Source organism: Dermacentor variabilis, chromosome 5 (genome assembly GCF_050947875.1).
Source record: "Dermacentor variabilis isolate Ectoservices chromosome 5, ASM5094787v1, whole genome shotgun sequence".
Lineage (NCBI taxonomy): Eukaryota > Metazoa > Arthropoda > Arachnida > Ixodida > Ixodidae > Dermacentor > Dermacentor variabilis.
This window is the reverse complement of record NC_134572.1, coordinates 38,999,847-39,576,562: the sequence shown is the minus strand read 5'-3', so window position 1 is coordinate 39,576,562 and position 576,716 is coordinate 38,999,847. Positions and strand designations below refer to the sequence as shown.

The 576,716-nt window shown below is 44.3% G+C and overlaps 4 protein-coding genes and 1 long non-coding RNA gene across 7 annotated transcripts; 3 read left to right on the top strand and 2 right to left on the bottom strand.

Moving 5' to 3' along the window:
• The first annotated feature begins 93,915 nt into the window (after positions 1-93,915).
• On the top strand, positions 93,916-267,471 carry LOC142582444 (atrial natriuretic peptide receptor 1-like). The gene is made up of 22 exons (XM_075692167.1): positions 93,916-94,704; positions 161,561-161,675; positions 166,836-167,028; positions 170,034-170,169; positions 173,570-173,661; positions 176,361-176,499; positions 178,328-178,409; positions 212,861-212,990; positions 215,388-215,459; positions 215,545-215,622; positions 217,021-217,125; positions 217,518-217,589; positions 221,539-221,704; positions 238,933-239,091; positions 244,217-244,385; positions 249,099-249,248; positions 250,741-250,864; positions 252,145-252,213; positions 253,879-254,053; positions 257,423-257,521; positions 259,569-259,660; positions 264,667-267,471. Exons 1-22 carry the CDS (start codon positions 93,945-93,947, stop codon positions 264,787-264,789), a joined length of 3,300 nt encoding a protein of 1,099 aa, XP_075548282.1. The 5' UTR covers positions 93,916-93,944; the 3' UTR covers positions 264,790-267,471.
• Positions 267,472-272,352: 4,881 nt separating this feature from the next.
• Positions 272,353-552,351, bottom strand: LOC142582439 (atrial natriuretic peptide receptor 1-like). Of its 2 annotated transcripts, XR_012828436.1 has the most exons (22): positions 551,461-552,351; positions 408,576-408,687; positions 368,259-368,454; positions 361,166-361,301; positions 360,317-360,408; positions 354,950-355,085; positions 343,750-343,834; positions 343,064-343,187; positions 342,169-342,240; positions 341,261-341,338; positions 319,694-319,798; positions 311,079-311,316; positions 308,371-308,526; positions 301,620-301,788; positions 298,730-298,879; positions 295,646-295,769; positions 290,488-290,556; positions 289,549-289,723; positions 287,673-287,771; positions 282,496-282,587; positions 275,803-276,353; positions 272,353-272,480 (listed from the first exon to the last, which is right to left on the bottom strand). XR_012828436.1 is itself a non-coding variant. In XM_075692164.1 (21 exons), exons 1-21 carry the CDS (start codon positions 552,239-552,241, stop codon positions 276,234-276,236), a joined length of 3,309 nt encoding a protein of 1,102 aa, XP_075548279.1. In that variant the 5' UTR covers positions 552,242-552,351; the 3' UTR covers positions 272,353-276,233. The 2 variants fall into 2 exon arrangements, 1 of the variants encoding a protein (XP_075548279.1); XM_075692164.1 differs by having other exon boundaries at positions 272,353-276,353.
• LOC142582443 (uncharacterized) lies at positions 379,590-380,867 on the top strand. Of its 2 annotated transcripts, none has more exons than XR_012828437.1 (3): positions 379,590-379,625; positions 379,771-379,858; positions 380,699-380,867. It is a non-coding gene; the product is annotated as an uncharacterized LOC142582443 (long non-coding RNA). The 2 variants fall into 2 exon arrangements; XR_012828438.1 differs by having other exon boundaries at positions 379,771-379,863.
• On the top strand, positions 445,254-448,212 carry LOC142582442 (uncharacterized). The gene is made up of 5 exons (XM_075692166.1): positions 445,254-445,552; positions 445,620-445,713; positions 445,797-446,032; positions 446,170-446,403; positions 447,772-448,212. The coding sequence occupies exons 2-5, from the start codon at positions 445,670-445,672 to the stop codon at positions 448,101-448,103; spliced, it is 846 nt and encodes a 281-aa protein (XP_075548281.1). The 5' UTR covers positions 445,254-445,552; positions 445,620-445,669; the 3' UTR covers positions 448,104-448,212.
• Positions 453,801-457,811, bottom strand: LOC142582440 (uncharacterized). The gene is made up of 3 exons (XM_075692165.1): positions 457,245-457,811; positions 455,962-456,169; positions 453,801-454,205 (listed from the first exon to the last, which is right to left on the bottom strand). Exons 1-3 carry the CDS (start codon positions 457,773-457,775, stop codon positions 453,814-453,816), a joined length of 1,131 nt encoding a protein of 376 aa, XP_075548280.1. The 5' UTR covers positions 457,776-457,811; the 3' UTR covers positions 453,801-453,813.
• Positions 552,352-576,716: the final 24,365 nt, after the last annotated feature.

Here is a 576,716-nt window from a genome sequence, read left to right as displayed (position 1 = left end):
TTAATGAAGAAGAATATGACGACTAAGCACTATATGTGATAGTTTTCTTAACCGCGGACTGCTTAAATACTAAGAGTGCTGCTGTTCTGACACTAAACAACTAAGATTCAGTACTATCTGACGTACCACTATAATACGGTATAAAAAACACGAACAATAAAAAGAAGAAGCAGAAAGAAGCACACTCGTACTGTATTTGTGTGTGTTCGTTGATGGCCTTGGTCAACGTGTTCTGCCTAAAGAAAGGTCTTGCGTGGAGCATCACTGAATGAATGAATGAATGAATGAATGAATTAATTAATTAATGAATGAATTAAGGAATCTATATTGAAGCGTAGAATGCCGATTGAGCTTTTCTGTCTCCTTTGTTCTTGTTATTAGGAGCAAGCACTGGAGAACGTAGAATGTGGTACAGCTGACGAAAATACATTTGAAGGGTTGGAAACAGCAAGAACAGACTCGATAGGAATCAACTGGAGTTAGTTTTGCGCGAGAAAAATATTGTGGCCTGGGGCTCCGGTGAAATCTTTAGGCTGGTGTCTCAAGGATAGCTGGTGCCTCGTCATAGTAGCAGTGACGCCAGCACATACGACAGAACCGAGGAAAGCGGCACGCGCAGCGAAAAAAAAAACAATATTTAGTAGCTGAAAGCACGCTGTCAATATGTGACTAAAAACTACCCACGGCGCGTTTAGGTAAGCTTACATAATCATAAATCACAGCTAAATTATTTTTTTTTTAGAAGAAACCAACAGGGATTGCGTGCAAACAATGCGCAATGATGTCGACACAAGAGCTGTTGAGGTAAAGCAAAGCACAGAACTTTGTCATTCGTTGCCACGAAAAACGTTTAAATTAGCTGTTTAAGGCTATTAGCGCAGCTCAGGACGAGCAAAAAAGGAAAGAGGTAGGGGTAATCAAAGGGAGCGGAAAACAGGGTGAGCGCTAACTTCCAACTGAGGTTTGCTCACCCTGTTTTCCGCTTCCTTTGATTACCCCTACCTCTTTCCTTTTTTGCTCGTCCTGAGCTGCGCTAATAGCCTTAAACAGTTCTGACATACCAACTCGCCCAAACTGCCACGCTTTTGGCTTAAATTAGCTTAACCCTTTTTGCTTTGGCTCTATATTACAGATGCATGCACGGCGATCTTTGCAGACATAGATGTAAAGCTTTGTGTGATAGTGGCACATACTCACACAGCAGAATTGGCCATAAATAATGCAACCTGAAATAAATGATTAGAATACATATATTACAAAAAGGTTACCTACTAGCAGTGAAGAGGTGGGTCAGGATAAAAATGCCAGAACTTAGAGAATATTGTGAATAAAAATGAAGCAATAATACAGAACACAAATACACCTAATTGAATTTGGCGAGAAAATACGCATAGTCTAGTCAGTACTTAGCAATTATAAACGAAAGTTCTGGATGGCTAGGCCAACCACCCTGTCGCTGTGCTAGACATCCGAGGCACCCTATAATAGCAAATCCGGAGCAGTTAAATCTTATTCGAGAAGGCGCAGTGGTATTGCTAAGATTCTTTCCCGCAAAAGAAAAATACGATTGTTCTAGAAGAAATGAAGAAATCGTCAATGATCTCATCTTATACACAAGAAAAGCAAACTATAGTCAGTAGAGATCGTGAATGTATACACGATAAAGATGGCTTAATCGATCTTCAACTTCCCTTGTAGAAGTGTTCAGGCAACCATAGCATTGGACGAACCCCATCAAGTATTTGTGACGAAGCCGTGTTAGATTACAAAATTAATGTCCAACCAAGCCCAGGATAGGGCGACGTCTCTAGGCTAAGCCGCATACTCTTTAGCGTCAAATAGGATGCACTAGTGAAACGTACATGTGCAACGAATATTTTCGGGATTCATTTCTTCATTTGGTGGAGCTTCTTGCCATTGCTACTACACAGCCCACCTAGGTACATGTATATTTCATGTGAAAGGAAGATATTTGCAAAGTGATCCACATGGTGGAATCTACATGGATCGATATGATAGAGTGTAGCTGCGGCCAAGGCCCGAGTGGGCTGCACGCTTTTCCAAGAGGCGTAGTAGGCTTACAAAAAAAAAATCTAGGGTATTAGATGCCAGTACCAGGACCTCATTATAAGGCACGCTGCTTAGTGGGGAACTCCGGTTTAACTTCGACCACCTGCAGTTCTTTAATGTGCATTTAAGGCAATTACACGTGTTTTTTTCATTTCGCCCTCTTCGAAAATACGGCCGCTGCGGCCGGCACCGAACTTACGACACGGCATGCTTACGATACTCCCAAATTAAATACGCGGTTCATAACGCAAACAGTTGGTGATTAGCATTGCGCAATATCGAGATAATCTTTAAGAGCAAGAAGAGAGAATAACGGACGAATTCATTTAATTAAGCTGCAACAGACTGCGACGTACGCGAAGAGCAGGATTTATGCGGCCAGCCCGCAGGCCGCGGTTACGAAGCTGCGACTTTCATAACTATTCTCGTCTGGCCCTGCGTCTGCGTATTTGTTACAACTTCTGCGGTTATGCAATACACGACGCTCCGCGATTGCCGCGCCCGAGAAACAGCTTGCAGCACCCGCAGAGCCACTGTCGATGGCGTCTCACGGTGAGCTGCGTCTAATAAGCTGCCTCCACAGACGACGGCCGGCACCTATATATGTCGTGAACGCGATGCTGACGCTCTCGGTTATATCGCGTGCGGATGATTTACGGAGATCGATGCGCTTATGAGCGCACACTATATCGCTCGGGTCTTATTGCTGGGAAGCGGCTTGCCTTATTCAATATCAGAAGAGGAGCCGCAAATCGAAAGGAAAGTCCCGTCTATATATGTACTCCACTCGTCGTCTTTCTCTTTTCGGCCCGTTCCTCAGATATATTTGCATACAATACTGAGAAGTACTTTAGCCGTATGAGCCTTGATATTTATAAAATGAACTAAGGCACATAGGTGATCCACATCAATGCTGCAAGATACCCCACTCGACGCGTAACTTCCCTACGACCTCAGCATTAAAACGGTATTGACCAATGCGTCTCGTGTTGTCAGGAATCCCCCCAAAATATTTAAAATTTCATCGCAGTAGTAGCTTAAGCCGAACTGAGAAACAGCAAACAATGATCTTTCCTAATCTCACTATAACATGCGACAGTTTGCTCCCAGTTGATAAGAAAATTCTGGAAACTACGTGACAGGAGACTTTAAGGGAAAGTTCCATGGGATCGTACCACTGACTGTGTATTTCCATGTCTTCAGGTACGTTGTTCAGTAATTGTTCGGGCGGTTTCGACTGCGTGGATAGTAGCGTGGCGCGCGCTAGTCGATGGGCCCGTTTATTTCCTGGTACCGTGTACCTCAGGACCCAGTGTAACTGAAAATCGTAACCTTGGTCACGCAAACGACGCATGTGGAGGCGGAGTTGTTGAACCACAGCAGGGGCTGTACGAGTGTCCTTACAAGCTCTAAAGGCATTTTGAGAGTCCGTAAACACTCCGTAGGGGTGCTTAGCACATCTTGGAAATTTGTTGGCAGTGGGTGTTCAGCATGCTTGGCAAAATCTAGGATGACATAGAGTCCTGCCGTAGAGCTGTGAACGACATGTTCTTCTTTCTCCTTTTATTCCCTTTACCCCTTTCCCCAGCACAGGGTAGCCAGCCGGTACTTACACTGGCTAACATCCCTGTCTTTCCTCTCCTTTGTCTCCTCCTCCTCCTCCTCTTGTGAGGTGGAATTTAGTGCCCCGTTCGGTTGCTTCCATATTCGCCCACGCCGTAGTGAAGATTGGCTCCTCCTATGGTTCTCCTATAGAAGCATCCACATAGAATATATGGCACCTGCCAGAGTAGTCGTTTCCCTCACGTAGTTGGTGCGTATATTTCTTATGGCGTTTGGCGTGGGCCTGCTTTCTTGCCAATTGATCATGTCCCATGTTCTTCGGGAGTGGCTTGAGATCCGCAATTAGTACGTGCTCCCAAGGGGGACATATCGGTGGAAGCGCCGGAAGGTTAGAGATGTCATGCCCAATTTTAACCAATGTGGCCCTTCCTGCGTTTGTGGACTTGAGGCGTGTCACATGAGTATGCTCGTGCGATGAAATAAAATCAGCGATGTCACCCAAAGCACAGCAACATTACTCTCCTTGCCTCGTTGTTAAGGCGTTCCAGAGTATGTAGCTGTGTTCGAGTGATGGCTAGCGAGACTTTTAACAGCGATGTTGTTTAAGTTGGTGGTTGGGCCGGCGAACGTGCGCAGGAAAACCTCGCCGAGCGATGACGTCATCGCGCGAGCCAGCATCACTTCAGCGTCGCTTTGCCTCGCCGCGCCGTACGGAGGCCGCGCATGCGCACATGCGGATCTAAGCCGTGACGTCACCATGGGGGTATGAAAGCAGCTCCGCTCCGCCACCACGCCGACCGAACAGCCGGGTCTCCGACGAAGATAGAGATGGGGTGACAGAAGAAGAGCGTCACTCCCGAAGAGGAAGCGGGGAGCGAAAGCCGCGCGCCGCTACACGAGAACGGAGGCGACAAGTTCGATGCAATCCCGAATATCGCGCCGGTAAAGCGGTAGCGAAACCTCAGTGAGTTGCAAAAGATCCGGAGTTACGAGCTTGCGTTGTCGAGCAAAAGCGTGCGTGCAACCAGATACAGGTCGAGGTTTACTGGGGTGAAGACGTGCTGGACGAAGATTTGCCCTGTGTAGTTGTGCCATCGGACGACGACGACGAAAGAAATGACTGGTGCAGAAAGTAAAACTGCACTTTGTACATACTGTTATGACCGAGTGTTCATTGCTCTTTGGGGGCTAACGACAACACCACGCAAGAAACTTGGCCGAGTCTCCAAGCATAACCACGCATAAACTCAGCCGAACTAGGAATAACTGAGGTGGGGCCGCCAGCTTCGCTGTTTGCCCAGTCTTCGCATCACTATTTTTCTTATAGTGCAAAACTTCCCCAATTTTGTTTTGCAGTTCTGCGTTCGCAATTTGATATAGTTCGATGTTTTTGACTGTGCACAAATGTCTGTTATATAGGCTCAGTATAGAATGAAACAAAACAAACACACTGTGGTACGCGGCTGCTAATGCGTTTTTCTAGATTACTTTGATTTTTATATTCTTTAGTTTCATTTATTGCCTATCGCGGAGAGCCTCAAGTGCACGCTCGCGATAGCGAACGTCGTTTGGGCACCGCGAAGCATTGATGAAACGTGCGGAGTGATAACTCTTCGTGACCGAACTTCTTACGTTGCTTCAACAGCATCGCACCTGTTTAAAACGGAGAATGGCGTTCGTGCCGGGATGATGTGTGCGTATACGATACTGTGGCAGATACATTTGTCTGAGTGGAACGGGCTTAAATCTACAGAGGCCAACGGTTCTCTATCGGTCTCATCTCGTACTCTATTGATGCGCAATGCCTGCAACGTCGCTGGCTGCGGTCCTGATCTTGCCAGCGTTCCTAGAGGTGTGTTGCTGCTGAGGCACTGTTAGTGCTACAAACTAGCAGTCCCTTGAGGTGCTACGTTACGTCGACGTGTCGCTCTCATGTATTGTTAGTATTCGAGTAGCTCCGAAAGCAACGGTAAACATTGCTATCACTTTCAATGCTTTTGGTCTTCGGGCGAATCCAGCCAATTGCTTTTTTTCTTTACGCCAGTGATAGATGTAGTCAGAGCACCTGCTTCTTTGCCTCTCACTCTTTTCTGGAGTCCAGCGAATTTAACGCGGCTTGGAGAGAGTGTCCCAGTCGGTGTCGACCACGGATTTTACGATCTTAAATATATTCCTTTCGGGAAGCGAAATGACGCTGTTTAGTATATTCCTTGTCGGGCTTAGCAGTCACAAATCTGGTGCATTCATCTATTGCCACCAAAAATGTCTCGGGTCTTTCGCACCCATTTCCCTTTCTTTTTGAGTTCAGCGAAGTCAAGGTGAACTACTTCGAATGGTGTGTCCGAGTACGTTGGTAAGATCATAAGGTTTCCACGGGGTGTGAATTTCGCCTGGCATATTTGGCACTCATGGGAACTCGGTGTACTTAGCAACATCGGTTTTGTGTTTTTCAAGTAAATAGTTGTGTCAGTTTTCGGTAGGTTATCCAGTAACCATCTTGCCATCCAGGCTCACAAATATTATCTATAGACGCAGTATGGTTGGGACATATGTCTCAGGTACATTCACCCGGCAATTCTTTACTTCTAAGCCTTCTGTTCTTTCCCACAGGGTGACCAAGTTTACGCTTTCGACACTCGCTGCGTGGGTATACGTGAAGCCTTGACAGCGCAACAACATCCTGATGATTTACCCTAGGGCGGTGCAGCACTTCGAATGTGAATTGCTGGATCTCGCTGACCCATCAGGCCACCCTTCCTTTAGGCTATGCTATTTGAAAAAGGTATGTCAAGGCTTGATTGTCCGTGTAGAGCTTAAAAGTGTGCTTTTCCACGTAGCTCTTGAAATATCTTAGAACCTTGACTACAGCGAGTGCCTCTTTTTCCGTAGTTGCGTAGTTCACCTGTGCTTTTGAAGGCGTGTTGGGTAGTAGCCGATCACTTGTTGCCTTTCGCTGTGCTTCCGCATGTCTAGTTGGGAAAGAACAGCGCCAGTTCCATAATGTGAAGCGTCAGTATACAATTCGAAAGCCAAATTAACGTCAGACGATGTGAGTATGGGGTCTGATGAAATGGTCCTAAGAAGTTCAGCATAGCAACGTTCGCATTCATCGGACCATATGAAAGAAACGTCTTTCTGCGTTAAAGCTGTCAGGCAAGGTGTCTTTGTAGCGTAGTCTTTAGGGAACGTTCGAAAGTGTCCTGCGAATCCTAAGAATACTCGGAGAGAGTGCAAGTCGTACGATTTGACGAATTGCGAGATGCGTTGCACGCTCTTCTCCTTGGTGTTCTTTCTTCCAAAAGCCTGCCGAGGAAAACAACCTTCTGGCAAAAGAACTCACTTTGCTTGATATTAATTTTCAGTTTTGCATGTCCGAGTGCTTCAAGGACTTCCGATAAGTGGACCACGTGGTCATTCCTTGTTGTCGAGTACACGATTATATCATCAACGTAGACGCTGCAGAACTTTCCGATACACTCTTTTAGAACCAAGTTCATCATTTTTGGAACAAGCCTCCTGAATTTTTCCACCCGAATGGTATTCTGTTGTACTCGTATATATCAAAAGTTGTAACCGATGCTGTGGACTTCATGTCTTGTTTTAATGGGACCTGCACGTATCCGTTACATAGGTCTGTTCTTGTGAAATGTACACATCAACCTATCTCATCAATAATTTCGTCTATGCATGGCATTGGAAAAAGGCAGAGTTCCATTTGCTTGTTAATTAATTGGTAGTCCGTGCATATGCGGAGTGATGTGTCCTTGGGTACGATGGTTACTGCTTAAGAAAATGGTGAAGTTGATGGTCTAATAATACCAGAATCCAGCATTCCTTGAAGCTCTTGTTTAAGCCAGAACCTTTTCTCTTCACTTGGGCTATGCGGCTCTTTCCTCACAGCGGATACATATCGCAACTCAAATGAAACTTCTATAGTCGTTGTAGGTGGTGGCTATGTGCCCACAAATATTAATGCTGGAAAGTTAAACGCTACCTCTTCAGAACATGACACAATTTTTCTTGTCTTCTTCATGGTTGTTCCGTTTTTTCCATGTTCATCTGTATTGATTACGTCATTCGACGATGTGTTAATCTTTAAATGTTTTATGTCTCGTCTTGATAAGAGAAGATCAAACTCAACCTCATGCAATACCAAACATTTTGTCGTGATCTCGTGGTCTCAAAACTGGACGTTTGCGTCTCTTCATCGTTTCAGCATAGGGACGAAAACAATCTTAACCTTAACAAGAAATCCACTTTGCCTTTGTTTCATTGCTTCATCGTCATTACAATTTGACTTTGTAACTGGTTGACCACATACAGTCAACCTTCTTGTGAAATTGCGGTATCACAGTGATACATACACATTGGGTTACTTTGCCCATTACTTATAACCAATTCGTCTGTCCCCTGCCCTGTTGTCGGTCATGTGCTTTCGACAGCAGGTGGTGGGTCTGACATAGTGACACATCCTAGTAAGTAGAGAAGGTCATCTACGGTGGAAGGGGAGCTTGTTTGTACCTGTTGCCGACATTCACTTCTCCTTCCGAGCGTGACAAGTGGCGCCACTGATGACTCAGGAAGCATGGGTTCCGCTATTTCCAACAGACAGCCCTTTGCAAAAACTCTAATTCAAAAGACCCTCATCTTTTTGGTTATAAGCGATCGCCTTGTCCCACGAGTCAAGTGGGTTTACTCCATATGCATACAGAAAACTCCCCCTCCATGCTTTCCACGACTGCTTCGTGTGCACTGATATGAGAAGGTCGAACTATTTTTTAGCATTTCTTCCAAGGTACCTCCGCAGGTGAAACACGCGATCAGTATCAAGGCAACAGTTATTGTGTTCGCAAGCGTATTCATAGTAGTCGAGCCATGCAGTAGCCCTCGACGAAACACTGATGAATGTCTTATGTGGCACTGGTAATTCAACTCTTCTGTAATTTACAAGAGCCTTGATAGGAGCTTTCAGCTGCTGAGTTTGTTCCATTTGTATTGCGGCAAGCTTGGTGAATGCATCTGAGAGATTAACGGGAGGCGAAGGCGCGCTTACGGTTGCGTTGCAGTTAGCTGGAAGACCATGCCCTGTCCAAAGGGCAAGTTCACTCAGTTCCACGTTTTTTGGAGCACGTTTAGCGATGACATCTTCCACTGTAGTATTGACCCTAGTGACGATGACGTCGAGCAGAGACGGGGTGGTCATCTCGTCTTGTGTACAAGCGAAGTCCTGCCCATCCGGCTTCTATAGCTTGTGATGACTGGCTGGCCTCCACGCTGTGTCACGTAGAACATCACTGACATGTCCAAGTCCGTAGCCGACTACGCCAAAATGTAGAAGTCCCCGAAAGCTGCAGCCTTAGAGGATTTATTACGGTAAATTATTCGCCATATTCGATGTCTCTCTTCCATCTTACTCTTCTCCCCTTCCTTGAACGCTTTGTTATCCGTCTTCACCTTCATCTGCTCCCGTTCCCGACCACGGAATCTTATACTAATTTGAGCATTTGCTGAAGCCAAACCGTTGACTACCTCGCAGAGGCACTCAGACATTCCTAAATTTCATTCTTTCATAATATCCTGAAATCTTCCCTAGAATCAACGGACTGAGGACGCTTATAGACAGCCCGTGGCTTTACTAAGGATAGATAGGGCGCGTACACGCTCTCATTTTGCCTTTCCTTTTCCCTCTCTCTTCAATACTTCAACCTGTTTCCCTCGTGCAGGGTAGCCAGCCAACTGTCGTTTGAATAACCTACTTGTACTCCTTTATTTCCTTTATCTTTCTTTTATCTTTGATTTTATATAGTACGCATACAAAGCCTTTAAATGTCAATGTTTGCTTATTTTTTCCAAGACTACAAAAACTTCAGCAATAAATGGGCCGTAAGGATTCCTTGACATCGGCATGCTCGCCCCGAATTGTCTTACTTACCCCATCACCATCTCGAGTTACTTCACCAACGTTGCAAGCAACCAAAGTGCATCGTACTGAAAAACACCGCCTTTGTTTGCTGTAAGCTGAAGCCACGAATCGATGGAATCACCGACGCAGAAACCTGAGCCGCTGTGATGTGGCCGAACTATAAATTAAGTTTGATCTTGATGGAAGACTTCTCCGTTATTTAACCTGTGTTATGCCTGAACGACGCGAGCTAAAGATTATCTTCTGTACAGCCCTATAAAAACTTGAAATGTTGTCACAATCACTCAAAACTCTTAAATGCTGCTGCGCGTTATAAAACACAACCGCAATTTATTTTACTTGATCTATCAAGTTTTTATATTTTGTCTCAGCGAAATGGCGCCTATGTGTATCGTTTCTCTTGCGTTTTAGTATTATACGACAGATCGCTTTAACCGCAAAAATAATTATTTGCGTAGGTTGCTGCTTATGCTTCTCATTTTTTTTTTGCTGGCGCTTAGTCGCAATAAGAACAAGACATCTGATAACGTCACCAATAGGGCATTATTGATTTTTATTAATGTCGCTGGTGAACACAACTATAATAACTCAATTGTAGTGACATACAGCCACAAATTGTAGAGCTAGTGTAGGTTCATTTTTTTAGTAGCAAGTTTTGACTTTATAGTGTTAGCGAAGTGGCCGCAATGTGGTTTATTTGCTTTCTTTGAAGCCTAGCGAATTTCTATATACATTTCCGGTGATACTGTTCTATATACAAGAAGTTTTTTCCTAACGCAACTAAACCCCGGTAGAAATGATGCCAGGAATTCACAACATCAAGAGCGCAATTTTGAAACTGTCAGTAAAGGACTACAAATATTCTCGCTGCTTCATGAGTACTCATTTTATCACAAAAGCACTAATAACCTTAGCACCAATTGATGAACTATGGGATGTCACATTTTAACAAATAATTCATAAGGGAAAGGCAAGTAAGTTAACTAGGCTGAGCCTGGCTGACTACATTGCCCGTGGAACTGGGAAAAGGGTACTGAGAGATGAAAAGTTCACAGCTCGCACGCACATACGCACACTGAAGCGTTCATGGTTCAGCTTCCAGAAGCAGCGACACAGGCTAGTGCATCTCAAGAAACGCCCCGGAACGCACAGAGGGCAATGAGTGGCGGCGCAGTAAAGCAGTCAACGTTATTCCTGACCCCCTGTTATTTCTTAACGTTCTCAGATGCCACGGAACACGATTTGCATTCACTTTATCTGCCTGGAACTCCCGGTGCTTCTAGAGCAATTGGCTGAATGGCCATTTGCCCTAAGGCGGACCAGCACCTTCAATTCCTCGCCGTGTTAGTATCCTGGATTCAAGGTCATTCGTGGCGGCAAAAGTACTTGGGACAGTGGCCAAATGCCTTACAGGCCTAGAAAGTGGCAAGTACTTTCCGCACTCCACAAGCCTCAATCAGCGATGGTGGTTTCGATGTCCACATTCAACTGAAGTGACATCTTCACTGCTAATTTTCTCTCTTTTTTTCTTTCTGTGTTTCTTTCTTTTCCCTCGCTAACCTTCGTTCCTTTGTGCAGATAGGGTAATAAACCGGACGTGCACCTGGTGGACTTCCCTGCCTTCTATTTTTTTCCGCTCTCTGACTCAACCACGAATGGAATGTCGCTGCCATACACGAAAATGGATCCTGGATTGGCACTTCCGCGCAGCTTGCGCGAAGGAGGCAATAAGATTCTAGAAAGTGGATCCGCATAGGGCTCGATCGCGATCGTAAGTGCCCCCTTAGACACTAATTTTGGGCTCCCAAACGCTCAAATTGGTTATGAAATATGTAAAAATGCTGGGGCGGCCGCACTTCGACGGTGGTGAAATGCAAAAGTGGTTATACCCTTAGATTTAGGGGCACATTTTAAGAACCCAGGTGGCTAAAGTTAATCTCGACTCCACCACTACGGCGTGCCTCTTTATCAGATTGTGGTTGTGGCACGTAAAAGCCCAGAATTTAATTTGAAAATGTAACAAACGTTTCTTCATCACTGAAGAACAGCTCCAACTGCATAGCTTCAAACAGTCGATGACGTTTCGGAGCACAAGCAACTCTAGAGTCTGGAGAGATAGGAGCTCCCACCGTCTTAGCGCTTCTGACCAGAAAAGCCTTGAGCTGCTCCGTTCAGGAAGGGAGGACAATAAAAGCTGAGGCAGTGCGTTTGGTTCAATAAATAGCACGTTCTTCTTTTTCATAGGCCAATACCAGGACGCAGTCGCAGTGCCAGGAGTGCGCTTTGTGTAAATATCGGTCGGTGAAAGGGAAGACTCAGCAGGAAATACAAAATGGCGGCCGTTTGCTTTACCCACTTGCGCTGATGTTCGCCTCGATGTTTGCTCTGTTCGGAGGAAGCCAACAGCGCTGATCCTGCGAACGCAGCTCTCATGCAGGCAAGCTAATTCATCTTTGTGCTGGAGTGAATCCGCACTTTTCTTTTGCACTGACCCCATCTTTGCGGAAGACGCTTTGTTTTGATATTGGTTCGTTTTGATATCTGTTTTACCCGTTCTGGCGAAGGCGTTCGAGAGTGCCCTGAATATAAGATCACAAAACTTTTTCAATAAATATAACGTAATCAGTGACATGCAATATGGTTTCAAAAAAAAATCTTGCGAAGGAGCTCTTCTTGATATCAAACATAAAATAATAACAAATATTGGAAATAGAATGTATGGATTAGGTTTATTTGTAGACCTCAGGAAAGCCTTTGATTCAGTATGCCACAATTCATTAATTAGCAAATTGGAATGGTATGGTGTACGAGGTATGGTACTGGAAGTTTTACGAAATTACTTGGTATCCGTATATCAGCATAAATAATGAAGTTTCATCGTACGCAGAAATCATAAGGGGTGTTCCACAAGGATCAATACTTGGACCTCGTTTGTTTATAATTGATAAGAATGACCTGCGTCACATCCCCGAGTCTCCCCAATTAGTTATGTATGCAGATTATACTAACATACTCTTTAAAGCTGCTACTATTGCAGAGCTCGAACTGAAAGTTGACAATTAAAATTACCTGATGTAACTTTCTTGCTGGTTACAACAGAATAAGTTACACATGAATTCATCTAAAATAAAATATAGGATCTTTGTTCCTACTAATAAACCACGTAACTCCAATATAGCTATTCTTTTTGAAGATATGACGGTACAACAGGTAAAATGTCAGAAATTGCTCGGAATGTGGTTCCAGGAAGATTTGACCTGGAACATGCACGTCGACCAAATTGCTATGGAACTAAGTAGAACTGTCGGTTGCTTATACAGACTGAGCACGCTAGTTCCTTCGTGGTTGTAACATTACTTGTACTACGAACATTTTTATTCTGCATTAACCTATTGCATACTAATTTGGGGCAATACTTCGCAAAAAATTATAATAAATTGATAGCACTGCAAAAAAAGAGTCTTACGTGCATCGAGGGATACCGTGGCCTTGTACAAAACTTTAGAACCAAGCGATCTTTTTTAGAACATGCTATGTTAAAGGCAAACCAGGTATACTACTACAAGTTGATGCATTACATTAAACAAAAGAGATCACTGTATATCCTGAATGTACCTCCTAGTATGCATTACAGCTTACGGCAACATGATATGAGAACACCTAAAATAAAAACCAATTACGGAAAACCGCTCGTTAGTTACCAGGCGCCTACACTGGTAAATCGCCTACGCGATTTTCATAATGTAATTATGGAAGGTTCAAATAAACCATAATAAACCTTTCTCATTGCGAACAATACTGACTTTGTCTGATTAGAACCGTAGTATGAATTGTCAGTCCATTCTTTCATTTGTTTTCGGGCTGTAGATACTGTTGCGTTTCGCCTGCGACACGTGGTTTTGCCGGCGCGACTGCGGCGGGGCGGCAGACATTTTGGCCCGATCGTCGTCGCCGCAACGCTCATCGCCAGGTGTTTCCAGGCGCGACTGCGGCGATGCGACCGCAAAGGATCACCCTCTCCTTCCAGTCATTGTGCCTGAACCAGGCGATGCGACAGCAGGGGCACCCTCTCCTTCCAGTCATTGTGCCCGAACCAGGCGATGCGAAAGCAGGGATCATCCTCTCATTACAGTCATTGTGCCCGACCGGCAGCGCTACGACAGGGTGCTACGACATTGTGCTCGACATGGTGCTACGGCAGCGCTACGACAGTGTGCGTCACCATTAGCCCATTGTACATTCACGTGCTCGTCTTTTGAGGGGTTCCTTCTTGCCCTCAACTGCGAGAGTATAAAAACAGCTGCCCCCGGACGCCAAAAGGAGGGCTCCGATTTCTTCTGTTGAGTGAAGTGCTCTCCCGTCTCTCTACTTCGGTCAAACCTGACCGCCAACTCTTTGCGATGTTAAAATAAACAAGTTGTTTTGTTGTTACCAGTCGACTCATGCTTTGCCGGGACCTTCGGATGCTTCCAGTTGTACCCCAGGCCGCCAGGCCAACGCTACCCTTGGGGCTTGCGACCCAGGTACAACCACGGGCGTCAGCGCCGAGTTCCCAACAGATCGTACCAGCGGTGCGATCCAAACAACTGGTGGCAGCGGTGGGATCCAAACATCTGGTTGGCAGCGGTGAGATCGCCTCCGACTTCAAACAACTGTCTGCCAGCGGTGAGATCGCGACAACGGAGGCCAGCAGCGAAGAGATGCAGTTGACTGTATGCTGAGCAGCTCATCGACGATCCGGGAGCAGTGCAACGAGCCCTGTGTGATGACTGGTTGCCTGCAGCGGAACGACTGCGCTGGACTCTTGGCTGCGAGGTTTGGTGAGTGCGGGACTTTCTTCTTCTGAGCTTTGCCAGGCTTTTTGTTAGTGTCAGAAACAGAGCTGGTAATTGTGGTTGTCGTTGCTGCCGGGTTAGTTTGCGGCAAGACAATAGTAAGCAGTAGAGAAAGCAGCATTCAGAGCAGCCATGGATTTGAAGTCGTTGCGCAAACCGAAATTGTTGGAGCTTGCAAGAGAGTTGGGTCTGGATGTCTCAGACAAACTAAGAAAACCTGAACTGCTAAAGGCTATTCTTGAGTTAGAGGCTGAGGATGACGAGCTGTCGGAATGCCTTGAGACTATTGAGGAGAGGTCAAAAAGACAGGAGCGCGAACTTAAAGAGCAAAAAGAGAAACAGGAGCGCGAACTTAAAGAGCAAAAAGAGAGACAGGAGCGCGAACTTAAAGAACAGAAAGAAAAAGAAGAGCGTGAACGTAAAGAACAGAAAGAGCGAGAGCAACAAGAGAAAAAAGAAGAGCGCGAACACGCTTTGGAAATGAAGCGTCTCGAGGTAGAGATGGAACGCGCTCGTAATGGAAGTCAGGCACACGGTGCAGGAGAACGAGTATTGTTCAAAATGACTGACCTGATGCGGCCGTTTAAGCTTGGAGAGGACATTGGTTTGTTCCTGGTTAACTTTGAGCGAACGTGCGAGAAGCAGGGGTTCTCTCGGGAAACGTGGCCACAGCGCTTGCTCACTTTGTTACCCGGCGAGGCGGCCGACGTAGTCGCTCGCTTGGATAGAGAGGAAGCAGAGGATTTCGACAAAGTAAAATCGAGTCTGCTAAAAAAGTACCGGCTGTCTGCGGAGGCGTTTCGTCGGAAGTTTCGGGAAAATGAGAAAGGCAGAAGTGAGTCATATACAGAGTTTGCGTATAGGCTTATGTCGAACATGCAGGAGTGGCTCAAAGAAGAGAAAGCGTTTGGTGACCACGATAAAGTTCTGCAGTGTTTCGGGCTAGAACAGTTTTATAGTCGGTTACCGGAGAACGTGCGATACTGGGTCTTGGATAGGCCAGACGTTTGTACGGTGGCTAAAGCCGCTGAGCTAGCCGAGGAGTTTGTGACGCGTCGGGCTCGCGGAGCTAAGGACGGTCAAAAGGGTGAATTTGGCTCGAAGTTTGAGAGGCCGAAGTTCACACCCATGAGAGCAAAGGGGAACACGCGTAGTGCGGATGCGAGTGGAAGCAGTGCGACCGAACCTAAGGAGACGGCAGCAGCCGAAGCCGAACGCAGAAAGCGGTTCGAGATGAGGCAAGCGCGCGTTTGTTATACGTGCCAGAAGCCGGGTCACTTTTCGGCGCAGTGTCCGGAAACAACACCAAAAGTTGTGTTTTTTTCAATAGGCAGCACTGACGAGAACATGAAGCTTCTCGAGCCTTACATGCGAGACCTCCTCGTGAACGGGAAAGAGTGCCGAGTGCTTCGCGATTCCGCAGCTACGATGGATTTAGTTCACCCGTCTTACGTAGAACCCCATATGTTCACGGGCGAGTGCGCATGGATCAAGCAAGCCGTGGACGCTCATAGCGTGTGTCTGCCGGTAGCAAAAGTGCTTATTGAAGGACCTTTCGGAGCGCTTGATACGGAGGCGGCAGTGTCATCTATGCTGCCCCCCAGTACCCGTACCTATTTTCAAACAGGTCCGATCACCTCCTGCGCGAGAAGGGGCTTTTGTTTGGTGAAGCTAGTGTTCAGGCCTTAACCAGATCGAAGGTTCGGGAGCTCGCTGCAAAGGCGGTAGTTGCGGGGCCGACGTTATCAAACAACGAAAAAGGGTCAGAGGCGCAGCAAGCTGATATTCCGAGCACGCCCGAACTGAATAAACTTGAGTCTGTAACGTTAAAGGCGCCAGATACTGGAGAGGAAACGCCCGACGCGGGAAAGTTAGAAGAGCTATCTACTGATTTGCTCATCGCGCCTACGTCAGACGGACTTGATAGATTGCTAAAAGTCAGCCGGTCGGCTTTGATAGCCGAGCAAAAAAAGGATGGCAGCCTGGAAAACGTGCGCTGCAATGTCAAAGAAGGTATCGCCAGGAAAACTGCGCGTTTTGTGGAAAGAGGTGGAGTCCTGTACCGGAAGTATCTAGACCGCAGAGGAGTGGAGTTCGATCAGCTGATCGTGCCTCAATGCTATCGTCAGGATCTGTTGCGCTTGTCACACGGGGGTTCGTGGTCCGGACACCTAGGAGTTAAGAAAACTAAGGACCGTCTCTTGCAAGAGTACTATTGGCCAGGGTGTTTTCGGGACGCAGACCATTTCGTGAGGACATGTGACACTTGTCAGCGGGTGGGCAAACCAGGGGACAAATCGAGGGCGCCGTTGAAATTGGTACCTATCATTACGGAGCCTTTAGACGGCTCGTTATTGATACTGTGGGACCTCTGCCGGTAACAGCCACGGGGTACAGACACATTTTGACTGTGTTCTGCCCAGCGACAAAGTTCCCTGAAGCAGTGCCGCTTAAAGAACTCAGCTCAGTTGAGATAGTTAATGCACTACTGTCCATATTTGCGCGAGTTGGTTTCCCTGCGGAAATCCAATCAGATCAGGGCACAGTGTTTACTAGCGCTTTGACGACAACTTTTCTCGAAAGGTGTGGGGTAAAGCTGTTACACAGCTCAGTGTACCACCCACAGTCGAATTCCGTTGAGAAGCTCCACTCCGTCATGAAGCGCGTGTTGAGAGCGTTGTGTTTTGAACATCGAACTGACTGGGAGCTGTGTCTGCCTGGGGTGATGTTTGCTTTAAGGACCGCGCCGCATGCGGCTACGGGGTTTTCGCCAGCTGAACTGGTGTACGGTCGCTCGCTTCGATCTCCGCTTCGCATGCTTCGAGAATCGTGGGAAGGTAGGGGCGACGACCCAGTCGTGGTGGAGTACGTGCTTAAGCTCCTCGAACGCTTAAGAAGGGCACAGGAGTTGTCAGGTGAAGCAATGGCAAAGGCCCAGCAGAGGGCCAAGGTTTATTATGATCGGACAGCCAGGGCCCGTCGTTTTGAGGTTGGCGATGAGGTCATGATATTGCGCACATCGCTAAACAACAAACTAGACGTGCAGTGGGAGGGCCCAGCACGAATTGTTCAGAAACTGTCGGACGTTAACTACGTGGTAAGTCTGCCAGGAAAGCGGAAAGCACAGCAAGTTTACCACTGTAATCTGCTCAAACCTTATAGACAAAGGGAAGCAGTGGTGTGCATGATGGTAAACGTTCCTGAAGAGCTTCCGGTCGAGCTTCCGGGACTAGGCTCAGTGACGAACAGGGAAGACACCGGTCAAGTCATTAGTGACCTTATCAGTAAAGCACCGCTGTCGCCCGAGCAGAAAACCAAACTACACCAGCTATTACAAGAGTTTCAAGGTCTGTTCTCTGAGAGGCCTGGTAGGACTTCTGTACTTACTCATGATATAGAACTTAGCTCCACAGAGCCAGTACGATCCAAGGCGTATCGGGTGTCACCCCGCCAGAGCGATATTATGGAGGCTGAGGTAAAGAAAATGCTACAGCTCGGTGTTATTGAGGCAGGTGAGAGTGATTATACCTCCCCTTTGATTTTAGTTGAGGTACCGGGCAAGGAACCTCGTCCTTGCGTCGACTACCGCAGGCTTAATTCCATCACTAAGGATCAAATTTATCCGATCCCTAACATCGAGGAGCGCCTTGAGAAAGTTAGTAGCGCTCAGTTTATTTCCACCCTAGATCTTGTCAGGGGTTATTGGCAGGTTCCACTTACAGAAGAGGCTAGTAGGTATGCGGCGTTCATTTCACCAATGGGAACATTCCGTCCTAAAGTGTTGAGTTTTGGTTTGAAGAACGCGCCATACTGTTTTTCAAGTCTCATGGATAAAGTGTTGCGGGGACAGCAAGAATTCGCTTTACCGTATCTAGACGACGTAGCGATATTCTCCGCATCCTGGTCTGAGCATATGGCACACTTGCGGGCAGTGCTAACCCGCCTGCGCGAAGCGGGCTTGACAGTCAAGGCTCCTAAGTGCCAGTTAGCACAGGCCGAGGTTGTCTACCTCGGTCACGTGATTGGTCAGGGTCGTCGCCGCCCCTCTGAAATAAAAGTGGCCGCTGTGCGAGACTTTCCGCAACCGCGCACCAAGACCGATATTCGGTCGTTCTTGGGTGTCGCCGGCTACTATCAGAGGTACATCCCTAGGTACTCTGATATCGCGGCTCCCCTGATGGATGCTCTAAGAAAAACAGAGCCTCAAACAGTCGTCTGGGACGAGACAAAGGAAAGAGCTTTTAGCGCCCTAAAGAGTGCCCTAACAAACCAGCCTGTGCTACGATCGCCAGACTATACAAAAGGGTTCATTGTTCAGTGCGATGCTAGTGAGCGAGGCATGGGCGTTGTACTGTGCCAACGGGAAAAGGGAGAAGCAGAACACCCCGTCCTGTATGCTAGTCGTAAGCTGTCCAGTCGTGAGCAGGCGTATAGCGCCACCGAGAAAGAGTGTGCGTGTCTCGTGTGGGCCGTTCAGAAATTGTCATGCTATCTAGCCGGCTCGAGGTTTATCATTGAGACGGATCACTGCCCTCTCCAATGGCTGCAGACCATCTCTCCCAAAAATGGCCGCCTCCTGCGCTGGAGCCTCGCTTTACAACAATATTCCTTTGAGGTGCGTTACAAAAAGGGGAGTCTCAACGGTAACGCCGATGGCTTAAGTCGAAGCCCCTAACGTAGGAATCAGCCTCAAAATTGTTTGTTACTGATGTTTTTCTTCCTGAGGCAGGATTTTTTTTAACATATTGCTTTTGTTTAGTGTTTCAAAGTGATGATATGCTTTCTAGTGCAATTTTTCAATTTGTGGACGCGTTCTGAGTGATGCTAGACTACTGTAAGGAACTAGGCAGGGGTATAAAAAGGGGAAAGAGCCTGGCAGGGCTTAGTGAGGGTTGTGCCGTGCTTGCTGACTGAGCGGTTGAGTTTCAGCGTAGTTCTAACGCTTGCCGGGAACGAGAACAAAAATGTGAACTCTCCCGAAGTCACTTTGCAGTGTCCCGTGCGAACCTGAACGAGAGAACGAGGCCTTCTCTGTGCGCTGCGCTCAAGAAACGTCGAGGGACGCCCGACTTCGGTTATGAGCATCATCGAGCGACATCCCTCCGGACAGCGGATGCAGTCCCCTGTCCATCGGGATCTCCTTCCCCCGGCGGGGCGGTCTGTTGCGTTTCGCCTGCGACACGTGGTTTTGCCGGCGCGACTGCGGCGGGGCGGCAGACATTTTGGCCCGATCGTCGTCGCCGCAACGCTCATCGCCAGGTGTTTCCAGGCGCGACTGCGGCGATGCGACTGCAAAGGATCACCCTCTCCTTCCAGTCATTGTGCCTGAACCAGGCGATGCGACAGCAGGGGCACCCTCTCCTTCCAGTCATTGTGCCCGAACCAGGCGATGCGAAAGCAGGGATCATCCTCTCATTACAGTCATTGTGCCCGACCGGCAGCGCTACGACAGGGTGCTACGACATTGTGCTCGACATGGTGCTACGGCAGCGCTACGACAGTGTGCGTCACCATTAGCCCATTGTACATTCACGTGCTCGTCTTTTGAGGGGTTCCTTCTTGCCCTCAACTGCGAGAGTATAAAAACAGCTGCCCCCGGACGCCAAAAGGAGGGCTCCGATTTCTTCTGTTGAGTGAAGTGCTCTCCCGTCTCTCTACTTCGGTCAAACCTGACCGCCAACTCTTTGCGATGTTAAAATAAACAAGTTGTTTTGTTGTTACCAGTCGACTCATGCTTTGCCGGGACCTTCGGATGCTTCCAGTTGTACCCCAGGCCGCCAGGCCAACGCTACCCTTGGGGCTTGCGACCCAGGTACAACCACGGGCGTCAGCGCCGAGTTCCCAACAGATCATACCAGCGGTGCGATCCAAACAATACAGTTTGAAACAAGATACCTGAAAATGTACCTTAACTGTATTTCTTGAAGTGATGTATGTTTTTTTTTCGTGTTCTTTTTTTTTACGAAAATATTATTTTTGATACCAACACTCTATTTGATTTCAGTATATCTATAAGATTTGTATGCGGCGTAGGGCCTGCGTGCCGAATGGTTGTAGGAGCAGAAGTCTTTATCAGGCCACACGGCCTTTAGCTTCTGCTTCCTTTCCGTTGAAAACACGAGAAATAAATCCAAATCCAAACTGCACCGTTTGGTGGCATTTGCATTTTGTTTGCGTTTGAAAATCCTGCGCACGTGACAAAAGTCGAAACCAAGGCGCCATGATCGAACATGCAGTGGAGGGCACAGCATCAGAGAAGGAGACCGAATATGGCTTAGTTCATCAATTTTTAAAAAAAAACGCAGTAGACACATAAAGAGCAAGAAGGTGCGTGCTAGAAGTTTGGATTTTCAACAAAAAACTAGCGGGTGTAAGTGAAAGGTATCCAGTGCAGGGTTATAGTTAGCTGATGCTGGTATTAACGCCTTTGCTTCAAGAATAAAAATCATGAAATACAAGCAGAACTCATTGATATAAAAAAGGAGCAGCTTATAGTGGGTCCAGTGAATCCACACCCAGAACTTATTCGTATAACTGATGAGCAAAGCCCTCGAGGAAGTAGCACTAGTCGGACATTTTTCGTACGGCATGACTGACAGTGAATCGAAAAGTAATGTGTCATTGCAAGGACAACGAACTCGATTCACTGGGTTTTCAGATGGTTACTCCGAGAGCAAAAAGCAAACCATAAGTTATCTTTAAAGAAGCCCATCTCAGGTTTTCTGACATGTTGATGTTGGGAGACTTGGACACACCAGGAACTAACCATTTTGTCTAATTTTACTAAAGAAAAGTCAACCATCCGAACAATCACATTGCAATAACACCATGAGTACGCTACATGGTAAATGTAAAATCGGCGTAAATTGAAGCGCGAACAGGCGAGATGAATCGCGACACGTCTTTAATAGCCCATTTGAGACGGCTCTGTTCACTGGCATTGACATTCATTGACAACTTTTAATCATGGCCAGTGGACTTGTCGGTGTGCGAGTCAAGCCACTGGCACCAACAATGCCGAACGTGGCACAAATGGAAGCAGTGGTCTAATCGATTTTGAATTGTTCACGTTTCACCTACAGTTTGTGATGCGTGGCGTATACCGTAAGTGTTTTGCCCATTCTAAGCACCGCGTTTGGGAAGTGCATTACATGCAGTGTATGCAGCTTGTTTACACACACACACACATATATATTACGTGAATTACGTGCAAATTGCACTCACTACCAATGATACTTCGGCGGTGGCTGTTCTCACGTCCAGATTCTTGGGAATGTGGATGTGGGAACAATCCATGGAGTGTTGGCCAGCGCGACTGGCCGCTCGAGGCACTTCGAGCGTATTCACGGGCTTCTTCCACACTCGGTAAAACATTTTTATGTAGCATATATTGAGCAACAGAAAGCTGCATCGGGAGTTTTTCATGTTGCTCTACAATTTTCGCAGACACTTTCGATCTAATTACATTGTTTGAGAAGTTGATTAAATAATGAAGACTAGTTATCTAATTAAACAGAATGAAAAAATAATTTGGGTATCTCCGAGCGACGGCAAACAACATTGCCTTGGTTCTGTCCAGCTACTGTTTGGATCGCACCGCTGGTACGATCTGTTGGGAACTCGGCGCTGACGCCCGTGGTTGTACCTGGGTCGCAAGCCCCAAGGGTAGCGTTGGCCTGGCGGCCTGGGGTACAACTGGAAGCATCCGAAGGTCCCGGCAAAGCATGAGTCGACTGGTAACAACGAAACAACTTGTTTATTTTAACATCGCAAAGAGTTGGCGGTCAGGTTTGACCGAAGTAGAGAGACGGGAGAGCACTTTACTCAACAGAAGAAATCGGAGCCCCCCCTTTTGGCGTCCGGGGGCAGCTGTTTTTATACTCTCGCAGTTGAGGGCAAGAAGGAACCCCTCAAAAGACGAGCACGTGAATGTACAATGGGCTAATGGTGACGCACACTGTCGTAGCGATGCCGTAGCACCATGTCGAGCACGATCTCGTAGCACCCTGTCATAGCGCTGCCGTAGCACCATGCCGAGCACGATCTCGTAGCACCCTGTTGTAGCGCTGCCGGTCGGGCACAATGACTGTAATGAGGGGATGATCCCTGCTTTCGCATCGCCTGGTTCTGGCACAATGACTGTAATGAGGGGATGATCCCTGCTTTCGCATCGCCTGGTTCTGGCACAATGACTGGAATGCGAGGGTGATCCGTTGCGGTCGCATCGCCGCAGTCGCGCCTGGAAACACCTGCCGATGAGCGTTGCGGTGACGACGATCGGGCCAAAATGTCTGCCGCCCCTCCGCAGTCGCGCCGGCAAAACCACGTGTCGCAGGCGAAACGCAACAGACCGCCCCGCCGGGGGAAGGAGATCCCGATGGACAGGGGACTGCATCCGCTGTCCGGAGGGATGTCGCTCGATGATGCTCATAACCGAAGTCGGGCGTCCCTCGACGTTTCTTGAGCGCAGCGCACAGAGAAGGCCTCGTTCTCTCGTTCAGGTTCGCACGGGACACTGCAAAGTGACTTCGGGAGAGTTCACATTTTTGTTCTCGTTCCCGGCAAGCGTTAGAACTACGCTGAAACTCAACCGCTCAGTCAGCAAGCACGGCACAACCCTCACTAAGCCCTGCCAGGCTCTTTCCCCTTTTTATACCACTGCCTAGTTCCTTACAGTAGTCTAGCATCACTCAGAACGCGTCCACAAATTGAAAAATTGCACTAGAAAGCAGATCATCACTTTGAAACACTAAACAAAAGCAATATGCTAAAAAAATTCTGCCTCAGGAAGAAAAACATCAGTAACAAACAATTTTGAGGCTGATTCCTACGTTAGGGGCTTCGACTTAAGCCATCGGCGTTGCCGTTGAGACTCCCCTTTTTGTAACGCACCTCAAAGGAATATTGTTGTAAAGCGAGGCTCCAGCGCAGGAGGCGGCCATTTTTGGGAGAGATGGTCTGCAGCCATTGGAGAGGGCAGTGATCCGTCTCAATGATAAACCTCGAGCCGGCTAGATAGCAGGACAATTTCTGAACGGCCCACACGAGACATGCACACTCTTTCTCGGTGGCGCTATACGCCTGCTCACGACTGGTCAGCTTACGACTAGCATACAGGACGGGGTGTTCTACTTCTCCATTTTCCCGTTGGCACAGTACAACGCCCATGCCTCGCTCACTAGCATCGCACTGAACAATGAACCCTTTTGTATAGTCTGGCGATCGTAGCACAGGCTGGCTTGGTAGGGCACTCTTTAGGGCGCTAAAAGCTCTTTCCTTTGTCTCGTCCCAGACGACTGTTTGAGGCTCTGTTTTTCTTAGAGCATCCGTCAGGGGAGCCGCGATATCAGAGTACCTAGGGATGTACCTCTGATAGTAGCCGGCGACACCCAAGAACGACCGAATATCGGTCTTGGTGCGCGGTTGCGGAAAGTCTCGCACAGCGGCCACTTTTATTTCAGAGGGGCGGCGACGACCCTGACCAATCACGTGACCGAGGTAGACAACCTCGGCCTGTGCTAACTGGCACTTAGGAGCCTTGACTGTCAAGCCCGCTTCGCGCAGGCGGGTTAGCACTGCCCGCAAGTGTGCCATATGCTCAGACCAGGATGCGGAGAATATCGCTACGTCGTCTAGATACGGTAAAGCGAATTCTTGCTGTCCCCGCAACACTTTATCCATGAGACTTGAAAAACAGTATGGCGCGCTCTTCAAACCAAAACTCAACACTTTAGGACGGAATGTTCCCATTGGTGAAATGAACGCCGCATACCTACTAGCCTCTTCTGTAAGTGGAACCTGCCAATAACCCCTGACAAGATCTAGGGTGGAAATAAACTGAGCGCTACTAACTTTCTCAAGGCGCTCCTCGATGTTAGGGATCGGATAAATTTGATCCTTAGTGATGGAATTAAGCCTGCGGTAGTCGACGCAAGGACGAGGTTCCTTGCCCGGTACCTCAACTAAAATCAAAGGGGAGGTATAATCACTCTCACCTGCCTCAATAACACCGAGCTGTAGCATTTTCTTTACCTCAGCCTCCATAATATCGCTCTGGCGGGGTGACACCCGATACGCCTTGGATCGTACTGGCTCTGGGGAGGTAAGTTCTATATCATGAGTAAGTACAGAAGTCCTACCAGGCCTCTCAGAGAACAGACCTTGAAACTCTTGTAATAGCTGGTGTAGTTCGGTTTTCTGCTCGGGCGACAGCGGTGCTTTACTGATAAGGTCACTAATGACTTGACCGGTGTCTTCCCTGTTCGTCACTGAGCCTAGTCCTGGTAGCTCGACCGGAAGCTCTTCAGGAACGTTTACCATCATGCACACCACTGCTTCCCTTTGTCTATAAGGTTTGAGCAGATTACAGTGGTAAACTTGCTGTGCTTTCCGCTTTCCTGGCAGACTTACCACGTAGTTAACGTCCGACAGTTTCTGAACAATTCGTGCTGGGCCCTCCCACTGCACGTCTAGTTTGTTGTTTAGCGATGTGCGCAATATCATGACCTCATCGCCCACCTCAAAACGACGGGCCCTGGCTGTCCGATCATAATAAACCTTGGCCCTCTGCTGGGCCTTTGTCATTGCTTCACCTGACAACTCCTGTGCCCTTCTTAAGCGTTCGAGGAGCTTAAGTACGTACTCCACCACGACTGGGTCGTCGCCCCTACCTTCCCACGATTCTCGAAGCATGCGAAGCGGAGACCGAAGCGAGCGACCGTACACCAGTTCAGCTGGCGAAAACCCCGTAGCTGCATGCGGCGCGGTCCTTAAAGCAAACATCACCCCAGGCAGACACAGCTCCCAGTCAGTTTGATGTTCAAAACACAAGGCTCTCAACACGCGCTTCATGACGGAGTGGAGCTTCTCAACGGAATTCGACTGTGGGTGGTACACTGAGCTGTGTAACAGCTTTACCCCACACCTTTCGAGAAAAGTTGTCGTCAAAGCGCTAGTAAACACTGTGCCCTGATCTGATTGAATTTCTGCAGGAAAACCAACTCGCGCAAATATGGACAGTAGTGCATTAACTATCTCAACTGAGCTGAGTTCTTTAAGCGGCACTGCTTCAGGGAACTTTGTCGCTGGGCAGATCACAGTCAAAATGTGTCTGTACCCCGTGGCTGTTACCGGCAGAGGTCCCACAGTATCAATAACGAGCCGTCTAAAAGGCTCCGTAATGATAGGTACCAATTTCAACGGCGCCCTCGATTTGTCCCCTGGTTTGCCCACCCGCTGACAAGTGTCACATGTCCTCACGAAATGGTCTGCGTCCCGAAAACACCCTGGCCAATAGTGCTCTTGCAAGAGACGGGCCTTACTTTTCTGAACTCCTAGGTGTCCGGACCACGAACCCCCGTGTGACAAGCGCAACAGATCCTGACGATAGCATTGAGGCATGACCAGCTGATCGAACTCCACTCCTCTGCGGTCTAGATACTTCCGGTACAGGACTCCACCCCTTTCCACAAAACGCGCAGTTTTCCTGGCGATACCTTCTTTGACATTGCAGCGCACGTTTTCCAGGCTGCCATCCTTTTTTTGCTCGGCTATCAAAGCCGACCGGCTGACTTTTAGCAACCTATCAAGTCCGTCTGACGTAGGCGCGATGAGCAAATCAGTAGATAGCTCTTCTAACTTTCCCGTGTCGGGCATTTCCTCTCCAGTATCTGGCGCCTTTAACGTTACAGACTCAAGTTTATTCAGTTCGGGCGTGCTCAGAATATCAGCTTGCTGCGCCTCTGACCCTTTTTCGTTGTTTGATAACGTCGGCCCCGCAACTACCGCCTTTGCAGCGAGCTCCCGAACCTTCGATCTGGTTAAGGCCTGAACACTAGCTTCACCAAACAAAAGCCCCTTCTCGCGCAGGAGGTGATCGGACCTGTTTGAAAATAGGTACGGGTACTGGGGTGGCAGCATAGATGACACTGCCGCCTCTGTCTCAAGCGCTCCGAAAGGTCCTTCAATAAGCACCTTTGCTACTGGCAGACACACGCTATGAGCTTCCACGGCTTGCTTGATCCACGCGCACTCGCCCGTGAACATATGGGGTTCTACGTAAGATGGGTGAACTACATCCATCGTAGCTGCGGAATCGCGAAGCACTCGGCACTCTTTCCCGTTCACGAGGAGGTCTCGCATGTAAGGCTCGAGAAGCTTCATGTTCTCGTCAGTGCTGCCTATTGAAAAAAACACAACTTTTGGTGTCGTTTCCGGACACTGCGCCGAAAAGTGACCCGGCTTCTGGCACGTATAACACAAGCGCGCTCGCCTCATCTCGAACCGCTTTCTGCGTTTGGCTGCCGCCGTCTCTTTACGTTTGGTCGGACTGCTTTCACTCGCATCCTCACTACGCGTGTCCCCCTTTAATCTCATGGGCGTGAACCTCGGCCTCTCAAACTTCGAGCCAAATTCACCCTTTTGACCGTCCTTAGCTCCGCGAGCCCGACGCGTCACAACCTCCTCGGCTAGCTCAGCGGCTTTAGCCACCGTACAAACGTCTGGCCTATCCAAGACCCAGTATCGCACGTTCTCCGGTAACCGACTATAAAACTGTTCTAGCCCGAAACACTGCAGAACTTTATCGTGGTCACCAAACGCTTTCTCTTCTTTGAGCCACTCCTGCATGTTCGACATAAGCCTATACGCAAAGTCTGTGTATGACTCACTTCTGCCTTTCTCATTTTCCCGAAACTTCCGACGGAACGCCTCCGCAGACAGCCAGTACTTTTTTAGCAGACTCGATTTTACTTTGTCGAAATCCTCTGCTTCCTCTCTATCCAAGCGAGCGACTACGTCGGCCGCCTCGCCGGGTAACAAAGTGAGCAAGCGCTGTGGCCACGTTTCCCGAGAGAACCCCTGCTTCTCGCACGTTCGCTCAAAGTTAACCAGGAACAAACCAATGTCCTCTCCAAGCTTAAACGGCCGCATCAGGTCAGTCATTTTGAACAATACGCGTTCTCCTGCACCGTGTGCCTGACTTCCATTACGAGCGCGTTCCATCTCTACCTCAAGACGCTTCATTTCCAAAGCGTGTTGACGGTCACGCTCTTGTTGCTCTCGCTCTTTCTGTTCTTTACGTTCACGCTCTTCTTTTTCTTTCTGTTCTTTACGTTCACGCTCTTCTTTTTCTTTCTGTTCTTTAAGTTCGCGCTCTTCTTTTTCTTTTTGCTCTTTAAGTTCGCGCTCCTGTCTTTTTGCAGTCTCCCTCTCTTCAATGGTCTCAAGGCATTCCGACAGCTCGTCATCCTCAGCCTCTAACTCAAGAATAGCCTTTATCAGTTCTGGTTTTCTGAGTTTGTCCGAGACATCCAGACCCAACTCTCTTGCAAGCTCCAACAATTTCGGTTTGCGCAACGACTTCAAATCCATGGCTGCTCTGAATGCTGCTTTCTCTACTGCTTACTATTGTCTTGCCGCAAACTAACCCGGCAGCAACGACAACCACAATTACCAGCTCTGTTTCTGACACTAACAAAAAGCCTGGCAAAGCTCAGAAGAAGAAAGTCCCGCACTCACCAAACCTCGCAGGCAGGAATTCCGCGCAGTCGTTCCGCTGCAGGCAACCAGTCGTCACACAGGGCTCGTTGCACTGCTCCCGGATCGTCGTTGAGCTGCTCAGCATACAGTCAACTGCATCTCTTTGCTGCTGGCCTCCGTTGTCGCGATCTCACCGCTGGCAGACAGTTGTTTGAAGTCGGAGGCGATCTCACCGCTGCCAACCAGATGTTTGGATCGCACCGCTGGTACGATCTGTTGGGAACTCGGCGCTGACGCCCGTGGTTGTACCTGGGTCGCAAGCCCCAAGGGTAGCGTTGGCCTGGCGGCCTGGGGTACAACTGGAAGCATCCGAAGGTCCCGGCAAAGCATGAGTCGACTGGTAACAACGAAACAACTTGTTTATTTTAACATCGCAAAGAGTTGGCGGTCAGGTTTGACCGAAGTAGAGAGACGGGAGAGCACTTTACTCAACAGAAGAAATCGGAGCCCCCCCTTTTGGCGTCCGGGGGCAGCTGTTTTTATACTCTCGCAGTTGAGGGCAAGAAGGAACCCCTCAAAAGACGAGCACGTGAATGTACAATGGGCTAATGGTGACGCACACTGTCGTAGCGATGCCGTAGCACCATGTCGAGCACGATCTCGTAGCACCCTGTCATAGCGCTGCCGTAGCACCATGTCGAGCACGATCTCGTAGCACCCTGTTGTAGCGCTGCCGGTCGGGCACAATGACTGTAATGAGGGGATGATCCCTGCTTTCGCATCGCCTGGTTCTGGCACAATGACTGTAATGAGGGGATGATCCCTGCTTTCGCATCGCCTGGTTCTGGCACAATGACTGGAATGCGAGGGTGATCCGTTGCGGTCGCATCGCCGCAGTCGCGCCTGGAAACACCTGCCGATGAGCGTTGCGGTGACGACGATCGGGCCAAAATGTCTGCCGCCCCTCCGCAGTCGCGCCGGCAAAACCACGTGTCGCAGGCGAAACGCAACACTACGTGGCAGTCGCATATATTTAAGCTCTCGCTAAAGTTGGCTGGGACACCCTGTATATAGATGCCGGCGCCTAAGGTCACGTACTAGGTCACGTACTAGGAGGGTGTTGCACATCCTCCACCATGGCTATGAGTGGCGCTGACCAACACTCCCCGGATTGTTCCCCCATCCACATTCCCAAGAAAGTGGACGTGGGAACAGCCGCCGCCGAAGCATCATTAGCTGGGACGCCCTGTATATATAGTCGAAAGCCATAGATGCAGAGAAATCCTTTCATGCAGTCCGTCTAATAAAATTCAGGGGGAAATTGATCGAGAGGTAGCCTTTGATACCTCTGTATGCTGTGATGAACTGTTTATTCTTATGCATGCTCATCCCCTACTTTAAAAAGAAGACGCTCGATCTGAGTTATTGCCGGTATGCCACTGAAAGACTCGATCTGCCAGAAGCTAGCATCCTTCTCCTCCTCCTCTTCCTCTATACTGTGTTTTGGTCTGCTTACTTTTCATTCTGAAATACTGAATATAATGTGTAGTTTACGAAAGGAGGCTCTTAGATAAACTACATTAGCTCGGAGTGAAGCCCTATGGAAACATTATAATATGAAGCGAAAATTCCGCTTACAGTTAACCAATAAGTGACAAAATAAACATCATTGAAGCGCTTTATATTGTATATAAGGCAATGCGTACACAACTGCGACCCATTTTATATTTGTTTATTTAGTTTATTCTCCGTGTTTAAAGCTTCATGCTCCCACTGAGCTTAGTGAAGGCACGTATATTGAACGGTGGCGTGCTACTGCAGGACTTTGAAGAAGTTCGTCAGCACACTTTGCAATTCAAATCCTATCAGTATCAGAGTTACAGCGCACGTCACACAGAAAAGAAAAATTGTAACGCCAAAGTTATCAAATACGAAAGGAAAGAGTGCTTCCCTGCAGCGTTTCAGCATCTCACGGAGAGTGTATTAAAGAGAGTGACACTCAGTCGATGGACCATTATATTATGGAACGTCACTTAAGCGCATCAAGTTTTCGTCTTCAAAGTGGAGATTATGGCGCCTCAACATATAATAAGAGCGAACGGGACAGAAAGCCTGGGGTTAAACGGCCATGAGAGCGAATGACGGTGAAAGGGATTTTTTTTTTCATTCAAGAAGTGAGCAGCCTTGCTCCACGGAGAGAAGCTCGATGCAACACGGTCGGTTGCAATCTGCGAGCGAGGCACGTCGTCCGGTGTGACACGTGGTGCTCGACTGACCCCCACGAAAGGCCGGCAGAGCATGTCTGCGTGGCCGGATCGTGGTATAGGTTCGTGCCTGGCGGACAATCTCGTCGCACGGCCGGAGGACGTGCGCTCGTCGCCGAAGTGGTCGTCGGACGAAATGTTATGAAACCGCTGACGCCGGGGCTTCTCTGCTGAATTCAATTTTTCAGATCTTAGAAATGCTCGAACCCATTTAGAGTACTTTGATCACGTCAAGATATTCTCTAAAAGGACGCGTCATAACTTTTTCGCCCGCCAATGGGACACCGAGCGAAACGTTCTTCTTATAAAACCAGTGAAGGGGTTTAAAGCAAAGGTGTATATATAGCTGACCTGTCATGGTTCAGTGTTCCGGTTACCTTCCCTAGTTTAAATTGTACCCGAATGAAGAAAAATATTCTGAAGTTTTTATTTATTATATGGTATTTAGGAGATGTTGTCGCCTATACTTTGCGCCGGCTACTCCATTTCGCATAGATATTTAAAAGAAATAAATAAATCATAATAAAAATAATGAAATCATAACACCGATTCCAATAACATAAGTACACGGATGTTACATTATAATTGAAAGGCAACTCCAAATCTTAAACACACAAAGTCCATGCACGTAAGTACACTAACGCGACGCTAAAATTGAAAGTCAACCAAGGTACACAGGATCACAAAGTCCAGTCACATATGTGCACTAAAGCAAACACAAAGTACGGTCACTTAGCTAGACTAAAATCAGGGCACATAAGAAATCATGGATTAAACGCATATGAAGACACAAAAAAAACAGGAATTGGATTCGCCAAAGTCAACTAAAAGAAAAACACAGGATGCGTTCATCACATTTAAACACTCTACTAAACACTTCGCGAGAATACTGCTCTCTCCTAGAAATGTTTGAAGGGCCCATAGCCCTCGTTTTTGCAATGAGCATGCTGGCCAGTGATTTAATACCTTCCTGAGGCCGAAGGGCCTGCGATCTAATGCCACTAAATCAAGTGCTAAACGTTGTCTGTGTGTGTCGTGTCGCGGACATTCTATCATAAGAAGCTATACATCCTTATCCGCATGGCCGCAAGGGCATTTCGCGCTATATTATAAGCTCCTGAAATTTTATGTAAAAAGTGTTTTGGGTACGCGGTACCGAGCCACAGACGGTGAATCACCGTTTCAAAGGCTCTGGTTTTACTTACTGTGGGCGGCATTTCTATATGAAGGGATGGGTCAATGTGAAATGAATCTGAAGATTTCGAGTTCTAGTTAAACCATGTCGCTTTGCAACCACGCGCTGAGATACGTCTTAGTATGTGCTGCAATTTTTCTTCCGTCAGAGGGAGACCGTATGTGGCGTTATTAACATGCGCCTTTCCCGTTGCCTTGTCTGCTACATTCCCAAGGAAACTGCAGTGGCCAGGTATGTATTGGAACATTACTGTGCGATTTCCTCCACCTGCTTCTGTGAGTTCCTTTAGTGTCAGGTAAACTAATGCCATGTTTCGCGAATTGCTTATGTCACTATGAAGTGAAGACAAAGCTGCCTGCGAGTCACAAAGCATGACCCAGTGCTCCCCTTTTTCCATTGAATTTATGCAGCGTAACAAAGACAATATTCCAAAAAGTTCTGCTGTGGTTGATTCTGTCGTGTTTTTCTTTCGCATGACTTTCAGTCCCTAATGACTAACAATCCCAAAAAATTCTGGCGTACCATTTCCCCGGCTTCCTCTTCGACTAACTTAGCACTACAGTGTGAAACCGGTAATTCGATTCAAGAAGAATAATGCGCCAATGCTTTAACCAAGTACTTTACATCTGTATTTACGAAGGATTACTGCTCAAATATTCCTAGTATTGCTGACGTTAATTATAGGCATATGAACCGCATGGAGCTAACCGTAGAAGGGATTGCTGCCGTGATAACGAAACTTAAGGTATCCACAAGCTCCGGTATTGATGAAATCAACACTAAAATCCTCAAACTAACAATAATCCCATGCAGTTTAATCCTGTACCATACCTTCACTCAATAATTATCTACTGGTACACTTCCACACCCTTGGATTTGCTAGGTGATACCAATCTTCAAATCTGGAAACAAAAGTAATGTAAATGACTATCACCTCATATCCCTGACTAGCATGCCTTGCAAAATGCTTGAACACATAATTGCATCTAACATTGCAGAAATTCCAGAAAATAATCATTCCCTTTATGACCAACAACACAGTTTTAGAAAAGCGTTGTCATGTGAAACCAAGCTACTAGAATTCACCCGTGACCTATTTTCTAATATGGAAGGTAACACACAGACAGACTGCATTTATGTCGATTTTTCTAAAGCTTTCGATCGTGTAGCATGGTGCCGTTTAATTATTAAACTGTCGTCTTGATTCTTCATCTATATCATGGTTCCGTAACTTTTTATCCTCGCGCAAGCACTTCACTTGTGTTAATAACACTTCATCTAGGTTATCCGAAGTTACTTATGGTGTTCCTCAAGGCAGCGTCCTGGGTCCGTTATTATTTCTTATCTAGATTAATGACCATACATCTAATATAACATCTAGCATCTGTTTGTTCGCTGACGATTGCGTAATATACCGTAAAATTATGACTCACAAAGATTACCTGGTACTACAATAGGATCTTGACAAAATCCCTTTTTGGTGCTCGCAGTGGCAAATGACACTTAACACTGACAAATGAAACCTAATGACTTCCAGTCGAAAGAAATCAAACTCGACTTCCACGTACTCTCTTAACAATAATTCTATACTGGTAACGCCCAACTACAGGCACCTTGGTATTAACTTCACTTCTAATCTTTCTTGATCAATACACATTGAAAACGTTAATGCCACGGCATCACACACACTAGGATACTCGAAACGTAATCTTCATGCGGCACCTTCCATAAGACGGAAACTAGCACATCAGACATTAGTTCGTCCACAACTCGAATATGCATCATCCATCTGGTCACCTCACCAAGTCTATCTAATCAAATTACTGGAATCTGTGCAAAACCGCGCTGCACGTTTCATCGCTCATCATGTTAGTCAAGCTAGAGCTGAGACTCCAGCGTGACTAACATAAAGGCTTCATTATTACTATCATCCTTGGAATTACGTAGGAAGATAGCCACTCTCTCTTTATTGTATGAAATAGTCAACAGCGCGCACGCAAACACCTTACCACTATCAAAACCACAATGCATAACTTGCAGGCTTCATAATCAACATAGCCTTACTCCTCTTTTCAGCCGTACTCAAGCCTTTACCTCATCTACGCTTCCACGTGCAACTGGTGAATGGAATGCCCTCCCTGATGATGTCGCCTGTATTGATGATCATATGACATTTAGAAATAAAATGCTAACCATCTGTCACAGTTTTTGCTAACCACATGATCACTTGAAATCATGGTTATAGCTTTCATAGGGAAAACATGTAGGCCCACTCAATTTTGTATAAAACCTACTAAGCATTCTATTATTACAATGTTACGCCATATCTACTACATTTTACCACTCTATCATACCTGGTTAGCGGAGAGACGATAACTATGAGTCGGATTCCTGATTAATAAGAATATAGCTGGTAACATACAGGAATTCTATAGCATTAACGAGAGGGTGGCAGGTCTTGTTGTGAACCTTAATAAGAGGTACAAACTGAAGGTCGTACACGTGTACGCCCCTACATCCAGTCATGATGACCAGGCAGTTGAAAGCTTCTATGAAGACGTGGAATCGGCGATGGGTAAGTCAAAACAAAATACACTGTTCTGATCGGCGACTTCAAGGCCAAGTTAGGCAAGAAGCAGGTTGGAGACAAGGCAATGGGGGAATATGGCATAGGCACTAGGAATAGTAGCGAAGAGTTATTAGTACACTTTGCAGAACAGAATAATATGCGGATAATGAATATCTTCTTCCGCATGCGGGATAGCCGAAAGTGGACGTGGAGGAGCCCGGATGACGAGACTAGAAATGAAATAGACTTTATGCTCTGCGCTAACTCTGCTATTATACAAGATTTGGACGTGCTCGGCAAGGTGCGCTGCAGTGACCATAGGATGGCAAGAACTCGAATTACCCTACACTTTAGGAGGGAACGGAAGAAACTGGTACATGAGAAGCCGATCAATGAGTTAGCAGTAAGAGGGAAAATAGAGGAATTCCTGATCAAGCTACAGAACAGGTATTCAGGCTTTAAGTTGGGAGGAGGACCTTAGTGTTGAAACAACGCGCGGCAATCTTATGGGCATGATTAAGGAGTGCGCAAAAGAAGTCGGTGGTAACTCCGTTAGACAATATACCAGTAAGCTATCGCCGGAGACGAAAGATATGATCAAGAAACGCCAATGTATGAAAGCGTCTAACCCTATAACTAGAATAGAACTGGCAGAACTTTCGAAGTTAATCAACAAGCGTAAGACAGCTGACATAAGGAACTATAATATGGATAGAATTGAACATGCTCTCAGGAACGGAGGAAGCCTAAAAGCAGTGAATAAGAAACTAGGAATTGTCAAGAATCAGATGTATGCGTTAAGAGATAAAGTAGGTAATATCATTACTAATATGGATGAGATAGTTCAAGTGGCTGAGGAGTTCTGTAGAGATTTATACAGTACCAGTGGCACCCACGACGATAATGGAAGAAAGAATAGTCTATAGGAATTTAAAATACCACAAGTAACGCCGGAAGAAGTAAAGAAAGCGTTGGCAGCTATGAAAAGAGGGAAGGCAGCTGGGCAGGATCTCGTAACAGCAGATTTGTTGAAGGATGCTGGGCAGATTGTCCTAGAAAACTGGCCACCCTGTACACGCAATACCTCATGACCTCGAGCGTACCCGAATCTTCGAAGAATGTTAACATAATCCTAATCCATAAGAAAGGGGACACCAAAGACTTGAAAAATTATAGACCGATCAGGTTACTGTCCGTTGCCTACAAAGTATTTACTAAGGTAATCGCAAATAGAACCAGGAACACCTTAGACTTCTGTCAACCAAAGGACCAGGCAGGATTCCGTAAAGGCTACACAACAATAGACCATATTCACACTATAAATCAGGTGATAGAGAAACGTGCGGAATATAACCAACCCCTATATATAGCTTTCATTGATTACGAGAAAGCGTTTGATTCAGTCGAAACCTCAGCAGTCATGGAAGCATTACGGAATCAGAATGTAGACGAGGCGTATGCAAAAATACTGAAAGATATCTATAGCGGCTCCACAGCCACCGTAGTCCTCCATAAAGAAAGCAACAAAATCCCAATAACGAAAGGCGTCAGGCAGGGAGATACGAGATACGAGATACAGGAGGTATTTAGAGACCTGGATTGGGAAGAATTGGGGATGAGAGTTATTGGAGAACACCTTAGTAACTTGCGATTCGCTTATGGTATTGCCTTGCTTAGTAACTCAGGGGACCAATTGCAAGACATGCTCACTGACCTGGAGAGGGAAATCAGAAGGGTGGGCCTAAAAAAATTAATCTGCAGAAAACTAAATTATTGTTTAACAGTCTGGGAAGAGAACAGCAGTTTACGACAGGTAGCGAGGCAATGGAAGTGGTAAGGGAATACATCTACTTAGGGCAGTTAGTGACCTCGGATCCGGATCATGAGATTGAAATAATCAGAAGAATAAGAATGGGCTGGGGTGCGTTTGGCAGGCATTCTCAGATCATGAACAGCAGGTTGCCATTATCCCTCAAGAGAAAAGTGTATAACAGCTGTGTCTTACCAGTACTCACGTACTGGGCAGAAACCTGGAGGCTTACGAAAAGGGTTCTACTTAAATTGAGGACGACGCAACGAGCTATGGAAAGAAGAATGATGGATGTGACATTAAGGGATAAGAAAAGAGCAGCTTGGGTTAAGGAAGAAACACGAGTTAATGACAGCTTCGTTGCAAACAAGAAAAAGAAATGGGCATGGGCAGGACATGTAATGAGGAGGCTGAAACACTTTTCGAAAAAAATGAGTTCTCTGCGGCATTCTACAGTTTTGAGTCCCCTGAACACGAATATCTGGTTCAAAAAGGGCGGAAACAAACGCAAGCGGCTGTTTTTCCAGGAAAACGCGCACCAGCGCCTCAGGGCATCGCGCGAACGCCGCTGTTGCCCGTGATTGGTCTGGGCCGCTGTGACGTCGTTGGCGGTAGTCGCCGGTCGGCGCAGCCGAATGTCTCCGTTTCAGAGCGTAGCACCATTCCTTTCTCTCTGGTAGCACGCGGTTCTGGTGTTCTGGCTTCATAGCTGAGTTGCAAGATGGAATGTTCTCGCTGTCTCCGACAGCTTGTATTGTCCCCGTACATGTTTGAACCTACAGCCGATACGGAAAACGATGGCGGCAACAGAGTCAACGACGATATTGAGTGTGCCAACAGCGAGAGCGATGTGTGCACCTTCTCGCGCGCTGGAAATCTTAGCTGGTACGTATGTCTTTTTTTTTTCATGTAGCTGCACGTTGCAATGACGGGAGAAAAAATGCGCTAAAGTGTCACTGGGAACATGCTGCTGGAAGAATGCCGAAGCACTAACTTCTCATTAGATTTACACGGGTGCAATTCCGCGATGTCAAGCACCTTGCCGCTGCTTGTCTAAAGTCCCGTGGTTTTTTCAGCGTTGATACACGATCGCGAACATAAGTGCCGCGTTTCAAAGCGCGCACATGCAGTGCTGTGAGGTACAGTCATGGAAGTTGCTTATCATACACATCCAGAGATGACCAGAGGTATTACATGTGCAATATTCATACTATGGTTCGACGACTTTGCGAGTGTGGCTCGATCAAGGATCGGTATGCGTGCTCCATGCTAGTGTTGACATAAATATATTAGGCAGTTTTAGCACCGCCGTGTGGTAAACACGATAACTGAACCGTACGTCGAATGTCACTAGGCAAGCCTACACTCCATTTGATACCTCAGGTGCATCGCTGTGGAAGCTACGCTCGAAGTCCGGTCACCAAAATATATTACTGCGCGCGTTTCCGTCTATGCTTCGCAGCGTGCCAGCGGCGTTTTCTCGCGCGAGCATGCGCGTGAAGCTGCCGCGACGGGCAGCAATTAAAAAATACCGAAAAGAAAATTTTTTTAAAAGAACGTGTTAGCAGCCGTATAAGTACACGGATGGTTTCTATAGGTAAATTCTTTTTTTTTTCATTCCGAACTGAGCTTATATATGGAAAGCTTTCTGAAAAATCGGGTCAAGAAACACGGAACTTTTTCTAAGTGCGAACGCAGCCACTGCAAGAAGTATCTCAAGCCTCCACAGCGTTGCACCTGATGTATGAAACGGAGTATAGCAACGCTAGCAACAACGCGTTTTCGCATTTGTCGTAAGGCTATCCGGCTACGCTAAAACTGTGTTACCAGACGTTAATGGCTGCAAATGTTCGTATTTCTCCAGTGCATCAATGTGGGCCTAATCACGCTTTCATTAAACTAGGGGCACCTGCATGTGCTGCGTATTGATGGAAGATGAAGAGAACTGCTTGTGCTGCCAGGAGGTGCAAGAGATTAGGAAAAAACAGAAGCGCACGCAGTGCGTAACAAGTTCAAGACAATTCAAGACTGTGTGCCTCAGCAGGGCAGTACTGGAGGTGGCACTTGCCCAGAAAGGAGTCGAACCGGCTGGACAAGGCAAGAAGGCAAGAAGCAGCACAGAAGGAAAGAACAGTTTACGAAAATCGCAAAACAAACGTGAGCGGCGGCGGCGGCGGCAGATCTCTCGTAGCGTCGTTCAGTAAAGCGCAGGACGGAAAGAGGCATGCCAGCACATGTCAGCACGCCGGTCCGCAGCTCGGTTGGCTCGGTCTCCGCCCATGACGTCACTCTCGGCGGTTCTCTCCTCTGCCAACGTCCTCACCCGGCGCTCCGGGTCCATGGGGGCGTGTCCGCGCGGGTGATTTAGAAAGCGATTTCCGCCCGTTATATCAACAAAACGAAAAAAAAAAATTTCGGAACCGTAAATTATTAGGTCTGTTCTTCCCAATCCCAGCAATTCATAGAAATTGAAAACCGTTTCAGCTTCCCTTTAAGGGTTACGGACTGGATTCTAAGGAAAGGGAAGCGTAGCAGGGGGCGGCAGAAAGTTAGGTGGGCGGATGAGATTAAGAAGTTTGCAGGGACGACATGGGCACAATTTATAAATGACCGGGGTAGTTGGAGAAGTATGGGAGAGGCCTTTGCCCTGAAGTGGGCGTAACCAGGCTGATGATGATGATGATGATGATTACCTGGTTCCTGAGTTGCTTTTGCTTGTTTTAGTGTTCTTGTTAAAAAGTCTTGTGTAATCCTCACATAATACTCTGACATGGAGCCTGTGAGGTATCTGTAAATAAATAAATAAAAATAAATAAAATTTAGTCTTGTTTATTGATCTTTGAAGATGCCATTGCAGCTTGCAGGACACGTTGATGCGGTCATTAAAAAGGCAAGACGGTTTACGGAGAAACGCATCGTACGTATTCCTCGAAATTAATTAGTGTTGTGTTGGCGTTTCAAAGTGGAAAAGCAGTGCATACTTGAAATTGGCACTTCATAGTGCACAAAGGAGAATAACCATTCTGTTTTGTTTTTCGCACACATTGAGCCAGACGTGAATAAAAAGTTTCTTGTATGCCGGCATCTTGTGTAAGTTTATTTTTTGCTCTTCCCAGACACAACTCCCATGCCACTCTTGTCTGTTCGCATGACCGTTCATGCCATTGTCGTTTCCCGCTGAAACGACGCCAAATCCTTAGTCTGTAGCAGGAACGCTCCAATTAAACTCCAATAAAAGATGAAGCTTTGATGTTGACTAACAGAGCGCAAAGTCTTTTATGCAGTTAGGGCATGAGTAAAAGATGCCAGTTTGATAGTGTGACGTCATGCGGAACACAAAGAAAACAAATTTTGAACCCTCGCCTTAAATATATGGTCTTGAGCAGGGCTTTAAGAGAGCGTTCAAACATAAGAAATAACAGGTTCAGACGAAGATAGAAACTTGCAAGTGAAAACAAGCAATTGAAGGCTTAAACTGCCGGTCCCTCAAATACTTTTTAACTTTTTATTGGGAGAATGAAAGGGAGGCCGGTAGTTGGGGCGTAGGCGGGCTGTTATTTATCTATTTCTTCGTTGCATTTTCGTATATGTGTCTGAGATCTTGACCACAAATTCAGTCTTAGCCGCCCTTCTTAATTTGCGTCAATAAGCGTGCGATAGGCGCCCTATACCTGGGCGTTTGAGGGCTCTCTATAGCGGCGCACAATGTTTTCATATTCAAGTGTCCTTTCAGTATGTAAGCAGCCACGTGGAGTAAAAAATTCTGGTGTTTTGAAGTGCAGCCACGTATTACATCAGTAATAATTCCCCTTGATCCTCCAAGTAACCGGAAAGGTACTTGTGTTACGAAAGGTATTAGCTGTGTAAGGACAAAACAACAAACACGCAGAAGATGGTTACTTTTCTTCAGAATGCACAAAATCCACAGAAAATAAGATTCAGCAAAAAAATATATATAAGGAAAGAAAACGCTTAAGGTTTGTCTTTAGAATGGCAGGCAATAGAATTCAAAGATTCCTGACTGCTTCTCACGCCTTCCAGCAACTGGAGTGTATGTAACCGTAATGATTACCGGGAAACGATGGCCACGAACGCTATGCACGAACGCAGGCTTTCTGGCCGAAACTCGGTCTCTCGCGTGGGCCTCGGTGCAACGGAGGCGAGCGCCTGCTGGAGGTGGTGCAAGGTACCGGGTACGCCGCTCCGTGACTTCCAAGATACCCACGCGACGGCGTCTACAACTGGCGGTTGCCGCGGCTGGTTTGTGAATGGCGAAAATGCTAGAAAAGGGGTTTGTTTGAGTTTTCGCGTAAAATAATTATGTTTTCTCGCATAGTCAAATTCCAACCCGATAGCTATGATGTTTGTAGGTTGTGTCTAAATCATAGTTGGCGATTTCTCTACGTATTTTAGCTTGAGAAATTCAATTAGTTCAGTAAATCCCTTGCGTCAAGTGGAGGGCCTCGGTATAAGTGGTTCGAAAATGTTTTTCGCCGAAACGACGTCCGACGCCGATACCGGATTTTCTGCGACGCGAGCTCCTTAACACTATCGCGTTATAAGAACTCGAGCAGAACCCATCTGTTGTGGTTATTTATCGTCGTTCATACTATTGGTATGAAAGTAGTGGTGCACATATAATCTGGTCGCGGTAGATGAATTATTGAGAGGGTTTGGTAAAATTGATTTATTCTTAAGCAGCTATTGGAAATTCGTGTACTATATAGAATACTGAGAGGTGTAAAGTTAATAGAAAGACCTGAAAGAGCCACCATTAAATACGCCATGCTTCAGCTCTGCACTGAAATCGGGTTATTCTCTCGCGCTTTACTCTCCATGGACACGTTGCGTCATGTAGCGTCGTGAGCAGGTGCGTGCTAACGCAGCATCGGGCGCATGCGCTCGAGGACCCAGGTTTAATACCCTTACCAAAGTTTTCGAAGCCTGTCCCTTTGTTAGAAAAACAGCTGGAGTAAAGAAGCTAAACGCGATAAAATCGCAAAATAGGGGAAGTAGGTCACATATAATAATCACCTTATTCGGAAACTTTTTCAGCGGTAAGTGCGTAACAACTAAGAGAACACTGGAAGCGAAATTCACCCTAAATCACTTATGGCTTCATGCGGAACGTGTATGGACAGTGCTCTTCGCATATGTATGATCATCGGATGTGAATGTGTGTGATCGGAGGTGTACAGTCAGCAGCAAAAAGTTTGCAGGATCTACAGTGCCCGGCGGCGCGACGCAGAACTTCATTGCTGCGCCGTCCGCCCTCGCTAAGGTTTGAAAAAAAAATTGAATGTAAGAACAAATTCTCACTTGAATAAAGAACAAGTGGACCCTGAGTTTATGATCTGCCGCACAGGCAGCCCCTGCAGATATGCCGTCTTGAGCCCCGAAACTATAACTACAAGAAATGTCTCAATACATGATCCCTGCGTAATTTAGAGACGCAATATCTTACGCCTGGCAGTTAGGACGTCACAACTCTTCCACAGAAGGCTTATCAAGAAAGTTTGGAACATCGGAAAATGCACGTGCAGATGAAGATAGAAATGTGCAAGAGAAAACAATTAATTGAAAGCTTGAATTGCTGGCTCCTCAAAGATTTATTAACTTGTTAATAATTAGGACTTTCTTTAAAAAGCAAGTCTGGTGTACTCTCGCTTGTCAATCTCAGAAATGAGGCATGACAGACGCCACAGTGGAGCGGCTCCGTACTGCTTTTGGCCACCTGGGATTCCTTAACATGCATCGAAATGTAAAAATTTCGTCCCCACCGAAATGCAATTGCCGTGGCCACTTATCGTGGCCGCCTATCATGCCCGCGACTTCATGCTGAGCTGCCGAACTTCGCTGCCACTGAGCTGCAGCGGCGGGTTGAGCGCCCAGATTTGTCATAGCGTAAGATAAGAAGCCTATTGTGTTCCTCTGGCAAAGCGACCATGCAGAATTAACGCCTTCTCAGTACAGTTTATTAGAGAGGCTCCTTCCTCTCGTCTCAGACTTGCTCTTCGATTAAGACGAAAATTCGGAATGACTGCCACGTACCGATCCTGGAGACTCGGGCGCCTCGATGCGTTGCGCGCGGGGGCGCACGCATCAAGGCATCCTGCTGGAGGCCTGCGGCACACATCGCCCGTGGACATAAGCGAAAACAAGAGGACGGAATAAAAAGCGACAGTGACGTTTTCCTTCGCGAACGGGGGTGACGCGCAAGCGTATGGTGATATAGCGCACACGAATCTATCGGTCCTTGGTGCGCCTAGACTGTCCGCATCGCAGACAGTATTCAAGACCGGGCTCGCGCCGCCGCGTCATACACAGCTGCCACCGCAGTAGAATGTGCCCTTATGAACATTCGCTTACTAACTACATTAACAAGCATGGTGTCAGCTCGCATAGGCAAACATGACCGCCTTACACTCGATGACCGCGTACGCTGGCTGTCAAAGCGCTGGTGGGAGGAATCGCGGCAGCAGCAGCAGGCGAACTGACCTTCGCCCTGTTTATCGCTTCAACGTCAACTGAGCGGCGAGAACCTAGCGCACGCAAAGCTATGAACCAACGGGCCACCTAGACTGCGCCCCCAGAGCAGTTCGCGTTCTAGATAAAGCCCGCGCGACTGCGCTCGGGCGAAGTACAACACCCCTTCCCTCCCCTCTCCTCCCCGTTGCCACGCGCGCGACGGCAGAGGGACCGCTTTCCCCCATCCTCTTCATCCTGTGCGCACCCGAGATCAAGCCGCCATCGTCGGCTCACCGTCGCACGCTTTCACTCGAACACACATCGTACACGGTGCGCCGGGACGATGTTATCACGATACGAACCCCGTACGTCCGTGTTGCAAACGAAACCTGTAGCAGCTGCCAAAGGCGGTCAAGCCAGCGCGCCTTCGCCTACCTTCCTCCTCCGCGACGCTTCGCCTCGTTTCTCCTTTCCCGTATCGCTCAACGTCACCTAGACTTTCCTCTAGGTTGCGTTGCTTTGCCCCGCGCTCAGCGCGCTCCTTCTTACATTCGCTAGCTCGGAGCCTGCGCCGATTACCTGTAAGACGGCAGATGTGTGCTTTAAATCACTAGTGAAGTTTTCCAGCAGCAAGAAGGCACAGTATTTTTGAGTAACTAGGCGAGACGACACTGTTTGTGACTGCTCGCCGTTTTGCACAGAAGCGCAAAACATCCATCACGGACTGGAGAAGCCAAGCAAAAGTACCACTTGAAAAAATGTTCAATTAAGTTCAGCTAAATAAACGCTCTTTGTCATATTTTCCCCGTTTTGAGTCTACTTTATTTAGCGTATTGAAATAAGGTATTTGGATCACACCTGGTGATGTTGCCAATTATTCTTCTGATAAGGCGAACTTCTCGTAATACGAACAAATTTTCATGGTTCCTTCAAGTTCGTCCTAAAGGGAGGCTATTTATATGCAAACTTGTATATTCGTTAGATAGAAAACGCCGCTCTAAAATATTTTTTTTTAATATTTGCGAGAGAATACATAAGGAAATGTAGTCGGTCACACTACCCGAACGTTACTTTGCAGTGACGCTGTTGTCATTGGACTTCTGGCATGTAAGCTTGGAAGATCTTTAATCCAATTAGGAAGCACATTACTTCACATCTTAACGTCCTTACTGTGAGCGAATAAAAGTATTTAAGCCTCTTAATAAGCCTCTTACGGGCGCGTGCCTCCCTTTTAGCCGTCCAGTATTTTAAAAGGGTATTATTCACCGGACACCACAGGTTGCATGCGCTTAAGTAATGGTAGACTTTAAGAATAAAATCATTGCTCCTTATAGTCAAACATATACTTAGCATTAACGAGAAAGTAAAACTAAGACGTTTAATATGGCGACAAAAATGGTCAAAATTTTTGTAATGGATTAGAACACGTCATAGCGAGTCTAATTTGAAGTTTCTTGCCATTATAATGCAAAGCGTCGTAAATACTCTACTTCTCTATATCGAAAGCAAGGATGGAGAAATATCTGAGGTCACGAGAGGTTAAAAAAAATCTGCATTAATCACGCAAGTGAACAGCGAAGACTGGCTTCTTAAAAAGGCACGAAAGCTTCCATTTTGATAATCCCCAAGACTTTCGCACAAATCTTAGTGCTAGTCGCACGTTTTCTTAATTTTCTTTTTCGTTAAAGTGATTGATTGCGCTTCTTAAGTAGGCTGCCCGAAGCGTCATTCTCATGCAGAATATTTTAAGGGCATCACAGGAACAGAGAACGCCCACGCTCATACTAAACAAAAATATCGTTTGCGTCCATTATAATCCCGAAAAATTGTCATTAAGCAGAAACAATGGCTTATACTTGCGCGTGGGCCGAACTATAATGTCTCGCATGTAGCGTGTCAGCGCAACTTGCAAAAGGGTCGTTAGAGAGCGCTCAGCACTGTTCTCGAGTGAGCCAAAATAAAAATGAGTGTGCACGGATAGGACGTCTTTTTTTCGGCGAGATCGCGCAGTTCGAGTTAGCAACAATGAGTGTGCAAATTAGTTCGTAACACGCAAGGAAACGTGAGTATAACCACAGTGCCGGGCGCTGCTTCTCGTGTACCCACGTATTGTTCTTCTTGCGCCATTGCTCTTGTTAGCTGCTAATGTCCAATACAGTAACATGGCAACAGATGTCGCGGGAAACTCGTAAACAAACATTTGTACCGGAGAAAAGATGGCTGGCTTCCTCTTGCGAAATCTGCAACGGTATACGGCAGCCGTTGCCTACACGCGTGCCTGTGAATATGGCGATGCAGGTGTATTTTCCCTTTCAAATAAAGTCGTGCATAGTTAAACCGTGTAGACCCGCCTATCATTTTTTTTCCTCGATCTCGTAGCAGAAAATAGCCTCTAGAAATTTCAAACCCGTCCAGAGGGAACGGCATCCAATTTATCATTTCTTCTGTTCCGGTCTGGTGTACATTGGTTGCTGTCGAGAGAATGAAAAATAGAACAAAACTGCAACTCCATATATATATATATATATATATATATATATATATATATATATATATATATATATATATATATATATATATATATATATATATATATATATATACTACAGCAGAAAGAAACAAAAACAGAAATAAGGTATAAATATTACCAGGCATAAATAAGTAAAGTAACCATAGTAAGGACATAATGATAAGTAAATGTAAGGCTGCCGCAATGGAGAGTTCACTGAGCAATTTAGTAATTAGGTGTATTTGTTTCGTTGTGTTCGAAAAGGATGTAGAGGAGCAACTTATTTCCCACTTGACCTTTCTATTATGCAGAGCAAGATAGCTTTCAGTACCAGCAACTTCATTAGATCAAACAATTTTGCTGTCGTTTAGAAGCGATGATAAAGATTAGCTTGAGGCCTGGGTGAACCAGTTAACTGAAGCACTTCGCTATATATATTCATATTGTTGTGCCTCACAGCTGGGCGAAGGACCGAAACTCTAAAGTCATCGCCAAACTGTTTTTTTTTAACTCGCGTGAGTTGCCATGCCGTATAATGTGGAAATGAAATTATACGAAACCATGCAGGCCCATTTCATGCAGACACTGCAACAATAACTTATGAAATGTATTGGGAGAGGTGAACTTGGAGAAAACATTTCAGTTAAAAATAAAGAAAAAGACACCTTCAGTAAATTTTGCCTCCCAATCTACGTGTCACCTACTAATACACTAAATGTTTGGGGGCGCCGTTAGCCATGAAATACATCTTGCGCTGCAAGGGCACTAACATAATTTCATCGTGAGCCAGAAGTTCTAAGTTAGTGACACAAAAATCGATCGTCGATTACTTTCAAGAGCGAAAAGACTGTAAAGTAAAAGTATTACTCGAAATCTATGAACGCGAACAAAGCAACCAAATTTTGAGTGAGAGCCACGATACCACTGCCTACAGCTGATGCAAGCATTCCATATATCTCTAAGAGGGAATGAATGCCTAAGCGACACATCAATTTCTCTAATGGATAGTGAGAAGTATTTTTCGCGTGGCTTGCTATAATCTGGGTTTGTGACAATGCGATGACATGGTTTCGCGCTTGTGCAATTAAGCGCATATATTGACGAGCTACGAGAAATAACGCTAGTTGAAAGTTAGCGCCGGTCCGTGTCTCTTACTACGTCCTTGGGTTGAATCTTGTGCATTACATTTATTTTCTCAGAAATATTAACCTACTACGAGGGCTTTATTACTTGAGCAGATATAGAGATGCTCAGGCTGCCACCTAGCGAGGTTATAACAGACAGATAGCTGCATTTTCACCGAAGCGAAGGCGCATTAGAAAGGCTAGGACATATTTGTCTTATTTTAACTGACACTGCGGCAAAAAAAAATTCTTGAAAAGTATTTTGGAAGGAATGCTAACCTTGTTTTGCGTTCGAAGTTGATAACGCTTTTGTAAGAGGCGGGAAAACATACCATGGATGATGAATATATGTGCTGCGCGAAACATATGAACGGCCTCAACGGCCAGGATTGCAAAATTTCAAGGACACAATAAATTCAAGGAGCGAGAAATGAACCCTGTATGGACCTTTAGTTTAGAATGCCATCTAAGTTTTCGCCGCACTTCGATATTATACGGGAAATATGTTATATAAACCACAGTGGACATAGGCGGAGAGTTTTCATATTTTCGGAGGGGGGGGGCAGTATATATATATATATATATATATATATATATATTTCGGTTACTGAGTGAATTATACAGTGTTGCCCAACTATCATGCACCAAGACTTGAAGAAAGAGCAGTTGCGTTACTCAAAGAAAACCTAGTGCATATTGTTTCCAATACAACGAAGTAGCCGCCAGGAATTATTTGGTTATTCATACTTAATTCAGTATTTGCAATTACCTAAGCCCAGAAGTGCTGTCCTCCTTTTCAAAGTGTCAATGAGGAATTTGTAGGTACACTAAAATAGCATCTAAATGCGGCGTTTTCAGCGACGAACTAATTGCGTACAATGTTTTCTGACTGGCAAACAAACCTCACGAAGTGTGAAAAATACCACGTGATTGCGCGCCCACCCGCATCATCAAGCAGCGCCCTGAAATAAGCTGATTGAAAGCAACTGCATTGCCTGTCGCAAATCCGATGAGACAGCTCATCACCTTGATAATGGTGCGGAAGGAGCAGCAGGTTTTGCAGCAGCAGGTTTCGCGGCTTCGAAGCGATTACTTCCTCTCATTTCGACGTCACACATATTATTCGTCTCTCAAGGCCGACTTATCACATTGATAACAAAAGCCCCTTCATAACGCGGCCGAGCCGCCACTCTGACCACGCACGAAATGCGAAAAGCAATGTAATAGGCATAGAATGTTTCAACTTCTCGGCTTCATTCGCTCCGCATCGAAAGAGTGCGCGCGAAGCTATATTTCCCGCCGGATCTTGCTTCGGACAAAAGCCAAATAATACGTGGAAAAATTCGCACCAAAACCGGCTTATACGTGGAACAATTTAACAATTTGTATGTTCGTTCGTTTGGAACCCTTCGCAAAGATCGTATACTAAAATTCTACCCAAAGGGAACATCGAATAGCACAGAATAGTATTCGATCGAACATCGAAACCATCGAACATTTGCCCAAGCCTAGTTTAGAGATATCTGTGAGTCGAAGTTGTCTCTTCAGATTTTATATAGGCAGCTCGTTTTTTACGCCGAACAGAGGCGCGCTTCCTTGTATACTACACTGTCAGCCAACCACATAAATATCAGATATAAGCCCGTTCGCTTGCACTTTCAACTGCACTCTTAGACAAAGGTACACCCTTTGGGGTGTATACCTGCCACACAACGATAATCGTCATCTGCCTTGCTTGCGTTTCCTTTCTTGAAAACTCCGCGCCCGCTACTTTCCTGTCGGGAATGCTATGTCATGCTGATAACGCGCATGCCGCTCGTTACTGGGAAGCACCGGGTTCGCAGCGTTAAACAAAGGAAATGCGGACAAGACAGATGGCGTTTATTGTTGTGTGGCAAGATAGAACCCAAAGGGTGTAATTTTGTTTTAGAGTGTGGTGCACATATAACCTCCGCACAGATATCTCCAAAGATGGCCGCCGAGATACTGACCAACCCAGCAGCCAGCAGCCACACCAAACCCGCTACGAGTAGCCAAAGAAAGGGTCGATTTAAAAGCAATTCCTGGCGCACGAATGCGGCGCCGGCTACTCCTTCTTTTATAATGCGTTAGTGTCTTACACTGATGCTGGCATGTATGCCTATGCTTAACTGTGTTGCTACTGTAGTCTATGCGTAAAATATACATAAAATACACGGTAAAACAAACATTTATTCCTAAAGGCGAAGGGCGAAGCGGCGAGCGAGCGGCGTTGAGCTCTAGCAGCGAACAAGAACGCGATCTCATGCTTGTGGCTCGAGAGATGAGCTTCCCGAGATTCTCGGCAGTAGCTGTGGTGTCCATGACGCGTGATGAAGATAGATGGCGATGATGACGCTATACATATATATTATAGATACGTATATAGATAGCATGCATTCTACTTCATAATAGTCCGAACAACAGAACATACAAAAAAAAAGTTGTGAACATATGAACCAAACGGTAGCACTATTTACGAGGAAGATTTATCTTGCGGGCTTCTATCTGAATATTTACGAAAGGAGTAATTGTTTTTATCGGCAACCAGCGCACCAAATTTGATGAGGTTTGTTGCATTTCAAAGAAAAAGTTACAATCTAGTACCTGATGGTAGCGAACTCAGTGATGAAAAACTGATATCACGATTCCGTACATTACATCTAATAGTATATCTAAAGCTGACAAAATTGATGTAATATACATGGCTTACAGATAGACTGCTCATATGTGACTAGGAATTTTGCGAGGTGCTTGGAAACAACGTAACAAATCCACGCCAGATAAAACTTAATACATCAAATTTGTCTGCCTTGGATATTCTAACGGGTGCAGTTCACAGAACTGCTTTATCTGCTTTTGATGCAGAACTACACATTTGTAAGCTTCGTGCTTCTATTTTTTTCGAACTGACGATTTTCTGAAAATAAAAGATATCGAATAGAAGTACACCTAAATCGAAATTCCTCGTTCAACAGCAATTAGAATTTAACTTTCTCTCTCAAGTGCAACAAATATTAAAATCTGCCAGGTGGCTTTCTCATAAGCATGTTTCATTGTTTTGCATGTATTTGAATAGGTGGCATCGGAGGTGGGCCCAAGCGAAAACTTTCTTTTAATATACAAGTGCAGTATTACAGTAGGAATGAAACAGTCACACAGACAAGACTTTCTTAGAAAAGTATGGCACGATTTATGCACTCCTGCTAATAGTGCCAGGTATGCCGTTGTTTTTAACTTGTTTTCAAAGCTATTAGAAAGCAGTTTATTAGTGTGGTTTGCTGGGCCAATTGGTACATGATGAGAGTAAAGGGGGGGGGGGGGGGGTTCGTTGTTTCTTGTTCTCGTGGCTGTACTTGCTGGCGCCCCCTTTACTGTTACTAGAAGGCACTTTTACATGGCCTTCGTTGTCCAGGGTTCCAGTAATTTCCTTAAAATGAATGTTCTCTGATCTGGTTTGATTAGCGAAGATTTCAGTCGGTATACCGCATCCAAAGATGAGGGCATGGCAAAATGAGGTGATAACTGTCTTCGTCTTCATGGCCGCAATCATACTGTCGGCTTCAAGCGCAACGAATTCTGTGCAAAAAAGTGTTTGCTGTAGGCTGCGCCAAGCCGTAATCGATGAATAGGTGTTTATATGTTTCTCTTTACCCCTCTCTGGTTCGAACTCCTAAAAATGAAGTAACGACATTATATGACGTGCATTTTAACGACAGAAGACAAGAAAGCTAAAGACAAAGTTCCCTCTTGGTGTGTTAGCAGTGAATCGAAGCATTTTCTCCTGACACACCAAAAGCACAATGAGTTGTGTGCTACACGTGGTTTTTCAAACTTCTTAGTTCTCAATTAAATCGTTGAGAAATACGGCTACAGATTACTTAAGACCGTTCCTGTGCCACCCAAGGCAGGTTATATGATTTAGGCGGTAGGCTTCATAGCTAGACTCACGATGTCTAGCGTTGGCATGATGTGACGCATATACTTTTGTGAAATATCCAGGAGAGCCGTATATACATGTGGTCGTGAAGTCAATAAGTCAGGAAGCTGAGACGTTATTAGCAAATGTGACTGTCACATTTCTGAAATTGTTTTGTGGTTTATTTATCACGAATTGACATATTCCCTGCAAAACATTGCGATTCTTACAAGAATCATTGGATATGAAAGGGTGAATGTACTGTTAAATCCGATAGGCGGATCGGCGCAACAGGAATAACGCCTGGAATTTTGGTCGGATCACGTCCTTCATTTCACATAAATTGACGGATGTGGCTTTCTCAGTACAACGCTGATCGCGTGTTTACTCTGGGAGAGAAAACAAGTAATCTCTCCTATGTGCTGGACGTAAAACCGCACCAGCTGCAGTGTTGCCAGGAATATTGCCAGGATCCGGTACCCACAGAAAAATTACTGCGTGCTGCGCTTGGTTTGCCCCTGTCAGCTATAAGAACGTTGATTCTTTTCATATTTGTGCTGGTAAAAGAGGCGAGCACCACCTGGGAGTCGCTGAGCACAACGCATTTTTTGAGTCTCTCGCATGAAACCGAATGAGTGATGAAACGTATTTATCAAACGCAATAATGAAACGACATTTTCATAAAGAAGGAGAGAAAGAAGCACGGAATGAAATGATAGATGTTCATTTGGCTTGTGAGCCAACTCTTTAAATACATTAATAAAGTTATATTTGTTTTTTCACATGCTGAACGGTATTAACGTGAAATGGGAAATTTTTTTCAGAACGGTAAAAGCAAGCGAGAAGCGTCAAATTGTTCTTATAGGCCCAAAAACTATCACGCCAGTCACCACGAAAGAAAGGAAATTGTCGCAACTCCCTAGGTTGTGTATATGTCAGGGAGCTCGAGTAAATTTTGACAAAATAAATAAATCTATTGACAGCTTCACTATTTGGACATCAAATTTATGTATTCTAAGGTCATGAAAAAGCGCTCCTTACTTGTTTTTCCTGTCAACTGAATACTGTCTTTCGATGGTGTCCGTATATAAATTAATTCGGCACATACGGCTTTGAAACAGACCTTAAGAGGTCTTGCCTTCATATATTATCTTGCCTGTGGTTGAAATGAGCAAGGTAATCCAATGCAAGTATTCGCTCCTATAGGAGCGTATGTGTACGCTTGATGAAACATTGCTTGAAGTTCGCTACTGTGGAAACTGAACATAGAAAAACTGGCTTCATAATGTTCTTCAGCTGATGTTATGTAGACCTCTCTCTAAAATTATGACATTTATTTCCTGCCCCAGAATTGGTATTAAGCAAATTTCATAATTTGCGATTCAGTTGCATATGTACAAAGTGGAATGGCGGGAATGAAATGAGGTAACAAGAGCAGAATGTGAGCGCACAAGTGGTCATCGATTCAGTGCGGCATAAGTAGTGTCCATTCAGTGTCAAAAAGAAACACTATATGTCTTCCCCTAGTACCAGGCACAAATTTTGCGCTGTCCACTTTGACAAATAGCATTAATGGTAAGCAGGTAATGTGTGCCTAACTTTCCCGAGCCAGCGGAAGCAGCAAAACACAATGGGCTGTTTGTTCTTTTCTGTACCGAATAGCTGCCTTGAGTATAGGTGATGTTTGTGTTATTTTTGCATTCCGATACTCAGGTTGACTCAATTAGAGTTGTATCGTCAACCGCGTGAAATGACCGAGAGACCGTAAAGAAGCGTGGAATCGTATTACTCCGGCGGTACGAAATCTGTTCTCTCGTAGCCTGCGGGATCGACCGGTTGCGGTAAAGTTAAATACTTCGCCGGATTCGACAGAAAGACCAAGAACCGGCAGTTACGGGCTTGGAAACAGATAGCGACTATTTCCTCTATTGTTTCCTTTCATGGGTTTCTATGGCGTAGGCTTTCTTTCGAATGGTCTAGCCATGGAAATCTATCGTTATGGCCGGAAGACCACAGCGGCTATATCGAAAATCTATGCCTTGGTTTCGTATGCTAGCCACGTCTAACGAGGTTCTTCAGTGAGCTCAGACTTGCGGACAGCAGAATAGAAAGCAAGGTTGTGTTGTATAGTGTAGAAGGGATGGCGCAAGAGCATAGAAGAAAACGTAATAGCAGAGGCTTGAAGCTCGTGTACGATAAAAGAGGTGGTGAAAAATAAAAAAGACAGTTGGAGCGAAGGAACAAATGGCAGGCCAATGCAGGAGCGTGAATTGTGGGGTGTTGGAGCAGTGAAGCAGCTGCTGAAACCATTACGTTTGGCTTTGCAACTAGGACCAAATTGCCCAATTGCCCCAGCCGGCGGCCGTTCCCTTTGGGAAAACTGGTCTCGTCTACGTCGTAACTAGAGGAAACATAAAAGCGAGCGTTTGCTCCTACTTCCTCAGTATCGCCTTTACTTCTGTGGGTACGTATAATGACAACGGCCTCCGACGATTAAACATGAGCTGTCCGTTCTCGCTGATAACTTGTGGCCTGGTGCAAAAAGAAGTTGACGTCGCTTTTCAGGGAATGAAACAAACGGCTGACTGTGACGCTTTTCATATTTTGTCAATACTTCAGGAGCGAATATCAGCTTTTGAGGAGGTTCGAAGGTTCGAAGTAGTACAAGAAGCTAGCATAGAAAGCTCCAGAATAATTATAACTAACCGGGAGCTTGACAGTTAGGTGTGATAGAATCACATTGCCGCAGCATTTACGAAGCGCGAAATCACTAAAAAGCTGCCGTGACAAAAAAACAAAATCAAATTAAGAACACTAGGAAGTCCGGTGCGCATTCTCGAAATGGTTGTTACAGTAGGGTGACGATAAATTTCACCGAGGTGTACTCCCAGACAGCTGTGCCTATGGCGGTTTTTCGTAGCTACAACTATCCTGTTGTGGCATTGATCTAAACTTTAGCTCGGTTGACATGCGTATCGCTATCAAGCATGCAAGCGTTTTAGAGCAGAAATGTTGCTCGTGTAGACATATATTTCCGGTAAGTGACTTGATAGCGGATGAGCACGCACAGGAGCCCTCTCTACGATGTACATATTTAACATATTTAAGGAACAGGCAAGCAATACCTGTGACATGTATTCCCTGTACATTTATGTCTGTATCCGCACCTCCCCCCCCCCATCGACCTAAACGAAGGAAACAAACACATCGGTTTTCTTCATATGTGCGTCTGTCTCTCTCTTTCTCCGTACACACACACCCCACCCACCCATATATATATATATATATATATATATATATATATATATATATATATATATATATATATATATTTGTAGCAGTGTGTGTTCAACTGGGCTCGTTGGTGTATGGGAAATGGAACAGCGCAAAATACGGGACGTATAGTAACGACGACGGACACAGCACTGAGTGTGTTGTCCACATTATCTCCCTTCTTTTTGGCTGTTCGATTGATTCCCTTCATCAGCAAATCTCGTTGGAAGGGGTAGGTTTATTCAGCCAGCGTACAAGGAAACTCACGAAAACGCCGTTCGGGTTCTGTGGGTAGTGAGCCGTGACTATTCTAGAGCCGGAGCATGTACTAGCACATTCAGTCGTCTGAAAGAGAAGATATGGTCGAGAGGATGCGACTAACTTGTCTATGCCTACAAAAACTAGTACCGGTGCAAATGCGAATGTGCAGAAAGGTTATCTATATTTGCTTTATTTGTTAGTACGATGAGCAAACTACTTTGTCGTGTTTGGCAGCTGTATTATCATCTACCCATCTTCTTTTCTTGAGGCTTACACACATGTTAATCAGTGCGCGTCTAGAAAGGGACGCTTTATTAAAGTGACTCAACTTCAAATTTTGGCCAAAGTTTGCCCAAAATTTTGCCTTCATATGTAAACGACGGACAAAGACCGAAGCCCGAATGCCTTGTGCGCGCATTTGTGGCGGTCAATATAGAAACTGAATAAAGGTCTCCCCGTCATTTCTTTCGCATCAGGGGTGACATGGTGCTACCGGATCTTCGGTGGCTGCTTTTGTGCTCCTGGGCTTCAGATTGTTTACTTCGGCGCGGCGTAAGCCTGGGGCGTGTGCCTTGAAAAATTCCCAAAGCCAGGTCGAACAGGTTGATGCGACATCAATGGCGCCGAAAGCAGATTAACGTATGTCACCTATAGCATGAAGAAACGTATGCAGTTAAAAAAAAGTGGTGGCATGTTGCTACCTTAGAAGTGCTCGGGGCACTGTCATGACGGCAAAAAACTGGGCGGCACAAAGCCACTTCTTCAGAAAACCAAGAACCAAAAATTCAGTTTTCACCATTGATAAGAAACTTGTAATGTTACTAGCTTTGCGCAAGAGTGCTTTGTATAAGTTCAAGGAAATTGTGTGAAAGAAGCCTAAGTATTCAAGCATCATTTCATTTTTCGCCACATAAAGCAGCATTTAAAGAAGGAAAATGTATACATGAAGGCTGAACAAAACCAACGCGAAACTGGGTCATCGTTTCACTCGAACGCGTCATTTTTGAAGAACTTGCGCCACAGCTACTTGAAACAGTAGTAAGATGTATCAGGCTTATGTGTATTAAATAAATTACCAAATAAATAAATAAATAAATATAAATATAAACGAATAAATAAATTATTTATTTAAATGATACATTTTTAAATATTGCTGTCAAATACAACTAAGCCGAATGCAAAAATAAGCTAAATAGTACAAGAGTAAATTATAATAATACTTCTGCCTTTAAAGTGAATCGCTCAGTCAACAAATGCGTTTAAATATATAATTTTTAGGTTTTACGAGGGAAACCAACAATACAATTATGAGACACGCCGTATTCGGGGACTCAATATCAATTTTGAACACTCGAGGTTCTTTAACATGCACCCAATGCAAGGAACAAAGGCGTTTTTGGATTTCGCCCCCGTTTAAGTAGAGCTGCCATGGCCGGGACTTGATCCCGCGACCTCGTGCTCAGCAGCGCAACGACCTCCACCAAACAACCACGACGGGTACGGAATAATAGTGAATCATCTATACTAAATTACTTTCTAATTCTATGAAGACGTAAAGCCAAGTGACAATGAAGCCAACGAAAACATCGGGGAAATTAACTGTGGTTTAAATTGGAATGTAGAAAATAATGAAGAAAGAAGAAATGAAAGTGAACGAAAAGATAATCTGTCCCCGGTAGAAGCCGAACCCACAACCTCCGCATGGTAGCATGCAAGGGTTTATTAACCATGTGCCTTCTCTCCTCAGACCATGTATTACGGAACGCCATCAGACAAAAAAGGATGTTCCACATCCGCCCACCTTGGCTCTGAGTGGCGCTGGCTAACACTCCTAGGACTAGATCTAGTAAACATGAACTCCCAGGTTAGTAAACTAATTAGAGTCGCCGCCGTAGCACAATTTGTAGTGCAACGCACGCGTAATGCGGAGGTTATGGGTTCGGCGCCCAGTGGTGGCAAGTAAACTTTTCGTCCACTTTCATTTCCCTTTATTCATTATTTTCTGCATTCCAAATTAAACCACAGTTAATCTCCCCGGCGCTTTCCATGGCTGCACTATCTGTTGGCTTTATGTTGCCGTGATTAACAAAATCGAGCCCCCTCAGTTCCCCTTCTTCGCTCGTTTGCTAATTCCATGGTGGATGTGTCATTAATTTAGACGCAGTTAGAAGCTTTGATTATGTTTTTTTATATATATATGCTTCCTACAATTACGGGGGCCAATGTTTGAAGATATTCACCAGCGCAAGCAGAAGCTGCAAAATACCGCAAATTCAGCAGAAAAGGGCAAGAGAAGAAAAGCGATGAGTATAAATGCACGCGAAATCCAGAAGAAAAAAAAAACAAGCGTGTTACCAAGTTTGGTATGTCATGGCGCTGTGACAAACAGCCCACTTTAATGGTCCTCCACCAAACGGCGGGAATTTTCTGTCGCCTTAAGGCCAACGTACACTTCCCGATTCAAAGCTCAGCCCCCTTGCTGGCCCTCTAAACAGCACTGTATTCCGAAATTCCACAATCACGGCAGGGAAAAATTGTCTTTTAACTCTTCAACATTCGTGCCCTGTGGTGCTTCTGAGCGCGAATGATTTACGATGCCCACTCTGTTTACGAGCGTTCGCAAAGTCGCTCGACGCCGACGTATTCGTTTGCGTGTGTGTGCGTAAACAGAATAAGGCGCACCCGTTTTATGTTTGAGGATGTGCTTCAACGCACGAATCCATTATTCGGTCCGGTGTGCTGAAAACGTCCGATCGCGTGGCCACAGAATTAGTCCGTAATGTTTCTGTTGGCTACTGCGCATTATACAAAGGGAAACAGTAAATACGACCAACCTGCAGCGGCAGAAGAGGAGCAGTCGTTATCAAAACAGTTTTATTGCGTCAATTGTATAAAAGAATTATGACTTCCATATTTGTCCATCCACTATCTAACCAGGGCAATGCATTTGTGAAATGACTTTCTCTGCACAAGATATTTTGCGTGGCATGTCCTGGACATGCGTCAATCTTGATGCATCTATAATCGAAACCACATATATTTGTGTAGCTTGGTATCGTGCGCAATAAATAAGTAGAGAACAATTCTCGTGGAACAGTTATTACGTGAACAATAACAATCAGCTCAAGCGTATATGAACAGCACGCATTCTGCAGAGTCGGATTCATCATATCGCCTGCGATGTTTCCACTCTGTGGATGGTCGCCGTAAGCACCGCGTATATTATAGTTAGGGTACGTCGTGTTTAGGTAAAAGCCCAAAATTCCCGATTTTTTCATCGCAAACAAAATTTATTAAAATCTGTTTAAACCTGATTTTCCCACGAAGTCTGCCCTCTTTGTACGGGATAACAATAAATGGAGTCGTTTCAAAACGAATGAATGCTGCCAACCTTGTGAGCAAGTTGTCAAGGCATATCATATAATTAATTTAATGCAAAGAATTTGGCTAGTTGGAATTCAGACAAGGACACGATCCAGCCGTTGGAAAAACTAAGAGAGGTGCAGATATAAAATAATTATTTATCTACATATTAAAATATTACACCGCTCACGAGTTATGGCGAAATCCAAACACCAAATCAGGCGGACGCACAATGTGCAACGTCGATGCAGCGATGTCATGATGACGAAGGCGATGTACGATGCTTAAGGACAACATACATTAGCGCAGTCAATAAATCTACATTCCCTGTGCGGTAGTGGCGCGTGCCATTTCCGGAGGATCGACCAAGCATGGACACACACCCTGCGGCACAGACCTAGTGCTCCAAGAATGGGGTAGCGCAAATATAAGAAATTACATAACAATTCAATTAATAGTTATGTTTCACCTTAGAGATACAGAACTATTCACGGAATAGCGCATGCAATAGCAAAGATACCTATAAGCCGACATTATATGTGCAGGTTTTACATTGTGACACACTGATTACGCAGGACAGAGGTGCCCTTACTGGCATTACTGTGTCGGTGAACATGCACGATTATATGCAGATGCATTACATTATACGTGCCCGACAGGCGAGAAACCCACTACCGACCGGTGACTCAGGCTAAGAACCGCTGATGGTAGACAAAAAATAATTGCTTAAAAAAATGTGGACACGTACACGTGCATGTATGCACACGTCTCACCTTGTGCGCTTAGTCTATTGCTTTTTTTCGCAGTTTTGTCATATTTCAACACGTGCTCCTTATCTCACAACGAGTTCGTCCTCCTCCTGCTCCTTGCAATGTCCTTCAGGGCCTCAAACATCTGAGGGAGTGTGGATAACATTAAGTCTCGCGTGGCGCCGGTAACCGAATTAAGCAGTGAACACTTGTAAGACCCTCTGCCCTTGGGTGATTGAAGGTAATTAAGTTTGTCGCGGTAAATGGATGCAAACGTCTCTGATAAAATATTGCAGACCACGCTTTCTTTTTTTGCTTATAATACTGTCACCGATATTTGGCGGGATCATGTACAGCGTTTAAAACTGAATTTTCGGAGCGAACTGCTGTTAATGGCGAGTTGGGACAAGTGATAATCCACTTGAATATGCCAACAAACGTTTAACATACGTTCGCCAAAATAACGTTTACTGCATGTTGCATAAATTGCGAGAGTGTTTAACGTTAACACATTTGGCAAAGCAAAAAAAAAAAAAAAAAGAATCGCAGGTCAGCTGGTTTTGTCCGAACGTAAAAGAGAGAAAAAGAGTTTTTAAAAAGAAGACTCATTGCAAAATTGGTTACTTCAAAATAGCAAGAAAGCAAACAATGTTGTCAAGTTGTAGCGCAGACGCCATGGCTTGGTAGCTATTACATGTGCTTGTATAGTACACTTTTCGAGCAACTTCGGAGAACGGTCGACTTCTTTCAAAGCATGGATGCGATTAGGGCGAACGCCAGACACACTGGGTTGAGCCTCCAGATCAATCTTGGAGTGAGTTACTTCCGCCTTCACCAGCGTTAATGATGCGTGCGCTTCGACCGACGTTCGTCCTTTTCCCCCTCAGTAGGCTAGAGCAGCTAGCCTAAAAGCTACCGGTACTAAATGTTTGCGCTAGCTAGTGCAGCTAGTACAAACCAACAATGCCCTGGGACAAAAGGAACACGAAAGTAAACAACTGGTATATTTTAGTGTGTAGATACGCTTTGTGAACACTCTATTCACTTATACAGCCGCCAAAAGGTAATATAACTACCGGAGGAAACTTCACTATTTAACTTGGTACCAGAACGAACGCGCTATAACAACCTTGTTACGATGCCACTAAGTTCAGGGTTCTTTTGCTTCTTTCTGCGCAGAAACCGAGCACAGAATTGGCTAAATCGAATTTTTGTGTTTATGTGAGCACAATAATAGTAATTGCCTAGTCGCCAGCAAATATTTCATTAAATAAATAAATAAATAAAAGAAAACTGGGACCTTGAGCGCGACATACAGGTGGAGTTCTCTACTTTCATGACGCTTTTGCGTCTTATTACTCAAACAACGCGAAGTTCGCGGAAGTACTGCCCTATTTGGAATTCCGGAAGTGCACTCTGTCAATGAAGTGGAACATTACATCTCTCTATAATACTAATAAATAATGAAGGAAACATCAGAAATTCACCAGTTAGTAGCAATTGCTACAAACGAAACCCATACGGATTCCTGGAAAGAAAAGCTTCGCAGTTGAAGAAAAATTCGTCCTGGTCCAGGACTCGAACCCTGGACCACCACCTCTCCGAGGCAGCCACTCTACCATCTGAGCTAACCAGGTGGCTAGCAGATGGCAGGGCGAAGTCGAATTTGTCAACAACTCGAAGCAAATGCAAGAGTTTGACGTAACAGTTCTGCGGAAAACCGCAAGGTGGAGAATTACTTCTCTGCTTGCTTGCCAGCAGTGTTGTTCGGCCGCCTTTTGGCTCCTGCCTTCTCGTCGACGTCGTCTGCCAGTATGCGGTGATCGTGAACAGCTGTTAGCGTCAGTCTTTGCTCTCTGTTTTTCTATCTCTTTACTTTCTTCTCGTATTCGACCGCCTCCTCTCCCTTTCCTCATTTGCAGTGTAAAAAAGTCTGTTCTACTTGTTTTCGTGCTTCTTTCCGCGCCTTTCGTCCCGTTCGCACTGTTTCAAGTATCAGGGTTTGCCAACTTGGCCACCTGTCCACTTTGTTAAGCTTCCTGCCTTCTTCATTTCTTTTGCATGTAACTAGAGTATGGAACTAAAGTATCAAACTAGAGTGATGTTGACCTCTTATATTTATGCTGCTTCTTCCAAAGTCACGGCCAAGAAAGAGCACCTCGTAATAGCAGCTCTGCGTGGACGCATCTCCGCTGATTGCAAAGCGATTCTGTTCTGATTCTGTTCTGCGAATGTTCTGATTATACGAAGTAAAGCGTGAAGAGGAAAATGGGCATAGCTAAGAAAAGTAAATAATAGAAAAACGAAACTAAAATTAGGCGAAGTCTTCAGAGAAGATTACTTGCCGTATTACTTCCCTCGCATTTTCCTATTCTGCGGTGTTCAAACCTAAAGGAAACGAGCCTCAGTGAGCAAGCAGCTAAGGAAGCAATCGAAATTATACGAGAGTTTCAGGGTCAGATATTTCCTCTAGAAGGCTTCCTACGTAACTTCGTACAACGAAGTCATTAAGTCACAGAAAACGCAGATTGAAGAATAAAAAGAAGCACAGTCAACAAGGTAAAAAAAAGAGAGACACGCACACTTACGTGAAAGCTTCGGGAGGAGATTACGACAAACCTTGCGATTGAGCTTGAAAGATACTTTCTCTGAACTTCGGAAGCTTTAGAATGGGCTTTCCCTCACACTATTGGTGGAGAAAACGGCAAGAAACGGCCGGGACCGCGCCATAAGTTTCCAGAACCCAGCTGCCGACAACAGAGTCATCAGAAGGCACAACCAATAGCCGCGCCCAGAGAGTGCCGTTTGCGAGCAAAGAAGGTAATCTTCCTTAGATTCCTCCATTGTCACGAGGCAATTGCAACGCAATCCCCCTAACGACCACCGCTGTTAGAGTATTGTGATATATACGCAGTCATTCGGGCCCTAATGGCGCTAAATTTCTTATAGAGGATAAGGCTGCCAAAAAAGAATAAAAACAAAAGTGTTCTAGATGGCGAGCTGTTAGAGTGTCCTGAGTGGCCGGATTTTATCGAACTTTCTAGCGGCTTTTTCCTTTCGTGTGTGATTTTATGGAGAAGTTTATTACTTGTATTACCCGAAGGCGCGCTTTAAGAGCCCCCTGGAAAGCTTTAGTATGCCATGCTAGCTATACACTATATACGAGCGCTGTGTTCTTTTTTATTATTTTATTATGTCAAAGGAAATCAAAGGAAATCTTGTACTTCTGAGGCACTAGGTTCTGAGCTAGTGCCTCAGGAAATTGAAAAGCACGCTCCCCTAGGCCTTATTTCCATACAGCATAATTGCGTCGCTCGTTGAAGCGTAAATTGCCGGAACAAAACTTCCGTAAGCGAAATATGAAACGGCGGAAAGTGAACACAACATTGCGATAATAAAGAAACAGCCTCGTTATAAAAAGGACCCGCCGTCGTGGCGTGGTGGCAACGGCGTGGCGCTACTGAGTCCGTGGGCGCGGGATCGAATCCCCACCGCGCCGGCCGCATTTCGATGGGAGTGAAATGTAAAAACGCCCGTATGCCGTACATTGGGTAAACGTTAAGAAAACCCAGGTGGTAAAAATTAATCCGGAGTCCCATACTACGGCGTGCCTAATTATCAAATTGTGGCTTGACATGTATTACCGCGGAATCTAAGTTAATTTACTTATATAAAGGACGTTCGGGCATGGCGTCTTCGTAGATTTTGGCTATTCACTAGTTGTTCCCGTTAGGACAATCATTTATTGCAGCTTTTCACACAGAGTGAAATCGCTATATTGCACATGGTCTAATGTCTTCATATCGGTGCCGTCTGAATAAGCGTTTGTCTCATTTTTGCCACCGTAGAACTAAAATAAATCATTAAAGAAAAGACGAGTCATCTCATACGTCATCTTAACTGGTCTAAAATTCAGCTTAAGCTCCCCCCCCCCCCCCAGCTTACGCCTCACCACTAAAAAACATTTGCTAGACCGTAACTTCCTATATTTTTCTATTTGGCCAATAGTTCCGCAATACATGGGAACCAGCGCTCCACCGCAGTGGCGCTACATTCCCAGTCATGGTATCCTTGTTGTTGCCAGAGCATGGACGGCTTTAGCTGGCCGCTGCTGCATCTGCGTGCCAGTAAGTGTCCGCTCCCTGCCTTCAACATGGTGCGTAACATTTCTGGTGAAAGACAGCTTACGTGACCCTAACAGTTCCTGCATGAGACCAACTACTGGGAAAGTGGCCCCCTATCAATGGTCCCGGTTTTGGCCTCGCTGGGCTGACACAGAAAAATATAGGAGGGTATGCCTAATGCACTCGCTACGAATTTGACTACAGATAGAACGAATACAGTATGTTTTTACTTTGAAAACAAATTTGTTGGGTGTCTTCGAGGCGAAAAGCTGCGACATACGGCTTGAAAGTGCGTAAAGGCCCTGACATGGCAGCAGTATATCTTCCATCGGATTGTAGCATAAAAACGTCCATCCATTAACATACACAAATACGGAAAAGAATCATAAATGACATACAATATACGTAATGAAGAAAGCTAATCTCTTAGCATACGTAGTGTGGCACCTAAAGCCGCCACGAGCTATCGAGAACCAGGCAATCAGAATAATCATGTCGAGTCCACATACCGCCAATCAATGCTAAACAGTTGCTACAAGCAAACAACGTTCTGGATGTTTCCACCCTTGTTTCTTTTCAACTTCAAACTAATAATTGACAAAATTTCATCGTCGCTAATTCCTATATCACCTCTAACGAAGACTGACTCATCACGTTTCGCGCTGCATAATAACTTCTTTCTGCCTCAAGTACCGACTAATTACGGCCCAGAGGCCGTTGAAATTGCAGCCATAGCATCATGGAATACATTACCATATGTCATGAACCTCCAGAAAGCCCATATATTTTGCCATGAGTTGAAACATTTTTTTATCTGATATGTATGTTACACAGTGTACTGTTGAACCCAATTTTCGTTTAAGCCTGCCGTTCTTATATGCCTCAACATGTTGCTTAGGTTCTTTTTTTAATTTCTTTATTTCTTCTTTCTTTTTGTTTTCTTCTTCCTCCTATGTTATGTTAGTCTTCGCTAGTTTTACTGTATTACTTACTACCGATACATTGTCGCCTATTAATATCTTCATTAACTTATATCGGTATCTCACTATTTATCATTTTTGTAATAGTACTGATTCAGGCATTGTTCTTGCCATTGTAACTTGTGTGTCCTGCAGTATACCTCTATCTGTAAAGCATTTCGTGAAATAATAAAGGTTGATTGATTGACTGCTTAACAACGTAGTTGTAAAAAGAAAGACGAAAGACACCTTGCCGTCAAAACACCTAAGATGCATTAAGATCACAGCCTACAATGCATATGCAGTCAAGAATTAACACTGCATTTAACATGCCTAAGATACAGCTTATCACGTTCAATACAATAAGAAAAAAAAACATTGAATGCAATGGATTGACATGCAGCAAACAATGCGGAATAAAAAATTAGGTGTTTTTCCCCTTTTAATATCTTCTGATTCTTGTTTACGAAAATACGTTCCAATTTTTCGGGGGGCTTAAGGTATCTATAAAGACATTTAGTTTTTCAAATTCTTTTCAAGAGGGAGGCAAGGTGAACCTTAGTGACTGCTGTAGGTGATTTCTGAGCCTGTATGTTACTAACCACCTGTAGTAGCCGCGAGTTCCTATATCACTTCTTTCGCGTTCTAACCTTGATACAAGTTCTAAAAAACGCTCTGAAATTTTCAGGGCCGAAGGAAAGGAAATATGATAGATGGAATTTGTAAAGATTTATTACTCCTATTATGTTGTACTTGGCGAACTGTTCGGCAATAACATGAAAATAGCAAGCGTCCGCTCCCTGGCGAAGTGTTCGTTTCTGAAGTCGTAGAAGTGAGTGACGATTTCTTCGCATGGTAGTATTCTTCCACCCATAAACATACGATAGCGCATAATGATTCAAATGCGATTCAAATAAGCCATATTATATCTGCAATTTTTCTTCACCGTGAAAAAGTAACGGCAACATAGCAAAGCACCCGCAGCCGATGACAGTGATTTCTCAACGATCCCAATGTTGGACCACCAGTTCCATCTTCTCATAGTGCAGCGTCCAATACTTTGTTTGCTTAGACTTTCAATGGGCGCATCGTCTAATTATCACTCTTGATTAAAGTGAGACCGTTTGCCTCTCGTCTTGAATAATATTCATTTTGACCTGGCGCTATTAGCCTTGAGCGCATGGTTACGAGACCAAACGAATAAATTACAAAGAAAACGTGAGTTTTTGCACAATATCACTAATATCTTGGCTAGAGACGAACAGGCTGGTACAGTCAGCGTATAGTACAAGAGATGCATCATTTTCCATTTCAACAGTTTCGTTGACATATATAAATATTCAAGGGCACTTACGTATCCCTACGTGGGTGAGCGCAAAAGCATTGCGACGTCGTTCCGATGATGCCTCGGCCTCGTTCGCGTACTTACGTGGATGCCCAAAGGAGCCGGGTGCAGCTACTGATTTAGAAGTCGAAGTCTAAGGTTCGTCCATAGGAGCGCAAGACAGAAATCGCCGAAATCACCGAACCGACTAGCAGCACAGGGACGAGAGGCGGTGCCTGTCGCACAAGCCGACAAGCGCGGTCGCATAATTTGCTATCTATAGATCGACCACACAGTTGCTGCTGCCCTGCAAGTTCGGCTTATGCAACCATAAGTTTTACCGGCAGGCGCTTCCGGCGAACGCTATGCGCGAAGGCGAGCTTTCTGGATCTTACTTTTTATTTCCCCCTCTCGGCCGGTGCCGCCACTGCCGCGGATGGATGGACGGATAGATGCTATGAGCGTCCCCTTTGGAAACGGGTGTTCGGTTGCGCCACCAAGCTCTTGCTCTTATACTGCCTAATGTCCTACATGGGTTAAACAACTAAAAAAGGGAAAAAAAACACTATGAACCACCCCACCCAAATTTTCTGATCCCCTATTTCGAACTGTGCTTTTGTACGTCTCCATCTTTTTTTCGTTTCCCTACTTGTCTTCCACCAGTACTCCAATCGCCTCTTACAAATGCCTATTGCAAACATGTTTACTTTTCCACTGCTCTCGCTGAACCCAAGTGCTTCAAGGAGGCCAGTCGCGCCTAAATCAACCGCTGGGTAGACGTCTTCACATTCCAATAAAACATGCTCCATAGTCTCCCTAGCTTTACCGCCTCACCCCGTGGATGCACGGGGTGAGGGCCATCTGGTGTTGCTTCGAGGAACCCAGCGGCCTACGCACCGTGCGCCTCCCGTTGTTTGGCTATGACCACGCCAGTTTTTGCAGCATTTCCGGCTACTCCACCGGATTTTCAGCTTCATGAGCCATATAATGCTTGCGCATTAATAAATAAAAGCTGGCACAAAACACTGCCCTGCGGCACTCCCGATTTAATTTTTTTATGGCAACAGCAGTACTTTTTAACAGCGGCGCACTGCGTCCTCCCAGAGTGGATCGAAATAAGGCGTTTGCCACACCACTGATACCGTATCCGTTCAATTTACTTAGTATGTATGTATGTATGTATGTATGTATGTATGTATGTATGTATGTATGTATGTATGTATGTATGTATGTATGTATGTATGTATGTATGTATGTATGTATGTATGTATGTATGTATGTATGTATGTATGTATGTATGTATGTATGTATGTATTGAACAGGCTTGCATTGATAATAGCTATAAATATTCTGAACTGAATCTATCGTAATTTGTCAATAATATCGCTCCTAGAGAAAAAAAATTAAGAAGCTGTAAGTTTTTATCGGTCTAAGGTTCTCTCCACTGCCACAGTGATTCTTGACCTTTCGTCTGCAGTGTCTAGCTATGGCTCCAACGGAATATAAGCATGGAAATGCTGCAACACCACTTTGAGAAGTGCGCCCAAAACGAAAGGAAAGACGCATATAAGTTTTTGTTCTTCATTAAATTTTATGCTTATACAGCATTTCGAATGAATTGCGGGAAGACATTTAATAATTGGGGCGGAGAAGGAGAGAAGGGTGCACAGTTCAACAAGAAGAGAGGAAAAAAATGCGAAAACATCTATTGCTAAATGAGATTTAGGATTACGAAGCATACCTTGCAATTACTGAAGCTCATTAATAAGGGGAAAATCAGACATCCACCCTTTCGTAGCAAATGCTGCAAAGGAAACCCATACGGTTTCCTCGAAAGGAAAGCCTCGCAGTTGAAGAAAAATTACTCCTGGTCCGACAACCGAACCCGGGACCACCGCCTTTCCGGGACAGCCGCTCTACCATCTGAGCTAACCAGCCGGCTAGCAGATGGCAGCGCGAAGTCGAATTTGTCAGCAACTCGAAGCGAAGGCAAGAGTTTGAAGTAATAGTTTTGCGGAAACCCGCAAGGTGGAGGGAAGTAATTAATAAAGCCGAACGGGTGGATGTCTGATTTTTCCTTTATTAATTAACGTCCTAACCTTTTTTTCCGTTAGTCTTGTTAGCGCTAGTAACCATGTCACAGCAAATGCAGAAGTCATCGCAGGCGCGGGAGCTTGCCCACTATAGTAACCGCTTATTCCTATCTTGAAATGCTGTTTTCTGTCGCGGAACACTCAATTTGGTTTTTTTGGTTAGGTTCTCAACGCAACAATTGTTTTCAGGGTGTGTTCTAAATGAGCTTCACCTAAGTATCTCCGAAAGCTGAAAGGGAAGAGAATAAGAGAGATATAAGCAATAATGGAAAATTTTGCATTCTCCCTTAGGTAGCTCCAAGCTTCAAAGAAAACCCATATTGGAAAGATGCCTAACGTATTTCCGTAGAACTGATTTGCCATATTGAGTGTCTCTGTGCTTAGAGTTGTGGAATAATCAGGCCTCGCTCTGCGATCTGCTAGCCCCCTAATTAGCTCAGTCGGTAGAGCGACCGCTCCGGAAAGGTGTTATAGCCACAATGTTCGGTCCCTGGACTGGAACAAAATTTTCTTCCACTGCGAAGTTTTCTAGGAAAAGCGTACGGTGGTTTCCTGTGTAGCTTCGTACTACAGTCGGGTGAATGACAATGTTTCGGTCTCGTGAAACATCTTCAACTCTGCGGATTACAGAGAAACTGCTTTTTCATACCCTTGAAACAGCATACTCGTATATGGAAGGTAATTGCAAAGAAAAACAAACGTTCGCCCCCCCCCCCCCGCCAAAAAAAAAAGAAAAAGAAAGAAAGGGGAATATATAGAAACCACAAGACAAGACAGAGATAAATAGGAGGACGGTAGGTTAACGAGGACTCAGCCCGCTTCACTACCCTACGCTGGTGGAGGAGAAAGGAGATATAGGGATAAATATAAGGAGGTAGTACAGAGTGCAGGCAGTCCTTAAGTGCAGGCAAACTATAAGGTTTAGCAATGCTTTGCAGGTAGTTGTTCCGCGCGGTTCGCAATACATTTGAATAGTTTGAATAAGCGACTCATACATGGCTCGAAGCGTCAAGTATTCGCAAGTTTAGTTTGGGCTTGATCCTTCATAGATAGCGTCTCTTTCAATCTGTCACGTATCTCACGTGTCAAAAACGTTCCTGTCGAACGCTTGATTGGGATATGAAACAATGTGAGTGAAGGGCGATGTAATGCTGGCCCACGCAATCAGAAGTCATATAGGTCTACTCTTAGGAACCGCTCTTGGGCTACGAGCTGTGTTTTGGCACGAATTGTGCTGTTTAGAAATAACTTGTGCACACAAATGCCGTTAATTAATTGTGACTGGATTTGGTAAGCAATAGGGTTAAGCACGCAATGTAATATACCTATGAGTAGTCTGCAACTGTTTCTTCAATATTCTGGTGTATTTAAACGTTACTAATTTTCATCTTTGTGATTTCGATCGCGTCAAACTATTGTGATTTGTATCGTATCCTTGTTATTGTCACAACGTTGCATTCAGTCTTTTTTTTTGCCTCAGCATTTGCACATATTTGCGTTTTGATGATTACATTTTCTTGTTGTGTTGCTAAGGCTCTTGTCTGAGTGTGCGCGAGTGCTTACTGGAGAACGCGCCACTAACGAGTTGTCATTTGTACTTCTCCAAGTATATTTATTTTTCATGAACCGCTTAGGAACATTTTTGTGTAAATATGTTGTATGCGTATGTGGTCTTTGGGTCCGTTGTCAGTTTATTTTTATTTTTATTCTTTGTTCGAAGCTTATATATCATTTGGTGGAGATCGGTTGACTGCTTGATCAGTTCATCAGCATGTCAGTTAATATCAGCGCACTGCACGAAGTGAAGGTCTGTAGTGGAAGAATTTAGTTTGTTTTTGTGTGATAGGTATTGACATTGTTCAGTACAAACAATTCTGCGGATAGAAATGAAATTAATTATTCAAGTACACCGATGCATTCTAATGTCTCACGCATATTCGATCCTGGCATCTTATTTTTGCTTGAACTCTTAAGTGCGTCAATAAAGGCAGCGGCATTGCAGTGAGGTCTGCACGTCGACAGCTAAACCACGCCCAGTGAGAGATGAACGAGGGTTCACAGAAAGGAGGCTGCCGGCGCGGGAATTCATTTCCCAGGTGTCCTCTAACGCGATCAGTCAACGTCAGTGCCGGCCTCTTCATGAATGCGTCATGAGGCGTATCGGCCACTGAGGCGTGGCGAAAGTGAGGGCGACTAGACTCTGCTTCCGCACTTCGTATATATGAGGGCCGCACAGACAGATCGTTGGGACACATTCAATCTCAATAAGTGCTCAGCATTGTAAGTTGCAGAAGATACAATGCTTACACGAAATACCAAGGAGTGTTGCACGGTAGCACTCTTAAGTTTGTAGCCATGTTAATCCTTCGAACAAAGGCGGAACGCAATAGACTAGAACACTACACCTCTACGACCTCATGTTGCGGATATCGATCACGTTGGTTTGAATGTTAGTGCGGTGTAGTGCACGAAGCAAGCAATCAGGCAATTGCAGAAGCATTCGTGTACTATGTTTTGTGTGTAGGCTGGAGAAACTCAGGTGGCCAAAATTAATCCACACCCTTCCACTACGGCGTCGCTCATAACCCACTGTGCTGTTTGAAGACGTTAAACTACACAATGCTATTTGATTGAGAGAAATACTGCCATGGACTAAAGTTGTTAGTTTACCGGGGCCAGGAGAAGAGCATTTCACGTGATGCTCTACAATCGAATACAAATTCGTTACCTCATTGACGCAAGGTAAGTTCAGTAATGCCGTCTACGTGGCGCCAGCACACGAATCATTTAAAAATATGCATACGATCTTTAAATGATGTGGCCGCCTTTAATTGGCAGTAGCTACTCATTCTCAAAGAGACATATATCTAAGCAAATGCTCAGCTACGGAATAATTAAATAAACACACAATTAACCTAACGTCAACTCATATGAATAAGTCGCACCTAATCCTATGTTTAAGTCACATATATAGGTTAGGCACACGCATACCTAAGTCACGTAATTTCACTATAGACGCCTTACAAAAAGTCTCACTTAACATATCTTGTAAGGCAAACTCCGCTCACATAACTACACTAAAGTCAGCGCACAGAACAAAATACGGAATAAGGTTGCAGCGTGGCAGTGAAGTCACGTAGATAACGGCACAAAGTCAGGTCTAACATAACACATACGGTGAGCTTGCCATAGAAGAAAAGCAAATACTTGCTGAGGATATCGCTCGTTAAAAAACTTATCTGGAGGGTCATTAGCGATCGCCTTTTTAATTAATATATGGCCATAAACCTAGGCCCTTGTTGAGGTTGAAGGTTCAGTACTAATAACTCACGTACTACACGTTGGCTTTGTTCTTGAGTGGTGACATTCTGCGGCATATAGCTAACTAGGAGTGACGCGTAGCCGAAACAAAGTGAAGTAGACATGCTCGTTGGTCGCTATAGAAAAGTATAGTACAACCTACCAATGAGGAATTGCTACCTACGTCATGGCACTGAATCATTGTGATGAGTGCGTGGGGTCAATTTTGGACAGTAGTACTTTGGCTCGGGAAGTACTTTGTTGCATTACTGTTGTGGCGATCACACATTGGGGATGAAAGACTGGTATAACGACTATAGGAGGGTCGGTTGTGATATATCGCGTAACACGCTGATTGCTAATGACAAATCTTCGTTCCTATGCCAGAACACTAATTTCCTTCACAGTGGACACCGGAGCCTTTATGTGGGAGTGTGTAGGCTTTCGTATCATAGATATTCTGGTTGACAATGCTTCTATATGTAGTGCGGTGTAGGTATTTTCTGCGCAGTGTCCCGAGACCGACGGAACTACAGTGTCTTTCATTTTTACTGATGTCCAAACCATCGAACAAGAACACGAAAGCAGAAGGTGTTGGTGAAGATATAATGCCATGAATTATTTTAGGAACAGATGGAAAGCACGCAACACGATAAAGATTTCGTGTAGGTTATTAACATTAAGAAACTGCTAAAACGCCTTCAAATATACATGTGTCAAGAAAAACTACATGACAGAAAACGTTGCGTAGCAAGGGAATTCAGACGCTCAATGTATTTATGTCGAACCTGCGGCGGCGGTACGAAGTGTGTGTGTACGAAAGAGAGAGAGGAGGTAGGAGATAGGGAGATTCCCTTCACTCAATCACGGCAAACAGTACTAAGCCAAGTGATTAACGCAGAAAGTAGGGGCTAGTTGGTGTTGATGGAGTTGCTAGCGCGAAAAAGGCAAACGAAAAAAGAAAGAGTGGGAAAGGATACAGCACTAGCGCTCTGTCCTGTCCCACCATATTTTCCGTTTGTCTTGTTCGCGCTAGTAACTATGTTCCAGTAGTGAGCCCCCTCCATCTTAAACAAGTTTAAGAAATAAAAAAAAAATTGGCTGCCCTTCCACTAATGTAAAGAAGAGTGCAAGCGGAGTTCGGTATCCGCGGCTCTTCGTTGTCGTTGCGCCTCGGCTTCGCGCTCCCTAACGGCGAGGTCGGCGCGTCGACGACGAGCCCTTTCTCCAGCGACTTCCCGGCGGCGTTCATCAAACGCCGCCTGGTCTTCCGCCGAACGCACGACGCGCGTTCTGCTCCCGCTGTCGTCCGTCAACGCAGCGTGCTCTTCGGCAGAACGAACCAAACACGTCCTCCTCATCTGACTGCCAGGCCTGAACTGGCGGGAAACGGTGGGCGTGAGGTGAGCGAACACGTGATCGCACCCTTTCCGTCCTCCGGAGGGAGGGGACGCCTGTGATTGGCTCGCGCCTAGCGCTGTGACTACTCATTGATGCATATAAAACCCCACCTTAAAAGTCACATACGATGAAGCCACAGTGGCTGAATCGGTTAGCGTGGTGGTCTCGCCACCCGGGGGTCGGTGGCTCGAATCTGCAGCTCGAAAAAGAGTTTTTGTCTTCGTACGGCTTGAGTTTTCTTCATCCAGCAACACCAACACCGACACCAGTGAGACAATACAAGCTTCGCTTGAATAGTTATATCTCATCAAGCATACGGGCCAGCGAGCCCAGCGGGCGAAGGCAGACGTCACTGCAGATGTGCGGTATGCTGAGGCGGCCAGCGCCCTTACGAAGCGGGTCCTCGCTGGTATCCTCTCCCCAGCGGAGCGCGCGCAGTGGACCAGCGCTTTTGCGAAACAAACACGGCGACCATCCGCACGAACAGCGGCATGTCGTCGGCGTCATCCTCAAATGTCACGACGGCTCGACTGAAGGCGAAAAACCTTGGAGGTGTTTCACCACTGAAGAAGACCTGTGTATCCTATCCTGCGATAGGCCTCAGCGGCGAAGCCGTTAGGCGACATTTTGTAGTGAATGGCCGCGATCGAGAACCTGAAGCGAGCGTGCTGATCCTTTCACAATAACTCGAACCTTGTTCGACAGGTTGCGTAGCGAAGCCCTCTGCTCGACCGAGCGAAGGATCGCTGAGCTTAAACTCCTCCTTTAGAGCGGCGCTCTGCTGTCGGGTCCGCTCGCCCGCTGGGCCACAAACTCGCTCAGGTAAAGCTCTCTAATATCGTGTGATCTTGAGAATAGCACCCCCGTAATATACAGCAAAACATTGTGACACCTCTATAGTGCCACCGAAGGAATTTCTTGAAACTCCTCCACAACACTACAACACTACTCTGCTACAAGTCACCCCTAGAATCTGATGAAACATGCAGTTGCATACAGCATCATACTTGCTGTGCTTGCAGCACCACCCATGCACAAGGGCGACATGCAGGTGACGCCCTGCTGCAAGCTCTTCGAGATACAGCCCTCAAGGTAAATATACCTGGTAGCGAAGCTTCCTTAGAAGCCCATACGTTCAGAACATGGCCATTCATCGGCAGTTCATGAAGCTTAGCGCCATCTGTGTAAGGAGGGAACACTTCCGGCGGAAGAAAAATAATGTGACGCCATATCCATTAAAAACATAAGTGACGTCATTTTGTTCTCGAAGGCGCGCGAAATTTGTCTTGGTGGCCGGTCATTACAGCTGTATATTCAAATGCCCGCCATTCGACTTGATGGACGTTTCCAGCATTCAGCGCGGAAAGCGAGGCAGGAAAAGGTCAGTCGTACAGGTGTAGAACTCTCATCTCTGCACAGAACATACTTTCTTCGGAAGCCGACGAAAGCTTCAGGTGTAGAGTGCTGGTCCTATCGTCTAACGCCAAGCCCAGCGCCCAGATCAGTCGCACGAAAACAACTAAACAATTATCTGGCGGTCGTAAGTCCCTGCTTTTGATTGAACAGGTTAAGAAACGATGAAGCTACTCGCGTCATCGAATTCCCACAAAAGTCGACAAGAAAAACAACACAACGTATGATTGTGGCGTATTGTAGCAGGTGAACTTTACGAGCGCACCTTTGTGCACACTACATTGCATTGCGAGTGAAAGCACCATCAACGCCTCCCCCTGGCCTTGCGATGGGTACTAAAAAAGGTATTCATTGATAATAATAAAACAAAATAAAGTCGTCTCTTCTTTACTCGTCGCGGATATAAAGAACTGATTAGGAATATTACTTTCGTTTAATGAATCTAGCTGTGTCTCACTTTAATTAAAAACCCTTTATTTTCTTTCCTAATATTTGTTCCCTCCAAACATAGTCGCGCTTCAATTACACTTCTCATAATCACCCTTGCTCATGTCGGTGACAATGTGTCCTGAACTGGTTTTCGCCCCGAGCTTCGCGACCTATTTGTATCGACCTAGCATGCTTTCCCGACCTTTTCTTTCCCCCGTTTCACGTTTTTTTTTCTCGTTTCTTTTACGCATATTCTTCACGAACCCTCTACCTCGCAGACACCATGTGCAGTGCAATGCGAATGTCAGTGCAGGGAAGGCAGTACACGCTGTAGCGTACGTGCTCCAACGTCGCAGGCACCGCTTCATGATGAGATCTTTGCACGGTCACTCACTGTTGTATGGTGCGTGACGTGCTACAGTATTGTCTGTTTCCTTATGCAAAGGAATCGTGGCGTGGCACTGGTTAGGATGCTCAGCATGGAAACTCATGAGCGTCGATCCAATACTAGATAAAACATCCGTTTTTAAGTCCCCTCGTATCATGCATCAACGAAAGCGTCACAAAAAAATGAACGAAAACAATCGATCCATGCATTTCGTAGCCCGCGACTGCTGTCTGCAGTAAAGCATACATTGGAAAGGCCCAATGCTTGACTTCTACACTTCTTGATTCGTCCATTTTTCATACCTGCTGCATAACAGAAGTTCTCTCCAAGTATTTACGGTATTGTTTTTGAGTTCCGCGTTGCTTATGCAAATGAGCTTAACAGATCATTAAGTAATCTGGCTTCTTCGAAAAAGATCGAACTAGACGTTCCCAAAAACAGCGGCCGCATTACGACGTCACTTTCCTGACCTACACCTAAGACGGCGAAGAGCCATCTGCAAACGCTGATACAAACGACTTCTGCACCACTCAGTTTAGCTATACTGAGTGAGCGTATTTTAGAAGGGCGACATTGACACGACCACTAAAGATAATGCACTAGACTCTTACAGTAAACATTGCCGTCTTCTCGAGGACTTTATCGCGATGTCCTTGGACCATGGCCGTCCGCATCGCTGGCGCAGAAAGCAACGAGAGCATTGCTGCGATACCTGAAGCTGATGAGTCTCCGCAACCATTTATAGGTTTTCTGTGCCTATTTACGTGGGCATATTCAGCTAGGGCTCTTTCGCTACCTTTGTTCCTCCTCTTTTCGTTCGTATATCTCCTTCCTTAAGTGCAAGGTAGAAAACCGGATGGGCGGCAGGCGAACCTCATCGTCCGCTACACGGTTTATGGGCTATGGGCTGTTTAATACATGATTATACACCACTAATAGCACAGTCGTCGTCACGCACAAAGTGCCAAGCGTAAAATATGCGCGATATCTAAGTGGTTAGCCCATCCGGCTCTAGAGAAAGAGAGAAATAACATGGCAAATGCAGCAAGAATAATCGAAAGAGAAGCGTCTGATGCCTTACCCTACATTGAGGCAACAATAAGGAGTGGTATACGGAATGAATAACGAGAACGAAATCAAACGCATGAGAAAAAATAGAGGAGGTGGGCTATTGAAGTCTGTCCAAGAGGGCCATTCAAACTGCCATTCAAATCCTATTAAAAGGGATCTTTAGCCACGCCCCTATGGTTTTTCGTCCTGGCCCTTCCATGCATTCTATTTATTTATTTATTTATTTATTTGTTTATTTATTTATTTGTTTGTTGAACCTAGAAACTTCGATAAAGCTTGAACCAATTTCTGGTGTTACTGCACCGTGCTGAGGAGCACGAGTTTAATCTTCAGAAGCACTGATTGAAAACCTTTGTTTTTCATTGCCTTGCGGTGACAGTAGAGAAGGAGGATGCGCTGGGGGGGGGGGGGGGGGAAGCAGGAGGCCTTATGATGACGTGGGCAACGGCGGCGGGGCATGTCGACTATGGAGCAGCGAGCGGACGGACAGACGCAAGAATGGACAGTTTCCAGTTTTTAAATGCTGCCGTCGTAAAACGAGCAAATTCCTGTAGGGCATATATCGCAAAGTGGAGACTACTGTATCGCCTGTATTTCACACACTTCATTCTAATTGCGGCAGAGCTCTTTCTTGGAAACCACTTGTTTACGAAATAAAAAATAAAGTTTAAATTTCGGCTTCGTTTATGCCATTTTCTCCACGCCCTCTTAAATATGATAGATTGGATTTGACATAAACCACTTATTATACCGCTGAAAATTGATGTCGCAGTTTCGTCAGCACCGGCGTAAAAATATTATCCAAGGAAGAAAAAAAAATCAAGTAGAAACTTCTTTGGGAGTTTCCAAGTATGCGTAAGCATTGTGTCGCTTGCTCATCTCCACGGAGCCGGTGTCATTACCAATGTTATGAAACTTGATTCGACCTGCATAAACTCTTTCAACCCTCATTGGTTGTTATCAACATTATCGAACATTATCCCACCCTTATCAACTCTTATCGGTCTTTACCGACATGGATGTCTAGCGAAGCTGCTGCAAAAACACCATTACAATTTTAAGGGGGGGGGGGGGGGGTTATGCAATGCGTTATTTACGTGATAGCGTTATGGGTCCCGTGTCAAAGGAAATCCGGCGTTGGCGCCCGGCATTCAGCGACGACCGTCTTGTGAGCGACAAAGCATTCCAAACCACGCATACCCAACCATGCAGGCCCTCCGCGTAGCGCAGAAGTATTACTGCACTAATTGAAATTCTCAAAGTAAAACGCGTCAGAAAAATCCTAAAGTAATACTTACACACAACCTACAGACACGATAGCGTCATACTGTAGTCTGAAAATACGACAAAAGATAATTCTGTTGCGCGGAAACTGAAGCACTAAAACCTTTTCCAGCGTTTCTATCATTCATAGAGCTGCGCTCCCGCTTAATTACAACACCATCCAGATGGCGCTCGCCTGCGTGCATCTGTGGCCCACGCAAGAGGCCGTGTTTCTATGAGAAAGCTCACCTTCGTGCACAGCGTTCGCCGCCAGCGTTTCCCGGTAAACATAATGGTTACATAAGCTGCAGTTGGCGGCAAGCTTGAGAAGCAGTCGGGGATCTTTTAATGCTATCGCGTTCCTCTCTTAAAGGCGAAGCTTAAGCGTCCTCCAACGTCTGAAGGTTCGGATGCTTGTTTTCAGCTTGTTCTTTATAGAAACGTATGCTGTTCTGTGTGCTGCATAGTTGATTTTAATGAATGTATGCATCACTTGCTTCACTTTGCTGAGGGCTCGGATCCTCCGCCTTACGTGGGTATGAGCCATTGAATTTTTTGCTTGCTTACAGGGGGATGAGCCATTGCTTACGGGGGTATATGAGCCATTGCATTCGTGTAACGTGACGGACGGACAAATTTTTAGTTCGGTAGGCATAGAAATACTTACGAATTGAAAAGAAATCTAAGCTCCAATAAACAAGTTATTACTGCTGAGCTGTCTTAGGCTAGTTTCCAACCATTCGTGATGTGCGTGGGCAAAAACTATGATCGTGTGGGCCGCGTTTATGGGGGTATGAGCCAATGCTTCAGGGGGTATGAATGTAAGGCGAACGACGTACAGATTCAGCGGTCTGGACATCATACCGTGCGGCGGTCTGCGACAACTGCCTCGCATTCGTGCCAACGAGGCCTTTAGGCGTGCACGCAGTCACAGCAAGGTGTTCAGCCCAGAGGTGAAGTGGCATCATCTCTTCTACTTCCCGTTGCGGCAGGTTGTGCGTCAGAAGGACGCCGCGTTCTCGGTAATCCTCACGAAAATCGAGAACAGGAGGGCCCTCTAACCGCAAGAGATGCGCGTCATCGAGGAGGGTTCATTCGTCAACGCAGATCGAGCCTTGCTCGTTGCGCCGGTACTGTGCGACTCTTATACTACAATAAGGACGCGGATGCGTTTGGCACCGATGTTGCCCTACAGCGTATGGGAGACGTACACGAGGCTAGAACAGTCGAACACATTCATCGTCGGATGCAGGTCCGACGATGACTGTGTTCGCGCACAGACTAAGGTGGCCGGTATGACGTATATTGAAATGGACAATTTATTCCATATGATACTGATCGCTCGGGGCAAGCCCTACATGGTCCCGTTCAACATGGACATGAAGGACGGACTCTGAAACGGTGCCGTCGGTGTACTTCAAGAGATCCAGTATAGGGAAGTAGACGCGTGCGATGCAGTGCGCATTTGGGTTAAATTTGACTGGCCATCTGGCCCAGATGAAAGTCAAGCCTCTCGCACATGCTGCTTGGAGACGGAGATCAAGCTAATGGCCAATTGGGTGCCCATCGAGTTGCGTACCTTCACCTTCACCCTGGATAAAGACATGTACTGAGTTGACGACGAAGGCAATTTCCGATGGTTCAAGCAAGTGCGGTGACACCATAAACTGGGGACGGAATAGTTGTCGCCATCGTATATACTTTGATACCGGAACGTCAAAGAGGGACCTTGAAGAATTTATGAACGACACATTGGGCTGGATCCTCCCGGTGGACCCAAATGCCATCGTCGCTGTGGCTGACTTGTTCCCGACGGAGTGTGTCCCTTAGCTTTTCTCTTGGGAAAGTTCGGCCTTCAAGGTTACACCAAGACCAATGTCTCCACGACGCGCAATCGGGCTTGCATAGACCTAACGTTCGCTAAGATCTCCAGTGTCGTCAAGGAGCTCAGGGCCGTCTATCATAGTAACCATAAAGCAGTAATTACTGTGGTCACGGGATAAACGTTAATACAAAAATAAGCATACAATAATTAATTTTCTTTAATTATGGGGTTTTACGTGCCAAAACCACTTTCTGATTATGAGGCACACCGTAGTGGGGGACTCCGGAAATTTCGACCACCTGGGGTTCTTTAACGTGCACCTAAATCTAAGTACACTGGTGTTTTCGCATTTCGCCCCCATCGAAATGCTGCCGCTGTGGCCGGGATTCGATCCCGCGACCTCGTGCTCAGCAGCCTAACACCATAGACACGGAGGAACCACGGCGGGTAAGCATACAAAAGTACATACGTGTGAGAAATTACTTTGTTGTTTTACTTTATTTATTGTTATATACAGCTTCGCTAGTCATCCACTTCCACAGAGTGGAATGGCTCTGAATTTTTTTTCTATCATTCACAGAGCTGGGCCTCTCAACGACATGTATTCGCGTTCTACATGAAAGCCTTACCTAGTGCTTCATGAACGGTTTCGAGTCGCTATATACTTGCAACACATTAGTGCAATCCGAGACTGCTTCTCTTGGCCTATCAGTGTGCTGCGGTTACCATCCATCTTCCTTCAGAATTCGCGAGCTTGGCAGCGCTGAACACCAATAAAAATCACTTCAGATAGGTTATCGACTCCCCTCTCAAAGTATTGCGCTGGAAAGCAACAACAGTTGCTGCCGATCGATTCGATGAACCGCGAGCTGGGCGAACGAAACCACGGGCAAATCACCGCCATTGAAACGAGCAAAATTGCAGCAATAACGAAGGAAGCTGCCGCGATGGCGATTCGAAGCAACATCACAGAGATGCCTCAGTGACAGCGAAAGTGACCGCCTGCAGTGAAAACAACCTTCAAGTGCTGGCAGCATCGAAGAAAAAAAAAAAAAAAAACGTAGCGCAGTCTTACGCCCGGCACTCAGCTGACTGAGGAGCGAGGTGGCTCTCGGTGCTTTCTGCCCCGATGGATGTCGTGTATTGTACAGAAAGTCCGCTTACGGGTGATCGAAACAAAGGCAGACGCACCATCTTGAAAGCACTCGTAAAGGTTTTCGGCTCGCTACAGTTGTAAATAAAATGTAGGCCTTCGACCACGGTTTACGCACTGATCCCGATTGCGTGGTTTGTTCTCTCTCTCTTTTGTTCTATACATATTCTTTTGGGAGTCGATGCTTCAAAGCTTTCTAGCCACATTTTGTGCGCCAACGCGCTGCTATTATGTCACGCCGGCTCACGTCGGTGTGGTTGCAGTAGGAGAGCAGCATCGAAACTTGCCAAGCAGCTTTTCAATAGATTCTTTCTCCCCATGAAACGAAAATAATAAAAAATTGATATTCCCGTTATACAGTAAAGATTTGATTTTAAAGCACGCCGGCAAAACGTAAGAAAAGGAAAGAGAAAGCGCTGCACATCTTAAAGCACTGTGATGATGTGCTTAATCCCGTGAATGTTTTTGGCACAGCCCACAAGAACAGAAAGTCAGGCGAGCTTGTGCGACTTCACGGCCGGCTAAAGAGATTGCAAAGCAGACTAAAACAAGCGACAGGAGCCGTATATTGTTTGTGTTATCATAAACACTTCGAAAACTATTAAGAAAAATCTACTGACTAACTAGTCGCCACCATTTTCTTCTTCTAGCGCTGAGCTTATACAGTGCAGTAACTTGGACAAGTGGTCACTTCCGAATCTCTGCTATTTTTCTTAATATTCAAGCAGAGACAATAATATAGATAAATAAATAAACACGCGTAATCACGAACACACGGATTTCACAACCTCTTTCGTACCTTGAAACATTATTATTGCCCATTTCTTTATGTAATGACAGAATTCTTGTGGGAAGACAAAGACGGGAACTCAGATCTTTTTATTGGAAGGGACACTGGTAATTTGCTGTCAGCTCAAATCTTCACGCACGTGAAGTCATAACTGGAAGAACGTTAACCTTTCTTCGCTTCATAAGAAGACAGCCCGAAATTGAAGCATAAATTGCGGAAGTGGCAAGCACTACTATCGACAACACTCCTGAAATACGATGTTATACAGGTGCGACTGTGTTCCGCTGGTGCACGTCTGTACACATCTGCCACATTCCGGAGAACTTTGCTTCACCTCTTGCAGATCAGCAAATGTAACAAACATGTTGAACGCAGGCAGACAGACCTTCGTTATACCACGCGAAAAGCACAAGAGCACTTCTAGAAAGTCCGTGCCTTCTGTAACGGCGCGCATGTCCTTCCGCTGCACATTCCGCCCCTGGCAGGAAACCCCAACTTCCCTGATACGCACACAGACGGAGTTCTCGATCGGCCTGTTGCTGCTGTAAGGGAAAGAAAAAAGAAAGGAATTTAAAAGGCGCCACGTTTTGCTAGAGTCACCGCAACCACTGTTGCATTTTTGCTAGCTAGCTCACCGAGTCCAACTCACAAAAGAAAAACGAAGGCGAAGTGCCGCAGGCCACGCTCAAGCCAACTAAGCAAAGGACGAATGTGCTGCCGCCTTACAGGCGACTCCCGTTCCTTTCCTCGCATGTCTTGGCTTCCTCTTGCTGTTGCCGTGGCCCCGCGGTGGTGGTTTCGTTAGAAGTGTGTTCTTACGCACGTCAAATAGAAGCAAGAATGGTGGCAGTCGGACATATCCTGGGGCCACTTTGGGGGCCCTGTCGAAGATGCTCGAGAGTAAAGTACACAGACCTCCGCAAAAAGTGTTAGCGTTAACTCACTTGGAAATAAAAGGGGAACACGGAACTATACTTCGATCCTTTAACACAAGGGCAAAGGAGACGCCCAGTAAGATACATGTCTCTGTGACCTGGTCGACAGATTTATTTTTTTCCTTGAACTTCACAAGACAGCCACCCCGTTTACTTCCGGAACTGGCTTTTGCGACGATATATTTGTTTCTCATTTTGACTTCCCGCCAAGACATTGGACACAAATGCTTAGCAGTAACCAGCAGGTTGGCGTCCTATAAAAAGGAGGTAGTAGTAGTTCGACACGAAACGCCTCTGCAGGTATTAGAACTTCGGTGCGTCGGAGATATGACAAAAGTTTGTAGTGCGGCACTCGGGCTACGAAGCTGAGAATAACGTCTAGCCTAGGACTAAGCAACAACAATGCTAACGAAACGAAAACTCATGAGCGAATGTTTGACCGACCTTTCAGATCGCACTCGCTCAAGTCCACTTAGAAGACTCAATTTACTGTAACCATTGAGGAACGGTATCTGTATTGAAACCTTCACCTTCACTGAACACTTTCTTTCCTGGATGCTTGAATATAAAAACTAAAAAAAAACCGTGGTGAATGATATGAGTGCTATGAACTGGTTATGGTTATTCCACACAGGCGACATACACAGCAAATAAAGCAAGATAACCTTGTGAGAAAGTATAAGCCAACTAGGAGGACTTTAAGCTTTGATGCCTTGAATATATATGTAAAATAGTCGGATCGTTCAAACTTCAGAAATGCAGAAATGCCGCTTAGCAGTTTTTAGAAATTAACAATAAAACAACGAAATGCCAAGGCTTGTAACTTGCCATGGCACGTAATACACGGCTTCCGATGCTGCGTAATGTAGGTGTCAGAGCGCAATCTTCCACGTGTTTGACAAGACCTGAACGCCATAGGCTAGCAATACTGTCTCTTCGTGCAAGTATGCTCCATTTAGGACAGTCACTCACTATCGCAGATTGACTAAAGACGCAGAACAAATACTCAAGCACACTTTGTTTGTAAACGTCACAGACCTTTGAAAAACGTGAAATAGTTAAATGCCGTGCGAACCCTGTTAGGCAATTATGCACATCGTTCCAGCAAACACCTTATTCTGGGTGCTATAGCTATGAATAATGCCAGGTCCACGCATTTGCTATGCGACAAGCCGAGCTGAACGTATTGGTTTCAAATATTTACACACACAATTCTTGCGGTCTTCCGAAAAGCAGGCCTTCAACTGAACTCCACGAAGTGTCAATTCGGGCACCATCAGATTACCGTGTTGACACACACACACAAACACACACACACACACACACACACACACACACACACACACACACACACACACACACACACACACACACACACACACACACACACACACACACACACACACACACACACACACACACACACACACACACACACACACACACACACAGACACACACACACACACACACACACACACACACACACACACACACACACACACACACACACATACGCGCGCGTAGTGTAGTGAGGAGGAGATTCACTCAGGCTAAGGTGCTCGCTCGGCGGGGCCGGAGATGATGACGAGGCAGAAGAAAACGAGGCGTTCTGGCAGACGGCCGGCCGTCTGTTTCTCTACGTTACAATGTTATATATATATATATATATATATATATATATATAGTGTTTTCTTTTTTCGAAGTTCTCATCTGCGCGAAGAGAAAAATGCGACGCACACAGGCACAATTTATTTAGGAGCACGAGATAACGCTTCAGTTCCGTATTTTTGGCTCTGCTGGATGTGTCAAATCAAAACAGAACAACCGATTTGAGATCAATCTGTTTTTAGATGTCAGATGCGGCCCTTTCTTGGCGTTAGCTGGACATGTAGGTCCAGTTATCTGGCTGAACGTCGTGCTTCGTCACAAGCGTCGGACTTCACGACGATTTTGGGGGCTCCCGGAGTAAACAGAGCAATGCCGATGCCATACGCGTCAATAATGCCAAGAAATTTTAAGCTATTCACAGACCTTGACGTGGCAAAGCTTGAAATCCTGCGCTAAATCTCAAGCCATTTCCTTTTTCTAGTAGCAAAGCAGAAAAATCAAGGAAGAAAAAGCATACGCAGGACGACGTAGATACTTTGGACAAGGCACGTTCTTCTTAAAGTGTGTAATATTTTTATGACTTGCAGTGCTTCTGCTGGCGCCTCCTGAGGACAGACGGGTTCGTTTCTGTGTGAACTGAAATGCAGCTGGAGTGGATAGAGCTCTACTGTGGCTCCCTTTGTTTCAAAAAAGCGACATTCCCTTTTCCCTATTCATTTTCTCCAACCCACTACAACCTGTAGTGCCTATGAATGACTTGTGGTGCCGAAAACATTCCGAATCGTTCCAATGTGGGCCAGTCACTTCGCGAAAGAAGGAACACGATGAGCGTGCGGAAAAGCATGGTCAATGTGCAGAAGTGACGACAACCTTCGTTTAAAAGTCCGTCAGTTTTATTCGCACAACGCTTCATGTGCGTTCTAAGCCCGAGCGTCTCCTACCCAGAGAAAATCCCAAGAAAGCCGAGCGCTAGTAATATAAGCAATGTTGTCGCTTCAGCAAACCATGCTTCGGGCTTCCGCGACTCAACGCCGCGTAATGCTAGGAATACCTCTCAGCGAGCATGCCTGGTACGTGTAGTGTGGCAAAGCAACACGAAAGGCACCAGTCAAGGACTCGGATAACAGCAGGCGGCGGTGGTATATTAAAGAATTCTGCCTTCGGAAGATATAGGTAAGTTACTTGAGAATCGATGGTATTACCGTCCACAACATATGAATGTCTGGAAAATGCGGCCATCGACACCAGCACGCTGCGGATCCGCTGAGCCACCGTTATGACAACGCCTCCAAGAGAATGACGAAGCGACCCGCGTGAATATGCCGCCTACAATGTAGCACATTTTTGAGCATTGTGGTGGTGACGTTGGTAGGACACGAAATCTACAGCGGCATTCAGACAGCTTACGGTGGTAGGGAGCGCGCAGAATTCAAAACACCGAGAATTATTGATCCGGTGGAGTCCGGGCTTCCGTATTGTGGCGCCATCGTGTGCTCGGTTTTCTAAGAGAACACAATCTGGAGCTACGCCATCTACGGGGGCAATGAAAAACTATGGGAGCGCGCTTCCTCATGTTGCCTAGGGTAGGGGGGACAGGGCGGCCCATGAGGCTGCAGGCGAAAAGATGAGAGAGGGCCGCCATCGTAGCCGTGAAGTGAGCCCTCCCGCCATCCGTCGTTGTACCAGATCACCTGATTGCCCGGCTGAAGCACAAGAGAAAGGCTCTACTGCGGGAGTCTATACCTAGTATCCTTCCTCTCACTCCCACTCGCCTTCCCAGAGCAGCCCCGGATCTCGTCGACTAAGCGAGAGCTAAGGCAATCATTGCACCGGATGTTCTCAGCAAGTGGAGAGGAACACTGGTCAAATGTCCCAAGTGCCCTGCGATCAACGTCGATCTCAAACATCTTATCTGGTCCTGTGCTGCCACAGCCAGCCTCAGGGACAAGCGCACCCGACCACTAAGGGTGGCATCGTAGGAAGACTGGGTCGCAGCGCAAGCAGATGCCACCAAGAGAATTAACGCTTTGCTGTCCCTTGGTAAGAAAGCAGGCATCCTTCCTTTCACCTGATCCCTTAACGCCATCTTAGGCCAAGCGCCATCGTTTCTAATAAAAGTTTCAATCAATCGTGTTGCCCCCTCTCTCTTCATGGACGGTGGCTTGGGAGGAAGAAGGCACGCGCGGAAGCGCCTGCAGCATAGAGTTTCATAGAATAATTACTAGAGGGAATTCTGGCGCTATTGTCTACGGGAGCTGCAATGGGAGCGGTTGTACTAGCGTGGGAATACGTGGGAAGTACATGGATTTGCCTAAGCTTCGTTTTTCTGGCTTTCAACGGCCTCACGACTTTGTGAGCTCGTCATTTTCCACACTGTACTGTGTAATAAATAATTATATAAAGATGATGAAAACTGTCCGTCCTGTCAGACGGCAGGATTCGAACACAGGAAACAAAGGACGTTTAGCACAGAGGCCTGACATTGAGAACATTAATCCACGGATGCATCCACCGACGAGTGATGTGAAACGCCCTTATGAATTTAACGCGGGCATGCCAGTGCCTTGAGATTCTCGACGCGTTTCGTTTCGATTTGTCTACCTCGACAAGTTCAATCGTTGCAATTAGTAGCGATTGTGCGTGTTCGCAGCGTCTTCTGCACTTCGAAGAGTATTGAAACTTACGACAATGAAGGCATAAAAAGCATATTAAACAAAGCCACAAGAACGTCTGAATCCACAAGCAGGAAGATCAGACAAATCCATATGCTTCCCATCAGTCCTATGGTAGGTCAATGACTTCAGCGCCAGAGTTCCTTCTAGTGTATTGTAGAAAACACTGTTTGTCTGCAGTGCTTTTGAGCGGGGGTTAGCGTGAAATTGGCACAGCCCAGAGAGCAATATGGCGACGCCCAAGGCGCTTTCGCTGAATATGTCTATACTCTGTCAATGTACAAATATATTCATGAAAAATGCTTTGCCGGGAAATTCAAAACGTTATCAAGGAGTAGATTAAGTCGCTCACACAAATACCTAGGTAGTGAGCTTTCGGCACAAGCATGGGGACACCGTTAACTCCACGTGTGCCAACATTTTCATGGACAGCTTGAAGAAAACCTGATAAAATCACATTCTTTAAAATGTTACACCTAGCTGCGTTACATTGACGACATATCGATAACTTGGGAACCCGGCACAAACGCAATAACCGACCTAATTAGCCATTTCAACCACTTTTACCCGAGCATTAAGTTTACTGCCACCAACTCTCCTAGTAAAATCAACTTCCTGGACACGACGGTTTATATAGAAAATGCCAAACTGACAACGACACTTTACCGGGAGCCTACGGACAGCCAGCACTATTTAGACTACACCAGTCATCACCCGCGACACCGCAAGTGAGTAATTTTCGTAGGCAAGCGAAACCAACACGAAGAATCTGTAGCGAAGACATCGATTATATACACCACACAAATGACCCTAAAGCAACGCTAGCAGAAAATACCAAAAAGTTCCTCTCAGCAGGGCTCATGACGTCGCGCCAAGATTGTAGAGGGAACCGGAATTAGCTAAGAAACAGTCTGCACGAGACTCTGAGAGACCACCAGCCTTTACAACAAAATATTCTGATGCCCTCCCATACATAAACAACATCCTACGAAAATACCATCGAGAATTATCAAGCAACGAGCGTTCCCCCTCCCCCGTCGTTGTACAGGCCCTTTCGAGGAAAAGAGGGACCTACAATAGCATGTCAACCTGCTGACACACGGCGCTATCTCGCATTCCTCCACCGAAGTTCAGTAGCGCATCGTCTTTCTTTTCAATTCTACACCCTCGCCGCTTACACACCCTCCATCGTTACCTCACCCACCCGCCTTACCCTCTCCCATTTACAAGAACCTCACCTATCCATACTAGGCCGAGGAGAGCACATGTCGCCTTGAAAAAGACAAGTCCACTCGTCGAAACGTTGGCCCCTGTTTTCACCTTGTTCTTTTACTCATCGTCCTGAATTTCCATATCCCGCATTCCCCGTGTTTTCCCTGGGTCACCTAAATTAAATCACAGTTAAAGTTACAACAGATTCATTAGACCGCTCTAGGTATGCTAGAGCGGTCCCCTAGAGCGGTCTTCATCGTTATCACCAGGATGGGTGACTGAGCGTAGCGTATATGGATATAGCGGGGAAAAAAAGTGAAACAATTCAAAATGCGGGTCTTGATGTGGATCTCCTCGTTCGGTTTTTATCGGTACTTGGCTTGCAGAGCACTCATTTCAAAATGCAAAGAGCAACAATTAAGCGAACGCAGATATTTTGTTTCAGTTGGGTCTTCCCGTGCCTTCTGAACATGCCACGCGATATCAAATGTGTAGTTTTCAGTTAGGAGAAAAGTAAACTATCTTTACACTTCATGATTTTTTTCCCATGGCTGTGCCTCTTCTTAAACGTTATGGGCCCCTAAAGCACTGACTTTAAATGGATGACCTCTTCTAATTCTACTCTACTATTCTTTTTTTCTTTTTGTTTCCAAAATATTTTGGTCTACTTAGGTCGATTGAGAGAAGATGTCTCCATCTACCACATGATAGGAATGAGAAGACGCTTGTGATACTTATTAGTTTAGAATTGTGTATAACGTCAATTGCCCACAATGTCCTAGATTTAGAAGTTTTTGCCTTTAGATTGGTATTTGTTAGGAACCTTTCGAGAAAAAATATGCTGTGCTACCCGCTGCATTAGCATTATTTTTTTATCACCAGCAGATGGCCACTGCTTGTGACTATATCATTTACTGTCTTTTAAGTATATCTTCTAAGTACGCGAAAACTGGGGAATCATTTTTATCATCTATAATTGCACCGAGTTTGATCATGTTTGTCGCATTTAGAAAGAACTGTAAAATTTAGTAACTGTAGCAATTAATGTTATTGTTTAGACTGCCTTTTTTTTTACAAAAATTCTTCAAAATTGACAAAGTTTCAAAAGATCAAGCACCAAGCTTATAGCTCTGTAAGTCAGTAATAAAAATGATATGATTAAGCTGTGCCAATAGTGCAACGCTAAAACTAATTGACGTATTATACACCGATTCTACATGTGCGTTTACTTATCAGTAGGACTTCCACAGAACTTCTGCAAGCATTGTAAAAATTTAATTGAAACTATAAACTTGTATGTCAAATTTGTCTGCTTGACATGTTCTCTTAGGTGCCGTTTCTCGAGTTGCGACGTTTGTTTTTAGTGCAGCTTTACGGATTTGTAAACTTCGTGCTTCTATGTTTTGTAACTAAACAACCTTCGAAAATTGTCGTAAAAAAATTACGTCTTATATACTCTGAAATGCAGCAAACTTTATTATTATTGACCCGGCAGTTATTCCGTAAAGCATTTCTGCGTTTTACATGTATTAGAATAGAGAAAGTGGAATTAGCCCCAAGGTAAATTTCTCTCATAAGCAATTAACAACTTTACGTTCATGAAAGTTGCATGCTTTTCGAGCAGTGGTTGCTCTTTCTAGAACATTTTATCACGCATGGGTGGCTAGCTGCAGCTAGGCCACGTACCCAACCCATAATTGCACTTATTTCGCTCAATTACATGTAAATATGAACGTATGCATGTTCCTATACATGACAATTAGCACTACTTCAGCTAACTTTTGCCATACCTTGAAATAAATAAATTAAAGAAGAAGCGTGTGCTCGATCGACAAATTTAACCGACACAACACTGTTCACTCTTTTATTGGGCAACTAAAACTATTTACCTGAAAAGCATAATTTACTGATTAGCCGAGGTTAATTAGCTATCCTTAAAATCATCAACATAAATGCGAAAGCTTCAGTAAAGAGTGTGGCCAGCATATAGTAACAAACATCTAAAGCATTTTTTTCCATGAAGATATTACTTTTACGGGTCTAGATTAATTTTTCCGAGGTGCGGATACAACGCGAAACAAAAACTTTACGTAGAATCTCTTCCGAGAATTATCCGAATGATGTGTAAGCATGTCGTAGTAATGATGTGCTGGTGAGTGGTCATGCGCTGGTGTGTTTGGTATAATTGCGAGAACGACGGTGAAAGCATCATGAAACGGAGAAGCACGGTTTCAACACCGAGCTGTTAAGTGAGACCTGCACGAGACGACGTAGAAGAGACGAGTAGAAGGAATGTTCACTCGTGCTATAGAGAGCCCGCAGTGTATGTGGACGTGGGGTGAAATGACGAGGGAGATGTAGGAAACGAAGGAAATGTATGCAGCTTGACCGGGAAGGTCGGTATCGGGCGGGGTCGGCACGGCGTCCTTCCGTTTGTTGTTGTTGCGTTTGTGGTGTTCGGCAGCGTGTTGCTGTAGTTCCCCGCTCAGCGCAGCGTCGTTCATTTGTTTCTGGCGCAATCTGTGTTCGTGCTGATACTCTGCATTTCTGCGTTTCCTTTCTTCTTCACTAAGTGGCTGCGGTCGTCGTAGCGCCGTTACGGTAAATGCGACAGCTCTGTGGCCACACGGACTGCTGCGGAAGGCGGTGCAATGGGAATTGATGAGGCAAGCAAACTACTGAAGGTGGCGGCGCAGGTGCACTGACGACGTTTCGAACCGAAGGCACGACTTCTCTACAGTTCTGGTGCGTGCCTGATTGCACATGTTACGTGGTCACAGAGGCGCGTTCACGCCACTGCTCGTGTGATCGTCGTCTTCTTTCACAGCTGCCTGGCTTGATCTTGAAAGCGATCGTCTTGCGCGAAGCAGGGACGGACGGATACTTTTCTTGTTGGGTTACCATTGAAATGCTTCCGCACTTAAAAGGACTACGGGAGTAGGCGCTCCTGTAACATGTTTCTAACGAATTTTCGCTGCTGCACCTAGTACAGGGTATATAAACAGATCGCAAGCGACGGTGAATGGTGTAATGTAAAACTGTCTTGACCAAGAATTTTTTTTCATGAGCTAAACCGCAACGAAAAATAACACTACCCACCCCGAATATTTCACATTCGCGTTGATTTATACAAATCGACCGGTGATGCAGCATCCCAGCGCTCGTTGCCGACGTCGTTCTAAAAAGTCCTGGTGTTAACAGCGCAAAACGTCGACGAGACAGGAGACGGGAGGGCGACACCACAAGCGTTGACTTTGTCGCCCTCTCGTCTCGTGTCTCGTCTACGTTTTGCGCTGCTAACACCAGGATGGAAAACCAACAAGCCCAAGCTGCTATTCTGGTTCTAAAAAGGTTGTCCTGTAGAGCATGCTCCTCCTTTTGCAACCCGTTACATTTAGAAAGGCACCTTTACAAATGTCTAGTGGCAGCGTTACTGTTATTAATTTTATTGCGATAGATATAATACGGTCTCTCAAGACGCGTTCGCGCTATTTGACGGCTGTCTCTGTATAGACGGCGCGCGTGCGCTACGGGCGTGCAACATTAGGTCTGCAGAGCTACGAGAGGCGTAGTGCGTGTCACTGAAAAAAGAAATTCACTGAAGGGGTAGCACGCACCATACCGGTACGCGCTGCCCAGCCCTGCGAGCAGCAGCAGCCTGCGGTGCCCTCTTCTCACGAAATACGAAGCGCAGCAGCAGGTGGTCCCTAACGCCTGCTCTGCCAACGCCTCCTAGATAGCACAATGGCTGTGCACTTCGACCCATGACGTCATGCTACCTTCGTCCATGGCCAGACGATCTAATCGGGATGCTCCCGAGTATGCCACGGTAATGTCGACCTTACCGCTTTCTTCACACCGCGCTTGACATTGCAAATTTCTGTCCAAATAGCATGACGTCATAAAGCAGAGTGCACATGCCTGCTGTCTAGGAGGCGTTGGCTGTGCTCCATTGAGGGGCGCTCGTGCCGAAAGCGAGGGTGATGTGGCGCCGCGGCGATGCCCTCTCCCCTCACGCAACACCTCGCGCGCCAGTTTGACAGCACACTCTTGAAAAAGTTCGCACACTTTTGGGTTTATTTCTTCCCGCAACGATAATCGTCATCTGCCCTGCTTGCGTTTTCTATTTTGAAAACTCGGTGCTCGCTACTTTCCTCTCTAGAATGCTGTGTTACGCTGATAACGCGCAAGTAGTTTGCGACTTAGAAGTACCGGGCTCGCAGCGTTAAAGAAAGGAAATGCTGGCAAGGCAGATGACGAATGTTGTTGTGGGACAAGATAGGCCGAAAGGTGCACATTTCTTTAAGAGTCTAGGTGTTCCCTATCGCCCGCTTGCTCCGTCGAGGCATGCTCGTGACATGGCGTCGCAGCCAATGGCAATTCGAATTTAGGTGCCGTTTTGCCGCTACAGATGACAGATGCCGGCATTTTAGCTCAATGGGCCATCTGACGCTTTCGCAAAAAAAAAAAAAAAAGGACGCAGTTCCGCTCGAAACACCAAGCATCGATCGCGATAGCAAATTACCAGCCAGTCATGCGAAGTAAGGACAGTATTTTTATCGGCCGCATCAACTTGTAAACATTGACTTGCTAATTAAATTAACGAGCAAGGTGTCAGCGCGCGCATCAAATAGGAACACATCATACTTGATGACCGCGGACACTCACTGGCATGAGGAAACGCGGCGGCAGCGGCCAGTGAGGTGACCTTCATGCTCTTTATCTCTTCAACGCAGACTGAGCGCCGAGAACACACAGCACGTACAAAGCTGTGAACCGCCGACGCACCTAGACTCTGCCTCCAATGCAGGTTGCTCCCAAGATATATCCGCGCGACCGCTCGCAGCCGCCACCTGCGCACTTGCAGCCGGAGTAGAACAACGCCTCCTCCCTCGCCTGCCCTTGGTGCATCGCAAAGTTGGGTGCTTCACAACGTTAGGTGCCTCGCGCGCGACGGCACACGGCAAGTTTTCCTTCCCACTTTTTGCCCTTCGCATGGGCAAGATTGAGCCACGACCGTAGGCTCCCCTCGCACACTTTCACTCGCACATACATGTATACAGGGTGCGCGGCGACGGTGTTATCGCCCTCGGGCATTATATGCAACATCACGGCAACGGCGACGGTAGAAATGCGCCTGAAGTGTACGTATAATCGCTATCGCAATAAAAATGACAAAGCTTAGGGGATGCATCATCACGCTTCGCTCAATCAGCTATGCGACAGAGCCAGGACAGCATCACTCCTGTTAAGAACGGCCTCCTCAGGTGCAAGTTTTGCCAGTCATTTGCGACAGCGGCGGCAACCTTTGCTTGGAACGCCACCGTTACGCTTTAGCCTCGTCGCCATTGTGACTAAACGCAGTCGGCGGACCAACTATTGTTACTGAGCCCGCCACCGCCCACCTGGTCGGCCGCGAGCGGGGGAGTGCCCGCAGGAACGTCTACTGATGCTTCTTCCCACACGCCGTTCGAGGCGCAAGGCAATGGGCTACCGGCCGCGCTGCGGGGGTCAGCTCCGAGTTCTACGAAGTCCGTGTGACGTCGGTTCCGGACTGTGAACCTGTGTGTGTGTGTGTGTGTGTGTGTGTGTGTGTGTGTGTGTGTGTGTGTGTGTGTAAGCCGTCCCGCGGAGAGGCGGCTTGTTTACGATCACTGGACGAACGTTTCCGTCACCTTGGAATCGAGGGGGGACCGAGTGTTTATAAACCGCTATTGTGCGGATGCTCGAGGTACTTTCTCTAGCAATCATGTTAGACTGATGCACTTTTCTCTCGCAGTCATGTTAGGCTGATGTACTTTCTCTCGCAGTCATGCTAGACTGATGTAGATACTGTAAATAAACCCATATTCCTCGTTCTCGATGAGAAGCAGTCCTTCCCTTCAACAACGTGCTCAGCATGGATAAGTTGGACGACGGCGTGGGCCAGCTACCTTCTAATTCATGCCCGACTCCAATCTTGAGAACGAGTTACGACCGGTGGAATTGAGCCCCCAATCCTGACACTCCTTCCGCTGCTGACTTGAACGTTATGGGTACAAGCACTAGCGCCGCATTGTGTTGCGCCTAGTGGCGGGAGTGGAACGAGCAATGCACTTCAAGCTACAAACGCTGACGGATTTTGCGTCTGTTTCAACTGCTGCACCACTGAACTGAGGCACCGGCAACGCCGGTGCCGGGTCTTGTCATCACGCCATCGTTGTGAAACGCCTAATATATGCCAGGGTGCTGTTTCGCCTGCGCAGAAGAGTTGCCTTGCACGCTGCGTCGCCCCAGGATGGCGTCTCCGCGTATTTTTACAACACTCTCTGAGCAGTTTTGATGCGAACCTAAGCAGTGCGATTACTTTCAATGGTTAGTCGTTCGAACAAAACTACCCGGTGATTTTCCATACGATTTTTATCTGCCCACTTTCGTTTACTAAAAGTTGTAGCCTCTAGGACATGCGCTTTGAAGTGGTGATACAATTATTTAAAGAAAGAGTATCGTGTCTTGCTGTGCAATAGATTGACGTTCTTTTTTTATTGCTCATTAAAATAACGAAAAAAGAATTATCGACCAACCGTGGTTACTTAGTGGCTTTGGTGTTGCGCTGCGCTGCACAAGGTCACGTACTCGAATACTGCATTTCGATGGGGGCGAAATGCAGTAACGTCCGTATACTGTGCGTTATGTGCATGTTAAAGAACCACCGGTGATTAATATTATTAAACTCTACTGCATCGGTGGCATTGTGCTAGAGTATCTGCCTCTACAACGGAGTCTAATCCCGGTGCCACCGGAAACCCACCGGTTTCTTCTAATGGGTAGAGAGGTCCCCTGTCCTGGTGCTTGACTTCTGGGATTCACATCTTGAAAGAGGGCACAATAGATATATTATGTGAGAGGCATGGTCACTAGGCGTATCTTGTCCAACCACAGACGGCCTTGTTGAAGAGCATTCGCCATGGCTGTGGGAGGCAAGTGCTGCCGCCGGGTACCTACCGGTGGAATAGGTACAGGCGTGCTCCCAGATGGTGCTCCGCCATTATGATCCCTCAGCGCTTGGAAAGGAGTGTTTGTATCCAACCCGAAGGCCTCCACCTCAGTAGGTGCATTAGGGACGCCACAAAGAAAATTGTCGCCATGGGAGAGGCCCAAATGCCACTTTTGGACCGCTCCCATAAAGACAAAAGATTTGAGAAAAAATCTTTGAGATGCCAAGGCATACAGAATGGTGCTACAAGGGGAAGCTTGCTATCAAGCAAGACGTACGAGGGACTGGGACAAAAAAGCAAAGCACCTCGTATAATCTGGCGAACTTTTCTACGGAGACACTGCTAAGTTGTCCCGACTGTATGTAGTATAGGGAGTACGAGGTGGGCTCCCTACGTTGAAAGTATTCTTGCGGTCTCTTTTCGGAAAATATTTATTGTATTTAGCAAATATCTATGTGCTTATCGTAAAACATCCTATTGTCGACCTGTAACAATAAGGTTGTGCATGACACTACAGAATTGTAGCGGTGACACATATGCCGGATCAATTTTTCGTCTTGTTTTTGTGCGCACATCGTCTTGTGCAATTCAGAGCAGTTCACTGAAGAGTTCCTGTAGTGAATTGAGTGTCTCATAAGCTTATAGTGTCTCATTACCTCATTACCTTAGTGTCTCATTACCTCATACAACGCAGAGATAACGGAATTTCATGTGGCAAGCTGATGCTTACAAATAAAAATTAAAGGCGAATAAAATATGCCACATTTTCGGAACCCCCCGGGCGCTGGCACTGGGCGCTGCCTTGGCGCCTCGTAATGTGAATTAACTTCCGTTGCTAGGTCACTACGCGAGTATTGTGCGGCACTTCAGTTTCATTCAGGAATTTTGCTGGCACGAACGTTGATATCACAGCTGTCAGGAAGAAAGAGAGAGAGAGGAATGGCAGGGAGGTTAGCCAGAGCAGAGTTTCCGGTTTGCTACAATGCAGTGGGGTTGGGGGGGGGGGGTATAAATGTTGGAAAGCGGCCATAGAGAGAGAGAGAGAACATCATGAACAGGCAACAGAAACCGAATATGAATTACAGGCAGGAAAAGGCTGATGGTATGGAGGGGAGCGTAGTTGTGGCATTCGCTACTCGTCAGCTGCGCCTAGTGAAGCTTCCCTGTCGCTTTAGTTATTAACAGTGCCTCTTGAATTGTGCAACGGCAGATGAGCCTTGGGTGATGAGAGTGGTTCCCAAGGCAACATCCGGTGGCGCCCAACGCCCACGCCCTCTCTGTTCGAAAGTGCTTTGTCCAGCTCTCGCTTGCAGCTGCCACCACGAGATGGCGCCACAAGGCTTTGCGAGTGCCTTTTCTGAAGATCACACGCCGCTTGCTTCTTTCCTCTCCCTCGCTCTAGAATATGTCGCAACCACCAGAGGAATATGGTAGGGAAGAGAGGTCGCGACAAACACTGTGCGAGAAAAAAAAAAGAAAGTGCGAAGATTGCTCGGGAACTCTCTCTCCGCGGGCCGCTGTAGTTCGCCGCGTGCGCACAATCGCTCGCCGAGCGCGCGTCCCGAGTTGGGAAGCAGTCGACGGCTCGGGACAGCACGCGGTCGACGGATGACATGACAGCGCTCCGAAGAAGCTCGTCTCACAGATACGCTTCACTTGCGATGGCGTTACTGGTGGGAGCCGCCTTCGCAACGGCCGTGTCCCACGACACATCGTCCTCGAGCACCCGCGAGGTGGTGATCGGCAGGGCCGAGCGCATTCGCGCCGAAAGCCTGGGTCGCGCGTCGCCCCGCCTCCCGCAATTTCTGGTACTGGCACCGGACGACGACGACCAGCCGTACGCCCTGAAGAAGGTCCTGCCGGCTGTGCTCGTGGCCGTCGCCAAGACCAAGCTCGACGTCGTGGTGCACTACTACGATACAAAGTGCTCGTCGACCAACGGCCCACTGTCTGTGTTTGACTACTACATCTCGGGACAGGTGGACGTTTTCTTCGGGCCCTCGTGCCCGTACGTGCTGGCCCCAGTGATAAGATACGCCTCCGAGTGGGGGCTGCCTTTGCTGACGGCCGCCGGCCAGAACGAACACTTCGACACCAAGTCCATTTACTACCGGCTGCTCACTCGCATGAACGGCTCCTTCTCCAGCCTCGGCCAGGTGTTCGTCGAGGTAATGCGCCAGTTCGACTGGACCGTGGTTGCGCTACTGTTCCACCAGTACCGCGACAATTCCAAGGGCCACACCGACTGCTACTTCTCCCTCTCGTCGGTGTTCACCGCGCTAGGAAAAAACGCAACGCACCACTCGTTCGACGAGCACGAGGACTTCGGCGATATCCGCTCGATGCTCGAAAAGATCTCCCAGAAGGCGCGGAGTAAGTGGGCACTGTTTTTCTGTTCTCTGGCACGAAGGAAGCAACAAAGCTTCCTCCCGTAAAACTGTGAAACAGCGGGAGAGAAGTAGGGCAGATATGTTTGAAATGGCCAACGCGCTGACACCTATGCATAACACCTCGCTATTTCTGAGTGCACCTTCTTACTGTGTGCAAATAGATTATGTTAAAATGTAGTAATATTTTTCGGCATTATTTACACTGTTTTGCGAAGGTAAGTTAAATAAAAGGACACTGCATCTGTTGGAATTGTAAATGAACAGTCATGCGTACAAGGCGGCAAATGAAGGACACGCTTAACAGAAACTTCTTCTTCTGCCCTATTACCGTCCGTCCTGCAGAACTAGTTCATAGAACCGGAACATAACTGATGCTTCATTTTGAATTGATTGCAAAATGAGAATAGCGTGAACGCTAAGCTCAGAACCTATCAGGTTCAACAGTGAACTTTCACGTGATGTTTCCTGGGAGAACGCCTTTACGCAGCCGTCGAAGCGGAAATAGGAGAAGCTCGTGTTGTTCGTAAAACACGGGACATGCGGTGTCCCGTTCTAAATTAGTTGGTAGTATATCGTCTATCGGGGAAAAAACAACTATAAAATTGCTTTGCCAACATTTACTTTCTCATAAAGCTGGGTGGTAATAAATTTGGATGTGTTTCGCAAGCTTTTGGTTGTTGTGACGATATTTTTGTGTCACATGAGCCATTCAAGCTGCGCAAAACAGCGTCGGAGAAGCTATTTAATTGAAATTCGCACTTAGTGGACGTAACTGATATGTTTATGCGCAGAATGCCTGAGTATATTGCATAGTACTCAGCTAGCTGGAGTTGTTAAAGTTTCGCTATGGGAGCGATATTGAAGGCGCATTTGTTGATAGGGAAGTTCTTTAAATTACGTAAAATTGAACTGCTCATAACAAGGCTATCAAACGTTTCGTTGGCTTCCTGGTCCACTAGGACGAAATTAACATAAGGCAGGAACACCTACGAAAAAAACAGTGTCAGAGCCCAAATGTCGCTTGACACGTTAAACACAATCGTTCTAATTTTTTAAGTGTACGGTAACGGTGTTAAAGTAATTAAGTCACTTGCTCATCTTTAAATCATTGCCGAGGTTAAAATCAACAAGCTTAACACCTTTTATTCACACAATACTGAATTATTTATTTTGATATTATGTAGAAACTGGCAGATGCAGCTTGATATAAAAAAGTGTAAGCTTTTCTGCATTTCATGTGGCAGCAATTCTACAAACACTCGCCACTATTGCATAGATGGGACCCTTATGGACAAACTAGAAACATATAAGTATCTCGGAGTTCACTTTGTCTCTGATCTTTCTTGGGAAGCGCACATAAATGACATAGTAAACAACGCTAATCGCACCCTCGGACATAAAACAAAACTTCTCCAAGACGCCGTCATCGCTAAAATTATTGCTTTATAAAACACCCGTACATCCAAAGTTATAGTATGCAAGCTATATATGGGGGGGGGATCTACATCATGATTACTCATGAATAGTCTTGCATCAGTTAACAATCGTAGTGCCCTTACAAAAATGACTTTAGACTGTCTATAGAAAGTCTATAGACTTTTCATAGACGACCTTTCCTTTCTATAGATTTGGACTTTTGTTGATATAAAGTCTATAGACTGTCTATAGACGAAAGTCGATAGGGTTTCTATTTCTTTTTGTCTATTCGCAGTCTATAGACGGTCTATAGAAAAAAGTCGATAAGGTGTTTGTTTCCTTTTTATCTGCTTCCCCTCTATAGAATACCTACAGACGAAAGTGGATACAGTCTCTATCTATTTTTGTCCATACTTTGTCTATAGACGTTCTATAGACGAAAGTCGATAGGGTTTCTATCTCTTTTTGTCTACTCGCAGTCTATAGACGGTCTATAGAAAAAAGTCGATAAGGTGTTTGTTTGCTTTTTGTCTGCTTCCCCTCTATAGAATACCTACAGACGAAAGTGGATACAGTCTCTATCTATTTTTGTCCATACTTTGTCTATAGACTTTCTATAGACGAAAGTCTATAGGGTTTCTATTTATTTTTGTCTAGTCGCAGTCTATAGACGGTCTATAGAAAAAAGTCGATAAGGTGTTTGTTTCCTTTTTATCTGCTTCCCCTCTATAGAATACCTACAGACGAAAGTGGATACAGTCTCTATCTATTTTTGTCCATACTTTGTCTATAGCCTTTCTATAGACGAAAGTCGATAAGGTTTCTATTTCTTTTTGTCTACTCGCTGTCTATAGACAGTCTATAGAAAAAGTCGATAAGGTGTTTGTTTCTTTTTGTCTATTTCCCCTCTATGGACTACTTTTAGACGAACGTCGATACAGTGTCTATTCATTTTTGTCCATATACTTTGTATATAGACTTTCTGTAGACGAAAGTCGATAAGATTTCTATTTCTTTTTGTCTACTCGCAGTCTATAGACGGTCTATAGAAAAAATTCGATAAGGAGTTTGTTTCTTCTTTGTCTACTTCCCCTCTATATGGACTACCTGTAGACGAAAGCCGATACAGTTTCTATTTATTTTTGTCCATACTTTGTCTGTTGACTCTCTATATTATGGACAATAGTCGACAAGGTTTCTATTTTTTTCTCTACTCCTGGTGTATTGAATGTCTATAGAAGAAAGTCGATAATATGTAATTCCGAGTTCCCATACCCCCCGCCCTCTGCGAACGCGATGATATGGCACTGGTTCATGCACGACGGCACCGCAACCCCGGCGCGGCGGGCAAACCGTGCAGACTGCTAGTCTGCGTTCGGTGCAGCTGCACCGAACGAGGATCGCGGCGAAGCAGGCACCGTCCGAGTCACCAAGGTCTTCCAGGCACCCGAAGGCCCTAAACCTGGCTGCTTCCCGGACGTACACTTTGCGAAGACCAGGTGGTGAAGGTCAGATGGTGAAGATGTGGCAAAGGGGGTGAATAAGTGGCGAAAGCCCGCAGACCAGGTGGTGAATTCACCACCCCTGAGTTGTCGTGGTCTTGCATGTCTATAGATTAACAATAGACAAACATCGTTAATCTGGGCCCAACCCGTGTACGGTGTAACCAAGCGCAGGTACCGGCGGATAATACATAGCTGCATTTGATATAAGCCACTAAAGTTGTATACTGCTGAGATTGCTGTAGAGCCTATTTGTAGACTTTAGTATACACATAGTGTATACCTCCGCATTTGTTGACCACATATGATCTACGTAGTCGCTCTCGGCAATCCCAAGACAGTCTTCACAGTTGTCGCATCACTTTTGCGGCAGTAGAATAACCGAAGCAAAACGCCGATCCAATTGTTAAAATATATGTTATGAACGCCAGCTTCAGATATAAGTGGATTCGAAACAGGCATCAAGCTAACAGCAAAGACACTCGTAATGTTTGTAGCTGACAACGCGGACTTTGTGAATGTGCCATGAACCGATGTCGCGCATGTGGTGTTCGCGTTGTGTGTCGTCCGATTCTCGGATACTTTTCACATTGTCTTCATATCTCGGCTGCGTCACTAACATCGGGCGACTTTTGTTGCCTAATATCCTGCACTATAAACTCATCAAAGTTTCTCATTCACTTAAAATAGGTGCCAAATTCTCTGAGCCCACCCAGTATTTCGCCGGCGGTATGCCTGCGCAGCCACGCATATGAGTACCTCAATGCTGTACTGATTGCTTTGACCTATCATCGGAACAGAAAATTAGCACTAACATACGTGCGGGCATCACATTTGGCGGTACGCTGGAAGATATGCTACAAATACGCTGTATTACTCATCGACGCTGCCAATAATGCGTCTAAAACATCTGAAGGGCCCCGTAACGGCTTTTACAAACAGCGCATTCATGTTAGCGTTCCAGTCTCATACGATAGCCCACAGCGTTTGTCATACAACCTGCCAGCGCATATCCTTCGTCCACGAAAAAAATGCATAACGGAAAAGAAAAGCCACCCGTTCCGGCGTGCATGGCGCGCAGAGAGAGAGAAAGAGACAAAGAAAAAAATGAAGGAGGAAAAGGCGCTCACACTCCTCCGAGCGCGCACGCCCTGCCGCGCGGAGCTCCTGCGCATGCTCGGAGCTCTTGCGCATGCGCGGCGGTGCGCCGTCTCAACAAGTGCGCCAGGCACGTAAACGGTTTTGCCGGTGTGCGGTGTCTCCCTGAACGTTGGTGTCTGTGTATGCGTGTCTTCTTTGTGGCATCACACGTCAACTACACTGAATGGTAAGCTTTATCAAAGACGTTTTGCGTCAATACCTCATGATTATGTGAGCGCATTTCGTAGCGCGAACCGGCTGCATGTAGCGCAGGCGACTCGGGTATAGTGTCGGTTTGTCGTTGACATGGTTTGATAACGCGCTCTTGTTCTCGCTTCTACTATACGGAATGTTTTACGGCGAGCGATCGCTCGTGCTTGTTGATTTTATCATTATAGCTTAGGTGCGTAAAAAAGGAAGTACACCATGTTTTAACTTGATACTGAGCTACCACTAAGCGGATTGTGTGTGTTGAGCAGCCAGTGTGGTAGATCTCATTTAGTGGCGCTTGATCCGGCCGCGATGAATGCTGCACCGTATGTGTAGTGAAATTCTCGTGACACGCTTTACATATATATCTCGAAATTGTGTTAGCATCAAGAATTTTCAAACAGACAGGCATAGTTGAATAACTGCTAGCGAACTCGGATGAAAGGCCGTGTTTGCGGGGCATGCATCAGCAGTGTGTACGCTGCCGTTTTCGCATAGTTTAATAGTAGCAGTATTTTTAAGGTTCCTGGCAACCAATCTAAATAATTTTGGGAAGTTACAGCAAGCAAAACACGAGACTTGAAGAAATATCTAGTAGAAATCTCTAGATTCACCCAATCTATTTATATGCAACCACAAACGCTTTTGGAGCATGAAACCTGCGATAAGCTCAGTCACTTGCAGCTTCGCAACTTAGCCGAAAAAATTAGAGAACAATAAATTAGTCGCTCCGGGAACACCTTTACACGTTTCAAACTGAAGGCATTGCATTTGACGGTAGTTGGAAGATTTGTTTTTTGTCTCTTTTTTTAAACAATTTAGCAGCAGAAGTTATCTTTCGAGCTATATGAAAAGCGTTAAGCGGCTTCCGATGCTTCGGCGTTCTGCAGTTTACGTGCTCTTAATCACAAGGCAGCTGCTGGCGCAGATTCGCATTGTGCTAATCGTGCATGGTATGAAGCCATTGTCGTGCGTAATAAGTGTTCCGGTTTTCATTACTGTTGCATGTAGTGCCGCCGTCTTGGACAGACTGCATACAATATGCGCTGTACAAAAGAAAAAAGAGCCAGATTATCAATTTGGTGGTCTTTTCTAAGTAGATAACGCACAGATTATTCAAATAATTCAGTGGGCATTGCATTTGTTCTACCCTTATCAACACACCTAAAAGATCGTAACATGTTTTAGTTGATAAGTAACCTGATCAGTACGCCACCATTCATGTGCATTCTACTGAAAGTGTGGCAAATGTATTCATCTCGAAGTATTAGAAAAGAGACATTGCAGACTGTTCTAAGCGGAAATAAATTGCAAATCTTAACGTGATTGTTCAAAACTGCAGTCAGTATGCTGAGCATGTTCGTTCGGCACGGGCATATTGCATTAACACCTGAAAAATGTGCACAGTCCAGCCGGGTATCTTTGTTTCAACAAGTATTATTATAGGAATCGTTTGGGATTCTCGCCTTTTATTTTTATAAGTACACTGTGTGTCACATGAACCTGTCTTAAAACGAAACGTACCGTTGCTGGCACCGGCGACCATTACGGTTGTCTAACTGCTTATCATACTGTAGTATAACGAAACATCATAATGGTACTGATTAATATTGCCATGTAGTCTTTAGTCAGAGGTAAAGAAAGTTAACTAGAGGCATAAGTGATGAGAGCAAATTATATTGAAAACTACTATTGAACCGTAAAAATAACTAATTGTATAACTCATTGTATAGTTTTTCGTCACATTGTTGCATTGGCTTTACGTGTGTCTCTGTGTCTTCCGTGCTGTACTCGTGTGGCCATCAATTACGAACTTGCCGAAGCCCTTGTCAGCTTTATTAATCAAGGGATTCAAGTCAGCTGAATCTAATACTGCATGTCAAGTGACTGACGTGTTATTCGTTTTCTCTAAATATTATGGACTGGCAGTACTTGGCAAGCATTAAACCACAATATTTTTTTATTACACTTAAGCTGCAGGCGTCATAGATTGCCAGAAAATTTTCATGAAAACAGCCAGGGAAGGCTTGGAAAAAGATCGGGAAATTTTAAAATGGCCACATAGGTATGCTGTATTGTTATATGTCATACAAAGTTTCCAGAGAATCTCTGAGTTAAATATATTTTTAAAACGTTTCACCTGATAAAAATTGAAGGAAATTGGTTCCATTTATTGAAAAATAAAAGAAAGTCAAGCTTACTGACAAGGCATTTCTTACTCAATATGTGTGTTTTTTTTTTGCGTTAACTAAACGTCCTGAACCTCGATAGCCTAGAAAAAATTTTCATCTTTCAAAGCACCTTAAATAATTTACTGTAATAGAATTCATTCGAACTATACTATCAGTTCTGTTTCCTAGGAGGTGCATATCTGTCGTGCCATGACACAAAGTGCTCGTGTGGTATTTCGGGTGCTCATGTGGTATACCTAACTTGGAAACCTGTTGTAGCACGCCCAAGAGGCCTCATTACCTGTAACAAATTAAGTGACCATATCGATACAATCAGCCCATCTGCCTTCCGTTGAAGTTATGGCCAATCACCCATTCATTTAAAAGTATGAGAAAGACATTTAAATGTGTATTAAGCAAAATAAGTTACAATCTTAGGCATGATACTGTGAATATTCCATTCACGTCTTCTGAAAATATCCCTCTGCACGGGCATACTTAACTACCAGCCAAAAAAATGTACAGACAGCCCAACTGGGTAACGTTTCAGCAATAAATATAGAGACCATTTGGGATAAGTACAATAATGCATCATATATGAACTTGTCATAAAAGGGAACATACTGTTGCTGGCACGAGCAGCAGTTGTGACTGTTTAATTGTTCACCATACCATGCAATAAAACATTGTATAAAGGTGCTGATTTGTATTGACAAGCAGCCATTATTTCATAGTTAAACCGCATTAAGTATTAACTTAGATGGTTTGAGCAAATATATTAAGCTGCTTAATGAACACACAAAGAATATACACTTGTTATTTTTGCCTCATATTGCTGCATCTACTTATTTGCAGCATACACCTGCAGCACCTTTGGGACTAATGACACAAAGGTCAAGGCCAGCCTGGCGACCATGCTTGCCAAGGAGTAGTGTAAATATTAACGCGATAGCGTTAAGGAGCTCGTGTCGCAGAAAAGCCGGTGTCGTCGGCGTCGGTGTCGGCGTCCGCGGCGTTGGCCGTGAGCGATAAATCACGGCAGGCACTTCATAAATAAAAAGCAACTTCCAAGATGGGCTGGGTGGGAATCGAACCAGGGTCTTCGGAGTGTGAGACGGAGACGTTACCACTGAGCCACGAGTTCGATGCTTCAAAGCGGTACAAAAGCGCCTCTAGTGAACGCGGTGTTGCCTTAGAAACGAGCTGTTTCTAAGGCTCAGGCGTGCGTCGCTTGCTCAGGCGCACATTTCGTTGTCGCGCCGAACGCTGCGTTGCTCGACGCTCACCGCGTCCGATGCGGGGCGCGTAGTCGCTGCGCCGTAGCCAATTGTCTTACACCCCTTGGCGGGTCGACGGGAACGCTGTCGCGTTCCACTCTTGAAGACGAAGCTTAAGCGTCCTCCAATTTTTAATCTGTTTCCATAATAGCATACGACATGAATTTAAGGAATTCATTTATTATATCGAGCAATAAAAACGGTGAATGCATTGCTGGTGCATTTGTTTTATTTTTCGCACTGCATGATTCAGCACTATATAAATTCTTTCTGTTTATGCAACATATATGAAAGTACAGCTGGTTCAGAAGCATTATTAATCTACTAACGGTAATGCATAAGTGCAGATGAAAACGAACAGGTGCACATGCATAAATACATTCAAAACTTTTTGCTACCGCATGTAAACAAAAATGTAAACTAACTTGTAGATAGCCGCTATGGAGTTATGGCCTTATACACGCTTTGTAAACTTGTCTATAAGATGTGTGTGTATATAGAGTGCCTATAGATTAAAAAAAATTCATATTTGTTAACAAATGTCTGCAGATTGTCATAGAAAAAAAGTGTATCGGACTATAAAGTTCTGTTTTTGTAGACTGAAGTCTATAAAATGTCTATAGACTATCTATATACATTTGTATATAGACATTCCATAGACTTCAGTCTACAAAAGTAGAACTGTATATATAGTTCTACTTTTGTAGACTGAAGTGTATAAAATGTCTACGGACAAATCTCATCTGTAGACATTCTATAGACTTCAGTCTACAAAAGTAGAACTGTAAGCCTATACACTTGTCCATAGACAGTCTATAGACAGCCTATAGACTCAGACTTCTTATAGACTAGTCTATAAAAAGTGTATGGCCATAAGTCTCTAGACTCTATAGGCAGTGTATAGACAGTCTATAGACTCAGACTTTTTATAGACTAGTCTATAAAAAGTGTATGACCATAAGTCTATAGACCGTCTATAGACAGTCTATAGACTCAGACTTCTTATAAACTAGTCTATAAAAAGTGTATGGCCATAAGTCTATAGACAGTCTATAGACAATCTATAGACTCAGACTTTTTATAGACTAGTCTATAAAAAGTATGGCCATAAGTCTATAGACTGTCTATAGACTGTGCATAGACAGTCTATAGACTCAGACTTTTTATAGACTAGTCTAAAGAAATGTCTATAGACAGTCTATAGACTCAGACTTTTTATAGACTAGTCTAAAGAAATGTCTATAGACAGTCTATAGACTTCATAGACAAATGTCTATAGACTGTCTATGGACTTTCTATAAAAATTTTTGTAAGGGTGCTCGCTTTGTTTTGGCAAATTATCATCGCACATCTAGCGTATCAGGTATGTAAGAAAGCCTAAACCTTCTATTGCTCTCACTTTGTACAAAAGCGTCACGTCTATCTTCTTCTTTAAGATATATCACCTGAACCATGTATCGAAATACGAACTTCTTTCAGAACCATTTTGCACTTCGTCTTGCGGTGATCATTTATATAAAGTTTGCGTTCACTTGTGCAAGTCTAAACAGTTTAAGTATTGATTTGTTCAGTGGTCAAGACGAAATTGCAAAACGTTGCCCACCTCGATCTTTTCAATCTACCAGCTTTATGCATTTAAATTAGCGTTTGACGATCACATGCGGTAATATATTGCTTACATTTCGCCCTATACTTAGAGCTTGACTTGTGTGTATATCTTGAAGTGTTTTTTTCTTTTGTTTTACTCATGCATTATTGCCGTTTCCCTTGCTATATTATATCTACATCTTGGCGAACGTCCTTCCGTAACGTCCTTCTGGCCTTTAAGGTATTTCAATAAATAAGCAAATAAAGGAACAGGAAACGCTTCGTAGAATTTGACCCGGTGAGCCACTCCCAAGTCGCAATATTATTTGCCATATATGCGGAAAGCCTGACCAAGTGGGATCGGTAGAATACGAACATCGCTCCATTGAATAACGCATACACAAGCGCACGTGCCTGCCATGCGGAAATCATATCATCGCTTCCTACCATTTTCTTCTGATGCTCCATTCCTACCTTTTTCATCAAAGATGAAAGTACTCCGAAGTAACGTCGCTTTTGAACGAGGTCTTCAGAGATGTTTGCCGATGCATACCACGCACAACTCTGCTCAATGACGCATTGGCACTTTCAGGTCTCGAAAACTTCGTTTTCATCAGTTTTAAGATATTTGTGTGTTGTCTGTCCTCTCTACTTTTCCTGTAGTTTTCGTGTGTGTCAAGGTACGCCCACGCACACGAACCCGAGTCTTCAGTTATTTGACTTCACATCACGCGAGTCCTGAAAAGCCGTTTGCGATGCGCGGTACACCGCAGTGGAGTCCGTTATCAGTCAGAGCATGTGGAATCTCCAAGCAAACCCCCCTCCCCCCCCCCTATTCCCTCCCTTTCTTTTTTTAAGTGAGAATATGTTTCTTCACGTCTTTTTTTAAAGTTCTTTTGGAGTTCCAAAGGGAATGTAGCCGCGTGTTTTTTCATTAAGTAGATCGTTTGCTTGGGTAGCTCGTCATGTTTTACTTGGACAGGACAACCTGACGTCGAGAAGGTACGTCCTTGTTCAACGTGAAATGCATGTAGCGCGATGGCCGTTCAAGTATCAAACTGCTTCTATGCTACCATGCAGAATTTTTTGCGGAGTTGTCTTACACCCGGAAGGAAGAAGCATGTGTTTCACTAATGCTCCAACCCAGTTTTTCTTTTTACGTTGAGGTGAGTCATCCAATGATGTACCTATTTATTGGCACATTGTGCAATCACCAGAAACACGCGAAATAAATGAGCGTACTTACTTGTAGTGTCATGATTTGTTAATTTTCGTAATTAACAAAGCTCTTTCAGTTTATAGGAAGTCTAGCCAGCAGTGCGGTGATGGGGCCTGATTCGGCTTAGCTGAATATAATACCTTTGTTGAGTGCACAACACACGCTAAGAAAATCCGACACCGTGCTGGTTAATTTAGTTAAAACACGATGACGGGGTTGTTGGTTTGAATGAATGATAGAATGTAGAAACGCGACTGAACAAGGACATAGAAAGAGGCAGACACACAAAGACAGCGCTGTCTCCGTGTGGCTGTTTTTTTATTAAAGGGGCGGCCTAAATAAAAAAAATTAACAACCAACAGCCACTAGATTTTACTTCTTTATTTAAATGCAATAAACCTTGTGAAATTTGGTGCACAGTTGCTGAAAACAGGAATGATTTCCCCTGTCCCATGTATCTAGATAGGAGCCTAAGAGCTAAAGCTTCCTCTTAATGAATTTGTGAACTCAACTTCGTATTTTAAAGTAAAACGCATTATAACTCACACAACTTACCTTCTATCAACTGCTATATAATAAATGTCGCGTGCTGGTTACATTCTGGTAGAAATTTCAAACTTTTATTTAGGAACTGTTTTCTTCGAGAAAATTAAGTTGTATGTGTGCTTTTAGATATGGTAGCAGTGGATTCTCCTCACAGGTAGTCAAGTCTATGCAAGACTCTATTCACTCGACGAAAGAAGATATTACGTTAAACATAAGCACTACAATGCAATTAAAAACGTGTTATTGCTGAACTGGCACATCGCGCTGTCGTGTCAACCCTGTAATGTTGGTACCAGAAATAACCAATGCGAACAAAAACTTACCAGGTCAAGCATATTATTTGTAATTTTGGATTTCCTGTCGTTTGGTGCCTGTATATATATTGATGCACATACAATTATTTATGTAGATTTCAAGGTTCGGTTCTCCACAGGTGAAGATTTCCTGACTTCCCGTCGCTTTTCATGCAAAGAGTAAGCCTAGCTCTGCGAGTCATGTGTTAATGAAAGCATTTCTGCGGAGCGTATTTCATTGCAATTTTTCGTAGGGGAGATGCCATGTGTGATGCCATATACTACGGTCTTTGTCACTTCCTGTGTTGATTGTGCTGATGAAAATAGAGGTGTATGCGAATACATATTTTCACCAGCTCACTATAGAAGCATCGTACTCATACGAATACATTTTATTTAGGGGCATATGTAAAGCTACTTTACATTTGCATCTAAATTTGGAGAGAGCGCTGCCATGTGGTAATGCTCGCTAGACATTGTACGATGTACATACTAAATTACACTCGTTGCAACCTAGGTAGAAACTGATCACATAATTCTGCTGGACTTTTTTCGTGTGAGGCGCATGAGCATGTGGCTCATACCCACTATGGGGAATTTTACTTCGTATCCTAGACAGTATTCATTACGTCCTGGTATGTGCAACATAGCGCAGACCCCAAGGGGGTTTACGTCGCATTACTGACTAGAGATCGCGTGCTCATAAAGAGATGACTCTCAAATACGTAAGCATGCTCAGGCTAAACTTCATTCAGAGCCAATGAAGTAAGCGTAGCTCGCACCCGAGTTTTCCGCTTTGACATAAGTACGCTTTATTTCTTTTTTTTTAATTGGACCTGTACACGGGAGCTGTCTCTCAGAACTGTTTCGCAGACTTTCAGAGCACTTTGCGCCGCCGTCATCCTCGCCATGCGTCTTTTATCCCGTAAACTCGAAAGACAGAAGCCGCAGAAGTTTATCCCTTACGGAGAATCGGCCAGCCGGTGGCTATATTGCACTTGCACGGTCTGGCGCTTCCTGTTTTTTTTCCGCTCGGTCTTCCTTTGAAGCCTGCGAATCTCCCACAGTCCACCTACGAAGCGCGCTCCGCGAAGGCACTGCCAAACGAAACAAAGCCAGCCGTACGGAAGAAAGAAAAAGTAAAGTCCGAAAGTAAACGGACCACCCAGAAACAAAACAAGTGACGCGCCTCGGCATCGACGACCCTTTCAGGGCTTTACGCTGGAGTACTTTAACAATGGAGCCATTAACGCGAAGCCAAGAGAAAGCAGGTCACTCGGGTGACGATGGGGCTTCCCGAAGAGTGCGTGAAGAGGGAAAAGGGTAAAACAAACGCAACGAAACCGGGGAACGGCTCTTACCAGAGCTTAACTCAGGCAAAGTTCGGGAAGGGAGTTCGCAGAAATTTGTGTCGCGTGTATCAGTTCTGTTCCGACAGTCTAGGTTTGTTGAGCACATGTAACTAGATGGTTATCGCGAAAAAAGAAAGGAAGAAGTAAACAAAACAATACGTGACAGGTCTAACTTCTTTACAACGCGCCGTTTTCACAAAGCCTGATAAGCGGGCAAAAAACAGCGGGAGGCGTTGGCACTACGCACCGCGTGCGCTCTGGGACAAACGCTCGCTGTCTTCAACGTCTCGTCTCCGCAGTGCTGCATCGAACTGGGCAAGAATGGGCCGCCCGTGAGGACTGTCTTTCGAGCGGTTTTTTCTCACGAGCGGCCACGATGGCAACAAACCGGCACGCGCTTTTGTTTCGCGCCTGCGTATCGACCCAGTCTTGACGGCAGAGAGGGCAAGCGGGAGGGAAAGCGGGTTGGCTTCGCAGTATCCCGTGTGGCTCGTGTTTCCTCCCCAATGTGTCTTATTTCCCACAGCGAGCGTGAAGAGGCCAGCGCACGAGACTGGAAAGAGCGTCTAGATCCTTTTAAGCGAGGCTGCCGTTAGGACGTCAAAGTCACTTCCGAGCATCGAGTCGAGCTCTCTCTCTCCGCGTCCCCAGACTCGGCGCCGCCACCGCAACTGGTTGTCGCTCTCGAGCCTCGTGCGGGCGGTCGCCGGGGTGGCCCGAGCACCACGTCACTCAAGTGCGGACAATTTCAGCGAAGAAAGTGGCAGCTTTAAGCCGGCGGCTGCGGCTGCGGGTCCCCGCTGTGGTTGGCCTTATCTCTTTGTGCAACGTCACCTTCGCCTTGAAAAGTAAAAGAAAAATGAGAAGCGGCAGTTATTTTTTGAGACAATGCCTTACTTCACGAGTCAATTCCACTTTTCCGTATCGGGACTTGTAACCTTTTTTTGGGGCCGATCGCGAAAGTTGTGCAGTATAAAAATCTGGGCCGATATGTATGGAACTGCGTGCGTGGTTATTATGCTCCTGAGTCCTTCAGTAGCCGTGAAGCTCCGAATTGTGTGTGTGTGTGTGTGTGTGTGTGTGTGTGTGTGTGTGTGTGTGTGTGTGTTTGTGTGTGTGTGTGTGTGTGTGTGTGTGCGTGCGTGCGCGCGCGCGCGTGTGTGTGTGTGTGTGTGTGTGTGTGTGTGTGTGTGTGTGTGTGAGAGAGAGAAGAAAGGGAACCAAGGGTGCCCGATTTTTAATAATCAGATCATAAGAAGCCACCAAACAAGGGCACCAGGAAGAACATAGGGGAAATTACTTGTACTTACTATTTGAATGGAAGAAATGATCAATTAATTGAAATGAAAGTGGTTGTGAAAAGAACTGGCCGCAGGTGACATACGAACGCACGTCTTCGCATTACGCGTACGATGCTCTTACTAATTGAGCTACCTCGACGCCGTTTTCCCATTTATATTCTGGGGTATTTATATTTTACTACCAGAATTAACTCTGGGAGTGTTGGTTTTTTACAATGTGATTATAGGGACTATATAGAATAAAAAATGCGAGCGGCGGGATTGAAACAGATGGTCTCAAGTAGATAAGCTCAATACTACAGATTACGCCACGGACGCTTCTCCCTCACTACGGCGCACCTCTCATAATGTGATCGGAGTTTTTGCATGTCAAACCCAATAAATTATTTAAAAAATAATACGTTATCACACGTTGAACTGGGCGCCGATACCGGAAGTAGTGCACTAAACAATTTGAAGCAGTCTGATATTTCTGCTCCCTTCACGCAAAGGATGACGCTATAGTGTCGTGCGCAATGACCTCGCCCACTTCCCACTCCCAAAATTATCAGGAACACATTGTATTTGATTGACTTCAACTGAAGTTTAAATCGCCTTCCAGCTTTCTTTTCGTTTCTTTTTAGGAGCGTTTCCTGATGGCGCATATTGTAAGACACAGCGTCTTTTTTTCGTCTGGGCCATGCACCGAAACCTTCACCGTTTCTTGGATTTTTCGACCTGTTATGGAAAACTGCTTACGTAACGATGACGTTATGTAAGCTGCTCAGACGACGTACAAGTAACTGTGAAGTGTTGCTTCGGAACTTTGCTCGATGCCAACTATGTTGCATAGTTTTTTGTGTTATAGCGTATGTAAAAGTTGATTGCGCAATCTCGAAATCGTATTGCTGGCTTACGTTACCCATTCGCTAGCGCAACGTCGCAGTCTATTTTAATGGCACATAGATAACTAGAGTATATATTTACACTTGTTTCCCGAAAGAAATCACAATTATTAAACTTAAGCAGGCGCGATCGAACACGTATGCTCGACAAGTGGTCGTTACCGTATGCAAGAGACACTGATTTAGTGGCAGTAATATTATCATTCTTCGTATATAATGTGGCTTGTTATAATGTGTATATATTAGGTTAAAGTGTGAACTGTATATTAGCAGAAAATAAAATTGGGATTGTTGGTACAGACTCATGCAGCATGATGTGTTGAAGCGTGTAGACGTAACACAAGAGGAAGGAAACGCACAGAAGTGATTCGTCTCTCTCTTTCTTTCGTTTAGTGTTACTCCGATCAAACTACAGTGCATCATCATTATCATGAGCCTATTTTTATGTTCGCTGCAGGACGAAGGCCTCTCCTAGCGATATAAGATTACCGCTGTCTTGAGCTAGCAGACTCCAAGTTGTAGCTGCATATGTTCTTACAACGAATTTTGTTACTTATTGTCAATTGGAATATTGGCTACCCATGGTCGATCCCTACTTCACACCTCCGCTTTTTTGTCTCTGAACGTTACGCGTAACATCTTTGTTTCCATTGCTCCTTGCGCGTTCCTCAACTTCTGAACTTTCTTTGTTTGCCTCCAAGTTTCCCACCCATTATGTTAATAGAGGTGGAATGCAGTGATTGTACGTAGTGCATCGTTCTCGATCAACTGTATATTTCTATCGGCACAATATCATTTTTTCATCGTCTTACACATGCGTACGTCTCTCACCTTTATTTGCATGAAAGCCCAGCAGACAGATTTCACACATTGCTTACGTGTCACCCACTCAGCTATGTACGACACGACGTTAGGCGTTATGTGAACCTGTGTGATGCTCTCGTACACATATATAAATTCAACGTCAACATGATATGTTATGCACCGTACATGTGTCTATATGAAATGGTGTTTGGAGCAATAAAAGTGCTTCTTCTGTTTAATGAGTTCTTATATTGTACCACATATTTATCATTTAATCAATAATTGAAGAAATGTATTTGGTCGCAATGTGATCGGGACGTATAATTAGCTTCAAATGACTGTAATAATAATTATAAATTGATTGTAAATTAACAACAAACTTCGCAGGTTGGGAAAGTAAGCAGCGCGTGCATTTATTCGTGTGCTGCTCGTGGAAGCACACGAGGAACACACGATGCGCTTGGCGCAAGAACAAGTATTGATAGCAATACTATAGCCACCCATCAATACCTCTTTGGACGTTTAGTGCATTTACTAATGCTTCTTTCCATCGAAATACAGGCGGACAAGACGCCGGCGCCAGAGACTTCCTCGCACTCATTACACCGTCTGTCCGTGCTTGCAGTACTGCAACTTGGGCGTCGGCTCAACAACTAGACCGCGCTTTTCTGCACTGCACGAACGAACTGAACCCCAATATCGGCAGTGTACGAAGCTTCCTTTTACTTAGTTTTATGTTGAACAGGTGATGACGTGCGTTGAATTCGCACTGGCTTCTCGTGGATTGCGGCTTATGCTCGCATTAGGACGAACAGGTGCTGTACTTGGAGCAACATTCGTGACCGCACGAATGCTTTTTTGGCGCAACTACAACGACAGAATTTAATGTCAATGTACATACATTCATTTCAGAGCGAACAGCTTTCTTTGGCTAGGCTTGACAAGGCGGGGCGCCGGGTGAATATACCGCCGGAGGGAGCAACACGAGGCGCTCACTGATTGGTTCATTCCAGCGCATTCATCCTGGTTGACGTCATTCTGTGAGGATCGCGTAAAAGTGAGAGGGTGGCTAGAGGGAGACGACATTAGCAGCTTGAGCTATTGTCGCCGCCGTCAGGAAAGCTTCTCCAGCAATAGTACACAAGCTTACTCAACAAGGATTGCGGTTTGGGTGAGGTGGTATCTCTTTTCTTTTTGGTTTTAGTTATCGCAACTTGGGATAAGTAAAAGAAACAAGACATGCAAAGTTTTCAATTTCAAATTCGTAAAATTACACGGACACGACAGCTGGAAGCGGGAGAAGGGATATCACGTACTTTCTTTCAAGCTCGCGCTGAGGACACACACTTTCAGGGATAGATACGCATTTTATCAAAGATGATTTCGCAATCGAGGCATTGTTTTTAGAATACAGCTAATTTTTCAGTGATATTGGTGCTGCCGATTCCGCCAACTTCAAGAACTTGTCTCTATGAACTTGCTTGAAGCAACCTGATAGGGGGGTGGGGAGGGGGAGGGGGGACACACACATTGACTGAAGCACTCTGATCGCTACTTTCTCCGCGTGTTTGCACGGTCTAAACCAATATCTAAACCAATATGCTCATATGCTGTTGTCGATGATGGCGTAGAACAAGACTGCAATTTGCTGATCGCGAAGTGACCGCAGACACTCGCGTGATTTATGTAAATGTGTTGAAGCGTTGCGTGATGTCGGCTTCTTGCTTTTCCTACGAGCGGGAATGCTCTGCCGCTGGCGGAATATTTTTACTGCCAGTTTCTCGACAAAAGCTTATTTGTCGGAACTGAACGCAGAAGTCGTTTCCCCTAATAGCGACTTCGCAAAGCATGTGAGTCATCTAGATCATTATGGTCATCATCATCCTCATCATCAGGCTATTTTTATGTCCACTGTAGTAAAAAGGGCTCTCCCAGCGACCTTCAATTACCCGTCTTGCACTAGCTGATTCCAAGTTACGCCTGCAAATTTCCCACCATACCTAATTTTCTGCCGTCTTCGAGCGCGCTTCCTTTCCCTGGCTTTCATTCTGTAAGTCTAATGGTCCACCGGTTATCTACCCTACGCAATGTATAGTCTGTCCAGCTTAAACTTTTTCTCTTAATGTAATAATAATATTTGGGGTTTTACGTGCCAAAACCACTTTCTGATTATGAGGCACGCCGTAGTGGAAGACTCCGGAAATTTTGACCACCTGTGGTTCTTTAACGTGCACCTAAATCTAAGCACACGGGTGTTTTCGCATTTCGCCCCCATCGAAATGCGGCCGCCGTGGCCGGGATTCGATCCCGCGACCTCGTGCTCAGCAGCCCAACACCATAGCCACTGAGCAACCACGGCGGGTGTTCTCTTAATGTCAATTACAATATCCGCTATCCCTGTTTGCTGTCCGATCTGTTCCGCTCTTTTTCTGTCTCTTAACATTACGCCTAAAATTTCTCGTGCCCTCGCTATTTGCATGTCCCTTAACTTGTTCTCGAGCTATTTTGTTCACCTCCACGTTTTTGCCCCGTGTGTTAGCACCGGTGGAATGCAATGATTGCACAATTTTATTTCCACCGAAGATGCTAAGCTCCCTGTCAAATTTTTTTTTTGTGCCTGCCGTAGTCACGACAACCCGTTTTTAGTCCTCTGTAAGTTTTCTTCTCGTGATCAGGGTCCCCTGTGAGTAAATTACCTAGCTAAGCGTACTCCTGCATAAATTCTAGAGGCTGAGTGGCTATCATAAATTCTTGTTCCTTTGCCAGGCTACTGAGCAATACCATTGTCTTCTGCGTAGTAATGTTCAACCCCACTCTTACAATTTCTCCGTTAAGCTTCTCAATCATTTGTTGCAATTCATCCCCAGTGTAGCTGAACAGGCCAGTCTCATTTACAAACCGAAGGTTGTTAAGATATTCGCTGCTGATCCTCACTCTTAAGCATTCCCAGTCTAATAGCTTGAATCCTACTAAACATGCAGTGAATACAATTAGAGAGATTGTGTCTCTTTGCCTGACGCCTTTCTTGATTGGTAGCTTTATACTTTTCTTGTGGAGTAGCGAAGCCCCCCCCCCCCCCCCCCCAGCTCTGGAATCTTTCTAGATATTTCCCAAGATATTCACGTATGCTTCCTGTACTCCTTGATTACCAATGCCTCCGTGATTACTGGTATCTCTGCTGAATCAAATACATTTTCATAATCTATGAAAGCTATATAGAGAGGTTGATTCTACTCCGCAGGTTTTTCAACTACCTGATTGATGACGTGGACGCGATCCATTGGCGAATGTGCTTTCCTGACACCAGCTTGTTCTTTTGGTTTATTGTAGCAAAGTGCTGCCCTGATTCTATGGGAAGTTATTTTGGTGGACATTTTATACAATACTGAAAGCAAGCTAATTGGCCTATATTTACTCAATTCTTTAACGTCTCCCTTTTTATTTATCAGTATAATGTTGGCACTCTTCCAACTGCCTGGTACCCGTTAAGTCGTTAGGCCTTGTGTGTAAGTGGCCGCAAGCATTTCAAGCATAATATCTCATCCGTCTTTGCTTAAATAGACTGTTATTCAGTGTTCTCCTGCCGCTTTAACCCGGAACCTGTCTTACAGGGCTATTTTAACTTCATCGCTAGTTATGCCGCTAATTCATGACACATGAAGCAGATTCACAGCGTAGGAACAAAACAAGGATGACAAGACCGTAAACGAAGGCGAGGGCTTGTCTTTGTTTACCTTCTTGTCCTTGTTTCCCCGTGCGGTTAAATTGTATAATAGCGAATGAGCACGAAAAAGCTGGCACTCAGGAGTATGTTATTATTTATTTATTTTGTACAAACTGCAACCCCATCGGGCTATTGCAGGAGCGGGTATGAAAAGCAGAGCAATGACAAATAGTAAAGGCAATAGGAACAATACAGACGAAATGAAAAGAATGACTATCTATTCAATAGTCTCTAAAGATAAGTTCAAACACAGAGAACGAGTATTACCAGGTAAAGAATTCCAATATCGAATTACACGAAAAAAAAAAACTCTATTTAGAAGTGTCTATTCAGGCAAAATAAGGTGCGATATTTGGGTAATGGTGACAGCTAGTATTGGATGGTTTAGCAGGGGTTATGTAATTATCTATGAAATCCGGCAAGAGGAGTTAATAATGCAATGCAGAAACTTTAGCGATTCCGAGCGTCGGCGATCTGAGAGCGGTTGCAAGCCTAGAGATGGAAGCGCTATGGAAAGTGAAAAATCCCTATCAAACCTGCGGCATATGAAGCGAATCACTTTCTTTTGAGTGGCCTCGATTTTATTTATGTCGCACTTGTGCGGATTCCAGACAGGAGAAGCATATTTTAGCAGAGGCCGGATTAGAGATTTATACATCAGTAGTTTAGTACCCCTTGGGGCCGTGGTCAATGTGTGGCACAGATAGCCAACTTTTTCAGTACCTTTTAGATTATTAAATCTATGTGTTTGGACCAAGACATACTGGGTGTGACAACAAGACCAAGGTACTTATATTCGCTAACGCTCTGAATGGGCCTATTGCTAACTTTGTATGAAAAACGGAGGGCGGGGCTTTATTAGCGAAAGTCATAACAATGTGTTTGCGGATGTTAAATGTCATTTGCTATGTAGTGCACCAAGAGCTAAAATTACAAAGTGATCCTTGAAGCTGTAGATGGTCAAAAAGCAGGAAATCTTATGATATAGTACGCAGTCGTCAGCATACAAACCTACATTTGACATTATATGACGAGGCAAATCATTTATAAAGATCAAGAACAGCAACGGACACAACACGGAGCCTTGTGGCACTCCCGAGGTTACCTCTGCTACCCTAGAATTATATTGGTTAAAGTACACAAATTGAGATTGATGGGAAAGAAAACTAGAAATCCAGCTTAGAAGGCGTGGATTATTAAGGATGGCGCCAAGCTTATACATCAATTTCGTATAGATCACGTTGTCGAATGTCTTTGAAAAGTAAATCAAGGTTGCGTCAGTTTGGTTGCCCGCGTCGAAGTTAATGCAAATCTCATGCGTAAATTCACTTAGCTGTGTTAGTGTGTTGGATCCACGTCTGAAGCCGTGCTGGAGATTATTTAGTAATTTATCTGACTCAAGGACTTAATGTGTTTGGAAATAATGTGCTCTAATATTTTACACGAATGAGAGGCTAAAGAAAGTGGTGTATAATTAAATATAATACGTTTATCACCGTTCTTGAATAAAGGAACAACATAAGCCACTTTTCAGGATGAGGGTATTGTAGAGGATGTCAGGAACTTGCAAAATATGAGAGTAAGGTAGCGACAGGTCCATAATGAGTACTGACCAAAAACAAGTTCGGAATGCGGTCAGGCCCAGCAGACTTTTAATATTAAATTCCAAATTAAATTCAACACACCTTCTGTGTTAACATGTCATTGATGCACATGTCGCTACGAGCAATTTTGCATGGTTGTTGTCACCAGTAAAAACGGATTGGAAATACTAATTAAATGCGTTTGATATATGGAATGGATCACTGGTAGAATCATTGTTAATCACCATACAAGTAGCTATCGTAACGCGTGGTAAAATATATGACCAGGGTTTATTCGGATTAGTTTTTAGTAGGTCCTGCAGCTGCACACGGAAGAAATTCTTAGTCGAGTTAATTTTTAGTCTAAGTTCCTTTTTGGCTTTAACGAAACTTAGCATGGCTGTCTGATTGTTTGAATGCCTCTTACACCTTAGCCTATTAGCCTGGCTTGTTAGGTGTAATATATCTCATATCAGCCAGAGAATATTCATATTTTCCTTCTTTGAAAAAAAACTCACTTTGAAAACGAAGAAAAATCACTTTCAATTAAGAAGTTATTACAAGTAATCTGCAAACTCAGGGTTGAATGCTTCGGGTGCACGAAAACCAGTGCAACTGAACATTGCGATATAAAATATTGGGCGAAGATTGAGGCAGACCGGCGGGCACATATCCGAGGCCAGACGCTTGACTATGGAAAAGGTGCGCTCTCGTTAAGGGCCCCCTGGCCGCTTGCGCCATGACGGTGGTCTGTTTGCGCCAACCAAACACAATGCTTGATTACGTCGAGCAACTATTAGAGCATTACGCAGCGATTAATTAACCGCCACTGGGGGGAGGCACCGTTCTCGTTCGGAGGCAATCACCCTTCGCGTCAAACAGGGACTCACTTGCCAGTAGATACTACCGCTATTGCTTTTAGCTTCAAGTTTCTGTCTAGCTTCTCGCAACTCCATGCGAGAGAAAGCCTTCCATAAGAACACGTGCTTTGGAGAGAGAGTAATGGCGAAAGCCGGCTACCTAGGCACTGAGTCAATGAAGATCGCAAAGTAGGCACATAACACTGGAGCAGAATATATGAACGCTGTTGCGCCATCGTACACTAATGACATTGAATGCACTGCTGACGTCCCTTTCATCAGAGAGTGAGTGCACGTTAATGCGGACGTTGAAGAATGCCCACAATATCTGACATGATCCCAGTCGGAGGGTCAGTGTAATGCAGGTTACATACTCATGTTTAAAAGAGGGAATCGTGAACCCTACGGCTCACTTCTTAAATTTATTGATGAATCGAAGTAGACTCATAAATGAAACAGGAACGCTGGAAAAGTGGGAGCGCATACGCTAACGCGAAATAGAGAAGAAAAAAAGGAACGTCACCATTGCATTCTACCCCAAAGTCGCTCCTGAGAGTCCCACCCCTAGTTACTACGCTTACACTGGCCACTATTCTATTCTTCTTTTTCGTTTTCTTTGCCGTAACTTTTCGCGGCTGCTTTATGCTACCTTCTAATTCACCTTCCTCTCTTGGTTTAACGTTTAACATCTCTCTCTATTGGTGCTTTCATAATATTACAACCATGATATTTCACGCTGTCTCGCAGATTAGCAGATTATCATATTCACTTTTGGCTCCGCTTGTGAAATCTAGGCGCCCTACCAGCATCTAGAAACTATGCCAGCCTGCCTCTGTTTTTTCACACACATTACGAGCTGCACCACAGAACTGAAGCGACAGAAAGAATGACGAGAAAAGAAGACCGGGAGGTGCAAAGAAAGGAGGGGACTCGCTGGGAGATGTTTGAGAGCGCGAGAAATGCGCAATCGTTTCCGGAGCGCTCGTATAGCTCCCCGAAGTCACACGCGACCGCGGCCCCAAAGGCACAGGCCACTCGGGAGAAGACAGAGCCACTTGGAACGTGCCTGGATACGAGAAGAGGGGAGCGACGAATCCACAGCGGGGGCTGCGGCCTGGGACGATGCCGTGCGGCCCGCCGAGATGCGTGCGTGCGAGACACGGTGGCCGATCGATTCACGCACAAGCTCGGCGCCTTCCTCTTCGTCGTGGCATTTTCCCACAAATCAATGTCTACGCGTGCCGTGTGTTTCCTCGATAATGTCCTTCTGTCTCTGTATATCCTTCCCTCATTCCCTCCTCCACCGGGATACGCACCAGATTGCACCCGTCACACTTCTCCTTGACGTCCCTGATGGCATTACTATTTCATGAGTTTGATGTTTTCCTTTCTGTATCGGCGTTATACTCGCCTCTACTTGCTCTAGGACTGCAGTCGTAGTACCTGGAACTGCAGTCGCAAGCCCGCTGTAGGCCCTCTAATCCGCTTTCCTGTCGCCGTTGCGAAATGCGAATGTAAGGGTGAGGACGATTGAGAAATATAAAGCAATGGGGTGCCCCGGCTTATATCTTGGTTACACAAGACTGTGTCTGTGCGGTCGGCTGAAATACTAACCTAAATAACCGAAAAAAAAAACACCGAGAACAATTGCTGGATGCTGAACTGTTACAGCATCTGAAGGATGTTTCCTGCGAAAGACCCTTCTCTCAATTTCCCTTTCTCATCCTGTCTTGGAGTTCATGATTGCCAGGGAACCTTTCTATTGGCCGATTTGTCAAGTAGTCATAATGATGAACTGTCAGCTAAAACTGGTAACAAGAGACAGGAAGAAGGGACGAGGCATACCTTTGGGGATCAACTACGTTGTACTCACATCAGAACGTGTCTATTTATTGGACGGGCGGCGGCCATGTGTGTGGGAGGGGTAAATAAGCAGCCAAGGGAGAGGTATTAATCCGTCAAACACGATTAGACAAGATGACTAGCCTTATGAATTTTGCAGGATTTATTTACAGCCAACGCCTTCTACTCCACATCACGTTATATCATATGAATTGAATATAATTCACGGTGACAAAGCTACTTGGACAGTCCACATGCTTCACAATTCCCTTGTCGGAACGTTGGCTCCAGGCATTCCTTCTTCGATCGACCAATGCTCATCATTTCAAGCCTAGAAATCGATACACGTATCAACACAGTTCTTCACCTCGGACGAAGTGACTCCCTTAGTGTTTCTCTCTCTTGGTTTTTTCCCTCAACCCTCTTTATCCGGCGTACAGGGCAGCAAACCAGACCTGCGTCTGGTTGACATCCCTGCCTTTTGTCTTGTTTTCTCTCTCTCTCTCTCTCTCTCTCTCTTTAGCACCAGTATCTATAAAAATGACAAGCTTTAGTTTGGGTTCTGGCTCTAACGCAACGCTATGGATCAACACAAATTGCCTTAAATTATATATCGCTCGTCATGAAGGCACGCCTTGCTATCGAAGCGTTTGCCCAGAAATGAGGTCTTTGTTTCCTTTGTTTTCTCCTATTTCACGTACAAGTCTCAATTTTCTAAATATCCTTCGATGCACTGTGATAAGCATGGCTTCAGAAAAGTACGCATTTGGGCTGGTTGGTTCATGATTACGAGCAGCAAAACAGCGCTAAACAACAGGACGAGGTGAGGGACACAGATAACAGCGATGGTGCCTGTGCCCCTCACCTCGTCCTGTTCAGCGCTGTTTTACTGCTCGTAAGCATGTCTCCATCGTCATTCTTGCAGGCTCTCGAATCTCTCGCAACGCAAGTGAAACGTAACTGTCTTAAAACTCTCTGCTTTAAATTTTTACCCTGCCATGTTGAAAGTGCTGCATTCGTATTTCTTGGCGCTGTTGGATGCAGGCAGCGGGTCGAAGTTCCGACTCCTACGCAGCCGTCTTTACGACCACTTCTCTGCTAGAAGTGCAGAGGTTCTAGAAACTCCACTATCTGATTCGTCTTCGCCATTTGGTTATTGGAGCAACGTACAATCAGCGCGTTCTCGGATATTATTGATCGCGTTTTCATTTATGCACGACAAGAGGAAGGATAGATTTCCTTTCCTTTCATAAAGAAGGAAAAAAATGTCGCTGCAATTTGCTACAGTGGCCATCGAAAACGTCCATACTCATTTCGTGATTGCGCCCGGTGCCAAAATGCATATAATGCGATGCAACGCTGTACAAGCTGCTAAGTCATTCGAAGTGTGCACAGAGTTCTGGACTACTGGCACTATGGAACGGAGGAGTCGATACATTTTGGAGTTATTTCTTGCTGCCTTGGCTAATACAACGAATTTTATTCAGTAAAAGCTCTTGGAAAAATTACCTGATAAGAAAAATTCACTTCTTTACTACGACGTTTAAACCAAGATCAAGAAGTTTGTGCATAGAAGGACTGAATGTGACGAGGTTATGACAAATTGTGATTTCCGATCTGATCCACTCATTAAAAAATGGGTTTCAGCGAACATTTGTTAATCCTCTCTGGAACATCTGTGGAAATTTCACGTCTTAGAAGGTTCTTTCTGTATGCCATCTTGCAACAAGGTACATGGCGGCATGGAGCGGCAAGGAAAGGACTCGATCATCACGCATTATTTTGCTTGGTAATAGATTCTTAACGGGGTATTTTGGCGTTAGGTTCGGAGCGGTACGAGGCCAATGTACTTGAATATAGAGCCATGAAAGTGGGAGTATTTTTTACCCCGGTCAATTATTGTGAGGGGTGAAGAAAATTGCCGCCGCCAGATTACTGCGTTTGTCACATATTTCTTTTTCACAGCTCTCGAACACTGTTCCTTTTCCTTTATACTTAGGAAAAATGAATCATATAAACTTAACGTAAGGACCTACTGTAAGGGCTTGTTGTGCACCCCGGTTATCAACGTGTTATAAGCAAAACAGAGCATGGCGAAGTTTTCAGCCAACATCGAGGGCACACAATAAGTCATGACATGTCCCAGAAACTCATTTAAATATTCTGGAATGCACGGATGAAACAGTATTTCACGCATGTTACTGTTAGTGAGACGTTATTCTTATATGTCTTAACACTAAAGAGCAGAGAAGGCAGCCCAAAGGTCTACCCAAAAACAGACAAGTGAAGAAAATTCGTGCTGGAATCTATTTTCTCGTCCCTGTTGTGGCTGAATTATGTAATTTTGTCCATTGGTAAGTGGGTGACGCAGACGTGTCGATATACCTTGCATCACTGCTAGACAAATTACTCTAAAACTCTCTAGAAACGGCAGACAAAGCTGCAAGGTTGCCTTTGATTCACGACAAGTTCAGTGCAGAGAAAATTTCCGTTGCATGCTATGAAAGTTTCGTCTTTTAATATTTGTGACCTTAATTTAATATTTCAATATTTATGTCAATATTTAAAAATAAATTAACGCAGTTCTCTCCCTATGAATTTAAAATCTTGTCCCTATACCACCTCTTTAGGTATCTGTTCAAAGTGCAGCTGGACCCCAGATATTTTCGGCGTATGAAGTTGTGATAGTGCCTACATAATTGTAAGACGAAATTGAAAAAAATATATATGTCCTTTTGCGTGGAAAATGTGTGCGGTCATTTGCTGAACATCTCATAGGTGGTTTCTGCGACTTCACAATTTAGCCGGTTCTGAGATAAGTCAGAAATCTACTCCTAAGCCAGCGAAAGTCCGATTCTGACAATTCGTAGTTGCCCAACAAAAGCATTTACCGCGCAAAAATTTTTTACTGAGAAAATGAAGATCTGCACATTAGGCTTTAAAAAAAAAACAAAACGAAAAAAAAGAAGAAAACAACAACAACAAAATACGGCGGAACATTCAACAATCTTCAGCAGCTCCAACAATTCAGCTGCACATGTTGCAATAGTAATGGCTGCAATATTGCCTATTTTCAAGTTCCCACTTAGTGGCAAGCTTTGCGGTCGAAGTCAAGGCCCTTACAGCGAGAAAGCGTGTGGACACAAAGGCGGTTTGTCGTACTAGACGCTCAGTTATATTTTTCATGGCAAGACTTCTTATTTAGTGTAGTACAGCCACAAGTTCCGTAAGAAGGCTACAGATTTTGTACCTATAGACTTCAACTTCATTTACGAACCCACAAAATACCATGAACATAATTCTGGGTGTTCTGAAGTCATCTAAATGTATAATTTAAATGATTTTGCTCAGTCGGGGAGGTTCAGGCATTAAGTACTTCGCCGTAATTAAGCTCCGGTGCGTCTTATGCATTCTTTATAACGCATTGTTTGTAGTAGTAGTTGTTGTGTTGTTGTCGCACACATTCATTCAATTTGAACATGCCCCTGAGCTCCTAGACGTCCTGGCGCATTGAACTAAAAGAAATCATTTACGGGCTTTTATTTGAACTTCGACCATAATATATTTGTTCTCTTCTCATCAAAAGCCTCTGTTAGAACAGAAAGAGGATGGGTGTACAGGAATGTATAGAGGTTGACCAGCGGCGATTTTGGTTTGCTGCTTTGAACGAGGTGAAGGTAATGCGATAGGAAGGCCTAAGGCGACAAAAATGCACAACAAGCGTAAGCGAAGTAAACCACGTACGCAATCCAGCAGTAGCAGGCAGCGTTTTGAAACTTTATTATGTAGGCCTGTAGACATCAAAAACTTGAGCAGCGTAAACATAGGTTTCCCCGCGGAGTTATGTCGAGAGCACTGGCCTGGTTGAATTAATTGGCTAGAAATGTTAGAAACGACGGGGGAGGGGGGGAAGGGGAGTACAATGCAGCTGACCTTCACTAGAATTCGCTACAGCACTGGCACATTCTGCTGAGAACTGGTATACTTATTTATGTTAGGAGCTTCGTTTCCTGATTTTATGGCTTCTAAGTTATTAAGCACGGGGGACAACGACGCATTTACAATAAACTCTCAACTTCAGCATACTTGGCGAGCAGACCACATGGTAACGAAATTGCCCATCCCGCGTGAAAAGTGTGAAGTATTGACATATCAGCCATGTTTCTGTAGAGGCTCCTTTTCCATTCCCGTGATTCTTGTCAAACCGCTGTCACCAACCAATTCTTATCCATCTTTAAATGGAAGTTATTGCCGCCTCTGCGGTCAAATCCGCGCACTTTTCTGGTGCCTGTTTTATCGTTAGAGCTATTTTACCACCACAGACGTTCATATTCTATAGGCTGCGAGAAATATATATTTTTTTTACTCCAACAAAGGGCCATAAACAAAACAGCAGATGGTCTTCCAGCAGAGTGCACTGACACTGGCTTTCGTACCAGTGGTGCATGAGGTACTTTCACAATGATTTGACAGGCAGTTGTTTATGCAGCACAGAGTAAAATTTGGACCATGTGAATAGGGTTTCGAGCTCACGTATCATGCGCGTGTCAGGACATTCTGTTCTTGCTTTTTCTTTTCGAGGAGCAACCGCTCGCATTACCAGTGCGTCTACCAGTGCCTCAATAACACCTCGGTGCATTGTGACGTAGTCTTGTTTCATGGTTAATGCTCTTGCGTGCTTCCGAAGAAGTTACGGGCGAAACCAAACCCAAAGGCTGATAAAAATAAAATAAAATAGCGCATAAGTTTCGCAACGCCATGCGCTGTCGCCAAGAAAGCCAATGTACTCCGCATTTTTCTTCTTAGTTTGTTATCCGCAGTGTCCAGTTTAGTTATATGACGTCGTGCTACCTTCTCTTGCAGGATTTTTAATATATATTAAGAACACCAGTTAGTGTCAAATGTCTTAAGAGTGCGTTGACGGTGACTTTTACATTTTACATTAGTTTTACATTTTGAAAGCATCTTATTCTATTTAGGAAACCCCTTAAAATACAAACACTTTGCCATTCGTACTTACTATAAGAAAGCAAGATGCGCTGGTGCATGCATTCAGCATGAATTCAGAGACACTACCATGGTATTCGGCGCAGCTCATAATAGCAGTCATTCTAACATTGCTCACCCACTCCCCAACTTACTCACTCGCTAACTCACTCACAGCATTGACCCGCATTGAACAGTATTCTTGCGTACCCGGACACCATCTGTCTCCTCTTTTTACCCCCCCCCCCCCTCTCCCTCTTGAGTAATGTACCGGCATTCCTATTTCTACTTTCTTATTTTCGTGCCCCCTTTTAAAATCTTTTGGTTGTTCTCTATTGTTGGGAATAAGAGATCAGTCCTTGTGAACGAAAGCGTATCCATTTGTGTACTGACCACATGGCATCCCAACAGTGCCTCTTCTCTTGGGGTTCATCCCGGCGGCTAATGCTTCCGGCCAATTCCCGTTTCAGCGTGGTTTTTGGTGTCGCTCTTGAGGTGGAGGAACACGATACTCGCACAGCCGGACAAACAGCATCTTCCACGTCGTCTCAGTATTTGTGTGCAGCGACACCATATATACCTAAATACACGACGAGAAACTTCCTAGTCCGCAGCTGAAGACATCGTGTAACCGTAGCATAACAGCATTACTTTCGCATTTTATTAAGCGAGAATGCATGTAATAAAGATGCAGACACATGAATATCTTTATTGAGAAGCTTTGACACAAACAATTTAAGCAGCAAAAAGGAAGACAAGAAAAGTAACAGCAAAAATAAAAAAGCCGCTCCAATTTTAAAATGGCATGTTCACCCAGAAATCATGTTAAAATCGACACAGCTTTTACCCACTTACCACTCCAAATACGCATCCATGTATTTTCCACGGTGCTGCACCGTACAACTGTCAGAAAGTTCAGAGCTACAGAATATGGCGGCGCCGTTACGATATCCACTCCTCTGATCCCTGGTGTACTATCGCACTCAGCACGAGCTACAACGCGAAAACACTTTGTCACGCGCTTTCGCGCTGTAGCTCACACTGAGTGCGATGGTACGCTGCGGATGACAGATGATACAGGCGTATCTCGACCCCGGGCCCACGCGTCCACGAGGCTATTTGAAGGATCTTTCTCTCATGTTTCTTTGTAGAGCAAGTTGGTGCAGTTATTTAGAAGTCGCTGCGAAACGATAATTAGACTACGCGGAGTCCTTTTGTGTTCCGAAACTAATTACGCGGTTGGTAGCATCATCTTCGAGTTAGAGATTCCCGCGTAGCGTTCAATCTGAAACCATTCCCCTTGGACATAAAGGTCATCTCTGGTTAAAGACTATTCTGCTGGTTATACTCACAACAGAACCACTCTAAATTATTGCATTTTGTAAGAAAAGTATTTGGTGCAACTCAACGCTTGCCTGCAGAAAGTTACAATAACAAATACACAATATAAATGAAGAGAAAAAAATGTTTTTCTTTTCAGATATGTTAAGAAAAGAAGTGTTGGTACCACGAGATTCTTCCCTTATGATGACAACATGTAATGCTGCAGCTGTGCAAGCAAACATCAATTTTTTTTTCGTTAAACACCTTGCGCAAGCAAAAAGATGAAGCTTAATCTAAGATACTTTCATATATTGTATGATAGGCTGCAATTGTTTTGCAAGCATCCTCTGCATGCTGCTTGTCTGACGCAGCATGCAGAGGATGCAGAGGAAGGCAGCAGGAAAACAGAAAGCTTGCGCCACCACATTTTGTCATTGGTCTTGGAAACACGTGAGCCTTCCTTTCCAGAACATCATGCGACCCCATATTTCACTCTGTTGGGGCGCTGACAGAGAAGAGATCAATAGCTAAGCATCCAGCCTCACGGACGACGGGTGCTCTTGTTCGAAAACACGCAAAGTGACGGCATCTTTCAAAGCATCCATTTTTTTTCCGTCTGGTCTGCTATAACGCGGAAACACGTCCATACTCGTATATCGACTGGATCCCGTATTCATACCAGCGGAACAACGTGCTAGTGTACTGTGTTCTACTTTAGTCTTTAGATTTGTCCTGTTGCTCTTCCTTTCCTCTTTCCTCCCTTCCTTCCTATCTTCCATTTCTGTGTTGCTGTCACCTCCCTTCAGAAGAGTAGGCAGGCGTTGTGCCCCTTCCGGTGGCAGTTGCCAGCCTGCTCCTCGCCTTCCCTTTCCTGTTAACTGTATATATGTGTATATGTGTTCAAAACAAATAATAATAATAATACCAGCGCGCTCCGGCAGCGCCATCATTCTGTGGTCCTTCCAATCTTTAAAATGAGAACACGCGAACAACTACGTCTCTCAAGTCTGGTAGACTCCTTAAGCCATTGTTGATAATAATAGTTTTGTTGTCGGCAAGAATGCGCAAACGCTGTACTTCTACGCAGAAATATATCATGCAGGCGGTGAACCTCATTTTAGAGCAAACGTGTCAGCACTAGTCTTCACAAAAGCAAAATATAAGAGGTATCATGTAGACCACTCTTATCACACCCGCCGTGGTTGCTCAGTGGCTACGGTGTTAAGCTGCTGAGCACAAGGTCGCGGGATCGAATCCCGGTCACGGCGGCCGCACTTAGATGGGGGCGAAATGGGAACACATCAGTGTACTTAGATTTAAGTGCACGGTAAATAACCCCAGGTAGTCGAAATTTCCGGAGTCCTCCACTTCGGCGTGCCTCATAATCAGGAAGTGGCTTTGGCACGTAAAACCCCACAATTTATTTTTTTCAACTCTCCTGACAGTTTTCTCAGCAAGACATTGTTGAACAATCGTGTAAGTTTTGTAATCACTACTTTCCTTAAATAAAAAAAGACAAAGCCCTATATGAATGAAATATGAACGTTTGCTTTAAAGAAAGCCTTGTTAGCAGCGTATGAGAGAAATAATTAACGCTCACAAAACGTAGTGGTTTATGTACTTCTCGCTATATGAACCCCTGCGCGATCTAAATATGCCGGTGTTTTCTAAATAATGTACCTTCATAGACGTTTGCAAGTTGTCCACATTTTAAACATTATTTTGAACCAGGGAAAGGGTGAATCCGAGAATATTCAGCACAATGTTTTGGCGGGCTAGTTGGTGCGGATCCATAAATACTTCGTTTAGCGCAAAACAACAGAACAGAATATTCCCTCAGCCATAAAATTATTGAGCCGTTGCTATATTTAGTATAGGTCGGACTGGAGTTAACAGGCGGCAAATTTAGAAAGTACATCCTGTAGTCATGTCTCGCGCATTGCTAGGCCCACTTTTATTGAAACCTCTAGCTACAGCCCACATATCTACCGTTCTCTCGGCGATGGGTCTGCCTAGGGCAGTCCTCCGCTTTCACGATACATAGCGCTTTTTACTCGGCTATTATATTAATTGTATTGGCGCAATAACGCGCGCGTGCTTATAGTCGCCTGAGGAACTAAATGAAGAGACATATTTCACGCTTATAGCCTACAAGCTGTGTTTCTGAATTTATGCTTTGCAATTTAGTACACGCTTCAGGCGCTGTTCCTCCGTTTGCCTATACAGATTTTGCTTTGTGAACGGTGCTTCATGCATGACTTTGATATGAGACCGCACACGAAACGGATATATTAAAGCGTGATAAGAAGAAATTATCGAAAAGAAAGTAGTATTATTAAAGCCACATTGAATACCGAGTGTAGCTTATTATTCTATTGAATTCAAACAAATATCAGCAAGCTTTCATCTATACGCATGTTTGAAATCTTTCTTTTTCTGCGTGGGCAGTCCATCGGCATCCACGGTAATGTGTCCAGCCACCAAGGGCCCTGACACACATACGAGGGCTAGAGGGTCCTTTGCACAAAGAAGACTGGCTTCGCCGTTCGTGCGAAGCAAGCAAGCCGCAGACCCCCCAGATTGCATGGGCGCGGCACGAGGGTCAGCTGCTAAAAATGGCACTCCGCAGTATGGTGCCCGGTTTATGGTGCCCTGTGCTCGGTAGAAACAGGCAGGTGCTTCTCGGCGTTGAAGAGCACGTTCATTTCAAGAGCTGGGGGAGCCTGAATTGAAGTATGGCCCAGGAGAGTTTCGGAGCATCAAAAGCCTGCCACGGTTAGCCGATGAAAGGAGAAAAGAAGGTCGAAAGGAAGAGCTACATATACGCGACAGAACAAATCGTTAATAACAGAAGACAGCCTAATGAAATCTTTGCATACTAAAAAATAGAAAAAAAAAACCTGTCGAATGGTTTTGTCGTTAACACGATCGAGCTTAACCTTAGTCATCATGAGTTTGAGTCACTAACGTTTTGTTAAACACTGCCCTAGCAAAACAGCACGAGAACCGTCGATGAACTAGTGGAACAAAAAAAAACAAGAAAGCACAACTTGTGATGAAACTTGCGGACGTGCTGGGTACAACATTAAAGCGTATGCTTCTCGCTCCCAGTTTTTGTTTTCTTTGTTTCGTTTCACAAGACTGGCTGCTAGGCCTCGTAGCAGGAGCGTGGAGTGAAATGCAAGAATGGCCTCTTTACACAAAAGCATGCTATAGACTCTACAGAAGCAGTCGCTTGCAGCGCGACTGTAATGTTTAACATGCATCCCCTGAAAGATGGCAAATATAGTTTGAACGCAAAAGAAGTTGGTGCGTTAAGACGACGAGACCTGTAACCTTTACATATCTTCCATTGGATTTGCTCGGAAGGCCTGATATGTTAAATGACATGTTAGCTCCTCTTTTTATAGCAAAGCGTACAGTGAACTAAAAAGAGAGTGAACGAAAGGGAAACTTGCGTGCTCAGTGGCTGAATGCCACAGCCAGTGCGTGGCCACGGCGGATCAGCATGAAGTCAGGCGTACGGCTGTACATACATACATCCACACGCTGTATAGAAGTTACAGAGCGCGAACGCTGCAAGCGTCCCACCACAGACTCTCTCTGCGGTCTTTGGGCTTTGAGGTTGTGTATTTATGAAAACAGGGCGTCAAGTGAAGCAGACAGCGAAGACGTAGTAATAAAATAAGCTTTTCAACTTCACTCGCTTTCGCATCCGTTTTCGTAGGTTGTATACGTGAAGCTGTTTCTCGCGAGTGAATAGATTTTGGAACAAAACGCACTTGTTCTTCTTGGTAGTGCTTTCCCAGACGCTGTTTCTAGCTTCAACGTATGATATTGCAAATTGTTCCGCTCTGCGAATTATGCAAAGCTGTACATACCTTTTCACTAGAACTCACGCGTGGCGTCATTTCACTTGGATTTTTGCCGACTCCTTCGACTTAGCAAGCTGGTGCACCGCAGAAGCTTTTTATTCTTGAATCAGGAGCAGGTTTGTTCTGCAAGAATTTTGCAAGAGCTCGTGAATGTCACGTTTAGTCAGTGTGATAAATATGGTAATCGCGGACCGTGCGGGCTCCTATTTTGAAGCATGCGCAGCCCATTTTACTGCATTTTTAATAAGTAGGCCGGGCGTTCGGAAACATTACATATTTATCGATATAGAAGGCGCGGAGTTGATTTTATTTGACGCCACATCTCGTCGAAGCTAACTTTGCTTCACTTTGCTTATTATTATTTCTTTTGCACAGGGATACTAACTTAAATAGCAGGGCCATATTTTGAAACCACACGATTTTGTTTCGCATTTGTTTGAATGTCTACCATCGGAAGCTTGATTTTTTTTTATTGAAGCGGGCCCAAAACAAAGCGGGACAGGAACCTGCATACTTACCCACCACAAGGTGCCCAGAATGAGCCGAAGAAAGTTTCGCACTCAGACGAACTGAAGCAGAATGTTCGCAGAGTGGCCGATTACAGGCCGAACTGTTTTTATTGTTTCTTAACGAGGTCAAAAGGCACCTGCTGCCACTGAGCCTACATGTGCCGTTGCACTGATTTACACCACCGATGCAACAAGACAGATGTTGTATTTCTTTGAACAACTCAATGTATTAGATGGGGCCGACAAATGACTCGAGCAGCTGATTGGTCGACAGCTATCGGCACATAGCAAAAACACATTTTCCACACAACCTCTGCAGCTCATGCGTGCTCTCGTGCTATTGCTACAAAGGGCAATATTGAGTTCTGGCACTGGCGAAATGGGTTAAGCCTGGGTAGTATCCCTTGGATACTCACGAGCTATGAAGTGTCTTCGTTACCAACATAATACTCAAACTACAACCACGCTTATACTTGAGCTTATATGGTACAACATTGCCTCCGTCGCTTACTCAAGTATACCAGGCAGCTAAGGTCAAATCTGCTATTCACCAATGAGCGAATTTGCAGCATTTCTTGTCAGCTTACGGCTTTAAGCCCCGCTCTAATGACACAGAGAACTTCGTTGACCCACAAAACTCGTAATGCACTTCGACTAACGCAATAGCGTCCCCACCACGCGCACATATACAAGTTCTCGCTGCGCCAACATTCTAAGCGACTTAAAATGGTGGCGAAACCGTTGTGGAGCAGCTTTACGCCAACGCGCGGACGAAACACCATAGGTTATACTTATATTGTTCGCCAAACGCTCGCCGACGCACCTTTCGACATATATATTGTTTTTATTACTTTCGGAGTTGCGCGGGAATGGCCGGCTTAGTATCCTGTCGCCGCTATTCGCTCCTTAGTCGACCGAAGGCTTAGTAACGGCGCCAATAACGAACGGAAGCCCATGCTGGGTCCGCAGCCACCGTTTAGAAGGCGGCCATTCGTTTCGCAGTGCATCCGGAGCACTTGAGCGCTTTTTCTCACCCTAGTTCTCAAGTTCCTCTCGAGCTAAGGAACGGTGCCGCCTGTCGACCCCCGGGGAAATTCGGTCAGAGCGAATCGACGGCATTGACAACAGCAGCAGCATCAGCAGCCCTGAGAAGCAGCAGCGCCAAGCCGCCTTCCTCCGGGCGTGTCCGCCTGCCTGACTGCCTTCCGGATAGCGTAATCCATGCAGTAAGCACGCTCGCGAATCGTAATCGACAACCCACAGCGCGCTGCCCCTATTCCTTCTTCGCCGTTCACACTACACTGCTGCGGCGGAAGTGGACAATTTCACGCCTGAACGCGCCGTATATTCGTTTTCGTTCGCTGTTTATTCTTCAATACAGCTACGAATATTATTCATCCATAAACACACATAAACACCACACTTGCACACACAGAAAAAGAAGCAGGTTAGCAATTGTCCTCTGAAACGAACTCTGTGCGAATGAAGGAGAGACGAAAGGGAAAAGAAGACGAAGGAGAAAAACGGAAAAGGGAAAAGGAAGGCGCATCACGTTTACTTAGAAGTCCTGGCTTCACTTCTTCTTTTTCGCTTCTACCTGCAGCTCGACTCTCCTCGCTCAACGCACCGTCTGTCCCGCACACGGCTGCTTTTGTTGCCGACTGCTTCGCTTCTTGCATCTTCTTCTGGCACATACCCGCTCTGGGACATTGGCCAAAATTTTCCAAATGCGCACGGGCACATGCTCAGTTGCACATACCCAAAGGCCTAAGTTGTGTATTCGGGCACATACCCAAGGCACACACCGATTTGCCCAAGCTTTTGTATAACTGGGAAGACGGCAGCAACCTGCACCCGCAAAATTAGCGAACGAGGCCAAGAAGGTTTCCCTTAATATCCGGTTATGATATAATCAACTTTGGTTGCCGAAACTTGTCGAAAAGAACGCCTCGTTGTACCGCGCAGTAATGTGTATTTCCGAAATGTGCATTTGAATACAACGCCATAAATAACAGACACGTAAATGTTGAGCAGCGGCGACATTTATATAGTGCATGTATTGCGGATAGACTGCCATTCTTCAAATACACAAAGTGTGTTCCTCGGGAAACACGATCTCCGAAAGATTGCAGCGCGTCCAAGTTGAGTTAGTGTGTTTTATTGCCGATGACAGGCTCTGCGTCACGTTTTATTCAATAAGTGCATTATTGTACGATTTAGTGCAATTAAACTTCACCAGCCCTTCGTTATTAGCACTTCATACGACGCAAACTGAAGCCGCTATAAAAATTATTCAGGTTTCGTTTTTTTTTTGCCTGTTTGCCTGACTAGATGATGCCCGCCGTGGTTGCTCAGTGGCTATGGTGTTGGGCTGCTGAGAACGAGGTCGTGGGATTGAATTCCGGCCACGGCGGCCGCGTTTCAATGGGGGCGAAAGGCGAAAACACCGGTGTGCGTAGATTTAGGTGCACGTTAAAGAACCCCGGTTGTCGAAATTTGCGGAGTCTTCCACTACGGCGTGCCTCATAATCAAAAAGTCGTTTTGGCAAGTTATACCCCATAATTTATTTTATATTAACTAGATAGTCGCCTGTTCGACTACGGTCCGCCACGGGCTACGGTCGCGTCTTCTTCTGAACCGTACGCAGAAATTTCTGTGCCCTACATACAAAAAGGGCGCGTTACAGTACAAAACCATCGACCAAGTCATATCTCAACGCTTCGTGCAATCTCCTTCCTGAACAAGTGTATGCGAGGCCCTGAACGGATCGGCCAAATTCATTACTTATAGCTTTCAAAGTTTTCATCCTCTATAGATATAGTTTGGAGCGTAAGAGCCCACCGGTTATGATATATTGCGTGTGGTTAAAGGCGGCATCATTATTTATTTCTTTGCTTATAAAAAAGAAATAAGCTGAAAATATTCTCGGCGCGAACTAAGTAAGACGTGTTCCACTTTAGGAACGTTAATCATCCATTTTTACTCGGCAATCATTTTTTAAACCATGGTCAGGTCGCCATTCATCATACTTTAATATGCTCACTGTCATCACTGGCAGCTATATTGCTGTCGCCAGCATACAAAAATAATGCACATACTAAAAGATCTAATATTTGTGAATAATAAAAAAATCTTACGTACGAGGAGGAGTCTACGCCGTACTGCTACCCTGAAAGCCGGCGGCATCAATGATGTATGGCTAACTGCGACTTGCTGGCGGCCATCGTTATTTTTCTCGAGATTATGGTAACCTTATTAAGTGCGCCCACGAATGTGGACATACGCAGGCCATCGCCGCAGCTTCGGAAGCAGCAATGCAGGTCGACCGAGGAAACTAATCGCTTAAATTTTAGGTATGACATCAGTCTGCACGACAATAAAGCGTTGAATATACCTTCCGTCCTCCTTTGCAGTGCAAGGAAGCGCAACTTTTTGTGAAGAAAGCGTGCGCATGTCCATAACCAGCATATGCAGTAGTATGTCCAACGCGCGATGTATTGTTCTAGTACCACTTCGCTACTTTCATTGGAAGCGCGAATGTGTGGCCGAACTCGTACAACGTTGCAAAGTTAGGCGTTCCAATTGCGCAACATCCCAGGGAAAAAAACGAAAGAAAAAAATACATTACGAGCTCTTGGACAACTAGAAGACAAAACAACACAAGTGCGCATATGAAACGTCTAAATGCTCTGTGTATCATTGCACGGAATTTAGTTGTTTTCCGTGTGCTCTTCACATCAAACCAAATATTTCTTTAGGGCTACAACACTTCTGCGCCTGTTTGCGTTCTTCTTATGATCTGAAATAAAAGAGAAGGAGTCCCCCACTGGTGGCAATATTCATGCCAGCTTGCTTGACAAAAGTTAATTGCTTACAGTTTGATGCCACAAGTGAACACTATCACCGTATTTATTCGTACAATGTCATTCTGCATTGCGAATCAATGTAGCGCTTTCGGAACGCTATCATCGCTTCTCGCACTATTGCTGGCGCGAGACGGGCTCACAGTGTTAGATTCTTGTAACGTGGCGGTAGCTGTAGCCACAGGTAGGTTGACCTCCTTATCACCTTATCTACATTATCAAAGCGCATGCGAAGTTTATTACATTTTCTTGAAATATTTCAATGAATGCTGGAAATCTGAAATATACAGGGGCTTTCAGCCTGAAAATTGTTAGAATGGAGGGAGTACATGACTAGTATTCTGGCAGATATAACTTACTCTTTTTTATGCTTACGTAACAAAAACTGTATTACGTTGTGACTGGCTACGACTGGTTTACACTGACGAACACCGACCGGGTGACAATAGGCAACACAGTGCACTGCGAGGTATGTTTTAATACATGACACTGACACTGTGTGAGACTATGTGGCGTCTTGACAATCTGTGTGACAGTGCCCATACAGCTAGTCCTATCCGCTAGTCCTATCCCGTTCATTCTTTTTCTTTATTTCGTTTCTCCCACCTTGTGCACCTTCCTCTTTTCTTCTTCCCAGCGCTTTCATCTCTTTCTCCCACTTTTTATGCTTGCGGCAAAGAAAAATGCCTACCATTAAGCAATATTCAGTCTTCCAAAGGTAAAAAGATGAGTTTGGAGACATTTATCTCACATTTAATGTGAGGCAAGTGCTTGAACACAGAAGGGGTGTTTTCTCACAAAAGTGTTTTCTGTTTACTATTCTTCCGATTATCCCTGATTGCTCTCGTCGATATGGTTTTGTTCCTTGTTGTTCGAGCTTAAATTCAATTTAGTGGAGAGTAGCTCACCGGAATGACACTTTCTTTTCCAATGGTCTGTCTTCCTTTTGCCGTATCTGTGCGTTCAAACGCCTACATACAGCGAAGTTAAGGTGAGGTTGTAGTTAAAGGACAAGTTAAAGTTAGGGCTAAACAAATGTACAGTAAGCTCATTGCCCACGATTAGTTAAAATCATTTGACTTACATACTTTCCGTTTCTCGAAAGTGCGTTTTGTTGCTAGAAAACTGGCGTTTGGTAGCTTCCCAGTGAAATAGAAAGGGTGCGTTGCCCGTGTCGCCGGTTGTGGGAAGCAGTAAGATAGACAAGCTCTAAGCATAAACTTTCAATATCGTCTGGAATTTTTGCTACGGTTCTTTCATCGCCAGTAATGTTGTTGAGCTATAGCTTCACGCTGTTGACAGAAAATGCCAGTGAGCTAAAACAATCATATATATATCATGAGAAGCCAACAAACATTGACACCAAGGACAACATAGGGGAAATTACTTGTACTTACTAAATGAACTAAAGAAATTATAAATTATAGGAAATAAAAGTGGATGAAAAAACAACTTTCCGCAGGTGGAGAACGATCCCACAACCTTCGCATTTCGCGAGCGATGCTCTACCATTTGGGCTACCACGGCACCGTTTCCCCATCCACTTTCTTGGGTATTTATGTTTGCTACTCGAACCCTAGGAGTGTTAGCCAGCGCCACCACTCACAGACCTTGACGGCGGATGTGGAACATCCTTTCTGCCGCAGGCGTCACGAGTGCGTGATTTATTTTGGGTGAAGGCAACTGTTCAATAAACCCACGCATGCTACAGGAAGGCATCAATGTTGCCGGATTGCCGCAGCAATGTTGCCATATCATTGTTGTCGGGCCCCTCGGTTAACCCCATGTCTTCTTGTTATATATATATATATATATATATATATATAAACGCTAATATCCGCTCACAAAACGCTAAACGCTCAAAAAATGCTAATTTCCGGCCCATGTTCTTCGAAATTGAGCTGCGTCTGAGACCAGGTGGGAGAAAAGAGTACTGTGTGTTTGTATTTACACGCACTTTATCTTTTGCTGCCTTCGAGTTCGAGATCCTAATATCAACCACTCCTTTAATTTCCTTCGCCGCGAAGTTGATATCCAGGATGTTTAAAAAAATTAAGTTCGTGAATAAACTGGTACGTAGACTTGGGCAGTAACGACGATATATATTTATTTATTGATCCATGCATCTCATGATAACAGCACTGTGGCATTATTGCATTCAAAGTATATTTGGTGCATCATAACTTGCGTAATAAGAGGACATTTTTCTCGAAGATGTTCGCTGAGCCGTGTACAAGAAACAGGTGAGCACCATACTTCCAGGGGCGTAGCCAAGGCGGTGGCTTGGGCGGGGGGGGGGGGGCGCTGATGGGCCTTCAGCCCCCCACCCTTTCCCGGAAATTTTTCGTGCTGCGATGCACCGCTGACCAAAACAACCCCTTGCGCCGGAAATCATTCTGGATTTTGTCTAGAATGTACTTATGACGCTCTAAACGACATTTCGGCGCGAAGATTGTAAAGTCGGGCTAGATTTCGTGGCAACTCCCATGCACCTGGAGTCACATAACGCAAGGAGTTCCATCCGTGTACAAAGTTTCAAGGGTTTGTCGCGGCATCTCGCGGAGTCCACGGAATCTACGGAACGGATGGATTTCAATTCCGAAACTGCATGGGTATAAAGTTCTGATTACCTTTTAATGCGAAAGGTGCATTGACATTTCCAAAGTCGTGCTTTAGATTTTCAATTCCGGATATCCTTGGGTTCAGTGTTCATATAAACATTTGATGCCAAAGGTGCATCGACTTTTCTAAATTCATACATCGGACCATACAAAGAGAGAAGCCAAATCAACAGACTATCCGACAAGTTGACAAATCGTTGTGACGGTTCATGTGTGCCGTCATGTCACAGAAAAGGTTATCAACATTTTTTTTCACCTTTGCCAAAGCATCCATGTCAAGACGCTAAAGCCAGCAAATTTGACTACGTTATTAATTTTTTCTACTTCGACTTTTATTCGCGAGGGCACATTGAGCCTCTTCAATTTTCTTGCTCTCGCTACCCGCCGGCAGCCCGAGCCAGCCAGAGGTCATGCGTTTTTCACTTGTTGCCTTGAGAACCGCGCGGAACACTTCGGTGCGCATTCGTTTTTTCTCTGGCCGAGTGAATTTGGCCTCACAGAGGCTTTGGACGCTTTCTGGCTAGCAGACGAAAAAAAGAAGCAATGGTGGCTCGTCGCCATCACTGTGGGGACTCGACGGATTGCAACGCGTTCGCTTGAGGGCATCACATTCATTTCGATGTTATCGCAACGTCTCCGGAAATTCTTTTGTCTCGCCTGTGTAGGTTAACAAGCAGTATGCATATGGTTCTCTGTGGACAAGCGTCTCACGTTTTCTTCGATATTCCTTCCGTAGCCACATTAGGTTCCCAAAGTAGGCATTCGATTGTGGCCAACATGCTTTCCTTTGCGTGTTTTTTTTTTCATTTCGGTGCCCCCGCCCCACAAAAGAAAAAAAAAGACATTGTTGCGGCGCAACGTATTATCGCATGGCGAAAGTTCGATTTTACTGTTGTTCTTTTGCGGAAATTAATGGGCCACGGGACTCTACAGTTGCCGGATACTGTTGATATATTGTTGCGTTAGTAATTGTACGGACACTTAAGGCGCATTCCTGTTGTCACCGTCGCCGTCATGTTGCGTATAAAGTTCAAGGGCGCCGCATGCTGTCTGTGCGAGTCAAAGCGTATCGGGGGGAGGGGGTGAGCCGGCGATGGTGGGTCAGTCGTGTGTGCGCAACGGAGAAAAGCGGGGAGGAAGCGCGCCGCCTTCCGTCGCGCGCGATGCATAGGGCGAGCCTTAGGGTTCTGTGATCTGTGAATCTGTGGTTGCGCAACATGTATACATTGTACAGTGTATTTCAGATAACTTTAGCCAGAGTTTAAAGACATGCCGACGCACTCTAAGACGACAGACGAAATTCATGTTGCTCACTTTCGTATGCAGTGTGTAACACCATTTCTTGTATTTTGTTTAAGTAGATAATTAGTCAAGATTGCTTAACCAACTTCTGAAGCAACGAAGCTAGGACAAAAATCCAATTGAAAGCTTGCAGAGTGGTTGCAAAACGGTTGAATAAACAGTTTCTGTCTTCCCTTCTATTAAGTATTAGTGTTCTTCAGCTTAAGGCGGATACCCGCAAAATATAAAAAAAACAGACAACGTGACATGCCCGCTTGCGCGTCATGATTGCACTGCTCCCAAGCGTCCCGCGCGCAAACAGACATAGGTGCGCTGTCGATTAAAAAGCGACAGGGCAGCGACGCAAGCGTTGGCTGTTCGATTTAAGCTAGCAACAGTTATCGCTTGCGCTGCGTAAAGCGACGGACGAACGTGGTGTTGGTGGTGCTAGGTGGTTGTTCCAGACGGCGATAAAGAGACTATCATGCATCGCTGCTTAAGCGCGAGAAATTTTGTGATGCCTTGTTCCAACGAGGTAAAATGAGACATGGGCCTTTCCCTAGGAACTGCAGGCGGACAGAGACGGCAGGCTGCAAAAATATTTCGAAGCTGGCATCCAGCGGCCGAGCCCGATGACAATATTCAACACCTACGAGTCGCTGAAGCAAACCAGGAGCTCCACAGGAAAGAGGCAGAGAGCTTCAGTCATAAATAATGAGGTTCGCTCCAACGTTTTCTCTTTCATGGCGGCTGAGCAACACCATAGCACGCGCACTGTGAACTCACAGCTCGGTGGGTCCAACTCAACTACCTAGAGGATATTGAAAACAGCTGGGCTGTAGCCCTATTATCTGCAGTTGCATCAATGCCTGGAGTCCAGGGATCTCCAAAAGAGACTCGACTTTGCGAATTAAATTTTGGTTGAGGAGGAGCAGGGTTTCGACTTTCTCACCGACGTCCTCTGGACTGACGGAGCGTACGTTTACCGAAATTGTCAAAACATTTCCTCAAAGGGCCGTTGCAGATTTGTGCTGCAACATGCCACTAGACCAACTTGACGAAATGTGGTATCAGCACGATGGGGCCCCAGCCCATAGCTGCAGTCAAGCACGAGCATGGCTTGATGTTACCTTCCCAGGGCAATGGATAGAGAGAAACGGGCCTGTCCTGTGGCCTGCAAGGTCACCCGACCTCAACCCTCTTGACTTTTTCTTGTGAGGCTATATTAAGAATCACGTATACATGACGGCAACGATGATTCCAGAAGCCTTGCAGGAAAAGATAAGTCTGCCACAGCATTTCACCGACGGTGCTCGAGGCAGTGACAGCAAGCTTTCTCAGAAGATCCCAGTGTTGCATCGCTGTAGAAGGTGACCTCTTCGAGCACGTGCTGGTAGAGCTCATAAAAAATAAGCGTAAATTCAGTGAAATACGCTGTCTGGCCATTTAAGATACTCTTATTCTACCATTTCCAGCCTTCTGAAAACAGTTCTTTTTTTATTTAGGGATGTTCAATTTCCTTACAGCTATCGCGAAATGACGGACTTGTTGCTTCCGGAAGCACAAGCGATAACCGCTGCGTTTGCTTATCGCTATAACGAACTGTCGCGAGGGGAACACATCGCTGGAGTAAATGGTACAGTCAGCGCCTACGTCTCTGTCCCGTCGCCTTTTAAGCGGCAGCGTGCCTATGGCTATTTGTGCGCGGAACGTTTGGGAGCATTGCAATCACGACGTGCAAGGGGACATGTCGCGTGGTGTTTTGTATTTCGCAGGCCATAATCAGTAAGCTGAACAATACTAAGGCTTCATAGATAAACAGACAGAAACTGCTCATTCGGACGTTTTACAAACTGCTCTGCAACTTGCTAATTGGAATTTTTTCGTAGCTTCGTTACTTCAAAAGTTGGTTAATTAATCTTGACGAAAAATCTAATTAAGCAAAATACAAGAAATAGCGTGACACACTGAGTACAAAAGTGAGCAACATGCATTAGTAGCGTCGTCTTAGAGTGCACCGGCATAGTTTTACACTCTTTATAATGTTAGCTGAAACACCCTGCAAACAGTGACTTATGCTTAGATACGCATATTTATAGACTTATACCTATATAAAACTATATTGTTGCAAGATGTTGTGGATACATGCAGTGAGCTTTGTTTCCAGTGACACTTTTTTTCTCTTTATCAAATTTTACCTTCGCCTTTGTGTATTCAATTGTATCTTCACACTTCTAGTGTATATATTTCAGAACTCCTGCTTTTTTATGTGATCTCTGTTGCGACTATAATTTCGGTGCACTTACAATACACGACCGGTCACAGCTACTCCTGCGCAATACATTGGAACGAAGGAGATCGTCATTGAGATTTTTCTGGCCGTTGCATAGGTACAAAAATGTGAACAAGGTTCTGTAAACAAAGTTACATTAAAACATTTATCCTCAACTTGTTCATTTCACGGCCTTTACATCTATGATATCAGGGGCAGGCACTGCTTTGCTGGTTTCGAACGTATACAGTTATAAAGATCGTGTGAAATTTTTTTTACTTATTAAATAGGCAAAAATATGGAAGCATTGATATCAGCTACTTCTGCCACAGTTTTTGGGACATAAGAATATATTCTTTCATGAAAAAACTACATATATTACTTGTATTGACAGTGTGTAGTGTCCAATACTTCCTTTGGAGCATCTTTGGCAATAGCAATGCAGTCACTATTCATGTATTTGATCGCTGGACAAATTATGTAAGCATGAGGCCGAGCTCCAACTTGAGACCCCCCTGCATGAAATTTCTGGTTACGCCACTGCACACTTCCAAGTCTAACAAAGTCAAGTTTATCAATTGAAACTATAAATTAGTCCAGGAATAGAGTACAGTGAGAAGTGTCGAAGCAATAGCTGTCAGGGGCGTCAGCTAGCAGAAGGTAGGCAAGGCTTAGTGCAAACTTCAGCCTGTAATAGCGGTTTCCGAGATAGATTTTCACTACTACAGCAGAAAAAAATATGGGAATATATAGATGTCCTAACAAAATAAGCTCAAGCTACAAAAGTAAGATATGAATTTGTTATCTCATTCTAGGCGGCGGTGAGTGATTAAAAAAATATAGTCCTACTTCGCATTTATATATATTCATATCATAACTTATACATATTGACAACTCAAAATTCTGTAACCATCTCAATCTTAGTCGTATGAGGACGTTTGTTTTTGTATACTATATTTGTTTTATGTTGTAGGGCGTGCCACGATGTGCTTTGCTAACCTTCTTTTAACTTATTTGATTGTCGTTTAACGTCGTTCAAGAATGAAGTGTGCTGCTTGCCTACAACAAAGCTAGTTCTCATAAGCATTGTTGTATATCTAGAGTAGTCGCCTATGAGGCCGTGCTTTACAGCCATTACTTTGCATACGACAAAGGGTGGTGAGAGTGAAGCGTCAGACATGAAAAGACCCTTGCAAACAATACTCGATTTTAAATGAATACCCGCGCAGTGTATCTCGAAGCTAGCTCCTAGCTTCGAAGTAGCTCCTTACTACTTCGAAGCGAACTAAAGCAGCTACTCCGAAGCGACGCAGCTCCTTTAGTTTAATCAGTAGCTGCCGGTCCTTTGATTGCTTTTTATCAAAACATTCCCGAGTTCCAAAAAAAAAATTCTCGTAATGGTCTCTTACTTTTTCCCTTCTTGGACCCCAGAAAACCTCATTACTGAAATGCGCGCAGTAATTAACGCTCCGGAAATCCCTCGTAGTTGAAGAAGGTTATTGTGCTTTAGAATAAGCAACACTAACTCAATCGGTGTGGCACGTAAAATGCACACAGTCTGAAGGCGTGCGGCGCAGTCGTTACGAGAGTACAACCTAAGCAGGAAGCGTGAAAAGCAGCAACGTGTTCAGCACTTTTGTTCGGTAGTCAGGATCTTTGCGACTGAATTCGGCGCTCTCATTAAGACTTCAGCTCTGCAACACTCTTTGCTTCTTTTGTTCTTGTTCTTTGTATTCTGTCGCCTACATATACGCAGAATTCGCTCAGCGTAGCATATGGCCGCCATTCATATCTGTTGATTATCGATCATAAGACACAAGTAACGCTGTATAAGTGTTACTGTGTAGTGTTTTCTTTTTCGTCCGTGATGCTGCTTGCACCACTTGATCACCGAGCAAGCACAGCACATAGGTGTATGTTCGTGTATGAGTGAGAAGGATAAAAGGCTCGTTGCAAAGGCGCCTTGTTCCTGTATCCTCAAACGACCCTCGATTCGAAGCGCTTCCTCCACTTTAACGAGTAGTGCAGAGCGCTGTCTCTCGACAGAAGAAGACGCGCTACTGCTTCTCATTCATTTCTGTGGAGCGTCCATGAAGCACAGTGACCACTTTCGTCGAGGGGCGGTGCCACCATCTACTTTCTTGAGTCGAGCTCAAGTGCTGAGAGAAGGAGCCTTGTCGAATACGGGGCCGTCATCATCGCGAGTGGCCTTCTGTATTATTAGCACCGCTCGCGATGAAACACCCTATTTATAGACACGGAGTGAGGAGTCATTGCAGAAAAGAGAAGAATGACGGATAATTTTTGTTGGTCTGCACTGTTGCAGGGCTTACTTTTAAGTTGTACAGTGACTCAGCTTAATCGCTGCGTCTTACTCGCAAACCACTATCGCGGTGCAGTTGCCACGTGACAGGCGCCGCAGCAGTGAGGATGGAGCTGGGACGAGTTTGCTCGCTCGTGTAGACGCGACAACAACGAAAACTTCAGCGTATACGAGGACAAATCAGAAAGCTTTTTCCCCGTATTTTTTATTAGCCAAAATAAGCTACAGACAGGTAATTACAAATATACGTACTATTACAAATATACGTACTATGCACCTTACACTATTTTTACGCATAGTACCCACACCGGTTCAAACATCTCTTCCGTCGCAGCGCCAAACTTGAGATGCCCCTGCGTATAATTCGCCCGGCTGACTGTGTAACTACCGCCGTCGGACTGTTGTCTTAGCTTCATGGTTGCTTGTGAATCGCTGTCCTGCCGGGAACTTCTTCAGCTGACCGAAAACGTGGAAATGACTAGGGGCGAGGCCCAGACTGTATGGTAGGTAGTCCAAGCTATCCCAATGAAATGACCAGAGATCCTCGTCGGTTTTTATTGCTACACTTCGTTGCTCTTACACCATGGACCTGTGAAGCAAAACGGCCATCTTCAACGACTGACAGCAGCGCCGTGACGCGGAGCTACCGGCAGATAAGGCCGCACCGGTCCAAGAAACCTCCACCGCTGGGAATGGATGTGTTGACTTCCAATTTACAGCCATAATTTGGCTAAAAAAATAGGTGCGAAAACTTTGTGATTCACCCTCGTAGATGCAACGCAGAGCAAGCGGCCAACTGCGGTAAAGAAACCACAAGACTTAAGCCTATACAAATCCACTGTATACTATGCACTGCTAATAGCTTGCTCGGATCTGATCCATTTTTCTGGCGCTTGTTCTCCAGATAAGTCAGTTTTGAAGTAAGACTGCTCGGACGCAAGGACCCCATTATCGATCCCTGCTGGACTTTATTAGACCCGCAACTCTTTTTTTCATTCATTTAACCATTCTTTCTTGGACCGCATCCCATACCCCTGTATGCCCTGAGGCATTAAACCTCGCATTAAAAAAAAAACAAATACGACGTTATATATTCTTAAGTTGCGAACCATAGCCAACGGCTAAATCTGTTGTAGTCGGCAGTACAGCAACAGCCAGGCTAAAGTGCGCAAAAAAAAGTGATAGCTTTCAGCATGTATATTTAAGCAACATCCTGGCCGATCTTAAGAGCTGCAAACAGTGAAAGATTTTAAAACACCAAGTTCTTAGACTGTTTCATAAGGCGAATTCTTTAGGAGTGTGCGAAAATTTGAAAATTCGAATACAAATCGAATAGTTTCTGCTATTTGTTTCGTGTTCGATTCGAGTATTATTTATTTGAAGCTGTCGAATATTTGTTTCCGAGGGATACATAAGGGGATAGACACAGATAGACACACATTTGTGATAAAGCTGTGAGGTGGAGTCTCGAGTGCGACAGAACGATGGGTGTGGGGACTGTTCAGAAGGATTCGGTTGCAGGACAACTGCAGCTGTTGCACCGAGGCGCATACAGACAGCTCTTGAGCGAGCTCACGGAACAGACGGCTGTTTAATTTTGCTTTTTTTGATTTGCACGCATAAAACAGTCACACAGAAGCGAAAAAAGATCTAGCTGGCCCTTATGTATGTAACTTGCAGTCATTCGGTAAGAATCGCTCGCTTTTAGGTAGTCTATACAAGAATTTGTTCTCAAGTATTTGGCTAATCTCATAGTGCTTGCATTTGTTTAAAACAATGTGCGGTACTGTAGTACTACGCTTCTATCTTCCAGTGGACACAACCATACTGCATGCATCTGCTAATACGCTGTTCCCTTATTTCATTATTCTCATTGCAGTGGTGCCTCCGATAATTGAGGGAAGCTTTTTTATCATTTACGGGTTTCTGAGGGATGCGGACGTTTTATTGTGAATGGTGTTATATGCGTGTGTCAACGTACATAAACCTAATAATGATTTCTTTTTGCTTTCTTTTTTTTACGACACGGACTAGGCGTAAACTTTGCATTTGGTGTTGCTTCAGAAATGAGAAAGCATTAGATATTCAATTCGAAATTTTGCGGAAGTTTTTTCTTCGAATATTCGTGTGGAATTAGAAAAAAAAAAGCTTTCCGAACACCCCTAGTATTCATAGCTTTGTTTCAATCGGATGCTGAAGATATTGTTAGAGCAGGCGTATTCCTGCATATATTCTAGTTGTGGAGACGTTAACATATGACGCATGTTTTCCAGCCAGCTACTCTGGTAGCACGCAAGAACAAATGTGCAAGCGCTTTGCGAGTACCGTATGCGATGCAGCTAACATTTGTGATAAAGCTGATAGACTGATAGACTTGAATGATCGAGCATGACAAGCTACCGGGCACGTTGCTTAAGTAACCGAGATCAAGGGGGACAAGTAGTGTTGGAAACCGCAAAGGGTGAATTGAGGTTCATCATTCCTTTCCAATCTCTGCATAACCTGGGAAACACAATAGTTACGCTAGGTCATTTTATAGAGTATCGTACAGGACTGCAATGTTTTTGTGAGGGAGTTGGCGCCTGGCTATGCTAGTCACAGCTGATTTCAAGAGGGAAGCGCTAGAGCTACATTTCAAACATTCCTGCCTATGCTCAAGATGTGGCGAGGATCGGGCTGACGTATATAAAGCACTGCAAGCTCTTTAAAAGAGCAAAATTTTACCAAAGAAACGAAGCTTACCTATTACCGGTACCCAGCTTTCTCAGTAAAGATGGAAGCCCGTGGTGTAACTGCACGTTTCAATCAATGTAATTCAATGTTAGAAACTTTTTATGAATTCAAAAAACTGCTGTATGACTGGAAGTAATTCGCATTTCACATATGGATGTACACTACACGTAGAGCTCGTCTTCAGTACCTTTGTTACGATATCGGAAATCTAAACCGGTGCTACTCGATTTTCAACTGGAACAAATGTACCGGTAGCTGTGGTGACCGCACCAGTTCAATGAGAACTTGACGATCAGCCCAATAAGAACAGGCACAAAGCATCTGTGAGAATCACGCACATTCGAAAATTCGCCGTGAGGCGTAGCGAGGAGCGCTCTCCATTCGCCAGGTGACGAAACGTGCCCCTAAGAACAACCGGCGTTCAACTTGTCCGACACGGAACGCGCGGAGGCGCAGAGTGAACCAATGTCAGGCGACGCTCAAAAAAGGACCACCTAACAGAGGCTCGTTAGAGTTGCTTCTCGGTCAGAGTAGCGCAGGCTTCTCGGCCGTTTCCATAGTCTCCTAATGATGGCGGTGGCCGGAAAAACCTTGGTTGAAGTGAAACTCTTAACGAGCAAACTGGTGGCACTGAGAAAAGGCCCGGCTCAAGGCCAAGCGAGGATGAGAAAGTATTCACTTGCATCGACAATGAGAATATCGAGCGTAGAGGTAGGAAAAGAGCAGAAGCATGTATAATTTGCAATTAAGGTTCCTCGAGCATTCTCGATCGCGTTAGGCCACGCCCGCATTCCTTTGATTACATGTACATGGACACGGAAACTCATGATGATATCTTCGAAAGCAGTGATTTTGGCGAGTGGAGATTAGTAAGCTCGGGCTTCTAATCTATTCAGGCTGTATCTTCTGTCTTTCTCATCGAGTGCACAAATGCTTTTGACATAATTGTTTTTTGCACGTCAGAGACAAAGTATAGCTGGCACGATCTTCGTTAGAACAAAACGACAAAACAACTAAAGTTCCATGGGACTGCCCGTAATGAAGAAGAGTAGAAAGAATATTGAGGAATGCATCACCGAGTATGTTTCCTGTTTTGCACTATTACAGAAGTTTTTTTTTTTAATTTGATGTGAGAAATCGAGATACGGTGGGTAATGCCTGGTCTTGTCAGCCTAGCCCTTAATGCGCGTCATACCAGTGTCATCAGGAAATCCAAATCTAATTTTGCGCCTCAGAAGAAGGTTGTGGAAAGGTTTACGTTTCTCAGTACCAAAAATCTACAAACTAGACAACGCTACGTGGAGCCAAAAGTGCAGCGAGAGAGAGAGAGAGATAGACAGTGGAAAGGGTAAAGGCAGGGAGGTTAACCAGATGGAAAGATCCGGTTTGCTACCCTACGCTGGGGAGGAAGGCGAGGAGGAGGTAAAGTGATAGGTGCCATAACTGTGTATGAAAAAAATTATATATGTATATATTAAAACAAGTTTTTGGGCTAGCTGGTGCATTGTACATAACAAAAACCAGCCAAAAAAAGACGCACGTAGGGAACATACAAGAAGACAGGAAAGAGGCTGAACTACCAACTGCTTATTCGACAGAATGGGGCTCTAATTTATAAAAGGCACACTGTCACATCAACGTGTAACTCTGGTTTACTACAATTATCTAAAATCGGTAATGCTAACATTTTCATCACTGGGCTTAAGCAAAAATAGATGCGAGATCCCTTGGAAGACAGAAGGTGCATGCTGCCTTTGAAATTTATTGGTGTTTTCCTGACTGTCGTGTGCCATAAGTCGATTGTGCGATGGTCATGTGACAGAGTTCCCTTTATAAATCAGAGCCCCGTTCTGTCGAACAGTTGTTTGTAGTCCAGCCTCTTTCCTGTATCCTTACATGTATCCTGTGTGCGTCTTCGTTGGCTAGATATATATATATATATATATATATATATATATATATATATATATAAGAATAGCCACGAGAAGCATTGCCATTGCATATACAGTCATTATAGGCATATCTGTGATGTCACTTCTCTTTTCCCGAAGATGCCAATAAAATTATCTGTACAGATGCCATACAGGATGGTACATATTGTAATTTCCTGAGAAAAAAAAGATAGAACGCTAAAGAAATCGAATCGTTACGGCTGCCTCGGGACAGACGTAACAGTACCAACATATCTCTGGTGTAAGGCTTCGTCCTGCAGTTTCGAAAAAAAAAAGGAAACGAGAAAAAGAGAAAGAAGGACGTTGTGTGGAGGGACTGGTTGATGATGGGGATGATGATGAATATAAATGTTTATGAAAGTAACCAGGTAACCAGACTACTGCGTGTTTATGCAATATTACTGCGTGTAAATACAACAAAAAAACCTGAGGACATCTAAGCCTTTCTTACGAGTCGTGCATGCGAACGCACTAATGTTTAACTGAATGCCATGCACTGAGCAGCCCTTCGAGTTTCGCGCTACTAAAATGTACCGTAGCCGTACGCGCTGCCCGACCCAGCAAGCAGCAGCAGCCTGTGATGCCAAAGCCGCATGCAACCGACGTCCTGCGCGACGAAAGACCAAGAAAAGAGGCCACCAATGCTGCTGCTGTTTCCTCACTGACAGTCCTGCCTGTGACGCCTACGGTTTCGAGGAGAGCATTGGTCACCTATGTGGCACTGCCCTCAATTTGAAGCACAGATACAAGCTATGTCCAACGGATTCAGAAAACCAGGTGATCGTCTTCTGAGAGAACGGACAATAACATCGTCTCCTCCTATCATTGGCTCAGAAAGCAAGGAAGGCACTTTTGTGCTTTCTGAGAACGTCTGGATTGTGCGAGCACCTTTGACTCTGTAGTGCTGTCCGTGCACTTTTCTTCACCTCCTCCACCTCCTCTTTCTCGCTTGTTTTTATTCCCTTCTCCCTTCGCCCAGCCTAGGGTAGCCAACCGGACTCCTCGCTGGTTAACATCCCTGCCTTCCTTTTATCTCCCTCTCTACACATAACGTGCTGTCATATTCGTCACCTGCAGTTTAATCCACAATATCTAAAACTCAGTAAACGCGCATTTTTGCTTAATACCAATATGCGGTAGCAGCCGCAGGTGTCGCGGGAGCAGTCTGTTATACCATGCTCACTAGCATAATAAAATAGCATCTGGGTCGTAGTAGTGAAATTACCTAGAATAAGTATTGGGCCGTTATAAATTATAGTAAAACATTCCATGGTCATTTGGCGCGATAACGTGTTAGCAGGGCCGTAATCAGAAAGCTGAGAGCTGATCTACATCATTTAAAATGACGAACAAACACACACACACACAAAAACAGCAACGAAAGAGCGCATATAAACACAGAGGGGGGAAGAGGGGGACAGAGAGAATGAAAACATAGAATCGTTCGACAATCAGTGGAACTGTTTTGCATGCAAAAAAAGAAGGAAAACAACCTGTTAACCTGAAGCATGGTGTTTCTCATTTGCATTATAAGTGCGTATTCCAAGTCAACACTTCCAGGTGCTTTCTGAAGGACCTGTTGGAAAGGGACCGTGCGCAACCCCGATTTACCTCGTATATACGTGTCATAAAAAATGAGGTGAAGGCTGTGACGCCTTTTAATTACTTACGGGTGAACATATCTTTGTATCAGACGATTCCGCGAGACGACGCTGCGAGCGTCTGCAAATAATTTAGTTTTTCTACCACATATGTTACTGCTTCTGTTCTCGAAGTGATGTAATTTGGATCTCAATGTTTGGGTTCACAGCGTGAACTGCTATTCTAATTGTTTCCTTACACTGAATACAGCAAGGACAGGAAACAAAGAGGTTTGAATAAATTACACAAATCGGCGTGAAGTTCGCATGGTTCAGTAAATATATAGCGGCCCCCGATAACAAAAAGAGAGCGGCATTTTAGACAAAGCTTTAATAAACGACGAACTATCGTGACAGACGGAACACTGCCAGCCAGAAGCACCTTAACGGTTTCTGATCTCCGAGAAAAATGGCGACCACAAGCCAGAACATTCCAGCCAGTTAGCATGGGCTGGTACCCGCTCCCTCGCATTGAAACCACGTATTTCTTAAACATTTACTTGATTAAAAAAATATTGCTGTTGACTAATTACAAACGATACCTCCAAGACGTCGCGCGAAACGATAACGCTTACACCATCGGGATATAGGAGAAGCGCGGTCGGTACGGACCGCCTTCTTTGCATTAACTGGTGATACTCGGTGTTCATTCAAGTAATGCACGATTACTGATAAGCTGTAAAAGGCGAGAGAGATGGGTGGTTACAATACGCAGAAGGCCGTGGGTACAGCCACCTTTAATATTTCGCAGGGCATTCTCAGGAACAACAGAATCGCCGATTCGTGAGAGTAGTGGCGCCTCCAATCTGCATCGTAGAGGCACTCAGGCGCGCACCTTTAGCGTTCTTTCGACACACAAGAAAGAGGCTGTCACGTGGGTGTACCCTACTGCTACCCACGAAATATCCCGGAAAACGGCGAACATCTGAAATAGTTCGGGGCATGTATAAGCGGAGGCCGGGGAAGTTAGCTCCCTGTCCCCGCGCTAACTCGAAGAACCCCAGAATTTGCAGGAAAGTAAACTAGCTCTTTCATAGTTTCCGCATTCCGACAACTCCTGGGCGCTTGTTCCCATGCATTTTGCGCGTGTTATTCAACTTCCACAGCACATGGGAAGAAGCATTTTTCGGTAAGTAACCACAGATGCAAAATTCACGCTACTGTTACCGACTGTCGCCTTCTGGGATGAGCGCGTGATTCATCCACTTCCTGTAACAAAAGGAGTAATCTTCTTCAAAGTAACGCGCTCTACACGTTAGGTGTCATTTCCTTCTTCTTCCGCCCAGCTTTCTTTTTCTTCAACCCTTCAACCAGAATACGCTGTGAACTGTTTGGAAGCGATTCCTCCTACACCACGATGCCTACGAGTCATTCGCACCACCCGTGCTGCATTTTCGTCATCGCTCGAGCCAAATTAGAATAGAGAAAGGCAAACATTTCTAAGAATTTCCATTCCTTTTCTAGCTGCAGGCCCGAGCACTTTCGTCTGCCCTTACGCATTTTGTTCATAACTGTAAGCACACGTGGCTCAGTCGCCGCCACGTATGAGTAAAAAAAAAAGGTAATAAAAATTGTGGCGATATAAACTATTCTTTGCATGCGCACATTGAGAAATCGCGCTCATCCCTTCATTTTCTTGGTTTTAGATGCTTTCCTTGTGTTTACGTTTTATATAGGTTGCTTTTCGCTAGCGTGAACCGAGGTCACGCAAAAAATGCGCATTTTCACCTTAGATTCAGTGAGTATATATACGTTACACAGCTTGGTATAATGTGGTGGAATGCCGTGGCTCATATTTGAGACACCCAACGGGAAAAGAAAGCGTATTGTACTAAAAATTATTTCAGCAATGACCTTTCTCTATAAGTGCACACGCTCTCGTGTCAGCTTGCTTGATCTTAACAGTTACTCGGAGCTGCTTTTGGGTCCCACGTGAATCGACGTCGTGCGACGAATGCGTGCGCTTGCTTAGCTAGTACTGTGCATCACGCAGAAGCCAGAGATTGTGGAGTGCGCTTTGACAAAGAAAGACTCAAATTTACGCACTATGCGCGGAAACGAATTCCCAGTAGCCAATATCGCACTGTACGCTCCTAATTTAGACACAATCCCATAGCCACTAATCCATCCACAAATCGGCGGTCTGGTGTAGGTGTAGCATTCTATTCCAGATGAACCACAAGAGGTCAGGCGTCGCACGAAGGAAGAACGCACTTGCACCGCAATGGAACAATCCACACTCGCATAATCTGACATGTTTAGTTAATTAGCCTTGACGAAACTCAAAATCACCGTAGTTGCATACCATACGTGCATACCCAAAGTGCTGCCCCATTACCCAAGCCCGTGTGGAAGGCAGACTGATCAGCTAATGAATCTATCAACTCTTATAACATGCAATTAGCGGCTTCGCATTCGCCTGCTCCTTTCAGTCGGCAGTCCTATTCCTTGAAAAAATGATCCACGAAATTTTGTTGACTCTAAATAAAAGGTCGATAGATGTCAACAAACGTCAATAAAAAGACGAGACAATATTCGGAACAACTCTTGTAAGGGATATAAATGCACGTGAAATAAATATAAAAAATAAAAGTTAGCACTGCTCTAAATTTTGCGTTATTTTGTCGTGATCTGCCATCACGGGAAAAATGAAAGGCTATATCACGATTACTTGCTGGAGAAAGTTTGCCAAGCCTATGCTTCGCTTAGTCCGAGAGAAGCCAGGATTATACAATTTGAGCAGGTGTTTGTATATCTGACACGCGCCGACTGCAATGCATATAAAGCAGTTCACATAACTGGGTGCGAGAGGCTTCAACCTCATCGGGTCCTGAAAGACGAAAAGCCTTGGGCAAAACGTTTTCACCTACTTTTCTGTGCTTTGTGATCACCTCGAACAGACACACGGGGTCTGGGACAAGATGCATAACTTTGTTTCACTGCGATAGTAGTTACATGAACACTGCGTGCGCATTTTTCCGTCGGTGTCGCCGTGACATAACACCGTCTCGGTACGCCGTGTGCTGTATGCGTGAGTGAAAGCTTGCGAAGGTCAACGCGCGCAGAAGAGGACAGCGGGGAGGAAGCGCGCCGTCTTCCGTCTAGTGCGGAGGGCAGGGAAGGAGGGGGGCGGTCCGTTCTACTCCGGTGGCCGCTGCGTACAGCGCGGACCGCGGGCGCCCATATCTTGAAAGCGATCTGCGATATGTACAAAGGGCGTCGAGTGCTGGTAGCTTCGTATGCGCTGTGCTTTCGACGTTTAGTTCGCGTTGAAGCGAAACGCAGCACGAAGGTAAATTCACTCGCTGCTGTTGCCGCGATTTTTTACTCCGGCGTTCTGACGTCGAAATTCCGCGGTCATCAAGTGAGACGTGTTCACGTTTGCCTGCGCGTGTGACACCATGCTTGTTAATTTAGTATGTAAGCGAATGTTTACAGCCGATAAATCTACAATCCTTACTTCGTGTAGCTGTCTACTAATTTGCTATCGCAAAAGAAGAGCTGTGTGGGAAAAAAATGAAGACCGGGTTGTGACGGTGTTTTGGCTCAGTTGATACGAGATATCTGCAAAATAAATCCATCATTGGTCAAGTTAACTCCTGTAATCTTTGTAATAGGGTAATAGTAGATGATTGGTAGCGATGGGTAGACATATATAAGCTAGCTAAATGAGTAAGCAAAAGTGAAGTAGCAGCCAAGCCAAAGAATGCTTGCACATTAGTAGACAAATCTCAAAATTTCTGTGGCATTTCATTTTTCTTGCAGGCGTTATATCAAGGCATCTATTCCTGAATGCATACCATGGCAGTGCATAGTGAACTAGAGTTCGGGGACTTGCAAAGGGAAACTTTCAACAGAGAATAAGCACTCGAATGAGGACACAAGTGATGATTCAAGTTGCGGAAACAAGTTCGGCCGCATGAACTTCACAGCAGAAACGGGCTAACTGCGATCTCAATATCTATAAAACATATCCATTTTTTTTTTAGATACGAGGACATTTAGCAGAATGGTTAGACGTACGGCTTCGTTTCGTGAATTACACCGCATTTCCCGATCGCTTCGCGACGAGTTCATTTCGCGATGTCAAAACGGTCGCGTCGCGATCAGCGAATCACTTTCATCGCAGAGCAGGGATTTGTTAATCAGCACGAACGCTTCATTTAAGAGTTCTCTGCCTGCCGCACGTGGCGAACACAGCCGCGTGCTCTGCTGGTCTTCGTAACTTCGCTGCGACGGGCGCACTGCAGCTAATCTCCGGGTTGGGTCGAAAATTGGTCTGCAGCCGTCGGCGGCGACTGAAAAGCGTTTCTCGCACGAGGCGCGATGCAGCCTTAAGGCTTGTCCGGATCAAAGGGAGACCGCACAAATCCACAATTTCACCACGGATACCTTTCATGCTCGGCGGTATATAGCCGGACTCCGGGCACACGTTCTGTTGATGGCACGCTGCTCGAAGAGTGGTGAGTGTCCCTGTCAGGCGCCTGCGGGGCCGCAGGATAGCTTTGAAAGCCGATGTAGCGCGCATAGAGAAGGAAACCATTGTACGGATTCTGCGGCATTTCTTTTCAAATGTCTCCCGGGGGCCGTGCGACTGTGAACAGTGACCACCGAAATACGTGTCTTGCGGTATATTTACAATAAATCCAGAATGTCGCGGGACCTTTCTTGAGATAAGATAGGCTTTGCGGCCCGCTCTCCCCCGATTGCTCTGTAATAGCGTGCAGTTCTGTACACGGATGTCCTGACAACGATATACGGCTCGCACAGCCGCATGAGCGGAGCGTCGGAAAATACCGCTGGACTAAGTTATACAGGCTAACGTATTTACATTTAAACAGTGATAATGCTGAGTCGCATGGTAGAGAAATTCTCTTTATAGACAACCGTGGCGTCGGAATTTCGGGCTGTCTGTCGTATTGAGATTACCTCGCCGTTCTGTAAATACAACAATCACGAACTAGTAGTTCTAGTTACTCTTTCCTTTTAATGAAGCTCTTATCTCTCAGCATCTTTTTTACTTTTCTCTTTCTCATTAGGGAAAAAAGCACCAAATATTTGGGCTTTATTGATTCTGTTCTTGCGACAGCAGTGCACGACGGTAGGAACAATTCGCAACAATCGTGTGGCGGACTTATATATAAAAAGCAAAAAGAAGTTTAATCCTAAACTTCGATATGTTCAACGAAAAAAAATAATAAAGGAATTATTGCCAAACATGCAAGCGTTGTTCTAGGCAGGGTTTACAGACATTTAGTTAAAGGAACATGAGATTGTACGTGATAGCTTTGCATACTTATACGTATGTAATGTCAGCATTTTCATCTTTAGTTTGTGGCGAAGAAAAGTGCACAAACATGCTAAACAATGAACACAACTAAGAACGGAAGCTACAAATGAACGAGTTGAAAAACTGCCACAGAAAACTGCCTATAGGAAACAACAAAGAAGAGTGACCAAGCATGAATAATCTGACACACGCAACTGTGAAATGGACAAGAAGCTCAAGTGAACACGTACAATTCAGCACGTTCTACTCCATTCAAGACATAAACAAAAAGAGCGTCCTTGTTTTGGATACCGTCACACAACGTTGTCGAATAAACGCTTTATTATTTTCTTTTTCAGCACGAACAGAATTCTACTCAAATGAACAACCGAGAGCTGCATCCACATCTTTTATGGCGAAGTGTTCTCTGTTACCTATGTATATATATTCTTTTTTTTTGGTAAAGTAATAACTCTTAGATATACCGATATTGTGCGGCATCTCCTACTAAGAGAAGCTCTCGAACTTCATCGCTGAAAAAAAAAAACCGAGGGCATTTATTTGGGCGAAATAGCTACAGCCTTACGTTATTTCGTAGCTAACGCCTACATAAGAAATTTGTTCGCTCTGAGCGTACTTCCTGACCTCATAATTTGTACGGACAACATATCTAAGAAAATATATGTGTCGACTCACCGCTCATGTATCTATAGAAATACAGACATAAACTACATTCGTTGTAGTCAGTCATGACGTTCGCCTCCAAACACGTTTTCAACCTCCAAAATGACATTATTTTGTACTATGCGATGCGACCCTGTTCGTTGTCGGTGGCATATTGCACGTGCAAATGCCTGACGCAACCAAACCTAACCAAACCAGGAACCATTTCCTTTCCATTACCCTATTATCCATGAATTTTTCCATATACATTGCACGCGAGAAAGGGTGCTACAAAAAATCGGGCGCCGAGACGTTGTGGCACTGATACTCGATTTTTACACCCTGAGAGGGCGTATGCTTAGCTGTTAAGTGAATAATTTGAGTCCTGCAACCATTAACGCCATTACTGAGAAGACTGTCGTAAACTTGTAGCATCAAAGGGTAATCTAGGCGCCCGCAATAACCTGCATCTCCACGAATGGCTAAAATGACTCCGCGCGTCTGCAGTGAGCTAGAAGCCTCCGAATTTACAACCATGACGCTAGCAAAATCGCATAGCTCCCGATAAATGAAAAACCGAAATAAAGAAACAACAGCTGGGTGCCAACTTGCTTATGAAAAATAACATCGCCTGTCGGGAGCCTTCGTGTCGCAAAGCGTGGTGACGCGATGACTAGGAACAACTTCAACCGAGAATGTCAGAAAACACTCTGTTGTTTTGTTTTCAGTGTGTGTTTCTCTTCGAAAACATGTCACGTTCCGGTGAACCCTTTCAACTGAATTAAATGGACGAAAACTCCGCTCAAGCTTTCTTTGTCTCTCTTTCTTGCAGCACTACACATTTGAACTGTTTTTCAAATTACGTTTTCCTAGATGTGACGTGTGTGCTGAGGAGTGCTTAATTAAGTGCACAAAGATTTCCTATTGTTTTCTGTTCCTGCTTAGGCATTGCATCCCCTGTTAGGCCCTTCGGTTCACATCGTATGGTATCAAAGAACACAGTCGGGAAAGGACCCACCAAAAGCAATCGTTAAAACTTGCCATTGAAAACCTAGTGAGAAAAGTAGAAAATTATTATTCATCTTTACTTTGGGAGATTACGTCCATTTCCCGAACTGAAATTGGTGCAAACAGTTTTCCTGCTGATATCTGTAAGAGTTGCCATTAGATATGTTTTATTGATGCCGTAATTGCCTTAACATTTGCACAGACAAGTTTACGGCTACTGCTACATAGGAATGATCAAACCGCTAAGCACAGCCATATATCGTAAGCAAATCGAATGCACCTACAATTAAGGCTTTAATAGAAGGGAACAATCAAACGAAATGACACATGGTCCTGAACTAAGCACTCTGTCGAACATATGCGCACTAAAAATGGAGCTGAAGCTGAATATTGGCGTGCTAGACCTAGAGCTATAAGTGAAAAAGGCTGATTTTTAGCTTACCTGACACTAAGAATGTTGAAAGGTAATGACTCTCAATCACGAGAAGTATAGCAGTTAGATCTTCTCAAGTGTATGCTTTACGCTGTTACAGCTTCCAGAAGGTCAAGTAAAGATAAAAGCACAGAAAGAAAAATCAGCACAGCGCGTCACAAACCTACGTTCAGGAGCATTAAAAGCGTCAACACGAAAGCTACCATACCTTTAGCTCCAGTTTTGGGGAGAGCACAAATTATCAGTCTGATTGGCTGGCGGAGAGAGAGGCCGACTTCAATGAGAAGCTGGAGTTAGCTTGCTTGATGGCCTGGCGATCGAGTCTAGCTCCCGGTACAGCCTGACAACACGAGCTTCACCTTAAAGTTGAACCCGGCGATAAATATCACGTACGGAAGGAATAATACGATGCAGCTAGGGAACTTGTGAATTTTCCAGAATGACGTCAACATTTGTTGAATGCTTCTTTTTTCACACTGAAAGACAGACAATAGGTAAAAGACAAGATTGGTTGCTGAAAAGCTTACTCTAAGTTAATACATACGTGTGCTATTGAGTATCAAGATCGAATAAGCAAGAAATGAGCACGAAAAAAAGGAGAAGGCTATGAACCCCTATCTAAAAAAAGCATAGCTTAGAAAACACCATCGTTCCTCTCCATCTGAACACAACTCGCAGGCTCCCACGGGCATCGGGATTAAAACAGTCTTTCTACCCGCGCACCCAGCGCAGTCGCACGAAAGCTTACATGCTCCAGGCCACGAAAACGGCGGCCTTCATATACTTTTCTTTCTTCCTTTCATATTTTTTTTGTAACAGATATCCCGTTCACAAGAGCAACTAATGCGGTTGGCCACATGTCGGCTCACCGAAACTAATCTTTTCTCCATTCCGCGAAGCTTGGTTTATGCTAAAGATTGTAGGGGGAGGGCGCTAGCTTGAGCAGGTAACTGAGCCTCCTGCTCGTGAACAAAAAAAAAAGAAAAAAAAAAGAAATGCATGCAGGATAACTGCCAAACCATTTCGCTCAGACTAAGGCGATCCCCTCATCATTGGCTTCCATCGCATAACGGACAACCTCATTACCTACCTACGTTGAGGGCGGGACAGTTCCTTTGAATAATAGAAAGCTACAGTTCTCAAAAGTGCGCCAGTCTTAGTGAACGGTAGAACTCTACTTTGCCTCCTCTTGCGGGAACGCACTGTTCACTTCCTCTTTCCTTTTCTTTCTATTCCATTTTGACTTACTCCCTTGCAGGACAGCAAACCGGTTCATCGTGTTCTCAACTTCCTTTCTCTCTCGCGGTGCAGCATTTACTTAATTTCTCCGAAGAACGCTTGCTAAACGGTGGTTGTGACAAGATGCTTAGTAACACGATGGCTGGAGGTTACTAAGCGGCCCCATCATCAACGGAGGCGCTAGCCTCGTTGCCGCAACTCTTCTCAGCTTTCGCTTCCGTACCTCTCACTGTACCGAAAAGCACCCGGCTGTTCGGCTGGCTCAAAATAGCTCAGACTTATATTCACAGTGCCTCAGAAATCGGCCCAATCGATTTCGGAGGATCGCAGCAGCCATTCGAAGATAGTAATAGCATTCCGCCACGCAACATAGAAATAAGCGAAGGATGTTACACATTGCACTTTTTAATCCAATCTTTGTACGTGGAGGTAATAACCCGTTTATCACAGGTTTTCTAGGAATCGCCTACATGCTTCGAATTTTCTTGTACTACTACTCATGGAAGAATACAGCTTTTTGTCATGAGAACTGTCCCCTTAATTGCAAAACAAATTGAATCAATTCACATTACACCAAGTTTACATGACTATATCAAATCAAAAGCACTATAGCGTCGTTAACAAGTACACACAGTATCCGCCTTGCCATTTATTCTCTTTATTGTAGAATGTCATGCATTTCTCACGAGAGAAACAATTGTATTTTTGTGCACAGTTCCTGCGAAACCTTCGCATTATCAATGCTATACGTAAAGCTTATGGAACTAGCAGCTTATATATGTGTTACAGTCCGTAGGACTATAGGGAGCACAGTAGTCGTGCAAACGTCCCGGTGTTTCAGTAGCTCCAATTATTTAATTACGCTAACAGCTTCTTTCACGTCTTGCCTTCGGTCTCTGTCCCAGCGGAACGTCAAGTGAATCCCCTTATCTTTTCAGAAACAGGCCTGCGCTAAAAAGAAGTGGAGAAACAAGACGGGAGGAGCGGAGGGGTGGGAGGGGAGCAGGGGTCGCCAAAACCACGTACAAGCTGCTAAAGAAAGCTGGGTCCCGCAAGAGTCCCGTCTCAAGCAAAAAAAAAAAAAAAAAAAAAAAAGAAAAGAAAAACTCTAATGAGAGGGCGAAGACGAGAGGAGGGGGCATTGAATAGCGTGGTCGACTGTTGCACTACTGGCGAGTATTGTTTCACGGTTGTGTAGTGGGAAGGGGGGGGGGGAGGGTGCGTGAATTGGCACGACGGGATAAAGGGCATGTGCCTTCTGAGGCGCAGCTACGCGCGGATTTCGTTCTTGCTCTGCGGCCATTCCGAATCCGCACGGCAACCGAAGAAGGAGAAACTGGATTTACGAGCCGTGAACTGTTCCCTTACGGCCGGAGTATTGGGGAGGCAAAGGGGTCACATGAGCAGCGATGGCTTCTTCCCGCGCAGGCACTCCCGTTCTTTGTGGCTTCCACCTTGCCAGCATTTTTCCTCCGTCTCCTATACATTTGAATGGCGCTTCTAGAGCTTTATATATATATATATATATATATATTTCTTCCGTCTCTCAGAAACTATTGAAAGCCATGGGCTGCATTGATGGTTCGACGAGAGCGCCAGCCGCACCACACCTTCCCGCTCTCTTTCTTCTCAATATCTTCTTCCTTTTCTTACCTCCTGCATTTCACAGCCGAACCAGAGCCCAAGTCAAATGCCTGCACCCATTGTAGGATTGCAAATTCTGCGCCTCTCCCCAGGGGAGCATGATCGTCGAAAGCAACGCAAACTATTGAAAGCGAAATGTGAAGCGAGGGAGCACGTATTGGCATTTGACAAATGGTTTTTGGGGGCGCTCGCCACAGTCGCCTCCTTCGTTTCGCTTGATATTCTATGTTAGAAGCAAAACAAACAATGCACATACACATTGGGGGAATTGCAATTGCGCCTTTACGGAAGCAATTGTACCCTTTCGAAATGCGCAACGGCTCCCGAAATACAAAAAGCGAAGCCGTATGCAGAAATGAGGCAATGCTTCTGCAAAGAAGCGACGGAACGAAAGAGGACGAACCGTTTACGGCGTCTTCTGAATGCTTGAAGTTGCTGCATGCTTTCACTTGGTACGTGATACTTTCCGTAAAAGAATAAAAGAATATGGACTAATGGACGTGAATGTGCTGTAACCTGTTGTACGTTTCTGCTGCTCTCGCACTATGATAAAGTATGGTTTTCTGAGAGCCAGAGAAAAATTAAAGACGGGTAAGTTAACCATGATAGAACTTGGTTGGCTGGTCTACACGTGGGGCATTGCCAAAAATAAATCTATACCTGTATATCCAGTATGGTATTTCAAGTAAGCAGAATTAAAAGGGGGGAGGGGCAGAGAAGCGTGTTGAAACTATTGAACACCGACGGAGCAGAAGGCTTAGTATTTTCTCATCGGTAGCTGACTTAATAGCCTAGAGTCAGTTGCATGTGATGATTAGCCTAAAGCGAAAGCGCTGGTAACACTGTAGCGAGCTTTCGAGTTATACTACCTCGGTAGCACTTAGCCCAACCCGTGTGCGGACAAGTATCACGTACCTACTGAAAGCATGCACCGACTTTAAGCAGGCATACAAAAGACGCTGATGAGACGTTATGAGCACATAGGGCCCTATAGCGTAAAACAATTCCAATTTGTTTTTATTCGAATCTCCTGACGTCCAATTTGCGTCTCCACCAACGCTTGCATAGGGCGGTCACCCGCAGGGTTGTCTGAAAACACCCCCCCCCCCCCCCCAATCAAACGCTCTCTCGTTCATACGAGGTCACTTTTATTTGCTTGAAAAACGAATAACACTGCCTACACTGAGCGGCTTGTCTTATCTAATTGGCAGACAAGAGGCGAGGAGCACGTTGAAGTGGAGAGTGATTTGATGGGTACGGAGCCACTGCACAGAATACGGATAACCGGATGAAGAAGGTGGTGCCGCGGCGTCTGCGATGGGTCCGCTTTCCCTTACTTGGCTTAAGGTGGCTGGTCGGAAATTGCGGCGGCATGCAACGGAAAGTTAAGAATGCCGCTAAAACAGATCTTCAACAAAGAAGAGTTGGCAGAACAAGGTTGTAAACGTGCCGAAAGTGCTATAAAACGTTACACGGCCACGCAAAAAGCTTTATTATACGCAAATAAACCCATGATGCTCCCGGCAGGTTCGAGTAGCAAGTGCGTGAGCGATCGGCGGCAGCCATCTTTTATTCCTTTTGAAACGGGCAGCCTGCGGCTATTCAGAAGAAAATTCAATTTTTTTCGGCATATTAATGCACCTTTACGCGTACACGTTACTTTGACGCGGTGAGTTTTTGCGTTTTTGTGACGTCGCGTGACAGGCAGATGTAGTGGGTGCAGCCCGAAAACTTTTGACCAATAGCCGAGGGCTAACTGCGAAAAGCGTCGAATCAGAAATAACTATTTTTCTTTTGTTCGGCCAAATCATGCATAATCAGTGTCTACACGTGATATCAGATGGGGTGCTATCGCTGTTTTCATGACGTTGTGTGACAGATAGGTGAAGTGAGGGTGGAGGAGGAGGAGGAATAAACTTTATTTGCGCACAGCAGATTTGAGACCTAGGCCTCTACCTAAATGACGGCCTCGAGCCCTTGGGCCCTGGCGGCATCTTCGGCCTGCTGGATTGCCTTGAGTTGGTCTTCCGGTGCACAGCTGAGCAACGCGGTCTCCCACTGCTCTCTGGTCTTAATTATTTTATTCTGTATGGGTGTGCGAGGACAAGCCCAAACCATATGTTGTAGGTCCGCCCTTTCTTCACAGAATCTACATCTATCCGTCTCAAAAAGTTTTTGACCAATCGCGGAGGGCTGATTTCAGAATTAGAATAGAAAACTTTGGAATAGTTTTACGTTGTAGAGCCGATAGTTGACAGTTCTTTTACCACCCGCCCTTGTTGCATTTGGGATATTCATTGATTATACACTAAACTGCGAATTTAGTCTGTCTTCTGTCATTAATTTATGTGGCTTCTCGTGTAGGATCCTAGTGATGTAGAAATTACAGAGAAGTTTATCAATTTCAGCAACTTAACCATAGCTCACTAGCAGAAACAAGGTAAGCGCAAACATTTCACAGCGAAGCTGTATATGCCTAGGCGAAATGCTCGCGGTGCGACCACAGAAACCCTAGTGCAAGGGTATGAGCCAATGTTTAGGGGGGTATCAGCCATTGCATTCGCCTTAAGGGACGGATGGACATATTTCTCGTTGGGTAGGCATAGAAATGTTGCGCATTTAAAACACATACATTTAACTACACATTACAGCAAATCTCTATATGCCTAGGCGAAAGGCTCGCAGCTCAACCACAGAAACCCTCCGGCGGAAGGTGCGGTGCGCCATTGTCCATGCCGATAGCGACGTCGTGTCTCTCTCGCAGTAGAGGGCTCGCAGTCTATCTCCGACTTCGCCATAGCTTCAAAAATGTGTCCCTGTCCTTAACTAAATGAAATGTGCTGCACCGGAGTGTCACTTGGTAACTACAGTTCATAACTGAGTCACAAACACTGATTAACTCATTATAAAACACACATGCGTAACATAATTCAGAAATGCTTTGCTGAACCCGCTGGATTAACACAATGAACGCTCATTGCAGCCCTCCATGATGGAGATTATGCCAAGCCCAGTGTGCAGCGTTTAAAATAAACACTGTGATAAACACAACCAAACGTGTGCGTAACCTCGTTAAGAAACACAAATACGTAACCACTAATTGAGAAAGAGTTTAATAAACCATCGGAATGAACCCATAAACACCAGGGCCGCACATTTCAGCATCGCTGGTTTGCCCTCTGTACGGCGTGCGTGGGCATTAATTTAAATTGTTTGACACACGAAGTATAATTTTTGCACAGTAATAGAAAAAAGCCAATGAATTCTCACCATCTTAGCCGTTTATTTTTTGCGTCAGCCACAATAAGCACATATGTGGACTAATAACTAGTTAAAGCTGCACGGTACAGCACATTGAGAATGAATGCCCAGCTAACCAAGTATCAAAATTTTAATCGGTGATTGATCAAAAGTCGTTATGGACTAATTCTTGTCATGAACCCGTGGCGAGAAGTCTACAGTTTTCTTATTTTCGTCTTTTTTTCTATCGCAGTTATTTTGATGTGTGCGTCACCGGACACGATAAGGGAGATCATGCTTGCCGCTCTCGAGCTCAACATGGTGGGCAGCGGAGAGTACGTCTTCTTCTCGGTGGAGCTGTTCAGCAGGTAAGAAAAATTCACCAGTGAGTGCAGACGCAGTCTATTTGATCCCTGTTCTCTTCGTGTCTTCGACGGAGTTTAAAAATTCACGAGCGATAGCAGTGAATATTGCACGTGTCTTTTTTATACAATATTTTTCATTTACAATTTGTTTATACACTATCTCGCTAAGTACGAGATCGTATGTAAATTCGCAGTTGGAGCGGTGGCTTGTCCTTAGGAAAACGCTCCTGTACTGAGTACTGGAGGCAAGTTGAATGACCCTGGCTGGTGAAATTTAATCAGGCGTCTTTAATTTATGGTGGTGTCTCACATCGCCCTTACACTGCTTTGGGTTGTTAAAACTCATTCATTATTCACTTATGTGCCTAAGAGTACTGGTGGCAAGGCTCCTGCTGCAGAACCGCTTGCACTTCTTACGCTTCCGCGTATGGAAAAAAGTGCACTAGTTCGAAAGACAACCGACTTCTAAGCGAATGATACAATAAAACATGAAAACCAAAGTGAGCTTCCTCGAGCATTGGGTCAACTACCAGCGGCAGAATAAGAAGCTCTCCACCCGAGCTTCGACTCCGCTATCCGTGGGTGCTTCTTGCAGGATAGAAAGCAGCGGGCAAGGGTGTCGCGCTATATATGCTCGATTACTTACAGACAGAGCAGAAACAGTTTTGTGGCCGTTGCGGCAGCGTCATGTTTCAAATTTGCATTAATGTAGGAGCTAGTTTGCAGCTTCCGCTACCTTCCTTCAACTTGCGTAGCGTAACACGGCTACAAGTGTGACGAAATTTAATTAATGTTCATGTTTCGTGTTCTGAGTGAAAAAAACATGTCGACATGTGTAACAGAGAAGGCAATTTTAAACTAGTTGTTTAGGAAATCATATTTAACATGTACTTTCTCAGAAACATGCTTTTACTACAGGTGGATAAGGATTGATTGCTTTTAATCAATCAGGCCATCGTAGACTGAAGTTTCATGACACAATCATTAACGCACTGTTCAGTTCACATAAAAGAACGTACGCCAACCTTCCAAGCGCTTATGAACCATGAAAGAAAACGTCACCACCCACTTGCGCGTTCGGCAGCACTAACACATTTCAGGAGAGGTGCAATCAAGTGATAGAGAAATGTGCAGAATATAATCAGCCCTTATATATAGCTTTCATTGATTACGAGAAAGCGTTTTATTCAGTCGAAACCTCAGCAGTCATGGAGGCATTACGGAATCAGGGTGTAGATGAGCCATATGTAAAGATACTGGAATATATCTATAGCGGCTCCACAGCCACCGTAGTCCTCCACAAAGAAAGCAACAAAATCCCTATAAAGAAAGGCGTCAGACAGGGAGATACAATATCTCCAATGCTATTCACAGCATGTTTACAGGAGGTATTCAGAGGTCTGGAGTGGGAAGAATTGGGGATAAAAGTTGATGGAGAATACCTTAGCAACTTGCGATTCGCTGATGATATTGCCTTGCTTAGTAACTCAGGAGACCAATTGCAATGCATGCTCACTGACCTGGAGAGGCAAAGCAGAAGGGTGGGTCTGAAAATTAATCTGCAGAAAACTAAAGTAATGTTTAACAGGCTCGGAAGAGAACAGCAGTTTACGATAGGTAGCGAAGCACTGGAAGGGGTAAGGGAATACATCTACTTAGGGCAGGTAGTGACCACGGATCCGGATCATGAGACTGAAATAACCAGAAGAATAAGAATGGGCTGGGGGGCGTTTGGCAGGCATTCTCAAATCATGAACAGCAGGTTGCCACTATCCCTCAAAAGGAAAGTGTATAACAGCTGTGTGTTACCAGTACTCACATATGGGGCAGAAACCTGGAGGCTTACGAAAAGGGTTCTGCTGAAATTGAGGACGACGCAACGAGCTATGGAAAGAAGAATGATGGGTGTGACGTTAAGGGATAAGAAAAGAGCAGATTGGGTGAGGCAACAAACGCGGGTAAACGACATCTTAGTTGAAATCAAGAAAAAGAAATGGACATGGGCCGGACATGTAATGAGGAGGGAAGATAACCGATGGTCACTAAGGGTTACGGACTGGATTCCAAGGGAAGGGATACGTAGCAGGGGGCGGCAGAAAGTTAGGTGGGCGGATGACATTAAGACGTTTGCAGGGACAAAATGGCCACAATTAGTACATGACCGGGGTAGTTGGAGAAGTATGGGAGAGGCCTTTGCCCTGCAGTGGGCGTAACTAGGCTGATGATGATGATGATATATATATATATATATATATATATATATATATATATATATATATATATATATATATATATATATATATATATATATATATATATATATATATATAGGGCATCTGCTGATTAAAAAAATGGCTGTGGCTTAGCTAAGGTTAAGCCCAGGATGCGAAGCATACTAGCCTTTATTTTAGTTGTTGAACCACTGTTTAGCCTGGTGAACTGCTGTTGCTTGGCTATATTTGGTTCGGCTAGACGAAGAAACAACTCATGCGTTACTCTGCTTCGCCTTCAAGAGCGGAACGCGACAGCGTTCCCGTCGACCCGCCAAGGGGTGTAAGACAATGGGCTTCGGCGCAGCGACTACGCGCCCCGCATTGGACGCGGTGAGCGTCGAGCAACGCAGCGTTCGGCGCGGCAACGAAATGTGCGCCTGAGCAAGCGACGCACGCCTGAGCCTTAGAAACAGCTCGTTTCTAAGGCAACACCGCATTCACTAGAGGCGCTTTTGTACCGCTTTGAAGCATCGTACTCGTGGCTCAGTGGTAGCGTCTCCGTCTCACACTCCGGAGACCCTGGTTCGATTCCCACCCAGCCCATCTTGCAAGAGTTGAGCCAAAGCCACCTAGAAACAAGCGCAGCTGCTTATATACCGCCGCGACGCCGCGAGCGACGGCGCGAGTTGGAGCCCCGTTTCTCCTCTGTCGTGACGTCACGGTGTCACGTGGTATGGCATGGGGTCACTAAAGATCATTGAAGGCGACACCGCCGCGCCTGAGGAGCTGGGTTGGGCTCTAGTAATATGCTTCGCATAAAAGCAAATGTCCGCGCCTCCGCAGAAGGAGGGGCAGTATGGGAACGCTGGCTTGATGAGCCGCATCGGAGCCAGCTGCGGAAGAAGACGACGAGGACGACGAACGCGCGAGCGCGTTTGCAAGAGCGCGTTTGCGCGGTTAGTCCGAGGGACTGCGACGCTCAACCTATGAACGGGCACATATGAGCTGCGCTCTAACAGAAACGACAAATAAAGCTCATTAAAGAAAGGAACATAGGTTTATCAATGGCTTTATACGAAATTAACTAAATTGGTACCAAACAGCTTGGAAAAAGACCGGCAACCCAGCTTCTGTTACGGGGCGCTCCGGAATTTGGTTATTGTTGCAATTAGCCACGTGGACTAAGGCAGCGACCCCCTCTTTCCACGAACCACCTGCCGACCGTTGTTAGTGCAGCAGTGCCTATTCGGGCGCGGCCGTCGCCGCTGGGCTGTGGTAAGCGAGCTCCAACGACAGATCGTTCTGATCGCCACAGCTATAACATAATTGCATTTCGCGCTGATCAGAGCCCTGCACGGGCCTCTACCGCACGGAGAAAATTAGTCCACGTCTTGCCTCGAAGAACCGGCAGCCACAGAAAAAAAAACTAGACAAGCTAGCAAGGAGATACCGATGGAGAACAAGCGGGCTTTCTATATGACCGGGCTGCCCAGATTGGATCAGTAGCTCTTCTCGGAGCCGTGGAAATTTATTCGCGGAGGCCACGTGGATGACGCGTTTCTCAATGCCTCCTCGGAGCACAAATATGCGAGACCAATAGTAGTTTCTGTTTAGCACCAACTCGCGAGAGAGAAGGGGTGGCTCGCTCAGATAATCTAGTTATGAGCGGTGTCAATTGCCCGGTATCGCCTTGGCGACGTGATGTAATATAAGCCATCAGCTTGATAGCCATCAAGTAAACAAACCGTTGTCGTTTATTAAGGTTGCTAGTGGGGAGACGTTCGCATTTATAGCCAGGTATCTGGCGTTGGTGCGACGAAAGGCTAGAACGAGACCACGTGGTCTTTCACACCCGGCAGTGAGACCAACCTTCCTCTCTGTTCGCCCAGCGGCAAGGTAAAATACACAATTGTTTTGCTGTGGCGCGTGCTGAATGGCGAGAAAATTAGGACTTACCTAACTCTTTTTTTTCCTTGCCGAATAAAACATTCACACTTCTTATTAGGAACTCATCAACTCTTGCTGAACGGCTTTGAGTTTAACTGGATTAGCATTGTGTTCTAAATCTCAAGAAATTACTAGTCCGTTCAACTTTGTTGAAAAGCGTTGCGTTTTGGGTGAGTGGATTGTACGTGGTTCTTATTAAACTTTTGCGCGCACAAAGACAGGACGTCAAAAGGCAGGACGTCGAACGAAGAAGGGACACACTAGCGCGTTCGACGTCCTGTCTTTGTGCGCGCAAAAGTTTAATAAGAACCACGTTCAATTTTGGGTTTATCGGAAGCGACATTAGTTTTGTTTTTACCAATTTTGAATTGATCAAAAGCGACGGTAATATGAATTGCTGGAAATCAGATCAGCATTCGAGGGTGCAGATAAGTGCCTTCCTGCGCGGTGCTGGAAAAAAAAAAAGGACGAAAAATCAACCGACTTCTTTCTTACGCAGCATGCAAGTGTAAACTTTTTGCTTAAACGTGAGCTAGAAACACTATGCGAAGCTTCGTGACGGCGCTTTATTCGCACTTTTCCAAGCGTTCTTTTTCCTTAACCCTACGAATAATCACCTGCACAATATTGGATTTGTACTTTCACAGAGGGTGTACTTATGCTCGGTTTTCATTCTTGCCTAACTATATTGAACAAAAAGTGAATCGAGACAAGCATGTGAACAAAGCGACGGCAAAATGGTTAAAACCGTTACAATAGCATAAAATATGTTCGAATTTATAGAGAGGAATGAAAGCAAACCTTAGATCGACAGACACACTTTACACAGGTTAACTTTCATTTCATCTTTGCTCCTCTTAAAGGAGCCCGTATCGTTCACAGTTAAAGGAGCCTGATGGTTCCGCATTTTTAGTGTGGAATCTAGGTAATCGGCTTCCAATGTTAAGAGCTACACGTGCTTCCCCAAAGTAATCGTCAGGCATTCTCGGGCGTCTGTCCTTAGCCGCAACGACAGCCGCAAGCCCTGGTACCGCAAGGGCGACCCCGAGGCGAAGAACGCTTTAGCCCAGAAGGCCTACGAGGCGCTGCTCACCGTCATCGCAAGGACACCTGAGACGGAGGACTTCATCAATTTCTCCCAGGAGGTCAAGAAACTGGCCCTGGAAAAATTCAACTTCTCATTTGGAAATGAAGAGGTACGTCTTCCACTCTGTTACAAGATTCCACCAGAAGGTATGTATGCATGGGGCATGTATGTTACATATATATATATATATATATATATATATATATATATATATATATATATATATATATATATATGCAGGTTGTCCCAACTATCATGCACCAATATTTAAATACACGTTAATGCCACGTAGCTAGACAGAACCAAGGTAATGTTGTTTGCTGTCGCTTGGAGATACTCAGATTACTTCTTGCATTTGGCCAAATTACATTATTTGTCTGATAAATAAATAAACTCCTCAAGTGTAATAATTAGGTGAAAAGCGTCAATGAGAAAATTGTAGAGGGACATGAAAAACTCCCGATACAGCTTTCTGCTGCTCAATACGTGCTACACAAAAGTGTATTTCCGAGCGTGAAAGAAGCCCGCGAATACACGTGAAGTGCCTCTAGCGACTAGTCGGCGGCAACGTTGTGTATGCGCGCGCGCGTCTGTGTGTGTGTGTGTATGTGTGTGTGTGTGTGTGTGTGTGTGTGTGTGTGTGTGTGTGTGTGTGTGTGTGTGTGTGTGTGTGTGTGTGTGTGTGTGTGTGTGTGTGTGTGTGTGTGTGTGTGTGTGTGTGTGTGTGCGTGTCTGCGAGCGTGCGTGCGTGCGTGCGGGTCTGTGTGTGTGTGTGTCTGTGCGGGTGGGTGATATGCATAACTGTGAAGCAAATTTTAAGAAGACCCCTAATCTGGGTAGCCGATGCTGCTTCTTTAGCGATGCCTGTAGTAGGCGAGGGAAACAGCATTGAAATCGCGGGAATCTTCGCAGGTGCTTTGCAAGTGCTTCCGCCACGGCGGCCTCTATACCGAAGGCGAGAAATCTCGGCAGATAAAGAGGGTTTATTCGCGATACGCACGCCATTTTATTAAAAGGAGATGGAGCGCGAGTGATTAGAATACCTCTCTTCGATCAGCCCTGCTTTGTTTGCCAGAATTGGATTAAGCACGCAACGGTAGTCGCTGTATGGTAATGACTTGCTAAAGAAAGGCGAGCCACAGGAAATAACTTGCGAATAAATAAGCAATGATTGCATTTTGCAGTATTATAACTGGGAAATTGTTGCATAATTAGTTGTTTTCATGGCAACAGAAAAAAACACACAGGAACGTATAATCACATCCGCAGAGAGTTTCCTGAATAAGCTCCATGATCCCGCGATTTTACCGTGATGCTGCGCCTAGTTCAACTTGTGATGGCAAAGAAAACTTGCATCTTCTTGGGGTGTTAATTTTGAATCGCAGTAAGTGATCTTTTTTTTAAATCAGCGAATTGTGTGGAGTTAAACATCGTGTCCTTTCTAGATGTCAACTTGTTCGGTATTATGTGTTTAATACTGTGCAGGAGTGACCCTGACTTAAGAGATCGCATTTTGTTCAACCTGCTCAGCCAGCGCCACATGCGATCACTAATCATAATGAGAGTCACAGATGCAATGCCATAATTCTGAAACATTCAATGGCAATATATAACACACTTCTGAAATAAGTAAAACTCGTTCATTAGTCTTTAAGATGAGTGCATTCAACAGTTTGTGGCAGTTAATTAAGGCAGCCAGGGTTCATTGTGCGTTCAGTTACTATGGATAGTGTAAACAGCACTTGAGCTTTGCAGTACGTCCATCCTCAAAGTTTCTTGATATCCGGCGTTCCATATCATGGAGGGCGTCAGAAAAAGTTTTTAGGGAAAAACGTGTAACGACACACACCTATTTCTCGCACATTACGATGACAGAATATGTGAAAAGCAATGCCAGACTCCGGTATATTTTCTGTAGGCTGATCTTCCATAAAATTTCAATTTGAAGCATGTAAAATAACTATTAGTTATATATTATTACTACTGTGAGTTATAATGTAATATATGATGTATGTTGCTTGATTCCATTCCCTGAAGTCGCCTTTCTGCACTGGGCTCTGAAAAAATGCCTCCATTTGCTGAAAGACGGTGTGTACTTCTGTGTAAGTAGGCAGCTAGCTCATGATGACATGTTAGTCATGTGTTTAGCAACACATGCAGCGCGTGCACAGACGCGCGCGCGCACGCACGCACGCACACACACACACACGCGCGCACACACACATACACACACAAAAAAAAACTATATATATATAAGGATATGTATCACGCAGGCGGCTTAATATATGTAGCCCGGCCACCATGGGTTGTATTTAGGCATGCTAATAGGGGTACATTTAAACTTGTTTTCATTATATTACGGCTATTTCTTCAAATAACTTCGTTATGTAAATTGACGTGTCTATCATCATCATCATCATCATGAGCATGACCATCACCTTTTATGTCCATCGTAAGACGAAGACATCCCCCATCTATCTCCAATTATCCCTGCCTTGCGCCAGGTGACACCATATCGGGGCTGCAAATCTCCCAGTTTCATCACACCACCTAGTTTCTTGTCGTCCTTGAATGCACTTTCCGTCGATTAGCACGCATTATGCAACTCTAATAGTCCACTGGTTATCTCCCTACGCATTACATGGCCTGCCCAGCTTGAGTTTTTTCTCCTGAGGTTAACTAGAATATCGGCTATCCCCGTTTGCTCTGTAATTCACACCGCAGTCTCCCTGTCTCTAACGTTACGCGTTACATTTTTCTCGTTGAGCCGTTCTTAATTTCTTCTCAAGCTTCAGTGTTAACCTCCAAGTTTCTGCCCTCACATGCTATTACTGGTAGAACACAATGGTTGTACACGTTTATTTTCAAGGATAATGGTAAGTGGCTTGTCATGACATGGTAATGCCAGCCGTATGCAGTACAAACCATTTTTATTCTGCTGTGAATTTCCTTCTCATGATCAGGGCCTATCGTGAGTAACTGACCCAGATAATTGTACTCTTGCACTGATTCCAATCAATCAATCAATCAATCAATCAATCAATCAATCAATCAATCAATCAATCAATCAATCAATCAATCAATCAATCAATCAATCAATCAATCTCTTTTCAGGTAAACAACTTTGTTGCCGCCTTCCACGAGGCTGTCATCCTCTACTCAATTGCGTTGAACGAAACGCTTAGTGGAGGTGGGAGCATAATAAACGGCTCAGAGATCACCCGCAGAATGTGGAACCGGACGTTCACAGGTACGTTGTCTTGCTTTTCAATTGCGCCTTAACAGCATTCGCCTATGTACATTAACGGTACAAGGCAAGCCGTGGCACGCTAATTACATTTAAGGTATATCTGCACAGCATTGCATGGTGTCCTCAGAATATTCAAACTACGACAAAACTTTTGCGCCTGCGGGCATGTTATATTCATATTTACGCTCAGAAACGTGAGGCACATCTTTCCGCCCAAATGCTCAAGCATAATTTACAATGTATCGCATATTCTTTTCCCAATACAAGAGAGTTGGCAGAAGGTGAACCTAATGTGATCGCCTTCGGGAACTCCGACAACGGAGAATTCACATAAATACTAGAACAATGAAGTTCGACAAAAAGCAACTGTTGGCGAAATGAAGCAAGTACTTATCAGCGACCATATTATGACGCCGCACCGGAGGAACGTAGAAGAGGAACAAGGAGTAGCGCGAGGTTTTGGTGGTTGGCTGTTTCGGATCATCTCATGTCATCTCTACCACATTCACCCTTTGCACTGAAAATAAAGTAAATTATTACATCCCTAACAACTGTAGTGGAGGTGCTAGGCAATGGCCGCACTGCACAACCCAGTTCTACAAGACCTTCGAAGAATCAGAAGTCTGGCCGGACTACGAGTGGAAACAACAGGCACAGCCGACGCCAAAGCAGGCAGTTCACCGAACACCGCCGAAGAGGGCGTCGGTCAAGTCAGCCAGAGATGAAGGCAGCTTAGCTACTAGAAGCCGGAAGCACGAGTATTCTCAGGGGAAATAGATGAAGACGTCGTGAAGATGAAGACATGCTGAGCCACTAAGAAAGCGTAAGCCGTCATAACGGACGGAGTACGTCGGTGCAGCTTGGGAGCGTTGTATTTTTTCTCGCCAGCACCGCTCTTGTTTGGTTTGAAAAATCATGAACACGTGCTGACCACTTGGGAAAAATTTGTCCAGAAATTGAAAGCCTGCTTTGGAGACTCGACCTACAAAAAGAAGAAAGCGTAACACGTGCTCTCGCGCAAATCTCAGTTGTCCGTCGAAACGTGTACAACGTACATTGAAGAAATATTTACGCTTTGTGGAATGCTAAACGCGAATACGTTTCACGAAGACAAAGTAAGACATCTGGTTAAAGGCATCGCTGAAGTCGTTCACAATTTTAAGAAAACATACTCACTCCTTGCCAATTAGGTAAGTAATGTCGCGTGTTCGAGGCTTTGAAGATTAAGGATCTTACCGAAATTCGTGTGCTTGGACAACGTCACCACAGTTGCAAGTATGGCAGTCGCTGCCTGCGATGTCTCGCGCGTGCGTCGAGTGGTTCAAGATGAGCTAGCATGACCTAGCACGTTGGTTATCAGTGTGAATTTGACGGGTGTATTCCAGAACCAACAACAAAATGGTCACCAGAACATCACAACGAGTGCCGACCGTCATCTGAAGAGGCATATGATCATGCCACACATATACGTCAATGTCTTTTGAAGGTACAAATGAGAACGGCGTGAGTGGCATAGTCGATGGGAATGGCTGTTCGGCTTACAGACCCTTACATTTTATTTCTTTGTAGCCCTACCAACGAAATGGAGTTGAACGAGCTTTCTTCGAACACGCTGCATGCATCGTTCCTAGAGGGTTCATGTTTCGTGTTAATCTGACTGGAATGGGAATGCTAAAGCAATGTTCGCTGTTTACCATGATGCGTGGTTTTATTCCAGCAAGTTTAGCATTTGTATTCTACAGCGATCGCGCCTGAGTTGCCGCTTAGTGTCACTGCGTAGTCGGTGCGCTCTGGTTTCCTACGACGGTGCACACACAACGTGACAGGCAAAAGAAAATGCTGTGAGAAACAGCGTCACAAGTTGCCTTCAGCGCACATAACGCTTCCATCGATCTACGCGAGGGCAATGCTGAAGACACGTACCCTGTTGACGGCTCATCTGGCATTGGCGTCTCTTCAATGTCAGTGTCCTGGACAGTCTGCATGCCCGAACAAGAGTGCAAAATGTACTTAAGCCAGCGGCCCTGTTCTTTGGCCATGCTTCACGTCCAGCGACGTTCGGTGATAGCTTCTTGTGCTTCTATCAGGCAGGCGTCAGTCCATCATTGAACATGGCCTGCCGACAGTTAACCGAACTTCGCCAAGTGCCTTCAGAGCAAGGCATTGTTTGTCGAACCTTTGGTAAGCGCGCGAATTCCGCGTCGCATTCATAAAGTTTGTAAAGAACAGCACGTGGCATTATGTAAATATATTGTTGTGCAGGAAAATGGGAATAAATTAGGTAATGCGCTCTTGTAGCTAAGAAATATGTGAACAACCACCATTAATAAGGGAAGACAGTATGCCTGAAGAGATACGATAATAAATAAGAGCCACCATCAAATTTACCAATATTTTTAACACGACGTTTTCTTTAATATATGTTTTCTAACACGAAGTTTTTTATGTGTGTTACCTCTGTTCAGCGCTTGAGTCATCGTGTCCTGTTGTTTCACATGTGAACGGCTTCATACTGTGATATTTCTTTTCCCCTCTCTGCTTCCAGCGTAGTTGTTACTATGTATGTCCATGGTGATGTCAAAAGATTGCGCTTCGTGAAGTATAATAGAATTGTGCTTTCAGTCGCGAAATGGGCGTCAAAGCCTTTTCTCGCGGTGAATACCAAACAAAAACCAAACAAATACAAGAAAAAAATACAGTGAGACCGTTATAGCAGGCGAATATACGCATCTACTGTGACGTTACTTTCCTGATTAGCGTCCCTTTTATTAACCTGGACTAAGTGCGACGCCCTGAAATGAAAATTTCTGTATATTAGCTGGCAGGAACCTGTGGCCACCTCGTATAGGATTTGTACCCAGGGCGTATATTGAAAAAAAATCTGCTGCCTGCATCGACCGCGGTTCATTCCGGGATCCACGTGCACGGGAAGGAGCCATGCAAATTGGCTGGCTGGATGCGGCATCTCTGCTGAAGGGACATGTCGAAGCACGTTTGGTTCTTTGTGTCGTATGAAAATACCGGGGACAAAATTTTGAGCGTGCTGTAGCCGATAGGCCTTCTCTAGGAAAGAATCGCGATGTTCAGCAAAAGAAGAGCTAGAGCGCCGACAGGGCAGGGGGCGCAAAGCAAGTACCTTGCGCGTTATTTTCTTTGCTCTTCTGACTGTGGATGCTACGAGAAGCTTTACAATGCAAAAATATATTGTTTTTTTTACTTTTTAAACAGTAAAGAAAATTGAAAAGGAACTTTTTCGCGCTATATCAGCGCCACGACGACACGTGTTCCTCGCTTTTGCCAACTTTGCCTCAGTTGTGCTTAAGGGAGCTGCTGCCACGATACCCCCCCCCGCCCTTTTTTTTAGGCAATTTTCTGGACTTTATTTTTCTTTTTTTCGTAGGCATCACGGGAACTGTGCGGATCAATGAGAACGGAGATAGGGACGCCGACTACTCAATACTGGATATGGATCCGGTTACGAAGGAGTTCCAAGTGAGTAAATATTCGGGAGCCGTGCGCACGAATTGAATTGTGCCACGACATCGGCTCCACACGCGTCATATAACAAAATGGTAGGATCACGTAAGCAGTATAATTCAAAGCGGAACTAGCTGGCCATGATGAAAAAAAAAGAAAGAAAAGTCACCACAGTAGGAATAAGCTGCAGTGCTACGCAGTGTATGCCAAGGAACGTGCCAAATATATTGAAGCGTGGTTTTAGCGCATGATCGAAAGCACAAAAAGCGTTATCGAACTGTCATCGAGAGAAACGCCTTACAAGCATGTTGCCTTGTTTAAATAACGGCGTCACTATATGCAGCAGAATTAATTTTTTTCGTAGCTGCATGCGAATGAAGTACGGTATTAATAAGTGTTAGGCTTTATTTCACATTGGCATTTTTCATTGAAGCTCCTACGCTATATTTTTATTTCTAATTTACTGAAGACGTGTTAATGACAAAACTGCTGAATACGAACAAAAACCAAAAGTTTCTGGCGAGCTGAGTTGCACGTAGTAGACTTTCTAGGCATGCATAATTAACCAACCTACTTTTTGGGAGATTTCTTTCTCAGATTCAATAACTACGTTTCGAGGCCAAGAAAGAACGAAATACGCCAAGTTGGGTCGACAAACACATTTCATTTCGTCATTCTTTTAACACGTTTAAAGTCTTTCTTATTTACATCTCTGTCACAAGGAAAAAAATGCGAAAGATTTCAGAGAATTATTGCTCAGGTGAAGCAAAAGAGTTAATGGTTATCAAATGGCAGCCAAAGTATTGGGTTCCAGTCAAGTCAGCCCCTCAAATGTGTATACTGTTAATTTGGCAACATTAATCGGGTCTGCTGGCTTGCATATAGACCTATAGCATTGTTCTTAACGTTCCTGAAAAAAAAAATAACATACCAGCAATTTAGGATATTTTTCAGTGCCAATAAAATAAGATCCTTCATTATTAAATGTGAAATATAGGAAGTCTCAGCACAAAAGGGACCGGCTATCAACTAAGGAAGACAGTAAAAACAGAAAAAAAAACACTGCCAAGAGTATCTAACAAAATAGCAAAATATTAACACAGCAAATATGTGGATTAAGCTTATAGCGCTACAGGAAGAAGGGAAGCCTGGAAAAGCTTTGGGAGTATACAGGCAATTAAAATGCACATAAACAAGTGTTCACATAAAAATTATTAAGCCACACTCCACAGACCATGTTTTTTTTCTGCGTTGCCTCTGCAGTAAATCAGTCAGTGGAGAGAGAGAGAGAGAGAGAGAGAGAGAGAGAGAGAGAGAGAGAGAGAGAGAGAGAGAGAGAGAGAGAGAGAGAGAGAGAGAGAGAGGCAAAAGAAAGGCAGGCAGGTTAACCAGAGATTATGTCCGGTTGGCTAACCTGTACCGGGGGAGAGAGAGAAAAAATTAAAAGAAACACACACGCATACATACATACGATACAAAACTGTTTCTGTGGGCACTGTCAGGCATTCTGCGAAGGCGCTCCTAGTGTTACACAGTGTCACCATCCCATCCTACGTCACATAATGTACAGTCACAATTTGTCACAAAGTCCGGTGTCTTTTAAATAACGCAGCGCTGCCTTCAAAGCGGTGCGCGCTGATTTTCGCGCACAGTCCTCTTTTCAAAGATCCTGTTTTCCGTTATTGGGCACTTGTCCAGCTACTCTCTGGAATTTGAAACGAGGGCACTTACAAATGAGGTGTGCGATTATTTTTTGCACACGCAGAACTCACAAAGTGGGCTGTAGGCCACTGCGATAAGAAAGGAGTACGCATTTGAAAATGCTACTCTAAGCCATAGAACGGACCAGAAGCGTGAAGTTACGTCGTGGAAGGTCGTGCGGAGTACGCAGCTGTAAATTAGGGTCTAGGGTATGAAGGCGTGCACTTGTGAATCCGGAGGAATTCCACTGCGCTAATGTCAGGTAACGTGCAAGCACTGAAAGCTTTTTCGCTGCGTCGGCTCTCGAAAGAGGAATGGTAACCCAGTTGACGCCGTCAAGGGCAGAACGGGCAGCTGCGTCCGCTCGAGCATTGCCACGTATGCCACAGGGGAACTTTTCTCTTTTACTAACATATAGACTGACAACACAAAATTGCGGTTGTGTTTGGTTTGTTTTTCATTTTACATTAAGGAGCCCGATGGAGAAGCTGGATCAGCCACTATAATACAAAAAGCAGTTTTTATTTTGCAAGTCAGCGTTTACCAAGGGAAGTGTATTCAACCACCTTCACAAAAGAAACGCGCACTTATGGGCACTGACTGAAACGGATCGCTTAGTGAGAATTTATATGCTCATTAGAAGGGCCGTACTCATAACACTAGCAAGTAAAAAAACAAATAAAGAGAAGCTACACTGACGTATTACTATGCCTGTCACCGACAAACATTTTAGTCCCTTCCCTGCCGAACTGCTTCTTTCAGACATGCACTAGTACGAGCATGTTGCTCATAACACTACCTACTCGCGCAGCTATATGAAGTGACGCGCTTTACTGTTTCCTTCTCTAAGTGGAAACATACCTGGTAAAATTGAATTCCTTGTACTGGCGCATACCAGCTGTGTAAACCTGCCATTTAAGAAAACTTCATTCGCCAATTCTTTCTATTGTTAACCGACTAAAAGCACTAGGGGAGCACTGCTTTCTCCAGTCCAATATTTAATGTTCGCGCAGGTAGTGGCCAACTATTTCGGTGTGAACAAAAGCTTCAGCGACGTTCCAGGCCGTACGATCCACTGGCCTGGCGGCAAGCGAGTTCCTCCACCGGACACGCCACGGTGCGGCTTTGACGGCTCCAAGTGCCCTGACGAAGGTGAGGTGAAGAAGCGTTATCTGCTGCGATTACAAGCGCTAACAAGGAGGTGTTTAACAACCTGTGATGTGGTAAGCACATTATACCCGAGCAATTGAACACTGCAGCTCAATCACTGTCCCTTTAATGCGAAGCACTATTTGACTCGCTCCTCGGCTTTTCTTCCCCGGCGTCGGAGTATTCTCGGTCGCATACCCTACGCCGCGCCCGCAAATGCTGTTGGGTGCATGACGTCAAGGTTTCTCTCCCTTACCTAGCCTTGCCCACCGCAGGTGTGACGTCTCCTTCGGTGCCACGTGGTTGCGCTACGTACAGGCTGCAAGAATAAACTTCTCATTCCATAGGTGAATGAACCATGTAATGAATGTTCTTGGAATTTCTATCGCCCACATTTAGCCTTGCATCAAGCAGGCAGATAGGCTACGCTTACTAGGGCAGATATATTGACTTGCATGCTGCAGTTCCCTCCAGTGATCTTATTTATTTATTTATTTATTTATTTATTTGTTTGTTTATTTATACTGCAGATCCCATTGTGGTTCTTGCCGGACGGTCAGACATAATTAACTGCAAACTAGACATATAAAAATACAATGATGCATAATACATTCATATACATAAAGAAACAATATACACTTTTCTATGGTATATTGCTCACATACCAATTCCTGAAAAGATCAAAATACAAAGCCTTAATAAACGCATTCTTCTCTGTCGATTATGGAAAGCAGAAGAGGGAGAGAACAGAGCGATGTAAACTAAATATAAGCCGAAGATCAGTGACAATAGGCAACTAAGCATTGCGCACCAAAGGCAAGGGTGTTTCAAAGACGAGGACTCTCCACGATCATTCAACAGTAAAGAGAACAAATTTCTGTAGACAAACACCTTAGTGTAACGGATATAATAAGCTGAAACAATGTACATATTCAAAAAAGAGAGTCATATGTTGTACGGTCCGGCCAGAGAATTTCATTTGGAAATAGTACGTGGAAAGAAAGAGAGCTTATAGCTGTCTGTCCTAGCATAAATAGCTGTTAGTATATGAGGACGATAGCGTCCTTATATGAAATGAAATGTGAATGAAAGTAAATGAAAAGTATTGACCATTTCAAATTGAACTTTTTTTGTGTGTACGTGGTACGGGACGTTTTAATTCCTACAATACTCTTTCCTATAAGTAACGATTAGCACAAAGATTTGCAGTTGAATGTGCAGAGCTTGTGATATTCAATTTTAGTTTGGCTGAGCTCATAGTTTTACTGAAATCACTGTACCAACGACGTGATGTGTCGGCTGGCTGGTGGGAAAAGGGAGCGGTGTATGGGGCAGTGCTTGTTTATGTACAGATTAGGAAGCAGCCCTGCACTCTTCTGTTCGAGATGCATATCATGCACAGCTGTATGCGCACACTGAACCAATGCTACGCTAATGTTTCAATACGCAAATCTGCAGTATTGCAAGATTAGATATTCCTCTTAATGCGTTCTTTTAACATAGGTGAGGTAACGCAGACTGTTGCTTTTACTCGGTGACCATAAATAATTAACGTACCAAGCTTTAGGAGAAAACAGGCGAGTCCTGAGGCAAATACAGAGCCTGCCAAAACAATTACGCAAATGAAAACAGCCAGCCGGTAGAGTACACGAGCTGACTGTTTCAGCACTACGGTTTATAGTAGCACAATCTGGCATAGCGCCGCTTATGACAGGTCACACTCTGGCCAAATATACAGCCATATCTGTTTTTTCAGACAACAGGCACCACGGCAAACGTCGTTTCCCTAACTGCCTGCTTATGCTCGTTTGTTTGTGTTCTGGCGTTGCAGAGCTTCCCAAGTATGCCATCGTGAGTGGAGTCCTGAGTGGCTTGGTGGTCATCCTGTGCATCGTCTTCTTCTTCATTTACAGGTCAGGTTTCACACGCAGTACGCTTGGAATACGCAGGTTGTATGGTCGTGAGATCCAATCACGTAACTTCAGTGCAGGTGGGCTGCTAACGCAGTCATTGCATAAACACTGCCATAAGAGGCTGACCTCGCAAATGATACTTTTGGAGTCAATAACTTCGCCCTCTGATTGCGCTTTTCGCCGTCGTGCCTGCCTCGCGAACACATATAATAACCACCTTCAACGGCACAGGGGTGTAGGGCAAGATTGCCTGTTATACTTTTTTGTTAACTTCTGCTTGTTTTTAAATCTGACTGAGGTAAAAACAAAATCTTACTAGGCACATTTCCCGAATGACAGAGATACAAAGGGAAAACAAACACTTTTTTACCCTATATCTGTACAAACGACACAGAGCATTTCCTTCGCAACCAACATTACAATTACGTCGCCGTGAACCTTCGGGCCGTTATAATATGCGTCTGTGCGGACGACCAGATTTTGGCGCGGACTGCTTATTTCATTTTTGCGTCCTTCGCGAGTTCTTCGTGAACATTCGTATGAAAGCGGTAAGAACGAAAAGCAGCTGAAGCTGACAATCGCAGATCTCAGAGGACGTGTTTGGCACACGTCTCAGAGGACGTGTTTTGGCAACGATAAAGTGTTAGCACTGCAAATGTTGCGGACTGATTAAAATATTAATCGGAGCTTTGTGTATATATACCAGAAATTTCCAGAATGTCCACTTTTTTCGAGCGCAGTCAAATGCATGGCTTTTCTACGAAGCGCACCATTCCCGACGGCCTGCATTAGTATACATACGAAGAAATAGAGATTACCTAATTGGCTAGCCTTGACTAATTATTCATTTTCAAGAGTGCTTCAGAGATCATGTTGGAAGAGCCGCATGAAAAAATGTCGATGTTAAATGCTTGTCCGCTTGGTAAGAAAGCATAGGCTAGTATCAGTTTCCTGATCATCGTCATCTGCCTCTTTTAATGCCTCTCCGAGATAAAAACCTTTCCCACCCTTTCTTAGCTACTTCTATTCTGCGTCAGCCTGCTTCCTTCCATGATTGAAAATCTGACATAAATGCCACAGAAAGCTGTCGTACCGCATTCCGGCATTATACTAGTATGTTCGTCACTTTGCGCATCAAAGGCTTCATGGGAATGCGATATATACACTGCCAACGCATTTCTGCGCAATTTACTGCTTCACCTGTTTAAATCTCATCCGCAATCGTTCTCGTCTGACTGGTTTGTCACCGCACAGGGTACCTGCGACCATGTGATATTACGCAATTGCCACGCGTGCGTTGGAAGCCGGCTTGAGGTAAAACAATGCAGAAACCGACTAGGCCATGCGCTGGTGAAAGCCAGGAAGGGCGGGCTCCCATAAAAAACATAGTAAAATATTACCAAAATTACAATTGTGGTTGGTATAGATCCGGTGGTCGGCACCGACACATGAGAATAGCTCTACCTTTAATTTTCTGGCCATCTAGAAGTTATTTGTGCAAGCTTTAAGATTTATTTCTGGGGTTCTCATGTACCAAAGCAACAATCTGCTTTATGAGGCAAGCCATAGTGAGGAACTCCAGATTGATTTTGAACACCTGCCACTCTTTAAAGGAACACTAAAAATACATAATGAGACTGTTTAACCTCATAAAGCATTCATTCCTAATTTCGCAGTAAAATGTATTCTAAGAAAGAAATTTGTATATGTTTACGGGAGAGGGGGCTATGCTTCGGCTGACGTCATTATTCATTTATGTCTACTAAGTGGTCGCAAAGATTTGCCATTTTTGAGAATGTCCATTAGAAGAGCAGTAGTATTCGTGCAGCAGTAAAAAAAAATAAAGAAAGAATGAATATCAAAGTTCTATTTCTTTAATGTCGCGCCGAAACCTCAGCCTCGGCAAGGGAGTGTGACGTCACGAATTTCAATCTATTTTCTCGTGCTTTGACCACCGCGCTGCTGCAAATGTTCTGCAAACATTTTATGTTCAGTCTTTCGTTCTCTTAGAATACAATGCAGTCGACCTTTCCTGACAAAAACTTAACTATGATTGAGCAGAGGCCATCAAATTCATGACGTAATGGTTGGATGGTGCGGGAACTTCAAGGTGGCGTCGCCGCCCGTCTCCGGCTATCGCGCCTTTTCTGGCTTACCGAACCTCCTCTCAGGCTAAGAGTGCAGTACGACGCCATAGCCACTGAGCTACCGCAGCGGGTCAATGTTGTGTAGACTTGCGCGGTCACTGACAATTATTTAACTTCTTGTAAATGTTGAATTTTAAATTATTGTGGACCTTGATTAGAGGGGACGGGGGGAAGGCGTACATTTCGTCATTATTCGTGCATACATACTAAGAGTTTGGAAATATCTGCTATTTTTGAGAACGAACATCAGCAAACCCGTCATATCGGTGCCGCAGTAAAGCGGTTAACTCCGCGCTGTAGTAAACTGCAGTGCTCGTGTTCGAATCTGATGGACATGTGAAAAAAAAAGGGATTGTTAGTGAACTTTTTGTATTTTAATAGCTGTTCACGCATCCACTTGCTCCCTGGTTACCACCGCATAGACGTAAACCCCGCAATCGCCTATTTGTATGGCTATCAATGAACGTTCTCTGCAAACGACTAGCAGGAAAACCAGCGTGTGATAGCTCGCATCATTTGCTTGGCCAGTGTAACGCAGTAACTGAATATCACTTACGGAGCTGAACACAAGGAGATAATATATCATTCGAAAGACTGCTCAGTATGGTGTACGCATGCGACCCAAAGGCGCGATGCAGCGATCATTCTCTCGGTGAGTCTGGGAGTCGTGCTATATTGCACATTCTCGACTTGTCTTTTAATTCTTTTAGATTGCTAGTTGCGAAAGAGCTTGCGATTACAGCATCACGACTTTGTGATGCTAGCTTGCTAACTAATGAGAGACTAGTAGCCTGTTCTTATTCTGTTTTCTACAGCCGAATTTCAGGCATTTCATTGAGGCCTATTTATTGTTTAGTTACTCGTCCTGAAGAGCCAGTGGTAGTTTCTTTACATGAGCTTTTTCGTCTTTTTTTCTGTGGGCACAGTGCTTGAATTTTGAGCTTTTTAACGATTTGGACTTTGGGCACAACATCGCAAAGTTGAAGTACCGCGGTCAGCGAGTAGCTGTTTATATTGCTTCAAGAGATCGCGCCCCGTCAGATCGTGTATCTAAATGCAATACAAAAGCAGCCTTGCATACTTTTGCCTTCAGGAACAAGAAACAAACGAACTTGTTACGACATTCGGTTGTCTCTCTCTTGGGAACGACCTAGCTTCGTAGGGGCCACACGTAAATATGAACCGAAATGAGCGCTAATATCCGTCAAACACAAATAGCGATCCTAATGTTAGTACACTGCAATTCCCCATTTCTGTACAAAAATAGAGGGGCGAAAGTGAGAAAGAGGCAATGTGAGAAGAGCCGATATGTGGCAAACATACAAAAGTATCACAGTACTGTGTTATCACAGCGTGCCGTGTTGCAGTGCGTTGCAGGGGTAGTTGGACAATGACAAATTTTGCTGGAAGGTGAAATAAAGAAAAATATGATTTGCGTGGTACTCTGACTCAATGATAGCCAGCCAATTTTCCGTGACTTCTGGTATTCTACATATTCTGCTAGGTGTTCTTAATACAAAGCTTTGTAATTACCTCGTAATAATACAATTCCACCTAGAATCATAGAAGCGCAAGATTGTGTCGACTAGCTTCACCATGAACTCCTTACTTGAAGCTACCAGAATGAAAAGTGACACCAGAGCGAACAGTGATATTAGGAAAGTAAAGCAAAAAAGGCAGTAATAGAATATCAGCCTAGTTATATGCCTCGTGATCGTAAACTGCAATTACAAGTGCAGCAGAACATATCGTGAAAGAAATCGGCGCGATCACTACAGAGCTTCTTAAGACGTGTTTACTGAGATTAAGTATTTCATGGATAATATGACATGCGGTAGGACAGACCACTGACGCTTGTGCATATAATCGCAACTATCGCTTTGTTTTAGCGTCGCAGCAGGTTGTCTTCTTGGGAACAAATTGTTTTTGTGTACAAACAGACCTCCTTTGCAAATTGTTGCTCTAGGAGAGTAAATTCACTGCCGCACAACTTACGCTCCTGGCGCAGCCACACGTATATATGAACCGAAACGAGCGCTAATATCCGTCAAACACAAATAGCGATCCTAATTTTAGTACACTGCAATTCCCCATTTCCGTACAAAAATAGAGGGGCAAAAGTGAGAAGGACGCAATGTTTGGTGTATCGTTAGGAGAATATGCTTAGCTATGGGGTTACATTAGAGCTTTCATATGAGTGTTCCACTGATTAAGATATTTGCTAACAAGGTGTTCAGGCCTAACATATTCAGCAAGTTGGTCGAGTTATCTGAACCAGAATTCACTCCGGTCAGGAGCTCGTTCCAGCTTTCGCTAACGTAACCGCAGAAGAGGAAAGCTTCTTCTTTGCTTTTAGTCGGCAAGACCAAATATAGACACGACACAAGTTCATCGATCGGATGTCGAATTTTCTTTCTTGTGTGTGTGCGTGGGTGCGTGCGTGTGCGTGTGTGCTTGTGTCTGAACGTCCGTGTGTGGAGGCATGTAAAGAAAGACTGCAAGGTGGAGACATTTCTTCTTAATTCACTCCTTCTGCGATGCTTACGATATCTCGACGCACACGTTCTCCGTGAAGATGAATGAATAAATACAGAGAGAACGCGGGTGCAGAGGCTGTGAATAGACAGGTGCGCAACCGATGAACACCCTGCTTCCATCTACCTGAGGCTGAGAAGTAAAAAAAATTTATTGGATTGTTCGAATTAAGTCAGCCTCGCTTCATTCTGGTCCCGTAGGCGCTTCGAGAAAGACTCGAAGCAGTTTAAACCTTTCTCAAGCATTTTCTCTTCGCTAGAAATTCGAAAGAAAAGGGGATCAAAAGGCGCCGAGCGAAATGAGAATTTGGTGAGAAAAGCAATTTTTAAGCTGCGGGTGAAAGTTCTCCGTGTTATAATTTTTATTTTTCAATTTTCTCGGGATACAGAGGATCAGTCACAGTGAGAGTTAATTTCCTCACCTTTCTTCTTTCTTCGCTGAACAGCGACTTCGCCGCTGCCGACTTCCTGAGCGAAAATGAAAGGCCCGGATACTCTCTTGCCGATACTCACCTCGAGAAGGGCGTCAGAATAGGGCAGAACGACGTCTAAAGATTGAGAATTAGACGCCTTCTATGCCAACTTCGTTGAAACCAAGCACTGCGTGCGACACTTCTCTTAGAATCGACTGCCCCGGAACGACGGGCGCCAAAATAAAATTAAGATAATACATACGTACCGCTCCGAAAATATTACAAAATAGACCTTGGTTTGAATTTAAAGTTTCGAATGTGGTGCTAGAGGAGGACGTTGATTTGCATTCGAAGTTTCCTTCCTTACAGCAGAATATATTGCGTTAGAGCTTTGCTGCTAGTGCCGCTTTGAAAAGAGGCGGAATTCAAACTGACATTGCAATTACGGGTTACAAAGTGGCAAGTGGCTGTTCCAAATATCATTGATAGGGATATGATTATTTTATCGAGAGGGGCACCACATGCGTGTTCTGAAACTGCCTCTTTTTATTTTTTTTGTGAGTGTGTGTGTGTGAGTGTGTGTGTGTGTGTGTGTGTGTGTGTGTGAGTGTGTGTGTGTGTGTGTTTGTGTGTGTGTGTGTGTGTGTGTGTGTGTGTGTGTGTGTGTGTGCGTGTGTGTGTGTGTGTGTGTGTGTGTGTGTGTGTGTGTGTGTGTGTGTGTGTGTGTGTGTGTGTGTGTGTGTGTGTGTGTGTGTGTGTGTGTGTGTGTGTGTGTGTGTGTGTGTTTGGCTAAAAATATCCTCCCCAGTTTTTTTCTCATCAGGGAGGCTTCATAACTGTACTGCCTAATTTTTCTGGAATTTAGTTTCGTACGAACATATTATACCAGAAAAAATATCGTCCCAGAAGTTTGTTCTGTTGCAGACGTTCGGTTTATTTAGAAGGTGTTGCATGATAGACAGTGGTGAAGCGATCTTTATAACAATACGTTTCTCTTTCTTTTTTTTTTGTGTATGTGAAAGAAATCAAATCCGTGGAGATCCATAAGGTGAATGCAGTTCCATGAAAACAGAAGTTTGCATCCATCCAAATGGGTGCAAAGAAGAATGAAAAACTGCATTTATACATTATTTCATCATCATCGACAAGAAAGCGAAAGACGCGCGTAAAGTTTATTTCTAGCTGAGTGTTATAGTAAAACGGATGCGAACGCTTTGATTCAAGAAATCGTTTAGTCGACGTTTATCTTCATAATCAATTCATAGCTAGTCGCTGAGGTCATTCAGAAAGTACATAAATCTGCGAAAGAAAAGCGCACCCAGGGCTGACGCACTGTTCATGATCACTATAATATTTTCTTTCCTGCCACGTCTTGAAGTGTGGAGCCGTTTGCTACCTTTTATCTCCTTTTACTTTGCTGAATCACCTACTGGACAAACGGCAAAATTGTTGCCGATTCAGCTCCGCCGAAGACGACCACCTGCCCGGCCCACCTTCGTGCTTTGTCTGCAAGACATTTAGGCCGCTCCAAACCGACCACGTTGCAAGGAAGGCCTGCTCGGTCTAACATTTCGATCGCGGCGTAAGAACAACTGTAGAGTTGTTTCTGCGAAAGAGCTGAGTCGTCGTACAGGCAATACACCCTTTCTAGGTAGGCGATTGTGGTGAGTAGGGAGCTGAACCGTACAATGAAGCGGAGCTTTCTTTGCCTCTTCCACCACATTTTACATGTCTTTGGGATGCCGTCCAAATAGTGCTGCGGGGAGTTTTGTGGCGTTTCCGAAAGCAGCTGCATTTTTTGCGAAAGCGAAGTTGAAAACGTTCGCGTCCCGGAAGTAGACGTGGACAAGAACATTTGAAAATTGGTTTCTGCCTCGCGTGTGAGAGGGAAACACATGCGAATGGGTGCGTTGCAACATGAGAGGTTGCATATACATACACGTGTTAGTGTGCGTGTATAGTTAGTAATTTTCAAAGATAAAGTAGTGTCAGTGAACGCACACCGTGTTGCGCTTAATAAAACAATAAAACACGGCATACAGCCTGCACATATAATGTTGCTTCATAGGTGTTTGCAAAACACGCAGATCTCATACTTTTCAACGAAGTAGCGCATAATAAACAGTGTTTTCTTTGGCTACTACGTTCTCTTATGTCAGCGAGTATGTGCAGCTTGGTATGTGTCACCGTGTAAAGAAACACAGGCATCACACTCACTTTGATACAATTTAGATAGTTACCAACTTCTACATAAATCCCAATACTTGGGTTTGATATGCAGCTTCTTATGAAGCAAAAGTATAGAAATTTATGTTTCCGCTCAGATAAAATGAAATGCGAACTATAAATCCACTTCAAATTGGGATTACAGGCGATAGACACTTCTCGCTCTGTATGTTATTGGGCTCACGTGCGGTTCCTATCGACATAACGTCACTGCCACAACAGCCGCTTACTGATCACGCACCTCATCGATTAGCCTACAGTGAACCACTGAGCATTGTTACGCGCTCATTTCTGAGCGCCAACGCTCACTATGAAGCACACACTTCAGCGGCGTCTGGATGCGTTGCAGTGTGACCTGAGGCACACCACACGCTCATACACACACTGCCACAGACAGAAGCAAGGTGTGTGACTGGGCCAGGTATGTAGAAAGAGAAAAAAGAGAGAGAGAGAGGAAAGGCTGGGAGGTTAACCATAGTGGAGTTTCCTGTTCCCATCATTCCTGAAAAATGATGGGTGTAACGTTAAGGGATAGAAAATAGCAGATTGGGTGAGGGAACAAACTCGAGTTAATGACATCATCATCATCATCATCATCATCATCATCATCATCATCATCATAAGCCTGGTTACAGCCACTGCAGGGCAAAGGCCTCTCCCATACTTCTCCAACTACCCAGGTCATGTACTAATTGTGGCCATATTGTCCCTGCAAACTTCTTAATCTCATACGCCCACCTAACTTTCTGCCGCCCCCTGCTACGCTTCCCTTCCCTTGGAATCCATTCCGTAACTCTTAATGGCCATCGGTTATCTTCCCTCCTCATTATGTGTCCTGCCCATGCCCATTCCTTTTTCTTGATTTCAACTAAGATATCATTAACTCGCGTTTGTTCCCTCACCCAATCTGCTCTTTTCTTATCCCTTAACGTTGCACCTATCATTCTTCTTTCCATAGCTCGTTGCTATGGAAAGTTACGGTTAGGGAAAGTTACGATCCACAGAGTTACGGTTTACACAGAGGTGATAAAGATGCAAGAATAATTTGTGACGCTGTTTTACTGCTTTGTCACTTCGCCTATCTCAAGGCGTATGTTGCCACACTCTGCAATTATGCATGAACCAAGTATAATTTTATATCCGTTTCCGGTGTCACTGTGGATCGACATGGGAAGGGATTACGAACAGAGATCGAGGAGTATAGCTCTGAAAAAAAAAGTGGACCACCATGACCTAACGTGTGAAAGGAACTCGCAAAGTGTCTGTCATGCTCAGTTAGAGTGGCGATTCAGGCGCGTTGGTTATGCATTGCGAAATTAATTCTGCGCGGACGGACATCCAAATGGAGTGTGCTGGCAGTATTGCAGATAGCAGTGTCGGTACGTAGGTTCAGAGAGGATGTGCAGCTGTCCTGAACTCCTGCCTAAATTTGTGTGGCCTGCACAGAAGTAAAACGACGCGCTTGAATTCCAAAGCTTCTTGTTAACGCGTAGAAATGTATAGGTAGAACGCTCACTGGTACGCGGATAAACTTGTTAATATTATTATTGATAGTAAGCATTCGTTCAGTAATCATCATCATCCATCTTAAAGTAAGATCACGTCCTTAAATATAGTCTGGATTTGTGCATGGATGTCCTGTAACTCCTTTCTATCTCCCTGTCTGTGAGCGCACAATCCAATTCACTGATCATCTTATGTTACAACTACTACATTTTTGGCAACAGCAGATGAACGCGTATTTCTGGAAGTCGAGCGTATGACAGAAACCCGTCTGGTCGGGATGATGCATACTTAATGACCAAAATAGCTAAAAAATGATATATATATATATATATATATATATATATATATATATACATATATATATATATATATATATATATATATATATATATATATATATATTCCTAATCGTCCTAACCACGGCACACACTCTTACTCGCAACGAAGGAAACCAGCCGTCCATGTACCAAGTGCCTTAATTATGTTTTGAGACGCACATCAAAAGGGCGCCCGCTCTGACGCTTGTTTCATTGTAAACAAGGCTCCCGTGGGGGAGCCTAAACGTAAATGTTTATTTTAAATCATTTTGGTCATTGTCTGGACGTCTTATTTTTATGTACGCCCATTTCTTCCATTTTAAGCCTACGCTGTGCAGTGATGACAGCCATTCCGTGCTTGGCGGATGACACCCAACGCGATTCTTTTGGCTTTTCATGCGGTAGACGAGAGTGAGAGAGAACAGCGCCGAGTGCAAAAGCTATCGCGGTAACGAAGAAACAAGGCCTTTAAATAGGCGAATGTTTTGTTAATAGGCTTTCAAGATATAGGAGGTGCCACTGCTACGGTGTGCTTGACCTGGAATGACATGGGTGTAGATCTTGTAGCATATATGTTTATATGTAAGAAAGAAGTTTGCGATAAGTTCTGATTTGTGATTGTTTAGATCATGAAATTTTCTCACAGCCCTTATTCTTGAAAACCTTTTTTTATTGTAACAACCCCCCATCCCCCCTCCCCCCCCCCATAAATGACTTCTGCTGCGATTCGCTCATTACAGCGCTCATTACAGCACATTACAGCATTACAGCATTACAGCATTACAGCATCATCATCGTAATTTTGAGGCCATTTTCTTAGGCTTAAAAAAGTTATGCGGTAACGTCGTCATCCGAACATGCAAGCTAACTGCCAGCGCCGTAGGCACTACCTTATCGTGGGACACGAAAGGCCGTCAGTGAGGGAATTTCAAAGCAGGATCTCATTTCCCATTCGCTCGTGTCTTAAGGCTCCTCATGAAAGTTTCGCGAAACGTAGGAACTATTAGAAGTGCCGCTTTTTACCACCACGAATAAGTTCACGTGTTGGCAAGGCACTGTTTAGTGATGCAAATTATTTCCTCCGCATAGTTGCTAGACGTAAGCCACTCTACATTAAGATAGTAATTCGGAGCTTTGATGAAGGGAGGGCCGTGGCTTAAAAAGATAACATCATATATACATATATTTCATGCGTCTGTCAGTTGGCAAAATGTCTGAAGTTTGGCACTGCAATAGCAATGCAATGCAATGAGTTGCAATAACTTCAAATTTGCAATGTCACATACGCACCATACGGTGGTATGCCTGATCCCGTTCGAAGAACCTTTACCAGTATGAAACACCATCGAAGATCCCTTTCGACGGTGTTTGATACTGGCATTTATCAGCGCCATATCAAATAAGGCTTAAAAATGTAAGAAGCGGTAAAATCAACATTGAGTATTTTTAAGAACTAAATCCTCATATTCGGTTTAGTAGTATCATTTTGTTCTATCACTCGGAATCATATTGCAGAAATGGTTTTGATGCTAACGATGAATTGGCAGAAAAATAACATATCAATTGTGTATCATTTGCTACCATATTCAGATTAGTGGCGTGTACAAATCACATTTATACTGCTGAATCTCCAGCGTTACGCTCATCAGTAGCTATTGTTTGGTGCGAAGAATTACACTATGGTGAAGGAAAGTAAGGACAGTTAAGCAGACCTAGTCGGATGATAAAAGGAACATGTTACCCAGTTATGTGTGGAAAGAAGATGGCAATGTAAATGGAACTACGAGGAAAGCAGGCTTCGCTCTTAGACCAATCCTCACAAACCAGGCTCTTTCCGAGAGCAAAAGTGGCACAGCACACCTTAAACCATCACTAACCATTTTCATTTGAACCATGCGATGCTACAAATCCTGAATTGCGTTCCGGGATGCTTGTCCGGCAAATGCCCCTCCCGCTTGTCAACGTAAAATTCATCCTAACGCAAAAGGTGCGGAATGTAACCGTAGAACGTGAGACGCAAGCAATACGTACTCGTCACAAACCAGCGAGTGCCAAAAAGGAATGCAGCAAAGCTCGTTGAATAATGAACACATTAACTACAACATCACAGAAATGTGCCACAGCATTATGCTATGCTCAAAGTACGTTTCAACTACTAACCTAACGACGTCGTTGGCTCCTGTGACGCTAGAGCTGGAGCCTAATAAATCTCTAAGCACTCTGGCGCCCTAGGGGAGGGCGTAAGCAGGAGTTGATGCTCCGTGTGTAGACATGAATAAAGGATAGTCAAGCCGGGAGGCAGTAGGAGAGCGTTCATTGTTTTATTAGTAACATTAATAAATAGACAGGTGCTCGGGCAGCAGTGCCACTAATGTTTGCAAGTTATAAACACCATTCCTTAATTTCGCTAGGATAAACATAATGACAGTTAAGGGCGACAGAGAAGCGCCTATGCCATGAGTTCATTGCGAGCATAAAACACACTGCCATAAAACCGGAATGTCTTTCTCCACTGAAGTGTAAACAGCGAACCATAAACCTAGATCGAAATTGAATCCACTTTCATTTATTGCTCCGTGCTTCTGGAAATATTATTGGAAAATATAACTCCACAAAAAAATTTAACCTCTGCTACGACATCAACTGCTTGGTAGTGCATTCTATACCGCAGAATAGGAGTGCGATATGTGATGACTGTAGTCAAACAGACAGACATACTCGTCTACGTTTCTCTTATTTTTCGCACCAACGAAACGTTTCTCTAAAGAGATAGAAAGAGAAAAAGAGAGAAAAATGAATAACATTTCCTGTTTGAAGGGATACGCGCAGACACCCTTCAGTGAACCCTTAATAGCGATAATTACTTTGCTTGAATTCATGGGAAAGAACGTTTCGTTTTGGCGTGTAGCTTTGACGCCAAGAGCCTCGTCGTGGACCCAATTTTTGTAGGGTTGACAGAACTCCACCGACACAATAGCCTCGCTGCATACTAAACAGCGTCTCCGAAACCTTTGGAGAGAGCGGCCGCTCCCATGATTCAGTAAAGCTGTGTTTGCATCTGTAGCAGCACTCGCGACAACTTTTCACTAGGTAGAAAACGCGAGACCTTTGTTTTTGTCAAAGCCTTTGACAAGCAAAGGTTCTAAAGTATTAAAGAAGGCTTTATATTTCTTGCTCTTACTTGTACAGTTTCTCGTATCTTTGGAATAATTCATAGCACACGGTTGTGAGGCGATGGGCAAACAAGGACCTTACGATGCACTTCTACGTGGAACAAATGTTAAGAATATGCATTTCAGCAGTGCACCAACTGCTTTAATGTTTTGAATTCAAACTCACTTTTAAAATGCGTCCCTGGCATCACCCGACGAAGTTTTGTTTCTACAGGTTTACGGTTTTTGTAATACCTGAGATTACTTTCACGATAAATTAATAAGCAGATTTAGCTGAACTTGACTAATTAGCGTTACATTACAGAGACCATATAAATCTCAGCAGCCGAATCTGGCCAATCACCATCACCATCACCATCAACCTCATCATCAGCCTATTTTATGTCCACTGCAGGACGAAGGCCTCTCCCTGCGATCTCCAATTACTCTTGCCCTTCGCCAACCGATTCCAACTAGCACCCGCGAATTTCCTAATTTCATTCCACCACCTAGTTTTCTGCCGTCCTCTACTGTGCTTCCCTTCTCTTGGTACCCATTGTGTAGCCCTAATGATCGACCGGTTATCTAACCTACTCATTACTGGACCTGCGCAGCTCCATTTCTTTCTCTTATTGTCAATTAGTATAGCACCTATCCCTGTTTGCTCTCTGATCCAAACCTTTTCTTCCTGTCTCTTAACGTTACGCCTAACATTATTTGTTCCAGCACTCTTTGCGCGGTCCTTACCGTGTTCTCAGGCTTCTTTGTCAGTCTCCAAGTTTCTGCCCCATATGTAAGCCCCGGCAGAATGCATTGAATGTACACCTTTCATTTTAATGATAATGGTAAGCGTACTTTTAAGGTGCATCGCTGGCATCACGCGACGAAGTTGAAGTCAGGGTCTGATAATGTCTGCCGAATGCGCCCCAACCCATTTTTATTCTTCTGTGACTTTCCTTCTCTTGATCAGGGTCTCCTGTGAATAACTGACCTAGGTGAACGTACTCCTTCACAGACTCTAGACGCTGACTGGCGATCCTGAATTATTGTTTCCTTGCCCGGCTATTCATGATTATCTTTCTCTTCTGCATATTAATCTTCAACCGCACTCATACACTCTCTCATGTTAAGGTCCTAAATCTCGTTGTTGTAACTCGTCCCCAGTGTTGCTGAACAGGACAAAGTCATCGGCAAACCGAAGGTTGCTGAGATGTTTGCCGTCAATACTTACTCCTAAGCGTTCTCAGTTTAATAGCTTGAATAGCACGCAATGAATAACATTGGAGAGATTGTGTCTTCTTGTCTGACCCCTTTCTTTATAGGTATCTTCCTTCTTTTCTTGTGGAGAATTAAGGTAGCTGTGGAATCTCTTGCTAAGATACTTGCTAACATATTTACGTAAGTGGTCTGTATTCCTTGATTACGTAGTGCCTCTATGACTACAGGTAACTCAACTGAATCAAATGCATTTTCATAATCTATGAAAGCCATATAGAGAGGCTGATTGTACGCGGCGGATTTCTCGACTATCTGATTAATGACATGGATGTGGTTGATAGTAGAGTATCCCTTCCTGAAACCTGCCTGTTCCCTTGGTTGACTGAAGTCCAGTGTTGCACTTATTCTATCGAATATTATCTTGGTGAATATTTTATATGATATTGGAAGTAAGCTAATGGGCTTATAATTTTTCAATTCTTTAACGTCTCCCTTTTTGTGGATTAGTATATGGTGGCATTGTTCTAGTTCTCTGGGACCCTTGAAGCCGATAAGCAGCTTGTAGAAAGGGCCGCTGGTTTTTCAAGTATTATGTCTCCACCATCTTTGAATAAATCAACTGGTAATCCATCTTCTCCTGCCCCTTTTCTCCGTTTCATGTCTTGCAAGACCTTTCTAAGTTCATCGCTAGTTATAGAAGGAGCCTCTCTAACCGGTTCATTACCACTTTGAATGGAGGTATCGTTTCGGCTTTGGGTACAGCACAGATCGGTATAAGATTCTTCCGCTGCTTTTGCTATATCTTCGAGATTGCTGATGATATTACCCTGTCTATCTTTCAGTGCATAGATCTTGATTTGTACCGATGCCTAGTTTCCTTCTCACAGTTTTCAGGCTGCGTCCATTTACTTCTTCCTCAGTCTTTAAAGAGTTATAATTTCGAATGTTATTTATTTTCGCCTTTTCGATCAGTTTTGACAGTTCCGCGATTCCATCTTATCTCTTGGGTTGGACAATTTCATTCTTTGTCATTTTTTTATTAGGTTCCTTGTTACTTGGGGGTACCTCCCTATGCGTTGCCTGTGGCCTTACCTCTCACTTCAATTGCTGCTTCTGAAGCCAGCCTTGTTATGGTTTCATTCATTGCCTCTATGTCATCTTCATCTCTCTGTTTTAAGTGTGCAAATTTGTTTGACAGTGCCAACCTCAATTGAGCTGCTTTTGCTCTTACTGCGTCTAGGTCTATTTCTTATTGACGAATTTTATCCTCTCTCTCTCTTCAAATTGAGTTTAATTCTAGCCTTCACTAGCTTATGATCACTACCCTACCTTCACCCTACCTAACACCCTACCTTTAATTCACCCTACTTAACACTTCTACATCCTGCACTATGCTGGGATCGGCAGAAAGTATGGAATCAAGTTCTTCTTTCACCGCTTTTCCAGGTGCACTTTTTGTTTCAACACTTCCTGAAGAAGGTGTTTATTATTCGCAGCTTATTCCTTTCCGTGAATTCTACCAACATATCTCCTCGAGTGTTTCTAGAATCCACGCCGTACTTGCCAATTGCTTGTTCACCAGCTGCTTTTCCCCCACTTTTGCATTTAAGTCGCTCATGACTACAGTAGACCGAGTTTGCACTTTTCGCATCGCTAATTCAACATCTTCATAAAACTGTTCTATTTCTCCATCATCGTGACTGGAGGTTGGAGCATAGGTTGGTACTACCTTTATTCTATGCCTCCTGTTTAGGTTTATTACGACTACTGCTACCCTCTCATTAATGCTGTGGAATTCGTCAATGTTGACCGCTATGTCCTTATGGATGAGGAATCCTACTCCGAACTGCTTCTTAGCTGGTAGTCATCTATAGCAGAGGGCATGGTCATTTGTCAGCACTGTATAAGCTTCACCAGTTCTTCTAACCTCACTAAAGCCAATGATATCCCAAACAATGCCTGATTGTTCCTCAAAGAGTCCTGCTAGGCTAGCTTCGCTCGAGAGGGTTCAGGTGTCAAACGCTGCCAGGGTCAGTTTCCATTCGCGGCCTGTCCTGGGTCCAGATATTCTTAGCAACCTCTGCTGCGTTACAGGTCTGACCACAGCCTTGGTTAAGTGCTCTGCAGCTGCTGGGCACTGAGGGCCATTGGTTAAGCGAATGAGTCATTTTGGAGGGAGTGGCCGAATGCTGTACCGCGGAGACCAATCCCTGTTCTGGTGAGGGAGTGTCTTGCTGAAGCTTAGTGCGTCTTCCTAATTTGGTTGTACTGTATTAGTATAGCCCCACTTGCTCTCGGTGCTTTCGCCAGTGTCAGGTGCCACTCCAAACCAGATGTTGTTGTGTATGAGCGTAAATACTGTGGATGGGACCAATTTCGAGGCATCTTTCCTCCAAACGTACCAAAAATATAATGCAGCTCTTGATTTGCGTTCGCCTATCTTGAGGAGGGTTTCGTGAGATATCGAAAGGGAGCTACTTTAAACAGTTTTCTATACTGACAAGCAGTAGCAACTGCCTTTCTTCTATTCCTACTTTTATGCAAATTACCTATATTAAGAATCATAATGCTTATGAGTGATACATTAGCTATACGCGCCTTTCACGCTTTGAGATCTGTCATGAAATTATTCATGCCAAGAAGCATATTGCGCTCTCCGCCAAAGGGATGCCGCACCAACGGAACGCTTCTCCAAACCTCCTCCCTCGCCCATCTTTCATTTCAAGGGAAATGCTCAGGTGCTCTTTAACGCTTTAAGCCAGCATTACTAAAGGCAAGGTAGAAAAATAGTTTCCATGAGAATTTACCTTCATTTAGACCTCCTAACTGAATGTCACCAATATTTTCTTGCGACGACTGAATTTTCTATGAGCTCCGTGGTATGTCGCGAATTCGTGGCATCCATCACTTAGGCCAATAATCTTTTGGACACATATTTCAAGAAAAATAAATTAATCTGAGGAAGTTCCTTGCTTTTGCGCAAAAGTGTTTATTTTGCACTAAAGATGGCCACATATTTAAAGAATGGGCGACACGATTTCTTCTGGTAAACTATGACTGTTGAATTTACTGATAAAAGTTGACGCCTTTGTTCAGACGGAGGTGCGCATTGGACTCTTGCGTACACACAGAATTGCCCACACCTTGCACCCTGCTAGCTTGCATAGTTGGCGCGTGATTTAGACGGCTGGCCAGTGTCTCGTGCTGTCAGTGCTAACGCAGGCTGCAGGCATGGGAGCGTAGTAAAGGTGGGGGTGGGGGGATTGGGGGCTTGTGTGCATACCAGTCACGTGACCTCCCTCTCGCTCTCCCCCTCCCTCCTCCATGTCAAATTTTCTGCGCAAGAAGAGTACGTGGCACAATATAACGCGCGAGAACACCTGCCTGCTCCGCTCCCATATCCCGGTCAAAAGCGTGGCCATCGCAACTGAAAAAAACAAAGAACAAAGCAAATCTGACCTCGCCACTGGCTACGGACACGTACTTTGCACGACCTTCCTTCCCCTTAGGCAGCTGTCATCACTTATATCCTTTGGCGGAAAACGTGCGCGAAGTTCTTTCCCACAGTAAAATGTTAAGATCTATTCCCTGCCGAAATACAAGGCACCGTCCTGGTCTTTGGGCAACCTGTTGCTACAGCCATTGAGTGCCGCAAATTACGGTTGTCCCGAATTGCCGACATACCGTGGCCAAAGCAGTAATGCAATAATTAACTATATTTTAAAGCTCACCACACACCCTTCGTAATATCTCGTATGCAAACAATGCGCAGAAAATTTTTGAATTAAGAAGTGAGATTGTTCGTGTTCACGAAGGCTGTAGAAAATAGTTGACGTTGAATCTTTGAGCGCTAGGTTGATCGCGACTCCAAACAAAATTTACCAGCCTCCCGATATTGCTCTGTGATGCCACCGCATGTCAGCGCTGTAACACATTATCGCGAATGCGTGACAAACGGCACTTGAGTCAAAACGCATATTGCTAGGGCATAGGCTGCACTTATTCGGTATGTCGCGAATTCGTGAGAACAGACATTAAAGCGTTAATGAGCCTATAATGGCATTAATTACGGGCTCGAATCCACAAGAACGAATACCTTGTCTTTGTGTAGCTTTGAAACCAGAAGTCAAGGCTGCACAGCAGGACAAAATTACATCCGCATCGTTTCTTACTGTTTGTATATTAGAAAACTAAAACAATAATGCATGAGTCAGGCGTGGAGCTGCCAGTGTGGAGCTGCCAGACATCAGCGACGATAGCAGTCCAGTGTGTCATCATCGATCAGTGGGGGCGACACAACTATCGTTGACCCTGACGAGGAAGTGGCCGATATGGCTCAAGTGGACAGCAACGGCTTCAAGGTGGTGAGTAATCGGAAGCAAAGAACGGTCGGAATCCCAGTGGTACTTTTGCAAACAGAGAAAGGTGTTGATTTGAGAGAGCGGAACCCTATCAGGCTCTTCGAAGCCATTAAAATACTGCTGGGATCTGCCCCGATTCGCAGCCGCTTCACAACGCAAGGTGCTCTTTATTTAGATATCGCAACGGAAGAGCAAGTTGACATTCTTCTCCGGTGCTCTCAGACTGGTGACATAAGAGTTAAAGCCCGGCTGCCCCACTCCTACATGACTAACACATGTGTTATTAAGGGAGTACCAGTGTGGTATTCGGAAAGCGACCTTCTTGACTACTTGAAACCGCAAGGTGTTCTGCACGTGAAACGCCTGATGCACCGGGTGGAGACTCAAGAAAAAGAATGGGCAGCGAAACCTACTAACTCTGTTGTGATAACGTTTACTCCCAACACCGAGCGCCCCGAAAAAATTGACCTCGGTTTTACCAAGCATGCAGTCAAAGAGTTCGTTGAACCTCCTCCCCGATGCTTTAGGTGCCAACGCTTTGGGCATGTGGCCAAAGTTTACATCACAGATCAACGTTGCAAACCATGCGGTGGCGCCGACGATTACAAAGACTGCAAGGCAGATTTTGCTTGCGCTAATTGTGGTGGTGACCATCCAGCGAGTTTCGGTGGCAGCCCCTTCCGTGTAAGCGCCTTACACCGCCGATTGTCCTTCATTAGTGGTCCCAAACCACAACCTACTGAGAAGCGGATACCTGGAAGTGACGAGTTCCCGGTGTTAGATTCGGAGGTTGAGTTTCCTGCGTTAGAGTAGGAAGTTCGTAGCGTGGTAACAAGCAACGTCAATGAGCGACCTGAGCCTAGCAAGAAGGCAGAGTCCACTGTGTGTGAGTCGGTTGTTCGATCTGCTGCGGCAAAAAGTGTCCAAGATTCTCAGCGACCAGATCACAGCCAGACTCAACAACATGGAGGACATTCCCTCGCCTCAAAAGAGATGAAGAAACCAGCTGCAGTGGCCAAGAGTGGGTCCCAGTCCGCAACTTTTATTGAAGTTGTGAGGCAGTGCGTACACCAAAATAAGGAGCTCAAAAGTCAGGACCTGTCCGACCTTCTGCGAGTTTGTTTGAAGTCCTGCGTTCATATGTTCAAGCGATGCAGACTGGCACCCTGAAGAACTTTCTACAGCTCGTTCTTTCCTTTGAGTCCATGATTACCACCTTCGCAGCGACCTTTACCTTATAATATGGCTAGCCTTCTTCAACCTCGTGCAACTAAAAATCACCGAAAAGTGCTGTTTATTATGCAATGGAACTGCGCTGAAATTATAAGTCGATTAGCAGAACTTAAATTATTTCTGAAAGATATGTGTGTTCCAGTATTGGCCCTCTCGGAGGCCGGCCTACCAAGTAGGAGATCTTTGACTGGATATGTCGCCCATAAGAATTGCAGCACAAAGTCATTTCCCGCGGGAAGTGCCGCCCTTTACATACGAAGAGAGATTCCTCATGTGGCTTTGAACGTCACCGATCTTTGCACCGAGAGTATTGAGGTAGCGGCTGTGAGGATGCGGCTTGGCTTCCGAACTCTTTCTGTTGCATCCGTATACGTGTCTCCGCGGAAGAAGGTAGCAATGGACTTGTTTCTCCAGCAGCTTTGTGACCGTTGCCCAGCGCCCCGAATTATCTGCGGGGACTTCAACGCCCATCACTCTGTCTGGGGTGACAGGAACACAGATTCCCGCGGACGCAAACTTGTAGAAGTTATCGACAGTTTGGGCCTGTGCGTGGCCAATGACGGAAGTCCCACTTTTTTCCAGCCTCCAGCCTCAGCAACGTCTATAGACCCAAACTTGCATTCATCTGACGTCCGCGTGAAGTGGTCAACTGCACCTGACCGCATGGGAAGTGATCACTATCCAATTTTAGTGTTTACTGCCGACTTCCATATGCGCGGCGCTAAAATGAGCCATGTTGTTTATTGGGACAAATACAGGGAGCAATTCGCAAGTGTTTCTGGAGATGTGATAGACAAAATGATTTATGGTAAGATGGCTGCTACCACGGCGGTCAAGTTGCCTAATAATTTTCCGACTCCGGATTTAAAACTCAGGAACCTTTGCGCAGCGCGCAGAAGGGCGGAGCGACAACTGATGCGGAAGAAGGACGACAGATCCTTGAAGACGACCTTCAATAGGCTTAACTCTGCCATTCGAAGCCATACGAACAAGCTCTGTAGGTCGCAGTGGGCGTCCTTCTGCGCTAGATTGACGGTTTTCTCACCGATGACGAGAATTTGGCGAGTCATTGGCAGTCTTGCTGGTGATTCTCGTCCTAGTAAACTTTTCGAAACGCTTGCACTGCGCAAGCAGAAACCTCTCGTGTGCTTGGCAGAAGAATTTGCAGATGCATTTGTAAGTGTAAGTTCAGGAATTCATCCCTGCGCTCTGCCTGCAACATCTACGTCTGTGATGGACGCCCCGTTTACACTTCGAGAGCTACAGACAGCACTCAGCAGCCTGCGGCGTCGATGTGCACCAGGTCCTGACGGCATCACCAACCAGATGATGCAGAACCTACCTGTGGAACACCGCAAGACGCTCCTATAGGCTATCTCAATCGAGTGTGGGAGACTGGCGAAGTTCCTTCTTCATAGAAGGTGGCTTGTGTTGTCCCAGTGCTGAAGCCCGCCAAAGAAATGACAGACAGCCTCGTATCGTCCTGTATCACTGACGTCGTGCGTGGCTAAGCTCATGGAGAAGCTGGCAAGTAAGCGTTTATCTTTGGCTCGAAGATAGAAGGGCTCTGCCAACATGCATGACTGGATTCCGAACAGGTTTAAGCGCGCAAGATAGCGTCTTGGACTTGATAAGCCATATTGAACATCATAGAGCTGTCGGCCTTTCAACACTAGTTATTTTCCTAGACGTATCAAATGCTTATGATAGCGTCCTTCAGAGCTCAAGACTAAATAGTTTGCAAGCCATGGGCGCACAGGCATAACTTCTGCGATTCATTCACTCATTTATCAGTGATCGTAAAACTCAAGTGCGGTTAGGAAGTACCACAAGGACCGAAAGGGTGGTAATACGAGGTGTACCTCAGGGAAGTGTTATTTCACCAACGCTCTTTAACGTTGTAATGGCTGGTCTTCCCGCTGAAGTGCAAAAACATTGCAGGCAGGTGCATATGTCGATATACGCGGACGATACTTGTCTTTGGTTAACCGGATATCAACACAAGCGTTTAGCTCTGATAGCTCGACAGGCATTACTTTCAGTTCAAAATTACCTTCAAGGAGTTGGGTTGACTCTCTCGATGGAAAAATCTGGCTTGATCATGTTTCCAGGTAGAGGAAGAAGGTATGCGCGGCTGAAGATAGCCCTTGATCAATCTTGCCTTCGACAATTGAAACACAAGCGCTTTTTGGGCGTCATTATTGACTACCGCCTACAGTGGCGACGAGCTGTGGACTCGGTTGTGACATCAATATCTTCGCGTCTCAATGTGATCCGTAGAGTTGCAAGTGAGCAATGGGGAAATCACCCTTCTTCAATGATCAGGTTGCATGATGCACTAGTGACGAGTCGAGTAATGTATCGGCTCCCGTTAATTTCCCCCTCGATATCACAGCTAGAACGACTTTAGGTTCTGCACAGAAAGGGCCTAAGAAGGGCTCCTGGCGTTCCGCAGACTGCTCCTAACAATGCAGTACTTTATGAGTCTCTATCGAGACCTCTTAGCGTAGTCGCTTCACAAAGGTTATTGTTGCAAATTGGCCGCCTCAAACAGACGGCAGCCGGCCGAGCCCTTCTACAGCGCCTTCGAAAGAGATCTGAGTCCCGAGCGTACTTGGCACTAAATACTCTTGGTTACCTGGGTCTTGACGCTAGAGGTCGAACTAATAGGTTGAAACCACCTTGGTCATTCGCGAGCCTCGATTGTTCGTTGACAATTCCTCACGTACGCGCTAAGCGGAGTTCTCCTCTGACGGCAACGTGTTCGCTGGTACTGGAACATCTTGAGACTGAATATGCACGTTATCTTCAAATCTTTACTGATGGCTCTGTGGACAAGGTCAGATGATTTAGTGGAGCTGCTTTTCACATTCCCTCTTTGAAGTATGATTGGTCTGTTCGCTTCACTGCAGTCGTGTCCTCCACAACGGCAGAAAGCATTGCCATTGAGGCAGCTCTAAAGAAACTACGGTTTCGTACGCCTCAACCTGTTGTCATTCTTACAGATTCAAAATCTGCCCTTCAAAGGTTAGAGCACGGGTTCCCTACTGATGCCTTATGTCTTAGCTCCCTACGCTCGGTGCACAGTCTCCATATCAAAGGCTTCTGCATACGTTTCCAATGGGTGCCCTCGCACATAGGTATCATAGGCAACGAGATGGCGGGCAGCCTTGCCCATAGAGCGCTGTCCGGGAATCCATTGAGAAGAGTGCGTCAAGAGGACAACAGACTCTTCAGAGAAGCGGTGTTGTGCCACTTCAGTTCTTTGTGGAGCTCACCTCACAAGCCATGTGTGATCAAGGCTCTCAAAAGAAACCAAGCCCCCTTACTGCTCCGCATTCGCACGGGCTCCGCTCGTACCCCTGCGTGGATGTGTAAGACTGAACTGGCGTTATCACCATTATGTTCAACGTGTGGTGTGTGCGGTGACATAGAACATTACCTAATGTGCTGTACTGTGTATAACGCGGACAGGAGGGTGTTATTCGGGTCCCTCAAGAAGACAGGAGTTCCTCACAGTTCTCTTCAGGACATTGTTTTCCCGCGCGGGAACCGGTTGTGTAGGAAGGAGGTCTCTCGCCTTCTCTTAAGTTACCTACAGGACACGGATTTGGCCTCCACATGGGGAACTGAGGAGTAACCATTTGTAATTGTGAGGTCTGCGTCTGATTATGTGATTTATTTACTTTAAGTGTCGCTACGGTGGAGCAATTGCCGGCAGCAACTGCAAGGCTAATCCCACCAGTAGCCTACAACAACTCAACTCAACTCAAGTCAGCCGTCGGTAGATCTTACAGAACAGGAGCTTTTGTATGTGTGTAGTACGATACGTTGCATGCCAACACATGAGAAATACGTCACTGTTTTGTGACGTATAGCAACCTTTTGTTTCCTCGTTCGTTCCACCTTCGATACGATGACGCGTGTAACCCGGTCAACTACTTATTTGTAGTACCTTTCAAAATAAACCAGCTGCAAGTCGTCGTCTGCGTTGTGTGCTTCCTCTCTCGTCCATGTTTTTATTCGCGCAATAATAACATGAATTTGGCAACTTATTGTTATAGAAGACTTGTGCCGAAGTACACCTTCTTCCTTCTCCATATTTGAAGCGCCCGCATATTGCAAAGCATTAAGGTGACCTCTCTCCTAGTCCAACTTTTTTTTCATAACGCATTCTTACATAGCGTCTACACTACTAGTCATTAGCAGAAGGTGGGAAAAGTGCGAGGCACACCATCCAAATGATCTTCGAAGCTATAAATATTGCTGGCTTAAAATTTTCTGCAATTCATCGAGCAAAGCTTGTCTTTAATGTTCAGCTAAAAGAAGGTCAACATCATAATTCTCGTCATTATCGTCATCATCACCAACACTGCAATACAAATGCACTTTTCGGTGATACTCAAGTACTCTATTATGGCCCTATTGTATGTTCCCTAACTTTCTAAATCTTAGTTTAGTTGCATCTAAAGTTTAGTTAGTTAGTTTAGTTTAGTTAACTTTCTAAATCTTAGACTTAGTTGCAACCAAAGTTTACAAGTGCGATTCGGAAGAAACTTCCTTGTATGCAAGGTAATTATCCTTAATACCAGTTGTATGGTAATCTGATGGTAAAGTGGAAGAAACCATACATCCTCTGTGTATCGAAAATAATTTAAAATGAGAATTATGCTTAAACAGTAAGTATCCGGTAAGGCGGGCTTTAAAGAAATAATATAAGAAATAATCTTTTTTAATTGGCTCACTTCACCGTGTCGAATTTTGTTAGGCTCGTCCTCCCCGCATGATCGGCGCCCTGTTAGAGCTCTGTTGACGCGCTTTGGCGTTTTTCGTCGAAGTCACCGTGAAATTCGACTCAGCTCACGTTATGTCACTCACTTCTGTTGTTCGGGCGTATTTTCTGCATTGTAGTTGCGGCAAAGCGCTGGAAGCGATTGAAACCAACCGGAGACACTATATGTAGAAACTATAAGCACAATCATGCGCGAGAGATTGCTTTTCGAATTTCTGCGCAGTCGGTTATGGCTAGTCGTAGCAGGCTAACCTATACATACATTTGCTCTCTCTCTCTCTCTCTTTCTCTCTCTTTGTCTTTAACTATAGCTTTGCTGTTCGCTCAAAGTAAGCAATCTGGTTTACTGTGTGCAACACCTTTATCTCGATTTTGTTCCGTGTATTTCTTTTTCTGATCGCTCCAGTGAAGACAGTCTGTTGAAATCGCAGGAACGCGGAACGCCCACCTGAAGCAAACAATCTTTCTTGAACTGCTGAAACCAAATGGGATTGATACCCAATATAGCTGCCGCCGCAAGCCCCGCGCGAAGACAGTCTCCGATGCGCAGCGGGTCCCTTTGATATTTACGACGGCAACCGTCTTGCCAGAGGTTGTCGGGGACGCTGCGCAGCTTCTCCCGATGCATCAGGCACTATCCATGCCGTGTTTGCTTTTGTATTCACTTCTAGTATTCGCTTGACGTTACCATTTCCTGCCCACAGGTGACGCTTCCGCGCTGGAGTACCCGACAGGCGGTCGATACAAGAGCGCATGCAATATTTATCACAGTCAAGTGCTTCCCCTTACAAGCTCGCGTAATGGAAAGGCAGAGAGCGGTAAAAAGGAAAAGCACCACAGACACATTCGATATCGTAAAAGAGATAGGAAAAATCTAGATAGCAGAAACAAACGTCGCCGTTCCCTCCCCTGCTCCCCCCCAAAGATATGTAATAAAAAAGAATAAAAAAAGAGAAAGCGCCTTCGGCACATTCCTTCGACTGAATAAATAAACGGTAAAATGCGACAGCGCAACTCTACAAGCGTGAGAGCTAGTCGTCTTGAGAGGTTTCTAATTTCGGAGAAAAATGCACTAATGGAATCTTGTTTTCTTGGCTATAGCATCGTTTCTAGCTGATGCCGGCTGCTGTTTCTTATTCCGCAGGGCATTCTCGCGAGCTCAAGGCAGTGAGTGTAGTGGCAACTGCGATCGGACGAAGCGGAGTGAGATCCATTCCGCTTCGTAACTCTGCTAATGGGCAGTGTTTCGTACGAAGTAAACGAGAGTGCGCGGAAAAGAACCAAGCTTCGTAAAAGCAGGTATCACGCCATGCAAAGTGCTGTCCTAGCTTCAGGCCGTAAACCATGCAAATGGGTTTGCATAAAGACCCAGCTAGCTGTAATTGTCATTGCTCCTTCAGTTCGAGTATTTACGTTTGCTCAGTTTGGTACATTTACATTATCGATTTGTGTCAGATATTGTTACCGCAAAAGAACCCTCGCTCTTCGCTATGATTGCGAAACTCTGGACACTGTCTTTAGGCTTCGCTTGCTGCTTTCCTAACTGATTTCAGGGATGAAGCCACAGACGACTGTTTGTCCCGAGGACATCCGCACGGATGCGGGTGGACATGTTAAGGCTTCAGTACAAGTCGCTGCGGTAGAGCGGTGAAGCTGTAGTAGCGCTGTGCAGGGAGAATGCCATTATTGAACACAAAGAAAAAGGAACGTAAAAAAAAATAGGTGAACGACGTCGAGGAAAGGCGATTCTTGAGCAAGGGCGGAGCTTCTGCTAGTCTCTGTCGAAAGACGCCTTGACCTAATAAGACGATCATGGATTAATTCAACAATTTACTGTCGCAGGGCTGACAATTTTATTGAAGAATATGAAGTCAGGAGTGGGACGAAGAAAACTCTTCTGGCATTGCTTATTCCGCCGTGATGCTTGTATACACAGTATGCTTCAGGTCCTCAGTAGAAGTTTACAGGTTGAGACCGCCGCAAATCTTGGAACTAGCCTAAATTGAAGAGTTAATCACTGTAATCAAAGAACCGGTGCAGTGGTTGATTGGCGATAACGTCCGCCTGCTAGGCACGAGGTCGCAGGTTCAATTCAGTGCGCGGGCGGACGTATTTCGATGTATGCGAAAAAAAACCCTTATTACGCACTACGCGCACAGTAAATAAACCGAGGTCATCAAAATTATTCAGCAAGATGTAACACGAAAGAGCAGTAGTATATGCTGTAATGCTACTACCCCATAACGAATACGATTACCCATATGCCTTGCTGCAAGTCATCTTGAAAAAAATAAGTAATACGATGGCGCACTGAAATTGCCTACAGACAAAGGGAATCCAGTTTTGAGCTTTTAACTCCTGCCGCAATGAAGATGATCAGGGTTTCGAGTTAGGCTAACTGCAGTTTTTTTTACTTAAAGAACTTGCTGGTACTGCCAAAATACGGGAAGGTTGGCCCGAAAAGCGGTCTAGAACGGACTGCTATTGTCAGCAAGGTCTTTAGAAAGCTGCGTCTGAACTGCCGCTAAGTGAGAGGGGAGAATCGACGATGTAGAAAAATTATTTGGAAGGTTAACTGTAATGCGTTCTATCTTATACTTGTGTGACAAAATGGTTATTAGTGGCATGAGCATGGAGTTTGTTTGCATCTTGTTTCTGGCGCAGTACTTCCGGTTCACCTCCTAAGGTGATCGATGACGAAATTCAAAATAAATCAGAAAAAGAAAGAAAAAACAAGAATACAGTACAAAATTCACGGGTTTTATTATAGATATGATATCAGAGCATAAGTATAGTTACAAGTTGAGTTACTGAAGTCTCTGGAATAATCAGAATTAATTAGAAACCAGTCAGACGACCGGGGTCAAAATTTAGAATAAAGCGAAAAAAAATAGTGCCGTGCAAATTTCATTTGTTTCATTATAGATATGATATCAGAGCATACATTTGGTGACAAGTTGAGTTACTGAAGTGTCTGGAATAATTGGAATTAATTAGAAGTCACTGATTACTGCATACCAAAGCACAGAATTGTAGACTTTAGAGACCTGCTACGTGAGCATGACTACGACGAAATTCCTGGAAGCCCGGAAGTAGAAAGCGGTAGTAACGACCTCCATAATGACGTCACACACAAGAACATGGCATGACATTTAACCGGCTAATTAACGGTAAACAGTTGCCTCTGAGTTCGGTTCGTGCGTTGCGTTCGCCTAAAGTTAACCTAAAAAGACCAATGCTGAGGCGCGAGTGCCACTAAGAGACACCTACGTCAAAGATTAGGGTCACATACCATTTGTTTTTCGGTTTGTCTCGTCTGGCGAAACGGAAACACCTGCTGCAGCTGCACCCACACTGAGCTTTTGGCAGGACCTCAATTAGGGCTCGAGCGCCGATCTTCTGTGAAGAATACGTTGTAATGACATTATTTTTGCACTACATCTCCATACTGTAAGACGTAGGCCAATGCGATGTTTTCATTCCGAGCAATCGGGCAGACACTTCCCGAAGGAGAAGTGGACTAAAGAATGAGAATGAGTATATACATATATATAGTATATACAGATCACAATATGTGCAACAATGTTACACGACTACGTGTATGCAATCATTCTATAAGCCACGCTGATATCTTCAATTTCTCGAGCTCTCCACAGGCCTGAAAAATTGCATGAAAAACTACATGCTGATTCCAAATTAAGTTTTCGATTCGTGTTCATCGGAACCAAAACGCAGCGATGGAGGCAACGTGAATGATAGGTGATTATTAAATATCTTTATGTCGTAATAATCATGATTACGCGACATTTTTTTTGATGTGAAAGAATCAAATTGCCCACTGAGCGAAAAAGTCGACAGCGTCTGTAACAGAGAAACGGCGCCTAAATTCCCATTCGCTGCGGTACTACATCATGAGCCCACTTCGGCGGAGCAGATACGGCGACGCCACGGCGTGTTCAGAGGCTGTCCTCAAGTTGCTTGTGTTATCCGCTAGTTCCTTGACCGCGCAAACTCTCGCCTTCGTCCTAAATGCACCTCCGTAAGGCCAAACGAAAACGCGCCAAGCATATCCACATGCTCGCTTGTCCGCGAGGAGTGCATAACTCGGAGTATAGTGCTCAGCAGCGTTCAATTGAACATTAACGCTTTTGCATTGACAACTCATAAGAAGTGGTTGAGTGTCCTCGGATTTTTTGCAACGAAGCTGTAGAGGAAATTTCTACGACGGTTTTTGTGCGGCGAAGACCGGCGTGCGATGACGTGGTCTATATAGATCAAATGTAAATGCAACGCAATGCGTGTCGGAGCTACAAGTTTGCTTTGAAACGTCGGAATCAACATTCGAATAGAGAACAACTTATATGCGGGGTCTTTTCAAGCGAAGCTTGTATTGCCTCGCTTGTGTCCGCGTCGGTGTTGGTGTTGCCGTACGAAAAAAAAAAACTTAAGCCGCGCTAAAACAAAAATCGCTTGTTGGGCTGCGGATTCGAGCCCCTCAGGTTTGCGAGACGACCACGCTAAGCGATTCAGTCACTGACCGTTTTTTTATTGCATGAAATTATGAGTAGTGTCAATCAAAAAGACAGCAAGTAAAACACCATATGATTTGTTTATGTTATTAGGACCTCACTCATTATGGAGAAGCCGAATGATCGACAGACATGCCGAGCCACGTCGCTCGACAACGTCTGTCTTTCGAGAAGAGCCTGCTCAAGTGCGTAGTGTGGTTGCTACCTTTGATCCAGTTCCTGAATGGATTTCACGTCTGCACGCTTGTGTTTGCGCGAATTTTGAACTTTCATTGGACTGCGTAGCATGTTTACATTGGTTTCTCATGTATGTTCAGATGTAATTTTCAGCCACTGTCCCTTCGACATACCCGCCCTCTAAAGCGCGGTTTTACATGCATGAAGAAGTAGATGCAGTGCAAGGCGCGAGCCAATCACAGGCGCCGCCTCCCTCCGGAGGAGGGAAAGGGCGTGATCACGTGCTCACGCGCCTCGCACCCGCCGTTTCCTGCCAGTTCACGCCAGGCAGTCAGATTGGGAGGCAGGGTTTGGTTCGTCCTGCCGAAGAGCAGGCTGCGTTGAAGGAACGGAAGCGGCCCGCGCGTCGTGCATTCGGCCGAAAAACAGTCGGCATTTCATGAACATCTGCCGTAACCTCGCTAGAGAAAGGGCTCATAGTCGACGTGCCGACCTGGCCGTGAGGGAGCGCGAAGCCGAGGCGTTACGACAATGAAGAGCCGCGGATCCCGATCTTCGCTTGCACACCTCTTCACAGTAGTGAAAGGGCGGTCAATCTTTTTTAACCAGTAATTCGTAATTCTTGTTTCCCAAACCGCTTTATACCGGCTTTAGGTTCGAGGTTCGCCTAAAGTTTGTACTTCTGGGGCACTGAAATGCAGAGCGATTTCTGTATCGACTCACATTCCTCTAGTACTTCCGAGCTATGCGAGAAATCGATATATAAAACTTCGCTCTCCTTGATGCATCAGTTGTTAAGATTGACATTCATCTGTGAAGGGTTTTCTGCATCGAAGCTCTATGGAGGTTATGCATTGAGCTCGATCCGCGAGGCGGCGACAGTGTGGTGGGGCCAGCCGCGCCATGTTTACGGTCGCGGAGCGTCGGTAAAATGCTAGCGGTCTTTCTTGTGCTAACATCTGATCCCTATCTTTAGGCCCGCCGTTCCCTCTGTGGACTTAACCAGTCGAGTCGCTGATAGATGAGCGCGGATGTTTCGGTGTTTCGTACGCAATGCTGTTGGCATTTGTTTATTGAACTGTGCTGTGTTTGGCTGCAGCAACCACGCAAGAAAGAAGCCCGGCGATATGAATGTTGCCATGATTGGGTTCTTATCGATACCTGGTTACCTCTATTCTTCTCGACAGCCTCAATGTAAAAGAGCACAACAGCTATGTGCGAACGTGCCTCTGCAATGCCTGCCTTGTAGGTGCAGTGTGCGGCCAGCACGTCGCCGTCTTCTTTTACAAGAAGCCATGGTGTAAGTGGTTTTTCATTGAATGATTGTGAATGAAGAATCTGGGATGGCAAAAAAAAACTTATTTGGCAAGATCCCCAGAATTGACGTAACATAATATTACGGGGGCTGTGGAATCACAGTGCTTAGTTCTCGAGTGCTTTTTTTTTTTTCAGTGAAGCAAGATTACCTCTATCTTTAACGACACAAGTGGACAACACGCAGCCATTTCCGTAATGAGGGTGATCTTGTTACGCGAGCTCTTTGACGCGCGGCTGCTGTACCCAAGCATACAGCCGCGCCAGATTATTCTGGCCTTCCATCCACTTGTAGGCTTTCAACTGCTCGCGAGACACGAAGATCGTTGCATTCACAAGGTAATGTTTGATGGCTGTGAAATCCACGAGAGGCAGTAGTCTCCCCGCCTCCAGCCCCTCCTTTTTTTTCATCTGATAGCCACACAAGGTATCAGTTTATGAACCGATATAGCCGAGTACAGTCGTCAGCTCAGAACGGATGTGACGATTTGTGCATTTAACATATAACGTAAGGAAATTCTCAGATGTTACAATGAATAAGTACGCGTAACTAATTACTTGAGTGAATATTGTGTGCCCTCTTAAGTTACTGAGGACGTAGGTCACCGGCGCTTGTCTGTAACGCTATCTTGCGGGCGAGTAAAATGCCCCTAGCACATAAAGTTGACGTCCAAGGTTCGACGCAACCCCGTCTGGTGGGGATAAAACATAAGGAAACCGAGGTAAAGAAAGATGCCTACGCAAACAGCAAGAAATCAAACTTTCCTTCAAAAATGTTTTTATACTATCGGCGTAAACTATGCTGTTGCGGGAGATAAATTATTGTATATTTAAATCAACAGAGGCGTGGAACGTCGCCTTTGTTGCGGAAAGCCTAACCTGTACAGCTTCTCGACTAACTCGAAAGCAAGTAGAAACACTCGCAAGAACTAGACTTTCCCGTCGGCACCTCTGCTGTTTCCGCCTCGCGGAACTCGGAACTTGTCGTGCCGTGCTTAACCTTACCGCAGGAGTGCGCTGCGTCTGTCGGCTTCGCCACTCTTTGAACCGTCTCATTTGCTCGCCAACGTGACGCGATGTCTCTTCCGCGAAGAAGACGCCAAACGTATGCATGGCGAAGCTGACAGGGCAGCGTGCGACGGCGACGCGACGCCATCGGAAATTCGACGTGCGGCATCTTTTCCGCACGCATGCATAATCGCACCTGGCAGATGGCAGTCCGGACAGAGCACGACAGCCGCGTCAGGCGTCGTGCTCTGTCAGGCGTCGTGCTCGGAAACCGGCGATAGGAAAGCGCGGGTACGTGATGAGAACGAAGCGCTGCCTTCAATTATGCGCTTTCGTTCTTTTTCGATTCGCTTCAGGAAGATGCACAATATTTGGCGGGTGCGACAAATGGCATACGTTGGCGTGAGGCAACGCAGCTTCCATATCTTTCTGCTCCAGAACGAAATGCAGGCGTGGGTAAAGGAACAGTAAAATAAAGAACTAAAGAACACTAAATTAAAGAAGACGCAGCACGGCGATGCGGTAGGACCAAGTGGGCTGGCCATAAGCGGAAAATCACAGTTGCCCATAGCGAGCTGATGACCTCGCGATCTGTTAGAGTGTTAATCTCTGCTAAACCATTCAGGTGAGAAATATTGTTGGCCTACACTATAGGGAAACTTGCAGCGGGTCCGTTCCGAATAGAAATTCAAAATGAATACACCTATTAAATGACCCGAGAAAAAGAAATCATATTAAACGAAAATTGCAAATAAACTACACTGTATATTGCAAAGATTTGTAGGAGAATGTTTCTGAATACTACAAAGGCAAAAATATTCACAGAAGCTCAATGTTATTTCTTCTATTGACTAGAACTTCAGGATTTCGCATATCTGCCACAGTCAGTGTAACATGTAAAGTTTTTTAGGAGTGAAGTGCTAGTCTTTCAATACACAGACACGTAAAACAAAGAGCTAGCGCACACCTTATTGTGTGTCACTGCTTTAATTTGGGGACTTCTTGTGCAAAAAGGGAACTTTCTAGTCTCGTTTCTGTCGAAATACTTGTTCAAGCTTTACGCTTCATTTTTGGAGGGCTGGAAATTATGTCCATTTTTTTAGGTGTTCAAGAAGAAAGTTACAAAATGATAATAACGTGTCCTTAGCGATATTTTTTTGGACCATTCGCACGTCTACTAGGTAATGCTGCCCCAGTGAGCTTCACGTACGTTGGTCTGTTTTCATGGTCGAGGTGACGGCATGGGACGGAATGCCGTCTAGTGAAAAAAAGGTATCGAGCTGGGCGTTGCATTCCACTGATGCCCGAAACTTTTAATCTGAGTTCGTGTCATTATGATATTAGCCACAGTTTCCATGTTTTACCACTGTACGCTGAAATGTCTGATTTCGATGACCGCCGAAAACATAGAGGTTGGGCATTTCTTCACTACTGAAGCCGTGTAAGCCGCATTACGGAAGCCATGTAAATGCGCCTCAGAGATAAGGACGAAAGGAAGGACAAGAGACAATCGCTCAACTAGCTGTGTTGACCAACTCACGCTACTGCCGACTTCAAGGCCAGGCACTGATTGAAAGGACACGCTTAAATGGCCCCGAACGTTGGACTGAGTTTGAATCAGTCCTCCGTGTACAGTGCATTGGGTGCATGTTAAAGAAACCTTACCGCGTGCCAATCATATCTTGGTTTTGTCACGTAATACCAAAGAAATAAATTTTATTAAAGTTAATCAATGTCCATGTTCTGCGCTGTGAGATAGGTTGAGGTGTCCACTGCAAGAGTAATTTTTCTTTCTACTACGGCATTCTAAAACAAAACCACAGAATCAGAACTACGAGCTGAAATTGTACGTACGCACTGACTGACAGAAATTGTGGGTCGCTATATGGTGATTCTTTCTTCAATGCTGACTGGTCTTTATATGTTATATTTAGGGTAACTAGGAGTAAAGAACAAGAAAAGAGGGGGGAAAGTATATCGCGTTCATTTTCTACGTTAGGAATCGGGCAATGTTAACGTTGGTTCTTAAGAAGTTATATGAATGTTTATGGCGCAGGTAAGTGAAAACCCGTCCTTTTACACTTATAGCACTTAAGCTAATAATAATAATATTTGGGGTTTTACGTGCCAAAACCACTTTCTGATTATGAGGCACGCCGTAGTGGAGGACTCCGGAAATTTTGACCACCTGGGGTTCTTTAACGTGCACCTAAATCTAAGCACACGGGTGTTTTCGCATTTCGCCCCCATCGAAATGCGGCCGCCGTAGCCGAGCACTTAAGCTAGACACGCTTTAAAACATCGAACTGAAGAAATAGGCCGTATGAACTCGGTCAGAGGCGCGTTTTTGTTAATCGTATCTGAGGATACCTACTTCACTTTTTCATTTGTGAAGTTCGCGCAATCATTGGAACAGGCTTTGAGTCATTCTAACTATGTACTTTACAATATATTTTAACATATACTTTTTTTTATTTCCGCCGTTTTATTTACAGAGGTATTTCCCCAGTGTGATAGCGTTCTTGAACGCTCATTCTACAAGCGCCAGCGAATACTTAAATAAGAACTAAGGCGCCTAATCCGCCAGAGCCAAAGTTAGCTCAGTCAGCATTAGTAATGCATCGTAACTACAGCCAGTGACCTGATTTGGAGCGCGGCGAGACGTCTGCGGGGCTGTCGCTTAACGGTCTGGCAGGGGGCATTTCTTAATCCAAATGCTATAAGAAATGTTGCATAAGCCGTGCGCAGACAGGAATGGTACGACGCATGAAAAGTGATCCTTGACGCAACCGCGTTTCAACATTCGGGCTTCGTTTCATAGCGTCGCCTTGGGAATGGATTTAAAATGGTGCGACGATGGAGGCACAGCGAGTGACCACAGGCAACGCTCCACGTGCTCCGCGAGTTCTCTTGCTGCGACTACAGCACACGTGGCGGCACTAGGCCATCAACAAAAAATCAACAAAATAATAACTAAAAGCAGCAAACCTGTTCATTGTGCAGGTTATAGATAGGCGCCACCGCAGCTTACATTTTATTTTGTATTTTTTTTCTTATCGAGAGCCATATGCGGGATCTGCATGCTTAAATTCGGCTGTAAATTCTAGACTTCTTTTTGCCCCAGACAATGTTTTCCACAGGTGCAAGTTTGTTTCTTCAAATAGATTGGTCAAACCAAATTTCTTACTCATGATTTGAACACGAATTTTATACTGAGAAGCATTGCGCTCAGTTAACAGAATGCAGACCAGTGTTGACTTAATGCGACGATAGGTTGAAAAGCCCCAAAAGCCTCGCAATGAGTTTTCTCTGTAATTCTTTTCCCCACTTGTTGAACCACTCGCTGCATGAACAGAGTGCAAAAATAAATGAATCAAATAATGAACAAAAATGTAATGAGTGAATGATGGCTGGTGTTAAGAAAGTGGTAGAAAAATAATTGGCCTTTGAAAGATGCTCTGTAGCCCTCTGGCGATCCGGCATCCCCCTTGTCTATAATCGTGACATGCGCTCTGCACACGCAGGCACTTCAAGCTGGAAGCCGAGCTGGCCTCCATGACATGGAAGATCCGTTGGGACGAGATCTCCAGCTCTCCACCGGGCCACTTCAAGAAATTCGGTTCTCGAATGAGCCTGACGAGAGCCAGCCTCGCTGTGAGTCTTTCGAGAGCAGCGCGCTGCCTCCTTTGACCCGCTTTGAATCACTCGACCCGCGGGAAGCCCCAATTAGCTCTTTGCGCAAGCCGACGCGACCCCGTTGAGAGTGCAGTTCAAGTGCGCCAGATATGACAGCTCGCTGGTTCCGGCTAATACGAATCTCCAGCTCGAAAAGATGCCAGGCGTTGGCTGCGTGGCTGTCGTTGCGCGACTGCGCAGTCCTTACTAAATATCCGGTACTTCTCTACTGCGTACACGTTGACTGCTGGAATCAGTGACTGGAACCGGTTGCAAAATTTTACGAAAAAATACAAGTTCAACAGCAAAAAAAAAAAAAAAGGAAAGAAACAGTGCGATTCCATTCTGTGAAGGTGGATGACCAGCGAAGCTGTTTAGCTCACGAAACATAGGTGACCCAGAATATTGAATAAAGCTAGGAACATATTTATGTCGTAATCTGTGGTTATCGTGGCGATATAGGTACGCACAGACATTCGCGTATCACCTCTGTTATTAAATGTGTGCGTCGCGTAAGACAATGAGTGGCTCATATCCCCGTAAACGCGGCCACAAAAGTGAAATTCTATGCTGGAATGACGGGCGGCAACGGAGCGATCCGTGGAAGACGACGACGACGATGAACGCGCGAGCAGCGCGTTTGCGCGGTTGGCGCCGAGAATTTTTTGAGAGTCCTTTTTTGCAAAAGTTGTAGAAAACATTTTCAAGAAAACATCGGTTCTTAACCTTGTGGCCAAGACCTCTTTAGGTCCTACGTGTGACAAGTGTAGTTCAAGGGTACGTTACAGGTCCCCGAACCCACAGGGGTGTGTGTCATTGAGCTTGGACCCTTTATGCACTATCACCAGGATCGGCACACATGATGATTTGTTTTTGTCAACATCTCGGGGACACATCTTTTTCCAGATCCTAGCCATAGACAGCTTCGTTGTAATAAAACCGATGCTTTCAACCATGGCTGATTCAAACGTGCAAAAAGAGTCCCTTAGCAAACAGGAATAAACTGATACGCCCTACGGTCGTTACTCGTGCCCGTGGCACGAAGGATTGCAACCAATTTTGATTCACGATGCTTTTGACAATCTAGCTTCCTTACTCACGGGTTCTCGATGAGCCCTGTGACATAATAATAAAGAAATATGCACATTTGTCATTTTGGTTTTTATGACAATTATGGTGTGCTCAAAAGAGGGAGTTAGCTACTCATGTTTCAGTGTGCACAGCTCCAGGATGAGAAAAATTATTTCTTTGTTACAGCCGTATTTCATGAAACGTTCAGACTATGATCTGTCTATCACTTTTTGTTCTGTATATAGTAAGTAGCCCATTGTGTTGAAAGGTATTTACTTGCAACGTTGCCGTTTTCTTCACCACTTTACGTTGTCAAATCTGCGATGTCACATATTCTTTAAAAGACCCACGACACTTCAAATTAACCTCAGTGATGGCCGGAACCAAGGAAGACCTTGTGTTTCATCTTTTTGAGAAAAAATATTTAGAAGGTCACTCCGATACAAGATCACACCAATAAATGGCTCTCTTGGCAAAGTAGAAGTTGTGATTAGGTTAGGTATTATCGGCGAGAACAAAGCGAGCATTGGGCTGGGCAGGTCCCCTTCGCCAGTTTGGCATGCCTGTCTCATCACCAACCTTACTAATTGAATTAATAATTCCAACTTGCCGCAGGTGGGAACTTGTGCACCTGCGGCAAGTTGCTTTTTCATCTACTTTCTTTGCCATTCATTTATTATTTATTTAATTCAATCAGTAAGTACAAGTGATTTCCTCGATGTTGTCGTTGGTGTCACTGTTTGTTGGCTTCTCATGATACGATTAATAAATATCGGGCCCCTCGGTTAACGCCCTTTCTTCTCGTTCCTCACCAACCAAGTTATTTAAGCTGTAAAGTGCTAACATTCTTTTTTTGTGATTGTAGTAGTATCTTGTATGTTTAATAAACATTGTTTTTTTCTGAGTATTCTCCCTCCTGTATTCAGGCCACCCCACTCACCGAACAAATTTTCTCAGTAATTTCACAGCACATACATATCGCAAGCACGCCTACGTACCAAAACAAGAGTGTTTAATAGCCATACTTATATCCACGAATATGACACGGTGAATGGTAATTACGATCCTGGGCAGCAGATAAAACTAATAAAACATTTCTATACAGACAGGCATTACATACAAGCTGTAAGCCATTGAAGCTCTGTCATGACACAAAGTGAATGTGTTTCCCGAACGTAAAGTTGTAAAGTTGTGCACAAAGGTGTTACACACAACAAAAACACACAGGTTAGTCGCTGATTGCATCATCAGAATCAAGGTAACAAGACAGCCTGCATATCACGTTTCCTTATTTGCTTTTCCCAGAGTTCGAACTCTTCAGAAGCTATCTTCTTCGGTGGCCGGCGCCAAGTTTTTATCGGCACTGGTTTCTACAAGGTGAGTAGACATTGACACGACCCTTTTCAAATGTCTCCCTACCATCTCACAAATCTCTCGGCATTTTACCCTGACTCATACCCAGGACCAAGTTGTTGCGATAAGACCTTTCAACAAGATGAAGCTGGAAATCACACGATCACTGCTAATGGAGCTGAAAAACGTAAGTATACTTTACTTTGCCGTCCAGTCACAAGAATATAAAAGGCGGTGCCCTAAAAGAGAGAAAAAAAAAAACATGTCAACCAGCTGAAAGTAGCCAAATATGCAGAGAAAATGCTTATTGGTTCTTGAGAAAAAAATCGTAGCTGAACAATGATTATGCCTTGTCCGAGGATCTAAACCAGGCCAACACCTTTCCGGGGCGCTCTTTTCAACCATTTGAGCTAACCAGGAAGCCAGCATAAGCTTAAGCCAGGCCGAAATAATAGACAACTCTAACTCAAGGGCAGTCAATATGGTGAATAATTTCCGCGGAAATAAACCTTCTTATAATTTTTGTGTGATAAAAAAGGCTTGTGTACAGCACATAGAATAAAGATTATTAATTTCTATCTTCCCTTTCTGCTATCGAGAACTTAACCATGTAACACCTTAACAACATCGTGATATACGTATAATAATTTGGAGATAATCTGGCCGCAAAGCACAGAATACAATCAATTAAGTTCTCGGGTTTTGCGTGTTAAAACCACAATATGATTGTGAGGCACACCGTAGCGGGAGACTCTAGATTGATGTCGACCACCTCAGGTTCTTTCACGTGCGGCTTAATCCACTTACATGAGCCTTCTTGCATCGGCCTCGCATCGAAGTGCGGCCATCGCGGCAGCAAAGAGCATCATATGACGCTTTTCTTAAAACAAATTTTTCTCATCTGCAACACTGAATTTCACGCCCGGCTTCTCAGTTCAAAACACGGCGTAACAAAGTAATTCAAGGAAAATGGCGGCTGGATTTCCATCATTTCCTATCAGTTGGGGTTGAAACTTTATCGGATGAAATTTTCGAAAGGGTGGCTTGGCGGTCAGCTTTCGGACTAGATCTCGCCGAACATAAGACTTGTTGTTGTTGACTGTAGTGGTCATATAACTGTCATTCAGGGAAAACGATGGTTGCTGTACTATTTCATGTTGCGTTCAAATTCAATGGTCACGTCAAGCTTCAGCGTCACTCCATGTAAAAAAAAATTAAAACAACTTGTTCACATTCGCTTCAGGCCATAGAGAGTACATTCGAACATAACAAAAGTATCGAAGTCTAAGTTGAGTAAAATAGTTAGTGGGGTAATTACTGAATTACCAATTGGTTTGCTCAGCAATCCACAACTGGAAACTTTATCTATTGTACCAAAAACGCTAACATCGGCCAGTAAGTGTGCCCTGCTTAAAGCAGAATTTTAAGATATGAAGTCTGGCGAATGAAAAATGATTTGCTCAGCTTTGCGGAGTTATTCTGTTTTGTACTAGGGCACGTCGCCGTGATTAAGGACTAACACATCCTGCTGGTCGTTCATTGGAAACTGTTGCGTGACTCATGAAGGCGTTATTTCCGCTTTCAGATGAAAGATCTGCAGCACGATCATATCGTACGCTTTCTGGGAATCTGCGAAGAACCTCCTCACTGCTGTCTGGTCACGGAATACTGTCCGCGAGGAAGTTTGCAGGTGGGCGATTCTTTGCTGTTGGGAATTGGGACTAGGAAGTTTAATCCTTCTTGTAGCTCTGTAATATAATGGAGGCAAAAATTCGGGCAACGAGTTCATTTTTTTTTTGCATCGGAACGCAATGGCAGCAAATTATTTTTTCTTATTTTCTTCGAATAAGAATAAAGACACAGTACCTACTTTAGTTCAGCGCAAAACGAGACGGAAACGGAAAAGGGAGCTGTTACCAGCAGCCACGAGATGTTTAGCTAGGTGTATCTTTCAACTAGCATTTACGTGACTGCAGCCGTTTGAATCCGTGATTACATGATGCTACGTATATGCTTGAGATGATTTACTGGTATTAATAAAAAATGCCACGAGTACTTACCACACATTTGTGCGTTTTTTAGGACATTCTTGAAAACGACGAGATCAAGCTCGACTGGATGTTTCGCTATTCGCTCATGCACGACATTGTAAAGGTAAGCCCATACTTTAAAGGAGGGGTCCTAGCTACCAGGAGTAAGAGCTACGAAAGCACTGGGGTAGTAACGTCACGTAGACGGTAGTTCATGTTCTACGTAATGGTGACCTAATCATAATGTCTTTGCAGACATTATATTACACCATACGAAAATATCAGTGTTCAGCGCAGTAGCCCATAACCAATGACTTAGAAGTTGACTAGGTAAGAGGCAATTAAAACTATATTCTTCTTCCTTCACTCTAATAGAACCTTCTGTAAGATTAAATAAAGGGGAGTGTAACAATATCGCAGTAAAGTGGAAATCTGGGCAGGCTAGAGTTGATACATTTTTTGAATCAGCGCAGAAAATGACGGCAACACAAAAAGGAAGTACAGGACGAGCGCTGTGTAACAACTGAACTATAAAAGAAAAAAAAACGCGAACAAACAGGAGACGCCATCTGCCTGCGCATGTCATTAGGTCACATGGAATAAATCTCCAAGCATTTGAGTCTCCCAATATAGCCAAAAGATGGACGGCACGGAAGCGTAATTATCGCGCGTCGTTTTGTATATGTAGTGAAAGCCTCGTATGTGAAAATCAGTGCGAAGTTTTCCGCGCTGATTCAAAGAATAATTTTATATTCATATTTATTTATTTATACTGCAATCCCCACCGGGATTTCAGCAGGGTGCGATGCAATACACGAGAGAAAATACAACATAATGGCAAACAAAATATATGTACATGCCTAGGTCACAGTGAAGAAAGAACACAAAAAATGTAGGCACAGCATTCTGCAAATGTGCAAATGAAACAGAGGAACAACCAGCGCATATATCATATAGACAGTCACTATAAAAATAACTAATCATGTTTCAGCCATCAAGAAGGGATGCGAAAGCTGACAAATAGTCTGCTTGAATGATGAGGTTATTCCAGTCTCACAGTTCGTGGAAAAAAATGAATACTTGAAAGAGTCATTATGAGAACGAAAAGGTGTTATCGTTAGTTCATGTCCTTGGCGTGTTGAATAACCTGAAGAAAATGTAATTCATTCACTAACGTCGACTTTATAGTGCCCCTTAACTAATTGGTATAAAAATTTTAGTGGTGATGAGTGGTTCCTATCGGATAACGGGGTTAGGTTACCGCGAGTTTGTAGTTCAACCGCTGAGCTGCGTTGAAAATTGTTATAAATGAATTGTACGGCTTTTTTTTGGATATTCTCTAGTTTCAGAATATCACCTTTTGTGTAGGGGTCCCATATTATAGCAGCGTAGTCTAACACTGGAAGGACAATGGATTTGTATACTAATCTTCTTACAGCAGGGGTAGCCAGAGTTAACGTTCTTTTTAAAAAGAATAACTTTCTATAAGCATTCGCTGTAACGCAGTGAATATGTTTATTCCACCTAAGATTGTTTGAAATTCATAGCCCAAGATATTTGTATTCAGACACTTCAGACAAAAGCATATTATTAAAATTGTACGGAAACGATAAGGGCTTCTTCTTTAGAGTGATCCCCATAAAAAACAGTCTTGTCGAAGTTCATACACATATACCACCGCTTACACCAAGAAGCAACACGCTGAAAAAACACCAAAAAGCAATACGCTGTTTAACAATGCCTGATCAGATCGATCATTAACCTCCCTATACAGAACACAGTCGTCCGCGTGAAATTTTATTTTGACAGAGATGTCTTGTACCATGTCGCTTATATACATAAGAAAAAGGAGTGGCCCTAGGACCGAGCCTTGTGGGACACCTGATTTTACTGGTAATTGGTTAGATTGATGGCCTTTGAATGCAACAAACTGGTGGCGATTGTTCAGGTACGCTGAAATCCAGTTGACAAGTTGAGAGTTTCTAAGCAGACTATGTAATTTAAATAACAATTTACTCTGTGATACTTTGTCGACAGCTTTCGAAAAGTCCATAAAAATTGCATCACTTTGTTTTATGTTATTTACAGATACGGCAAAGTATCTTTAATGTAACCATATCACACAAAATATCGCACAAAACCACCCGGCAGGTGTGCCGGGTGGTTGGCACACAAACTCATTTTGTCTTTTACCAGCTCTCATAATGTCAAGTTCAAAGTTGTCAGTGTTAGCATTTTAGTTTAAAGTTGCAGAGCAACTTAAGTATCCTTGCGTGCATTGAATGCGGAAGCAGTATGGCTCTTCTGCGCGATACTTTTTCTCTGGCTATGTCCTCGAATCGGGCAAAGTCAATTTTGAAGATGGGTCAAGTCAATTTTGCGAGTGGACCAGGTAGGTTTTGAACGTGGGTCAGCTAATGTTTCGAATTGGGCAAAGTCAATGTTGGGGTTGGGCCACCCAAATTTTGGGGATGGGTCAAGTCAACTTTGGGAATGGGCCAGCTTGGTTTTGAACGTGGGTTAACTCAATTTTGGAAATAGCGACAGCCAATTTGGGGATGGGCCACCGAAATTTTGGGGGTGGGATAAATCAATTTTGCGAGTGGGCCAGGTCGATTTCGAATGTGGATAAAGTCAACTTTCGAATTGGGCGAACTCAATTTTGGGGGTAGGCCACGCAAATTTTTGGGATGGGCCAAGTCAATTCTGGTTGTGGGCCAGGTCTGTTTTGAAGGTGGGTCAACTCAATTTTTGAATTGCACAAAGTCATTCTGTTCGGGCTACAGCGTCTGACCGACGCCGTGTCTAATCAGCGTGAGATTTCGCAGTGCTACTCGCAGCAGGTCCAACAACGGGAATGTACCCTCATCTGTTGGTCACATGGGCTTTGATACCATTGGATGTTAACGCAGGACGCCGGGTTTTCTGCTTCATGGGAACATGATTGTTCCACATTAAAAGAACAAGCATGTTGATGCATAGCGGAGACTCAATACTGTTCCTTAACTCCAGCGGGCCTTATTCTCGTCCACTAAACCTCGTCAGACTCGTAAAGCAAGTCTAGAAATTCAAGTCGGTGGTTCGTTTGCGTAAACTTATCAAAAAGTGCAGCGTTTTAGTTTGTGAAAATACTGTGGGCGATGTTAGCCTAGTTTTAACACATAGAGCAGTCAATTTTTTCAATGATGTAAGACATGTATCAGAGGCCTATTGTTCGAAGGGCGTATTTATTGCAATACAAGTGTAGTAGTACTGTATAGTGTATGCCTAGTTTTAACCTGTTGAACGATGGCCAAAGAATAAACCTAACAGGAGAAAACTGGAGTACTGCTGCCGTGCAATCCCTCCTGCCTTACATTTGATTTAATTTGCATGATTTGTTGCTGACAACAGGAAATTGCAAGAAAATAAAAGGGATTTGTTTATACAACTTTAGAATTACCAGTTTTATTTTTTAAAATTCTGTGCGTCTTGATGAATATTCTCTTTGGAGCCTTTCTTTTCGTACTGTTAATGATTTTCTCCATGGTAATATCAATACATTCGTATACCTTCCACAGTAATCTAGTGGGATAAGAACGACAACCAAAAGTTACGGTGGTGGAGCATAAGGCACCATTGAAGATAATGTGCTTAAAGCTACATTCTTGCCTGACCATGAATTTACGAACGACAGCTTTAAAAATACTACAGAAATCTTTAACGGAATGCATAAATCTTACAGAAAACAAAACCAACGAAGGCATCACCATGTGTTCGAAACAGAAGTAGGAAGTGGCAAATATCGAAACAAAGCACTCTATTCGTGTCCCTGCCTCAAAATTATCGGTTTTTTAGCTTCTGTGCTCATGAAGAAACAATAATTTTTACCCTAGAACACAGATCGGCAGGTGCCCGCTTCGGACATTATGAATAACGACGCAAAGTATCAAGTGGACAAAGAGGTACTAAGTTATTAAGTTTCTTTTTTTTTTACAAGCTTCTTTGTTTTGTTTATGATGAGGCAACATTGACAGGTCTTGTTGGAAACGGAGCCCGTCACCATCTTTTTCTTTTTCTGGCTTAATTTCCAGGGCATGGCGTACTTGCACAATAGCGTCATTCACAGCCACGGAAATCTGAAGTCGTCAAACTGTGTGGTCGACAGCCGATTCGTGTTGAAGATCACCGACTTCGGACTTCATTCCCTCCGTTCATCCGACTCGAACGAGAACCATGACTCCTACGCCTACTGGAGACGTGCGTAGTTTATTTTTTAAATTATTATTATAATATAGGAAAAAATATGGTGTACAAGCTACCTACTAACACGTAATTTTTGAATGCCATTACGCTGTGCGCCTGTCTACCTAAGAGCGTTTTACTTTATGCTGCGTTCACGTTAAGCAATGTATGTTTTCTCCTAATTCTCATCACACCTCGCTCTCAAGCTTTTTTTGTATTGTCACTTTAAAAATACAGGCGGAAAAAACGGTGCAGTCGATAAACTACTTTAGTTAATTAACCGGTCGTGCATCATTTCGCTCCAAGAGAAGAAAAGAGGAATACTTTAGTGCAAGCCTAATATAATCGTAATTTTTATGGCACTGTTACTACAAAACTCATGCTTTCGAACTAGCGCAAAAGCACAGGTTGCATGAAATATGTTATGGTTGTTTTGCAATTCTTCACAAACGCCTCCTTTCACTCTAGTAAATATTTTGACAGGATCTGGTCGCGTTGCAAAAGAAAATTTTGTTGTCCAACTCACGGCAACGGTATGCTGCAAATGGCGTCCCTAAAAGGCCAAACCCACGTTCGGCCATTTTGTCCGTTGCTGAACGCGCGAAACTCCCACTGAACAACCTGCAACTCAAATAAACGTCGAACTGCAGTTTTAGATGCCATTTGGTTTATTTTTATCTGGCAACTTCGTGCTTATTCACCATCGTGAATATAACGGCGGCGCTATTGAGAAGCCCGATGTTATTACGCCATGAAATCGGAAATCGATGGACAACCACACCTCATGAACTTCGTTATTTGGGTCATACAGGTGCACACTACCGCTGTCAGCAGAGCTCATTAAACTGCGCAAGGATTACTAAAAATATACTTCAAAAAATTATTGACAAATGGAGCAGCGATTTCGAGGTGGTTGTAACGAATACGGCGACATCAAACTTAGCCCTTTACCGTTTTCATAGCACGGTTGGAGATACAACGCGCATAAAACGTGAAATATCTGAGTTAATGCTCCCTATAGTGAGAGCGAACGTCCACCTTAATCGTTTTAATTAGGTGCTCTGATATTATACTATTCACCAAGGAGAGGTAACAAGCAAGACATTTCGGGGCATAATTACTCAGTGTGAACAAACACGCCGTCGCCGGCATTAAAATATAGTGCGGGCTGTATTAATCCTTGTCTGGCATGATTTCCTCACAAGAGAAACGCTGTACGAATACGCGTAAAAATTACAGGGGCCACTCAGTTTTAATGCTCTGTTCAGTCATTAAACCGAAGATAATGTAATGGGAGAAAACCATATTTTAGGTTAATGGAAATTGCGAATATAACACACCATCAACTCCGCAGAATGAAACAGGACCAGCCATCAAAGTTGCATATATTAGTCGATAAAAGCATTAGCTGAATATCATCAAGCTTATTTTGTCTTTTCGACTGTATGAAATGATAGTATACGTTTAACGCTTCCAAGCTCTTGGCGACACGTCATCAGCAATACACGAGCTGCAAGTAAGATTACAAAACGAGTAATGGTCCTAGACACGGCGGGATACTCTGCAATATAAAAGTATTATGTTGAAAACGCTAATGACGTAGAGCTATGGTAAGTTACTTATTCGAAAGACGAACGATATCTAGAGTATTTGCAATATCTAAACCAACATACATATATAGCTACAGTGGCCGTGCATCGCAAAATTCTGTTACCAGTTTTCGAGACTCGTAAGGCATCTTGTGGTTCTTCACCAAAATCTATAACCGTCACTGCGCATATGAAGACTGCAAATGTACATTTTTGTGGCCGTAAATAGTGGTTCAGTCACTGGAGTGACGTGAGCTGGATGGCAAGTTGGGGAAATGTTCTTGTTATTTGTCGACGTCCTCTTCTTTGTCCCTGATTGAATACCATTACTGTGTTCACTGTCTGTCTACTAATTCACTTCAAGATAACCAGTTCTTTATAATAACGCTAATGAATACATTGTAGGATAAAAGTAGAGAAAAGGTACGTATCTTCGGTGATCCTTAATCCATCAAAACAAATATTGTAGGAGAGTCACTTAAGATGATGTGCACAACTTTGTTGCTTAAGCAAGAGTGTCAGGGCACTACGAATTACGCTAAATAAAAATTTGCATATTGCTTCAGCAAGCACCCAAACAGCAGCGCAGCAACATTATTAAAGACAGGAAATTTGTTAAAATGCATGGCAAACCACTCTCTGATAATTTGCAGTGCGCGAACGCCTGTGACAACAAGCGCTGTGACAATGGACTTATAGAATGAACACAATAGCTTCTCCGGTTCTCGGTGATCCTTTTGTGCTTATAGCAGTGTTGTGACGAGACAAAGCGAAATGTGTCACTGTTAAGATTAGGCAAACTATACGTGAATAATTTGCCTACTCACTTAATTTTTGTCTAGCCTTTTCTGCTTCCTTATTATTCCTTTCTCTATTGAAGCTTTTTCATTAAGATGAATCGTTAGCCCGGGACTCCTATCCAAACGCATAACAGCGGATAAATCGTAGAAACCGCAACAACTGCAACAAATTTGATTGGGTTTGGTGCACCTAAAAGAAAAATGTTGCAATATAGGGAATGTAGTACGGATATTTGTGTTTAAGCCACCAATTAAATAAAAGAATTGTTAAACATTGCAAAATTAAAAAAGAAGGGGGTGGGGTATGAAGTTTCTAACTCAATAACACAGCAATAAAAAAACGATAGCACAATTGCGTTATATACTTAAAGGGAAGAAAATTAATGTATCATACACCGCTTTGAAGTATAGCACCTATTTGTAAGGCTTCTGCAAAACTCTAATAAACAAACTAACAATTCCGTGTAAGCTGTAAATTGTTGTAGAAAATTTGTTTGCAGGAGTTTCCCTAACAGATGCAGCTTACATAACAGTGATATCTGTTTTTCATGCACAGTTACGGGATTGTAAACTAGAAATTTTTTTATGCCTTCCAGTTTTAGTGAATTTTAGTAAAAGAGTCCCCGGCCCTAAATTCAGAGTTTGCTTCCTACAGACACTACAATTTAACTTTCTCTTTTAAGTGCACAAAGTTTAATTCACATCAGTCCTGAAGTCGCCTCATAAAAGCATTTCTGCATTTTACAAGTGTTTGAATAGAGACATCGGAGCTTACCCCAAACTAAAGCTTCCTCTTAAATACAGCAGTTAGAATTAATTATTTAAGGGTATTGCCACGTGGCGACTGGGCAAGAAAATGGGCACACATGTGCCCTTGTCATGACTCATGGGCTGGCAAGTGATGCAAACTGCATTAGACAAACACGTATTCGACGATTGTGGCCGTTACAACGCCCATATGTGATAGTTTGGCCATCTCGTATAGTTATTTCTATAGAGATTGCCGTGTAGGTGCAGCGATGCTATATGCATTCACGAAAATACACGGACTGAGACACGCGGGAAGGTATTTTTAATACCTACCCGCCATTAATCTCTGTAATGGCGTTTTTCACTGGTCGATTCAGAGCAGGATTTCTTGCTCCATGGCAAGGAATCCGAATTTCACTGGTGCAACTGGAGCGGGTTCGCGCGTTCCACTGGTCGTTTCGGATCAACTCCTCCGCGCCGAATCGCTCTCACTTGCTCCGCCGCCGAAGCGCCGATTCGGGCGGAAATAGCTCGCGTCACTTCCGTCTTCAAGCGAAATCGGTACCCGGTTGGTACGCTAAACATCGCTTCGCAAGATAGATGCGTTCGGTGCTGCTGCAGAGCTCGCGTTTAGTGATGAGAGCTCGAACGACAACGATTATGAGGTGACGCAGGTGCTGTACGAAACATTCTATGCACGTTGTCCATGCACAATCCTTGCGGGCGCGACATGGAAATGACGGACTCTGCGACTGCCGCGGTCAAATTACGCACGGGGGACGGAGAGTTTGGTTGCCGTGGAAACGTACAGAGCGGAAGTCGGGCATGGTTTCCGGAACCGGGTCATGTGATGTGTACGCAGACTTCCCGTGTGATCCCCCGTGGAGCGTTTTGCGCTCCGCTGGCCGATTCGTATTTGTGAAACCCGAGCGCTCGCTCGAGGATTTCGGCGGCCGCTCCAGATCGACCAGTTAAAAACGCCATTTTCGGAGTGGAACTTCCCTAAATGTTAGAAAACATATTGTCTTTTTGTTTTAATTGGAGCAATCAATGTTGATTAAGTCCAACTCAATTTAATTTGTCTTATGTTTGTAGCGCTCCACCTTTACAAAAAATTTTATACAAAGCCTATAGACATTTGTCTATGAAGTTTGTAGACCGTGTATAGATATCTTTTAGACTAGTCTATGCAGTCTATAGACTTATGGCTTTGCACTTTTTATAGACTAGATTATCGAAAAGTCTGAGTCTATAGATTGTCACTACAGATTAATGAAAATTCACGTTTGTAGACAACTGTCTACAGAATGTCTATAGAGTAAAGTGTATAGGCCCATACAGTTCTACTTTTGTAGACTGAATTCTATGCAATTTCTATAGACAAATGTCTATAGACTGTCTATACACTATTCCTATAGACCAGTCCATGGACTTTTGACCGTACACTTTTTATAGATTAGTCTATATATTGTCGGGGTCTATAGAAACACTATGACTGTTTATAGATTAATGAAAACTCACGTTTGTAGATAAAAGTCTGCAGAATGTCTATAGACAAAAGTAAAGAGGGTCTCGACCCGCGGGCCGCCCTGCATCCAGCTTTGATCCCCCCGCTACCCCTTGGGTGCCCTGGAGATCCTGCGCCGCCTGCTCACCTGAGGCCTCCGTTTGCTGGTTACACATGGCCTCCTGGAGCAGTGCTTCTAAAGAATGCAATCTATCATCGCGACGAAAAATGCTCTGAGCTATTGTATGGACCTGAAACGCACACTTGGATGAATGCGCTATGTGTAAAAGTCGTTACAGGGCCCGTCAGGCCCTTGCATTATCACCAGCGACGATGAGTAATACAGTGCATTTGTAGCGTATCTTCCAGCGCACCGCCAAATGGGGTACCTGCACACATGTTAGTGCAAATTTTCTCTTATAGTTCAAAGCAATCAGTACAGCAATGGCGTACGCATATGCGCGGCCACGCAGTCATACCACCTGCGAAGGACTGGGCAGGCTCAGAGGATTTGGCGCATACTTTAAGTGAATGTGAAAGTTTGATGAGCGTATAGTGCAGGATATCAGTCAACGAAAAATCACGCAATGTTAGTGATGCAGCCGAGATATGAGGAGAACGCGAAACGTATCTGAGAGCCGGACGACACACAATGCGCACACCACATGCAAGACATCGGTTCATCGCACACTCACAAAGTCTGCGTTGTCAGCTACAAAGATTACGAGTCTCTGCACTGTTTGCTTGATGCCTGTTTGGAATCCGCTTGTAGCTAAAGTTGTGCCCGGAAACTCAATACTAAAGCATTCGCACAATTTACAAGAAGAGTTAACGGGAGCGTATTCAACAGTCGACCGCCTCTCCACACCGAACACACTTTCACGCGCCCCCCAAAGCCAGGAGCCACGCCGTGACTTCTTATTGGACGGGAGACTCGGGCGCTGCAATGTGCGCGTGCACGAGAGACACGCGCTGTATCGCCAAGCGCGAGTCGTTGCTGGCGCTTTTCTAATGGCGATGCTATGAGTAACGCCTAGGGGCTTTACCGATGAGGCGCTTGGAAGATACCTCACGAGAGTGCTCGTAACTGGCATGTGGAGAGCTCTCTGTGGCAATTTATCTAACGTAGCTCAGTATTATCCACCGGCACCTGAGCTTGGCTACAGCGTACACGGGTTGGGCCGAAATAAACGACTTTTATCTATAGTCAATCTATAGACGGCATAAACCTTTAAACCTGAAGCAATAAGACTTTCACAGTATCGGCTGTGTTGTAGTTCATCTCACGCCTTACCACAAATGGTATTCGGTCTGTTCGCACAAGTTAACCTGACCTTTGGTGATGTCCCACCCTATGGCGTCCATCGGCCGTGATATATAAAACCGTGGAGAATGATTCGAATTGCAAAGAAGTATACAGGGTGTTTACAGGGAGCCAAACCTTAAGATATGCAAATGCTACGTAGCTGGAGAGAACCAAGGTAATGTTCTTTACCGTCGCTTGGAGATAGATTATTTTATGCGCTCCCCCTTATTAGATAATTAGTCTTAATTAATCAACTTGTCAAATATTATAATGGAATGAAAAGTTCCAATGAGAAACTTGTAGAGCAACATGAGAAACTCCTGTTGCTCAACACGTGCTTCATGAAAGTGTTTTTCCGCGACCAGTCGCGCAGCAATAGTGTCTGTGTGCGTGCGTGTGTGTGTGTGTGTGTGTGTGTGTGTGTGTGTGTGTGTGTGCGTGTGTGTGTGTGTGTGTGAGAGAGAGAGAGAGAGAGAGAGAGAAGAAATTTGTAGACTGGTATAGACAAAAAGAAATAGACCAAAATAAATCTAAACTTTATCGACTTTTGTCTATTGACAGTCTGTAGACTTTGTATAAACAAAAGACCCAATCTCTAGAAAGGCAAGGTCGTCTATAAAAAGTCTGTAGACTTTCTATAGACCGTCTAAACTCATTTATGTAAGGGCAGAGCCATTCAGACTGACTCTTCACCGTTTCTGTGGAGAGAAATAAAATAAAAGTGTAACAAGAGGTTAACAAGAAGCCGCTTGCGATGGAAAGTGGCACAGGCATGCACAGCGAAACTGCCATGATGCCGCGCAAACAACAACAACAACAAACATTTTTGAAAGACAGGGGTATGTTCAGCGCCGAGCAACACGCAACTCGCTAGAAGGCGGAACGTATCGCATTAAGAGTCAGCTTGTAACCAGTGGACTTTTGTAATGGAGCAAGGCGGAAAGGTATAGAAGACGGATTGCTGTTTGACGCATGCAAATTGCACGGCGCTATACACTATAGGACAGTACAAGAAAATAAACCTGGGCGAGTGGACAGAAAAGTATGTGACAGCGGGATGCATAAGTGTACCGACATGAACATTAGCAGCAAATGGAAGAAAGATGTCCAGGAAATAAAAAAAAAGATGATTGCACAGTAAAACGTCGTCGAGTTTATTAACAGCGTCGGGGGTTTTGCACTTACAGCGTCACTGACACTGACACTCGATAATAAATTGACACTGTTGATCACTTACTCAGGTGCCTGCTCATTCATATGCAGTTGCGTTAAACATAATTTATTAGTAGGGTCCGCAGGTGTGAATTCTTTTCTTTGACGTCACCTAAATTTAGTGCAGGCTTCTTTTCATTCCCTTTCCCTAACTCATATATTCTGCACTTTGCGAAATTGAATAGAGGTCGTGCAAGTATTCAAATTTTCTTGCAACATTATAATTCTCAGCTCAATATAGCCTAAACCAAGGGTCTTATAACCTAAAATCATTCCAATATGTTCTATGTTTCTATTCCAATCGCTTGACGTCAAATTTGCGTAACCGCCGAAGCAAACATCGGGCGGTCACTCGAAGGCTTGTCTGAACAGACAAATCAAACGCTCTCCTCGTTCATAGGATGTCACGTTCGCCTTCTTGAAAAACGAATAACATCGCCTACACTGAGCGGCTTGTCTTATCTAATTTGCTGCAAAAGGCCAGGAGCATGGTCAAGTGGAGAGGGATTCGATGGGGCCGAGCCAGTGCACTGAAAATTTATCACCGGATGAAGAGGGTGGTGCCGGAGTTTGCGATTGGCCTGCTTTCCCTTACTTATATTGCAGTTACCGGTCGAAAATCGTGGCGGCATGCAACGGAAGCTTAAGAGTGACGCTAAAACGGATCCTCAGAAAAGAAAAGTTGGCAGAACGATGTCCTAAACGTGCCGAAAGTGCTCGAAAACGTTACACGGCCACGCAGAAAACTTTATTGCGCGCAAATATACCCATGCTCTCCGACAGATGTGAGTAGCCAGTGCCTAATCGATCGGCGGCAGCCATCTTTTATTCCTTTCGGAACGGGGCAGCCGGCAGCTATTCAGAAGAAAATTGAGTTTTGTTCGGCATAGTAATGCATCGTTGACGCGTACACGTCACTTTGACACGGTGAGTTTTGCGGTTTTGTGACGTCGCGTGACAGGCAGGTGAAGTAGGCGCAGCCCGAAAGCGTTTGACCAATAGCCGAGGGCTAATGGCGAAAAGGCGTCGAATCAGAAATAACTATTTTTCTTTTGTTCGGTGAAATCATGCATAATCCGTGTTCACGTCGTAATAGATGGGTAGATATTGTCATTTTGATGACGTCGCTTGGCAGACAGGTGCAAGGAGGGCGGTCCAAAAAGTTTTTTACCCATCGCGGAGGGCTGATTACAGAATTGGAATAGAAACGTTTGGAATAGTTTTACGTTATAGCACCCCTATGTACTGTCTCATTCAGTATTACTTCCAACATGAGAAAGAGTGCAAATTTAGGCTTGTTGGTAGATGGCATAGACAAATACAGAGTAATGTATGGTTGAGGAGAGACGGAATGAACGGCATATCGCCCACTCATTCTATTTGTCGTATTCTAGGGTCGAGCTCGTGGTGCTAACGTGCAGCGCGCTTGAGAAACAAGTGTCGAACCTTTCGCAGTTAAAGCTATGCGCATCAATACCTGCGTGCCCGCTATCTGCTTTTTCCAGACTTGACACGCCTAATTGTCTACGTGGCGAAGTGGTGATACACTGGCCCTTCGAGCAGCGGCGGCGTAGCATTACGAAGCACGCCGCGCTATACGCACGACAAGCTGCGCCTGTCAGCTGACCAGTGCACCATCGCTTCGCGATGTTTATTTTTTTTTTTTTCAAAAATCAATTTATTCAAACGACTAATAAGAAATACATGTGAACCATCTGGGCCCTTAGCCTTCTCGGCTAGACTTGGGCCCATGCAGGAAGTGCGAAAAAATCATTATAGCGAGACAACTCAGTATTTTACACAGGATTCATGTAACAGCAGTTATACAGCAGTTATACACAAAGGCAGGCGAAATGCTCAAGAAATTATACAATAGTTCGGAGGACAACATAAAAAATGAGTAAATAAATAAAAAAATAAAAAAAGATGAAATGAAGAATGCATCAAAGAAAAAACACAGACTTATAGTGGAGTCGAATATTGCTGGCTTCGGAAAAATTTTTTTATATCGGCGATTGAGAATTGACCTACTTTTAAGTTAGCAGGCAGTTGGTTCCAAATTTTAGCGGTGGCATAGGCGATAGTTCTTTTACCGTACACATTATTAACAGCTGGAAGGTTAAAACGACAACTGAAAAAATTTCTAGTTGGACGAGATGGATATACAAAAACAGATGATGATAGTGGGATGTTATGGTTTAGTATATGTATAACCACACAAGCTAGTTTGAAATCCCGGATAGCAAAGAAAGGTGTAATGTCTAAGTGACGAAAGAGCGGAGCGGATCTATCTGTGTGTTTACTATGTGTTATTATTCGAAGTGCTCTTTTTTGTAATATTACTATTTGATTTAAGTACGTGTTATACGTAAGTCCCCAGGACTCCACGCAGTAAGTCATATTGCTTTGAAAAAGGCAATAATACAAACTTTTTAATGTGTGAAGCGAAAAGAACTTTCTAGCTTTTATTAGGATAAAGCAAGCCCGTCTCAATTTGCTGCTTACTCGAATTATGTGAGGATTAAAATTGAAAGCTGAATCTAGAGTTATACCAAGATATACCTGTTGATCGACTCGTTCGAGGCGATTGGATTGGATTGGAGAAACTTTATTTATGCCTGCAGTTGGGCGCTCGCGCGCCCCGACGAGGGCCTACGTCATCCTCGAAGGTGCCGTTACTCGGCGCGGGTCTCCGCTCGCCGTTGCCGGCTCGCTGGGTCCGTGCCTTTCGAGCGCCTCGAGGACCTGCTGGACGGCCCAGAGCTGATCGTCTCGGTCGTAGCTCTTCGCGGCTGCCTCGGGCCTCGTAACTCATTTAAGCTATATGAATTTTTATATGGACTAGAGAACACAATGTATTTAGTCTTTGAGGTGTGTATTGTTAATTTATTTTGTAAAAACCACTGGCACATCTGAGAAAGATCACTATTACCGTGCCTTTCGAGCATATTAGGGTCATGACTAGAGAAGAGAAGGGCTGTGTCATCAGCATACATAATAGTTTGGGCATAATTCAAAGCATCTGGCAGATCATTTATGTACAAGGAAAAGAGTAATGGTCCCAATACCGAGCCCTGAGGCACGCCACAAAGGATGGAATGAACGCTTGATACGGATTTGTCGATTTTAACACATTGCTTGCGACCAGAAAGATAGCTTTCGAAAAACTGCTTCGCTTGACCTCTGAATCCATACCGATGTAGTTTTGATAGTAGTATATCATGGTTCACAGTGTCAAACGCTTTTTTAATATCAACAAAAATGCCAACTACATACTCTTTGTTATTTAATGCTTTGTTAATAAATTCACTTAAACATTGTACAGCCGTGGAAGTAGATCTGTTTTTCCTAAAACCGTGCTGGTTATCTACTAGTACGTTATATTTATCTAGAAAATGGGTAAAACGTTTCTTCAATAACTTCTCAAATACTGTGTTAAGGGCACTAAGTATTGATATTGGTCGGTAGTTCTGGATGTCATCCTTACTACCGGACTTGTATATTGGTGTGACTTGCGCTATTTTAAATGCGTCTGGATATGTGGTCATGTAGAAGGATGCATTAAATAATTTTTCTAAATGCCCACTCAGTTCCTCGATGTGCTGTTTAATGACGAGTAAGGGGATCTTATCTTTACCTGGCGTTCTTCCTCCAGTCATTGTTTTAACGGTAGAAATGATTTCATCCTGAGTAATGTCATCAAAAACAAAAGAATTAAGTACAGGAGCTGGGAGCTCGGGGGCTTCGTGCATACTTAGTTGTTTCGCAAGAGTTGGACCTATATTACAAAAGTATTGATTGAAGTCTTCCGCAAGGCTTTCTGTGGTTCTAGTAGGTGGGATAATTTCTGGCAATATATGATCCTTCTCTCGAAGTGTAATGACCGAGTTTACTATTTCCCACATTTTACGCGGGGCATGTTGGTTGCTTTCTATAAGAGTTGTATGATACTTCTTTTTGGATTTTTGATACCTGGCCCTTGCGCCAAAAAAACCCCATACATCATCATCTTTTTGGATTTTCTAAGTAAGGCCACGGCATGCGAAGGAAAAGAACGAAGAAAAGCGCAGGGATTTATGAGCAACGCTGGAACTGCAACACACCGTAAACGTACATCTCGAGCGCCTCGCATGATAGCGCTACCAGCGCTACCTACAGAGCGCTCGGGCAACGATTCGCGTATTGCCATTCCTGCCGATCGCAAGTAGTACATCACGACTCGGTCTGTTCCTTTGTCTTTATTTTTTTGCCGTCTCAGAGTGATCAATTTGCCAGCTGAACACTCACCTAGAATGCACCTAGTAATCGAATTTTCCTTCGAACAGTACTATAACGTTGCGACTAAGAGAAACAGGAGTAAGCCGGTGCTGGCAGAATGAGAAAGGGCGAAAACAAGACCTTGCATTAGGCTAGATATCGTTGTTGCTTCCTTCTGATGCCAGAGAAAGCTTCCACGGTGACTAAAGAAAGAAAGAGCAAAAAAAAAAAGTAGGCGCGGAGGACGAACACGAACGGAAGTGCAACGCGCATACAACGAGAAAATGGCCGTGATTCTCGAAGGACTATGGAAGAGCGTACACTTGGTCGTCCCAATATACGCATTCCCTCGGCAACCCGTGCTCATTTGTTTTGCTCGTGGCAGAGAACGACGCGGCTGGTCTGAGACGAAACGTGGGCCCACCGTTGGATTGCCCATCCGAGCTCCGTACAAATAAGAACCACTCTCTCGGTAAGCCCGTGCAACGGATCGAGGTTCGGCGGCGTTATCCGCTGCTGAAGAAGGATACGTCTTCGTCTCGCGCATTTGTCGATACCACCGCGAAAACCGAAGCTTTTCCCCGAACAGCGACTCGCCAGAGCGAAGGTGGTAATATTCTATGTAACACGAGATCCCCACCTCCTCCATTCTCGCCCCCCCCCCTTCCCCGCTCATAATAAGCGGTGCGCGTTGGTGGGCTGAGTGCTTTACAAGTAGGACTTTCGGATAAGTGTCGAACATTTCCTTGCTGTTTTGTGCTTCCTACTGAATCTGGCTGCTGTGTTTACTGTTCGCTCGAACAGCTCACGACTAAATCGACCTATTTATGTACCGATCATTTTCAAAAAACCTATTTGCCCAAGGAGAATGATAGAGCAACAGAAAGCCAACTGCCGCCGCACAGAAAGTAGCAGTTTCGCCAGGAAGGCGAAACATTGAATACATTTATCGTAGTTTTATCGGTCGTATTAATCCGTAACATTCGCTTACTAACGAAATAACAAGCATGGTGTCACGCGCGCACCGGCAAACACATCGCAATCGGCGACAACTGACACTGATTGTCAAAACAGTGGCGTGAGGAAAAAGGGCGGCAGCAGCGATCGAATTGTCCTTCTTGATGCCTCTCGCTTCAACGCGAACTAAGCGGCAAGAACACCACGCACACAAAGCTATCAGCCCTCGGCGCACCTATACTCTGTGCTGATTGCCGATGACTTTCAAGATAGGGCTCTCTCGGACACGTTAAGCTGCGCCATACGCATCCGCCACCGCCGGAGTAAAACGCCTCCCTGGCACCTTGCACGCAATGGGAGACGGCGTGCTTCCTCTATTTCCGCCTTCCTCTCTTGCGTATGCGAGATTGAGCGATCATCCTCGGCTCACCCTCGCACGCTTTAATTCGCAGTCACAGAATACGGTGCTTCGTCACGATGTTATCGCTCTTGGTCGTTATTCAGAACATCATGGCGACACCAACGGCGATAGCGGTGGCGGAAATGCACCTGGTGTGTCCATATAATTTTTATCGCAATAACAGAGGTGGTGCGCAAGCTGATTAGACTGAGCTTGATGCACCAAGCGCATGGTTGCACAGATGCTTATAGAACTTATATCAGGTGCTCTACACCTATGGAAACTCAGATATCCTAGTAGTTCCTTGCAGCACTGTGGAAGCTACACGAATTCTTAACCAATAGGAAGGCCGAATTCTCCTCGAGATGTGCTCATTCGCGCCACGTCGTCTGCGCAACGTGTGCTTGCCATCTTTCAGCAAATGCTCCATGGTTGGTGGGTTGACGAAAAAATGTTTTCACGCCGTAACGAAAATCTTCGTTTAAATGTATACGACAACGGCGCTTCGCTTCAGCTGTACACTTTCCCTACAGTTACCTTGCAGCCTCCTCAGTAAGCAGTAAGGGTGAACGCCCTCATAAATGTTCATCTGCAGCACAGCGTCTGCTCAGCGTCTACTTGACGTTTGCTCGCTACCGTCATCACGTACCATGCTAGAGTGGGTTAGTAAATTAATGATGCAGGGAACAATTAGGTCTTTATATCCGCATCGCCAACGCATCACCAGTGTTAATGGCTTGGCGCCATCTGCTAACGTAGCAATAAAACCAGTTTTACGACTCGGCGCCATGTCTGTAGCGCTAGCAGCGTGAAAACAAACAGCCAATATCAATAATTCCTACAAAACATACCTAATGCTTTGACCTCAGCCTCAGATGAGACAGCGACGGCGGATTTTGCCACTTCTTGCTGACCGGTCGCAGAGCCAGTAGCAAGCGCGTACTCAGTTCGAAGCGGGTAGTCGGCGCTGTATACGGTCGCTGCCATGTTTCCATAGCTGATCATGGTTAGGGTGGCTATTATGGTTACCATCGATAACTGCCACAGCAATACTCGGTATAGGACGGGCATGCGCGAAGGCCATAACATGTCACGTATCGCAGTACCGTATGATGTAGCGAGCACAAATAAAACTCTCCAGTGGAGCCAATTATCGGCCAGTTACGCCTGGAACTATGCCCGCTGGGCAAGGATATTGCCTGTGTACGCCTCGTACTATCGGCAGTGCTGCAAAGTAATTGTGAGATGGAGTACAGACATGTCTTGACTGTTGCCTGGAGCATAGGGCATTAGGCTGAAGCAGGTCTGAAAAGGACAGATTCAAGACGCGAGTATACCTACCAATTATAACTATTGGGTAACGAACGAGCTTTTGGAAATGGAATTGGAACGTTGATGGAAATGAAATGATGATCATTTATAGTAGTGCAATTCAGTCCGCTGTTCGCGATTCAAATAGGAATTACAATTTTAATTATACAAAGTCTGAAAAAGTAGTAAGTGGCCCGGCCTGGCGGTAAAGTCTTGGCAAGTAGGTTGTAGTATATAAGGTTACTGTGCGTAAATTGGCTGTTCTTAACTGCAGCAATATACGCCGTGGTTTCTTCCACACAGGCAACGTAACACTAATGAGAAAGAGCTTATCATTGGCATTGCTGTCATTAAGTCGAAAGGCTTCCCGTCTTTGTCTTTTCCATAAAATTTACTATCACATGTCTTTAAGAGACCAGCTCATTTCAAGACCCACTATTATTCGTCTCGGGTTGACCACAAAAATAAAGTCGGCTGCATCCGCTGCAATACGAAGCCTTTCTCTCATTCATTCATGCCACCCACAACTACAGACTGGAACCACCTATCGGCTTCTATTGCGTCTGTCACCGACAGTACGCTTCTTGGAAAATGCTTCTTTGATTGTTTTTCTTGCGATACTAACGCCTGATATATTTATTTTTTTAGCACCAATACGTATCATATACATCTGCCGTAAAGCGATATATCTGTTCACGTGGTTCACATGCACTGGGCACCTTACATTATTACGCCTCTGGCATATTGTTAACCACTGGTGTTTATCTTTTTCTTTTCTTCCCCTTTCGGTTCACTACACACTAGCTTAATGTCAGGCCATATTTAATGTTTGTTATAATTACTGTCTTCCAGTGTTCTTATATTTTTAACACTTGTATAATGTTGCCACCTTCTTTTCTCTGAATTCTCAATTGTAAATTCGCTCCCCTCTTTAAACTGCGGTGATTGAGGGAATTTATAATAAATAAATAAATAAATGCTGTTGGGTTGCGAGGCACGAGGTCGCGGGATCGAATCCTGGCGACGGCGACCGCATTTCGAGGGGGGCGAAACGCGGAAACACCCGTGTGCTTAGATTTAGGTGTCACGTTAAAGAATCGCTGGGGGTCCTAATTATTCCGGAGCCCCTCTCTAGGACGTGCCTCATAATCAAATCGTAGTTTTGGCACGTAAAACCCCATAATTTATGATAGAGTGTATAAGGACGTATAACGAGGACGTAGAAAGAAACAGATACACAAAGAAGCGGTGTCTCTGTGTATCTGTTTCTTTCTACGTCCTCGTTCAGTTTCGCTTGTACACTCTATCGTAGATTCTAACCAACTAGCCCGCCAACGTGTTTTACCCCTAAATTAAGAATAAGTACAGCAATATCTATTGCTTAAAATTGGAGTTCCTTTATTAGCAGATTTTTGCCCTGTGTTTATGAGTATTAGAAAGTAAATGAAGTTCCCGCCAACGAGCAACGTTGCCCACGAGTGGAGCAGCACAACGGGCAGAGCTGTTCAGTGCATCCCGGCGCACAGGAGGGTTGGACGTGCACGACTTTTTCGAGTTAGCACTCCAACTTCTGCGGTCTTTGTGATATACAAAACGGCATCGACGAATTCTGCCGTGAATGAGTGCCAGCACTGCAATATTACCTCTACTGGTATATCCTCCCACATAGCTTGACTTGGGACCCTATAACGCGAAATTATTTCAATATGTCTTCATTCCAATCACCTGACGTCAAGCTTGCGTAACCACCGACGCAAGGATCGGGCGGTCTCCCACAGGGTTGTCTGAACAGACCAATCAAACGCTCTCCTCGTTTATAGGAGGTCACTTTTCTTTGCTTTAAAAACTAATAACATTGCCTACACTGAGCTGTTTGTCTTGTCTAATTGTCTGACAAGAGGCGAGGAGCATGCTGAAGTGGAGAGGGATTCGATGGGGTCGAGCCAGTGCACTGAAAATCGATAACCGGATCAAGAGGGTGGTGCCGGCTTCTGCGGTTGGTCCGCTTTGCCTCGTCGCAAATCGCAGCATCATGCAACGGAAGCTTAACAATGACGCTGAAACGGATCCTCAGCAAAGAAGATTTGGCAGAACGAGGCCGTAAACGTGCCGAAAGTGCTCGAATACGTTACACGGCCACGCAAGAAGTTTTATTATACGCAATTAAACCTATGCTCTCCGGTAGGTGCGAATCGCCAGTGCCTGAGCGATTGGTGGCAGCCATCTTTTATTCCTTTCGGAATGGGGCAGTCTGCGTCTATTCAGAAGAAAATTAAGTTTTGTTCGGCATATTAATCCATCTTTATCGCGTACTTAGACGCATCAGTTATTGCCGTTTTGTGACGTCGCGTGACAGGTAGGTGAAGTGGGTGCAGCCCGAAAACTTTTGACCAATAGCCGAGGGCTTATGGCGAAAAGGGGTTGAATCAGAAATACCTATCTTTATTTTGTTCGACCAAATCGTGCATAATCAGTGTGTACACGTCATATCAGATGGGGAGCTATCACGGTTTTCGTGAGGTCGCGTTACAGACAGGTTAAGTGGGGATGGTCCAAAAAAGTTTTGACCAATCGTGGAGGGCTAATTGCAGAATTGGAATAGAAAAGTTTGGAATAGTTTTATGTTATAGCGCCCTTGGCTTAAAAAAAAATAGAAAAGCCTGGCGCATGCAACCAACAAAAGTATGGTCTTCGAAATCGGTTTGTGTTACTTGGAAGCGGCCATCGCTAGGGCGTAGATTTGGGCACCACGTATTATTGTAAACATAATTCAACGCTTCATAAATCATGACCTGCTGGAACATTGACTTGACAAGTAAAACATTATTTTCTTACAACTAAAGCCGCCCTTGTCTAAATTGGCCTATATTGTATTCTAAGAGAGCTGGAGCCTGAGTTGCAACGAAATTTACTGATCCACCAAGGTTTACACACTCATCCCTCTTAAATCTCGCATTGTTCTGTCAGTTCTTCCCAATTTTACGCGGAATACGCGGTCGCATAGCCCACATACACGGTGAAAGAATACTTCGTGACTCTAAACTGATTAAGAGTTTCTCTTGGGGGTCCCTTTAAAGCTAATACTTCTTCATAAAAACCTTCCCGTAATTTGCTGACCGCCGCCAACGACGATTAAACGTTCTGTCTTACACAGGCATGCTGTGGACTGCACCTGAACTACAACGGCGTGGTGAACCACTGGCTGCTGGAACGCAAAAAGGAGATGTCTACTCATTTGCAATCATTGCGCATGAGATCGTGCTCAGGCAGGGACCTTTCTACCTAGGTCCGTCGGTTCAACTGTGCCCTAAAGGTGAAGTATGCAACTAAATTGACGTCCGCTTTCGTTGTGCCATCTTGGCAAAACTTTATCGCTGACGTATTCAACAACAGCCAAAAGCCGCGCATGAAATCGGCGAGGATGGCAGTCTGCCCTCCGTACAAATACCAGGCACAGTCAAAAGCAGCCTGCATAAAGATATTCCGCCGCCTGAAACAAGTTTCCTCCTACAGAAAGTATACATAGCTTAAGGAAACGTATCTGTACGTGAGAGTTCAACTTGTGTTTAGGAATCCGAACTTTCTTATTGGGAGAAGATGCTGAAAAAAGATGTGACAATAACTAAAGGAAGCTATAGGAGGAATTGTTCTTAAGCCGCGCAGCTCCTGATATTCATAGTGTCCAGAGCATGTCCTTTCTGTTTAGTTGCCCGTGGTTGTTTTATAATTATACGCTCTGAGAAAGCAATAACACAAAAAATATTGTATGAACGCATAATTTCTTATTGCGTTTCTGCATCACTATTAGCCACTATTGCAGGTCGGTGTGGGAAGACATGTATTACGTTCGTACAGCAACATCAAATCTTTCGTTAGACTTGTTAGCTTATGGATCGGATCGGAAAACATTTATTGGGCTCTAGAAAAGAGATATTCGCGGCTTCAGACGGCCTCTTCCATCTTCTGATGGATTCTTCTGTCTGCAATCACAGGGTTGGTGCCCTAGACCAAGGCTCCACTGAGTATGGCCAACCCGCGAGCTCGCTCTACTAGGCGCTTTTGGCCGTTCAAGCTTACGCTGGAAAGCACACTCTCCCACGGTTCCGCACTCGGGTTTTTAATATTATAGGTAGTTGGGGACTCAATATTTTGACAGGCCCATGATATGTGGTATAGATCTGGTTTCTCTCCGCACCATGGGCACTTAGCATCATACTGTGTAGGGAAAATTTTATTGAGAAGGTTTAGATTCGGGAAAGTACCCGTCTGCAGTTGTCGCCGTGCAACAGCATCCTCTCTGCTTAGATCCTTATCTGGGGGTGGGTACTTCAGTCTCACCCCTTTATAATAATTTAGGATATCTGAGTAGCCCATGGGTACTGACTCGGTTTCCTCAATGCTGGATGTGTCGGACGCCCGGTTGGTATGCCCTCGAGCTATCCTATCCGCCTCTTGGTTCCCTGTTATGCCAGTGTGCCCTGGTACCCAGATTATGGTATGTTGAACTTTGTTTCCCGGGTCGCATGAGCAGAGTATGTGGCGTGCTCTGCGCCCAATTCTGCCGTTTGTATAATTACGGCATGCTGCTTGAGAGTCTGTTATTATTGTTAGGGACCTGCCAGATCGATAGCCCTCCAGTGCTGCCAGAACCACAGCTGCCTCTTCGGCCTCGACTACCGTGCAGTCCTGTAGTGATGCGCTGGTGATCTCCTTGAGGTCCGAATGAACCACCGTCGCCACTGCTCTGCTGTTTTGTCTTCCGTCTTTGACGAACGTTGCCGCGTCCGTATACCTTGTGTTGTCCTTGTTCGCCGAGGTTCTCTGCACTTACTCCGCTCTTGCTTCTCTACGCTCCTTGTGCAGGTTCCGGTCCATATTCTTGGGTATCGGTGCGACTCGCAGTGTACTGCGATACTTGTCCGGAATGGCCTCGGTACGTTCGATCTCTTGGATCATGTTGGCGCCGTCGTATCTTCGCAGGAGCACCCTTCCCGTGGGGGTCTGCATCAACCTACGTGCCTGAGAGCATAGTAGTGCTTCTCTTAGTTCACTGAAGGTATTGTGCAGTCCCAGGGCCAGCAGTTTCTCGGTCGATGTGCACTGCGGCAGGTGAAGCGCAGTTTTGTACGCCTTTCGCAGTATGGCGTCCGCTTGTTCTTCTTCTTGCTTGATGCATTTGTGGTAGGGAAGGCTATACACCAATCTGCTAACCACGAGGCTCCTCACTAGCCTGAGTGTGTCGCTCTCCTTCATACCGTGTCTCTTGCTAGATACTCTGTTGATTATACGGGCTACCTGCATGGTGGCAGTCTTCAGCAGTGTCAGAGTATGATTGCACCGTTGATTGGACTGAAGCCACATCCCCAGGATCCGAATGGTGGTCTTCTCCGGAATGCGTTGTCCCGCGAGGTATACGTTGAGGCTGAGCTCATCGCTTGTAGGGACCGTTCGATTTTGTTTGCCTCGCCACACCCTTAGGAGCTCGGACTTCTCCGTCGAGCAGGCGAGGCCCCTGGCCCTAACGCAGGTTTCTACGCAGGTGGTCGCTTTTTGCAGGCACTCTTCTTTTTCGCTGAGCGATCCCCGGTTCACCCATACCGTGATGTCGTCAGCGTACATGGCGTGCCGTATGCCTTCAAGTTGTTCGAGTTGTCTTGCTAGCCCGATCATTGCGACGTTGAAGAGAATGGGGGAGATGACCGACACTTGAGGAGTTCCCTTGTTTGGGGAGCGAAACTTCTCTGATCTGACTGCTCCCAGGCCGATTGTTGCTGTCCGGTTAGAGAGGAATGCCTTGACGTAGCCATGAATCCTTCTGCCACAGTTCAGGCTATCAATTCCTGTGAGGATGGCTTCGTGGCTGACATTGTCGAAGGCTCCTTTAATGTCCAGTGCCATGATGACGTGTTCGCTGTTCCGTGAGACGTTGCTGAGCACCTCCTCCTTGAGCTGGAGGAGCACGTCTTGCGTCGATTATTTAGGGCGGAATCTAAACATGCTGGGGGGGGGGGGTACAGCTCGTTGTCCTCCATATAATTTTGTAGCCTCATTGTAACCACCCGCTCGTACAGCTTGCCTAAGCATGACGTGAGAGAGATTGGTCTAAGAATTTCTACTTGCAGTTTTTTGCCAGGTTTTGGAATCATCACGACCTCCGAATGCTTCCACTCCTCGGGTACTGTCTCCTCCGCCCAGTGCTTGTTGATATAGTCAGTAAGTTCGACTACCCAGCCCATCACTGAGGTTGCGAATCAGCGCGTTCTTTATCATGTCTGCGCCTGCAGCCGTATTCCTAGTGGTATTTCTTATTGCTGCGTATACTTCCTTTCTTGGTTATAGGCCTGTCCAGATCAGAATTTTCTTTCCCCTTGTAGCACTCCGTGTAGGCTGGTGGGTCACCGTCCCCGAAGCACTTGTGCCTTACTCTTTCTATGAGCTCATACTCTGAGCCCTGAAACTGGTGAACCAGCCTCTGTATGGCCTTGTTGTTCTCCGACTTGGTTTTAGTCGGGTCCAGGAGTGCTCTGAGTATGCTCCACGTTCGGGCAGTACTCAGGGTTCCGCTTAAGGAATTGCTAAATTGCTGCCAATTTGCACTCGTCAATTGTTTCGCATACTCTTCTGTCCTTGGGCAGGTGATCTTTGTAAGAAAGAGCTATACAGAAAAAAAGGAGGCTTGAAATGTTCAACGGTGGTCGAACAAGAAGTGTTACTAGAGCTAACGTTTCGACAAGAAGACTCGTCTTTCTCAGGGCGCTGACGAGTTCAAGGCCCCTTCTCCAAACGTTGGATCAGGCGACACTGCTTGTTCGATCACTGTTGAGATCGATTTGGGGAGGGCAAAGACACATTCACTTTTAATAAGATGAAGAATTGAAAACTTATCTGGACCAACAGCAGGGGGAAAAAACGAACGCTGACTTTAATTTTTCTTTCATTCTCGTGGGTGCTTTCGCCAGCTGCTTGTCACGTGACGAATCTGGGGACGTATTCGCGGTTGATCACATTCGGTGATATTTTCACTGTCGCCTGACGTAGTACATGGTGCGTTGTACGATGCGAGCGGTTTTGCTCAATTAGCCAATGAGCGCACTCTGAAAGTGACATCTCCGAGAGTGATCGACCGAGAATAAATCCCCAGGGCAAGAAAAATGACATGATCCGTTCGCCTCGAACCTTTTCTGCTGTTGTCATCCATCGCTCTCGATGGGCCGATCCTGCTTACAACGTATAGGAAGAGAGACCCTTGGACCACTCGCGAAGCGCGAGAAGAAAATAACAGGGGACCTATAACGTAAAATTATTCCAATATGTTTTTATTCCAATCTTCTGACGTCAAATTCGCGTAACTGCCGACGCAAGCATCGGCTGGTGAACGGCAGGGTTGTCTCAACAGACCAACCAAACACTCTCCTCGTTTTTAAACGGTCACTTTTGTTTGCTTTAAAAACGAATAACAATTGCCTACAGTGAGCGGCTTGTCTTATCTAATTGGCTGACAAGAGGTGAGGACCAGGCTCAAGGGGAAAGGGATTCGATTGGGCCGAGCCGGTGCACTGAAAATCGATACCTGGATGAAGAGGGTGGTGCCGGCATCTGCGATTGGTCCGCTTTCCCTTACTTAGATTGAGGCGGCAGGTCTAAAATCGCAGCGGCATGCAACGCATGGTTAAGGGTGCCGCTAAAACGAATCCTCAGCAAAGAAGAGTAGGCAGAGCGAGGTCGTAAACGTGCTGAAAGCGCTTGAAAACGTTATACGGCCATGCATGAAGCTTTATTGTGTGCAAATAACCCGACGCTTTTCATCATGTGCGAGTACCCATTGCCTGAGCGATCGGCAGCAGCCATCTTTTATTCCTTTCGGAACGGGGCAGCCTGCGGCTATTCAGAAGAAAATTCAGTTTTGTTCGGCATATTAATGCATCTTTAATGCGTACACGTCGCTATGACGCGATGGGTTTTCGTGGTTTTGTGACGTCGCGTGAAAGGCAGGTGAAATGGGCACATCCCCAAAACTTTTGATCCATAGCCGAGGGCTAATGGCGAAAAGGCGTCGAATCAGAGATAACTATTTTTCTTTTGTTCGGTCCAATGATGCATAATCAGTGTGTACACATCATATCAGATGGGGAGCCATCGCGGTTTCCGTGATGTCTCGTGACAGGCAGGTGAAGTGGGGGTGATTCAAAAAAGTTTTTGACCAATCGCGAACGGCTGATTGCAGAATTGGAATGGGAAAGTTTGGAATAGCTTTACGTTATAGCGCCCCAGGAAACAAAATCCATACAATTTTCTAGATCTTTGTGCCATAAACGTACTCATACATCCTTGCTGTACATGGGAAAAACAGGTTGATTACGCTTTCAGGTCTCTAAACACACAGGAAAGAAGAAAAATGGCCACAGCGTTTATAATTTTTTTGCATATTCCTATCGCAGAAATTGTGGCAAACGTGCAGTTGGGGCACAAAGTCCCGTTCCGTCCTCTCCTTGAAGACGACTGCTGCAGCGAGGAGCTGGCACAGATGATCCGGAAGTGCTGGGCTGAAGACCCAGCCGAGCGGCCGGATTTTCATACGCTTAAGCCACTCATTCGAAGGCTCAATAAGTAAGCTATGCATGCAGTTCTCCGTCAGGATCTGGGCTTGTGAAACGGTACCGGAAACATATTTTGGGGGGGGGGAGGGGGAAAATAAAACATTGTTTAAATCACGCACGCATTTACTCACAAAGAACCAAACAGCCCTATCGTTTATGAACTGGAAGTTAATTTTACATGTGCCAAAGCGGTCTCCACCTAAGCCCCTGAAGATATTCTTTTCGTTTCGCGATAGAGTAAGCCGAAGCTCGTTTCGCTGAATAATTACCTATCGAGGCGGATCTCAATGATTGCTTGCTTCTTTGTTAATAATGATTGCTAATGGAGCAGAGCAGTCCAATATATAAGAAACTTAGCAATGTTCGCTTTGCCATATTAATTCTGGCTCGTCTGCCTTGTGGCGATACAGAGGAATAGAGAAAGAGAGAGTTGCTGACGCGATGGGTTGCAGGATACGTTGGCCTTACTGATGGCCTGGCAAGCTGCTCTGAAACAATAGGCAGGGAAGTCAATCAAACAAGCGTCCGGTTTGCTACCCTACACGCGAGGTAAGGAAAAGATGGAGTAGGAAGAGAAAAAAAGGGAGAGAGTGAGCACTGCGCATACTCCGGGACACGCACAGAATGACGCCCAACGGCCACTCAGGCAGGTGTCCAAGAACTGCATTAGGGCCCGTGCAAATTCCTGTATGGGCTACGTGATCGCATATTCCATGTAAGCATAGCAGAGAACTGTGTTTATAATACGTCAATCAATAAGTTGTAGTGAAGAAGACGGATAATACATGAGATGTAATGCAATACTGTGCCAATGATTTCTACACAATCTTATCGACAAAAAGAGGAAGAAGGTAAATGTGATTTTGAGCTTGTTCTTAGTTAAGCGAAGTGCCGCACGATTTATGTGCTTTTGATGGTTTCCAATTTCATTCGGAGCTTGATGGCTTTGTAGGAACACTACCGCTATTTCCAAGCCTGCGCAGGACAAAGTAGATTATGCTCAACTCAATAGTAGCGTCAGTCTGCAAGAAGTTTCTGCAAGAATGCAAACCGGCACATGAGACAGTATAGGTAATGAAGCAAATGGATATTGTCAGCGTTATTTGAAATGCAAATACTATAATCAGAGCACCTATAGCGCAATCGCCTGACATTGCGACGCGTTTTTCATCAAGTCTACGTTAGAAGGCCGAATGAATTGTTGCTGATGCATGCTAACTCGAAAACCCAACGACACGCTCTAGTCGTTCTCTATATCTTCACATTTGAATATTTACTGACAATGCAAGGTCAGGTACCTTACAAGTTTTACAGTTTCCGCTAAGGAACAGGTAGAAATGTTATGCTAAAATAAGACTGTCCTCGTATTTATCGCGATTACAGCTGTTTGAAAAATTATAGGAATAGTTTGAATGACGGCGCTTTTAGTAACGTTGATCACGTGCAGCGACGGTGGAAATGCGTAGTCTGTTTCGTCAGCCCAGTTTTTCACGCCTCATAAGTACTTCATCTGCAAATCCATCAGCCTGAATTTTATTCGTTTCTGGGCATTTCAGCAGGCGACCTGCGTTAAAGGGGCCCTTAACCACTTTTTATCCAAGTGGAGAAAGACGTTTGAAGTGAAAATAGGCTATTTCATAAATACATTGCGGCAAAAAAGTACTTCAAAGCGTTCAGAATAAGCGGAGTTTTTTGGCAATCAAACATTTCATCCGCTGTGCTCCCGTTCCTTTTTCAATGCCTCGCACTGCGAAGGCCACGCCGCAGTGGGGCGTGCCCACAGCACTCCGCCTTCTAAATGTCACCGTAGCGCGCAGTTCAAATTTCATTTTGGACGGTAACGTAGACGCCACGATTACTGCCCTTGGCGCCTACGGCGTGCTAAACGTTTATAAGCAAAAGGCGGTTCTCCTCAGCGAGCCACGGGGCTCTTAGCCAGTTGACTCGTGGCGGCACCCCGCGGCGGCCGCGGTATCTACGCCACGTAGCCGACCCCAGCTTGATTTCAACTATCGGCCAATAACAGTCGTCTAAAGGAATGACGAAGTAAAGCGTGCGATGACGATATAAAGCGTCTATAAGAGAGTGAGGACAGGGCCTTCTGTTGTAAAGAGAGCGTTTGAGAGAAAGGTGACTTCGCGATCCGCTTGCGAGCTCCAAACACACCGTACGACAGCAAAACTGGGCTGAGATGTTCACAGCAGCGTATGCTACTCGGGGAGTATGTTGTTTCATCACGCCCGAGGGGTGGTTCAGGGCCGCTTTAAAAACGAGTGTTCTAGAGTCGGGCTCCATCGACAAGACCATTCATGATCGGTCCTAAGCCCGTATAAGAGTGTATAAATTCGGGTCACTACTCCGGATGTGCGACGATAGACCTGATGTTTAGTATCCCTAATTCACGAATTTCACAACTTCGTTTTGACAAAGTTGTTTCGTTATGCACACAAAGAACGCTTACCATAACTTGAAGCAAAATGCGAAGCGTAAACTCATATTCGTCGTTGCATTCGTTGTACTTCCGACTAAATAGGGAGAATAGTCTACGCGTCGCCTGCGAGCATTCATACCCTTATTCCTGAAAAAAGAAACTTGATTGCCTAAAGTATTCAGCGAAGTGCAAATCTACATGCAAAGGCACGCCCTTGGGTGCGGCGTAGGGAAGCGTAATGCTCGTCTTTATGAGCGGCGATATTCCGCAGCCTCCACAAAGCCCTATATAATGAGAGATTCGGACTTCTGGTGAGAAACAAACTGCGACATCACATGCAAATGCCCGAAGAGCAAACTGCGCGAGAAGATCCCGCTGCAATGGGCATTCAGGAAGTGAAACTCTGCACCTGTCGCAACGTTTGGGCAAATACTTTTGCGTGATCGCCGCAGGGGCCATACAACGCGGTCGATAGCGGCCGTTTGGGCGTATAATGGCGACAAGACAAATGTCAGAGTTTGCTTTCGGCTATGGCTTGCCTGCTTATACATTCGTTTACCCGAAGCACGCCCCTGCATATTGCACTAGATAAAAAAAAAAAAAATGCCGAATGCACAATACGAGGCCACGAGCGCGCGCAGTAAACCACGCTGATGAAGTGGCTAAGTCGTTTTGAAACCGCGGAACCTCCGTCAATAAATTCTCGTTGTTCTTACATTTAGTACATCGATTTGCAGAAGTTCAGAGCATCATTGTACTTTCGAGAAAAAAAAATATTGCGCCGGTCGGCAACGGCAAACTGTGGCAGTTCGTCAGTAAATCGCCACGCCTTGAATGCATCAATTTTACCATGGCTATAAACAGAAAGAAAGAAAGAGCATAAATTATCCAACTTTCGACAAGTATATTTGAATGCCAGCTTAGCGAGAAATTACTGCATGCTTAAGTTTCCGCGACTATTCAAGGGCTCTATATGGCCAGAACTCAATCGTAACCTACCACTTTGATAGCTCCAATAGCTCAGATTTTTCTTACATGCAGTAAAAACAGATGAGTGCAATAACTTTACACAGAACAACGACAGTTTTCATTCAGGTACGCTGGGTGTGTGACCACCAGTGTTGGGCTGTCTTAGTGTGCTGCAACAAGGAGACAACTTACTCGCCAAGGGGATCTGCTTGTCCCCCTATCTGTTTTCCTCTGATTGTCGGTTAAATGAGACGGGCACTAGATTTTGATTCGCCACAATAACATGGTTTCACGTAAACGTATTATCAGGCGCAAAGTCCTCAAAACTTGAACGAGAGACAGGACCACATTATCGCGCGTCGGTTGAAAGTGGATTTTCGCATAGACATTTTTCGCATTTAGGGTTGTTTGGTAACTAGAGCCGCATTACTTCTGGAGACAATACGTTTGGGTAGGTGGCGGTGTGCCATCGCTGCTTTAGCGCCTGAAATCTTGCACTGTGTGAGGACCTTATGCGTCGCCAATGAAGACCTTAGTTCTAAATTTCCTGTGCTTTGCAAGAACTGCCTGTTTTAATGCTAAAGCAATATGCGTCTGCTTACATTCACCAAGCGAGCTGACCCGGGTATATATATATATATATATATATATATATATATATATATATATATATATATATATATATATATATATATATATATATATATATATATATATATATATATATATTTATATATATATATATATGTACGCCCAATTACTCCTAATTACAAAATTCCTATGTGAAAATCTTGGGACTGTATATGAGAAACTAACGTGTCACAGTGTGTTCATGTCATATGGGGTTATTGCCTGCGAGTCTTGTGCGGTATGTCTGTTTTTCCTTAAGAAGGCAACAAATCTCGGAGCAAACACTTTTAGGGCATTTGTGGTTGTTCATTACATTTTCGGTTGTTATGTGGTGCGGCGTACGACAGATGTTTCCCGTCCCCCTATATATCCACCAACCAGTAACTCAAAATTAGTGTGACGCAGTGACAGGGCGTATGGGAGGTCAGTGAAGCAGGCTGCACACATCTAATGAATAATAATTCTTCAAGGCTATTCCAGTCCTCAAACCAATTATTCAACCTGTGAAACAGTCTTCTCAACCGCTCAAAATTGCACCCGCGATTTTTGCTTTAATTGAACAAGAACAGCCAGGTGAATTCTAGCTAGAGTGAACATGAAGGTTTCTGATTGACAACCCATATACCAGTGATGTTGCAGAAATCTAAGTGCTGCCTTTATTATTGTTGTTGTTGTTGCTATTTCTGGGTCTAGAGAGAGGCAAGGGGTAAACATCCTGGACAATCTTCTATCGCGAATGGAACAGTACGCCAACAATTTGGAAAAATTAGTTGAAGAGCGCACAGCAAGCTATCTCGAAGAAAAACGGAAAGCAGAAGACCTGTTATATCAGCTTTTACCTCGGTAAGTATGAACATACATTGTTGAAAATACGTTGTATCATATTTTAAAGCACTCTTAGATTTCTTACTCCAGATCCTTACTCCGCACTTTGGTTGCTGAGTAGTGCGAAATTGCACACTTATTTGTTTAATGTACCCTTAAAGAAACAAGAAATGACGGCTGATATGTTCTTGGTCCCGCTCCACCTTATAGCGACGGCAGAAAATTCTCGCGCGTTCATTCTGACCATGCCGCAGTATTCTTGGAGACGCAGATGCACGGAGGAATGTTTCTTTTTATACATTTGATGAATTGCACTCTGACGCGGGCTTATATTGCTCACATTTCAAAGACAATGATGTTGTTGACAAACAATTTTGTCATTTTCGAAAGATGGCTGAATATAAGTTATGAACACAAACGTCTAGATAGAAAGAAAACTCGTCGGTTAGTGAACAAGCAAATGTATCTGTGTAGAAGAATGTTCTTGTAACGTCAATACCGACTTTCTCCAGAGACTTAAATCAAGATGGCTAAGTAGCAATTTACGGGACATAAGAAATAAATAATGAGTTGGTCGAGTACCGTATTTTCACGATTCTACCGCGCCCCCGATTGTAACGTGCAATTACATTACCGCCTAGAGAGAGAGAGAGAGAGAGAGAGAAAGGCAAAGGAAAGACAGGGAGGTTAACCATAGATAATGTCCGGTTGGCTACCCTGTACTGGGGGAGGGGCAAGGGGATGCAATAGGTGAGAAAGAAAGAAGGATAAGAATAAGGGAAAAAGAACCTAAATACACACACGCACATACACACGAACTATTTCTGTGGGCACTGTCACGCAGCCCGCAAAGGCGTTCTTAGTCTTACGCAGTGTCACCGTACAGTCCTACGACACACAGTGTACAGTCACAATTTGTCAGAAAGTCCCGTGTCTTTCAAGTATCGCAGCAGCGCCTTCATCCGCCCAAGTATCTCAAAAAAATAACTTGGTGCCGATTCTACCGTGCACATCAAGTAACGAAGCCTGAGTCGACTCGTACCATGTTGAAATGATTTTAAGGAACATAAAATGACAAACGTCATTTTATTTTTAATCGTGCCACTTGACTAGTTCAACAAAATGCGGTTGAGAAGAAGCACTGTGGAAGGCGTGCAGTAAACTGGGAAATGGCGACTACGAACCAAGGCAGCGCGGTTAGCTACCTTGGGTTGAGCTTTTTATTTTTAGTAAGAATCGGCTTCCTTTTTGATTTTCAGTAAAATTAATTACGATTGTAACGCGCATGCAAATGTGAACACACTCTTTGCTAAAAAAAAAGATACGCGTTAGTATCGTGCAAGTACGGTAACATGGGCAAAACTGCGAAGTAACGGTCGCATGTTGTGTTGCTAAACTTATAAGCTTATCAATTTTAGCGTGGTGTCGACGAGAAATTGAAGCACGGGGACTTTGACTCAATAGAATCGCAATGATTTAGAGCTTTTTCTTTGGTCACAACTTGCTACAGATCTGTGGCTAGTCAACTCATCAAAGGACAATCTGTGACAGCAGAGTCGTACGATAACGTGACAATATACTTCAGTGACATCGTGGGTTTCACCTCCTTATCAGCGCAGAGTACTCCAATGCAGGTAAGATATTCAGTTTGGCACCATTTTCTTCACCATGCGTTCAGAAAATCTTTTCTTACTCAACATCCCGAACTCTAGTAAATATTACCTTAAAACAAAGAACACGGTAGTTTCGAATTATTTATTAGTAACTGTGTCCCAATATTTACCATGGTAGTAGTAATATGCAGTTATTAATGGTAGCACAAGTAATTTTAGTACCTAGAAAACGGTAGTAGCCGTTACAAATGCTGCTAATGACCACGCTAATGACCACAAACCGTACATATGATGACCATGCTTACCACGGACGAAATCACAGTAAATCACGTTGGGTAGCTAGACCCTGCACGGAAATCTATGAACTAACGGTAAACAAAACATACGAAGTACCTAAACACGGTTGCTATACGACATTCTTTTCAAGTGTCGTTTAAGTAGCATATGTAGCCCTAGTTTGCGAAGCACAAGTTGTATCACTCAGCTCCCATGAATTTGAACTTATAATTAAAGTTATGCACTAAATTCCTGTAGAGCTCCGCCTGCACACATGTGCTGCATGACGAAGAATACAACTGTTTATCCAATACACTGTGGGTAAAGGCAGCAATTAACGCATATTTTTAGAATATCTATACAAATTATTACGGTGTAATCTAGTGAGAGAACAGCTTGGTAAAATTCTCGATATTTTGTGGCTTATTTTACAAAGCAACCATATGGTTTGCTCAGACATCACGCCAGCGTGTATGGAATTTCTACGATAAAAAGGAAGAACTAATTTCGACTCACATGCGTCGTGTTCTTGTCAATGTGACATGTTCTTAGCGTATATTATGAGAAGATGCCATGTAACTTATTTTTGAAGATGGCATAGAATTGAAAAATCCACAGATCCAGAATTAAAGCGAGTGTTTTGTCGGCGCTGGTGCTCGGGCAGAGAGATTAAGGACAACAAAAAACAAAATATCAGACTAGCGCCGCAATGCAAGAACATGTAAGCTATAATCGATAGCCGACGCAGCAAACTTTCCGAAACTCAAAAGAAAGACAAAAAAAGCGCCTCGCAACTCAGTTTTTGTCCGAGTTGCCGAAGGTATTTGCAGCGCTTAGCTCCTTTTGATGTGCCGGCAGCGAAGTTCTTATTGGGTGGGATCCGAAAATAAATCTTTTGCGCCTGCTATTGCTCTTCGTTGCGTCGGTCAGATCAGCGTCGGAGAAGTATTGAGAAATGTGGGTGGTTCGGGGATGCAGTTGCTAACATTCTTTTTGCCCCTTCACTTTCCTCTTTCCACTGGCAGGTGGTCGATCTTCTAAACGACCTTTACACTTGCTTCGACTCCATCATCGAAAACTATGATGTTTACAAGGTAAGCCTCCGCAGATGTATATCACGTCATGCTGCGGTGTCGTTTAGATTGAAGTGGTAGTCAATTTTTAATCACTGTGGTTCCTCCATGTCTTGTGTTTCCGGAGTCTCTATTTCGGGGTTTGTGCTGCTGCACTATATATTGAGACTAATTTTAGGCGTGCTTCCGCAATTTAAGGGTACTAAGTGCAATTCGTACGTGCAACAACATTCATTCGCCTCACTTGCCCTACGTGCATTTGTTTACGTCTCTGTTCATAAATTTTTTGAGGCTAATAATGCTAGTTTATTTCTTTTTTGCCCTAAGAATAGTGCAATTTCCCAACTAATTGCTCCAGGAAAGAATAGAGAGATATAAAGAAAAGATGATAGGAGCGGTTGATTGTACTTACTGTAGTACGGTATAGTTACCTGTACTAATAACCCCAGTTTTTTCATTCAGTCGAGTAAACAACACGATAAGGACAATATCGCCCGTAAACCAATAAAAAAAGGCTCAACTTTGCACTCTGGTAAGGTGCCTGCACGTATCTGCAATAGGTATATATATATGTAACCGCAATCTGTTTCTCATTAACTGATCCTCATTAGTGACTAACACGGAAAGACAGCTGTTATTTATTTTCCATTCCGTGTAACGATAAACTGTGTACAATGGTACGTATACGATAATAAACTTATGCTTATGACCAGCCCTCACAGAATTTTTTCAGAAAAGATCCAGCACTCCCATGTTCAACGAATAATATCGCCAAATTGTATTTCGCAGTTTTATTAAATAGGCTTGACTACATGAGGGCAGCTGCACAAACAAAACATGTTCAAAGTATTGCAGAAATACATTCCAGCCAGGTCTCATAAGGTCACCGTATAGAGGTACTTATGAATGCAGTACCACGGGATCGCTACAAGCTCACAACCTTACCTCTTCGGAATGCCCGTGCTCTTGTCAACCATCTTCGAAGGTTCTCCAACTTACTGTAGTCGTTGCATAAAGAAAATAACATCGCAAGATATAAGCCATCAACACTAACTACTTCAACTTATTTCAACTTATTCAATACTTCAACTTATTCTACTACTTATTACCGTTTGTCGCACAACACCAACAACGCCAGTCAGCGCATCAACAGATTACAAAATATCTCCAGCACGGCATCGGTTGACTCAAGTATTCTTCACTAGCGTGTAATTTTTATGCACTCTCTTAGAGGAACCAGAAGTAATGCAGTCATTTTGGCGTCTACACAAGCGATAAGAAATAGGGACCAAAATTCAAATACCGTCGTCAAAGGCTAACATGCATTCTGCAACAAACATGCCAGCCGCATGCATCAAAGAATCGAATAAAAATGCGCAATATGTGCCCCAATTTCGCTCCCTTTTTCTCCCACTTGACTGACGGCATTTCATTTGAACTCGATGGTATGTACGCCCGAAATATATCAAGCACGACGTTTCAGCGCGATGGGATTTCTTAGGATTTCGTCACCGCAATAATTACCGGCATTCCTGTCCACCGGGAATGCTCCTCCTTCCGAGCGAATGACAATCGTTGTCAGATTACTCGACGCTTGTATTAGTTTCCTTTGTGTGTGTGTGTGTGTGTGTGTGTGTGTGTGGTTTCGTGCGTGGTTTCCTGACGCACCGCGTGCACTCGTCGCAGGTGGAGACCATCGGAGACGCCTACATGGTGGCCTCGGGCCTGCCCGTGCGCAACGGCATGCTGCACGCGCGCGAGATTGCGCGCATGTCGCTCGCCCTGCTGCGAACTGTGCGCTCCTTCAGCATCCGCCACCGGCCGCAGGAACAGCTTAAGCTGCGCATCGGCATTCACACAGGTGAGAGCGCCCTTCTACCTCTCTCCCTTCTCCGCTACAGGAACAGGCTTAGCAGCGGCTCCGCCAACATTCATTAGACGACGGCGCCCGCGCTGTCCGCGCTTGGCACGATTCGGCGCTCACACATCCGAGCATTCCGCGACGCCCCTCAAATCGGATCTGCTGTGCTCGAGGTCGTAAAGGGGCGGCTCCTCTCCCTCGCTCGATTACGCGCGCCCGCTTTCGCGCGTGCGCGTGTGTATGAGTGAAAGGTCGCGTGCTTCGCCCGGAGTAAGCAGCTTATTATATCCCGGTATCCTCCCGCGCGAATAACTCAAAAGCAGGGGCACCTTTCTGCCGCGAAAGATTTTTCGCAAGAACGGGTGTGTAAGACATCAGCGATAATATTCAGTTCTAAAGGAAAAGAACACGTGGAAAAGTGGCCCTGATTTCAAGGATACCGTAACAACCAAGGCACGTAGACGAAGGTCGGGTTTGAACTTCAGCCAGCCTGGCTGAAGCTGTTGTCGTCAGATTCACTCAAACGCGCGAACAGAAACAAAAATGTAAGAACAGGAGAGCTCCCTATGTCCAGACGAAGGTACAGAGAACGATGGAAGCATCGCGCCGGTGTTTGTAAAAGCTCTTCCCCGCTCGCAGCTGACGATTAAGTGGATTCTTTCTCTACCCTTTACCGGTGTACGCGTTGCGTTCAACTGCAAAGCAGGAGATCTCGCATTGTTGCACGAGTGCAGTACAATTATGCCTCCCCAACGCATTATCAAGGAGCAAGATCGCAGCGTCATGACTGCCAGAGAGCCTCTTGCGCGACGATTTTATCATTCTCACCGCAATGTCTGGCTGAGAACTCTGTACACATGTATTTTTCGCGCTTTGCAGCCGTAATCGAGATTCTCCGATGACACAGAGTCCGCGAACATTTAAATTGATGCGCGTAAAGGACAAACCAATCGCTTTGCTGCCATTTTATGCGCAGGGAGCATTATTACCGGATGCTTGTTTCATTAAGGGCACGGGAACATATGTTGCAGGCACGATCATGCACTTACAAGTGAATAAGAGAAAAAGAAAAGAAAACGGCACTTTTCCTTTCTGTGCAGATAACGAAAAATATTCAGGTTTCATTCACTTTTTTTCCCCACCCGTAACTTCCACAAACGAAGGTTCGCAGATCGTTCTTTGTTCCTTGGTTGTTAGTTTCGTCGAACCATAGCGCCGTTGACTGTCTACGTGGAATCATTTTCCGCAACACTTGGATTTCTCGGTAGCTATCACACGTGTCATCGCTCCCGCGCCTTTGAGACGTGTCCATTTGTGCGCGGCTACCGAACACATGACAGCCAGAGATCCCGGGTCACTTGTCTTCCCTATCGACGTCTCTAGATTTTCTTCCTTGCACTGTGCACATGTTCGTCCTGCGCGAAGCCCTATAGCCTTCGTGCGTGCTGGCGCCTCTTACACTGGGCGCATCGATTATAGAGCTTTGCTGTGCTGCAACGCCGGGAGTGCCAAGCTACTAGGATTGAAAAAGCACGGAAGGAGAAGTGATGGACACATGATAAGACGGAGATAGGGTAAAAAAAAAGTATGCGTGCGTGGTGCGGAAGACAGAAAAGAAATGGCAACAGGATACGGGGCTCTGCTTTCGCTTTTTCTTTTGTTCGTCGCAGGCGAGACTGGGGGGCATCACTCCCACGGTGCACTGTTTACTCACGTACTAAGAGGAAAAATGTTTGCTCAGCTGCTGAGAAAAACAGCGTGAACCGATTTCTACGGTTTACGCATACGGCAGCCAGAAAAACCGGAGCATTCAAGGAACGCGCGAGTTCTGCGAGTTCTCCAGATTCATAGAATGTTCGCGAAGAGAAACATAAAGAGCGACCAGCACTGCGTAAACCCCCTTCTGATGGCGTAGCGGAGATTTTTGAACGGCGAAATGCAGTTTAGGGCTTCGCAGCAGAGGTTTGCGGCATTTTAGCGAGCCATTTATGTTTGGTAAATAATTGTGAGCTCCGAAACAATGATTTGATTATGAGGCATGCCGTAGTGGGTGGACTCAGGATTAATGTCGTCCACCTGGAGTCCTTCAACGTACCCGCATTGCACGGTACAGGGGCATTCTTGCGATATTTCCTCCATCGCAATGTGGCCGCCATTGTCGGAATATGATCCCGCCAAATCGTGCTTAGCAACACAATGCCATAGCCACTAAGCCACCAGGGCAGGTCACTTCACTTTTGCAATGGAAGCTCTGCGAAGCACATCTATGTATGTGGAACGCATCAGAGAGCCTGGTGAATGTTGAAAAGTTCTGCTCTTGCAGAAGTCACCGAAAAATAAGCAATTGTACGATGCAAAACACGGACCTATAAGTGTACAAAAGAAACCATCGGTAACAAGTGGTCAGTTCTTGAAAGAAAAAACAAGAACAAAATAGGAACAATACGAGGTTGATGCTTTGACTTCTTCGACGGAAAGGAGCGCGTCTATAATTATATATTCTGCTCCTTGTTTAATTGCCACTACGCGAATCTCAGCGGCGGCCACGGTTTCATTCATATAATTACTTTCATCTCACATGTACGCCTCGCTTTCTGTAGAAAGAAGGACGACCTCTAGAAAGGCTACCACAGCCGATAGCCATGAGATTGTAGTGAATACTAGATCTAATAGATATCACTCAAAGAAAGGCTAGTAAAAGAAATCGTATTCCATTAAAAGAAAGACAACGAAGCCAAGTGTTTGTCCTGTATATGTGTTCTGGCGGCTTCGTTTGCGGTTTAGACTATGAAAGAACTGAAATAGTAGGCACTCACGACCGACGGCACCAGTGGTATGGATTAAGAATACTACACACTTAAAACATTTAGAACTAATATAAATATATCATATATGCTAAAGTAATAAAGGAGACGGTGTACCCATACTCCTTCATCCATATTTTTTGCATCACAAGACATGCGATATAAAAGCCATACCTTTATACTATCCCCTTCATTTTGCCATACAGTTCCTTTCCTCACAATGTGTTTGCGCATGCCACAATGAGTGAGCAGTGTAATGCTATTGTTGTCATTCAAGTTCCGGCTAAAAGGTTGATTCTAAAAGGTTAAATTAGATTTCGAGAGCTGCGGCCGAAGTATTTTTTCCATCTTATTATTATTGCAATACATCCCTCCCTACTAACCGAGCGTGGCGAATACAAACGGTATTGTGTGGCTCGTTGTCGCCTTAAGACTGCCGCGTGCTATAAGTGTGGGTACTTCCGCTCTCAACGTTCTTGGTGCTTACTAAAAAAATTGCCGTCTTGCGTTCGAATGAGCGCCACCACAGCCGTGATTTTCTGCCACCTCATATTCAAATTCCCAGGGCCTTGCGCTGCCGGAATCGTGGGTCTGAAGATGCCCAGGTACTGCCTCTTCGGAGACACGGTCAACACGGCATCCCGGATGGAATCCAACGGCCTACGTGAGCAACTCACCTCGTCCTAAATATGCATTCTATTAGGAAGAGAAAAAAACGCCAATGAAATTTGCACCCGCTGCTCTAAGCCTGTAACTTTCACAGAAATCAAACAATTGCAGACACTAAATAGAACAGTGAACAGCGCGAACATGTGCGTACATTAGAGAACTACACTACAGCGCTGCGTTGTGTTTTCGACTTAACGTTGATGCTAATACCAAAGAATGCGGTCGGTGCATTGTACGCTGTAAAAATGTTTGTACTCCTTGGAACATATATTTTCCAAAATAATAATAGCCAGCTATATTGCTTGCGTTGCCTTTCTTGAAAACATTGCGCTTGCTACTTTCCTGTTAAATGGGTGTCCGTCCGATAATGCGCACGGTGTTCGTGACCTGGAAGTACCGGGCACGCAGCGTTAAAGAGAGGAAATGCTCGCAAGACAGATGATAATTATTGATTAGAGACGCGTTCAGTTCAGTTCAGTTTACGCGCCAAAGGGCGTAAACTTGAGAGCTCAGGTGATACGCTATGATTCATTGTACACAATAATACTTATGTGCAATTCAGCAGGGAAGAGAGAGAGAGAAGAGAAAAAGGACAGGTTAGGAAGTCAACGAGACGCGCGTCTGGTTTGCTACCCTACAACGGGGGAAGGGGGTTAGGGGATAAAGAGAGGAAAATGAATGATAGAGCACTGAGGGTTGCCACTTTATCCGGAGGTGAAATATCGACACCACTGTTGGTCACTGAAGTCTGTAGAAGTTGGCTTCTGACCTCGAGGTATTGTTTCTTAGCATGGGTCTGTCAGTGCTCAAGACATGCTGACTTAGTTGTAAATTCAGTACTAGCAGATATTCATCACTTCCGCCAGAACTGCGGCCAATCGCACTAGCATTCAAATTGTTATTTTCGCCCTAACTGTATCTCGGGCACTGTGGCTCAAAACTATATGGAACATAAATGCGTTTTGTTACAGAGTTCGAAGGTAAATAGTTCAGAAGTGCTATTCTTTTATTTAAAGTGCCGCATTGCTTTAATGGTCGCAGGAGTAAACATGTGGTGAATGTGTAATTTTGTGAACATTGAAGAATTGCATCTCCCCTCCTCTGTACTGCCGAATGGCACGGTGGGTAAATAAATACTCTCACAGTTCCTAGTAAGTGAGCACGCCTGAATTCATGTCCCTAATTGCAGCACGTGTCCTAACATATTATTAAATAGCAGTACCTGAATATTCGCTGATCAGGTATTACTGCACATTCACTTGCACCTGCAACTATCAGTGTACTTCATTAAAACTTCTTTCTGGGCGAGTTAGTGAATACTTGATTTGCAAATTATAACAGTGCTAACACATGCACCGGCAAAGGAACAAGGACGACACACAAGCGCTTGTGTCTCGCCCTTGTTGCTTTGTGGATGCATGTGTTAGGGCAGTTATAATATTCAAATCAACTATCAGTGCATAACTGAATGAAGAGACGTTAATATATCTGCTATTTTTAAGATATCGGGCTCTTTGTGTAGTAGGTGGTGCGCACAAACACACAAACACACACAGGCACAGCCGATAAAGTGACCTTGTTTTTATCTATGCTCCTCACTCCTAAACTGATAGTTACATGCACCAACCTGAATATTACTTTTTCATTTTCTTTCTTGTTCTTCAAGAGTCTCATTTGTGCTTTCTTACTACAGCAGCATCACCTTATATCTTATATCACTTATCTTGATTCTTCGACTCTTTGTCAAGGGTTTCTTGTGTATATGGTCACTAAGAAAAAGTTAAAACATTGCTTGATTGGTTGAGCTTCCGGTAATGGTGCTTCAAAAAAGCCCAGCAGTAGCGCAAGGCCAGATAATTATTTTATTTTCATGACGTCGCTCCTCTGCATCGCTCTTCTCCTCGGCTCCTCTGACATCACTCCCCTGCATTTGTCTTGCATTTGGAAACTACACTAGTCTCGCGACTACTGTATTGTTGGTCCCTAGTGCACACGTGAATGTGTCCCCAGAGGTATATAACAGCTCCTCCTTTAATTTTCAGCACTCAAGATCCACGTAAGTCCAGCTACAAAGGAAGCCCTAGAAAGGTTCAAGACATTCCGCTTGGAGCTACGAGGTGACGTGGAACTTAAGGTTTGTTGTCATTCACATTACAACTTCATAGCTGTTCTAGAAAAAAAGTAATCTGTACAATTCAGGCACACGTCCTTGGTTGCGTTTAGCAAGAAAAAAAACAGGCTCACCATGTGGGTTATACTGAAACACTGGATGACATATATCACAAAGATAGCCTCTGAGCACAAACATGCATGACCGGTAGCACTCAGTGAAGCATCAAAATCGGCGTTCCAATAGTGACGCTCACCGTAATTTCGAGCTCTTCCCGCGACGAAGCTCAATAACCACGTTTACGTGTATGATATGCTAGCACATCGTATTTCTAGCGCATCTTAACCACATAAGTGGCCGTAATGAGCCAGGCAGGAGAATCACGTTAATGCGTCGGCAGAGGGTAGAGGCAGCTAGTATATAGTCTCGCGTGGAGCATGTAAGTGCTGAAGTTTCGCATATGAGGAGGGTGGATAGGTATAAGGTAGCTGCAGGCGCTTGCCTCCACCACTAAAAGAAAAAATACACTCGCGGAATGCAAGTTTCGACTTGTTTCGGAGGAAGGAAGATGCGCCTCATGTTGACACGGTTGCTTAGTATTACTGTAGTGGCCAGGAAACGTAGTAGGCTACTGTCGAGTTTATGTAAATGCAGCTGATTGTCGCTTGTTTGATCATCTCATGGTTCAAAATGAGCGGGACAATGCCGCGGAAATGACTGATGGCATGGTTTTAGTGGGCACATTCATGTGAGATATTGAGACTGCTCGATAAGAGACAGTGACAGGGTACATAGTGGAAACAGAGAGACTGCTAGCAAGATTTATCAATCAATGAAGTGTTTTCCGAATACACGTATCCTCTTCCAAGAGATGTATCATTGGTTTTAGAGAGAGTATCATGGGCGCAAAAATTACTGCAGACTTTCACGGTGTAAGGAAGCTTTAAAACCAAATAATGGTGTTTTGTTACTTTCTGCAGGCGCACTTAAGCTCCTTATCGTGTGCCACTTCCACATTAGAGAACTGAATTAATCGAAGGGTGCCCAGGCTTTACTTTTCTTATGTGAAATTTGTGGACGCCAGCAGCCTTACAGCTATAGCGCAAGGGAACTGTATCCTGTCGAACGTCACAAGTCACAGGAGCTGTGGTGTAGTTGAAAGCGTGGGAACAACAAAACTGAGAAGAACCTGTTTCAGTACAAAACCGTTGCTTGAGAGCTACTTTGCCATGAATGTAAACTTGTCACCTCAAGACTTCTCATCCTACCGTTAGAACTGACCGCTATCAATTGTAGTTTCAATATATTTAGTTAATTGCTGTTCATTTCTCGTGACAAAATAGTGGTGCAGGACGAAGCGCTGTTTGTGTCTCTTCTTTTCAGTCATCATTTGCACTCTTCCGGTTTCACAAAGATTTGTGGCTGCTTTTTTTATCCCCGGCAACTTTAGCATTCGACGCAGTGGCCAGAGGCTAGAATAGTTTGTCGCAGCTCTGTGGGTAGCCTTGTTCTTGATGTTCTTGATAAAAAAGATTATTACTATAAGATATATTTATTCTTAACACATAATCTATTGAGTATATAAGAATGCCTCGAACTAAAATATAGCTGATAACAATTACACACCAAAGAAGTGAACTCATCAGGACCACAGTCTTAAGCTTGCTTGAGGACGGCATTACTTTCTTGAAATCACTGTTGTGTCGTGGCGACAATACGCGAGCAGTTGAGCGAAGGACGATGAACTTACGTTGTTCACCGTCATTTCTTCCATCCAGCGACAATAATACTGTGCGACATTTAACAAAAACAGCGTGAACGAACTACATAGCAGGCGACTACTAAAGCTAATGCGGGTGGTCAAGAAGAGCTCAGTAGTTTTTCGGACTAATCAAATACGGACCACATGCAAGTTTTTCGGACATGCACACAGTGAGCGACAACTCCATGCGTGCTACTAAAAAAAAAAACTTTATGGTTCGAAGATATTTTTGAAGAAACGAACTTCTAACGTCAATTTAGGCTAATTGTTCTCCATTTCTTGACCATGCAACATAAATTTTGCGTAGTTCAGAATAAATTTATTGTTTTTTATATTCTTTAATACCACGTACCTGAATCTTTGCAACAAAATACTATCTTTAGTACCATCGATAGTGTGGGACATACTGTAGGTGAAAGTAAGGATGTAGTGGTAAATGATGCATGCAAAAGCAACCATCAAGTATTTTTTTGTCAGAAACTTTCACCGTGACGTCCCATAGCAGCGCTGATATGTGTCATCTGAGCTATAGTTGAGCACAATTTTTCTAATGATGGTAGTCTACTTGAAGTGTTTCTAAGCGCTATAGCGGCTGCTAAATAAGTTATGTTAACATTTCCCTTCTTGTCTTTTTGGTACAACTGTCGACAATCTGATAACGCGAACATGCACGCCCTAGATATTGACGGCACCAACGACAGGCGAAAGCAGTGGAATGGAATCACATACTGTAATCGCAATATGACATTTGTATTTTGGGAAGAAAAAGAAATTAGCCTGCGTCTCTTAATGGTCAGGAGTACAACCAATTATTAAACTGTTCCAAAACTGGCGCGGCAAGTCGCTCACTTCTGAACACGCCGGTAGCAAGGACACCGATCCTTTCCTGCTGTTTATTTGCAAGGTTGGTTCGGTATGGACCGCTCGCTCGAACGAACAAAGCCTTCGTAAGCTTCGTGTATAGTCCGGCAAAGAACTTCTCGGACCCTGAGAAGGCGGACCGATTTGCGTCGCTGAGTCACCTGGCAACCCGGTACTCTGTGTTCGAGACCGCGCTTTGTCTGCCATCTCATGCTCGTAGGGATCGCCGTACTTCAACCGTCGCGCAGCGCTTTGCCTGATTTTAGTCGGCGAGTGAAAAAAAAAGGAAGAAATCTATGATATCTACCCGTATGCGCGCGAAGAACAGCGAGCTTATCAGCAGACGACCGCATTCGGCGCAATCCGCTCTAGCTGGTCTCTCGCCCTGCCGCGACAGTGCATGTCAGATGTATGTACGCCGCGAACGCTACTGGTCTAACGGCCGGTCCCGGGAGTGCAAAACTAACGCGTTTAGCGCAGTCTGAAGGTGAAACGTTACGGCTGCCGGCTGATGCTGCTGCGCAGTGTGGCCGAAATCACAGTGTTAGACCAGAGCGCCGACTCGTCTTTGCGGTTGGAATCAAGTTGAATTCACATGGTCGCGAAGGCGAGCTTGAAATGCGGTTCCAAACCAATAAGCAGCCACGTCAATTATGATGGTTCGATTGAAGCGCGACTGCATCTCGTTGTGCAAAACAGTAGTTGGTGAAAATTATGCATCCAATGCATCACCAATGAAAACATTACAAAAAATATGGACAGTGCCATTATAGAATAGGAAAATCTTAAGCCAAAGGCTGTTCGCTTCCATCCACGAATAGTTATGAGTGCGAAGCAGTGCAGACTTTCTGAAGTTTGCTCATGGCGATGCGTGCTGTGATATAACGAGATTGTATTACCGCAATTAACGCTGTAATGTCGTCAGAACTCTTATGTAGGCTGCCTATAAAAGTAATGGCTATATATGTAGTATCAACCTTATAAAATTTAATCAGTAACTTTATCTTAAACTGCCTTTTCATTAAACATTTCCTTTTAGCTATGTCTTCAGCACCAGCGAAAAACTACAGGCGGCACGCGGGCTCTGTTAATGAAGAGTAAAAGAATAAAGTCTTATTTTCGCAAATTTTTTCGATGTAATGTTAATTTCATCTCAACACCGAATTAACAGTTGTATATTGGTTCTAAGGACACATGTATATTGTACTTAGTTCCAAATCTGGGTGAACCGATTGATCTAATTCGCGCAAAACGCTTAAGGCTCAGCAGTGCAATGCGTGTGGTTATAGATTGAGGGATATAAATATAGATGGGTGCATTTAGGTTAGATTGTGACGCGATGCTGTGGCGAATATAGCGAATATTCTCACTTACCTATGCTTTAGTTGTGCGGTTGTGTGCTGTCTGTATGCGATATGATATGAGCTGGCGCTGTAGACGACTTGGCGAAACAAGCCTCGAATAGCAGACGTTGTTTTTTTTTTTTTCACCGAGAAGTTGGCCTCGCGAAATGCAGATGGCGTAGCCGTGCCTTCACAAGACGCCATTGCAGGACGTATGGGCTTTTATGGCAGCTTCTCTACCATATGTGTACATACATTGGTCATATGCGACGTATGGCAACATATGGTGCTTTGAAATTTAGCATTCGCATCTAGCAGAAGCCGTGCAGTGCAGATCCCGCACTTCCCCGCAATATCGACAGCGCCACACGCTTCCAAGTGCGGCAGTATGCATGCACATGACGCGTTTTTACAGCTGCACATAACGAGTAAAGAGCACAGCTTCATGACCCGCGCGTCACGCTATAACCGCCACATTTACCGATATCTCATTGGTTATTCTGGCCGAGCAGTACCGCTTAGCGCGCAATACTTGCTTTTGATATCTAGCTGGCCGATTTCTCCGTACAGTGGGACAGAAATCAGGTACTCACAGCATACTAACAGCTGGCGAGGAAATGAACAGCAGGCTAAAGGCGCAACGAAAACAACAGGCGAGCGAAGAAAAAGAGACGGTTGAAAGCTAGACACCACGCGTAATCGCAAAATTAGTTGAACCTGTAGAGTGCATCACACGCTAGCGGAGCCGGAGCTCCTATTTGTCTCCACTAGAGCTTACGCGCCCCCAAAGTTTCTGTCCCCGATAGTATACCAACGAATAAGTCCCCCCCACCAAGGGAAACAATAAATGAAAGTGACCATGGGCAAGCAGTAGTATTCCGGGAAAATATCTAATATAAACGGCAGGGAATATATCCAGGCGTTAATGCCTGCTTCACGTCGACAAAGAAGTTCTAATTTCTTTTTTATAGACTTCTCACGTGCAATCCTCAAATTTACGGGGCCGCGCTTTGCGTGTGCTATGCCTCGGAAATCACACATCTTTTTTAAAATATTTTGCGCAGGGCAAAGGGACGATGACCACTTACTGGCTTGTGGAAGAAGTCGAAGATGGCGTTGTCACGATGGCCACGGCGACGGCGACGACGGAGACCCCCGGTGAACACCCGAAAGAAACTAAAGTCTGACATGACCGCCCGTAGGCGTTGTCATAGGATAACCCACCTCCGTAGCTCACCGTTGCCCGCGTTCGGGTCTCGGACTATGCACGACAACGTCGGGGAACCGCTAAGCAACGCTCAGACCAACTTGCGCTGCACAGCACGACTTATAATGTGCACCTGACTCCCACGTGGAGACGAGAACTGCGACGGCACGACCCATGGAACACGGCGGCAATGCTCATCCCACTGCCACATCTCAGCAGCCACCACCGGGAAAAAGCCGCTTATCTCAAGAACAAAAGATGAACAAGATACGAGGCCTGTGTGCGCGGAGCCCCGTCCTCACGGCAGACCCTCGGAGCCGGCTACTATCATCCGGGTGTTTCAGTGACTCGGCGCTCCGAGCTTCTAGCAAGGTTGCTTTGTGCAGTGTCACCGCACGAACCATTCGCGAGCTAGGCAGCTCGCAGTTCAGCAACAAGTGACGTATCGAGGAAGGGACGTCGCCGAGATGCGGTGGTGCACTGCGGGACGGTGGCAGAACCATTTGTTCTATCACTCAACAGCATTTTCAAGAAGGTGCCGAGAAGTGTGTTTAGAGGGTGACCTAGAGGTGGTATCCATTACAGCATTGGTGCGACTTGAGAGTTAGAAAGTGTTACACCGTTGCATCCATTAGCACGTATAATTCAGCAAGAGCAATGGTGAACGCAATTATTTTATTGCTGCTTCCAGGTGCTAGTAGCCCATTCTGTAAAAATACATTGTCCGCTGTGAGCACTAACACAGCGGACAATGTTAGTGCTCATTTCTGCTAAGTTTGATGAAAATGCCGGTAATACTTGAGACACCCAAGCTGTACTTTATGGTACTGCACTCTAGCGAGAAATACTATCGAGAGCGATGTGCAGTCGAATAAGCCGCAGTAGTTTATCGCGTTCTGACCATTTTTATGACGCTGACGAGTGCTTACGACGAATACTGTACGATGGTCCACCTAGTCCTTCAATTTCGCTTCATTTCGTGCTCGTTCCTCGCAAAACGCATTTGTTCCCTAAAGTGGGGAAAAGGCATGGAAACCACATTGGATATCGTTCTTATTAAACATGGAGCGCGATTATTTGGAAGCGTATAAAACTGCGACCACAGGTATCGCAAGACGTTTGTAAATGACTGCGCGGTGTGTAAGAACTTAGTGCACCATTTAGATGAAGGTCTGTTGCCGAATCGACGCACCCAAAAAAGAATTGGTGGTCAACGTATGTTAGACTTCACGTGGAGAGAGGGGTCGAGAGATATGAAAGACATGGAAATGTTAACAAACGAACATTTCTGGTTGTCTACGCTGAACAGTGGATTGGGGAAAGATGGATAAGGAAGAAGGGAGGAGAGAAAAAGAAAGAAATTGGAAAGTATGTAGGCGATCAATGAGTTCGGTGGATCACAAAAGACAAAATAATGCTTTCACGGTCTTTTGATGGTATATCCAGGCACATTTGCGCTGTAGGATTTTCTTTGGCGACAGTGGTCATTCGTCAAACTTTTCTGAGTACAACGGTAAGTGTCCCTACGCACAATACTGCGGACACTGACGCATAATATGGCTGATAGCTTCCTCTTCACCGCAACGGTTAGAGTCATTAGTGTCACGGGAAAGAGTGTAGCTTTCCTATGCAGGTCAGCAGCACTCTTTCTGGTGTTCACGTAGGGGGTTCCTGTATTGTTAACGAAAACTGGTTTGAGGTAATTCGAATGACGGAACGTATGCTTCCACAAATCGTGTCTGGCGTCGAGCCAAACGCATTCTTTTTGGCCACAGGTGCAAGTCATTGTAGTACACTTGAAAAGAAATTCTGTAAACTTTCGATTTGTAACGGAAAGAAAAACGAATGAAATTATTTATATCTCTTGGAATGTATAGGCCTGACGACATAGGAGAATGTAGAGTTGAACGTGCTATTGAATATGTTAGTGCGGCCGCTTGAGTAGTGGCATGTTACGGTTGGCTGATTATATCCTGCTGCTAAGTATAATGCGCGCTGGTGACCCGCCGCCATCCGACTATATTTTTGTACTAAAGGTGACACATCCGCGAATGTTCTATGGCACCTGACTAAGTTACCGCAAGACGCTGTGTAGATGGTCGCTAGAAAAAAAAATAGAAAACCTCTTCAGCGAAACGCTGCTGACGGCTTAATTACTGTAAATTTATCGGTCCTAGGAGTCATGCATGTTGCGATGTCCACTGTGAACAAACTTGAGCACAAAGTGATATTGAGCCCTTCTTTCAATAGAATGGTTGAAAAAGCACCTTTTATGTGATCCTCAATGACAGTTCATAGATTTACCATTGTCAAACAAATGGCTTAGGTAAGAGAATCCTGTCCTTTGAAACCACATTTAATACTTTGTTGTGTTTATTAAATATCCATTAAATTCCCAGCCGGCGTGCATGAATGTGTCACAGTGTATGGCAGTGATGCAAATGTTTTCCCAAAACCTAATTAGGCTTTAGGCTTGCATGAAACTTCGAGAGTGTTACTATGGACCTTTTTATAAGTTAAAATAAAATATGTCATGACGCTAAAAGGGTGAACGACCAAAATGTTCTGCCGAAATTAGTCATAGCAGGGAATTCTTATACGCGGTTCTATAAACTGAAGAGAATTCAATTCAGTCCTGCAGAAACTTTGGCTCACACCGTATTTGCACGTAAATAAGGCAGCCATGAATATAACGTAATGGTGCACTTTCCGTCTCTCCGAAAAATGAAAAGTATGTGTTATCATTATAGGTGTCACGAACATGAATGTGACGCGAGGCGCGTTCTCAGGCGGGAAATTTCCAAAAAAAAAAGACTTGATCCAAGGATTTTAAACAAAAAAGTGATTAACCGCAGCTGGGTGACACCAACGACATATGGTTTGCCGTCATCTGGCGCTCCTCAATATATTTTTATATCCAGCGTAATTAGTTGATTGATATCAATTATTCAACATTATCACTCTAGGGCCAAGTGCGTTTCGTGACATTGTTGAGGGGGTTGAGAAATGACCGATCCAATTTCTCGTGGTTACGTACACGCTGCGTGGCGATTTCTTTGTTTTTTTTTTTGGTCAGCGTTTAATACAAAGCCCGCGAAATATGAGATAAAACCAGGTGAGTGTGCGCATGAGCTATCGTATTGCAGCGCTCTTAACCCGTGGTTGGAGCCTACCGCTTATCAGGGACCATAGAGTTTCTCACTATAACACCTAGAGGGTAATCTGGCGCCACCGTCTATGGGAGTTTCTTAAGGGGGCACCGTGCCGTCATGGGAATGACGGTATATGTGTCTACGAGGCTCGTGTTGGCTGGTGTTGTAAGAGGCTTCGTCTAAAACGTGGTTATGGCTACGCAAATAACGCGTTCTCAAAGTAAAATCTTCATGAAATGTTTCCATTCACGCATATTACATCTTTACTCACCCACAATGCATGACCAAGCGAAGAAAAGCAAGAACAGACGACCAACCGTCTGAAAGCGAGCGCGAACCTTGTCCTCTGTCCTCCAACTTTAGCGGCCCACTGATACTTTTTACGTAACATGTAGTCGTACACACAATAACAAGTTCTCATAGTTAGACAAAACATGTTTTCGCGTAATAATAAAGCTAAAACAGCTTTTCACGTGCTGTTCTAGTAGAAAATGAATCATTGTGACAGACGGAACGGTACTTGCCAAGCGCGTCTTCAAGGTGTCCTGTCTCTACGAGATAGATGCCAATTTTAATCCACAATATACCGGCATTCCCATGCATACCACAGTGCAGCAGCGCCAGATTTCCCTCTAGGTAATGTAGTGAGAAACTCTATGTCAGGGACGACGGCGCACATTTCCATGCTTCGCCGTCAAAGATGTTGACGCACTGTCACGCCCATGCCTACAGCCGCGGCCGTTCACTTCGCCACGGTCTGCGCGCGCTGTTCTTTCGCTCGAAGCGCGGTTGGGAGCGCTGCAGTATGATAGCGTGTTAGCGCGCGCAGTCAAGTGACTTTAGTTCATATTTCTCGAATTTTTTTTTAAAACGCCGAAAAAGAAATCACCTCGCAGCATGTACGCGGTGCCGCAAAAGAATTAGATAAATCGTTTCTGAATCCCATCTACAAAGTAACAGAACGCACTTGGCCCTAAAGTGAATAATAAATATTTGGAATAATAAATCTTAACTAATTAGTTAAGCGGATCGTAAAATATACTCTAAGGAGCATCGCCTAACGGCAAACCATATGCCATTGGTTTCATTCAATTGCGACTAAGCCCTTTTTTAATATCCTTGGTTTAAGTTACGTGAGCATTCTGGACTAATGCGGACGTCTATTCCTTTTCGCCGTAACCCGAGTGTTTTCTAAAATTTGGCGGCACACGTCATTGTTGACCACTTTCGTTTTCACCATCGTGTTCGGGGTGTTTAATTTGTTCAAAATAAACGTGCAAATCACTTGTTCATGGTACCTGCATTCACAGTAGGGGCCTGCCAGCAGCTCCATATATTGGTACAGGGCGAGTGTTAAATGACTGGAAGAATTTATGGGGTACTCAAGTATTACTACCACAATTTATCGCATCTTTACTGCCGTGAAAGCGTCAAATGGCTCATTGAGTGAAAAGGCTGGCGTCCCGCGTCTGTAGCAGCGGAAACGGCACCTAAATTCTCATTGAATGCGACGCCACGTCACGAAGGCGCCTCGACGGAACAAAGCGGGTGAATGGGAACACCCGCTGCTGCAGTAGCGCGGCAGGTGTTGCGTGAGGAGAGAAAGGGCATCGAACCGACGCCAAATCACCCTCGCTCTTTGCTCTCGGAACCGTGTGTTATCCGTGCATTCCATCACGGCTCAAGCTCTCGCATGCGTGCTAACTGCACTTTGGCAAGGCCAAATCAAAACGCGTCAAGCGTCTCAACGCGCTCGTTTGCCCTCGTGGAGTTCATAACGCGAAGGAACACTCAGAGGCGTGCAATTGGACACTAATGCCTTCGCATTCACAACTCACAAGAAAAGCTTAAGTGTCCTTGGATTTTTTTAAGAGCAATGAAGTCGCATACAGGAAAACCTTGAGCAGCGAGACATTTGAATTCCACGATTTTCTATGCGCATTGCGTAAATAAACATGTGCAGACCTTATTAGTCAAGAACCTGCATATTGAACTATCAAAACAGAGAAAATATCTGGCGAACAACAGGCAACTAACTCCGTTCAAAAAATGATGGGATATATACAAAATGCTTCACGCTATCGCGAGCCATTTTTTTTCAGAAACTAATGGATATCTGATTTCATTTTTGCACATATGAATACGAAAATTGGCCCTGACATCAACATTCCATATCACAGTGACACCATCGTTGGGCCGGAAGCAGTGGCTTGTCCCAAGCTTAAGTAGAAGAACAAGGAACTTTATTAAAGAATAGTCCTGCAGTTTTTGCTGTGGTGGCCTCAGATGGCGGCTCGAAGTCCTTGGACTCTGGCGGCATCTTCAGCTTGCCGCACGGCCCAGAGCTGGTCTGCCAGCTCTGAACTTTTGAGAGCCGCCTCCCAGCGGTGCCGACGCCTACGGAGAATGCCCCCGGCGGCTCCCGCATCCTGGGCGGCGTCGGGAAGAAGCGAGCTAGAGCCTCCCCGTACTCTGGCAACGGCCGCGATTATGAACGCGTCGCGAACGGAGCTGGTTTGATTACCGTAGTTGCCGGCACATTCCGAGAGCATGGGTTGCAGCGTTGCTCTCTGTCCGCAAGTTTTACACGTGTCTGTTGGATATAAACGCGGATAGCAGAGGTGTAAGATAGCGGGGCTAGGGTAGGTGTGTGTCTGGAGCAAGCGTAAAGTTACAGCCTTCTTCCTGTTCAATTTATCGTGCGGTGGCGGGAATGTGAGTCTTTCGAGTCTGTAGTGTTGGGTGAGGTCTCTGAACGTGGTTAGGCGATCACCCCCCGCCCGGTGTGTTTCTGTTACTGTGCCTCTCTTTTGCTTAAATAAAAAAAAAAGCTTAAGTAAAGAAGTAAGCTTAAGTAAAAAAAAAAGAAGAGAACCATTTGCTTAAAAGCTTAAGTAAAAAAGTGAGCTTAAGTAAAAAAAAAGGAGAACCGTTCGCGCCACAAGTGCTCGTGCTTTTTTTGTTTGTTTGTTTCTAGTCACGCCGTTACGATAGGATACCATAAATGTGCAGACTTTCACTGAAATTTTCACCAGGTAATGCTCTGACTCTGGAACGTTATTTGATATTTCAATACGAGAGAGGCAATTATTATAATAATCAGCTTGTGTGCCCCTAGGACAGTGGTTGCTAGTAAAGGCGACAATGGCGTTACGCTAACGATAATAATACTAACCAGACAAGAGATCTTTTGTATTGGCATTATCACACCATTAGGTCGTTGGCGCGTGCTCTTTATTGTTACAGAGCCTCTGTACAGCCAATGCTGTCCTCCTAACATGTGGGCGAAGCTCGTGAACCCAAACTTATCGAGGAGAAAAGAGAGGCGCGTAAGCCTGATCCCAGGTATATTTCAAAAGCGCCGTCAAATAATTCTAGTAATAAAATTATGCTTGACATTTTAGATATACTATTTTGCGTGGCCGCAACAATGCCTTCCACGCAGCTAGCTTTCACTGTTTTAGCGCAGCGTTTTATTAAAGCGGTGACACTCCTAGCATTCCTCAAAATATTTATCAATTACGGACATTGTTATCTCATACAGCCATGCTGAACAGCTTGTTTTTAGAAGCCTCGAAGGGGGAACTAGAAAGAGAGAGAGAGATAGAGAGAGAGAGAGAAATGCATGGACTGTTTCGTTGCCCTACTCGTGAGGAGCGAAAGTGCAGGATAGAGAGAGGGAGAGAGAGAAGACAAGAGTTGAAATTCTGTGCCTCCACTGGGCAATGCCCCGCATTTCTATAGTCAGGCACTGAAACCTGTCGCCTTCCGGTATAGAAGAAAAGCTCTTGTGACTTTCCGGGTGAATAAACGGTGAATCCCACGTTTCTAGTACCTATACTTCGGCAAAAGGCCGATGATCATATAGTCTGCTCAAAGCACGCTGGTTAGTCTGACGTCATTCGTCGAAGCGGGAACAGTGGTACGGAATGTAATAGATTACGAGCGAACTTCTGATGTGTACCGTAGAATTAAACGAGTGAACACGGAGTAGTTTCCACAAAGTGGATTTAGACCCCAATTCCAACAAGTGGCGTGCATTTCTCCCTAGCAGTGTTTCGTTCTAAATCACTTGTACAATAGGAACTTTGACATTGAGAAAAAAAAATGTTAGATTGCATTATGAAAGAACATAGCGCTTGCAAAAAGAAAATAAAAGAATAAAAAGGGCCGGCAATCATTTCTTTAGAATATTGTGAGCTCAATTTTTTAACAAGTATGCGTTATTAGAGATGAGAGATACATGCAACATGGAGTAATTGGGATCATGGAAGTTTCTGCAGCCATAACAGAAGATGAGGAAAGTTTTCTCCAGTGAGTATCCCTCGGTTTGTGACGTGATTGCGCTAATATTGCCTCAGTTGTTATTCAAGTTGAAAAATACGAAAGAATTGTAGATGTCACTTTTCAAACAAACGTTTATTACACAAGGCTTGCAAATACGAATGAAAGACAGACGATGGTCGTATTAGTGCGGAGAAGAACGTGCCTTCTCTACTTCCAGGGGCAATGACTGAAACTGAAACAAATAAATGCTCGTTATGATTGCAACAAATTTTCAACACCGTAGAAATACTTCATCTCCCGCGAAAGAACCGTAGCATTAGAAAATCGCAAAAGAGGAATGCAACACATTAAATTGGCCTAATATTTGGATTTATGTGTTTACTGAACAGAACAGTGCTAAACAACTTATATGCAAAGATGACGGGGTAGCGCCTCAGGAGAATAAAACGCCAATAAGGTCGCAGTAACTGCCCGTGAAAACAAAAAAGGGACATGGCAAGCACACTTCCTATTCCCTGACAGTTGCTCGCAAGCTTCCCGCTAACACGCTGTTGTGGTTCTAGAACTATGCGTAAAATGGGGGGGGGGGGAGGGGGATGGCAGATGTAATATTTAAAGCCGGAATTATTGTTTCAGCGCTTGTTCCCTTTCCCATGAACTTTGCAAAACGACCGTCAAAAGAATTGTCACATGTAAAGGGCGGTGAACTATCTAATAATGTTAGAAACAGGGGATCAAGGGCGTTCACAAGCATTCAAACGAGTGGTTCAGGTATCACATACGATACATTCATGCTGATGTAATCAAACGGAAAGTCGTAATATTTCCATTTTTGTTCCTAAACTCTATCGTGGCTGCCATCACACAGGAGAATTGTAAGAGCATATTATGGTTTTGAGTGTGTATACATGCACTCACGAGAAAACGCTTAGCGTTATCGAATTTTTTGCCCGTGTCCACAGTTAGCAATTGCACAATACCAGCTAACTCAACGCGGTTCTTTAGATATGTAGCGTCGTACGTGTAACTAGTTTCAGATCTCAGAGCACCAGACAACGTAGTTTGTAGTGCTCGAGGTCAGCACAGTAACGTAAAACGTAATCTGCAGTGAGAAACATACTACAGACATAGTGTATAACTAAAAGAGGCTTTACTTATACGCTAATGGTTATACTAGTACGCATTGCTGCACTGTGGCCGATGGGCACATTGTTCAGCATGAAGCTTTTGCTGGTGGTCGTATTTTCACTGATTCTGCAGTTGAAATTGATAAGCGCTAAAAAGATCACAATCTTTGTAAACGGCATTAGTTATGCAGCCGCTTAATAACAAGCTAAGTTTTTCAATAATTTAGTAGTTGTTTAGATTCTAATGTTATTAAAGTTACATTTAGGCGCTTCTGGGGCATTTTTCAGTAAAAATAGTTTTTTTTTAATTCCGAAAACATCAGACAGATATTCAAGACCTGACGACTCACAGGTTAAATTAAAAAATACTTCACGGCACATCATCTATTCATTTACATACAAATTTACAGAACAACTATGAGTCATATAATTCTTAAAAAAATTATCATGTTAGCTGCCGGCAGCTCCAGCAGCTTTGTTTCCGCCCAGTTTGTACCCGACAGGGCTCAACAACGGTTATATGTTAACAAGCTATGAGTAATGACATGTTCACACTTTAGCACATCCCCGAACGGCATCTATCCTGATATCTGAGACGCCCATATCAGCAAGAGTTAATATCTGCAACATGCAGGCGCGAGCGCTGAATCTTTTCTTTTTCTTTTGACATTTTCTATCTTTCTTTCTGTACCTTTCTACACGTACTCGAACGGTTTCAGCGTCGTAGTATAATGTCCAAGAGTTCATTAAAGATCTGCAGTCATTTCAGCTTCGTATAACCGTAGAAGTTTGAAATGGTCACGTCTGCTCGCGAGCTCTGCACCAAAATGTGATATCCTGATCAATACACCAGGCGCCCTGTGCAGAAACACAACTCTGGAACTCCGCCTCAAGACCTGCGGCGCAGATAGACAACATGACAAAGCTGTGTACGCAAAACTTGAGTGGGAAAGCGATTGATGAAGGCATAGAGCCGAGTGTATGGCTGCACTTTTGGCTGCTTTGAGAAAAAAGTGGCCGTTTACCGCATCCCTTCTCGTTTTCTGTCCGTGCATGCAGTCCCAGTAATACCTTTATCTTTGCAAAAACGTTGCTCAGAAAGAAAAAAAAAATCTGTCAGGTTTGTTTAAAGCTGTTTCAAACCTCCTAACGTGACATCAAAGATCGAGAAAGTACTATTTTTCGCCTGCCGATGTTCCTTCAACAAACAAACACACAGACAAAAAAATGAACAAATGCAATATGTCGCCGAGCGAACGTATATAATAAACTAAAACGAATAAAAAGGTATTGGCAATGAGCGACATAATAAATCTGGGCCATTAAATTACCTGGGAAACCTGCGTTTATGAGTGTTTGGCATTAGACAATGCTTTCATGGCTAAGTAGTTTCCCTCCTTTATGTAACATTCCCAAATACGTATAATAAAGTATAATAGGATAAGACGGAAGCTTTGCAGCGATAATTAGTTATTTGATCTATTGGGTTTGCCGCTCGAAAGAAGCTTCACCTTTCTTCTCAAGTGTTTTCCTGCGATAAACATAGGTGGAGCCACAGATCTGACGATGCGCTCCACCACATCGCTAAGTTGCGTCTCCGCTGTCCGCGACGGATTTTCTCTACATTTCTAATTGGCTCTCGACGTTTACAGTAGGAGGTACGGCATTGTAGGAACTCTCTTAGTGACCAATAATGAATAGTGTTTAAACAGAACTGCGGACGATGAGAATAAAGTGGAGTTGCTTACCTTTTGCAAATACAAATGTGTGCTGAAATGAGGAGGGCTTACTTGGTGTATGCCTGAAAGCTTTCGTTTTTTCTTTAAAACAGTAAAATGTTATTTGTATAGGCAAAAGTTCGGCTTTATATTTGTCATGTTATGCTATTAATGCAAAATCATGAACGTTTCTAGTACCCCACTTTCATATCCTGCCTCCAGTAAACAAGACGCGAGATGCCAACTGTACCCAACTGACGGTGGTGAACGATACTCCCTCTTTTTTTTCTTGTCACTGAGCTATTCGACGGGACCAGGGATTAGAAGGGTTCGAATAAATGGTGTATGCCGCGATTATCTCCGCTAGACTTAGTGGAGATAATGTTGAGAATTTGTTGGCTCGTGCTTTGCAGGAATAAAATGCCATCTACAGGTTCCATAATTAGTGACGGACGGGTTGTGTACAGGAGGGGAAGCCAACGTTCGCTCTAAGCTCGCATCTCGAAAGCAACACCTGCTTTTCTTTCTAGAAATCTAGCAATACGACAGTTTGAGACTTTCTACAAATGGAACAGACAGCTAGAAGTGTGTCCTTAATTCGCAAGCGGTCTTCGAAGGTATCGCTGAGTGAACGCAATGTGTCCTCGCCATTGTTGCAACCAATGCCGCTGCGATAGCTCCATCCCGTATCCTTATTTAATGTAGTTACCTCGAAGCCCTTCAAATGCCACCACTTTGCATGATCATTCAGTCGCGGGTGTTCTCGGGGGTATACGGGGTCAGATTTGTGGCCTGCGCAAGACAGCTTGCTACAAACAAGTTCTCATAGGTGGCAAGCGGTCTGCTATGTTTCTGGGAAAGCACACCAGCGATCGGAAGAAATGCACACAACGTCCGCTGGACGCCGGTGTCTTTGGCGCCACATGAGGAAGTCGGTATTCGTAGTCGGTATTCGTTTCTCACTGTTTCAAGTGCGTGGGAACAACACATCACCGAAGACGCTGTCTCAGAGGCGTCCGTGTCGAGCTAGAAAATGGTACCGGCGCAGAGAACACGATGGTGGGCGCACTGCTCAGCGCGTGAATGTCAGGATTGAGCGGCGGACGGCGCTGACGCAGCAAACTTTACGCAGTTTGGGGGTCATATTTTGGTCTCCTTGCGCACTTCTGTCGATGGGGCCGTAGGTGTGAGGGGACCGGTGGAGCTGTTGTCCCTATCTTGCTCACCAAGGAGCCAGTAGGTCGTCATCTTGCCCTTGCCCTGCAAAGAGGTCACAGCTTTTTTTACCGCAGGCCTTGAGGCAAAAACAGAAAGTGACATGTGCAGAAGCAGGAGCTTAGACTTACTAGCCTATAATTTTCCTATAGAAACATAATTTAAACGTATGACAAATAAGTCGCCGTCATCAACGTCCTAATTAGTGTCCAGGGCAGAACAAAGGCCTCTCCGAGCGTTTTCTAAATAACTATACTTTTCGATTCACCCGTCGCTGCGCGCACCTCATCGGCCAGTCGAGCAGCCCTGATTGTAAACACTGCCAGACGCCTGACACGCTGGAACATATAAATTTGTTAGGCCGATCCTCGAATACGGAAACACTGTATGGTTCCCTCACACCCAAACTAACATAAAGAAAATAGAAACAGTACAAAGGAAGGCCATTCGATTTATCCATAACAAATTTAGACGTGAATGCTCTCCCTCTAACCTTCTAGCAATTTCTGGGCTCCTTACGCTCGAAGCACGAGCGAAACAGCCACGTTTGAAATTTCTTTATCAAGTTCTGCATAATTCTTTCAAAATTGACATTTCAAATTACATTTCTTATTCACAAACACGACCTACCAGGCACAAACACACAAACACCTTAGTAGAATATAAATGTACTAATAATGTGTTTAAATATTCCTTTTTTCCGGTTGCCATCCGTGAATGGAATATGTTATCGCCTCTCACCACTAACACAGAGTCACTGTCTCAGTTTGAATTAGAAATTGAAAAAATTGTTTAGCAAGTTAAAATTGCTACTGCTATTATTGATCGTGCAAACCACCATGTACTTGTGTCCTGTGTATGTAGTCGGGTATGCACTGTAGAATACCTCAATTGCCATTTCTTACTTTTTTTTGAAAGTTCGCATGTACTTTTGTTTGGTGTATACATTTTGTAGTAAAAATTGTTCATGTTTTAAGGTGCAAAACTGACGTTATACATGTATTCATACTTAACATTATCAGTGTTCTTTGTTTATGTGCATATATATAGTGCCCTCCTGCTATGGTCTCAGTAGAGACTGGCAGTATTGTAAATAAATAAAATAAATAAATACTCTACGATTGCCCAGCATATATGCTGGAGCGAAGGATGTTGGAAATTTCCCTAGCCAGCGTTGGCAAGCAACCACTGTCGGAAGACGCTATCCTCGGCCATGGCCTGACACTGCAACTTCAATACGTGCAACTAAAGTGTTGTTGAAGTTTCTGCAGGACACCAAGCTCGACCTGCGGCTCTAGCAAGACAACTGTCTCTTGTACATAAGCACTTACTACTTCTCTTATCAACATCACCCATCCCAGTACTTTCACTCCCTTTCCCTCTTCCCCAGTTCAGAGTATCAGACTAGAACGCACTAGCTCAGGTCGACCTCTCTGTTCTTCCTGTCAATAAATTCTATATATTCTGCTTTTCGTCCACTGACTGCCTCCTCAATTTCCTAATTTTACTACACAATCTAATTGCCTGCCATCCTCAAACGCGTTTCCATTCCCGTGGTAAACAAATTCATTTACTTGCATTTAAATCGTTCGTGGTCACGTCAACGCTGTATGTCACAGTTTTACAAGCACCGTTAGGCATGCTAAGAGCAATGTAGTTATAGCGAGCTAGTTTATAGTCCAGTACCACAGTTCAAATTGAAGTGCGTTTTTCTCCCTAATCGCCATTGCCTGTAACTATTCTTTGTTATCTTACTTACGTTCGTTAATCGAGATGAGGCTCTGAACTGACATAGCGGGATAGTTATGCGTTGTTCTGAACGCTGGCCGCCCCACCCGTTCTAACTGCTTATGAGTTATCAGGAATCCCTAAATACATTCTACCATCGCCTTGTATGTAAAGTGCGCCAGAGAGCTGAAGCGACAAACAGCGAACCGGCTTACTACACAGCGCCCACATGTAATCGCAGAACCAACTTATAGGAAAGGGACACACCGGTACATCATTGGTAAGTTCGAAGAGAAGTGTTGGTGGAAACGGCAAATGGTTACAATGAGTTCTAATTTCGAACTATAGGTATAAAACAGACTATGGGTACATGGAAAGCATACGGGCAGTTAATTGATATGTCTAGTTGAAATATAGAAATAATAAGGAAAGGGGAAATGAAAAGTGATGAGACTATACCACTTGCCGTAGGTGGGAATTGAGCCCACATCTTCCGCGTTACACGTGTGACGCTTAACTTAACCACAGGGACGGCCGTCTTGGTGCTCACTTTCTCGGGCATTTATGCATGCGTAAAAACTATCCCTTGGAGCTTTAGCCAGCGCCTCACACGGCTATGTTGGCAGGCGTGAAACATCATAACCACAGGCGTCACACGCTACGTAGGCTTAGGAGCAGGGAACCGACCAATAAATCTGCGCATGCTACATCACACGCCCAGCTCGCGCATTCAATCCGTTAATGTCAAAGCTTATATTCAAAATGCCAAATCTACTCAGAATATCAAGCTCCCGATCCGAGCTACTATTTGGATGGCCGCCATTAGCGTTCGTTTTGATTTTACTACGAACAGAACAACACAATTTCTTGGCACGCCTTTGACTGTTACAAAATGTGAATTCTCATTTGAAGAGGTGCACTAAACTAGTAGCCTCATCTTTGATGATTTATCTTCTTTTGACGCCGAGGCAGCATTATGAAATGCTATTGCGCCCCGGCTTGCTACTGTCAACTCTGTGGTGCTGTCCTTTGCAGAAATATAACTCTTCAGGCTAATAAAGTGCAACTTTGGTGTTGACGCACTAAATCAAAATTATTTTTTTAGGAACATGCACCCTAACATGAGGAGAGCATGCGTTTTAAAACTGGTGTCTGGAGTCTTTTCTTGACCTACCTAATTCGGTTTTCATTGAGGTGTGGGAGAATGTCCAGAGCTACTACTTAGTTGCTGAAATCATGAATGAGGCTTAGACACCTATTCCGCTACATGTAACGCGCAGAAGTGCTTTAATAAGAATTTGCAGTTTAAATGAAATTATTAGAAAGTTTGAGGGGGTTTGGAAAAGTCCTGAAAAAGAAGTAGGAGTCTATCTCACAGCGGTGTAAAATTAACAACATTATGATATCATCATTCCTTACTGAGCTAGAGAGTGTAAAATGTAGACCTATATACATTGCAATTTTGCCATTTCCCACAATTGGTGTAAAACAAACGATCGAGTCAACAAAATTTTCCGTACAGTCACTAGGGACTGATGTTTTCTATCAGTCGCAATAAACCTAATCAAAATTGATGTAGTGGTTGCCAATAAAATCGAGTTCTGCGTTTCCATGTATGTATACAGGAGCTCCTGAGCTAAAGCTCCCGCTAAGTAAGGCAACAAAGACTTTTCAAGTTCTGCATGCATGCACTCGAAAGAAATACACAGAAACATGAAATTGCAACACAGAAACGTATCTGAGGCGGATAACAAGCAGCAAATCAAGAACTACACGACATAAAATAAATGTAAGTAAAAACGCTGCAGTACAAACCACAATCAAAGAAGCTGCCTGAGTGTGGTCAACAGTACGGTACGACTTTCTGTGCAATTTATGAAGTCAAGGAATGTCCACTCAACTGTTACAGTTTCATTCTTGTGAACCCGCATAAATTCTAGTTTTACGTATATTATTTATTTCCAGATGCTCGTAACTCAGTTATGAGATATTGCAGGTCTACAGGAGTGGCAGAGATTGCGACAAGAACAGGAAATAACGGACGAGAAGGTTTGTCACGTGTAATTACACAAAACGGCGGCGTGTAATCCCTCTGTAGCCGGCTTCTGAACATGCAGCAGTCTCAAGCGTACGTTTTGACTAAACTTGACTAAACTAGGTCACTTTTGCAATTGCAGGTGAAACCACAAATAACGCATTAGAGTAGTTTCGAAATAAATTGTTTGAGTCGGAAGTTGGGCTATCAAAGCGCATAAAAGGGAACAAAGAAGGCAGTAAAATAATGATCTTAAAGATGAGACAAAACACATCGTTCTTTTTCAGAACTGTTACAATGCGTCGTACCTGTCAGCTCAATTCCAACTTTCATTATAGAGGTGAATGCATTTTTAAAGTAAAAAAATCGAGAGTTATTTGCCTTGAAGGCTTTCCAAGACATTGTGTTGCATACATACAGGGACATCCCACACTTTAGTCGACCATGAAATGATCGATAAGCGCAAACTGAATTCTTATGCGTTCATTAAGCTTCTTACAAACAGTGGCAAAGTTTCTTAGTTTTCATGCCTATTTCATTTTTTCTTTCTTTTTTACAGTCGTGTTTCCAATTACTTGCTCATTTTCTTGCTCAGTTATTCACATATATATGCATCTGCCAGTATATAGAACTTGTGCGTGCCCGCCATTCCTGCATTGACTATGCAAGTGTCTCAACACTTCCCGACATTTGTGATTAATTATTAGTTGTTATATTGCACACAATGCCTGATGACCTCGAGCGTACCGGAATCTTGGAAGAACGCTAACATAATCCTAATCCATAAGAAAGGGGACGCCAAAGAGCTGAAAAATCGCCAAAGACCTGAAAAATTATAGACCGATCAGCTTACTGTTCGTTGCCTACAGTGTTTACTAAGGTAATCGCAAATAGAATCAGGAACACCTTAGACTTCTGTCAACCAAAGGACCAGGCAGGATTCCGTAAAGACAACAATAGACCATATTCACACTATCAATCAGGTGATAGAGAAATGTGCGGAATATAACCAACCCTTATATATAGCTTGTAGCATGTAGCATATTGATTACGAAAAGCGTTTGATCCAGCGAAACCTCAGCAGTCATGAAGGCATTACGGAATCAGGGTGTAGACGAGCCATATGTAAAAAAACTGAAAGATATATATAGCGGCTTCACAGCCACCGTAGTCCTCCATAAAGAAAGCATCAAAATCCCAATAAAGAAAGACGTCAGGCATGGAGATACGATCTCTCCAATGCTATTCCCCGCGTGTTTACAGGAGGTATTCAGAGACCTGAGGTGGGAAGAATTGGGGATAAGAGTTAATGGAGAATACCTTAGTAACTTGCGATTCCCTGATAATATTGCCTTGCTTAGTAACTCAGGGGACCAACTGCAATGCATGCTCACTGACCTGGAGAGGCAAAGCCGAAGGGTGGGTCTAAGAATTAATCTGCCGAAAACTAAAGTAATGTTTAACAGTATCGGAAGAGAACACCAGTTTACGATAGGTAGCGAGGCACTGCAAGTGGTAAGGAAATGCATCTACTTGGGACAGGTAGTGACCGCGGATCCGGATCATGAGACTGAAATAATCCGAAGAATAAGAATGGGCTGGGGTGCGTTTGGAAGGCATTCTCAGATCATGAACAGCAGGTTGCCATTATCCCTCAAGAGAAAATTGTATAACAGCTGTGTCCTACCAGTACTCACGTACGGGGCAGAAACCTGGAGGCTTACGAAGAGGGTTCTACTTAAATTCAGGACGACGCAACGGGCTATGGAAAGAAGAATTATGGGTGTAACACGAAGGGATAAGAAAAGAGCAGATTGGGTGAGGGAACATACGTGAGCTAATGACATCATAGTTGAAATCAAGAAAAAGAAATGGACATTGTCAGGACATGTAATGAGGAAAGAAGGTAACCGATGGTAATTAAGGGTTACGGACTGGATTCCAAGGGAAGGGAAGCGTAGCAGGGGGCGGCAGAAAGTTAGGTGGGTGGTGGAGATTAAGAAGTTTGCAGGGACAACATGGCCACAATTAGTACATGACCGGGGTAGTTGGAGAAGTATGGGAGAGGCCTTTGCTCTGCAGTGGGCGTAACCGGGCTGATGATGATGATGATATTATATTGCGCTGTTTCTTTCAATTGATTAGCTTTTTCTTTTTTTATCTGAATACTTATGTACACATGGCAACAAAATGTCTTGTCGCGCTAACTACACTGCTCATCGATTCATGCTCGCTGACGCTAACTTCTCGTCATTATTTGTATATTTGCATATGTTCTGACTTTCTTGTTTTTTCATGACACTTTATATAAGTTCATTAGGCAAGCAAATGTTGGGTACAAACCTTCAACAATGTTGCCAAGGTTTCGAAAATTATCAACTAAATAAATAAATCGCACGTTCAAATCAAAATATGACCACTTACCTTCATTTCGACTTCGCCGCGTAGCTCCAGCTGAAACGTTTTGAATGTATCTAAAACTTCCTTTGTCGATGAGCTGACATGAATCCTAAGCGCTGAAAAAAGGAAGAAAAATAAATACGTTTTAAGCACCTTGCAGATATCTTACTTCATTGTCGTGGAGTACCACAATAACAGAGAATTAGAAGTGTTCAGTAATGCTTTTAGATTTATAGTTCGTGCCAGCAGTGCGAGATAAAACTGAACGAAAAGAAAAAAAAAACACACCCACCACAAATGCCAAACTGTATACAACTGACATTTACTCAAGATAGAGCTACACTAGGCGAGAAACGAAACAGATACATTATTGGCGCAGATGCGTTCTGCTCATGCTCTAACTGATATATTTCATTTATTTCTTCCCAATACCAGGAGAAGCGATGGTAAGACACGTGCATTATCAATAAGAGAGCTACATTGACATCTTTTGACAGTGATGAATTAGAGATCCTGACAGTCCGTGTTTCTTCTACATCCACTTACTGTTCTCGCCTATTATTTAGGCACTTTCCAGTCTGACTAAAGTGGCATCTGACACACAAGAGCGCGATCTTGCAAATAGCTTAATTCTTGCAAAATATGTTGCGTGCAGCAAAATTTCACGATCTATCACGATTACGACACCACGTTATCATAAAAGCCGGTGCATGAGGTGTTGTCACACGGGAATATGACAAAGGATAGGGTAACATACGAAGGTGGCATGGCTTTTAAACTAGAGCGTTTGTGGTGTCTGTGCCTACATTTGCGCCCCTCTTTATTTTGAACATGATTGCAGAAGCATTCCGGACATAGAATGGGGAAAATGTGATGCCTCACGCATATCCAAGATACGGAGGAACAGCTGCCTTTTCTTCCATGCTGCCTTGTGTTCCATGCTGTTCATTCACGAAACTGCCTCATACATTTTTCTAATAATATTGGTATACTTCTGGCAATTGATGAAGATAATTATGCTAAGAGATCGAGCAGTCACAACATTGCTGTGTGGTTTTTGGGAGTTCCTAGGAACCACCGCGAAGATCCCTGCACTGGTAAACACGGGACACAGCTCAGAACGATGGCTATAGCAACAATTAACTCAACGATACTAAGATAGTGCATACCCACACGAGTAACTAGAACACTTACAAAAACAAATAGTATGCCAAGGATACACTGCATATAAAAATAAAACCAAAGCAGAAATAGAATAAAACAAAGAGGCAGCAATGAAAAGAAAGCCAGGTACACTTAATAAGTACATTTACCATTTATTGCACAACCTCGTAAATGAGGGTTATCTTGAATTTTAGCATTGCAAGTGATTTGCATTATTGACTTCCGGGAAGAAATATCATGAAGACAATTTCGCTGCATGGACACAATATCTATATAATAAATTTCTAAAGAATGTGCCCAATTTACCACATCTACGTGAGTATCAAGCGTACGTCCACCAACAGCAATCTCGCTCGCTTCGCCCTTGCCCCACAGTTGCCCATCGCATCAGGGTGGCTTAGTAGCAATGGCGATGGTTTGCTAAGAACGAGGTCCCGGTTGAAATCACGGCCATGTTAGTCGCACTTAAATAAACGCGAAATACCAGAACACTCGTGTGCCGTGCCTTGGTTGCACGTTAAAGATACCCAGGTAGTCAAAATTAACTCGGAGTCCCTCACTACGGCGTGCCTCGTAAGCAAATCGTGGTTATGGCATGCTAAACCACCGCATCATTTTTCGCCCAACAATGAGGAAGTCTTAGCCTCCTACTAAAGAGCGACAGTTGCGCTCATTAGCATTTCAGTTTCGATTATCTATCTCAGATTGTCCAGAATTATTCACGTTGTAAAAAATGGCAGCATCTAAATTTTGCGTGTCTGAAAACAATTATGAGCACCTCGATGGGCGAGCTCCAAGTCTTTTCGTTGCAATCAAATGTGTGGCTATCTTGGCTAACAAGTTAGGCTAATTTACATATCTACTTTTCTAATTATTATGTCGACCCATTTTTGAAACGTATACGTATGTGTACGTACCTAGTGAAAGAAATTCTGAGAAAATCATTTAATTATCTTTATATTTAAGGAACTTCTCCTGTATGCTATTAAACACCCCGTACATCCCTTAACTTGCCTTGAATGCCCTATATTAGATAAGGGAAATGATCAGACTTTTTCAGGGGTAGATAATTAAGTAAATATTCTTAATGGAATCAGTGCAGTTGATAAAAAAAATGTAATATTATATTTGTAGCCCATGGGCATGGGAAATACATTCAAGGTAAATATGTTTTTTCGCGTCAGCTATATGGGAAGCTATCTTCTTTCAGTTTACTGTCCTGACTACGGTGCGCATACAGTCCTCATTTGCGACGTCTGATTGTCTGCTCAATGAACAGACTATTTGCTACATTGACTGTGACTGGCACCAAGTCCGGAGGTAACAAATATTGATGTGCGCGGGCGCGAAAATGTCAGAACTGTCAGAACATTACTACATGATGGCTGCATCGCCCGATCAGAAAAGCCCGCGCATGTGGTCTGGAAGTGGAACGTCGCTTTGAGGTCGCGTGCGTTGTTCTTATATATTTTTCATCTGCCTTGTACTCTTTCGAATGCGAACTAAAGAACTATTTGCTGTCTCATTAATTTTCTAGAATGTTATTTTGCTAATTAGAACCTGTGTAATTACCATTGATTGTGCATCTTTCCTCTTTCTTTTATCTTTTATGTGTGTCATCACTCAGTTTCTTCATTATATTTTCCTTATTTCACCCGCTCTGTATTCTGCCTTATTTCTAATCCAAGGGTCCCGGTGCAGTCTCAGACTTTGGGACCCTTGTCTGTATGCCATTTCCTGTAACAAATTGTTATGAATGAATAATAAACTGAAACTGAAACGATGCACGCACCCAGAAAAGCTGAAAATTTGCATATATAATCGCCAGCATATAAAGGCCCCGTGCAGCCAGTAATATGTATGGACAATCACTTTCAGAGCACAATCCTGTAAGTTAGACCTTCACGAAACGTACGATTAGCATGAAGGAAAATCGCCATCAACAATTAGGAAATGCCTGATTTAAAACTGATTTCTTCTATGAGTGGTATACTTCGATACACTAGAAGAAAGGGCGTTAACCGAGGGGCCCCACTTTTAATAATCATATCATGAGAAGCCAACAAAAAAAGACAAACCGAAGGAGAACACAGGGGGAAAATACTTGTACATACTAATTGAATTAAAGAAATGATAAATTAATGGCAACGAAAGTGGATGAAGAAACAGCTTGCCGCAGGTGGGCAACGATCCCGCGTCTTCGCATTACACGTACGATGCTCTAAACAAATGAGCTACCTGGGTTTATTGACCAGTTGCCTTCACTCAGAAATATCACGTGCTGGTGACACCTGCGGCAGAAAGGATCTTGATGCGCCGCCAAGGTTTGGGAGTAACACTTACAATATTAGTTCTAGTAGTAACACATAAATCACAATAAAGTGGATAGGGAAACCGCGCCGCGGTAGCTCAATTGATTAGAACATCACACGTGCAATGTGAAGACCTCCCCACCGTCCCCCCCCTGCAGCAAGTTGTTTTTCCTCCACTTTCATTGCCATTAATTTATCATTTCTTTAATTCAATAAGTAAGTACAAGCAGATTCCCCTATGTTTTCCTTGGTGTCCTTGTTTGTTGGCTTCTCGTGATATACTCGAATACAAATAATTGTTAATTAGAACAGTTCTTATAAAGCATATGATTAATTTGTATGTAAAGCTGAGCGTCAGATTTTTTCCCGACTACGTGGGGGCAGAAGAAGCAGCATTACTCACGCGCAAATAAAAGTGAAATTATTTCGTATAGGAAAGATGAAGCCAGAAGTATTGTTCTAGATTACTGCGTACTATGCAGTGGCCTGAAGGATATGCTGCGGGATACCAGTATCAAAATGACTTTCTCCGCACGGATGCCGCAAAACTATAAGGAAAATTCATTTTTGTGAACTAATTTTCAGACGGCAAACACCACTCTTTCTGGAATAGATTACGAGGGCATATTAAACCCGTATTCAGCCAGCACGCTTATTAAATCAAAGAAACGTGCAGCCGGGACTGCTGCTTGTTCGACCTACGTGTAAGTCGTAATGGCCAAATTACTCAATATTATTCAAGGCAGCGGCTTGTGCACCATAAGTGAGAATGCTCACGGACCAGGCTGAAAAGCTAAAGGCCAGCGGGTGCACAAAATTTGCAAGTCAAAATTTCTGTGATGTCAAATGGCATTCAGAGGACTTTCTCGTGGAGCGTGAAGCACGAAACGTTTCCTGCTTCCGTTATATTTAAAGATTCTTGAAAGCGCAAAGTGCAGTAAAGACCATGTCACTACAAGGCTTTCCAATTTCAAGCTTAAGAATAGTGCCAAATTCTACACCGAGGAGAAGGAAAAGACCTGCCCCAATAGGATTGGCGCTCCTCCTGTCCCTCTCGTTCATGTTTTATTCTGCGTTATTCTTGAGCTTGAATCATGAACCAGCTGGCCGAGCAGCAGGTATTAGTCGTTTTCCAATTTCTTCGAAGTGCCGCGACAGGTGGAGGAAAGTGATTGCTGTTCCGCTCTTGCTGCTCTTGCTCATTTTCGGTAATGTTCTCTATTATCTTGTAGCATACAGGAGACGTTGCTTATTACACACACGCACAAAGAAAAATGAACAAGAAAATGTGAACGGCACTGTTTTAGTATTGCATAGTATCGTTATAAACGTTTTTCTTTCTCTTGTATTTTATTGTCCCATCTAGTTTGTCAAGTATAATGAAAAAGAAATAGAAAAGCTCCACGATAACACAATGGCGCCGACAGCATCTGCGTTTATTAGCGGCAGAAAGTAGTAATGGCAGCTTAGTTTGCGTTTCTTATGGTGTAAAGTATACATGTAAGTAGCTCAGGCGTGCTACTAAAACACGTAATCAAAATATGAAGGCTAATGCAGGTGTGGGTACAGATGTTCCCATCTGGGTCTTCTCATCCCTTTCACAGAAGTACAAATTGTGCAGGTAAACGAAATAATGGATTCTTCATCGCTTATGCTTATCTTGCGCAATATTCAATTTGGCACAGTTGCGTTAGAGGCGACAGAGTTGTTTAACTTAATACTCACGCAGTCCATTCGATTCCATTCTTGAAGCCGTGTTCACAGTGTCCCCAAAAAGGCAGTACCGTGGCATTTTCAATCCAACAACACCCGCTGCACATGCCCCTGGTGAAAGAAATATAAACAGGATGCTGCTATTTATTTGGGCTGAGCTTATGCGTTCCGAACGATGTCTGCATGTTTGATTCTTGAAACGAATATATTGGTGAGGTTTCGCGTGCCAAGATAGCAGCTCTAAATGCTGGCACCCTTCCCCTACCTCCTCCCCCCCCCCCCAAAAGAAAATAACGAGTATTTAATTGTATGCTTGACTTCAGAAAAGTTCCTAGTGCAGTCGAACTCTGAAGCGAAATTTTCTTAGTGTGGTTTAACGGAATCTCAGTGGATACACAAAAACATGAAAATTTCTCAGAACTGACGGATATTTTCAATGTTTGATAACATTCTTATCCAAGGTATTTACACACGACAAGGCTCAATCTACCTGGAATAGTTTCGGAATTTAAAAAAGGTGTTTAAGTGTTCGGAAAACGTTTATCAATACATGTAAAAGGGAAACCACGAATAATATATTCAGGGACGAGGTCAGCCAGTGACATGATTTTAACCACCTCAAAACCGGCGGCACCAACGGAAGGCACGTCGACTAGTCCGTCTTGTATATATTTGCTTAGTGAATCCTTGCACTGAAGTTCTGAATACGATTGCACACTGAGCTATTATATTTAGTTGTTGCTGATTTTTCTTCTTAACTGCAGCTTCAGCAGCGCTCTCTCTGTTACATGGGCGCAATTACGCGTCGATCGTTCATGTTTTCCTGCAAGGAACGATTACTAGTAATACGCAGAGAGATACAAGAAAAGGCAGATAATTTAACCGGCGAATATCTGCGGCTGGCTACCCTGTACTGAGATAAGAAACTAGAGGTATGAAAGGGGAAAAGAAGAGAAGTAAATAAGGTGTGGGATGAACTATAGAAGAATATGTGCGAGCTGCCACACATTCTATCAAGGCGCCACATCGTGACACACATTGCCACATCCACATTGTCACACACACATCGTCACAGAGGACGTCACACAGCGTATAGTGTGCGAGAAGAATATGGGCATACGAGCGTGCCAAAAGTCACAACTTGTTGCATAATCTAATCTTTTTTATGTGACCCAGCAGAACATGTATAGGCGCTCGCGGTGATTTCCGTCTAGTCAAGAATTTCAGTTTCAGCGAGGGGGCAATTATCCATGTGGACTAATTAGGAGTGCCTCTGTTACTAACTCTGTATATCCCATATAGGTATACCGCCAGCAAGTGAAGCCCGCACAACAAAATTTCTTGCAGACAATGTGCACAGATTTCACTTGAAAAGGGTTGTGCGCATTATTGCACATAACCCTTTCATGTCCAAACACAGTGCCACGTCAACGAAAATTGAAACGCATCGCTGACATGAATCTAAGCGCTACACTTGTATTCATCTTTTGTTCCTGTGCCTTCGTGTTTGCGTTAATGTTCCTCGATAGCAGTGCAAGGCTAACTAGCCCAACAATTAATTCAACCGGAATACGGCTACTGAAGGAATTTCGCACTGCATCTAATTTGAGGTGCATTTCACAACAAGGCGCTTTATTTTCGAAAAGAGTTTTCTCTTAACTGCAAAACAACGCACGTACGGCATTAAAAACATAGATTCACCGACATACTTTCATTCAAGGTAGACCTCAATTCCGAAGGCGTAATTTTCCAACAAACTGCGACGAACAAGGCAGAATCGAGGCCCTCTTTTTCGCCACAAACACTGACAGAGCTCACATAAACGCCATACACAGTAGATAAATTACTCTACATCATGCCTTCTACTGAATGCAGGACCATTACTTACCAGTGTGAATGCCAATGCGTAAGTTCAGCTGCTCTCCTGGCCGATGCCGAATCTTGAAGGAGAGCACTTGCTTGAGGAGCGCAAGTGACATCCGGGCAATTTCACGTGCATTCATGATGCCGTTCCTGACCGGTAAGCCAGAGACAACCATGTAAGCGTCGCCTATTGTTTCTACCTGCGTAAGAATAAATGGAATAAATATTTCAGTGCGCATTCAGATATTAAAGTCTTTCATTGTTAAGTACTATATTGGAATGACTATTAGTGTACTTTACAGAAACGATTAGGCAATCTTATTTCTTGAGGTTTTCCGGCTTGTCACTGACGTAGTGCGGGCTTCCAAGAGCTGAAATATTTTCAGCCATGAGGGCTGACCAAATTTATAATGTGGCATGCCAATAAGCTTAGCTTTTGTAGTATGACTAAGAACGTGTGACATAATGATTTACTAAACAGTCCTACTCCAGGCGGCCTCGTCGCAATATATATGGCTCCAGAAGGGTGGTCCATTCGGTCAGCTGGTAGTGTTCAAATAACAGTCAGAAATTTTCGTCATGACGTCCTGTGATTTTATAATTTCCGCAGCGCTCATGAATGTTCATTTTGCCCTCCCGAGAATTATTACGAATATGAGGTTTTAAAGACAGTTTGCCAACAAAATAAACTTTTGAAAGAATTCCACATGCCTCAAGGGACCTTCGGAATGAAACGTTTATGACAAGATCATATGAAAAGAGAGAAGAAAGGCAGGCAGGGAGTTTAATCACGCTGCATATGGTTTTCTACCCTAAATTGGGGAGCGTTAATGCTATGTGCTAATAACGGCCAGGTTCGGCCCTAACTGTTAGCGACAAATATACACATCTTGTTCTTGAGGAGGGAACATTTGAGAGAGAAAATTTGAGAGAGAAACACGTAATTCATTCTTGAATTTGTTACCTTGTAGACGTCGAAGCTTTCAATCACAGAATCAAAGCAGGTGTAAAGGTCGTTGAGCAAATCCACCACCTGAAGATAAGAATGTCACGAAAACATGCGAATTACTTACTCAAAGTATGTAGATATTTCTGTAAGCGCTGAGGATCAACGCAGAGTAAATAACGCAGAAAGTTGGGCTAGTTGGTTTTGATGGCTTCGATGTGATGTAGTTACTAGCGCTAACAAGACTGACTAATGCTTTCATAAATTCTGATTATATTCCTACGTACAAGAAATATTACAATTATTATTAATATTCTGTAAATGCGAAACATGACTGCTATAATAGCAATGTGAATGATACGCGATCCAGTCGCATAAATGCAAGCGTGTCATAAAAATAAGACTGTGTCGATCATGGCATGAACCTTTCAATTACCCTGACAACGATGGGAAGTATATAGAAAACGTTAGAAAAAAGACGAACCGAGGTGGAGAGAGAAAGAGAGAGACGAAAGAAAGGAGAACGGTAGGGATGTTAACAGGAATAAAAAATCCGGTTCGCAACGACAAATCCGGGGACGCTGGAAGAGAGCTAAAACGGTAAGAAGTAAATGGAGAGAGAGAGATAAGGGAGGAAGGAAAGACAGAAAGGTTAACCAGACTCAGTCCAGTTTACTACCCTACACGTGGGGAGGGGAGAGTGAGGGGGATAGAGAAGGCATGAGTCAATATCACACTTTCACATGCATTAAGTTAGGTGCAGGATGTCTACAGTCGAGCACTTAAGTCTGTTGCTTTCAGGTAGTGAAGAAGCAGTCGAGTGGCTTTCTGGGCTAATGAACTGTGAGGCCAGGCTCCAAAGACCTTTGCTTGTGGTCTATGGTCTATCATCCAGTCTATTCAAGGCACACTGGAGAGTCTGAAGATGGTTATCGAAGGGAGAAGACTGGCACAGAAGATTACTGAAGTTCTCTTCACACTTGCACTTAGCGCACATCGGCGAGTCCGCCATTCCAATGCGATAGCTGTAGGAATTGGTGAATGCTACTCCCGTCTACAGCCGACACAGCAGTGTTGCGTCATGTTGTGAAAGGTTTGCTGGTAACTTCAGTTTGAGTGATGAGACAAGGCTGCATAAATGACAGTTAGAGTTCTGTGGTGTATGCCAATGCTTAACCTGAAGGTACGAGTGAGACTGCGAAGCTCTCTTGCAGCGTCTACTCTCGATAATGGTATAAGGAGTGTCCGTGCCCAAGCCTGGGCACGTCGGGCAGCGTCATCGGCGAGGTGATTACCAACGATGCCACAATGTTCCGGAAGTCACTGAAAGATTATATGTTATATGTATATATGTATATGGCAACTTTCGTTGATTTGGGACACCAGTTGCTCGTAATTACCTCGTTGCAAACGTCGCAAGCTTTGGAGGGCTGCTTTCGAATCCCAAAATATTGCCCATTTGCTAGGCGGTTCTTTTTCAATGTATTATACAGCAGCGCGGAGAGCGGCCATTGCGGAACCTGTAGATGTCGTTACGTGTGAAGTCTTAAACTTGATGACCGCCGATTGAGATGGTATAACAATGGCGCCCATGAAACTTTCAGAGACAGAATCGTCCGTGTAGACATGGATTCAGTTAGCGTACGAGCAATGGAAAAGTTCCAATGTAATTTGCTCGAGAGCCGCGGTGGTCAAGCCTTCTTCGCAATTCCTGGAACAGCAAGGTACACAGGAGGCTTTTTCACGCATCACAGCAGGGATGGCGATCTTGTTGCGGGCGAGTAACTCAATGACAAAGAATACTACTTAGCCGCAACTGATCTGGAAAACGCTGCCTTGGTATTTTCTCAGGTAAGTGGGCGAGATGGTGGCCAGGTACCCTAGATATATGGCGAACATGCACCCGGAGTGCGTCGACAGCTATACAAGTCGTTATTGGGTGGTCTCTCGCGATGGCAATTGTTGCTACGGTTGAAGCTCTTCACCCAGAGCACATACACACGAACTATCCATTCAAATCACAGCGCAGAATAAAAATCACTGCTATGGTTAGACCTAAATTGCTAGGAAAGGTTTGTTGTCCTTCAGAAATGTAACAATATTTCCGTAGTCATCTGCTTCAGGGAGTTTTGAGGATGGCATTTCGAAATGATTTCTTCTGACATTGGCCTGCCATCAACGCGAGCTAGTGCAGGCGGGAGCAATCATCTCTGTGCACTGTATCATGGACATGTAGAGATAAAGAACGTGTGGAGGGATCTCCTCGCCATCACAGTCACCTAAAGTAACGCTGTCAGCCATTCCAGTACGAATGGGAAAAGATTTTGTAAAGGTTACTCCTACTCCTAGCTATAGCCTACAAAGCAGGGTAGCCTCATGCGGGCGTGTAGTCCTAATGAAAAGCGAAGTCGGAGCGGAGAGTCCAGCTGGTACAGTCGCTTGTTTCAAAAACATCGCGGTTTCTACACGAAGAAAGTCATGTCTCGTGTTAGCCTACCACGTATTCTCGCTACATCTGACCATCACAACGTATCGGTTATTTCGCGTGCCTTCAGGATTGCGCAAAGCAGCGTTATTGACATGTTCACTACTTATAATGCCGCAGTGCTTGAAAACAACTGAAATGTGACGTGGTACTTTTTCTCAGTCAAGGTATGACTCATCTTTCTGATGGCGATCACTAATGTGTGATCCTGTAGTTGCGCAACTGACTGTGTACTTTAGGTGACTGTGTGTTCATGTACTGCACACCATGTGGCTGCTAGTGAACATTGCAGTACCACCTTCTAATGACTTAATACGAACGATCTTCAGTGATATTATTAGCTGTCGAGACGAAGTGCAGTACGAATAGCTGCAAGTTCTGCTGCCGCCGATGTGGTCTTCAAACTGATGGTGGTGGCTGTCGGAGGAAAATACGATGGTAGCAAGAGAATCCGTTAGAGCCAGTGTGATGCACTATCATGACTGCGGATATGAAACATGCTTTCAACCATGACCGTCCCGTAAAACTTGACAGGTGCGGTGACAGGTGACAGGTGACAAAGGCGTAAGCGGTGCTGGATTACACTCCCCTATACTTTAATTGACTTCACTGCCAGTTCTCCACTGCTATTAACTGCGTGCTTAGAAGAAGTATTCAACCTATTAAATTAGGAAGGCTTAGGAGTAAAGATCGACGGCGAATATCTCGGCAAACTTCGGTTTGTTGATGACATTGTTCTATTTAGCAACAATGCAGACGAGTTACAACACATGATTGAGGGCCTTAACAGAGAAAGCGTAAGAGTGGGGTCCAAGATTAATATGCAGAAGACAAAGATAATGATACATAGCCGGGCAAAGCAACAAAAGTTCAGGATCGCCAGTCGGCCTCTAGAGTCTCTGAAGGAGTACGTTTACCTAGGTCAATTAGTCACAGGGAACCCTGATCATGAGAAGGAAATTCACAGAAGAATAAAAATGGGTTGGATCGCATACGGCAGTCATTGCTAGCTCCTGACTGGAAGCTTACCATTATCATTGAAAAGGAAGGTGTACAATCAGTGCATTTTACCAGTGCTGACATATGCGGCAGAAACTTGGAGACTGACAAAGAAGCTTGAGAACAAGTTAAGGACCGCGCAAAGGGCGATGGAACGTACATTGTTATTTTAGGACGCAGTTCAGACCACCTCTACCGGCAGACAATTAGGATGCTCGAGTAGAAACTATCAAAATCCATGAAGTGTTGGTGAGCAGATGGGTAAACTTGGTGGATGGCGTAGTCGTCCATTTTTAGTTACTGCGTACTTCCTCACTTGAAAAATCTCGTTTCTAGCTTATAGTGGCAGTTATGCTATTGCTGAAGCGGAATTTGCTAAAACAGCTTAACTTAATATTCTTCTTCAGCGTCCCTTTAACGAGCGCAGTGTCGCAAGTGCGCTGAAAGAATCGCAGTATAGGAAAGGGTTCTGGTCGGGCATATCGCAGCTAGAGATGGGTAGTAACTTTCCATGCACTTAACGATGACAAATGCGTAACGAGAATAAAAATAAATGAAAATTGGTATAGCAAAGTTCCCCTGCATGATAAGGGAAAACATTGTGTGCCTAAGAAGAAATACCGAAAAGCTAAAGGAGTTACGTGTCAGTAACAATACGAAAAAAAAAGCATGAAAGCCTGCTATTATAAGTGGAACTGGGACAATCTTTCGACCAATGAGGCAACATAAAACTTGAATGCTGTGCACAATAAGCATTTATCAAATTTTAGCGATTTATTTCAGAACTGACACTGCAGTTGGAGGCCTCGCACTATTTGAGTCTTCGACCGACAACCTGAGCGATGTCCCTTTCCTCCAGATGACCTCATAGTAGGGTTGGGCAGAGACTCCAAATAAATTATTCTGTATACTTTTAAAAAGTGTATATTTACTTCTTTTATTTATTACTTGAAACATCATCATTGTATTAACGTCATTTTTTTTTCAACGGGTCAATCCATTTTCCCTGCAACCTTTCCCTTCTCCACTCCCACCACTCTCTTCCCAATTAAACAGAAACACGAAGCTCTGGTTTTCTCGCAATAAAAACTGGGACAAAATGCTTCAGGATCTGCGAAGTGCGCGCCACACTGCATCTTTGCGCCCTCCGATGATGCAAGCGCCTGCTGTCGAGACTGCGCATAGCACAAGCGCGGTGAGCGCAGCGCATTACACTAGGAGAGTGGCGTTCGTCTCAACCATTCTGACACACGACGCCGGCCGAAACAGGCAGCACGCGCTTTTAGCGTAATCTGCTGCACTCGTTGCGATTCAAACAGGAGGCTGTTGGCCGGAAGTGGGCGTATTGTCAGGCACGCGAGTACGAAAGTACGTGCATGCGCAATGCGCTTGTCTCAACATCAGACGCTTGCGTCGTCAGGGAGCGAAAAAATGCAGTTTGGTACGCGCTGGTAGATCCCCGCAGTATTTTTATCCCCACCTCTGCTAAGAGCACTACTTGAAGATAGAGTAAATAGCTCAGGGGTTACAGGTAACGTAACTGCATTCGCAAGGGCTGAGGTAAATGATCATCTTATAGCGTTCAGTTCGTTATTCCAAGGATTTGTAGCCGTCTCAATAAAGCGGACACAATAATACCACCTTTTCACCGTTACCATGGCAGAGAAACCTCGCCAAGGAAAATTGAATTACCTGCATAGGAGTGCTTTGGGCAGATAGCGATGTAAATCCCACGATGTCGCTAAAGTAAATGGTGACGATGTCGTATGATTCAGCACGGACTGCTTGACCCTTAATGAGCTGGCTCGCTACTGATCTGCAAGCGAAAAAAAAACGTTGTTTTTAATGAGACACCAAGAACTGCTTGTGCTGACGGTGAATCAGACAAACACAAGACCAAGAACAAAACAGATTCTAGAAGAAAACTAGAACTGCGATATGAAAAATGATATAAAAGTGCTGCTGTGACATAAGAAATAATGGGCTTATTTTTAGTCAAGGGTCGGACAAAAATTTTTCTTTTCAGATAACATCCATAAAGAATGAAGAAGTTACCGTGACTGACCAAGTCAACATGAAAAAGCACAGACATTTTGGAGCCCGTAAGGGTTTTTTGGTCACGCTAAGGAGGATATTTCATACGCAGATATGTCATGCTGAGCGAGAGTAGATAGCAGGTATGTTTGCGATTGCCTTGTTCATAATGTCGGATCCCTTAAAGAGTGCAGCTAAACCCGTGAAGATCTACGTTGAGAAATCCACTTAGTTTGGACTACTGACTGACCAAAAGGTGTTTATTACAGAAACGCTACATTTACAGGCTTTTAGCATCTGCGTTATAATTTGACCCACTCTCCAGTGCTCTATAAATCTCTCGCGTATGGTGCACAGCAAATTCTTCATGTAGAGAAGTTATAAGAACCGTTATTAGTTTGAAACTGGATTTGCTCTGCCTGTTTGTTGCTCCTACGACCACCATCAAGATTTGTCGTCATTGTGACTTCAGCGCTGGCCCACATCCTCTTCGTCAGCTTCGCCATCGCGTAACTGCGCACAATACGTGGACAAGTGGACGCAATAACCACTGCGATATCATGCAGCTTTAGTGTGTGTGGAAGACTGAGAGGGATTCTACGCGATCCACATTGATTCTGAGAGTGGCGGCTAGTTGGTTGTTCCATGAGATTTAGCGTACTAATCAATGAAAATGAGGACAACTTGTTGAGCTCATTTCTGGCCATGGGGAGTACATTTGCATAAAAGCAATGAAATGTTATTGAGTAAAAACTGAATTGTTATTATCATGATTAATAAAACAGTAATTAGTTTGTTGAACTATGCACAACTGAAAGTCCCACAAGCTTACCGAAAAGGGTACTAAAGGCTATGCGTTAAATTTTTTTGTGCTTAAATCAGAGTTTTGAGGCACCAGCACCACGCAGAATATACCAATAATACGTTGTGCGTCGTTACAACACTACGGCTATAGCTGAAAGCTGGGCTATCTGGCTACTGTTACTACAAAACATGGTTAGAGCGCTAAGAAACACAATGACATTAAGACGGAGTGATAGGTGATTTGAGTGATATGCCGCGCATTCGCAAATTTGGAAGCGACCGTGTGTTTCTTCCATGCAGAGAGTGAAGCCAGTTGATGCGAAGCGCCGGACCCGTGCTTTTAGTGTTGTTCTTCGTCCTGCTTAGCGCCGTACCCATGTTTATTAAAAAGAATACTTGTTGTTGTGGAAGGCCCTGCATTAATTTTGTCCAGCTGATGTTCTTTAACGTGCACCTAATTCTAGGCGTACGAGTAGTTTCGCACTTCGCCTTAGTGCGAATGCAGCCACCATGCCTGGGAGTTCACCTAGCAACCTCAGCAGTACCAGACCAATGCCAACAATGTGTGCGTACAATGTGTGTGTACAATGTATGTGTACGTGTGCGTGCAACAGTGAAACATTGTAGGGGATGAAGACGCAATTTTGTGTTGCGCGCATCGCAATGAAGCTGTCCGTGAGAATATAGTGGTGTTCGCTGGGAAAGCTTGCTGCTGTTGTTGTAGTAGATGTGTTAAGAGCCGCAGTAATGATCGAGCTCTGCTAGGTTGTTTCTTTGGCTGAGTACACTCTAATGCAGCTATACAAGCTGCATAATATTCGTGAAAAATTATAAAGAACTTCGCTTGCTCACAATAGTTTGATGCTTCCACGGTCTAGCCCTGGACAATAATCGAAGGCCTTGTGTTTCTCGTGTTTTTAAATAAAGTGGCCACGAAAAAAAAGCGATTATACATAATTTCGGATTTGCTACAATGTTGTTGTCATTTGGTGCCCAAACAGAGACACGTTATGAATGATGTCGACAATATGTCAAAGTCTGAATATCTCGGGTGTAAAAAGTGGGACTGAATAAGCACATTCTTCACATAACCGAACGTGAAGGCGACGTTTTGACAGAAGCACTGTCTGGTCGGGAAGCATCATGACGGACTGTATCTATTCTTTCAGTGGTCCTTCTTTTTACCCTTCTTCATAACCGAAAGTGCTTGAATCACGCTCATCCGTTAGTGTAAATAACAGGAAGTGTAAATATCGAAGTGCGTTGAGCATGTAGTGACGCTTAGCGATGCAGGTGCATCGTTTACCTGTCCGTTCGCGTTTTCTATCACTTTCTATTACTTTCAGGTATTATTCAAAATTAAAGCCAATATTATTTTATAGAATGGCAGAGCCAAATGTTAATGCATGAAGATGACGTCGATAAGCAGCAAGCACCGTTTAAAATGACAGGGACAGATTTCCTTGTCGCAGCAACGCACAAGCGACACGATCACAAGTCCCTGTAGCACATCCTTCGTCAAAGTATGGAAGCTGAAACGCGTGCCTTGCTGTGCATTCATATTTCAAACGTAATTTTGCTCAGTGTATGGCTGTCTAAAAATTTAAAGTAGAACATTTGTTATTCCTACGCTCCTGGAGGAAATAATAAAAATAAAGATATAAGTGTCATCAGTTATAAAGCTGGCACTGTAGCTTACGACCTTGTGTTACACAATGTCAACAATTTAAGATTTTTCACAGCAGATTTTTTTAGTATTGAAAGATTACGCTACCACAGTTCGTCAGAGTAATCTAAAAGGAAGCAGCCAAGATTTGCCAACAGGTGTGCTATTTGTTACCAGATGATTAAAGCGGTAAACCACTCATATATTGCGGGCACTCAACAGGCGTCACACTGCCGATAGCACTGGGATAAGTATAAATACACAACGCATACTTAGGCAAGAGCTGGTAAAGAAGATCTTCAGCTTTTCTCTTTTCTTCGAGGTAGTCCGCAGTTCTTTCTTCCACGAGAGACTCCAAATTGTTGGCGTACTGTTCCATCCGTGACAAGAGGTTGTCCAGGATGTTCCCGCTCTCGGATTCTCTGTAGTAAAATATATTCTATCTGGATTATTCCTGTTACATATTACAATAAATATGTAGAATGTGTAGAATGTGTAGAATTTACCGGGAAATAATGAATCGCTGATTCGACAAAACTTATTTGTAACGGAAAGCACACAAATGAGAGGAAAATGCTATTGGGAGACGGCAAGGATTAAGTCAACACGTTCGATGGTTCGGATGACGCAAAGTGTGATGCCTAAGTTAAGATTTGTCATCTCTGATACTATTTCACTAGCTGGTTCCTGCAGACAGTCTGCTTTAGGCCAGCTCCATCCAAACAAAAAGCTTAGTACAGACCAAGGTCTAACACCTCACCCCCCTCCCCCCCCGCACCAATGCTTTTGCGATAAAGCGGAATGATTTTCCAAGACTCGTTCCTTCACTAATCCCCATTTTAATGTTAGAAAGACCTCTATGAAATGGGAATTGCGGAAAGCACATCCAACTGAATACATGTAAATTATAAAACCACAACTTCAATAATGGCACTGCAATTTGTAATAAAAGCATTCACACATCAAATAAATTATGGCTACAATGCAATAGCAAAGAATACGGACAGTGCCTTCAACTCCATTGCCAATATGCCGAAAAACATGGAAAGTAACAGCCATGTTCAGGCACACACACACAAACACACACACACACACACACACACACACACACACACACACACACACACACACACACACACACACACACACACACACACACACACACACACACACACACACACAAACACACACACACACACACACACACACACACACACACACAAACGACTTTGGTACTGAATTGTTCTGAAGCAACCCTAAACCAACGTCTGATATTTTGAACAGGTTTAAGGAAACACACGTATCTGGGTACAGAAGGACGTGAATACAGTTTCGCTATGCGCCGCACGAACGTCCCAAAAATCTCAATAGAAAAATATCTTGTATGCCTCTTTGGGGTCTCCCGGCCGCTTCTTCATATGGCCAGCAGGTTTTATACACAAGACGACACAATAGTAAAAGCTGTTATGTGATCGATGACCGAGAGCGCGAACGTGGCGAAAGCATACATGCAGGCTGTGTGTTCTGCGAAGGGAGGCGACGCTCGCCCACTGTGCGCCACTGATCCTTGTGTGAAACGCCCATTCCGTGGCTGTCACGATTAGGGCGATCACGGGCGGACAATGGAGCAGCCCTTCTTTTGATTCTCCTTTCTTGTTGCCTGACATCACCCATCGCTGTCGCAGCACTTAACAGATTTGTTAAGATGGAGGGGCTGAGTGTACGCGGCCTGCAGGAGAGAGCACCCTGGTGAAGGTAACAAAGGCGAGCACGATACTGGTGTGGCCACGTAGTCGTTCATCAAATGCCTGTAACGTTGCTATTAAGGCATCATACCGAAACAAATTTGCAGTGAATACTCACTGTAAGCTAGTACACAGTTGCCATTATATAAGAAATTTTCCAGTTCAGAGTGGTTCAGGGGCTTTAAGCTTTAATTAAACTCCCTGCCCACTCACGCCCGCAGGCACAAATTTAAATCGTGCGTTGAGCGACTGATGATCACGACGTTGGGAACTTCGAAAGCTGTAGATTGGAATAGACACGCGTCGAAAAATGAGGTATTCTCTACGAACTACTGCACTACGAAATGTGCGAGTGACAGCATACTTTTAATCTGTATACCATCCTAATTTAGGCACATCACTCAATACAGCTATTGCCCAGCCAAAAGCGGTGCATAGCACGTGCATTATCCCCGCTGCCGCTTTCTTACTTTTTTCGTATACAGACTTATTTATTCCGATTAGTACAAAAATTATACCTGATGCATCAGGAGTATTCTAGCCGTGCGACAAAACACACTGGCTTACTTCCCACTACGCGCATCTGACTTGCCGCTTATTATGCTATCATGTAACACGTTGTAATTCTGCGGCCATTCGGAAACGCCGCCGAAATCATGTGTCCCAAATCAGCAATAAAGTGTGCACTAATGCTCTTCATAAAGTAAGTGTCCTAGATTCTTCTCGCTTTTCTCCGTAGATAATAGCAAAATGGCACGGGAAACAATTACGCTCAACATGGAAAGGTTAGGTGACACTAGCGCAAGTAAACCCGCGGGAAACCCTTTGCGCGAAAATGGGCGACGACCCACTATCCGGCATCTCTTCCGGTGCAGCAGCAACGTGATAGCCCAGCTCTTCTTCGCTGTGATAACTGCGGTTGCCATCACCGTAGCTACTATAAAGCCACTGTATCACCAGGCCGTTCAAACGCGCAGTCGGACACCGGCTCAATAGAACCAGAGAAGTATAGAGGAACGTGAGTCCATATAACACAACTTGCACAAGTGCTAACCTCGGATATAGCAAAGTGTCTGAAAAGGCTCTGGTACAGTGAACGAATTGCATCGGATATGGTCAAGCGTTTGCAAAGTCTTGGATAGACTTCCAGCAATGGGGAACCGGATCCCTAGGTCTTTCTATGGGTGCGAGAACAGCTTAATAGAGCTTCGCTTTGTTTGACGCATGAGTTGCTCGCATTTGAATATATATCCATGTTTGCTTATAGTATCTGCATAATATTAGTTCTTTCGTGAAAGGGCGACAGTTCCGTTCGTAAAAAAAGTGCTTGAGGCCTGAATGCCTGCACCGGGAACTGAAGGTGCGTGCACTGGCTGTACAAAAATGCAAGATAACTTGTTCTGTTGCTTCTACTTACTTATTCAGCTTTCTGATAAGCGGTTTCAAAGTCTGAAAGTCGGGTCTCTCATTTGAGTCTCCAGCCCAGCATTTTGTGATAAGTTGTCGAACTTCGTCCGGACACTCGACTTCGTCGAACACAGGCCGGAAAAGTGGCTTGGATTCAGATATTACTTGTTCCACGATCTCTGGGGGGAGAAAACAAAATTTGCAAGTTAGATATGAGATTAATTCCCAGACACAGCTTACTGTACTCGTTGTATAAGCAAGATTATATATATATATATATATATATATATATATATATATATATATATATATATATATATATATATATATATATATATATATATATATATATATATATATATATATATATCGTAGAACATAAATACTAGTAAAACAAATACCCAGATTATTGGGCGAATTGATAACTGTCGCCGCCGCACAATTGGCAGTGCAATGCGCGCGCAATGCAGAGGTTGTGGGTTCGGCTCCCACCGGGGACAAATGATAATTTCGTCCACTTTTATTTCCCTTCATGTTTTTCTACATTACAATTGACACGTAAAGTAATTTGCTTGATGCTTTCCTTGGCTTCATTGTTTGTTGGATTTCTATGGTCAGGATTAACGAAAGTCGAGCTCCTCATTTCCCCTTCTCTTGTTTGTATATATATATATATATTTATATATGTGCGTGTGTGTGTGTAGTTGAATAAACGAAGGAGCACACTTACGAAAATTGCACTTTTAATGTTTTAACGTTGCGGCCGTGGCACGGCCTTCGTCAGAATGAATGAATATGGAATATATATATATATATATATATATATATATATATATATATATATATATATATATATATATATATATATATGAGCTACGCCAATATCGGGATAAAACTTTTTAAAAGAGAAAAATCACGCGCATATATATGGCGTAGCTCAGGCATGTAGGCTATCCCAATAATGTATGCGTACGTGTTTCTTTCTTGCTGAACATTTTTATAGACACATACGAAGTTGCCTCTAATTCCGAGGAACCATACGCGTTTCTTTGAATTATCATTTCTCAATTACTAAAACCCGCATATATAATCTGATAAAAAAGAACTATAAGTATTTTTGCGAGAAGTACTGCCTACAAAACAGTATGCTTTGCTCGGCAGAATCCCGAGCGAAACAGTGCACAGGCACACGGCTAATGCATTAGAGAAGCACGAAGAGGGCCAGTCACGCGACCGCACGTGAAAGGTATGCGCCACTACGCTGCCATATTGGCGGCGCTTTATCTGGTGGAGCAGTAAACAATCACAGAAGCGTTACTCTCAAATGTACAGACTCACTTATCTAAAGGGAGGGAGGGGAGAGTGCCGTAGCATGCGTTTGCACCGTCTAATGTAGGTGGCTGGGCAGACAGAACTTTCAAAAAGCTGTGCCAATGTTTCCACAGAAGACATAGACATCAGAAATTTATTGAACACATAAGCACAGTGGTGTACGTACGCGTAAGTACATTGGATGTCAAGATAAAAGCTGCATAACGGCAGTTTGACTGCTCCCTCCACTGGTCGCACTGTCAGCATACTGCAGGGGCAGCCGCTGTAGCACGCGATAGGCCGGAGGAAGCGATAAGGCCCGTATTTACCCCCTTTCAACTACTGGTGCCTAATGGTTGTAAATGAGGGTTCTTTTGATAAAATGGAGCGGTGGAAGCAGTGGTAGCAAAGCGAGAAACGCTACTATAGCGGTAAGAAGCCTGTTAGGCAATGCATGCACCAAGCAAGCTAGCTCGAACCAGTCATCTACAATAGACAGCGGGAACGCACTTCCGAGGAGACAGCGTCTACTTTCTAGACAAGTGTTCCGGAAGCTGAATTTACTACAACGATTAACGGCCGTGCTACCGCCTGCTCTAGGCAGGCAAAAGTTTGAATGGACAGAAATAACCTGAGGCCTTGCTTGCATGGTTAACCTTCAATATATATTGGTAACTTCGTGACAAGCATAACTAAGGCACTCAGGTCTGCGGAAATCCGCAAGATGGAGAAATTTCCATAACAAAGAAGATTGTCATACAGTACACGCACCTACAAAAGATGTCTCTATGGGTTTCTGGGTAAGCAAGCTGTGCAATAGAAGAACAATTCGGCCAGGTCCGGAGATTTAACCCCGAACTAACACCTTTCTGAGGCAGTCACGCGAACTTCATAGGTAATGAGGAGGCTAGCAGATTGGTGGTAGCTATGAATTGGCCTGGACGTTTACTTCTCCGAGTTTGAATCATTGCTAGTCGACTGCACACGTGAAAATCCACAATAAATTCCGTCGAGATATTGGAACATTTAGTGATTAGTCGGGGAAGAATTCCATTTGGACTGAAGAGGATCTAAAACTGGGAAGTGGGCATTGGGTCATAGGAAATAACAGCGCACAGAAAATGAAGACGAAGAAAGGTGTGAAAGACGAAGAAAGGAAAGACGCTTTGCTTTGTGTTCGTTTTCAGTGCACTGCTATTATTAACCCTGATATATTTGAACGCTTGTTAAAGAGTATTAGATACGCTCATATATTCATACCACCTGTCTGTAAAGTTGGCACAGAAAACAGTTCAGAGGCGGCAACGTTCACTTTTCGAGGAGACAGTTACACTTATTCTTCAATACACAATTTCCTTCTCATCTGCATTCTTTGATGAACCAGGTAGTCAGGGCAATAAAATATGCTTTGGGGTGTTATGGGTCTTAGGTTAGACAGATATAAGTCTTAATAATGGGCCCTTAATTTGCGTTGCTCATTATTACCAAGGCAATGCAGGCAACAGATTTCATGTGGTACTTGACTATGTAAAGGTATCGGCAATGTTATTTCATGGAAAGATCCCCGTGAAAGCCCACCAAAGTCTATGCTGCTCCACGCGTAAAGAGCAAAGAGTGTGTCCACAGATCATCAGAGAGACGCTGATACAAGGGACATCCGTGAAGATTTAGTGGATAAACTAATGGTAACTGGTAGCGAACATAGAAAAGTTCAACCATACACTTTTGGGACAATGCTTTGCAAGTCCTATTATGACTCCAATAATGCCGAAATTTACGTTTGTATAAGTTTGTTAGAGCTGCCTGACGGGTACATGTTAAAATTGAAGCTTTCATTTCTTTCTTTGAATTGAAGCTCGGTTTCTTGCTGAACAAAGTTAGCTGATTCCAGAGACTGTGAATTAAAGGTTGGTGATTGGGTGATGCCGACACCAGTGCACGATATCTCCTTTGCTGAGCTTTAATCTGCTTTGTAATGTAAGCCGATCGCGGAGGCAGCGCAATCCTGATAATCCTGATAATAGTATCGCATTAAAGTTTGTCAGGCGTAATATACGGAGCTAGCTTCCTTGCCTTTTTCTCTAATTTTGGTGTGGGTGCCTTGCCGAATAGACTTAGCGGGAATGATCGACTGATCACATGTTCGCCAGAGGTGTCGATCGAAGTGTTAATGGCGCATCATTATGTTTGATACTTCAACACAGGTGTCGCATGGATAAGTAATTGCTTAAGCTGAAAATAAAGAATTGAACGTCTTATGCGGCCCTTCGGATGTCATATAAAGGAAACGATTATAAAGGAATTGATTCTAACATGGGCGTGAGATCTACGGGAATCTTATTGTAACGTCGATGACGTAATCGTCGCCCATCTAACATCTCGAAGGTGACTCTGGTGCAAATACCTAAGTGCGCACAAGTCGAGGCTTACATGTTTTAGAAGAGCGAGCAAACATGGATGAGCAATAAATAAAGTGAAAAAATATTTCGTGGCAAGCTTCCTTTCATTATTATACCCAGAAGCCGGAACATGTATTTTACGGCGCTCGATCTATTTTAGTAAGAATGATCATCTTTATGTGCAAGCGGTTCGATGCGATCGCTGTGCGCAGCCGGTCGAGCATTCGATATCAGGGCGTCTCGGCTCACAGCGATTGTCGCAAAGCTCCCGAATAGTCACCAGGAAGAAAAGCGGTCGCGGTTTGTGTGCTGATCGTCTCCCCTTGTAGCGATTGTTTTGCAGTGTCCGCCGGCAAAGAATGGCCATCTTAGATCTCGAGGATCTGGTTGCAACCAAGGCGATAAAGGATTGTGTCCCGGCTTGGTAAGCCCACCCCTAACGTAGTTTCGTAGTTTGGACGTTCGGTTCTCCTGAACGCCATCCGCATCTCAGAATCCGCAGAGACCTAAACCAAGGCTGTCGCTCTGAGCCCTTGCACTCGCGTTGGTCGAATGCAATCATCGCGGATAATACGGGGGTCTTCTTCGCTGAACGCACCGTGAGTAAATGGATGACATAAACACAAACTTGTCTAGGTTCACGTATCACGTTTCGTTTAAGCAGTTGGGCTTCCCAACATTGTGTGTTTAACAGTTTGTAAGTTTTTGTTTGAAGCAGCAGGAGGAACATTGTCCAGGCGCTGTTGCTTGAAATATGGAAGCCTACGGTGTGGAAAAGGCTGTTGGGCCAGCTACGATGAACTAAACAGAGCAGCAAAGAACCATATGATTAGCACAGATATTTAATTACTTCATATCAGTAGACAAAAAAAAGATCCAGTTATCTTTCTAGTCAGCAGGCGTTCTATAGGTGCCAGCGGGAGTAAGGAGATTCATTCACTATAAATTATTGCAATAATACTTTATATTTCATTTTTTATTTTAATAATAATGGTTCTTTTACTTCAACAAAATATTCTTTCGGTTATTCGCATACTGCTCCCGACGGCAACTACACAGTTCAATGCATAAAAATTTATAATTTTCAATCCGTAAATAAACGTTGTTTTAAATCTACAATGATTGTTTATTTAATGAGCCCTTGCCAACAGTACAAGCTCCTGAAATGAAAAAAAAAATATCACTGCCTCACTGGCTTCCGCGCACGTGCTATAGCTTACATTCTCGGCCTGAAAATGAATGACGCTTGCTTAGTCGCTAAGCTTGATTCAGCACGTGAAGGTAAACCCCCTGAATCTCCTAAAGATAGCGAAAAGCTTTGACACAGGAAGAGGCCATACCACTTTCACGGTCCAACGCAGCCAGCAGACTTCGAGTGCTTGCACAGGAGATCACGCTCTCTCTATGGTGCACACCAAGCAGCCAGACCAACCGGAGCAATCGTCAATACCACCTGCCCTCTTTTATACATCTCTGTATGCCAACTGGACTCCGCCGAAGGGAGGCCATTTTGCTTTATCGCTTACGGCTAGGGGTGGTATTTATTAAATCTTACTCATTTCGCATTCGAATTGCCGACAACGCTCTCTACAATGCCTGTCTTTGCGAGGAGACGCTGGAACGCATTTTGTGCGACTTTCCTGAATATAATGTTCAGAGACAGTCTCTAGCGTCCGTTCTAGTGCACCTTGACAATATGCCATTATCAGTTGAAACGATTTTCACATGCCACCGACTGAAGAAATCGCAGCTGAAGGCGACGAAGGGACTACTTCGGTTTTTGAGAGACGGGCTTGGACAAGCGGCTGTGACAGTGATGTCACGTACTACGCAAGAATGACGTAGTGTAACTGACGATGTGTGGGCTGTGCTTTGTGCTCTCTCTCTCTCTCCTCCCCATCTTTCACCCCCCCCCCCATCCCGCTCCCATGTCTAGGGTAGCAAACCGGTTGAGCTAAACTGGTTAACCTCCCTGCCTTTCCTTCCCCACTTTTTCCTTTCTTCCTTCCTTTGACCTCGCCGCCGTGCTACGCGATTGGAAGATAACATCAGTGCACCTTCTGGTTCGTTCCAAGAGCATGCAGCTAGGAGACGACAAGCGCTTGGGGCGCATCATTCGCCTTTTTCGTTCGCCTTTCGCACGCATAGAGTTCACTTGATTCACCCGTGTTCTGCACCGTGCCCGTGTCATTGCGCGGTGCCGTTGCTGGCCGCTCGGCCAACACGCTGTCGACGCGGCGAGTGAGAAGATCGGAACGGAAACAAGAGAACCAGGCTCTCTCCTGCTTGTTCGCCCGAAGGGAAAGAGAAAGCAGCGAAAGGCTATGATGTAACGTTAACTAATGGATTGACCTGTTGAAGTTCCACATCCGAACAATGCAACGTGGCACGTCGGGCGTGCGCATTTTGTACCTTTTTTCGCTTGAACGAAACCGGAAGTTGCTGCAGGAAGTTGGTGCTACTAGTTGGTGCTACGTAAGGGGATTTACGTGAAGCTACGGCGAAGCGCCATCTTGTGTTTTTTTTTTATTTCATGATCAGCAGCAGCTTATGGGCGCACGTCAACGTATTAGGAAACATTATTCGTACGTCTGTCTTAATTGAGGAAATTAAACTTTGTTGTATAATTCTTATTAAACAGATAGGTAAGATTAAATAAAACGCTGAGCTCAAGGCCGAAAAACGTATACACATATTGACAACATCTTTCTTCCTTTAGCAATAATCAGAAGGAAGACATTTTAACAAGCAACACATATTTCAGACGTTAAGAAAGTCATTTATTGCTTTCTTTATCTACAGCAATAGCACGATAAAGAACGAGTAAATAGTGAATACTATATATTCCATTATTATTACTTACTATAAAGCCGAGCAATTATTTTCAGCACCAAACACTTGCTACCACTTTTAGCGACCTGTCATTGCATGATAATAGACGCGAAAAAGGGTTGACACAAGCTGAAAACTTCCTGAACTTCGTTGATTAAGCATCTCATGTGATCCACGTACTCCGCCGCATAACTTTCTGCTCATGATTGTGAATCTCACCTTTGGGGCTCATGTCAATATTTCCCAAGTAGAAAACTCCCTGGCGAACGGCGATCTCGTGCGAAATGATTGCAAACGAGTAAACGTCCCCTTTCTGCGTCCCGCTTACGGGGGCTTCCGGGGATCGCAGAAGCTCTGGTGCTGTCCATAACTTCCCTGTAGAAAGAAAATGACACATTAAGTGCTGGGTGGCATTACTGCACCTATCTCTCACAAGGACTTAAATAAACCTCACCGACAAGAAATCAGCAAGAAGTAACGAGAGGGAACGAGCAAGAAGTTTAGCTTAAGGCTAAATGCAACAAATTTTCACTGAGGGCAAATAGGTAATAACTTAGTAGCGATACTAGTGAAGCGATATTCACAGAGCGACAGGGCTGGTAATTGCCTAGTTTTCTTATTATTCACTTTTAAATGGCACCTAAGCAGACGACGCGTGCAAACTGTGCTGGGCGGATGTGACGAAAATCCCAGCACGTCACCTCAGAGATGTTTCAGCGCACCACAGGCAGCCACGGGCGGTGCCCGATCTCGGAGGTCGCACCGAGGAGACATGCGTTCTGAGTCATGCGTCACTTCCGGCGATGATGGCGCTTTTTTGTTTGTTATTTAGTTTGGATTTTAAAAATGCGTATATTCATCAGACTTTCGTGACGCATTAACTCGTAAATAAAACAAAATTTTGCATAGAGACTGCTCAATGTCTACTCCATCTGAAACTGCTTCTAACGTGAACCGAAATTTCGTTGTAGTTCGTCATTGAGGTGAATTTTCAGCGTGTACATCATTAATCATAGTCGGAGGAAAAACGAGAAATTTCAGTAACAATAAGGAATACAATTTGCACACTTTTGGGCGTATTTTGTCCCCAAACAATAGTCGCTGTCTATCCTGCGTGCATTTCCTTTTTTTGACGCTGCGCGCCCTGTAATTCCAGGACACGAACGGCATGCGTGTTGTAAGCGCGGCATATTATTCTCGACAGGAATCTATCAAACATGGAGCCTTCAAGAAAGGAAAGTCGAGCAAGACAGGCCTTCAAGAAAGGAAAGTCGAGCAAGACAGGCCTTCAAGGAAGGAAAGTCGAGCAAGACAGGCCTTCAAGAAAGGAAAGTCGAGCAAGACACGCCTTCAAGAAAGGAAAGTCGAGCAAGACAGATGGCGACAATTGCTTGGGGTAAAGATACGCCCTATGCGGTAAAAAATTTTATAGAGCGTACTTATGGTATTCAAAAGCTTGTCTCGATCAATAGTAAGTATGAGTAAATTCGTGCAAAAATCCCCCTAAACCATCATTGCTCTCAAAGTGTGATTATGAAACTCTTACAGAAGTTTCACATTCAGTGGCATAAACTCTCGTGCAGTCTTCAGAGTTAACACAGTGCTGGCTCGACGCAGCTAGAAAAATTGTAGTACATCAGGAGAGAGAAAGAGAAAGCTCTTTAATGAAATGCCGAGATTTATACCGGCGTACATGTAGGTGATTACAGAATTATCTGCATATGGAAGGGGATACGGGAAAAGAATGACCCTAGGACGAGGAGGAGAGCAGGAAAAGAAGTAAGGGAAGAATCTATATGTCGTGGTCATGATGTATAGAAGCGATGCAAACGTGATTATGGTGACATAAGTAGGCTAGGGTTTAACCGAAGCACTCTTTATAACAGTGTTGCTTCTTTGATAAACCAGCGCTAACTGCTTTTGCGAAGCACGCAAATCAGTTGCGAGTGCATGCCTTGCGAACTTAAACTTAGGAAACTTCCACGTGGTTGGTCTCGCTGAAGAATATGCGTTACATAATTCTGAGGTACAAGTAAAGGGCGCGTTGTATATATAGAGTGTTACGCCGTCGTTGTTAATTAATGTTATTATTTGTTAATCGTGCAGTTATTGTCATTCTGACAAGTGCTTGTAAAATGGTATTCCGAATAATCGCCCCTGCTGGTGATGTTTAGGTGGCAATACTGGTCTCAGTATGGTCTCTGTGCCTTCTTATACAGGGTGTCCCAGCTAACTCTAGCTAGAGTTTGAAAATATTCGAATGCCACGTAGCTGGGCAGAACAAAGTGATGTTGTTTGCGGTCGCACGGGGACACTCAACTTTTTCATTCCGCCTAATTAGGTAATTAGTCTTAAATTATTAATAAACTTTTCAAATATTATATTTAGATGAAAAGTGTGAATGAGAAAATTGTCGAGCGGTATGAAAAGCTCCCGCTACAGCTTTCTGTTGCTCAATTCGTTCTACATAAGTGTTTTTCCGAGTATGAAAGAAGGCCGCGAATACACGCAAAGTGCTTCGAGCGACCAGTCGCGCGGTAATTTTGCGTGAATTTGCGATCTTCTATCGCGCTCGGAAAAAACACTTTTATGTAGCACGTATTCCTCACATAGTCTTTAGACCTATTCGGCGCCCTCATACTCCAGTCTGTCCTTAATGATGCGGTGTAGCTTTCGGCAGCATAAAGAACACATCCTCAACCATATACTAATATCACACCTCGCAGGGAATGCCGCAGCCTTCCTGTCTTAGGGCGTGCTGCATCAGTGCCACGTGCTACGCACGGCGATGCGCAGGGATCAACAGCGCCGCTTTAACAACCTTTGCTTCAAGTTTTAAATACTTGACCGGTAGTTTATGATAATTATCAATCGCGTCTCTAATATAGCTCGGCGTGGATCATTCACAATGAATTCATCCAACTTACTCCTCCAGTAGGCGTAAGTATCTTCATTCTCGTTCTCGTCGTAGGCGCGCAAGTTGTGCAGCCCAAAGTCTGTGATCTTGAGCACGAAACGGCTGTCGACCACGCAATTCGACGACTTCAGGTTACCGTGGCTGTGAATCTCGCTGTTGTGCAGGTACGCCATGCCTTTGACAAGATCGTGCATGAGGGAGAAGCGAAACATCCAGTCCAGCTTAATCTCCTCGTTTTCCAGGATGTCCTGTGAGATGGCAAAAAGAAAACGTTTGTAACGGAACGTTTCTTTTGTGCTCGCCAAACGCGGTAGTCATGCCGACTGTGTAAACAAAGCTTTTCTTTAGGCGACGAGCAGAAAGAATACTCCAAAAAAGCGATGTAAGGGGGAACAACCCAACCCACTCAGGAAGCCCCCCCAATACTTCCTTCCGGTCCCGTAAATAGACGTCGGCAAAGTGCGTGTTTCGGCCCTTGGTGCGGAGGGGGGGGGGAGGGCTCTCTGTCTGAGCCCGGCGATGAGATATAAATGCCTGATGAAATTGTGCCTCCCACCTAATGGTGTTTAACGCAAGTGGAGGTGACAGATTCACTATTGGCAAAACTTTTTCACGAACGTGCGACCGGGAGTTCTCGGCTGCGAAGCTCGGAGGCCGTGATTTCGTTGTGACTGAACTTGATTAAAACAGCTCGAGCCTCCTCAGAAGACAGCAGCGGGCTGTAGCGCTGGTGTCATTACACGACACATGAAGAGGTGAGCAATTCAACGGCTACTCATTTAACGGGTGCGCAAGGTCGGCTACCTAAGGAGGAACATATACTTGACAGTTGTTGTTTACAGAGCTACAAGCAGGTTCTTTATGTCTTTATAGGCAAATAAACGAGGTGATTCATTACCACCGGTAACTTAGTAACATTATATGCGGTTAAACATCAGTGATGTGCTAATAAACACGTCTATTTGTCGCGTAGTTTTCTTGTCATCATTCTTTGGCGAGTTCCTTTATGCTATCCGAACAGTTAAATCTCGCCTATTCGTACAGCTGTATAGGAGGGGAGCACATTGTTCTAAAAACCGACCCGTGCGGTTCTATATCTCGTTTTGGTTTTTTCAAGCGCAACTGAATACTATGGATCAAGAGTAAGAAAGTGAAACAATACGGACATGATGAAAGTCACCACCGAGTGTACACGTTGACTTCGCGCAAACGTTTGCAATAAATGTGATAAACTTCGAAGCATAATTTTACGTCATTAATAAAAGAGTACCTCGGTACAGAAGCGGTGAGAATGAGGAAGCCCATCATTAATCATTATAGGGTCTAAAAGAAAACTTAAGAAACGTCTATTCGCAAATGGTGTGGTCTGTTCTTTCGAACTTTCGAACTTGTACAGCTCAGAATAGCACGAGGCTGCCGTTTTCAGTCCGGGTTTTAGGAATCATTAGCAAACGCCTCCGAAGCAGTTGCAGCTCGTTTCTGGAATGAGCGCAGACGGGCTTGATTACATGGACGTGCCTAGAAGCGACCAAACTTTCGGAGTAAATCCTAAACTGTAAACGCGAGTGATATTTTCATTATGCAGGAGACCTTTGCTCACACCGGTATGGTTTTAGGCGCAGACGATATAAAAGTATCTAAGGAAAGTAAATGTAAGCAGACAAATAGGAAGGGGGGCTGGCACAGAGCTCTACCTTCTGCGAACTTTTCAGACCAATTTAAACTCGCGCAATAAACTTAATTAAAAATAATTAGGTATCACACTTTTATCATCAGTATATCACCATTATACTCGCATGAAGTATCAAGCTCACTTAATTAGCCTTTGATTTGGCACTTTGACGGCGGTTAAAATTTCGTCCCCAAGGACAACTGCCCCTAATTTAGAGACGTCGCTTTCGTCTAGGGACACGCAGTTGTTTTCGCCTTACCCGCCGTGGTTGCTCAGTGGCTATGGTGTTGGGCTGCTGAGCACGAGGTCGCGGGATCGAATCCCGGCCACGGCGGCCGCATATCGATGGGGGCGAAATGCGAAAACACCCGTGTGCTTAGATTTAGGTGCACGTTAAAGAACCCCAGGTGGTCAAAATTTCCGGAGTCCTCCACTACGGCGTGCCTCATAATCAGAAAGTGGTTTTGGCACGTAAAACCCCAAATATTATTATTATTATTATTATTATTGTTTTCGCCTTCTTGTAACTTATGAAAACAACAAGGATCAGTCCACAGCAGATATTGTCATTTACTCAGTAGCCAATAAGGACCTATTCCACGTAGAGAAATTAAAAGCGGTTTAATTTTGTTAGGTTCACAATAGGGCCACTCATATAGCGCCCTGAATACAGAAAGACACAAAGGGAATAATGCCGTACCAGCTGCTAAGGAGTGCATAGCAAGTCGACTCCCTAAATAATGTGCCATAGCGCATCTCACTGACTATAAAAAGAAAAAAAAAACTTCTGAACGTTGAACCTCTGTTGCAGTCCGCGTTTGTGGCCTCCCAAGCTACTTACAATCACAATCACCCAGAATGCGTAGGCTGTGGGTTCGACTCTCACCGGCGGCGCGCGGTTTTTTCGTCCACTTTTATGTTCGTTTAGCCTATCACCCGCCGTGGTTGCTCAGTAGCTATGGTGTTGGGCTGATGAGCACGAGGTCGCGGGATCGAATCCCGCCCACGGCGGCCGCATTTCGATGGGCGCGAAATGCGAAAACACCCGTGTACTTAAATTTAGGCACACGTTAAAGAACCCCAGGCGGTCGAAATTTCCGGAGTCCTCCACTACGGCGTGCCTCACAATCAGAAAGTGGTTTTGGCACGCAAAACCCCATAATATTTTTTTTAGCCTATCACTTCTGAACTTCAAGTAAAACTACAAACAGCCCTTACGCTTTCGTCGGCATCATTATCTGATGGCGTCATATGGTTGTGACTAGCAAAATCAGGCCCCTCTGTTCCCTTTCTTCTCGTTCCTCACTAGCATATATGCGAGGCCACACTTACTGTGTAAACAATGACGGCCGGCTTCCAAACACCTTCTACAAGTAGAAAAGTAATGAGAACTCTTTACGGATGCGTTGAGGTAGCTAATGTCCTACCTGCTGTGGTGTCGGTGCCAAGTATTCTTGTCAAAGCAGCCAAATTTCATTATAGCTTTTCTGCTCCTCTTCTCAGAGGTTGAACTCTGTGGCTATTTATTTATCTCTTATCCCAGATAGTGCTCTCGTTTGTTTCTGCTAACCAGTACACACAAGAAAACAACTATTACCCCCCAAGCAGGACTTCTACTCTATACCTGTGTATCCGTGTGGTTGGCACTGTTCCAGAGTTGAGCACTCGCTCGCAAACAAAATTCACGAATTCATATTTAAGTTGCCCGAACGAGTGTCTTTTTTTCTTGATCTTTGTTTTTAATTTCTTTGTTTTGTTTCGTTTTTACTGAGATGATACCGCACGTTGCGTCTGTGCCGACCAGGAAGCAATAGGGCATTTAAAAGCGTAAGCATACGATTTTGCCTATGCGGTAAATTTTCTTCTTCATTTGTCCTCCTAATAGCGTAAGCCTGATCGTGCATCCTACTAGACCGCTAATTTTGACGGAAAACGTACATTAGCCGACTCTTAATATGTGGGACTACGAGGGATTATCTTTTCGTGGTTGTCTGGGGACCTTCGTGTTTGCAATCAGAAAGAAAATAACATAAAAGAAAGAACTTATGACTTCTGTCCATGTTTATTAGGGACACAAATTTTCATGAAGAATATCACCGCGTGTTCTATGATGAAATTTCACCTCTTAGAAATATTAGTGTCTATCACGTCGGACACTCTCAATCGTATAGTCGATCGCGACTGTGTGATATTAGCGCTAGTGCCACTCGTGCAATAACAGGACACTGCGGCGGGTGTGATTCGGCATGTGCCTGCGCATGCGCGAGAATTTCTGTAGTTTATAAATTTTATCTCTGGAGCATTGAAGCACGCATAGAACCTTCATTTGTGAAATCTTTCGTAGTTTTTTAAGGAAATAACAGAACAGCGTTTACGAAGTATAGCTGATACATTGCAGTGCTGCTGTTTACATAAACAAATGTGTTGGCCACCATCTTATAAGCTAAGGATGCCAGCTAGACACAGTTCGTAGAAACAATTCCTTTTAGAGCGTAAGCTATTAAGGGCATAACACAATAGCCATTTCATTGGGCAAGTTTGTCCGCCGCCGCCGGTGCTCGTCACAGCTATCACCAGGAATGAGAAAAAAAAATACACCCAGTTCGCACCAGGATCGAACCCGGGCCCTCTGCGCGGCATTCAGCTACTCCACCACTGCACTACGGCAGCGCTTGCCAGCTGCTGCGGAATAACGGCCTACGCAGGTTTCCTACCGCGCGAGGAGTCATGCGATTTTACATGCGATGTGAGATGCGCGCCGCCTAACGTCGACACGAGTAAACTTTGCATTGCAGTTACGTTGTAGTCGGCTAGGTGTCATGACATGTTGCGGTTGCATCGTATCGTGCCAGGCGTCAATGGACGTGATATGTGCGGCGTGTTTGGATGTGAATGCCTGTGTTTATTCTTCGGTACCTGTTATGGCGCCCTCCTCGCAAGGTACGAACCATTGCTGAAAAAGCTAATCGTGGAGCTACGCGCGCGTTCGCAACCAGGCAACATCGGGCTCAACAGACCGCAGCGCAGAGAACAGCACAAGCCACAGCTCGCCGGCGACGCCGGGTTAACATTTCAGTTACTCATCGTGAAAACGACGCAAAATGGCGGTATACTATACAGCCGCCCCTCCAGCTTACGGTGGGACGGTGCTACGTGTACCACGCAGGCCTGTGACTTTTTTGCATAGGCTTTGGCCAACTCTGGCCCTTGCACCACTAAACACCACACATAATTACCAATTTCATTTTTCTTTACTGTACTGTCAGTCAGAAGCTCGAAACAATACGTTCGCTGTTTCTGTCTATCCGCCCTTTGCGATACACCGTCGTCGTGAAGCCATCTCTTCATACCCTGCTCAACACCTCCGCCGCTAGGTGGCCCGTTTCCCTGCCGCGAAGTGCAACTATAAGCGATCACTTTACCTCCGCCATCCCTCTCTCCCCAGCGTAGGGTAGCAAACCGGATCTTCCCATCTGGTTGGCCTCCCTGTCTTTCCCTTTTCTTCTCTCTTTCTCTCTGATAAGCTAAGCACGGAGCTACTGCGACACATAAGCAGTCAGTTATTTCTGTGTTTTTTTAAGCGCCACGCAGGCACCCTGATTAATACTGTCTGCGTATGCTATCTGTAGGGCGCAGCAGAAGATACTATGGAGGACAAGAACGACGCTGTGCGCATCTTAAACCAGACGTTATTATTAAGGATATGGTTGTGTCTAATGTTAGATCCTGCTCCTGTCCAAGTAATCTGTCCAAGTAATAAGTTCAGAGCCGTAAGATTAGCTCAAGTCTGTTGACTTTCAAAATTATTTTCTGTAAGTTAGGCGGTTTACCTGTGAGAACACTGCAACTGCATGAAATTAGTGCCCCCAGGAATGATATTCAAAAAAGTGCTCCACGTGTATAGTTGGACAGAAGTAAATCATAGAAGCATGCAGGGCCCTTTCGGAGAAACAATGACCGGCGTCTAGCATGGAGATCAATGTTGTCGTCACCATGAGACCGAACAAAAAGCCTCAACCTACTTGTTAGCCCTTCGCGCTCAGGCTGGCAGAGGCATTGACACTGTTTGCTTTCGCCGAGGGCGCAATTGGATTATGAAGTCGGCACAGCGCATCCTTTGGAGTGAACCACGCGCACAGTAACACAATCAGTCTGACGTCTCCAGTGACCCGCTATTGTTCTCTGTGAGACCCTACGAAACCCAAGGACAAAGACACGAAGTGTGATAAAAGGGAAAAGGGCACAAAACGAATCATGTAACGTCGCGATGAAACAAAGCCAGGACAAAATTTTGCAAAGTTCTCTTAGTGTGAGTTCTTCGGGTACTGTTCTAACTATTTCACCGGTATATACCACCATTTACCTAACCTGATTATCTATGCTGATAAACTTGGGGACACAAGAACAAATAATGGCTTACGACGCGAGTGGTATTTCATTTTTCTTGAAACTGGAAATAATATCCAAAACCATACAACTCAATATTATTATATTAATATTATATGTTATCATATTAACGTCATGTACCTGACATTAACGATATTAAGCCGTTCGAAAAAATATATTAACATGACTTAGCCTTACTCACTGGCGATAGTTTTCCTATTCTTGATCGCGAGGCTAAGATATCTCAACAGCAAAAAAAGTTGGTGTAATTTGTGGTGCCTGAGAGTACAATTCAAATTTGTCATCACTGTTTTACAAGGGCAAACATGAAGTCAAAAAGCATGTTGCAGGCATTTTACCGCTATCAACGAACAGTGAGAAGAAAGCAATTTATAATCAAATTGCACCCACACTAATATATGATCATAATGCAGACGTAGAAAATACAAAAAATATGGCACTTTTCTGCCCTTTCTTTCGATCGCACCGTATATAGTACGCAATTCGCGATGTTTACAACCTCTACAAGTACAAAAATAAATGCGAACTTTCTGTACGCTCTATATCATTTCTATATGCTCAAGTACGCCAAGGAACTGATCTAGTTTGCGCAGGGAATGCCAGATAATGCAAACTCGCTTCGACGGAATCATGTCCTATACTTAGAAAAAAAAAAGAGTGGACAAGAAGTCCTATGAATAAGGAAGAGATGAACGAGTCATTTGCGTTCTGTCACAAAACGTTCTCACTGCAATCGGTCGCCTTTATGTAGGGATCCTGCACTGTAAACATGCAGCCTAATCAGGATCTCAAACAGCGCCGCAAAGGGTCTTCGGCGAAACGCAGAATGAAAAAGAAGTTCTCGACACTCCAAACACGACTCTGTTTCAGGTCGCTAGACCCTTTCACTAAAACGGCCCTTAAGAAGACAAATAAACTCCTCACGAAGAAAAGGAGACGCGACAGGCAATTCGCATGAGTGAATGGATGAAAGCGTAAGCGACTGTTAGCAAAGTTTACGACCTGTGAGTCAACATGACCGTTTCTATTGGCTGAGAAAGCATTATTATACAACTCCGAGTGCAAGAAAGTTACAGGACGATGGCAACAAACACGTACCCCACGCGCTCGCATTGTTACACATATGTACGCGATTTCTTTTTGTGTTCCAGAAAAGAGTAAATTTTGGAAATCAAAGCGGAATTCATATACTCATAAAAACACGAAGTGCTTTGCTGAAAAATTGCTTGAAAATTGCTTTGCTGAAAAGACAGCTCATATTTCACGCAACAAACGCATATTTCGCCCCTTCATTCATTTGACGTATTGTTCAAGCCGCGATGCTTTCGCTGTGCAGCAAGCTCTCAGTGGCGTGCAAAAATGTATAGTTGCGTTCGGACATAGCAATCGTAAGTGCTTTTTGCATTCCTTTGTCAGTGTGCGAGTCTTTTCTTCCTGTCAATCTCTGCTTTCCTATATTCTTACGTCCCCCTCCCACGTTCAGCACTGCAAGGTAGAGTACTAAATTTTCCGGTCTGGTTACCCTACATTAATTTCTCTTTTTTTTTCATCTGTATTTCTCTCTAGTCAAGAGCTGATAACCTATATACCAGGCTAGCGAACTCTACTGAGTAAGGAATTCATTTTGGTTAGTTGCAAGGTGAAGTAAGAAAAAAGGGCTGTGCCGATTTTTACCTCAAGATATAGGAAATATATAGAAGTATGTTCCAGCATACGTGAACATTTAGGTCCCTAATAACACACTCATTTTTAGGCGTGCGCATACGGAAGAACATACATTAAGTGTTATATTGATAAGCTACCTGAGCAATAAATAGAGATGAGCACAATAGTTTGTCGGACAAGAAAGTGGTAAAATTGTGTGAAAAATGTTCTCCTGCAGAGCTTCTTGGTCAGCGTCGAATTTGTTCTTGTTTTATGTTTGGTTGTAGAGCAATCAGTGCGTACGCCACGAATAACACTTCGCTGAGATTAAGAAAATTCTGGGTGTCATTTGCGGTAAGACTCCATTTGCTTTCCTAGCTGCACATTAAGGTTGCCATTGTTTGAAAATTCATTGGTAAACCCGAGGTTTGACAAAGTGTGAAATAATATCTCGTACGTTTAGTTTAAGAATAGAGCCACTTTTCCGAAACAATGTACCCTTGTTATTTCCTCCAATTCTTCAGGTGATGATGACGCTGACTAGTAAATATTTGAGGGAAAAACGTATTTATATTCTCTGATCTTTTCAGTAAACGTGCACGGCAATAAACACAGAAGTACCACCATCAGAGTGCTTCTGCTCTCCCGTACAACTTTTCAATTAGAAAAATTAAAGCCAGAAAATTTTGAAGCCAACTTGAGGCTAATTTGAAGGCAGTAATATATTTTGGTAAAGGCAGCCTTCTAACTTCATACACAGCAGCACCAAAGCAAACTAGTTGTTCTAAACACGACACACAGCGTGGTCTTTCTTAAATACCGTGATTCGTTTGGCTGATATTTCACATTGGTTTTGTTTTCATGCACAAAAGTTTGTCAATGAGAAGCTGTAACACACTCACCTGAAGGCTTCCTTTCGGGCAGTACTCCTTGACAAGACAACAGTGCGGTGGATCAATGCAAGCTCCAATGAACCGAACAATGTGGTCGTGCTGGAGGTCTTTCATCTAAGGGTTTGACACAAGAATGCAGACATTGGAGATATCATCAGGAGCGATCACATTTCAGCATACACTGTTACAACCAGAAGACAGAACGGGGGGAGGCAAGGCACGAACCATTCTAGGCGTTGTGCTCTGCAGGCAAGAGGCGCTATAACACATAAGGAAGGTAAAACAGAAACTTAACCTTATTTGCAGAAAGAAGTGAAATTATTGCAACAGTAGGTTTTTCGAATTTGAAATGTCGCGCTATAGTCTATAGCGGCATACGTGTTATAGACGGAGGCTTCATTGAAATACTTGTGATACTTTGTTTCAGCAGTTTTACCACTTACTACAGCGAAATAAGTGAAGTGATACAAATAATGCTGACAAACTGCCACAATTCAACACAAATAAATATCGCGCTTGTTGCCCGTACTACGTTAAGTCGCATGACTTCCATTACCCGTTGTTAGTAGGAAACATAATAAATGGTATGTACACCGGGCTGCTTATAGAAAAGTTAGTTTGCCTTCGTTACCATGAGATAGTGGACGGATAATTTACAAATTATTTGCAACAATTCCACATTTACCACTAAATTCAATTCCAGCTAATGATATTACGACGCCAGTGATGACCCTGGTATTTCCGCCAATATACAGGGTGCTTCAGCGAACACTTTCAGAACTTCTTAAATCTTACCTGCGGAAGATTGCGCAATTCGAGTCTATGTGCTGGTCTACTCCAATAGGCGGACATTACTTACACAGAAATTTGAAATGCATGATCGACTAATTATCAACAACGAACTAATTAAGTTAACTTAAATATTGCCATCTCCCAGGGGTAATTTCTAAAAAAATTGACAGTGATCGCTGACACACCTGGGAGAAAGAATCATACTAATCCGCATTTAAATTTTTTATTTGTTAACGGCCCTTCGCACTTCCTTGCAGCAACAACACACAGCGCATATACTGAAAGAGGTGGCTTCTTTGTAAATGACATAGAGGCTTCACTTATTAGAGCGTCATATGGAGAAAGGACTCGACACATTTGGTGACGTTAGTAGACGATGTGACCCAGTGCGCCGAACCGCAGATTTTGTCAAAGAAATGTCATTGTAGCCGCTGATGCAATACCATAGCACTTACAGGTTCAATAAGTGCACACCTTGTACGGGATAAACGTAGGCAGCAACAGGATAAGCGCGTCTCCTGTGTTTACTAAATTTCGCATGAAATACCGAACGCGAAATCAAGCAAGTTTGTTCGAGTTTATCTCATTATATGCATGCTATTGTGCCATTACTGCTTTTTCCCCATGCTTACACGAGCCTACGTACTTCTTACTTGATAACATTAAGGCGTATTTGCCTGCACCGTGTGAAGTGACGTCTCAATTGTCCTTGGGTGAGAAATTTCCCAATAGCAAGAAGTGAGCTTTCCCGCCAAGGATGAAATCTTAAACTGAAAAGAATTTCTCTTGTAAGGATTGCAAAAGTGTGCGGTGTTGAGCTCGTTGGTTTATTTAAGAAGACATAGGAACGGAGCGTGTGGTGTCTTTCTTGCTTTTGTTTTCGTTTTTGTGCCATTCCGACGCCTGGTAAAGATTTGTTGCCTCCGATATTATACTTTCTTATCATTCGTTGCGTCGAGTGGACCATTCGGGCAGTCTTTGACATCATACGTGCTAATGATAAAGGGCAAATAGAAGGAACATCAAAAGCAATTATTAGTAAATGTGGCCCTATATTTCCACCTTTGACCTTGGTGCAACTTCTCAGCGACAGTTCCTACTTTTCAGAGCAGACTGTCTGTGAACACTGTGTTAGTGAAAGCGGGAGAAGTTTCAGTGCAGGACGATGCGTTGCTACCGAGTACAACAAAGAATAACCGTAAATTGCGAGCTTGCAGCAGTAGCCGTGCGATTCTTTTCTTTAAAATTACCATGCATATCACATTAAATGTCTCTACACAAACAACTGTTCCCATGAGAAAGTTTCGTCAAAAAATCACGTTGAACAACAGTTTTTGTCTTGCGCTGACATTGTGCACCTTGTTTCTATGAATAAGTGGGAAAATGAACGCGAACGTAAAAACAAAGCAAAATAAGTCAATATTCTTTTTTTCGGGTTGTCACATAGTTGATAAATACTGAGCGATCAATCACCTGAACCGGGCTGCGTGGTCATTACGTCCAATTTAGGACGAACGTGCGGCATGACCACCAATAATTAACACCGAAATGACATTCCATAGCACTCGGAGCTGCACCACGCTGGGGATGGCAAGGCGCGAAGTATGCTGTCGCGCTAGAAGAGACAGGCATTCGCTGCGAGATTAGTGCGTTGAACACACGAGCGCCCTACATTACTGCTGCATGGTCAGCTCAGCGACTCTGGAGCGAAGTGTTTAAGCGAAACAAATAGACAGAAACAGTTGAACACGCGACAGCGAGCGAGCATTAGCGACGGACGCTGAGGTTTACGAGCCGCGTGCGACGTTCATTACTTCGCCGCCGACCGACGCGCCGCTGAGCAGTGTGGCCACCGCGGCGGCCCAATCTCGCGTTTAACGATGGAGACCCAAGCTGTGTTTTTCACTGATTTACGAGCGTTCTTCCGTGCTGCAGGCTTGCCAGCCAAATCGGCTTTGCGTCCGCTGGGGTATGAGATTCCGGCGGTCCGGCCAACGAACAGGCCTCGTGATGAACTGAGTTCCCGCGCACACGCTCACTCTACGCAGTGCACGGGCCTTCGAAGAATTCCAAGATGGTCAGGTTTTCGAGTCATGCAGTAATCCCAATGCCCAAGCACTGTATACGAACACTCGCGTAGTTGTTCGTTGTTTCCGTGAGAATACCTATGGGACCCTCTGTTCAGTTGCGTAGTGAATTGAAGCGTGACAATGGGTTTTAAGGAGGCGTTCATCTGCCTCTCTTGTTCACTTATTAAACCTTGTGGAGTATGCGAGAAAAATACCACTTTTATGCTGACTTCTTTCTATTCATTTTGCGGATTAAGTATGTTTATCGTTCTGTCTCATGATGGTTGTAAGCTGAAAGATAAGCTCTTTTCTGTTGTTGTTGCCTATGTTCTGCATCCATTAAAAGAAATGTTATATATATATATATATATATATATATATTTGCGCACGCGGTCGCACGCTTGTGTGCGTGTGTTCGATACGGTGAATCTTACAAGTGGGCACTGTGCATTTCATTGTGAAGCAGAAAACATCGGTGACATCTCAGCTCCACATGACGAAAACGAACTCATAATAATAAAATGCAGTAAAGCTTTCCGATCGACAGTGAGGAGTGCGCTGGTTCTATGAACCAGCGGAAATTAGAGCGTTCTGTGGCTTTCCCTATCTTGCGTTGCAGGCATGCATATCTAACATAAGATATTTAACTCAAAACGAATAGACTAATAGAAGAAAGCTTTGTCATAACAAGTTTATATTTCTGGAAACATTTTCTATTTAATTTTCCTTGCGCTCTTTTCGATAGTTTTTCAACATTATGTCTTGCACCATATTTTCGCTCAGACCGTTTTTTTATTGAGAGAGCAAACCTATATTTATTAGCAAAGCCTTGCGACAAAAGAAGGATCTAGTTTGCTTAGGCCTCGCAGTTTGTTGAACTCCGTTTCACGCTGAAGCTGACACACAGCGACTATATTCAATGGAAACTCTGTGTATTACACTTGCCCATGTGTTCAGTGTGCAACGTTCCTCATTACTTGCCGTGTTTTTAAGTGACAGTGGTGAATCTTCACCAGCCAGGCTATATCTGATGGCGTCGGTGCAAAACTGCGGAGCATTCTCGATTCTTGGTGAAACACTGTTAGCGCGCTGCGTGCAACAAAATATAACATTGTTTTGTAATCAAAGGACCTTATGCAGATTCTATAACCAGTTTTAGCGTGTGCGTGTCTGCAGATTGAGACTGTGCGTTTCTGATTACTCTGTACATCATGTCATTAACCCAACACTTGAAGTAGCCTGCCTGATTATGAGTCAAGTAAATACTTCCAACTTTCATTAAATACAGCATCTGTTTCTCTCAAAAACATAACTGACGAATTCTTATTCGACTGAGTGCTGTACTGCACTAACGTCCGCTCAATTTTGTTTTCGCTTAAAGATGTTATACAACTAGTTCCCCTTGATTTATTGAATACACCACTTCAGTAACTTATGTCATCTATCGTACCATATTTTTCTTTATTCCAGTTTAGCTTCAGATTTCTTGAAACCCGGATTTGGAGTGTGTCTTGTTCGTGTAACCCAAAACTGGCAGCGAAACTGGCGAAGATAAAGGGGGAAATGCGCAACAAATATGCATATTGTGCAGTAGATCCTCACTTCCCAGGTAGTTGTTGAGGATCAAGGTTGGCAGATGGTTAATCAAAATTAGTTGATGGCTTTCCAAAAAAGAAAAACAAGGCTGCCACCAAGTTTACGTGGTAAACTAGATTTCCTGCGTTTATATAAGCACTGTTGCCAACATTTGCCTTAGTTATCTTAAATTGGGCACTGTAATGTCCTAAAGATGCATATTGCGTTACTAGGAACGCCGTATAGTGGAGGACACAAGATTAATTTCGACCATCTGGGGTTCTTTAACATGCACCTGAATATAAGTGAACAGAGAGAGAGAAATAAACTTTATTGTTAGACCAGGCTTCTTGAGCCCAAAGGTGGGTGGCCTCCTCAGTCCAGGTAGCCATGAATCGCTGCCGCCGCCCGAGCCCTGTTCACCAACCACAGTTGGCTGTCAAGGTCTTGCGTCACCAGTAGAGCCTCCCACTGGTCTTCTAATTCTTCCTCTGAATCTGCTTCTTTCTGCATGTTATCGCCTGGAGGTGATGATGACGGTGGTGCTTCTCGATTATTCCTGCACCCCAGCACCATATGGCGCAAGGTGTTGGGCTTGTCCGGCGGGCAGAACTTGCAGTCTCACCCGTAGGTGCCCGGATACATGGCGTGCAGCAGTGTGCGGTGTGGGTAGGTTCCAGCCTGGAGTCTTCTCCAGGTTACCGCTTGTTCCCTACTTAAGCGCGGATGGGTAGCGACGCCTCTGCTTCCTGTAGTGCGCCAAGATATCCGAGTACTTTTTGGATACCCGTTCATCATCCTCGTCACAGTTGTTGGTCCGCGTTCTCTGCGTGTCGGAGATGGCTCGGCGTGCATGTTCTCGAGCCGCGGTGTGCGCCGCCTGGTTCCCCGCGAGAGACTCGTGTCCCGGCTTCCAGAGGAACAATACTTTTTTTTAATTTCATCTCCATTGAAAAGCGGTTTCGTTGGCCGGCAATATAAGCCGCGACTTCGTGATCGGCGAAATAACAGCACAACGCACTGATCCAACGTACATGATACATTTGCCTTGGTGCTTTTGCTGTAAGAGTACCCGGTGCATGATTGAACCCACGTGGCACATACGAAATATTTTGAATACCTGCAAAGGTGATTACCACCTTTGTGATACCGGATAAACAATGAAATAATATAACCTCTCTATAATATGCATTCTAGAAAGTTGACTCCTAATTACAGGCTTGTTATTTGGTAGCGCACGCTCTACGATTTCTGGTTCGAGATAGTCATCTGATTCTGAGCACGAAGTCGCCTGTTTCAGGCCACGCCACAGGGCAGACACAACTGTGCACAGGTTTTGATTAGGGAACGAGCTTGGTAAATAATAATGACGAAAGATACAGTTCCACGTTTGTCGTTACCCGCGCCGCAACTTTCGGCCCAAATAATGTATTATGATTACCGGTAATTTGCTGATGCCGAAATTGACAAGTACAGCTGCAAGCGAGTAAGATCTGTCCGGGCAATTCTGCCACGTCCCATATATTTCATTTTCCAGAATATTATTTCGGGCTGTATCAGTGCGCTTGGTAAGCCTTCACAATTTCCATGCGCTCTCAGAGATCATTTCTAAGCAAAAAAGTGTCTATAACGATTGCACCGCTCTGAACACGGGCCTGTCGAGCTTTGCATATATCCCTATACCATTCCTTCTTGATCAATTTGCCTAGATCTCCGTGAGTGCAATGTTGATCACTGTTCAGAGAGGTTGGCTCTTATTCTTATTCGACGTCAATAACTGGCTGATTTTCAAGCTATTTAACATCTGGTTCGCGCTTCTGAACAAGCACCTCTAAATTCAGCACCCCTACTTGCTCTTGAATTTTTACTATTTATTACAATTATTTACAAACTAAATCGCCAGTTGACTATTTTTTATCAACGTGTTTTGATCGACATGAAGTTGTAAGACAACCAAGCGTCTGCTCCCATTATTCTATGAGAGCCGTGAAAAGCCATCGATCGCAATGAAGTTACTTATTAACGTAAAGTACCAAAAGGCAACGATACCAAAAGCAATCACTCATTCGCACTTAGCATGCTTCAAATTATATGTGAAATAGGTGGACTTCACACAAATAAAAAGAACGGGTCTTTTCACGAAGGGAACGCTTGTTCATGTTCTCACACTCTACCTTGTAGAAGCTAAGGCGAAGGCTTTTGGTGTTGCAGTGTTGTGACACAGCGGAAGCCAATTTATGGGACAGCCCTGTTTAGTAACTGTAAAACAAGACGCTTTTCCATGCTTGGATTTTTTTTCCTCAATATAAGAGCAACAAGTCAGCCTGAAAGACGTCAGTGCACCTAATGGAAATGCAAAACTAGGACGAGGCGAGCTACTTAGTTGCTGAATAAAACGTGAGCACATAGCTTCTCGTTACAAGCCCTCGCGCCGACGAGAAAGAATGGGCCAAAATTTCATCCAATAAAGCATTCGATGCTCACGCCCATGCGGAGCCCATTTTTCTTGCGCCTGTCATCTAGGCGTGCCTCCAGCCACGTTCCATCTTACAGCCTCTTCCCACACTCAAAATATTGGAAGAAAAGTCGCCCAATTTGCCATGTTTCTAATCACTACGACCATCCGTGCAGCTTCGAACAGCGGGTCTACATCAGCCCTCAGCCAGAGTTAGGAATTATTTAGCCTGAGGTCTTATTTTTTCCCTATACATGGGCGCTTTTGCTTTCATCCGCGCCAGAGATATTGATGGATCCGTACTAGGTGAATGCTGGCAGCAGTTTCTTTACGACCTACAACTTATCTTATTATATTAGCACGATAAGTATCTCCAAGACAAATTTTGTGGACCTTACAAGCAAAACAGAACGACATTCAGGATTCAGGCATAATAATATCTAATATAATAAACGTTATTTTATCTATCGATTGGGAGTACACGTGTTTACTTCTGGTGGTGAAGTGCTCGAAATAGCGAGCTCGTGCTTTGAATATGCCAAATGGTGAAATCGTAGTCGCCTAACTATCAACTGCTCAAAAGCGAGCTAGGACGTGAAATTTCCACAACAAAATGCAACATTTCTAATTACTCATTACGCCGAAGCTTGTGGGCTGACCAAAAACGTTAAAGATAGGTAGGAATACCGTAATGACACCGGAAATGATGCAATGAGAGAAGAAATATTTTAATAATTTATACAGCGAGGGAGCTACTTGGATTTAGGATGAAACCAGAATTAAGGAGGTTCAAGCTGAAGGTGAAAACAGCAAGCAGAGTTGGGTAGTTCATGTCAATGCGTGCAGAGGAAAATCGGTGGCAGAATACGAACAGAGGGTTGTTATCACAGGAAAGGAAGTGCAAGTGTCACTAAACGTGAGTTAATTACATTCTCTTGCAAAGGATAGGAAAGTTTCGGGTACGGCATTCTTACGTAGACTACGTTTTATTCCTTTTTGTACTCATAGGTGCTTCATCGAGACTCACGCTGGCGTCTAGGAGAATATGGACAGGCCTACTACTTTCAAGCTCGAGAAAAGATTCAACGAAAAAAATACACCTAATCAGGAAAAGCAGCCCCTCGTCAAACCAAGTCGCAGTGCAGATTACGCGCCTCATAGAGAGCGCATTAGGTTAGATTGAGTGACGAGTTGCGGCGTCACTTTCTGCGCGCTCACACGAATAAAGTTCCGCGCATCTCGAGATGTTATGTTTTTATCAATTGAATTCACCAAGACAGTATTGCTAGACGAAAATTCAGCCCCGTGTAAACAGTGGTTCACTTTTTATGCTGATAGCCTGGGCTATGTACCGCGCAAGAATACTGCGATGGATCCTGCAGAATGGATAAATGAATGCTTACGTGAATTCTGATATCCGTGAATACACCCAAATGTGATGCCACAGCTGCTGGATGACCATAAATGGCTAAGGTTCTACTACAACACGCGCTAAGAAACCTCCTCCGTGTGCCTAGACAGAGACACATATTCAAGGAGCAAAGGCCCCCAGATTTTCGCTCTCGCATCCGATCTTAATCGCGCCTGCGCTGAAACTTCGAGCGCCGCGAGAAACGCCACGCCATCTGTACGTACTAGCAATTGCAAAAATGCCGCCCGGGCCGTCCGAAGTAGGACGCCCTCTCCCACCCCCCTCTCTACTCTTTGCCGCGGAACCTTGCGCGCGACGGAAGACGGCGCGCTTCCTCCCCACTTCTCTGCATCGCGTGCGCGAGATTTAACCGCGATCGCCGGCTTACCTTCGCACACTTTGACTTGCACATACAGCATACGGTGCGCGGCGACCATATTATCGCGCTTTGACTTTGTACGGAACCTCATGGTGACACCTATGGCGACGGCATAAATGTTCTTGGAGTGTCCATATAATTGATATTACAATGAAAGAGGTAACATAATTGAACTTTCAGTAAGTTTACGTCTGCATTATACACTTTCAGAATACATAAAAAAGCAGAACAGGCAACAATGCTTGGAGTGAAGGTACATTGTAGATATGGTGAAGAGAGGACCGCGCCAGGGAACAGTTATCGGTGCACTGCATTAGAATGACGCTGTCGCCCTTCTTAGGGAAACGTTCACTTGTTCGACTGTCAGCATTCCTAGTGAAGTGGCTACTTTTTTGGGCCACAGCCATGTCGCTGACCAGGTCAAATTGTGCTCCCAGTAAGTTATTTTCCTTTCATATGCGGGACAGCCTATGCTAGGCATGAGCAGTGGCGGGGTGTGCATTGCAGTTTAGTTGGCAGGCAAGCGGCAAGCATGAATGCGGAAAGCCTCCTTCAGACGCGTACTGCAGCAAGCGTTCGCAACAATCCCGTCGACTCACTCGCTGCTTTACGGACGTCCTTGTGTTGCCTTGAGATAGTGGAGGTAAGAAGGTCGCTGCGGTTGAAGTCTAGTATCGCACTTGCAGTTATGTGTTACGCTTCATTATTTTTGCTACGCCACCTTCACATTGAGCCGTACGCAGCGATCTTATAGTATCCGCTTGGTTTGTGGCGATGGGTTCGGTACGAAACGCCCGTAATACATGCGCTAACGCGTGCGGAGTCATGTCAAATAGTTGGACCAACCATCAATATCTCCTCATTCTACAACACCTCGGACGCTTTATGTCTATACTATTATTCATTTTTATTTGAAAAGCATAAATCACAGCAGTCAAGGTCAGGCTGACAGTTGCCTCCAAAATGGCCCCAACAACAGCCTACCTCGAATGGCAAACTAATAAACAGAGGGAATAGACAAGAAAAGAAGGCACCAGCATCCATGCAATCGTGCTCTCAGAAAACTGTTTTTGTTTCTTCGGCGCCCGTCAATTCGAGTCGCCGGAAGAGCGCTGAACAGCTAGCGCTCGACAAAAGGTCATCCTGCATAATATATATTTTTCGTAATCATGTACTTGTAATAATCCGCGAGCGTCTTTATTGTTGGCGCACTTCAGGCACTTCTCCCAAAACAGCTCCTTGGGGGAGCTAGGATGACCTCAGAATGGCCGTTCAGTAGCGTTTCGTTATTTTCTCACTGCATATAAGCTCACTATGAGTTTTTTCTAGGGACATTCACGCTGGAAGCCTGAAGAAAACGAGTAAGCGCGCTGAACAACGGGACGTCGCTGAGATAGACGAAGCCTTGGCTCAGTCACGTCCCGTTATTCAGCGGCGCTGTTACTCGTTTTTTTGAGACATCTACCAACGAGCCCAGGTCAGCACGTTACTGCTGGAAGCCTGAAATAGGAAAACAGATTGATGATATTGAGACGAAATTTTCTCCAATATATCAACCGAGCTCCATACTGCATGAAGAAATAGATATTGAATTGTCAAGCTTTCTAATACCTGTCTAGTGCCTGGTGGTTTGTCTGTACTTAAGAAGTTGTGCCGCGCGATCGAATAGCCTTGGCGTTAACTCATCTTCTTTTTTCAACAACACTTCTAAGAGATGTCGGGCGAAGCGACGCGACAGGTTACCGGCCGCAAGCAACAACAAAAAAAAAAAAAATGGCTCGGTAGAGCACTTACAAAAAATCCAATTCCTTGCGCTAACCTTGGTCGAAAAGTACCTCATGGCTATACTTTGCCGAACGGGATGAACGTGCAAAGAAAGCAAAAAGCGAGACCACAAAAGGGTTTTCTGAGCTTCCTTAAGGACCCCTCGATACACCTTATTTTACTTTTAGCTCTGCCGAAAAGAAGGTTTCTATACCGGAAAAAAACCAAGGAAACTGTAAGGAGCAGCTTTCCAAAGAAACCAGAGGATCATAGTAATAGAAAACGACATCTCAGAAAGAGACGAGTAAGGAAAAAAAGGAACACACTTAATCGAGGACTGGTGTCTTCCTGGTGTCGTGTGCACGGTTTACCGCACTACGCCTTCATGCTCTCGCATTCATAGCAGCCACTCTGGCTGATGCGCATTAAAGAGCCAACACAGCGGGCTTTCCGTGACAGAGACCTGTGGCGCCGCTACGGGGCTACAAAGGCACAGGAGGGGAAATGTCACTTGCGCAAAGGCTCGCGTTTAACTCGCACCGCGATTGCCTTTAATATTGTGTCATAACCAGCCTTTCCATGCGCTCCTTATCCCCTTCATTCACTCTGTACACATTTGCGCACGTCACGTGTTTTTGGCAGTTCTGTCCAACAGTTGCAAAAAATTAACCACAAACATTAAGGTGCGGATAAATTGAACCCTCTGCTTAGATGACACAGTGCTGCTACAAAGGGCCGCTTTACCATATTTTAGGTAATGTTCGATGCACCGTGGTTCGTCAGCAGTACTGAAGAAAGGGTTCTTTTGTTCTTTCTCGTCATGCCTGCTGCCAGTAATTCACTTGTGCACGGAATTTGAGCTGATGATTAAACATATTGAAGAGGAAGCGCAATATGACGAAGACAGAAGGCAAATAATTAAAATTTGTTTGAAAAAACGCGAAATGAGTGACAGTACACCAAGTGGAAATTTTATTACTGTTAATTAAGAGGACTGCCTAAAACATGCAGATAGGATTGTGTCACAATGCTTACTTTTTTCACATAAGTCTGAAATACCTAGGAATAAAATTAATTACCTTTCCATTACTTAGTGAGAGCGCATAATAATTTGCAACTGAATGTGATAAATTCCACTAGAAGAAAGCATTGGAAATGGCTGTCGTGGCACAGTTCAATAACGGAATGGTAGATTGGCTCATAGGTATAATGAATGAATGAATCAATCAATGAATAAAGAAATAAAATATTGCTCTAATGATGACTGAACACAAATGAATTACTGAACAAAATAATTATTCTATGACGAGGCCAACAAAGAAATGAAAGAGTAAATAGAAGGACAGCAGAGCAAATCTTTCATGGTAGTTGCACTGCGATAAGCTCTATTTATTGCTCTTTATGCACAGGTATTATACGAAGTGACTGAGCACGTATGCCACATTCACTAGTGCATGGTTGCAGCACTGACTAAGACTGGAATATTTTTTTAACTTAATCTCGAGTACCCCATCAGGTATTTCCCTAGCCTAACTTTTATTTATTTATTTATTTCAAGTACCCTCATGGCCCTGCGGGCATTATTGAGGGGATGGAACAAGACATACAATAATACAGATAACAAGAAATGTAAATACATTCATGGGTCACAGCATTACATATCATTGCAATTTAGCATAGCATTGCATACATGACATTACATAGCTCACTGCACTGAGTTTTACAGATTTCACAGATTTCAGCAATTGTGCGCATTCATGGAAGGCTAAAAAAACGAGAAAAGAAAACAACTAACAACGCAAACTAGAAAATCAGCAACCCAGAGTTCGTGAGGGACCACGAAACGAAAGGCACGCATGTCATGAAGAAGAAATGTAGACACTTAACTTTTTCTTAAAATGCTCGAGATCGTCGGCGAGTGCCACATCAGCTGGCAAGTGATTCCACTCGGATGACGTAGTTGGAATGAAAGAAGTTAAGGGAGCGGTAGTGGGACAAAGTGGAACGCCCACTTTGCGTGGATGGCCAATGCGCGATGAAACATAGGCGGGTAAAAGGAGCAAAGCGTTTTTCAAAACAGGATTCAGATTGTAGATCTTAAAAAAAAGACAGAGTCGTTAAATTTCCCTGCGCAATGAAAGTAATGGTAGTGACAAGGTGTTTTTCATTAGTGTGACACTTGATGTGCGGTCATAGTTGTGGAGGATAAAACGAGCGGCACGGTTCTGAACAGCTTCTAACACAGATATAAGTGACTTAGCTTGAGGGTCCCATATCGACGCGGCATATTCAAGCTTTGAACGAACGAGTGTTTTATAAAAAAGGAGTTCTTAAAGGAGAAGGAGTTACCAGTTCTCGTTAACTTCTTTATGATATTTTAGTGTTTAAATATATTAGGAACAATTCTCGCAATTCTAGTATTCTTTAACTATCTAAAAAAGCCTCTACCCAAAGAAACACTGTTTGCAGAGTTTTCTCCGATTTAGTAATTATAATGATCAGTTAGCTGAAACTAAATAAAAGCAAACATAGGCGTCCTCTATATTGTTGAGTTTCTAAATTACACATAATTAATGGTTTAATATCAAAAGCAGGCCTGTGCATAACAAGAGCAGAAAATTAGACGTTCTCGTTCTTTCTACAAATGAGAGAAAATGAGGAGATATTTACCACAGAAAAGCGAGAATGAATTGTGACTCAGCGACCACGTAATGTACTTTGCTTTCTATTGCACCACGCTGAAGGCACCACGTGGGTAGCGTGCATCCAGGCGCCCACACTACCGCCCAGAGTAAAACGTAGCCTTCCTTGGTTGCTTCCCGTTTCTTTGGTTTGCTTTTGCCCAGCGCAACCTTCAGCCGGTGCCCATCGGCAAAACCGCATCAACGGACGGTTGTTCCACTTCCAGACCTTCCGGCTTTCATGTGGCCGAACAAGAGCGACTTGGTCCCAGTAATCACGAAGTGGCCTTTGCCCCTTCGGCAAACAGGGACAACGCTAACGCTAAACCGAGTTTCTGTTTGTCTCCTGGCATTGGCCTGCAGTTGACTGTTGCGCCATGGCTGTGTTTGTCTGTTTGCCCACGTCGCGTCTCTACACAAGGGCAAGCAAAACAAGCACTCAATTGTTCGCTGACAGGAACCTGCACTGCCTACTCGCCGACCTGCTTTCAGTGACCGAGCCTGAGAGAGAACCACTGAGTTGACACTGCGGATGTTGCCCAGAAAGAGCCGCTTGTCGATCGCAGAAGGCCCAGGAAGTCCGGTAACGTATATACCCGCAAACATCGTTAATACTATGCGAGTGAATTTGTATTTTAAGCGCTGGACTTTAGTAAAGAATTTCAGCTGTTTCTCTTGAGCTTGTACACATTCGACAATGTCACAAACTGAAATCGGTCATGTACTCAGTCTTACAAACAAATGATCAAGTTTCTAATTTTGAATGTCCCCGGAAATCACTTCAATATAATTAACGAAATTGTTTCTTGGTCCATAAAACCCAGTGTTACAGTAAAAAATCGCATTTGAAAGCCATCTGTATTCACAGCATTTTCTTATTTTGCAAGGCAACCTTCATTTTCAATCTGTATTCGTCGCATGAACTTAATGCTATTCATTCACCTCAAGGCGCTGTGTGTTTGCTGCCTGCTTAGGAGCACCTGTGGAAATTGAAGGGGCAAGAGAACGCGAAACGCAAGGTATGTGAAATTTTATTCTAAAATAAGTCGCATGGTTCTTCATTGTGTCCATAATAACTTTCGCAAGATTTAAACGAAGAAATTAATAAAGTACACCCGGCACAAAAGTGCTCCTTTACAATGAGAGCATGTCGTCTATCGTGCTGCTCGTAATTTATTCGAAGTGATTGCCTCTTAATTTTGTGTTGGGACTGTAAAAAAATGGTAAGTACCGTAGGTTATTCTCTCTAATGGGCACAAAACAACACAGCATGAAACAGGGAATGTAAACTGAAAGCATCGCCACAAAGTTACACAAATTATTGCGCGTTACGAGATCACTTATAACATGAGTGTGCTGCCAAAAGAGAAACTTATGCGGAATACTGAGCCGAAGGTCACCGTACTGACATCATTCCATTCGCCACTTGTTATCGTCGATCCCTTTCTCCCCTTTACCTTGGCGAGAAATCAGACTGCTTCGAATCGTGCGTGCCACAGATATTTAGACTTCTACAAGACCCGCCTGGCGCGGGGGAGGGCGGGCATTCATAACTATTTCTTTCTTGAGATGGTGGAAAGGCTGCCAAGCATAGTTAGGAACAAGAATGCGCGCCTTCCATGGGCTTCATGACAATATGAACGTCTCTTGCTTGGTCACTGTGGTGGCCGATTCGAGGGAGTGATACAATATTTACACAGTTCATCTCTACGTTCCATCTCTAGTTGCATCTCTACGTGCCAGAATTTTTATTCGCGTATAATTATAGAAAACAACATGCAATACGCCGCACGCAAGAAAAAGATTGTGCAAAAAGTAGATGTCCATAAAGCCAAGCTTACTTTGACAACAGCATTCGTAGGTTGAAACAGACTATTTGTAGATGTTATTATCACACCTACAGGATTTCTGCAAAATGCGTAAATCAATGTCCCCAGAAAAGGACAACGAAATTGCGCAGGGATTAAGCAGCAAAGGCTAATAAAATACAAAGCCACATTTGTAACACTTTTGGCACATTGGTGTGCGCGTGATTGCACCTGTTAAGCAAATCAACAAAAAAGTAGAATCCGACAGGACGTATATGCGACTTCAAAGTTCTCGAGGCGATAAAAAACTCAATATTTCGCAGGATCACCCCGCTCTGAAAGCCGCTTTGCTTAATTTATGCAGAGTAATCGTAGTGAAAAGAAATAAACTAGCAATTATCGGCTACAAACTCACTTTGGAAGCAACGATGAACCGAACCGTAAAGAGAACCGTCTAGACATTATAGTGTTGCTGCTTCAAGCGTACTAGGCATGCACAACTTAGCCAAAATCAGGTAAAAATAAATCAAAACTGTCGCTTCGCACAGATTACAAGAAAACATGCTCCAGCGCACTTCGAAAACTCATTGACACGCTATTCAAAAGAACCATTCTATAAGCCGTCCCCGTAAAGAAAAAGGAAAATCCACTCAACTACTCCCACGCATGCGCACATGAATATAGTCGACAAAAGCGGACATTGTAAGGAAATGTCAGGCGCGAGATTCTCTCAGGCCTGAATCGCACAACTTTTCATAGACCACGACACAGTCGATTTCCCGGCGTCTGCCTCCGCGCCATCTTTGCAGAACGTTGAATTTTGTGAGCTTTCTTTTTTCTTCACCAGCTCCTGAATACATAACGCTGCTGTCTACATGCAATGCATGTTTCCATAAGAAACAACAAAAGATCATCGCATACAAATAATATATTGGTTATGTCCACCCGCCATAATTTAGAAATAAATTGAACTAACCAGGAGAAAATAAACAGGTAGCATGTCTTACGAAAGAAGGCTGTGTTGGCGTTGTACTGATTACCGCGTGTTTATCTTGATTAACTAAACGTGAGGCAATCCCGCTATAAAATGCGTCAAGTTTTAAGCGGAGAAGTAATTTCTGTGGGCTCTGCACAGGCGCAAGGCTAAGTGCAACACAAAAGAAGGACACGGGCTACAGGGTGGACGCACTAACTGTTGTCACCACAAGCAGTATCGCGAAGATACAACTCGTTAACGCGGGTTAAAGGGCGCGAGTTAAAGGGCGCGTGTTACTGGATTCATACAACTGGAAAGAAGCTACGCGAGCGCGGAAATTGAAATTCGGAACGTGACGAGAACGCGGCCCGAACACACGCCCACGATCTTAATTTGTTCTTTGTATCTTATTAGTCCTGCGACCGAACAGGTTTAATAAGAGATAAAGCGGAAAGGTTGGCCAGAGGAGGATGCCTCTGGTCTTCTACTCCACAAGAAGGACGGAATGCCCTGGTGGTAGAGGCACTGGCATACTATCGTTAGTGCCCGCAGATAAAGGCAAGAGAAAAAGTTATCATGTGCATGTCTCAAAGTTGTTACATGCTTTGATAGAAATATGAAATACAAACTGGGGTCCCATAGTCATAGACTGTATTGGGACCTCCGGTCTAGGATAGGTGGTGAGAGGAATTCCTATATACACCTCTCCATATATAGACGTATATACTATATGTGTGGACGTATATATTCGCCTTAAGCGAAGGCGAATGGTCAATGGCAAAGAGCATGCTTACGAATGAAAACCTCTGTGAAAACCGTTGGCCCCGGTCTGTGTAGCCACAGTGAAAGAGGAATCTAAAATAAACGTTGCACGTGTTAGGCAATGAGCTTTTAATCTTTAAGCTATAGCAGATAATGGAACGGCAGATATCCAGCACTATTCAGAAAGTCAGCACCCTAAACTGTGCCGATGTTAGTAGCTGCGACTCTCGAGTCCAATAAAGCATGACGTGTCTGGTTTATACCATCATTCAGATATGAAAATCAGCCATCTGCAGATAGCTCATCCGGAATAAAGATGAGGACGAATAGAAAATGCATAGCAGAAATAACGTGTGCTGAGTTATCCTAAATAGTTAACTACCAGTGTGAATTTCGAATTCCTATGATGTAAAAAAAATAAAAAAAAAACAATCGCACACGATTACATATACATCGCTGAAAAAAATCCTGCATTTATTATTTTCTCCGCATCTTCATTGGTTCAGTGAAGCAACACACCATGTCCAAGTGATCGCTACTGCTTATCTGTGGAAACAGCAGGCAGAAGTTTTGTTAGATCTTGAATGTTGTCATGGCTATGTATGCAGAAATGAGAAAACTTAGGTGTTTCGTAGAAAGCCCTGCATAACGGGCTAGAACGCAGCATATGTATGTTATTAACAAATATATATCGAAAACGTAGCAAAATTACTGCCCGCTAATTTATGATATTAATAAGGAATTTTTCATTCAGTAAATGCAATTAGGTGGGTATGATGAATACAGTAAGTGCTATATTGTGGCTTTCAAATTTGAAGTGTACATTTGTTCGTATTCAAGGAGAGCTGTCGGTAAGTGAGGAAGCCAATGAGGATGGCCAACGCGGCGTACATTTAGTTTGCTGCCCTATTTATACAGATGCAAAATAACAATATATGTGTCAAGAGAAAGATAACACTTTCTGCACTCGCAAGCCAAGAGGAGGTGGCTCGGGGGTGCACTAAAGTCTACAGAGTGTTGTGAAGAGTAGCAGCGGGCGAAATTTAGACTATTGGTGATTCGTGGATATAGAAAGCTTATTTGAGAACATATGATCCCAATAGAAGAAAAAGAAATACAGTGGTAATCATTCTCGATTGTAGAATTGGGGGCTTAAATCACAAAATAATAAAGACGCATATATGTCGTTGAAATAAACAGCCTTTATTTAAATCTCTCTGCATGTAATTGCATCGTTCCCTTCCTGAAGTTTTATTTGTCCGTGAAAAATTACTTCAGTGCTGAATGCGGTCATGTGCAGTGATCACACAAACAAAAGAAGAATGTGCGCTCTGCAACCGACGCCGTGTCCTTGTTAAAGCAAAAACTTGTTTTGTCAGCCAGGAATACCGTGAGACCAAAAAGAAAGATAGACACGCCTTTATCAGATAACAAGAACAGATCAAGGCTTCTTGGGAGCATTATATCCAATTGCGGCTTCGCCTCGGTGCCCCGAGGACCGCAATTTCAGCCAAATAACAAAGAACGGAGCGCAGACGTCGATGCGAATGGAGCGAAGTGGTGACTGGCTCCTGTAAATCGAAGGTGAGCCCCACGACGAAGACAAAATAGAGCGGGTTGGGCCCGAGCGAACGAACCGCAGCAATCAGAACCCTCCGCTCCTGAGGCATCCCACCGAGCGCCATCCGTGAGATTGACAGGCGAGTAATTTCCATTTATGGCGCTGCCATACAGAACACAACGATAGCTCCACGCCCTTTGACTCTGGTGAAAGGATCCTCGCTTTCCTGCGTGCTTCTTTCATCGTAGTTCGTCGGCAATGCCGTCTACCTCCGTCGTCGTTCGCCCGCTACCTTCACCGTCTTCGCTCCAGCCCTCGCCACAAACAGAGAGACGCGCAATCCTTCTTTCAGCATCACTTCTCTTTCGACGGCAACCCGCCATCTCCATACAAAGTGGAGCCTGCCGCCCCCGCCCGCGTCAGACGCCGGACTCAATCTGAAGAAGCACGCGGAACTCCTCCTCTCAGCCACCGCAAGAAAATTGAGATCCGCGAGCCTTTGGTGCCGATCGATCGCATCGAAGACCGCGCGTTGCGTGTCGTCTTCCCAATCTCGGACCCGCAGCTTCGTCTTCCCGTCACCACTGTGCCTCTCACTGCGTCGTGCTCGGCCTTTTCTTTGTGCAAATGGACCACACTCCGCAGCCGCTTCACCTTCGCGTTGCGTACACTCTCGGGTAAAGTTGTGCGGGGACAGGTTGGTCGCTTTCACCTAATTTAGGAGAAGTCGCCCAGCTCTAAATATCCTTATTGAGTGTCGACTAGAGAGTCAAATGTATGCATCCTCAAGTTGCCAAATGCAAAGACAAGAGCTGCAAGGCGAAGCAGACGAAGTGGAGGCGCTCTCATGCACTACTCCAGTTTTTGTCTGAGAACAATAAATGGCGGCAATATCTGCGATGCCTCATGAAAACTGTGAGTGTTCATGATTTAAGAGGAGGCGGTCACTTAACAGTAAGTAAAGTTTGTATGAAGAGTTAGAAAATTAAATACAGTTCAGGTAATTTAAGCTTATGTCACTGCGAGTCACTATCACATGTGTATACCGCACTGCCTTATCTCTTAAGGCCTGAATGCCAGCTCTGAACATAATCGACGTCTGCAATTAGCGCTCGTACGGTTAATCTAATACTGCGCGCCACTTAAGAAAAGCTATTGCTTTATCCCGCGATTGCTCTCCAAGTGCAACTTTTTCGTTTCCCCACCTATAGAAATCGATCAATTTGATCGACACTTTGGCTATGCATTATAATCTATTTACTTTGGAATTATTATACTAGCAACATCATGCACTGTCTGAAATAACAACTGAACTTCCGCTATTTGTCAGATTTGACAACTTTCAGCAGATCGCTGAGTCTGGAGAAATAATACCTCGAATGGAGTTATTGTCCAAACTAAACTCCAACGCTCCTACCACTTCAATAAAAAGACACAAAACTTGCGCTTTGTTCAACTTGGCTGATTTTACGATGTCCTAAACAATGGTAGATGTTCATGAGTGCGTGTTAGTTTGATAATAGTGTTCTACTTATATCAAATGCAATTTTACCACCGTAGGTAGCTTTTGTTCATCATCATGTTTGTCATCATCTGTACAAATTATTACGCACAATCCTTCCCGCCGTGTGGGGCTTTCACTCACAAAAGAGCACACAGTCGATTTCAGACCCACCTTCGACCGAAGCTTGACTGGCCGTCTAATTTCTTAAATGTTTATAAAACCGCGTGTGCAAGTGCCCTTATTCAGTGCTGTACAACATTCTGATATACCAGACATTACTGTACAGCACTTTACAGGAACTAAACAAAGTATGTGAAGGCTCCAGCGCCAGTTGAACGCACGCTAGATCACTGTGCTTTGGCAGAGAAGCTACACGAATGAACGAAATAATCAAGTATCAGGAGGCCTCTGCATTAAACCTGACTTGAAAGCCATTGCTTCGCGAGCCTTAAAAATGCTGTAAGAAACAAACCACGTGCCTGCTGTAATAAGGGAAACCAAACGCTCACTTAATAATAGGAACTTACCTGTTTTCACACTTGCGAAAATAGTGCTTTCCCGCATACCTGGGCATCACTGTCACTAGTATGAACACCGACAAATTTTCACAATACTTTATTTTGAGTTGTCTGATTTACAAAAGTAAGGAACTAGGAACTAGATGCATACTTCGTTTGCTTAAATCTTCGTCTTACGCTAACTACTTATAATAAATATAGCTAATTATTATTTTCATTCGTATTTCTGAGGCGTTTCTTTTTAAGTTTCAGATAAGAATACTTAAAAATGTCTCAGAAATTATTACTGCTATACACCGACTCAAAACACCTTATGATCAGGCTATAATTTTGCGTCGCAGCATGCGTTTCGACTACTACGTCTTCAAATGATATATAAAAACATAAAAGCAGCTAAAACACACACATTTTAAGCGGTAACTAAAAATTTAAGCCTTTCGCTCACGTTGAGCTGAGCAAAGAAGTAAATTAGCATGCTGCAGATTACAATTTGATGTCGTTTTTGCAACATAATTTGCACTGAGAATGTGGGTTTTGCTCCCGTCACGCTCAAAAGCAATCTAAAATACCTGTGTCTAGGTAAGAAACCTATCGCGTAAGGGAGGAAAAGTTCCTAATGATTCCGGTCATAGAACTAAATGCTTTGCGCACTATCCGAACAAGCGCCAAGAGCATACAATCTCTCCTGTATTCGCTAAGGAAGTCTCAGATGAGCCTTTGCATAGCCAGCGCAAACGGAAGCAATAGCCTTGATGGTCTTCCCAAAGAACACAGGAACAGATTTAACATAAAAGCTCAACTCACTTATCAAGTTGCCGCGGACAAACGGCGAAATTAAATGCACCAAGAAAAGCCCATTCCACAAACTGTCCGAGAAACGGAAAGATAACTTTGCAGCAGAAGCCCTTAGCTCGCATTTCCGAGCAGCAGGAACGGCTGTCTGAGTTTGAATCTGGATGTGAATCCCTCACACATGTGAAAAAGCAGAGAGGTGTGAGTTCTGCAGGCTCGTTTCTTTCTGGTTTCTTCCTTTAAAGAGTGGTGGATTGCAATTCCATCTTCCCAGCCATTAGCATTTGAATAAAGTGAGTTTGGGATTTAAGCAACTGAACCTTGTAAGTGAAGACCTTCCACACGCATGGCGGTAACAGGAAACGAAAAGTGAAACCGCGGTTCTAAATCACCTGAATTTTCTAATGGTTAAAGGGTATCCCTTGGAACGAAAAAAAAATTAAGTTGAAGGCCGGAAGCCACCGTCCCTTGGATAGAATATAAAGTTTTCTTCGGCACCTTTCTAGCTGAGATCTCCTCCAGTACTTACGTATTTCAGCTCCAGAAGAAGGGATCTGGTGATGTCTATCCTTGCCTTGTTCAATGGCTTAATTGCCACGAGGGTGTCCTGAGTAAACAATTCAGTTTCAGTAAATGCAAAGTAGACGTTATTTGGCTGTGTATTGCAAAGAAGCTGTATTTTTATTTATTTACTTTAGCCCTTAACTTGCCTTGTTACACGTATTGCTGACATGGTTGTCAAGAAATAGATTGAGACTGTGGCAAAATATTAACATTTCTGGCGTTAATTCGCATTGCGTCACTGATTCGATCCATCTAATGAAACGTTGACTGTGTCTGATATGCACACAAATATATTAGAAAATGGCATTTGCTGTAAGGCATTAGAGGGTGGGCCTTGACCGTTTGTGCTTAATTTTTTTTACTCTCAAAATTTTTTCCAGAGAACTGTGAGAAATTCCCAAATTATTTTTCAATTCCACGAGGTATTGCCCGCAGCTTGCTTAGTGAAAAAATATTTAATATATGCCTCTTAGTTTTGCTCCTTGAAAAATATTCAATGAGAAATCGTGCTTTCATAAAAACACTTCTTCCCACAATACAGAAAAGCATTCAGTTAAATTTCCTCAACACACTGCAGCAAAACAAACGTAAATTACACAATAATGTGCACGAGCGCCCAAACTCGGCAGTAGGCGATGATTAAGCAGACACGCATGGCTCGTTCACGTAGCATAAAGCAGGGAACTCGATAATGTGAACGAGTAGGTCTCGTCCTTGGCGATATTCGTGAAAATCGGCATGACAAGTACAGCTCAGGTTTGAAGGTTGATGGATTAAAAAAAAATCGCCTTCGAAGTAACGATCTATCGCGTCGGGTTTATTTGCGTTCCAATTTTACTACATGAGATTCATTAATAAAGTGATAGTACTTACTTTGTAGTAGGCAGTTCGAATGAACATCTGTCTGTCATTTCGCAGTGCCAGCGTTTCTGACGACGTGCTGCTCTGCATAACATAAACATTAATGTTTTTTCACTATGAAATATGCCCATGAACATTACTGAAGTTGAGTTCATAGAATTCAGTTCTTACTTTCAACATGCGTTTTCTTCTTGAAATGAAAACAATGTTCTTGAGAGAAATATCATAGGAATTGCCAGAATAATGCCATTGCAAGAACTTGGAAATGTTCAGAACTTCTGGACTAAATGAAAGACGCCGGTTCATGTCGGCTCTTACAGAAATTAAGGTACAGATTTGACTCACACATATTTCACAGCATTTCGGCTCAGCTCAAGCAAAGCACCAGAATGTCTGTTATCTGGAATTCATGTTGCATATATGAAGCATGCAATTCGATCAAAATGTTACATTAGTTATGCTATCAGTCTCCGGAGGCCAATAAATTTTGATCCATTTCAGGCTTCCACAACCTCATAGCCTGAAAACTAGGTAAAATGACCAGAGCATAAAGGAGCCGCGAAAGAAATGCTAACATTTTTTAACAGCACCGTGCGTTATAAAAAAAAAACCAAAAAAGAAACAATGAACTAAACTTTAAACTACTACGATCAACTGCAGGGAGATTACTTAACAAATAAATGTATTAGCCTTTGATTTTATTTCAGATATTCGTCCAAAAACATTGGAACAAAAGAAACTGACCTTATATAATTTGAGCCTCATATTGTTCTCTGCAGTGTGAGAATGATACGCGGTGTGCCTTTGTGACAATGTTCATAGGGAGAAAGACACTTTTAAGTTCGATAAATAAAGCAGTTTAATATTGAAGCAATATTTCCTGCTTTAATGATTCAATGATTCTTACACCCGCTTTTCCGAAGCTGATTCTTGATCCGAAGGCCCCGTGCTTGTTGGAGAGTGTTTGATTGATGTCCTCCCACCGAATTTTCCATGTCATGGATGCAAGCTCCGCTTCCAACTTAAAATGCCTGCATTATTTCAGAAAGGAACGCGCTTGATACCAACGACACAAGCAACACTGTTTCTTCTAAGGGTTATGAACAATATCGCGGACTGCAGTTACGGCATGTGATGTTTAGAGGTAACAAAGATGTTGTAGGAAATACAACATTACCTTCAATTTTTTTTCTTCCAGGAAGATGAAGTAGGGGTTCCGTACAAAACTAAATTCCACATACGGTTCTTAGATATGCTATATGGCAACGTAGAAAATGTAAAAATAAATAGTCTGGTGTAAATTCTTATGTCACTGCCAGCAGTCACAGTCATATGTCCATTACATTTCAGCACATCCAATGATACTGAACTGTTTTGTTGAATTTTGTGGCACACAAGAACATGCTTGCCTGGTCCCACGATGACAGCATGGATTATTACGCACTGTTATTGTGCAAGCAAGACATTAATTATAGACAGCATACTAGTCATTACACTTTTGTTATCAGGGATATTGAAACCCGAAACATGATTACAATAGAATAAAAGTAAACTATGCAAAGGAGCGAGATCAATAGCACTCTTCCTCGTTACCTGTAAACGAAGAAGGAGGCGAGGCAGACTATGATCATCAGGGTTCCAAGTACTGAGGTGATGATCATGTATTTGCCTTGGCTTTCTGAAAGCAAGGGGAGTGGGCAAGGGGCATTCATATGAGGAAAGTTAATGATGCCATATTATATGAAACGCTTCATATCACATCGATAACATGAAAAAAACGTTTTTGTAGAATATCAGGCTACCAAAGATTCCGGACTTTCGTAATACGTGTTTACTCAGTGGTATTGAAGCGTGTGCACAGTACGTGTTAACCAAAAAGGAGGAGGAACGCTAGTTTACAGTCTGGATTCCACTTTAAATGAAAAATATCGCAGATCAAGAACGCAAATTCATAGTTGCGTTAACATCTTGAAAGACGAATTCAGGGAACCACCTGCTCGACCTTCACGCATTAAAGTCGTTCTACACACCATTTCTTCACTGCAACATATATATGTTCTGGCACTTACAACATTTCACCACACACGGCGACGTTGTGCGGCTTGGGTGGCCATGATAGCTGCCTTTTTTTTTAGTGAGGGATGACTAAGCGCAGTGTAATCATATGCTCTATTCGCACATTTATTCAAAACAGCACTGAGTAAGTGAGCAAAGGTACGACTGTGTAATGAGGTTCTGCCGGAATTTTTGGCTAAACGATTTCCTAAAACGAAAGCAGCACGCTTTTTTAACACTATCAATGGTACCAACGCCTCACACACAACATTAGGCTGCTTTTCAAGGGTCTTGCAATTCAAGAGCACTGTGCAGTGCTCTTGAATTCTTGTTACCACATATATATAATTACTTAATAACATAAAGTGACATAAAACACAAGCATTTAGTTTTTCAGAGAGGCACCAGGTGACGCTATGAATGACGATTTGTCAGAAAGCTATCTGAAGTTGATTTAGAGCCTCAAAGATTTATACCGACCGTGCCAGGCTTAGTCACGAGCTCCAGATCCCCAGATATAGATACAGGCACAGAGGGCCAAGCATGGAAATAATTTGTATATTTGCGACCACAGCGGTGTCTAATTAGCTCTCTAAAGGCAAACTGTTGATTCCCAGGTGCTTCTTGCTGCTGTTTCTTCTCTAATTCGTCTCTGCGAGAAGGAGATTCCAATGAACGAGACAGAACAACAGGTTCCCGCGCAAAACGTTGTTGCCTGGGAACGCGGAGCGCTTTCTCTCTCTCCGAATAGAAGCTGCACTGTGAGCAAAGTCTTCTTGGCTTGCCACCTCGACGAGCACAACTCCACTTTCGCTCCGTGAGAGGCTCCATAATACATGACCTTGAGTTCAGTATCCTAACACCGCTAGTGCAAAGAGCCCCCTCAGAAGGAGCAAGGAGGTCTTAACGAGATTAACCCCGAGAAACCAGCGGCGCAATGCAGGAAATCCAGGCGTTGCTGGGGCTCCTTATGCTGCGCTTGCAGCTTGGCCGATCCTCCTTTCCCATCCAAGAGATTCTAGCGGCCGGAGGAGATAGTATGATCCTATTGCCGTTTTACGCATCCTCATACCTTCTGTGATCCATCGATGCTCAGAGAATTCTGCTCCCCTAATGAGCACGAGGTCGCTTCCTGCTTGCACTAGCAGCAAGCATTCAGGTGGGAAGGGAGGCAGGGGAAGCTCAACGCCGTTTCTTAGCGAGCATTTCTGAGACCTCGTTAACTCGTCCCTCTCTATCGCATAGCATGCAGTCATGCGGTGAAAATTCGACACTTTCAAAGTTGAAACGAGATATGAGGCACCACCGAAATCGGATCAGGCGAAAGAAGTTAAAGAGATCAAGCAGAGAAAAGGGGTTCTGATGTTCTAGGACGCCTCCCCCCACCCCTCGTTCGAGGTTAGGAAAAAAATTCGCCTGTGGTAATACGCTTTCTGAAACGTGTAGTGCTTTCGCAAAGTGAGCAAGCTGTCAAGTGATTTTGCAGCGCCACAAGGTAGCACGTGTCGGCATACTCTGAAGAATTACATCAATGATACTGGTTATAACGTTTCGTTTAAGGCAAGTGAAGGAACATGCAATAAACAAGGTTGAATTTATTACTGCGACAGAACTATCACCTTTATTTTCCAATTATATAGGTGTGATATATAGTTGCAAGAAATTAACACCAGATAAGACAAAGTTCACAACATCAGTTGCGTGTGTTCTTGTTGGTCCTTTTGACGTCGAGATATAGCGCTATACAAGTTCTTTATTCAAGTTATACAATTATAGCGCTTGATTTAGCAGTATAAGTATCTCTTTCTTTATGTCTCTATGTGCGTGCTTGCGTTTATATAATGGTGACCCTCTTTTTAATTCGAGTGTTCTTTTAATCGCTGGTACAAGGTCTTGATGGGAAGAGACAATGGTCAAGCAGACAAAAAAAGATAATGAGCCATCTATCAGCTCGAAATGCGGCTCGCTGATCGTCTTAAAAAACACGACTATCTCGCTTTCAGTTGCAAGAGAAACTGGAAGAAGCAGAAGCTTAAACATAGGGTTGTTTCACCCATAAGAAGTTTTTCCTGTAATGCATTTTGTTCTACCGCTACATTCGTGGCAAGAGGCATAATAGAACTGCGCGAAAGACCTGCAGCACGACAATCAAGACACCCTTCTCGCCCCCTCGCTTCCAGATTTTTATGGGAGGAGCGACGGGATAATCACAGCTCGTTGCCGGGCTCCCTGGGGAAATTTCTCCTAATACAGCTCTGCTATTACGCCGGAACGGCAGCAGACACTTATTCAGGGCAAGAAAATATTTTGCTTGCTCCTGTCACTGTAGATTCTGTGATGTTTCCAAGAAACAGCACCTCGGCCAAAGTACCATTTCAGGATTCAGGACATGTCACACATAGCAAGACAGCGCTAAAACATAAGTAACTGAGAGAGTTTGGCGGATGGCAGCACCATCTCTCTTCATATGATAATTTGCGCTCCGAAAAACATCCGCTTTCCTCAAATTGCTCCATTTAACGTTTCTCTAAAACGAAACTGAGAGCGGGATGATATTTACGTGTTTGAGGTGGCTTATGATGAATTATGCCCACCAAAGAGCCCGACAACTGAAAATACGGTGAAGACTGCAGCGAAAGATACGCCCCCCCCAAAAAAAAAGAAAGAAAGAAATGAAAGAGAGAAAGAATAACAAAATACAGCACGAAGCTGTCAGTTCGCCCGTGTCATCCTCAATCTTGATTATGACAACAGCGGTTGAATACTTCCTATGTAGGCGGCAATATCACGGAAATTTGTAGAAATTAATAATAATAATATTTGGGGTTTTACGTGCCAAAACCACTTTCTGATTATGAGGCACGCCGTAGTGGAGGACTCCGGAAATTTTGACCACCTGGGGTTCTTTAACTTGCACCTAAATCTAAGCACACGGGTGTTTTCGCATCTCGCCCCCATCGAAATGCGGCCGCCGTGGCCGGGATTCAATCCCGCGACCTCGTGCTCAGCAGCCCAACACCATAGCCACTGAGCAACCACGGCGGGTGCTGTAGAAATTATAGGCAGCAACCATAAATCAGGATGGCTGACAAGCGAACGAACACTCTGGAATAATATGAGCTGCTGCCCCTGATCTGAGGGGAAGTAATGATTACTGTACACATGTAAGCTGCAGCCTAACTCTCTGCCACCGCAACATTGTTATCGTGATGATGATTGTCCTGGATAATTTTCTGAATTCAGCGAAAGATCGAGAAGAAACGGTGTTCTGCTGTTCTGGTGTCATATCTTAAACACCGTGTATCAGTGCCTCCTAAGCGTATCCCTGCTCTTTAGAAAGTCGACTGTTTAAGCTCAAAAACAGTATCGAATACTTCCTCCGGTCAAAAAACACGTGTCGTAGCTTCCAATTAAGTGCCATATTTTTACGAAACGAATATTGGAACAGTGTCACATCCAAATCATGGTAGATGTGACAAAATTATGTTAATAGCAAGGACAAATATTGTTGACAGAGAGTGTTCTAAATAACCGTCATCATCATCGTCATCGACATCATCAACAACAACCCATTTTAAGTCTACTGCAGGACGAAGCCCCTGTGCGGCGCTAACTGATTTCAACTTGCGCCTGCGAATTTCTTAATTTGATCACCACCCCTTGTGTTATGCAGTCTTCGACTTAGCTTCCTTTCTCTTGGTACCCATTCTGTAACCCTAATGGCCCACCGGTTATGTAATCTACTCATTACATGCCCTGCCCAGCTGCGTATCTTTCTCTTAATGTCAATTAGAATATCGGTTATGCCCGTTTACTCTCTGATTCAAACCGCTCTCTTCCTGTCTCTTAACGTTACGCCTATCATTCTTCGCTCCATAGCTGTTTGTGCAGTCCCTACCTTGTTTTCGAGCTTTGTCAGTCTCCAAGTTTCTGCCCCATATGTTAGAACCGGAAAAACGCACTGATTATACACCTTTCTTTTTAGTGACAATGGCAAGCTTCCAGTAAGGATCTGAGTATGTCGGCCGTATGCGCTCCAACCCAATTCTATTCTTCTATAAATTTCCTCCTCATAGTTATTGTCCCCTGTGAGTAATCGACCTAGGTAAACGTATTCCTTCGGAGACTCTAGAGGCTGACTGGCGATACTGAAATCTTGTTCCTTTGCCAAGCTATTGATCATTATCTTTGTTTTCTGCATATTAATCTTCAACCCCACTCTTGAACTCTCTCTGTTAAGGTCCTCCACCATTTGTTGTAACTCGTCCCCAGTGTTACTGAACAGGACAATGTCATCTGCAAACCGAAGTTTGCTGAGATATTCGCCGTTGATCTTTACTCGTAAGCCATCCCAATTTAATAGCTTGAATACTTCTTCCAATCATGCAGTAAACAGTATTGGAGAGATTGTCTCCTTGTCTGACCTCTTTCTTTATAGGTATCTTCCTACTTTTCTTGTCGAGAATTAGGGTAGCTGTGGAATCTTTGCACATATTTTCCAAGATATTTACGTAAGCCTCCTGTACTCCTTGATTACGTAATGCCTCTATGACTGCTGGTATCTCTACGGAATCAAATGCCTTTTCGTTATCTATGAAAGCCATGTAGAGAGGCTGATTGTACTCTGCAGATTTCTCGATTACCTGATACATTATATGGATGTGCTCTATTGTGCAGTATCCTTTCCTGAAGGCAGCCTGTTCCCTTGTTGACTGAAGTCAAGTGTTGTCCTGATTCTCATGGAAATCATCTTGGTGAATATTTTATACAACACTGGAAGTAGCCTAATGGACCTATAATTTTTCAATTGTTTAATGTCTCCTTTTCTGTGGATTAGTATAATGTTGGCATTCTTCCAGTTCTGTGGGACCCTTGAAGTCCTGAGGAATTTCGTATAAAGGACCGCAAGCTTTTCTAGCATGAGGTCTCCTAAATCTTCGATTAAATGTACTGTTGATCCATCTCCTCCTGCCGCGTTTCCTCGTTTTATGTCTTCTAAGGCCCTTGTAACTTCCTCGCAAGGAAGGAAGGAAGGAAAAAGTGGAGAAGGAAGGCAGGGAGGTTAACCAGTGTAGCGTAACCGGTTTGCTACCCTACACATGGGAGCGGGATGGGGGGGATGAAAGATGGGAGGAGGAGAGAGAGAGAGAGAGTACATAACACAGCAAATACATCGTCAGTTACAGTCCGTCACTCTTGCGCGGTACGCGACATCACTGTCACAGCCGCTTGTCCAAGCCCGTATCCTTCATAAACCGAAGTAGTCCCTGCGTCGCCTTCAGCTGCGATGTCTTCTGTCGGCGATATGTGAAAATGGTTGCAACTGACAATGGTCTATTGTCCAGGTGCGCTAGAACGGACGCCATGGACTGTCTCTGAACATTATATTCAGGACAGTCGCACAGAATGTGTTCCAGCGTCTCCTCGCAAAGACAGGCATTGCAGAGAGCGTTGTCGGCCATTCCAATGCGAAACGAGTAGGATTTCGTGAAGGCCACCCCTAGCCATAAGCGATAAAGCAGGGTGGCCTCACTTCGGCGGAGTCCAGTTGGCATACACAGATGCATCAATGAGGGCAGGTCGTGTTGATGATTGCTGCGGTTGGTCTGGCTGCTTGGAGTGCACCATAGAGAGAGCGTGATCTCCCGTGCAAGCACTTGAAGGCTTCTGGCTTCCTCGCAAGGTATACAAGGAGCCTGTGTAACCTATTAATCGATCTACGAGGTACCTTTTATGACGTATGCTTTAAAACCGTGCAATCAAGTAGTCAAGAATGGTGATTCAGTAAATTAAAGTGAATAGGCCATCACTATAAGCAATGAATCTGTTCAAATTTCCTTATTACCAGTGCTGGATGCATTAGTATCAGTAAGGCTACCGATGTTTATCTAACTACAGAGGCATTGTAAAGATTGAATGTAGTAGCTGTTAAGCGAAAATATTGATAAGAAAGAGGGACACTGCTGTAGAAAACTGGGAGAAGAATAAACTGTAACAATATCCCGTTTTTAAACGACAGGACAAAACAGGAATCAAATTCATTTGACATTTGCTTATGCTAGCATGCAGTAAAGAAACATAAGCAGTAAAAATATTTAAAACTGACTGTTTCACTCTCTCTCTGTTGTTCTAGGGCAGACCGACCACTAGACTTCTTTCCGTCTTGCGGGGCCGCGGAAAGGAGAGCTAGCGAAAATGCGCCTTTCTCAGGAGATAGCTGGCCTTTTGAACGGAGAAGAGTGGCTAATGGAAGCATCCGAGTGCTACGTTAATCCGAGATTAGCCTGTGGCAAGCAGGGCAATTTCGGTGTCCTCGCTTCTGAGCGTCATGATGAGAGAGGCTTCCGTCAGAAGAGGGCTTTGGGGACTGTTGGAGGTCCTATCAAGGATAAATAAAGCCTCAAAAAAGGCACGGCACATGTCACCCTGTCAGGAAGCGCCATTGTTTGGATTGAGGCAGCGCAGGTCATCGATGCATATGAGAATCCATTGTTTTTGTTGGGCAGAGAAGCCATTGAGCTATAGCTGATAGCACATGCTATCCTCCACTCCGCCAAGGTCTTTATCAATTGTTTTGGTATTTCCATGCAGTTATGTTTATCCTATGTGATTACGCATAGGCCGTCAGTATTTTTTGTGTTGTTGTTGTTGTTTCAGGTGATGTTCAATCATTTCTTGTTTTTTGCAGGCATGCCGTAAGTGAATGCGCAAGGGAAAGTTCCTACATCCGCGATAACTTCATAGTTCAAACATTACTGCACAATAGTCATATACCTGCTTCATCATCGAACTATCCTGATATGGCTAAACAAATAGAATGTCCTCTACTCCAATGGAAACAAGAAATATCCACAGACCCCTTTACCATGTTTGGCGCAGAGCAGCGGTTGATGACCTTGAACAACAGTACATTAATTATTAATTAGACATTGTTATAGCAACCTTATTCATTCTCCGGCTGAAACTTGACCACGCTAGATACGTGAGATACATAAACTGGCAAGACTAAATAGCCTTCACACAAAATGTGTTGATTCTTCCATTATAGCAAAAATTGGAAAAATAAAGATACGCAAGCCTGTGGAAGCATCTGACGTAGGATGGCGCCTGAGTGAATTGCTTGAAAGTGGCAATGCACGTGTTACAAAGTGCATTTTGCAGCAGAACTTGAGCACTTATTTCTCAAAACATCCGAGAGGTACATCGGTTATAGCGAACAAATTATGCTTTCAGTACTGACTGACTTCGACTTTGCAGTTACAAGATACCTTCTAGAGCCATTTATGAAAAACTTATTGAGTATTATTTTGATCTATTGTAATCCTTCTCGCGATTACGGGGCACATTTTCATATCCACCACTGCCTTGAAGCTTTGTTATTAAAAATTCTTGCTCTGCCTCGAATCTCGATAGCTAATAATTGCAAGGAGTTGTCGCAGAAACAAGAAGTCTAAATATTATGACACACATGTTGAAATGTACGTGAAGCAAAGTTTATTAAAATGCTTTAATAAAGGCTCTAAATCCAACGGTGATGCGTTAAATTCTCTTCCATCCTATGCAACTTGTAATTTCTGCAATGTTATGTTTATCAACTACAAAGGTCAGAGCTCACTCACATGCAATTTTTTATGTTTATGCGCTACACTTTTCACAAGCTATGTCAAAATGCAAATTGAAACGTCGAATCAGGCGGATGCACAGTGCAAAACGTCTACGCAGTGATTTCACGAGGACGAAGGTGATGCACGATGCATAGGTAAAAATGAAGATGACAGGTGTATACACAGAGAAAGACGACACAGTCCTAGCGCCACGTAAATTAGCCGTATTCCACGTGTCACAGTACCACATATTCATTTTCCAGAATGAGCGAATAAAGGCAACACACACTTGGGCACATAGCGAATCTCTAAATATGACAAACAATCCAGTAAACCACAGAATAATTTGAATATAATACGACGCTTTACTAAAAGGTCAGTGTTCTTTAGAGGCAGCTATGAGTCGGGTATAGATTTTAGGTTTTTGTGCAAATGTATGCTTTATTACGCAGCACCGTAATGGCTGTTACTGTCTCTGTTTTTTCAGTCTGAAAACAGGGGCTATTTAAGCCTGTTTGCTAGTACTTACGCCAAACCCGGGAAGGTCGGCAGATACACTTTTACTTCAAAATTAAATTCTGGGACATGCAGTACATTTCGCACATTTGTGCATAGATGGTGTAAAACAGGGACAGAGAATCCTCAAAGAAAAACACATGAAGAAAAAAGGGACAGAGAATCCTCAAAGAAAAACACATGAAGAAAAAAGAAGTATAAAAAGCGCTGAAAAACTTTCACGCTTCTGCAAACCGTCGTGTTCCCGCGCTCGATTTCCGGATCTGGCGACAAGTCCCTGGTTTTAATTCCGCTTTGTTAGCGAAGATAATTAAGGCTTTCAACATTTGTTAACGCTTTGGAAACCTACTGATGTTTTCTGCAATGATTACTAACTGGGCGCATAGAAGGTGGTGAAGGGAAATGAGGACGCAGAAATAGCCAGCGTTCTACTTCTCTTCAACTGCTCTACCCAGCCAGACTGTTCGCATGTGTAAGCATTACGAAGCCTCACGCGTCGCCGTCTACTTTCATGTCGTGTTTCTGTTGATACAGCTATTCCAACTTTAAGTGCGAAACACTGTTACGTACTTTGTAGTCTTATCCCACTGCCTGAAACAAATCGACTAAGAACACAAATAAAGTCTTTCGATTAGGACGGCGACACATTTCTTAGTACATTCAAATACCTCGTAAACATAAAAATTCTGGGAAACGCAAGAAAGTTCAATTTGTTACGCTGACAAAGGTATATTATCTTCGCCAAAAAATATACGCTTGTAAGAAAACATTTAAATGGGCTTGGTGAGCAAAATAAACAAATATAACTGGGAAATATAATTTGTTTGGTATTCTAGGAACCAGTGCCTTTCATGTATACTTAGTGCGCCCTATTGAAAGGGACCCTGAACCACCCTTCGGGCCTGGTGAAATAACATAGTTCGCGGGTAGCATACGCTGCTGTCAAATCTCAGCCAAGTTTTGTTGTCGTACGTTGTCGTAGTTTTGTTGTCGTGGAACTCGCAAGCGGGTCGCGAACTCACATTTGTCACAAACGCTCTGTTTTCACCAGAAGGCCGTGTCCTCACTCTTTTCCAGACGCTTTACTTCACCATCGGACGCTTTATTTCGTCATTCCCTTAGACGGCTTCTATTATTGGCCGATAGCTTACATGAAGCTGCGATCGGCTACATGGCGTAGATACTACTGCCACCGCTTAGACACTGAGTCCACTAGCTAAGCGCAATGCGGCCCGCTGAGGACAACCGCGTTTGGCTTATGTTTAACGCGTCGTAGGCACCAAAGGCGGAAGTCGTGGTGCATACGTTTACATCCCAAATGAAATTTAAAGTGAGCGCCACGGGGACAGAAAGCAGAGCGTTGTGGGCACGTCCCACTGCGTTGTAGCCTTCGCAGAACAAGGCACTGAAGAAGGAACGGAGCACAGCGCAGGTCGCGTTTGATTGCCAGTAACTCCGCTTCTGCTGAACACATTGAAGTACCTTTCGCGGCAAAGTATTTCGGAAATACTCTATTTTGACTTCAAGTACGTTTCTCCACTTCGATAAAAAGTGGCTCAGGGCCACTTTAAGGTAGGTTTCCGTTACACGAAGACAGATGACCAGCTGTGATATATATTCGCACATCGTCGTCGTCGTCATCATCATCGTCATCACCATCATCATCATAAACTCCACGAATTGCCTCTGTCTTGCGCTAACTGATTCCAACTCCCGCCTGAAAATTTCCTGATTTCATAACCCGACCGAATTTTCTGCCGCCCTCGAAAGGCGCTTTGGTGCGATGTGGGCATCGCGTCCACGAAGTAGCCTCTGCTACTATAATAAATAATAAGATAGAAATTCAAAGCACAGGGACTAGTTGCGCTCTTAAACAAGAAGGGAAAGAACTGCTAGGACGATTGAATAGTGCAATAGTACTTATAAGAGAGAGAGAGAGAGAGAGAGAGAAGCCTGAATCGGTGTTGCTTGTGCTGCACGTGAGCGGGTGACGACACAGTCTGCGGTGATATTGGCCGGCAGTGATCGTGTGACTGTGCTTCTCTCTCTCTCTCTCTCTCTCTCTCTCTCTCTATATATATATATATATATATATATATATATATATATATATATATATATATATATATATATATATATATATATATATATATATAGAGATATATATATATATACTATATATATATATATATATATATATATATATATATATATATAGAGAGAGAGAGAGAGAGAGAGAGAGAGAGAGACAGCCTACTCACACGGACTGAGCAGTCCCTATGGCTCAGAGACCTCATATACTTAGCGTTTTATAACAGCACACAAGATCTCTAACTACCAAAGTAAAACATTTCATTATGGGGTTTTACGTGCCAAAGCCACGATATGATTATGAGGCACGCGGTAATGGGGGATTCTAAGTTTTGATACCTGGTTTTTTTTATGTGCCCCCAATTCACGGTACACAAGCATTTTTGCATCGAAATGACGCCGCCGTGGCAGGAAATCAAACGGGTGACTTCGTGCTTAATATCTCAACACTATAGCCACTTATGCACCGCGGCGAAACCGCAAGAGCGCAAGAAAGAGCGAAATAGTGATCATGATGTTGTACTCACCGTCGGCGCACTGCGATCCATCGAATCCACAGCGGGGTACGTCGGGAGGAGGCGAGGTGCGCCCTCCGGCCCAGTGAATGGTGCGGTTGGGCACATCCACGAACTCGTGCCGCATTCCCAAGTAGTTGGCAACCACCTAACGGAAATATTGGTCTTGAATGATGAAGCAAATCTCACTTTATTTCGCATACTAAAGTGGATGTAACTTTGATACACTTTGTGACAGTTGCCGGCTTGCTCTTTCTATTGCTTTTTCGGGATCGTTTTTTATGTACATAAATCTAACAATAATTCGTAGCAACATGACTTTGTCATCGTGCATTACGGTGCTCATTTGGCACCGTGGCTGCCCACTTGCGACAAAATGAATGCACAGAATTCTGATCTTGAGAGAAGACGCGAATGGTTCTGGGTAGACATTCTTCTCTCGTAGTGGTCTTTGGATGCATACTTGGTCAGATGCAGAATAGCGAGTCACAGATGAGCCCCGACGAAAACTTATGAGCTGATGTAGAGCGTTCTTTTCTTTTATTGCGATAGCAATTATATTGACACTCCAGGCGCACTTCTACAGTCGGCGTCGCCGCCACCGTGATGTTCCGTATTAAGCCCAAGGGTGATAGAACCGTCGCTACGCGCCGTATGCTGCTTGTGAGAATGAAAGCGTGTGAGGGTGAGCCGGCGATCGGGGCTCAACTTCGTCCACGCAACGGAAGAAAACGCGGAAGAAGCGCGTTATCTTCCGTCGCGCGCGAAGCTACGGGGGAAGGGTGGAGAGGAGGGGTGCGTTCTACACCCCGCCCGGGCCGCTGTATCTTGAAAACCATCTGCGATGGGGCAGAATCCGCCGTTGTGTTTGCGCGACTTAGTTCGCGTTGCTGCGAGAGGCAGCCCAATGGTCAATTCGCTCGTCGCTGCTTCCCCGCTTCTTCACTCCAGCACTTTGACAGCGAGTTTCCGCCGTGATCGAGTGAGATGTGTTCATGTTTGCTGCTGCGCGCGTGACGCCATGCTTGTTAATTTAGTTAGTATGCATGTGTTTAACAAGTTTATACAGGCAGTAAAACTAATATCCTTACTTCATAAAGCTGTCTACTTATTTCCTATCGCAATCGATTCTTCGCCTTTCGGGCGGAACTGCGGCGTTTTTTTTTAAACTTCGACACCTATTTTTAAAACCCAAGAAGACCACACAAATCGCGTCACTGACAATTCATTGTCTGCTCAGGCGGACGTAATTTGTCAGAAAAGCCAAAGCAATTCATTCACTATATAACGATGCCCCTATATGCAGATAATATATGAGTAGTGGCGTAATTCTCGCAACTTTTGCGGGCTAGAACAAAAGTCTCAGATTTAAACATAAACTGTTACTAACGATCTGTGTGGGCACATAAATAAGCTTTACAAATGGGATAAAAAGTTATGCTTTTAAGATATTTTATCCAGACTCTTGCTGCAATACAAGGTCTTGCTCTACGTGCCAGATCGTTATGATCTTGGCCTTGTATTTTTCGATCTAACATTTCGTTTCGTAGAATACAATACGTTTGGCGCTGTTTAGATGCAAAGCACATCAAATGCCTTATTCATGTGTTTTAGTAATTTGCCACTATGCGGGTAAAGCCCCTATTAGCTGACAAAATGCTTCACTGAAGGTTTCAATTAAGTAACACCTAAAAGGATGCCCACTTAAGAGAAATAAGTTATGGTTCAAGTCAAGGGACATCATTAATCTTACCACGACCACTGAAAAGCGCTTGATAAACTACTAGTCACTAATTGAGTATCCATTCCGTGAAAGTGACATAAATACTACCGCTTGAACAAGTGCTGCAGTGTGTTAAGGGTGCGTCTAACAGCAAAATTATTAATAAATAACAATTAAAGTGAGAGAGAAGGGGAGAGAATCGTTCCTCTTCAGCACCAAAGTTTTTCCATCGGAATGAATCTTTCAAAGCAAAGTCAAACAGCAAGTGTGACCAAGAACTTGGAACGTGGCACTTCCCAGCCCAGAGAAATATCACAGATATGGCGTGCGTCGAAGCTGGCTTTTCTAAAGTTTTTAAAAGAATATCCAAGAAAAAGCGTTCAAAACGGTTCTGTATTTTCAATGCTAGTTCACGTTCTTATACAGGCCTAGCTTTCAGGAAAAAGAAAAGGAGGACAAAACGCGGCCCGGCTCCTCGGTCACGCTGCGCGGCAATCTAAATTTGATCGGAGATTAAGAATGCATTATGCATGCTCCAGTCCCACTGCAGCCTCTCCTTCTCAAAGAACGAAAGCAGGACCTCCAGGGTATCGCATCCGAAGCGGAGAAGTTGCCTGGCTGCAAAACGAGCTAAGCTTTCTGTGCTCTGCGTTGTTGGGTTCGTGGCGACCCCCGCTACGAGAGAAGGAGAACGCGAAATTTTTTTGCGCTGGCCGCCACAAAAAATGCGTCAGAGTTAATATAATTAAAGCCACAAAAAACAGCCACAAAGTTGGTGTCCCTTTTAATCTGCATGCGAAATTTTCGCACGGGATTCAGAGAAAAGCGGCAAGGGTACAAAACGCATTATTAACTTGCAGGGAGCATTTCATAAATTCGGGATAAAGCGCCATAGGCGCTTGTGGTAATCTTACAGGGGTAGCTGCGCTACAGAAATGCAAAGGCTGAGAAAGACTATTTATTGGCGCAAAGACTATTCTATGTGCCTATTGAAGCGTATATAGTTGCATCGACAGTTTGTAACAGAAGTACTGAAAAGGAAATAAAGCTACGTAATTAGACAGAAATAGGTGAATATTAATTGCACTCGTGCTTTTATTTTTTTTGTTAATTATTTGTATTCGTTTTACAGACCAACCTAAGTTCGTCATCAGATACAAAACAAAACTTAGAATTACAACTAGAGTTGCCTTGTTCCACTTATATGCGACAATCAAAATTTTGTCAAAAGGGAAGTGAAATCGAGCCCTGCAACAGCCAAGAGGAAAACGCATTATGGAACTATAGGATGAAATGCGCATATTACGGGTCTCGAACAAGAACGAAGGTTTCTTCGATTTGGCGTTCCAGGCAGCACGAGGGAACACCTCCATCTTGAGTGGATTGATTTGCGGCAAAAGTGAAGCCACTGCCAGACCACAGTGCGTAGGCAGCAATAAAGACGATATATATATATATATATATATATATATATATATATATATATATATATATATATATATATATATATATATATATATATATATATATATATATATATATATATATATATATATATATATATACTGCATAACTGGCACCTGTTTTCTTACTTCAATCTGCCAGTTCCTTTAACTTTCTCTTTCTTGCCGCGTCGTTTTGATAATTTATTTCGGTATCCCACGAACCTTGTTAAGTAGACAGTACTGTGACTATACAGACAAGTTTCAAGCTACCACACAATATGTTGATGTAATATTCGTGTGCCTCTGGGCAAGCAGTTATATTACGACACTCCCAAGAGCTTTCGTGGTGCCCTGTAGGCCAATAAGTGTTTACATGACCTTGCACAGGCTTTCATATCTGTTAAAGATACAGCGTTAAAAATACTGACAGGTCTCTTGATTTCCCGTGATTGACTCACCATTTTTCTTTCGAGTGGGTAGAAAATATTGGAGGCCGTGTCACCTCACTATTTATTTATTTATTTATTTATTTATTTATTTATTTATTTATTTATTATTACCCTCAGGGCCAAAGGCAATAAAGAGGGGAGCGGGTTACAGCAAATGAGGAAAGAAACAAATATAAGCAGCTAGAACGTTTAAGTACAAATGCTTCTGATTATACAGAAGATTATAGAGAAGATGCTTTTCTTTTCCTGATTTGGAACAGAGCACAATGAATTTATGCTTTTCCCTGTTTATGCGCATATTTCCTAGCAGAAAAGGAAATAGAAACAGCCACTGAAGTTTTTTATGTACAGTAAATCGCACGTTACGTCGTTCTCAAAGACAGGGAAGTGTCTAAACGGGGCTAGCAATTTCACATGACAAATGAAAGTGCCGCCATCAGTGCAAGAATGAAGATAAGCGCTGCGTCTTTGATGGTCAACTCTTTTGCGTCATTGTGCGACATCCAGTGGAATGAGAATGTATCTGATGCAGAATTGTGAATTCTTTACACTCTTCATCAAGAGGGTGGCTACAGGAGACGTATGTACGACGATTCACTACGTCAAGTATACCAATATTCACTTTTTGATCCGCGATTTCATTAACAAATCAAAGACTTAGTCTTGGTATGCCTTTACATGACTCCAAGCACAATTGGCCGATAATCTAGCTGTTCGGCCACCGCCTTTTTTTTTTCTTTGTAACCTACTCGAGGGGTCATGATCGCAGGCGTGTGTCTCTCGTGCCAAGGAGTACTAAGTAATTCTGGCAACCGGCGCGCACGGCACCTAACACAAAACAAGCGAGACCAGTTCGTTGTGCTCCAGTCTCTATTGTGCCGCAGACTTGCCACTCTCTTTCCTGCGTGATGAGTGGAAGTGTGTGAGTGTTTCTCATTCTGGTCTCCAGGCAGGGCAAGACTTTGAGACCCCTATGCTGCAGCGGCTTAGGCCTCGGCTCACATTCTGCACTCCTCTCGCAGGAGATGTGCGACACGGTACCTCCTTCGGGATCGGCCCGGGTTGTAACCTTTTCTTTTTCGCCGAAGTAAAATCGAAACTTGGCGTCATGACGTCCCCATCATATTACCATCGTTACCATCCATCGTCGTCGTGTTGCTTCTGTTGTCATGTACAGACTCGCGTCACGCACGCAATTACTCTACACAAACGCGCTGGTACATCCGGTAACTGGAAAAGCGACGCTGGATAACCAGCCATCTGCAAAATGCTTCGCAAATCATCAGCTCTCGCAGTGCGTGGGATCTGTATAATTTTTGTTTTCTTTTTGAACGACACACGAGCCGATGTCTTGATTCTATCGTACCGGACTAATTCCGTGAAGATGTATGACTTCAAGCCATCGGCGGTGTCTCGTAGGATATGGCGCTTATTGTCCAGCTTAGCCCGTGTTCGCTTCGTGATTACTTTCATGGTGGCTGCGTTCTTATTGAAAACGGAACTGTCAATGCCCGTTAATTAATTACAAATAATAAGATCATTCCAGCACCCCTGCTGAAAAAAATTTTGCATATGTTGTTTCGCATACGCGTTATTTCAGTCTTCTCTGAGATAATAATTTGTGCAGGAACCTCTTCATTTCAATTTCTTTTTATTTTGCCCTTTGTTCCTAGCGGCAATACTGACGTCCGTATTTAGGCACAGGAAATATATTGCTTACACATATCGTATTTTGTTTGATATATGCAAACCAAGCACTCACGTGATATTGGCCTGTCTCTGGGTTCATGTCCAGGATCGAGTAGTCCAAGTCTCGGTCTCCCTTCTCGTTCACTCTCACTGCGCCCGTGATTCCTAGAGAAGTCCGAGCAACGAAATAACAATCAGTTTAAAGTTTTCCATTTGCGCACCTTCTTCAAAGCCCGTAATGTGTGTCCCTGGACGCCGGCTAAGCCTGGCGAAAGGCAAAAATGAAAAAAAAAAGAGCTATGTGCCGAGTCGATGGAATCATCACAAATTAGTATGAAACGAGTAGGAAGACATGCCGGCGGAAAGGTTCACCGAGACAGCTCGCAAATTTGTCGAAACATAATTATCGACCTAAGCTCCTCTGATCCTAGCGCATCACCTAGTCGTGTTGAAGGGTGCTATTTGTCTTTCTTCTTATTTTTCTCGAAATCGACAAACACGCTGAGACAAATTCAGGGCTTCATATGTGAAAGTTAATTAGGCGAACGTACTTCTGTCGTTGGTTGCTCACACTTACTGGATTTTTATCTTTTCTTTCTTTTCCTTTCTTTTCCCCTTTTATTTGTACCTTCCGGTAAAAAATCCTAACATTTAACTTGGAATATAAGAATGAAGTAAAAGAACCTTGAAACTCAGCTAACTATGAAACGATTGGCGGCAATTGGATAACACTTTTTGCCTGTGGACGTCAATCTTTGCTAACGCAAGGAATCGCGGTCCCTTTGGTCATGTGGAATAATTTATTATTATAGCAAAATAAAATACGTCATGGTCGCCAAGGGAACACAGTATGTTTATGCGTAAGAGATACATTGAATACGTAAAAACGTTTTTGGACAGACGAAAATTGGTGTGTACGTACCTTCAAATGTTCTGTTCCACATTTTTTGTGTAATGTAACTTCCATTTGTGATGGGCATGCCGTCGATTATGGTTTCGTTGATGGCCAGGGCGTAAAGAATTACGGCTTCATAGAAGGCGGAGACAAAAGGGTTCACCTAAGTTAATGAGAAAAGAAAAGAAATACAATCAGATTGGTTCTTAGGCAGGGAACAATTTGGGGGAAAAGAAAATTGTCGAAACATTTAGAAAGCAGTGCCAATTTGTGATATAGTAGCCGACAAAGTAATAATGCTTCATATAACGTTTGTATTCTATTAATAAAAATTCAAGTAATATTAGCATTGGAAAGAAGCACTGAATATGTTAGGATGCTTTCCACGTGCCTTCTGCAATATTACCAGAAAAGACACCTTGAATAGTGGTTATTAGACCACGCAGATACCAGCAAAGCAGAAGACCTGCCCAAGCTGCCTGCTTCTGAAAGTAGCAAGCGCAATGCAAGCATTAAACAATTTTCCCCGCGATATTTATCGTAACACGGACAGCGCTGAAAAGATGCAAATTTTTCTCACTACTACTTTTCCTGCCTACACTTTCCCTTTTTTTCGACAATTTGCAGGAATGAACAAGCAGAGAGGCTATGTACTGACCTAGCCAAAGTTCCGCTGCAAGGAACATTTGGGAAGCAGCGCTCAAGTCATTTCATATTCCCATAAAATAGCCGTTAAAACTACTGCCGTGACAGAATTCATGTTATTTCTTTGTAATATATGTGCGAATAGATACATCACAGAGATGTAAATAAGCGCATGATGATACACTAGAGAACATTGTGAATTGCTGCTTCTGCTGCAAAACTGAATGCATCAGCCGTTTAGTGTGCTCATCTCCTGTGTTACTCACGGTTATGCGTGCTTTCTTAACATCTACCCTCTAGAACCCAAATAAGGATACCTGGTAGTGAGCGAACTGTCTTGCTTCTTGTTCGTTCGCTGTTTCTGTGTGATTTGTTCGTATTAATGAAAATTCTGAAAGTTCTCTAACTTCAAAAGTCACTTTGGAAAACAGTAACATAGTTCTTCCACATTGCGCATAGTTTTTCAAGAACCCCCCCTCCCGCCCCCCCCCCCGCCCATTTTGATCTAAAGCGATTTTTTTCCCTCAGAATTGTACAACATAATAATTTTCTACCGTGTCGATACTGCATTGTTCTGTGAATCATAGTACACAGACTAGCTGACCTTTTCGGCAACAACTGGAAGTTACAGCGGAAATCTCAAGGTCACACTTTTAATAATACAAATTAGCACCATACAGCGCACGTACAAGCTGCGAAGCACGATGTAGAATGCAGCTATGAAGGAAAACCAAACACAAATCACAGATGAGCAGGTGAAAGGGTTGGATCAAAGTTCTCGTCTTTGGCTTTATACCGTTGTCCCAATTTATCGTTCTAAGTCGATGATTCTGGCAATAGGTGTGGCTCATGATTTTACAGCCTGTCATTTTACAAGAATATAAACTGAGTCACATTTACGCTAGCGCGAATTGAGAACAATTTTCTGTTTTCTCTAAAATGTGCGAAACCTTGTTGCTACGCAGAGCCGTCTTCCGTGTATCTGAATTCTAACACAGAGGTTGACAGCAAGACCGAGGCTTTAAGAGACCGGCAGTAGTTGCAAAGAGGCATCTCTATAGAGTTCAAGTTTCTACAAGAAGACTTGTCCTCGTCAGGGATCTGTCCTGACGAAGATAGGTCCCTTCGTAGAAACGCAGGTACCAGCGACATCCCTTACCCTACATATGTTAATCTCTGCATGCAAATTGAAAGATGACGCGCCACGAGCAGTTGAAGTAACACTTTATATAAGGTAACGCTGCCAGATTCAACTGAAATTTCCTGGTATTTCTTGCGGTGTTCCTAGTTCAAGTGACATTTCATTGGAATATGAGGGCTAAGCTCCATAAAATCTTGAATGTGGCTGCGTACACTTCTTGTCTCTGTCGCTAGGCCTAATGCACTTCGTCTCGAAAAATAAATCCATCCTCCACCTTCTCAAAAGCTGCGCCACACAGACTTACCGAATATCAATGTTTTTCAATGAGCGCAGCGTAAAGGCTTTTTGCAGGGTGCTCAGCAGGTGGTATGATCCTTCATGTACGAATTAGAGACGGAGATTAACAACATCCGATCTACGATCACATATCTTAATCAAAACTGTGGCGCTGTAGGCGACATCAACACCTTTAGAAATTCTGTGCTCTGCTTGTAGCTACATAAGCATGTTCCGAGCATAATGACGCCTCGGGATGCTACTTAAGTCATTCTTTCACGCAAACGTTGGCAAGAAAGAACGTGTGGTGCACTTTATTCAATCCCACCTATTTTAATTTCTATTTTGTAATTTTATAACGAAGAGCGCCTGTGTCATACTCAAATACGCAAAGATACCTGCATATGCGTATGCTCTTTCTTCAACTTAATAATGCATTCGTTAAGGAGCACTAGGGAGTTTGAATTGAGATGAGAGCTGAGTGTCAGCAAAGTTTTTTGTTGAACTGGCAGGAGCTTCTATTTGGTCTCACAGTGCAAAGTATACAGCGCCGGCCCAGGGCGCATAGGCATCTTGCGTAATTATGCAGTAAGATAAAAGAGGACAGCTGCTCAATAACATGGAATAAATTGAAAAGAGAAGAATATATAGATAAATATTGTGGAAATGAAGCAAAAATTGAGGTAGCAAGCATTTTACGGGATTCATTGCTACTTCAAGTTTTCTCAAATTTGTTTGCCTCGGCTGAAGGTAGTCAGCAGCCTAAGGTAAACAGTAAATGGTGTAGACAAATGCTGTTCTTTCAGCCTGTTTCAGCATGCAATGGTTTCTCACCAATCTAACAAATTCATTGTGAGAGTTTTGCTTTGAAAACACAATTGATGAGTTCCACAGAATGCTGCGCTTGTGTTTCCAGAACCAAAGAACCCCGGATGTTCCTGCAGAATGAGCTCATAATTCCTAAGGTTCACACAAACAGTATATTAGCTGAAATTCATAATTTGAAATGCAAAAGCGGTGAATGTCCGAAGGAGCCTTCTTTGCTTCCCGCTAGCGGAATCAATATTTGCTCAGACACCGTTCGGGTTTGTCGCTCTTCTGTAAGCATGCAAGTCAATCTAATGGGCAAATCATCATTCCACTTATTAGTATTCGCTGAACTGCCTATTTACCATTTCTTTGCCCAAACACACCCGTAGATAGTGCTTTTGAAATCTGGTTGACAATAAGACGCCACTGACGGAAGCTGTAACAAAATTTTTTGCAGAAAGCAACATTTATTGTTGGCAGTTTACGCGGGTATTGACAGGTATGCAAAATATGAAACACAATAGTGATCATGCACTCGACACCTGGGCCGCGACTTAACAAACCTTTTGTTAGCAATAACTATTTGTCACTTCAGGTCACCTTCTCCAAGAGTATATATATTCGAGCTTCTTAAGTACGAGACAATGCAGCAAGTGGAGGAGAGATAGGTAAAGAGGCAAGACAAACGCGGTCCTCAATCCCTATATCGGTCGTCATTTTACTACGCTGACTTGCGCTTGAAAAGCTATGCAGCGCAGACAAACTCAATGTCGCCCACTGATGCTGTATGCGCGGAAACCAGTGCCTACTCTCACGGAAGACTACTGCACAACGTGCTTTCGAAATGCAATCCCAACTTTCTTGCCCTTCCTAGTTGCCTTCCAAGCGCTTGCTCATAGCCATATTTGAGAAAAAGTTGTGAGATCGCATCGATGGCCAAATAAAAAGAGGCCTAGAGGAATTGGTAATGAATAATTTTGTAATGCTTTGTTCGTTATGGCGGCGTTCTGTTCCAGGTTGATCTGCTCACCATTAAGTGTGGAATTGGTAGTGGCGTTTTCTTTCACGGATATGCTGTACGTAATAACAATTTTGTCTCAAAGCAACCACCCCCCTTCTCCTTTAAATGTAATTTTAACTTAAGAACATCACAAACAAACATAAATAAATATAAACGCTTTCCTCACTTTATTTACCTTGTAGCTTGGAACAACTTACAAGAGAATCTAGAATCAAGGAAAGAATACCAGTCCTCTGCTCTATAAAAATATCACGATGCATCTATGTCGCAAATAGGAAGATCGGAGGGTGAGAAAGGACGACGAAAATGTGATTGCTGTGCAGTATGGCCACTTCTCGAGCTATAAATCTAAGCTTTTGAGAATAACCCATTCCGTGAACGTAACATTCTTGCCTGTTTCGTTAGCCTTCATACTTCGGGCTGTTTTAATATGAAGTACAACCGGTTTACTCTCGGGGACTCTGATCATGAGAACAAAATGGCATCAGAACATAGATGGGGTGGAGTGCATAAGGAAGGCATTACGAAATCGTGACTAGGAGCTTACCACTGACTTAGAAAAGAAACGTATATAACCGTCGCATTCTAGCGGTGCTAACATACGGGTCAGAAACTTGGAGGCTAACAAAGAAGCCCCAGAACAAGTTAAGGAACAACCAAACAGCGATAGAACGAAAAATGTTAGGTGTAACATTAAGAGACATGAAGAGAGCGGATTGGATCGCAGCGCCAAAGCACAAAGCCGACATTGTAGTTGACACTAATCGAAAAAAGTGGAGCTGGGCAGGTCATGTAATGTGTAGGGTAGAATGCCGGTGGACAATTAGAATTCCACAATGGGTGCCAATGGAAGGGAATCACTGTAGAGGACGGCAGAAAACTAGGTGGCGCGATGAAATTAGGAAATTCGCGGGCGCTAGTTGGAATCTGTTGGTGCAGGGCAGGGGTAATTGGAGATGGCAGGGAGAGGCCTTCGTCCTGCAATGGAGATAAAAATAAGCTGCTGCTGCTGATCATGATTATGATAATAAAGATATTGATGAGCATGACGACGAAGTTGTGCCTAGATTACATCTTTCTTTTTAATTTCATTCTCTCAGATTTTTTTTAATTGGGGGTAGCCGTCCTTATTCTCAATTTTTGATTCTATACAATATGTCACCTTTATCTACACGCTCACATTTGCTGTGCGACGCAGCAGCGCCGTCAAGTTCTTTCGGCCTACAATAACCGTCACGTTCCATGGCCGCTAATATCGATGTGTTTATTACTACTGGTCTTAAATATAATAATGCTCCATCAATAGTTGAGCGCTCTTCGGCCTACTGCTTTCTCGGGTTATCCCAATTCTTCATCGTACAGCCCGATCTCCTTACTAGCGATCAAGCAATGCAAAACTGCAATACCACAATCGCATTGCCGTGAGGCTCTTCAGTAGAAGGCCGCACCAATAGGGCGACAGTTTCAGACTGTGATTACTTTTTCGCACACCGGAAATAAAGTAAAAATTCCTAACAAAGGCCGAGGAGAAGACTGTGAATGACACAGAAAGTTCCGAAGACTGGGTGATCCCGAGTAGAATAGCGCCAGCACTGAGACTGTGAGCTTCGGAAATGATAGCGAAGCAGAATGGCAAAAGGAAGGAGGCACCGAATTGGCTGCAGTAAGAAAGACAGAATCCAGTGAAAAGCTCGAACAACACAAGAATTCAGACAAAAGATGCTTCGTGAGCGTGGAACAAAAAATAAAGAAAGGAAACAATTCTATAATTGTGAATCGTTTCTTCGGAGGCGCAGAACAATTACAAGAACGAGTAGGCGAACAAAAAAATGAAAAAGGACGAAGGGAAACAGCAGGAGAGGGATAAGGAAGGTCTTGAACAATGGGACGGCGTTCACAAACGTGAAGGGAGACCGGCGAAGGAGAAGGTGAACGGGGGCGAGTCAGCGGCGGGAACGAGGATGACAAAGTAGAACAGGGTGAACGGGGAAGCGAAAGGCTTCCGCTGCCATCTCCACGGGAGAATGGGGTGAGGACAGGTGGAGAGAGTTCCTATGCTGGGATCGATATCACGAAGTGCCCAGAAAGGAAAGAGGAATGGCGGCGACGAAGTGAGTGCTTCGGCGCGGTGCTTGTCAGTTGTATGCAGCGTCAAATCCATCGCACACTGATCCCTCTTTTGTGCTCCCGCACAGATGGGTGGAGCAAGCGAGCGTGGTGAAAATGCCGAGTGCGCGAGGAAGGCAAAAGAAAAGATAACAGAAAATAAAGATATGATGAGTGGCAGATCGAGTCAAGCTGTTAGCATCGGCAGGCGAGCAACAATCCAACGAGAGATCCGAACAATATGCGAGCTCTCATTTCTTGTTTCCCTATCTCTTTCGTTTCTTTTTTCCCCTTTCGCTGTCTCTTTGCGTACTCGTTTCTTTCTTGCGCTGTCTGGTTTTCGAAGATCTTACGATAATGACATCTTTTGTACCATCACGCCGTCTACTTTTCTTCTGACAAGACACGACTCGCATAGAAAAAGGATCGCTCTCTCGAGATTTAAGCTGCGAAAATAGTGCCGACAGTCAAGAATGTACCACTTAGGGCTGTACTCTTACTTCTGAAACGCGTTCATAAATGAAGTTAACGCCGCTCTACTAATAGTGCCTGCGGGTTTTATTTCTAGCCATTCTTTTGTGTTATTATAATGTATTAGAATGAATGTACATAGCATGTACGTTTGGCGATGAATGTACATTTGAAAAAGTAGGCCCGAAAGTTAATTTGTTTATGAAAGAACCACTTTTAAAACGTACGCTTTCCTTCTTTGTGACGACAAATGGAAGTTCCTTAGTACGTTTGTATTTTCTTGCAGAGGCATTGCCTTACATGGCGATTCACAGGTCTGTTCGACGCATATGTTTTGTTTACGCTATACCACTCTCTGCTTCAAACATACGTGCAGCACAAGTTCGCATTCATGGGCATACCAGGGAAGGAAGGCGCACAGACGTGTCGCAACTGCATTCGAAAATAGTACAATAGAGAGATAGACCCTCGACGCGCAACAGCCGTAATGCGCATACCAGCCGGTCTGCCTGCCTCACCAGCGCGACAGGCGTTCGTTTTAATTACTGTCGTTAGCCAGCGCCTAATTGCAGGCGCAGAGAATGCCGCCGAACGCGAGTTTCGTCGGACGAGCAGCGTACAGGGAACTCGGCAACATCGAGCAGACCCACCTCGTCCGTGTTGTAGTCGAACTCGAACTCCTTGCGAGCTGTCTCCTGCAGAGCCTGCTTGAAGTGCGAGAACTCGGACGTCTCAGGGATTCGCGTCTGCACCACGAGCAGCGCCTCGTAGGCTTTCCGAGCGCGGTGGTTGCGCTCTGCTGTGTCGGTCTCCCGGTACCAGGGCCGCGTGTTGCTCGTGTTGCGCCTGTCAGCGGAGAGAAAGAGAGAGACGGAGAGGGAGCTATTGGACCAGCGTTGAACGTACGGAGCCTAGCTCGTTGCGTCTGATTGCAACCCGTGCGTAAAAAATATTTTGTCGCAAGGAGTGCTCTGGACTCTCATATTTTACCGGGTGGGTTTGAAGCGATTGACAGCCTGCATGAGCGCGCCATGAAGTGCCTCTATTTCAGAATGCGCTGTTGCAAGCACTCTATCGTTTTTTTTTTTACATTTCTATGCTTACTACATGCGTTGTAGACGCGGAAGTGATTTTAGTGTGCTAGGGGCGTTCTAATACCTCGGTGACTCATGAGCAAGCAGCAGGGCCTATTATAGCTAAAGTAACTACACGCTCCACTCAAGCTCGAATTGTTGTATGTATGATAGCAGGCTCGGCTTATCCTGTCGAGCGTGCTATCGGCGAGATAAGTCAGTTTATTCAAATGTGAATCATAAGACCACAAAGTAGGAGCATGTTCAGGGTTCTCGCGCCACGCCCATTTGGCGGCCAACACGGCTAAGTGAATTAAACGCGAAGCTAAACATGGTGGTGCTGCTCTAAAGTGTCGGACCTGCCAGGAAGGCTAATTAGAAGCGTACCCAAAAAAAATGTACACGCTTCGGTGCTTCTCTTGTCCCCAAATAATAATCACCACCTATCCTCGCGTATATTTTTTTGCTTTACTACTTTCCTATCGAGAACGCAATTTCACTCTGACATGCGCATCCGTTCGCGACCTACGAGAGCCAGACGCGCAGAGTGAAAGTCCAAAAAGGCATGCAGGATACATGAGGACTGTTGTTTTGGGACATTTCAGGCAAACGCGGAATCGGGGACAGTGTATTGGGGACAGTGTATTGGGGACAGTTGATGGGGACAGTGGAATGGGGACATTGGGGACAGTGCAAGCAAACGCGGAAGATGCCGCTAGCCGTGTCGTGCATGGACCCCTGTTTTGGGAGCCAAATGCGTATAGCGCGTAAACGCAGTCTCTAGGTGGGCTTACCTTGCTGCTCATTCAATGATGGCAACTCACATTCACTTGCACACATAAACGCTATGTCAGTACGCCCAAAACCAACCATGTGTTTACGTCGCCTATATAGAACGATGGGCGCGCCATTGTAGGGCAATAGATATGGCGTTGCGCTGCTGAGCTTCAGGGTTCGATCCCAGCCATGGGAGCCAACATTCCGATGGGGCGCAATAAAAAGACGTTCATGTAGTTAGATTTAGCTGCACGTTGAAAAGCCCTTGTGACCAAAAGTAATCCACAGTCGCCAATTGTGGTTATGGCACGTAAAACACGAGAATTTAATTTAGTCAGGTTTAGAACCAGAGAAAATCTGACCCAAAATTCAAAAATCATAAGGACCCGTATGCCTAAAACGTTTGAGGCTTGGATTGTTCACAAAAGCGAATTATAGCCTACCCTGATGCTAGGCATATGACTGGCGAAGGCGGCCAGCCAATAGCAACGATCACTTGCGAACAAAAAATTGTCAATTCAGCCTCAATTAAGTCAAGAGCGTTTCTTCGTTGATTGGTATTTGGGCTCGCACCACTTATGATTACAATGGGTGCGATAGCAACACGATCACTCGAGTGACAGCCTATCGTTGACGACGATTTGTGGGTGGTAAGAAAATTGATTGATAACCAGATTAGTTGGTAGGGACGCATTGGTACAAATTGCGCAACAAGTTGGCACTAAAGATAGGGAAGAGGCCAGTGCAGACTTACAAAAGAGTTTATAAAACTTCTGTTTAAAGATTTGTATAATATAGCAAAGCATGGGTTCGGGCTAGTTGGTAATCCATACCTCTTAGTCTTTTAGCGAAGAATCTGCAAAGAAGCACACAGAGACACAACGGAACGGAACCTACGTGTCTCTATGTGCTTCTTTGTAGATTCTGCACTAAAGCAATCATAATTCATGTTGTTATCGCGGCTACAAAGGTACAAGTTCGCAAGAGCAGTTTTGTGAATCAAGGCAATGATGAAAGAAAAGCAATAAAAAATTCGCTTTTTTTTTGCTTTTTCTTTCTACTATGTAATACAAGGGTACCCGGAGCACGGGAAGTACCCACAGCTCTCTGACTCAACTAAAAAAAAAAAACTAAGAAGAAGAATCGGGGGGGGGGGGGGGAGTATTTCACTATAGCGGTAAGACAAAAATATAGCTGAGTAGGCAACCTTTTCTCCTTTTGAGACCAAAAAATACACGACATCAGCACAAGATACCTTGATATCCTACGTTGGGGCCCTAGCTACACCTATGAAGAACGAGTAAAAAAAAATTTGTCTAGATATAAAGATATCGTTCACAGCCTCTGGCTAGCACTTAAACAAGGAATTCAACCAAGCTAGCTGCGCTAAGAATTCATGCTTGTATGCATTTTTCCAAGTGATAAATGGCCTTGAGTGGCATGACCTGGGGCTACAGGCAACAACAGCGACGCCAACAGGGTGGAAAAATATGCATGAAAGCTCCGAAGCCTCCATGAGAGCCGCCCGAGGCGCCAGCGGTGATGCGTTTAAGGTGTCCGCATGCGTTGGGTTTTTTCGTTCCACGGGGCAAGCTTCGATGCTTGCTCGCGTATATGAGACAGTCACCAAGAACTTTCGTCCTACCAAGACCAAAACTGGCCTAATTTTTTTATCATTTCTCTTTTCGTGGATGCCAAAAAACCGTAGTTCCGCACATTCATTCTTTAATTTAAATTTCTTTAACAAAAGCATAAGAGTGGACTTCTTTTGGCCCGCCGATGACAATATCGTTAACGCAAGTTTTGAGATATTATTTCGCAAATTTTGCGGAGAAATTCATTGGGGTTCCAGTTACTTTTATGCTTCAGTGTATAAAACGATGTTTTGGTAACAAAATAAGTGGAACGACAGTGCATTTTTACCGCGAGTTTGACAGGGCATATCTCGTAAATGTTATCATTCACACAATGATTTTCAAAGAAGATGGTCCTTGCTGTCTCAACCGCTAGAATTTGTAAATTGCAAGCTGAACCATCAGATAATTAGCTAATAACTTAATGAGTAAATTTTTGATGATTGCCAGATTTTCTTTTTCTATATTTTATGCATGTAATATCCACTTCTTCAACTAGACCAGCTGATGGACTAGAATTGTGCTATGCGCCAAATTCAATTTTTAAAAATTTGTGAAAGTGTTCGCTGAAAAGCATGCCATAGGGAAGGACCGAAATTAAATTTGGTCACTTTGGGTTCCTTCGCGCGCACATAAATGTAAATGCGCCAGTGTTCTCGTATTTCGCTTTCACCGAAAGATGGCGGCCGCAGCCGGGATCGAACCCGCGTGCTCCAGCTGAGCAGCATAGCGCGATGACCACTGGGCTACACACGGCGAGTCAGGATACTACTTTTCAAAGTTAACTTGAACAAATAGGTAAAACTTTACTAAATCAACGTTGTATTGGCACCGAGTTTTCAAGAACTTTCTAGAAGCATATAAACGAACAGCAGCACTTGGCGAAGCTTCTGAATAAAGGCAGACGGTGACGATATACCAAAATAAAGTTGAGTACTTTTTTCTTATGCCACATATTGTGAAAAGCTTAAATTTGGAGTAAGAAAATAAGTTAACAAGAAAAGAACACAAAGTTTTGTCGGCAAGAGAAAAAAACAAATTCGTTAGTGGAGCCATAGCCGGCAGAGAATTCAAATTCCTCGTAAAAAAAAAAACAAGTGTTTAAAATAACGAATGCACATATTTGAACATCAAACATGTATTTGCGACTACAGATGTCCGAGGATAACACAGAGAAAAGACCGACGTGACTGCGGCTTCCTCATACATAAGCAATGTTCCTGCCTCCAATCAGCTGAAAGCGCCAGTCATGATTCTCTCGATAACTTAAATATTTGAAGCAGTGGATGTGGTCATAAAGTGACGATGATATTATGTACATGGAAGCGGCAATTATTCTAGCTTGCAATATTTGTTATATACTTACTGGAGTACATTTAAGGCCGTGCCTGCCAGTACATCGAGGCCTTCGAGAACGACCATTGTAGGTCATTTTCTTTGCAGTTTCTTCTACCTTTGTTGCTCCAGTGCAGCTTGCAGCAAATATAGAATTCATGTACAAGATAAATAGACGTTTAGCTCTCAGTTCGTAGAGTAACGCCGCCGCAGGCACATTAAACATTAATGACGAGAAAAGAGTTCACAGTTCCGATCGAAATTACCGTGACGTTGGCGTCAATATTTCACTCTAGCGATGTTTTCAAGACCTAGAAAAAGGAAAGGGGTGAAGTGGTATAGTATTTACTAAGTGGTCGAAGCATTAGTAAAAATGAATCGCAGAAATCGCTATATTTACTCAGAGAGCGAGCGAAAGAGAGAGAGAGAGAGAGAGAGAGAGATATGAGGAGGAAAGGCATGGAGGTTAAATATATTTGCTCTTATACTAAGGCTCCTATGACACTAAAGAGGGGAGTGGTTTCAAAACAATAGAAATACAAACAACTACCTACAATGGATGTTGGTAAAATAAATATCCTCTTGATTATGCAAAGTTAGGTAACGTTTCGAGAAAAAGTTTGTTATAGGTAACGGCTACGACACTTAGCAAAGGTGGCTCCATTCCTGGTGATTACGGAATATGAATGACTGAAAAAAAATGACGTCGTCTAAAATGTATCAATTTCTACCTTAGCGCGATGATCGATACGGTTTAAATTGTACTGCAGCGCTACAATATGAGGTCGTCGTCGAGTGTTGTATGATGGAAAATTTTATGAAATAGTGAGTCGGGAGACTCTGCTATGCTTAGCTAGTGTAACTAGTTCTGTATGTCAGCGCTCATTGAGTTTATACTCGCGGTACAACTTTAGTTTGAAAGGATGAAACGAACAGAATAGTTTGTACTGGTTCTAGTGTAGGGTTAAAGTTAACCTGACTAGGAGCCTGCATGGGACGTATTCCCGCTCACTTCTGGCACAGCCTAAAATTGTCCATGCCATGGTGCGCAATACGTTTGTTGCAGTAAGAGCTCAATAGGATGCAATATGATAAAGCATTAAAACGAATGTAGCAGCACACAGATGAAGCCTGAAGTGTTGGTGCATGCGCCACAGATTTATCGAGCCGTCACCACATAGAAAATGCGGTAGAACTAGGTACAGTTGCGGGCACTTTCACACATTTTATGGGTTCCAGGTGCAACTTGCCCTAAATGGTGGTAATACTTCTGAAATTACCCTTATTTGGCTCAAATATCGCTAATATGGGACCTAAAATATTGCAAGGCCCCAATTCAACATTTATTTGAGCATAGTTCAACAGCGCCACCAATATGTAACTACGGCGGTGGGTATTTTATTACCGTACATACACCGCAGCACATGCTCTTGGAGCTAGCGGGTATTGCCATCCCAATTCCTAATAACATCATTACTACATTAAACGTACCAAAACATTGCCAAAATATCCAAAGTACGCTCGGCCTGTGATCAATTATGGTAAAAAGTTCCGCTTACCTACAAAGATGCGAAAATATCCATCTTTTTCAAAGCAAGATGTGAGACCAGGTTGCTGTAGTTAACTTATGTAACTTGCATTTAATCGTGATATGAGAAAAAGCTGGAGCACTTGTGTCCCCTTCCGCATATTTGAAGGCGGTCTTTTTCTTAGTCTATAAACCAATAAACAGAACAATAAATTAGAAAGCCGGAATGCTTTGGCGTGGTTTCCGTGTAAGCTCGATGAACGGAGCGGTAAGCGGGGTGTGAACCACGGACTTTTACTCGCTCTCTGGAGAGTTCAGGACAGGGCGGTCATATCGCGGCTAATGCATTTCCCATGTAGCTATACTGTCGGGTCAAAGAACGTAGTGATCTAGAAGTTTTGCAAGACTGATCAATACGTAAGGCAGTTCCAGCGATCACTTTCATCTCGGCAAGAATGGAACTAACTGCTTAGCTACAACGCTCGGGTACGAACTTTAATGAACCGGGAACGTGCCTTAAACAGTACTTGCCGCACTATATAAGGATTTCGAGTTCACTTTCACTCTTCTGTAACGATGACAGAGTCCAAGTGACATATTCCTGGGTGCTGTTTCTGCAGTGAACTCAGTTGCACACCTGAAATGAGAAAGCTAGTTGTTATATTGGATAAAAGAGTAAGCTAATGAGTAGGGACCACCCATAGGAGTAACAGTGGACTCCACTTCCACTTTGTGCAAGCAATGGGCGTAGAAAGCAATATATGTGAATGAAATTTCCATGAATAGTCCTGAGTCTCGGTATTAAAGCGAACCCTCCTTTTCCTACCTTGCTCGAGTTTGGTGTGGTTTGGTGATGCTGGGCTTCTCGCCGAGATAGTTCAGCGTTCGCGCATTAGTGCGTGATGTTTTGACGTCAGAACGCATTTTAGATAACCTGCCACTAAAAAAAAAGGAACGTGTTGGATAGTTGGACTTGAACCAGGTGTGAAGACGAAGATCGGCATGCCAGCAAAGCCACGTTGCCATCGCTTGGCTCGTACCGAGTTCGCTCACTGGCAGCAGCCTACCTGCTGGTGCTGCGTTTGTCACTGCTGCCCTACGACCCGAATAACCTCCTTTTACACAGGGTAGTGGCCGATAATCTACCCTGAGATCGGGTCAAGATGATGAAAGGACGCGCACGGCGTCACTTGTGTAAAACCACTGTACGTGAGAGAAGAGTCACACGTTTGCAACGAAGTTCACGGTCAGCCAGGCGTCTCGCTGTCACGTGTGTGACAAACTGCGACGTGCCACCGTCCAAAACCCGCAGGAGACGATGACGTTACAACTATACAACACAATGAAAAAATATGACCAGCGCAGTTATGATGCAAGCTAGTGTAAGCCTCGCTTTTTACAATCATGTTCGAGGGCTGTCCTGCACAAACATTGCTTTCTATTCTTTTTGAAGACGGATGATAAGAGCGGTCGGAGCTGGTGACAGGACGACGGAAGTGCCAAAGAATGGTGCATTAATCTTGCTGTTAATGCACAAAGGTTCTCCCTAGAAGTTTCCACGCTAAGTCACCGATGACTCTACCAACATCTGCTATTGCTAAGCCCCCATTACCATTATTCCTGTCAAAGTACAGATGTCCTAACAAAAACTTGCCTCCTCTACGCATTAACTACACAAACTGTTAGGCAATGTCATGAGCGCGAAAGCTATTTTACAAGTGCACTAACACGATAAAAGAATATACTCGAATAATTACTACAGCAGGCAGAAATTGTACTGCATAAGTACGACTTATGGACAAGAGGGCCCATATAATGCCAACAGACAGCGAAGCCAAAGAAAAGATCGGGAAAATTAGCTTTCGTTAAAACTGAAATGTAGAAAATAATAAAGAAAGGGATATGAAAGTGGACGAAAAGATAATGTGTCAGAGCGTACATATTGCCGCCAGCGACACGTTATCTTTTCATCCACTTTCATTTCCCTATCTTTATTATTTTCTACATTTTAGTTTTAACCACAGCTAAGTTCCCCATGTTTTCCTTGGCTTCATTGTCTGTTGGTTCTATATGGTCATGATTAATGAAATCGAGCCCCTCGGTTCCCTACTTCACTCCTTTATGGACAAGTGGGTCGATATATGCAGCAAATAGATAAACATTAGCCACCCAGCATGGCGGCATCGGGGACTGACTGTCATCCAATGTATCCAATCATAACGCGTATACGTGCAGCCTCACGTGCGCCGCCCTCCACGCCAGAGCAGCCGCGGGATTCCGTATTCACTTCAACCAACAACGCTAGCTTAGTGGCTAAGGCGCTGCGCTGCTCAGTAATATAGGCAGCGGTTTAGATTACGGCCGCGGCGACCACATTCAGATAGGGGGACAATGCAAAAGCGTTCATGTATGGAGCGCTAGACGCAAGCTTAAGAACCCCAGATGGTCGAATTAAACCTGAAACCCTCCACTGCAACGTCTCTATTACCTCACTGCTCAGTTTGGGCGCGTTAACCGACACAATTTTCTATTTAGAACCACTAGGTTAGGCATGCGTGTAAATATAGTGATCGCAAGACGCACTTAGCTTGCCTGTATATAGTATCATGCTTAAGAGGAACTTTATGACGCTAAAACATGCACATGAATAATTGAACAATTTGAACAGTTACTATGGTTCATACTTTACCGACGAATAATAGGAAGCTTCGGACTTACAACACAGCCCACGTTCGTATGTAAAGCTGAGAAATGAAACGTTGTTGGCATATCGCGAGCCCGCAGTGTCAATAAAGGAGAACTCGCCCTTATAAAAATGAACGTTAACATTCTTTAGAACTCCTACCAACTTTCTATTAACTTTATTGACAGTCTATTAACATTTACATTCTAGTAACATTTGTTCATACACAGTCGAAAGACTTCCTTCTTACTTTTGTATAAAGAATATTTTCAATACACCGTTAACAGACTTTCTTCTTACTTTTGTATAAAGAATGTTTTAAATACACCGTTAAAAGACCTCCTTCTTACTTTTGTATAAAGAATATTTTCAATACACTGTTAACAGACTTTCTTCTTACTTTTGTATAAAGAATGTTTTAAATACACTGTTAATAGACTTCCTTTTTACTTTTGTATAAAGAATATATATTATACACTGTTAACAGACTTTCTTCTTACTTTTGTATAAAGAATGTTTTAAATACACTGTTAATAGACTTCCTTCTTACTTTTGTATAAAGAATATATATAATACACCGTAAAAGACTTCCTTCTTACTTTTGCACATAGAATATTTTAAGGTCCCCATCAACATGTATTTTTCTCACTTTTATCTCTATAACCACTTCAGTACTGCGTCAGAAGGCTCGTTACTTTTGTGTAAAGAATGTTGTACTATACATCATCGAACTATATTTTTTTGTTTGAAGGACATGTATCCTCAGTACGTCCACAGCTCGTACTGTTTGCCAAAAAATATTTAGGATGGGAAGTAACTTGAGAGCTTTTATAAATTTTTCTAACACACATTAATGCCGATATATGACATACTCAGGAGTCAAGCTCTTTGTTTTAAATCATAGTCCCAATGCAAATCGGTAGCCAATTGTTGACGGAGTGCTCCTAAAATGTTTAAAGAAATATGTTCGTAAATTGTTAGAACTAATCTTTTAGACGATCTACTGGACTACGTGAGCGTGCGGTGACGTCAGCACACTCCGAGAAAATTTGCTTGCGCTACACCACCTGACCGGTGTGATAGCGGACTACTGTGCACGCCGCACACCAGTTGCAGAGCTTTATCCCGACCTTGGGGCTGGTTAATTAAAGGCCGATTTACGCTTGAGCCGTGACGCGTGCGGTCGTGCAGAAAACTGTGCATTTCGCCCGCTGGTTCACACATTTTGGCATACACTGGGCTCGCACATGCAGTGTAAACCGAAGTGTGTGTACCAGTCTACGAAATGTGCAAATTTTCACCCGACCACATGCCTGCGGGCAGGCGGGTGGTGTGGTGTAAGGCTCGAGCGTAAATTTGCCCTTACCACGCACTGCTATTGCAATGCCACCAATTAGCTTTGCAACGAGATAATTAGGTCAGTGCAATCTGCGATATAAATAGTACGCCCTAAGCTGGAACGTGTCAGCATAGTAGCGTCATGATATTTGTTAAAAAGAAGAAAAAGAGCCGAAACTCAGGGTAACACGGCGCTGGAACGTTGCCGCTCAAATGTCCAAAAGGCTGCAAAATACAGCTACTGCTGAGTGAGAGCGGGTATTGACCTGAGAAGCGCACAGGTCGAATAGAAAGAAAAGCTGAACTCTGTGCAAGCAACACTTTTCTGTGAAAAAATAAAAAAATTACCCTTACAGTGTAAAAAATTTAGCTTTCTACGCGTTCCTATTCGCACGCTTTCGTCCCTGCCTCCTACCGACGGCTTCTGCACATTAAAGGAAATAGGACCTTGCATCAAAGTGAAGGCAAAGTAACTATGTCAACTGATGTGCTTTATGGCGATGGTAGCTTGCTGTGTGTGAAAACAGATCGAAAAGAAATAATTATGCACTCTTAAGATTCAGTGATCTTGCTTCACAACACGGCGACAAAATTTTGAGCTCCGACAAGGGGTCATCATGACATCCGTAATAATGGCATTCCGTATACCAACAGCCAGGATATCAAAGGCCATGCTTTTGCCGTGCTTCGGGCGTCTGAAAACTGCTGACGTCATAGCCGCCACGGTTCGGACATGTATTTGACTATAAAAATAGTACTACAATGTGCTTCACCGCTGGGCGCCAGGGAGCAATGTTTTGTCTTTGAAAGCAGCAAGTGCTAAAGGATGCTCTAGCGCAAAATAGAATATCCACATAATTTACCCAATATGATTTTATTTTTCTATGTATACTACATTTCGAGAAAAAAGTCGGTTTTCAGAGCAATAATTGTTTCGAAAGATAAAACTATACAGCCCCTAATGCCCAACAAAATTGAGCCGGCTGCCTTCTCAGTTTTTTTTTTTTTTCAACCTCGGCCATGAGGTGCATTCCTCCCTCTAAGTGCAGTTCCCAGAAAGGGGTGCGTACACAAAGGCCGGCCACAGCTTTCACCAAGAGGCGAGGAATGTCTAGGTGTGAGTCAACCATCGCAAGGTAGCGGGGGAGGGGGGGGGGCATGTTTCGGCTTACAGAGGGGCTTTAGTTCCGCGGCGGTCAATGCGAAGCAGGTGGATGGAAAGAATGTCACATGCCTCCCCGCGCATGCGCACAAATTTGACAGTTGGCCGAGTCGAGGCAAAGAGGGAGACCATCACAATCGCCATCAGTTCCTTTGCGACGCCAGCATGGTACGGTCGCAGCGATGTAGGTGTTACGTGGCGTATTGTAGCAGCAATCTAGCTGTTTTTGCTGCTATTTATGCTTATGCTGTGTTGTAGCTAATTCATCGATGCAAGCCAACCAGCAAGGTGTTTGCGAAGCCCACGGTGCTTTCTTCGTTCCGTGATGTGAGCGTTTCTGGAACTTCTCTGCCAGCTGCGATGCAGTGTCGTGTGAAGTGATTTAATATTGGCACTGTCCGTGTTTTAAACTGCACAAATAGCGAACAGCTGTTCCTCAAGACTGCTATGTGCCGAAGTTTTCTCTATCTCCAAATTATAATAAAAGGTATGTTCTTTTTCATCATTTTTCATAAACATATTATTTTGATGTTATTTTATTTCAGTTTCTTATGCCGCATTTTGGCAGGTTATTATAGCGCGAACTGTAACGACGTGAAATGTTCTAAGAACGATTTTCTTACCTTTTTCAGCTGCCCCGCGTCATGGGGTTCGCTTGAAGTTGCTATAAACACGAAGCGTACAAATACTTCGTTTTCACAGCGTTCGCAATGACCTAAGGTCTGGTAAATATTGTCTGATCATGAACTCATTCTTTGCTCTTTCCTACTCTGGCTGCACAGGATGAGAAACAGTAAAATATTTAGCGTATAGCTTCACGGTTCACAATTACATATTTTTCAGCGAACCGGTTCACAATGACATAGGTTGCACTGGATAGACAAGTGCGAATGTGAAAGAAAATCATTCGCACCTGTTTAACCACTGCAACCTATGTCATTGTGAACCGGTATTTTTTGACACTGATATTTTGTTTTCGAGAAAAATAAACGAACACGTCAAATTACAGAAGCGTTCCGTATAATAAGGCGTGCTTAAAAATGCATCAGTCAGCCATTGCTTGCTATCACTGACAAAGCATTTGTATTCTTGTATACTGCTTGAAGCTCTGTAATCTGCTTATATAAAGATGGATGACACGTTTTGCACATGCTCGGTGCAGCTAGCTGGCGCTGTTACTTTCATTCCTTCCAAAAATAAGCAGCTTTGAGTAAGCGCTCGCGTGACCACCTTCTCTGCGTCCGTGTCTATTGTGCGTGCTACAAATTTCACCATGAATAAACCATGTAATTAACTTTTTTAGTGAGTAACTCATTTATGCAGTTAATTGGTAGAGAAACCCATTTAGTACACTTTCCTAATATTAATAACACGTAGTAAATACAAGGCAGCAAAGGATGTGCACTGAATAATGTGCCCCATCCTTGCCATCTCCTCTGCAAGTAAACAGGGATGACGGTTACAATTTTATCATTCATGTGAACCTTAAAAAGCTGTTCTATGTATGTGATATGCTAACCTGAACATGATGTTAACACTGACCATCTTGTTTCTGTGCAGGGTTGGTTCATTCTGCAAGCATTCTGAGACATCAGCTTGCATAATCGATGCTTGCTAGAGATTATGCGACAGCTGCCATGCCGTAATCAACTAAGTCATTATTCATTTATTTTTTCTTTTAATTTCTCTACTACTTCTCTCACAATTCTGTGTAAATATTTTTGTGGGAATAAACTTCTTTCAGTGCAAACTTGCATTTGTTTTCCATTTACGTGCACCTTCTAGGGTGCATACTGCCTTTTACCAACATGTTCACACATACTGACAAATGTTCACACTATGCTACTAGGTCGTATGTGGGACAAATGTTACTAGGGGAATAGTAAGACGTCAATAGCAAGTACATAAGCACATGTAAGTAAAATATTGCCAGAGTGTTACTAAAGAGCCTAAAGACTTGTGTTGGTTGACGGTTAGTACAATGTTTACAGACCATCTATGAACATGCTTCAGTTGAAGTACGGTAGCCAATTCTTGATAGGATCCAATTCTTGATAGGATGTTACTAGGGTGTATAAAGACAAATGTTAATAGGTGATTGGTAGGAAGTTGGCAGAACGTTTACAAACATTGTTCAATTGGAAGAATGTTAATATGGCGTATAAAGAAAGCTTGTTAATAGGGGATTGGTAGGAAGTCAACAGAAAATATATGAACATTTTTCTTTTGAAAGAATGTTAATACGGTGTATAAAGAAAGCTTGTTAATAGGGGGTTGGTAGGAAGTTAACAGAAAATATATGAACATTTCTCTTTTGAAAGAATGTTACTAGGGTGTATAAAGACAAATGTTCATAGGAAATTGGTAGGAAGTTTAAAGACATCCTATGAACATGTTTCTATTGAAAGTTGGTGGCCAATTGTTTCTAGGATGTTACTAGAGCGTTGTTAGGATGTATAAAGACAGCTGGTAGGATTTCAATTGACTGTTGGTAGGTTCTAGTAACAATAGTCTATAGACTGTCTAAAAAATGTTGCTAGAAATTTTTATAAGGGCGTGTACTTCCAAAGCATTTGCATTTTGAGCACTGCTACTACACCTGGTACAAGCGAGCCCACGTGCAGCCCGTCAACAAGTCAACGATGACGAGTTTCGTTTTGAACTTCTAATTTGCATATCGTAAGAGCACATTTAAACTTTTCTTGCATTCACAGTGAAGCAATATTGCCAGGAGATATATCGGCTAGTTGGTGATCGTAGGTGACACGCATGCAGAGGGCATATTCGGTGAGGAGAATATTATGCCGATAAATTTGGTTTTCTCGGTGCTAAGTAAACCAAGGCATATTTTATGTTGTCAGATGCATTGCACCCAAAAAAAGAAAAGAAAATACAGAAAATTGTATTATATACCTCGAAGCCTATGAGTTAAGTTGTCCCGGCCTTATTTCGCGACATGCATTTAACAACTTTGTATACTGCTAAATTGGCTGGTTTGGGTGTAACATAATACACGTCAAACATTATAAAAATCCGTTAGTTTGCCGCTAAAATCCTGATAAAAAACCTGCTGGGTCTTTTAAGTCTTTGTTGCACTTTCACTCTTACTACATCCATTTCGTTTGTAAAACACGTCGAAATTTAGACAGATAACTATACATCCTGGAACAACCAGATGGCGTACATTCATGAGAAATTGACAAGTATCGTTCGTAGCTTCTACAATCTGAAAATATATTTTGTTAGCATAAAAGCTGGCGTACAGTATGCTGCAATATGTACACTGCCGTTTCTCTGTTTACATATTTCTATAGAAAACCATAAATATTTTATTGCACATGAAAAATCGAACAACTCGTACTTTGGAATAGAGAGCAAGAACGAGGCTGAAAGTCTTTTGTGCCCTCAGGTTTGTTTTCTTCTGACTTGTTGAAATAAATAGTTCTTTCAAATTCATTTCCCCAAAATAACACTCGAGTTACTGATATCAAAATGTTGCTTTTAGACATGTTCCACATAATGTTCTCCCCACAGTGCGGACTCCCTGCGCGATGGCTATTCCAACGTTGCATACACCAATTATTTTTTTAACGAGTACTGAAATTATATTCCGTGACTGATGTGAAATAAATTGCGTGGCGTTGCACTCAGCATTTAATTGTTTAATATGCTTATAGCGCTATAGTATTTTTGTTTAATCTTAAGGGGCCTGCACTTCTCATCATCATCATCATCATCATCATCAGCCTGGTTACGCCCACTGCAGGGCAAAGGCCTCTCCCATACTTCTCCAACAACCCCGGTCATGTACTGATTGTGGCCATGCCGTCCCTGCAAACTTCTTAATCTCATCCGCCCACCTAACTTTCTGCCGCCCCCTGCTACGCTTCCCTTCCCTTGGGATCCAGTCCGTAACCCTTAATGACCATCGGTTATCTTCCCTCCTCATTACATGTCCTGCCCATGCCCATTTCTTTTTCTTGATTTCAACTAAGATGTCATTAACTCGCGTTTGTTCCCTCACCCAGTCTGCTCTTTTCTTATCCCTTAACGTTACACCTATCATTCTTCTTTCCATAGCTCGTTGTGTCGTCCTCAATTTGAGTAGAACCCTTTTCGTAAGCCTCCAGGTTTCTGCCCCGTAGGTGAGTACTGGTAAGACACAGCTATTATATACTTTCCTCTTGAGGGATAACGGCAACCTGCTGTTCATGATTTGGGAATGCCTGCCAAACGCACTCCAGCCCATTCTTATTCTTCTGATTATTTCCGTCTCATGATCAGGATCCGCCGTCACTACCTGCCCTAAGTAGATGTATTCCCTTACGACTTCTCATAAGCTGTTTAAGTATTCTCCACCCATTCTGTTGGTATATAATTCATGACTAAAGGGAATAGAATTGTGAGGTGCTGTAACTCAGCGTTGAATTGCGTTAACCAATGTAATGAGCTATTGTAACTTGTACAACCTCAAAGACTGGGTGCTTCTGATGCGGCAGTTATTCGTTGTGCCCCAGTTATTCTTGTACAGTCTACCGATTATTTAACAGTACCACGCGAGCAGTCATGCATGGATGGATGGATGGATGCTGTGAGCGTCTTGTTCGTCTCTTGCTGGTTTCTCTTGCTCGTGATGACCTGACACTTCGCGCCGTTACAAGGCGCTGACCGGCTGGTGAGCCAACCTTGCCTTGGTAAGCCAACCTTTGCCAGTAGCGCTCGCGCGCTACTGGCAAACAAGTGGCCGACCCTACATTTCATGAATGATTTGAAAGAAATTGCGTGGCGCTGCACTCAGTGAAGTAATGCGTTAATATGCGTAATGCGCTGTTGTAGGTAGGTTGATAATATGGTAAGCGTATTCTCGCTGTCTCAGTTATGTCTCAGGTTTTTTTTACGTTATGTGCATATTCGGAGTCAGCTCATTATTGCTGCTGGGCTACCGGGCTACCTACCAACCAGCTTGGGGCTAGGTGTGCTCGTCAGTCGCAATTGTAAAGTTTCCGATTGAATTAGAAATTGCCATTATATGCCTTCTGAAATTGGACATCTTAAACGCCGCTTGCTATTCTCGCAGTATTCTCGCCATACCATTGCACCAAGCCCAACGATACGAGCATTTTCCCTCTCCCATTTTAAATCGCCATTTCTTTGAAGCCAGAACAATGGCGTGTTCACAATGAGTTGGCTGATTACACTTTCTTGTCGCATTTTTTTAAAGTACGGACAGAAGTAGCAAAAGAAATAGAGAACAAAGGGTAAGCAGACCAATTTACTTCACCGCCCCGCCAGCTGTCGTATAAGCCGTCGACGAAGCTTACTGAAAGGGGGACCGGGAGGTCTCGCCGTTGAGCCGCGAGTGTTAATCGAAATTTTCTTCCCAAGACGTTCGGCAAACTTAATGACAGCCAAGCCCTTGCCCAGGGGCACCGTCAAATTTCGCTGTCACCGCAATTTCGCCTTCGCAAGACAGGCGTCAGACAGAAAAAGTCATTACGCGTGACTTCATTACAGGACAGGAGGACGAAGCTGTATGGGCGTTCTGCAGATGGCAAGAACATCGCCATCTTAAGTGACGTCAGTTCAAGTGGAAATATTAGTGGAAGAAAGGGTGCAGAGGAGAAATATGTGTTCGTCTGACGACACGCGTAAAAAAGTTGCCCTTTAAAAGAACTCGCGTTTTTGCGAGAAGTAAACAAGCACCACTTGATTCTCAGACAGAATAGTCGTGTGGCGTTCGATTGTTCGCGGAAATAATTGGCCCCGATGTCCTACAAATTTAAAGTTTGAGAAACTTGAAAGCTATCCTTCAATTGGTTTTGTGTTGTTAGAAAACTTCATTTTGCATGTAAATGCAGTGACAAAGTTACAGCTTTAGGCGGCCTGCTACAGTCGCGCTTAAGATTTTGATATTTAAAAGTTATTGGGAGTTCCTTACTTACCGAAAAAGGATCAACATCATGAAGCGATGACGCCTGATAGACGCTATTTATCCCTGTATAATGAAGTCTAAGAATGCCGTAGTTGAGCATGTGCCTTGAATTACATAAAATATAAAGATATTGATAAATTATTCAGTACAAGCAATACATACAGACAATACGATACTCCAATACATTATACAGAACAAAATGCGGGAACGTTGGTCCTCACGCACAACGTACACTTATATGCATATATTAGGCAGATGTTACATACTTTTTTGTGCATCTACTTATTTTTGTGCTATCTTTTAAAGAAAATACACGTGTCAAACGTTAAACATCGTATGCGCGCCTGTCCTCTCATAATGTGTCATTTCCTAATTGTGTACACATGCTACTAATAAAACAGTGTTGTTATGGAGTTTACAATTACAGTGTCGAACGTGCAAGTGGCAGTAAGCATGAAAACAAGAAAAGCAACCAGATAGACTATACCGGCAAATTTTGAGTCGGCGTGGCTAAATTCATAAAATCATAAAGTGTGCCGAGTTTCATGTAAATATTTATCACGTCATGAGGTAGTGGACAATATGATCAACACTTTCGTTTGGTTACTTGCAAAATAGAAACGCCACGTCAAGATCTGCTTTTGAATAACAAAAGTGGGCCTAAGCACACTGCTGGTTAAATATTCAGCAGCTTGCAATACAAGAACTTGCACAGCTGTCGGCTTCTTGCTGGCTCCCACCTACGAAACTACAAAATTAAAACAAAACGATTTGTGAACTATCTGCGTCAACCAGGAGGAATCGAAACTTCTTTCAAGTTTTCCCGCCAGTGCATTTGAAATGCTCTTTCATTCGCAAGAAAATAGAAAGAGAGAGAGAGAGCGAGGAAGGGGACCAGAATGTCAACGCCTATTCGAGAAGTGGGCGTGAAAAAATGACGAGTGGAGCCCTCCCACTTATATTTTCGACACTGACAGCTCCACCATGAAATTCTGCATTTCGACAGCCTTTGCAAACAAGGAAGCAGCGCAGCTCAATCTCAGCAAATGCGCCGAAAACTTTGCGGCTCGGCGGCGCCTTTCCTCAGTCGACGGCTTCAAGCGCAGCTGATTACTTATTTAGGCTAGTGCTACTCGGCATGCATTCAGGCGGTCCTCTGCGTATGGCTTTGTGCTTATAATTTTATTTTTTTATGTTCAATATCTACGCAAACACCCACACAAAGGCATTGTTTCTAAGTTGGAGTATACTAGAGCAGAGGCCGTGAAGGAAAAAAAAAAGATGTTGGGATGGAACCACAGGAAAATTCACGTGAACAATTTACCTCGGGTTTTCGTTTATTTGTATTGTGACAGCAACCATGTGAACACTACAGGCGAATTTCTGCTGTCATTTTCGTCGGTGTCGCCACCTTGAGGTTCTGTCGCAATCCAAGTGCGATAAGGTCATACCGCAAACCACGCGCCTTATGCTGTGCGTGCGAGCGAATGCATGAAAGGGCAAGCCTAGAAGGATGGTGGCTTGATGCGCGCCGTCCTCCCGAGCGTTCAGTAAGAGCACGCAAGGGAGGAGGGGGAGGGAGGGACTTGAACACGCGGTCACATGATCAAGCGCGTACTATAGGAGGACCGGTGAGCGCGCCTTTTCTCCTCTAGTCCGGCCGCCGCTGGGCATGGCTGCATACGTTATGGTCGTAAACGCGGCTCGCGAGCCCTATCTTGGATATAACCTGCGGTAGATGCAATAGTTATAGGGAGCCAAGATGGCTGATCGCTTCATGTGCACAGTCACCTGCCCTGTAGTGTTTGAGGACGCGTAATCTCAAGTTTCGGAGACGCGTTGAAGCAAGAGGAAGCACGAAAAAGTGCTCGATCCACGAGGCTTCGTCGTGCCAGTGTCGCGACAGCGGTCAACCAGTGATATCTGGTAATGTTTATCTGTGCGCGTATGGCACCATGCTTGTTAATTTAATTGGTAAATGAATGCCTATACTGCAATTTGTAAGGCCGATAAAACTGCGTACCTTACTTCATGTAGTTGTCCAATTATTTGCTATCAACAAAACTTGTTGATAGCAAATAATTGATTTTGCAAATAATAATAAAAAGATAATTGAGTTGTTGATTTTGGACGAAACTGCATTTTTTTTATTACAAGCAAGTTTTGAAAAATTGCTTTTGACAGATTGCGTTGTTCAACATATTTAGACAAATTTCTGTAAGAGACAGACATTATCCTCATGTTAGATCCCAATGTTATTGTAACTGATTAAACCATTTACTAAATGACATTTTAATATGAATAACAGCGAACATATTCTAATAGCGAAATTAAAGCCAAGCAGTAGAGAAGTCATATTTGTTTAGCAGAAATCCTAAGATTAGCCCTACTTTTCACATCTCAGTCTCAGAATACTTTAACGCATGGCCACACTAGCAGTAGAAACACATGCCGTACGCCACCGGTGGCGGAAAACGCCGAAATTGGCACGACCACAATTCCGTGAGTCTTTGTCGCTGCGGCAAAGCCCTCGGTAGATTCGCTCTACAGAGGAATCGCTGAGACAGTCATAAGCAATGCTGAGAGAGGGTGGTATGTCCCTTGAATTGGCCCACATGAATGGATCTACCGCGCTTCATTGGTCTCGCCAATCAGTGGCGTCCGGCATGCTGCAAAAAGAAATCCAAAATACGGCCATTCACTTTTATACAGAACAACGGAGCGCGGTTTGCCTATTTTCTCAGGCGCGCTTTCTATCGCTTGCGCTATGCCGCATGCGTTCTTCCCGCCAGTGTTAACTTTTTCCCAAAAGCGTCTTCTTAGACATTAGAGAATATCGCAACTGGAACTCACACCTATTTTTTGGTAGATTTTGGAAGATGGACATTATAAAAGTGATGCAAGTCTAAGGGTTTCTATTAATCAAAGAAGGATTCACTACTGTTCGATTTCATTCTTTAATTATTTTATTTATTACGTACTGCTAGCCTTATATGTAAGGCTGTAGCAGGGTCGGAACACACGTACAGTTATAACGGTGGCTTCAAGCATAGAGAAGTTTGTGTTAGTAAGAATGCAAAATATTGTGGAGAAAGATTGAGGGTGATAAAGACACTTTCATGCAAGTCAGGTCAATGCAAACGATTTGCATGCACAAAGATACTGGAAATTTTGAGTAAACACTTGAAAATGTTATTGTAAAAGAAGAAAAAAGAACAGCTTGACACAATCTGTCATTGACATGAGAAACACACACCGATATATTCATTTCATTTTTTATCTGAGGCAGTAGGGAAATCAATTAGTTAGCTTTGAGATAAACATATCAGTTGACCGATACTACTTGCGACGTGTTCACGTAGTGCATTCCACTCTTATTGTCTGTGGGAAAAACAGAGATTTAAATCTATCACTGTGAAAGCTGTATTCTTTTAAGTGCTTGCTATGTTTTGTTCTAGTGGATCTGGTGTCTGAGAACAATAGCAATGGGTGGCCATTTGCATTTACTTCATTATTTAAAACTGGAACAGGAACTTGAGATGTAGAAGCTTTGCACGTAGGCTTAATGTGAAAAGACCTGCTCTCGGGTCAGTAGGCGAATCACAACTTCTATACTTGTTGCACACAAATCTAACTCCTTTCTTTCGTACTGCTTCAAATTTATCAATACATTTCTTCGTGTGCGGAAACCAACTTATAATGCTATATTCAGGAACTGTATATGGTAATATATATGCTATTAGTTTTATACTTGCTGAATCAGTCTGAATTGAGCGTTTCAGTGAGCAAAGAGCAGAAAAGGCCTTACATAAAATTGTTTGCTACATGTTTATTCCATTATTACCCCTAGGTATTTGTGGTGGTCAGTGAATTTTAATGGTTCTTCATCTATGACATAGGTGTACGTTAGAGGTTTCTTCTTTCTTAGTATTGCATACAGACAGATTTATCGAGATTAATATTCATCTGCCATGATCGGAACCATTTAGCAACGTTTCAGAACAACGTGGTCTGCAGTGGACGAGACTCAAATTTCGGAGTTGCAACACGCAAACTACTAGGAATAAATAAAAAGGTAATTAGCTATCTAGGTACTAACCATCTGGATATTTCAGTTTGTAATATGCGAGTAATATCTACCTCTTCATGCAATTCACCTGAAACAGATGTAACGTATCATGTGCGCCATGCGATATATCATTTATTCCGTTAAAGACTGTCGTTCCTGTTTTGATACTAAGTGTCGCGCATGGCTTCGGTAACTAAATTATATCAGCCTTCAATAAATACCCATGCAACTTAGTGCTAGCACTTAAACTATATATATTGTTTGAGATGCATTTTATTTTACTAACTGTACGGAAGGAAACATTGGTGCCTCTTAGACAATGGCAGCTGCTCCATTTTTCTTAATTTATATTTGAGAAAGCAGTTCCCATCACCCCTCCCCCTCAACAAAAGGTGCCGCACCAGGAGTAGCGAAAATACTAAAGTGACAGCAGTTCTCAAGTTCACATACACACAACAGAACAACTGTTTCTGAGTTTCTGAGCAATTCACAATCGCCAGATGCACTTGCTCTGCTGCCGACCTGAAAATGAAATTCATATTCCACGGTAACATCACCTGTGAAATCAAACCGTCGTATTCTGGTTTCGGGGCAAATTATAAATATGGTGAGTGCCCATCTTGAACAACAGTAGGATGTCTATATATATCAACGCATGCAATGAAAGCACGTCGATTTTGTTGAAGTTATCGAAACGTGGCGCCATATACTGCATGCCAATGGCACCGTGCTTCAGTATCTACCATGACGCTTTCATAAATCATAATATGGGATGGTCGCACTCCTGGTTGGGGCTGATGACTAACACGAAGTCAGCTGTTTGAATGTAGACCGCGGCAAAGGAACACTTCTACCCGCACACATGAACAAAATTTACTTCTGATCTGGAAAGTAGACTTAAAGATAAAAAAAAATTCAGGAAGTATCTATATTTGGCGCTTTCTAAATTATTCGCAATGTGAGGCAAGAAAGTAATGCAACAATTCGAACGCCGCGTACTTTTTTTTTACGGTAGCTGGAATGGAATAAATATATACTAGATTTCTCAATATCTCTTGGGCTGCATATTTCCCTGAACCTGTCATTCATACTACCTTTATCGTCGGAAATTAACAATGCCAGGTGGCAATATTACGTGTGAATACGACTGCGCAATAGCTAGCCTCGGCTGCCGTTCGCAAAAATGAAAACGGGACGAGTTGACTGCAGGCATACGTGTTTATAGTTAGTGTTCATTGCCCTATGCCACTGAAGCCAACCTCGTTTCTTTCTTTTTTTCATCGTGTGGGCGCTCATTATTTGTTAAAACTTCCAGATAGCGCGTCACCTAAACTAGACTGAAGCGAAATAAATATTTAGAATGGCAGCTTCAGCGTGCAGAAAACTCTGCTCTGTAAAGTCACACAGGATTTGCGAAATTTCACTTCGACAATCTGTTATGTTTTTTCTTTTTTTCATGCGAGGAATAGGTACTATACCGTTAAGCCTATAGCGCGAAATCGCCGTTCTCAGGAACTCCACGCCAACGTGCCCATCGACAAATTCCGTACGGGAAATAATCATATATATTATAAGCGGGCAAACGCATATGCTCAATCTGAGGCACTTTTGAAACACTTCAGTTTTCATAATGAAAAGAAATTAGGACTTCCGTGTTTCCCGCCCATGAAGAAAAAAACAACAGTAAGCGTGAACTGCTCACTGCGTACACGTAACAGGAATCTCTCCTGGTTCATCTCCCTGCCTTCCCCACTACATTTCGTTTTCTCTCTTTCTTTGGCATATCTGGGAGCTTTGGTAATACTGGGAAACAAAGTTAACTCTGATTTGGGGTTCAAAGAATATGTACTTTCAAACAAAGCATAAGCAAATGTGTGCGTCAGTCCCATTGCATATTTATCAACTAGAAAAGAAAAAAAAGCTTGAGAAGTTGGAATAGTTGGGAAAGAGCTGTAGGCGACCATATACTTATTCAAGCGCATTACATATGAAGGCGTGAATGGAATGACCAGTCTGTATTCCGACACACAATCGCTTTTCCTGAGTATGAAGAAGGCAAGACCTACTCGTGAAAATATTCAGCGCATCAACAAACATCAGCTGCATGATTTTATAGAAGTGCAGAATATTGTAGGTACGGCTTATGGATATTTACACTGAAGGAGATGGCACGCCTTGCTTAGTAACTATTGATATTGCCTTGCTTAGTAACTCAGGGGAACAATTGCAAGGCATGCTCACTGACCTGGAGAGACAAAGCAGAAGGGTGGGTCTAAAAATTAATCTACAGAAAACTAATGTTTAACAGTCTCGGAAGAGAACAGCAGTTTACCATAGGTAGCGAGGCATTGGAAGTAGTAAGGGAATACATCTACTTAGGGCAGGTAGTGACCGTGGATCCGGATCATCAGACTGAAATAATCAGAAGAATAAGAATGGGGTGTGGGTTGCGTTTGGCAGGCATTTTCAGATCATGAACAGCAGGTTGCCATCATCCCTCAAGAGAAAAGTGTATAACAGTTGTGTCTTACCAGTGCTCACGTACATGGCAGAAACCTGAAGGCTTAAGAAAAGGGTTCTACTTAAATTGAGGACGACGCAAAGAGCTATGGAAAGAAGAATGATGGGTGTAACGTTAAGGGATAAGAAAAGAGCAGATTGGGTGAAGGAACAAACGCGAGTCATTGACATCTCCGTTTAAATCAAGAAAAAGAAATGGGCATGGGCAGGACACGTAATGAGGAAGGAAGATAACCGATGGTCATTAAGGGTTACGGACTGGATTCCAAGGGAAGGGAAGCGCAGCAGGGGGTCGCAGAAAGTTAGGTGGGCGGATGAGATTAAGAAGTTTCCAGGGACGACATGGCCACAATTCGTACATGACCGGGGTAGTTGGAGAAGTATAGGAGAGGCCTTTGCCCTGCAGTGGGCTTAACGAGGCTGATGATCATAAGATGGCACGCAACTTGTTGACGGGACTGGCAAGGACCTCGTACACTCGTGGACAACTTTTCTTTGTAACGAAGAGAAGGCTACGGGGGCGGAGCTTGTGCGCACATATTAGCACGCAATGGAGTCCGAACGTGTTCGGCAGTATAGTTTCTGTTTAAATTCTCCCGACCTTGCATAGCTCTGTTACTTTAGCCAAGGCAGATTTTCGAAACTAGTCCATGGTTGTAGACATCGCTTATGTATCGAGTTCTTAACAGTGAGCAACGGCAACCTGCCTCACCGCCCTGAAGGGGCCGTATGACGTCAGCGCCGGTGAGGACGCGCAACCGACCGTTGTGGTCGATAGAGTATACGCAGCATAAATCAGCTTGCGCACTCGTTTGTACAGGCTTATAGTTGTGATTTCCAGGTGGGTTCAGCGGGTTTCCGCGTAGACGTGCACATGTTTTGCACGCTTTGATAGCCATTGGTGCTGAAATTCGGCGTTAGTTCTCAGCAGAGCTGTCAGGCAGGAGAGCTTACAGCCGGGGCATCAAGTGGCGAACACTCACATGAAAAGCAAGGAGTAATAAACAAGAAAACCAAGGAGTTCGTCGACCTCCTTGCAGAAGACACGGACGCAATTTTGTCGTTGAGGAATGTGCAAAACGTACAGCGCCCTTGTTTTTACGTAAACCGAAAAGGGACAAAGTAAGCAATAAAATAAAATTTTAGAAGCTGACTCTTACGTGTCGTTTCAAACTATATACTGTCAAAAGCGAAAAAATTACGTTATTTATTTTCCATGCAAGAAAACGCGAATGAAATTGCGGGACTACTTCCGGTAGTGGTGCCATGAGAGCGCTTTGGTTCCTTAGCTTTCACTTCAAAAGTACAGCTAGGAGCTACACGGACATTGCCATATACCTTCGGTGTTTTGATTACTTCTGGAGAACATGTTCAAGGAATGATTTAGCATGGTGAATCAGGTTAACATGAGATAATGAAGTTGCGGTGATTAACCAATATTAAAGAGAGCTCAAACACTTCACTTAATCTAAACATGGTAACTTTAGCATCTCAGTACGAAGTGCGCATTACTCCCATTGCATGTGCACTTCATTGTCGGTTAAACTTAGTTGACACGCGACTTCAGGTCTATTTAATAGTAAGGGGTGTTTTTTTTTCTCCCTCTGTTTCCTCGCCTTTGCCCCTTCTTCGAACGTTTGTGATAAGATGAAAACCGGAGCTAAATTGAAAAGCCAACAACAAATAGGACGCCGAGCCGTGCCATTTTTCTGCTATGCAGAGAAGGTGTTTTTCCAGATGCGCCCGATTGAAACTCGCACAAACGACCGGTGCTCCAGAATTGTGTTAGGGAATCCTAACTTGGTCTTATGCAGGCTGCCTCTATAGGGTGACAGAGGAAAATAGGTGAGAAACAAAAAAAAAAAAGAGGATGCGCCAAATCCCAAAAGAATTGCGATTGTGCGAGGAGCCCTGCGACCATGTTGGCCGGGTGTTTCGCAGCCCACGGCGGTGTAAGAATGGCGCCTCCTAGATTGCTTCCCGGGAAGACCCAATGCGAGTGAAGTCACCGCAGAGGCTCTTATTGTTTTGTTTCACATGAGGAATTTGGTTTGACGGTTTAGTTTCCATGTGCAGCAACGTTAAACCCGTACGTTCCAAGCTTATTATTTAGTTATTGACCATTTATAGCAGCGGTAGGTACTGCTAGACATGATTTGGAGGCTACACCTGAAAAATAAATGCATTAAAGTTTTTAGTTAATTTTCTCATTCTTTTTTATGGTGAGGAGCCGGCGTTCTCTCTGTACCGGTAATAAATTTGCCCTAATGAAATATTCTGCCAGCAAAAGGCCCTGCTAACCGCATCTGTTAACGATTATTGTGTTTTATTCTAATTATTTCTTGTGAGCCGTGATATTATAGGCCCCTGTAAAGAGCTATGGACAAGCAATTTAGGTATTTATTAAGTGCAGCTGCCTCCTTTGGCACATATAGGCAGACCGGCTGAGTATTTTTAGCGTCGGCACTAGTTTACTTGTCATTTGACTGTGCATGATCGCGCAAGCATACTTCGGTATATTAATGAAGTCCACGCAGATGCTGTCGCTTCTGACACTAAACGAAAATGATTGTTTGAGATGAAGAGAATCAAGACACATTATGGTCAGAAAAATAACTACTGCATATAATTCTAACCATATAAATATAGTCTGGTATAGATGTCAACGTTTCACATCCTCGTGATGGTTAGTTCTTATGAACGTACTTGTAAATAATGGCGGTGTCCTAAGGCAACATGGAACACACAGGTCTTTCACTTCACCCTCTGTGCCTTTGTATAAACGCTTGAAATAACAAAGGCAAACAATTGAAGAACGTGCGACAATAACTCCATGAAGAGAGCATGTAAGGACAAAGTGTGATAAAAAAAAAGAAAACGGATGGCTAGTGGGCTTCATTTTCTACTACCTTACTAATAACCAACCCGTAATCCATAGAAGCTCATGTATTGCCACTGAGACGCGGTAAAATTCTTTCCACTATACAAAACTGCAGAACTGTTTAAAAAGTGAGGATGTGATGTGATTTTTATGACAGTAACTGCACGCTCTATTCGCAAGTCTGTTCCTTCTGGCCGGCCAACGCATATTTGCCGCAGTTAAGAATTTAGGTTCTTGCTTGTTTTGTTTCAGTCAATTGCTTGGGCAGGTATGCTTAGAGTAGGGTTGTCACGTACAGTAAATACGTGTTCGTCAGTAATCTCGTGCAACAAAACTGTGAGGAACGTGTCTTGCGGCTTGCGCTAGTAAACACGGAGTTGCATACTTACAAGCAGCCACAATGCTTTCCTAGATGCTGCATCACAAAGTGCATAAACCCATTTAAATATTGCGCATGGCACTTGAATACTTTATTCCTAGACGAAAGTTGCACTTTGTCCAAAGGAGGAGATATTCTGTTTAAGAAAGAAGTCCTTTTTTGGCATCACAGTGTTCATGCCTATGGTTCATTTGCTATAGAGGCGGTATGACTACCTTTGCAATAACGCCAGACTGCGGCCTCAAAATCTTTACAGACACTTAATTCAAATAATAACGTCGTAATCTCATGCGTTCAAAATATGTCACATCTAAGCCATAGCTCTGCTTCATTGCTGAAAAAAAAATATTGTTTTGCAAATCAAACACCAACCATATAGAGAAAGATTGATAGTGCTGGCAACGTCTTCACTCTTGTCCCTTCGTTCGGGCGTCATCTTGTCGTCTAGGTGAATATAAACTCTCGTCCGTCATCCCACTGCGAATCCACGTACCACATCGATATGCGTTTCTATATACACGGTCGATCAGCCACTGTTTTCCAACTTGACATCGGCCTACCAATGGCGAACGCAGCAGCGACGCCGTTTTCGAACGAGAGTGCTGGCACTCTGTGCCTGCCGCCACAGCACCGCACGTCAATTTGCTTTCCGCGCCCACTTAGTAGGCGTAGGCTCCAGCTCGACAGGTTGATGAGACAACTGAGACGCCCATAGGCTCTCGCTGTGCCCCCTATCTTTCTGTCCCGACAGAGAGTTTGTTTGCGGAGTGTGCTACGTCGCAATGTGCGTCGGTTGTTGCAGGGTGAAGGTGTGTTGCGGTGGTGAGATTTCAATATAAAAAAACGGAAAAGAAAGAAAAGAGCCTTTCGTCCTGCAGGAACAGCCTAGATTATGATCGGCTCCAGACTGGAGGAAAGAAGTAGGTCGATCGCCCTCGCCTAGTCGACTGATGTAATCCTAGTCTGGAAAGTCGAAACGCGAGCGGAGCCACTACATGGGCGACGAATAAATGGTTCATAAATAAAGCGCTTGGCACTGCTTGTTACAATGCGAAGCAAGACACGTTGACTAAATGGTGAAATAATAAAGACCGGGAGAAGTATTTTGTAAGAGTCCACCTAGTGGACTGTCCATTTCGATCGCTGCGTATTGGATGCAGCTTTGCGAGCGAGGAGGAGCTAGACGAGCGGCCTCAGCCAATCGGCCGCGGCCGAAATGGACAGTCCATTAGGTTGACTCCTACAGAATACATCCCCAGCTGTACAGCATACGCCCTCATGGCTTAACTATACAATTCTTATCTCTTGCGTGAGAAGCAGCAATCTCATTTATTATGTGAAAGCCGTATATGCCTACGTTGACGGTGTGCTTGGCGGTGACCTTGGCCAAACTGCGCCGTGACGAAAAGTGGCCGACGCGGCATAGAGTGAAATCACGTGAACAAATGCTAGGTTTCGGGTCACATTTCTCAGGGAAGTTACTGTAAGCAAAATAAATTAGTGAGTTTGAAAAAAAAATTCGCACACTTCGGTCTGGGTGGCAATGTTACCCAGGCCTCCGGGGTGCGAGGCGAGCAGGCTTCCCTAAAGACATGCCTGCTCCACGGTTCTGGCTTACTGAGAGTGTGCCTAGTGCGTGCCTGATTGCACACGTCACGTGGTCACAGAGACGCGCTCGTGCCAGTGCTCGCGCGTTCGTCGCTGTCGTCTTCCACAGCTGGCTGCGACTCCGCTCATCATGCCAGCAATCCCATACTGCTCCTCGCACTCGTGCCACTGCTTGCGTTTTCGTCGTCGTCTTCTTCCACCGCTGTTTCTGATGCCGCTCATCAAACTGTGTTTCCATACTGCCATTCCCTCTAACATGGCCCTGACGGCAATGGTCCGCTACCAGTAGGTGCAGCCATTTCGCTTAGATATGAACAATTGCGACAGTTCTACATAAACGTATCTTAGCCGTGATGAAAAGCATGCCAAGTGTGCAATCAGACTTTCGCCTTAACATTTGCAAACGTGTCAAACTTGCTTGATTTTTAAAGTGAAGCTTTCTTTCCTCTTTCTTCGACTTTTAACTAGTGCTGCTGCTGCTGCTGCTGTCTTGCACACAACTTTGGGGGGTGATTCAACGTGCATATACATGGCAATAGTGTGACAGAAAGGAAAGGTGACGCGAGAAGCTCGTTTGGACATTTGCACCGCGCCTCACGTGCACAATGGCCCCTAGAGCTACTCGGGCATCGTCACGACGGCATTTTGACAGCTGTATTTATCCGTGACCCCCTTCCCACCAAAGAAAAAAAACACATAACAGGAACTGCAGTGACTACATTTTTACAACGTGCAACCGTCCAGAGGTGGACGGGGGGTGTACAGGATGGTAGAGAGGAGGTAGGGCAGAGCAGGCAGAGAACTGGTAGGACCGACGCAGCCAAGAAAGAAGGGAATAACAGCCTTGGCACCCTTCGCTCGCAACTCGCATATATGGGGGGAGGTGACGTGAGAAGACGAGAGAACGCTACTGCTAGACGCGAAAGCGGTTGCCGACAAACTCAATAAATTTACGTTCAAGGTACAGTAGGGTACGTTTCCGCTAGTTCTGAAAAATAAACACCATAGAATTTTGTAAAGCGGACCGCACGGTGTGCAGACTCAAAGCCTCATAAAAGCACCGCAGTGTCTAGTCGACATCGTAGCGCCTTAGCATCTAGGCGTCGCACGTCATACCAACACTTCTGTGCACACAGTGATAGCTTCGCGGCTGTGGCATTGCTCGAGGTCGCGGGTTCAATCCCGACAACGGCAGGCACAATTCGACGGGAGCAAAATACAAAAATGCTTGTCTGCTCGTGTGCAGATATAGGTACTCGTTAAAGAGCCCCAAGGGGTCAAAATTATTCTACAGTTTGTCACTACGGCATGTCTCATAATCCGATTATGGTTTGGCACGTAAAGCCCCATAATTGTAAGGATAAGCTGCTTTGGAGAAGTTGTGGTGCAGTTAGCCAAGTGTGCGGTTAACGGCTGCTAGGTACGTAGTCAACATGCATGCTGCACGACAGGTCATTAGTAATGTAAACGTAAAGTGATTCATCCCAGTTAATGGAATTTAGGGGAGGTCCATTATGATAATACGTATCGATTGCATTTTAAGGCACTGGGTTATTCTCATAATTAACACTGTTGCGCAAAGTGACGAAGGGAGAAGGCGTAAGCTAGAAAAACAACACACGACAATTGAGCGCGAAACGAGACCTCATTCTCTTATATTGTTACTGTTTAGTCGCATAAGCCATTTATCATACCATAAAGCTACACGGAAATAATCATTTTCAATATTTAACGAATCGGTGGTGTTTTTGTTATTTTGTGGTAAATGACGCAACAGTCGGCAAAACGTTGAACAGATTAAAAGGTAATATTGTCAGGAAGGTCATCATTGTAAGCAACAAACAACAAAGGCCGCAGTACGGACCATTGTGCTACGCCGGATACAACAAAAGAGAGAACAGATGTGTAATTGATAGCAGTTACATATTTAGTTTCATTAGAAAGGCTTTAATCCAGTTAGATACGTTAACATCAATATTGGTTTTACTAAGCTTGAAAAGAGCCAAGTCATGCAATACCGAGCCATATGCCTTAGCGAAACTAAGAAAAATGCAGTCGGTTCTTTGCAAACGTTAATAGCCTCATGTCACACAGGAAGGTTGTCCCCAAATCTGTGCTAGGATTTCTTAAAAATTAAATTCTCCAGAAGTTTCATTAGGTCCAAATACAGTATATGTTCTACGATTTTGCAAGGAATACCTGTTAATAATGTGGAGCGATAGTTATCGGGCAAATGCGTGTTACCTGATTTGAAGAGAGGGACGGCTTTCCCCACCTTCCAGTGCTGTCGCTGGTTAGTGCAAGACACGGTAAAAATTGCTCACAAAGTTTCGAGAGAAATATGACCATTTGCTAGGGCACGTTGCCGGGCTAGTTGGTTTGGATTCGCAATAAACATGGAGCAGCTCAATAGGACAGCAACCAAAAATAAGAAAGACACCATACGCAGTGATGACTTTCAACTAAACGTTTTATTTGATCGCATGTGCTGTTTGTATGACGACGGAGGTTCGATAATAAAACCTAGGAGACAAACATATAAAGATACAGTACAGAACCCACACGTGTCATCACTGTAATCGCATCGCATCTGGTCGTTTCAAGGCGATGTATCTAGAAACCTCGTTCTCCAATAAGGCCAAAGATGGAAAGCTCACACATTATTCTTCTATTGTGTCGATTTCATAAGCTTCAGTTATCACTCGTGTCATTGTGCCTTGAGCCCTTCTTAGAATGGTGGTATTTTCGTAGACTAGGGCGCAGCCGCAATCCCGGCAGTGTATTCCTAGATTGCCTGACAGCGCTTTTTGACATTGTATTGATATTCTTAAAGATCCTAGTTAAAGCACCCTCCGGTTTGACCTATGTACGCCCTCCTACATGAAGAATGTATAAATTATACGACGCCTTGCAGGCAATCCACGGTTTCGTCACGGTGCTTAATGGCACAATCGGGCTACTCTCTTCTGTCCGCATTTACGTTTTTGCAAAGCCGCGCCAGATGTCCGCGCCAGATTTGCTTGCTATCCTTCGCAAATTATGCGAAGTGGTGTGCAAGTATGAAACTTTGGCCACCGTGTTTGCTTTAGTGCTGTTGGTCCGCCACTGAAGTTTGCCCAAGACTTCCTACTCACATTTTCAGCTACTAGGTGAATAGGCTCAGAGAATAGCCCGAGTCACTTAGATACTTATCCTGGGCCCACAAGTTTGTTTCAAGCTTACGCTGACAAGACTTCATCAATGAATTTTCCAAACGTAATAAGCCTGTGTTTGCAAAGTTCATTGATGAAGTAATCAATGCTTCGCTTTTCGAGCGAAACTACGACTCCTTTTTACGTGTTTTTACTCTTTGCGGTGCCTGCCATTTTTAACCACGGCACAGTTTCCCCAAGGGCACCGCCAGCATCGACACCTATGGCTTTCGCGTTAAAATATACTTTGCTTTCAGATAAAAAAGATAACATAGAAAGAACACTTTAGCACCAGAAACACTCAAATATACAAAGGTGATTGAAAAAAATAGAAACGACAGATGAGAATGAAGGCGAATGTCTGCACAAAATCGTTCCCAGTATTCCGAGCACCTGCCCGCGTCCTTATAGCAAAGTCATTCACTGCACTGAAAGCTCTTCTTTCAAGGCCACTAACTGCACATAGTCCTAACTTCGACGCACAGCTGTTGCCTTTGTTGGACGTATAGCGGGCAGTCCAGCAGCCCGTGGCCTACTTACGCGTACGCCACTCCACACGAACACGACTCGGAGCTTGCACAATTGATCTTATACAGTCCTTTGTGTAAGCCACACCACGGCGAGAGCGCTGAAACAAGCTTTTTGCACTTAGCAACATGTTCCCATGTGCAGCGAATTTCAACTATGACACACGACAGCGATCTTTGGGACCCTTCATCGAAGAACGCTGCAGATTATCTTCTCCCTAAGAGTTTTCGTAAGATGTTCCTAATTTCGTTGCTGAAAGGGCGGAATGGCGAATTCTTTTCCAGATTCGTGTGCACCATTTTTCCAATTCGTTCACTCGCACGTTTACAATTATGTCGGTGTGACTTGGAACCCACTGAAATGACATTTCATGGTCGCCAGTTTTCGTAATTTGTGTCAGCTCAGCAATTTCCACGATTAGTCTGCTATGCACTTTTTGCCTGAACGTTGCAGAGCAGCTCAATTCAGGTGGTGAATCTGCGCGGACTACCAATTTATCTGGAGGCTGGCCAGTCGCAATAAACTTTGTTTCTTCCAAAACTGTGTAGAGTTCTGGCATCGTTGGTGTCGTAACACGACATAACCTAAATATGCGTTGCAGTACTAATGCCGGTATCGCGAAATAAAACGCTGAACTGTCGTTTATCAGTCATCTGTGTACGTTAGGTTTGCGCCAGCATGCTGAATGTACATTTTAAACAACGCTAATTCTAACGCAACGATTGCCGAAACTTGAAGCTTTTTCTTCATTCCCTCAATATTTTCAACACTCGTAGCTCTAGAATCATCCATAACGGCAGTCATTAAAAATAAAGATGAGTTGTAAGCGTGCGCTTTCCGTGTCTTTTATTCTGTTGTCCGTGTCTTATTTTTTGCACCTAAAACCATTTCTAAAAAGTCATTCACCACCGTGTAGAAAAACCGGAATGATATAAGTTCACGTTAGAGAACCCCAGGTGATCCAAATTTCCGGAGTCCCGCACTACGGCATGCCTCATAATCAGATAGTGGTTTCGGCACGTAAAACCCTATAATTAAAAAAAAAAAACCGGGAACTATTGATTTGTACCCGACATATTGTGAATGTAAATTACATCGATTTCTCAGTGATCGGGAGCGGAAGACTGTTCAGGACAGAAAAGAGCGTCTCGCAAATAGGTTTATCTGAAGCAGACGGGATCGCATTTAGAGAAGAAGGTAGCAAGGTGCGTAAGTAGGCTTTCAGACAGTAATAAGAAACAAATTTGCATCTTTATTTAGTTACACAGTCCAAAAATTCCGATTCTCTGCTGTGTAAAGCCGCACACATATAGCTGACACAGACATCACGTTTCATATTGATGAAATAAACCTCCATTAATTCCCGTGATAAGGAATCGTTGCTTTTACCAAGTATACGGATGTTGGAAAGATCTGGCCCGCACATACATGAATCACAGTGCGTAGGTATATGTGCACGAATCTTATTCTTGATAAACAGCTTGTCATTGACGCAAAGGCCTGTCTGGCTGATATGTACCCTGTCGCAAGTAAGTGGAACGTCGTACACCACGCCGACTGCGCAAGTCACACGCAGCCTTGCATACTATGTTCCACAAAGGGTCAGCTTCTCCGGCCCCGAGATGCATGGGCTCGGTTGCGTGTAAACATCTATTTATTTATTTATTTATTTATTTATTTATTTATTTATTTATTTATGATACCCTCAAGGCGCGAAGACATTACAGAGGGGAGTGGACAGAGGGATACAGAAGGGGTTCATTGCGTAAAACAATGAACCGACTAGCCCAGCAACAAGCATTCATATACTTCTCAGTGATCACACTTCCAGTAGCTTGCGGCGTTAATGCTCAGTAAACGTGAAAAAAAATTTCGTAATGTTTTCTCTCTCCTTTGACACAGGGACAGGATACTCTCGTGCTTCTGTGATGACCAGAGTGGCTGACGTCGACTTAGGAACTGCAAGACAAAGTCGAAGACTTCTTGCAATAAATAGGTGCACCTCATTGTCTCCTGAGCATGGTATATCATGACGTACTGGCAACGAGTATCCTAGCACTGATCGTACTAAAGCAACTTGTGTAAAGGTTCCCCATCGCACTCCAGCCACATATATCTGAATTCGAATAATACTTTTCTCCTTTCTTTCAGTAGCTTTGAAGTGCATGGGTGGGTCCCCAGTCAGCGCCCATGTAGAATAATTATAGAAGTCGATGGATTTTTACTATTTGTAGCAAGTACCATGAAAACAGGTTTTAAACTATTTAGGACGTTTTAGTGTGTATCGTAGCACTACTGACTAGTCAGCCCAAAAGCTAATGCCCCATTCCTGCAAAAATTAATTCTTTAAGCACCGCTTGCAAAGTTCCTTCTGTGATCTGCGGTTTAAAAGTTAGAAACATGGCTAAGACGATGCGCAACAGAGATAAGGTGCCTCAAAAAGGCTGGCCTACGTTTCGTAGGTGGACCTGTCTTCGTCAAAAGCGCCCTTGTTACCCTCGGCAGGTTAGCTTTAACAGGTTAGTGGGGTGACGTCACGTGCGGTCATTGTTGGCAGCGGCTGGCGGTGAAGGAAGAATGAAAATAAAATGAGCGCTGTCGTTTGACGTTTCTAGGCATGGTTTCTGAGACGAGGGTAAGAGAGCGGGGGGCTGGGAAGGCGACAGGAACAAAAAAGAAAATTAACATAAAGAAAGCTTCCCCCCTGTCGTGTGCGAGATTGAGCCGCGATAACCGGCTCACCTAGACACGCTTTCACTCGCACTTACAGCATACGGCGTGCGGCGACAATTTTATCGCCCTTGGAATTTATGCAGAACCTTAGGGGGATGCCGGCGGCAGAAATGCGCTTGGACTGTCCATATAATTGCTATTGAAATAAAAAAAAGGAAAAGGAAAAAAACATGAATGAAAAAGTAAGAAGATCTGAAGTGTTTGTCCCGATGTCCAAATGCAAATGTCTTCTCCCTATATTGAGCAACAGATGTTCAGCGAAAGGTGAAGAGGCAGCTGCGAGATAACTCCGTTAATCAATGGGGAACTTAGCACGCTTCCCTGCTGAACTTTATGCGTCACTAGTCTAGTCGGCCAGACGTTACTAGTCACTACGAGGATCCGTCTGGCTGTGAGAGAACTGCGTATCAGACGTAGCGTCTTTCCTCTAATGCCGAGTAGCACTATGCCTTCAAGGACATAAACGTGACTAGCCAGGTCGTATGCGATGTCCAGGAATATGGTAGTTGTGGAATTTCCTCTTGTTCTGGCGTGGTCCATACAGGTAGAGGAGAGAGATAAAACTTTATTATGTCCTTGATGGGGTTCAGGGCTGGCGGGGGTTGGGAGACTAACCCCCAGTCCCCCCTTCCTCAGATGGCGGCGGATCCATATTGATGTCTATAGTACAGCGCCCCGAACGAAAACTTGATAAATTTTGATGTAGCAAATTTTGTACGTCATTCAACCATTGTATTCGTTCATTGATACTCTTTTCTATTACTTTGAAGATGCAGTTTATGAGGTGTACTATCCTAAATGGCTCAGTTCCACGGAAGTTTTTCTAGGATTCAGAAGAGGCACTACTCACTACTAGTAGATGCTCCTGCCAAGGTAGTAGTGCTTATTTACCTCGTTAAAGGTGGAAACAATGTCTCAGAACCCGACAAGCCTTGGTTCAACAAGACCTCGACTCGCATTCGCGTCCGCGCGGTGGGCTAGTGCGCGCGCTTGGACGTGTGCGATGTCGTTGAGGTTGGGAAGGGAATCCAGCTAGGAGTCAAGATGTGCCGGGAACCACGTGATAGTATGTGGACCTATTACTCTACCATCGATTATTCTATTGAAGATATCTATGAGATCTATGTCCGTTGACTGTTTGATGACCTGATCTCTTGAAAAATGACATTTGGCTGTTACGCGACTAGTAGCACTTTTATTTACAGTGCACGTGTACTCTTACTTAACGAGGGCAAGTGTAGGTAACTTTACCTATTTTAGTTTGTTTTTCATTTGTTAACATTTTTTGTAGACTTTCTATGTTTAGTGCGTTTGTGATGTGTGTGTGCAAGTGTCTCAACTGTGCATTGAGAAAGCCATCACTTACGTAGCCTACCTGCCCATCAGTGTACAGTTAATGAACAAACAGAAACAACAAACATATATGTCTCATCATCATGACAAGGCGCCGTCAATTTACGAGGCGCTCAATGCATGCATGGTCTCCACTAGTTGAACGTTTATGTCAAACACTAGAAAATGTGATTTGAACCCTTTCTATATTGTATCTTGAGACAGCCTTACTGATTCTTTGTACACTTAGCTGCCAGCAGCTATACTGGTAGGCGAAGGGATCTAACAACGTTGCATGCTTTGCTGCTGGAGTAGGTGGCGTTAATAAGCTACACAACTCATCCCAACATTTATGTGCCCCCTTCTGAAGTTCCTTCTGCATTTTGCCTTGCACAAATTGAGCCTCACTGTCCCCAAAAAAGCACGAACTGCAGTATTCACACATTACCACGTAGGCGTTCGTATTCACCATCCACACCTCTGCACGTGCCTGAAAGCGTGGCTAGCCATGTCGCTTGCTCTTTTTCCATACTACCTATGTGAAATCAGCAGGATTGCGTGATCTTTGCATGCCCTTTCTGTTTAGATGATGATACGTTGCCGAGTTCACAATTCGATCTTTGTGTCATAGAAGCTTACAGCAGTGAGGAGGGGGCTAGACACAACATATTGCAACGCAAAGAATCGTACCTATGTATCTAAGGATGTCAGAGGCTGCGCTACAGCAGACGCGTATTGCCAATGAGGAGCTGCCACTTAAAGCCAAGCATGCCACCACCATGAAAGAATGCCGACGTAGCCCCACATTTAAGCCAAGGATACTATAAAGCTCCCTCGAGAGCGCTTCACATCCGTAGCTCCTAAAAGACAGCGGGTACGGAAATCAGAAGTCACATCATAGAGATTCGTTGGCAATGCGGATGTTGGGAAATCAGAGACAAGATCAGAGAGACGCCACGTGCAAGACGTGGCAGGGTAATCGTGAGAAACTTCAAAGGATGCTCCACTGTTTTCTTAATGCTACTTTCCAAGAAATCACCATGAAAATGAGGCCCGGTTATTGAGATATTGTTGTAACTCTGAGAATCGCCTACATATATGGCAGGTGTCTTTGATGCTTGCCGTTTTTCGGTAAGAGTACAGCACAGTACCATGACTTTGGCAAAACTAGGCGGGAACCCACAGTCATAGGGATTCTGTTTCCGCTTTCGGAAGACAAAAGACGGCTTCTCTCTTCTGGCTTCGCGCTGCTTTAGAACATTGTCGACATTACGTTGCTGTTTCTTCCTGCGGCCATAGGCACATTTTTCCGTAACCTATCATAGACTGAGTGGTAATTTCAAGTAAAGAAGACGAACTTGTCATACACAACCGTGATTAAAAACAATCTACCTCAAAATGTGGCAGAACAGTTTCTGCTTAAGTAACTTCCTTTTTAAATATGTCAATTTTAATGCAGTTTTCGTATCAATTTTATTTCGGTTGCGGCTTTCTGCCACAAAATATGCCACATAGTAATTAAGCTCGAGTGATGTTCTAGTCTAACTGCCTCATTCTGCAAAAGCAAAGATATTCTGCAATTATAGATTACAATACCACCAAAGAAGTTTCTACACGCCACCATATCCAGAAGACAGCAACTAATACCTACTCGTCTTGATACGATGTGTCTACATTTGTTTACGGATCAATGTAACACCATTTAGGAGGAATGATTGTCGGCTAAAATGAAACAATAACATTGGATGAATAAGCGTAAAGTAAAAAGGCTACGGTAAGAAGTTGTGCTTTCCCTGTTTGTGCTACTATCCTGAACTCAAATCCTGGGTGTATTTTCCTACGACTGCAGTGTTTTTTTAACGTATAGTGCATCAGATAATAAACTGCAATAAAACAACCCAATAAAGCCAAACTGTAACAGCAAACCATGCACCGAGTAGAATATGTGTGGCGGCAAATTATGTGCACACAACGATGAAATGAATCACGCACATAATTCCTAAAGAGATTACAGAGTGTTGCGGTGCTGGGGCATATGTCTTAAAACGAGAGGTCCTACTAGACACTAAAGTATTAGTACAACCAACATGATGAAACCCATTCTTATGGCCTTTGTTTGGTCCATTAACAAGCGTGCGCTAACTCTCTCATATGAAAGCTGCCGTACATTGGGATCGAAGCCATAAAGGGCTGCTTTCTGTCAACAGTGATAGGCATGGCTTCATTCCACGTCAAAATATTTATTGTAAATATCATTCTCCTGTTTATCAGGCGAAAGCCGGCCCTGAATGCTTTCCTTTTCATGGCAGAACACTGCTATTCAAATACCAATAAATTCAGTATAACATGCCTGGCCTGTGCACAACACGTAAGGAAAAAAAAAACATATAGCTGAAAAACAGTGCCGACACATGCCATTAGGGATATATAATCAGACCTCGTCGTCATAGTGCTGTGAAGATTTGAGCACTACAGAAAACTGGGAAGCGAATAGTGCGACGCCTTAAAAGTGCTAGTGTATTATAACTTCTCCCTGGGATGGAGGTATCACGTCTCGAGAGCACAAAAAAAAAAAAATTTGACGAAGGAGCTGCAGAGACATGAGAGGCATCATGTGATTTTTTTTCTGCTTTAAAAAAATATATTGGGACTGTGGTAAACAAATTCCATGCAAAAGGGCCGTCACACAGCTTCGAATATTTTTTTTTTAGAATAGCGCGGCGCTATTAGCGTATATACGCGTATATACAACACATGGTCTTTTCTAAAAAAATCTTTTTCATATGAGAATGTTATTTTATTCGTATTCTCAGTTTTGCTTGTTCAACAGTAGCGCTGTCTTGTTCGCAGTGTTGTATTGATAATTTCTCTGCAATGTTGGTGCTCCTTATGCTGTTATCTAGAACAGCGCATTTACAAGTATATTCATTATATATGTACGTTATGCATAGTATATAACGTATAACGTGTGGTATATGTATATGTTACATATGGAAGCGTATCACAGTGTGCAGCACCACATGGACAAAAGCAATAAACTACATCTTGAGGCAAGTAGTCGCCGGTGCCACTTTCGCGCGTACGCTAATCTCACCCTTTGATCGTGTCAATAAAGGAATGAAGCTGCCTTGTGTATCGCTCCCGATTTGATGCATTTCGAACGAGGCCTTTCATAGATTTGCCCCGTGCACTGGTTGTAACAGTCAGCCTTTCTTTATCACTGCGATATTTTCTTATGTTGCTCTTTTCTTCACCTTCCAAATCAAAATTCTTTGAGGGCATGCTCAGCCAGTCACTCAAAGTTAAAAAATCTTCGGCAGAGCTACCTTTTTCCGTTTCTTTCCTGCTTTTTCCCGACTTTCTTTTATAACGTGATTTTTCGTGTTTGTTTGATTTTATATGAAATGTGTGTTAATGTATCAGATCGGTCGATGTTACTTGATAACAACGCTCATTTGCTGTCTACAGATATCACCATCAATGTTGTTATTACGAACCGAAGGTCCCACTACAGTTCTTTCACTTTGGGACTCTCATCTGTATATTTGTGATGTTTTAAACACTTTCTTTTGGAACCAATAAAGCTGAATTTGAATCTGAATCTGAAAGGCGGCATCGTCAATGTTGCACGAACGAAAGAAACTGAAAAGGGACATTGATTATCAATCATCGCGCATTTCGGGTTTCTGCCTGGTATACATTACCGTCACTATAGGTGAGTGGAAGGGCTAAGCAGCATTAGAATTTTACAGAAAAAGAGACAGCAGAGCCTAACAGATATTGCAAGATCATGACACTTCGTTCACTCCCTGTAGACGCATGGACCGAATTCACAATGATCTTTGTTTCTAAACAGCTTTCTCATTGGCCCGCCACATTCGCTATGTGTTTTACGTTCGCTATCCCGATTTATTGATGATTAGCCTGTCGAGAATAATATGCCTTGCAAATTCGGTCATGTTTTATTGCAGTAAAGCAAATACTGAAACCGTATGATCGAAAATACCTCGAAAGCACAAACAAAGAAAGCTTGAAATAAGAAAATACATTCAGAAACATTCACGCGTGCATTCCATGTACATATGCATTCAGGTGGTGGACGGAACCAATCAAGTTCGACACCATGCAGAAAGAAAAAGGAAAGAAAATAACTATAATTCGAAATGTGAGCAGAGCAAAGGTCGAACGTTCGTTTCTCACTGACACAAAACTTTCAAGATCGCCAGTGTTGAATGGGAATAATAAATGATGGACGGGGACTTACGTGGTGAATAATTCCACGGAGAAAAATACGAAGTCGCCGTTGTCCATGCCAAGATCATCTGCTGTGAGCATAATCTCTCGCACCGTGTCGGGTGATGCGCAGATGACGACGACTGCAAAAAGATAAAGGAAGAAACAACACATAAGATGTCGAACATGAGCATTCAATGTCATTTTTTTAAAAGCACTCGATAACTTCTTTGTGCGTGAGAGCTTCCGAAGTTGTCCTCCTACACGTAATGTTTCCGCCATTGCGTAAACCACTCTTTCAATCACAATATCGCATAGTAAAGCTGCCAATTGTTAACTGGAAGAAGCAGTAACAATACTAACGGGTAGATAGAGAGAGGCCTGTACATTATTGGCAACTTATTTCGTGATTAACTGCAGTTAGTAGGATGCAAGATGCGTTATTCCAAGCGCTCGAATATTTTCATCATGTAAAAAGGGATTTTTTCCCATATTGTGTTACCAATTTACGTACTAGAACTGTATGCTGGGAACTGCTTTTCAGTAAAGAAAAATCTTCGGGTTGTCTTCATAGCTAAGTATGAAACAAAGTACCACGTGAACAAGTGCGCCGTAGCTTTTTCAATGATATTTGCAAGACTGAAGCGCACTGAAGCTGGTGCTCTCTAGGAAGGGCTTCTTTATAACATATTGTTTAAGTAAAAAAGGCTGGATGTAGTGGATCTATTCTATGCATAAATTATTCTTAACAAGATCAATGTCTAGTGGTGTGGGCACTATGGTACTTAGAAACACTGTCCAGGGGCCCTATAACGTAAAACTATTCCAATATGTTTTTATTCTGATCACCTGACGTCAAATTTGCGTAACCGCCGACGGAAGCATCGGGCGGTGACTCGCAGGGCTATCTGAACAGACCAATTAAATGCTCTCCTCTTGTATAAGAGGTCAATTTTGTTTGCTTTAAAAACGAATAACATTGCCTACAGTGAACGGCTTGTCTTATCTAATTGGCTGACAAGAGGCGAGGAGCACGCTCAAGTGCAGAGGGATTCGAAGGCGGGCCGAGCCAGTGCACTAAAAATCGATAACCGCATGAAGGGGCTGGTGCCGGCGTCTGCGATTGGTCTGCTTTCCCTTACTTAACTTGAGGTGGCTGGTCGAAAATCGCAGCGGCATGCAACGAAAGGTTAAGAATGGCGCTAAAAGAGATCTTCAGCAAAGAAGAGTTGGCCAAGTGAGGTCATAAACGTGCCGAAAGTGCTCGATAATGCTACACGGCCACGCAAAAAGCTTCATTGTACGCAAATAAACCCACGCTCTCCGGCAGGTGCGAGTAGCCAGTGCATGAGCAATCGGCGGCAGCCATCTTTTATTCCTTTCGGAAGAGGGCAGCCTGCGGCTATTCAGAAAAAAAAATCAGTTTTGTTCGGGCATATTAGTGCACCTTCAACGCGTACACGTTCTTCGACGCGGTGAGTTTTCCTGGTTTTGTGACGTCACGTGACAGGCAGGTGAGGTGCAGCGCAAAAACTTTTGACGAATAGCCGAGGACTAACGGCGAAAAGCCATCGAATCAGAAATAACTATTTTTCTTTCGTTCGGTCCCGTCATGCTTAATCAGTGTCCACGCGTCATATCAGATGGGGAGCTGTCACGGTTTTCGTGACGTCATGTGACAGACAGGCGAAGGAGTGTGGTGGTTCAAAAAAGTTTTTGACCAATCGCGGAGGGCTGATTGCAGAATTGGAATTGAAAAGTTTGAAATAGCTTTACGTTATAGAGTACCAGCGCCAGTATTCTATGACAAACTCAAAAATGATTCGTTTAAAACATCAATACTTTCCGTACCGACAACATTTCTGTTACTACCACAATAAATTTATTGAAGGTAACCACAGCTGGGGATATAGTGTAGCCTCTTATAATATTTTCGGCCTCGATGTTGGACTCTCACCAAGCACATGGCAAGAAGACAGCGGAAGATTATGCCAGTGAAAAAAAAAAGACATGACTCTTATTGAAAAAACAGAGCACATGTAACGCATCATGTCGAGTTCAAGTATGTGTAGGTTTACAAAGAAATAGTAAGAAACAAGTAAAAGAAAGCGTACAGCGGAGGAAGAAAAATAACATGCAAACAACCATACTTTTTGAGCTTTCAGAACCCGCTAATGCACAAAAGTTGGGCTTTCGCTGACACAGTTTACAAAGTGCGAGCGTGCGCATAAAGGCGGTAAGAATATTAAGCAAGGACGCAGAAGGCCCGCCTGATTACCGAACACAAGGACTAACCAAGAAAAATTTATGCATTCAAAGCGGAAAAGAAGATTGAAGTGGCGTCAGCAAGAGGAATATTTGATCGGAAAGGTAAACACAGCGGGATTAATTGACATACTACTTCATGAGTGCACATTCCCATTAAGGCATCGCGTGCAATATTGAAAGAGCTGGGAACCAGGGGATGGCGGTGACAGCACTATGGCCCCGAAGTACAAGAAGACATTGAGCCGTCCTCTGATGGCCTAGTTTTCCTTTATTTACACATATCCACGACCAAGTACGCCAGTGCGCGGATTCATACCGGTGGCGAACGATGCGCTGTAATGCAATGAAAAAGAGATTGGAGAGTAAACACCCATTTGTATTGACGGTCGCGATGTAGCGTGAGAGTAGAGGTCGAGTAAATTTGAAGAAGACGTACCGCAAGCACATTATTCAGCGTATGACCACTAGTTGTACGGTGAATTTGTAATAGTACAACCCAAAGTTTCTTCTCAACGCATCAAGGTGCGAATTCAAAATTTCGCACAGTAACAAGCTCTGTCATATAGAGAGAGATCCAAAAGAATGCAGGGAGGTTAAGCAGAGTTAAAGCCTCCAATTTGCTACCCTGCACTAGGGGAAGGGAAAGGGGAGGTAAAAACCGATAGAAGAGCGGGGACAAAAAGAAAGGCATGAAAAGAAGGATGGGATCATTATAGGCTTTCTAAAAGGCCACTGCCAAGCAAAAAGGTGAACAACGCCTTGACCAACTTTCGGTGCGATGACAGTTCATGTCGGCATTTCAAGACTCTCTGTTCTGAAAGTGGCCTGTCGTCAAGTCATGCCAACATGTCCGCTCGCGACAGCCGATGCGCGCTGTATCGAGGACAGTGGCAAAGTACATGTTCTATAGTCTCCTCGCCGCCACAGTGACTTCAAGCTGCGCTCTCCACGTTCATACCGACTTCGAAGGCAAAATATCTTCTGAAAGCAACACCAAGCCACAGTCGGCAAAGAACTGTTGTCTCAAGTTGAGACAGCCCAGATATGAGTCGAAGTCGAAGGGATGGGTCCAGTCGGTACAGACGTGTGTGCTTCAAGCTTGGTTTATTCCATAAAGATCTTATGGCTTCATTTGCAATAACACGAATTTTTATTCCTGCATCTGTTCTTGAGTATGAATTGGAGTCTTGCAAGCCCTCCTCATTTGCAGATTGTGCTTCTGCATCGGCATGTTCACTTCCAATTATGCGATAGTGGTCTGGAATCCACTGCAACACGACGTCGTGTCCTTGCTCGACGAGGTGGTGAAGCAGCTGTCTGATTTCTAGAATTATTTGTTCGTGGGGTCCGCGGCGTAAGGCAGAAACCAAACAATGAAGAGCAGCCTTGGAGTCACTGAAAATTCTCCATCACTCGGGCAGTTCATCAGAAATTACGCGAAGTGCACGACGAATAGCGACGAGTTCCGCTGCAGTCGATGCAGTCTTGTGAGATAGTCGAATCTTTACGGTGGAGATTTTGCAGGCAAGGTGACAGATCCCGCAGACCCATTCACCGTGGTTGAAGCGTCAGTATATAGATGACAATGCTCGTTCATTGTCTCGTACAGCAAAAGCATAATAATAATAATAATATTTGGGGTTTAACGTGCCAAAACCACTTTCTGATTATGAGGCACACCGTAGTGGAGGACTCCGGAAATTTCGACCACCTGGGGTTCTTTAACGTGCACCTAAATCTAAGCACGCGGGTGTTATCGCATTTCGCCCCCATGGAAATGCGGCCGCCGTGGCCGGTATTCGATCCCGCAACCTCGTGCTCAGCAGCCCAACACCATAGCCACTGAGCAATCACGGCGGGTACGTACAGCAAAAGCAGGGAAAGCTGATTGAGTGCTGGAGACGAGAGTTGTGCTTTTGTTCGTATTCATGGTACCATTAGTCGAACTTTTGCTTTAGCCAAGCATTATGGGGGAAACGGAACTCTCGCTGTAGCTGTATAACCTTATGGAAGGTATGCACAATAGGACAGGATTGTCTGACAAAAGGAGCTACGTGGTCGATCCTCTGGCAGTGAGGCTAGGTGATGGGCAGGTGCTCGAGCAAGGTGGTCTTACATGTGCTCTGGGCGCTTCCATGACTATATGGGTCTTGGCTGGGAAATCCTGTGCAATCGCAATTGTTTCAGCTGTTGAAGAGCATCGCGGCAATCAAAGACACACACTAAGTGTCTGGGCCTAGACGCTTCCGACTGCACGAATATTAGATCTGCAGGTGTTGGTCAGCACAGGCAAGCCGTATCGCAAATACCCAAGAAAGACCGTCCTGTATAGTTGCATCATTGCATGTACTCGTACCCCCGGTTTTTCCTCCAAAAAACTTGAACACATTAGAAACATCCATCAGGCGATTCTTTGGGTAGGCCACATGACGACTCCAGCAGTGGTCAGGATCGATGATTACGCCTAAGAATCGATGCATCCTGACATGAGGTGTGCTTTGACCGTCGATAGAGACATCGTATGATCTCATTGGCTTCCGGCTAAACGCGACCAATGCACATTTTTCTGACGAGATCCTGAGGACTTGTCCATTTAGGTACGTCGAGGTAAAGGCCGCACCTTTTTGAAGCTTTGCGCGTACCTGCGGCCGTGTCACACCAGATGCCCAGACGCTGATGTCGTCGGCATACATAGATACTTTAACCGTGTTCGGCAGTCATTCCACGAGACCAATGAGTACTAGGTTGACGAGTGCGGTACTCCACCGCCATGTAAAGAACCAAACTGTCTTTGCGCATACATGAAAGCTGAAAATTTAGATAATCTTTTTAAAAAGCGCACCTCCATTGCCCTATTTGTGTATTGTACTTGGGAATATTACCTTGCAATTTCGAGTTTTTCTCTGCTCGGCTAGTTCGTTTAGTCCATTGATGAATAAAAAATCCCGTACAGGTCTTCCTCAAACATCTCAATTGTAATCGATGCTCAAATAGTAATGAGGTGCTTCCTTTAAGATTGGATAGCACTGTGCGTTCTCATCCACACGGCAGAAGAAGTTGCTTGAAATTACAGAGTTAAGTTCGCAACATAGACAAGCAATGTTTCAAGTAGCTCATTACTTTTGCTTTTTCATGATAAGAAAATGCTGTACCAAAGTACTCCAATACTTAGTTCACAGTCCCGTCACAGATCCATGCATGATTTAAACATCCTTCATCTTCTGTAGACTGAATGCACAGCCGCCACCATACAATCTGTGGTTGCGGCCTCAGCGACAGCTTTAGTCCCCAAGCTGAACATCAGAGAGAGTTACACGACGTGCAAAATAAAAGAAAAGAAAAAGAAAAAGAGATAATAAATGGGCTCTGGTGCAGTCAGGATCACTGCGATAGTGACTTTGAGCATGCGTTCTCTTTACTCCAGCGAAAAAATCGGATTGAAATGGCATGTCATTTGCTGCTAATTGAAAAGCTGGAGAGCTACTTTTGTGCTCTTAGTTGGAATTTCGCAGAACCATCAGTGCTTCGCTGTCGAAAAGTGCCAACGCCTGTACTATCCATAGCTCACTTCACGCTCCAGACAAATCACCCAACTACTATTATTGCACTTTCGAGAAGATGTTTTCTTTCCTACAATGATGGCTGCACTGAGATGAGTGAAGAATGGCCTTTTATTTGAGAGAAATTTTACGTATTTTAATGGTAAACCATTATAAAGGAGGCAAAACAAGAATGCTACAACATATATTCAAGTACCTTACAAAAATGCACACAACAGAGCGCAGCGGTCACTTTCTTAATTCACGTTGACTCCCTAGAGCACAATCTTTTGGCAACAGGCCGGCGCGAGCATTGAAGTCGAGGAAGAGGTGGCGGAGAAAACTAAAGACGGAAAGGAAGGGTGGTCAACCAGATGCGTGTCCGGTATGCTACCCTACGCAGGGTGATGGTTGGTTAAGGGATGAAAAGAAAGAAAGGATATGGTGGGAGCGAGGTACTATCAATGCGAACATATGCAGTCGTCTATGATTTCATGCCTACAATCGGTCACTGAAGCCAGTCGATTTCATGAACCGTGGCAGCAACTGCGCTGAGAGTAACAAACTTCCTGTCGATGTTATAGCCGCGTTACTGTGCAGCGGCACTAAGTTGCGTAACTGTGACCCATCGGCTTACAAATGACAGCCACTATTTTCTAATTCAGCTGACCCCAAAGGAGGCCTTTCTGTTCACTTTCGTTCGCTTCTGTCCCATCCATTGAGGCTCAACGCGTTCTAACACCTGGGAACCTAGCTGCCATCTTTTTTTGTTGACATTCCTTTGCTGCGCTGAAATTGCTGCTCAAGCTATACCGCTGCTGAAGAGCAGTCCTGCATTACGGTCGAACGTAACGGTTGGGTAAGAAATACGAGGGCCCGGGTATGGTACCGCACCTTACTTTCTTGCTGCGTTTTATCTGTTACTGCGCTTGTTTCTTGTTCTTCCATTTTTTTGTGTGACTGGTCTCTCGACCGACTCACAGTTTATTGCGAAAGGGCAAAACACCGTGATGCACTTAGTGTCTCTAATAATTGCAACACCCCTATATAGGTTCAGTTAAAAGCTTGAAAAGGATTAAATTCATATTCTTCTGGTGAAACGTTGGCATTCGTTCTTGCGGAACAAATGCTTTCTTTCTTTTCTTTTCTTTATTGAATCGCACAGGGAACTGAGGAGAGTTTTTATACTGTGAGAGCGAGAAACTCTGAAAGAATGATACAACTAGTAGTTTTTATACAATCACCACGAACACTGCAGTATCAAGAAACAAACAAAAAGAAAACTGCGCCTGCAATTCTTTAGAGCCAGATATTTTTGTCAAGCTAAGTAGCAATTGAGTATCGCAAGATCACTATATGTATTCCTTTTATCAAAGTAGGAGACACAGTGACAAGACGAGACTACAAGCAAAAGTTGTAATTAAAGATGTGGACAGTTTCACATGCGTTTGTCATGATGACTTGCAAGACAAACACGCAAGTGATGAAATTGGCAACTGACAACGTCTATAGCTTTTTTCTTTATCAGTCACGATGCCTAAAAAATATTTGGGCTTTTAGAGCAACTTGTGCTGAGGCCCAATGTCCAATAATTCTGTTTTCCGCAAGAGAACTAAATCGAAGCCTATGATCTGAGTAACTGTGCTAAATGCATGCCTACCATGAGCACCGGAAAGCGTGTGAAGCGCGACCGTATGCTTAAACATATACTGCTGATTGAAGAAAACGGTGTTACTCTTGGAATTAAATAACTACCTTATGGATGTACGTTTGGCAGAGAAGCTGAATGAAAGGACGTAACAAGCAATTTTAATTGAACCGCCTCGATCTCCGGGGCTAGTCCGTTCGCTGGAATCACAATTTTACACTAAATGTAAGCCTGAAGAGAATTGCTGCGCAAAGAGAAGTGCGAATGTACTAGATAGCTGGCCATGAGGCCACATAATTGTTGGTGCAAGCTGTTTACAAACAAAATTAGCTCAAGCAAAATCTGTACGCGACACATTTGAACACTCTGGCGGAAAGGAGAATATAATTTGTAATTGCAAGTAAGGTACCACGTCTTGACATAGCATGTGCTGTAGGTAAAGTGAGGTAATAAAAATACCTTCAGAAAGAAGACTTAGCCTTTAACCATCCTGCGTCAGTTTCTTTACCAATCGTGACAAGACGGGGGTTCTAGTTCATCCGTAATAAAATATCTATCCAATATGCAAAAATTAAGAGTACCCTGCCGCTTTCTTTGTTACACTGGGAAGCAGCTCATGGCGAAAGCTGTCTTTTTGTATATTTTCCTTTTATATCTTTCTTTGTTTAGTTTTTCTTTTGCTTTTTTAATATATCTTCTGCATACCCTGGGTTTCGGGCTTCCTCTTAGACCCTTCTTCTAGCTCGCCCTCCGACCTGACACATTCCCCGCCACTCTATCGGTTGGTCTCAAGGATACCAGGGGGGTTGCTGATTATGCAGAGCAGCGCCCCGAGGCCACAAATCTTGGAAACGCCCGACGATATAACGCTGATCCGGTGGCGTCATGCGAAAACAAGCTTTGCGAGCGGTTATCGAACGGTCGGAAACGTGCAGATCGCGCGAGGTAGATTGTGCTATATAACCTTACTCCCGGGCATCGCTATGATGCCCAGCCAAAGGGGGCGGCGGGAGGGATGCCGGCACAGGCTGAGTGAGGCGGTCGCGCCGCGTCCATTCCCGAGGCATGTCCGCCAGCTGCGCAGTGGAGAATTCGGAAAAGAAGCTGTGAGAGGATGGGGAGCGCGGTAAGCAGGTCGAAAGGGTCTGCACGCCGATCCCAGCTTGCACAACTGCCGTGGATGGCGTGCTGTGAACGCAGAACATGGTATTAAGGACAGAGGGCAAGGGGCGGGGGCACGCAGACGAGTAATAAGGTCAGCTAAGAAGCGTGGTCGAATGGGAGACGATGGATTGTGCCCCACACAATCCTTTCCGCCATTCCAGAGAATAATGGCGTTTCCAAGAGCCCGAGGCAGGCCAACGCAGCCGACATATGTATATACGCATGCACAGCCCGCTGGCACGGCGCTGCGTTAAAGCTTTCCGGCCCCTAGAAGAGAGATTGCCGTGTTTTCACTCTCTTTTGCGCTGCAAGCCGCGAGTACGCAATTTGGAATGTGAGCTAGACTCGAGATTTTGATTTCAAAGATACGCGCTTGAGAAGGCGAACGGAAAAAAAAATATATATGGATTCCCTCCTTTGTTGTCAGTTCCTCAACATTCGCCTCTGTTGGCGAAGAAAGAACATGCTTGATTGAGACTTAGTCAACTAGTCATCTCGTCCACTCTTATATTCGCCAAGTTCACCGTCTTTTTGTTTCAACTTTCATGGGCGAGTAAAGTAAAATGTAAAGTAAAGTAAAGAAAGTAAAATGAACCATCTTATTGCGAAATCAACCTTAGAAAGAGGGGGATGGAGAGATAAATAGGGTGGGAAAGACGTTAGAGGAGCTCAATGCAGTACGCACGCTTGTGATTTATTGCTCAGCAATGCAGATGATGCGATAAAAACTACGTTGATGTAAGATTAAGCTCCCACGAAGTAGCTGTGATACGTCGCCTAACTTTTCTCTTCTCGATTTGTTTCTTACGGGAACGACATATAGCACCACACAAGATTTCGTTTCCTGGATGCTTATAAACTACTGAGCAAGCTCTATTACCTAGACACCTGTTTTGGGACCTTAGGTGTCATCCTAATTGGGTGAAGCAAGTGACCACTTACACACACAAAAAAAAGAAAAACAGTCGCCGAAACTTTGATGGCATAACATGACTCAAAATACACGGCGTAACTGTTTTATAAACGCATTTTCTAAGGAACGGAATGTGATTCTCATTAAAGCAACACATATTTGCCTAAACGGCAAGACAATCTCTTCACTCAGGTATTGATTCAATCCTTGGTTTCGCATATAAATTTAACGCTATAGCTGATGTTCAGGGGCGATACCTTACTGACAGTATGCCGTCCTTTAACTGTCTGCCATTCTGCGAAATCCAGCAGTAGCATAACTACCGTTATATTCTACATAATAACTACGTCGAACTACACGTCTGCACTAAAGCCGTCGATATATATTAGAAAAACGGTGCAAAATAAATACCTTTAATGCGTTAGTATAGAGCTCGTCCTGAACATTCAAAACTGAACGTAGCATACAAAACATTTTATTTCGTACACAACAAAAATTATCACTGACTCTAGCGAGCTTCTGTAAATGTGTGCTTGGCTAAGGAGTCGAGGGCGTATAAAGCAATTCACAGTTGACATTTTATAGTGGTTCTTTTCCTCGCAATATGTATGTTCCATTTACGGTGCATGCGCTATGCGTATCAAGAGTGGCACTGCCCAAAGTCATTTTGGAGAAATTTTTTGGAGCAAGTAAATTTGCCTTTTGGAGCAGTTCGGAGCAGGCCGAACTTTATTTTGGAGCAGCTTGGAACAGAAGTAATTTCGTTTTGATGCAATTTGGAGCAGATAAAATTTCATGTTGAAGCAATTTGAAGCAAGCAAATCTGAATTTTGGTGGAATAACGGAATAATAATGGTGCACTTCGAAATCACAATGAAGCACAGAATAAACCAACACGAAACGCGTACTAGAAGCGCGCTTTGTATCTATAGCGCACAACAATATGGAAGAGTACGTCGAGAGGCGGCACGGCGCATGCTTTCTTGTAAACCCGAAATCATCGGTGGCCCTACGATCGAACTATACAAGGTGGCCCACGCAACTTTAGCCAAACCTTAAATGCCATGTAGTTGGACAGAACCAACGTAATGTTGTTTGCCATCACTTGGAAATACTCAGGTTGTTTTTTGTATTCCGCCTAAATATATAATTAGACTTAATTAATTGACTTCTCCAATATTATACTTCGATGAAAAGTATCAATGAGAAATTGTATAGACACATCAGAAACAACCGATATAGCTTTCTATTGCTCAATACGTGCTGCATAAAAGTGTTATTATGAGCGTTAAAAAAGCCCGTGAATGCATGCAAAGTGCCTCGAGCGGCTCCATGGGGAGCTTTTCATGTTCCTCTACAATTTTCTCACTCACACTTTTCATCTAATGATTACATTTCAGAAATTGAATAATTAAGACAAATGATGTAATAGTTTGATTATAAGTTATCTCAGTATCTCCAAGCGACGGCAAACAGCATTACATTCGTTCTGTCCAGCTGTAAGGAATTTGCATGATTTTAAAGTTTCGCTTAAGTCACGTGGGACACCCTGTATATTCCCGCGCCTACGCTCATGATGATAGCGGAAAATGTTCTCAAATTACGCAGTCCAATCGACACGGTAACCATTTCTGGGTCATCATATGTCACCGCAGACCCAGAGAGCCTCGATCAGCCCTGGGTTGGTATAACGTAAACCCATTCCGATCTGTTTTTATTGCGAGAGCAACTATATCCATGGAGACTCTGGGCGCAGTTCGGCCCGTTGGCATCGCCGTAATTTTCCGTATAAAGTTCGGGAGCGATAACATCGTCTCCGCGCGTCGTATGCGACAAGTGCGATTGAAAGGGTGTCAAGCTCAATCTTGCAGGCGCAAAGGAGCAAAGCGGGAAGGCAGCGCGCTGTCTTCCGTCGCGCGCAGGGCACCGGGGTAGGCGGCGTTCTACGCCGGTGCCTGCTGGGTAAGGCGCGGCCGCACGGGTCCTTGCTTGAAAGTGATCTGCGATATAGCTAGAGTGCCAGCGCTGATAGCTTCGTGTGCGCTGTGTTTTCACCGCTCCCATGTTTCAATGGATATAGTTCGTGATTAGAAGATACACATAGCTTCAAGTACCTTCATTTTACTTGCATTGTATCTCGGTTTACTCTAAATTACTTCTTTATGTGCATTTTTATGTGCATAGAATATGTGGAGTAGTTTTTGTCTAACAAATCCATGTGATAGTAGAGGCGTAACTTCACGCAAATGTCAAATGTAGATATTTTTGAGGCTGTATTTCTTTTGTGTTTGTGAGTGCGCTTTTCCACTGCTGTTGTGATCAGCTGCTGGGCTATGCACCCCGGCAGAGGGCGCAGGGTGGCTCTCAAGCTGCAAGAACGCAGCTTTTTGCCTTGCGTCCTCTCTCCTTTGTTGCTGATGTAACCTTGAGAGAGTTAATGAAATGTATAGCATTGTATTGTATAGTTCGCGTTGAATCGAGACACAGCGCGAAGGTCAATTCACTCGCTGTTGCTGCCGCGCGTCCTCATTACAGCGAGCTTCCGCGGTCATCGAGTGCGATGTGTTCATGTTTGCTTGTGCACGCACGACACCACGCTTGCTAATTTATTTAGTAAAAGAGTGTTTACAAATTCATACGGTCGATAAAACTGCTATCCTTACTTCGTACCCCATGTCTACTAATTTCCTATCGCAATCGATGCATCGCCTGCGAAACTGTGACTTTTTATTCCAAATCCGCCATTATGTCAAAATGACTCAGGCCTCCCCCATGTGGGCATAAAACAGATTGGAATAATTTTACATTATACCGGCCATAGGGACAGACGCCCGCCTGCTGAACGCGCCATAGCGCGCGCTTCCCTAATATCCAGTTCGCTCGCAGCTCCCTAAGCCTACTTTTTGCTGTTTTGCGCCTGAGCTATAGGGAGCGCCGCACCACTCGGCCCACTCAACCGTATTCTAGTACACTCTAAATAGCCGCCTTGGCCATTGCACCAGCAGCGATGACAGCCGAGAGTGCATGGCCACGCGCGTGCTTGCCACGTGCCGGGAGCGCCGAAAACTCCATTGTTATAAGCGTGAAAATTATCAGAAACTGTGCGGGAGCTGCCGTCGCACAGTGTGCGGCATGTGAACGGCTGCACTCTTTCTTTTGGGAGAACGAATGCGCCCGCTTATCGTGGCCGCTGGCAGAGCACACATGCCGAAGACGTTCTGTTGCATCGTGGCGCAATTTCCGTCAATTTTCTGCGTTTGGTGCAGTTTGGTGCAGTTTGGCGCAGGAATTTGCGTTTCTATCAGAATGGCCCAATTGACGCAAGTGTCCCATCGCTCGTGTAACACATCGTCATGTGGCTGCCTCTTAAACAACAGAAACTCTGGTACTGACGTGAATGTAGCCTTTGCGCTCACCGTGTTCCTAGCATGGCAGCCATGGTGGAAATCAGCAGCAATATGAAACAGCCTCATTTGCCGCCCTCCCGTGGGTCCGATTTATTCGGATACACGCCTGAAGTACTTCGTAAAGCGTGGGAGCTCGCATTTGTGCTTCGAGTTTGCGCTTTTGTCCAAATATATATATAAAACGTTCGCCGTAGTTAACTACTGCCTACGGACGGTATGGCAACTGATTAAATGTAGCCCCCCCTCTCACTCGGGTTCCACTGCGCGAAGATGCATCACTAAGCTCCAATACCTTTTTGCCCATTTCGATATCTAAGCTTGTTCAGTCGGCGTTGCACTCCCTCGGCTAGAAGTTGCAAGTGCAGAAGCATTTCTGCAATAAGCGTGGCATAGACGAGGAAGAGGCGTCCGATTACGAATAGTCGATCATGGCATGATTCCCAGATGAGTTTCCCGACCCGTCCCCTTCTCTTCATACTCCTGCGCTTAGCTTCGCCTGCTTTGGAAGCAGTGAAGTGTGATGCGTGGGCCATTCTGAAGCGAAGTGAAACACAGCTGCTTTCTTTTTGAAAAACTCAAAAATGTACACGAATCGCTGCGCAGTGGTTTTGCAGTGTTTGATAAACTATTCGATAAAGTTCCAACTGTAAGCAGGTGACAAAAAAGAAAACGTGAATGAATGGTGCTCTCTGGTGCTTACTCATGTCGCGTTAACTTATTAATGCGAAAGGATTATATGCTCCATGAGGCAGAAAAGCCGGCGTTGTCCGCACCGAGTCGTACCAAAAATCAACGTGACGTCTCGAGCGTCTTGTGTGATGTCAGTAGTAATACAGGAGCTATTAAATAATAGAACAGCTTTAATTAGTAGCAATTATGAGTAATTGATGGCAATTCAAGTAAACTAAAGCGAATTAGGGTGAATTGGACTGAAGTAACGTTAGAACAACTTAGAATAAGGTGCCTTCAGAAGAAGCAAGGTTAATGAAGATTAGCTAGGGTGGATTAAAGTGTACTAAGGTGTAATTAGGTTTGTACAAATTAGATCAAGGTGAATTAAGGTATAGTTGTGAAGGACACATGACAATGTATGACGTCATGTCTCATGGGCGTAACCAATTAATTTTGAACCAGCTGCTCGAAAATTCGCAACGTTTGCATGATTCATGCATATTGTTACGGCGCAACAAAGAGTGGCGCCGCTCAGAAGAAGACGATTTAACGTGTGTAGGTAGAATCGGTCTCGACATCCATCTTGTTTATGCATCGCTGCCTGTCTTGTACATATCGTAAATACATCGTTGCATGTGACTTCTGCAACGTAAAAATGTAGAACAAATTGGTTGCAAGACTACATCAGGAGATTGACGAGCCGAACATTAACAGTGTTGATGACTGCTTGCTGCCCACTATAAATGCTTGCTGCTGTAAGTATCTATAAAGGTTGAAATTGTGTTTTTTCCTAAAGGGACAACTGTCTTTCTCTTGTTATATGTATATATCATTTGAGAATTGTAAACGAAAATATTACAAACATACCGGCATACTAGCATACTGGCAACGACGGGGTGCAGTGCATGGCTGCCTAACTGATAAGTGGCTGACATTCCGAGTAGAACTACCGCAACAATTTCCAACCACTTCAACATCATACAAGCTGCGGTTTCTCTGAGAAGTCGATGATAATTTCCTCATCTTCTCGACGGGCTCGCAAACTGATGTGAAAATGAGAAAAGCGAAAGGAAAAATGTTATTATTCGTGCCTGTTATTGGACAAATTAAGATTCGTTGGTTAGAATATAGCTTGAAACCGGCTTTTTCCTTAACAATATGAAAGCCTCAATGCGAACTTATTGCCGCTGCAGAGAAACACACGAAGCTGTTCAGAATGCGGAAGACCTTAAATTGAATTAAATACACTTTACAAATGACCTTCAAACCAATTTGGGAAAATGGAGTCTTGCGGCTAAAGCCTTGACGCTCGTATGTTTCTTTTCGAGCCAGAAACAGCAAGAACCCTATGCGATCTCGCCCCACCAAAAGCACCTACTGACGAGAAGTAGAACTATTTAAAGCATTAGTAAAAAAAAAAAAGCGCGAACGCCGTGCCATCACGTCGACTGAATCTTGCTCCGCAGCCATTTTTTCAATTCAACTTTGATGCTTATCCGGAACACAGCTGCCCAGAGCTAGAAATTTACTCATGCTTTTGCCATTTATACACTTCTTGCGCAACATTGTAAAACAACCTTATTTTATTTTTTGTGACATTTTAGCAAATGTTAGAATATAGAGGTGTGGGACCAATCTATTTTTCTTGGTTCAGCGCTAGCCTTCGTTAAACCCAAATTATACCGTGCTTTAGCTTTGTTTTTATCTTTAGTGCTACATCTATATGCTTGCACACCCCGAAGCACGCCTGCGTCTTCCAAAATAAAATGAGTTGCTTCTTTCTTTTCTTTTTTTTTTGCAAGCGTTGCACACCATTCGCGCCAAAGTCACGTTCTCTCGACGTAGATGAGCGCACTTATCCGACAAAAAATATCCATTCCAATTCTACGAAGGCAAATTATCTTTTTCACTGGTGGGCTCCTACACTTCTTCTTCAGTAAACTGAAAATAGAAGCCACTTCGTGGAGCAGAATGTATCTTAAGTACTCCTATTGTTGGAAGGTTCATTAACACTTTTTCAAGGTTTCTTTTATACATATATACGACCTTTGCTCTTTCAGGTCACTGTTACCTAGGAAGTAGGCTGCGGTCTGCTGGGCTCCTGGCTTGCTACGGTTGCTATGCCTTGTTCCAGTCCAACATCATTATGTTCGACCCCCAAGCTTCGCGCAGTGAATTGTTCCACCTTCCGGCAAAAAGGAAATGCCTCCTGGTTGACTGACTTTTGCTGTCCTGCGCACAATGGAGTACCCGACTCGTCTTGGCTTGTACCAGATTCCCGGCCTCTGGACTTGCGACCGTTGACGCTTGGTATTCGAGCCTTAGATGAGAATTACCTTCTGATCTGGCAACATGCCTCTCCCGTCACAATAGATGGTCTGCGCAGTACCGGATATAAGCGTCAGTCTGTCACAAGCCGGTTTGAACTCGACACCGCGGGAAGGATGCCACGCTTACGGCTTTTGCTCATTAGCGTTGGTTACTTGAATAATACTTCTTGTATAAGAAGTAGCAACCGTTGCTTCCTTGCTGTGTCGGGCCCACCAGAGCTTAGGGGTTTATTGAAGCGACTCTTCTGTTGTGGGTATGCATGTATGTAGTACCATGCGTGAACATTTATTAATGCTAGCGGGTGATGTGGAAATAAATCCTGGTCCTATGAATAAGTCGGAGGCCGACGCATTTGCTCTCGCCCTTAAAAAAATACGTGATCTTAAACATTTTTATGAAGACACAGGCATCATTAACAAATACTAGTTATTGCACTGAATAATCGCACGATGTCACTGTAACGTTCTTTTATTATTTGTAATTATTAGTGCTTGTATATTACGTGTTATACATTTTTTGTGCGTGAATTGCTTCAACACTGTGTAATTCACATCTCATCTCATCTGTTTATATGCTCATCGAAGTCTACATCACGGCCGTTTGTGTGTGTTTGTGACTTTGTTTACGAACTCATTGTGGTGCAACTTGCACTTGACTTTTATACTATTATGTTCATGGGCGTATAGGACTGTGCTCTGGATTTCTGACCGTATGAAGTGGTTTGTGTTTATTTTCCTACATATTTTTATATTGTTTATTACGCTACAAGAAGAGGAGTAGCCGTCACCATTATAAGGTGACTACGTCTCTTTCTTTTATTTTCATTTCAATAAAAAAAGGAAAGTCACGAAGCTTTACTTTCTAAACATGCTACCGCGAAGATCGCAATTAAACAGCCGAAGCGCCGAGTAGAAATGCTTGAAAAGCCAATGTTGTACGTCTTGCAGACGTGGCTGGTGCGGATGCCGACGCCGTTCGTGTCATATCGCGCAAATGGAAAGCGGCTGACAACGAAATTAAAAGTTGAAGTACCAAGGTAAATACCCCGGAAGAAAGCAATGCTTCTCTTTCCGTGACCGCACCTTCTGATTCGGTTGACGTTTTACCTGGTGTGACGAACCAGCTGCCGAAAGTTACGAATAGGTGCGAATGTGCAGAAAATAGGTTGCGTCGGTCTAACCTTCTCTATTTTGGCCTAGATGATGACCCCAATGAGAAAAGGGCCGCCTCAGAAGATAAAGTAGTGAAGTTTTGTTCCGATCACCTAGGCATTCCATAACAAATTTGCAATTAGAGAAATAATTAGAAATTAGAGAAAAGAAATTAGAGAACTAATTAGAGAAATTAATTGCTATTAGAGAAATGCAATTAGGCTGGGCAGATTTATCAAGGATAAACAAAGGCCTATCACTGCCAAGTTTACCTTTTTCAAGGACAAAGAACAGCTTTTGTCAAATGCACATAAGCTTCAGGGATTCACTTTTTATATAAGTGAAGATTTTTTAATGAAAATGCGACAAGCGCGCCCAAACCTTCTGGAATACGCAAAGGCTCAAAACAAACCCTTCAAGCTATCCATAGATAAGCTTCGCATTGATAGTAATACCTACGTTTTTGATAATTCTAGCAACATAACTATGTTGTCTACAAGACAGCGTCAGGCTAACAGGCGCATGCGTAAGGGGAGTCAGTTAAAGTCGCCATCCTTATCTGTGTCTTTTACTAACGTTTGAAGTCTACTGCCCAAAAGGAACTCGTTGTGTTCATATTTATATGACAGTGATGCTGAAATATTAACACTCACGGATACCTGGCTCTATGCTGACGTAACCAACGAGGAACTCTTCCCAGATAAGGGTACCTATAACGTATATCGGTGTGACCGTGTTGGTGAGAGAGGAGGCCGCGTGTTATTAGCGGTGAAAAAGACAGCCTTATCTTTTCCCATTGATACTAAACCTACCATAGAAATAACTTGGGCTGCATGCGTTACATCTTACGCTAAAACACTTTTAGGATCATGTTATTGCCCACCAGACGCGGATTATTCTTTTTCTACGGAACTACGGGATAACATAGAGCGAGCCACACAAATATATTCAGGTGACTTAATATACTCTTCTGGCGATTTCAATTATCCGCTCATTGATTCGTCTGCCATGTCTATCACATGTCCCGGCTCATCAGTTTTTCTCAATTTAACTCTTGACTATAACTTAACGCAAGTTGTTAATTAATGCACCCGCGGTACTAACATATTGAACCTAGTTTTAACGACTGCACGAGAGACTGCTGGTCCGATTTCTTACCATGAAGGATTTAGCAACCACAAGCTCCTTAATTTCCAAATTAATCTACCTGTAAGCTTTACAGGTTCAGCGAATAAAACTATTCGTTATTATAACCATGGTAATTACGATAGACTCAACACCGAACTAGAAGTTTTTTGTAACGAACATTTTCTGCCCTCTTTTGCCTCACGGACCGTGAATGAGAATTTGGTTCTTTTTAAGCAAAAAGAATATTAAAATTAGTCGACAAGTATGTGCCGCTAATCTCAATATCCAACGAGAAAAGTAACCCCTGGATTCCAACTTCGAACATTACGAAATAAAACGAAACACTTCTATAACAGTGCGAAACGTAAGCATTCTGCGTCCTACTCGGATAAAAACAAGGATTGCTTACAAGCTTATTGTAAAGCATTAGGCGCAGCTAAGAAGCAATATTATTCGCAGGACTTGCCCTCACTTATTAGAAATAATGTTTGAAGCCGTTGAGAATAGGGCAGCCAGATTCATCTCCGGCAACTACGACTACCATTCGCGCATTACCCGAATAAAACAAAGCCTTGCATGCCAGTCATTGGAAGATCACCGCATCATTGCTCTTTTACGTCTGTTTCACAGGTACATTAACAGTAATAACTTTCACTGTTTTCCTCTTCATGCTCCTATGCGTACACCTCGACGCATTCACAACGCACTCGGTTTATATGCATTCATGGTCAAACGCAGGCAATTAACTCATCACTACTACCTATAGAGCTATTGCACATCGGAATGGTCTCCCGGATTCCACTGCATCCATCTCCAATCGCGAAACATTCTGTGATAACCAGAATTCGTCGCATGTTAATATTGCATTGTTGTGTGTTAGTATTGTGTAACGAATATACTGTATAATATTGTAAAATATTGACTATATTTGAGCGCCCTAATGTTCATAGCAGTCATATATATATATATATATTTTTAAATCGTCTCACCACGGCACGAGTGTCCCTGAGAAATTATCTGTAATTTTCCCTTCAGTGTCGCTTATACAACAACAACCACATAATTGACAGTCACTTAAGTATCCTTACGGGATTTGAATGCGAGAGCAATAACTTTTCTAACTAATTGGTTACGTCTATGATACGTGACGTGATATGGGTCCTTCACAACTCTACCTTACTTTACCCTAAATCACTTTGCTCTGATTTGTACCAACCTTAATCCATCTTAGCCCACTTTGATCTGCCTTAATCCACTTTAATTCACGTTGTTCTAACGGGCGCCAACCTTAGGTCACCTTAATCCACCTTAATTCATTTTAATCTACCTTATTACACTTCAATGCTCTATAATTCACCATCGTTCACTTTACTTCGCCTTATTTCTCTTTAGTCCACCTTAATTCACTTTATTCTAACTTGTTCTAACTTTAATTATGTATTACTACTGACGTCATACAAGACGCTGATGACGTCATTCATGATTGTCTTTGCTACCGCTCGTTGCGAACAACGCCGGCTTTTCTACCTCATGGCTGACATAATGCTTTCGCATTAATAAATAATCTGTATGGAGACTCCTTCATACGATGATGTACGCTGCAAGAGTTTCTCTTTTTCGGTAGAAAACAGTCGAACTTTGTAATCCTTATTTAAGTGAGTGAGTGAGTGAAATAACTTTATTAGGTCCAGAGAAGACGCAGGGCACACCCCGCTCCACCCGGCTAGTCTCACGTAGGGACCGCCCAGTCAAGCTTGACGGCCCGATCGCGGGTACTCTGAACGGCCAGGATTTTGTCGTTGAGTTCGGGGCTGCCCAAGAGCGCAGCCCACCTGTCCTCGTTGAAGGAGGAGCCGATGGCTTCACACTCCCACAACACATGATACAATGTTGCCCTTAGTCCACAGGCAGGGCAGTCCGCACTGGGATACTTTTCAGGGTATACTGCATGAAGAGCCGCAAGGTTGGGATACGCAAGGGCTAGTAAAAGTCGAAGGGTCACCGCCGCGCCCTGCATAAGACGGGGTGCGGGAGGAATTTAAGTAACTTATAAATATTATTGCGTAGGATTACTCGAAGTGTGACACCTTTAATTTTTTATACGGATCTATCGCACGCCCTGTTTATATTCCTTTGGCTATATTGTTCCTTACTAACTAGGATATATTTTAATTTAATCAATTGATACCCACTCTTCAAATGAAGTCTGCTTGCATTATGCTTCTCTCATTCCCTACGTTTGTTAACATATAAACATCGCAAGGCATTTGGTTTCTTTTTAAGAAGAACCTAAAAACAATCATATAATGTTTTTGAGTGCTTCTAATCGCATTACAGCTTCGCTCTATGAAAAAAAAAGTGAAAACATCTATACTGTCCCTGTGTTTCATAAAAATTGGCTGGAGTCGCACCGCATACATCGTGATCTGGTGCATTATCAGCGCTTTCTGCACCGGTCAACTTTTATGAAATGTAAAAGAGGTAAAAGAACAATTCGTTTTGACATTCTATCAGAATTAACATTGTAATATTATAAACGGAACACCATGTACAATTATCTTAATGAATTACACCCACCATGCCACACATTTGGCGTGCCACGCACACTGATGAATTTCAGCTGTTCTCGTGTTTCTTAAGCTTAATTTTCCCTTTTATTTTTTTATTTGCGTGCCTGCTTGTTTTCTGTGAGAAAAGCGGGAAGAGGGGACACGAGAACTCGGCGCATGCAACGAGCTATCAGCATTGGAACAGCTGCCCGGGGCCCTGGAGTGCCAGTGTGCGGCAGTGCGTTGCTAGCTCAATTTTCTGAGTGGATAATCGTGGGCTTGACGCACCCCTATTGCTATTGCCCAGCTCAATAAAGAATTCGGCTAGAAAAGAAAGGTGCAGTGATGTATACAATTTGGTGCAGCTGCTGGAGTAATCTAATATGCGCGTAAAAACGCGGGAACACGCCACAAACAAGGTGGTGGTTCCACTGTATGCTGCAGAAAGCGCGGGCCTATAAATGCACCTAAACATGTGCCTCCTCGACCGAGCCGCGGTGGTACCTGCCTGCTTAGTCTTCCGCACGCGCCAGCGCCGCACAATAATGAGCCTGTCGCTCTCGACGCTCTACGTGTGAGCGCCTGTCATGGTTGCTTTTGTGCGTAGAGTCAGAAATTGGCAGCGACGTAAACTAATGAAAATCGGCGCAGGAATTTCGGCGGGCTGACAGCACTTGGTTCGCGAAGTTAAGGTTGCAACGTGGGTCGTCTCTTCTAATTTATTTCAGTAGTTGTAAAACGCTTTATTTCACTTGCGAAATCATTTAAAATCTAATAAAATCAACTTTATTCCAACAGCGCGATCCAAAGAATACGGATGTACCTATTTCTCCGAGCATCGATGCGCAGTATAACTCTGAAGCCAATGTACAATTTTCTTGCTCTCGTGGATTACAGTCTCCTACTATTTAAAAGTTACTATTTCTCAAAAACTCCGGTATAACAAAATCATTTTGGAAGAAACCACCTTACAATGACTGGCGAGGTTAATGAGATTAGCGTTAAAGAACTGTAGGGCCACACAGTATTGTCCTCACAGAAACGCGTCATGCATAAGGCATGTACTGCTGCTGGGCTCCACTCTCGCGTTTCCCTCTGAGCAGGCTGCACCATCTAGCGGTGCCGATACGAAGTCCTCGCGTGGCATCCGAGATGCACGGAGCCCGGGTGCGTGCGCACGCTGCTAATTGTTTCAAACTATGCGCGCGAATTTGTAGCACAGCGCGAGAGCGTCGAATGGCGTTGCTTGGGGAACACGTGTGACGCGTATTTGAATCTGCCAAGTCCCAGATTTTTGTTCCATGAAAAAGCGGCATGAAAGAAGTTACATGCCTACATGCATACCGCGAATTGGGTGAAGGTGCCGAACAGTGCTCATTGCATTATTATGTGAGTGAAAAGAGGTTGGCTATTTTCGGGAAGGTTTTATTAGAATGGCATACAGTGGTTTTTGCAACTGCCACTGTATTTAACTACAGAACACCTCATTTCACTGAAGTGTGCACTGCTGCGTTCTTCAAGCTCTCTGGTGAAAACTTACTACAGGACAGACTTTCTGAAGGTGTTGATGAATTATTTACATACAGTTGTTGCAACCAATTATAGGAGAGGACATCCACTGCTATTACCGGATCTCAAGAAAAGCTGTTACTAAAGGAGTCGACGCACTTTGTCCACAAGTTCAAAGTCTAAATGTGACATGACTTGCGAAGTTCGCCCCTGGAAGAGCCAATACCATTGGAAGTACATGCCCGGTCATGGCTATCGTGGATTACATTCTAAACGAGTTGAATGTTGGGCTAGTTGGGATTTTGACATGTGAACCATCAAGAAGTAGAGCGCAACCAGACGGCACAACAGAAAGGAAGACGAACACAGGCCCAAAGTAACTGATATTATTGAAGCCAGACCCACAGGTATATATCTACAAGCTGCGCAGACGCGTCATTACAAGGAAAAATGGAATTCGTCGAACAGGAAGTGATTAAACCAGGCGTGAAAGGAATTTCATTTCTGAATTGTGCAGTGCAATCGATGTTTCGCTTACACAGTCATGACCAGCTTTTCTGATAAAGAATGCCTCTAAAATCTCACGAGTGGTTTTTAACGCCTGAACTTCAGTGAAAGCAACGTGTGCTGAGCGTATTCCCCGCGTGGTCAAAAAGCACACCTGCCATACAAATCGGCTCACTCTGAGATAATTAAGAGAGGTATTGACTCTGTTTGGAATCTGCGCTCCAGCAGTTGTGTATTCACAATGTACAAGCTAGTTTTTATCTACAATGTGCAAAGATTCTGTCAGCTGGCTTCCCTGGGTCGGCCGTTGTGTCAGTAGAGGGAACGCTCCTCAAGAAAATGAAACGCCGTGCTTGCAACAATGCCGCGGAAACCCTGATGGGCACTCGGAGGTGGGAACTCGTTCCGTACGTGCAAAAGGTGACACATTGCCTGAAAAAAGTGGCTGCTTGGTTTAACGTTCAGATAGTAGTTTTTTCAGCCCCCAAGAAGCTTGCTCAGATTTGCGTACGAAAATGTGGACTGTGAAAATAACCAAGGAAAAATGCCTTGTCGAGTGTGCCAACAACGTCGTGTAAGAAATTCCTGCGGAAAAGTGTACATCGGCCAGACGGGGCGATACATCAATGACCGAATCAGGGAGCACGCAAGAAATCTAGCTAATAAGGAGAATACACATCTTGCCGACCGTTGCAGTAGCTGTCTGACTTGTGAACCACGTTTCCATAGCGTGAAAATCCTAGTTAAGGGCAAGTTAAAGACCGCTTGTGAAACGTTAGAGGCATTCTTTATCAGAAAATCTGGTCGGGATTCTGTAAGCGAAACATCGATTGCACTGTACAATGCGGAAAGTAAATGCCTGTCGCGCCTGGTTCAATCACTGCCTGTTCGACGAATGCCACCTTGCCTGGTAACAGACGTCCACACGTCCAGACGTACAGATATATATATATATATATATATATATATATATATATATATATATATATATATATATATATATATATATATATATATATATATATATATATATATATATATATATATACATATATATATATATATCGTTTCTTTGGTGTCGTCCCGTTGCGCTGTATTTCTAGATTATATTCTCATTTGAAGCTTGCTAAGGGAGGTCTTCTTCAACGATCTATTCAAATGGCGCGGAAGAGCCTAAAAGGCTTCATTCACACTGCATCCACCCATGTTTTTGAAAGCTTTTCAACGTCTCAAACATGCTAAGAGGCTCGGTGTGCGCCCAGTCTATAGAGCGGTTTCATTAAATGCTATACAGTCGCGGTGCCCTTGACACGAGTCCTGCTCCGAAGGCTGCCTTAAGCCGAAGCGGCTAATGACGACTGCTGAAAGGACTCACATGCTGACTTCAGTAAGCGTGTTCACCAATTCATGGTAAGCATAGAAAGCGAAGTAGACGTCACCGACACCTGACCCAGAGATACTGGGCAAGCCTAGAAACAGCTCACTCCACAGGAGACCCGATCGTCGAGCACGACTCTGCGATAACAGTCATTCTGTAGAAAGCCTTTCACTATGCGCTTCGAAAGCAGGTAGAGCGAGAACTCGACCCCACCGGGCCTTTGTAGTGGCATTCGCAATACTAGCTTTTAGCCTAAGTGCTACTTGAGTTGTCAAACCAAGAATTGACATCACAAACACTCGCACGTCCATAGAGGTACGCACTGCTTCTCGCCGAACACTGTGTCTTTGTTGACGCTATCTTTTTGACGAGGCGTCGTGATTGCTTATAGAACAAATTTCATATATATAACTCTCACATAAGGTGCATGCATGCACTTATCGCCGTTTTCACAGAGTTGTGACCCCACCACTCTCAGCGTAAGGGGCACTACAGTGTATGACCGCAGAGAGATTCACGCTTACGAACAGGCGTTTCACCTTCAAGTAACACAGAGAGAACAACGCGAATGAGAATAGCGTCACTGCATGGTTACCAGCGTGTCTATTTGAACGCACTTCCTCCATAATACGTTCACACGGCTGCACCCAGTACTTATACCTTTTTTTTTTGTTTTTATTCTTGACATAAAGAAATAAAGAGACGTTGGAAGCCACAGATGGTGCCGGCTACTCCTTTCCACATGAGTAAGATCAAAATCTATTGCACATCAGAAAAGCAAAGAAAACGCATTTTCTAATGACCCATTATAAACTGACACATTATAAATACCATAAGGCAGAACACTGCAGTATAAAGTGAAAGACTGTAAATGACTGTAAAAGTTGCTGTGATATTTTAATGTATGCTGATGACACTGCGATCATAGTGACAGCAGACAACCATGAGGATCTAGAAGCAAAGACAAACGCTGAATTGAAAAAAATTACACGCTGGTTTTTTACCAACAAGCTAACGATTAATTCAAGCAAAACCAAATATATGGTATTTAGTTCACGAGCAAAAGTCATTGACAGCTTCCAAATTGACATTTTCATTAACGGCCACTCACTAGAGCGAACACACTCATTTAAGTATCTTGGTGTCATTCTAGATGATCATCTTCACTGGAAAAATCAGATTAGCGCAGTCTGTTCAAAGTTGGCTTCTGGCTGTTATGCCTTATTACAGGCCCGTGATTATTTTAACACACATACACTGCGTACCCTTTATTTTACCCTTATTAACAGTCATCTAATATACTGTGTAGAATCATGGGGTTTAACATACAACACTTACCTTGATCCTATCCGGCGATTACAAAAACGGGCTGTCCGAATTATAACACAAAGCAAGTATACTGAACCAAGTAAACCAATTTTCCAGTTATTAAATATCCTTCCTTTCGATCTTTTGCGGTCTTTAAAGATAGCGCTGTGTGTAAACAACATAGTAAAATATAACCAACCTTTCAATGCCTCCCTGTTTCGCTCTCCTTCTCGACTCACGAGAAACCTCACACATAGTAACTTTAATCTGCCACCGAATAATAACATCTACAGTGAAAGATTGGTGCAGTTTTCAGGAGCCAAGGTTTGGAATGCTTTACCCCCAGAAATAAAACAGTCCCACGAAACTAATAAAGCATTAAGAACATACTTTTTGAGCCTTATTTGATCTATGTGACAGTCGTTCGCGGTTTGTGTTTGTTGTACAGTGTTGTTCATTACAGATCTTTATTCATTCTCCTGTAAAATGCATATTGTATTATTTTCTCCTCATTGTATAGTGTACTCTGGTCTTTCGCCGTGACTTTGGGCTTTCTATTTTACACAAGTGTTGTGTCATTGCCATCGTGCATTTTTGTATCTGAACCCCACACTAGCCTCTGGCTATGGGTTCAGTCAGTGTCTGATAATTTGTATGGCAAGAATAGAAATAAAACAACAACAACAACAACAACAACAACAACAACACTAAAGGTGCATCACATATACACAAACTGTCATTAAAGAAACACGTATAGAGTGTCTATGCATTGTCATCTACGTACAATCTCATCTTCACTATGCAATATTGCACATGTACTTCTTATTGTAGTATTTAACCATAACATCAGTGACCACCAAAAAACACGTTTAGAGAAGCCAGCACACATTTCTTATGAGCAGCTGTTGGTCACGGCGCTTCACTTGCCTGGCTTTGTCTCGTTCTCTAAAGCTGGCCTATTTGTTTGTGAAGCCAGCATCGCTTAAGGATGTCAAAAACGATAACTGCGTGCCGTGATATGCTGCCAGGTACGGGGAAAATGCAAAACGAAAAGAAAGCGAGCCCACAGACAACGCCACCACTTGGACGAGCGGCGCAGCCTGACAAGCCGGACGACGTGCGCTTAACGGCCGACCGCGTCCGCTAATAGCCTATTGCGCTGACCCCTCTCGCACCCACTGCGCCGGTGCGCGAGAAACTGCTTTGCGCTCGACCGCGTTTCTGAAACGTTGCACACGCACCGCTCGGGGCTGAGCGGCACCGTGTGAACCGCCGTCCGCACTGGCTCAGCGCAGCCGTCATTATAATGAGCGGCGAACAAAATCCGCACTGGGAAAATAATCCTGACGGGTAATTACTCCAAAGCTCCCAGAGGAAGGGAGCGATGTGTGATAAGTGTGTTAAGGAGACCGTGCGCTTATGCTTCGAAAGTGAGAGCTTAAATGGACGTAGAAGAATTTCCCGGAAGAGTGAGTCATTCCGAAACCATTTTCTTCGAAGACCTCCGGGATTTGCGGCTAGCGAAAGGAATTGGGGCAATAGTGGCCTTGTTAAAGTGCCGGCATAAGAAATTGATAATGTACAACGAGGCGTGCCTAATTTAAGAACGCAATTCTAAGCGTGATAACATCTTGCCAATCACTTTATGTCGTTTTTTCGAGTGGATTTAAATCTGCATCGTACAGAGTATTTTATATACGTACCAATAAGCGTTTTCTCAAAGCTGATGTTACGCAGCTGAGGTCACGCAGATTTTCTGGGCTTAACGCAACTCCAGTTTTGGAGTTGCTTTCAACCCAGGAGATCTGTAGCCGTATCGGGAGTTTTTCATGTTGCTGTACAATTTTCTCATTTACACTTTTCATATGATTATAATATTTGAGAAGCTGACTCATTAATTAAGACAAATTATCTAATTAGACGGAATGAAAAGAAATCATCTGAGCTTTTCCAAACGACGTAAACAACATTACCTCGGTTCTGTCCAGCTATGTGGCATTTGCATATTTTTAATGTTTGGCTCAAGTTACGTGTTTCAGCGAAAACCAGGTATTTTTTAAAGCTTGCCTGCGGAAGATAGCACAATTATTGTTCTTGACATGGCTTACTGGAAGAGGCAGACATTACCTGCACAAAATACTGAAATGCATAAAGGCCTAATTATCAAAATTTCACTAAGTAAGTTTTTAATTACCTGGTTGCATATATTGCAACTTACGAATTCTAGCCGGGGAGTTCGCAAGGCAGATCCACTTGGAACGAATTCTCAAGATGACACCAGTTTCGAGATATTAATACCCTAACTTTTCTTAGAAATCCATTGGGGTTCCAGTTACTGTTGTGCTTCAATGCATAAAACGATGTTTTGCTAAGAAAGTAAGTGGAACGACACCACATTTTTAACGCAAATTTGACGGCGCATGTATCGTAGGGGTAGTAATCCACACAATTCTTTTCAAGTGGACATGCCTTGCAGCCTCGCCCGCTAAAATTTCTAAATTGCAACACGTGCCACAAGGTAATCAGTTAACAGCATAATTAGTAATCTTTTATTAATTATTCGATTATGCATTTCATGTTTTTATGCAAGTAATGTCCGCCCTTTCCAGTAGACCGCCTCATGGATTAGAATTGTGCTATCTGTCGCAGGAAATCTTTTAAAAAATTCCAAATTGTTCGTTGAAGCACCGCGTATCGTTTAAGCACAGGCTCCCTTCTCCAGCTTTACTATTACCGCACCATGCAACTGATCATAACGCCGCAATTTCATTTAGTTAGTAAATCGACGTCTACAGCACTGTACACTGCCCATAAAACTAAGAGCTTTACTTTGCGTAATACAATAAAATTTTGATATCGCGGTGAGTGGGGCACATTTCGGATGAAACTACATTTTGTTTTTCTTAAGTAGCCCGTATATACTGGGGAACAGGTGTCGTGTCTTAACTGCAAGTCAAGCAAGTTCAGTGCTGTGTGAAATATGTCCCCTCTGCGGCGTCTCTTGTTATGATCGACCTGCGAAGTGATAGAGACATTCAAGCGTACATTCTCATGACAAGTTGATTTGCTTCGTCACAGAAAAGGCTGTTACGTTAAGCCTGGACATCGACCTGTCAAGCGCGAGAAGCGTTCAAGCGGGCGTCCCCATGTCGACATAATTTCCCTCTTCTCTGAAACAGCGTCGCCCCTTTTATCCCCCAAGTTGACACAAAGGAAAGGACAAAGAGAAGAAAACCCGAAGGGCAGGAGGTCTTCGACGGCAGAGCCTGACGAATGCACTAATACTTCCACAGGCTCCCCAAGAAGACATCGACGACCACAAGACCGCAAGGTGTTATTTAAGGCCGTCCTGGCCCCCGTGTTAATTAGAACCGCTCGAGACTTTGATGACAGTCACAATGCATCTGCCAATGAAGTGAACACAATCTTTTCTACCTTTTTTCATCATCACGATGCCCGGCTTCGTCGTCATTTCCTGATTTTGCGGTGAAGACCCACCTCACCCGGTCGAGATCGTATCACTATTTATACATACATTTGCGCCGTGTCTAGTGCGTGCGAGTGATTTGAACTTCTTTCTTCTTTCTCTGCACTTTTCCGCCCGCCTCACTTCGTGTAGAGTAGCAAACTGGACTGCGTTAGTCAACCTCCCTGCCTTCCTTTCTTTTCTCTCTCTCGTCTCGAGGAAACAGGTTGGAAAAACAAGTTTTTCTGCCACGTACGATGTGAAAAAAAAACAATGGCCTATAAAATAATTTGAAATTAGTTCTCACAAGGCACTAAAAAAATGTAGCACCTTAAAAAAATGAACAGAGAGCTCTGAAGTGGTGCGTGAGACGAATGCCCGCGAGCGATCTAAAGTCTTCTCCATTTTGTTAATGGAGGCAGTCACTGCGGCTTCTGTAGTCTCTTTGCCATCGCAGAACACACTCGCGAAGTTTGTTACCTGCGAGCGACTTAGCGGAAGTGACGGCATGTAGGAAATATAGCGCCGCGGCAAGAAATGAGAACACAGGCGCAAAGGAGCTGCTGCAGATGACGTGCTCTAATGGTGTACGTTCGTTGATGTGTCATGCTTGTGGTTTGTCAAGGAACCCTAGCCCGCAACAAAGGCAAGCGCACGAGAGCACTTCCGTTTTCTTTGAGATCCAAGCATTTTGCGATGTAAGCAAATCACAAATGAAGGGAATGTTCACAAACAAAAATATATTTGGAGACATACACAGCAGTGTATGGTCGTACGCGGGTGGGTATGCACTCGTGCTTGTTCTTCTGGGTGCTTGACGTGCGCATGTGTTTCTTTGCCGTTTACGCCTGAGTCTTCCCTGAGCCATATGAGCGAAAACGCATGCTTGTCGCTTGAAATATAAAGAGGAAATATAGGCACGGAAAGTCTTCCTTTAGAATTGTTGCTTCAAGTTCCTGCTCGAGGCTAAGCGATGCGTCATTTTCCCCAGATAAGGGCAGTTGACGCAGTCATATTTCTCCTCAGAAACGCGCGTGGAACTTCCAGAAGTTTCCGATGGCGTGTATTGGGACCCAAACGCTTGGTTAGTAACCGCGTTAACCATGAGAAAATATAATCTGTAGTAAGACATTTCGCATTCTCCACGGTTATTCCTTCACGATAAATTAATTATTACGCACCCTGTTCTCGAGTTTAGATGCGCCAGAACCCGTCTTCATGCGATGCATGATCTAGGCGACAAAGGCACCAATATTATACAGTTGCTGCCATGTCTATATGAGCAAACGTTTCCTACAGCGCCTCAGCACTCTAAAGTAGATGAACTTGTCGATACGCTTCGTCTGCAAAATCAGAGGACTTCTAACCAATGCAACCAAGTCTAGTGGTCGGCTGCATCTCGTTGTCGGCGTTTTCGCTGAAATAAACTAGCTATGAAGGAAAACTTACGTAAGCAGAATTCCCGTATTAACTTAAAGTCCCCATAGCGCATTTTCCTTTTTCAACACCACATACTACTACTGCAGCCTTTCGCGGGAACTTGGTTACCTGTAAAGCGTGCTCTGCCTCAGCATGATCCGTTAAAAGAGAAAGCCCGCTTTATTGTAGAGCCAATTCACATGTAGCAGAATCGAGCCGGACTGGTTAGAGACTTAGTTCTTTACGCGTATAGCATTCAGAAAAAGGTTAAATACCTAGGCCTTGTTTAAGTTTGGTCAGTATACGAATCCCTAATATTTCTGGGTCCGTGTTTTTCACAGTCGATGTCTTTACCAATTCGATGTCTTCTTTGGGTAATGACACGATGTTGTTAGCGAGCGTCTTTCCTGTTACTTGTAAAGGTAGAATCGTTTGCGTGGTATTGTATACAAGTGTTACTATGCGCAGAAATTAAGCAAGAGTGTGCTGCTGTGGTAATATTGATACCCTGACGTTTCGAGAACACAGTTCCGGCGCAGCCAGCAAGCTTTCCTTTTCCATGTCATTCATTCTATCCCCTGACTGCATAGTTTTATGCAATATTATTTTCTGGGCATATGATGTCCAGCGGCGCCCATACTCTGAAGGCAAAAATAAATGTGCTACATAATTTCTGGCACGATAAAGAATTTGGTTTAACTCTGTGACGTTCAAATTTTGTGAAGCGGCGTGGCTACAGCTGATTTTGACATCAAATAGAACTAAGTAAAAGTCAGGCAGGATATCGAAGACGCCGTGGTAAGGCCTTCACAAGACTAGGGCCCCTATAACGTAAAACTATTCCAATATGTTTTTATTCCAATCTCCTGACGTCAAATTTGCGTAACTGCAGACGCAAGGATCGGGTCGTCACCCACAGGGTTGTCTGAACGAACCAATCAAGCGCTCTCCTCGTTCATAGGAGGTCACTTTTGTTTGCTTGAAAAACGAATAACATTGCCTACACTGAGAGGCTTGTCTGATATAACTGGCTGATAAGAGGCGAGGAAGAACGGCTCAAGTGGAGAGGGACTCGACAGGGCAGAGCCACTGCACTGAAAATTGATAACCGGATGACGAGGGTGGCGCAGGCGTCTGCGATTGGTCCGTTTTTCCTTACTTAGCTTGCGGTGGCTGGTCGAAAATCGCGGCGGCATGCAACGGAAGCTTATGAATGACGCTAAAACGGATCCTGAGCAAAGAAGAGTTGGCAGAATGAGGTCGTAAACATGCCGAAAGTGCTCGAAAACGTTACACGACCACGCAAGAAGTTTTATTATGCGCAAATAAAATAATGCTCTCAGGCAGGTGCGAGTAGCCTGGGCCTGAGCGATCGGTGGCAGCTATCTTTTATGCCTTTGGGAAGGGGGCAGCCTGCGGTTATTCAGAAGAAAATTCAGTATTAAGTTTTGTTCGGAATATAATTGCATCTTTAACGCGCACACGTCACTTTGACGCGATGCGTTATTGCGCTTTTGTGACGTCGCGTGAGAGGCAGGTGAAGTGAGTGCAGCCCGAAAACTTTTGACCAATAGCCGAGAGCTAATGGCAACAAGGCGTCAAATCAGAAATAACTACTTTTGTTTTGTTCGGTCAGATTATGCCTAATCAGTGTGTACACGTCATATCAGATGGGGAGCTATCGCTGTTTTCATCACGTCGCGTGACAGACAGGTGAAGTGGGGAATCGCGGAGGGCTGATAGCAGAATAGGAATAGAAAAGTTTGCAATAGCTTTACGTTATAGCGCCCCTGGTGTCATACCCATGGCTTTCTCTTTCGTATTCGCCGTGTGATATTCTTTAGGAGGTTATAGATATTTATGGTAAAATTTCCTTTTGCGTTCGAATTAGCGTTCTGTATAAAATAAATTCCAATTCCCACGGAATGTAATAGGGTCCGTGCACTCACAAGAGGCAGAAATTATTTGTAGTAATACTCGGTACAGATATGAGTTACTTTGTACGTGTAATGAAACGTTGTGATGGCTCTTTTGGTGCATCGTCCCAAAGCAAGCAAAAGAGGATCTGAGATTTCTCAGCCCTACTTGCAAATAAATATAATGACAGCAGCCTAATGAACGTAATTTTAGATGTGTTTTGTAGGCGCCTTGATCACGTCCTGAAGAGAACTACACACAGTCAGAACAGGTACTTGCAGTTTTCTCTCGAGAAGCAATAGTCAAATTCAGCGTTTGCGTGTATGAAGTCCTGAGCCTGACACAAGCACAACTTCCCTTTTTGCATTTAATGAATACACTGTTGCTCTAACAGGAAAATAAGGAAATAGGAGGGCGAGTAGAGAACGATAGGTGAAGCGCTGATTTTATTGATTTTACTCTTACAGCGGAGCAGAAAGAATCAATAAATGTGCATGCGTACATCAGTGGTGTCTCAATCGTTTCTTACTTGCCCTCCTACGTCTTTATTTTCTTGTTAGCGCAACAATGTATTCATTAGATCTCAACCAACTCACTCAGGAACAAGTTCTACTCAACCCCTTTTTGCCTTGCTGCAATTCTTCAAAACCGGCACTCACATATGGGGTAGAAACTTGGAGGTTAACAAAGAAGCTTGAGGAGTATTTAAGCGGCACACAATGAGTGACACTGAAACCTATAGAGAAAGAAATAAGTAATTATGCATCGCTGGGAGAGGCATTCGTCCTGCAGTTGGCATAAAGATGATGATAATTGTTTATTTATTTATTTATTTATTTATTTATTTATTTATTTATTTATTGAAGGGGCACCACCTGCAACGAACCATTCACGCTCTTGCTATACGCCTCTTGCTCTACCAAATCAGCATCTCTGAAAGGGTAAGGCAGGTCTTCATAACACAACGTCATGTTTACAGCCACGCGTAGGCTGCCCTCACTGCCATAGAGCTATGGCTACACAGTCTGTGCTCGGCCACCGTGGTGTGAAGTGTTCAGTGGTATTGTTTTGCCATTCCTTTCTTTTCTTTTTTCACGAAGGTAAACGCCGGGAATGACAGTTCCATTCAAACTTGCGGTGCTGTGGACGACTGCGGCACCACGCACTAACCACGCTGCGTGATTGAAGTGCCTACTGTTGCCTCCAAAATCTGTGCAGTGACGCAGCAATCTGCGAGGCTTCATCATGCGCACTGAAACATTCGCGCGAACAACGAGGACCCAGAAGTTGTGCGACCGCTGATTGCTTAGTTTCCGAATTCCACTCGAAGATTGCTGCAGCGGCGTGAGCAAAACCAATTTTCCCTCAGCTGACCAAATATAGAAGAAAGCTTACTTCTACAAAGAGAAAATAACGCAGTAGGCAAAGAACAAACCAGCATACTTGGGCGATCTTGCCGTATCCCTGCCAGGGATACGGCAAACATTACTATACCGTATTTGTAATACAGGCCTCAACTCCAGGCACATACAGGCTGTGCCACGTAAATCAGCGCGTGCTATGGGGCTACCCACTTTATTCGGAAGCTTCTCCCTGCCTTGACCAAGGCTTTCCTCATGGCGTGAGTGGGCTTGTCCAATGCGCTTCACTATCCCAGCTACTTCCACGGGGTTCTGGCGGTCCCTCATAGAGTTCATCAAAGACCCAACAGCTCCTATGGTCGGCGCCTGGCTTCGGGGTTATAAATACAAGTTCGATTCTAGTGACATCAGCAATGCTTCTCGCAGTGACACCACCGAAGGGTTACCGATAGTGGCGAAAAACAACGGTTGTCACCTTTACCCCCTTTGCTCTTCTCAATGTCTTTATAGGCACCGCTGCAAACATACATGCATAAAACTGGCAATAAAACGTGCCTTCAGTCAATCAACGCCCCAGATACCAGAGATGTAGATTTGGAAACAAAGAAACCATTAAGCCCCAGGCGAGCGTTTCCCTCGCCAACCAGTGCGTCCGGTTTCTATGTTACCCGTCCACAGCTGCTTTGCACGCTCGTCACCACAAGCGACAGCTCTAGCATCTGAGCTGGCGGTGCTGAACGGACGTCTTCGCAAAATAAACGCTTGCTATTTATCACTTCTTATTCTTTTTAAAAAAATTAATTTCAGTTGTCGATTCCAAGCATATAGAGAAAGCTTAGTATATGCGTGCCAAATTTTAAAGCAGAAATTTTGAGTGCCTTGCTTATAACAGCGATATACACTGGTCAAACAAGGAACTTCGCTGGAGCCAAGGTTTAAACAAAAGGATAGTCTTGGTCAGGGCAAACTACTGTTAATCATTTCAAGTATCCATATTTAGGTGAATTTCTGTCTTGTGTTGGTTACAGCAGAAATTTTAGCATCCATATATATTACTAATTGAAGGAGCGCTTTAAAGACTCCGACAGCATTTTCGAAATTTTGCAAGCCACCTGGACTATACCAGTGGCTTGTAAACTTCAATGCAACGTTTAATATGAAATACACTTTATCTTGCATCGTTTTTCATTGTGATAAGGCAAAAAGTTCTGTAACTATGCACTGCTGAATACCCCATACAAAAAATTAGAAAGCGCAATAATAATTTGGGTAATTTCCCACAACGCTCTAATTACTCCTCACGTTCCAACTTCGTCCGCACATTGCCTCCAACAAACCCGAAATTCCCTCCTAATTTTATTACCTATCTTCAAGAACTTCGGTAATAAATGTTTTTTTTTTACATTAATGTCGGGTCTTGCGCCACCAGCTACGGTTGGTGAACAGGGCTCGGGCGGCGGCAGCGAGCCATGGCTACCTGGACTGAGGAGGCCACCCACCTTTGGGCTCAAGAAGCCTGGTCTAACAATAAAGTTTATTTCTCTCTCTCTCTCTCTCTCTCTTACATCTTTTACATTATTGCATACATTTTAGAGAAGAGTTTCTCCACCGAATTTAGACGCAATAACTATCTCGTCGCAAAATACTGATACCAGAAATGCGCACCATTACGTCGCCGATCTTACAGCATACTTTTGTAATATGCTCGTACTCTCAAACAAGTCAAAATAGAAAGAAAACATGATAAATTTGTAGGAGCTTCTACACAGAACCCACTGTAAGGAGAATTTCAATGTTGCAACGCTAGCAGCACTGACGATACGGTTATATACGAAAAGGGAGAGAGGATGTTTGACAAATGTGGTTGTTATGCACGTTCGTTTTTTTTATCACACACATATTTTTTGCAGCATGGCTTGAATGTGTTTTCGATATTATATGACCACGTATATGACGTTCTAAAGTTAAGCGGGATATTTTGCGCTATGAAATAGTAAGATATAGTGAGCATTCTAAGAAAAAAAAGCAGATCTTGCTGAAGCCAGGCTAACACACAAGCGCGCTGGAGACTGAATTATCCGCGCACATCAAAAACGTACTTCTCGGACATAAACTAGTGCTGCATTTATTTGTTGTGAAAGAGAAGGGGGGCTAACGAAAGCTATAAGCTGGCATCATATGCGCACTTTCCGTGATCGTGCTACCGTTGAAGAGCGAACCGACAGTAGCAATCCAGACAATATTTTTTTCATTACTATTTTCTACCCAGAAAATTGTGCAATAGCAGCTTGCGAACTGAGCATGGTCGTAAATGTTGGCTTCAGCTGTCTAGGTAATGAAGTGTGAGCAATACGTGGCTACGGCACTGCGGCCACGGCTCTACAAACGCCTTCTTTTAATGCCGGGGTGCAACATAATCAGCTAGAATACTTTTACAAACTAAGAGTGTTTTAATGACGTGGTATAAACGACAGAGTGCTTGGGAAATCGTTAACGAAAAGTAAATAAGAAAAAGAAGTGTTTGCTTCAATATATAGTCGGCACTTGACAGAGCAGATAATGCAACAGAATGTCAATCGATTCGTTCCAATGAAAGGCTTCGCAATCATTTTCTTCGAAACTACAACCATTGAAAACAACGCAAGGTTGCCCCTGTCAGCATATATTAGCAGCTACAAAGGTATATATTTCACATTTTTCCAATCGCGATCTACGCACCTCCTACAGTAGGCTTGCGCCATTACACTCTTCACGCTTGAAGTCCTGTAATGGCACTTCCCTGCGTTCTATAACGTAGACGACGAAACGTCATGTCAACTGCGTCAAAGTATTCGTTATGTGCGCGCAGGAAAACTCGCACACGGGTTCTTTCGCTGCCGCTGCGAAAGCATGCGCGAGATGGACGAAGTGCGTGCGTTTTTAGAGTTGCCTGGTTCCTTGCCCTCAGGTACACCTGAATTGCAGCGTCTCATTTACATACTGCGCAGAGCACAAGCGTTCTCCGCTGAAAGCGCCTATGGAAAGTTTCCGTGGTAACAGATCAAGATGGAGGTATACTGAGTTCCTAATAGACAGTTTTAGTATAGCGTACGCTATTCCATTGCGGACGCTAAAAAATAGCGGGTCGTCACTGCGCATGCGCCGTACGCTAAACGAAATAGCGGGCATAGCGGGCGTACGCAACGCAAACGAGTTAGCGTTCTCGGTTTTGCGGGGTTAGCGGAGTGGTCTCGCGAAGTCTCGCCAAGGTGAGAGCGTGCATTTCAACATGGCTCCTCACAGTGCGAGCAACGTTTTGATCATGAGCGCAGCGGCCAAAAGCAATCCTCGCGTGCGCTTTTCGTCTGCTGACGACATCGAGCTGCTGCGCGAGGTAAGGGAGACCTGTCCTTTCGGGGATCAGAACGGATGGGCCCTGATCGCAGCTGTTTTGAATGCAGCAACCGGCAAAACATTCACAGCACGCAACGTCCGCGAACGTGCGGAACTGATGCTTTGGCGCTACTCATCGAACGACCGGAAAAACCTCCGCAAGTGAGTTGATTTGTTCATTAGGTGAGGTATACTAATATGAATCTTAAACTGCAAGTGTAAAAATGTTATTCATGACCTTACAGATCCGGCACAGAGGAAGAGTACAGTGAGAAGGAGCAGCTTCTGCACGAGATCATTGAAAAAATGAAAAATGAAGGCTTAACGATTAGGGCACCGCGGCGTTCAAATAACGGTGCGGTACCACAGCCGGCTCGTGGGCGCCTCACGTCGACGCAAGAAGCGGCACGACGCTCTGCAGCGACAGCGAGAGACGCTGCCGCCGAAGCTTACACGTTGGAGGACGATTGGGACAACACGGGTACGTAGTAGAGACTGGATGTTGCCGTGAGGAATCGGGATGGCATTTTCTACTACAGCGTATATAATTTTGCACTGAACATGCAATTCATTTGTTTTTAATTTGCATTGTTGTGTACTTACAAACATGACTTGCAGCTGTGAGCGAGACGCCATCACAGTTGTTGAACAACATGATAAACGGTGACGACAACGCCTCGGCTGAACAACAGCAGTGCTCGCAATTTCCAAGCACAGCGAGCACAGAGAGTACAGCGCCTGCTGCATCGGCAATCTCGTTACGCGATGATCAAGGGGCATCAGCTGCACCGAGTGGCAGCATTTCTGACTGTGCTTCGCCCAGAACGACAGCACGAAGCGAGCTACAGCGTGGCAAGTACCATCACCATTATCTCACAATTTTCAGTGAAAAAATAAGTGTATATAACTGCAGAATTCCACTTATGTGCCGATTCTATAGTTGTTTTCCGAGCAACAATAATGTTGCACAATAAGTTCAGTGTTGTTATTGTGCCTGACATACGATACTCACCAGGGGTAGTAGCTAATGCTGAACTTATTTGAGTGTCAGTTCCCTCATGTTTTTACCCAACACAACCGTGAAAATACAGTAAACTCTCGATAACTGGAACCTCAAGGGTCCAGAGAAGTATGTTCGGATAAAAAGGGATTCCATTTACTGAAGGAGGTGTGCAGAAGTGCAGCACTATGTCATACACACTCTTACTAATGTTAGACATTATAAGAATAAAGAAATGAATGTAGCAGCTAGCTTGTCCCATGGTTTAAGCGCAGCAAGAGACTTCTGGATTGTCCAGGGTTCACTCATTTTCATTTAAAGGAGACATCGGCAACGTATCAAAGCAAAAACATTGCTCTTACTGCTTGAGTCGTTAGCTGAATTATCGTGAAGTCATGCTGTTGAAGTCTAAATTATCAAACAGTGCGCTGTAAGGTGGCCGAATTTTCAGTTCTTACTCTGGCCATCTATGGGGCATGTGGCTGTATCACGAAGCTCTCTGGACTGCACATGCTATGCACTATCTATTATATTTTTGTTTGCTTGAGTCTTAAGGATGGCCCTCTATGTAGGAGATAGGTGTCACAAAAATAAAAACCAAATTATGGCTTTTCCTGACAAATTTACTTTAAACCTTGCTTCTGTTCCGTTAACTGAAAGTTGCACAAATGTTGGTTCCAATTTACCCGTGTTCTCGAATTGTCCAAATAAAAACTAACCAATATAAAGGCTGCTGTTCTGTGTAAGCGGCAATTGCGTTTAAGCAATTTCCATTTAACGAGATTCCACTGTAATTGTATACTTCATTATTCAGAAATTATGATTACACATTATAAAAAATAGTCACAACAGCATATGAAGTTCTTGACTGTCACAAAAGGCAGATGTGCTAATAATTATAGATGTAATGGTATTTTAATATACCTCAGTCATTTTCTGCTAACCTGTATGCATGGAGGCAGATCTTCTGCACTACATAATTTAGACTTTGAAACGTTTATTTCAACTGCCTTGATGCACCCAACTTTAGACTATTTCTAGGGCTTTCCATCTTTCTGCTCGGTAACCAAATGCTTGTGTGTAGCCTAGCACAATCACGATTACTCACACAAAAGAATCATTACACATTTAAATTATGCGATAAAGTATTTTCTTGATTGTGCTAGGATGATGGCATAGTTGTTGCAAGCTTAACTCTTTGCGACTACTTTTGTTTGCAGGAAAGAGGAAGCAAGAACAAGCAGATTATGATTTCCTTGAAAAGCGTATGAAACATGAAATGGAAATGAAAGACAAAGAGTTTGTGCTCGAGACAAAGCGCATCGCCCTGGAAGAAAGCCGCCTATCGTGGGAGAGGGAGCGGGCACTGCTAGACGCCCGTTTAAAAGAAGCTGAGCTGGAGCAGAGGAAGGAGCAATTGCTACAGTTGAATCTAATGCAAGAAGAGATGAGGAAGGAGCGAGCAGAAGAACGCCGCTTTAATGCAGCACAACAGCAAGCTGTACTTGGCGTACTTGAAAATATTGTGACAAAGTTAAATAACATAGGCTAAACATAGCAAAACATGTACTATCGCGCTCAGTACGATGCGAGTTACAATGCAAAAGCTTATGAGAAGCCAACAAACAAAAACACCAAGGACAACACAATTTCCCCTGTGTTGTCCTTGGTGTCTTTGTTTGTTGGCTTCTTATGATACGATTAATAGAAATTGCGCCCCTTCGTTAACCCATTTCGTTCAACGGAAAAGCCTTGTAGCTTATACTGAACTGTAATTTCTGGTAATAAAAATGTTTTGATTTTTCTAACACCGCACCACTGTCCGTGTTTTGGGCACATTTGCTGGCTAGGTTTGAAAGCAGCACACACACACAGACATGTGGAAATGTGAATGGTGCTCCGAATACTGAAACTGTCATTTCACTTTGACATATTTTATTTCCATATTGCACATAGTACACCTTCAGGCATGTCTAAAAAAGAGATCGGGGTAGAGGTACAACAATCATTCTCATCATGTGAAGACAAACATTAGCTGCAGTTGTAACAATGCACCAGGCACACATAACAAATACATGTATGTACTCTATTTAACATTTCGTGAAACACAAGAAACTTAACAGTAATACGGACTCTGATAACGGAAATCGTATGTTAAGAAAACTTCTACAATGTAACTTCGTGTGCTAAAACAAGGACAATGTACAAAGTTTCAAACATGGCACCATTGCAAGAAAATATATAACAAAAACAAGGATTTGCCATAGAGAGGTTATAAGGTTTGTCACTTTCACATGACTTCCATGGCACAAAGACCTATGTGTGTACAAGGGGATATGGGACAAAACAAACATGGCATGGATTGAGCGCAGATCACAAAAGAATCTTGTGCGTATTCTTCTCGATAGCGGCAGGCAGTGCACCTTAATTCAAGGAGATCTCTCGAAGGACCTCACGTGCCCAGTTATCGGAAAAGAGGAACTATCTCTTGTTACGTTCGGCCACTCGAAGCCCCGCCAGGTCATGCGCAGTCGTCGGGTAGCTTTAGCTCTTCAAGGCCAACACAGTGACATTGCGGTACCCGTTGGGGCTCTGGAAGTAAATAGTCTTGCAGCTTCTGTGCGAGAATAAATATGACGTTGCGGACAACTTTCACCCTGACACATGGCAGCCGCATGAAATAAGCATTTTACTTGGTTCTGGTGTTTACTGCAAGGTAGCCACTGGAAAGTTCGATCATTTGACTAGTGATCTAACAGCCTTGGAAACCAAGTTCGGAGGGACCATGCAACAAATCGTAAAACTCAAAGGAAGTTCAACGAGTGCTCTGTTTCTGCAAGGCTTGTATTCCTGACTGCAACCTGTCCGCGATGTTGTGTCTTGACATCATTGTAATTGACACGCCTACTGTGGAAGATGGCAAGGTTCACCCAGAACAAGATATCTGAAGACATCATCACAAGGTCTGATGTGCTCTACCAGGTACCGCTAGGAATGATACAAGCTCCAGGTATAGTTAAGCTACAGGCAGCGATAATCGAAGGTTAGCCGAGCGCCGTCTGCAAGCCCAACCCAATAAGTTTCGACAACAGTTTGAACTGAAGCAGTACCACATGGCAATCAGAGCATATTGTTACATGTGGAAAAACACAGATGAAAGAGGCTATATACAGGGTATTTACACTGGAGCCAGGCCGACACTCGCCCGCGCCAAGGGCACAGACCCACTTTGTCGTCATTCTCACGGCGGCTTGTCCCTTGAGTATCTCCCGATAATATCGTAATACTACCCCCTGGCAGCAAAAGCACCGTCAAGGTGCTGTTAAATATCCAAGGCACGTGGACAGTTGTAGAATTTCAGTCGGGTGACGTGGACAATGTCACTGGTTGTCACAGCGGAGGACGTAGTGGGCGTGGCTAGAGCGATTCCGTAGGTGACATCGGTTACTTGGCGAAGCATGCAATATGGGCCTGTGTAGCAGGAAAGCAGTTTTTCACAAAGGCCAACTTTACGCGATGGTGACCAAAGCAACACGAGGGTGCCGGGCACAAAATGGACATCACAGTGACGGAGGTCGTAGCGTTGCTTTTGTTTGCCTTGAGAGACTTTTAGATGAGTGCGCACAAGTTGGCGAGCATGGTCACCATGGGCGATAGCATCACGGGCATAAGCGCTAGTTGAAGCTGTGGTGGACGGAATCACAGTGTCCAGTTGTAGCATTGGTTCATGGCCATACAAGAGGTAGAAAGGCGAAATGCCAGCAGTTTCGAGACGGGAAGAGTTATACGCAAATGTAATGTAAGGTAGAGCCTGGTCCCAGTCACGGTGGTCGTCTGAAATGTATTTAGATAGCACGTCTGTAAGGGTGTGGTTCAAACGCTCAGTGAGGCCATTCATTTGAGGATGGTAGGAGGTGGTAAATTTATGCTGTATTAAGCAGGCACGCATGATGTCGTCAATGACTTTGGCCACGGTCTGTAAGCAATTGACGCGGAGCACCATGCATCAAAATGATATCATGTAGGAGGAAGCCCGCAACATCAGTTGCACAACTGGTCGGAAGAGCACTAGTTACGGCATAGCGGGTCGCGTAGTCCGTCGCGACTGCAACCCACTTGTTTCCTGATGTAGATTCTGGAAATGGGCCGAGAAGGTCCAAGCTGACACGATGGAAGGGCTCGGCAGGGATGTCGAGCAGCTGCAGGTAACCAGCGGGGAGCTAGGAAGGCTTCTTGCATCGTTGGCAAAGTTCACAAGCGGCGACATAACATCGTACGGAACGGGCAAGGCCCGGCCAGAAAACACGGCGACGTACGCGGTCATAGGTTCGAGATACGCCGTGGTGTCCTGCTGTTGGTGCGTCGTGGAACTCTTCTAAAATGGTTGAGCGGAGGTGTTTAGGTATGACAAGTAGGAACTCAGAGCCGTCCAGATGAAGGTTACGACGGTACAGAGTACCGTCGCAGAGGACGAAAAGGCATAGAGTGGCGGTGTTCAAAACAGTCGATGAGTGCTCTGATGTAAGCGTCACGACGTTGCTTTTCGGCGAAATGAAGCAGCTACGACACAGAATACACAAGCAGCACTGGTAATATTGGAGGAGTCAGGGTCGTCAACAGGGTAACGCGACAAGCTATCAGTGTCTTGGTGCAGGTGGCCAGACTTGTAGACCACAGAATATGAAAATCCTTGTAGCCTCAAAGCCCACCGACCAAGCCGGCCTGTAGGATCCTTTAGTGATGAGAGCCAGCAGAGAGCATGATGGTCAGTAACTACGGAAAAAGGGCGACCGTAAAGGTAAGGACGGAACTTCGCAACCGCCCAGACTACAGCAAGGCACTCTCGTTCCGTAATGGAATAGTTGCCCTCCGAAGGTGTGAGCAGGCATAAGCAGTAACGCGATCCTGGCCACACTGACGCTGGGCTAAGACAGCGCCTACGCCTTGACCGCTCGCATCTGTATGCAATTCTGTAAGGGCATCAGCGTCGAAGTGGGCGAGAATGGGCGGTGAAGAGAGAAGAGTGACGAGACGAGAGAAGGCGGCGGCTTCTGCAGTACCCCACGAGAATTGTACGCCTTTCCTCAAAAATTAGTGAGGGGTCTAACAATTGCCGCAAAATCTTGAACAAAACGACGAAAGTACGAGCATAGCCCGACAGAACTTCGAACGTCTGCGGCTGTCTTCGGAACCGGAAAGTCTCGGACAGCGCGAGTTTTGTCAGGATCAGACTGTACTCCGGAAGCGTCAACGAGGTGGCCCAGAACAGTAATTTGGGAGCGACCGAGACAACATTTGGACGAGCTAAGTTGCAGCTTTGCCTTTCGAAATACATCAAGTATAGCTGTTAGACGCTCAAGGTGAGTGTCGAACGTGGGCGAGAAGACGATGACATCGTTGAGGTAGCAGAGACATGTGGACCATTTGAAACTACGGAGCAAGGAGTCCATCATACACTCATAGGTGGCAGGGGCGTTGCATAATCCAAACGGCATTACTTTAAATTGGTATAGGCTATCATGTGTGATGAACACGGTTTTTTCTCTTTCCATATCGTCAACAGCAATCTGCCAGTATCAAGAACGAAGAGCTTGTTCAGTCATCGTCGGAAGGCAGCACTCATAATAGAAAGATGTGCACCTGTATCGATGAGTGCTGTGACAGGATAGCCATCAATGTCAACGTCAAGAAGGTTTTGGTTCGTGTGTAACGTGAGCAGAGGATTTGAGAACAGGGTGGACAACGCAGCTTCACCTCCAGAAGCTGCAGTGCCTAGTTTTCTGGCTGGATCCGGGAGGCGATAGGCGACGGAGAGAAGCGACGGGGTTGGGGCGAACAAGACTGATGGTGTCGAGGTGAGGGAGAGCGGCTGTAGCGAAGGTTCGGGGCAGGAGCATCAGCGGCAATGGGTTCATGGCGGGTGGCATAGGGAACAGAAGGTCCAAAGGGGCGGGAATGAGCAGCGGTGTATATCCGAGGAGGTGGTGGCCATCGGTTGCGGCAATTACAAGTGACGTGGCCGATGCGACAGCAGTGGAAGCAGATCGGCCTGTCATCAGGGATATGCCATTCGGAAGGGTTGCTAGAGAACTGGGGAACCGTGGGTGGAGACGACGAACACCCAGAGTTGAGACCCATGTTCTCGAATTCCTGTCTGACGACGGCCTGAATGAGCGCAATTGTGGTTGCTGGTGGATCGGGAGGCATCGCGGAGAAAGCTGGAAAACAAACGGCCTCGAGCTCGTGGCGAACAATACGGGTTACGTCGTCACAGGGGGTGGTCTGACGCGGTCGACCCTCACATGTCAACGTAGCAGCAGTGTTGGGTAGCCGCGTGATATGATGTGTGATACGGCAGCTCTTAGCTTGTTCAAGGTGACGGCATTCTTTGATGATGGCGTTGATAGTCGAGACGTGGCCGAAAACAAGCAAATTGAAAGCATTGTCGGCGATGCCTTTTAGCACATGCGACACTTTATCTGCTTCAGACATCGTATCATCAGCTTTGCGGCAGAGAGCCAAGACGTCGAGGATGTATGAAACGTACGGCTCTGTAGATGTCTGAACACGAGACGCAAGAGCCTTTCTCGCGGCAGCCTTGCGCCCAATGGGGTCGCCGAACAGTTCCCTGAGCTTTTCTTTGAAACTGTCCCAACTGTTTATCTCGTCATGGGGTGCCGCCGAGATAAAAGATGACATTGGCGAGCATGATTGTGGAGATCATTGCAGAAAGGCAGCGACGGAAAGAAGAGAAGAGAAAGAAAAAAATAAATAGTACGAGCAATACAATAAAAAGATAGTGTTTGGACTGGGCCTCGGGTGTTCATGACGCGACAGCTATTGCACTGAACTGAACCATGCACATGTTCAAGGAATAAAGAAATAAATGCAAAGTAATACACTGCAGTACAGACAAAGCAAAGTTGAGGCGTCTATAAAATGCAGTAAGGGTAAAACAGGGAAGCAAAAACCTAGTAGTAATATAAAAAAGCACTGCAGTATGGAATGAAAGGCACTGAACGCAACAAGTGGTCTTCACTTAAAAGCAAGAATTAAACAGGAAGAATGTGTTGCTATTGCACTAAATTGAACCAGGCACATGTTCAAAGAATAAAGAAATAAATGCAAAATAACACACTGTAGTAGACACAAAGCAACATTGCATAACATTACCAAGAAGAAAAAACGCTGACCTGTGTTCGAATAAATACGGTAATTAGAATTGAAATTCTACTAGGAAATAACTAGGCAGTGCTCACAGTTCATGCAGGCAGCCTTAGGTATGACACCAGGTCAGGAGGGTGCAAACCAAAATAGGATGAAACCTGGCTGCCGTACATGCAAGTGTGGCAGTTAGTGAGGATTGTTGCTCCCTTGTACATCTGTGAAACTTCCTGTTTGAGGAGTTTCTGGTTTTTCTTGTAATCAAGGAAGGCAAACTGAGAAACAATTTTACCAAATCCCCACTCGACTGCCTGTCGGACCTGGCTCATTCCATAATTGAAAGCCCGTTGGGAAGCTGTGGGGAAGGCACCAGCATAAGGCTTCATCAGAAGTGGCCTCAATGGATACGCAGGGTCACCATACACCACGAAAGTCTCCGTGCCGACAAGCCTCTGAAGCTTTTCGTATGCTTGACTTTCCTGAAGTATGCCTGTAAGAAAGAGTAGCTATGCTATAAATAAGGAACAACTGAACTCCAATGCACAGTTGTAATTTCATCTGTATGTAATTAATCACAATGTAGAACAAATTGTGAAGAAAGCAGTCATTAAAAGAGCACTGGCACAAAAAATGATCTTTTCTGTTACAATAAGTAGTCAAGAACCCTGTTATCACGACACAAAACTTCATTTGCTTCAGCGTGCAGCAGTTAATTATTTAGAGCCTTGCTTATAATGACTAGTCCAAGTATGCAGCTGACATTGTGCTTCAATTCTTGCATTTTGTCCGTGGCCAGTGCAGCAAACCTCGGCAGGCACTACAAGAACTGTTGCAGCGACAGTGAGAGCATACAAGCATGACTAATAACTGAGGATGACTGGGAGAGCAACAATGAAGGGCTAGGTCGTGGGACGAGCAAGAGCTTGTACAAGGCGCATAGTGGCCAACACAAACCTGTGATGTAGTGCTGTTGTTATGCCCTGGGATGTTTACAAACCCAATTTCTTGATGAGTATGTTGTGAGGTGCTGCACATTGTGTTTTTTTGTGTGCACATAATTTAAAACTGCTTTTTTACATATGCTTTCAGCTACATTTGCTTTTAATATTCTGTAGATGTGTGTGTGTGTCAAGAGGAATCGACCTCACAAGTTATCTAGACTTCGAAATTTTGTGTCGGTACTGCTTTAAGGCATTCTCTGTAACGATGCCCAAGAACCTATGCAAAATAAACCTATACATGTACCAGCTGAGAACAAGGGCTTGCATTGTCTCATTCGTTCTTCCTTGTGTCTGTGCTTGCATGCTTGCATTTCAGTAGTAACACAAATCCGTACCCAATTGTTGTACTTACAATCGTTGGTGTCATAGCATGCACTGCTGGTAATACAACTGTCGCAGTACATGACGTGTATGGTTCGGCTAAGTAATGTTTCCCGAACAAGCCTGCTGTATGTAAAATAGACAAGGAAGTGCGTGACCCTCATGAAAACAACATAAACAAATCGACATGTGTTAGCCTCGGTGCTTCTACTGCTAAGTACTGCAGCATCTTAGAAAGGTATCCATAAGAATAAGCTAGTCAAATACATGAGGCATCAACCATTCATACAAGGGCATACATCCGTGCGAGCACTCCATCCATTTTACATTATAGGTATGTATACATTATCGTGTTTCTTTTTTTGTCTAATAATCGCTGCTTGGGAAGTCAGTGTATCGTTTATAACAGGTGATGTACCAAAACAACATTGTTGCACCTACACAAGAAGACGACGATTGGTGGCCGTGTTGAAAGGACAGAGGCAGAAGACAATGTGAACAGCAACAACTCCTTTTGCCACTCTTGAGCTCACCATTGCGACTAAAATAAATGTCTCCTGCACTCGTAACCATATACTAAATTCTTTCTAACTAGTGAGTAATTATGTCAGTCCCTTTGCATTCCACGTTCGATGCTGATTTAATTAATTTCGCCTCTGAAAAAACAGTCCTCCATTCTGGTCTCTCGGCCATCATTATCACTGAAATATATCTGCACTCTGCACTGATACTTTCAGGCACATCTAAGCATCAAGGACTGTGAAGTACAGGAAGAACAAAGTGTGTTTAAATGGCTATGTAGGAGCACCATCTTGCTGATTTCAATGTGCATTGACTAGAGCACATTCTAAATTGTTTGTTGACATATACTGAGTCAAAATAAGAGTGCACAGGCTCATGGTAGCATCCAAGAAGGCAACTTACCTGCATCATGCCGCCTGCCAGGGTATGGCCCATCCAGTTGGCATATAATTCCGTTAGGGCACATAAATGACTGATATTTTAAACAGTGCACCCTCTTGTGCCCCGAAAAGTATGCCTGTTGATTTCTCTTTGGGCGACATATGGGCCGAGCAGTACCATCCACAAATGCCCAGCAATTATGGAGAGGTGCCCCTTTACTTCTGACGGCCTGCAGCAAGGGAAAAGAAATATATAAGCAAGCTACTCTACTGAAGGTATACAAATATAACTCTTGAAATATGGCTGCTCCTATTGCATCAGAAACTGCAAATGGTCATCAATGAACAAATGCAATGTATGCCACACACAGTGATTTAGAAAGAAATGCAATGCACACCACATTGCATTAGTTGTTATTGAGAATGTTATTCTCAGTTGACTGTTAGTAGGTATAATTGGATTATTTCATGAATTTCTTTGTATGCAATTGAATACAAAAATACTTCTTGCTTGCCCATCTTGGGACATTTCTTTAGCACTTCACAGGTGCATTTAAACATTCATGTGATCACTTTAAATCTGCTCTCATAGTCCCTGATCGATAAGCTTACTTCCATAATAAAACAGAAAGCACATTTAGAGTATCTATTTTGTGGCTGTTTAGTTAGTTGCTGCTGCTATTTCACCCCATAATCATCTGCAGCTATTAATACTGGCATGAAGCACCACAGTGCGTGTACCAGGAAATTTATTCTCGGGGTTTTGGTGACAGATAAGCTTGTACACAACTTCCTATGCTGATACACATGCTCAGTATCGCCGCTCAGTGAAAGAACGACATACCGGCACAATAACTATTCACTTCCAATAAGAGAACAGATTCTAGGTATCCTCTACATCAAAGACCTTGTTCTCGCCAATCTTAGCACGACAAACTCTAATGTACTAAAGAATATGCATGCTGTGCTCACTTGCACGATAATCTATAGTGCCCAAGAAATATCCTATGTAAGCCAGCAATTATAACATTTCAGCGCTCCTTTCAACACTCAAATGCGTTTCTGCAATAATTTACACAATTACACATGAATCCTATCACTTGTTGCTATGCAAATTATTAGGTGAGTTTTAATGAAGTGTCCGAAAACGCTCTTAGTCTGTTGTTGAAAATAACGAAAATAATGCAATCACACTTCACTTTTAGCGCTTCATTAGATAAGCTTCAGCGCTACTTTATGCTGTGATGGGTAGAGGCACAAAAATCAACACTGCTTGAATATGAACTTCAGCTACGTGGTACTTACATTCGAAAAATCCTTGAGCGAAGCACGTGAAAGCCAGTGGTGATTGTTGCAATCGCTCAACAGGTAGCCAAAGGTTGCTGTGATGTGACTGATCACCTGTGACGTTACACTAGACATCACAGATGAATGCCGCCCAAAAATAGGCTCCAAATCGCACCATCGGTTGGGGTACGCCAGCCGGCGCAATGTGATGCACAAGGCTTCACAGCCAGATACCTTAACATTCTGAGCGCTGACGATCTCTTCAGGCACTCTCAGCGCAGAGAGCAGTTCTGGAATATCGTCCTTGTCAAATCGAAACTGCTGTCGAAACAAAGATTGTTCGATTTTTCCAATATCGAGCAGCCCATGACGCGAACGGTACCTCAGCAGCTCTGACTCGCGGCTGCGCCTAATTTCATTCTCCAGCTCGTCTATGGAGCGGTCCCCTTTCAGATGCCGTGGTTGCACACGCGCCAGCATGAGGTCGTCGATCTCCGCCCACGTTAGCGCAGACAGGAGGCGATGATCACTAAGAATACTTTTCGGCATGCCTAGAGTTATTCGTAGTACAGAGCACAGCGATCGCAATACAAGAAGCCGCACGCTGCGAACGAGGCCAGTAAACTCACGAACGTGCTGCTTTCGGCTATGGTACCGCTTGGCTTGGCTCGATTAAAAAAACGTAATTGTTTTTGGCGACGTCAGATGGCACTGCAAACCACGCTCAAACATGCCAGTCGCGCGTTATGCACCTCTATTCAGCCGACTTTGCGGAACGTCCAACTAAAACTGTCATGGGCGTCCGCTGCGTAGCGTACGCTATAAAATAGCGTATAGCGTACGCTATACTTGCGTACGCTATACTAAAACTGTCTAATAATAGCGTTCTCCCTAACAGCATAACGCTTAAGCGATGTCTGACTGCAAAACTCCAGCTTTTGCGCAATATAGCTGTGGAAACACGCTTTGTAAGAATGATGGCTTACTCTGCGTTGCAGTTGAGTTCGTAGGCTTGAAGCAAACTCCACGCCGATTGCAAAGTCTTGCGAAGTAAAAGCGACGAAAGAAGACGAGCTCTTTGAGAGACTTACGAGTGAATGATTATGTGCAGAATGCGGGAAAGCGTCCGATGAGACTTTGAACCAGATGGAGGGAATGTTCCTGAACACTTTGTTTCCACTAGGAAATCACTCTTGTCTCGACTGAATTCATGGCGCAGAATAAAAAATACCACGAAAGTAAATAGTCGTCTTAGACGAAGAGAAGTGCCGAGCAGCGACGAGATATTGATCACAGTGACGTTGCTCCGAGAATAAAGTCATTGAAAGATGAACTCCGATGAAATATTAAGTTGCTGTTTTCTTCTTTAATTTATATCTTTGTTTGTCTTCTGCGGAAAACTACCACGGTACATTGTGATATCAAAGCCAGCAAAAGTTTCACTCCGGTGCAAAGGGGGCCCAACAAAACGCAATGACAATTCACCAAAACCTGCTGACTAAATGACGTTACTTATACGTTACATTGCGCTGCCCCAGTTTGAATTTCTTTTTAATATTCAGGTTTGAGCTAAGTTGTAGTGCCTACCCAAAAATTAATATCTTCAACTACGGTGACCTAGTTCTCTTTTATTGCTTTCTTTTCCAGTAAACCAACACTACGGATTGAAATTATTGTTGCTAGATGCTTGACGGGCTGTAACCTCTAACGTAGAATGCAGCCCAATCTTTCAGAGAACCTAAATGATAATGCTAATGTACTTATTAAAGCATACGCTGGATTCGACTTACGACTTATCAAACGGCTCAAGACGCTGTACGTACAAAATTTTCTATCTATGAGCAGAGCATGCATTTCGAAAACACGATGAGCCCTTGAATTTTATGCGAAGTGCAAAATGATTTAGTTTGTTATTTTTGACGTGCTGAAAATTTATTGCGTAACAGACAAAACCGACCGAGGGTGTATGACGTACAATTCTGCCACATACTTTTTGAATATCGACGACGTCTCATGGATAGCATCACACACGCATTTAGGCCGCATAGAAGTACTATCGCAAACCAGGATAGAGTATCACGAGAATCAAACTGACGCGTCTGGAAGTTAAGCTTTAATACAGCTTGTAACTTGAACGCATGATCCTAACACCTTTCTATCTAAGACACCCATCTGAGTCACCATGCCCATATTCTACGTCGCGCACTCTGTAATTCATGTACGAAATGCCAAGTGTGTGCACGTGTTGTCATTTTTCATTCGGCGCTTGAGAACGGCGTGTGCGTTTGCGCGAGCAACGGTGATCACACAAATCTATCCATACGTTTCTGGCGGTATTTAAATACCCTAAATACATAGACGCAATTGATTTGTGATATATATATATATATATATATATATATATATATATATATATATATATATATTTAATATGGGAGCTATAACGGGAAAATATTCCAAACTTTTCTATTCTAATTCTGCAGTTAGCCCTCCACGATTGGTCAAAAACCTTTTTAGACCACCCCAACTTCGCCCGTCTGTCACGCGACGTCACGAAAACCGCGATACCTTGCAATGTCATATGACGTGTACACACTGATTATACATGATTCGACTGAACTATAGAAAAATAATTATTTCTGATTCTATGGCTTTTAGCCTTAACCCTCTGCTATTAGTCAAAAGGTTTCAGGTTGCACCCACATCACCTGTCTGTCACTGGACGTCAAAAAGCCGCCAAAACTCGTTGCGTCAAAGCGACGTGTACGCGTTAAAGATGCATTATTATGCCGAACAAAACAGGATTTTTTGCTGAATAGCCGGAGACTGCCCCGTTCCGAAAGGAATAGAAGATGGCTGCCGCCGATTGCTGTGTTACAAGCTACTCGCACCTGGCTGAGGGCATGGGTTTATTTGCGTATAACAAAATTTTTACGTGACTGTGTTACATTATCGACTCCTTTCGGCACGCATACGATATCACACAGCCAACGTTTATTTGCTGAGGATCCTGTTTAACGGCATTTTTAACTGTCAATTGCACGCCGCTGCGCTTTTAGACAAGCCGCTGCAAGTTAATCAAGGGAAAGCGGACCAATCGCAGACGCCAGCACCACCCTCCTCATCCGGTTACCTATTTTCAACGCACTGGCTCGGCCCCATCGAAACCCTCTCCACTTAAGCGTGACAGCCAATGACAGTCTTGACAGACAATTAGATAAGAAAAACCGCTCAATGTAGGCAACATTATTAGTTTTGAAAGCAAGCAAAAGTGACTTCCTATAAACGAGGAGAGCATTTTATTGGGCTGTTCAGGCAACACTGCGGGTAACCACTCGATGCTTGCTTCGGCGCTTACGTAAGTTTGACGTCAGCAGACTGAAATAAAAACCTATGAGAATTGCCTTAAGTTATAGGGCACATATAATTTTTATCACGTCCTAGTTGTATCTCAGCATCGCCGCAGCAACATCAGTATCGTTCCCATTGCACTTGGCTGGTAAAGCATATTTTTCTTAACCTCTCCGCATCACTATCCAGTTCACGTAACTGCTACGTTACTCCTAGAACAGTCATAGACAAAGTCATAAAGACATCACAGAACAAAGACAGTCATAAGGAGAACACAGCAAACATAAATTGCAGGCCATATTTGCTATATAAGGGGCGTTGAGCAGTTGACCAAATTCTTTCGCTATCCGAAACTGGTAAGGGCAACAAATGAAGCACGAAAAATTTACAGAAACTACAAACTCTTACCATCTTTTGCGAAGCCTCGTAAAACAATGGGCTAATGCACAGCAAATACATCTCACGCAATGTGAGACACCTCACGTTAAGTTCAAGACTACCCTATTTCAGCCACTCATTTCCCGCCTATATTTGTTTTGGCCGCAACGGATTTTTCCTTCTCAGTGGTCAGCATGAAAAACTGGACCCAGAGGTGGCAACGAATCAAGACAAGAGAACACTTTCCCAGACGCCATATTTCACACAATAGCTATAAGGAACTAATAAACGATGACACCATCGGCACAGATAGAGCCGCGGAAGAGCTGCAGTAGACGGCAGCGCGTGGCCATTTTGCATCCCAGTCCGAGAGTTTCCTGCTGCTGCCTCCACGGTCTCGCTCGAAACGACGAGAGAACTGCACTGCGAAACTGCGGACGCGACGCCCACTTGAGACGCGGTCTCAATCTTTTAAATGAGCTGTTCTTCACCGAACGCCACTGCTTGTTGGTGACCGATTCTATCCCGTCGCCTTTCAGACACGACTCGCCTTCAAAGCGCTTCTCTCGACTAGAGAAGCTCCTACGAAACTGCCGCCGATGTTATGCAGATGCCGTTCCCGGCAAACCGCCGCAATCCGTTAGCGTTCTCAGACACCCGACGGGATGGTTCCACTCGAGTTGGCAGCAGCGCCGAAAATAGAGCTCCAGTGATTGCATGGGCCCGCGTGCGAATCGCAGGCTGTCTGAATGGTTTTGGAGTCGTCGACTTAACATGTGAAAATCAGCAAAGCATTTTCCACGCACTTCTTTTTTCTTGTTTCTTTCTTAGTGTATGTTTGGACGCCCTTGCCTTCCTGCCTGCATACTTTTTATGTGTTTGTATTTATATGTATGCGTGAGCGCGAGGGCGAGATATAAAGGAAGGAAAAGCGGTTGTTACCCTTGAAACAGCTGAGCGATGAGTCTATTAACTCCAACGGCGTTGTTCCTTTTTATGTTTTCTTACCATTTCAGTATTCCTCGCCTGATTCTGACTTCGTTATTACCTTTTGTTGTTCCTGTTCTTTCATTTCGAGTTTTGTCTACCAGTTTCAGTTGCATCGCTCTATTACTTGCCTGATTTAGTGTTTCTCTTTAAGGAAGACGGTAAGGGCCAGTCGCCTTATACGCTTAAAGACCCGTTGCTGGTATATCTGTGGAAGCTTGGTTGGGAAGAAATATATTTGGGGGTGGTCATATTCACCTCTTCGTTTTGATTGCTTACTCACTGACCTGAATACACGTTTTACCTTAAAATCTCTCTGGAGCTGCATCTGCGGGTAGCATCTACAGCCAATCTACCACGATTACGCAAACACACGTGTTACATTCACCCTATGCCAAGTGTCCTTGTGCGCGCACTTCAGAGCTCCCTCGACTCAGCCGAGAACATAGCCTCGGTTTTAATCTCTAGCCACTGCATATATTTGTAAGGTTTGAACCTTGGGTTAGGCTATAAAAAAGCGAAATATATTCTACGTTTGAAAGGTGCTTGTTTATATTCTGTTCTCTCAACGCTACATAGTTTGTCGGCGAGAATTTCCAGCGTCTACATTTGTGTGTAGGAAGCCTCTGAGTTTTATTATGAAATGTCTCAGAGCTTGCGTTCTGGACTGTAAATGTTTTCTGTTTATGTATCACAACGACTTTACTACATGTGACCCTAGTTTATCGCACATTGTCCATAATTCACCATCAGCTAGAGACAGAGAAGCTATGTGTTACCGTGTGTTCCCATTGATATTTATTATCACTTTTATTCTTTCTGCGCTAGCCGGCTTCTCTTCCTCTCTGTGAGGTGTATCTATATATTTGCGCGACAATTATTTTTCTATACGGACCCGATGGAGAGTAACAGCTTATTACAGGAATCGTCATGCTTTGCTTCTCTGCAGCGGAAAAAAAACGAGAAAAGAGGAGCATATTTCCTTTTATTAAGTATTTCAAAAAGCAGTGTGTGTGTGCTTAATTACCTTTAATAACAGTGTGAAAAGCCATTTGACCTTAGAAGTACTAGCGTGAGCATACTATAGCGTAAATTTTAGGCAAACGCTTTGCGAGTCTGGCGAAGAACTTATGGTTCAATTGGTAGGAATTACAGAATGTATGAAGTACCCCTGTCCGAAGTAGGTTACAATTTCTGCAGTGCTTCATAATGCGCTACTCTGGGAATTGCTCCGGGTGTCTTCGGTACCGTCGAAATGTTGTTCTGGGAACGCGTACTGGTAGAATGGTGTGCAGATGCTAGCACACACTTCCGAAGGAAACACAACGGGGTGACTCATTTCATTGAACAACACTACCTTTGAATGATGCACCAGGGATAAAACCTATTAAAAAAATGCAGACGAGGAAACAACTCAGCGTTTTGACAAGTGCTGCCTGGGACGTATTGTACGCTCTCCAGTTGAAGAGAGAAAGGAGGGCTGTTTAATTAATCCAGGAGAGATACGTCTGGTGGCATCCCTAGCGTGCAACTCCAGGTTGAAAAGATGAGAAATGAAATGATAGGTGCAGTGTGAGTCACAGAAACGCAACATAAACAAAACAACCTACCCGTTTCCCGGCCTTTCGGCAAAGATCAAAGTATGATTTCTATTGTGAGAGTCAATATCGAGGTATATCATCACTTTTAACGGGCAGAACAGTAATGCAGAGCAAGTGGACAAAGAACGTGGGTTTTCTTTCCAAGAAGAAGTGAAGCTCAAGCGACGAGCACCCGAAAAGAACCGTGTATCGAACTTACAGTTAGCTGGCTCTCAAAAATTGTCGACGAGCATGAGATACATGAACAAGTTACCGTAGGATGAAAAAAAAAGCCTGAGCTGTGCTATCCTTAGCTAAAAGCTAGTTACTGTCCAGTGGTTAGAAATGTATTCACAGTACGAAAACAAGTAGTCCCATAGCAGCCTGTTTTTCTGCTGCCTACATTCGCTAGTGGTGTAATTTATATGTCTCAAATTCTTGCCTAAACAGCATTATGCGGGCAATGAAATGTCAGAGATGCAGCTTCATAACTCCGCGTATTTCTCCATCTTTTGTAGATAACGCGAACGAAGTAGTACGCTGAAGCGGACCCAACCAAGATTTGCAACGTCCTTTGTTCTCTTATATTCACAGGTGCTTGCGCGAAACCTTTTCTTTAAATACTTTAGTCAACTACTTGTGAAGTTACTGTGTTCAACGTCTATCAACGTTAGCGAATAGTGCTTTGTGCAAAGATAACGCATTGGCAAACAGCGTGGAAACAGAGATAAGCTATCGCATATCATTGGGGAATTTCACGTTAAGGTATAATATACCATGTTAATTCAAGGTTCGTTTCAACGTCAAGGTTATTTTCAGTTTTACCACGACAACCTCTGTTCAAGCCTTATTCATCACGACTCACATGAGCTGAAGTGAGGCAGAGATAGGCGAAATAACTTCTACATTTCGAACAGTCGGTGTGTGTATGTCATGTTATCTTTTTATTGCCAATATTTTTTCTTTCTGCTAAGGTATAGCAGTTAAATCAGCGCCGAGAATAGCAAACCATCTTGGTGTACTCCTTCTTTAAACCTACGGAAGGTGCAGCAACGTTATTGGGGACTTGAAGCATGGTTACCCATATGAATTCATTGCTTCATGCGCCGCTTGAGCGCCCCGGAAACCGCTGCTGAGGTTAAACACGCTTTGCCGAATGCCCAGTATGACCCGGTCGCCCTAAAGCATTTTGAGAAAAAAATAACGGCCCCATTATCCCCATCCCCCGTCACCCCTCCTTTGTCTGGCTCTTTTAATCTTTAAGGAGAGCCATCTGGTGGGCCTGGAAAGCGAGACAAAATTGCAGAGGTCGCGTAGAACAACGGCTTTGGCAAGACCGCTTCGAGTGAACTGTACAAAGAAATCTTTACTAAGAAAAGGCGAAGCAGCTGGGACTGCAGGAATGGGCGCAATAATCTGTTTTCTAATGGTCCTGAATTTCTCCAAAACATTTTACCTTAAAGGAGCAGCGACAGAGCGAGGCAATGAGTAGACTGCGAACGAAGGTAGTTTAGCGGTTTGTTCTAACATCTTCAGATGACTGGTACTGCGCCGTGGATGGAGTCAAACAAGCAGCGTTCACAAAGTTTAGTTTCGTTTAAATTCTAGTATTCTACGGCTGTATGGTATTTTATAATCCTGCAACTGTCGCTTTAGTTTTGTTTTGCAAACTAGTAAATCCGCTCTGCATCATTACAAGTGATGGCTAGAATTCACTATATATCTTTCCATGATCGGTCTATAGCTGTTCGGGGTACCTCGTCTTCGCGTTACAGTAAACTCACCCCTACTGACCAGCCGCCTTCTGACCAGAAATACCATGCCGTAGAAAAATACCAGTTCGTCGCTGACCTATGGGGCTAACGAAAATAAACGAATATAAAAGCTCGCGTGAAATACGGCCTTTTGATAAATACTGTCCGCCTTGTGCCGGCGTACGCTACCGCCCGTCACGTCGGGGCTTACACGCAGCTTAGCGTGGCGCAGATTCTGGCCGGCTTCTCACGCTACGAAGCCAGACACGTCCTGTTCGCTTCACGTTCTTCCGACTTTTATTATTTTTTCCTTCTTGGCTCTCGCGCAAGCCGTTGAGTGCTTAAGGTACATGCCCCGACCTCCTAATCTTCGGGCGCGGCTTCATCCAGCAGGGCGTCGGCGTTGGAGGCAGCGGTAATGGCAGCTGTCGTCATTTCCTTCCGGTCTGCTCGCAGGAACGCAGAAGGGTTGCAGAAGACGACACCGCTCGAGCCAAGAAGCAGCGCGCTAAACAGCTGTGGTCTTCCGGACGCACGCCCTTCATTTACGCCCGACGTTTAATCCTGCGTGAGCACGCGAGAAGCCCTGACACCGGGTGGATCGTATAGGGCTGGACGCCCAGACCCGGCCATTTCCTTTTACCTTATCCGACGGGCTTCGGTCACTGAGCAAGCAAAGCACCACGTCGCCTCCGTTTGGATCACTGAAGACTTGCAGGTGTTCGGTTCATCTGCTTGAGCCCGCCCTGATCGTGTCACTTCTGTTCATCAATTCAAAAAGTATGGCTAGAACTACCTTTTCATTGATTTCTTAATTTTGCTGCGTTAGACGTCAAGATAAAGTAGGTTTGCGGTCGTAGGCACAAAAAATTTATGCGGAAAGCTGTATTGATAACATTAGTCTTAAACAGTTTGTGGGGTTCCAGTTGTATACCAAGTTAAGTTGATTCTCTGAAGCCCAATTTTGGACAAGGCAGTAGTGTGTGTGCGAAACGATCTACTTATATCTAAGAGGAAGAAATGCAATTTGAGGGACCATCAAATGCCGTGACTTGAAGCACGGCCTGAACTGTGGTAGCTATGGCAGCCTATTATTCTGTAGCCTTCTCACTAAGTTGCGCGTATAGACACTCGCCACACCAAGTGGGCTCTGTGCTCTCTAAGGCGCTGCTCATCCCGGTTACTTTAAACTAAGAAGCGTTTCTTTTTTCTTTTTTTTTCTACATACTTCTTCAGCAAGTGCCGCAATTCTTCCTTACCGGCTGACTTCCGTGGAAAATATGGCTCGTCCTTCAGATCTGACCCTATGTAACAGTACTGGCTTTTTTTTTCTTTGCACGTCAGCGCGATCCCACTGCAACGTTCCTGAAAGTGCTTTGCGATAGCTGGAACTCTCACCCATTGGCAAACAGAAAGAAAAGTGACGCGCTAGCGACAAGTAATACTTACTTCACCCGCCGTCACCAATGTCCCGAGAGCTATCTCCAATGTTCCGAGACTGGCATCGGTAAGGCGTAGCTGGCTCTGTGTTAGAAAGTGCAGGCGTGCTTCCTTCTCGACATAGCGACGCTGCAGTTGCTATAAGGCTATGTGCGCGACCAGGAAGGTGGCTAGTGTGTCCATTGCGTGAAAACCCCCACCGCTTCAGGGTGTGGAAGTTTGTTCAGTCACACATTTTGCGAATGTGTCAAATGCACTGTTGCCGTTTGCTTTTGAACGTGTTCATCCCATGAATATCCAAATCACGTCAACTGCCCATGGAGCATGTCCAGGAAATGTTACCAGAACAACGGACAGTCGTCATCACTGCGGCGACTGTTGAAACAACTTAGTCTATGGAGCTCGAGGGGTTTGTATTTCGATCACGTGTGCCAGGTTGGAAGAAGTATGCCTCCAGCTACCACATTTTGCTTATATGCGAAAAACGAAGTCGCCTTAAAAATAATTATAGAAAACAATAATGATATTGAAAATGCCACTTTGGCTCACGCAACCACTTGCACTGCATGAAGGGAGGAAATAACAAAACATCTACAATGAACTCGATCCACCGAATAAAGTTCTTAAGCACACATTTCCGTACTAGTAAAAAGGCCGGCGTCAGCTCTGAAATGTTTTCTTAGTTAGTGTGTAAAGTTATATCGACTTCATTTAGTTATTGAATGTTTTGATTGAAATTATTGCGAATTACCTCTAAAGAGAACTAAGTGCTAAGTAAAATAACGTTGGGGAGCTTTCCGTTGCGCTAAGTATTGAAAGGCGCTTGCACTAGATCGCCGTATTGCAACAAATTATGCACGCGTGAGTTTTTTTAAGAGTATATTCATACCATGTACGTTTTGCTTAAATATATTTTTTCACAGTGAAATATTTAGCGCGCACAATTGACAAGGACAGAGTGAAGCAAGACACACGAGGCGCTTAGTGCACGAGAGTGTGTCACCCTTCACTGTGTCCTTGTCGATTGTGCGCGCTAAATATTTCACTATGAATTCGAACTAACTCACCCAACTATACGTTCTGCTAAATATATGATGTTTAGAAAGATTCGCACCTTTAATTGGAGCCAACTACTTCTTTCCACATAAAAATGAATATAATGACGGCCACACACACTAACTAAACGCACAAAATTCCCCTCTAACTTAAGTCAACTCATAAATAAGTCACTGAAAGTCATATCAAATAAAAAAATGATTACAACATAGAAACACGAAGTCCAGTCGCATAACGACACCATAGCGCAGGTTTATTGCATAGTGTTTCTTACATCTGCCATTTTGAAATCCCTGCATCATTCTCCGCGTGGCAAACAGTTTCATCAAATTCGCTAGGGCACGTTGGTGGGCTAGTTGCAGCTCTGTGTATGTGTCTCTCTTATACTTGATCCCTATCGTATTGCACTGTTCCGTGCCTATTATGAAGCCAATTTCAAGGGTGTATCAAAGAACCGAACTTATGCCCTATGTCGCTCACCTGATGCTCTAATTAGGCAGTGCATTGCAAGAGATGACACTTGTTCATTGCAAAAGACAATTCTTCTCGCTCGGAGATCCTCGAACGGCCTTTTAATTTCCTGTGCCATCTCTTAATCAGGCCATGTCAGAATACTGAAGGCTTTCAAATTTGACCTCAACGGAAAAACGTCGACGTCACCGAATGTCATTATGTATATAATGGGACCACACAGACTATTCTAGAAAGACTTTACGAGGTAACCATGCACGGCACAGAACCTATTATTGAAAAACGAATCTCATCAACAGGGTCTCACCCACTATTAAGGCGGGGGCCTTCAGTGGCTCATGCCCCAGATGGCCTTGAAAAAAAAAAAACGGGTCGTCCAGTCCAATGGTACAATAACTATCATCATCAGCAAAGGGCTCATATTCCCCTAAGCAAGTAAAAAGCTCAATGGCTCATCCCTCTCGTAATTCAGAGGCTACAAACAGATAGTTTAATTGAAAGAAGGCAGAGAGGTCGGCCTGAGCTCAGGCGCTCTAGTCTGCTACTCTGCACAGGGGGAGGGGGAACGAGGACATAAAGGTGTGATGAGGGATGATGATGACATAGCAAGAGGGATGCGCAAAGGTTAAAGCAAGTTCAACGCGCTGATGATAAACATTCACAAATGTCATTCATGAAGCCACTATCAGGTTTCGTATCAAGTCTGTAGTCACCAATTCAAGTGAACTTAAAATAAAGGCGCTAGGACGAAGCTTGTGTGTGGGCTTCCCCTGCGCGAACAGCACAAGCGCCAAACAAAACTTGATAGCATATAAAGAGCTGCGATAAACGGCTCCAGTACGGCGAGCACTTGTAGGGCACATTTAGCGGCCGGATTCCCGAGACCACCGAGAATCACGCGCATTGACTCTGCCAGGTGCTTCAGCATTGTTTGTACACTCTCCTTCTCATTGTGTTGATCTCCTTGCTTGCCCGTAGTGTCACCGGTTTCATTGGCCCTATAATTCTTGCCTTCATCGCGCAGAGGACCACTAGGGCCAGCTGGCATGGCCGTGGGCCTAGAGGGCAGCAAAGGCCATTCCGTGTCTGTATCAGCCGGTGGAGGTGAATGTTTGCCGCGTGCTCAGTAGACGCCGTTACCGTCCTCGATGCGCGCACAGGCTACATTTGCCACGCTAGGTAGTTCTCCTGAAATGGTCTTGTGATGCTTCTGTCGCGAGCGTTGGTCACTTTGGCGAACAGATTGAGCAGCCTCTTTACGTGAAGATTGATCTCTTGCCATTTTTCGAAGAATACGAACCTCTTGTTACACCTTCGGGCATTCCTTCGAAGTCGCTTCGTGAGAGCCAGTACAGTTGGGACATTTATATGAGGACGCCTCACAGTCAGTGGTATCATGCTCTCCGCGGCAACGCGAGCAGCTGGCTTTGCTTCTACAAAACAGCGCTCGCGTGTCCTATCTTGTGAAATTTCCGGCACTGAATAGGCCTCGGAACGAATGGTCGTACTCGGTGTATCACGTAGCCCACTTTGATAGACGCTGGTAATGTCGAAGAAGCAAATATTTTTTTGATACATCGGAAGTGCCCCAAGCGGTGAATCTCAAGAATGCGCACCGATGACTTCAAAAGACTCTTGAGGTCCGCTTGCTTGATTTCAAGCTCCACGTCCGAAATCCCTCCAGTTGTTGTCTCCTTCGCGTAAGTAATAAATGACCGGACAGGGATTACGCTTAACTGTGGAATTGTCTTTAACTTCACAAGTATCGCGGAATTTTTCACATCTATTGTAAGGATGTTCTTGCGAGCGTTGATCCTGTTCTCGTTGTTTTGCCCAGGCGCTCAGGCGCCACACTTTCAAAATATTTATTAGAAACAAAATATTAGAAACTGCCTGCTGAGTGAGCTCATGCTGTGTGACGTCGAGAGCGGCACGTAAGAAGCCATGAAGGATTCCTGCTCACTCTGGTTCGATGAAGTCGACTCAGTCGACTTACGGCGGATCTTCTTCGTACGGCGGCCCATGACTACGGTGTTCCGTAGTCATGGGCTGGTCCGAGCTTCCAAAAGGACGTCGTCCAAAAATGAGTGAGGAAGTAGATGACTGACCTTGTTCAGGTGGTCGTGGGAACATCTTCTTGCTCATCCTTAATGAAATGGCTCTCACGGAAATGGAAAGAACGTAAAAAAATGCATAACAGCGAGAGGCCCAGAGCCCCAGTGAAGCTCTGGGCACTTCTTTCTCTTCCTACAAGCACTGAACAAAGTGAAGCGTATAGTGTGTACATTCATTGGAACCACGCATACAACGTACAGGAACGTGGTATCTAGTCGAGTGGCACAAAAATAAAACACATTGCTTTCTCAATGGCACATAGCCCGTAAGGTTGAGGCTACATGCGCTCAAAAAACTGAAGCGAACAGTGCATACATTCGTTGAAATCATCTATACAGCACAGAGAACAGCATACATTTCAATCCCTTGCATAGAGGATTCAACGTGAAGTCGAAGAGAGACGTCGCTGGTGCGAGTCTGCCCCCGCTACACGAGCACGCGAAGCCGCAGCTAAGCGTCGAAAACAAGTCGAAGAAGCCGAACTGCGAAAGCCGCAACACGACGATGTGAGGCGACGCATTACCGAGTGTGCAGCTGGGTTTCGCCTTCACGTATTACCGGAGTGTAACCTGCTGCCAAACCTTTTTTTTTTAAAGACAACGACAGCGCATCATTATGTGCACTTCTATGTGACTGGAATGCTCAACACAAACTGAATGGACAACTCTGAGTCTAGAAATACCAGTAACGCCGAGGGAAGGCAACTGCGATCGAGCAAAATACAGAACGGCGCCCATACAAAATAACAGCGCCTTGCCCAACATACTTAACACGCTGAGTAAAGACTTTCTTTGGTCATTATTGGCCCTTACGCCAGTGAACTCCATATACCATCATCACTACAAAAAAAAAAACACCGGAAAGCGAAGAACGCTGACGGAAACAAAGCTCCAGTTCCAATGCTGATTGCTCCCTCTAAATTGGAGCACACCGGTAAGGAGGAGAACGCAACCTTAAAGCCATGAACAACGATGTATATGGGCACTGCTTTCTCATGGAGGTCAATGACGGCATAAGTGTCTCTATGTTTAAGACAAATCACCGTTAATTACACTTTCAGCTCCGGCAAAGCGTCACACTGAACAGCTAAATTTCATCTTTCACCACCAATCCTGGCCGCTTTCCCTCCTTCTCTATACCGATACCCCTCAACCCATCTGACGTGCCGCCCCAGCATTTTTTTACTGAAGGTAGGTAAGAACGTTAAGTACAGCCCGTGCTCGTAGCTGCGTTGCGACTTGATGTACAAGGCACTTGGAAATTGTGGAGGATATAACGGAAGTCGACGGGCAGTGGCGGTGGTCCGCTGCCTGTGGTGTGAGGACGCAGAAAATTGAGCATATCTCCATGAATGTTTCTGCTTTTTGTTACTTTCCTAGAGAATGACAACCTGACATCCTCTCTACTATCTTTGCTCTTCCCTGCCAATTTCACTTGCCTTGAAGTACCAACGAATAATCCAGACGCAATTCACATAATATCGAAAAACCACTTCCTTACATTAATCTCATTCTATGCTTCCACGAGGACATTTGGAACACAATGATGAATAAAATAAACGAGAAACAACAGCATGAGGACAAATATTATAATATTGTTATGGGGAGACGTCAAAACAACGTTTCTATACAATATTTACGCACCGACAGCGAATGCATGGTGCCCACACAACAAAGATATTGCAACTTGACCCTTTTTGTTCGCAAAGTAGGTGGCTCCTAATGATAGGATCACAAGGTCTCGACGTCCTGCTCACCTTTTTCTCCGATGAAAATCAAAGTGTTACTACTAGCCGTCAACCCAATAAACATTAATACCGTTTTCGCTGACGTCTACGTACACATCCCTCTTTATTATGCTATTCATGGTCAACGTACAGGATGATGCGTATATCGCAAACAAGGATAATCAATCTACGAGAAAAAGAATTCTAATGCAGCATACTAAAGTTAAATTTCTGACATCGTTCTTGCCTCCCCTCCCCCTTCCTCCCCAAAAAAAGATATAACAACAATGACTCGCCATGTAAATTATTATGCGAGAATTTCACGTTTATTCGATGCAACTCACTGTGACTTGAGCTGCTATCGTGGCTGCTCGAGGGAGCGCCGCGACATAAATTGCCCCTATATTCCAACGTTCTTTTTGATGCCAGGTTCCTTACGGCGATACTTTTCTTTTGTCAGCAACTATTTCTAGTTTTCATTTAACAGCTCCTCTATCTATCTCTCTACATACGTCTGTATTCGCCATTCTTCCTTCGACAAGCATCAGGTATCCCTTATGGTCTTGTGGCACCACTACGTTGACGTATTACACTGTGCATTCGCCTTATTTGGAACTTGCACTTCAGCACAACCTGCTAACGGCGTGGAGCATACACATAAAAATTCGACTGCAATAACGTTGCGTTGCGGTAAGTAGGCATAAATATTGCATTAACTTACAGGTAATTTGGATTAACATAAGTACTATTTCACCTTCGAATTCAGCTCCTGAAAGAGAGAAAAAAATGTGATTCATACAACTGTAGTACGAAACTGCAAAGAAGACCCAGGCGGACTTCGCAGAAAGGAAGCTTCGCAGTTGAAGAAAAATACATCCTGGTCCGGGATTCGAACCCGGGACCAACGTTTTTCCCGAGCGGTCTCTCTGCCATCTTCGCTAACCAAGAATCTAGCAGAACGCAGAGTGATGACGAATCATTCGACAATTCGAAGCACTGGAACAATGAATGTGGCAAAACAGTCCTGCGGAAACCCGTAAGGTGGAGAAAAATTGACAGAAACAAAGGAATTGTCATACATCCGACATGAGGTTTCCTCCTCCTTGCGGGCTTCCGTAGAATTGATTTGCTATATTCGCATTTACTTGTATAGCACGTAATTATCCGCTTCGCTAAAGCGTCACTTCACATAGCTTCCTACATGTGCGTTGTAAAATTCAATCTGCATTTTTTTAGACCTCGACATGATCACGGGTATAATGCCCGCGGCATATGTAAGGTAATAAAGTTAGCGCTTATATTAGCAGTTCAACGTTTCATTTAGTCACTCTTCGCACCCGAAACATGGAGTTACCAGTTGCATTTTGGGTTTCTGAGGCATGGGAAAGTACCGCAATTGAGCCCTCTCGTATAACGCCTTTTTTACTTACTCCGAGAAAAAAAAACGACAATGAGCGTTTCACTCTATCTATATGCCACCTGCGTGGAACTGAAGTGGGCGCATAGTATTCAATCCAGTCAGCGAACCCTTGAAGACGGGCCGCACAAAGGTTTTCGCGTGACCTTTGGCGCCAAACAAAAAATACGGTCGCTCGCAAGAAATTGCTGCCTGCGTCGCAAGCATTTCTTACGCAATTTTCCAGCGAACGGAGAATCCAGTCCAGCTTCATTCGGAAGGTCGCATCGCTGTGTAGAAAACTGTTTTGCCGTATTGAAAACGGGGACTTGCGTTGTTTACACGCGAGTGATGCAACTGGCACTGTTGCTGTGAACGCACGCTGCTCAAGCATAGAATGTTCGCGGCGGAATCCTCATATTCTCGTTGTGTTCTGTCAGTATTATTTTGCGTAAGCGCGTCTACACTTCTGCTTCTACTTCTACTCATACTTTAGTCGCATATATGCGCAGCAGGTGGTGCGACGAGCTCGGCGTCTTTTCACTGGTGCCGTTACTTGCGAGAGTGGTACCTGCGGTTTTCCTTCAGCGCCCGTAATCTTCCTTTCCTGGGTGCGCTCCCCACATTTCTCGCAGCGCAGATACATGTCCGCGGCACGGAAGCGTTCACGTGTACACTGCTACCCGCCGGAAACGGCGGGTCGCAATCCCTGTATACGACAGCGTGGAACTGTTTGAAACCTCGCTTTCTTTCTTCTTCGTTTTTTTCTTCTTCTTCAAGTGTGCCTGTATTTTAACGTATTCAACTCTTTCTGTTTACTTTACGAAAGTAAACAGGGCGTGCCTTCCCCTTCTGGTGCCTTGCGGACTGCTTGTTGCGATTTAGTAGCGCCTTTCATTGTCCCTTTTGTAGTGCGCAAAGTATATTCAGTTCAATCTCACTCTTATGCTATCTATGTGACTGTGTCTAGAACAATAGTACTTTCATATGTTGGTTTGTACGACTGACTTGCGAGTACGTGAAAACGAGGTGAAACATATGTCCCGCTGCGAGGAAGGAAATAATGATGAAAGAAGATGCAAAAGCGCTCTGAAGACTGCCTCATTGAAACTACATGTACATTTTTTTTGACCGAGTAGATTATGCCAATGTAGGTATACTATTATAATTATAGCTGAGTCATCTAAAATGAAACATGCTCTAAATGAATGGTCTCTTGTAACTCGTAACGTGGCCTAACAAATGTAGAGGTAAAATTTCTCAATTTCATAGCTACATCCGAATTTTTTTTAAAGCGCCTAGCGATTTTAAATTTACACGTTATTTTTGGTTTGGCACCTGGAGATGTAGAGGGCGGGAGGTTCGTAGATAAATTAGAAATATCAATGAACATATGGGTGTAAACTTTGGACCAATGTGGCGGGAAACACCGGGGTCCACTTATAGGAACCTTTTATCAAGTTGCGAGCGACAGTGGGCCTACAAATTGTTTACGAAGCGTGTTTAATTCCCAGCGTTGTTCTCTACAACGAGTTACACGCTTGTCTTAGTAGTAACTTTAATTAAAGGAAAAACGCTAGCACTGTGTTTATTGACTCCTCAATCCGAACAATCTGTGCAGTTTGATGGTGCGACGCGCTAGCGATTTAATCTGTACGTACAAATAAGGGAACGCGAATAACAGATATCACCGGTCTTTGCTAGCATGGCTGTTGACGTGGGTCGAAGAAGAGCGCTCAAGCTTAAAAGCAACGCTATGTATCGTAAGCCAACATCTATTAATATTACCTTGAGCTCATGTCACTCAGAACGCGTGGTGAGATTGAGCAAGAATTGACCTATTGCCTTGTTGGCGCGACATCTTTGATGTAGTGTTCTAGCCCGGAGACTTATACACACGGACACAGAGAAAAAGTTGGTGCTCTAAAGCACTATATAAAATGTGTTAGATATTATCAAAGTAGTTTGGGCATCACCCCAATGGGCGTTCCTCAGGGTAGTGTCTTGGGACCCCTTTTTTACGCTTTACACAAAAGAAATATCTAATGTATATACGGCTGCTAAATACATAGCGTACGCGGATTGCACGAGTTTGTTTATTGCCGGCAGCTCAGGTACTGACTTATTACTAAGAGCTAATAATTCAGTAACGAAAATAAATGAATGGGCAACTCATAACTACCAAAATATTAACGTGACTAAAACAAAAGCCTTCCTCTTCCATCCACGCAGCAAGTCTGTTAAGCTCCCTCCGATTGAGCTAAGTGTCAGTGAGATAGGTTTAGTGCCATTTGCAAATACGCTGGGAGTATTTTTTGGCAAACATATGACTATTTGGGATGGCCATGTTATAAATATATTGTCGGTAAATTGTCTAAAATCGTGGGCATAGTGGGTCGCGACTCTTCTTATTTTCCTATATAATTGAACATATTGCTTTACAATGCCCTCTTTTTCCCCCAAATTAACTATGGACTACTTGTCTGGACAACTACAAGACACGAAAACCTGAATAGAATTACATGTTAAAAAATAAGAACAGTCTGCCTAGTATGCAAGGCTCCTTTCCTTGCGCACACAGCGGGCCTTTACAGAAGCATAATCTTATTCCCCTTCATTCAATGCACAATTATAAACTACGCCGACAGTAAAAACTCGCAATAGCAAATGATGATGACGTATTAATTAAGCTAGTCAATCTAGTAGAAAACCTAACCACACACAATACACGGAAACCGGAACTATGGAACGTTTCAGTATGTCGCACAAATTATGGTAAACAAAGGCTGCAGTTCTTCTTGCCCAGAATATTGCGTACAATGTACAATCAGAAAAACATTGACTTGACTAATACTTCATTTAGCCAACTGAGAAGCATATTTGCAAATAGGAGCCCACTAGCAGAGAAATTATGTCAGCCTGTGATATAATTCCGTTTTTCCCTGTGCATTGAACTGTTTAAAGTATTCTATAATGTTGTATTGTTTATGTATCTGTTACGGCCCCATGTCTGATTCGAAGCTGTATTTTCTCCCTATTTCTAAGCAGATATCTAATTTATAAAACTTGCAAGATAAAAGGTTGTTACATTGCATTGTGTGTTGTATTGTAATTGCACTCTTCCCCAATTCTCCGTGTGCTGCTCAGCGTTGTGGTGGCCAGGTCTCCTCAAGCTGTCCTAAAGATCTTTCTTCCTGGTCACCTGCAGCATTGCCTTTGTTGGTCTTTCCGGGTAAATAAGTTCCAATGTATTTATTTATGTTAGCAGCTACCAAAAGAATGGCCTTCTAGAAGATAAAATTACACCCCTAGCGGTGTGCTGATCAGTTACATGATATGGTGGGCGTGATCTCAATGCTAAACTCGCACGCGGTGCGCTAAAAGCTGTCTTAATTTTCTTTTCCCTTGCGTTTTGGAAATGCAGCTTCGAACGGCATACGCTACGCGTGAGAGGAAACCAGCTGACTCATCGACTCGGGTCATAGAGAGTGCTGGTTCTGCATCACTTACGGTGAATTGCAATCACTGTGCTTCTTCCAGCTTCGGTACAGAAAACACGAATTTCTTCGAATTGTTTCATGCGTGACCGCTCGCATTATAAAACCCAATTTTTTTACTGAGCTTATTGAAGACCTCCTTGAACGCAACAATTGCTTTTCATTCAGCGCAATGCAAGATTTTAGTGCAGTTGAGGGCTTCTAAGCTGCCTTGCCGAGGAACTACGGAGCGGTGCAACACAAAGCAGCCACTATATTTTTGGGTGTTCTCATTCATTTTCTTTTCTTGCTTAGGATATACATAATATTGCTTGAACGTGCAGGAGTCATATTACGGGATGGAGGGTCATAGACACGAAAAACTCTGCCGCGGGAAAAAGTTATTTTTATGGCACGTCAAAACGCAAATTGCATAGATAAGCAGATGCAAGCAGGCACTGACCACCTTATAGGACGCGGCAAAAAAAAAATAGAATAACATATCTTGAAGGTTTAAAAAAAAAACACCAGTTATCTTTCCCGGCCAATGCCGCAGCAAGCTCATTCTTGAAATTATAAGGTGAAACAAGGCACCCACAAATGGCGTTTCTTTCTCTTTTTTTTCTTTCTTTTTGCGTGTGTGTGTGTGAGTTTGCCACGCTTTGTTCACGGAGCAAATGTCCTTAAACTCTTCAAGTGAAAACGACCACAAATAAAATGCACACTTGGAAAATCAAGCACAGCATGAAGAGCGAGGCGACAATGTTTTGCATAAATTCTCGCTTTACGCTTAGTCGGACGCGAGTGAAGGCAGCGCTCAGAGCGCTCACGGTGTAGCGAACGCGGCCTAAAAGTTTTCCGCCGGAGAGAAAGCGGGGCGGGATCAGGTGATGCGCTTGTTCCTCGAGGCTCATTAGCGCGCAGCTGGCCAAATTAGTTCCGACGTAGGGTTTGTGTGCGGCCGGCAAACTTTGCGCAGTTTACCGTGAAGGGGCACGTTGGTCTCCTCCTCAAGGTGGTGCTTGTAGGGCGTCCCACTTAATGGCGTTCGTCTGAGGTTGCGTCCAGTGCCATGGCATTCGGCAGCAGCTGAGCGCGTTCCCGAAGAAATATTTTTCCCTCGTCGATAAGCGGGACTCGGTAACTTCGCTGCCTTCGTTATCTGTTCTGCTTTACGCAGATATATAAAGGGTGTTTCATGTAACTTGCACCAAGGATTTTTAAACAAGTGGTTAGCCGCACCTAATGAAACCAACCGCATACGGTTTGCTGTGATGTGTCGCTCCTTAGAGTATCTTTTGTTTATATTTCGCCTAATTAGTTCATTTACTAAGTTAAATTATTGAAAATTTCTAATTTTCCCTTTAGGGCCAAGTGCGTTTCGTTACGTTGTAGAGTGGGTTCATAGACGGACGATCCAATTTCTTGTGGCAACGTACGTGCTTTCTGGTGATTTTTCTCGGTGTTTAAAGAAAGCCCCCTAAATATTAACTAAAACGACTTGACGGCGTTCATGAGCTATCGAATTGCAGCGCCCTTAACCGTGCTTCGTGCAAAAGAACCGTGCCCACGGACAATGTTCGAAGTCAGCTGCCGCGGTTCTAGGCATCGACTTCACAGTGCGTCAGCATCTTTGACGGCGGCCTACGGAAAGGAAGCGCCGACGTCCCTGATAAGCAATAGGCTCGACGCACGCTTGAGAGCGCTGCATTACGATAGCGCACAAACTCAGTCACGTTTCTTACATTATGTTTCACGGGTTTTCTTTAAACGTCGAGAAATATCGCTAGGCAGCATGTAACTCACCACAAAAAAATTGTACCGGTTCTTTCTGCACCCCGCCTTCAACGCAACAAAACTCATTTGGTCATGGAGGGAATATTAAACACGTTGCATAATTTATCTCAGTTAATTAACTAATTAGGCGAAATATAGGAGATACTATAAGGAGCGCCACGTGACGGCAAATCATATATCATTTGTTTCATTCAGCTAGGGTTAACCACGTTTTAAATATCCTTGGTTCAAGTTACGTGAAGCACCCCGTATAGCCACACTGTCGGTTTCGGCAAAGCTTGTGCAGCTTTGCCGAAGTATATATATATATATATATATATATATATATATATGTACCGCTTGAGATCGTGGTCTGTTAGCCCCTAACCTCAAGCACGTGGGGCACGCGCGCTATACCCTGTGTCACGACGATAAAAAAAAAATTATGGGGTTTCACGTGCCAAAATCCCTTTCTGATTATGAGGCACGCCGTAGTGGGGGACTCCGGAAATTTGGACCACCTGGGGTTCTTTAACGTGCACCTTCGCATTTCGCCCCCATCGAAATGCGGCCGCCATGGCCGGGATGCGATCCCGCGACCTCGTGCTCAGCAGCCTAACACCATAGCCACTCAGCAACCACGGCGGGTGTCACGACGACAAAATTCAATTTTGGTTTTGGTGTGGCTGCATCCTGTCTCTCCTCCTCTTTTGAGGCTTTCCAACATGTTGTAGGCGCAGCACGCTGCCTCCAAACGACGGTACAACAAATCTACAAGGCCCCACGCTTTCATTGCAGCCATGTCCCCGCGTATTTTATCATTGACGAAGCGCCGAGGTCCCCTGCCACTTTGAGAACCTCACGAGACTTTTCAAACTACCGCTTCGTATGATCCGGCTCTAGGTGTCCCGCATTGCAATTCGTCACAAGCTTTCGAAGCTCCACTTCATTACTGAATTACCCGCCGTGGTTGCTCAGTGGCTATGGTGTTGGGCTGCTGAGCACGAGGTCGCGGGATCGAATCCCGGCCACGGCGGCCGCATTTCGATGGGGGCGAAATGCGAAAACACCCGTGTGCTTACATTTAGGTGCACGTTAAAGAACCCCAGGTGGTCAAAATTTCCGGAGTCCTCCACTACGGCGTGCCTCATAATCAGAAAGTGGTTTTGGCACGTAAAACCCCAAATATTATTATTATTACTGAATTCACATTTACATAATCTTGTTACAAACCCGCTGTCGAAAAGCACCAACAAGAGGACCATCTCTCTATCACGCGGAAAGTTGAGCTGCAATAAAAAAGAGTACGTAGGAAAAGATTTCGAGTTGTCAGAGCATAAGAATGAACGCTCGTTGAAGAAATGCTTCTCCGCTTGACAGCCCATAGCTAGCACCTACCTTCTTCCTTCCCTCCACTCCCCCCCTCTACTTCTGCTGCTCCGCTAGACAATGAGCCTTTTAACACGTTTAAACGAGACTAATGTTTGTGAAGACAAATTCTCCCAGTCGTATGCGTGGTGAGGCAGGGTTCATAATTGAAAAAGGCGCTGACAGTACAACACCAACTTGTCCAACTTCACATTGCTACCGAAGCGGGGTTGTCGTGCTTTGCAAGGACATCGGAGTTAGCTGAGTTGAGCAAGAAGTTTATTTTGTTTCTTCTGATCAGTACCTAACGAAAGAGTCACAGAAAGCACCGTAAACATAGAAGCTGCGCAGTTCCCACTCTTTCAGCGCGACTGTAGCTGAATAGTATCGTGTTGTTCAGACTGAATCAAACCGTGATCAATTACCGCTTAAGCGTAAAGTTCATTGCACTGATTTTTCTAAACTCCACGTTTTTTCTCAGCGCCTGATAATATTTCACTGCTCTAATAAGAAAACACGCGAACTATTCTATATGGCTCTATAGAACAACCCGAATTTTTATTCATGAGTATTACAGAACGCAGGAACACCGAAGGAAATACCGCACAGACGCGAATTTAGTTCATTCTATTTGCACGAGAAACACTCAAAGGGTGTGTTCTTTAAGTAAACAATACGGTTGTGTGCGTTAGACAACTGAGCACCTGGAACTAACGATGACAAAATGAATTATTTCACGTCAGACTTGAAATTCAGCTTTGATCTCCCGTTCGCTTATCTAATTGATATTGGGCCCCCTGCAATATTTTTCCTCGCCCATATTAATATATAGAAGAATGAGCAGTAAATGGTTAATAAGTACATTGGAACATTGGAACACAAGGGCTTAGCGCTCGTCGTTAAATTTACATATTATTGGCTCCAAATGATATTCGCAGAACAATCAGGTGAACTTGACCAATCTAATATTATGTTTTCCGCTATGGGCATGCATCCGTTTGGCTGGAGCAACAATAAGACAACGCTATGGAGTAAAAGTAATAAATAAGAACAAAGAAAACCAATCGCGTATGTCGCAGTTTCATAGTAGCTACTGTTAGCAATACAGCAGCTGCATCTCGCCTATGATTTTCTTGGAAAGAAAATATGCGATTTTTTGCCGCAGGATAAGAAATTGAGAGAAACTGCCCAGGCCGCGAATATGGCGCCGCCCGTGAATTCTTTGCTTTCTGAGCGAAGCCAGCGGGAAAGTGTAGTTGTTTGCGACTGCCAATAAGCAACTTGCTAACTTAACCTCAGCAATCTCCGCTAAAAATTGTCATCCTAAACTCTAAAGAACGAGGAGGAGGAGGAGGCGACAAAGGGAAGGAAAGACATGCAGGTTAGCCAGTGTAAGTACCGGCTGGCTACCCTGTGCTGGGGAAAGGGGTAAATGAAATAAAAGGAGAAAGAAGAAGAAGAGGTACAAAAATGGAAACTAGAAAATTCAGACAGTAACGCGGTACTACGTGCTACAACATTCAAAGGCGGTCGCACAATTCGCATGTCCTTAAAAACTTCAGCAAAGCCCTTAAGGCCTTGAGTGCCGAAGCCCATCTGGACTAGTGTCCTAGAGCTTGTTCCTTTGTAAAGGGGCGATTGCCCAGTTTTTCGAGCGCGGTCACGAGCACTTTTCTTGGCACTTTGTAACGGGGACAGTCAAAAAGGAGGTGCTCAATCGTCTCCTCGAAGCCGCAGGTGCCACAAGTAGGGCTGTCCGCCATTCCAATGCGGAATGAATAGAAATTCTGTGAATGCCACGCCGAGCCACAGGCGGCACAGAAGTGTTGCTTCCGCTCGTGGTAACCCTGGTGGTAGGCGGAGTTGCAGATGTGGATCTAATCTGTGGAGACGTAATTCACTGGTGTTCCACAGATTCTGCGTAAGCTCGAGGGCAAGGGAGCGAAGACTTGCGGCTGCATCTGTTCTTGACAGCGGTATGGGTATAATCTGGGCAGCATCATGGGCCGACCGGGCAGCGTCACCCGCACTGTCATTTCCTAAAATTCTGCTGTGACCCGGTATTCACTGGTAGATGATGTTGTGTACTTTGTTATTAGCGTGATGGTGGAGTAGTATGATGTCTGCGACTAGTTGCACATTTGGTCCGTGGTTGAAAGGGGTCATCAGACACTGGAGAGCTGCCTTTGAGTCACATATGATGGACCATGAATGTGATGATTTGTGAACAATAAACTCCAGAGCAGCACGGATAGCTGCGAGTTCTGCAGCCGTCGATGATGTAATGTGACATGTCTTGAACTTGAGGGTGACAGACTCTGCGGGAATGATCACTGCTCCAGCTGAACTTTTAGAGGAGACAGAACCGTGCGTGTAAACGTGGATGCGTCCTCTGTGCTTGTCATGTAGCACTGAAAGCACGGTTTGTTTGAGGGCGAAAGCTGACATCTCCGTTTTATTTTTGATACAGGGAATAACAAGAAGAGCCTGGAGTGTATGGAGGCACCACAGCGGTAGAGATGGTCGTGCTGCAGGCGTGAAGTTTGACGGTAAAGTTCCATGGTTGGCGGCAATAATCTTGCTAAACACTGAACGAGGTCGAGCGGCAGGAAGGGAGGCGAGATGATGCGGTGGAAGTCGGGCGATGTGCCTGATGTGAATCCTTAAAATGTCGACCTGAAGATACGTGTTGATGGGGTGGTCATGCGCGATGGCTATTGTTGCTGCCGTGGACGCCCATCTGGGAAGATCAAGGCAAATTCGCAGAGCTTGAGCTTGTACAGACTGGAGGGTACGGAGGTTGGTCTTACCGGTCCCACCCAGTAGAGGTAAGCTATAGCGCAGGAGACCGAGGAACAATGCGTTATAGAGTTGGAGCATCGCACTCACAGAAGCACCCTATGACTTTCCCGCAAGAAATCTGAGTACATGGGTTATCATGACTAATCTCCTTTTTAGGTAGGAGATATGAGGACTCCAGGAGAGGTCTCGATCTATTATCACTCCTAGAAAGTAGTGCGTCTTCTCGTAGGCAATTGGCTATCCATTAATTCGGATAACGTACGGTTTCATTGCTTTGCGTGAGAAAGCGACCATAGAGCATTTCTCGGAGGACAGCTCCAGACCTCGCGCTCGAAGATAACTTGATGTTAGTGTGGCCGCTTTTTGAAGTCTGGCGCGCACCTGGGGACGCATCGCTCCTGATGACCAAATGCATATATCGTCTGCATAGATCGATACATGGACGGAATGCGGAAGGGTATGAACCAGGTCGATGAGCACGAGGTTAAATAGAATGGGGCTCAAGACTCCGCCTTGCGGTACACCACGGTAGGTGTTGTGTTGTGATGACGCACCATCCTCTGTTTGCACAAAGAATGACCTGTCCTTCAAACGGCTGGATATCCACCGAAAAACAAGGCCGCCTAGGCCATCGCCCAAGGCGTCCAGGATGGCTTGATGTTGTCATAAGATCCTTCAATCAATCAATCAATCAATCAATCAATCAATCAATCAATCAATCAATCAATCAATCAATCAATCAATCAATCAATCAATCAATCAATCAATCAATCAATCAATCAATCAATTTTATTTACCAGAAACAAAAGAAACCGGAGGGACAGCTCGGCAAAAAGCTGTCGCGGCAGCTTGACGGAGGCCCAGGGTCCCTTACATGGCAGTAGCACTCACATGATATATACACTGAAGTCTTTATACACAACATCCAGGAACATCGCCGCTGACAGCCTCCTGATGCTTTTTTCGTGCTGAACAGACGAGACAAGATTTATGACGTTGTCTACTGAAGAGAGTCCGCGCCGAAAGCCTGCCATAGAATCAGGGTATAACTTGTGGTGTTCTTGATACCACCCTAAACGCGTCAGCACCCCCATCCTCTCCATCACTTTTCATAGACAACCGGCCAGAGCAATGGGACGGTAAGACGCCACCTCTAGGGGTGATTTACCTGGTTTGAGCAGAGAGACAAGGCGGCTGGATTTCCATGCAGCAGGAACTACTCCTTTGCGCCATGAATTATTGTACACGTCTAGAAGTGCATGCCGGGCTGTTTGACCGAGGTTTCCAAGAGCTGCGTATGTCACCCCGTCAGGCCCAGGCGATGAGGAACGACTGCACGCTGCCAACGCAAACTGCAACTCCTCGATGGAAAAGAGATTGTCCATACGAGAATCCCGCGAGATTGGAACATCACGGGGATCACGTGTAGCGAACGATGGCGGTAGACCAGCAACCTGGAAACAGAAGTCCTCCGCTACGTCGATCTCTCTGCGACCTTGGTAGAGAGCCAGGCATTTGAAGGGGTGGCGTTGTCTTTATCGCGGTGATGTTCGAAGACCACGCACTATTCTCCATATATGTGACAGAAGTTTATGCGGATCAAGGGAATCACAGCAGGTTTTGCATAGTAGAGACTGCAGGGAGTTGATCCGACGCTGGATCTTCTTCTGTATGCGTCTCGCCTCCCTTAGGTCGCCGATGGACTTGGTGCGCCTGTACCTTCGTTCCTCGCGATGGCGGATTGCTCGAGGCCGCTCCAATTCTGCTTCAAATTCAGAAAATTTAGGAATAGGCCTGAAAGATCTTGTCGCTTCTTGAGCAGCGGCGTTAATTAGCTTCTTGATGTTACCATTTAGACAGTCCTGGATCCCTTGGCAATTCTTCTCCATGAGAAACGTGTATTTAACTTTAAATAATTTTAAAGAAGTTATCCTTCCCGGGTCTCTGCATTCCGAGTAGAGCATTTTTTCCCTTCATTACTTCATTTAGTGACCTGCTTTAACATGCTGTCATCTGACCATGTAGTATTTGTGCTCAGTATAGCTGCTGGCTTTCTTAGTTAGGCCTTATGATTCGCGCTTCGGTTATCGTTAACCCGTCTGCAGAGCCACTGCCTATTAAACTGCTCCTTCTTCCTCCTTAAACATATGCTTCGCGCCCTGCAGCAAGTATACGCTATAGCTCTTACTAACGAATTCTGCCTCTGAATTATTAGCCCTTTAGAATGCTTGACTCATACTGAAAAGCCGAAAATTAGTTTTTAGTTCCAAGACATGGACTGCATAAATTCATATGCCGTTAGGAGCTTATGTTGGCGCTGTCGTGGGACAATAGGCCTAGACTATAGTGATACATAATCTATGACTTCGTAGCCTGGGGCTGCGAAATCAGACCGTGAGAAAAGGCCAAAAAGTAATGAAATTGAAGCCCATGCGAAATGCCTTCGCGTCTGCTGCGGATGCTTGAAGTCTATTGTTGTTGCGTCCAGGGAAAAACGTCACACCAACGAAACTGCTTACAGGTGCTGGGATACGTACAGACTAGCCCACACGCTACCGGGTCACTTATGCACCTTTATGAAGAAGAACTCGACGCATCTATTTAAGTCTAATATGCCATCTGGCAATCTGAGTTCTCAAAAAACAAAATTAAAAACGACCCACAACGCTCAACGAACAGTACAGTTTCAGCATTTTCAAGCTGCTGCGCCAGAAAATACTACTAGATCGGCAAGTTCCAAAGTGCCTTAAAAAGCAGCTAAGCCTGTGAGCATGTCTCCAACCTATTCTACGTATATCCAAAATTTTCATACTTCCAAGCGCCTATCGGTCTTAAGAAAATTGCCGTTGCTCCACATAGTAATTCAAAAAGAAAAAGAAAATTGAAAGGTCTTAAGTAAACGATGCCATAGTGTTCTTGAAAACTTCACATTTACTGGCCACCTGAATAGCTTGTATCAAGACACCGAGAGAAGTGTCAGCAGACGTTTCGACAACGCTATATACAGGTCGTTCTTACAAGCATTCTTAACGCCCTTGACAAAACTTGCGGCGCATACAAATCTAGAAGAGTTGCATACTGTCCTCTCGGATATCTCTATAATGCCGTGTCCGCTAATTTCGAAGAGGCTCTGAGCGTGAGGCTTCCACTCCGCACTTCCTTCAACACAGGACGGAAGACAAGGATGACAGTTCAGTTTAAAACTCAAGCAGCACTCGTTAGCGTCGTGTAAAGTGACTGTGCTAGAAAATAATCGCGCGAAAATAAAAATAAAATTAAGAGCTGGTAAAAAATTACGTACTTTCTACGTACTATGAGTGTCAGATACGAACTTCTCCTCATACCTTGGCCACTTTTCCATAACTAGCTGCATTAATTATCTTTTAGTTCAAACAGGGTTCCGATGTAGCTCTTAATGTTTGCAAAAGTACAGTAGATTTGTGTGCAGGCAGTATCAAAGAAATAAGAAAAAAACTTGTGGCGCCGTGTATATTCATCTGAGTGTATCTCAGCTAAGCTGCGTAAGAGGTGAACAGATAAAAAGCTTGGAATATTATTACTATTCACTGTGCACTAAAGAATAGTTAATGAACTGGGGTGGTCTGTGATTCGTTCCCGTCACCGACAGATGGCCTACTCGAAAGCATCGTTATTTTTTTTATTGACGAAACAACGCTCAAGAGCGGTTTGTCTTGGTGCCAAGGCAAAAGGCGGCACTAAAAGCCACCTGACTCGGCCTTTGACACTTTTAGTTTGATCGTCCATATACAAACACTGCTTCGCTTTCAGATTTCGCAATTAATATATTTCCTGTGTGAATCGCGATATTGCTGGTAAACTCACAATAAACTCAGAAGTTAAAAAGCGTGAACTATGTGAAAGCTCCACATCTACACCGAGATAAGCTCTGGGGTTCTTACTCTGGAATGGTTAGGCCGCTTTGGTACCATATATTTTCCTTTTAAACGTAAATGTAAGGTTCTTTGTATCTATTTTCTTGGCTCAGTCTCTTAGGGCTGCAATCCCCTGAAGTTCTTTCAGCGAACGTGTTTTTGGCGATGTTTGAAGCGCCATGTTGGTGAAAAGAACTTAGCCTCCTTTTTTTAATCTTTCTTGGGCAATATCAGCAGCGGCTTTGCAATTTTGAAAGAAAATTTTTAATGCAGTGCAGCATATTGAAAAAAGAAAACGCATATAGCACACTTGAAGGGCTTGCTTAGGCAAAATCTTGCTTTATTTGAGTGTCCGCTAATTTCGAATAGTCGCGAGCTCACGATCACACGCAGCTCGAGACACTGGAACGAAGCGTACAATTTCTGGTGAACGAAGACGAAAGGACCAATAGAAGAACAAATTAAATTGAACGTTGCATCTCACTTGAGGCACAACATCAGACAGCAACGTGACATTACGTCAATTTGAGTTAACAAGCACATAATTTCACTTCGGAGCGATACTGGAACAGCATCCGTCTCGCTTAACAAAAGGCGTTCACTGCTAACATTACAAGTGACGAAGTACCCACTGCTGACCAAAGCGGGAAGCAGGTGGACAAATATACCTACTTCTAATTTATTTTACAGAGTTGTTGTTCATTACCGAGCTAGTGAACTACAAAAAAAAAAACATTCAGTTCCAACCGTATACGTGTCGAAATCAATGTGAAGCGAAGCCTTAGCGAACTGGTTAAATAAATGTCTCACAACCAACAACGATGCATACATTTTTTTTATCCTGTTCAACGTGAAATCTGGCGCAATGTTCATGTGCATCCACCACAATGTTCACCACTATATTGGCATGCAATTCTTATTTCTATGCATCCCATCGCCATCAAGCTATACCGTAATGCAAGCACAAAATCAGGCGGATGCACAGTGTGTGTGCGTGTGTGTGTGTGTGTGTGTGTGTGTGAGAGAGAGAGAGAGAAAGAGAAAGAGGGAGGAAACATTTATTAAAATAAAGGGAAACCGCAGGATCCTTCGACGAGCCCTGGGCGTGGGTGCAGTCCTCAGTCCTGGACCGCATGAGTCGCGGCCACCCGGCGTGCTCTCACGACCGGATCGAGCTGGTTCCTGAAGTTGACGCTAGACAGTGAGGCTTCCGACTGTTTTGTGGTGTGGTGTGACACAGTGTGAGACGTCTACGCAGGACTGTCACGAGGAAGAAGGCGATGTATGATCCTTGTCGAGTTTGGCGACGACAGGTGCCCGCACAGGAAACGCGAGACATATCTAGCGACATTCAAGCTTGTCGCAGCTTTTATGCCGCAGTGGCACGTACCAAACGGCTAAGGCAAAGAAAATCAAGAAGATTTGAACGTAACGGCGATATTCCATTAAGGGGTCGGCGTCCTTTAGAGATATGCATGAGACAGCTTTGTATATTTTAGGTTTTCTTTTTAAGAATTTATTTTTATTGCGCAGGACACAGCTACGCTTAGGAGCACTAATTTCTTGATCACAATATAGGAGTTAAACCGGGTGTCGGAACTAACGTTTGCCAAGTTCTTAAAAATAAGATATAGGATATACGAGGACGCAGCCAATGGTATTCTGCCAGCAGTCACGTACGACACCAGGAGGAGTCTTTTCCATAATTGAAGTACCGATAATTAGGTAAGATTATTTAGCAAGTCATTAATGAATAATTGGAATTCGCGCCATCAATAAGTTGATGGCGCGAATTTTGATAGAAAATTCATAATTGCCTCTTAAAACACCCGATTCAGTTGTTTTCAGTGGGCTATGCCTCGCGTGATAATTTTTTCCGCGTTATAAAGAAAACGCGCGAGATATAATAACTGCCGCACGATTACGCGTCCGCGCGCCGTGACACCAGGCGTAACTCGGAAAAATTAATAACTCTGCTCAATGCCTCTCTCGGCGGCCGTGTGAAAGTGGCAAGGCATCGGTATTGGCGTTGACCACCACGAACTGCGAGCTGCCTTTTCCGCAGGAGACGCGAAGCCAATGCAGTACGCAGCAGCATTGCGGAGGAAAGCTAAGGCATTGCGCAGAGTTAATTCCTTAGAGTAACGCCTGCCACCGCTGGTACCGCGCCGCGTGGACGCGTAATCATGCGGCTACTTATGAAAAAAAGTAATTACTGAGACACAGCCCACTGAAAACAACTGAATCGGGTGTTTTAAAACACGATTATTACTTTTGTCTATCAAAATTCGCGCCCTCGATTCAGTAATGAAAGAAAGTTCGTTAATTAATCTATTCTAATTATCGATAGTTCTGTTGCGAAAAAAAATTCCTCCTGGTGTGGTACGTCACGGCTGACAGAATGCCATTGGTTGCGTCCTGGTATATTCTACATTTTATATTTAAGAACTTGGCTAACGTTAGCTGGGCCACCCTGTATAAGCCCGCCCCCTCGCATTCAGCAACACGACGGCACAGCCGCTGAGCTATCGCGGCGGGTAGCGGAAAAATAAAGTGAGCAGCTTTGCAACTCCCATAGCTGCGTGAGGTTGAGAAAGGATTGTGATACGACGTTTCGATATCAGAAAATATATTGCAAGAGGTCGCGGCTGATTCAGCCGCAGTAGGGGATATATACGTGAGCATTTAATATATTTTTCTTCTTTGTTATGCTAATATGGTAGGCTTTATTGGCAGGGCATCACCGACCACTACAACTGGCGACAGATTGAAATTTCTGGTTTTGTTTGATAACCGACCAAAGTCGCCGCAGCTATCCACTTTTGCGTGCGGAGTGGAAAAAATAGAAGAACAGTTGTTATATTCTGCGCCTTTATTTCTTTATTATTGTTTAGGAGGAATATGCAATATTGCTCCACCGTTCTCTCCACTTGGCCACATTTTTGCTCAATGGCAGCGAATGCTCGCAAAGGAAGCTATTTTTATTATTGTTTTTTGACATTAAAGTTTCTGCTTTGCTGGCGAAATTCATGAGCAGTTTTCTTTTGGTACCTTTTGATAGTATTTTACGCAAATGAAGGAAATGAAGGAAGTTCTTTGGGTATTAGTATGCGCGGAAGACCCGACAGGAAGCGACAGGAAGGTGGTCGAAGCACCTTATGCAGACGATCGTTGAAGAGATAGCGGATGCGTGGTCTACTGCTCGCATCGCAGCAAACTAGGTCCCCCTGGAGCGCGAAATGTATACGTAAGCGAATTCCCGCGGTTTGAGAAGTGGTTAAACTACCGAAAGAAAGAGTAAAAATACCTCAATATGGGTTGGTTCTCTGGGCTTACAGAAAGCCCTCCTGAGGCTCAAGCACGGTTCAAATCTGTTGGCGCTTCTCTTTCTTTTTAAAGTCTGCTAGTATATATGCAATTGGTCTCTCTATCTCTATAGAAAGCAATATTTGTTCCCCGTTTAGAATTGCGCTCACAAACATTGTGGTTAGGAGTGGCCTTCACGAAAGGTTATTCAGCACACATTGGATGACTGACAATGCTGCACCCGGTGCCTGTGGCTGCAGAAAGGAACATTGAAAACTTCTTGGGCCACTATCCTCATCTTGTTTACAAGTGCAATCCCTATCAAATATTTCAGACGATTGGAAGACAGTCCACTATCGAATTTCTTATGATTACCTCGGAGAAAAGTTTGCAGTTGTGCGCACGGGAATGCAGCAATGTGGTGGCTTCAGATTGACATCTTTTTCGGAGAGCCCAGACAGTGGGAAGATGCTTCTAGCTGGCAGCATGTCGTCTGTCCCATCGGTTTGTTCTTTAGTATGATAGCGTGTAAAACAATGATGTTAGTTTCTTATTATGTAAAACCATTTCTTTATTAAACCACGAGAAGTCGTACTTAATTGTACACTCATATGAGACCTGAGGAGTAACGGCACAGCGCTAGGGTCGGATGAAAAACTACAACGTTGGCACTTGGCGCGCTTCAGTTTCACTCGTCTCTTTGTTTTGTTCACTAACGTGTATTGACACACGTCGCGGTAGCTCAGTGGTTATTGCAATGAGCTACTGTGTGCGAGGTCGCTGGTTCGACCCGAGCCGCAAGAACGCTCGACCACTGTGCTTTTGGGTGCAAGTTGAAGAACCACAGGTATTCCAAATGATTTCGGCGACACGCCTGCAGCATAATAAGGTTGTGGTTTTGGCAGGTCAGACTCCAGAATTTAATTTTGATTTGTGTTAAGCTCCTGAAACCCGGAGACAACTCTGGGGCATAATTGCTTTTCAAGTCAGCTTTTATTATTGAGCTTACGTTATAAACGTGGAAAATGCTTTCTTTTTTTGAATACCAAGGTTCGATGCCAAAAGCAACATCTGTTTGTGCATGGGGAAAGTAAATGTCGTGTCGGTTTGTTGTCGTAAATACCGCTTTTCTCTGCGCTAGCCTTGAGCATGTTAATGAATAAATCAACAAATAAGTAAGAAAATTATGCACTGAAATGAAGAATTCCGCGTACATTCCTACACGGGATGATAATTTTGAGCTAATGTTTCCGAATTAGTCATGAGGGGTACCAGGAGGGAAAATGAGAATAAAAAAATTGCGAGGGGCATATTGTGGGCGAACAAAGACACTGTATGATCATTTTGTCCTAAGAAGCTATTGTTTCTACGCAAATAACTAAGGCTTAAGCCGTAGCATGATCGTGACAAGGCTTGCCCACCTTAAATCCGGAATGTTCACGGTGGCACAGCGTCCATTAATAAACTTTCATAGACGGCGGTGCTATAGTTAAGCCTAGGGAATATTGTAAAAATTAAACTTAATCAAATTATCGTGTTTTACGTACCAGCTCTATTATTAGGCCGCCGTTGGGGGGGGGGGGGGGTCCTAATTATTTTTCACCATCAGGGCTTCTATGACGTGCACCCACATCTAAGTGCACGTGCGTTTCCAGCTTTCGCCCACATCGAAATGCGGCCGCCGCGGCCTTCATCGAACCCGATACCTTGAGCTCAGCAGCGCCGCGTCATTAGGCTGCCGCGCCGGGTAGGTAATATTGTAAGACAAGCTGTGTCGTCCACTGTCCTACACACACTACGGAAATTACCGTAACACCATTCCCGCCGAACCTCGGCCCAACAAGGTGTACTAAAGGTAATTTTCTGCTTTTCAGAACGGTAGCCCATGCGAGCGCGTTTTATTTCATAGAGATGCCCTCTTGCGCACGCGTATTCACCGCGTCTTTGTTTCCACGCTCTGTCTCTCTCTTTGTTTTCAATTCCTTATTCCCCGTCCCCAGCTTAGGCTAGCGAACTAGTCGCTTTTCTGGGTAACATCCCGAACTCATGTATTTGTTCTCTCTCTTTTCTTCTTTTACTACTATGCAGCGCAGGGAAATTTGAGCGCAGTTTCGAGAAATGACCACAGGGCCTCGGAATTATAAGTAGCCTTGTCGAAGTAACTCTTCACGTAGGTGCGTCTTGCTTTAGAAACAGAGTCATTAAATGATAAAGTACTTTTCAGCGTGGAATTGCAATGAACAGTGCAGTCCGCCGGGATATTCCTTTCACACGGAGTGTAGGAATGAGCGAATGGCGATTAAAATATATCAGTGTAAATTTAGCCCATTTTCGGCATTTCTTGCTTCCAATTTTACGAGGCCGATCAATTTTGATATGGGGATCGCGCAGGCTTTGTTCACTCAAAAAAGAGGTTACTTGAACGTGTTAGCCGGTTTTCTACTGCGAGAAAAATCAATCCGGGTATTGATTGCCTATCAATTAATCAGGTCGCGAAGAGGAACACAGCCAGGAAAAGGTTTACCAACAGTTACATTGGTGCACACAATGGTTATTGCAGAGAAAATGCAAATGAAATTTCCCTTATATCTATGGAGGGTCAGCGTCTATATAGTGCAATAGTGGCATATTTTTAAAACTTGGTGGGCCATTATTTTCGCAAGTGACAATAAGGGCGAAATTATGTCAGTTATGTCGTACATCTCAGCCACAGGGCCGCACTTAGCCCATTTATAAAATTAGAATAATATAGAACAATTAGCTTAAAGAAACTTTGAAGAAACTTTTCTTGGGAGAAGAAAATCTTTTCCCAAGAAAAAAAAATTTGGAAGATTAGGAGCAATAGAAAACGTGGGTTATCGCAGCGTACTTTGTTATTATAGTTATATATATTTAGCATAATTCCGTACCAAAAAAAGATGATCAGCCTTTCTTTTGAATATTTAGCAGGAAGTGGTTCAGCCAGCAAAAAGAAAAGAAAAACAAAAAGAAACGGCGTACTTCGTGCAACCCAACATTTAATTAAAAGGACTTATTGTGCAGCTTAATTCACCCATTATCGTCCATTATCCTAACAACAAACATGTTTGTAGAACTTCTCCATGGTCATGGTCCCAAGTGAAACAGGGTGTTACAATAGAGGCAGTATTTTGATTTCGTCAATATAAAACACAAATCTCCACAGTGAGCATTCCTTCCTTTGAGCGCGTCATTTCATCTAATCAGCTCATTTTTCCCGGCATGGCTCAGACATAAGCTAACGTAAAGTTTGTCCTGTAGTAGCAAAAAGAAGAAAAAAAAAGAAAGGAAGTTATTACTCAGCAATCTGGCGTGGCGCCACTTTTTTAGCGGTTTCTTGTCATCAAAACGCCAAGTTAAAGGAACACAGGACGAAAGAAGAAATGCAAATAACTTATAATACCGCAGCCGTCACTGGTGCATAAAAAATTGCGGTTAGTAATGGATTACTCAGAGCCTTACGGCTTAATCCCTGAGTAGCTGGAGAATATGGGTCCCGTTCTTCTGGCGCGGGTCTTATGGAATTACGCCGCGATCAATAAAACTGAGTACAAGAGTTGAGGTTAATTTTTTTTGGCCATATCGTTATTAGGTCTTGCTCATATCGGGAATACAAAAGCCTTAATCTAGATACAAAACAACTGTAATCGTCCGGCATCAAGAAAGGACAAGGATGCCAAAAAGGCCACAAATAAAGATGCCGCGTCCTGAGTGCACGGTCTGAAGGGTTGTGGGAACAATGGTTAATATTCCTCCACGGTTTTCTGCTACCCTATTTATCGATCATAAACAAAGTATGTTCGCTGAGAACGCAGAGTGCTTGGATTTCACGGCTGATATTGGATACACGCGTGTGTTTATCAGTTCTTAATAAATCACGGCAAACCGTATGCAAGGTTAAGATTCTGCAGTGATGATTCTTTCACGTGCCTTGAATTCCTTTCTACGTGTGTTTATGATGGGATCCTGTGTTTTTCAAACAATTGATCAACATCATAATAAATATCATGCTATATAGACAGCCGTAACAAACCTTCGTCCTTATACTCGGCTATGATAAACTTCTGAAGTAATTTTTATGCATACACGGCGAGACGAATAACCCCACTTTGAAACGGATCTCAGTGACGCATGCAGTGTGAGAGGCGTAATCGCCCGTCTACTGTTGCTTCAGATGGCGAAGTATATTTTTTTTTTCGATATGCATTTTTGCACTGCGATATTTGTCAATAAGCGACATCAGCTTTACGAGGCGAAAAACCGTAGCAAGAAACGAAATAATAGTAATACCATATTTCCAAGCGCTTGTGCCTCAGAAAAAGCGACAACGTTGTGAAAAAGAAAACGTATGTTCCGTTCACTATCAGAAACTTTCAGCGTCATTTGATTTAAGGCATCACTTGCGGCAAGAGGGAAGCATATCTGGCAGCCTTTCAAGGCCCCTGGACGGAAGTAGTAATACACATTAATTTGCTTGGTTACGTTAGTTACTTTCATAATGAGCTTTCATCCCTGTCTAATTTCGGCAGCGTTAGTATAGTGTCACGCAGCAAAAATCAGCATGGTGGGTATATTTTCTGTTCTTTGGCAATAATTTACGCTGCCGTTATCGTTAGCATTCGTGCTTTGTATGCGTTCGTCTGTCCACACACTCACAGCGCTGTGTGCAAGTGCCAGTATATAGTGCCAAAGATAAATGCAAACAACAGTCTAAATAATCGAAACACATCTATGAGCATAACGTAGCTAACCAGCCCCAAATAAGAAAGAGGTGAATCATAGAGACTGATTTGTCCAGCAAGCGGTGACGTTTACTAGCGCTTGCAAATATCCAACAATCGCTTAATAGTGGTTCAATGCTACCTTACTCTCTCTCGCCGCTATGTCTATCCCTTTCAGAGTGTTAGGGATAAGAGACATGCTTACGTCGCGTGTAACACCGTGGCATAGTTATCTCATACAGGTTAAAACGTGACACTTGGCCGTAGCAGTTTCCGGTTTTGCAAGGCTAGATCCACGTGTATGATGCCCCGTTATGTTTGACAGTATATGCAGTCCTGTATAGTTTGGAAGCTAAGTGGAACCTACGCCATGCCTGCAGCTATTCTTAGCAACGCATGGTTACAGCGCCAATAAATTCGGACTGCATATAAGGACTTAACGAGAATCCTTGCATCTAAACATAATAATGAGTTTTCGTTCGTTGATTGATAATTTTCTCTGCACGTACACGTATTGTACAGTCTTGTACGGAAAAATAATTAACTTGTCAGTCTGCCGTTTACCCGCCAGCTGTAGTGCCTAATGCTCTTAGCGCTCCGTTCCTAGACCCTGCAGTGCGCTTAATCTGGACATCTCGCTAACCAGCTCGCTAACCACCACCAACTTTAGTCTCGCCGGCCTGTACATGTCGCTTGTGCGTGCTGCATAAAGCTAAACGAAATTTCTCTTTTATTCTCCTGCTAGAGCAATGCTGAAACGCAGATGAGCTACTCTGTACCATAGCAACATTGCTTGTCTGCAACTTTTGAAGTGTATATGCAGTGGACAGTGACACAAGCAACAAAGGTGCGAACAAAAACATCGTCAATATTTGTCCGGTCATGGAATGTACAAACTCGGTGAACACTTTCACCTGAGAAAAATGGAAGGGTGCGGGGGAGGTTGGCATACATAAAGCGAGGTGGAAGGCACTGTTTAGCGGTATGTCACTGGTGAAATCTGTCAGGATTTCCGTGGCGGGATTCATTGTGCACACAGTTTGAGTGAGTTCAGCTTATTGACTGTTATGTAGCGGCCACGAGAATGCGTCGTTCATATCTGTGGATGCTAGGCACCTTGTTTGGGTAAGTGCGTATGGACGCATCGTTTGTGTAATGTGCAAACAAAGGATTCATGAGCAAACGTTGTTTCTCCCGCTTCTTTTGGCAGATGATGAGCGCACACTATGCGAGCAAAGTTCTAATTCGTTGGGTCAATAGGTCAAAGTTTGACGTTGACGCTTGCCATTAAATATACAACAAAAAAGTTTCTGGAACATCAATTATTATATCTCCTAATTGTCTTTTAATGGTGATGAATGGTGCAAAGAATACTTTTTTTTTCAACACACATCACGTTGAACAGATCTTTTTTTTATAGTCGCACAGCAAAATCAATTGGTAATTAAGGAGGCTCACTATAAACAAACCGTAATTGTTTATTTTTGTTAGAAATGGTGCTGTACGTGTTTCTCTACAGGAAAGCGAGCAGTCTGTTATGTGCGTTAGAAAATATAGGTATATAATAAACAAGGTTCTCAGTAATAACAACATTAGCGGAAGAAAAGAAAGATACGACACCCAAAACGTTGTACATGAATGCATGACTGCGTTATCGTGGTTATCATCATTTACACGTGCTAGAGAGGTACGTAACTCAATCACACTCGGGGCGATGGACGGTCGACTGATACAGACGTGTCCTTTGCGTCTGATATGGAAAGCCTCGATTATTTCCCTTACAAGCTGCTGCCCGCGGTGTGAAAGGACCACTGTGTCCTCAAATAGAGGTGCACAGCCTCATTTATGGCAATGAGCGCCAAGTGAAAAAAGGTCTCGCCTCGATAACGAAAACTGGTATTTGACATTGACAGCTGGTACGATAACGAAAGCTGGTAAGTTTGACATTGACCAATTTTCCGCTCTCGCCTATGCATGTTTTCCCGCATGAAAGTGGTATCTGATGCACCACTAAACTTACTAACACAAAAATTATTTATAGTCTAGCCTGCATGCCTCGGGAGAGTTATAATCGTTTTAGTGGGGCGCGGTTGAGATGCTGGGCACTTTCACGGCTCTCGCCTATGCATGTTTTCCCGCATGGTAGTGGTATCTGATGCACCACTAAACTTACTAACACAAAAATTATTTATAGCCTAGCCTGTATGCCTCAGGAGAGTTATAATCGTTTTAGTGGGGCGCGGTTGAGATGCCGGGCACTTTCATGGTTCAAGAGCGCCCCGCAGCTGCAGTCGCTTACCGTGCTGAACATTAAACGCATTCACCAAAACAGCCCTTAGAGTTGAAAAGCCACTAAATATGCAAATTATGTGATTCAAGTATTAGTCAACACTGCAGGTGGGACAATGGCATGGGGGCCAAACGAGTTTCAAATAATTTGTTGTGTAAGCGACGCTCAGGCGAATGTGAGCCCTCTGCTTGAATAACACTTGTTTTGATTTCCACCAACGCGCGAATTAGGAACACTTTTTGGTGAAACTACATGCAATAACTATATTTACTAAATGCTACGAGAAAATTCCGGCCTGAGCCACGGCTATCTGTCCCGGGCCAGCGCTGCGCCATTGCGATATCTTTGCGAATTGGCCATATGGAACGACTTGGGGCAATAGCGACCATAATTATCAAAATACCCACATTTCAGCTTTTAATCTTTGTAGACGATGACTTGTATACACGACTATTATGCCTCATTACAAAATAAAGTATCTCGGCTGTGAGGTCTAAGCGACGGTGAATGTAGCATACTACTCTGCCGAAAGTACTGTTAATCAGCGTCCACATGGAAGGTGTCGTGACAAAATGACACAAGAAACAATACATGTTCTCGAAATTCGTACGTAATTGCCATTTTACAAGTATAACAACGGCGCATGACATCCATGAGTTTTCTGCAATGTGTTTAGCAGGTTAAGGGATATGCTTGCTACGAGTTATTTCTTTTGTAACCGTTCATAAACAGCTGTGCGACTCAACACAGGGTGAAAACGCAGAAAACGATGATTGATGTGTAGTTATGATAGCGAAGAAGTTATTTTAATATAGTTTATCTTTCTTTTAATCTTCCTTTTTTCTTTTTACTGTAGAACACCCGGTTATACACTAGGCAAATAGTGCTATACTCCATTACACGCAAGACACGCTATTTAAATAAATAAGAAAAGCACAGCGGTTGAATTCTACAAAAAGATATATGGAAACAAAAAAAATGCATTATCGTAAATAGAAAGAACAAAACTGAGACGTCTGGACGATTTCTAGCATACGCGTATTAGGTTTCGCTGTATGTGCGATTTTGCTATGGCGCGTGCTTAGATAAGGTAATATAGAAGGAACTGGCAGCGGTCAATGTGCATCTGCTAAAGTTTACCGAGAGAAAAGCTTTTCAATCCTCGTATCGATAATTGTATTTGTATTTTTTACTTTGGTACTTTCTTTTCTTTTGCAACTCGCTGTTAGTCGCCAAGCTGACGCCCGTCGTACTGACAGGCTCACCTCGTTCGATCAGCAACAAGAGGCTCTTAGGGATAAATCGAAGTGCGATGGCTCAGCCAGCTGGTATAGAGGCGAAACCTTAGGGCATAGGTTTTGAGCCTTAGCCGCTTAGGTGCTTTTGAATGCGGTCTTTCTTCGCAAGAGGTCTTTTGTCCCGCATATAAGAATGTAGAAAGAATGCGAGTAAGACTGCTGTTCGAATGCGTTTGTCCGACTAAAGGGGACCGCTTCCTTCTTTTCTTTTTGCTTGTGTGAAATGTTTTCTGAAGCACACAGCGAGAACGAAGGGTGAGATCAAAGTGAACGTGTTGTTGCTAGGAGGCCTCTGATGGTAAGGAAGCGACCACTAAAGCATAACCGCACATGGCGTTGCCTATGCAGTAAGTATGGAATCGGCCCAACAGAAGCAGTCACAAGAAGCGATAGAAATTTGTCCATGCAGTTCAGGTTAAAAGAGACAAAGAAAGTGATCAAGCGAAAAATGTGTAGAAACCAGTGACAATGGTTGTCGATGCAAGCAAATAACCAGAACAAACAAACCAACGAACGAGAGAGAGAGAGAGAGAGAGAGAGAGCGTGTGAGCTGAGTTGTCGAGTCCTACCACCGACCACGGACCTACAACCGACCAACCACGAAAATTGCTGGAAGGCTCCAAACAAAGCTTTTCACTTTAGATGGAAGGAGATTAACCAGTTTGCTACCCTGCGCTGGGGTATGGTGAAAATGGGAGGTGCGATTGTGTCTTAATGGTTAAGATCAGTTTAATTTCAAAGGGAGATAGATATAAATGAGATGCGAAGGGTGGAAGGTTAGCCGGAAGATAAATATCCTGTTTGCTACTCTGCATTGTAGGAGGTGTAAGGGGAGCCAAAAAAGAAAATAGAAGAAAAAAGAATAAAAACGCACCCAGAGACAGAGAGAAGCCATAGGTGTCTATTATAAGGAAGGGCTAAAGTGCATGTTGCCCAGTATCGCAACCAAGGCGTTGCCATTTATTAAGCTCGACAGAGAAGCATCTACGTCTTATTTTACGTAGTATTTAAAAATCCTCTTTTTAAAGGAAAGAGGGCATTGTTTATGATTTAGGTCTCATGCTTACGTGAAAGAATAGAAAAGGCGTTTTAAATTGTTTTAGAACCTTTAAAGAACGACAAACGTCAGTAAGAGTTGCGAGTATAGATGATCGCTTTAAAAAATGCACGACCTGTAGGAGGAGGATGGAACTTTATTGTTGCAGAAATCGTTGCGCGGTTTATTCCTGGGTGATTCCCTCTGACAGGGCTCCACTGGCGATCGCGGATCGCCGGGCCTGGTCGAGGTTTGCCGGTTGGCTTCCCAGGTACAGTTCGGAGAGTCTCGCCCCCCAAGACCACGTAGTGAGTGTGTGCGCTGTGAATCGTGGTGAAATTGCGTCGCCCGGACGGTCGGTGCATTCGTGTGTAATGTGCGCTAGTGTCGCTGTGTGGTTGCTACACCAGGGACATGTTCGGGACGTATAACTGTCTGGGGAGATTGCGTGTAGACGAGACAAGTGCGGGTATGTGTTCGTTTGCAGGCGGCGCCACTCCCTTGCCTGGAGTTTATTGAGAGCTTTGTGTGGGGGAGCGTATTGCGTTCTTCCGAGACGTTGGCCCTGCAGTATTTGTTTACTTGTGATTAATAACTAGTGGGTTGCTCGTCGGTCTGCCGGGGCAACACAAGAACGGTGTGGTCTGCCACTCGGCTAGTGAGACCTCGAGCTGCGCAGTCCGCTTATTCGTTGCCGCGCAGGCCTTCGTGCCCGGGGCACCAGACTTGAACCAACTTTGCTTTTATCATTGGACACGCCTTTTTACATGCCTCTGTTGTAGAAGTATGCGTTGCGGCAGTACCTACTTTATAAATATATGTGTAAACGCTGATAAAAAAAGGAACAGTAATTTGTGCAGTGGGCATTTTCGTGAAGAGTCATGGGAGGCGTATAAAAAAACTGGCAAAATAGCTAGCACATTAGCCAGCATATATTTTTGCTTTGCTTACACCGTGCCAGAGAAGGGAACACAGAAAATACAAGAAAGAGAACAGAAAAAAATGCGCTAAGTAACCTAAGAATCAAGGACATAAAACTATCAGCGTTCGCGTCACGTAGTGCCACACAGCCTCAGTGTCACATTAGAAAGAGAGAGCGATATCAGAAAGGCAGGGACGTTAACCAATCAAGAGTCCGGTTGGCTACCCTACTCTGGAGGAAAGGAGAGAGAGAGAGGGTATAGAGGCGTGCACGGACAGTGCTTGAGTGAAAGCTGCTCGTGCAAACCAGACGTTCTCACTGTCACATTAGAAACTTTCAGCGTCTTACACTGCACATTGTCGCATGAACATGGAGGCGTCATACAGGGGCAGCTTTTAGTGGCAACCTTTTTTCACTGCCAACTTTAGGGGAAACTCTTTTCATGTTTCACCATCTCCCATTTTTTCCGCAGAAAGTCGTCGATTATCACTGCGATTATTAGGCTCAATTGTTTTCAACGTACTATATTTTGCAGTTTTTCTTATCCATGTATACGTTCAAAAACATGCTAGACTTTTGCATGTCCCTAACAAGCCTTAAGCACTGTTTCTCTTTATTTAGGCGACATGGACCAATGAATTCTTAAATAAGGCAAAGCCCAAACGCAAGCATGCTATTCCCCACAAGTGACATTGAAATGGCATATGGCTGTAAAGGGGCGCAAAAAAAAAATGTCTCCATACTTGGCACATGCACGTGCATGTGGGAATACATGAATACTGGCAACAGTTGCTCAATACCTGAAACGTCGACCTTATATGTATGCTTCCCAGCACACGCATTTAACCTATGAAAAGTGTGTGCGTTTGACCGACCACGAATCGGTTGCTTGCGAGGAAGCGCCTTCTCACGTTTATTTTCCAGGGCCATTTTTCTGGCTGAACTGAGACGGATACTTAGGAAAGCTTTCATATATTTTATGTGCGTGAATTTTCTTTTTTCTTCACGTAGACTTCCAAAGTTCAGCAGTCCTTGCTTACGTTAAACTGCGCGGCAGAATAAAGCCAAGCGGTGGAGGGAAGTATTGTAGGTTATTCTATTTTGTTAGCATTAGGAGTGTCAAAGCGGAAGAAAGCGTATGTAAACTGTGGAAGCCGGACACGTGGTAAAGTTATATATATATATATATATATATATATATATATGTGTGTGTGTGTGTGTGTGTGTGTGTGTGTGTGTGTGTGTGTGTGTGTGTGTGTGTGTGTGTGTGTGTGTGTGTGTGTGTGTGTGTGTGTGTGAACGACAAGAAAGGGGTTAACCGAAGGGCCCGATTTTTATTAATCATATCATAATAAGCCAAGAAAAAAGAAAGACACAAAGGACAACACAGCGGAAATTACTTGTACTTACTAACTTAAATAACGAAATTTTATATGAATGGAATTGAAAGTGGATGAAAAAATTACCGACGATTACGTTACTTCCTAATGCGAAATTTGAGCGCAGCAAATAAGCTGTTTCACCTTTTGGATAGATTGAGGCAAAGAAATCGAGCAACACATGTATGCGCTATCACAGAATTTTTTTTTTTTTCACACGTATTCCTTTAACAAAGACTCCACTAACAGTTCTTGACAGTCATGAAGGAAGCTTTGTGGTCGGAGAAATAGACTGATATATGTTCGACTTGGTACACCAATGCTTGATTCTCAAAGACGAGATCTATACAAGTGGCTCGCGAGGTTGTCACAGCCGTGGGGGAAGCAGAGGCTAAGCGCCGCCGTTCCTGCCGTTCGCGCCCTGCCCTGCCGTTCGCGTACCCTGCCGTTCGCGCCGCCGAAGCGGAGGCTCATCGCCGCCGTCGAGAGCAACCAGCAGTAAGCGAGGCTGAAGCAGAAGCTCATCGCCGCCGCCGAGAAGACCCTGCAGTTCGCGCCGCCGAAGCGGAGGCTCATCGCCGCCGTCGAGAGCAACCAGCAGTAAGCGGAAGCGGAGGGGGGCGGCGTGTACACCCAGCGGCAAACGATGGGGGCAGAAGCGCGCGCAGCAAGCGGACAACACGATAAAGGGAGGAGGGAAGAGATAGCAGCGACCCTTTCCTCCTCTTTCTGCATGGCGGCGACGGTGTTCTATGCAGTCACGTTATCTTGACTCTCTAGCGGCGTCAGCGGCATCCAGCGGTATCAGTCGGTCGCTGCTAGCGCTGGGGGGTGAAAGGGGGGCGGAGCTGGTTACGAGGCCGACGACAACGCCGACGACAACGCCGACGACGACGCGAAACCCAGGAACGGACGCCAAAGAGCTGCGCTCTAAAAAACAACTTGCCGCATGCGGGGAACAATCTCCCGTCTTCGCATTACGCATGCGATGCTCCACCAGTTGAGCTACCGCGGCGCCGTTTCGGCGTCAGGCGTCACGAGTACGTGATCTTTGTGGGTAAAGGCAACTGGTCAATAAACCCACAAGTGCTACCTGAAGGCATCACAGTTGCCGGATTCGAGACCCTCGCTATGTAAAGAACAAGAAGAAAGGGGGGTTAACCGGGGGGGGGGGGGTCCGATTTTTATTAATCATATCGTGAGAAGCCAACAAACAAGAACACCAAGGACAACATAGGGGAAATTACTTGTACTTACTAATTGAAATAAAGAAACAATAAATTAATGGAATTGAAAGTAGATGAAAAAAAACTTGCCGCAGGTGAGGAACGATCTCACGTCTGCGCATTACGCGTGCGATGCTCTACCAATTAAGCTACCCCGATTCCATTTTCCCATCCACTTTCCGCAATATTTACCTGATGCTACTAGAGCATCGCATGCGTAATGCGGAGACGTGTGATCGTTCCCCACCTGCGGCAAGTTGTTTTTTCATCCACTTTCAATTCCATTTATTTACAATTTTTTTATTTCAATTAGTAAGTACAAGTAATTTCCCCTATGTTGTCCTTGGTGTCTTTGTTTGTTGGCTTCTTATGATACATATATATGTCATGGCCACATAAAGCCAGCAGACAATGGCGCAAAGGAAAGCATTAGGGCAATTAGCTATGGCTGGAATTGAAATGTCGAAAATCACAAAACAAAAGGGAAATTGAAGTCGCCGGTAAGAGTCAAACCCACAAACTCCGAGCAGCGACACGCTATTTTTTAGTCCTATTTCATTTTCCTTTTCTTATTATTTTCTACATTTCAGTTTCAACCACAGCTAATTCCCCCATGCTTTATTGACTTCACTGTCCGTGGGCTTGATGTGGTCATGATTAACAAAATCGATACCCTTGAGTTCCCTTCTTCGCTCGTCAGCTGCACTACGCTCTTCGAAGAGGCTGGACGTGTGTCGAGTGAGCTCCTACACAACAGTTTACAATGTGATGAACGCGGTTTACAGCCTGAGTCCAGACCTGAGAAGAATTAGACGTATTGTTAACGCAGTTCTCTGGCATGCACCGCCAAATCCCTACTGAATTTGTTTTATTCCGTCCCAATTTACAGAAAGGATCTACCTGACTGTCCTATAGAACCGCAGTACCCGAGCATGGTTTATTCACATCCACTTAAATGTCATACTGAATCAACATATAATTCCTTAGATAAACGATAATAACACGTTTACATTTTCTGTGGAGTGTCAACTGAGCGCGTTAGTGAATGTAAATCATTTCAAGTTCTGCCCTGACTATCGAAAAATGCTCTGGAAAAGTTATAAAAATGACACATGTTGAAATGTTCAAAAATACCTCAAAGCAGGAAAGGTCCGGTTACGTTCTTGTATCGCCCGCGTAGGACTCGAACATATTATGAGGGCGAATCAGACTTTGCCTCTAGCGTTTCTTCTTCAGTCAACTAACAGCTGTAGATACGAAGCCAAAATACCAATTTCCAGCGGCGGACTTTTCTTGGACCGTCCCGGACTTATCTGCCAGTAGCTCCGCGGCATGGCGGTGTTGTCAATTGTTGAAGATGGCGGTTGTGCGTCACACTTCCGCGGCGTACCAGCAACGAAAGGGGATATTCGTTTTCTACGGAGCAAGGCACGAACGCACATCTAAATAAAAAGGGAAATACAGCCCACGTATGGGAAAATGTGTCTCGCTTTAAGAAGTGTGAGGTGGCGGTGTTGTGAGGTCGCTAAAATTCGTGAGGACATGCGTTACAAATGAGAGTTCGGGTTGGCCGTGTGAGTCGCAGATTCACATTTCCCGCACAGATGCAATGGTAAATAAAAATAGGCGTGTGCACTTCGAGGACATTTCCCGGGAGCTTGGCATTTCATATGGGATTGTTTACGACATCATTCACGGGTCCTTATCGTACGGAAGGTTTAATGTTGGTGGGTGCCTAAGCAGTTGGATAACATGATGAAGGGTAAGTCACTGATTGCTTCACTGGATCATCAGCAACGCTATGCCGAGGAGGGTGAGTTTCCTTGACCGCATTGTTACTGGTGATGAAACGTGAATACTTTATTTCGTGCCGGAATCGAAGCAGAAGGCCATGGTATAGAAACATCCGTGTTCGCCTGCGACAAAGAAAAATTCATGCCGTGCCCTCTATGGGCGAAGTGATGTTAATGGTCTGCTGTGATCACCGTGGACCACTCCGGCTAGATTTCATGCCACAAGGCGTACTCATCAATGCAGACAGTTATTGTTCCACACTGTCACGTCTGCTGGCTGCTACCAAGCGAAAACGTCGAGGTATTCTCGATGTGGACAACACGGTTACCCTCCATGACAATGCGAAGTCTCGAGTGGCAATCAGCAGCGCCGACAAGCTCCGGCCACTTCACTGGGAGAGTCTGGGCTACCCACCACAGAGTCAGGTCTTCGCCCCTAGTGATTTGCACGTTTTCGGTCGGCTGAAGAAGTTCCTGGAGGGACGAGGATTTGCGTGAAACGAAGTAGTCAACACAGCAGTCCGACGGTGGTTCTATAGTCAGGGGGACGAATTCTGCCACAGGGACCCGTCAAATTTAGTGCTGCGATGAGACCAATCTCTGAACCCGTGTGGGGACTATGTAGGAAAATAGCGTAAGGTACGTATATGTATAGTTAGCTGTATGTACCTTATTTTGAATAATAAAAATAGAGGTAATGACTTCCTGATTCGCCCTCGTACAATAATGAAGACAAACGGCTGGTACATTTCTAGTCTTTTTATGTGTTCGCGTAGCTAAACCTCCGTATATTTATATTTAGTTGTCAAGAACATCCATCTCTCATCTCGGTAGTACTTTAGGCAATAAATAGAACAAAAAGCTGGATACCAGGGTTTCCCATCATTCCAGTGACGTAGAGCACTTCGCCCTTTTCGCAGTAGACTTTTTTGCATGTGTAGGTACATGTGTATATTCTAAATTCATTTATAGCTTTATCACTTCAAGAACCCGAAAATGCTTATTCGCATCATTTATCGCTTCCGCTTCTTGTTCTTTTGTTCTTCTAAGTACTTAAGTACTTGTGAGCTGAAATCCTGGCGTAATAACGGCGAACAAGACTCATCGTGTTGTAATTCCGTTTCTACGTAATCACTCTTAGCAGTAGTTAGAGGTATTATATGTATGTATGCGCTGAAGAAATCGTCTCTAAAAGAAAAAAAAACACGAAATTTCGGTTAAGGTTGTGTTTGCTTATAGACTACGACTCATTCTGTACAATTCTGTACAATTATCGAATCCCGGCCACGGCGGCCGCATTTCGATGGGGGCGAAATGCGGCCGTGTACTTAGATTTAGGTGTACGTTAAAGAAGCCCAGGTGGTCGAAATTTCCGGAGTCCCCCACTACGGCGTGCCTCAAAGTGGTTTTGGCACGTAAAACCCCATAATTAATTTTTTTTTCGTTCTGTACAATTCCATATCAATCCTTTCAGTGCTCATTGGCAATCCAAATAGTTCACGGCCTCGCATACCGAAGCTACAAATGCCATCAAAAGCGCTGCTGGAACATTTGAAAGCTACCGGATTGAGCGACGGTCTGTGATCCGGACTGAGTGACCGTCGCTGGATATAGAGCAGAAAACTGTTAACATGTCGGCGCTATCCGCAGTGGACTTTCTCTTCTCTTAATCTTTCCCTTCCCTTTAGCCTTCCCCCAGTGCAGGGTAGCCAATCGGGTTCAGCCCTAGTTAACCTCCCTGCGTTTCATTTATCATTTTTTCTCTCTCTCTCTCTCACGGCAGGCTCACGAGAAGTGGAAATATAGTAATATTTTTTACCAGGTCTTACGAAATGTCATAGACCATAGCCCCAAGGATATGCGGCGTGCGCAGGCACATAGGACGCCATGGGAGGGGGGGGGGGGGAGGCACTGCTATGCTCTACACAATGGCCATATTTTACCCAAGCCATCTTCACCGAGTTCTCTCGCTGAAGCATGAAAATTTGATAGGTTGCCCTCACGCGCAGGAGTTTATTATTATTATTATTATTTGTTTTGAACCCATATGCACAGTTAACAGGAAAGGGAAAGCGAGGAGCAGGCTGGCAACTGCCACCGGAAGGGGCACAACGCCTGCCTACTCTTCTGAAGCGAGGTGACAGCAACACAGAAAAGCAAGATAGGAAGGAGGGGACGAAAGAGGAAAGGAAGAGCAACAGGACAAATCTAAAGAGTAAAGTAGAACACAGTACAGATCCCACACAGTAGGGCCGGTCACTGAAGCTCTCGCTACTACAGAATGTTGAATGTTCACGCTACAAACGTGAACCTAAGTTAGTTAACTCTAGAAAGGTAAGTAGGGCGCGATGGGCCTGATCACGTTTAGACGCACAACCATGGGAGTTTCGCGCCTATGCCAGGGAATATTCTGATCAGCCGCTCCTCCCTTCAAACGCCGCCCCGCCTCGCACTTCTAAACAAAAGGCGACAGTACGCCTATGTTTGTGTCCAGAAGGACAGACTCTACGGCTAATTTTGTTTTCTACCCCAAGTGTCCCAGTCAACATTTTCGTCTCCATATGCGTTAGGTTATCGAATTTTATTAGTAATATTCTAGGTCAACCTGGCGCCAACAAAAATTTTACACAAGCTCCGCACACCAGCCATTTTTATTGTCCTAAAGAGAATGAGTCAAGGCCTGCAGAAACAATGTTCAGGCACTTCTCCTCCGGCAGTCTATTTTATAGCGATGTCGTTGAAAAGAAAGCAAAGCTTCTCATGCTCCAGGCGACGTAAGGGTTAGGCAAACCATACCTCTCAGGCTACATCGTCCCCTCCCCTGTATCAGTTTGGCCCGAAGCGCACGATGGCGTCCAAAAAAGAAGGCCTCCCAAAGCAGGCAAGAAGAGGCGACAACCAACAGCCAGAGCAGATGAGCAAACACACAAGGGACGTGTCGGCGCGCATCTCTGGGCTCCGCATCGAGACAAACTGCCTACTCCCGCACCGGGAGTAGAAAAAGTGGGCGCTGCAAGAAAGGAGCGGCAAGACAGCCTTCCGCTTTTGATTCCTCGTGGGACCGGCAGCTGTGCCGAGGACCAAGCAGTATATAGGCTGGGAGACTATCGACCGGTTACCCTGATGCGGCGGCCGGCCTTTGATGGGCAGCGCGTCCCAGGCGAAGAGAACGGTGAGCTGTATCGCATAAGTGCGCTACGAGGCCCGTTCAGAATGCTCGCCCCCATTTCCCTCTTTCACGCTGGACGTCTGGCCACTGCCACAGAGAAGCCGCCAGCGTCGCTTCTGCTGGCTCTGCCCTCATTGCACAGGTCCGCCCTGGTTGCGGTTTTTGCACTCGGCGTAAGCCACGAGGTGGAAGAGATTCACTCCGTCTCATTATCTCGTCGCGCTGCACCCCAGAAAGGGATCAGAAGCTGCCTCTTTGTTCGCGTCCTTTTATAGCTGCGGACATAGGAGACACCGGAAGCGAAACTACTGCGACGGACGCGTCACCAGGTGTGCCTGACACTTGGCCGGTAGCGGTCAAGCGAAGAGTGCGTTCTCTCTGGCTCACGTCGTGATTCCTGGCCTAACGGGAGTTCCATTAACGGTGGATCCAACCCATTAGAAAGAGAAATAAAAGCCGAGAGAAAATGGTTGCGAAGGAAAGGTGGCGAGCATAGCGAAAGAACAGGAATGCCTTACAAATTATAAGAAGTAAGAGCTCAGCTTAAACGAGGAATAAAGGCTACAGATAAAATGTTTCAATCATACGACCATCATCCAATTATACAGCCAGTCATAAAGTATTGCCACATACACTGGTCATTCCTCAATTTTTCTGCTGTTCCGACTGTCCTCGGCATTTACCTCGAAACCGAAACAACCCCATGGGATTATCACTTGTGCCCAGAGCAGTTGCTACTCTTCTCGTCGTCGAGGATGCTGCATTATGCAATGCAAATGAACGTGTAGGTAATCACATATATTTCATAACACATTATCAGTTCATGACCATGAAAGAGGCGAGTACAAAAACTACCACAATACTTTTTTTATTAAAATGAATATTAGGAGAGGTTGGCGCCTTTATGGTGGCACCGGCTACTCCTTGTCACTTGGCAAAAGAAACAAATTTGCGTAAAAAGGGAGAATAGCGACACAAAATATGGCACTCAGTAGAACACTGGATGAATAAGAAATATACAGTCCAACAGTACATGAGTCGCAAAGTTCTGTGCATTAGTTCAGTCCACATACGCTTGTATAAAGTCAGATGTTTTGACCAGCCAAAACACACAACACATGTAATGCACTGCAAGTAAAGAACAGAATTATACATATTGCGTAAAAGTTGCGATCACCACATAAACCAATTATGAACCACGAACAACGTTTGTGTTATTCATTTAGCGTATTCAGATAATCTGATACCTAATATTTTCCCAAAACGTTGGTGTCCTCTAAAGACTTTTTCAGAGCAAGAAACGCTCCTTTTTGAAGGCCCGCAGTTGGCCATGGGCCAAGTATCTTTTTTAGAGTGAATGGTCTTCTGCCTAATATCAACAAATTTGCCTGCAGTACCCTCCTTTGTGGATCTTATTTCATGCACTCGAGGAGAAGATGATGCACATCTTCGTCTGGATGGCCACAAGAACACTGCGGACTAGAGACACGTTTTAGCCTGTACAAGAAGTGTTTCGTAAATGCAATACCAAGACGCAGGCGGTGTACAAATGTTTCAAATTTTCTGTTGTCTCTTAGATTATCCGGCATTGATAAGTTTATACATGGGTCAATAAAGTATAACTCCGAGTTTTTAGTTTGCTGATCAAACCAGGTAGTTTTGCTGAGGGGACAAGAAATTTGCCTCAGGAGCAGACGGACTTCACTACGCAATAGGGAAAGATTGGTTGCCTCAGCGTTATTGTGCACCCGATTCGCAGCTGCGACCGCTGCAGTATTACCACGAATATTGCAGTGCCCAGGTATCCACTGGAATGCAATTACGTAGTTCATTGCGCTTGCTTCTTTAAGTTCTTTGAGTCCCTCATACAATAGCAAAGTGTTCAAAGAATTTTTCTTATTGCTCTGTAGTAATGATTGTACCCAGCTACTTGCATTAGGGAGGATTGTACGCGTACTGAAATGAACTCACAGGCAGCCGTATAGAAAGAGCACAAGATGATGGACTGAAAATCAGAGAGGTTATGTTTTTTTTTTTTATTCTACAGCTCATGAGGAGCTACGTGGCCCCGAGCATTCACGTATTAGGAGCTTATTATACGATCGTCAATACGTAGAGAGAGAGAGAGAATGAAGAGGGAAGGTAGGGAGGTTACCCAGATATGAGTCTCCGGTTTGCTACCCTACACTGGGGATGGGGGATAAGGGTTAGAAAGATGACAGAGAGGAAAACGCTAAAAAAAAGGAAAAAAAATACGCACACATGGAGACACACACACAAAAGGCGTTCCAGTTAAAGTCGTTCACACAGGCCGGCAGATCGAAAAAAGCGCAATAGCGCTTGCACGGCCTTCTTCTGGGACGGTAGGTCCTTTCGATGTTGTAGAATTCTTTTTTCAGATAGCGTTTGGTCGTCCAGTTGGTCAAGTTCGTGGCGAAGGCATGCCCTCTGTGGACTGTACTGCGGGCCGGCGCACAAAATATGGCCAATTGATTCTTCATGGCTGCAGTGGTCACAGGTTGGGCTGTCGGTCATCCCTATGTAGACTGCATAGGCTTTGGTAAAGGCAACGCCCAACCAAAGTCGATATAAAAGCGTGGCGTCTCTACGGCGAAGCTGTGATGGCGCTCGAAGACTTAGTGTGGGATCAAGTGAGTACAGCCGCGTATTTCTTAAATGTGGCTCATTCCATTGCGACGCGGTCCACTGCCGAGCAAGTAGGCGGAGCTTCCGTGCTGCGTCAGTTCTAGAAAGAGGAATTTTGACGTGGCGCTCCTCAGTATGGGCTGAGCGCGCAGCGTGATCCACCCGTTCGTTGCCGATAATCCCGCAGTGACTTGGAAGCCACTGAAAGGTTATTTCATGGCCTACATCGCTTATATGTTGTAACGTCTCTATAATATAGAATATTAGTTGTTCGTGCGGTCCGCGTCGTAAAGGTGACAGTAGAGACTGCAGTGCCGCCTTCGAATCGCACAATATTGTCCACTTGTGTGGTGGTTCATCACCAACCTGATGAAGGGCAGTAAAGAGCGCTGCGAGCTCTGCTGCCGTCGATGTTGTCGCGTGGGTCACCTTAAATTTGATTGTTGTAGCTTTCGCTGATATGACGATTGCCGCCGCGGTGCTGCTTGGAAGGACAGATCCATCAGTGTAAATAAGCGTACAGTCACGGTAGTTCTCGTACAAATATGGTAGCGTGAGCTGTCGAAGGGCTGGCGATGATAGATCAGCTTTCTTCGAGATACCAGGTATTGTGAGGTTGATTTTTAGCTGAGCGAGGCACCACGGAGGAATCGAAGGTCTCGCAGCCGGAGTGAAACAAGCTGGCAATGATTCATCATATGCGGTTATCGTTTGGCTGAAAGATGTGTGTGGTCTGTCCGCTGTTAGGGAGGCCAAGTGGTGACGAGGCGTCCTGGCCAGATGCCTTATGTGGGTTCTGAGTACTTCAATTTCAATGTGGGTCCTGACAAGGTGGTCTACAGCGATTGCTATCGTAGCCACTGTTGAAGCAGTCTGAGGCAGGCCTAGACAGATCTGGAGCACTTGACCCTGAAGACTTTGTTTTGTACGTAAATACGCACTAGGGTACATGCATTAGCTAGACGATCGACTTGCAGATATGAATAGGGATATGGAGCTGTACATAAAGAGAAGTAGTATATAAGAGACTCAACTCAGAAATTAATGCGGTTGTTTTTTTCTTCATAAACATTTCGTAACAAATGTAAATATGAACAAAGCAGAATGCCTTAAAGGATAAAACAGAAAGCTGCGTCAGGGTTTTCAAATATTCACCTTTCTGATTCCATCCACCAGAAACTCCGTTTTAGCTAATACGATACGAAGTCCCCGCACAAACGTTCCACAAACATCCACAAATGTGCGTTTGCGGACATTAGGGCTCTTTGCAATATTTTCTTTTTTTACGATATACTTTTTGCAGATGTCTCTTAACATTCAGAAGCCGAGTGATCGCCAGTGGAGGAAAGCAACAAAAATTTAGTAATTCAGACAGCAGCGAAGAAATTTTCCGAGGCGTGAAGCCAGACGCACAGATGCCAAACACTCAAACAAAGTGAGGCTTTTCACGTATGAAGTGAGCATTGCTTTCGTCGCAGATAGAGGCATGAAGGTTTTGTGCTTCCCTCCACAACGCTTCCAACGAGTGCTTTTTTTTAACGCGCGCTTCAAACTTTATTCATTGAAGACTTTCTGCAGAAAAACAGAGCTTACGTGATTTAAAATTTTTTTTTAGTATACCATAGTAAGATCCTCTCAGATTTGTGAGTACTTGCTGCATTATATATATTCTTGGAATGTTGCGCGGTAACGCACATTTCCTCATTTCCGACTCCGGAAAAAAAATATTCAGCGCTACACCATGACGGTTCGTTCTGACAGATTCTCCTGACACGACCGAGATGGCACACGCCGTTCGCAATGGATGCCTGCTCTCGGCATTTCCGGTCTTCAATTTAACCCCGTTGTTCTCGCGTGCTTTCGGCCACGATTTGGAGGAACCTAAGGCGCGTCTTTTATCACTGTTGTTTTCGGTGTGAGCCTATTTCGACGTTATTGACTTCACAGCGGGTGCGAAACGAAGCACTCGCGATAAGTAAATGCGGAAACGCTCGGGGAGACGATGAATGCGGCAAGGGGCTCTTAAAGATGCCATTGCTCGTAAGGGTTTGTGACCTCAGGGGCCGTTCGTCTTTCGTCCTGTCGTAAGCGCCTGGCTTGCATTCGCCATCAGGTCTTCTCTCGGTGGGACTCGGCGAGCAGACTCGGTGGAATGTGAGCCGACAGTTTCTCTCTCAGTGCTTGCCAAAACCAAGAGAAGAAAGCTTAACTTAAAGCAAACAACGATGTTTTCGAAGAAGTAAAGCGCGTCGAACGTTATGGATGCGTTCTTTTTATTTGCGTACGTAAACCAGCCCTCGCTTTTTTGTTCGAGCCTTTCAATATTCCTTTGTTTGAGTGTAGTGCTACTATGGTCAAACTAACGGAACGAATAAGACAGTTATTTTGGTTAACCTCTCGGTCTTTAATCTTGTATTTTCCTATCTGTTGAGTTTAATACTGAATTAAAGTAATAAAATCGTTGGCTTGTAGATGAAGGTGTCAATGAAATCCTCAAGTTTAAAACAAGAAAACCGATACAGCACATAAAATACACGTACTAGATGTTCGTTTCAAGTCTTGTAGCTATGCATGCCAACATACGTAGAAGATATCCAGCAAATTGTGGGTAATACCTAAAAGTGCTAAACCGAAGTGCAGTTGCTTTTTACACAAAGCCAAATTTAAAACATTCGCAAACATTCGTGTATTGGTTGTCTAGATATATATTTACTCGTTCAAAGTGGTCTTTAAGGTGTGTGTAATGCAACATTTCCGTTGTAGTGTCTTAACATCGCATTTATGGTGTACATCTATGAAAGGACAACTGGACTTTCTGCGCAGGTGACTTTCTGTGACTTTCTGCTTGCTGTGCAGGTGCTGCCGGAACACCGCCCAGATCGCCCGTTGGCCTGTAAAGCGGTGAAGGCGCTTTTGCGCTTCTTAAGGACGACGGGCTTGTGCGACCATCTGTGATCATTAATGCAATTTTCTGTAAGACCACACGCGTCAGCGAACTCACCGCAATTTCCTTCTTTCCTTCCCTCCTCTCTCTCTGTGATCTTTGTTTACCCCTTTCCCATTCCCCCGGTTTTCTGGTTAACCTCCCTGCCTTCTACTTTTCTCTTTCCTCCTCTCTATGAAAGGACAAATGCATGGGCTCAAAGCCTGTCGGTCCTTCTCGCCTTGACGGCGTGACAAACGTATGCGAGCACAGCATACAGCAGACGTTGCAAGCATCCATCACATAGTTCTGCTGACAAGACTAAGCAGTCGTGTAGAAACAGAAAAAAGAATGTTAACACAACGCGCCAGCTGACAAACATGTGAAGAATCAATAGCAGTTGTCCTTTTCGATAGTTAGCGAGAGCCAGGATATGAAGTCCCAGCATAAGAAGCGCACTCTAGCACTGATACGCACTGAAGGACCAGATCAAAAATGTATAGGTTCCGTTCTCATGATCCATCAAAACCGATGAAAACTTCACCCAGGGGGATATCCATCACTGGCTTAGATTACAGAGGGCGATGTCAAGTGCGAAAACTAGCAACAACTATGGCCCGAGCGAGCAAAGACACGCATGAAGGATCTTGCCACTTAACTACAAATAGAGTTCAGATCGACTTCCCCAATACAGGGGCATCCCTGGAGACATGAGATGGCGAGGCTGTTATAACATAGGTTTCGCAGCTTCACAGGAGCAAAACTTTAGAGCAAGCTATTCTTTTGTTTGCGACGCACTAGAGAAGTCAAGAAAGCCACGATGGGTGGTCATTTCAAGTTTCTCCTGTTGTTTTCTTACTTGTTTTTCTGACAGTTGCTATTCATACGGTTTATTTGCTGATTATTTCGTTTGCCCGCTCAAAAAAAGGACGTAGGGGAGCCAGTTGATGGCTGCAGGCGGATCTAAAAAAGCGCATCTGTGACAGGCGCTGAAGACCAGCTAACGATAGCGAAGCTAAATCTTTTCTCTTTTTGTCATAAGAATCATCTCACCAAAAAAAATAAGGGGGAGTCTAAGTAAAATCATCCTAACATGCCCTAAAATCTAATGTTCGTCTTGTCGGTCGATGGCGTTTTGACGCTCAACAAAAGATGTGTCTGTTCTATTTGTGGTTATGTCGGCTACAGTTTGACAAAGGCGTAGCGCGGACTGTCTCCCGACTGAGTACTTGATTGTTGTTCAGGAATCGGCGACTAAAATTACTTTGATTCTCTCTCGTGTGGCCGCTTTCATAACCTATTTTAGCTTTGTATGCTGAGAATACGTAAACTTCGGAACCAGGCCACATTGCAGCAGCAATATCTTGATAACATGTTTCACTTTTACTTGTTATATATTATTTTTAGCTGTGCAAATCCATCGCTTTCTGAAAGCCATGCCTTTCCATATCAATAAATAAAATGTATAGAATACGTAGAGCACAGTTCTCCTTTCTGCCCTGTGCCGCCATCGATGCAGGCGAACGCCGACCACTGAAACTTGAAGGAATCGCCTTTGGAAACGAGGCACCGGTTGCTGATTGCGGCGAATTTACACGACACGCGCACCTTCGCGAAGGCTAAAGACAAAAGAACACGAGATCACCGCGAGAAACTACAAAAACCAAGTACTCGCAGGTCTCCTGCAAGCCTATGTGTCAACTCGTATCAGTGCCACAATGGGCAGTTCACTGGGTTGCAGTGAGCTCATTGCACTGCCGCCGATCGTTCAGCTCGAAATACAGCCAAGACCACTCGAAGGATTCTACCGTTTCTACAAAGTTTATTCATGTAAAGTGAAAAATGGCGATGCGGTCTACGTTCAGTGTTAGTTTCCCAGCTTTTTTTTTTTGCTTTGGTAACACATTTTTTTCCCATGAAGAATCTTAATTCCGAAGCTTAATTCTGGCATATACTGACATATACTGACATATATGCAAGATTGCTTAAAATATAACCATGTTCTTAGAAGAACCTAGTTCAAATGCGCCATTCTTGATGGGTTTAGAAACCGTGACGAGCATAGATTTTAATTGTTTGTTAATGAGTATCGTGCTGGAGAAATGCCTTCTTTATTTATATGTAAAACAACAACGTCTTGCGAGAGGTTGCGTATAAATTTTGTTGTGGTAACCACCATCATTTTGATCCATGCAGAGTGTTTATTTAGAAGATAAGAATTACACAATAAAATAGGAAAGAGAATAAAACGCAAGTTTTTTTTGAAATTGAGGAAGAAAATTATATGGGAAGAATGAGTCGCTCATGTGTCTAACCAGTTTGTGATGGACGCTATCTTGAACAAAGCGCTGCCCATATGCGCTGAATTTGAGAACTCACACTTTCGCCGCGTAAGGTCCTTTCATTGTATATTTCGGTAAATAAAGTGTGACAGAAAGGTGCCCGCGTCCTCCGTCTGCGGGCGCAACGCTTGTTTCCTTTAATTATGCACGGATGCAGTACGTCATGATTTGCCGGCCCTCAGGGCATTTTAGTTCCTGTTAAGCTTTAAGAACAAATGCACAAGCTTGCAATTTATGACACAGCTGTGTCTACGGCGTCTTCGTTCTCGCACAGCTTGAAACGGCGAGAGACATAACACAGCTCGTGGAGATTGTTCCCAACAACACCCTGACATATTGCTTTTGAGTTTGAACACTCCACTCGGGACGACGATGCCTCTCAAGAGCGCTTTTCCAGTGAACGTCTATTTACAGCAGCATTTCGAGCGAAAGTAGCTGCTTGGTTCAGACAAACGTTCTTTTACTGCGAACAGTAGTCATGAGCATCAAACAGGCCCCATAATGTTCATTCGTCGGTCAAGCTTAGGATTAAGAACCACATGACCTCGGGTAATGAGAAGTATTATTGGATATACATTGGGGAAAAGACCAATCGTACTGGTTTCAGACCTATTCTTATAGTCATTAAGAATGCCGCACAACGCAAGTGAACCGATGTTGTTTGAATTGAGCGTCGACTAATGCCAACAGAAAGGGAGAGAGAGATTCATTTGAGCTTTTTAGTTGCCGGGTTGGAACCCTTAGTCCAAGGCCTCTATAGAGTGGCCAAGCATAATAATACTATTTTTTTTTCACGTACCGCGCGTGTCGGGATCCATCTGTGTTTAGAATTTAGTGAGGAAGCGGAGGGGGGGGGACGAGTTGGAGAGGGGAGTTAGGTTGAATGATTAGAATATTAAAGAGGATGGACGATATTGCTAGGCTTTGCGGGAAGTCTGCACCCATGGTGACATGCCTGTGGTATCTCTTCTGTCTCTTAGGAAGGCTCTCGTGTAGTTGCTTATGCGGGCATCACAGTGCAATAAGCCAAAAATTCCGGCGGTGGTTCGTTAGGCTCATCTATTGCACCACGCCACAGCGTTGATAGACACGGGAACAGCCTTCCGCAAAGCCGCAAAGCTGTTCTAAGAGTTTCTGTGGGTGTCTATAAATGTGTCCAGGATTCGTGCGTTCAAACGTTTTATGCCGCAAGGCAAACTTTCGAATAACAAAAAGTTTAGCTTACTGCATGCCTTATACCTAAGAGTCACTGGAGTCTTATGTTTTCTTTGTCTCCTTATAAAAAAATTGAACAAAGAAATTTTTGTTGTTTTCTATCTAGAGTAAAAGGCACGCCTGCAGCGCAAATTAAAGGAAACTGAAAAAAAAAACTATCTACAAAATACCGCAGGTGGTTTTTATTTCCCAACTTGTAACATTATATGAGCGTCTTACGGCTCGAAACGGTAGTAGAGTAGCAAGTTGCGCCACAATATCTCGGGTAACTTCTGTCCCAGTTTTTTTCAGCGGAGCTTTTAGCCTTTCACGGGTCGGCATTTTTCGGGTCGCCGCGCATGGTCCAAAATGAGGGCCAATCTCAGAGGTAGTGCAATGCTGGGCCAATCCAGGGGGAAGGTGAGGCACGCTTCAAGCACTCAGCATAGCGAAGCGAAAAGTGCATACGTTCCTTGAAATCACGCAGACAACATGCAGAACAACACTCATTTCAATAAAGATCAAGCACAAAACGAGTATCCGAGCCACATAATTGATGATAAGGCGCTCCTAAAAGAACGATGGGTAGGCAACGCCTAGCTAGGACTCTCGATGAGCAGCGTGAATACCAGGAGCGGAATAGGGAAAAATAAACAGCAATACGACCAGCAGTGGTGTGCTGTCAAAATTTCCATTATTTCCAATTACTACCATTACTCTAAATTACCATCACTGCTATGACTCTAAAGCAATAAAGCGTCGCATACCACCTTCAGTAGTTGTAGTCGTGGTTTTCAACTGCTTCGTTGGACATCCACTCTCGCAGGGCCACAATTGAGAGTCGATTTTTTGGTATCTGAAGCTAGTTCATACGTAAAGCTAGGTTTTTTTATTGCGATATCAATTATATGGACATTCCAGGCGCATTTCTGCCGTCACCGTCAGGTTCCGTATAAAAGAAAGCGTGTGAGGGTGAGCCGACGAACGCGGTCCGGAAGCGTGCCCTCTCCTGTGGCCCGTGAGGCAGGGGTGTGAGGCGAGGTAGAAGGAGCTTTCTCCACCGGTGGCTGCAAGGGTGCTTCGATGTCCTCCTCGCCCGGCACTCCATACAGAGTGGAGACAACCGCGGCGTGCACTACGGTGTTGGCCACGCAAATGGTCGTCGTAGTAGAGGCCTTTGGCGGACGCCGTAGGAACGCGTTGCCGGCGCTCGCGTGTCTTGAAAGCGATCAGCGACGGGGCCAAAGTGCGCGCCCACGTGGGCCTTAGAGTTCGCGTAGTGCCGGTAGCTTCGTATACGCTGTGCTTACGGTGTTTCGTTCACGTTGAAGCGAAGATGCACGGAGGTCAATTGGCTATGCTTGTCTGTGCACGCGTGACACCGTGCGTGTTTAGTTAAAACATGCTGACGGGCTGGTTAGTTTGAATTCATGATAGCGGGTGATGTAAGGTCGTGTAAGCGCGAGTGAACAAGGATGTAGAAAGAAGCAGACATACAAAGACAGTGCTGTCTGTGTGCGTCTGTTTCTTTCTACGTCCTCGTTGAGTCGTGATTACACATTCTATCATTGTCGCTTTAGTTAGTAAGCGAATGTAAACTACTATCCTTACATCGTATAGCTATCTACTAATTTGCTATCGCAATTGGTGCTTCGCCTTTCGGGCGGAACTGCGAATTTTTAATTTGTATCTCGTTATTGTTTAAGCATGAAAACTCACCACCAATTTGTGTGAAAAGAAATAAAATGATGGTTGAAAGGAGAAGTTCTTATAGGAAACCTTGAGATGCTTCCGAATGAGATGTGTCCACTGTTATTCGATCACACCCTGCCACCGAAGCTGTGCTCGAACGAATCTCGAATAAAAGTAAGTTTTTCTTATGCAAACTTCAAACGCCAGGACACCAAATCAGGAAACTACGATGCACAGAGCAATGCCTCACATATCTAAATACATTTATGACTGTTATACTTATTATTTTACATTAGCAGATACCCATCCTCGCGGATTGACCAAGAATATGCAAGTATTTACTGGCACATACCAAGTCACTCAATAAAGGGGTATACTCAATATAAGCGATATAAGGAAATCAAAGAATTTGTTGAATATCATGCGAGATTTTATAAAGTTGTGTTTCTGCTTTTACAGTGCACAGGTATTACGTTGGCGTCTGATTATACAGGTGCGCTCACTGGCACAAGTCTGTCACTCAACAGTGAGAGCTATATAAATTGTCCGTTCAATGAGAAAGGTTAGTTATGTACAGAATTTTGGCTTTCATAGATGTTTTATAAGATGACCATCAGATAAGTCAAACAACATACCGTAGAGAGACAGAGAGAGAGAGAGAAATAGAAGAGAGTAACGGTAGGGAGGTTAACCAAAGGCACGTCCGGTTTGCTATCCTGCACTGGGAGATGGGGCAAACAATATACAGTGGGCCAAGAAAAGCGGGCTTTCGATCATGCCTAATTCTCTTTTACAGAAGCTATCACTGCACATCACCGTTCCCACGCTACTTATCTTAATAAATGAAGCCAATGGAACAACGATTTATTTTCCGGCAACATGAATCTTAGCATGAATAAAATTATCGCTGTTGCACAGTCTTTCAGACCATGACAGGGCTTGATTAAAGCATATAGGCAAGATAACTAAATGCAGTCTTCGTCTGTGTTAGAGCTTAGATAATTACAAATCGTAAATGAAGAATACAAGACAGGGCCATATTAATATTTCTGTTATTATATTTAAAGTCAATGACAAAAAGCGACATTGTAATACTAGCGTAGCGCAAACAGAGAAAGATAATAGTTGGCAAAGTGACACGGCTCTATTCATGCGTCTTGAATTGTCGCCTCTGTACGCGCTGCAATAACATTTCAACATGAAATACGAAGAAGGCCTCATCGAAACTATGCTTCCACAAAGAGTGCCTAATGCTGAATGTAAGGAATGTGCCTTGGTGTTGGAACCAGAGAAGAAAGGTGGCAAAATGTAAAAAGAATTGAATCATCACAAAACCTACGCCACAAAGCATTAATGATTCAAAAACATTCAAGGAAGGCAAGGAGAAATATTTTTTGTACTAATCAGCGAAATGGTTGCTATTTAGAAGCAACACTTACATCGCTGCAGAATTATTCTCAGAAGTACAGAAAGCGCACATTATTTCTTCACTACTAGGTAGGTTTAATCAATAGTGCGAGAAATTCTGCTCGAATCCTATCGACTTAGCGTCGGCGATGGGCTGGCTTCATTGCAGCTGCAATAATATGCCAGAATTTTGAAATACCTGAAGCCATACTTTGAGATATTATTAGCCGTCCTTTTCAGGACACCTTCTTCAGTTCCTAATGGTTGAAAGAAAGAATTTTCTTAAAGGTGTAATACGGATAAGCTAGCTTTAGAAGTTAAGAGAAGTGATTCTGAAGCAGCCACGTATATTGAGGTAATGATAAGACTTGTCGTTGCAGCTCTTGATTGTAAGGCGCAGTATAACTAAAGCACAGTAAACCATGAAAAACCAGATCCCGTAGAGGTGCATGGGCAACATAGAGAAAGGAGTAAGTTACCTCTAAGAAAAATAGTAAACTAGTATGTCCTTGCGAGTCCTGATCCGTACGCGGACAGACTTCCCTTCCATCACCGTTTTTTCATCTTCTTCCTCACCCTTGGAACACACACACACACGCACACACACCCACACATACGCACACATGCACGCACGCGAACGCACGCGCGCGCACGCATGCACATGCATCACTCAATTGAGCTCGCTGTCACCGTGGCTTTGCCGCAGTCACAAAGGCATGGCAAAGTTTCTAGTGGTGCCTGCGAGAAAAACATGGCTCGCCCACTGCTAATATTCCGAGGCGACGACGGCGCCAAGGCCTGATCGCGTCCAACGAGCCGCCGGTCATCACGAGCGGAAAGCGTGGCTGTGACCCGGAATGCGATATGCGCGCCAAGGTCTTCCCCAGACACGCGTCAGGCGGCGGCCAGCAGCACCAGCAGTGGGGCGGCCACGGAAGTTGGCCGAATCAATAAGGGATATTGGGTCCGCGGCGGCCTGAGCGGGATAAAAGGAACAGCGCAGAAAGGGGCGCCATATGCGACGAGAGGGGAAAGAGGGTTATAAGCGTGTGGGGCGGGCAGCTGAAGCAGAAGACTTTCGCCGTGGACTTGGCGCACGGAAAAGAAAGCGCCTGGGAGGCCGGCGAAGCACGGAAGCACGCCACGTTGGGCTTTCTGTACATCTAGAGGTACGGCAGGGATGTGGGCAAACGCAAGCGTGGGGAGGGCGAAGGAAAGCAGCGAAGACGATGCTGCCAGAATTCTTCTTGGCTGCCTTGACTAAACTTGGCAAAACCTGCTGACAAAGATGAGCAAACGAACGCAATCGCTGACGCACGTGCGCGCCAACAACGCTGGCAATTTAGCCACAGCAACATCCATGTATTGCGCAAGCGATTTGCGTAAAAAAATGTTGCAGTTACGTCAAGCTGCGAATCGGAGACATCTGTAATGAGCTTAATATTCCTTTTTCGTTATGACCCGTGGTTTTACGCTGCGCACTAGTTCGGGAAAACGTGCGACAGACGTGTGCGTTCCGAGCGGAAGGTTTCAGGGTGCTTTAAGCTCTGTCGGTGTGCCTTCATTTCTTGAAACTCGATGTGCATGTTATTCTATCCTTGTCATCACAGCACGACAATGACGGAAACGCACGATGACGCCATAAACGAAGCTACAATGTCCCTACATAACAACGGCTCTACTAATCCAAATGTTTTTAGTGCATGTCTGCATATTATAATACATTGTCCAAGGCGAAGGGCCTGACACATCTTGATTCGTGCTTTGTTGAGGAACACCTAAGAATAAAACGTATAGTACAGCTTTGGTTGTTATAAGGCAATAAAGGTGGAAGATACTAGTTACTATGTAAAAACTTAGTGAGAAATGCAAGAATGCTCGGGAAAATAAAGTAAAGCAAATGAAAATGCAGCAAGTATGAAAATAGCCTGTTATACTCATTTCACAGCCTTTCACGCACAAAACAGGACACTTATGCAGTGACATAAGAGACAGTGGACGCGTAGGACAAATTCGACGAATAAATTATCTAAGACGACTGGCTATGTATGCAGAAAAGAAAATTTACCGCTGTTATTCATTAAATAAGTTTGAGTTATTAGACGATGTCTCAGTAAACCACAAGGAACGCATAGGGTTTCGCTGGCAGTGGCGTGTCTGTGCAAACAGAAAAAGGCCAGCTTAAAGCACAGGTGCAATAACCTTTCATTTCTAGTGAAATAAACTTAATGTGGAGTTATACGAGCACACACCGAACATATGTGCAACAATACACACAACACGCACTCATAAACGCACACGCACACGCGCACTTACGGTCTGTGGACTGATAAAATTCTTGTGGATGGGTCACTGCAACAAGTATCTCAGGAGAGCCTTCCCGCTCTGTATTACGAAACAGGCAAGCTTATTGGGCAGTGAGAGAGAGAGAGGAATATAGGAAGGCAGGGATGTTAAATAGTCAATAGTCTGGCTGGCTACCCGACGCTGGGGGAAGTGTGAAGGGGAGCGAGAGAGAAGGGAGAAAGAAGGTGTAGACACGTGTACGGGCAGCACTTGTGTTAAAGCCGCTCTTGCAAACCAGACGTTCTGAGAAAGCATAAAAGTGCCTTCACTGCCTTGAGTCCATGATCGGTGGTGCTCTAGTAATGTCTGTTCACTGAGAGGACGATCATCGAATTTCCTGAATGCGTAGGACAAAGATTTTCTTTGTGTTTGAAATTGAGAACATTGGCACAATAAGTGGTCAGTGTTCTGCTCGCGTCCGCAAACATCACACGTAGGACTATCATCCATTCCAATTAGTGCTGAGTAGGCATTCGTGAAGGCAACTCCAAGCCACAACCGACACAAAAGAGGCGCTTCGCGTCGGTGCAGACCGGCCGGAGGTCTGAGTTGAAGTGACGGGTTTAGTTTGTGCAGTCTTGTGCGCCTTGTATGTACGGTATTCCACTCTGCTAAGGATATCTTGCGAGCTAGATTGCGAAGTTGTCTCGCGGCGTTGGTCCTTGAGAGAGGAATGGGGACGCAGCAGTCTTCTTGGTTTGACATCCGAGCTGCCTTATCTGCCTCATCATTTCCTATGATACCGCAATGACCTGGTATCCACTGAAAAGATATATCATGGCCTTTTTCTCTTAAATGATGAACAAGTTCCACGATTTCGCACGTGAGCTGATCGTGAGTTCCATGTCGGAGAAACGACTACACACATTGCAAGGCCGGCATTGAATCCCAGAAGACTGCCCATTTCCTAGCACTTTCAGCACTTATCACATCAAGCGCGTCGCGGAGAGCCGCGAGCTCTGCAGCTATAGACGTAGTGACATGGGAAGTCTTGAATCGCTGGGTTATTCTCATTGTTGGTATAACTACAGCGCCACCGGAACTGCTTGATGTAGTTGATCCAGCAGTGTAGATGTCTGTGCAGTCGCTGTGTTTCTCTTACAAAAGAAGTAAAGTTAGTTGCTTGAGTGCTGATGACGACAAGTCCGACTTTTTCTGAAGTCCTGGGATTGTAAGGTTTGCTTCCGTGCGGCGCCCACACCATGGAGGAATGAAAGGTCTTGCTGAAGATGTGTAACCTGACCTGAGAGAAGCACGGTGCGTGAAGACAGTCGCACTGAATGTCGTGTGGGGCCTTTCTACTGGGAGACTTGAGAGATTGTGGGTAGGGGTCCAAGCGAAGTGTCTTATATGCACACGCATTGTTTCAATGCTATAGCGTACGTTCTAAGAGTGTAATCTTGAGCGAGTGCATAACTTGAGTCGTTGACGCACTCCGCGGTAGGCCAAGGCATATCTTGAGGGCCTGGCAGTGGATGCTTTGGATTATATTCAGGTTAGTTCTGCAGGTGTTGGACATGACCGGTAGGCTGTACCGCAGGCATCCAATAAAGAAGACCCTGTACAGTTGCAGCATAGATTGTATTGGCACTCCCCAGGTATTTTCTGCTAGGAACTTAAACATATGGCAAATTCCTGTCAGGCGTTTTCTCACATAATTCACATGAGGGGTCCAGGAGAGATTTCTGTCAATGACCACCCCCAAAAATCTGTGACTCGTGCTGTACGAGATCAATTGTCCGTCGATGGATATCACGTATGGAGACATTGATTTCCTGGACACTTTTCAAATGATATATGAAGTCCCTGTTCTCGAAGGTAGGACGATGTTAAAGTGGCTGCCTTCTGAAGCCGCGCGCGAAGCTGCAGTCGCGTCACAGCCGACGTCCAAATGCAAATGTCGTCGGCATAGATAGAGAGCCTAACGGTGCATGGCAGGATGTCGGCGAGCCCAATAAGTGTTGGACTGAAGGGCTCAGTACTCCGCTCTGAGGCACCCCACGGTTACTGCAATGCTTAGAGCTCGGGCCTCCTCGGTAAGTAAGGAAAAGGATCTCTTATATTGATAGTTAGTTATCCAGAAATAGACCTTGCCGCCAAGTCATACTGCCTCTAACGCGTTGAAAATCGCTTCGTGCCTTACGTTACCGTACGCTCCTTTAACATCAAGAAACAGGGCAGCAGATAGTCTTTTGCAGAACTTCTGGTGCTCGACGTACGTCACCAAGTCGATAACGTTGTCAATGGAAGAACGGCCACGCCTGAAACCGGCCACTGCGTCTGGATATACCTGGTAATGTTCGAGGTACCATTTCTAGCCGTGCTAGAACCACCATCTCCATTAGTTTTCCGATGCAACTAGCAAGCGCAATTGGTCGGTACGATGCAATGTCTACAGGCGACTTGCCAGGCTTGAGCAGTGGAATTAGGCGACTGGTCTTCCATTCCTGGGGAACTGTACATGTCTGCCAGGAGTTGTTGAACAAGATCAGGAGCACTTTCCGAGCCTCTTCGCCAAGATTACATAGGGCACGGTAGGTTATACCGTCGGGTCCTGGTGAAGATGAACGTTTGCAGAAGGCCAACGCAGCTTCGAGTTCGTCCATGGAAAAAGGACTGTCCATGCGGGGGTCGCATGAAATCGGTGAGTGGTGGAGCGTCGATGTTCCAGCGGAACTAGTTTCGCCAGCGATCCTCCTGCAGAAAGCTTCAGCGACGTCAATCTCGCTGCATTGTAGGTGAAGGGCCAAATACTTGAAAAGGTGGCACTGCTGAGGGGTTCCACGGAGACCACGAACAGTTCTCCATATGTGAGACAAAGGTTTTCGTGGATCCAAAGACTCGTAGAATGAGTTCCATCTTTGCGATGCAAGTTTGTCCATGCGACGCTGAATTTTCTTTTTTCTTCTGGCCAACCTCAAGTCGTGTACAGACTTCATGCGCCTGTACCTTCGCTCTACACAGCGACGAACTGCAAGAAGCTTCTCCAGCTCAATGTCGTATTCGGTGCGTGTATAGATTCTAGGGAACGAATGTGTGGCAGCCTCTAGGGCACCCTTTATGATGTTCTCTAGGCTAGAGGACAAGTCATACCTATCGCTGTCTTCGACAGTTGATTTGAACATTGGCCAGTCGATGCATTGTGTGGCGCCAGCTAACTTGGAACCCGTCAGCCCTTCAATCCTAAGATAAGAGGGTAGGTTGTCACTTCCCGGCGTTTCAATATCCGAAAACCACCTGACCTTTCCAGTGAAGGAGCGTAAAACAAAGGTGAGGTCCAGGCAGCTATAGTGGGCAGTTCCATGCAAGAAGGTGGGATGATGTACGTTACTAACACCCCTAACTGAGAAAATAACAAGACTCGATACTTCCTCCGAAGCATCCGTGCCCGTCTAGTAATATAATTTTTCACATGCTGCCTCGCATCAGTGCACCTTGCCAGAATGAAAGGATCACGTTTGTACCAGGAGTCGCAAACAATCTACATGAAATATATATATATATATATAAATGCGACCTCACACAAGAAAAAGCGCGTAAGCACGCAATTACAAACATGTGAAACAAGCTTGCGCGCTCTCATGTCCACACAGATAGGCATTCACGCAACAGAGAAGCAATGTAGCGACATGTTCCCTCGCTAGAGACAATGCGGTCGTTTATCAGATTGTTGTATGATTGGATAAGAGGAGAAATTTCTTGAGAAACGGTCATCCGCATACGTAGTGAGTCCTATTTCCACTTCCAAATATAAGGAGACAGAAAATTAAAGAGAGAAGTAAGCTGACTGCCACTTGTTTCCTTTCACGGGGTTATGCAATAGAAAAGAGAGCTACGCCGTCGAGACATGTCATAACTTCGAAATGGCGTCTCAATCCTAAAGACGTTGCAGTAGCCGCTTGGAAAGCCGTGGGGTGGACAGAAAGATTGATGCTACCAAAGAATGAAATGGCCATCTGATAAGTAGGACCACAAATTCGAGCGCCATCGAATTATTGTTCGGCGGCGGCGTTATTACATTCGTTCCGTCCAGGTAGGAAGAAAAAACTGTGTGGCCCCGGAATCAAGGCAACGGTCCGGCGCGCGAAGAGTACCCGCGTTCACACCAAGCCAGAGCCGAACTTTATGGAGGCTGTGGCCGGAGCTATTGCTTCGTCGCCCTGCCGCCCCCCCCTCCCCCTCCCACCAACCGTTCGCCATCATTTTTCTTGGAAGTTTGCTACAAACGGTGCTCGTAAGTCGGAATTGTGTTTCTATTCCGCGCTATTTCAAAGGACGCTATCAGTTTTTCTGACAGATTTCCATTTGTACAGGTGCGGTACCTTTGTTCGATTCAGTTTTTGAGACCGAATTACCTTTGTTTTATAGTTCTGTATTGTGGAAATAGTGCCAAGTCCCGAAGGGAACGCCAGGATTTTGTTATAAATTTTTACGTACAAAAATTATCTTTCAATATACAGTGACGAAATGTCAGGTGGTAATTTCTCTGAAAACGGCGCGTATAGTGCAAGAAAACAGAGAATAGCTGCGCGAAAGCGGAAGAGGACAGCGCGTTCTGGATATTGTCATCCAGTTTCATCGACGGTTTCAGTGAGGTCTTAACCTTCGAGGTAGGCGGGAACGTCGCCGCTCTTCGCCATAACGCAAGCGGGTGCTTAAGCGCAGACTGCTCTTGTGGGCAGGGAGAAAAGTATTGACGTAGCATACAGAAATCTTTCATCCTCTATAACAGTAATGAATTTAGCGCCAGAACACGATCACAGAAAGGAACGGAAAGAAAGCTAGGAGGAGCGCATTGTGCCTTTATGTCCTTCCCTTTCTGTGATCTTATTTTCTCCGTTAAATTTCATTATTGTTCATCAAAAACCAACTAGCCCAACACCAAGTCCTACTAGGGCACACTTCATCTGGTCTTGCTAGTGAGAAAGTGTGTGTTTGTGGGGGGGGGGGGGGGGGGAGCGCGTAAGAGGACAGAGGATTGGTAAGACCACTTTTTCTTTAGAGGGAGCTCAACAGCGACGCGTACGTTGTAGTAGGCAGGCAGGCTGCTTGAACGATGTCGATATGCACCGTATTGAAACTCATGGGAGTGGACAAGACGAAAAAGAAGATTCTTAGTTTCGTTCGCATCGAACGCTGCTGTCTCGTCTGGTTTCTGCGACATGGTGCGGTGACCAGGATAGCGGTTACTCCTCTTCCGACTGGCTACGGACTACCAGAACGACGGACTGGCCACAGAAGACGGACGAAGAGAAGGCTCGAAGGTGAACCAACGGTAGCGAGGCGACACATTGACAGCAAGGAGTGGCACGGACACAGAGGGCGACCAAGACTCAGATGACGTCTCGCCGCTAGAATCCGTAAGCGACCAGCAGTTTCCTCAGTTATTCAAGATGAACAGAGAAGTGATCTTGAAAAAGCGAAAAACGCTGAGGACACTTAGTGAGCGATGCTGAAAAGAAACTGGAAGGAAATCAGGATCCTACAGCGATGTCGCTGATAGCCAGCAGATTAAAGGTATTGCAGACTCGCTAAAGAAAGCAGACGAGCAGATAGAGTGGTTCATAACACCCGAAACAGATGACTCGGAGTTTTCGAAAACCAGTGAGTACGAGTTAAAGATAATAAGTGCTCTGCACAGCATCAATGAGTACCTTACATGACAAGAAATACGGAAAACAGCGAGGGAGCAACCCAACTTTAAGAGGAAGCTTTAGCTCATGCGAAACTCCGACGCAGCCTGGTCAAATACATGTAAAACGCAAAAACGTTTTTCTGAAATAACCACTCGACCGATTTTGATCACATTTGTTGCATTTGAGAGAGAAAGTTAAATTCTAGTTACTCTTGAAGCGGAATTTTGATTTCGGGCTTCAACTTTGTTACAAGAATTTTCGAAAACTCAAAAGTTTGAAAGAAATACAAGCATGAAGTTTACAAATGAATGGCTCTTCACCAAGAACAGATACCGTGGTTCTGTAAACGACATCCACTAGGTCATTCAAAGCGGACAAATTCGATGTGTCAGTTTATACATTACGTGAATTTGTTACGTTGTGTACAAGGGTTCTGCAAAAGCTGTATCTTCATATAACTAAATCTTTTGAGATTCACATGCAACGTATCAACTTTGTCCGCTTTAGATGTACTATTAGATGCAATTCACAAACTTGTGATATCGCGTTTCATTGCTGAGTTAGAGTTGTAAACTTAATAATTTTGTTTTCGGAAAATTTTCTATTGTCCTAAACGAAAAATTCGATACCAACAGTCATTAGATTTTAAGTTTAAGTTCTTTTTTTAAATGCAACAAACCTCGCCAAGTTGTCTGCAGGGATTGCCGAGAAAAACGAATTCCCCTTTTACATGTATTCGTAGGAAGCAACAATAGTGAAGCTACCAAAGCTAGAACTAATGAAGTGTGACGGCGATAATATGAAATGGCAGCGATTTTGGCGGCAGTTTGAAACACCTGTACACGAAAGAACTGATTTTAAGGAAAATCAGAAATTTACGTTCCTTCTGTCATCACTAACCGGAAAAGCGGCAGCTGCCATGGAAGGACTACAGCTTTCCGACAGTCTCAATGGGAATGCCATTGATCTACTCAAGCAGAAGTACGGAAAAGATGACGTGCTGGTAGAAATGCATATGAAAGAACTAGCTAACTTGAATACAGTGGCAAGCTGCAACGACCATGACGGTTTAAGAAAGCTGTCACAAAAGGTGCAAGTGCACATACGTGGATTGGAATCCTTAGGATTGAAAAGCGAGTCCTACGTATCGATGTTGCTTCCGATCCTGAAAATAGCTTTCCCAGTGGATATGTACATTGGATGACAGTTAAAAGAAAGAGAAGTGGTCAGTGGACCTTATGCACAAGGTCAGAATGTGGCTTTACGTCAAGAAGATATTCTTAGGCGCTTGATGAAATACATGGAAGATCAGGTAGAGTGCAGAGAGGAATTGTCGACAGAAAGGAGAGAAAGCTACGGTAACAGAACTGATAGTAAGCAGCAGACAAGAACTGTTAATTTTCAAAGTACAGCCGCAAAGTTTTGCATATTTTGCGAGAATACTACTCATTATAATGAATAGGCTGCCGTTAGGAGACCTGCGCAGAAATGAATACACCTTGCTGGAAAAACTGAACGAAAAAGCGCGAAGCTTCAAAACTATGTTGAGCGATGCGTGCTTGGCCTGCCCAAATATGCAATGCCAAGAAATGAGAATCGTTGCAAGCAAATTTTTATGTCTCCGTAGCATGCAACACTTGCATGTCGAATATCTTTCTAAGACGGAAACGTGTCTTGTAATGGTGACATTAGAAACCAGAAAACGTTATTTAAGTGAGAACACTACTTTATATAAGCGCAACTCTAATCCCGCTTTAGCTACGTCAAATGGTTTAGGAACTGCGGAAAGAAAAGTTTATATTTGTTTTAAAGACCCAAGAGAGGCACAGTTTGGCGCCTGCCATGTATTTCTTTGCAATGTCTTGTCCGGTTTTGTGTCTGCAAAGAACAAATATGTCCTATCTTCGCTGAAACTGTTTTGCATAACGCGTTTGCTTATTGCTTAAACGTTCACGCCGTCTTGTGTGTTGCAACCCTTCTTTTTTATCGCGTTTACTGAATGAATAATACCCTAAATTGCTCAGAATTGTCGCATTCCCTTGGCTATATTCTACATTCATATCACGTCACCTGTCTTTGCGTATGCACGTATATGTAATTCATGTACATAGGGCGAAGCAGTTGCTTAGGATTCCTTGCTTCATAATCTGCGTTCTCACGAAAGAAGAAAAATAAATTCCGCCGATCCAATGCAGATCTTGAAATATATCTGAAGCAATTACTCTTCTTTATCAAAATTTGCTCATTGAATTTCTGTGTTTTTGGCGTAAAGGAAACTGGCTCGCGCACTCGTGCTACGCTCTGTGACATACATGGAGATCATCTTAAAGAGCTAGCTGGCGTTGGCACAATAGAAGCGCGTGTGAGACTGCGGCCGAAGAGATGGTTGCCAAGCATTTTTCTATTTAGATATCCTACAACGCACTGTTAAAAAAGACGTACTTGCGGACGCTTTTGGCTTAAGACATTCTTAGGCTGAAAAAAAAAGGTGAGGAAGCAAAACAAGAGGTGAAAGGCAGAGAGGTTAACCAGATTAAATTACTCTGCACAGAGGGTTGGGGGAGGGCAGAAAAAACAAGAAAACATGAGAAAAATAAAAAAATTAAAAGAAACGAGAGCATCAGCTCCCACATTCTATAGTTTTTTCAATTACTCCCGTTTCTTTTAAAAAGCACACTAGCGTTTTAAAGAAGTTCGTGGCGACGTCAGTTGGGACCGGGGTCCAAGAATTATGCCTTCCGTAAGAGGACAGTTGTCAATCCTGCCGAGCGTGATGCTCAGGACTTTGTTCATTGAAAGATGATAGCGCGCCTTCTGTGTGATTGTCGTCATAGGCTGAAAATGAGCATGATCTTCCATTTAACCTCACGGTACTGCTGGGCCTTCACAGCACTGGGCGATCTAGGATGGCAGTTCGGAGCACTGACATAGACCCGAAGCCGACAAACCTTTATCTCAAATAAAAGCATCAGTATAATTGTAGCTGTGTGCCGGTTTCATACCCCAGAGCCTGAATTGTTCCCAAGAATGGAATTATTATTAAACATGCGCAAATTTTAACGGGATCGTGGAAAGCCAGTTTCTAGAGACTGGTGTGACAAGAGTGCCTTTTGCTGTGCATTTGTTGTTCGCTGCGGTAGTAACGATTAAAAAAAGATTGTGACCTAATGGTTAGAGCAATATGCTGCTGAGGTGGGTGACCTAGGTTCGATTCCACCGTCAGGCACATAATGCATTTTCATGCGAAAGCGATATATACTTCATGAATAAAAAATCCGGCGCCCGGTGTTAACATCGGATGGCAAGAAAACTCACCTGACCAAAAGCCACCACGTTCCTGGCGCGCTGGACTTACCACGCCTCGCACTGCAAAATGCCACGATGAAAAGCCATGGCGTCGGCCGGATGCCGTGGCCCATACAAAAAAGACAGACCCGGTCTACTCCCAAAATTCTATTATGGTAGATTAAAATGGACTAAGATGGATATAAGTGGATTAAGTAGATGAAGGTGGATTAAACTGTATTAAAGTAGACTAAGGTGGAGTTTTCATTTAAGGTGATTAGATTATATCCTCAAGCTTTCGCTTTGAAATGACCTAAGGGTACCGTCAACCTTTCCTATTTTTTTCAGTATGAGCTCTTCGACAAAACAGCAGGTGCACCATGCAGCACACAACAGCCATGGCCAGGAAAGTGCAGGACGGTTCGCAAAGAAAACTTGGCTTTTAAGAAAGTCCCAGTCTCGCCCGACAGGCGAAGCATCGATCGGGATAGCAAATTAGTAGACATAGTATACCAATTAAGTATAGTAGTTTTACTGGCCTTGCAAACTTGTAAACATTCGCTTACTAACTAAATTAACAAGCATGATGTTACGCGCACAATCAAACATGTTCACATCTGTCTCGATGACCGCGGAAACTCGGTGTCAGAACACTTGAATGAATAATCGCGGCAGCAGCAGCGAGCGAATTGACCTTCGTGCTGCCCCTGAGATTCAACACGATCTAAGCGGCGAAAAAACAGCGCAGACAAAGCTATCATCCCTCGGCGAGCTCTGTCCCCATCGCACATCGCTTTCAATATAGGGCCCGCGCGGCCGTGCCATACGCAACAGCCGCCTGAGTAGAACCCATCCTTTCCCCCTCTCTAGTGTCCAGTGCTCTACGGCAGAAATGCGCCTGTAGTGTCCGTATACTTGCTATCGCAATTAAAGAAATAAACGTTGGCGGCCTATTGGGGTTGAGCAGAAAGCGAGATTTCATCTACCGCCAGCGCCCGAGTGACGACGAATGTTCGATAATGCGCGCAGTGTCTGCTTTAAGCTGCGCCAGTGTGCCGGCGGCTTTGTTTACATCATACGGCCGCGTAATTTCGGCCAAATGTAAAGAATTATGGCGTTTTACGTGCCGAAACCACTTTCTGATTGTGACGCACGCCGTAGTGGAGGACTCCGTAAATTTCGACCACCAGGGGTTCTTTAACGTGCACCTATAAATCTTAGTACACGGGTGTTATCGCATTTCGCCCCCATCGAAATGCGGCCGCCGTAGCCGGGATTCGATCCCGCGACCTCGTGCTCAGCAGTCCAACACCATAGCCACTGAGCAACCACGACGGGCGGCCAATTGTAGCGAGTATGTTTACGCGAAATGGTATTTTGTTTTGATTCAGTTTTCCACGCTGAAGTAGTTAATCCCACGTTTTCCCTGGTATCTTATCAAACATTGCTCTGTATATTGCCTACACTGCAATTAGATTCTGCAGAAATTTACGTATGCTCTGGCTCATTCAGAAAGCTATCACTCGTTGAAACACGCAGTGGCTTGCTTGGTCACGGGACTTGTTTGGCCTATAATAGTGACGTGCCGCAATGCTGAAATGAATTCATACCTGAAATCCACGTGGTAAACGACGGCCGCACGAAAATAAGGACACAGGATGAGCGCTGCGTTACGAACACATCCCTTTTCGAGTGTCCTTGTTCTGTTCTCGTCGCTTTCTGCGAAGACTTCAGGTATGAATTAAATCCAACTTGCCAAGCTTTCTACCTATATGGGAAGTAGTCTCGCTCTTTGCTCGTATGTTTTTTTTTCCTGACCCCATGACAACAGATCTCTTACTCCGTTGTTCCAGTCAGGTCACCACATTTGCTCATTAACGCTAAATATTGCTTCACGTCTGCATTACTGTACCGTGTAAGCATCTAGAGTCTTTCTTATTAAAACTCAGGCACAACGTGGTTAGTTCGAAAATATTGTAATTAACCATATTGTAAATACTGCACTGTCTATTTAAATAAAAAAACTCGACCAGATCTGCCTAGTGCCAAGTTATTTTAGCCATCGGCATGAGTGTCTCATTCATTTCTTGCGTAATGGCCGTAGGCAGCCGTAAGAAGTAGAGCGATGTTGGTGTTTCTTGTGGATGTGAATGTTTATGTCAATTTAGTTTTGTGGATTGAGTAAACCGAACAAAAAAAGCAAATATTTCGAAAATGTGATGGGTGCTTGGTCGTGTGCGTGAAGTTTGAGTCGTGGTCATATTTTTGCATAAAGTCTTAGAAATAGTCTGTAAGATTATAAGATGTTTGTACCACGCCGTCGTATGCATCATTATTCAATTAGCCGTTAAAAAAATAAGGTATGCCAAAGGCTGCTTCTCTTTTGCAACGGCGAACATCATCAAGAATATTACAGCCCGCGCATCCTGAACATGGATCTTTCACAAAATGTTAGCGTACTGTGCTGTGACTAAGAATTTGTATCATAACACAATCAGGACGGCGAATACACATTTGCGACATTTATAATTAGCACAGCACAGTCTCTTTGTGTACCAAGTGCACAAACACTGAACAAAATTAAGCATGCTCCCCGGGATCGAATGCCTTAGGAGCTAATAGATGAGCCCCTCGACAAAAGAATGTAGCGTTTCGATGGTTACAATGGAAGTTTTTCCTTGCTGATACCTCTGCCATTGTCCACGACAAGAACAATGTTCTCGAACAAAATTAAAAACTCGCGCCTCCTAAACTGCGCAAAACGACGGCTTGCTACAAGCCATGTGAGCGCTCTCGAGTCAAATTAATCTCGCGTGATCCCACCTTAAACGGAAAAACGACAGCAACGCCAGTGCTTCCAGTGGTAGCGCTCACGCCCAATATTTAGTTTTTAGTACTGAATAAATTTCATCTAAAGACGGAAATTAAAATAATTTCGCACTGCGGATCACATTGTATAGCACCTTTTAAAATTTTATATAGATGCATGCTTATTAGCTTCTTTCTGTAGAGCATCTCGCGAGAGATTTCACAGGACGTGAGGCACAAGGCGAACCTTGTATATGGCCTGTTTTCGTTATTTCCGTTCTTCCAAATATTAATCGTCAGGAAAAGTGACTAAACCAAGTTATTTTTATTACGGTGGTAAAAAAAAATTAGCATTAACTCTGTGAAAATGTTCGACGCAAATATCGCAGGGTATTATGAGCCGACTGACAGACGATAGTGACCAGCAACAGCTACAGCGACCATAGCGTTTTCAGCGACTGAAGTGTTCTTCGCATACAGATGCAAATATAGATTTTGCCGCTTGCGCTGTATCTTGCCTTCACTTTGCCGTCAAAATGGCTGCCATGGAGCAGAAATCGTTCTCGCCTCGGGCAACAGACTAGACCCTCGTGCACCAGTGCGTTTGGCCAGCTTCGCTTCCGCGGCATACGTACTATACTGCGGCAACAGCGTCAATGACATCGACGTGATCGCCCGTCGCCAACGATCGGAAAAGTTAGGTCAGTTGTCGACGGACAGAATCGTGAAGAACTTTCCAAGCCACGCTGGCCAAGAACCGTGGCCAACTTCGTCGGCAGGGAGAAATAATTGCAGAGTGATATAGATTTAGCACTATGGCAATGAGTAGGTTGTGCTGCCGATCTCTGGCGGACGCCGCGGCCTGTAGAGACAAGATATGTTTCTCTGGCTGTTATTTATATTGTATGTCATCATCGCTGCCACGATGGCAGGCCATGCTGTCAGTTGAATTTGCTTTCTACTCTTCATGACTTGTTCTATGAGATGCAAACGTCTTTCTTTAACCCTTTCGGCTAACTTCGGTACGACCGTTAAGCGGACAAAATGTAACCAATTAAACCTTTATTGACGAGTCATGCCTACAGGCAACATACCAGAATGTCATTTTTTTTCTTGCAGAGTTTCAGTATTGAGTACGAAGGTTTTTGGCAAAATTTCTTCGGTCAACGGTGAATAGCAGGCTGCAAACGTCATTTGTTTGTTTGGAGCAAAAACACCGGAAGAAGTTTGGCACGCGACTCGCTTTCTTTCGAAATCACTGTCATAGGTGACAGACCCATGTCAGACCTGCGGCTGCAGTGGTGTCACGCAGCAGTGTTGTCGCTGCGGCTGCAATGGTGTAAAGCAAATAAAATGTACACCAATGGTTGACATATGATGAGAGCTGCCTGTTCAAATTCCATATGAAGCCTTAGATAACTTTGGGTGAAGCCCACTTCCAGTTTGCTGCCTGGGTGTTCCCTTTATTGCTAAAAAAATTGCGCAAAATATCTTTCTTTTGTTGATTGTGCGTATTCTTTCTTGATGTGCCATGCGCATTTAGACAGGAAAGAAACATTTTTTTTTTGCATTTACATGTCTCGTCCTCACCTCCTCTACGCATGGAAGCCATTAAGAGCTGTCGAAATGAAATTCATCGGTGCCTTTACATAACGATCTTATTAAAACAACCGTGGTTCATCTGGACGATACGTTAAATAGATGTTCACCTGGCACAAAATGAACGGACGTGGGGCTGCGCCGTTTAGGGGGAAAAGAATCTGGACGAACCTTTACGTCACTGTATTTCTCTCTGTTTTCTTCTCTTTCTCTTTCTCTTTTACTTTACTGCCCTCTGATTGCCATCAACTGTGTTCCGATTCCCGAATAAAGTCGGTCCACTGCGCATGATCTGACGGGCCCGCAAGCCAGCCGCAAATGAGAAAGAGTCAGCATTCGTTCTTGTCAGGTCGCAAATCAGCTTACTCACGGCAGCTGTCGCAGCGCAACTCGCCGTATGTTCATCTTTCAGAAGCCGCTGCCAGCGAGCAGCACTGATCAAATTAGTGGCTCTCCACGCGCAAATCAATTGAGCACCGGAGACAAACTACCCCGCTCGCTACCCGAAGATTATTTACCACCCGGTGGTGTCGATTTTTTCTTCTTTATACAGCGTGACACGACTTATACTTCTGCTGTGCTCTGTTACAAATAGATTGCTATGAAGTGATTCTCTTCATTGTGCATAAATAAATAAATAAAAAAGTGAATCTCATGCTACTGTTTATTCTTGAGCATTTAAAAAAATATCTTGGTCATTGTTATTCGGACAAACCTTTAATAATTCATGATATGAAGTTTAATCGAAATGATAGGTCTTTGCTTCCTTAAGCAGTTCTGCTCTTCTTGCCACTGTCAGGGTGTTCCATGACACACAGGATGACACTCCCAGACAGCAAAGGCAATTTACGGGCAAATAGAAGTTTGAGTCCTAGCTGGTTTCCCTCCTCACTGGACTAATCAAACATTTTTCATCTGTAAAAAAATGTCGGGGGAATTAAGAGGGGGTGCAGTATAACTTGTTTCGTCATGTTAAGTCCCAAAACACTTAATACACTCATAATAGGAACAGTGAAAGTTCTTGAAGTCTTCTCACTCAAGAGAGAGAGAGAGAGAGAGAAAGAAAGGCAAAGGAAAGACAGGGAGGTAAACCAGAGATTAGCTGCGGTTGGCTACCCTGCACAGGGGGAGGGCTAAATGGATGCGATAGGTGAGAGAGAGAAATGGATAAAAAAATTGTGTAAACAAGCGTTGCGCTGCCTAGCAACATGTGAAAAATGGTCACAGTCGACAAATCTGGTTTGCAGGAGTCACCAAAGCGAAGGAAGTTTCAGGAAAGAGAAATCGTCATTGACTTTAGATGTAGCAGGAAGTTTTGAAGGAAACCCATAGGGTTTTCTCAGAAGCTTCACAGATTAGGAAACATCCGTCATGTTACGAGAATGCGGCTTAGTAGCTTCAGAATACTTTTGGGTGAAAGAGAACCTTGCGTTCCATGGGTACAGTTAAATTATAATGAGCAAAATAACCGTTTTCGTGGACCTCATTGGAAGAAACACCAATGTAATTGCATCACTGAACGTTTTCCTGCTGAAAACTCAGTTCCGCAATTGGCAAAACTGGTGTTTAGAGCGCATGAACTTGGTGTTATGCAAGTAGAAAAAGAAAGCGAGAAAAGTATGACAAAAATCTTGGGATGGTCTTCCGGAAATTTTGACCCTATTCGGACGCACGTTCTTTAAAAAGAGGCAAAAGCGAAGGTCACAACCGGAGGCACCATGCATAAAAGTGCATGTAGTGCATTAGAGCTCGAGAAAAACTTCAAATCGATGAAGCAACTTTCGAAAGGCAAGAGTAAAGACAGCTTCGTGGCCCATAAGTTCGAAGCTTGGAACATGACTTGAAGACTTTCCCTGACTGCGGCCGTCGCTGCACGCGTGCAATGCCTTCCCTTCAATTTTTTTTTAATTTTCAGTCACTCCAGTAGGATCGAAAAAAATTGCGCTTACTGTTCCCAAGACAAAACGAATCAATAGCGCTCGAGTTCCTAATCCACAGCAGTTACTTTCGCGTTACTATTCTTTTTCTGCATTAGGAGCGAATTTCAAGAAGAATAAACGCCTAAATTCGCAATATTATGTTGGCGTACGCCTATATTCTTGCTATACTGTTTTATTGAGTGTGTCACCGGGTCTCGATGACACTTGCAAAACCGAACAATTAAAGAGTTCAAACATTTGGCGGGCTGAAAGAAAAACTCTTGCACCTCCAGAGTATTCATAAATACCACTCAAGCGAAAGCACCTCTTGCCTATCATAAATGATTGAGGACCTATACAAATTAACAGCGTGACAAGTATGCGTAACAACTCTGTTAACGTAACATTACCTCCTGAGTTAACGTCCTTGTGTTATGATTATCCTAATAGTGATATTTCTTGAGCTTCTTTCAATTTCTTCTTCTTCTTCTTCTTCTTCTTCTTCTTCTTCTTCTTCTTATTATTATTATTATTATTATTATTATTATTATTATTATTATTATTATTATTATTATTATTATTATTATTATTACTATTACTATTATTATTATTATAGGTAGTAGTAGTAGTTATTTCTTTGTTTAGTGCTGTTCAACAGTGAAACGACGTAACCGAGGTACTGTCTAGCTGCCTCAGCTTCTACTAAAAGAAAGCAATGTATAACAGAACAGCAAAACTGGCAGTACCAAAACAAAAATAGCCTGAGAAGACAAATGCTTGGCATGCTTACATTATTGAAATTTCAGCAGAGCGTGGAGCAAAACTATCACGCGGAAAGCACCTTGACCGTTTCTTGAACTGCTTTTTCAAATCCTGGCAGTCCAGAGGGCTCGCGACAGGGCCGTCAGGTTCCACCTGATGGTCCCCGAGTGGGCCTAGCCAGGTGGCGTGGAGTTTGCTTACGTCTATAGTGGACAAAATAAAGTTGTTTCACTCACTCACTTGATGACGGCTACGCTGGAGTTGGCAAGCTTCTCAATTCATAAGAAAAACATATTTGTAACTTAAGATTGTGTATAAAGATATAACACACACCTAAATATATGTATGCTGGGAGAAAAAGTGCGAAATACTCGTGCATTCCGCCCTTAATACGACATTCGTCTGCGTTTAATTGTCCACATCCTTCCCAAACTAATTTAGGTCTCTACAGCCCATCAAACGAATTTCCCACTTTTCTAAAGAAATCTCAAGCGCCTGAAGAAATCTGCGCTGCACACCACAATTACGAATGAAGATTTAACTATTTCAAAGAAGAAAGACGCAGAAGGTAAGATTGTGAAGTTCCAATTCTATGAAGAGTTGACAGAAGGGATCGAAAATCCTTAAAGAAAAAGATAAAGTATGACGGAAGCGAGCGCGGTAAAATGGTCATTTCCATAACAGACAAAACCGTCGGCGCGGTACATCGCCGACATCGAGCAAAACGTGGGCGACGGCTGCTCCTTTCCGCGTTAGCCATCGTTCTGATATTTCTTCCCGTTCGCCTGCCGAGGCACCAGAAAAAGACGAAGCCACACATGTTCTTGTTTTCTTAATTTTTTTTTCTCTTCACTGTTTTGAAAGTGGCTTCGTACAGACCGGCGGCACCATAACGGAGGAAAAAAAGATGGAATAGCAAAGAAGGCGCGCGGGAGGCGAGAATAAACGAGGCGGCGACCCTTCGCTCAGTTTGCTTAGCCTTCCTGCGTTTTTTTTTTTTCAATGTCCGCGTGCACCGCCGCGATCTGACGGCCGCGGCGAGTCAGAGCAAACCACCATTATCATCTCATTTTCATATTTTTCATTTTTCTCTGGTTTCTTGTGAATCACATCGCAGCTCTATTCGCTTTTTCGCCGTGGTTGTGGACCTATGCGCACATGTTGTGCAAGAAACTGTCATATGGCGCATCTGGATGAATGGAAGGAAGGAGAGCGGAACGTTCTGCACGAACTTGTTAAACCTCTGAGAACTTACACAGCTAAGCAAAAAAAAAAAATTGATTTCCAATGTCTCGTAAGTGAGTTGAGCAGCAATGCGTGGTACATATTTTGGAGAAACTATAAAAATAAGTTAAGCTATTAACAACACTGCCAAAGGTGGCTACTTTTTCAGACTGTAAACGGTTGGAGAATAAGAATGTTACACCTTTGTGCTCCTTACATGTGCCTGCATCAAAGAAAGAAATTGAAAAGAAACGATAGGCACAAGCCCCGTAACTACATGAACATACGGTAGTGTGACATTCAAGCTCTTTGTGTTCTGGTAGACCACGGGTTATAATATGATAAAGTTCTGAATAATGCATAGTGACTTGTCCGTACATAAATAATTTTTGAACTTAGCCATCGGTTGAGAAAGCCCAAACGAAGACAACATTTAACCATTACTGCGGCGACAATGTTATCTTCAAACTGATGCTTTGCAGGTTAAGAGTGAAGCTCAACCACGCAAACCCCTTGAACTATAAGGGCTATAGGCAGTCATTAACGATGTTCCCCGCATGCATGAAATTAGAACTAAAAAAACAACAGTCAAGGCGAGGAGGGCAGTCAGTGGAGCCACAAGAATGATAAACAGAACAAGATTGAAGCTGTATGTTCCTTGATGACGTAAAATATGATTATCCCGCTTTTCTACGGTTTAAGAGGAGCACTATTTAATGGATGCCGGGGATGTCTGCCTGAGTAGCATGCTACTACAGTTGAAGAGGGTAAATTGCACGTCCATGCAAAGTCCACCCGTGAGCAAACGTATAGGAACCACAGGGCGACAGAAAAAAGTGAATTTCTTTCTAATTAACGTGCATGAACTGAAATTGACGAGTACTGTCGAAAGTTCGCAATGCCAAATTTGAACTGCAGTCCTCAATTTCAAGATGTATACACATGGCAGAGAAAAAATCGGCTTTATTGCGCTATCCCTGGTCCGTACACTTTTGCTCACGGGTGTACATATGTACAGAACATTAACAAACACACATATTAACATGTAGCTGGAGTGTCTGTCATCGACGAAAGTCAAGAGCCTTCGTTGAACCTAGAGCATTACCAGTGCTGCTCAAAGGTCTTATTACATGGTGCAGCTCAAAGGTGCTTCCAGGTAAATTTAGAGTAGAACTTTTAGTACCTCCAGTGGCCGCAAAGCGTATGTAGAGGCATAACACATAGGTTCGCACAAGTAGTCCATGGCCGCGATATTGAAGAAAATATGGTTCTTCGACCAGCCAGCAAGGGGATAGGCTTTCTAGGGATAGGGATAGTAGCCAACCGACTGTTTCTCCCTGATACCGCCACATGCAAAAGATAAGCATGTTCATGGCAACAACTGTATGCTTCGGAGTTTACAACATATTACGTTTATTACTCATTTAAGGCCGTTAGCACTGCAGCAATGAATATGTTGATCACCGACCAGCTTCAGAAAAAAAAGATCTTGACAAATAATATTTAAGATTCAACCATCAGAGAAGCTCACATCAAGATGGAAGTTTAAAGCGATGAACAGCAGTCGGACGAGCTCCGTCACTGGAGCCAACGCTTTCACGATGGAACTTGTCGAAACATCGGACACAACGACGTTACTTTGTAACCACTTTTCATCGTGAAGTACAGGATATTAAAGCGAAAGCTTTACTGGCCTCGAACTTGCGATTTCGCCGTGGCCGTGCTCCGAGGAGGCACATGACGTCACACCGCGTTCCTCGTCGTTGCGTTCGCCTCCTCCCGCTTCGCCAGCTGCGTCGCATGCCTGATAACATGTCGGAGGATTGAAAAGGAGAGCTCGCGTGCGCCCCAACCACAGTTGAGGCGGCAGTATGGACGGCGATAATTCTTATAAGCAGGAGGAGGCCTGGAATCGACATATGAACGAGATGAAGAGGAAAAGAATCGCCCAGGAAACAGACGAACAGCGCGCAGAACGATATATTACGGCGCGCTAAGCGCCGTAACATATCTAGACAACCAGACTAACCTGTACTTGCAATCAAGATTAAACAAGGCTAACCATGCTATGCCTTAGCTTACGCTACGTATATCCTGCCATAGCCGAGCTAAGCCACTGCCAATTTTTCTTATGGTCACTAGCAAAGAATGTGAGTATAGCAGCAGCTGGTGTACGAAAAAAAAACAGGAAGAAAACAAAACTTCACACAGCACTCTTTTTTTTACTAGCAATTGAATTTTCGTTGCAGTGCTAAACCACACCGAGCAGAAAGAAAAGAACAGCGAACGTGCGCGTACACCCTTAGCAGGGGATTCAAATAAATAAACATCGAGAGCAAAGTGTGGCAAAAAAAATTAATAACAAGACCACTTCATTACCAGTTACAAAAAGAAAAATACCCGCCATTACAATAGGTTGTAATGGCGGACAAGTTAGTATTGCATTCTCGAAACAACGTTCAGCGCAGGAAAGACAATGAAGACGCGAAGAATGTGACACGCTTGAGAGTACTTGTGATGTGAGCGCTTGTGTTATGTGTCACCTTCGTGTCTCGTCTTTCCGACGCTCACGGTGTTATAGAGAAAAGCCATCATTCACAGAACGAATGAAAAAAAAAACTACCATATGTCAAGAAGCTACCCTCTATTGCGGCATGCAAGGCAATTATGATATAACGTAACCTGGTTTGTCAGATGCACCTTTCAAACCTCTTTCTTCTATACGGTCAGACCTCTCCATACTTGGTCGCAACCAGTGCATGAGGATAATCTCAATTGGCGTGAAGCAAGGGTAACAATCCTGATATTTGTAACGACGACTGAGTTTTCTCATGCGATGATTGACGTGGTTACAGTACTTCTTCAACTGTACTTTACTGCAAGGAAGAGTGAACACTTACTGCGTGAATTTAGTTCATAACGTTTCGGTGGCACTGAGCTCACTTGCGCTCGTGCAAATGAACTCGGCATCTATGGCATTACGCTATCACTTCTGGTTCTGATTGTGTTAGGTTAAGCGCAGTGTTTGTGCCTCTTCGCATTCACATGTTGGACAGTGCTTCCAAGAAGTGCCTCGAAGTCGCTCTGAACAGTATTCCAATTGCTTAAGTAATGCAGAGAAGCTTGTCCGTTAAGTCATAATGCAGAGGTGCTCTGCGAGGAAGTTATCTCAAGCATTAACGCCTACGTCTTTGTCCATCACCGTATATCTGTGTAACACGTGCTTCTAAATAAGGACCGCTTAACGACAGGACAAGTGCCGCAGTGCAGAGCTTTTTTGACGAGGCACCGTTCACACCGTATCGCGAAAAATAGACCACTACCGAAGACCTTTGTTAGGAGCGGCTTTATTTGCGCACGTGTGCGAAGAGGCTATGGCGAGTCCTGTGAGCTCCATGTGTTGGCATCAAGTAAACAAGTGCCGAACAGTCCTAAATTTTGGCATAAATCTACATGTAGGAAACCAGGCTCTTGCCCCCCGTATCCTTAAAATGCGTCTCACACTCGCTAAACTGGAGCGTCTCGTTCTCCATCGGGCGCACAGAGGCTCAGAGCTCATTTGGAATTCGCCGACTTGCCCAGCTGCGGTTGAAAGGCGCGCGCCTTCATGGGCCTCGTTCTTTAAGCAGTAAAAAGCACCTCCGGCTACAGGAACGCGGGATATCTCCGCCGATAATTCCACCTATCGTGGTCAGCCTGCCTTTAAGGAAACTTTAGCATTTTCTTGAAAGCGATGCTCCAGCAGTCCTGTCTTGTTTCCTTGTGCTAATGATTTGCAATGAAACTTGAAGGAGAGTAATATTCAACGACACCAATGTGCTGGCACGTTTTCGTCGAAGGGACATCGAATTTGTCGTTACCGAAACGATGGTATAGCGAAGTTTGGTATTATTTGGTTTTTATATACCTGAGGCAGGTAATGTCTTACTAGTTAATCAGCCGAAGTAAAACATTCGAGCCGCTTCTGAAGTAATTCTAATCACATATATATTATTTACTACGTTGCTGATTTTACTGTTTTGGAAACTTTCCATAAACTGGTATACTTGACGAAGATTTTCCCTTGAATTAAACGGCGCAGTTTTCATAATGAATTTCTAATTGTGACGTAAACAGTAAATAATGGAGGAGCCCCTTTTCAAGACCGTACGAAACAGAAGAAATCTTGGTCACTACAGCCATATAAATTTCCCATTCAAACTTCTTTCTTTTTTTTTTTCAAATTCATGTGTATGACTGTTTATTTGGTTTACATTCCATGGCAACAAATATCTCTAACACTATCAGTAAATGGCCTACAAAACAAAACTCACGCATTCTTCCTCTCATCTACAGATTCATGAGTGTACACAGTGTCATTCCGGCAAGTTAGTGCAGTGGATACTGAACGCGTCCCTCGTCGTTCTTGTCGACCATGGCAAGGTAAGGAAAATTGTATTGAAACAATAGTACAAATGTTTATTATCACGAGTAGGCATGCGTTTCATTCACGTTTACCGCATAAATAATGACATAGTTCACGATTATGTGCGCCTTGCATAGTCAAATACCTAAAACCGCACGTCCGCTTCAAGGAAACACCTATAGTGTAACAGTCTTTTTGTGGGCGGGAGCCTCAGAAACAACTTCCTTATTTACGCCACATAAAATATCGTTAAAGCCTGTAATTTGCTCTCGCTGTACTATGTAACAAGAAAGACTTGAATAGATGCGAAGGATAAGGTTTAAGTAAAGAAGAATGTTTTGCACTTAGGCTCTCATTACGGGACGATTCTATTTCCATTGTACTTTCATCTTCGCGCTCCGCTATTTGTCCAAGCACAACTCGTTTTATCGCTGTGATCAGCCGGTCATGAATGGGGGATGAAAAAAAAGTAAAGTAACAAAGGGAAAATACTCCTTATCTTACAGCGCCCTCATGTCCATAACCTATATCAGGACACCCGTTGTCTGATCTCGCACTCACTTGTCATCATCTAATACAGAAGAGTGATATACAGGACACTAACTTCCAACTGGTATTGATTTGTCATAGGAAGCGCATTTAGAATCGACATCCCTCCCAAAAATCAGTTTACACCTAGCGCACAACCCCCTGCGGTTATGCAGTGGGTCATGCTAACATAACCCATAACCCATAACATAACCCACTGCGGTTATGCGCTAGGTGTAGCCCAGTGACTATGGCGTTGAGCTGCTGAGCCCGAGGTCGGCGGGTCCAGTTCGGATCTTGGAGACCGCATTCTGGTGTGGGCGGTTGCAAAATCTTTCGTGTACCATGCATTAGGTGCACGTTAATAGAACCCCAGGTAGTCTTAATTATTATGGAGCCCCTCACTACGGCATGCCTCGCACTCAGATCGTGGTTCTGGCACATAATAGAAACCCAGAAGCTTTACCTTGCACAGAAACACATTTTTCGTGTGAAAAAGAAATGAAAGCTGCTTGCCACCATTTCCATCTTACTTCTCCGCATGAAAAGAAAATGTTTTTCTGTGTAAGCTCTAAAGGTGTACACTGTTTTCATTGTGCTTTGTCGATTATAAATGTGCGTCCTTTGACAAACGAAGACCAGCTGGAAGTCGGCGCTATGTAGGCTTTTTCTCAGTTCGGCCTTCCTCTTACAGGACTGTTGCTATAGATGATCATCAATAACAAGCTAGCTCAATATTTCCACCGCAATAAAGTAATAATTTGTATTAGAGAAAGAGAGACATCCCCCACCATTTCAATAGGTAAAATTTGCACGCCCTGGAGCAGTAAGATGCAATGTTCTTTTTTTTTTATTTCCTTTCCACCTTTTTTTACTGCTGCACTTTCTTGATAACAACGTGGTTAGAGTAATGTTCGGGCTTTTGTTAAATATTGATCTCTTTAAGTTATTCGAACTTGATTGGTTCTTCAACCTCATCCTCATGTACTGACGCACATTTTGGTTTACAGATGTACAACACAATAGTTAAGCTCATCAGCCGTGGCTCTGATGAGCATCAGAATTCATTAGTGTACTCCTGATCTTGCGGCACAGTGTGGAGACATACACGCACAAGGGGCTTGGTTGTTCTGTCGCTGCGGCACTTGTTATTCTTCAGGAATTCTCAGCGCACCCCGAAATAGTCTTCTGTTGATACAAGCTGCCGGCCTGGAAGACCTCTGCTCGGAGACGGGCACAGTATACACATGACATACGGTAAGCAGCCTAACATATACTCCTGCACCTCTCGCAAATTGCGTTCGGAAGCGAAAGAAAGTGCCACGCTATTTTTAACTCGCGCGTACCATGCACATATGATTCATCGCCAAGCGGACCTGAGAGAAAGACACCAAAGTCAAATCCATTTATTGTGCTGGGTGCACTGCGTTGTGTATTGTGCTACACTTGCAGACAACTTTCTGTGGCTATGAAGGGAAAGCAACGGGCGTGTGGCTGCTGCACGTGTGTTACTGCACCAAGTAGTCCGGCAGCGTTTTACGGTGCTTTTATTTGCTCGGAACGGACGCTGAATGAACGCAGCTTTCACGTGTGACGATTTCGCGTTTCCCCAGACGTAGAAAGGAAAAGCCGCAAAATAAGTAAACTTTTACACTCAGTGGTGTGTTCTGTCTTATTTAACTGTTGCTAATAAGGTGTCTATGTATCGTCTTCCCCACACTAAACTAACGTGGATTAAAACACTGCACTCTTTTCATGAGCGCTGTCACTTCAGCGCTCTTTGCCTCCGTAGCTTTCCCGTCATAGCCACAGAAGGTTGTCCGCGAGTGTAGAGTTATGTACGAAAATACGAATTTCTTATCAATTTGTTAAAGTGGGGCCCGTATTAACAAAAAAAGCTGTTACGTTAAATCTTTTTCTTAAGAGCCAATATCTACGAACTCTGATAATGGACATATTAATACAAAAAGTAGACGACAAACATCGAGTACACTTACGAACAAAGAGCTTTCCGAGTTCGGCCCCAGATGTGCATCTCTACAATATGGAGAAATAATATGCTTACTTTAGCTATGTCTGCGGCACTGATCTATAGTTTACCTCTATAATAGTTACTTTCCCAACCACCACAATTAGTCCTTCTCTATCTCTTTCTTTTCTTTTCTCACTTGACCATCGGAAGGTCTAAGTATTATTTTATTGCGTTTTAAATAACCTTCAGAGCACCGCCTACCCCATAAAGAATGAACAGGTGCCATGCTTGTATCATGATTTTTAAGGCTTTCAACCATATCCAGCGCTTTCATGAGGTTAAAACACGTTGGCGGGCTAGAATCCATGATATAGTGTATAATAGCGACTGAACGAGGATGTAGAAAGAAACGGATACACAGAGACAAGCTTTTCATGCGACAAGATTATCGGGAAATCATTTCATCAGCTGAATGGCAAAACAATGTTTGATCGGCCTTTGTTTATTGTTGCGGTTTCTAGAAGTGCTTTGCTTGAAAGCAGAAAATTTTGCAATGCTTAACTTACCCAAACATTTCCTCTACGGTCATTTTTCCCATAAATGTTCTTGTTCTTTTAGGCTTCCTACGTAACGGACAAAACAAAAAATCAAATTTCTAAATTCTTCTTTTCTCTGGCGCGTGCTTTCAAGCATATGAAAAACAAACGACATTGTTTGTTCAAATTTCACTATCGTCTAATAACGGGTCACGGTGCGTGGCCACCGCAGTCTTCGTGATCAGACTAGGGGCTGTGCTTTGTAACGGGTCTTTTTATTTTCCACTCTTCTTGCTCTTCGCCACTGGACCGAATGAGGTCACGTCCATGTCATCGCCTACATCTTGCACTCGTCAGAGCTATCTGTATCAGCGATTGGAATCAGGTCAAAGGAACCCTTTCAAAATACCACCATATAGCTTCATTATCGGAACGTTTTTCATAACACATGACGTTATGATCCTGGGACCATCGAACAATGTATTGTTTGTAGAGAAGGAGCCTACGGCCAAATAGTTATTAACATGTAAAGTTTCGTTCAAATAAGTCCCCTCCTACTCCTCCCATTATTTACCCTACTGACTGCACCAAGGAGAACGTTATCAAGAGTTTACACACCCACAAAGGCCATGTTCTCACAGTTTGTGATGTGTTATCAAAGCAAGCTTGATTAATTCTTCGTTGAAATGGAAGAGCTTCAGAATTGTAAGTTAAAATTAGTAGGTGTCAAACTACCCTTTGTTTGCCGAAATACCAAAGACACTACAATAGAGAAAGTTTTTATTATCAGTTGAATTTTTTTACGAATAAGGCACTTGCAAAAGATTAGTCCTTGTACAGTAAACAACGCTTCTTGCTAGCAGTTTCTTCTTTGTGCAAGTCTCAGAATAAAAGGAAAAGTATGATCCGCACTTGATACAAGTGTGCTTTCTTTTTGTCACTCTTAATAGGCTGGAGAACGGAGTCAACACGCTTCTTCGTACTTGTCGCGCCCTATATTCTTTGAACACGTTCACGCTTATTGTTTAATGGAATGCACGCAGTCAAAAGTATATCATAACATGAAGGCTTGGCTGCTGCAATCACCAAGCCCAAAGTTATCAGCCTTGCAGCCCACTTGGCTCGAGAGTTCATGGTCCTTTGTTCTGTTCCGATTATTACCGTAAAAGCAATTAACCTCCCCATCGGCGCCGGTGTTGGGGTCAGGAACGCGCTCGCGTGCTCTCCCCAACAGGTCCAGGCCGGGCATGCCTGGAGAGCGGAGCTGGCCTAATGGCTGAGAAGTGCAGGCGTAGTATATGCGAAAGTGGGCCTACGCTCATAGAAACCGTTCGCGAAGCTCTTTTCCAGGGATGAGTTAATCCAGCACACACTTATACTTTAATGCCTGGTTTGCGAAATATCCGAGCCCGCGCCACAGGCCAGCTATACCGCGACGAAGCAGGGCAGCCCAAGTATGTGACAATAAAAGAAGAAGGACTTTATTCAGAAATCCCGACGATACCATCAGTCATGTCTGCCGTTCCCTTATAGCGTTTTAGTAGATGATCATGAACGCCGAGCATGGTGTCGGCGGTCTTAATCCCCGGAGCATACAGGCTTGCCTGCGTGCAGGAGGCTGCGCCATTTGAAAGGGGAATGAATAAAAGACTCGTCCCCCCGCTTCTAAGGCGAAATTTCCTGGCGCGTGATAGGAGCCTTTCTCTCCGAAATTAGGCCGAAGAAGATCTACGGCGCGAAGTTCGCTTATGGGCCCCGCGTTAATCCTTAATAGAAGGCGAAACTTAGTGAGTATTGTGTTGTCCTGCTTGCATTATCACGTATCGCGTCCATGTAGAACTAGTCGCTGTAACATGGTTGAGAAAGCCGGGTAAGAAATACTTGGTACAGCTTCTTTTTTCTTTAGTTTAAACAAGATGTGTATTACAAGAAGTTGTATGGTTGGTGACATGCGACTGAAGGCGTAGAAGCAGCATTCCTTACAGGTACATATGAGCGAAGAGGATATCTCGCAAAGTCAGGGACTGTAAACAAAAGAGAGAGAGAGAAAAAAAAACAAGGGTAGGAAAGGCAGGGAGGTCAACCAGAACAGCATCTGGTTTGCTACACTACACTGGGGGTGGGGTAAACAAAAATTGTTTTAAAGTATGGGTAATGATCCAGCAGATGCCCATCCCTATACGACAGCCGTCCAGCGCATTTTTTTTCATCGAGGCTAAGCATGCAATACAATCAATATAATGGAAATAAAATTTAAAATTTTGTCCGAAACACTTGATTTTTTGTTTGATAGTTGTTCGTGCGAGAACGCAGAAAAGCTAGGAGAATGACTTTGACATTTTAGAACAACCTTCTGGCCGGTATGCTTTCGTTGAAAGAAATAACTGATGCACCTCTCTTTTATTGTGGTAGTTAATGAAAAAGTGTTACCTTTTCTTTTTCTACAAAATGCAGTAGACTTCATATATGGCTAGCAGAATGAAACCACTTCTTTATGGAAGAAAAAAAAATAACTCTTACTACATATCTCTATCCTTACACGTCATATGACAGCAGCTGAAACGAGAGGACGTGGTTGCCGGTGACGAAAAAAGGTGCAATACGTATAATTTTCATTGCTTTCAATTTACTTAAATATCAATTTAGCAAATTTTAGTTTTCAATAAATAGCTTCAATTTAACTATTGTTCCGGTGAATGCAGAACGTAGTTCTGGTGAACACAGTTCAGTTTTGCCGTATGTTGACCACCGATAACCGACGGGCCCTCACACGTCTCCAATAAATGTTAAGAACGACAGAAATTGGCGTATGCCAAGTGACTAGATTTGAAATATTTATAAACAAAGCACTGCATATAAAGTTGAGACATCCTTTTTCATTCTTCGTTTATTTTTATTTCGCTACAAAACCGCCACAGCACTTATTCTAGATGTTTTTGACTAGCCTGCATACAGCAAGCCAGTAAAAGCAGCAAGCCGTTATTCGGCCGTGTGGCCGGAACTATGGTAAGTATTGGGTTAAAGAAATAACTGAGAAAATGTAGATGGCATAAATATGAGCCCATTTATGCACAGCCGTCACGATTATGGCTCCACAAATTTTCTGGACGAGACCTAAGAATCAATGGACCATCAAAAAAGGAAAAATCAACAAGAACACCAGCTATTACGCAGAGGAAAGAGTCGCTACGGTTCTCTTGAAGTATATCGCGGATTTGTGGGTGCAAGAAGTTCAATAAATCGTAAGCTCGAAGGATTACGTAAGACTGGGCTTAATGGGAAAACATGGCTCAAAGCTCTGATCAAGAGCACAAGGGCACCAGAGGAGACAAAAGGGTGAACACAGCGCGGAACTTCCAACTATTTATTTTCTTACCAGGAAGCATCGCCTAATATACTATAGTAACACATAAGCACAACAGTCATGTGCGGAACAGGAGTCAGTAAAACCGTACAGAAATAGACAACGTTGTGACAACTCGAGGTAACTCATCTTCCGAAATTTCTGAAAATAACATAAATTGTTCGAACATCTGATCTCTTCTGTCCGCTCTGGTGTCCTTGCGCCGTTATAAAAACGTTAAGTTTAAGACATCCTCATACATATTAAAGAACAAGTGTGCGGTTTAAAACTAAACTATAAATGTCATTTGATGCTGGGAGCCATCATGCAGTTGAGCAAACTATGAAGTGGCACTCCGCCTTGTAACTTAGTGACACAGATATATATATATATATATATATATATATATATATATATATATATATATATATATATATATATATATATATATAAAATTTCAAGGAAAATTCTGTAGGTCCGGTGCATAGGTGGTTGAATAAACGAAGGAGCACACTTTACGAAAATTGTATTTTTTATGTTTTAACGTTTCGGCTGTTTATTCTGACGAAGGCCGTGCCACGGCCGAAAGGTTAAAACATAAAAAATGGAATTTTCGTAAAATGCAATTTTCAAGAAAGGTGACCCTAACCATCTTCACGCAAAGGGTGCTAAGAACTAAAGCCCCTACAAGTGCACTTTGCAAGTGAGGGCAAATGGCTCTGCACGCCTTCTTCTCCACATTCAAGGATACATCTGCCACCCATGGCGATAATTCGATGGACGTTATTACAAGAAAGAATTCCTCTGTCCGCACCATGCTAGAAACGTCTGAGACGCGATCAGTAATATTATGCTCATTGTCGAGCGTTCTGCAGTGTGTTAGCAAGCACAGAAAGAAAGTATAGGCCAGCACCAAAGCAACGAAAAACTTTGAACTTACTTCTAGCGTTACGTGCCACCTGTTGCATGAGCGTTTCGAGGTCTAGGCTCGGATCTTCTTCGTCAAACTTCTGGTGGAACATTTGCCCACCCCCGAGAGCGTTGAAAACAGCGGCCAGGTTGAAGAAGCAGTCGGAGTGGCCCTTGGTGCGCTCGCGGAACTCGTGGAAGAGGAAAGCGACCACCTGCCAGCCGAAGCGGCGCAGCGTCTCGATGAAAAGCTGCCCCACTTGGGTGAAGGAGCCGTTCATGCGAGTCAGCAGGCGGTAGTTTGGGTGCTTCATGTCGAAGTTGTCGTTCTGGCCGGACGACGTGAGCACGGGCAGGTCCCATTCGGCGCTGTAGCGCGCCACCGGCGCCAGCACGTAGGAGCACGTCGGCCCCAGGAAAACGTCCACCTTGCCGGCGATGTAGTGGTCAAACGCCAGCAGCGGCCCGTGCGACGACGAACAGTTGGTGTTGTTGTAGTTCACCACGAGCGTGAGGTTTCTGCTGTGCTGCAGGTAATCGACGGCTACCATCACCGCGGGAACGACCTTGTGCAACGAGTAAGGAAACATGTCGTCATCCGGAGCGAGCACCAAGATTTCGGGCGGACGGTGGGGCCCTTTCAGCTTCAGCGCCTCCTCTCTAGTTTCTAGCGCAGCTCCTGGCAAAGAAATTTTGCTGTGCTGAAGCACCTGACACAAAGCACTGGGGAAGGTGAGCGAGATAACAAGAATCAGAAACGAGCGAGCGGCTCGGCCCGTCCCACGGACGGGCGCTCCGGGCTGCGACGTCATGTTCCTTTGAGGCAATCGTTAGCCACAGGTGGAAAGCGGCTGCGGCGAAAGTATTTCCACGCGGAGTGGCATGCCTCGCACTTGGGAAGAGCGCCGCGCGGTACGCGACTGCTCAGCGCAACCGGGGCTGCTGTCAGCGGTGGCTGTGGCCTCAGAGTCCGCGCTTCGAACATCGAGCCGCGCGCTCGCTTTGGCAGTCGCCGCGGCGGTGTGGAGAGTGGCGCCACGCCGTGGGCCCGGGGCCAGGCTCGCACGATTTCTGTTTGATGCAAGTTTAGAGGCTCTCGCTGCGTTGCCGCTCTTCTTCTGACGCTGTTTCTGTCTTTAAAATCTTAATTGCTCGCAAAGCACTCCCAAACTAACAAGTGCCTTCCCCCTTCCTCCTCCTTGTTTGTTAAACAATTGATAACCATCATCACTCTCACCGCAACTGTAGTGGCGCTGTACGATTACTCAACCTGCCCAAGGTTAAACGCCGTGAGAAGGCTGTAGGTTCGTCTGCGCAACAGAGGTGATCGCTTCTTTTCCCGACTTTGATTCTGTTGCCTTTATTTCTTTCATGAAAATTAGATTGTCTCGTAATATTCGGCTTTCTTTTACTACCCCCCCCGAATCCTATTACCTCAAATAGTTTCCTTGTTCGTAGGGACTATTGGTTCTTCGCCAAGGCAAATAACAATCATAATTTTAGTCTCTGACGGGCCCAAACCCGTTCGTAAGCTAGAACAGCCACTTAAAGCTGCTGACCACAAAATGAGTAACATAATACAAAGAGCGAGATATAGGAGATATCAAACTGCCCTTCCGCTAACCCTCTAAGATGCGGAAGAGACAGTTTCTGAGTGCCTTTACGACTGCGAAATTACAGTATTGAAATTTTGAAATGATTAAGCATTTGTGTAGATGTGCGCGCTAGCAGCGTCACAGGCTTAATAGAGGTTTCAATCTGGTCTATGCTTGGCAGTGTGTCCGTGGTGCCTTCCTCCGTCCTCCCTCAAATAACTCACATGCAATGTAAGTGAGCTTACACGTGCGCCTGCTTCGGGAGAACCGAATGCAAGCAGAAGCTTCGGCTCTGGCCTTGCCCTTTAACCTTGCTTGCTAACCCTGCATTGCTGACCTAGCGCAACTGTGCAAGGCGCTACATTTACGAAGTTGTTATAATGCACAAGAACAGCAGTTGGCAAACGTCGTCTACTGCGAGGCAGTGAAGGCCCAGTGTCTATATTTTTCCTAAACTTAAAAAAGTTCTCGAAGGATGAGCACTTTTCGTAAGATAGCACATCAAGTTATGTTCCTCGAGAAGTGTGTAGTTATCATCATTTGCGGGGAATGGGAGCGGTTATCCTGTATTTCTTTATTTACTATATAAAGAAAGGCGGACAGAAACCTTTGAGAATACGCATTTAGGGTTGTCGATCCTTATGCGGTAGCAATTATTCGTAACAAATCTGAATGTCACTGCAGGATTTACAAATGCCACGTGGCACTGAGAATTACCAGCAAGTTTCTTTCACAGTTGGTGAAACTATTCATGTAACCGAGATGGCGTAACACGACACCGCATGGCACGTACACATATGGACATGCCTACAAAGTTGGTCGGGAGATTACATCAACTGTCGGAAACATTAGGCTGCGTTCCCCAAAGAGAGCTCGCATAAACTCCCTCTGCAGCCCTATCCTTATTTTTTTATTTTTTCAAGGATCACAGCTCATCCAATCGATCGCTCAAAATTGCTTCAGACTAGAGATTCCAAGAATAGCTCGACCGGCAACACGAACCACAACAAGCATCGCGTGCCCGCTTTGAAGGAGAGCAGAATGTGATTGTTGTTGTCACCTGCAATACATGTTATTTATTGATTTATTTATTTGTAATATCTATATTCCCCGAAGAAGGCATGGTTGTACCCCCCCCCCCCCCAAGAAAAAAAAATACAGGCCCGAAGATCGGCCCCCAGTGTCCACCGCACTGAAAACAACCTATATGAAAACATCTTTGAAGGAAGAGTACAAGCGCCAAGAGAAAAGAGAAAAACATCGTCGTATTAAAATTGAATCAGGACAAAGTGTAGTTGAAAATGTACAAGTTGAAAGATGGCTTATAACATAAGTAGCAGCGTCGATTTGCTCTTTCAAATATTAGATTTCTAACTTTCGTTGCCTCACATAATATTTCTTCATGTAATGGACAGGCTGCGTTAGTGTGCCGCCTTACACATATAATAAGTAACAGTCCGCTCACGTTTCATGTGCGCGGTACAGACGCGAAAATTTCCTCTTTGTCGTTGCGATGTTGCGTTTATCTGTGGCAGTGTAGGCTTCATTCACTTAATGTATAGAGCTTGTTTAAGCTTAGCGTTTAAGGTTTGGTAAAACTTCGTGAGATGTGAAGCCCATTCTTTATCGGAAAAGCCATACTTAACTTCTACCTTAAGAAATGAGATAAAGCTGCAGCAGCGTTCCTGCTATATAATACAATGCTGGTCATCATAAATAGATAAATTCAGATATTGTGCGCAGTGCCAAATTTGCTACCGATACCACTTTCACTATCCTCGCGGACAGTATACACCTCCATATGTGCTAAAGAAAAAGCTCATTAGTTAAGGATTTACAGTATTTTATAGTGTATACGACGCTGTTATAATTTTTTGTAATTTTCGTCGGCGGGTTTTTTATCGGTGCATCTTACATAACAATAAGACCAAGCACACTGGCGCGATCAATGTGCGCGTCTTTTGGTTATCATCAACATGTCACCTTTGGGTTCCTTCTTCTTCATCATCATCATCATCATCATCATCATCATCATCGCCCGTCCGTGCGAGAAGTCTCAGCAGTTTGGCAGCACCACCAGCGTCGCCGCCCTTCGGCTTTCGGGAGCCAACTGGCTTTTGTATGCATTTCAGGCGTGACGCGTGGTGTGATCGCGGTTTGTGTGTTAGTGTGACGGCAACGGAGCGCACAACCGCACTGCAACCTCCGTGCGTGTTGTGAGGCCGTGACTAGAGATTGTGTCGGTTCAAGTAGCTGGACTTTTTGACCGTGCGTCGGAGGATGAGCTTTCTGTCATTTCGACTGAAGCGCAATAAATGCCGTTTCCTGCGCCTAAGAGGATCGTTGGTTCAAGTTCTATTCCACTTTACTCTGCGGTGCGTAAAAACGTTGTTTATAGAAATTTTGTGCCCTGCACTGGGTGAGCATGACATTTCCTCACGAGTGTACAATCGAGCGTAATCAGGTCGTTTGATCATGCTGACCGAGGTAAAGGAGTTGCATTTTATACGCAGGTGCGAGTTATAGCCGGAAAATGCGGTAGTTTCTTAGATAGTTAAATATAATCATTTAAAATAAATAAATAAATCGCACTTGTCCATGAATGGTATACCGATATATATTTTGTCTTTTACACTACAGCGGGTCTGCTTTAAGGCTTCCCATTGGCGTGTTGAACCCTCGTTAAACGTCGGCCGTTGTTCCTCAACATGACCAGCCTTTAATGAGCTCGACAAAGGCAGTGCGCTTGCTCGACGCCTACACAGGAAGAAAGCGCATACTTGGCCTCCTCAACGAATGTCATCGAAAGGTCAAAGGCCATATCAAAATGAGATTCAGCTAAAGACAATATCAATACACCATATGGCAACAAGTGTGTGAAGTAACTGTTACCACTTGCGCATCTCCTCAAAAACATCAATTGAAGGTTACGATTGCTTCGGGAAGTCCATTATTTTATAACGCTTAGGTATCTCATGGTATCTACATATTTGAGTATTATAACCGTCGTTATCGGCTTTATTCAAATGCTTATTAAAAGTACCGATACGACCTCTTTATAGCGTCTACTGTATCTGTTTATTTCTACTGTAGTAAGCATGTAAATTACATTCGCTCACACAACGATTCCGACGAAGCTGTCGTTCTTTTATATACTAATATAAAAACTGCTTCCTGGTATGCCTCCACGTATTCGTTACGTTTCTTTTTTTTTCAAGACCACAAAACATAGTAAGAACCTTTAATCGAACATTTCCTGCATTGCTTCACTGTTACTTATTGCGACTACATTTCAGATTAGTACAAGCTGAAAAAAAAAAGAAATAATTGCAAGGTAATTTTGTGTTCAGGTAGCGTTCAGCCGAAACTAGCCACGCCGTTTCAAAATAGAATGAACGCGGACGGCGGCAAAGTCACTCCTGCTGTGACATACTTTTGCCTTGGTCTAAGTTACGAGCTACTCTAAATTACTTTACGACAAAATCAATTTTGTTATACTTCAGATGTTCCAAGTCAGACACCCTTTTTGACGTAGCTATAAGTTGACAAATTCTGCGTGTTTGCTACGGCACTGATGCACCAGTTTAGTGCTGTTTGTATCTGTTAACCACGTTCGTTAAAACGAATTGGGGGGGGGGGGGGGAGGGGGAGGCTTTAACATGCAGAAAAGAGATAGCAAAGAGAGGAAAGGCAGGGAGATCAACCAGACGAGCACCCCGTTTGCTAGCCTGCACTGGGGGTGGGGGAAAGGGGGACTAGAAAGAAGAAAAGCGGAAGGAAGTGATTACTGCGTGTAAACTGCACAAAAAGTTATGAGGACTGCCTGCCGTAGTGCAGGGCTTCGGAATCAGTTTAACCAGCAGGGATCCTTTTCACGTGCATACAAAGTACAGTACACGAGCATTGTTTTTTTTTGCATTTCAGCGCTGATCGGAACACGAAAGCCGTGACAGGGAGTCGAAGTAGCCAGCCTTTCATTCAAGCTAGCGACTGTGCATACTATAGGGGCCCCCGATCTGAACTCGCTATTACTCCTTTTTTTAACGCCTACTGACAATAAACCAAGTCTTCTGGCTGTTCCGCGTGCTGCCGTCTAACCGCAGGTGAACCATAGAAATTTATTGGCCGGTATAAATCAGGGCCCGTACTCGCAAAAAAGTTCTTGTGCTATACTTGTTCGTCAGAACCAATTGCAGCCAACTCTGAAGCTGGAGATATCATTAGCGAAGATGACCGGCCAACGGCAAATATGACTTATGAAAAACATGCTTTTTGAATTTGTGGCCAGGTTGTTGTTAATTTTAGTCCTTTTCAGAATCCGTTTTCTATGTCTCTCCGTTTCTAGCAGCCATCAGACATAGGGTTAATTAGGAGAATCTTTCACACACACAAAAAGAAGATGGCGTAGTTCATTCTGTAAATCTGTCAACTATATAGGGCAGCTCAGGCGGCTAAAACGATTCTCGTCAAACAACGTTCTCAGAGTGTGCTGGAAACTTGAATTTAGCAAAGTATTGTGCAAGAAAAAAGTACATTTTATCTTGGTTTACCCTTCTTTTCACAAATGTTGAGGAGGAGGGGGGGTTCAAGGTAAAGGTATACTGAATTCTACACCGTGATTTTAATGCATTGAGAAATATTCAAACTGTAGTGATGAACTGCAATAGCAGGAATGAAATAAGGCCAGTGTCCTCCGTTTCATCATTCCTCCACCTATTTAGGCCATCACTCTTTTTCGACGACGAATGGCGTCCTACGTTAAACTTAGGCCTGTGAGTAACATGCAAGACGTTGTTTAAACGCACATTACTCGACGTGTCACAGGAGTTTCCGTTTGAGACTCCAATGCACCAGGGAAATAGAAAAGCATTCTCTCTCTATGGGAGGCTAACGGCAGCTTACAAGGCATTGCGCGCTTTTTGGCAGATTTGGTTTTATGAATACCGCGGTGGCACCAATGGCGAAAAGACTGCCACTCAAGCGGGTGAGGAAGCATACGAGGCTTTTCTTCCCTTGGTAAAGACTGCAGTCTACGCAGAGTTCATCACCGCTGCAAAGCGTACGTAAGTCGTCGCTAGACGAGCACCACGTCTGATAAGAGCAGAGGATGGCCAACTTTTTGGAATAGTAGAAAATAAACACAGATTGAAGATATATTAAAGAATACAGCAGAATTTCGCGTCGAGAACTTGTCACTACGAAAAACATTTCGTTGTCAGTGCGTTAATGATGCCGCCGGGCAAAAAACATGTACATAATCCCGAACTTTTAGACTGGAGCAACTGACTCTGAAGCATATGTCAGGGTGAACATGACAATTTATCGGAAATACTGTTGCCGAGCGACACTCTAGGTGAAGCATTGTTTGCATTTCAGTGCTTATACAGGCTGCACGTTCTTCAGGCATACTGTTTTTCAAAGCTGCTTTTCGCTGCAAGGTTGTATGTCACGATTATTGTGTGAACCAGTTGTTATCGTCGCTAACGAACACTGCAGCTGTAACAAAAAAAAATTTATTTTAGTATGAGCTATATGGAGGTGGCGTTTTCGGCCTCCGAAGAGACTTGATTAGCTTCGCAGTAACGAGTGTTTTCACGGAATGACACTACAATTCTCTTTGTGGAAAATAACAAAACGCTGTAGCCTTACAAAGTTTCACTAGTCAATCTACATTTTATCTAGAAGCAAGAGTATCTAATGTTTGAGTGACAGTTGTATATTTGTTTTTATTTAGAAAGACTGACAACCGCTCTGCAGGTGTCGTAAGATCTTGAAAGGAATAATAAGACCATGATTTATAAGGATAGAATGGAGCAAGCTGCTCACAGTTTGAATAAGATGAATAATTTTATAATGGTGCAGACAGTCAGAAAGAAAGAACAGCCCGTCGCGCCACGTTGAGTTGACACCTTGGTATGCTGAATGCATACTAGCGACAGTATACTAGCGACTGTATGTAAGTCCGCTGTTACTAAGCACACCATATACATTCTTTAATATCGCAGTCTTTACATTGTATAGGCATTTCCGCTTTGTTCTATGCGTATTACGATTTTTAAGGAATTTCCACGCTAACAAGTGTCGCTGCCTTCCAGGCAGGGTTCCAAAGTAATAAATTCGAGGTCACCTAAGCACTTCTTATGATTTGTGAATGTGAAAGCATTAAATTGCACTTGAACGATGCTGAGCGGCCCTTCGAGTTGAGAACCCCTCATGGGCAAGCGATCACGTTTAGACGCTTGGCCGCAAGGCCGACGTACTTCGATCCGTGGCGTAATGCTGCCATATTATCTAATGGAGACGCTCTCGAGTAAGCCGCCGTGTTTTGACGTCACCGTTTTCCTCGCGCCGGGCTTGGTAATGAATATTTTGACTCATGCAGCTTGATGTCATAAAGTAGAGTGCAAAGGCCCGCTATCTGAAAGGCGCTCGTTTAGCCCAGTTGGTAAGACACTCGGCCATTGACTGTGGGGTCATAGGTTCAAAACTCACTACCGCTACCGTATGTGTTTTTCCCCTTTCAAACTCATTCTGTTTTTCATACATTAATTTCTTCATAACGGTTACCGAGGAGAAGTTAGAGCGCAGACCAGAGCTTGCGCGGGCAAAGGCATCACTTATGCTGTCAGCCTTGCGTTAAAAGAGTAAAAAAAATAGACCATCATATCATTGGGAGCTTTAGGATTTCAATAGATAAAGCGCCAACAGAGACAGCACACTAAGAAAGAACAATGACAGGAGCAGGTGCTTCCTGTCATTGTTTTTTCTTAGTGTGCTGCCTCTGTCGGTGCTTCATCTTGTGAAAGCTATGAACCAACTACCACACAACGTGCTCTACTTTAGCATTTGTTGGCACAGACTGCTCTTCATCAGTTTAACTGATGCCGATGTGAGCTCTCTTTACGCCGTTGTAACACATGCTAAAACGAATTTATTTCTTGTTGAGATACGTTCTAGACCATTCGCAGTGCAGAGCGAAGCGTTAGAGTCATTCTAGTTAACACGAAAGGCCCTGTATACATGAGTGTAGGATGCTTACAAAATTCTTATTGCTTCAAGAAATTATTTTAATAGATGTCGCTGCTTTATTTGACCAACTTGCGGTAGCGTTTGCTTACCATGCCCTCTTGTGCTCAAGTTTCAAGCACCATCTTTGTGTTATATCTGCCTATCCTAATGTATATGCAGAAATGGAACTGCCACAAATTTGAAATGTTAGATCTCACCTAACATAAACAAGTAAAGAATAGGTTCTGTTAGTTGCACGAACGAGACAAATTTTCTTCAAAACAAAAGCTTCCTTTTTGAAAAACCAGTTTTGCTTTGCTTTGTGGCTTAGTGCTACAGTGGGGTGAATGGCAATTCGTCCCCTTCAACAATTTTTATTTTTGGGGAGAGCGCTCACCAACCTTAGTCATAACTTATTCGCGTTTGTCCTGCGAGATTGCTTATGCTCTCTGTGGCCTCCATGTTGCCAGTCGTGGTTGATCGTACAGAGCACGCACTCTTGTTATCAGTGCAAGCGTGGCGAAGCACAATACATATTTGGAAACCTACCCGTTACTATTCAGGTTACTGCGTAAATTCTTTCAGTTCGCACATGTGCACGGAATCTTCGGACAAGACGGCGCTTAACACACTCATTTGTCCTTTCCCGCCTGTGGATATCATATGCATCGCATATGTATCGGTGTGTAGGCATGCACGTCATTGCGAATGAAAAGTATTTCTCGGAAGTGTTCCCAATGCAAGGAGCAGCAACCGAGCGAATCATTGGTTACCAGTAAGACGCCGAAAAAGCAGGCTTAGTCTTGAATCATGTACGTTGTTTAACGGGGCGAAAGAAACATGTTTCCAATGATGTGAAGAAAGGCAAACTCAAGGATCCCAATATATACTACCACGAGCTCCGCGGAATCACATTGCCAAGCAATGTAAGCTGTGTTTGAGCTTCTGGCCTATGTCGATGTTCTTGGCGACTTTGAGGCTTTCCTCCTCCACCTGAAGCCTGTTTTCCTGCCCTCTTTGTTTCCCAACTCACAGTAAAAAATCCGCTAAAGCAGCCTATTGACACAAGTAAAAACGCGAAACATCATCCCGTACCACTTGATAAACACTCATTGGAAATCGCGCCTTTGCTTGCAGTTCCTATCGCTTACTTAGTAATGAGAGCCATGTGTATGTTACGGCGAGAGGCCGTAATCCTGAATGCATTATTGAGCAAGGCGTGACCCAAGCTTGGCCCAGCACGTGGCTACCGAACTGGAACTTGACAGTAAGCGTCTCCGCTGTGCCACTCAACGTCCAATTGAGCTATCCCCTAGTGGCCAGTGCACTCTATAATTCAGTGATAGATTCAACTCGGCTGTTTGCATCTTGAACCAGTTGCACTACGGCAGGAATATGTTGTACTGTTTACCGAAAGTTCACAGGGCTCTTACTGTGAATTATTTACCTTAAGTGATACAGGTATATAATTAAACTTACTGCTGATATCTCTACTTTATTACTCTACTTATGTCTACTTTATTACTCTACTTATTACTCTACTCTACTCTACTTATGGTGCTTAATGCAGATTAACATTTTGAGGAACCACTAGTTCTTTATGAGAAGCAGAGTTTGTTATCTATGGAATACTAGTGATTATTTTTATTTGTTTATTATGTATTTAATATACATACTGTGGACATGAAGGCCGTGCAACCAGGGCAAAAGTAAGCAAAAGAAAATGAAGAAGACATGCGAACACAAAAAAGTGCAAATATGGGAATACAATTGTCACAAACCCAATCGATTTCAGTGAACTATGGTTCGCGAATAAAAAGAAGAAGTATTTAAATATGTTCGTTCGGGCAACATAGGGGTTAAAGAGGGTTCAGGATTGGGCGAGTTAGTATTGCATTCTAGAAAGAGTACAGCGCAACATAAAAGGAAGAAACAAGCCGAGCCGGCCAGATAAAGGAACAGCGCTGTGTTCCTTTATCTGGCCGGCTCGGCTAGTTTCTTCCTTTGTATGTTGCGCTGTACCAGTTATGGGGGTTAAAGCATTTGGAAGACAGTGGTGAGTTGGGTCTCGTAATTATTGAATTTACATATACTTGCAGGGGCCGAGTACCAGTTTGTTGTTGAACGAGAAGAAAGGGGGCGAACCGAGCTGCCCAATTTTCATTTATCATATCATGAGAAGGCCAACAAACAAGGAAAACATATGAGAAACCAAGGAAAACATATGAGAAATTACTTGTACCTACTGATTCAATTAAAGAAACGATAAATTAATGGCAATGAAAGTTGATCAAAAAACAACTGGCCGCAAGTGGGGAACTATCCCATGTCTTCATATTGCATGTGCGATGCTCTAACCAATTGAGCTAAAGCGGTGCGGCATTCCCTTGCACTATTTAGTATTTATGTGTTACTACTAGAACTAACTTTGGAAGTATTAGCCAGTGTCACCCCTCACAAACCTTGGCGGCGGATGCGGAGCATCCTTTCTGCCGCAGGCGTCACGAGTACGTGATCTTTCTGGGTGAAGCCAACTGGTCAATAAACCCGCACATGCTACCTGAAGGCATCACTGTTGCCGGATTCGAGACCCTCGTTATGTAAGAACGAGAAGAAAGGGGGTTAACCGAGGGGCCCGATTTTTATTAATCATATCCTAAACGTGTACAAACAATGACACCAAGGAAAACATAGGGGAAATTACTTCTACTTGCTAATTGAATTAAAGAAATGATAAATTACTGGGAATGAAAGCGGATGGAAAAACAACTTGCCGCAGGTGGGGAACGATCCCACGTCTTGGCATTACGCGTGCGATGCTGAGTTTGTTATTGAGTTGTTCGGAAAGCAATTCAAGCAGTGCTTTATTCCTGCGCATTCAATTAACATTATGTGATTAGATCTCATTATTTAATTTGGATAGTCGAAGATGGAAATTTTGTTGTACATATACCAGACATCCTGATTTTGGATTCGTTCAAAACTTCTCATTTTTCGCTGTTTGTACGTAGGGGTCGTTGGCAATGCAGGCGTACTAGAGCTGCGGTCGAAATAAGCAATACTAAGCTTGGAGTTCAACTCCTAGTGGAGCTTTTTTTAAGTTTCTATTTCAGGAAACACAGTCAACGAAAATCGAAGGCGCATATATTCTTAAAGTGAATGTTCCATGATTGGTTGCTAGAGGGGGTGACAACCAAATATTTGTAGTTAGTAACTTCTCTTGATGAGGAAGAACCTAATATGTGTATATAGGAGAGAGATGATTTCTTTCGAAATATAAGACATGTAGGGTCATTCCCCATTGTTCGAACCCATGAATAATTTTGTTTAGGTTGTCATTCAGGTCATTCGGGTCGGTAGTACAACTGATTTCACTAAACAAAGCCCGATCATCTGCAAATAGTCGTATTTGGCTTGACAACATGCCAACGTCAGCAATGTCATTAGCAAACAGCAACAACAATAAAGCTCCCAGCGCACTTCTTTTGCGACAACTCAGATGCGACCGCAATATGATACATTTGTACTTCCGACGTAATCGGTGATTCAGTCAGTATACCGATATTCATGCTATACAACACCACTGACACACGTGGCATCTCTGGCGTAGTGCACGTGAAAAACTTACTTTTGCAGGAACTCAAGTAACTCAGGCGAGGCTTCGCGGAACTCACGCCACATCAAGTTATGTTATTTTATGTGTGAACCTTTTCTGAACAGTTAGGTGTCTTGTTCTTGTGCGTGTACATGTGTGTGTGTTTCACACAGAGTTGAGGAGCTTCTTTTTTTATTAAGCGTTATATCGACTAGGACACTAAAGTGCACTAAATGTCATTACAATCTTTTTATTTGCACTGTACGAGAAGAAGAGAACCCCAGCGCTTAATTTTGTTAATCGCAGCCATATGAAGGAAAAGGATAATGAAGCAGCTACACATTTCAAGAATTAAATTTTACTTCCATTAGTGTCCCATTGGTATTGCTGCTATAGGGTTCCATTTGCTATAAGAGCCAAGAACTTAAAACAGCGAATGCTTTTTGCAAATTCTCCTTTCTTTAAATTGACATTTCGTACATTCAGAGTATTTGGTGTCGTAGACACACCGCTGTTCAGTGTATCAACATAGTACTGGGCCATGTGTTAGCATGTGTTAGTTCACTATAAAATACAGAAGATTTTCAATTTTCATTATAACGCTAGAACTCTATAGTTTTCGAAAACACGGCGACTTCAACAGTATAATTCCACAGGATGCTTCGTTGTTCTAACAAGCCTTGCAGTAAATGATGCATCCAGGACAGAACACGTCTAAGCAATCACTGAAATGACAGGCGATGAGTAGTGTGTGCAAGTTTACTCAGCGGCTAAAATGATTTGCGTAGTTTCAAGCATTTCCGCCTCCCGATTCAAGCTTTTTAGTGGTAAACCATCTAATCGAACCGTCGTTTGCTCAGGGGGCCTTTCTGAAAACGATCGATTTTTCGCCTGCCCTTTACAGTGTGGTAACAAAGCTCAATGAGACATGAAAGAGGGTGAGATCACTACAGAGAGGTGTTTCCTTATATCTGTGGGTTACGATATGAACGGGTGACCCTTTTAATTCAGACGCATGTTCTTCTCTTGTTTACAGTCGCTGCCGCGAAACAGCATCTTCTGTTCTTTCTTACTGCTTAATAGTTTCTGATTTCGCCAATTTGCCAAACTGCAAATTTTTATGAGTTTGCTTTTTGTCGAGTGCGTTGCTTTTCGTTTCACAAGTTTTCAGCAAACACGCTGAACGCAGAGCATCGCCCATATTTCCACGTTTTTCAGAATGCCTTGTCCTTGCACGGCACGGTGCGCTCAGTGTGGTGCCTACAGCATTGACTGCGAAAGGCAGAGTAGACGGGAACTATAGAACAAAGATATATAAGTGAAGCCTGCACACTGGAACACTTCCAAGCCCAATGAACCGTTGTGGTATTGTCGAGGTGACTGTCATGTTGCCTGGCCCTTTGTTTCCTCCGTCCGCACCGTACCGCGAAGGGCATCCACGCCCACGGTATTTATAGAAGCGCAAGAGCCCGGACGAAGTTGATTTGTGGCTTTTTAAGTGCATCTCAACTTTTCCTAGTGGCTCTGTCGTTCACTCGCACGTTTTCTTGCTTGATGCCCGTAAGTTGAGTTGAGTTGAGTTGAGTTGTTGTAGGCTACTGGTGGGATTAGCCTTGCAGTTGCTGCCGGCAATTGTTCCACCGTAGCGACACTTAAAATAAATAAATCACATAATCAGACACAGACGTCCCAATTACAAATGGTCACTCCTCAGTTCACCATGTGGAAGCCAAATCCGTGTCCTCTAGGTAATTTAACAGAAGGCGAGAGACCTCCTTCCTACACAATGGGTTCCAGCGCGGGAAAACAATGTCCTGAAGAGAGCTGTGAGGAAGTCCTGTGCTCTTGAGGGACCCGAATAACACCCTCCTTTCCGCGTTATACACAATGCAGCACATTAGGTAATGTTCTATGTCACCGCACACACCACACGTTGAACATAGTGGTGATAACGCCAGGCCAGTCTTATGCTTCCACGCACGGGTACGAGCAGAGCCCGTGCGAATGCGGTGCAGTAAGGTGGCTTGGTTTCTTTTGAGACCCTTGATCACACATGGCTTGTAAGGTGAGCTCCACAAAGAACTGAACTGGCACGACACCGCTTCTCTGAAGAGTCTCTTGTCTTCTTGAGGCACTTGTCTCAAAGGATTCCCAGACAGCGCTCTATGGGCGAGGCTGTCCGCCATCTCGTTGCCTATGATACCTATGTGTGATGGCACCCATTGGAATCGTATGAAGAAGCCTTTGACACGGAGATTTTGCACCGAACTTAGGGAGCTTAGAGATAAGGCATCAGTAGGGAACCCGTGCTCTAACCTTTGAAGGGCGGATTTCGAATCTGTAAGAATGACAACAGGTTGAGGCGTACAAAACCGTAGCTTTTTGAGAGCTGCCTCAATGGCAACGCTTTCTGCCGTTGTGGAGGACACGACTGCAGTGAAGCGAACGGACCAATCATACCTCAAAGAGGGAATGTGAAAAGCAGCTGCACTAGATCCTCTGACCTTGTCCACAGAGCCATCAGCAAAAATTTGAAGATGACTTGCATATTCAGTTTCAAGATGTTCCAGTACGAGCGAACGCGTTGCCGCCAAAGGAGAACTCCGCTTAGCACGAACGTGAGGAATTGCCAACGAACAATCGAGGCTCGCAAAAGACCAAGGTGGTTTCAACCTCTTAGTTCGACCTCTAGCGTCAAGACCCAGGTAACCAAGAGTTTTAAGGGCCAAGTACGCTCGGGACTCGGATCTCTTTGGAAGGCGCTGTAGAAGGGTTCGGCAGGCTGCCGTCTGTTTGAGGCGGCCAATTTGCAACAATAACCTTTGTGAAGCGACTAAGGTAAGAGGTCTCGATAGAGATTCATAAAGTACTGCATTGTTAGGAGCAGTCTGCGGAACGCCAAGAGCCCTTCTTAAGCCCTTTCTGTGCAGAACCTCAAGTCGTTCCAGCTGTGATATCGATGGGGAAATTAAAGGGAGCTGATACATTATTCGACTCGTCACTAGTGCATCGTGCAACCTGATCATTGAAGAAGGGTGATATCCCCATTGCTCACTTGCAACTCTACGGATCACATTGAGACGCGAAGATATTGATGTCTTAACCGAGTCCCCAGCTCGTCGCCACTGTAGGCGGTAGTCAATAATGACGCCCAAAAAGCGCTTGTGTTTCAATTGTCGAAGACAAGAATGATTAAGGAATATCTCCAGCCGCGCATAGCTTCTTCCTCCACCTGGAAACATGATGAAGCCAGATTTTTCTACCGAGAGAGTCAACCCAACACCTTGAAGGTAATTTTGAACTGAAAGTAATGCCTGTCGAGCTATCAGAGCTAAACGCTTGTGTTGATATCCAGTTAACCAAAGACAAATGTCGTCCGCGTATATCGACATATGGACATGCCTGCAATGTTTTTGCACTTCAGCGGGAAGACCAGCCATTGCAACGTTAAAAAGCTTTGGGGAAAGAACACTTCCCTGAGGTACACCTCGCGATACCGCCCTTTCGGTGCTTCTGGTACTTCCTGATAGCACTTGAATTTTCCGATGACTGATAAATGAGTGAATGAATCGCAGAAAATAGCCCTGCACGCCCATGGCCTGCAAACTATTTCGTATTGAGCTCTGAAGGACGTTATCATAAGCCTTTGATACGTCTAGGAAAATAACTAGTGTTGAAAGGCCGAAAGCTCTATGATGTTCAATATGGCTTATCAAGTCCAAGACGCTATCTTGCGCGCTTAAACCTGTTCGGAATCCAGTCATGCATGTTGGCAGAGCCCTTCTATCTTCGAGCCACCAAGATAAATGCTTACTTGCCAGCTTCTCCATGAGCTTAGCCACGCACGACGTCAGTGATACAGGACGATACGAGGCCAAGTCTGTCATTTCTTTGCCGGACTTCAGCACTGGGACAACGTGAGCCACCTTCCATGAAGGAGGAACGTCGCCAGTCTCCCACACTCGATTGAGATAGCTTAGGAGCATCTTCCGGTGTTCCAGAGGTAGGTTCTGCATCATCTGGTTGGTGATGCCGTCAGGACCTGGTGCACATCGACGCCGCAGGCTGCTGAGCGCTGTCTGTAGCTCTTGAAGTGTAAACGGGGCGTCCATCACAGACGTAGATGTTGCAGGCTGAGCGCAGGGATGAATTCCTGAACTTACACATAGAAATGCATCTGCAAATTCCTCTGCCAAGCACACGAGAGGTTTCTGCTTGCGCAGTGCAAGCGCTTCGAAAGGTTTACTAGGACGAGAATCTCCAGCAAGACTGCCAATGACTCGCCAAATTCTCGTCATCGGTGAGAAAACCGTCAAGCTAGCGCAGAAGGACGCCCACTGCGACCTACAGAGCTTGTTCGTATGGCGTCGAATGGCAGAGTTAAGCCTATTGAAGGTCATCTTCAAGGATCTGTCGTCCTTCTTCCGCATCAGTTGTCGCTCCGCCCTTCTGCGCGCTGCGCAAAGGTTCCTGAGTTTTAAATCCGGAGTCGGAAAATGATTAGGCAACTTAACCGCTGTGGTAGCAGCCACCTTACCAGAAATCATTTTGTCTATGACATCACCAGAAACACATGCAAGTTGCTCCCTGTATTTGTCCCAATTAACGACATGGCTAATTTTAGAGCCGCGCATATGGAAGTCGGCAGTAAACACTAAAATTGGATAGTGATCACTTCACATGCGGTCAGGAGCAGTTGACCACTTCGCGCGGACGTCAGATGAATGCAAGGTTAGGTCTATGGATGTGGCTGAGGCTGCAGGCCGGAAGAAAGTCGGACTTCCGTCATTGGCCACGCACAGGTCCAAACTGTCGATAACTTCTACAAGTTTGCGTCCGCGGGAGTCTGTGTTCCTGTCACCCCAGACAGAGTGATGGGCGTTGAAGTCCCCGCAGATAATCCCGGGCGCTGGGCAACGGCCACAAAGCTGCTGGAGAAACAAGTCCATTGCTACCTTCTTCCGCGGAGACACGTATACGGAGGCAACAGAAAGAGTGCGGAAGCCAAGCCTTATCCTCACAGCCGCTACCTCAGTACTATCGGTGCAAAGATCGGTGACGTTCAAAGCCACATGAGGAATATCTCTTCGTATGTAAAGGGCAGCACTTCCCGCGGGAAATGACTTTATGCTGGAATTCTTATGGGCGACATATCCAGTGAACGATCTCCCGCTTCGTAGGCCAGCCTCCGAGAGGGCTAATACTGGAACACACGTATCTTTCAGAAATAGTTTAAGTTCTGCTAATCGACTTATAATCCCAGCGCAGTTCCATTGCATAATAAACGGCACTTTTCGGTGATTTTTTGTTGCACGAGGTTGAAGAAGACTAGCCATATTATAAGGTAAAGGTCGCTGCGAAGGTGGTAATCATGGGCTCAAAGGAAAGAACGAGCTGAAGAAAGTTCTTCAGGGTTCCAGTCTGCATCGCTTGAACATATGAACATCATCATCATCATAATCATCATCATCAGCCTGGTTACGCCCACTGCAAGGCAAAGGCCTCTCCCATACTTCTCCAACAACCCCGGTCATGTACTAATTGTGGCCATGCCGTCCCTGCAAACTTCTTAATCTCATCCGCCCACCTAACTTTCTGCCGCCCCCTGCTACGCTTCCCTTCCCTTGGGATCCAGTCCGTAACCCTTAATGACCATCGGTTATCTTCCCTCCTCGTTACATGTCCTGCCCATGCCCATTTCGTTTTCTTGATTTCAACTAAGATGTCATTAACTCGCGTTTGTTCCCTCACCCAATCTGCTCTTTTCTTATCCCTTAACGTTACACCTATCATTCTTCTTTCCATAGCTCGTTGTGTCGTCCTCAGTTTGAGTAGAACCCTTTTCGTAAGCCTCCAGGTTTCTGCCCCGTAGGTGAGTACTGGTAAGACACAGCTATTATATACTTTTCTCTTGAGGGATAACGGCAACCTGCTGTTCATGATTTGGGAATGCCTGCCAAACGCACTCCAGCCCATTCTTATTCTTCTGATTATTTCAGTCTCATGATCCGGATCTGCCGTCACTACCTGCCCTAAGTAGATGCATTCCCTTACGACTTCCAGTGCCTCGCTGCCTATTGTAAATTGCTGTTCTCTCCCGAGACTGTTAAGCATTACTTTAGTTTTCTGCATATTAATTTTTAGACCCACTCTTCTGCTTCGCCTCTCCAGGTCAGTGAGCATGCATTGCAATTGGTCCCCTGAGTTACTAAGCAAGGCAATATCATCAGCGAATCGCAAGTTACTAAGGTATTCTCCATTAACTTTTATCGCCAATTCTTCCCAATCCAGGTCTCTGAATACCTCCTGTAAACACGCTGTGAATAGCATTGGAGATATCGTATCTCCCTGCCTGACGCCTTTTGAACATATGAACGCAGGACTTCAAACAAAACTCGCAGAAGGTCGGACAGGTCCTGATTTTTGAGCTCCTTATTTTGCTGTACACACTGCCTCACAACTTCAACAAAGGTTGCGGACTGGGACCCACTCTTGGCCACTGCAGCTGGTTTCTTCATCTCTTTTGAGGCGAGGGAATGTCCTCCATGTTGTCGAGTCTGGCTGTGAAACTTGTGTGGCTGTCTGGCTGTCGAGTCTTGTCGCTGAGAAACTTGGACACTTTTTGCTGCAGCATATCGAACGACCGACTCACCCACAGAGGACTTTGCCGTCTTGCTAGGCTCAGGTCGCTCTCTGACGTTGCTGGTTAGCACGCAGCGAACTTCCGACTCTAACGCAGGGAACTCAACTTCCGAATCTAACGCCGGGAACGCGTCACTTCCAGTTATCCGCTTCTCAGTAGGTTGTGGTTTGGGACCACTAATGAAGGACACTCGGCGGTGTAAGGCGCTTACACTGAAGGGGCAGCCACCGAAACTCGCTGGATGGTCACCACCACAATTAGCGCAAGCAAAATCTGCCTTGCAGGCTTTGTAATCGTGGGCGCCACCGCATCGTTTACAACGTTGATCTTTGATGCAGACTTTAGCTACACGCCCAAAGCGTTGGCACCTAAAGCATCGGAAAGGAGGTTCAACGAATTCTTTGACTGCATGCTTGGTAAAACCGAGGTCAATTTTTTCGGGGCGCTCGGTGTTAGGAGCAAACGTTATCACAACAGAGTTAGTAGGTTTCGCTGCCCATTCTTTGTCTTGAGTCTCCACCTGGCGCATGAGACGTTTCACGTGCAGAACACCTTGCGGTTTCAAGTAGTCAAGAAGGTCGCTTCCCGAATGCCACACTGGTACTCCCCTAATAACACATGTGTTAGTCATGTAGGAGTGGGGCAGCCGGGCTTTAACACTTATGTCACCAATTTGAGAGCACTGGAGAAGAATGTCCACTTGCTCTTCCGTTGTTATATATAAATAAAGAGCGCCTTGCGATGTGAAGCGGCTGCGAATCGGGACAGATCCCACCAGTACTTTAATGGCTTCGAAGAGCCTGATAGGTTTCTGCTCTCTAAAATCAACACCTTTCTCTGTTTGCAAAACTATCACTGGGATTCCCACCGTTCTTTGCTTCCGATGACTCACCACCTTGAAGCCGTTGCTGTCCACTTCCGCCATATCAGCCACTGCCTCGTCACGGTCGACGATAGTTGTGTCGTCCCCACTGATCGATGATGACGCACTGGACTGCTTATCGTCCCTGATGTCTGGCAGCTCCACACCTTGCAAGGCCATGGCCGCCTCCGCCACGCTGGCTTCCTTCGGATGGCGCTGTCCCTTTAAAGATGCCGGCGCCGGAGCAGCCGTACTCTTCCCATAGGGACAGTACCACCTTAAAGATGCGGCCGTCTTCCAAGGATATTAATAACTCACTTGATGAATAGCAAAACCTATTCAAAAATTTCAGAGCTGAGGTGACAAAAGATCGAACAGCGTCGTCTTCCTCTTCTCCCTTATTCTGATGCCGGTAACACGTGATTGCTTCCACTATGCGTTCTGCTGCGGCTACAACAGTTACTTTGTGACACTATAAGCGTGACCCAGCGCATATTGTCGGTTCTACTCTGGCAGCGTTTATCATGAAACGTAATGCTGTTTACGGTCATTGCGACCTACTTTCATCATTCTGAAAGTATCACGCTCAGATCATTATTTTGAGATTTTATGCTGCAGTTTCTAAAGCACTCTTTGTTTCTGTTGTTTATTCTTATAATGCGTGAGCGCTCGCTCGCGGGAAGTCAGCGCTTTGCGGCAAGCCGCAATACGCTAGCGTTGGTTGTTGCAACATGCTCGTGAAAACGATCGCATGTCAGTACCGACTTAGGTTCGTGATAGGTGATCAAAGTTTACGTATGTAGTCTCATATAGATGGTGTTGAATATCGTTCTTGCCTTGCTAAGCTTTTATTTATGGAATGGACGATACTACATTTAAGTTTAGCTACACCTGCATAGAATTCTCCTAGATGTTGCGGTTATGGCAAGCTAGAGTTGGCACAAATTTGGGTGTCATATGCTGTCAAGAAAATAGAGAATTGTGTCCCTTTATAGCCGAGACCAAAAGCACGAAATTAAACGCATTACATGGATTAAAAGTTCCGCTTTACAGACCGCCCATAGCCTTTCATAATACCAAGCTACATATAGCTTCAGCAACCCGCCTTTCGTTCCTTCTATTCCACCTCTCTCTCTATAGGTTCAGCAACTTCATGCCCTGCATGTTTTTAATTTGCTTCTTTGTTGTGCAATCACCGACATGCGACTTTAGTTGCACACGTATACACGTTCTACACGTTCTGAACATGCCCATATTAGCAACTACACATTTTAGCTATATTTATGGTAGGGTAAACTTAGCTGTTGTATTTTGCCAAGTTCGTATTTCGTGTGCAGCAACTTTCCTTAAGTGTTTCCAGGATTCATTCAAAAGAAGTGCGTGATATTGGTTATTTACGGGAGCGGTCAGCCGCACATAGCTCCGTTTAGACAGTGCATCGAATTAGACTTTGGTGAGCAGACACACTTGGCGTTCAAGTGCTTCTTTTTTTCGTGCTTCATAAAAGTCAGAGCTCTGATAACTTACGCAGCCAGCGGTCGCCAAAAATAGGCGCATATTCAGAAGTTTCAATATGTAACGTCAACCAAAGTGATCTCCTTATAGGACCACTGAGCATTATGGGGACGTTCCTTGCGATTGCCGAGTGACGTGCAGTTATGTGCACCAGTTCTTTTGTCTCTCTTCAATACTCTTGCGTTTACTCTACAATCGAGGTATTGGTTGCATTTTCCAACAATCTTAATATAACCCTCATAATGAGAAAGGCAAAAAACCGTACTTGAGTTGGAGGACAGCATGTGTCGCTGCTCAACAATACTGAGAACGTTGCGAGGTGCCAGGTGCACGGAACTTTCAGGGCAGCCCTTCTTTCTGCAGAGGAGCCACTCATCGATCGCCAGCCAACTGTATAGAGAAGCTCTACTTGGAAAAACAAGTGGCGGCAGAATATATCAGGGCACTTCACAAGTACGAAACATTTTTCCGGTAATCTGGAACCAGGTGGGGCCTATTTTGTTGATCTTGCATACAAAACAGCATCAAAATTCATGCCCAGAGTGGCATTTCCATTTCTCTGGGAATTTACGGAGCTTAGACGTGAAAACGGGAGCATGTTTTGTGGAGCGAGTGCGTAAACTCGAGCAAAGTCAACATTTGCGAATATAGAAGAGAGCTTAAGCGCGGGGCCTTAGAAGTTTCGCTTGAGAGGGACGTAACCAAGTATTTCTGAAAAGAAGTGAAATGAAAGAGCAGGTATAGTAAACACTGTGCCCCGGAAAGGAAATTGTGTTGACGAAACTGTACAACGATCGCTTTCTGTATGCTAGGAAGACCACTTCGAGAGCGCCTACGCATGCAGTGCACGTCGCTTATACAAACTCTCGTCGTCGGTACATTTCGCACAAACATGAGACTCTACCCCAACATTCCGCAAATGGACTTTCAGGGTCTTGGAACAGCAGCAAGCGAATTTTTACGCACGGTGTTGCAGCTAACTTTAGTCAACCATGAAAATGTGCCGAAGCACTCCAGGAGGGCGCCAACAAAAGTATGTTGCTGGCTGTTGCATCGAGTAGGTCACCGAGTAGGTTTGTATTCCGCTTAATTGCACAATTAGTCACGATGAATAAACCAACTTCGCAAATAAGAATACTTTAGGGCAATACTTTAAATGAAAAAGTTGTATTCTAGGAGTCACACGTATCATCAACGACAGCTGGTGAATTGGTAGCCCTGCGTGCGGCTCTTCATTTCATTCAGGAGGAAGCACCCCATGCATGGTCAATCTTCTGTGACTGCAAGGCAGCCCTATAGAGCTTACCCTCAGCACTGCGCCATGGAACACATGAGCCGCTCGTCGCAAAGATCAGAGAAGTCCACCATCACACAGTTGACAAAGGACACGATATATTATATCAGTAGTTGCCTAGTCACTCTGGCACACATGGCAATGATCCACAGTGCGCAGCGGCCTGTTCTGCCCATGACAGCGTCAACGGCGTTGCCATTCATCTTTCGAGAGCCGACGTAGCGAAAAAACTTCCCGCACTTGCACGTTAATTAACATTAGTTTAATGGAACTCATCTGAATTCACAAGTGCATGCCTTCATACCCTGGACCCTAATTAGCAGTTCGCATTCCGCCCTGACCTTCCACGACGTAACTGCACCCTTCAAGTCCGTCTATGGCTTGGAGTAGTATTTTCAAATGCGTACTCCTTTCTTATCGGCATGGCCAACAGCCAACTTTGTGACTTCTGCGGGCGCAACGAAACAATTTCGCGCCTTCTTTATGAGTGTCATCATTTCAACCCACAAAGAGCAGTACTCTCAGCCACCGTAGGCAAACTGGACAAGCGCCCAATGACAGAAAACAGGATCCTTGGAAACTGGCCTACGCGAACATTAGCGCCTACCGTTAGGAAAGCGCTGCTGCATTACTTAAAAGACACGGGATTATGTGACAAATTGTGACTGCAGACTGTGCGACGTAGGATTGGATGATGACACTGCGTAACACTAGGAACGCCTTCGCAGACTGTATGACAGTGCCCACAGAAACAGTTCTGTATAGTGTGTGTTTGTGCGCGTGTGTTAGTGTGCGCGTGTGTGTGCGTGTGTGTGTGCAAGAAAATGTTTTCTTTAATCCTTTTCTCTCTCACCTATCACATCCCTTTGCCCCTCCTTCGGTTCAGGGTAGTCAACCGGAGATACTCTCTGGTTAACCTTCATGTCTTTCCTTCGACCTTCTCTCTCTCTCTCTTGTATTCTAGGAGACCTCTAATTCAGCAGCTTCTAACTTCATACTTGTTGCGTAATCTTTTATCTGCTACCTAAATAAATACCTCAAATTATGAATGAGCAAAAAAATACGTGACTCGCCCGCTTGGTAGCCGTGAATGCAGTACCTCAAATGTGCGACGTATGAACGTATAAAGTTTACTGCATTAGATTGATTATGGAATATAAGAATCATTATTTATGGTTTATGCAGCACTTTATAATTTATTCATTTCTTATGCTTCATTTTCTCGAATGATTAGTGACGATTAGTTATAATTTGTAATTTAGGGTTTATTCAGCGCTTTATGATTCGTTCATTTGTTACGCTTAATTTTCTCGAATGATTAATGAAGATTAGTTATAATTTATTATTTATTATTTATTTAGCGCTCAATGAGTTATTCATTTCTTACGCTTCATTTCCTTGAATGATTAGTGAATGTTAGTGAAGATGGTGCAGTTTTGCAGGAGTCAAAACGGCACAGAAAAACTTGCCAATGCATAACTTGAAACGTTGGTTTTGCAAATGCTTGTGAAAACGATCGCACGTCAGTACTGACTTAGGCTCGTGACAGGCGAGCAAAGTTTAGGTATGTAGTCTGAAGCACAGCTTTATCTGGTATTACCCTCGGCCAGCAAACATGTTATTTTTTATTGATTTCTTCATTTATTACCAAAGCTCCGCATGGACTGCGACGTTCACGTTCATATATGTGATACGTTAAGAGCCGTCTTCGAGTTACACGGCTGCCACTTAAAAAAAAGGTACATTCACATTTCGCACGATTAAGCATTTAGAGAACTTCTTGCTGGGAAAGATGGTACTGAATACCTATGGCTATATTTAAGGCGGCAAAAACCAATCCACAGCACATAAGGGAGGACAACTGGACATGTGCTTTGTCCCGCTGTCCTCTTGCGTGTGCTGTGTATTGTTTTTTGGCGCCTTAGAACTAACCACAATAAGCACTTAAAACAGGTTGCACGCGGCCTTCTATTCATGCTGCAACGCTGCACATTCATTTAATTGGAAATAAAGTGCATGTTATGATCGCTTAGGAAGCATCACTGCAAAATGTGTTGTACTGTGCTCATAAGAAACAGTTGCAGTCATGAACAATCCCGTGTACGTTACACTAAATAATATTTTGTTGAGTAACAAAAATAAGCTTAGCTCTTACAAGCACTCAGAGAGATCGATGCATTATTTCTAAATGATGTCTCGCCGCATCTACAGCACTATCATTCGCTGCTGTACTTAACTGATGCCTTTTTACGTAATCGCCACATGTTTGCTCTTCCCGAATCCATCACTTGTGTCAACTCTGAATTGTTGACTAAGGAAGATATTCATCGAAGAATATTAAGAATAAGAGAACTACATTCTCTTTACGTCATTCGGAAGAAGTATGTTCGAAAGAATTACCTATGCTGCCTAGAGGAGCACAATGTAAAAAGATTCGTTAGTGAAAATATACATCCAACTCGAAGTCATTTGGACATCCGCCCTAAGATTTCAAGTTCTTCGAGAGCAGTGACCGAGTCTGTGCTTTTGTCTTCCCTTCATCAAATGAGCAATATCAGTGTTCTTGCAGGAAGTATGGCAATAAGATGAAATATTTTGTTCACATAGCCATGGTGCAATAATTATGCTATGCTGCAACGCTCGGTGGGCGCTCGTAGCTTTGATTAGTGGCGTACGTAAATTTCTTGGACGAAGCACTCGAGTCAGGAAACGAATGCAAGAGTCAATTTACGGCCCTATAGATTATACGCGAAAGAAATGTCACGTATTTACGAA

What these genes read in the sequence shown, in the direction of transcription:
- LOC142582444 (XM_075692167.1), top strand. Translation starts at nt 93,945, where the DNA reads ATGACAGCGCTCCGAAGAAGCTCGTCTCACAGATACGCTTCACTTGCG. An exon ending in GTCCGCGAGGAAGTTTGCAG is followed by an intron (nt 217,126 to 217,517) that starts GTGGGCGATTCT and finishes TGCGTTTTTTAG; the next exon opens with GACATTCTTGAAAACGACGA. An exon ending in GCGCATCGGCATTCACACAG is followed by an intron (nt 254,054 to 257,422) that starts GTGAGAGCGCCC and finishes TCAAATTCCCAG; the next exon opens with GGCCTTGCGCTGCCGGAATC.
- LOC142582442 (XM_075692166.1), top strand. Translation starts at nt 445,670, where the DNA reads ATGCTTTGGCGCTACTCATCGAACGACCGGAAAAACCTCCGCAA. An exon ending in GACCGGAAAAACCTCCGCAA is followed by an intron (nt 445,714 to 445,796) that starts GTGAGTTGATTT and finishes ATGACCTTACAG; the next exon opens with ATCCGGCACAGAGGAAGAGT. An exon ending in GGACGATTGGGACAACACGG is followed by an intron (nt 446,033 to 446,169) that starts GTACGTAGTAGA and finishes CATGACTTGCAG; the next exon opens with CTGTGAGCGAGACGCCATCA.
- LOC142582440 (XM_075692165.1), bottom strand. Translation starts at nt 457,775, where the DNA reads ATGCCGAAAAGTATTCTTAGTGATCATCGCCTCCTGTCTGCGCTAACG. An exon ending in CGCTCAAGGATTTTTCGAAT is followed by an intron (nt 456,170 to 457,244) that starts GTAAGTACCACG and finishes CCCTTGCTGCAG; the next exon opens with GCCGTCAGAAGTAAAGGGGC. An exon ending in TGGCAGGCGGCATGATGCAG is followed by an intron (nt 454,206 to 455,961) that starts GTAAGTTGCCTT and finishes TCTTTCTTACAG; the next exon opens with GCATACTTCAGGAAAGTCAA.
- LOC142582439 (XM_075692164.1), bottom strand. Translation starts at nt 552,241, where the DNA reads ATGACGTCGCAGCCCGGAGCGCCCGTCCGTGGGACGGGCCGAGCCGCT. An exon ending in GTGGAACAGAACATTTGAAG is followed by an intron (nt 360,409 to 361,165) that starts GTACGTACACAC and finishes GGACTTCTCTAG; the next exon opens with GAATCACGGGCGCAGTGAGA. An exon ending in AAAGCTTCGACGTCTACAAG is followed by an intron (nt 289,724 to 290,487) that starts GTAACAAATTCA and finishes ATTCTTACGCAG; the next exon opens with GTAGAAACAATAGGCGACGC.